The sequence below is a fragment of the Idiotropiscis lumnitzeri genome, chromosome 17 (assembly GCF_059441095.1).
Source record: "Idiotropiscis lumnitzeri isolate Australia: NSW breed Sydney's pygmy pipehorse chromosome 17, RoL_Ilum_1.0, whole genome shotgun sequence".
Classification (NCBI taxonomy): Eukaryota; Metazoa; Chordata; class Actinopteri; order Syngnathiformes; family Syngnathidae; genus Idiotropiscis; species Idiotropiscis lumnitzeri.
This window is the reverse complement of record NC_142407.1, coordinates 6,466,771-7,014,032: the sequence shown is the minus strand read 5'-3', so window position 1 is coordinate 7,014,032 and position 547,262 is coordinate 6,466,771. Positions and strand designations below refer to the sequence as shown.

Sequence of the window (547,262 nt, the reverse complement as noted above, 5' to 3'; positions counted from 1 at the left end):
CAAAGTTGACCTGATTAGTTCATTAGGTTAATTATTTTGTCTTCTTTGATTGAAAAATCATTGCATGCAAGGGCATGCAGTTCCACTCCAGCCCTCCAGGAGCAGCACCATCTGCTGTATCTGGTTTGCCACCTCCCCACTTGAACCTCGCACAACCGGACCGCAGGTCATTAAAGTAAGTGACATGCACATTTAACACGCTTGCAGAATTTTTATAGCGCCATTCGCTCTAGCCTTAAATCATCACGTGTCCCGTGTTTTGTTTTCCACCCACACACTTTTCAAGGGCACGCAGACTGCATTGAGGTGTATTGAGTTCCTATGTTCTGTAGATGTATTTTTGTTGAAACCATAATGATGCACTTTAGATATTTTATAGTTGTTTGGAAATTATTATAATTTATAAATTATTATAATTTAAATTATAAATATTCAAAACGGACTACAGTTGCACATTTATAATGTAAAGCCTTGATTGATTAATGCAAATTGAAGTGAACTGCAGTTTAATATTTCACGTGGGAATGTTTAGTTACGTGGTCATAATGTGGCGAAGCCAAAAGTCACAATAATTATAATACTATTAATAATGATAGTGTTGGCCTTTCGGTGCTTTCATTTGTAATATTACTTGAATGGACAAACCATTTTAAAAGTTAATTAGAATGAGTAGTTTTAGTGTCAAAATTAATTAGCGCAAACCCCACCCATATTCCTATATGTCCACACTGTGTGAGAAACCACAAAAGGATGAGTGCCAGTCAAAGGAACACACAGTTTGCACGGACGTGGCTCAAAATAAAGACAGAAATAAGCAGAGCTGGGCGCCTGACCCTTTTTTTGACGGTCAGTCCTCCAGCCGTGATCTTGGTACCTCGACCCTCCAGCCTTATTCATATTCATATTGCACATACCAACCCCCTGCCCCAAAAATGTCCGTTCGGCCGCCAGGACGGACTGCCAGCTCTTGAAATAAGGATGCTGTATTTTGAAAAACAAGACTTGTTATTGACTTTACTGGACCCAGTAAGGTGTGCACTGCTCATGTAAAATTTTACCGCAAAGCTTTGCTAGTTCATCCACAGCTACATATGCAATTGTGAAGATGGTTCGGTATTGTTGTAAAACACAATTAGTGTACTGTATATTCTGTATATTTATGTATTGTCAGTAGACCGCAGTGTCTTGCTCGCTTGAGACCAGACAACAAGAGTGTACAGTGGCGTTCCACCACGCCACACAACACCTCAATTGATTGGTGCCTGTTTTAATGGAAAAGCAACAGTGGCCAGACCAGCGAGGTCGGGATAGAGCGGGGCGAGGCCGTTCCAGAACCTGTAATGGAAAAGCGGCAAAATTGTTTATAGATGTGAATGGTTGTTTGTCTCAATTGCCCCAAGTCAGGCCAAGCCTGACCGAAAATGAATGAGTAGATACCGAATGATGTGAACGTCTCACTTCCATATTGTCTGAGAAGTCTGACGCGGGTATGTGTTGACTTCCTGAGACCTTCCTGTACGTAGAACGCACGAGCGAAGCATGTTAAGAGAAGTCATTGTGCCAGCGTGTAGAGTTGGAGGTCATCCAAGTGTAGACGAATCATCTGTCACAGGCGGATCAAATGAAAGATGTATCAGCACAACTGGTGATGGAGTCGCACGCTGCGTGCTTCCTCTTCCTCCTCTCCGACTGTGTTCATGTTGCGTGCCAGCCCACTAATGCACATACTAACCCCACTCTTGACTCCGAAGCTGCAGGCCTGCGCTATTTTTAGAGCGCTCTGCTATGCACTCAGCCTCCAGCATGTTGTATAGTTACACAGGGCAGATAAGACATGAATCACCGCCTCTGCACTTTATTTTATTTTTATTTAGGCTCTGGATTTATAGGACTGTAGCCTACTGTCAGTAGGCGAAAAACTGCTAAGGTTATTGTAATACTGAGAAGTAAATTCTATGTAGTACGGCGCGTTTTGTTTTGTCTATTACAAAAAAGCTGTTTAATTATTTCTGTCGTGTCTGATGAGTGTTTATTTATTAGGTGAGAATATTTACCTTCTCAAACAAAAAAATCAAAATCCAACAACATCAACAAAAAAAAAAAAATCTAACATATACACACACACCGATAACTCTAATCTAATCTCTTTCCTGTTGTCGCTCGCTCTCCTCCCTCTCGCTCTTCCACACACCCAAAAATCTCACCAAGCAATTACCCCAGTGCTCCTCAAATAGTGGGGCGGGCCCCCCTTGCGGTGTGATGCTGAGGGGGGCGTGTGTGATCCTGGGGAACATGCTTTTTTTTCTGCTGTACTACAATAAAGTGTAATTGCACATCCTCTCCAGTAGTTGGCAGTGGTGCTCTCCTTGCCTATTGTGCGCAGCGAGTATTAACTCTACGGTGTAGGTTTGTTTTGCAAGAGAACCACAACGAAACGCCTGGCACAAGCACATAGTTTTTTTTTAATTTAGCAAAAATCCTCCTTCAACAAAGAGAGTGGGATGGGGAGAAAATCCCTTTTTTTTAGCGTGATACAAAGCAAAAAGTACAGTGTTCAATTGATTTCCGCAGTGTTGATTTTAGCAGATTTTATAGCATCAGACTCCCCAGAGTTAAATTAACACTTTGAAAATATAGTTAAATAACAAACCCTCAGCGAATGAATTTTTTTAAACTCACTAAGCAAAGTTAAAGTAACACAACAAGACTCTTGTCAGAAAAATTTCTTTTCTCTCTTCCAGAGGCAGACTCGTTTCTAGAGTTACAATCAACTTCCCAAAGTTAACTCTAAAATTTTAACGCTCCAATTTTTGCTACGTAGCTTTTTGCCAGGCACTGGCAAAAGTGACGCAGGGACGTACTGCATGCCAACGCCAATCAATATATCTTTTTTGGTGAGTAAAAAAAAACCTTTTTGATTATTCTTAGAGGCTTTTTTGTGTGTGTGGGAGATTGTTGTCATTTTAGGAAGTCAGGTTTATTACTGATACTTTCCTTTAGAGCAAAGCAAATTTATGATAGTTTTTTTTTTTTTTTTTTTTTACAGTTATTCTCATAATTACGCAATCGCCCGCTGTCTAATGTTGTAAAGTATTTTCATTTAAAGTCACTGTTTCCATTGCTTTTTGCAGATACAATTCATGTATTTACAATTGATTTTTACACAATGAACACCACTTTTTTCTTTTTTGTACCGTCTACTTTTCAACATTTGGTCCATTGAATTACCAATCATATTTGGTGAGTGTTGCTAAAATAATAAATCTAATGGAGTCCTAAGACTTTGTAGTGCCATCAATAACAAGTAATCTTGTAATGCAAGGATAGAAAAAAAAATCTGATCTTTTCCATTCAGTGTTATAGTCATTTTGAGCTCTATTGCACAAAATTCACAATATAAAAAAAATAAGAGATTTTAGCAAGATTAGAGTAAGAAAAAATAGCTTGTAGGACTAACAATCCACTGGTTTTGAGGTGAAATGGCCTGCTGTCTCCGAAGCACTTTGCATTTCAACATTTCCTCTTCTCCTCTGAGTCATCCCCTTCCTTCCACTTAAACGCAGGCATAAATGATTCATGTGAGTTCCCATCAAACCAGTAGCTCTCAGGCTTTGAAACCAGGCAAGTGCCTCACGTGAAGAAGCAATGACCAGCACCCGTTCCTTCCTCTCTCTAAATGACTTTTGCATGTTCCTTTAGTGTTTTTTTTCTCTGTCTTGCCTTTTCTGTCGGTATTGTTGCTCAGTAGAAGCTCTGACATGACACAGGACTGTTCTCCAAAGAGAAAACAATGGTGGGGACACCTGGTGGTGATCATTTGCATTTTTCTTACAGTCATGTTTCCTCCTTAGGAGAACTATAAATGGTCATGTGCTGAAGAACAAGTGAAAAGCAGGTTCATTTCAAAGCTGCAGTTCATTAGCACATTTTGTACATTCTTTGTTTTCGAGGCTTGTTGAACGAAGGTCACCCTGTTACGTTATTGTGTGATTAAATAATGATAGAGAGAGAGAGAGAGAGAGAGAGAGCGGTTAACTTGCTTGTTAACATTTACTATGACCTCTCATGTTTTCCTTACAACCCCACATTCCTGTCACAAGTCCCCTGATTGGCTGAGATAACAACATTAACTCTGATTGGTTATATTAACCTTTACACAACACACCCCACGAGAAAAAAATGTACTTTATTTGTAAGTATTTACTGCTCATTGTGTCGATAGGTGTTACTTAAAACTGGAAAGCTTTCAGTTGTAAAATCAAAGATTTTAAACAGAATTCAAGTCACGCTCCCACAATGTCAATCTTCTACAACCCCAAATCGTCTGTCTTGATTTATTAGCAAATCCTGATTGGCTAATACAATCACCTATAGGGCAAAGGTCGTCCAATGGAAGGCCCAGGATTGAATAGCATCCAATTACTAGTTATCTTTGAGCAGCTATTTCCCACCAAAACTCTTCAGGAAGAAATCAAAAAACTTATTTTCCTCGTTTGTTTCAGTACATTCAGAGCAGCAATGGATTTTTTTTTTTTCTTTTTAATTACTCACCTCTGAAGAAATATTAAAAGAAAGTCACCTCGGTGGTTCATTATGATGTCCGTCTGCTCTTCCTCCATTTTAAAGGTGAATTCATCGATTAGTTGCTTCGTCGCTTCAAATTGAGTTTGAAGGTTGTGGCTGATTGGCATAACATCTGATTGGAGCATAAAGGGCATTTTGTTAAGTGTCTTTTGCAAGCGATAGTAGGGCTCCAGAATGCCCCTAAACGATGGCATTTTGCTCCATCCATTTTTTTTATACCAGTAATATTATTTTTTATTTATTTATTTATTTCTGATGAACTGCAGTAATATGGTGAGAATGACTATTTACATTACACGTCGATTTACAGCGTGCACCCCTAAATTTTCAGGATTGCTCTAGTGTGGTATAAAACTTCCTCTTCATTTTTAATCACTTTGTATATCTTTTACAAAATGTGATGAACACTTCAAAATTGTATGCTGTTTCTATATTCCGAATGACACTTTGGACTGTTTTAGGAACTCAAACTTCAGTTGAATGATAAGAAAAGATTAGTGAACTTTTACGATAGTTTAACTAATGTCCAAGTAAAATAACAAATGTGGATCACATGTTCACTCTTATACTTGTTTTTGAATAGTCAGACTATTGGTGGAAGCGTCTCAGCTATGCAGCTTCCAGTTTACAATATCATGTTTCATAAATCATAAAATGCTCCAGAAAATTTTGGTTTGACTACCTACAGTCATACTATACAAACGTGTACATATTCTTTTTTTTTTTTTTTTTTTCAATAGCAAATTATCCAATGGAATGTTAGCGAAATTGTGTGATGGTACGATTCCACATAATTTTTTTTTTTGGTCTTTCTGTGGTTCCCAAGAGATTTCATGTGACACCACCATAATATAAACACAAATTATGTTCTCAACTTTGTAAGGAATTGTCAGATGTACAGTATTTACCTCAATTGCGCATGACTCGTGTTTGTACTATGCGTGCAGATTGGAATATAAATCATCTGTAATTGACCAAATAAAAATAAAGATTTTTTTTCTTTAGGATTACATTAATAGTAAGTTAGGTCTTGTGGTGACCAATTACACATATTCAATAGTTCCAATTTTGGGGAGTGTTTTATTTGCCTACAAACCTGTAAACCGTGTTTTATGAGTTGTAGCTTTTACCAGACGGCTTTATGCGCCTCGCTGTCAAACATCACTCGCACCTTTTTGTTCTCTCGCCAAGAATTGCATGTCACCATAGTAATGTCTGTAACAGATCAATTTATTGGTAACAATGACTATTTTGGTATAGCGTACTTCAGCAAATGGAGTAAAGAAAACACATTTTAAAATAAAGTCGAGCTAACAATTGCCATAAAAAGAAATAAATAGAAAATCATCTGAAATAAGGTCTAGTATTTTTCCAATATCCTATGAATACATAACATCTACAGTATAAGTTAATAAATTGAAGCTACTCTATAAATACATCACCAGCATGCACAATACTGTATATGGAGAATACTGGAGCAGTTCTCATCTTACACCGAAGAAACAAAATACTGTCATAGGCAAAAGAAACTGCAGATAAAGTGAATCCACAAACCCCAAATGGAGCCTTCTGGTAACATTGCATGAACTCTGGCCCTCATGAATACGTCATCATTGTGGTTCCAGAAGCCATTTCAGACGACGAACCGAAGAGTAAGGGTGGAACCGTTTCTAGCCTTGTGATCTCCACTACCCAACTCCAATTTCTCATTTCGCTCTGTGAATCCTGTGAATATAATTGTTTACTCCCAACAGGAGCCAATTGAGGTTATTATAGTGACGACAATACTGACACTAAGGATTAGGTGTCCAAAAACAGTTAATTTATTCAATAAAGCACATCAGCACATGATAGGGACAAGCTGCACTAAGTTTACTTTATGAAGTTCTATTTAGTTACAGTATGACTGTGTGACTTAGCTGGACACACACCTGACACAAAGCAAAACAAAAGAACACTTTTTTTTTTTTTTCCTCTCCATGTTATCGTCAATAACGGAGACAGCCTGCTTTTCACTCAACGACCGTAGTGTGCTGCAACTAAAGATGTCACGTCATGACGCATGTATGTCGACACCCCTATAAGCCGCATTTGTCATCTGGATGCTTTGCCCTCTCAAGAAAAAGCAAGGCCATGACATTCAAGGTTACTGAAATTTTCCCTGTTGCTCATAACATCAAACTCAATTTCTGGGTACGTCTCCCCTCACTCAATGCGATAAGACACCTCCGCTTCATTTGCACAATGACACCAGTCTCCACCAGCCATTTAAACGCCGGCGCCAAAGACACGCCTCTTGCTTCTCGGTGGTATTCTAGCAAATGCTGCAGAGGCTACCAAGAAGGGGGATTTGTTGTTTTATTTATTTTATTTTTATTTTTTTTTTAATAACTGTAGTTTATACCTCAAGCTAAGGTCTTCTTTTCTCCTACTTATTTCACTTTTACTTTGTGGAAAAATAAAGAGCAGCAGCCGCGTTTGTACCATTGGCTGCTGATGTTCCACCTCTTACCCCTCCACCCGCTTTTTATCTTAATTTCTAACTTTTTCAGTATTATTTTATTTTGTCATTTGTGAGCGCGACTGTTGTGGTGTTTTGGCAGAATGAGGTTGCAGACTCTTCTTAGTTGTTGCCCTCGCCTCCCTCGTCGTCCTGCTGGTCGCTTGTCCACAGCGTCAAGTTGTCTCGTAGCAGCTGCATGATGAGAGTGGAGTCTTTGTAGGAGTCCTCGTTGAGGGTGTCCAGCTCGGCGATGGCGTCGTCGAAGGCGGTCTTGGCCAGGTGGCACGCCTGCTCCGGGGCGTTCTGGATCTCGTAGTAGAAGACGGAGTAGTTGAGAGCCAAGCCCAGGCGGATGGGGTGAGTGGGCTGCATGTGCTCTTTGCTGATCTCGTGGGCCTCGCTGTACGACTTCTCGGAGGATTCCACCACGGCGGCTCGCTTCTCGCCGGTGGCCACCTCGGCCAGGTAGCGGTAGTAGTCGCCCTTCATCTTCAGGTAGAACACCTTGCTCTCGTGCTGCGTCTCGTTGCAGTTCTTGATCAGGAAGTTATCGAGGAGGTTCAGCACATCCTGGCAAACCGTCTCCAGCTCCTTCTCGATTTTTTCCCGGTAGGCCCGCACCATCTCGATCTTCTTCTCGTTACCGTCGGCGGACGTCTTCTGCTCAATGCTGGAGATGACGCGCCAGGATGAACGCCTCGCACCGACGACGTTCTTGTAAGCTACGGAGAGCAGATTCCGCTCTTCATTGGAAAGTGCTTCATTCAGCTCTGTGACCTGACAGACAAAAATCATCGAACCACAATTAGTTTTGATTTAACAGCTTCGAAACATTCCCATGAATTCCAAAATTCATCTTTTGTCAAGCATTTGTTTTTCTTACACCAGTACTACAACTAAAGCGGTTTGTCGTCCAGAAGCGGAAGCCACGCCTTCAGCACACTGACATCATACTCTGTGATGAATTCTGATTGGCTGTCGTCATCGCTCAAAGCTTGTTTTGTCGTGTTTTGACAGGCCTGTGTCTGCCGGGGGGGATTTAATCCTTTTTACCCCACTGGGACTGTGTGACAGAGGAGTCTTTACAGACCTTTTCAAAGTGTAAAGCCTGTTGTTGGTTTCCTTTTTTTTTTTTTTTTTTCAGCACAGAATTCTGTTCCATGAGCACACCAGAGCGGGAAGGGAGGTGGGGGGGTTCTAACGTTGCTCTATATGTTATTACTAACGGAGATTTTGCTCAAAACAACCGAGTTGTTTTGGTGATATTGTGCATACCAATGGAAAAACCAAATGACTCTAATCTCGTTGCACACTTGAGTACAATGACAATAAAGGGATTTCTAATTCTAATTATTACCATGTACCTTTAACCACATTGACAATATAAGCCTGATTACGATACTGCCGCTATTAAAAAACATGAAAAATATTCGGGGATGTGAGAATCTCTGACGAACTCTTGTTGTGATGTCGTAATGGGAAGACGTTGTGCATCAAATGTTCATTGATAAAATGAACTACCTATAACTGATGTTATATTTTTTGATTTTTTTCAGACTGCAGAACTGTTGCGACCGACTCAACAGCGCCTCTGCTGGTTGCGACCAAGTAAAGTGGACTCGACTTCAGAGACGACAAGTGAGGTGTTCTTTTTGTCATATTCTTCCGCCAATGTTAAAACGCATCAGCTGCCTAGCAGCATCACTAATGGAGGAAAGCGTGTGTCCTTCAGGTGTACCGCATTAAGCATGAGCATTCAAATGTGTCTCCTTAGAATTCTAGGCTAAAATAGGAAGGGGGGGTTCTTTTTAACTGAGCTGTGCTTCGCAGTGAGGCTACCTGTAATGTAATAGAGCAAAAGTAGGAGGAAACAGTAATCTGATGGTACAAGTGCCAGTTTCCATAGCAACTGCAAAATCTTATCCGAGTTATAATCTCTCGTGGAAAGGATGCTGACATGGCTGTTGGTGTGGACAAAGCCGCAGCAGTGTGGGTGGGAATCCCTGCAAATAAACCCATTCCCTTCTCAGAACCTTCAGCCCACTCAAACAGTGGCCACTTGTCATATTCACTTTTAGGGGTTTACGTACAACCCATTTTAAACTGTTTGAAAAAGCTCAAAGAGGTCAAAGACAGAATGTGGCGAATAATAAAACCCAACCAGAATAGAACTTGGGTTGCATTTGTGCGAGGAGTACATAATGGTCCATTTTCAATGCTCTGTAGGTAGTTGAATTTTGTGAGCCCAAAAAATATCCCAAAAAATTTGATTCTCAACAATACCTAATCCCGTGTTAGCATATCAAAAAGCCAATCAGATTTCCTTTTGGTTAAACATTTACTTGGAGAGGCAGTTGAATCCAGTAAGCGGCTATATAATATGTCAACTATTAATCACGTTGACATGGTGTGACATAAAACTCAAGATAGACCAAAACTCTGAAATTGACTATTGTTAAGTCTGTCCTGTAATGAAATATAACGCTATTATTTTAAGCACAATTTTGACACTTAACTAATTTTTCAAAACAATACATACATTTCACGGCGCCCATAAATAATATTACCTCTGTCCCGGAAGGGCATAAAGGCACGAAAACAATAAAGCGGCATCAGTTGCATAATGAGCTCACTTCCAAGCACAGACAAAAAAGTCACCCAACCCCCATAGCTCATTGTAGAAAAACATCAATGACTGTGGTTCTATACTGCCCGATGCATCATTTCCATTCTATTTCAATTCATGTCGAGTTGGACCTGGCTGATAACCAATGTTAACAAAACAATGAAGTGACGAGGTTGAGAAAAACAACATGGCTATCTTTGTGTCCAAGATTCCGGGGTAAGCAGAAAGCCCTGACGGAAGCCATGGTGCCGCTATGACAATGGCGCTCTGTCTGCCCGTAATGCTCATCAATCGCTGCGCTCTCGCAACTCATCCTTCCCCACGACGCCCGAACCTCCAAACAACTGGGTACAATCAATCGCTTCCTCTTTGACAGCTCTCTTTGGTCATGAACATACACAGGAAACTGCAAACGCTGCGAGTGTGGTGGGGGGTGAGCGTGCATGTGAAGCCGCAGTTGGAAGTGAATGACTACTGTCTCACGTTTCATTTACTGAGTTTTTGATGCATATAGAAAAGGCGTAGAAAGGTCCACGCTTCCTCTCTGGTCTTCCTTGTTCATTTGCTCCAAGTCTGGAGGCTCTCCTAAGATGATGTGACAAGCCCCCTGCTGACCCTCTTTTCAGGGAGCAGAGCACAAAGGCGCAGTGGACTACCTGACGTCACTGGCGGTGTGAAAGGGGATTGTTGCTTTAGCCACAAAGAGCTAATAAGAGGGGGAGGAGAAGCAAGCATACACTATTGAGTTATGACGGTGCTTCAAGTGTCACTTTGTTGCCGTGTACAACGGCAATTCCTGTTAGTGCAGCCGCTGGGCATATAAAACATTACAGTGACAGGTTTATCATTTCAAAAGCAATGTGTGCAGTGTGGAGGCAACGTGGGCTGGATGGAGGGAGAGGAAGTCTGATAAAATAAAAACAGAGGGGAAGTATATTGTGCACACGGTCATATATTAGGAGTCGCAACATAAAGGTATTCCGAATTGTTACAACCAAAAAATCATTAAGCATCTCAGATTAAAAAAAAAATATATATATATATATATATATATATTTATTTACATTTAATTCAGGTTTGTGTGAAGACGTGTTGGTGTGTCATAAGCGAATCAAAATATGAATGCTGCCATTGATCCCTTGCGGATTTTGGAATTTCTGTTGGACTTTGTTTGGCATGAGGGTGTGCTTGGCTGATTTATTGTTTCTTTATGGTCCCTTATGTTGAGTGCCTTTTGATCCCAGTCTCTAGTTACACCTTTTGATTCCATTAATTGTCAGCCTTAGCCTATTGCTTCACTGACTAAGTTTTCATGCCGTATGCGGGCTAAGGTTCAAATTTTAGTTTATGAAACATTTGGGATTAATCGTTTACATGTGTGAGGGAACAGTTACTCCCGCATACTTGGGAGTTGTGACCAATTGGAACGTTCGGATCTGAACAGGGCGACGCGCAAATACCGTCATTTCCGCTTCTGACGTTGTACCATCAAGAAAACGCGTTATGTATACTCATGTGACTAACCACAAGAATAAAACTGTTTCCTCCTCACTCCAAAAGTGTGATTCTGTGCTGCGCCTGCGTTTGTGTATTTCCGGCAAGTTGGTGCCAGACACACAAATTTAAATATAAACACGTAAATATGTGTCGATATATAAACCGTGTTTTTTGTGATTTGAAAATGCCACGAAGAAATCAATCTTTTCAAGTTAAGCTCGATGAGTGAGTGGCAATGTAAGATGCGCATTGGTGGATTCACATCTTACTTCGTCAAGTAGCTGAAGCGACCATCTTACATTGCCAAACCCTGAGACCGCCTAACTTGAATGTGTTGATTTCTCTGTAGCGTTTTAACGTTATTTCTTGTTTCTTTGGCAAAGATGCCACCCTGTATGGCATATGCTTGTACCAATAAGTCTGGGAGAATGCGACATGATTTTATCAGGAAGAATATGATTTCAAATTTTATGTTCTACTGTATGTATGAGTGCTACTCCAAGATTCGTCTGCATCAACAAAATTTGATTATTGCCAATGTTCGGGATTTAAAAGGGTTGCAGACTGCATTTAAACGCATTCCATGTTGTGGTAATTGCACTTCTTGTCTGCTTGAATGTCTTTTAGTACCTTGCCCACCTGCCTCTTCAGCTATTTCAGAATCTATCACCCCCAAAAAATGTCCACGGCCGAATCTTGAGAGCACGTTGTCTCATGTTAGTAGAAGAGCGAGTACATAATATAAAAAGAATAGATTGGAAGCGCAATTTTGCCTGAGCATGTTTCTGTGAAAATATAAATCTTGCAGTGGTGGAAACTGAGTCTCATTCATGTGTAGGTGGTCGGCTAATGACTTTATCTCACTGTCCTTTGTGACTTGCTGAAATATCTAGGAGTCGTGATCATATTCAGCGAAGCCGTAGGTGTCAAACTCAAGGCCCGGGGGCCAGATCTGGCCCGCAACCTCATTTTATGTGGCGCGCAAAGGGCATACTGTGTGCGTCAACTTCCTGTTTCTCGCACATTTTCTTCAATTTTAACAACATTGAGATATGAGATATTGCCAGTTAATTGTTACCAATCCTCCCCTTTGAAAAAAAAATTGAAAAATTGTTGCACAAACAATTACATACTGGCTTCTGATTTCAAAACTGTCTTTCCATCAATTTGTTGTGTGTATGTGATCTTCTATTTATAGTTCATAGTCATAACGGTCATCTGAAAGAAACCGTAACTACGCTGTGGCGTGTCCACAAAAATGAGTTTGACACCACTGATCTAAGGCCCTTGTAGTAAATCAACATTTTCTTCTTGTGCCCCTCGAACAAAACACGGTTAACAGAACTGGCAATTTCTAAGTATAAGATTACAAGTATGTGATCAAATGTATCTATCAGGAGTGTAGCCAAATAGGTCTGGGGGCTTTTCCCACACCACTTGAGGAGGGCAACCTCAATACCAGTTGGGTCGCTTCGGATCAGTGGAAGACTTCAAGCATACCAGTGACATGACGAATGGCCAAGGAGAAGAGGAGTGACACTAAAGCTGTTGCACCCTCAACTCGAGTCACTTTTGACTTCTCACCAATCCAATCTCTTTGCTGGCGAGATTTGTAATTCATTTTACTGCTCTAAAGTATGGCGGGAAACATTAATTGCAGGCTTACTGAAGGAATGAAGGAGCGGTGATTCTTCCGTCCTCACTTTTGACACACCCACCATGCATAACATGGAAATTTGTGTGGAACCACCAAAGAGGCGTCATTCAGTGAAGTGTTAACGTGACCCAAATTTTCTTTTTAAACCATACAGCACATTTTGTTTTTCTTGTTTGGTCCATGACACAAACTGTTTTAGTGTGGCTTTATTGTTTCCATTAAAGACTGATATTCAAATGTAACCTACATCGTGTGTATCCACATCTAAAGACAATCCCACATTGCCGTGCTGAACCAAGATTTAAACCCAGAACCTCTCGACTGTGAGTCACCATGCTGCCAAGAACAGCTTTTTATTTGGAAAAAAAAGTGTTTGACTGACTTAGAAAAAAAAAATGGATTCTAGCAAAAGTCCATTTATAAAAGGAAAAAAAATGTTACATGAACGGGAACCCCAGTTCAATTTAATTTACAGTTCGGGGAACTGATGGGGTAGTAATTTTGAAAATGCCGTGTACAATTCTCCCACTTCATTAAAGCTTAAAATTCACTCAAGTTAGCTTCTTTGGATAGTGCCTCGCTTTGAAGCCAGAAATATTCACCACCTGTGTTACTGAGCAGGTAGAGGTCACTGAGCTTTAGATTTGTCCATGTTAAATCCTTTGGCATGACGTGTTTTAGAGCACATCTTGGCAGCAGCTTTGCTTTCATGGCAGATGGACATGAAAGAATATTCAGTTGTATTGCAAATCTGACTCACACTGATATAAGACACTGAAAGGCAACAGATAATGTTTTTTGAATATTTGAAAAGAGACACCATTATATAAATGAGTCGGAAATTTCCTCAATTTGAGCAGGACTGTCAGAGCGGGTCACTCATGTTTTTGTTAACGGCAGCACATACCATTTAGATTCTGATTGATGCGCCATGCACGACAGCAACTTTTTGCAAGAGAAAGTAAACTCAAATTAAAATGCCTGGAGTGAAAATGTTAATATTTTATATGAAAACACAACTCGAAAGTTTTCAACCCCCAATTTTCTTTTTTTTTTAATTTCCGTTAATTTGGCAACCTTACAGAAGCACAATTGTACTGAATTAACTCTTGAGTGCCCGCCTTAGTTGCTGTTTATGTCTAAATTGATGAAGGTAGTAGTTGCACTTTAATGGTATCTGAATATAAAATTATTCCAAGGTTGAGTAACAAAATTTGAATAAAAAAATCTATATAAAGGACTATTTAATGTTAAACTATAAAGTTAAAACAACAATGAAAGCCTCATTTGTTGTGGAGAAAAGTGAAACACGAATCAATATAAGGCTGTAATAGAAATTATTTTTTTTTCTGTTACTACTTTCACGTATTTAGAGTAACATTTTGTCTTGTTACTTTTGTAGGTATTTGTACTTAATGCACTCAAGTGACTAATGTAAGGAATGAAACTTCTTGATAAACTGTCAAACTACAGAATGTTAAAATAAACAGACAAAAGAAAAACACTGCTTGAACATTAGATGAAATCTGCGGATGAAAGAATCTCTTTGAAGTGGAGAAGCTTTTCATCTTTAAAGTAACTTGACAACTAACAATGAACAGTGAACATAGATTAAAAATGTAAACAATGCCCAATTAACATGACTACAACTAATACACAGACAAAAAAAAATTGTATGGATACTCAGACACATTAACGTTATTTTGTATTGTATTGTAACTTGTCGATGAAGGGGGGCGACATATAAAATCTCACCTCAGACTCCACATTGGCTAGGCCCGGATGAACATGGGTTGTGGATCTAGTCCCTGAATCCCAAACCTGACTAGCCTCAGTTTTTGTTTTTCGTAAAGTCAGTTGCCATGTCTACATGGGCAAGGGATTCCCCACTTTAAATGATGGGTGAGGCTGCAGAGTGCAGACACACCCCTTCTGCCCACTGCTGCAGAGAAGACACTGGCAGGGTGAGGGGCAGACCGCTTTCCCTCTGACTCTGCATAAATGGGACGGGGTGGAGCCACTGTCCCTGAAACATTGTGAACAACTAAATAATCAGCCTTACATATTGATGTTTTAACAGATATAATGCAAAATATGGAAACATGTAGCGTCTTGTAGTGTTCTTTATACATGCATGGGTCACAATAGTTGCTCATGCTATGTTTGCCTTATGGTTGGATATTTTCAAATTTCTCACGGCAATGACAATTACATATTCTATTAACAGGAACAATAAATTATGTCTGTCGAGCTCTCGTCATATTTAAATGAGCTGCTGTAGCTACTGTATTTGTTCAGACAATATGCTGCTCCTGAAATGGTGCACTACGCGTGGGCCTGTGCTGCATCTTGGCAGATGCTGCGGCACGCCTCTGTGCGGACCTGCTGGATGGCTGCGGGGCCGAGAAAGGCCGAGGGTGCACGGATATGCGGCTGCCATACACGACATCGATTATTGCGGCTGCGCCTTCCATCATGCGACAGTTCGACCGTTTTGCTGCAATACGACAATTAAAGAGATCTGGAAAGAGGGGGGGGGAAGCTGCGCGTACACCAACACCCACGTCTACAAAAAGGGGCGCTTATCTTGCGCGCATCTTGCGCCAGAATCGATTGCGATCAACCTTGAGCCAATATTGCTCTTCCTAATGCGTCAAACGCGCACCCGTGAAGAGGACGCGTCGTGAAAAGTGCTAAATCATATTCACTCGATGCCAATTCAGCATCATGTTAACGGGAACCGTCGACACAGGATTCTGATCGGCGCACAGCTACCGAACTCGGCTACTGGCACCCCGAACACTATTCGATGATGTGTCGTTGTAAAAAATTGTATTAGACGCCAATTCATCTTGTCACACTGGGTGGTGATGGTTTGAGCGTGGAGTGTGTGTGTGTGTAAAGGGGGGGCTGCCCACACGACCACGCACGCAGACCGTAAAAAGGGAGCCTGGCCGAAAGGCACCGCCCCAAGATCAAGCGGTCCGCATTCTCACGATCGCCGACCGCTACCAGCACTATTAATACTCCAAATGAATGATTGGACCCCAAATGAGCCAAATCGTATCGCGGTGTGCCCCCCACCCCACAGCCCCCCCCCACCCCCCGTCTAACATTATGACAGTGCTATGTGCATACATGAGCTTCGCGGGCCTTGCAGCCCCCGAACCAAATAACGTTGTCCAAATCGTAATTTAACCGCATGGAATCAGCCTCACTGGTAATTTGTTACTGAAATCGCGGTCTTTAAATATAACTTTCATACACCAATTTCGTGTGGGGTAAGTCGGGACATGCCATGAAAGACACCTTGCGCCTCTGCCCAGGATCTTAAATGGGCGTGCTTTTAGTCATACAAGCGCAGCGCACATTTATGCGCTCGGGAAATGAATTATATATATTTGTATAAAGCAAAAAAAAAAAAAAGAAAAGGCCAATCGAGAATGGCTACTTACCGACTTCATGGCAGCTGCCATATCGTCATATCTCTCAGCCTGCTCGGCCAGCCTGGCCTTCTGCACCAGTTGCTCGCGGTCCACCATGTTGGATGTTGAGCGTGCTGTCGTTCTGTGCACCGTAAGTCTAAAGCTAAGAAATGTGTCGCTGTGTGTGTGTCTTTTTTTTTAATGGAGAGAGTAACGCAGTGTGCTCCTCTCGCCGCAGCTGCTGTCTGCTGTCTGACTCAGTGGGGCCTGCCGACGGGACACCCCTCCCACTCGGAGCACTTTCCACGGCCTTGTCTCCGCCCACCCAGGCGTGTCCTGATGACGTCAGTAACGAACCTAGCAACCCACCTCCGTACTACGTTACAGTTACTACTAGGTAACGTGGTAAAGTCATTACTGTACAGTAAAATCTACACAGAGATGGGCACAGAAGCACAAATACTTGTTTGAAAAGGTCGATAAAAGTACTAAAAGTGCTTGATTCAACTCTTTTACCTAAGAGGAAAATGCCACAGACTGAAATGTACTTCAAGACTGTAGTCAAATTGATTTTTATTGTCAATCAGCCTATACAAAATATGGCGGTGTTTCATTAATTAGGTCTATAACAACATTACCATTATAGACCTAAAAAATATGTACACATTGAAATTACAACCCAGAATTGGAGTTGATTTGACCCAGCATTTGGGAACGGTATATAATGAAAACATACAATTGAAACAATCCATGATTGTAGTTCATTTGACCCAATATTTGGGTAAAACATTGACCGTAGCTGTTGGATTCCCCTGCATAAGCCATCACCTTATCGTCGTGGAGGGGTTTGTGTGTCCCAGTGATATTAGGAGCCAAGTTGTCGAGGTGAGGGACCGGACAAAGTATGGTTCACAGACCCACAATTCTGATTAACATATATGGACATTATTTTCCCTTGCCCGGATGTGGGCTCGTAGGGCCTGTTTCTGGAGCCAGCCTGGTGGTGAGGCCCTTTGGCATGCGCCTGGTGGCCGGGCCTGCACACATAAGGCCCGGCCGAGCTCAGCCCGAAAAGTTCACGTGTGTCCCCCTTCCCATGGGCTCATCACCAGCGGGCAGGGCCCAGGAAGTCGGGTGCTGTATCCAAGGAAGTCGGGTACATGAGCTATGCACCTTGGTGGTCCAATCCTTGGCTACAGAATCTAGGTTTAGGGATGTGGAGCGTCACCTTTCTGACAGGAAAGCAGTATGAAATAGTTTGCGGGGTCGAGGAGTTACGACTAGGTTGAGCTCGCCTCCACACAGCTTGCTCTGGTACCTTTTGGAGACCCTGCAAGTGTGCTAGAGAGAATTCTCCCTGGGGACTTTTGGGATACTTAAATGCTCGCGTGGGTATGTAATACCTGGAAGGGCGTGATTGGAAGGCTTCCTCCGATGTTATGGAATTTCTGTGCTCGTCACGGATTGTCTATATCAAACACCAAGTTCAATTATAAGGGTGTCCATGTGTGCACTTGTCACTACGACACCTTGGGCTGCAGTTTGATGATCGGCTTTGTGGTCATATCATTAGACGTAGAGCCACATGAATTGGACACACGCTTGTGAAGAGAGGGGGAGGGCTGTCAACCGATCACCAGCTGGTGTTGTGTTTGCTCCAATGGTGCGGTACGATGCCGTTCCGACCTGGCAGACCCAAACGTGTTGTGAACGTCTGCTAGGAAAATCTAGTAGAAAATATCCCAGAGGAGTTGGGGGACATTGAGTCTGAGTGGTCCATGTTCCACGCCTCCAGACTTGAGGCGGCTGAACAGAGTTGTGGCCCTTGGTGGGTGCCTGTCATGACAGCAACCCTCATTGGTGGACGCCATTAGTGAAGGATGTCCTCAAGCTGAAGAAACAGTCCTATCAAGCCCTTTTGCGCTTGTGGCTCATTGGAGGCCGCTGATGGGTCCTGGCTGGACAAGTGGAAAACAGCTGGCCGTTGAACTAAATGTTCAACTATGTTCCTTGGCGGGTTCTGTTGGGATCTGCTTCGGGAGGATGTATCAAATTCTCTGATATGTCATTTCAGTCCCTGACAAATAGTGTCAGCGTTTGGTCCGCATTGCTGGCAGTAAGTCGGATTCGTTTCCGGTTGACAGGTTGGACTCTGCCAAGCCTGCCCTTTTTCATGTTTTCATTTATCATCTCTGGGGACATGCTTTCTTGGTGCAACTAAGGTGTTGAGGGTGTCCAGTTTGTTGGTCTCAGTATTGTATCTCTGCCCTTAGCTGATGTGGAACTGTTGGCTTCATCAAGCCGTGAACTCCAACTCCCGCCGCAGCTGTTTGTAGCCGAGTGTAAAGTGGCAAGGATCAAAATCAGCACCTCCAAATTTGAGACCATGTTCCTCAGTCTGGATAGTGTGATTTTCTTTTCTAGATCGGGGATGGGAGCTTGCCCCAAGTGGAAGAGTTCAAGTGTCTTGTGGTCTTGGGTTCGGGTTTGAAGACTTTGCGGTCTTTGAATCAGTCCGTTATGGTAAAGGAGGAGTTGAGATGAAAGGCAAAGCAGTCTTTGTGTCACTCGCATTGAGTCATGACCGAAAGAACCATATCCCAAATGCAAGCTGCCGGAAAGAGTTTCTTCTGCAGAATGTCCAGGATCTCCCTTTGAGATACGTTGAGAAACTCTTATCATCCGGGAGGGGCTCAGAGTAGAGCCACTGTTTCTCCACATTGAGAGGAACCAGATGAGGAAGCTTCAGGATCTGATTAAGGTGCCTTCTGTACACCTCCCTGGTGAGATGCTCCGGGCGCGTCCCACCGGGAGGAGAACCCGGGGAAGATCCCGGGTACGCTGGTATGTGCTCCGGCTGGCCTGGAATTGCTTCAGTATCCCGCCGGAAGATGTCGATAAACTGGCTGGGGAGCGGGAAGTCTGGGCTTCTCTTCTAAATCTGCTGTCCCTGCAACCCAACCCTGGATAAGTCGAAGTAAATGGATGGTTGTATGGATCTGTTTGATTAAATCAACAAACGCATCCTACTGGATCAAATTAACTAATGTTGGGACGGTGGTATAAAAAGCGCTTGTGTTAAAAATAAGGCACTTTGGGTTATTTTTGATCCTCCTGTTTTTTTCACGTGAAGGAAAACATTTAATTGTAAGAAAAATTAAAAAAAATAAGTGGACTGCAATAGCAGGATATGTGGTAGAAAATATATATTTTTTAAATGGTCATATACCATTTACTTGTTGATTCTAGGAGGTGTTCTTAATGATTTCACAGCACTGAAAATTTTCTTTGCACACTGTGCAGTTTCTGAGATGAATATGGCATATTTTTAATGGTGACCAATGTTTAATATATATTCCTTTTTGTCTTCTGCTGCACAATGTGAAAATGGAGGTATCCTTAAGTCAACACATCCGACGGACAGAGAGACAAGCGCATTGTTATCCTTCAGTTGGAATATTTTCCTTATTTTAAGCATGCAATAAAATTAAAGAATGAGATTGTGCTCTACTAATAATGCTGTAATCAATGTTATGATTAAAGCATGTGCATATGGAGAGGACGAATCTATCATTGACAGCACAATTATAAATTGAATCAAACATCAAAAAGATCGTACATATTTAAAAATAAGATTTATTTTGTCAAACATATTTCGATTGTTTTTGCTATAGATGTATGTCTATGAGTTTTTACCAAACACAAGTATAATAATTTATTTTTCAAAGTGAGCGATACAATATATTAACAAGACAATTATTCATGCATAGTTATTTATATTTGTCCCAAACATTGTGGTTGGGGTTCCTCTTTCTCTTTTTACATTTTTTTTTATGAGTTACACAGAAATGTATGATATGGTGACATCCGTATTTTATACCAAGTCCATGGTGGGTAGGATAAAACCTTTCTTCATCATAGTCAGTGTCCATCGCATACATTGTGTGAATGCTGAGAGACAAGTAGTAGTCTACAGATTCCAACCCCATGACAGAATAAAATGCCCAACGGATAAATTAAAAAATATTTTTTTCTCATTATAGAAAACTCTGCTTTCTGCTTTATTGTGTGATGTTCTACCGGTAAATGCCATTATTATTCTCCAGCCATATAGTTTTTAGGCATTTTAGCCATTGTCCAGCATTCACATTTCATACAATTGCAACTCCTAGTGAGTTGTAAAGTGCTTAAATAAACATTGGATGGAGGCGTCATTGTATATTGTCACTAAGTGATGCATGAATTCCAATGGTAGCGGAATATTCCCTTTGCAAAGGAACAGCTGTTATTTACATAATGTACACAAGTCCAGGATTGGTGCAACTACTTCACCATACTGGAGGAGTGGTTCTTTTAAAATCATGTCAGTGAGCAGGTGACGCCGGCATCTTCTGAGTGGTCGCAGTTGTGCACATTCCAGGATATATGGGAACAATTCTGCAGGGAGACTTCCGTACCGTTGCACTTGAGATTGTCTAGTAGGATTGTTCCTGTTCCTTGGCCAAAGTGAGCCTCCCCCCACGCCGCAATGGCCTCCCCGCAGCCAAGCTGACGGCACACAACCTTGGCATCAGGGATGTCCCAAGCATCATCACACACTGTGCCCCAGCCGGAATTTAGGAACATCTCCAAGCGACCTTCACATTCATGCTGACCATTGACTAGCCTTAGTGCTCCTGTAGAAAGAAGAAACAGTCTTCAAATAGCCAAGCAATGCAACCCATTAAAAAAATCTTTCTGATACTGTATCAATGAAGTGTAGACTTGCCTTCATTGGATGGCATGGAGGTGGCGGGATTACTGGTCTCGTCTGTTACTCTAAAGTCGCGGGCAAATCCATTGAAGGGTGTAACCGCTGGGGGGGGGAGATCAATTTTACTTGCTCTTTATATTTACTAATAAATATCAAGACTTTTCCGATCATGTGATACTGAAACATGAATGCGAGTAGAATTTTAATGCTGGTTGGTAGTGAGCACGTGACAATTTGGTGACTGAAAGTCGGTCGAAACTTGTGCCCGCTCAGATCACGTCGAACTTTTGCTGGATAGTTGACTGGTTCTGTCACGTTATTTTGGTGGATTTGATCGAGCTGCAGGCGGGCAGATACACAACTCACCGACGTGTGGTGTATTTCATTTGGAAATATGTGATCAGCAGGTGTTAAGCCCTCTGAATCAGTTGTGTGCTTCAGCCTGCTCCTGGACTTGAGAAAATTTGTTTATTCTTCCACTATGTCAAGGACGTTAAACGCGTCCCTTGTGTGTCATATTTAAAGGGAATGTGAGGACCTTCTTTGACTGGTAGCCAATCATCTGCTATCCACGGATAATGCCCCTTTTTAAATGCAACATGCTTGCACACTTGTGTGAAAATACCAACTCAGTCTAACCCGCCCCCACGTAGAGGTCAACAGCCCGCCGCATTAGTCTTGTGTTAGTTTACGAAAATAGAGCCCTCACAGTACTAGAATTTTTCAATTGGGAAATATTTTATCAAGGGCAGAGGTGTCAAACTCAAATACACCGTGGGTCGAAAAGTAAAACTTGAACAAAGCCGCGGGCCAGCATTTAATTTTTCAAAACAATATAAATGTAAATTTTTTTTTTTTTTAATTCAAAAATTTTATTATATGTGGTTTCATTAATGCAAGAGAATGTTTAGTTTTTGAAATTACTATTATCATTTTGATTGTTACTATTATCGTATAGAATGTAAAAGTCATTTGGTATGGCCTCGTGGACCGAATATAATTACACTGCAGGCCAAATTTGGCCCACGGGCCAGAGTTTGACACCTATGATCTAGGGTAAAAGATGCTGATATGTGATTGGGATTGATCAACGGCTGTGTCAGTTTCATCAATACGTATTATCTGAAATCATCATGCGGTGATGCAGACCAACCCTATGCGCAGTAATATTTTTCATTTTCGTGACTTTGTGGTCCACTGACCTCATGTTATGTCCAAAAATTCTAGTCAAGCCTTACGTGTACAGGTTACTCCAGCATCCTCATGATGGCCACAGTTGTGTTGACCCACGCCAGAATGGGTGCACATAGAGAGATGTGTTTCTTCACCAGTACAGTGAACATTGTCCAGCAGGATGGGGCCCGTCCCAAAGCCATAATAGGCTTGTGATTTCATTTCAAGAGCCATGCCACAGCCAAGCTGCCGACACACCACAACGGCATTGGCCATGACCCAGCCATCGTCGCACACTGTGCCCCATACGCCATTGTACTGCACTTCTACACGACCCTGGCAGCTGTCATTTCCGTCCACCACACGAATAGCCATTGGAGCTGCTCAAATAGACACATTGAAAATTACATTTTTAAAGATGTTTTTTTTTTCCTCCCGAAGTGACAGCGAACAGTTAGAATTTAGCATCTAGTGTTACCAGCTAGACGAGTACCTATTGTCTGAGCAGAGCTGCGAATACTTGTCAGTTCTGTAGCTGTGACATCAATATCTGTCACTGGAATAAGAAAAAAAAATAATACAAGGTACAGTGTTAGGATTAGTGGGACTGTGACACTTTATGACATACAGTACAATAAATCTGAGGGAACAATGTCGCCGCCTGTCGGTGAAATAACAAAGGTGCATGTCCTTCCACTTAAAACAGGTTCATAGTTGTGGATTCAACTTGAAAAATATAAATTCTCGATCCCAAGTTCAGTTGTAAACTTGCCTATTTGCAAACAACCTTCCCCTTTCACCAAGCGGGTGCAGGAACAGAGCTACACCGGGGTTTGAAGGTGCTACAGCACCATCAGAAATCTCTGTAACCTCTGTTAAGTTAATATATATATTTATTTTCTTTAAGTAGAAAAAAAAAACATTCAGAAGCAACCATTCTGTTCCAATCCGATCCCTCCTTGCCTCTTTGTGCTGTGCCTGTACTCCTATACTGTGTGAGGGAGATGTGGAGGAAATATTTCATCTACTCACTTCAGTCTATTGCAATAATAGTTTATATTATAGTAATTATAGTTTTATAGTAATACCTTTTGTGTTTATGAAAAACACTTTTTTTTTCTTTCATAAAAAAGAACGTAGGTAGAAAATGAGAACGGTCTCCCAGGTGCACTACAAAATAAGAGGGAGATGTGAAAAATGAGTCCTGAAGGAACAACACAACTGCTTATTATGTTGTGAGCCAAAACAACATTATCAATGAATAGTTGTTTTTTGTTTATATATATATCTATATATGGAATTAATAGACTCGTTATCCTATTTTGGATGCATGCACTGTCTTGTTTATTTCCGTGCGTTATGTCACATTTGTGCGTGACAATTTTTGCCATTGCCTTGTGGTCACTTGTATTTGCTTTTCGTTAAAACTACTTTGATATCAAACATGCTCATATTCAGTAACATAGCTGTGTTTATTGAAGTAAAAAAAAAGAGCCTCCTTAAAAACTCAATTGAAGTCACGGAAATTGATTATATTCTCCTCCCACGTACGTATCGGTCAAATCCATTAAAGGCACCGGGGGGGGAAAAATCCTAGAGGCGTACCTGAGCGGGTAAGATTAAAACAACAATACCTGCCGTTTCCTGTGTCGTCTGGGTCGACCCTTGGCTACCTGTGGAAGGGTAAACTGAAGGCACAGTTGGGGTGGGTCCTGTACCTGAGTAGAAAAAAGAAAAGAGTCAAGAGTCATGTCCACCTCCATCACAGATGGCACGCTCAAACAGTTTAGTAAAGGAACTTACTCGAGGGGAGCACTTGGTTCATATTTCTGCGCATATACATGCATGATCCAGCGTAACGTACCAGAGCAGGTGATCCCGGCATCTTCATGATGGCCGCAGTTGTGGTTGCTCCAACCAAGGTTTGCACATTGAGCGAGTTGCTCCTCACTGCCCATGCAGTTCATATTGTCCAGAAGAATATGGCCGGTGCCGTAACCAAAGTAGGAGTTGGTGTGAGCTGAAACAACTTGGCCACAGCCTAACTGCCGGCAAACAACCTCAGCCTCCCTCGCATCCCAATCATCATCGCACACCGTCCCCCAGCGTCCCTGATAGTAGATCTCCACGCGGCCCTGGCAGGAGTTGCCTCCATCCACTAGACGTACGGTTCCATCTATAGATGGAGACCATTTATTGAGGTAGGATAAATCTCATGAAGAATTTACGGGTAGAGCAAAGTCAACATGAAACAAAGATGTAGCAAGTAAATTTAAGAAGTTATGAGACAAAGGAATTTACAACAAAACAGGTCCAGGCACCAGCGAGTCAATATGATCATCTAATGGATCACTTATCACTGATGATGTCACCATATGCCTCAAGATAATGTTTTTCAAAGGTAACCTAAGAAGCAATAGAGATGTTTTGAAAGGGATGATATATGATATATTTCACCTGAGAGAGTAACCGGAAAAACCTAACTTTGCACACTGCCGCACTAAAGATTTGAACATCATAACAGTGGACTTATAGAATACTACCAATATTTACACGTGTTGATCCAGAATATTTATCTCTGAATATAATGTTCGGATTGATTTTACAGTGATTTTTTTTTCATGTTGATATTATTTGGTACACAGCAATAATTTTCTATTTATTCCATTTTAATTAAATTTCAGTTAATTGTCATGTCTGATCAGGTGTAATTGGAAACCAAAAAAAAAAGCAAAGCGACCTCTACAAAGAGGAGATCTTGGTATGAAAGAAATGCAGCTGTTGTGGTACAGAAAAAGCAAAGCGCTGTCAATCCTCTCTTTACTCAAATATGAAACATTTACGTCCGACACGAGAAAAAAAATCAATAGTTGAGGTCAGTACTGGTAATTCAAGTGATGACACAAAAATGAAAAATCTAAACTTGTACTCGCACTGACCACTGTACTGTAAATTGTATCCGGTAATTGTGACGATGGATAGGCGCCAATAGGGTTTACAATTCTCAGGGAATACTTACCTAAGATTGCATTTATGGCAGGAGGTGTTGTAATATCCCCTGAAGTTTTTGGTCCGACCACCAGTGGTTCTAACAGCAACGGACGTATAAAAAAAAACAATTATATCGCTCACATTTTCTTCTTATAGATAAATGATGCCTCAACACCATCCTGGTTAAATACCGTACTTCAAAGTCTTACCTCGACATTTGATAGCCACGTCCTCATAGTGGTAACAGTTGTGAACGCCCCAGCCCAGACTGTCACAGTGACCAAGGTTTGTTTCACTCCCCTCGCAGTCCACATTATCCAACGCGATGGGTATAACGGTTTGTCCGTACTGAGAGGTGCTGCCCATTGCCACAGCCACTCCACAGTCCAACTGCTGACACACTACTTGGGCATCCAAGATGTCCCAGTCATCGTCACACACTGTGCCCCAGTAGTCATTGTAGTACACTTCCAGGCGGCCCTCGCACCTGTGAAACCCATTTGCCAGTCTCACTTTGGACAAAAAAGGAAGGCAATGTTAAGAAGTTCACTTAATTATTATTAATATTTATTCATTAGTTTACCGTATTTTGCGGACTATAAGCCGCTACTTTTTGACGTATTTTTTGACATATTCACATTTTTGACGATATATTCAAATTGGGCTATACAGAAGTAAAACGATCTGAATTGGGCCATTTGAACCAAAATGGTGCATGGGAGAGTCAACACTTAACCGTAATTTAAAGATATATTACCTTCCTGAAGAAGTTGTATTTTTCCCATGGTGTACAAAAACAATATGTTACTGTATATTCCATGAAAAGTGGTTAGTAAAATGGTGTGACCTCGTTTGGAAAGCCCAAGGTACTTCGACGAGTCATTTTCAACCGAGCTGTCAACATTTACTGACTGTATTCTATGACATAGCCTTGGATTTTGGCTGACAGGCGATGCTTACCTTGGTAATTCTTCTTCAGTGGGTATTGCAGATCACTAGCTGAAAAAATAGGACAAGAAGAAAGTTTATGAAAGTTTAAGATTTGGTCATTCAGAAATGAGCCGATACCTCCACACAACAATTTGTTGTTGCTTTTTTTTTTTTTTTTTTTGCTTTATAGTTATTTTGTTAGTGAATATGTTTATGGGTCTGCCAAAAAAGACAATGCCTGGAGACTTTTCTTTGGTTTCAACACCTCACAAAGACTTTTCGATACATCACACCCAATTTAGGTCATTTCACAGGCTTCTCCCTTTTTGTTTGTTCGGTGAAACCTGGATTACACATCGGATACTAGTCGGGGTATTCAAATTTCAAAGATGCAAGGTGTGGGGGGTGGAGAGTTGTTGTCTTTTTAGTGCTACGTGATTCTTCTTAATGTGCCATAGTTTCTATTTTCTACTTTAATAAACATTAGAAACCAGAAAGTCATCAAGTTACTTACCGGGTGCGGCTCGTCTATTTATTTTGATGTCTCCTGAAAATAGAGTACAGCACATTTAGATTGAGATTCAGGAAATTTTATTTGTCCCCGCTGGGCAATCAAGGGGACAGAGAGTGGCGCAGTTATTAACTGGTGTACTTTTGTTTCTATTTACTGTTGGAATGACAAATAGCAATCAAGATAAAGATCTATGTTGTCAATACATGTCAAGAAATTTCACAATATTATGTTTCATGTGCACAAAATAAGATATTTTTCTTATCTGAAATAAGTACATATTAAAGGTTTTTGCCCTCTTCAAACATTATATTTTGCATAATTTCCTCCACGTTAATATTTAAGATCATCATGACCAAAAAGAACAGAAAATCGTGTCTTTTTTTGTACAAACCAACTGAATGAGCCCAAAGATTTTTATGAGTATATTGGACTGACATGATGAAAACTGAAATTTTGTAAGGTGTGTGTTACATTTGGCGTAAGTGTAACACAGCATTTCAGAAAACAAACATCATACAACAGTCAGACATGTTGGCGGTCGTATGATGGGGCTGCTCTGCGACTTCAGAACCTGGACGACTTGCAACGATTGATGCAATCCTGAATTCTGCTCTTTATCAGGAAATTGAGAAAGAAAATTGTCTTCCATCGGTTCAGGAACTCAAACTGAAGCAAACTTGATTTTGCAGCGGGACAACAATCCAAAACACACCAGCAAGTCAACTTCTGAATGAATTACAAAAAAGAAAAAGAAAAATTCGGAATGGCCCATTCAAAGTCTGAATCAGATTGAAATGCTGTGGCTTGACCTCAGAAAGGACATTAATGTTTGAAAACCCTCCAGCGTGGCTGAATTAAAGCAATTCTGCAAGGAAGAGTGGGAAAAATGATCTCCATAGAGATGTGATAGACACTTTGCCAGCTCTAAAAAGCACTTGATTCAGTTGTTACTCCTGAGGGTTGCCCAACCAGTTCATCTTAGGGGGAAAATACTTAGCTAAGTAGATTTCAATTGTTTCTCATGCCTAAATATTTACAATCACTTTTTAAAAACGCCAATTTATGTTTGCTTGGCTCGCTCATCGTTGTTGGATATTAGCATTTGTTTTAAAAATGAGGAATATGCAAAAAAGAAAAAAACACTTTTAGAAGAGGGCAAACACTTCTTCACAGCACTATATATAAAATGCATCACACAATCACTAATTGTATGAGTTAATTCTTCACAGAAATCATCATCCCGTCATCATACAACCCCCCCCCCCAAAAACTTTTTATTACAACAGTAAATCTCACCACAAAAGCAATTATGCGCTAATCACAATCGGTGTTAATCCAAGAAGAAAAAACAGACGGAAATTTCTTATGTCTTTCACAGTAATCTTACAGAACAAATAATTAATGCACTAACTATTCAAAAATTTCCTAAAGCAATCCGTATCCTACTTTTCTCACAGGCCAGAACATCAAACAGCGCCAGTATTGATGTTTAATTTTGACATATAATGTAACCGGCACTATAACGATCATAATCAATATTTTGCCCTACACACCTACTACATGTACTCACCTAATCGCAACAGCACACTCACGGCCACTAAAGCAAGAGATCCAAGCAAGGTCACCAGGAGACAGATAGTCGGGTTCCAGCACTTGCATACGCTCTCCACAACACGCTGTCCACGCATGGCTGCCTGAATGACCATCCGCCTGCAACACATTAATACACTGTCGCTCTTACAAATTAACACAGCAACTAATGTACTAAACAGCCACTTCTTTGTGGCCTAGTTCCATTGTAGCCTAATTACGGTATTGGATTGTTTCCCCAAATGAGCCCGCAGCAGTAGCAGGTATTGATGGCGGTGAGCAGAATGGCGCACAGACTCGTAAAAAGTGTGGTTCAAAAACCAAAGTGCTCCCTTAGGCCAGTGAAATGCAAAGGGGGTGGGAAATTATTGCATATGTTTAGTTTAGCTTTTTTCCCAGCCTTAGGAGGGAGAAAGGAAAGGACAGGTGTCACCTGTGTGGTTTTTCGAATTGAAGGGGATTCCCTTGAGGCAAAGAATTTTGGGATTCACAGACAATCACTCAGTAATCGGAGGGAGATAGTACAGGGAGCCGCCAACGTTTGCGGAAGCGAGAATGTGATGAATGACCATTGCTCAAATAATGTGTGAATGTTTTTGGGAATGGAGAGACTGTGACAGAAACAAAAGCGTACTGATAGATACGAAGAAAGAACACAATTTAGAGTTCAGCATTGAAATACAGGATTTGATGTAGAAATCGAGTGACTAGAAAAAGATCACGTCTGCCTTTTGAATTTTCAATTTGTCTTGACAGAACAGCTTCTTTCTCTCATTAAATGTTTGTTGTGATGAGGAGATCTCAATGTGGTGTGGCTCAACTTTGGGATATTTCCCCCTGACCTTACACAGGAATGTGTATTAGGGGATGATGAGAGGAGAATTTGATATTGGCCCCAAGAGATAGTGGACATTCCGGGCCCAGGGGGCACAAAAAGGCATTTCTGCTTTCTATGGCCCCCATCGTCCGGCATAAACACTGCTTCCTGTAATCTGTCACTAAAACGCTTCAGCACCTGATGACACCGCATGGGTGCCTCTCATCTCCTGGACGACAGGAGGAGGGCGGGCTGCATGTTAGAATCTTAAGCCACTGAATCGCTCATCCGAGCTATGTTTTGGACAATTGCAAGGGGACAAGCTTTGGCCGCTTACTTTTCTCATTTTTGCCAAACTCGGGAGCAGTGGAAATTTAATGCATTTAATTTTTATTAAAACATTTGCCCGTGTGGTGATTTTTATTTAGTGTCCGCTGTTGACTCATTTGTTTCTACAAACAAAACTTTCACAACTGTGGGACAATTGTTTCAGTCGTGAAAGAGGAAAATTTTCCATTCATGATAGGATATAACATGGATCCACTTGGGAATAATGTTGCCTTTTGTGTCACCTGTGCTTCCCCTCCCTTCTCACTCCCCAGTCCTGAGAAAAAGATGAAAAATCTCATCACTGCCAAAATGTATCTGAAGGACTACGCCAACATTTAGTCATGAAAAATAAATGAATAAAAATAAGTAATTAAAAATGGCAATGCAAAGTTTAGTTTTAATTGATTCTAAGAAAGAAGAAAGTCAAAAAATAACAGAATTGTAAATACTTTATAATTTAAACCAATAATAAGCATTTTAACGGATCTTTAACAACCATGTGCAGTTATATTGAAAGCAAAGTATTTCTGCATATTGTTGTATCACAACACAATTTTGTATTTTTCTTAATTTCAGAAATTATAAATAATTTAAAGAGCACATACCTGTTGTGAGAATATATGGTGCCACCCAATTTTATTATTCTAATTTAAAAAAATAAAATAAATGAAATAGCTATCCGCCTTAAAAATACTCTAAGGAATAGCTTAGAGCTCAGTCGGCATCCCAATTCCAGGTCTCACAAATAGGACTTAGGCTCTAGAACGTTCAAACCACTTGCAGTTCGTGTTTTAGGTCTTTCATCTCCTCAGCTCTCTCCAACTGTAAATATCGAGTTTTGGTGAGAGAGATTATGTCAAGCAATAAATAGCTCATCATTGTAAGTTAAATGTCCAACACCCTCTCCCTGCTTATAGTTAAAAAAGCAGGAGGGGCCAAAACAACGATAACAAAGAACGAAAGCTTCATTGGTATCTCTGCATCTCCTGTTTCAGGTAAAGCTCCCTCATAGTCATGTCCCACTCGCTTCTGTACAATCCCATTGGGAGGCTGCAATTCTGATCCTGTGGTGGGTGTGTCTTTCTTTTTTTTTTTTCATGTTGATGTACAGTATGAGTGTCATGGGGGTGGATTTGCTGTGGCTTCACTCATGAATCATTTATGCTTAAAAATTAATTGTACAAACTGACTAAAAGTTCTCTGATGAAAGCTGACTGAACAAAATGTAATGTAATTTTTTTTTATTAATTTATTTTTTTTAATGATGCAACAAGATCTTATGTCAGGGATATTTGCGTTCTACAGACGCTAGCTCTCGGGATGTGGAATCACCTCTCTTTGGAGGGTGTGCCGGAGAACGCTCTCTATTGGGACTCCTCATTCTGCTGGGTGACTTTGATGCTCACGTAAGTCATGACAATGAAACCTGGAAGGGTGTGATTGGATCACGGATCAGAATTTGAGTGGTGTTCTGTTACTGGAGTTGTCATGGATTGTTCATAATGAACACAATGTTCAAACATGAGGGAGTCCATATGTGCATTTGGCACTCAGGGCCGTAGCCAGGAAATTTTCTCTGGGGTGGCCACAAAACCTCAGTGAGAGGTGGCTGTGCGTGTGCCCGTCACTCTTTATCATTGTTTCCACAGTCATGGCTTCATGAAATAAAATGCACACATATAAAGAATGCTTACCACTCTAATAATTAAGCTAGGAACAAATCTAAAAGATATTTCGTAAACTACGATCAATAGCTCATTCATTCAAATCATATTTAATAAGCGCATTTACACGATCATCTCTGAAATCTCCATAAATTTAAACATAGCTTTTTACTTAGGTTTGTTCCTGCACATATTCGAAGTGTGTCTGCAAGATGTGTGCATTTGATTTCATGGAAACATGACTGTGGATGATGCACAATTAAGTGAATGAAGTGTGCATATTACAACAATGAGAATAAAGTGGACACATACAGTATGATGTAGCCCTCAAAGTTGATGTAAAGTTTACTGTTTCCTGATTCACAGTTAGCTTTATTTACAGACAGGAGGTCCATGCATTGACAAACAATTCACTATATAAAGCAAATACGTGGATGTACCAAAGAAAGCTGTACCACTGTCTGTCAATACAACTTGTGCAGCTGCCTATAAATGTGTTCATCATCTGTCATTGGTTCTATATTCAAATGTCCAAAATACTTGACCTTATTACTGGCTGTGAGAAAAAGTTGTTTCCCCTCTATGAATTATAAATAATTGTTGCACTCTTACAAGCATACAAACCACACTTACTTGACTAGTACTACGTTCAACAAATGTCATCGGCACGTTGCAACAGAGACACAAGTGAAGGCTTGGAATTCGATGTCTTTGGAAATGTATTGGTCAAAGCATGAATCAAAAAACTGTTATGAATTTTGCTGTTCCGATCCTTGTTACAAAAGAAAGTTGTCAAAACTATGGAATCGTTGAAAAGTTTGACATTCAAATGTTTAGAGGTAAAATTAAGTCCACCAGTAAAGGTTAGATTTTATTTTAAGGTCATCCTGAAATTTCACATACATATCATATTACATTAGTGTACCAGAAAATAGTCCAAAATTGCAATTCTGCAGTTTTTAGTGGAATATTCTGCACTGACGGGCTATAACCACTAGTGGTCCTCATTACACACGTCGACTGAATATGTGCTGCCTTCAGGATCACCGGTACGAAAAGAAAGAGAACACCCAAACGCCGGAGTGTACATGAAGGCAGCGCCATTCCTGGACTGTCCATTCGGGTGACATGTTCCTTACGGATAAACAAACCCCCTTGTCGCATGGCTTCGAGCGCCTTTTGGTCCTAATGGTGTCACATTTGCACCTACTTTTAATGTCGACGAATGCAGTGAAAGCGACGTAACAATGTTCGTATCTATGAGGTGAGTTCGGTTGAAGTTGCAGCCAGATACTTCTGTTATTACGCTCATGTTGGCTAATAAACGCACTAAAGTTAGCTAGTAACACCGAATTCCATCTCCTAATATTCCCAAGATCGAGTCTTATCATTCGTTTTATTTCATTGATAAAATCAAATAGTTTCTCTTAAAATATATTAGGCTACTCACCTAAGCTAATTAAATAACGGACTGCTACGGGGAATAAGCCATTGGCTCTGTAATACGAAGCGTCCCCGTCTGCATGTTGCACACCAAGTTTACTGACGTTTAAATACTCGCACTGTTGTTCATTTAACTGATGCTGTTGTTTTAGTCCCCCCCCCCTCTACATTATCACTTGTTGCATTCATAGATTAACATTAGTTCGACGTTTGCAGTAGTTGAATACATTAATTTCAGATACGTCTTCATCTGCATCTTATGTCTATTGTTACTAATACATAGTTTATTACATCATTGCATCATTCCCTCCCACAACAACCACATTTCAATCAAATTGTTTCCCTTCCCAGATAGAAAAAGCAAATCTCTGTAACATTATTAATAACTGAAGTTTTGCCTCTCATGCACGTTCAGGTGCAGAATCAGTATAAAAATCATCCTGCTAGATGTTTGTGTAAAATGATAGAATTAACCAATTGGCCTGTCATACTGCATCACACTCAGAACCGTTCCTATTATTTTCAACTGTTTCATTCGAGGTAACAAAAGAAGACATTTGTCAAGGGAGAATAGTTGCGCAGTGTAAGTGGTCAGTCATATTCTCATGATATCCATAGCATTGGCAGTTCTTGTCATACCATTTTCTGTACGGTACATCCTTCTTTGTCTCATCATTCCAGTGTCCTGGTCCGACAACTGCATGCTGCATGTCAAATATAAACTGTCCATCATCCACCTGTACCTCCTGTCATTTTGTGGTACACACTTTAAAGATGACTCTATCACCTGTTCATGCTGTGGCACAATGAGAAAATACAGCCATAACCCTCTGCCATTATCGTCCAAGAAACCATGCCAGGGCCAGGCAAACCATGGACCGGAGGTAGAAACGCTACATCCGGTTTTGGAAGTGAAAGAGGAGCAAACAGAGCAGACCCTCTTAGTGGAGATAAAGCGCCTACGGGAGTCACAAGAGGCTGTGAGGGAGGTGACTTCCAGACGTGCGTGCCAAGGACGCAGACACTCCAGCAGACCACAATGTCTCTTTAAAGACAGTGGGCGATACAGTAACATTGAGGCAGGCAGCTCCACACGCAAAACTGGGTTGAATCTGGAGCAGCTGCTGCTGATGCTGTCTGGAAAAATAAATAGTGAGCAGGGAGGCTATAAATTGCATAGGCAGGAATTGGAACTAGAAAAAGCCATCATCCTCTGCCACCTGCTAGACACCCACCAAGAGTTTCTGCACAAAAGACAGATTGCGAGAAAGTTAACCCAAGATGACAGTGCCTTCAATCAGATTTTTCCTCATCTAAACCACTCTCGGACCTCGCTGCCTGGATCCAAATTTTCACCTTGTTCCTCCAAGAAGCAACCCAAACAGGACCAGCTGGTACAGCAGGCAGCAAGCAGTGATTTGTATTTAGATAACGCCTGTATTACGAGTGCAGCAGTGGACACCTGTTGGAGTGGTGCACTAAAAATTTGTCACCCTCATAACACTCCTCATGCACGGGGCAACGACCAGGACCCCTACCACACACAGTCTACTGGGCCAGATGAGCTCCCTGCCGCCAAATGCATGGACAGAAACATGGAGGTAAGTGATATAATGGTTTTTTGATTGAACCGCTTCCATTTTCATTCTGTATTTGATTGATTTGAGTTCATAAAAAAAAAAAAAAAAACAGATGGCCATAGGCAAATGTGTACCGTATTTTTCTGTCTCTCTCTCTCTCTCTCTCTCATTCTCTCTCTCTCTCTCTAAAGTAGATAAGGTTTGTAAAGTTTTTTTTCGACTCGAGAATTATGATTTATAAACGCGTGTAGCAGCAAGGGGTACAGGTCCGTATATACAGGCATTCAGGCTACATGTAAAAACATCCTGTCCAATGTACCAATAACATCGAACAAACTGGTACAGATACACATTGCAGTTGGTGATGTGTGTGCTTTGCCATACCACAATATTCTCTCTTTTATCATTTTATACCTCTCATTATGGGAACGTAACTGGTTGTTGCGAATGTAGGAATATCATTTGCATTTTACACAGCCGCAATGTGATTTAGTACACATAACCAAGAAGTGTGCATGGTGTCATTGTAACTTAGCAGCCATTTTCTTTTTCCCTGGAGATGGTTCGTTTGAGTATGAAAAACAGTAGAGTAACTGGAAATGGAAGAAAATATGGTGTTTGTGATACGAAATAGCGTTTGTGTAATTTAAAAGAAGATTGAACTTGCTTCATCATTATGCTGTTATATAATACGTTCTTCAAAATTTGGGAACAAGTAATTTTCCGCCCATTCATCCGGAAAAACATTTTTTGATGTCAAAGGTCTCTGATGTTGGACCCAAGAGTAGCCTGTCTAATTTGATCTCAAAGTTGCATTCAGTGATCTTTGTGGGTTGAGGCACTGGAGCATCTTTCCCTCACAGGCAGCACAAATGTAGAAGCCTATGATTGTCACAAACGATGTAGTGGTTCACTCATCTGACATTGTTCCGTACAGACGACATGGGTTCATTTCGTGCTGAATGATGTTGTGAGTCTGAATACAGGTAGTTGCTTGTCTATATGTGGAGGTTGCATCTCTCGAGGAATCCAAATGAGATAATCACCGACTGGTGGGTCACCCATGCTTGGCTGATTAATTGAAGTGTCTCAATATTTTTCACTATACCCACAAATGGAATGGATTGAGTGGCAGCTATTGAGTTTATTCCTCAGGCTACTAAAGCAACAGTCTTGTGATCACAAGTACAACATTACATAGCATTTGATGCAGTGTTAAAGGAAAACATGTGAGACATTATTGAGACTGATTTCTTCTTTAGCACATCTGCTGTAGTTTCAACGCGCGTGGTGGCAGTAAGAGCTTCTAAACAAGCAACTAACATGCTGATCCCATTTGGTTTTACCGTAATAAACCCAGTCCAATCCGGAGAAAATAACGAAAAGGATACAAGAAAAGAGTACCGCTAGGGTTGACCTCACGCAAGCTGATGGCAGTGCTGACGGCAGAGCTCTCTAATCTCGTTGCACACTTGAGTACAATGACAATAAAGGGATTTCTGATTCTGATTCTGATTCTGTTAAGGAGGTGCTTGGAGAAAGTTAAAGTCATAAATGTTACATTATGTTGGTAGAGAATAATAATAATGACTACATGACATCAGAGATCAATAAAATAATTGAACTTTTGAAAGAAATGGCTTAATGGATAGCATGCATTGAATTGACTTGCGATGGTGCTTGAATTAGGTTGTGTGGGCATAGTTTTGCAAACTAAAGTTGTGCTCTCCACCGCGTCTGGCCTGTCATAACAGCAAAGCCACGAGGAGCAATGTTGCCAACCGTCTATTTTTATGAAAATTAACTTTTTAAATTCTCATACAAGTGTGAAAATAATAAAATCAAACTACTAAACTCACCCTTGATGTTGAAGACTTGCTGAATAATATTATATATTTTTTAAATAATATAATTCAGTAAATTTAAATCAGGCCATCTTTTTTAAGAATAACATCTCAGTAATTGGTAATAAGATGATTATAGTGTTGCTGTGTATATTCCTTAGGTTTGTTAAGGCAATGCTATTTAAAGAAAATAAAATCACTAACGGGCATCTACATGCCTCATTGATATTGTAGAATATCTGTAATATGTAACTTGTTCTTTTTGGTATCATTGACCCTGGTGACAATAGAAAAAAACTAAACAAATTTTATATATCAGTCAAAAATTACACTTAAAAAAAATCTTGTCCGAAAGTCTTCTGCTGCAGACACAAAGAAAAAAAAACATTTGTTAAATTGCAATAAGTCTACATTAGTATTGCGATATATGATTGAACCCATATCCCACATGCCAAGTCCTATTGATTAAATGAGATATCTTAAATTTGATCAAAGTAGCCTTAAAAAATTGAATTAGTCCTCCGTCACTTGCACAAACAACTATTTTACCAAGGGTGTTAAATTCAATACTTCACTAAATAAATCATGTAAATGTCAAGTAAAAGAAGGTTTCCTGTCAGATAAAATTTACAATCATTAACATTCAGCATCTTGTCAGATATCTTATTGGTTTGACAAGTGTAAAACTGCAACTAGACATTAGAATTAGTTACACTTGCTCAGCTGCGTGTCTCATGCAGCCTCCCCGTGTTGCAGTTCGTGTTCCCTCTTGAACAATCAATAGGGAGCCAACATCATTCCAGCGTCATCTCCATGGAAACGAGCTATAGTCGCCGTTATGATTGGGCACAGCCTGAATGCTTGCCTTTTTGTGATAGGATGATGAGGAAGTCTTCCCCACCCCCTCCTCTCTATGACAATCCCCGTATCATACGCTCATTTTTCCAATCGTCCTTTTTCTTCACCTTTATGGCGCTGGAAACAACATGAGATACAGCCCGTCGTGTTTTCTTGTATCGGGCTGAAAGCAGAGCACGGACTCTGAGTGGAAGAGCTGAAATAGCACGGACGTCTCAGCCTTATAGGGAACACTGCAGTAGGGACCTGTTAGTAGGATTCCTCTTTCATTTTTGTCTTTTTTATATCTTTTCTTGTTTAGCTATTTTATTTGTGGCCTATATGTCTTGTTTCAACGTGACATGCAATATTGCCAGTGTATTTTGTTTTTTTTCTGGCTATTGCAAACTGGCTAAAGACGACGGTGGTAAGGCAGCGATTGAGAATATTTACGATTGCCACTGCGTTACTCTGAAGCTTGAGTCTATACTTAGAATATTTTTGAGCGTCGGGGCAATGACTGTAACGGACTTGCCAGTGGAAACAGACGCTAAATTATGTCACGTCTTGGTAGACGTCTTTACTCTGAGAAGGACTAGGCCCCTTTTCAACAACTTTATTTTTTAAATTATTTAAAACAGGCATTATAACCTTAATAGGTTTCATGCCTTTTTTTTTTTTTGGGACATACTTACCATGGCATGCTGTCCTTAGTCTGGCTTCAGACATTTCAAATAGGCTGTGAAAAAGACCTCCGCTTATGGACTTCCCTGTGTTTAATGAGAAGTCGCCAAAGTTCTTCCATCCACCAGTTAAAAGCCGGTGTGAGCCTCATAACATTACCCGTCCTTCTTGACTGACTGATAGTGATGTATGATCTGTGGACTCGGCCAAAGCCACCTCAGCAGACACCTCCGCAAGTAAATATGGAGTGCCAACAGGAGACCCAAACTGAAGAAGAAACATATCAAGAGTTAAGAAAATCAGAAGACCAGAAAGATAAGGGTCAAGGAGTCTCTGACAAGGCCATTACATCCTCTGATAATATCGCTTCATTATTAGGAAAAAGGCACCACTCGCTCTGTGAAAACCTAAATGGTTTGGAGGCGGAAGGCAAACACAAGGTACGTGTGTTATTTTTCGTGTTCGCTCATTAATTTAAATGGATAACAACACATATCCAGTTCAAGTCCAGCATTATGTAAAGATAAAAATGTGTGGTCGCAAACTTCATTTGTAGCCAGTAGCCAATCATGTGTTAGTAAAATGTTAGAACTGTCGACTCATTGAACATCAGTTTTCGAGCACTGGGAATGGAGCGTTATAACTGACTCTTTCAAACCTCTGCTGTGGAGGCCCACATTTACTTTTCAATAGGAGGCTTTCAATTTAAGTTGAGCTTATTTGCTTATTATTTCCATGACGTGTGCCATGATCAGCAGCTGATAACTTCACGGTTAGGGTTAGGAAGTTTATGAAGAGCAGGCATTGTACAGCGTTATGTAAAAGTTGGTGAATTTTTCAAACCAACTATAAGAATGTGTGGGCAGAGTGTCACGTGAGTTGAGAGAGTCCTTTAGACGGGTATTTTCTCCAGGCTGTGGGTAACTGCTTGTGCTGCCCTCATATGATCTGAATACAAGTGGTGGCAGTGTTGATTCAGAGTGAGAATTGCTCTTTTTTTTTTTTTTTATTCTTATTTTTTTTAATTTAAAGAATAATGACCAGGCACACACTGAGTTTACCAATAATAATAATGCCTTTATTAGTCCCACAATGGGGAAATTCGAGATTCGAACCCAGGCCTCCTGGGGAGACTGGGTCCTGAACGCGGCGCCTTAGACCACTCGGCCATCCTGGCAGCCACGAGATTCGAACCCAGGCCTCCTGGGGAGACTGGGTCCGGAACGCGGCGCCTTAGACCACTCGGCCATCGTGGCAGTATTTTTTTATTGCACTATTATACAGACCTTGAACTCTTGTTGCTGTCTTTCTATACCAGTAATTCTGGTATATTACCATCTAACAGTTGTCTGTACTTTTGTTGCTCACTTGCGGATTAAAGTTACAAATAATGTAATTTCCAAAAGGCATTTTCTTTCCGGTGTAACTGGCCCTTCGACTTTGTATGGTGTGTTCTTCATTGCCTTGCTACTCAAACTGTGATCAAAAAGTGAGTTTACATAGGATATTTTGTTCCCATGGGCCAAATAGAGACCATCTTACTCAAAGGTGTAAACGTGTTGGCAAGAGACAAAGATGCCAGCACTGCATGTTTCAATCGACCTACTTTGTACCTGTGGGAGAGCAGAAAATAGAGCACTGTAGTTTAGTATAAGACCTCATTTCCAGACTTAACACAAATCTGAAATTTGAAATGCTTACAGAACAATTTTTTTGCCTTCATTTAAGAAAAAAAAAAGAAAAGCATGCTTTGTGAAAATAATTTGTGACTTAAAGCTATCCGACATCTGCACGCTGTATTTTTCATCGCTGATTCTAACTGTTTATATTTCCACTTGGTTCCTGCATATTTACATGTTATTGCTCTATGAATAATTGATAGATGAGGGTTAGGCTATTCTCTGGAGTATTTGTCTCGGCAGCCCCCAACTCACTCCACTGTCTAGCTGTCTGGCTGCAAAGCGTAGAGAGGGTCTCTGTGGAACGGAGGTCATGCACTGCTTTCGTTGCCTAATGCAAATAGAGTCACTTCAATATCACCCTGTATTTAATGGAGTTAAATATATATTAGTGCTGTCAAGTCCTTAATTTTAACTAATTAATCGCAAAAAAAAAATCCAGAATTAATTGTGACTAATCGCATTTTTCTACTTTTTTTTTGTGAAGCTTTTAACAGGGATGCACTTTAATAATGTCTTTTAATTAATGAAAAATCACCAAATATGAAGACTGTTCTAATCAGTCATCTTTCCAGGAATTTGTTTGAGAAACAATTCTCAAAACTTACAGAGTACTTTTTGTTGTAAGCATCACACTCCAGCAGTGTTTGTTAGCAAACCCCGTTGGAAACTTAAGCAGGGTATTTTGTGCACAATATTAATTTGAATGCCATGTTAAGATAAGCTTTCAGTACATATTATTGCAAATATTTTTTGGGGTTGACTTCCAGTTTAATAAAAGTATGGTAGAGACTCCTGCACCTCATTATTACAAGCTTTGTCAAGGGGACTTTTTTTTTAAGACAGCTTCTGTTTTTTATGTTAACAGATACTGAGTATATTGCGTTTCATAATTAAAGATTTGGATAAGCCAATTTTGTTTTATATTAAATCAACAAACCTTCCCTTCATGCCTAATGTCACCATCCCAAAATTTCCACAATCATCGTCCTTTAGCAAAGCTAAATTGATTAAAATGTATTCTGTTCCAAGTCCTAAGCACTTATTTTGGGTCTTTCCTGACTCTGTATTTCACTTACGGGATTTGCACGTTTAGTGACTCCTCGTTCACCTCCTCGCTTAAAACGATACTTGTTAGTGGGATAGTTTATTTGTCACCACTGAGGAGATGATCCGCATCACTCTGCTCGTTGCTGATGCTGTGCACAGATTTATATAAAGTACAAATAAAGTCCGTACTGCTGCGGCGCAAGATTGCTTGGCGCCTAGCATTCAAGCCGCGGCAAAATAAATTACTTCCGGGACTATGGGCGACAGCACAAAGCTTTGTGACTGTTTTTTTTGTTTTTGTTTTTGTTTTTGTGTTGTGGTTAAAAGCAAATTCACCCCAGTTGCCTAGTCATACATAGAGTGTACCCAAATGCCTTACCGTATTTATTTTACTGGCAACCCATCTGTCCCTTTATGTTTTGACACTTCTCTAAAAGGAGTCATTTAGCACCGCTTTATTTTTTTTCTTATTCTCCAATGCATAACAACCTAATAATCCCAATGTTTTAATGTTTTTATTTGTGGTACCCAGGAAATTGATCCAGCTATGATAATGGTTTTTAATTATTGTGTCTGCCAGTAGCTTGTTATGAAATGGGCTCCCAAGTCTGTAATTGAGTTGCAACATGAAATGTAATTGTTTTTTTCAGTTTACGGTTGTTCATATATTTCAAGATTGATTGTTGCTTTGTCTTTCATCCAATTAATTTTAATTGCACATATGATCACCACCTTTTTAATGATTGTTCATGAGACGACATTTTGATGTAAAATGGTTAGTTTCTAATTTGACATTGTGCAGGGAAAACTCGCAGAAATCATCACCAGAAAGCACGTTTTATGTCTTTATTTATTATTTACTTCAAACCCAGAAAATACTTGCAGGGTTTGTGGGTGCAGATTGCCTAATGCTTGAGGGTGATAAAAGCAGTCTGTGATGTTGGCTCTTTGTCCTGTTGCTGCTTAAAGCAGACCCCCCGTAATCCGTCAGGCATCCCAAGGGCGAATGGATGATAAATACAGAAGGAGATTTGAGCTGACACTTTATAGAGTCTCTTCATGACTTATATATGAGCATTTGGAGCTGTTTACTAAATCACCTCATACAATAAACAACCTTTGAGAATGCTTCAAGGATCTAGATGTCGGTACAATGTTGTTCAATCAAGTGTCACTATTGACTGATACGTGAGGCTGACTTTTTCATACACTTTTTTTTCATCTTTTTTTGTCATAGGTTGATGGTAATACTCTTTTCTTTGTGCTCATGTGTAAAGAGAAGGGGGTTCAGACTGCTACCAAAAATTGCTGATGTTAGTGTTTTTCACAAAATCAACCTCTAGGCATTTCATGATCCCTTCTGAAGGCCTACTCAGATGGCAAAGAAAAATCTCAGCAGACCTATTTTATTTATATGTAAAAGACGGGATGAGCTGCAAACTGAAATCAAGTCTTGTTTTGCCACCAGATCATCCTGTTATTTTTTTAAATAAACTTCCAATGCAATTGAAGTCAGACCTGAAATGATTTATGTTGTCATTAATTAGCGACAAATCACTAAATTACATCTATTGTACTAACCTTTTGGCTGTTTGTTGTCGCAAATTTGATTTTTGGTAGGTTAATGATAATTATTTTATGACCTTAAAATGTTACCATTGAGTGACACTCGTTCTGTGTGGTGACATTGTGACCATCATTTGATAATGTTTTTAGTGAATATACTGTATTTATATTGGCAGCAAACTGTGATCAGGTTAGAACCCACCAAACTGAGGTAGCGATTGTTTGCAATTTTTGTTTGAACCCATGTCATTGCTAACACATTTCAGTGTTGTGTTCTTCTTCCACTCCATTCCTCTCTGAATAGTGTGTTTTTGGTGTACACCTAAAAAGCAATGTTACAGTCCTGACAGCACAACTTTGGAATTCATGAAATAGTTGAAAATGTTACTACTGTTCTTGAAAGCACTTGAGAATTAGAGAAAGCTGATGCAAAGCTGACTCACAAGAATTTTACAGAATTAAATGTTCCTCTTGTCAACAATCAGTCAAGTCATTAAGCGACCATCCGGACTGTGTTTCAGTTACACAAGTGCTAGCACAGCAAAGTCAGCTTGCCAGAGCTTTGAAAAGTGCGGGAGTTGTATTCTTTGCTGAGTCACTCCTTAAAAAAAAATTAACCTTGGAATTTTACATGCATTCTGCTTTAGTTTAGAATGCTGAGATGTTCAAGGCTGCATAAAGATGTATTGAAGCAAATGCTTTAATGTTGAGGAGTGTTCGTCTGTGCAGTTTAATCACCCCTCCTTCCGTTGTATTTTATCATCACACATGCACATATCGAGTATTGGGTGGACAACTGCCCCATGCTGAGGCTATCCTGACAGCTTGTGTAGAGACCCTTGGCCTCCTGCTACCGGGTTGCATCTGCCTTACTGACTGATCCAGGTCCATTTGATGTGAGGAAGCAAAGTCATTGTATGTCCTTTAGAGTACCTCACAGCTTGCAGGGGGACAAACTCATTTACTCAATATTAAAACAATGTCAATATCTTTGAGAATATCGCACAAACAGATAGTTTCCCGTTTTTAGTGCAGGTGAAGGCTGAATTCGGGGCCAGCTGTCCACCACCATCGTAGGACGTAATCCAAGATCTGGGGACGAGCTGACGCTTCAGACTGCTTACAAAATGATTCGAGTAACTGCACACAAAGTAATCAGAGCTCTGCAGAACTTGTCTGTCTGAAATATATCTGATTTCCATCTATACATTTTCCATACTGCTACGGTATCGTATCAGCCCTGAAAAAAGCACTATCACTAATATGTACATATGCCTTCACTAAATTTGGTGCCTGACGCCTGGTAGTTTTTATGGTGCCTTCACCTACTCTACAGTTGGACAAAACAACGACAGGATTTTTTATAGAATCCAGCCAGTTGTACAAAGTCGTTACCTCGCTCTTTAGCGCTGAATGCCGATAATCTTTGTTGGTACTCACTGATTGCCACTGAGTTAAGAAGTGAGATCCCGAGTGGAATATTGAAACTTAAAAGAACACATTGGAGTTGCTTTCCATCGGATTCACATGCCAAACCATTTGTGTTTGAGCTACATTGTCTACATATCTTTCCCGCTCATTCTTTTAGAGGGATTTATTTGTTATGAGTTTTGACTGCTTATGCTACTCTTATACAAATTCAACTACAACTACTGGCATGGTCATTTTCTCTGAAATAGCCACCGTCTTCTTGTAACGGAGCTGAATCTATTCTTCCAGATCATAGCACAATGTCTCACTCCACTTTTTCCCCCTTTTTTGAAATAACAATTAGCAATCTAGCAAATTAATTTGTAACGTATTATTAATTAAATCCATTGAAGACTACAGTCTACTTTTCTGTCACATTGTACGTGATTTCAGTCCTTGCTTCTTTCTCTGTGGCACTCAGTCCGTCAGTGATTCACCTCTCTCCAATGTGCAGCGTGGGTGCAAAGCTCTTCTTGTTATGCTGAGAGTGTGTGGTCAGCCGATTGAGTCGATGTCATGAAAAGCTTTTCCAGTGGTGATCTTCTGTCAAATAACATTATTAAGTGCCATGGATGCAGGGGAAAGTTTATTTGTCGTGCAGATTTCCGTACGACATGAGAAGCATTTGCACCTTACCTCATAAAAAATAAATAAATAATAAAAATAAAAAACGTTTGAGTTTGGCTTGCCAATATTTATTTAATGATTTTTGTTCCAGAGTGGTGCAGACTACCGATTTTTGGTACGGCAAAACTTTGAACTTTTACGAGCTTTGGACGAACTTAAGAAGACATGCGGCATACTGAAGGAAGAAAATTGCCTGTTGGTAAGTTGAAAAGCAACAGCTGATGTTCCTGACTAAAGATGAAATAGATAATACCATAACATTGGATTAATACTGAATTTGTTTTGAATACTTTTTGGGGTGTGTAGTTGCTATTTTTTGCAAGTGTTGTGTAATGTAATTTGTTGCGCTCATGTGTTTAGCGCAAAAGCAGTGCTCCAGAAACGGAGGAGAAGGTCAGGCGGCTGAGGAGGAAGAACGCAGAACTGGCAGTGCTTGCTAAAAGGCTGGAGGAGAGGGCGCGCAAATTGCAGGAAGCTAACCTCAAAATGGTAAACGGCACATTTTTAACACCGCTGTTTTTCACCGTAACTATGTTGACCAGTTTGTCCTCACGATGACCCAAACATGAGAATTAACCCATTATCAAACTGATAGCTGGAAGCCTAGTAGGAAGACCCCCATTCCCTCTTTGAATAACAATCAATTACGCTAGAACTCACTTTCAAAGAATCTGTTATTTGGACCTTATTGTCATTAATCATTAGTCTGTTATGAGAATTATTAGTGTTCTGGGGAATGTATACAAAAATATCACAATTAACAATATGCACTACACACATAATATTTTATTGAATCAAGACAATATACTTTTTCTCAATATATTAAAAATGATATAAAACAATGCTGAGCTTTGCACTTTGGCTTGATCCTCCAGCAGCGTTTCAGTTTCTCATGCGGCCCCTTTGCCAAATTAATTGCCCACCCCTGCTCTGCAATGCATTCGGACTTAGTTACAAGTTTAGTGGGACAAAACTCTCCCTATCCAAGCAACCCCCTGTCGACACCATCGCTAATATTCTCCTCTAGATTTGATTACAATATACCTTAAATGTCATCCTTGTAGGTGAGTTCTCCATCACTCATAAAGCCCGGATCAGTGGAACATTACAAGAGGGCATTTGCACGACAGCGAGCACGCGATCTGGCCCAGCACGCGGATGCATTATTGTGCAAGGACAAGGAGATCGCTTTGCTGCAGCAGGACTTCAGGGAACTTGAGGCACGAATGGGGACTGCTAAAGTATGTATCGTTTTAGTTCTAATTTCTTCAAACTCATGTCTTCGGCCCGATTATTGTTTGTTATTATTATTATTGTCTGATTTCCTTTTTTATTCATTGAAATTGAATTTGAAAAAAGAAAACATCTTCTCTGTCTTTGATTGTTCCTGATTTTGGAAAGTTTTAACCTCCTGTTGTATTCCACCTGTCAGTCCAGCCTCTGGATCATGTTGGCTCAAGTCTGCTCTCTGCTGGACAACAATTGTAGTCCTACCAACACCCCCATAAATAACAAACAAGTAAAAAATTGCTCTCTTCCAAAAGTATTCACACATTAAGGCCTATTCCTTTACTTTTGTTGTGGACTGATATAGGAGACAAGAGATTAACATATAAACTTTTATTTTTAGGTATGTCATTATTTTTCTAGCTGCACGCAGTCATTGTTGGCAAAATTGTTTGCAACTAAATTTGTATTGACCTTTTAAGTAATTATTTGGACTCTGTCTCAGTGTTCTATCGATCTTCTGGGTTGTGTATCAGCATATAGCAGCTCTTGTCCCATATCCGTCTTGATTTCAGATCCAAATGTTTTCAGTCCACAGGGGAAAAGTAGTTCATCAGCTTGTTGGAGTTTAGTGATGCCTGATTTCCTCCATGCGTGTGTCTTCTTTGTAGGGTTCGTCTGTCCCGTCGAGCAGAATGGAATTTGAGAAACTTCTTAGTGAGTCTCAGAGAGAAGTTCTCCGGCTTCAAAGACAGCTGGCAGTCACCTCAACTACACAGCCCCAAAACCACAATCCTGATCGTGGTGGCCCAGACAAGTGTAATGCGTCCGCGCAAGTGGAGATTGTGGAAGAGAAGGTAAAAAATTGCCCAACTCTGCCAACTTCCTTCCTCAAGCAAATGCCCCTAATTTGATTCTGTGAAATTGAATTAGAAAAAAATGTGATGTTCAAGTATTCGCACCCTTCTTTTCTGTTGTCATACGGGTAAAGCACATATTTTTGCCTCAAATTTGAAGAGAAGAAACTGTCTTGGCAATGTAACATTTCGCCCTGAATCTGAGGGTATGTTTACGCTGGCATGCTTGCTGTTTTGCCGCGTTATATAATGGCTTGTCGTTTGAGCCGATACTAATCTGCCGCAAGCCATAATGAGATGATTCCCTTTCTCCAACTTGGACCTGATCAAAGATGTAAAACTCACACACTCTTGATCCTCGCTACATTTAATACCTACCTTCTCTGCATTTAGTTCCTCAAATCACTCACTATTGTTTGCACCGCAGAATTGATGCATTGGTATGTTGTCCACTGGCCATAAGGATAGAAATACACTTATGTCATATATGTTGGAATCACTTGCATAATGCGATGTTGACGTTATTTACCATGGCAAATTTAGTCAATCACACTCTTTAGATTTTTAACTGTCGGGGTGTGGGGAAATCACTTATGTGCCTGAATAAAATATTTTGTGTGTGTCTTCATGTTAACGTTTTAGCATGGCATTATGTCCTATGGATCTTATTCTTTATCTCCAAGTGACTCTGATGTACAGTCTCTCCCTGGGAAGCTCAAATGAGAATGCCGATTGTGGTAATCTCTCCTTTGTGGGCCGCACACACGCACTCACAGTGGTACACGAACATCCAGAACGGGGCCATGTTGTGTGAACTCTAATCCCCTCTAACAACAGAATGGTACAGTCCAGTAATCCGCTCTCTGTTGCTGTGGCAGCGGTGAGAGGGTTTTGGGTGGTAGGTAAGACTCCAGCCACACCAAAGACTTTTCTACCAAGCCCTGCTCTGGATAACTAGCAGGCCTAGCGACAGCCTCGATGTTGCCTCAGATCACGCAAAAGGGGTAGGTCATCTGATGAGTTTGTATTGTGTTGGTGTTGTATTTTCGTGGCAGTTCGGATAGTTTGGCGGTGAGATGTATTCAAGGCATGCAAATCTCAACATTGTCATGGAACATATGTGCGTGCCTATTTGAGATGGTGACATCTTGCTAAAGTCATTAAGTGTGGCTCTTGTTTATTTGATCAAGTCCTGTCAGTGTTCTATTATGACTTGCAACTAAGAATCGTTTGCATGTCGGACTTGTAGCTCTTTTAATGTTAATTCCTGCTGAGTTGGTTGTTTTGTGGCAACATTTATTCAGGAGGGATGGCATTGTTTTTTGTATGAATGACACTTCAATAACACAAGACCTATTCAAGGGCAGTCCGAAACCCAGTTTTTTATAAAGCCTTTAGATGCTTAAGGTATACATACTGACCGTGACAGGATGCTGCGTCATTTGACTGCTGGACATCGATATGCTCTGTATTTAAAAAGAAAATCAACGGCCAGGCCAATCCATTAAGGTGCTTTTAAAAGAAGTGATCCAGTTACCCGTTTCAGTAGTCTGCAGGGATTACAACAATGTGCTTATGGCACTCAGGGACTGCTGAATGGGGTATGTCTCTGCGTTAGTGCTCCAGGGGCCAGGTTGTTCTTGATCCTTTAGTTTGCATGGACCAACCCAATGTGGAGTGCAAACAGCGACCCACTGCTGTGCATCTAGAGATGTACGTATTTGCCTTTACTGGCTACATCCCTCCCTTTATCCTTTCATTGGCTAGTGATGTTGACATGGGCAAGAATATTAAGTGGAAACATGTTTACCATAAAGTTGTTCAGGGCTTGGTAGTGTTAACATGTAGCATCATCACGACATAAGAGTGGGACCGTGACGCAACCAAAATCTCCTAAGCACGAGACTGTACCATTTAACAAGTGTTGACTAAGGAGTGCCTCTGAAGTTTTTGCTTCTTTCGGCACCGTTGCCTGGTACCTCTAATGGGACATAGATTAGATTTCAGCCCAAGTCACGTCCATTTATCCCTACAATATTTATACACACCGTATATTATATATAATATATATAATGTAAAATGTCAGCGGTACGGGCGGTTGACATTCGATCCCGGTTGACTTGGCGGGACGTTGTCATGTCCACTATTAGACATTTGTATTTCACCATATGGAAAGCGCTTTGTTACAGCTGCAGCTGTTGTGAAATGCGCTATATGAATAAAGTTGTTTTGTATTGTACTGTATAACCCGTCATTCACTATGTAGTCTGAAACTATATATTAGTTGCCTCATTCTGCTTGAGGATTCGTACAGCCAGCTCATTACTTTCTCCTTGTCTAATATTACGTGACCACCATGACGCACGGGCAGTGGCGGCTGATGATCATTCAAATGAGGGGAAGCTCAGACAGATCATCCAATCATCATGCAGAAACCGAGCATGTGGGTCCAGGCACTTAGATTCCCAGAGACGCTGACTGTCTGATGGGTGGGATAAAGCCCAGCATTTATCCAATGTCCGTTTGATGGGAGTGGAACAACCCACTTTAAGAAGCAGTACACGCTCAGCATTCGGCCGTGTAAAGCGCCGTTGCTAGTGAGAAGGAAGTTGCGTCAGTTACCTGTGATAAGTAGCTGATTCTGAATAAAAGATGTATTTGAGTGCATATTAGTCAATAACATGACTAACTCTTTTTCCTTCCGTTCTGGGGGTGGGGATTTTAGAGGACGCTGAGCTTTCCTTGCAGTCTCAGATCAATTACCACTGCCCAAGAGCCATTGAGATCTGACTATTTATTGTGCATGGAAAAATATATATATTTTAAAATGTATTATATTTCCTTTGTTGTATGTATTTTCAATTAAATGAAATGAATTTATTATTTCCGTAAATTTTTTTTTTCATTCGTTTTGAATTTGATGCCTACAACACGTTTCTACACGTTTTGTTTGATTCAGCGTTGTTTCTGTTAAGAAAGAGAACGGGGCGACTGAGGGCAGCAGTCATTTAGGATGAGCTACCAAGCACCCTCGCTGCAGCTTCTGTGGCGGTAGGGTCTCCTCACCGCGCGCACTTATTATGTATCAGTCCTTCTTCATTTGGACATCTTCTGTGTGGCTAACTAGGTATCAAACTTTAGTGCTGACATTTTAAAATCTGATCTATTCCAAGAGAAGTAGAATGTTAATCTCGGTTGCATTCAATTTTCGGTTATCGATGCCCAAACCGAGTCTCAGTTGACATATTTGGTGCGTGATAATGTGTTTACATTTTTAATGGGAGACAGGTCTAGAATACTGGCAGGCCAGTGGAGTATTCAGACTCTTTTCCTCCAAAGTCATGCTGTTATGACACTTGCATGATGTGGCTTGGCATTAGGGCTGGGCAATTCATTGAAATGTAATTGTTCCTGCCTTGTGAAATCACTCAGAATGCACCGTGTTGCTTGTGTAGCAAGTGTGATGTGTGTGAGTCTGCTTTTACCTGTTTTATGACACCCCAGTTGAAGGCTAATAGAACATTAGCATCTAGTTCCGGGATTGATATTCCTCCACATAACGACTCGTCACACATAACTACTGGAAGCAGTACTGTATCGGGATTTTTTTTTTCCCAAAAACAATTACTCTTCAGACCACAGCACACTTTTCACTCCATCTCAGATGGGCACAGAGAAGCTGATGCTGTTTATGGGTGTTGCTTGTATACGCATGGCTTTGTAGGTGAAGTGAAGAACTGTGTCAGCTGGCAATAGTTTTGTGAAGTATTCCTGAGGCCTCATGGCAATAACCTTTACACAGTGATGCCGTTTTTTTTTTTTTTTACTGCAGTGCCACCTAACAGATCAAAGGTCAGGGGCATTCCATGTCGTTTTTCGGCCATGCCGCCAACATGCAGTGATTCCTTTTGACGATAATGTGGGCGGAAGATATATGTAGAGAAACATTTTTCTTAAACTATTGGACTATTTTCTCACGCCATTGTTGACAAAATGTTGAACCTCGCTCCGCCCTGGTGAGCAACTGAGCCTTTCGGGGATGCTCCTTTTTTACACAATCATGGCAGTCACCTGTTTCCAATTGACCTGTTCACCTGTGAAATGTTTCAAACAGGTGTTTTTCTCAACATTCTCAGTCTATTTTTGCAGGCATAAAAAATCAAAACAAACAACAAAAAAAGAGTGATTATTTGCAAAAAAAAAGGTTTAACATTCATCACTTTGAATATAAATATTTTTTTCTTTGTAGTATATTCAGTATGTTACAAATTATTCTATTCTTTACACAATGTCCCACCTTCATTGGAATTGGGATTTTTAGATAAAGGTTTTATTGGGAGTATATGGCGCTTATTTAAGCTTTAGATGTGTTGCACTTGTCCTTATTAGGGTGGAATCTCTTCCTGCTGACTTGGATAAGAGGAGACACTCTGGGCTGGTCGACGTTAATATGTGTAGAAAAAAACTAACCCTTATTTAGGTTTTCCATTTTTATCTATACGTCCCGTGATGTTTTTCATGTGACGATGCTTTTGTATCCCGATATTTCATCTCTGAGGTATTATGTAACGTTCTCCGTGTGTGCCCTTTTGTAATAATGTCAGAATTATATCATGGACCACATGGATGCTGTTTATATTTACTTTGAACTCAACATTGTGCTTTTTGGCTCTTTTGCATGATTTGACTTCTTTGCTCATATTATTAAGTCACAACGCTTATATGTAGCAAAATAGATGTTTGCATTTTTAATGGGGTTTAGTTCATTTTGATTTATATATTGAAAAAAATATTCTCCAAATAGATAATAGATGGGGATTATTCAAATGAGAATCAATGTCATCAAGTTTTCTAAATTATTCAATGTGATATTTGAAAGCGACCCAGGATATGGGAAAAAGATTATAAATCATACTGTTTAAGTGTTTCACACTTGGGTTTTGGCTTTGAAGGAGGTTTTCTGGAATTGTACGGGTTCTACTCTGAAACTTGCGACGTATGTGGTCGCTTTTCCATGAGACTTTTTGAAAGCATGCAGTTAAAACAATGGAACAGTTTCGCAAAAACTCAGTTGACCTGCTTCCAGAACGCAGGCATTGTCATGTGATTTGACCGACAGACGTGGGTGTTTTTTTGAAGTGATGCGGCACGGAACTGAACTGGACACTTCCATTTTCTGCTTTTACGTGAGTGAGAGACAGCCGCCCACCGCAAGACAAAAATACAGTGCACTCAGTAGACGTGTTGTATCTTACAACAATGCTTGTCAACATTTCCAATCAATGTTATATTTACCAATAGATGAAATAGTGAAGCTTGTAGTAAATATTTTAGCGAGACACTTTGCATGGAACTTTCCAGCGGCTTTGATGGTGATGAAAATGTACTCCAGCCAGAGCCTGGAGCCTCGGTGAATCGCCTGTCTCAGAGGATGTACATTAAGTTGTGGAAAAAATGAAGAAAATGGTCAATGACCCAAGCTGATCTGGCAAAAGCCTTCAAACAAATCTATTTTTCCTCAGAATTTGGTGATTCCATAATTTCTTCCCCTCTGGTTGGTCTCAACAGGGAACTGTTACTGACTACCACATTATTATTTATTTTTATTTATTTATTTTTTTAAATTAAAGCTAGAACATTACCATTTGAAAAGACTTGTGAGGTACCATGTCTGTGGTCAGCTTTTTTTTCTTCTGGACTTAACTCATTCACTGCCAGCCCGGGTAAAATTAATGTACCTTTTGACTTCTATACCCATCAATGGCAGTAAATACGTTTTAACAACGGAAAGAAAATTCTCTGAGACTGCTGATGTTATCATTTTTGCCACAGGGTTGTATACGCTCTGTATGTTATGTTAGATAAATATTAGCTTACCCTTACCCAATTCTGACTCCTGCACGGTGGTGCCAGGCTGAGCATCAGCGCTGAAGTTAGAGGCAGTGAGGGCATGCGGAGATGTTTTCTAATATTTGAAGTGCAACTTCCTTTGATATTTTCAACGGATATGCATTACCTTTGATGTGAATATATCGCTGAGCTGGACCGCTACTGCGTCTTGTATCACAACAGTTTAAGCGCATGTGCTTTTGCATGTGCCTATCCTACCAAGCAGCGAACAATTGCAAGTGTTTTCAAAGGCAGTGAACGTTGCGTTCGTGTCAGAGTTTTTTAGAAATCGTTCAATGTTGCAAATCTTCGCCAGATGTTTATTTGTTCCCTTTATTTACAGCTCAGGACACAGTGCATGACGTCAGATTTCTTCTTGGTTTCTTTTTTTTTGCATATGTGTAAGTCAGGTGTGCTCAAGTCCAGACAACCGCCACTATCATTCCTGCTGATCATTCAAATCAGCTGATCATTCGTGTGCTGGGGGTGGGAGACATCTAAAACAGGCTTGATAGGGGCTCTCGAGGACCGAACCTTAGCACCTTAAGTCATGTATGTCATGACGTATCGACGCACCCCCAGTATTTAGACTGAGAAACCACAGCTGAATTAACGGTGCATTCAGAACAAAATGCCAAATTTGTACTTATTGCTAAAACTCTGGCTAAATGGTAAGTATTCCAAAATGTTATTTGAAGCATTGTTATACTCAAATTAATTCTTTGCACTTCATTGTATTCTTGAAAAGTTGTTCAATCACATATTTGGATTGGGACTTCTTCTTGCCACTGGATAATGGTGTTTTGTTTTATTTATGGATTTCAATTCATTCTATTGTCTTTCTATAAAAAAATGTCTATTATTGACAAGTGGGGGAAAGTTAATAGAAATTGCCATTAATTTCATGCTATTCTATGGAAAAATGCTATATTGGGATACATCAGTTTAAAATGATCTGTCATTAGTTTAATACAAATTTTATGTCTCAAAAGTTCTGGTGGTATTGATTAGTTATCGGTGATGTGCTTGAGTGTGTGTATATATATATTATATATATATATATATATATATATATATATATATATATATATAAAATGGCCATGTCAAAAGTGGGGAAAAAATGAAATGTTGAGCAGTCTGTTTGTCCATGTTTATTAGTTAGCTGGCTACTTCAAGGAGACTGATATGCTCATTACTGTTAACATAGGACAACCAAAGGTGGGCTACTGCTACTGATGGCCATAGTCACTGAAAATAAATGAATAAATGTGTCTAGTAAATCTATAGGAAGCTGTTGCTGAGTGCTGTTGATCCTGTTATTAGGTCATGGCCTTGGCGTCACGAGCACAGTCACTTCTTCAGCTCTTGTCCATAAGTAGGTTTGCACTAAAATTAGATAATGACTCCCAACTCTTAACAGCCTGACTCCTCTCAGTTGGGTAGAAGACAATTGGAAAGCTCCTACAGTTTATAAAAATAACCGCCTGCCAATCATTAGTAAGAATAGCCTGTTGTCATTAAGTCATTATGTCCTTCCTAATTCCAATGTAAAAGCTTCCTGCTGATGTGTTGTAGTCATGTTACAAGCTCGGGGGAATCCCCGTGGATTATTCATTGATTCTAGCCAGACAACGGGTAAGGAGGCTTGCTGATAATCCGTCACTCACAAATTTCGGTGGGGGTGTCATGTTTAGTGTAAATACAGTTGGGCAGTTATTCCCTTATCAGACACTTCCCATGGTTTCAATTCATAATCCAAAAATGGAATGGAAGTCATTCAAGGATGGACTTTTCGCAATGCTCAATCATCATAATCAAGACTTTTATTGGCATGATTTACTACTATGAATGTAGAATGGTTGACGGGTCCGTTTATGCTTCTCGTGTCAGGTTGCAGGAGAAACCCCGTGTGCGCCATTAGATGATTCTCCATCTAGGTGTGAGAATACTCCCGCAGAGGAGGAGGAGTCGGGGCTCCCAGTGACGCCCCACCCGGGCCTCAGCCCGACTCCCTTCCATCAGGAGAAAAATTCTGAGGAGAAGCATCTTTACTATCTGGTCAGTAACTTCTGTATCAGCTGACAACATGCGACCTCTTGACTTCCTGTTAAAATTAGAGGGTGCTGTTCTATGTTCAGCTGCATGACGTTCAAACTCATTTTCGATAGTTCCACTTGCTCTTGTTATCGGTCTTATTGAGATCAAATCTTTTGTATAATCACACAGTAGTTATACTTGATTGAAGTCCTGTGGCCTTGAAATAAGCTGATTTCTCCTATGCTGGCACTACATGTAAGCTGCATTTAGAATAATTAAATCATGCTAAGCTGTGTACTGCCTCATTGCTATCATGCGAGAATGGAAACTGAAAGCTGCAGAAATTCTAAATGAAATATTTTATTCATCACTCAAAAAAATAAAAAAATCTGATTAATTGAACCTCAATTATGGTTTACTTGAGGTCACCCCGCAAAACAACATTCAGGACAAAGGTAAATTAGCTGTTTGCATTTGTATGTGTTTGTTGCCGATTTAGGAGAGTGAGCTGACAAAGAAGAGAAAAGAATGTGAAAATCTTGAGCATGAAGCAAAGAAGCGGCACAAGAAATGCCTGGATTTGGTAAACGATCCTCCTTTTCTCCTTATTATGCTCTCTGAAAGTCTTCCAATCTAATTCAAACGTTGCCCGGTGTTTCTGCGACAGGAGAGCCAGCTTGAGGATGAGCAGGGCAAAAATGAGAAGCTAAAGGAGGAGGCAGATCTCCTCAGCAGGAAGGCACAGCTGCTCGACCAGGTTCGTGTCCGAATTTCCCGTCAACCAAACATTTATGATTGTTGTATGCAGCATTCTGAATCAGTGACATTTTATATACCAATCCTGATTAAGCGACACATTTTCAGAATAATGTTGAAGTCAGGTCTATGAGGAAATCAATGACGATGCGGAACATTAATCATGTGTCACAGACTCGAGTTGAGAATGAGGAGTTGAGGGAAGAACTCTCTAAAGTGACCGCTCAACACAATTCAGTTCTCGAGGAGAACCAGAGACTCTGTGCCAAACTGGAGAACCTAGAGCAGGTCCTAAAGGTGTGCCGCAGGCCTCATTTAAAACAAATATATATATTGAACTGCTTTCTTCATTATTCAAGAGTAATATTTTGTCTTTTTGAGCAGCATATGCGAGAGGTCGCTGAGCGAAGGCAGCAGTTGGAATTGGAACATGAGCAGGCTCTGGCTATCCTTAAGTTCAAGCAGGATGAAATCAAACGGTTACAACGGGTAAGAACCACAGCCTCCAGCACACAAGTGTGTCTCGGAAATTGTGTTTTGCCCAGCAGGAGGCAACCTTTGGGCACTAATAAAGCACCACGGTTGTCTTCCAGCAGTTTTGTCAGAGAATAGCGTCTTTTATAGCAATCTCAATCATCTGTGATTTGATTTAGTTTTTCTTGATTTTTGTTATTTTTAGGCGCAGTTATTTGCCAAGAGGGAGCATGAAGGGGTGGTCCAGATGTTGGAGGTGAGGTTACGTTCCACTGGCATAAAGTGGTTGTGTATGCACGTGTGTGTGTTATAAACTTATCTGCAATGTATTAACTTACTACATCATTCGATCCTGTGTTGTCTCACCAAAGGCGGCGCTATTGATCTTTTACCTAATTGCTGTTTTCGACTTCCTATGTATTCTATTAAAACGCAAATGGTTTTGTGACTATTTCAGATACTTTATTTTCTTTTTAATTTTTCCAGAGCAGCACAAAGCAATTTTTTGTCATAGAAATAGAGTACATACTGTGCTGTGCACCATCAAAAACATCCTCAAGTAACAATTAGAACATTGTCTATTACTGTGTGAATTTTACCAGCGGCTAACTGTTACTTATCCAGTATCCCAAAGTTTCAACCGCCATGTTATTTTTGCCTCTGACAATTTGTTCTGAAATGAATTATGTATTTTATTATAGGAGTTGACTCAGCTTGTGTTGCAGAGGGAGCTGGTAGAGTATAGCGGGCCCTGTTATAATATGGCTTCTTTGTTGAACATTCTGTCCCATTATTCAACTCAAAAGCATCACAACAGAAAGTCTCTGTCCTTCTTGAAAACATCAGTTGTGTTGCCAAAGCCACACATTTGTATTGACCATAATTTGATGGATGGCAGAATTAATGATTTGTTAAATGCCAAGAGACATTCTGGTGATACTTCATTGTGACAGGATTTTCTCGCTGACTCTGGCTCTTTAAGCTGTATCCAACCTTGTTGTTTCTGAAGCATGTATTTGAATTTCTTTTTTTCCCCCTTTTTTTATATCTGTGCTAACCAGAGTACATTGGACTGCATGCAGGTACCGTTGACCTCTAACCTGCTTGAGCCCGTAGATCGAAATATTAATCTTCCTTTCCACAAAATCCTGCCTAGCCTCTGTAGGTAGAATCACCTTAGCTTTATAACCTTTATTTGAACATCTGGCCCAATATTTTTGAGTTAACGGTGTGAATCATGTCAATTAGTACACACGTCATTTTGGTCCAGATTAATAGATTCTTAAATTGTGATTATACTATAATGCCAGACTGCTTTCTAAATTGTCTCAATGTGTTAATAATCCAACTAAGTTTGTGCATCTTCATATGCATTTGTCAAATAATGTTCGTGTAGGTGTTGCAGGCAGGAAGTGTTCAGACTATTTTATGTGAATGCAACCAGGAAACCCCCACCGCAAGCCCAACCTTTGCGGCATACAGAACATCAAGTGCTTCAACTAACGTGCACGTCTGGCAAATAATAATCGCCGTAATAGAGAAGAAGAATCTACTGTATGGTTCCCAACTTTCTCAGGTTTTCATTGACATCTTAAAATGATAAAATAACTCTGATTCCCACCCCATTCCACACTATCCTTGTGGTTTTAGTGCCAGTAATGTTGTCCGTCTTGAAATACCTGGCCCCATTCTTTAGCAGTGTGCAGTATTTGTGTAGATTATTGCCTTTACACTAAATTGATAACCATGATGTTCAACGTTTGTGCTTTATATCTGACGTTTTCTGCATGACATTGCGTCTTTGTCATGAAAATTTCACCCCAATTACAAATATGGTTTATTGGCCATTTTCACCAGTTTGCTATAAACACATCTAGCAGGAATACTCTATGCAGATTTGATTATTATTGCTATTTGTTTCTTAAGATTCAATACAAAATGCCAATCTTTTTTTTAGATTATAGTAGGTTGAAAATTATTTAACTCCCCATGTTAGAATTCTTCTTTAAAATATTTATTTGTGGACCAGGTATATCAATAAGCTAGACAAAATAAAGTGTCAGATACATTTGAGTTGGCTTCACAAGACCTGTACCAAGATCATGATGCAGATCGGTGGTACTCGTCCTGGATGAGTGCCCCCTTAACGCTCATCTATTTAATTTGGTCTTGTAAATCTCCTTTTCATCTCACCTTCTTTGCAACTGGAGGTGAACAATTTCTTTGCGGTTGTGTGACTCACAGATTTATAAACATTTGACTGACATAATGGTATTAACAATAAAGTCAATGCTTTTGTGCAGTCAAAGGTGCGAGACCTGGAGGAGAAGTGTCGCAGCCAGAGTGAACAGTTTGGCTTGTTGTCCCGAGAGTTGGAGAAGTTTCGACTGCAGGCCTCAAAGGCGGACCTGGCCGGCGCCGGCCTTCTTAACCACCCTGGCTTCTCTGTTCTGACAAATGGAGTGGGCCTGTCGACAGAGCGAGGTAAATCACCCAAACAAAAGCAAAAACCACCCAACGGGAATTATTGATTACTAGGATTTCAACTCAAGTTGTGATATTGATTGCACTTGTATATAATTATCTCTACTTTTAGTTGATCCAAGGTTTTTAAAATAATGTTATTGCACTAAACCATTTTTTTCTGACGTCGCCCCATTGATTATGTTTGGCAGAGTTTTTACACCGGATGCCCTTCCTGATGCATTCCACCCTTTTCAATTCAGACAGCGTCTTGGAATGAGGGTTTTGCTCTGCGTCTTACTCTGGATTACTCGAGCAAACGATGGAGTAATCAATTCTAAAAAGATGAATGAATGACACCTTAACATCATCGGGCTGCGGCATATATTTTTCTCCTTGTGGTCACACACAAACCCCACCTGGCTTCCTTCTCATCAATTGTGAATTAAATGTTGTTGCAGTCAGCAATGGAGACGGGAGCATGCGCTGAAAGCTAGCTTCATCGTTTGAAAAAGCGAAGTGTATTCTTGAATAATTTGTTTCCCAATTGAATAATCTGGTTGTGTTAATCCAATTTTTTAAATAGTTCAACATGGTCTGATTAAACGGTCTGCAACAGTGGTTCTTAATCTGTCTTCCATCGAACCCCGGGGGTTCAGTGAGCCTCTCTCAGGGGTTTTGTGGTAGGCGTTCGTTGTGTTCATCCCGCTCGTATAATTCATGACGTCACACTCTGTTTGACAAGCGTAAAATGCATATCTTTTTGTTACTTGCAGTGTTCTGACATTGCGAGCAATGTCTTTGCAGATGGTAGACATACTGTAAAATTGAAGGAAAGGAAATTGCCAAGGTAACGCAACACATTTCTGAACTTCTTTTAGTGAGGCTACAACAAAAGGCACATTTATTTGGAGTAAATAATCATTGTTTTTGTTCGCTCATATGAAGCTAAGGGGTTGGTTCACTACCTCCAACAAGGTTTAGCAACATCCATCCATCCATTTTCTGAACTGCTTTATCCTCACAGGGGTTGCGGGCAGTTTAGCACCATTGGTCTGCAAACATTTTAAAAGTCTGTTTGCAGTGGATTTAATGCAATAATGTAGTTATGTTTTATACATATATACGATCCTGCTTGTATTTAGAGTAAAATGATTTCATATTAAACAAGTGAAGCCACTTAAAATCCAAATAAGTTTTTACTGCATTTTAGCTGTTTACATCTCTGCTTGTATTAATTCAAATAAAAGTACAAGATTGGTCTCGTTTCTGCACAGGATGCTAATCTAAGACCATCTGACTGACACCAAACAGTCAATTTCTGGGCAAATTTAACAGCTCCACATATCTCGCCCATACATCAAACTTCTTACTTGTTCATGTGTTTTAGACTGCACAGATGGCTCATGGGACATGGAGTCTATGAGCGAAATAGCCTTCTGGAGTCTCGAGGGAGGTGACACTCTCTCATGCCCTGAGGGTAACGATCCGCTCGGTCCATTTTTTATTTATTTATTTTTTTGGTCCCTGTTACTCATATGTGTTGGGCGTTTTCACAAAAGCATGGCATGTTCTAACCTGTCATCTCATCCACACTCAACACTGTAACAGAACTTGCATGAGACTCTACTCGAGAGCTGAGGTGAAAGCTGTCTGTGGAATCAGTTAATCCCCTTAGTGATGCTGGTGTGACACATGCTACCGCAAGGTAGTGTGACCTCTGACTACAGACAGATGGAGACGGGATTTTTCTCCACTGTTTAATCAGTCAGGTTCAACCTTGAGCATTCTGCATGTTAACCAGTGACCTCACCCAGCTAGCAGCTCATGGATCCAACCGAACTACCCCTACGAGATCTTGTAAAGTGTATTGTGTATTACCGATCTTTCTCTCTCTCCCCTGTTAGATGTGGCTGCTGCAATACGCATGGGGGCCACCCCCCATGCCGCTGGGCTGTCAAGGGTGGAGCGCTCGCCGGTCACCAAGCATCGAGAGCTTCCCACAATCAGTGTCAGCAAGTCAGCCTCATCCTCCAGCAAGTCTGAAACAACAAACCTCACCCCAAAGTCTGAGACTCACCTTTGCCCGCACAAATCAAGCCCAACGCATGAGGTATAAGAGGATGGATGTACAATTGTTTATTTTAGTCTTAGTTGACACATTAATGCAGTGGTTATGTAACGTATGTTTCTTCTCATGCGCAGACACTCTATCCGAATATACAGGCTGTTGAATTCTTGTGCTTTCCGTGTATTGTGTGGCAGACAAGTTAGGTCAGAGGTCTTATCATCCAGTCAGCAGGGCTCTCTTCAATTCAATAAAGCTGATGTTTGGTAAAATAATCCACCTGCCACTGGATTATGTACGTCAAATGGTAGTAGTTGTAAATTGGTTTACCGGGAAGCTATAAATATACCCTTGGTGTATAATGTATTATGATGAATGGATCGCCACTGTGGGTGCAGACACTCAAACAACTCACTTAAATTACATAATTTTTAATTCTAGATTTATAGTGTTAAAAATAAAATACATTTTTAATGTTGCTCTACTTCTCATTTGAAACGTTAATGACATGATATTGATAAGAGTGAGCCACCATTGTGTTTTGTCATGGAGGTGTTCAGCTTCACCCCATGTTTGTGATGTTCTCAGGTTGACACAGCCAGTGAGGTGGACGAACTGGACGTTGACATGGCACCGGCACCTTACACTGCCAGCAGAGGAGCATCAAAGCTGCAGGTTTTTATTGCACGATACAGGTTCGTACATTTATGAATCCGAATTTCGTCATATTTTGAATAAGAATCGATACATTATACAAAGAGTCTTATCGTAATCCGTCCTGTTAAATGCGCGTTAAACAGCTATAATCCTTACGATGGCCCCAATGATAACCCTGAAATGGAGCTACCACTCACTGCTGGCGAGTACATCTATGTGTACGGAGGCATGGATGATGATGGCTTCTATGAAGGTAAGTCTGAACCAGACAATGTTTAATATGTATAATTTCGTAATTCTGTCATTTCAATGTGATCTCTTTTACAGGAGAATTGGTAGATGGAAGGAGAGGGCTGGTCCCCTCTAACTTTGTGGAACATGTATCAGACGACGATGTCATGGGTACTCATCCACCGGAGACTAGTGACATTACACACAACTCTTTGCTTGACAGCAGTTTGCACAGTGCCAGCCACCAGCATCACCTCCACACAAGTGTCCGCGCCTCAGATAGGATAGAGGCCTCTTCTGTCTTTGGCCCCGCCTCAGCTTCTTCCAATTCGGCCTTGGCTGTCTCAGCCCCCCTCACCAATGGCCTGGACTTGGATTTGGAGGAGGTGGGTGTGGACACTGTGCCTTACCCACGTAAGCTCACCCTCATCAAGCAGCTTGCCAAGAGCATCATCATCAGCTGGGACCCTCCGTTGGTGCCAGCTGGGTGGGGCAATGTGTGGAGTTATAACGTGTACGTGGACCAGGAGGTCCGGCTCAATGTGCCCTTCGGTGCCCAGACCAAGGCGGTGCTGGAGAGACTCGACATCAACCTCAAGGCCTACCGTGTATCTGTGCAAAGCCTGACAGAAAAGGGACTCTCAGACCAGTTGCGCTGCAGTATGCTCATCGGTAGGGACGTTTGCGTGGCCCCTACACAGCTGCGTGTGGACAGGGTCACCGCCACCTCTGCCAACCTGTCCTGGCTCCCCAGCAACAGCAACTATGTGCACATTGTGTCCTTGAACGAGCAAGAGTGTGAGCTGGTGAAGGCTGGCTGCTATTCGCTGTGCCTCAATAACCTCTTACCCAGCCTGCAATACACAGTCAAAGTGGAGGCGCGGCCGCACCGCACGCCTTGGGAGTTACCTGTGGAGCGACGGGAACGCAGAAGTGCTAGCATCAACTTCAGCACACGAATGGCAGGTCAGGATTTTATATTTGTATTGTTTTGGAGATTTTAAGGAGGCACCTCTGATTACACTCACTTATTTGCTGAAGAACATTTGGTTTTCACATCAGAAGGTGAATTTGTGACCATTTTCTCAAGCCTTGTTCAAAATTCAGTTCACAAATTTTCAAATGAAATAGTTCTCGAACCAAGATGAACAGCCTGTCAAAAAAAAAAAAAGAACTTGCACAAACGTCGGGATTAGTGCGTTCACAAAAATCGGGCAGACGTTCATTTCATGTTCGCTCAAAATACGAATGAATGAGTTCATAAACTTCAATTCATTGAACTCGTTTCAGGTACAACACTGCTCTCCAAGTATTTACTTCTGGATCAGATACAAAATAAGAACCATTTGTCTGCAGCAAGCAATTTCTCATAATAGCAAAAGTTTGCAACATGAGACGACTGATATGTTGCCCAGGTCTGTCCTGTTAAATCTATTATTATATAAATATTGTGCATACCATCTACGCTCAGTTTCAGATTCTAACTTTGCAAACAACAGCTTTTTTTGACACCCATCTGTTGCGATAGTTTGCTGTCATGTAATATGTTTCTAATGCCAGCTTCTAAGTTTCTTACGCAAATACAGGTACAATTGATTTCATTGTCCAGCAAAAAAAGAGGGATTTAGCACACTTTTCCAAGGCTTTTTGGATGTATGTTCACTACAGAAAATAACTTCTGGATTTATCAAGAAAGGGCCATCTCTCTGCAGTTCTGAAAAGCACTTATGTTATTCTGTAGCTGATGAAGCGTTCAAGTTCAAGCCCATTGATTTCCTTAATCAAAGTCAGAATGTAAAACTTTTCATACAGTTTTGTATTCGTGGGTGTTTTAGCAGAGTAGAATAGTAGTAGTGATCACATGAATTAGTTTTTAGAGAAAAAAAATGTATTTGGAATATTTAGCATAGTGAACAACATCTCTGAATTAAGTGCACTAAATGATCACCTCAAATTTGTTTAAGTTTCATGCCCACAGTCTGGGAACACAGGTATATACGGTCTATTAATTTCTGAACGTCCCCTTTTAGAATTGTAGTTGTAATTACCATTCCATCACCTAATTGTATGTTCATTAAAAAAAAAAAGTTTGTTGTGCTGTACATTTTAGTCAACTCTGGCTGTGATTTTCTGTAGGCCCTCCTGATGCTCCATTGGATGTACAGTTGGAGCATGGTCCTTCGCCGGGAATTGCCCTTATCAGCTGGCTGCCGGTCACTATTGATTGTGCAGGAACCTCCAATGGAGTCCGTGTCACTGGATACACTATATTTGCAGATAAGAAAAAGGTGTGACCCAGCAAGTTGGGATCTTGAAATCCCTCTATGATGTCCTTATTGTAATGTGGATTCTTCTCCAATCTAAGGTGCTGGAGGTGTCTTCTCCAACAGCCGGCAGTGCTCTGCTGGGGCCTTCCCAGATCCAGTCCCTACAGGCAGCTCAGGAGCTCACCGTTCGCACCATGTCTGCGCATGGGGAGTCTTGTGACTCTTTCCCTGTCAATGTGCCCTCCAAGCTAGCTGCTATTATGTCCGGCCCAGTTGCAAACACCCCAGTCGTGCCACCCCTCACTTGCAACCCTGTAGGACCCACAAACCTGGCCTCATTGCTTTCTTTCGGGAACTCTGCTGCCAAAGCCTCCGCGCCGCCCTGTCCATCACTTCCAGACACACACGTTTCTAGCCTCACATTGGAGGCCGTTCCCAGCTGTCCTCATGTACCACACTCAGAGGTCTTGGTGTCATCAGCCGCATTTGTGAAGGCCTGGGCCGACCCCACATCTGCCCCCATGGTTGAGTGTGAGGCCCCATCACCTGTTACATCAATCATCACCCCAGTGGTAATCCTCGCTCTACAAGCCTCAAGACTCAAAGCTTGTCATTTAGTTAGATATGTCCAACTAACTGTTCTTTTATTTCACCAGATTAATGTGACCTCCCCCACTTTGTCAGCTCTTCAAGCGCCTCCTGTATTGGCCCCCGCGCAAACACCAGAGGTGGTACCAGCGGCCACGTTGGATCAACGCAGAGATGCAGATAGCCCTGGAACGATACGCCCTTTTCCATCCATTACAGAGTTCATTGAAGATCCCTGTGCCAAACTCGGAACGCCGGAGCGCATCCCCACACCGCCCGAAGCCCCAATCACAGACCTCCTTAACCCTTTGGACACATTAATCCTCCGACCCCCAAGTACTTCACCACTGGACTCTGAAGTTGAGGAGGAACAAGAAAACAAACGCTTAGTGTCAATTGAGGATTTCTTGAGACAGGACCAGGAACCGGCGTACACAAGAACGCATCAGGTCAGCTCTGACTTGTTGTCATCCTCTTGCTGTTGGCAATTAATTGATTATTATTGAGAATTGATTTGAATGCAGTTAAATCTGTAGCTTCAATATATATCTTCTATATTTATATTTATAATTGAGCAAGATCGTCATCGCGATTGTGTATTGTATTTGAGTGTGTCATTTTTGTTTGGTTGTGTGCATTTTTCTTGATTATGTCTTTGGCTCAATCTAAAAGTTGTAAAATACCAGATTGCGCCATTCAGCATTACTCAAAATCTTTTTGAGGCACAAATAATTGAGCTACTATTGAGCAACTTATGTAACATTTTCTTCCACCATTATCAATGTTAGCTTTACAAATTGGGATGATTAAATTGATCTGGATTTAAAAATAATTAGGACCTATACAATTTCAAAATGTATTACTCACTGCGTGAAAATGACTCCAATCATGCACAATGTCTTATTTGCAGAGCTATGGCGCAGGCTTGGTTGAGCCTCCGAGTGACTACCTCGCTGATAACAGCCGCTCAGACCTGTCTGACATCCTCGAAGAGGAAGAAGAAGAACTTTACTCTGACCACCTTGTGGAAGCGCCCACCAGGGGATACACAGTTACAGCTGGCAGAGTATGTGGGAATTCATTCTAACTACTGATCATTTTCTTTTGCCCATGTTGTGTATTTAAAATGCCTTAATATTTCTGTTTCACGCTTGATTGTGATTCCTGTTTTATCTCTCCTTTCATTTTGCATGACTTGATCGTCCTCTTTCTGCTGCGCTTTTTTTTTTTAACTCCCCTGCTCAACAACGATATGCCCTTTCTTGCTGGCCTGTTTCATGAAAATGGTCATAGTTAACCAAATCAGAGCCTTCAGACAGTGATGAAGATGTTCGTGAGCGGATCCTCAAGTTACCCCCTCAGCCATGCCACAACAAGCAGTTGTTTAGTATTCCTGAGGTGACCGAGGAGGAAGACGGTGGTCGGAAAGAACCTTCGCATCATCACATACAGATTGAACCGAGGCCAAGCCACCTTCACCCCAGAGGCATAGAACGCCTTCAGCATACTCCCGGTCCCCAATGTCACCACCATCCACATGTTCCACCTCAGCACCACCACTTCAACATGGATCCCAGAACCCTCACCAAAGAGCCTTTAATGAGGCAAGGACCATTACAAGTCAAGACCAAGATGCAGCAAAGAGTCCACTATTCAGATGCAGTTGACACTGTCAGTAATCCTGGAGAAAAAGAAGTGCGTTTATGTGAAGGTCCAGCCAGCAGGCGAGGTCCTGTCCGCTGTCCTCCCCAGTCTGCCCCCAACAAAGACAGAGTACTACTCCGAGGGTTAGGGGACCGCCTTAGGAGGGAGGCCATGCTCAGGAGTCAGAAGGCTGCAGCGGCAGCAGCTAACCCAGGCCATGATCCTCCCCCGCCAAGACCCTACCCAGTAAGCAAAACAGTACGTACTGTGAAATCACCTATTGGCCGTGCGATGGAGATCGATGTGGAGTACGGGGCGGATGACAATGAGGAACCGGATGCGGGCGCTACAGGGGAGGTAGTTCTAGAACAGATGAGCTCAGAGTGGTGGATCGAAGGCGCTGAAATGGAGCACAGAGGATCTTCCTACCGTCAAGGAAGAAAGACGGAGTGCTTGGTAAAAATTCAACTTCAGCATCACCCCAGCACCGTCTTCCCTTTAAATCTTTTTTAGCAGTTATCCCTTACCTCTTCTCCCGAGACATGAGCCCCTTGTTAATTATCATCAATTACTATTTCCCTTTACTCTGTCTATCAAAGTTGGCTTTTCGTAGTCACTATCCTTTGTTAAAGGCCCTGATACGGGATGGTGTTCTTGAAGTCAACCTGTGAATTTGCCCGATTCTCACGTTGTTGCTCATCTGAAAGAACTTAGGGTTTTTAACAAGAGGGTTATGGTTGGAGTCATGCCGAGGACAAAAAAAACATGGGTAGTTTTTGGAGAGATGTTAAGTCTGCGTCCTGGTGATATGCTGCACTGTTTGCGTCGCCCCTTCACTCTGGCAACTGTGTAACTGTGCACTATAGACAAAGGAATGCCCCACTTCTTCATCCATTATATCTGAAAGGCATGGGTAAAGAAATATCGGATATATTTTTTTTTACACCTCTGATCCGTCACGTTTGCTGGAACCCTGTGAAATTGGACCAGTCATTCTACAACAAAGAGACTACATTGTTTCTTCATTTTCTACCTGTAAAATAGGATAATAATGTGGCATGTTTTTGGGGATAAATAATTACTATAGTATGTCAATTAAGTGGGTTTCTAACAGCAAGTAATATTTCCAATTGATTAGCAACCTTGGTTAGAACAGAATTCAGAACCCCTACAAGCTACATTAGCTTTTTCCCTTGATTTCCCCTCATTGTGTTCCCCCTGTAAATGCCTACGGCCATTGTGTGTGAAATGTTTTACTTATTCCCATCTTCTGTTTTATGTGCAGGAGCCCAGTCAACTAACAGGATCTGAGGCAGGTCCATCATGGGCACCAGACTCCGAGCTATCCTCCAAATCAGTTGCTTTGCAAAGCAGGCAGCTCAAAGGTCAGAGACTCTTTAGTTTTTCTGCTTCCTCAATACTCGTGTTTCCAGGCAAGGTGATGCAGCAGAATTGTTGAAGTGTTGCCTACTCCACACCTGTGCTTACTTTTGACAAGCCACGGCTTCCCTCCCGCATGCTGGTAGTCAGATTAGCACCATGTGTGGCATGGGAGGAGTGTCGGCAGAGATGGAGAAGTTGAAGCCCACTAAGCTGAGAACCAGCTTAGCTTAAAGTGGCTTGTCATGACAGGAGGAAGTGACAATCTTAAAATAGTAACATTGATTCGATGACAAAACGAGTGAAGCTGTAGGAGCCCCTCTTTTCCTTTTCTCTCCCACTCCTGCTCGCTTTATTCAAAATAATGACGCGGATTGACGTTCACCTTTTGTACATCTGAATATTCCCATGTTCTGTACACGCATTCAAGCACATGCCAAGTTTAATATGCGGCCAGGACGTTCTTGCGTTCTGTAGCTATTATTAATCAGCGAGGATGTGAAACTGCAAGTTCTCTATCCGTGATTCTTGCCACAGATGGCCTGATTCTCCATAATGAGATATAGAACAGCGCTCTTCAGAGCATCTTAAGTCTCACTACAGCTCTTCAAATTTGTCTCACTTTGTCAAATCGGATAGACGTGGTCAGAAGTTGTTGGGTCACACCTGCATTATGCTTCACCTCTGCAATGCTGTACACAGTGCTACTGGCCGATAAAATCCTCCTTTTTTTTTTTTTTTTTTTTCAAAATTAGTCAGTAATGTAATGGAGCACATCCTTGTTTTAGAAAAAAAGTAGGACACCATTGTCGCCAGTTGATTATGTGTTGCAAGTGTACATTTGTTTGATCTAAATCAGATTGAGTCAAGCAACCGTTTCCCTTTCTTGCTGGGTGTTGCAGATCATGAACAAGTGTGTGTTTGTCAAACAGCTCACACAGCTTAGGATCAGTGGTTTAGCTTGGTTACCTCTTTTAAGGACATGCTTGGGCTAAGCAACACCGTGATGGGGGAAGGGCAAACTCCCACAGCCATTTACGGAGAACCTTGCAAGCTATGCTCACTCCGTATACTTTATGAACAATATCTGTAACTGGGGAAGAACTTTGATAAATGATGCAATGCTTGTGATATTGCAAAAGAAAATCATTTTGAGTATGGTGTTTTGTTTAGTAGTGCCTTATTTGAAACATTAATTCTACACAAACTACTTGCAGGTTGTTTTGAATCACCAAAGGCAAAAGGCGACAACGGTGAATTCCGCATCTTCGTGGCCCTCTTCCCGTACGACCCTGCCACCATGTCACCCAACCCGGACGCTGCTGAGGAGGAGCTGCCCTTTCGAGAGGGGCAAATTATAACTGTATGTCCGCCGCACAATATGGACCAGAATAAGGAGGATGTTCTTGGAAAAAAAAAATGTTTCTTTGCTCGCAGTTCTTTGGCTATGTTTGAGCATGACGTTTAGATCGTTGAAATGAAGATACAAAAAGATTTTGACTTAAGATGAGGTATGAATATTTCTGCTAAAGTTCTGTTTGAATCCAGTTTTGATTCACATCCAGTGAAGATTAAGATTATGATGTAAGGTCAGTTGAACGCAATGTGTGTGTGAAGCTTGAATTAAGAACTGTTTTTTGTTAAGGTTTATGGCGATAAAGATTCAGACGGGTTCTACAGAGGGGAGTCTGGCGGTCGTCTGGGCTATGTGCCTTGCAACATGGTGTCTGAGATCCAGGTGGACGATGAAGAAACCCGGCAGCAGCTTCTGCAGCAGGGCTTCTTATCTACCCCAGCATCAGTAGAGAAGATAGGTATGTAAAAGTTTATTTATTTTTTTAAAATGTTGAATGATCCCGACTGATAAATTAGTCAGACCTAAAATTTGATTTTATCACCATTGTTCATGTTTCAGTGATAAGGGCTGCATAAACCTAAAACTGCTTTGCAAAGATAGTGGGCCTTATGCAAGAACCACCAGATATTTCCATCCATTTTGCACACAGTGTGTGTGTGTGGGTGTGTTGGGGGAGGAGTGCTCAGAGGCAGACAGCTTGGCCAAAGATCAAATCTGTAACCTAAACTGCAAATTCACAAAGGTGTGAAAAAAGTGGGCAGACTGAATTACATCAGCAGTCATCTCATTTTGTACCTCTAAACGTACTGACATGATGAAGTGTTGTTCGTTTGCCGCCGTTAAAGAAACGTTGCTCTGTAGTTGCAATCAAGCATACCGCTTTCTACTTTCTATTAGAGTCAAGGCCACCCGAGTGTAAGTGTCTTGTAAAAGTTGCCACTTCATGGTCTTGTTCTCGCAGAGACGGCGCCAAACGATCCGGGAGCAAGTCGTGATACCCCAATTGCTCCTGGCAGGCTGCTAAATAACTTTTAGAATAATCTTACGAATACAGACAAAAGATCGATAAAATGAGTCCTTGATTTATGTCAGTCACAGTATATTACATTTTAAGGTTACATAGCACAGCCGAATCTGTCGTAACACGTCACAATTGACTGTTTTCCGTTTTATTTTTCTATATCTATTGTCTGCCTTTATTTTTCCTGCAAATATTTACAGCAATTATAACTTTACTATTGAATTAGTGTAGGTTAATGGTGCTCCTTGTTCCGACTTGCTTACAAAATCTGGGTACGTTGCCTCAGTAGGAATTCCGAGACAAGAAGATAATGAAGAACAAAAACGTTTTTTTTTTCTACTGTTATTGTTTCATTACAACAACCCTCAGGCAATTGTGAGGTCACAACTTTCACATTATTATGCCATAGTGTACAGTGGAATGAAAGTCGCATGATCTGTTATATTAGTCATGGAGTGTTTGGTTTTGGAGGATGATGAAATGCTAGCTGCAATTCAAATATGTCAGTGAAAATACAATAAAAAGCTCATACTAGTCTGTGTGAACTAAACTTTTTTTTTATTATTAATAAAAGAGAAGAAGGAAACCCCCCTCCTCTTGACACTCACACTCCTTCCTCACACTGTTGCTGTTGCGGAAATCATAACCATCAACTCTCATGCAGTGGCTGCTTTCATGGAGATTATTTGCCTTGCAACTCAAAGTTGACACTGCTTCTGTTTCCTGCCTTCTAGCCAGTGCAGAGAACAGCGTAAACATTTCCATTTTAAACCTTTTCACATGCACTTGCACTCACTGTCATGTCCGCTGCTTGCCGCGTTCTGGTTGTTACTGGCTTTTCATTGTCTCTTTGTTAGGTCTGTTTTGCACCTCTGTCCTTTTTTTTGGGGTCTGATTTCTGGTGTCACATATTTTGGTTAGGCACTCGCACACATGCACAGCTTCCACGTCGCCCTGTTCCACCCCCGAAACCGAGACGATCCAAGAAAGGTGTGTCTCGCTCCAGATTCCCTCCTAGGCCCTCCTTTTTGGGTCTTCTCTGGTTTGCTTCTCTTGTTGTCTGTTTCGCTTTAAGCGTTTGCGTTTCACCTCATTAAATACATTTCACACAGTGACCAGAGGGGATTTGAATAGTCAGAGCCAACATGCTAGCCAAACATTGTGACTAAAGCTCAGGTACTTTCACATCGTCTTACTGTTGTGTTCCAGTTCAGTGTAACCTCTCAAATTGAATATTTTGTTAACAGGAATTTAACCAAATAATAGAATCGTGCTTCCTGATATCTTCCACAGTGGTGGAAACCAAAATGAAATTACAGAATAGACTCAAGAGGGAAGAGAATTGTTGAAGAGAAACAATCTCCCACTAATTAGAATACAAACATTTGATGTGTTCTATGGCAGCCCATTGACATCTTGCTTCATGAAAAGCAAACACGTTGACTGCTGATCTGAGGGATTAAAGCACTATTGCTTTTTTTGTTTTTGCGTCAATTCCATTCCAAAATCGACTCCAGAAGGGCTCTAGGAGTGATGACATAGATTAGAAATAGTCCACCCTGGCACATTCAGGAATATGTATAAAGCCGCCGTAGAATTGGAATTCCATTGTAGGTCCCTTGTATTAGAATTTAGGGAAGCAGTATGAGTCGCTATCCAGGCTGCCCAGTAGAATTGTGCAAAGTCGACAATTGTAGAAGAAGAAGCGCATGTACAGAGGTGTGAGCTGCTTGAAATATTTATGCAAACCTAACCTTGTAAGAGAACATTCCTTCTTCATTGTCACCATGCAAGTCACCAAAGTGAAGATTTATTTAGTATATTATTGCTTTTACATTTTCGTGTTAACTTCTTATTACACTTCTATAACAGTTTAAGACTGTCACAATTTTGCTTGCGCGGTTTCTAAAGATTTAATGTTGCCTAAAAGTCATCCTCTTGACTGTATTTCTATTTCCATTATTATTTCTGCTGAGCATTCATTCTAAATTGAATGAATCTTACTATTTGCATAAAAATGTTAAAACGATTTGACATTTTATACTTTGGACATTGGAGAACCAATTCTGTGCTTCCTGTATTCCTGCAGATAGTACATCAGAATTTACCAAGCTCATCACCCCCTCTGGTCATTTCCTGTGAATTTATGTACTGCTCTGTGGTGCGGACTGTAAATTCAGAATTAATTTTTAACCTTTGACGTGCGATGTTGGTTTTCAGTATGTTTCCCTCTGTCTCTGCAAACGTGCAATTTTTATCCCTCACCTCGTCTTTTCCAGTGGAGTCTGCAGCAATATTGGAGGAGAGCTTAGACTCCTCCAGTCAAGGTTTGTCATTTGCCCTTTGACCCTTAACCTCCACTGTAATTCTGCATGATGTTGAAGGTGGAAGTTCAAACGTTCAATGGCTAAACTCGCATGTACTCATCTTCGGTTTTCACATTATCTCTTATGTCTACATGCAGGTTGTGTTCTGATTGCAGGCAACACCACTTTTCATCTTCATCCACTGTTATAAGAGACTGCTTGATTTGATGTATTTATTGATTCCCTTTAACTGAGATAGGCTGGAGCTCATTTTTTGACCCTTGACAGGCGAAGCAATATAAATTGAATGGATGGGAAAATGGATAATACACATTAAAGCTGAAAAATCTCTCCCGTGAATTATTCATTCATAACTTGAAGTTAGCAATTGCAAGCAGTTCCTCATACTAACTCTTTTTCCCCCCAGGTTGCATCATTTATTTATAACATAAACTAATATATTTCTTCACATTTACTTTACAGTGGTGCTGGCTTGATTACAAACCACCATGCTCAAAAGAAGGTGTGAGCAAACTAGGGCCCGGGGGCCACATGTGGCCCGTTAAATGTTTTAATCCGGCCCGCCGAACTTGAAAAAAATTTCATCAATAAACCTTGTTAATGTTTTATTTTCTAAATACTGTGGTTTTTCAAAGACATATATTGTTGTAATGCTTTTGTTCACTCTCATTTGAAATTAAATGTATTTTGTTTTCTCCGATGAGTTGAGGTTACCAAAACATTCCATCCATCTGCTCCTGGTCCGGCCCCTCTGTCAAATTTTAGAGCCCATTGTGGCCCGCCAATCAAAAAGTTTGCCCACCCCTGCTCTAAAGTATCTTTTTGTAGGCACAAATACTAACTCAATGCCGTCCAGTTTACATTTTGCATGCCTTGGAATGTCAGACACATTCGTCGCAATCCGCATGTTGGTGGTCACAGAAAACACGTAATACCCCATATAATATCTATTTTTTGCATGTCTTTTTGGACGGGTAGATGCAAGCCAGGCTGCTGCCACAACTGCAGCGAACCCCGCCCCAGGATCCCGCCGGATGGTTGCCATCTTTGATTACGATCCACGAGAGAGCTCCCCAAACACGGATGTTGAGGTCAGACTTGGTACACGGCAACAAGAAATCATACGTTATTTGTGTTTGCTGCTTACTCATGAAGTCACCTGAAGTGACCTTTTATGCAGGCAGCGTGAGTTCACTTTGCGCTCCGTAACAATGTAAATATGAATGGTTGGTTGGTCTCCAGGTGTGCCCTGTGTTTGACCTTTTGCCCGAAATCACCTGGGATGGGCTCCAACTTCTCCGCGAACCAGAAGAGGATGAGCATTGTGGTAGATTGCTGTTCTCTCATGATCTTATTTGCTTGCTATAGGCTGAGTTGACCTTCAGCGCCGGAGACATCATCCATGTTATTGGCGACATGGATGAAGATGGCTTCTTCTATGTAAGTGCAACATAAGATCTTACACAGATCGAATGAACTCCATGAATGCAAGCTTGACATTTTTGAAGTTGCACTAACCGGTGAAGTGTACACACCTGTGTCTTCCCCACAAATTAAAAATCGCTGACATAGGAAACATAAACATGAATTATTTATAATCATGCTAAAAATGTTACATTCCAGGCATGTAAATCATGAAATTGGGAAAATAATTCCAGAGAATGACAAGTAGAATAATATGGTGGTACTGGTTACCCTCATTTTAATCATTGAGGAGAATGGTCACAGCAGGGCACTTAAAAAAAAAAAAATCATAATATTTGTATAATGTATGTATTATTGTTTACTTCCATGTTGTCTCTGCCTGGTATGATGTTTGTGGAGTTATTTACTGTTTGTGCAATTTGGCTTTCTGCGCATAAGTGTTGTTTCATGAGTGCAAAGCTGGCTGTATCAGATATGTGTAAGGATAAAAATATATATATTAGACTTTGGTGTTAAATTGGAATTATGCACTTGTACCTGCAGTGCGAATTCAGCCATAAATGGGAACCAAACCCCCCGAACGATGACAGATAATTGAGAGTGATGAATTTATTCATTTTATCCATGGCTGCAATCGTAGTAAGCATGCAGCGAACAAAGTGTAGTAAAGTAATGCATCAAACTTCTAACAAGGTTTTGACATCTTGGGTTCATTTCCTCTTTGATTCATCTACAAAAAGCAAAAACACAACATCCTCGCGTGTGTGTGTGTGTTTGCGTGCATCTCTGTCAGGGTGACTTGAATGGACAACGAGGCTTGGTGCCCTCCAACTTCCTGCAGGCTTTACCAGAATATGCCCCGGCCGAGCACGTCTCTGCTCAACCTGCACCAGAACACAAGAAAGAATCACAGGTAGCCAGCCGAGTACTTGTTTTTCCAGTGTGTCGCCTGACTTTGTTTGTCAACACAGTGCTCGTTTTGTTTTAACATTTCTTTGAATGTTGATTACTGTCTTACACTATTCAGTTTCTATTTCTCAAACTCAGTTGCTTTTTTTTCCCGCTCCGCCATTTCCTGCATGACCTTTTGCAGAAGCAGAAACGATCAGTGCACTTTGAGACTTGATTGTAAGTGTTGTCTGAAAGGGAGCGAGCTGCTCAGCATTCCTCATTAGTGTCTCTCCACTCATTCCCTGTTTATGTTAATTTCCTTCCACTGTAGATCCGCTTTGCTCCCTGAATTGCAACCTCAGTCCAAGTGTGGTTTTGGTTCTTTAGAACAAAATGTGAATACTTCTCTGTGTGCTCCTGGCTTTCATTTATGTTGCATAAGAGGTCCTCGGTTTACAGCAGTCCCAACGTACATCTCGTAGTTACAACCAGCACACTGTGAACAAGTTTGCGCGGAGGGGTAACAATGTAGTTTTTCATTTGTTTTGGATTTGTGCATGGAAGTGTTTAGTAATAAAATATATTTATTTTATCTAAAATATTGAATTACTACAAAAAGATTGATTTACTACACAATGAACTAGTTTGCACAAATATATGACTCTACTAGTGCATTAGCAGAATTATTTTGATGACGGGTGGTCTTGGCTTGAACTAAATTCTTGTATTCGTTCCATAAGATTGTATAAATTTATTGCAAACACTCTATTCGTAGTCAATTCATAGCGTGACTGATTCCAGTATGTGTATGTGAATGTTAATTTTTTTTGCCCAATCAGATTTTAGTGTCTGTGTTGCCGGGTCAATTTAATCTGCTCAGCCAAATCCTGATCCTTTCAAATTGGAAGGGCTAGCCGCTGAAATTTAAACTATTTTATCAATGGAGTTGTTTATTTGACCAAAGCAAACTGGCTCTCAAAGATCTTGGCATTTTTATGTCCTCTGATTGGTCGGACAAGCAAATCAAATCTCTTGTAATCTGCACGCATAATAAATTAATGATCAGCATTTCTGGTGAGGTTCATGTATTGTATTCAAATATTTTCCGTTCTTCTTACGTCATTAGATAAATATGGATTCCGTAATATTGATTCGTAATGACTTCATTTTAAATTCTAGTTGCGTAGCCGCCATTGGAACAAAACTCCCATCATAAACTGAGGACCTTCTGTATTATAAACCATTTCTGCGCTGTAGTACATTAACAAGTATCATCGAACTTGGTTACCAAACTCTTTTCTGTCATGTCCCTTTCCTCCTGAAGGAAAGCTCCTCTGCTGAGCAGCAGGATCCCGGAACCCCGACAAGCCAAGATACTTTGATCCCCCAAACAGAACCTCCTTGCCCTAACCTAACAGAACATTCAGAACCACTACCCCATCTGCAACTGCCCGCAAGCACCACATCAGAACCAGGCCCAGCTTCAGTGCACGTCTCCCCTCCAACCCCCCACCCACAACTGACCGACTCCTCTACACAAGGCAAAAAGAAGAAAGGCTTCTTCTCCAAAGGCAAGAAACTGTTCAAAAGGTTTGGCTCCAGTAAGAAAGATTAAAAGGCAGGACCTTGAACTTGATACGCTGTTTAATTGAAGCACTTTCTTCCTCTTCACTATTAGAACAGTCAGTGGCTATCAGATCCGCTCACTGGAAGTAATTGTACATTTGCCTTAGAACACTACTAGACTAGCCGGGAATGACAGTCACTATAGAATTGTGCAATCTCTCGACTCGAGCAAAATACACTTTAATAGCTAATTATCAAAACGTCGCATCCTTCAGTACTCAACATAGAAACTGGAATGTGTGCTATATCCCCAATACAGACTAGTACTGAAGCAAGGCCTCAGCCTTCTGGGTCCAGCTAATGAAAAATGAGCAAAAAATGCAACTTGCAACGTCCTCATCTGCTGCATGATTAATCCTCGTTAATTTTCCCTCATAGACCTGACGGAGTGTATCACTTTTGACGTGCAGTCATTGATTGTGTGGTGTGTAGAATGTGTGTGCATAGGGAGGTGCAAATGTGTGTGCTGTCCAAAGCAAATGCCTTTTTCAGATGGATAGAAATATGAGTGCAGCAATTTAGAGGGCAGTCAAATCTAAAGTAACCCTTAGAGACCGCAATAGTCAAGTCAAGTCAAGTCAATTTTATTTGTATAGCCCTTAATCACAGACAGTCTCAAAGGGCTTTACATAGCCACAATCGACATCCCCGATCTTAACCCCCAGGAGGGCAAGGAAAAACTCACAAAACCTCATTAGGGGAAAAGTGAGAAACCTTGAGAAGGGACCACAGATGGGGGAATCCCCCTTCCAGGATGACCAGGCTGCAATGGATGCCAACTGGGCAACATTTGACACATACAATGATGCTATGCAATAATAGATGAGATAATGTAAGAGTCAATTGAATGAAGTGCTGCAGGAAGATGACTTCAGTGGAGTGGGTCCTCATCCAGGGTCGTAATATCCATGGCAGCATATCCGAAGATGAGCCTTCGATCTTGTATTACATTCCCGCACACGGCATCGTTTTTTTAATTCATATGTAGCCGCATTTTGCTGACTAAATAGTGTTTTAACGCAGCATCATTGTCTTTATAATAGTCACTTGTGGTGAAGCAGAACATTTTTTTTCAATGTGCATAGCTGCAATTGAGCCCTGTAACGTCAAGCTCAGAAACTAGCCATCAGTTTTGTGTACTAGTTGCTCTGTTTAGGGTTGTAGAAGTATCAACCTATCCCAGCAAGAGGCGTGGTATGCACACACACATACACACCCGAACTTTTACACTCGTAACCCATGCCTAGATTCAGACCCTATATTTGCTGTGTTCAACTGCAATACTGTATAGTGTAGCTTAACATGTTCTTTGATAACTTACCAAACTTTTGTGAGAACGTATTTGACTTGAGTGCTGCAATATACAGGCGCATGGCAATGTATAAGCTTGTTTTAATCATTGCCCACTCTGTAGTCAGGAGGTCAGTTATTTTGGTGAAACCACGAAAATGTATTATTGCATAGTAACGTTATACCCCCCCCAAAAAAAGCATTGTATGGTCAAGTCTGATAGCAGCAATTTGAACAATCTGCGTTATTAGTATATAAAAACGCTAATAATCGTTTTTTTTATTGCTCGTCGGAACCTTAATAATGGGCCACGTTATAGAATTGTATCAGAATTTGATTGATACGAACTAGTTATAAACAAAAAAGAAAAAATAAATTATGCTAAATTTGAACGAGCCACATAAAATGGCATGAAGGGTCAGATTTGGCTTGCAGGCTTTTGGTTTGACGCGTCATACAACTTATTTTACCGAGTCAATTGAAATATAGATTCACAAGATCCGAGTGAAATATTTCATCATTTTTATTGATATTTTAATTGTAGCTCACAGCTAACATAATCCAACATTTACCATCCCAATTTGCATAGCATTAAAAAGAAAATGATTTTTCATATCAAAATTAGGCCTCCCATTTGTTTTTACGTAAGGAATCTGTATAAGAGTTTCACTTTTTGAAATGAACTACTGAAATGAATCTGCAATATTTTTTTAGATGCACTTGTATGTTCACTTATTTTTCCACATCCTTGTGGACGGTGTGTTTAGTGTCGTGTAATGTGTGCAGATGATTGAGAAGTAGATGTGTGACAGAACTCGGGGCTCTTCCTGTTGGTAGCTTCTCAGGTTTTCCATTTGCAGTTGAGCACCCCTACAGAGCCTCCCAAAAAATGGAAAAAGTGTAGAAAATGCCAAAATCGTTAGGTGCTTTTCCTGTTTCCATGAGCTGCAAAGGAGAATTGAGTCTGGCTCCTGCCATGATGAGTCACGTTTAACCTGGAACTGTTAATTAAGTATTCAATTAATTAGCCATTGTTAGTCGGAGCGAGCACGACGATGCCAAGACTATAAAAGGGGAGGCGGTGGGGGAATCGTGAGGACGCTTAAATTGTAAATTAGCCGGCTCATAGGCAAGGCTGAGGCTGCAATCATCTTTTTTTTTTCCACCCGTTTTTTAAAAGGACATAAGTTGCTGACGTGTACAGAAAATGTTTGTGCTGTTGCATTGTATTTACGGCCTTGAATGCACAAGTATTATCTCTACCTGCTGTTTAGTAAGTAGACTGCACTGCTCCCGCTCTGCATCACAACCACACACGCGTAGTGAACAGTATTTAGCCTTACGAGATGACATTGGTTAGTCTTGATATGTTGTTTACAGGATGTTTATTGATTGCATGAATTACCAATGTTATGCCCATATTCTGCCTTATTTATTCATTTCATATTTATATTTTCTCTGTCTTGACCCATCTACACTGAGAGTTGTAGATTTTCAAAATGCAGTGAGAAGGTAGTTGTAGGACTTGTGTCATGAATGAAAAGTGTTCAGGTTCTTTTTCCTGTATTTATATTGTAAAATCTTTTTTATATGATATTATGAAAATGTTTTTATTACCCGTTTGGAAGCTCATCTGTAAAGAATTTTGTTCATATTATTTTTTTTTGCATGTTCATGCAGTGTTGATGCGGTGAAGGCTTAGTATGCAAACGGATTGAAACATGGGTCTTTTTACATAAAATAAAGTACGTCTATTTTCACATTTAACAAAAGTGTGCGCTCAAATTGTGGAAGAATGGAAGCAAAACATTTGGTTGAGTCTTTATTTCATTCTTATGACATTTTATTTCATGTACAGATAATTCATTTTTTTTCTGCCCTCTTAGTTGCAGTGATGATAAAATGGACGAAAGAATCAGCAGGCTTTGCTCCATGCCACACGGCACCCATGTGAACTAACAGGGACGACACTCTGGGTAACGTGTAGCCTCGCAAGACAGAAGCCGCTTCCTCTTTTTTTGACTTCCGGGGAGAGGCCGCAATGTCCCTGAAGCCAACAGTACACTCATCCATAAAGTAGGAAACACTACACTGTGGCGAGGAGTTTAGTAGTGCTTTCTACTTTATGGATGACTGCACTGTATATCTGCTGGTCGTCTTCTATCATCTCGTCTTCTTTTCTTGACCTGCGTATGAACACACTGCAACACCCCCCCGTCACCCTCCCCCATTACCTCCACCCCCACCGACACCATGAACACCACACATGCAACCTCGAAACATGCAACCATCCACTTCCCCGTCGATGATCACTTCACCACTTCTGCCCCCGGAAACTTTGCGTGATTAGTTTTCTTGCAAATAAAAATCCTTTTTTTTTTTTTAAGTCAGAAAAGGAAAAAAAAAAAACGGCCCTTTCTCATGTCTCCACCTCAAAAAAGGCCTGCCACAGGAAGCGCTATCTTGAAGAAGCCATTTTGGCTGGCGTGAGTAAGCTTTTCTGTCATCTTCACAAAAAAAAAATAATAATTAAATAAAAAATTATGTTTAAGTTGGAATCAAATTGATGCCAACACGCAGGAGGCCTCATTAAAAAAATAACATGCATAACAGTTTAATAACAAGGAAAAGTCACTTTTAAATGAACCACATGTGTAACCTATTCCAAGCTTTAAAATGACTTCAAACAATTTTGTCTACCATTGATTCGAAGATTGTTAAACAAGAGTTATCATACTTTACCCTGATTTCTTCTTTCTCTTCATGTTTGAAGCGACAGTCTTCCGCCAGCCTCGCAGGTGCCGTCGAGAAGTGAACGAAGAAGAAGAAGTTGTCTCCTTTTGAACCCTCTTGGACCACGTGATGTAACCACAGGAAGAGGTCTAACAGTCACGGCTGCTCTCCGTCTTCTCTTCCGTCTTAACACTCTGCCTCCTACAGATGGTTTGAAGAAGAAAAATGGGCAAGCCGTTTATAATGTCATTTCTTTCCCAGGCATTTTTACACATACTTCTCAGGTGGACAATATAGTATCTAATTTTATCACTAAACCACTAAATGAGAGATTATATATTTTATAGATATATATTTAGAAAAATTATATATATATATATATATATATATATATTTATATATATATATATATATATATATATATATATATATATATATATATATATATATATACACACACACATTGATTTTTTTTTAACTTAATGAGGATACAGCCGAAGAAGTTCATTTCAGCATGATTTGTAAAATGCTACAACACATGATTTAAAAACCATGTCAATCAAGATGGACCCTTTATTTATCTTTACAAGGGCAGGCTATTAGACACAACTTGTGTATTCCATCTTTTGAGACTGCGCTTGAGTACTTAACATGCATTAATGTCATGTTTGAGATGCTCAAGTGTGAATCTTGTACAATCCAGTTTATCCTAAGGTTATACAGTCAATCCTGCGTACTCACGGTTCAATTTTTTTTCAATATATTTCTATTCAATATTGAATGCGAAGTCACCCCCAAAATATTTTTTGCAATGATATGTTCTATGTGCCTTCATTAGTCTAAAAATGGAATTTTGATCAATATTTTATCACTTTCTGTCAACTAAAGGCAACGACCAATCACGACTCACCTGTTTTCTGAAGCTCAGTCATGATTGGTCGTTATCTGAGCCCTGAGCAACTGGGATTCAATTTCAGTCAACAGAAATGACAAATTTGACCAAAACCGGTGAATTTTGCTGCTTAACTCATATTCCACAACGTAATATTAATCAAGAGTCCATGTTTTGGCTAATAGGGTTACATAGAATATATTCTAGTCAAGAAATATTGTGGTTTGACTTCCCTTTTAATATTTTGCAAATTTTTGTTACCCCCATTTAATATCATTATACTTGAAAGAGAGAGAGAGAGTTTTTTACTTATTCAAAGTTTTAGCAAAGTTCTATTGATAGCATAAATTGACACTACAAATTAACTTCAACGTTTTCACTTAATCTACTACTTTTTGTTTTAACCTTTGCTTGAGGACAGGACTTTAGTCGGTAATTCAAATTTTACCAAATGTATTTTTGCTGCTCAGTGAGTAAGGAGGGAATGGGTTTTGCCCTTACTGACATTTTTTTTTTTCATTTCCACTACCTTGTAGGTGTCATGTCAGCGTGTCCCAACACCTTGGGGGAAATGCTCACGACACAAAACAAGTATCCCCTTTCCCACCAATGTCAATACAGTTTGCAGGCAGGACAAAGACGCTGAGGCTTTACAGTCAAATGTAGGCCTGCGAACATCACCTGTCACAGGCAGCGCGTCTATATGTGTGAAGCCAAAATCACGTGGCCAGGCATTCTTTTAACTGTCAGCCCCAATTGGGATTTCATTTAGGTTAAACAGCTGAGGGAACGGAAGTGGACGTTTTTGCAGCAACGGGCGCCTTAAGGGGAAACAAATGAGTCTTTGTATGGAAAAGATTGCAAGATAAAGGGGAAAAAAGTGATGGTGGTGGTGCTACTATTTAATACAAAGGAGATGCTCCAATTGTGAGTGCAGCATGTCGTGCGTGTGCGCGTGCGTCTCTGCATGAGCGTGCCAGTGAGGAAGTGATCCTGAAGAGCTACGTGAAGCCAAGCCCTTTCCTTAGGAGGCTTGACTGCTTCGAGTGATAGACCTTATCAGGACCTGCAGCCAGCTCCCCTTCCCCCCACCGCCCTCCGTTGCATGTGCTCACTCAAGCGGACATTTCGTGTTAAATTCACACGTGTCCGTTGAAGATGGCATTCGCTGTAAAAGGAAGTGAAATCCTCACGGGCATCTGCTTGCACACTCAAGAGAGGAAGTCCTCGTGAAACACGGTGTGGTCTTCTAATCAATACTGTCCACCCTCCTTTTAAATGATGCGCCTTTCCTCCATCATGTTTCCTTTTTCTTTCATATCTGTGATGATGAAAGCATTCAACGTTGGTCATTGGAGATGCGCCATAAACGAGCAAGGTGCTTCAAATGAGATCCCTCCTTTTTGCTGCTCGGTATGGTGCTAACATATCCAAATAAGGGCAAAAGCGACAGTTGCAACTAGCAACTAGGCCGCGGTCTTCTCAAAAAGAAGGCCACGCTCTGCTGCGCCTGGCAGAGTCGCGTCTGCCTTCCTGTTTGACAAGGCCTGCGGTCGAGGAAGTCTTGCAGCACGCAGCACAGTTCTCGGTTTTGTTTTTGCTAAGGCGCTCGCGTGGAATCATTTTCCTCACATGAAAATTAACGTGCGGTGAAAGCAGTCGCTGATAGCACTGATCAACAGCAAATTTTAATCAGAGACGGCTTTTTGTGTCCCTAAATGTATTTTTGATCTAAAAAAAAATGTCAGACTATTTTTTTTCTTGTACATCCGTTTTTTTTTAGATATTTTGAGATATTTCTTTGTTAGCACGATCGCCTCACAGTGAGAGACAGCATCGGGTGTGGGTTCAATCCCGGCTCAGGCCATCCAGTGTGGAGTTTGCATGCTCTCCCCGTGCCTTCATGGGTTTCCTCCGGGTACTCCGGTTTCCTCCCACATTCCAAAAACATGCATTGTAGGCCGATTGAACACTCTAAATTGCCCCTAGGTATGAGTGTGAGTGTGGATGGTTGTTCGTCTCTGTGTGCCCTGCGATTGGCTGGCAACCAGTTCAGGGTGTCCCCCGCCTACTGCCCGAAGATAGCTGGGATAGGCTCCAGCGCCCCCCGCGACCCTAGTGAGGAGAAGCCGTACAGAAGATGGATGGATGGATGGATTATTCTTGGCAAACCCTGATGTGCTCCAGAAAAAAACGGTTATATCTGGAATCAGCGCAAAAAATAATCTGGTATAAAATTACAGGCACCTGCATCTGTAATTAAAACAATTTTGTAAAAAATAAAATAAATTAAAAAAAAGAAATGTGTAATCTAACTTGAGAGTTAATCCACTTTTGGTTTTGAATTTAAAGCACCCCATTGATTCTTGATTATAGTTCATAATACTGTATTAATTCACCTCTGGAGAATTCAAGCAATTAGAAATGACCCAAACGCTCAGCATTTTTTAATAGATTTCACACTTTAAGATCATCATACAAAAAAGGTCAAAGTTAACTCAAGTAAACGGAAAATGCCGTTTTGAAATGGAGATTTTATTGATGGGGGGGGGGGGGGGCTGGATGTTCAATGCAACCTGGCCCTCTGTGGAAAAAGCTCTTCCCCCTCTTTTTAAATCATGAATTAATTGTGTCTCATCACATTTTATGTGAATGCAGAATTTCTTTTCTCTGACCACACCCAAGCCTGATTGCCTCAAAGCGTGTTTAATTCAGGAATCATTTAAATAGAACCAATTTGACGAAATGAAGTCAGCCAAAATATCTCAAAAAGCTGATGGGAAATGATGGTCCAGAGTTGCTGAACTACTTCACGCCCTGGATGGTTTGCTGTGATAGATGAAACCGTCAATTCTGTTGTTTAACAAAAAATTCTGACCTCAAACTGGAGCGTATTTGAATTCTGTGGCAGTCAGCAAGTCAACTTCTGAATGGCTTTAAAAAAATAATAATTAATATTTCTGGGGTGGCCTAGTCAAACTCAGGACTTGAATCCAATTGAAATGTTGTGATGTGACCTTAAAAAGGCCATTCATGTTTTAAAACCCTACCGTGTTGCTGACTTAAAGCAATTCCACAAGGAAAAGTGGGTCAAAATATCTCCACGGGGGTGTGAGGTTCATTTCCTTTCTAAAATGCTTGATTTCAGTTGTTGCTATTTAGGGTTGCTCAACCACTTGTTAGGTTTACAGGGCCAGGTAGGGCTTTGAATATTTTTTTCCCTTAAATAAATAGATCACAATTTAAAAACTGTAATTTCTGTTTATTTTGCTTAAAGTTAGATCTCTGAATTTCTGTGGTGATCTTAATCATTCAAATTGGGAAATTAGGTAAAAAAAATGCACTGTAGTCTTGTCAGCGATACTAATTTACTGAGTGGTTCTAGCGGAAGTGGCAAAACCACAGACACAAACCCAGTATAACACACCTTAAACATGAAGCACACTGTGGTTTGAATGCAGAATTATTATTTAGTAAACCGTGGAATTTATCTGTTAGACTCCTTTCAATAATATAAAAATTATAATTCATTCTGCTGTTACCAAAGGTGGCAGTGTAAAAAAAAGTGAATCAGACCAAGCATGTATGAGGTAGTAATTATTCTATCGCCTTTTAATTTGTACTTTTTTTTCCATTCTGTTGCTCTACGTTAAATATTCATATTATATTAAGGCTTACATTATTGGTGATAGTTGAGCTCCACTTTTTTTTTTTATTATTTACTTATCCGTTTAACAGGTTCCATTTCTAGAACTGCAAGAGCAGGGGTTTTAATTTTCCTGTCCTTACTTCCCATGTTCATGACCTAAATTCATCAGGTTACAATGGTAACAACACCATGAATTTCAACAATAAGCTTAAAAACTACAGTGGGCATTTCCTAACAGTAATATAATCTAGTCTCACCTGAAAAGTGCCACATTAACCCGACAGCAATGTCATTACATCCAAAACCTACATATATTTTCTATACACATGTTAGAAAATATCTAGGTTGTGAAGTGGGAAATGCTTGTCTGTTGACGCAAATCCGGAAATAAGCCCTAGGGTTCCCCCTGTTGGTAATATGTGGTAGTGCAAACAGACAGATCCATTCGCAAATTGGAAAAGCGCAAAAGTGTTTCAATAAATAAATAATAAAAACAATTAGCTTGAGCTAGACATGGCAATAATTAGACTCACTCTATATTATCCTTTAACATTTGTCTACCTCTTAATTTCTTGAAAGAATGTTTCTGGTTTGGCAAAGAACACGTGATTTTTGGGAGCTACCAGTATGTGGGGTGTTCTTTTGATCAACAGAACACATGCTGATATTTTATGCGGAATTACTCGCATTGGATGCTAGTGTAGTATAAAGTTCTTTGTGTCCAGTGCAGGATGACATGCAGACAATCGGCAAAACTACAATTAATACAAAGTAGATTTATTTTTATGACAAAGAAAAAAATGCATGAGGCAAATAAAAAAAAAATTTAAAAATCTGAAGTCTTTTTGTACAAATGTTATTGTGGCTTCTCAACGATGAAGCCGTAAAATGGTTTGGAAGCTTTCATGGTTAGGATTTCATTGCTGTATCTCTGGATTTGTAGATCACGCCTCTGCTTTTCAGTTCTCTAACCACACCTGCAAAAACAGAAATGAGTTGACAATGACCAACATACACTGAAAGTGACTCTATTGTACACAATTAAGGGGCCTGGTAAAAGGAGACAATAACGCAAAAGGGGAACAAAAGCATTGATATAGGGCAATACCTGGGGGTAGTCTGCCAGTCACCGACACTGCGTATACACCTGGCTTGAATGTGCCTGTAGCATTAAGTATGGTAAATGCAATGAAATTCCACTCGTAATCGGGTATTTCCAAGCATTATTAAGTAATTGCGTACCTATTCTCTGCCATTTTGCAACCCAGCTGTCCTCAGGACTCATCTGTGCAATCACGCTGTGGGAATAAACATAAAAAGGATCAACACGTTTTCCCCTTAAAGTTGACTATTTTTCACATGTAGTCAGGTTAGTATTTACCCATCAAATGAAGAACTTGTACATTCATAAACCATCTCTCTGTTCCCCTTCATTTGAAGAAACGACTCACAGTTGTCACAGCCATCGTATTCAAACTGGTCAATGGTCTACAAGAGAAGCATATTTCATTATATCGCTGTGATGTAACGAATTTATAATGCAGTTACACTAAAACAGTCAAACCACTGGAACGCGTAAACATGCAAATGTTTACGATTTCTGTATAATGACAAAAAAACGTTGCCTTCTTCTTGCTTCTTTTGCCGTAATATAATGTACCTTGACTAAGGAGCAAAGCAAACATGCACGCAGGTGGCGAAGGTCTTTAGGAACAGTTTCCAGGGCCATTATGCTGTCGTCCGAGTTAAAATAGCTCAAAAACCTCGGTACAAACAAACGGGTTAGTGATTACCAATGGTCGGTCTCAGGATTATTACGTCATTGCCAACAGCGACAGCGCACAAGGACCCTTATTTAGGCATCCATTTGGAGTGCCTGTTTAAAAATGTACACACCCTAACATATGAATAACATGGATGATAATAATAAACAACACAAATAAATAAACATCCATCCATCCATTATCTGCACCGCTTCTCCTCACTAGGGTCGCGGGGGGTGCTGGAACCTATCCCAGCTATCTTCGGGCAGTAGGCGGGGGACACCCTGAACTGGTTGCCAGCCAATTGCAGGGCACACAGAGACGAACAACCATCCACACTCACACTCATACCTAGGGTCAATTTAGAGTGTTCAATCGACCTGCCATGCATGTTTTTGGAATGTGGTGGGAAACCGGAGTACCCGGAGGAAACCCACGCAGGCACGGGGAGAACATGCAAACTCTATAGGGATCGAACCCCCAACCGCTGTTGTCTCTCACAGTGAGGCCATCGTGCTAACCAGTCGGCCCCACCGTGCCAACAAATAAAAAGATACCGATAAAATACAACGTTTGCTTGATTCAATCGCGCCGTATTTTGGGTGTTGAATTGATACTGAAGAAAGTGTACCTGTGTTTGTTGATATCAGCAAAGCATTCACTGATATAATACCACACGCACTATCTGCCCTGAACCAGAGTGTTTCAATCTCATTTTAATTGTTTGTTTTTTTAATTAAATGAATTGTCTTTGCCTAAAATAACCGCGATTGAGAATTTATCATTGTTTGGATTTGTGGTTTTAACACAGTTCAACCACTAGAGAGCGCCATTTACGTAATTTTATTTATATCATTCCGGTGTGGGGAGTCCGATACGCCCACGAAATTGTTGGTGCGGCCGCATTCATGCAAACTCGGAAAATAATTAAAATTTTTAGCAGCTCGACTTTTAAAAGTGCAGCTCCAGAAAGTTCTGAATATATTGCAAGCATTCTCGATCTCTTGGTTGATTCCAATCCAGCAATCCGTTCATATCATCTCTCTTTTTGATTTAGCGACAAATTCTCGCTGACGTCGAACTGGCCCTGAAGGCAGCAGGCCAAATGAGCAGGTAGCGGCTGTAAATGAGATCCCCCGGTGGCGTGGTAGTAGCTTCACACGGACACGGGAGAGTAGATTAGTGGGACGGCGGGAGTGTGTACGCGCGTGTGTTGTGAACTGTACACGCCGTCTCTAAAATTGACCGACTTCACATGAGGATCACATGGAGTTTGGAGCACTCGTGTTCCGCACACTGTGGCGCTTTTGCCGTGGCACCCGCTGATGACCGACCTCGGAGGAACGTATTCACTTTCGCAGAAGTAATTGAAAACTCAAATTGAATTGGGAATATCTTTTAACTGACGACGGAAGGAAGGAAACGAGCCAACAGACGGAGTTTATGCAAGTGTGTCCGCGGTAATTAAATTATTTTGGGAGCAACTATGTTCGCACCGTTGAGGTTGTAAACATGTTACTTAACCGTTTGGCTCGGCTGTGATCCGGCCGCCCCGGCTGAGGCAACCTGGGACGGCTGCCTTTGAAGTTCAACTTGTCTCTTCCGTGTGCGTGCGCGTGCGTGCGTGCGGGTTGAAAAATGTGGCGCCCTCGGGACTCGCTATCTGGCGACGCCGCTTGTCAACTCCTAGCGTGGTGTTGGTAAAGGTGCAGCGAGTGGCCTTGATGATTATTATTATTATTATATAAATAATATTATTAATAAGAAGTGAAGTTCAATGAAATTCGAGAGGTGCGTGGACAGGAGCGGGGATTTTTTTTCGCGCGTGTGGACGTGTTGGTCACAACCCGGAGCTTGAGTTTCAACTTTTTTTCCCATTTTTTATTTTCATATTTTTTTATTTCTCTGGGATCGGAATATGCACCTGGATGCACGCTTGACTATTAACTCTGAATGGAAGGATCGGGACGTTCACGCGTGAGCTTGGATTACGGTGCCTAAAGAAGCGCAAGAAGTGTGGACAGAAAAAAAGCTTCTTTCGTGTTTTCCTGCTGCCTGCTTTGAAGTCCACCATGTGCGGCCGGGCCCCGCCACTTCAGCCGAGGCCATGACCGTCCCCCCATGGCGCCTGGCCGGGCTCTGGCCGTGGCTGCTCATGGCGGCCCTGCAGGTGGTGCTGGGCCAGCCGGGCCCGGAGTCCGAGCGGCCGGCCCTGCGAGCGCTCATCAAGGTGTCTCTGCTGAAGCACGAGCCGGCGGGAAGTCCCATCACTCTGGAGGGGGTGTTCGTGGGAGGGAGCGCCGGTTACGCCGAGGGAAAACTCATGCAGGTTAGCACTACATCACCCAAGAAACGATTCCAGTCTTTCCCAAATCCTTATTATGTTTAGAAAAAAAAAATCAACACGTTTCTATCCTGAAATATTTTTGATCTGGTCTTATTATACTCACAAATTTTCTTTTACATGTGAGCTGGTTTACTTGAACTTGTGTGAATGGCAACAGGTGGGAACAGAAGTTAAATCAGGGGTCACTAAGATGGTTGCTGACAGGCACCAGGTAGATACTAAGGACCACAAGACTAGTCCTGGGGCATGTCCTAAAGATAGCTCAGTCAGTTGCCAGTGATGGGACATTGTGATTTTCAAGAATTGTTTCTTTAGAACACTTGCAAAGAATCACAGAAATAGTGTTGTGCACTGATTGTTATACGTCGTTGTTTTTAATTATAGAGAGAAATTATGAACGCAATCAGTACTTTAACATTGATGAATTATAATAATAGCGCATAGATGAATTATAATAATAGCGCATTATACAAGGTCATTTCAGCATGTTTTTTTTTTCTGTGCGTGTGTAACTAACAGTTAGTCCTTCACATTTAACAGCACCTCAGAAGTATCCCTCAGTTTCAAAAAGGTTGGTGACCCCGGGGTTAAATGGCTTTCATTGAATTGTTCTGCCTGACACTTCATGTTGCTGCCATAGATAGATGAACAAATATATTTCATTGGCTGATTGCTGATACAATGTTAAAGCACTTTTCACAAGTGAAAACTCATTCACCTCCACGTGTATCGCGACATGCTGGTTGTGAATCACTGCAATAATATTGTGTGTCCGGCTGTTTTCACAGGATGTGGAAATGTTTAATGAAGAACTTTGTAGCTGTGCTATGGCAGAAACATGCACTTGCTGTCTGTTTGACAGGTTTCCCCGTTTATATACAATAGAGGTGACCACACAAAGTGTGTTTCCTGATCTTTTTTTTTTTGAGCCGAGGCACCTATTAAAAATATAAACAAAAAAAAAAAACACTCGTAGTTAACACGTCTGCCTCACAGTCCTCAACTGCCGCCCTATTGAGGACAAGTGCTATTGCAAAAGAATTATTGCCACCACCGAGTGAGCCTATAGGTACACATTGTATTCAACTTTGATTGGCACTCCTAGAGTGCCATTGGTGACAATTGTTCTTGCGGTTTGCAATGAAGTTCTGTTTCTAAAAATAGATGCCCCACTTCTGGAGCCAAGAAAAAGAAACCTGAATATTAGGGACACAAGACATCAGTTAGTTGATACCTCGTGGCCAATAGGTTGAAGTCCAGTTGTGCAGTAGCTGAAAATTATTGTTAAAATATTGTTATTAAGATAATCAGTACTCTAGTATTAAAATAACCAGTAAGTTTAACCTGAACAGCTGCAGACTTAACGATGACCATTTTGTTGCTGTTAATAAAAATTTCCATTGTCTCCATAGTCACCAAATTGTTCTCACAATGCAGATGTACCTAATGATGTGGCCACAAGTGTATAGTCTCCCACTGTGGGTGGTCTGAGCTCTGCTGCCATCATTAAGGACCTATGCTAACATCCAGTCGATGTCACAGTCCAGAAAATCAAATGTATTGTGCTAGCGTTCAACAAATGTATTAGACCACCATCGGATGTAACGTTTATGCTGCCACAGCTGCCCTAAATTAAGAATATTGGTTTATATCAAATTGCACCTCTGGGTCGTGTGTTTGGTAACTATCATGAAATGCATCACAGTCAGAGATGCTGACTTAATTTATAAATATGTGCAGCTGGCTACAAATGTGTTTTGTCACAAATTGTTTCAATTCATGGAAGGAATACTGTAATTCCGCTCGTAAATGTAGGCCTATGCTTCGGACTGTTTTCGGGCCTTTTTGGCTGGGGCAGAGCTACTTAGTGGCCAAATGTGCTCACGCCACATCAACGTTTAGTGGAAAATTTAATTAAATGCGATCCTACGATCTACATAATTAGAATGACTCTGAGACGCATTTATTCTCTCTCTCTCTCTCTATTAATTTGGATTTGACATTTAGAGTTGCTAAATAATGCCCACTGATTGCGAAAGATGCATTAATCATAACTGCATGTTAATTGTACTGATCATTAATTAAGATTATTACTTTCACACCTTGCCACACAATTAACAAAGCTATGGAATCATTGTTATCATACCATCCACTGTCAGGGTTACATGAAATAAAATGCAAACAAACAATACCAAGCTTGCCCAACACACTCAGAATACAAGCAGGAAGAAATATAAATGAAACATTTAAAATTGTGAACAACTGAGGGATTGTTGTGCCATGAGATATGATTTTAAGGCTTGAGCCAGTATTTAAAATATTTGCTGTTGGTGACAATGAACACTCAGATCGTCAATTAACAAGAAAATCGGCGCATGAGATGAAAACTAGATTATGGGGAGACAGTAGTACGGAAAGGAAAAGAAAATAACTTGACTGTGGAAAGCAGGATAAATAATGATGAATAATGAAATATTTTAACTTTTGCTGTTGTCATTATTGACTTTCTCACATCACACAACAAAGAAATTAAAATATAAGGAACTCAGCAAATGGTTTTGGCACAAATTATATGCTTGCTTCGTTGCGCTAACTAACATTCTTTCCATAAATGTCAATGATTTATCAATTAAAATCCTTCCAACTTAATTTATTGCTTTAACCCCCAAAAATACACGAATATATTTTTTAACAATACGTAATGGCTATCATACCATCATGTCGATGCTTTTTGGAACTAAAATGACATTTTTCATCCTAAAATTCTAAGTGTGATTGGTATCTCCGCCTTGTGTATTGTTGTTTACTCCAATTTTTAAAAATCGCCAAGTGACATCTGTACTACTTGTTGCCGTCCTCTATCCTGCGGTGACCTTGCATCTGCACACAAACTGCTCACCCTTCCCATTCAGCATGTGATGACAGAAGATCTAAATTCCTTAACAATAGTGATGACATACGCGTTATTTTGAGCGCCGTTGTCCTCAATTTAGTTTTAGACATCGGGCAAAAACATGTCTGTCATGTCTTGCACCCAAATGTTTAACATCCACTCTTCATCAGACAACTTTATTATCAAGGTGTGGTAGAAGACAGTTAAATGACACATTTGAACCCAAACACTGTAATTTGAGCTTAAGTGGTTTTTGAAAAGCGTGCTGGTACCTTGCAAGGAAATAGAGAAATATGTGTTTCTTTTCATCATACATATTCTGCATTCAAGATTGGATTAAGGTTGCCTGGCCATAAAGCTCGGCTGTGTCAATTTATTTACCGTCTCCTAAGAAACAGGACAGTAGATATGCACTGTAGGATCTTGTCTGTCGTCGCTCTCCAGGTGTTTGAGGCTTTGCCACTGTTAATAATGACCATTTCCACATCCTCTTCACGGCGATAGCTCTCTTTTCGGCACGTTGACCAGCCACTCCACTTGCAAATGAATGTGCCTTTGTGGGAAAACAAGTTCTGATCTTGCCTCGCTCAGATCAAACGCACTCCGGGAATTCTGGCATTCCTTATTAGTCCTCATAAAAGTTCACACTGGAGTTGAAAATCTGTGAACAGAAATGTGCTTTGAGGGAATGGAGGTAGAGATTATTGGCGTGTCAAAGCTGCTGTCAGCGGGTCTCAGCAACTTACTGTACGCTGAAAGCAATACAAAGGCGAGCTTGATCACAATTGGGCCGGTCCTCGGGCCTGTCCGAGGTGAGGAAGGCCTCGTTTTGTCAGACGCTGCAGGATGCTCTTTGTTGCAGCTCAGGCTTGTTCCAACAGGTCCTCGAGGGCCTGTGCGGACCGCTTTACGCTCGGGCTTTATGTTGTTGCCTTGCAGTGGCTGAGAGGAGTGGGGTGATGGTCGGGGTTGTCCCCCGAAGGACACTCACTCACACTTGTGTTCAATCAGTCCTGATAATGCGACAACTGTTTGCTGACTTTCAGTTAGACACAAAACTGGAATTCAAGACGTTGTGGCGGACATTAGGACCATGCCTCTCACCCAGCAGGCATCCCGTTTGGGGGCGTATTCATGTTAATGTTTGTTGGCGCGAATTTGTGATTGTGTGTTATTCTGTTGTTGGCAGTCTTGGAATAAAGACGTGTTCACTGTCAGTCGTGTGTGCTTATTTCAACTGCCACATTGGTGACCCCGACGCTGAGTATGTTTCAAGTCGTAGATGAAGAGGTGTCTTCCTCGGCCATGCCGCCCCAACTCCCTCATCTTGCAGCCGTCACCGCTACCGTGAGGCTACCGGAGTTCTGGCAGAGCGATCCGGCTTCGTGGTTCCAGCATGTGGAAGCGCTTTTCCACCTTCGTGGAATCACCTCCGATGACCCGAAGTACTACATGGTCGTGGCGTCCCTCGACCAACTGACTACACGTCGTGTTATGCAGCTATTGCGAGCACCTCCACATGGCGGGAAATACGACGCGCTCAAACAGCTTCTGCTGAGGAGGTTCTGTTTGTCGGACTCAGAGAGGGCAGATAGGCTCCTTTCCCTGCCCGGTTTGGGCGATGGCACGGCGGTGGATCTCATGGACAATATGCTGTCGCTCTTGGGTTCGGATGAGGGCGGTTTTATTTTCCCGCACATTTTCCTGCGACAGCTACCATCTCCGGTGCGCGCGGTGTTGGCTAACTCCGCTTGTCTGGCGACCGGCGATCATCGAGGTTTGGCTGAGGAAGCGGATCGAGTTCTGCTGGCTACGAGACGGTTCGCCGTGCAAAGTGTGGCGGCCGATTCCACCCTTGGGACGACACCAGACGTGGATCCGTCAACGGTGGCCGCAGTGGTCGTTCGAAAGCGTCGTGGGAAGGTTCTCTGCTTCTTCCATCAGCGGTTTGGCGCCAGGGCTCAGCGTTGTGTTCCCCCCTGCACCTACGAAGCTCCGGGAAACTCCAACGCCGGCGTTCAGTAGTGGCTGTGGGCGCCGGCAAAGAGAGCGAGCTGCTTTTCCTTACGGACTCGTCCTCTGGAAGACGTTTCCTGGTGGACTGCGGGTCGCAAGTCAGCCTGCTTACACCCTCCGCCGTGGACAAGGCGGGCGGCGTTTGCGGACCACCCCTGTGTGCGGCTAACGGCTCGCCCATCATCAGCTTTGGTTCCAGGTCGGTGACTCTGTGCTTCCATGGACGTGATTTCCAGTGGAACTTTCTTGTTGCCGCAATCACGGTTCCCATTATCGGCGCGGATTTTCTGTGTGCACATGGACTGCTCGTTGATGTCGCAAACCGCCGTTTGATTGACGCTGTTTCTTTTGCTACTTTTCCGTGTGAGGCTGGGGGACTCGGGCCATTAACGCATGCGAATTATTTGGCATCGGGTGACATTTATCAGCGCCTGCTGACAGACTTTCCCTCCCTAACGACTCCAGCCTTTTCCACCGCATGCACTAAACACGGGGTGGAGCATTTCATACCCACGGTCGGCCCGCCAGTTTTTGCTCGCGCGCGTCGCCTTGACGCGGCCAAATTAGCGATAGCAAAAGGGGAGTTTGCTACAATGGAGCGTTTGGGGATTGTGAGGCGTTCTAACAGTCCGTGGGCCTCGCCTTTACACATGGTGCCTAAAAGGGATGGTTCCTGGCGGCCTTGTGGTGATTTTCGTCGCCTTAACAATGTGACTACGCATGACCGTTACCCCATTCCACACATTCAAGACTTTTCCACCCGTTTGGCGGGCACCACCATTTTTTCAAAAGTGGACTTGGTCCGTGGTTACCACCAGGTGCCTGTGCAGGCGGAAGATGTGCCCAAAACCGCGGTGATAACCCCGTTCGGTCTTTTTGAATTCTTGCGCATGCCTTTTGGACTGAAGGGGGCAGCACAGACTTTTCAAAGATTGATGGACTCTGTGTTGCGCAACCTCGACTTTGTGTTTGTTTATCTTGACGATATTCTGGTGGCCAGTCCTTCACCAGAGGAACATCTGTCGCACTTAACAGAGGTTTTCAAGCGTCTTGATTCGCATGGTCTGATCGTTAACCCAGCGAAATGTCAATTTGGTCTGGCTGAGATTGATTTCTTAGGCCACCGGATTTCAGCACAGGGCGCGGTCCCCTTGCCCGCCAAGGTGAAGGCAGTGGTGGATTTCCCCCGCCCGGCCTCAATTAAGGCGCTGCAGGAGTTTTTGGGCATGGTTAATTTTTATAACCGGTTTCTCCCGCGTGCGGCCCACCTCCTGCATCCTCTTTACAATGCCTTGAAAAATAAGAAAGCTAATGATACTGTCGAGTGGTCTGCACCGCGGGAACAGGCTTTTCGACAAACTAAGGACGCCCTGGCGAGTGCGACTCTCCTGGTCCACCCGATTGCGACTGCGCAAGTTGCCTTAACTACAGATGCTTCTGATATAGCTGTTGGGGCAGTGGTTGAGCAGCTCGTGGCAAATGTGTGGCAGCCTCTTGCGTTTTTCAGTCGTAAGCTGCGGGATAACGAACGCAAGTATAGTGTTTTCGACCGAGAGTTGTTGGCTTTGTACCTTGCGACGCGCCACTTTCGCTTCCTTCTTGAAGGACGCCGTTTCACGGCTTACGTAGATCATAAGCCACTTACGTTTGCGATGTCAAAGGTTACTGAACCATGGTCGGCCCGTCAGCAGCGGCACTTGGCGGCCGTTTCAGAGTTTACGACGGACGTTCGGCACGTGGCCGGTAAGTGTAACCCTGTAGCTGATTGTTTATCGCGCGCGATCGTGTGTCCAGTCCAGCTCGGGGTTGATTTTTCGGAAATGGCTGCCGACCAGTCCGTTGATCCTGACATCCGCAACCTCAAGGCAGTGAGTACGGCTCTTAAGCTTGAGGAGGTGGTGTTGCGGGGCGGTGGCACTGCTCTCCTCTGCGATGTGTCCACGGGCCGCCCTCGTCCTGTAGTTCCGTTGGAATGGCGTCGCCGGATTTTTGATTCGATCCACTCCCTGTCACACCCTGGCGTCCGTGCATCGGTCAAGCTGGTTGGGGCAAAGTTTGTCTGGCCCGGGCTTCGTAAGGACGTCAGGATGTGGGCAGCGGCCTGTGTAGCATGTCAGCGTGCCAAAGTCCACCGACACACCAGGTCGAGCCTTGAACCTTTTCCGATTCCGGCCAGGAGGTTCGACCATGTGCATGTGGACTTGGTAGGTCCCCTTCCCCCTTCGCAAGGTTTTACTCACCTACTCACTATGGTGGACCGGACGACTAGGTGGCCAGAGGCGGTTCCTCTGTCCTCCACGACCTCGGTGGATATAGCCCGTGCGTTTCTGTCGTCCTGGGTCGCGCGTTTTGGCACGCCGTCCGATATCACCTCGGACAGGGGCCCCCAGTTTGTATCTGAGCTCTGGTCAGCCTTGGCAGTATCGTTGGGTGTGCGCGTGCACCGCACTACTGCCTACCATCCGCAGGCTAACGGTTTGTGCGAACGTTTTCACCGGTCACTTAAAGCTGCGCTGCGAGCTGCGTTATCGGACGGTAACTGGGTCGACCGTCTGCCATGGATTTTGCTCGGCTTACGTTCAGCGCCGAAGGAGGATCTTAACGCCGCTCCTGCTGAGTTGGTGCTCGGTCAGCCGCTTCGCGTACCTGGTGAATTTCTGCCAGACGGTTTGGACGCTCCGCCCTTTTCCTTTTTGTCGGGGGGGCCCCTGAGCCCTGCACCGGTTCACCACTGTGTTCCCAAGGTATTCGTGCCGTCCGCGCTTATGTCAGCCCGTTTTGTTTTTGTGCGCCACGATGCCCACCGCTCGCCCTTGCAGCCACCGTATGACGGCCCGTTTAGGGTGCTGGAGCGCGGCGATAAGAGTTTTGTGCTTGATATGGGTGGGCGAAGGGAGTGCGTCTCGGTAGATAGGCTAAAACCAGCTCATTTGGTTGCAGGCGATGTGCTGTTGCCGGCCCACGTCCCTCGCCGCGGTCGCCCTCCAAAGTCCACGCCCTCACTTCCGCGCGACGACGTTGTGTGTCGTGCTCCCGCTCCTGTCTCGCCTGACCCCCCTGCCCACCGGGTTTCAACTGCACCACTAAAGGATGGCCTGCGTAGTCGTTGTGGCAGGCCGGTGAAGCCCCCTGTGAGGTTTTTGTTCTGAGCGACCTTCTGGGTGTTCGGGGGGGGGCTGTGTGGCGGACATTAGGACCATGCCTCTCACCCAGCAGGCATCCCGTTTGGGGGCGTATTCATGTTAATGTTTGTTGGCGCGAATTTGTGATTGTGTGTTATTCTGTTGTTGGCAGTCTTGGAATAAAGACGTGTTCACTGTCAGTCGTGTGTGCTTATTTCAACTGCCACAACGTATATATTTAGAAATATGATTTGCCACAACCGACATTCTGTACGACGTGTACTTACGTCGACCAGAAGGCACACTCAGCAACCTTTTTTTTCCTCACATTCCTAACTATGACTTTACTAATGCGTGTGTAAAATGAAATTAAAAGATGAGGATTTAAGGAAGTGGAGAGCAAGGGCATCTGAACGCAGGAGACTTTTTAATTATGTGATTATACTCAATGACTCTTTAAGTGAATAAATACGTTGCAATTAACTCAATGACTCTGACGCATTGGTAGGAGAGTCCTTCACAGCTGACTTTGCAGTGTACATACCATTCTGTCTTGCATAATTATTAAAGATGTACAATTGTATCCCAAGTTAGAACGTATAATGTCACTTCAGCCATTTTGTACTGAGCAGACAGCTAGCAGACAATGCAATCACCACTTTCAAAACGTTTTTGTTTCTGATTCTGTGGTAAGCATCACAATTTTCCTCTTCGTCATCATATCGACCCTCGCTGTGGTGTGGTGGCTCTGAAAATACAAATAAAAAGGAAAGAAAAAGCAAAACACATGAACAATTCACGCTGGCAAACATTTGTGCACAAATGTATTTAAAAATATGAACAGAGTTTTCCTTTGACCTAAGGCCTCCTTGATTCACAACTTTTTCGAGTTATGAGCCGTCACGTAGTTGGAAATTTCAGTTACATGAAGACCCAATTACAAAAGGAAAACATTCGCAAGCTGCTACAGTAGGCCGAAACCCACGCATGGTCTGATCTGGCTCGCTAGGCTACGCCACCTTGTTGGTGTCACTTGCGGCTCGACCTAACGGCCCCTTATAAGCACAAAAAAAAAAATGCTTATTTTATGTTTTTACCCAATACGTTATTTTTCTTCATTAAAAATAACTTATTTACATAAATGACATTTCAATTAAATTCTATGGAGAATATTGATCAATATGAGTATATACAATACGATATATCTTTCTTTATACGGCGCTTTCACAATCGCTGCAGCTGTAACAGAGCGCTTTACGAATAAATGCAATCCCCCGCCATCTTCAAACAGCACTTTATAGACTTGGTAGCTGGAATGAATTCAATTCGAGTCAAGGCACCACTGTTTTCAATATTTCCTTTGGAATTTTCTCTAACAGCCTGCATTGAATATTGTCTAAAATTGATTGACTGCATTCCCACTTCCTCTCTGTGTATTGCAGTCATAAGACCTTGCTTTGGTACACATCTCCCTGTGGTCTATTAAACAGTGGCCGTGTTGGACGTGTGCCCTGTCCCCTGAATGGACATGTTCATCGGAGCACTTGGCCAGAGTCTGGCAACTCTATTAGGAGAAAGCACCGAGGCATTTTCGTCTGTATCCCCTTTCCAGACATAGAGCTTATATGGTGGCCGTACAAGAAGAGCAAAGGCTTCAGCGATGACTTTGAACTTGAGAGGACTGACTTTTGTTGCAAGAAAGGACTGGGAGTTCATCTTCCAATGGGATTTGTGCCAATTGGGGGGAGGCTAAACATTGTGAAAGCTATTAACCAAAATGAATTTGATTTATTTTTTTGTAAATCAACAGCTGGCTTTCTCTGTCTTTGTATGTTTGAAAGTTGACTTTCGGGCCTTTTGGTGCTGTGCCACTTCACATTCTTTGAAGCCCTCTCAATGTCATGTAGGGTATTAAGCGCCTCCTTTTCGTTGCCCGAGACCTGATCTCGGCCTCTACCGTGGCGCATGTTTGCCTCTTGGACCATCAGCGCAGGCCTTTGGGAACGAGGGATGAGAGGGCGGAGGGGGCTCTGAGGGAGAACATCAAAGTGTGTCCAGTTCTGAACGTGAGCCGGGATGATTAAAAACCAAGAGTGTTTACACTGCACTTCCCATATGGGCCATTGACTCCCCCTCCCTCTAGATTTCCTGTCCATACTTCCTATCTCCCTGGATGAGATAAAAGCCTGTTCAGGGCTCCCCATGGCTGCACACTGCCACAATTCTGGGAGCAGCTGTTTAGCATAGTGCTGTTTATTAATAGCACATATATATATGTTCAAATGTAGCTTAACCTGTTAAGATGCTTTTGCTTGAAATAGCTTTTGATCTATTTATAAAGCTGCAAATTCAAGGTGCTAATAGAAATCGCAAATGTGCCTTTTATGTTTTCTTTTTACACTTAACAAAATGAACCACTGTGAAACATCAGACAACATCGTAAAATTCCGCCTTGGGTATTAAGAGATAATGCCTATATAGTAGCTAACCAATAAACGTGGTTGGACAAATTGTTGATTGTACTTTCATGCTCGTCTATTGTGAGATAGTGTGACATCTTGAAGGGGTCATGTGGTGAAATGCATGAATCGTGGCTCATTGAGCAGCTTTTGATGTTGGAAGGATTCCAAATTACAAGACCTTTGGTGCATTATTTAGAAATTCTCCTCTAAATAACGTAATTGTATGTTGTGCGAGAATTTTTTATTAGTTTACATTGCAACAGGGCATTGAAGCGTTTCATTTTTGGGCTAATTTGCAAAAGTTTGTGTTGGTTTACAAAGCCTTAAATTACATCTTGTAAACCCACACATTTGCAAATGATTGTCTCCTCTCTCATGTTCCTGCAGTCGATTAACTTTGAGAATGACAGCAGAGTGCAAATGTCTGTTCGGAATTTTGGCCTAAGCCTCTGATCATACTGCCAAAGATCAAGTCTGACATCCAAAGCTCCACCATGTCCGCTTGTATGGACGTCACATGAGCTGTCATCATAAACACCTGTAGTTGTGCTTTGCAACTATACTGCAACAAACTTCCTTTTTTTGCAATGGGAGAAATAAGAGTGCTTTTGTTGGACTAAAACACCCGATTCGAAACGAAATTCCTCCATCAGTCAAACATGGGCGACAACTTTCTGTGCATGCTCCAATTTTAATGGCTGCCCACCGCAATTGATTTAGATCGATATATTATACGGATGAGACAAAAGCATGCCCATTTGAAAAGTGTGGTCAAACATGTATCTATAATTTAAACTTTGAATACGCAAATCTATATATCCATATATCATGTTAAAACTTTTTTTTGTATTCACATTTGAATACATCTGGATTGAAGATGATGTCTGAATTTTGTTAGTGTGCATTAAATGTGAAAAGGACATATTTCTGGTTAAGATGCAGAAAGAATCTGATCTATACTTTTTATTCAACTGTCTAGAATAAAATGATTTTAACAAAAAATATAGTCCCTCAGCAAAGCTAAACTGAATTAAGAAAACGAAGGTAGTGTCAGTTTGAGACATTGCACTCTCTGGTTCAAAATAGAGCAAATAATGTACATTTATGATTAATTTTAATATATCATATTAAGTAATGTACTTTTGACCTTTTAAAAGCCTCATCCTGCTTCGCATAATTGATTAATTTGTGGTTTTTGTGTGTGTGTGTGTGCTTGACTAACTCTGTCGCTGTTCGCTGTACTATAATATTCTCTCGAGACACTTATTAAATTAAGTGCTAATTTGGTGTTCATAGCTGCTTGCTCCTCACTTTAACGCGCTTCCAGAAAGACTTCTGTGAAAAGTGTACTGCACACGGAAGCGGTTTTTCTGGTCTTTGGCGACACATTATTAGCTTAGCCATTAGCATTGGCGTCTACTCTTTTCTCTTGGTCGATGTAGCATGCTTAGTAGAATCATTAGAATCACTTCATCAAAAAGAATCGCCCAACCCCCAAAACACATCCACACAAAAACGTTGCAGCTGTAATGAATGAACGAGAATGGCAGTACAGCGCATTCACCCACTGATCGTTGGCGAACGGGAAATAGCAGCTCGTTTACTCACGGACTCTTTCGTGAAGCGGAAATGACATCGCCTTCTCTCACGGGTTTGTTTATGAATGCAAATGACATCAAGTTCACTCACGGTATTGTTCGTGAACGCCAATAGCGTAGCAGTATTTTTCAGTAAAATCGCTCCGCTATCTGGCTGCTGATTGGCCATTCGAGAAGATTGACGATATGTATATGGCTCACGCACAGCTCGTAACGTGTGCCCATATGGGTGCGGTGCGAGTTAGCTTAGCAAGTTAGCATTCTCCCCAGTTTGCATAACCTTGAGGGGGAGTTTATGTATGAGATAGTTGACGCAACAAATTCTGGGTCAGTCAGGAGTGCTGAAAGAAAAAATAAATGAAGATCTGACCATTACGTGGTTTGGAATCACGATTTTGATGAAAAAAATCAGATAAATCATTAAGCATGAGTTTGTAGCTTTTTAAAGTCCCACTAAAAGCATCAGAGAACCATCAATAGCCTGGTTTGTGCTTATTAACAAAGTTGATGACGTTAGTGCAATTTAAGATTTACTGGTCAGTCAGGGACAATGGTCAACCTTTTAAAATTGTCAAATAGCATCATGTGATTGTTCCCATTCCTTTTTAAGGCCAAATAAAGTTCACTCGCACACTGACATCCATTTCCATATGGCTATTGGTTCAGCCTGTTATTACATTTCTGTCGCCCTTGATTTGGCATCGCCTTGAACGCATCACGACGCGCGTGCGCTATTAAAACTGGAGTGGACTAATGGCAGACCAGGGATCCCACAGTCTGAACACAGGAAGCAGGCCGAGTGCTCTCCTGTCTGCTGTCTTCCACAAAAGATGGCTGTTAAGATGTTTCTTATGGCACTGGACGAGACAGGGAGGGGGAAACATGGCAAATCTCTCAATCCTGCAGGCCTCCTTTTTAAATCATTAGAACACGTCTGGAATTCTCTAGTCACAATACATTCTTTCTTGTTTTTCATACTTCTCAGCCAGTTTGACGGCCACGTTTTATTATTAATTGGTGAGTTAATTCTCATCATCTGACTTCAAGGTGATGGGGATTCAATCATATACACATATGTGGGTACATGTATGATTTGTTTACATTCTCCGATATTGAGGTTCAGTTTGAAGACCTTATTGTGTTCAAGTGAAATATAAATTTAAATATATGCCTAAGCTATGAGTAGCACGATAGTCTATTTTTCATCAGTGCCACAAAGGACCAGACACTTTCTAGCCAGTAAGACAAAAATGCTATTTAAAAAATGGACAAAATGCACGCTTCCGTGTAAAATACATGCTCTTAATGTAGTTCATTTTTGATCAGACGTTTTTCAATACAAATATAAAAGCTCTGCCCATCTATCTCAACAACAAAGGGCTTGAAGCAAACAATAAAATCGCTACACACTTTTTTTTTTTCCCCCAGTGCAAAGGGAAGTCTTGTATAAAAATGGCCATTCAAGGTCAGCACAAAACTGCTGAACAAGGAACCAGTGCAAGAACCCATTTTGTTCATTTCACGAAAAAAAATCACACTCCAAATTTTATATTATTGGGGTTCTATGTTTGTCCTGCAAATCATACCAAATCTGTAAAAAAAAAAGAAAAAAGTTTGGCGTTGCATTGTAATAGCACAATTAAGACATCATCTAGTGGTGGTTGGTTATATTACAACTCAACACTGGATTTTAGCACTGCATATTTGCGGTTCAGATGCCGATATAAAAAATATAAGTCAAATGTATTTATTTATTACAGTTTATTACAATTACACTTTTGGGGAAAAAAACAACATCAAAGGTGAAGTGCCTCTTTGCTCTCACTTGTCCGATCCTTCTCCGAACAATTCCCCCTCTTCACCTCCTTCCCTCCCAGCAGCCTTCTCCTGTTTCTTGACAGCTCTTGGTTGTAATTCACTGCGGGTGCTTCAGTTTCAAGGACAAAAATGGCTACATGCACTCAAAAGGCAGGAAGCTCTTATTTTGCTGAGAGGCTGGAGGAAAAGAGTCATCACCATTCCACAGATAAATATGCTCTGACAAACTCCCTCCCTCTTTGAGATTCCGCATTGCTCCTTCACTTTGGACTTTTTGTTTGACTTTTGTTGATTTCGCAAAACATGTCCCGGCGGTATAGTTTCCAGTTATTTGGTTCATCTGTGACATGCTTAAAGCTATTTGTACTCCGTGTTTATGACGAGTAAATTAGTGGCCAGCACGGCGGCGAGCTACTGCACACATGGAGCCAAATCTGGAGTCTGCTCAAAGCAGTCTGGGTGGAAGTGAAGTCTCTTCCTTTTCTGCTTGAACACTTGGCTCAGCCATCCCAGGGAAATAACTTTCCACCTGTGAGACGGTTTCATTTTATTTTTTTTTTTAAATGGATGTGTGTTCAAGCATCAGCGAGTCTGTCAATGTGTGTCCAAGTGTGCACGCAGGAGACACGACTCCTAAACTGAAGATGATTTACCAAACTCTATCAAGTGGGATCAAAGTGAGTCACATCTTCCAGTGGTGCTTGACTACAAAGGCCTTCCATATACTGTGACCTCAAGTCAGAGAGCAGGTAACACTGCAAACAAGAAATGCTTCCAGAAGTCACATGTCACCTCTAGATGACAAACAAAGTACCGTTTCCCATCCCTTAACTCATTCACTACCGGCTGAGTAAAAAAAATAAAAAAAAAAAAAAAGGATCTTTGACGTCTTTAGTCGCCAATGGCAGTGAATGAGTTAATGGCTTCAATTTACACACACATACAGTCTCTTTTCTAGTTTCGAGTTTGATGGATTGGATGGGCTTTGTTTAATTTCTTCCAAATTCTCTCTCTCAACTCTCATCCCACCTAAACATGCCAATTTGTACCCTGCCTAGTGCACTGAGACAGAGTCATGACTTTCTTGAGAACTGTTTCAAGAAGATAGACACCAGATTAGCAGAGTAGGTTTGCAGCTATTGAATTTTGGAATTCGGATATCCTACAGAAAATCTGATCAAATAATCAGGTATTCATAAAAAATAAAAATTTAGAAAAAAAATTGCTTGGTTATAAATATAAAAAAGAATAATAACATATTTCCACTTAGTAATGAACAACCAACTGGTTTTAATTTTTAGATAATCCAGATTTTATAATTAAATATGAACTGCTTAGCAGCACACAATTTACCTCTCTAGATGCACTAGTCAGATTTTAGACAAATATCCCCATTTTTTAAAATTATTTTTTTAATTTTGTCAAAGCAATAAAAAAAAAAAAACAGCACAATATTTTTTTAGCATCTTTCAATTTGATTTCCAAATTAAAAAAATATCTCCCCATGGATATTGGTCTTTGAGACAATGTGACATTGTGAAGAGGTGATCGTTAGGAACGGCACTGTGTTAGGCTGTCTGCAACCATGTTACGTCTATTAAAACTGCTTTTGAAAAGTTTCTTGACGGATTCCGATCCGCTTACACTGGAGCCCCCGCTACACGCTGGCAACAGGCGCCGTAAAATATAGCGTCAGTGCAATCAAGTCGTTTAATTATTTATTTACTCGAATCCGGGAAAAAAAAAGCATGCTTCAGCATTTTTATGAACCGAGGTGCCCGAATTACTCGAGGATTCATTTCAGCCCTATTGATGTGTTATTAAGTGATGCAGCATGATAATTGCTCAATTGCGATTTCTCTATAAAATAAAATACACAATTTATTATATTTGTTGTTTACTTATTATAGTACCGCTTTGTTATGCATAATTTATAATGCCGCAATTATGGAGAGGAGTTGCCCTGCTGTGTTGTAACATGTACAGTAACTTGTTCTAACTTTAATAGTGACCATAACATGATCGATGGTTTGGTTAATATGGGATTCTTTTGGTTTTGGTTTCAGTTTGTTAGTGCTAAACCTGGCTTGCCGTCACAGTTGTGGTTGCATTTAGACTCAAAACTGCACACAGAGTGCTATTATTTATTGCACATTAAAGATGGCCTTAAATTATGTGGAAACATCTGCAGAACGCTCTCCAGTGTTGCGTGCTTGTAACATATTCTCTGTTATAGTCATTTTAGTTTCACTTGTTATATATTGTTGTCGTCATTTTTTTTTTTGTGGTGGAAAAAAAATAGTGACAAATATTGGTTGTGTCAAAAAATCTCGTACATATAGGTTATGAAAGGGGATGGGTTAGTTGCTGGTTGTCACCCACACTAAGCGTGGCCATTGATTAATTTGTAAAAAATAATATTTATTGTTGGAGGGCCATTGAAATATGTAATGTTAGCGTTAATCACGGGATGTCAGACATTGTTTGCCGGCATCTCCAACACCGTAACAGGAATTGTGAAGAAGAGTGTGTCATGGCTGCCACATCGATCACAAGTACACGTTAACAACAAACAACTTTGATCAATGTAGAAAGCTATGATTTAGTTCAAATTAATTGAGTTTTTAAGGACACTTACGCAGCGAGGGAGCTGACACTACACTGTGCCACTACTGTCATAATAGTAATCAGGCAGTGGTTATTTTTTTTTTCATAATTTTACTCTGCCTCTACAAATATTGTGTGTGGTATATGCTTTGCGTAATATTTGTTGAATGTTGTTTTTTAAAAAAATAGCCCAAGTCTTTATTTGATTTATGTTTTTTTTTTTATCCAAGATCTTTTATTGTTCTACATTTCTACGTTCAATTTCCATATCCTTGAGAATTGAAAAATAATTGCATCCATCCATGCATTATCTGTACCGCTTGTCCTCACTCGGGTCACAGGCATGCTGGAGTTTATCCCAGCTGTCATCGGGCAGTAGGCGGGGACACCCTGAACCGGTTGCCAGCCAATCGCAGGGCTCACATAGACGAACAACCATCCACGCTCACACTCACAAATAGGGCCAGTTTAGAATGTCCAATCAACCTACCATCCTTTTTTTTTGGAATGCTGGAGGAAACCGGAGTACCCGGAAAAAATCCACGCAGGCTCAGGGAGAACATGCAAACTCCACACAGTCAGCGGGAATCGAACCCTGCAACTCTCTGCTTGTTCTGTCATCGTGCCGCCCTTAACTATATCAGTGGCATTTAAAAAAAGCAACGCAAGAAGCAAGAAAAATGTGTGACCGTGACAAGCCTATCAATAAATCAATACAGCGATGAAAATAAAATGCCTATTATGAAGCCGCTCGGCTTCTTTACCACCAGGCTTAGCAAGCTCTCTGGGGGAAACCCTGCATAGGTTTTGTGCGTGCACTCCAGCTTCCTCCCATATGTCCAAAACATGCGTGCTACTTTTAATACAAGGCTAAGTTGTCGTGTGAATGGTTGTTTGCCTGTGTATACGTGCCCTGTAATTGACTGGCAACCAATCCTGGGTGTTCCAAGTCAGCTGGGATAGGCTTTCGCTCACCCGTGACCCTGAGGACAAGCGCTGTAGCAAATGGATGGATGACATCACCTGGTGCACATTATATTGTGCAATGTATAATTTGAACAAGGTTTCATTTACTATTTGCATCCTTGCTATGTCTGGCAAGATGGTGGGGGAACAAAGGTTGAATTTTGTGTTTAATAGCTATCACTCCAAAAGGTACATTTGTCATAAAACTAAATCACCAAAAGGACACCACAAATCGAGTATTTCTAACCGAGCTGTTTATACTTTATGACTTTGGCTTTTACAAAAGGGAAATTTCTACAGGCAATTCAGAATCAAATTGAGCAAATAATTATTTATTTGATCAGTAGCTCTGTTGCGGCCGACGGAGGTGAACTTGCAGGTTTGACCGGGCATAACAAATACGCTGATGACAGGCAGGTGTTGTCAATCTGTCATCGGACTCTCACTATCAGGAAAGCACAAATAAACAAGCAGGTAATGACAGAGCGACGGAAAAGTCAGCAGTGCTTTTGAGAGTGGTGCGCTTTTAAGAAGAGTTCCCAGCAAAAGGAAAGACAAGACACTGGAGAGCACACCATGAATACAGCAGTGGAGGACAGCGATCATGAACGGGTGAACGGAAAGATGGATTACACGCATGCATCAAGCTCTGGAAATCCCCTGAGTAGATGTGGGCAAAATCATAGAGATGGCAGACCACTGAATGCCAACCACGTCTTGCGGGAAGCGTTTGATTCGATGAAGCTTTTAAAGCATAATGACCGTGTGCATATGCCCTTAGAAATTAACTTGAGGAAATTGGTGTTAACATGTAATTTTTCTCCTTCTGGTCTCCCGGGAGGGATGTAAACAAGAGGTCATAGTCTTGGGTCATGAGGCCAATTTCTGTTTACGTGGAAGCTACGAGAGAGCTGTTTTGTAACGTCTTGCTTGAACATAGATTGAACGGATTGTGAACATGGATGGTCGGCGCAACCTCAGAGGAACAATTCAACGTAACTTTCAGGCATGTTGGTTCGCCTACATTTTGATTTGATTAAAAATAATAAAATACTGTAATGAGAAATAATCTGATTTATTTCAAACAGTCATCAAAAGGCTTTTTGGAAAAAGAAATCTTAACTCCAATCCTGTTTATATAGAAAATAGGGATGTAAAGTGTCATTGAAAATCAATAAATCGATATACACTGCTTAAAATATGCAGTATCGTTTTGCAATGCTATGTCAACCAGAGCCACTCTTTTATGTCACTGCTCCTGTTGCTGCAAAAAAAAAAAAACTCCATACGCACAATGCCTTTTCTTTATTAGTGGTAATCCGGGTCATCCGTTATGCAGAATAGAAGCATTGTGGCTCATGTAGCTTCATGGCTAAATTGCGTTAGCCTTAGCAACAGAGTCTGGAAAATGGGAGTATTTCACCAAATTACTTCATATAATCTAAACCTCTTTTTCATGGGACCACGGCGGTGACAAACGAGCACCCTAAACAAAAAGCATGATGCGGCTGATGCCCGATTAATTTTCTGACCGGGCAGTCGTCTCTGGAAGATAACTTTAGTTAGCACACACAGGCTGTCGTGTGCGTCTGATGGAACTTTGCTCGGTAGTTTCACAGAAGCATCAGAAAGCATCACGTATAGTTTTTGGTTCTCTAGTCTAAACTTTTACACATCAATGCAAATTGTTTTTGTGGATGGCTACAGCATCGCACGAGCTAACCAAGACAAACATGGCAGTGATTTAAAAAAAAAAAAAATGTAATCGATATCGGGGACTGAAAATCAAACTTGAGTCAATCGTTCCATCCCTAATATCAAGAAGTTACCGTTAAACATAAAATCAACTCAACGATCTGCCACAAATGCGTATGATGTCTGCTGACTTCACACCCTGAATAGTCTTGTCAGATAATTCAGAAACAATTTACAATTCAGACACAATCAATTAGAATGATTGTTGAAAGTTCTTAGAGAGCGACTGTGTGCCTATTTCATTTTATTTGCCGTCCGAAACAAATGCAAATCATTGTCAATGCTTGTGAACAAAGTTCACTTGTGAATTCAGTTGAATCCCATGTTTCAAAGAAATGCATTTTTATGCTTGGTTGTGCGAATGAGAGCCTCGTAAGAGGACGCAAAACCTCCTTGGCCTTGCTGTCTTTCATCCAATCAGACGACTGATCTCCAGCGTGTATTTTCTTCATAACTGCTTGACGGCCTGACCCTGTAGCCAAAATGTTTCTATCCCGCAGTCTCGCTTGGGCCATTTAGAGCACTACTCCGTGCTGTTGACTGCAAACACATCTAGCTTGTCATAACAGTGCCGCCTCCTGCTATTTGTTGGTCTTCTTTTGGAATAGCTGATTCGGCGCAGCAATGCAGTGACCTTGTTGCTTGTTCCAAAAACAACTAAAGCCTCGTGTCTAAAAGGCATCAGGAGAGGACTGCGTATCTAGGAGACTCGTTCCAATTGACCGTGACCTCCTGACTGGCTGCTCGTAATTACTTTGTAGAAGCAGTCCCTTGCTGTGCCTCCCCTCTCTTGTCCAAAGTAAATACTTTGGCACCCAACTGGAATGCTGACAGACCACTGTTTTGGGTGCTGTGTGAGAGGCAGGAGAGCGCCTTACGTTCAACACTTGTTCAGTCTGTCAGCAACAAACTGTGATATTCTAAATGCCGAATATCATCGGTGTCTGATGACAACCGTGTGCCTTTCTGTCAACTCTTAATGGCTTTTGCACCAGAAATGTAAATCTATCTGTTCACAAGCATGTTTGTTTTTGTTCGTGTATGTTTACAAATGCTTCAGCGGGATTTGCCCTAGAATGTCGTGTCCAAGTGAAGACATAAGACTGAAAATCCACCCGTATACTCTCAGCAATGTTTTTTTTTTTGTTACATTTTACAATGACGAATCATAATTCCCATTAATTTTCAAATATAACTTGCCGTTCTTATGACGGTGTGGCGATGGGTTGATCTGAAGCGGATGCACGTATTATGTTTGACGGACAGCCAATTGAGTGAGATACTTGTTCACAACATAGCATACACACACATATATATGTATATATATATGTATATATATATGTATATATATATGTATATATATATATATATATATATATATATATTAATATATATATATATATATATATATATATATTAATATATATATATATATATATATATATATATATATATATTAATATATATATTAATATATTTATATATATATATATATATATATATTTATATATATATATATATATATTAATATATTTATATATATATATATATATATATTAATATATTTATATATATATATATATATATATTAATATATATATTAATATATATTAATATATATATATATATATATTAATATATATTTATATATATATATATATTAATATATATTTATATATATATATATTAATATATTTATATTAATGCTGTCAAGCGATTACATTTTTAAAACTAATTAATTGCAAAAAAATAATTAATTGTGATTAATCACATTTTTTCTACTATTTTTTTGTGAAGCTTTTAACGGGTATTTACTTGAATAATATCTTGTAATTGATGGAAAATCACCAAATATGAAGTGTATTTTAAATCAAAAGGCTGTTCTAATACCTTTCTTTGATTCTTGAACATGATCTAAATGGAATCATCGTCACAGGATTTTTTTTCTGAGAAAAACCTCTACAGTACATTTAGTTGTAAGCACCACACTCCAGCAGTGTTGGTTTGCAAGGCCTAGTGGTAACTTAAGCAGGGTGCTGATGATTTGCTAAAGACCTACAGCAAATATAAATGAAATATATAATATCATTTTTGAAGTAAATAAAGCTGAGTTAACTTAGTTAAAATATTTAATCATGTATATATATTTATATATAAGCTAAACATATGTGGACAACACAGAGTGTACTTGAATTATGCATTGTCTTGCTTGCTCAGATTGTTCTCTTAAAATGACCTTGACCACAGGCTTGGAGTTTGGAGGGAAATGATAGAGTATCAGCAGTATATTTTGATTGCATAACCTGCGTCTGTTTACATTTACTCCCAACACTTGACTTGTTTTAAAATAAAACTCAGTTCATCCAGCACAGCTCAAAAGGCAGTCTGTATTTGAAAGAGCAGGCCATGGTATCTTGCCAGGGCCGCTCACCCGATAACCTTCACTGCAGGGGCTACTCCAGTGCAGTGAGAGTATGCGTGTGCACCATGTCTTTTTTTAGGACTCTATGTAGTCATATTGAGTCGTTTATTTATTTATTTATTTATTTTGTATTAGTCAACCGGACGCCCGTAGCCTCTACTACTTAAACCCCCACATTGTTGTGCAGGACTAAAGTTCGAGCTGCTCATTTCGGGTTAAGCGCGGCATTACACAGCAGTATCGCCGAGGACCGTAGCAGAGCTGCGAGTGGTTTGGTGTTTGGTCTGCTCACTCCGAGATTAGCGCAGCAGGTTGCCGCAAGCTTAGTTAATGACATGTCTATCGCCAAAGTCCTTGGGCTGTCTGGAAGTGAAGGGACCCACACTTACAGTATATGTGAAAGCACAGCACTTGCTTTACTAGCAGGGTAGATGTGACCTCATCGAATCACCATGGCAGGCTAACATTGCGGTCAGCGAAAACAACATAAAATGTGTAGCGTCTGCCAAATAGAACGGGGCATGGTAAGCCACAAATAGTCAGTGACATACAGACGACAAACCGTGATCCGATCATGACATTAAGTCCTAATCACATTTTCCAAAGCTGAAAGACGTTCTGAATGACTGTCGGAGAATGCAAATAACTTTGCAGGCGCTATTTAGTAAACCCAAAAGTCACCACCAAAGTGGCTTAAATGTTCATTTTAAGAATAATTGCATGAATATAACTATTTATAATATGAACATATGCTATATTGCCAAGCATATTTGCTCAGTGCCTTGACTCACATTTTTCCAGAAGCGTATTTGTGAGGTCAAACAATGTTGGGCGAGAAGGCATGGCTCTTAGTGTCCGCACTAATTCTTCTCAAAGATGTTCCATTGGGTTGAGGTGAGGTGTCTGCGCCGGCCAGTCAAGTTCATCCACACCAGACATGTCATCCATGTCTTGGATGGACTTTGTGCTCTGGTGTAGTTATTTTGGAAGAGGAAGGGGCCAGCTTCAAACTGTTTCCACAAAGTCGGGCCCATGGAATTGTCCAAAATCTCATGTTCAGATGTATCTCATACTTGTTGCCATATTTTCACAGCCATCTGTGCACAGAGAAATGATTTGGAAAGTGTTTTTTAATAAAAGTAATTTGACTAATTTCTCATCACCTGGGAATGTTGTTGTTGTTGTTTTTTTTTTTGACCGTGGCTTAACTGGTTGGTGAATTTACGTAACGTGATTTCTACCTTTCTTCGTTTTCTCTCTTGACTCTGTCTGCCATTGCATCTGTGTTCATCTTCATTTGACGTTAAGTCCTCAAAGTCTTGGCCTTGACTTGGGCTCAACACTTCAAAGTCCTAGTCAGGATTTACATTGTCTTTACTGTAGCACTACTGCAAATTTCTATGCATCATATTAAATGTTTCATGTCCATTCAAAGCAGTCTGAAAGTCTTCCTTCTGTCAGTGCATTGTTTATAGCCTTAAATTCCTTCTGTATTTTATGGCTAAATCTTTACTGAGTGTTAGCTACAGCGCTGTCCTATATAAGTCGGCAGCCTGTTTATGAAACTCCAGTCCAAACCCAAGAGTCGGGAGATGGGCCAAGCGCTCAGTGCTCTGCCAGATCAATCCGAGAGCGAGCGAGGGAGCGACAGAAGGTTGGGCTTGAAGTTAGCAATTCTAACTGCAGTTCTCTGACCTACCTCCATGCCGCTGAGTTCCACTGTTTGCCCACTCTGTTAACTATTACCAAAAGGCTGTGTGTCTTGGCTGCAGACCAACACTCTTACACATACCGTGGCCCATTATCAAAGGAGACCTGCACTACAAGCTCTGGAGGCTTTCCAAAAGGCCACAGTTTCAACTCCAAGACCAAACCTGGCACCGTAGCACTCCTCATAGTTTTTTCCCCAACTCGTATTCTCCTAATCCCCTTGCTTGAACATGCACATTGGTTAAACTGCACTTGGCAGGTACCTCACCAACGGACACGTCTTTTTATAATCTCTTTCATGTCTGCCTTCATTTTGCTTGCTGTTGGTTTCAGTACCGACACAAAAAATACCGCGCGCACGCATTAATATAATGCAGATGGCGCGTGACGGAGTCACATTACAAAAAGATAACATTGGTCAACAATTTAAAGATCAGATATACTATTTAAGTTTTCTAGATTTTAGTTGTGCTGTGTCTGAATCCGTCCAAGTTAATGAATTTAGTAATATTTATGAATTAAGGGTTTGGTTCAGCAGAAGGAGGATTATTTTTTTCTGAAACGCAATAGCTATAAATCATGTCAGCTTTTATAAATCAATCTTCAAAACAGAAAAAAAAGAAAATATCTCAGAAACCAAAATAATTTTTTTTTTTGTAAATTGTCATCACAAATGCATTTAAGGACACAAAACCATCTCTGATTACAATTATAATTAGACAAGCGGCAATGAACATCAAAGCAAAGTGAAACTTCAAAACCAATGTGGTTGCATGTGTGAAATAAATGTATACGAGTCTACTTATGACACTTGCCCGAGGTCAAATACTGCCGTCTACCTGTGATGTGAGCGGATGTAGTTGCTCATAAACTAAAATGCCAACCTTCTCCTGTTACATAAAGGCAACAAGACATCGTCTATGAATAGTGATCTTCAGATATAAACACTGGAGCCTGCTCTAACTCATAAGTTGTTGTCAACACTTTTTCTTAATTTCCATATCGTTGCCGTCGGGCAGAATCCTCCTATTTCCAAAATCATCACTTTTCAGCCGACCCTCAAAACGGTATATTTGTCCATCCAGTAACATTGCATCGTCAATGAGATCAAACCATTTTCAACACTTTTAGATTGGTCAATAATTTGTCAAAATAAAACCCACACATGTGGACTGACAAGTAGCACAGTTTTGTGAAAAAATGTCAACTTTACCAAATTCTCATCCCAACTGCTTCCCACACTGCAGCAAACTGCTCTCGCCAGAGTTGAAGTTTGATGAAGGCAAAATAACCACACCATCCGCAAAAAAAAACATGAGGCTACCAAACCATACCCCCTCGTGCTTCCCTCGAATGCCTTCCCGCAGTCCACAAAGCATCCAGACTGCTTGGGCATATTACCATGCACCCTCCGAAACATTGGTGAGGGTGGAGAGCTGTTTCTCTTTTCCACAGCCAGGATGAAAAACCACATTGCTGAGGTGTGTTGAAACCATGGTGTGGAATTTGGGCAATTTGGGTGTAACTCTATGTAAAGGTATTGTAAAACATTTTGTTTTCTAAAAAAGGCCCAGCTTGTGATTGTATGTTTCAATTGTATATCATAATATACAAAATTGTTTGATCACCACTCGCATGCATCACAATTAGATGTGACGTGGATGTTAAGTATGAGCTACTTGATAAGGTTGAATAATAATCGAATGAATTTGTTGCAACTGTAACCTCAAGATGAAAAAGACAAGAGTAAACAAATGCACGTAAAATGCGATTATTTGTTCATATCAAATAGATATGGATGAGAGAAGCTAACAGACTGTGTGAGTACTGTTGGTGTCCTTGTGTGTGGTTATGATGGTGTAATGCGTCACTTATTTGATCAGGTGGCAGCCTCATCAGACTACACCCAGGTGTGCACCCATATTAGCGTCAGTCTGTTCTCATGCTGTCTTTGTTGGCATGTAAACACATCTTTTAAAGTGTGGCTAGTTTTGTGTTGATGTATATATGGAGTCAGATTGTTCGAGGTGATATGTAAACAAATGGCGCTTTGAAGTGTGTGCGTGTGTGTGTGTGTGCCAGACTGATTTGAAAGTGAGATTTTGTTGTGCCGGAGCCATACGCTCGCTCACGTGTTGCTGCAGTGAAACTGTCTAATTTGAGGAGATCATCTTTGCCGCTGTGAAACCTCAGCAACAGTCACTTTGTTTTACTCTGCTGTCGGCAGCCAGGTTGCCATTTCAAATGAGAATCTGTTCTCAATTGCCTTACCTGACCAATATGGCATCTCCAAAAGAGTGGTGGGTGCTCAAGGCCTTTTCTGCTGGCCTACCATAGTCAAGAAATCATGATCATATTCTCCACATTGTCATATTATATCCTTGTGTTTTATTTTTAGGAGTGAGTTTTTATCCACTCAGAATTCAGCTAGCTTGTGTTGCCAGGCAGATTTCATAAAACCAGTAGCACGCACTATTCATCCGAGGCCTTCAGATACTATCGTGCGGGCGTCTGATCTGTGTGAGTGTTGGGGGGGGGGTGTACAGTTGATAGAGAGTAGCGATACCCAATCAGACGGCAGTAAGGCCTTCTCGCTGTGATGATGTGATGAATGCGTCTTGTGATTGGATATAATCTATATCTATATATAATCTAAAATATATTGTTGCGAGAGACGGACTAGTGTGGATTAAATTGCTGATACACTTGCGAGGCCATTTTCAAGACGGAGCTAGGTTGTGCAACACCCCGTAGTGCATAAATGTGTATCTGTATATTATTTCTCCAGCTGTGGTATCATAAATGATGGTATTATGAGGGTTATTTATTCAAGTCGGACTGAGTAGGGCTTCACTGAAGGCCCAAGTGTCAAATGCACGGCCCGTATACCAGCCTACATTTTACATATTATATTAAAAAAATGGATGCTGGTGCAATTCTTAAGTGACGTGAGCTTCCAAGCACACACTGTGTGTCCAGTGGTTCCAGTCTACCCGTATAACTGCCGTCACCTTGGAGAGGCTAGTTCTTCCCCCCTTCAGTGTTTTTCTTTTCTCTTCCCAGGGCCTACGACACCTTTGTTTTCTTGAATAATGATTTCCTTTTGGGTCACCTCTCCAGCCTTTCAGGGCAGTGAAAGTGGATCTGTCCAGAGCCTCTCCGTTACATAGCCCATCAGATAGGGAGGGCACGATAAGTCCCTTCTGTATAATAAATGTCTCATTTTTGATCTTCACAGGTGGGAGTGATCTCACAACAGCGAAGCCCCGGTGCCTCTTTGGGGACAGCTTGGATAAACACGGGCTTTTTAGTATGAAAAGGATGAGTCTGGTTGCCCTTTGATGAACAAGGTGTCAGCAAACAAAAAGTCAAAAAGCGCACACACCCTTATGTCGCTATTTCCTGTGCTTGCATGGAAAGGTGAAAGGTTGACATATCATTGCTTATTCGGTCAGACCAGCCTCTTGGGAAGCTTCATGGTGTGAATCCTAAACAAGTCAACCCCCTGCCCATGTCCCTTCATACCATAACTCAACCAACACCACAATGTACAGGAGAGATAACTTTTGCCGTACCGGTTCAAAGTTCAAGCACACGGCCCGGCAATCATTGACTCAGTCAAGCTACACGCCATTTTAATAGGAAGGAATGTATCGGCATATCAAAAGGGAACATTAGAAGAGTTGGCTTCAGAATAGACAAGGGATTGTAAAAATACAGTGGAAAGTGAATGGCATGGGCACAATGCCAGGCTTCTTTGTCAGTCTGTATAATGTTGCCTGGTTGAGGTTTGAATGGGAGACGGCAGAGCCATACTGTAGGAGGCAACCCACGCTCTGAGTTATGCTTCACTATCTGCACTGGCTGTGCAACACGTCTTCAGGCCAACATTCAAAACCTTGGCTTGTCAATTATTTTTCAAGGAGATTTCTTTCTCGTAGATCATTGGCCACAAGAGGTAGGGGTGTGTTCCACTTGACTGCCCTCCACATGCTGCCCTTCGGGGGTTAAATAGATGCTGTACGCTCTGGTGTTGACAAAATAGTGCACCGTGGCTGTTTTTTTATTTGCAATTATTCAACAAGCTACATTTAATCGTGGAGCAAAAGTAGATTGTTGATGTTTTTCCCACTGGTGTGAGACACAACTGTTATTCATTACAATAAAATGCAATTTGATTTATAAAGCGCATTTCACTACAACAAAAGCAAAAAGTCAGAATAATCAAATGGCACATTTGGACAAGGCTCTGAGTTGAAGTGAACAGCAAGTGGGTAGCCGCATATTTGTGATCGCACCCGCAATTAGAGAACAGGAGTTTTGGGAGCAAGTCCAAGCTTTATTGTTCTTGATTTCAGTTTTGGAAAATCAATCCCCCCCCCCCCAAAAAAAATGCGTCTTTTCTCCGGGGAAACTTGTTTTTCCTTCATGAAGCATTTTATACCACTTGTTCACAGAAATGTTTAGTGCTGTCAAGCGATGAATTTTTTTTTTTAATTAATCGCAAAAAACAAAAAAAACAAATCCATAATTATTTGCAATTAATCGCATTTTTACTACTACTAATTTTTATGAAGCTTTTAACCGATATTTACTTGAATAATATATTCAAATGAATGTAAAATCACTAAATATGAAGTTTATTTTACTCTGTTCTACGATCTAAGTGGAGTCATTTTTTATTTTTCTTCAAAACAATTCTCCAAACTTATCCAGTACATTTAGTTGTAAAAACCAACACTCCAGCAGTGTTGGTTTGTAAGGCCCAGTGGTAACTTAATCAGGGTGTTTTGTTCTGAGATGAAAAGACAGCTAATGCAGGTACAGCGTTTAAATTTGGCTTTCCAAGAAATACAAATTATTTCTAAAATAAATAAAACAGAGTTAACTGAAATAAAATATTTAATCACATTCATTTTTAAAAAAATGAATCTTGAGTTAACGCTTTAATTTTGACAGCCCTAATTTTTATTTATTTATTTTTATAATTTTATTTGCAAATGTCATTTGGAACAGTGGCGCATAAAAATCCAATGTGAAAAAAATTAACCACAGTGTGAACAAGGCTTTTTTTTTGTAACTGACATGAGACATTGGAAGTTGGCAGTTTATTGCTTCACTTTCATTCAAATGGCTTCCGTAATGGTGAACATGCATTTGATCAGTCAACCTATTTGTTTTACCGTTTGAGAAATCATTTCCCTTAATGACGATAGACAATAGCAGTCAGTAAAACGCAAATCTATTTGTGTCCAACTGTCGATAAACGTTGGAAAATATAGCGCTGCATTTAGATCCTCAACATGGTCTCCGAATATATCTAGGTCTGTCTTACCACTCCCAGTTTTGGTGTCAAATGCACTAGCATTGGAAACAGGTTTCAAGTCCCAGTGTTCTGATTATATTCTGCTTCAGTAATTGTAGACTTTACTGTCATCTTCCCTTATATTGTTAGATCTCTTATCTGATGTTGTCATGCTGAATAAACATCTCTTTGATAGTTTCGTCAGTCATTCCTTATCAGCAGTTCCTTTGATCAGAGGCACTTTTTTTTTCTGCTGTGGAAAGCTTAGAAGGGTGCAGCCTGTGGTGCAGCAAATATGAGGGAAATGTGATCTCAATGATTTTTCTAGACTGCGTTCAACTCACTTGATGAAATCAGAAGAATACCAATGGAATCCTCATAACTTCCTTGGGTTCCTTAGAATGAAGAATTATGACCGTGGGGTTTTATTGAGATCTTGTCGAAGTGTCCTTGAGCAAGATACTGAACCCCCCCCAGGTGCATCATCATCATCAGTATGTGAATGAGAAGCGTTGAAGCATTTTGGATGCCTTGTAGATAGGAGGAAGGAGACATCTAAAACAATCAGGATATTGGCCCTCGAGGATCAGAGTTGGACACCTGTGCTTAAGAGACGGTATGAAATTTACATGTGGTCTTTTCGGAGAGGAGAAATCAGAATCACAAACAATATTAGTGCTTGTTTGCATGCTTTAGCCTTTGTAAATGTGTTTCATGGAAGAGTTCAGCTGATGTGTGGCTCTAGTGGGATAGGGGGGCAGTTGCATTGATTGAGTAGGTGTGCATGATCGACAATTTGTGCGCGTGAAGTTGAGCATGAACACTGAGCCTCAACATGCTGAGGTCAGTGCTCATTGGCTCTTTGTGGGGGTAACGTTGGGGAGCAGTATAGCCTGATGCAGGAGTGTGGGAAGCAACTGGTGCAGAGAATGGGGGTTGGGGTGAAAGATGAGGTAAAGGTTCTGGAGGCCAACAATCGGCATGTTGATGTCTTCACTGGGTGGCCTAGATGGATGGGAGTCCCGGAACAGAGCAGGTCGGGTGGATACACAATATTGTTCCTGTCGTCCTCGTGTGGCGTCCAAATAGGTGCTTTACTTGACGCGATACATGACATTTGAACAGTTCCAAAAATAGGCTAAATATATCTTAATTTTTTTTTCTCTTGGGCCTGTTCTGTCTTATATAGCAAAATTGTTGCCGTGCCAAAAGGCACTGTTTTAAGAATCTGTTTATGTAACTTTGTGTGCATTCACAGTACAAAATCGTCCTGTTCATGCAGTAAACAACCATTTTTTTTTTTCCAATATAGAAAACTGTGGCTTGTAGTCTGATGCGACTTGTATATCGAAAAGAGTTGCTGCGGTTTATATACAAGGGTGCCTTAGAGTCAGGAAAATACAGTTCATTTCAATGATACATCGTCTGATGCATGCTAATTCGACTTAGAATGTCTTTATTGATCTAACAGGTGCAAATGATGAAATCATACATGAATTTAAATATCTCTGTTATTTCTGTCTTGTCAAAGTCGTGTCATGTCAGCAAAAGTAGGAGACAACTGTTATATTACTATTGTTCCACTATATCGATTACTCTTTACTTCTGCAAAGGCATTTAATTGTTACTGTTAATATTTTTTTGCATTTTTTTTTTGCACCTCGTTCATTTTTTGGCTTCATCAGAATCTTTGATTAGCATTCACCGCCATTATGCTAACATCATTGGTCTCCCCAATAACTCTAGTCTGAAGAGACAGAATAGTTCCCCCGCCTGCATGGCAATACAACACCATTGGTAATCTCCAGGCTTTAGTCTATAGCATACAATCGGGAGCACTGGTCTCTCCAGTTGGAACAATATCCCCGCCCCTCGGAGTGAAATCTTAACTGCTCACAATTAAAGCTTGTCAATGAAAGGCCAGCTGTTCCTCGCCCTCTTCCGCACTGTCCAGGCTTCCAATGGATGCTCCACGTTCAGCCCCTCTGCCCCCCGCACACTCGCACACACTCCAAAGGCTTGTACGAAAGCATAAAACGGCATTACCAGCATGCATCAAGTTACAAAGCATCAAGCTTCCCACCCCGCTGCTAATGAAGAAAGTGGTGGGAAACATACACACTATGTGCTACTACACACCCAGCATGTGCTGTTTCACACACGGAGTTCTCAAGGCCACATGTTCTCACGACAACGTTCTGTAACTATACGATCCAAATAGAATGACGCACCCGTTAGTATCCTAAAGACATCACAAGCAGCTGGACACCACTTGGTAAACACTTCAGATTATGGATGGTTAAAAAAGTCAATATCAAGCCAGCTGTTGTTTCAACTGAAGAGGATCACATGATGTCCAATGATGCAGCTGTACGACCGGATCCATGCCTCCATACATACTGACCAGCATTGCCTTGAACCGGGGATGCAATATATTGCTCAAGGACTTTTTGACATGCTCGCTTGCTGTAAGACAAACATTGTACCGCGTGATCCATGCCGCCCAACTTAATGTCCAATGCTATTTAACAAAGCTAACAAAAGTATGCTATGCCTTTTCTGGATTTGAGTTGTTTGTGGCAATGGTTGTATAAATACCCTGCGATTGACGGTCAACCAATCCAGGGTGTACACTACCTCTCTCCCAAAATCTGCTGCGATAAGATCCAACTCATCTATGACCCTGGCGAGGCTACGTGGTACAGAAAATGGATGGAGTGATCGACTATGGGGAGCAGTGGTTTTGTTGAATTTGTTAAACGCTGTCATACACTGCAACCCCATCTCTCATTCTTCTTGAATGTATTTACTAGTTTGACCGTTATATCTGTCTGATGTCTGGATGTACGTCTTATTTCCATTTTGATGGGTTCGCTTTAATGAGTGGATCCGATTGTTCCTATGGCCACCGCCTGTTTGCAGCTGTGGTTGAAACTATCTGGTGTATTTGGCACCGCGCCTGTCTTTAGCCTCGGATTCTAATAGGACGAGGAGACAGCGGCCAACACATTTGATGCGCTTGATGTGGACAGCAGATCGCCTGCCAAGCTGAGTGCTTTCCTAATCTACGTGTAGAAGAGAAACCAAATGCTGGTGGAGAGGGGTAGGGGGCCAAGGAAGATTGGATAACACGTGAAAGCAGCCCTCTGTTGATTTATTTTCTTTCGTTTTTCCAGCTGAAGTATGTAACTGTGACAAAATCACAAAAAAACATAACCTCAAACTCAACCTGTGGGTTTTGTGATGCTACTAAAAGTGTGTGTGTTAGTGTATTGAGATTTTAGTGGCTGGATGTTGTTGTTTAGAACTCTTCGGTCAAAACCTTATGCAATGCTTCTTGGTATTCACCAGCCTTTATTATCTAAGGTGATGGACATAAAATTATAAATGATTAGCTGCACTTGAACTCTTACGCTGCGGCGTTAATTCACTGTACAAAAACCTGCCAGTTTCCTGGCTCCAGCAGGTTGACCTTGTGTAGCTTTTGAAGACTACGTCGCGTCTGCAGTCTTCATGCCACCCTCTAATCAGCAGCAGAGCGGACTAAGCTAAGTAAATGTCCAGGATGGAAGAAAGGGTAGGGATGAAAGAGGATAGATTACATATTCATCTGGCCAATTTAGAGGAAGTGAAGCCTGTAGAGATGCCTGTCGGAGCGCCATGACGAAGCCCAGATTACACACAGGTGCAACTGTAAGACACGCACCTCAGTCTCTTTCTGCTTTCGTCGCCGTCTCAGACACACATGTTTTGCCACCTTTAGCTCGCTGTGTTTTGGAGAAGGCCCTCATCTCCCTGACGCTGGCGTGTTTCTACATGTACGGTTTTTGTCTCTTATCGGCGATCTACATTGTTTATCAGTTTCCTTTTATACACTTTTTTTTTTCTGTGTCTGTTGTTGGTATGCTTATTTTTTTTTCCCGCAGAATCTTACAATACTGTCCTTTTAGTAAAATCCTATTTTGTGGCCGTTTTATTTCTATTCTTCTGTTTATGAAGTGGTCATTAGGAACCAGTATGTAGTGCAATTACAGTAATATGTAACAATATGCATTATGTATGCATTTCAGGAATATTATTCACACATTGCACTGCATATTATATATTATCTTTTGCACGGACGTCTTTTTAGGACCTACATTACGTGCATTCTTTATCTCAAAAACTTAGAGAAGCAATTGCGTGTGTGCATACATGTCAGTCATTACAAGCAGAGCAAAGATTACACTAATCAGTAGCGTTTAGTACTTGTGTATAATGTTTTTATTTTGAATTTGAAAAATTAAAGAGGGTGTTTACAATTTTCCCGAAATGGTAAATTAAAAAAAAAAAAATTATGATCTAGATTCGCCGGCCCAGTGCTTGTTTATGAAATTCCAAACACTGTTCAATTAAACTGCGCAGGATTTATGCTGTTTAGAAAACTAGTCCTTTTTTTTGTTCATAAAGCTCCATTGTGAATGAGGTGCTTTTCTGCAGTAACAGGTCAGCATGAGTGTGTGATAAATGAGCACCAACAAAATTTTCACAAAACGTGGATAGACCCGCCATCTCGTGGAAGAGCTTTTAATTGTTCTTTCACTCTACGTCGCTGGCATAGATGCTGTAGTTGAAACAAGACACATTATTTGTAGTAAATAAATAGTCGGACTAGAGATGCACAATATGGAGCCCCCAGGACATTGGTCTTCTTGTCAACGACAAAAATGACTGACTTTTAGACGTGTAACGTCGATACATTGGTCAAAACAAAAACAACGCAGAGTCCCCACTAGCTGTCACTACCTGTTGTGTTAAGGCAGAGACACAGCCAATATCGATCCCTATCAATGACACCTGGAAAGTGAAACCTCCACAGACACTGCAGGGACATGTTGAAAACCCCCTAAAAATGGACCCCGACTGCCCGTGGCCGGTATTCTGCGGTATTTCCCGTTAAGGAAAAATGAAGTAAGCGTATTTGTCAGGGTATGCATAAAGGAAAAAAAATATGAAGAAAAAAGTGGTAGTTTTAATGTGCATATGACATTATTTTTTTCTTTTTAAAGTTGTGATGCTACTTTGTCCCTGTCTGTAGTCTTGTCGCACTAAGCACAATTGCACATGACATGTTGAGTGCACCTGCTTGGCCGAGCTTATGGGCAATAAAAAAATTTATAAAATCATAACAATTAAAAAAGAAGTGAAATGAAAAAATATATCCTTGAATTTTTTTGTATGCCGCATTAATCCAATATTTATTCAGGAATAGTGAAGTTGGCTGTAAATTAATTATTCCAAACAGATGTTAATGTTCAGTGTGTAGCAGCGATACTGTTTTACCTGTTTTACAACAATTTTACCTGTACAGATGAAAGTAGAAACACTTTTTTTTTTACATTAAGATTAGTGATTTGTGCTCCTTTTAAATATATCATATGATATAATCTAATGCAATAACGCAAATAAATGTCAAACAATTACAGTAAGTTGTTTTGTTGTTTTTAAATTGTGGATAATTTGGGTGTCATGGAAAGGCATTATGTAAACTAAATGCGTTTTTTTTTTTTTTAATCAGCCTCAAGTTAGAAAGAAAAAAGACCACAAGCTATTTTTATTTCATTTTTTTAAACATTAAGATTAGTGATTTGTTCTCCTTTTAAATCTGTCATATGATATAATCTAATGCAAAAACACAAATAAATGCCAAACAATTACAGTCAGTTTTTTTTCTTGTTTTTAAATTGTGTATATTTGGGTGCCATGGACAAGCCTCGAGTTAGTAGGAAAAAAGACCACAAGCTATTTTTATTTAATTTTTATGTTTTTTTTTTTTGCTTGATTGTGTTTTCGTCTGTTGCTTTTTTTATTTCATATTGAAGTGAAAGTTTTCTTACATGATTGTGCACTTGTGTTATTTAAAATGGTCACTCTTGCCTAGGGCCCCACAAGGTCATTAGAAACGCGCTGATTTTTTATTCCTGTCTGATTTACCTGCCTCCTACATTCTGCCTCATTAGCCTGAAGGCCCACTTTGATTGTGTGATTTCAATTGGATACACACCAAAGGAGTGTCAGTGGTCTTTGCTTCGGGCCAGATTCATCACATTCAAATACTAGAGCCTCTAATTAAGCTTTTTGAAGGGAGTGGCAGATTTCATTATCTATAAGTCAGTTTAAAAGTAGTAGCCCTGGTTGTTGTGAGGATTTGCCTCATGTTCTCGAAGTCTGATAAAGTCATGATGGTGAAGCCGCTACGACTCCCCCGGTCATGTAGTGCGTAGCAGCAACAGCAAAGCACCTGGAATTGTTATCTCCTCTTTTATATTAGGACTCGCTTGTAATGTGGAAAACATACTGAATGTGGAAACCACACTGAGCCAGCTCTATTTCCTTGTTGGACAAGTGGGTTTCACCTGCCAGTTAAGTTTTTGTAATTGCTTGGAGATGTTTTCGCCAGTGAATTTACACTTTCTGATAAACATTCCCCTTGAATAATTACACATGAGTGACCCTGAATTTTCTTCGAATGAACAAACTTGAGGTGTAAATAAATGTGAGTTTTTTTCTCATTTGCTAATGCACAGATAGGATACATGAGGCCAGGTAACGAACTTTCCTTTGGGCCTCTGCCACTGATATGGCGCTCCCTTGTGATGAATGTCTGAGATTCCCTGCCTGTCTCTCCAACTTAACATATTCCCCTTGGTGGGAGGAAGTGCTTTGGAAGTCATTGCCCATCTACCCAGAGGGGCTGCGTGTTGAGACTCACCCCTCCCCTCTTTCCCCTCCCTGGCTGCTATCCTTTCACACCCCATGCGCTGATCTCCCGACACATCCATCTCTCCCGAGGCGACAGTAGTGGCTCCTTTTACTAAACTGTCTAACTTCTGAGGTTCTCGTGATGAGACAAACATAATACTGTCGAACACTGCCAACATCAGCTCCAACATGAGCTGTCGTCTCTCCGCTGAATGCGGCTTCAAACGCTCATATATGTTAAAGGAATGTTGAAAGGAAATCACCAATGTTGAGCAAGTTGTCTTCAACTGTTACAGCTCGCTATAAAGACAAATGTTTGGATTAAATTATTGACCAACGACAGTAGTGTTTGACTAGTGTACAATTTAATCGATAAAACATCTTCCTCGGTGTTGAAGCCTCCAGTTTGTAAGACGAGTTAAGTTCGCCGCCACTTCACCACACGCTGCCAGGAACAACTTCAAAATAAAAGCATACCAAGATATTGTTATCCGTGTATTATATGGAAAGTTTTTATTTTGAAGTTGGCCTCCCTGCTTTGGTGGCATGTTACCGTCATAGCCTACGACTGGCTTGACTTGTCTTTCCGACAGGTACGCCCCCCCCCCAAAAAAAATTATCGTTTCACCTACATACCTGTGTACATGTTTCCAATGTTTTTCAAAAGCAAGAATGGTGCCATATTGGGAATACACGTGATCAGGCCATACTATGATTAAAACTTCTATTCGTAGTGTATTTGAACCAAATACTTGCTCATTTGTGTTCAATGTTGGAAATTTACAATGACAATAAATGGAAATGAACAGGGGGATATGGGAAGTTAACACAAATGCAACGGGAATTAGATACATAGCATAGCATAATCTTGGTTACTAGATTCAGCGTAATGTCGTGTATGTTATTAAAGTTTAACGCCTGCAAAAATAAATCTACCAATACAGCAGCCATCAGTGATCCCAAATGCACCAAAATATTAAATTGAAGTCTTGTAATGTCTTATTAATACCTATATTTTAATCAATATTATATTTGTATGCAAGATTGTACTAGTTACAGTTTGGGGAAATCACCCCTCTTGAAGGCTTTTTGTAATGTTTGTTGACAGGATAACTATGATTAGACATGGTTGGTGTAATAAAGTGTGACAGTATTATACAGCAGTCTTACTCGTTTTACCTTGAAAAGGATCAAATTGGCTTATTACATTGTTTATCAATGGCGGTTTTAAAATATTATTTGATTCCTCTAAGATGGTGTAACGTGATAAGGCGGACTTGTGTAAGCATTAAATGTTGAGTTTTTGTTGCTTTACACAAGCGTGTATATATTTTGAGCAGCTGGGGTTTTAGTGGTTTGCCCCTCAGGCAAGTGATAAAGCTTTTCCTGTATGGGAGGTCTAGAAAACTGGGCAGATGTTGTTCCTTTACTTCAAAAGGAGACTCTCAGTATTGATTACAAATGAAAAAGAAATTAGAATACAGTTATTAATGAAGAATAAATGAAACGCCTGCCACAAGCCAAATACATGTCCATCAATGCAGTGATCCAAAGTCGTACTTTATGAATTTCTATCATAAGCGGAGCATTAAGGGAAATGGTATTTCGTCATTTTCTAAACCTGAGTGACATGAGCCCTGGCGGCTTGCTTGGTGATAAAGCATGTCTCCTGAGTGTGTGTGTGCCAAGAACCACAGAGGGAGCATAGATAACCACTTTTTTCACGGAGAGACTGCCTTACTTAGCATGAAGCGCACACTCGTCTGCGCCGTGGTGATGACTCACATCTGCTCCCTGTGTTTCCCCCGTGGATCAACCGGGTGCGTCGTGATGACTAAACGTCCGCTTTAATGTGCCGCTGTTGATTTCATAGTTCAGTCAAGACTATGAGACTGCTCTCCATACTGACATGCACACAGGGACACACCTACAGCTTACCTAACACGGTATGGGCATTACACTAACAAGTCTAATTCCTCACTTATTACTGAGTTTGTCTTAAATCCCATGAGTCACCGCTTCAGCAGGCAATGTACTTTCTGAACTATGATTGTCACAACAAATTCACCACGGAGGACTTTTCGGCGTGTGTCCATGTAGATATTACGTTATCTACTTTTGGGCTTAGAAATACAGTGAAGCCTCTATTAATGAACCCTGAGATGGATTTTTCCGAATCTACAAATTCAAATAATTCACTGGCTGTTAAATCAGTCGAAATCATGCGTCTGTCATCTCCAACACAGCATATTCTGTGCAAGGTCGCGGGAGGGCGCTGAGGCCTATCCCAGCTGTCTTTGGGCGAAAGGCAGACTAAACCCTGAAACTGTCGCCAGCAACTTGCAAGGCGCACTCAGACACTGGCACTGCAGTCAAAATCATAAAATCTTTATTACATTTTCCGAGGAATTATTTAACATTGAGTCCCACATGCCGAAACTAACAGTTAGTATTAATATTAAAACATAAAATCAATAAATCAGTTAACATGCACATATGACTGCATTTGTGCCTCATGCATCCCATTTTCGACATTCCTAATTATTTATACTTTTTTATTTTATATAGGTAAAGAAAATCAATATTTATTGAGATGACTTACATTGTGAAACATTTTTTAGACATATCGCCCTACTAAGGACATTGTTTAAAAAAGTTTTTATTTCATGGGGAAGTTGACCTAATTATTTTCTTGACAAGAATATGTTTTATGCCGACAAGTCGAATCATGGCATTTTGATTAATATTGTGTTTGTGGAATATTATTTAAGTCATAAAACCCAGCCGTTTTTCGCCATGTCAGGGGGTGGCCATTTTGTCTCTTGCGGTCGACTGAAAATGACATCACAGTTGCTCAGTGCTCAGAGCACGACAAATCACAGCTCAGCTTCAGAAAGCAAGTGAGCTGTGATTGGTCCTTACCTGAGCCCTGGGCAATCGTCGAATCAGAATGCCATGATTAGATTAGTGGAGGCGCATAGAACATATTATCGCAAAGATTTTTTTTCTTGGTTGACTTCCCCTTTAATTTTTATGTTGACAAGTTTTTTGTCGACCTCTTATGTATTAAAATAAAATTACCTAAATTGTGAGTTTTTTTTTCTTGGTCCTTATTTTAAATAGTAAAACAAAAAAATAATAATAATTAAATAAATACAAATAGCAACCCTTGTAAGAAAATGGAGAAGGTGGTTCAAGGTTATATATCGAAAGAAATCACTTTATTAGGCGATGCATTTAGTCTAGAATCCAAACATGCTATATTAGAATTGAATGTTGGAAAGAGCTTATGCTGTTAAACAATATCTGGTCTGCCATATGCGTTCACAAATATTGCTCACCTCATTTATCCACATGAACGAGCGTTTTTAATACTTTCTGTAAATCTTATTAGATTGCTCAGTTGTCCGGTGAACAGCTTGAGCGAATGTGCATATTGGAGAAAAGAAAAACGGCATATTATTTAAAATGAATCTGAATATGGCCTGTGCATTCCTACGTTGTTACCTTTCCGCCTGCAAGCAGATGTTCAAAATTAGGTTAACACAACCCGGAGGTTGGCGTCTTGCTGTTTACTTAAAGAGTCCAATGTTGTTGCACTGCCCCCCTATCTGCCACTGTGTTATTTTCACATTACCCCGCAATGATAAGCAGGTGTGAATGTGAAACGGAGGGACGCTGAGTGCTCTAAAAGGTCAGGGTTGTTGTCGTTGGTTTGCCTCTGATGTGGTTTCCCAGGAAAAAAGAGCCTCAGCGTGCTGCATTTTGGCAGAGTGGCAGCTGGCCTTTGCCACTCACTGCTGATTCCTGGAATATAAAAGCCCGTTAAAGCTGGTTCTGATTTGTGGGCCACCCACACACCAGCACAATTTGAATGGACCGAAGAAAGGGAAAGCAGTGCTTTACACTCAGTCTTTATCACCCTCCCTGCCACAAATGTATGTGATCATTCATGACAGTCTACAGTTTGACTTCCTTTGCCTTTCCTCTCCTTTTGACTGCTGCAAGTGTATGTGTGTGTGGGCGTGCGGGGGGGTGTGTGCGCGCGTGTTGGTGGGGGTGCGAGTGCGTGTGGGGGTGTGTGTGTGTGTGTGTGTGTGTGTGCGCAGTCAGTCAAAGAGATGTTGGCTTGTCTACAAAGGCTCAGAGACAAAAATGGATCAGGAAATTCTGGTTCCACTTTATTTCTGGTCCCTCCCCTCACATGTCTGTAAAAAAAAAAATAAATAAATAAAAAAAAAAAACATCCTCTGACCAAACCTCAGTAAAAGCAAAGGTGCAGCAAAGAAATTGGCACATTGTGAGTAGGACCTTACCCCTGTGTGCTGCTTGAGCTGTGACTTGATCAATCAGGAAGGAGACAAGAAAACCTGATACAGAACTTGTTTTTTTTTTTTAGCTCAGCAGACAAACTTGACTCAGGTGACGGTTAATAATCAGGACCGTCGGCATTGTAGACCCTCCAGTTGACTCCAGTTGAGACAGCGTTCTTGAGTCTCCTTTCATGCCATATGAGGTCACCCTCTTTTGTGTCGATTGCTCGCACACCGTCACGGAGACGCGGCCATCTCCATAGTGCTCGCGCCCTCGGGGCCAGAGGAGGAGCGCCAGCAGAGGAAGTGTAAAGGTCTAATGTGAGCCTGCTGATGGAGGGATGCGAGATCGGGTTGCGGAACCAGCCAGCTCCCTATTGTGAAGCTGACTTGATCTTCCTTGCTCAATGGAACTTATCTCAGGGTCCTGCTTGTGTTGTCCACTGCTGGACCTGCCCAGGGGTACTAAACTGCAGAATGTCTCTGCGGAAATCTGAATTCCTTTGTATCATGGAGGAATTCCATTCATGAACTTGTGACAATACTTTCTCTTCCCGGGATATTTTACTAAAGATGGGAAAATAATGGTCTGTTAATAATTTGGTTGATTGTCTATTAATGCATTAAATAAAAGCTTTAATGAAAGGTTGTAAAAAATTTTTCTCTTAAAACTCACAACATCAGCTATGGGAATACACAGCTACTATGGCAGTCTAAATAAAATCACGTTATTGAAGGCAAGCAAATTCAGAACATTTCTAGAGAGATTGGGCCATACCATACTTTAATTTTTTGTGGCGCTTGTTCTCATTAGATTCACAGGTGAGCTGGAGCCTATGCCAGGTGACCTTAGGTGAGAGGTAAATACACCCTGTACTGGTTGCCAGTAAATTGCAGGTCACGTGTAGACAAACAAGCGTCAACAATTTAAAACTTTTTATTTTGGGGATTTCAGATTCAAGTGCATTCCTGTGAATGCAGATTCCCATTTTATGGGTCCTTTAATTAGGACATGGGGCCAGTTCAAGAAAGCCATACTTAACATGTGATGTTTGTCACTATTGTGTAAAGAAACAAAACTTGAGAAGAGACTGTAACTTGAAAGGCCCTCCGAAAAATGTGTGCTCATGCTCCTCATTCCATTTTGGTATCAATGGAAATGTTGGTATTACAGGGGGATTGTAGAATATGTCTTGTGTTTCGCTGCTTTCCCAGTGCAGGCCAATAAAGTATCATCCTCTTTTGTTGCTTACTATTTTTTTTTTTTTTTTTTTTTACTCATGACGTTTGTTCTTCAATCAAGGCTTTCTCGTCAACCTATTTTTAATCCTACCATGATAATGCCGCGTCACGTCTGTCAGTGATGACAAACCAATGCACCGCTTTAATTAGGTGTCAGTGTGGCATCAAGCGAATGACACCAATAAATCAATCACTGAAGACAATGCCACTTCTGAGAAAGGGAAATGTGGTTTTTTTTTTTAAGGAAAAACCAGGGACAAATGTGAGTTGTGGTAATCCACTCTTGTTAAGTCGATCAAATCAGGTTGATCATCTTCCAATTTGTTTTAGATTTTTTTTTTTTTTTTTTTTTTTTTTTTTTTGCCTGTCCCTTACAGACACAACTACATTGGTTGAATGCACGTGCCCTCAGATGTTGTGGCTTCACACTTTTCAATCATAACACCTGTAGCAACGTCGGCACCTGTGTCTTTTGGTTCTTAATGTTCCCACATTGGTGGCGGTATATTGAGCAGTTGTACGAGCAGTTGCCTATTGACATTAAATTTTGCTTAGTGGCAGGTGGCACGGTGAGCGAGTGGTTAGCAGATCCGGCCTTCCTTTGTGGAGTTTGCAATAGCAGCCGAAGAATGTCTTCCGTGTGAAGGCAAAACAAGCTCAAAAGAAACCAATTACGGTTGTATTTTATATCTGATTTTTATAAAATAAACACATAATAGATGATCAGACAAAGGCTCATTTTCCATTTTTCAATTCCCAATTTTTGAATGAAAAACGGGCGATGTCTCGTTCCTGTTCAATGGAGACAGCAACACGGCCTTTTAGCGGACAGAGGTGGGATGGCCTTCCAACACATGAATGTTTAGAACTTCCGTGGGTGTGAATTTTATGAAACGGTGTGACGTTTGTCTCAAAAATAAATGATAGCCCTCGCTGATCCGCAAACACACGTTCAACAAATCATAAGCAGAACTCGATATTTAAAATGATAAGTCATGTTAAATGCACACACAAGAACAACAACAGCGCGGCTGTTTTTGTGTGAATCATTTTGAGACAAATCTGTCCCCATACCAATTGCACTCAGAGGTATGCGTATGTTTTATTAGTCACATGATAGTGTATCAGTTTTTACAGGACTACGTCTGGTGATGTTACATCACTCTAAAGAACATAAGCGCTCTCTATTTCTAAGTGTCCCATCAAAAAGTGGAGGGGTGACATTGTGACAGGGCAAAATAAAGCCTTATTTTACTGGTCAAAAATTTTCATTAATTAAAACTAGGCAACCCATGTGGCATGAAACAGAAGTGCTAAATACTTCATGCGGGATTTTGTTGATATTTTCAGGGAAACTAGGAAAGTAGTATCTTTCTTTCGTGTTATGTTTAATGATAGCTTAGCTGTTACAATGTTATTGTTACAAAGTTATTAACAGCAACATGAATATTGCATTGTTGATATTTTGAAATGTTGTAGTCAACTATATCAAGAGTTGTGTTTAAGAGGCCATGGCACTGCATTAGGATTGCACGAAGTCAGGGCTTGCCCCCTCCTTATATGCAGTGTGTAGGGCAGCATCATCTGTGAGGGAATAAATTTGCAAAAGTGGATGCTTTGGGCACGTCATGCATGAACGGTGCAACATTACCTTGATATGTCGTTCAGATATCTGTCAGCGTATCCATCATCATAATAGTAATTTGAAGGAATATCGCTCTTGGAACTTTATTGTTTTTTTTTCTTTTTTTTTTTTTTAGCCTGTCAATGGAATTTTACATTGACTGCAAGTATCAGCACTAGGGATGCTTCTAAAATGAAGTTGTGTTTAAGACTCAACACACGTGCATTCAGGGTGCTTTCACAACTTGGGCAAATCATTATTTTTTTTTCTTCGATTACTATTGTGCGTTTGTTGATCACGAAAAGGCAAAATAGAAATCGTGATCACATTTTAATTAATTTCTCATCCCTAACTCTCACCTCGAGTTAGCTTCAATATTCTCATCCAAATGGAAAAAAAAGCACAAGAAGTACTGAAAATAGATAGATACATTCCTAACCATCATAAAAGTATCAAATTTAAGTTAAGAATTGTTCAAATAGACAGAGAGAGAGAACTGTAACACTTGTGGTCCTTTGGTGATAATTCCACTATTGTTCCTTTCCATCCACTGTCGCCCTTTTGTGGTGGAATCACCCCAAAAAATCAAATAAAAATACATGCATAAAAGTTTGACCAATGACAATTCTTATCATGTATTGAGTTTGAATGCTCCCTACTGATGCAATAGAAAATGACATAACTGCATTCTGTAACCTGCCTGGATAAACTCCAAAACACATCCAGATGCACCAGTAAGGCAACTTTTTTTTGTCGCTCTGCTCAACAGTTATGCAGCGCCGACTCTTCAACCACTGCTACTGTCAGATCATAAACAGAGTTTAGTCTGCACATTCTAAAGAGCTTCCAGGTTAACCGACAGGGTAACGATGAATGCTAGCCATCCTCGAGCTAGCCTCGTGACCAAGGGGAGTTGTGTCTACTTGCGGTGATGGTTGGCCTGTAAACCACAGACAAACTGTCTTTAGTCAAAAGATTTATCTGAGTACTAGAATACACCAGCAAGCGCTAATTTAAAAGGCTGCATGTGATTTGACAGCATAGCATTGATGACAGACTGACTCTAGACTCTCGTTACCTTTCATCTCGCAGAGGCAGCGCAGACGACTGCTGCAAGTAGGAAGTTCTACACCAGAATTTTGCCGCTGTGGTAGAAAGGCGCCATGTGTTCTGCAGTCTGAGGGAGACTTCTTCTAAGCGCGATACACATAGCCGCTTCTGTAATTATGTGCCAAAAATATTTTAATGAGGAAGAATGTATAAATAATGCCATCTTTGTAAAACCACCTCATTCTCTGGTGAGTTGGGGAGATATTTTGGATGTGTCACCCACTTTGCCCAATGTCTAGGCTGAGGCACTGTCACTTCACTAGGATTGTTCACGGCATCCAAAATGGCGTGGTGTTCTGTGTACCTCTGTATCTTAAGTGGTGCTGTCCTGCAAAACAATGAAAGAACATTGAGCCCCATCTTGGTAATTGCAGTCGCAAATATTCCTCAATAGTTTTGTGTTCTCCAAGTTTAATTTATCTTTAATAATTACCATCCATTTCCGTGCTAAGGCATTTTTTCCCCCCTTAGGATTGCGTTGAGAATAGCAATATTTGCAGGAAAAAAAAAGGATAACTTATCTCATTGCAACAGCAATAGTGTTTACTTTGATGCAAAAATACCAAATTACACCTTTTCCACTCACAGAAATTCAAAAACTATTGTCTGGGCAAACTCCTCGCTGTTGGCTTCTGAAATTCACAAATTGAGTTTGTACACTTTGACGGAGGGATCCTGGAGGTTCAAATAAGTTATTTTAAGTTAAAAAGCAAAACCTTTCCGTGGGTTGACACGGGCGCTTTTCATACAGCACTCCGATATGTTTCCCAAAAGCGAAAGGCTGGTAAAGAGCTTTGGACAACATATGGTGTCGATAACTGTTAAGTAAGTGCACCATTTACTGTTATGATCAAATTGGACTTGTCATTATTTGGACTATTATGACATGTTTTTCAGTAGAAGTACAATTAATATCCCATTCGAATGGATTTTGGATTTGGTGTTTAAATAGTTAACGAATATGCAAACGCGCACTAGTTTCTGTGCATATAAAACCGACGTTCGCACGGTTTGCACAACGTCGCTCGGTTGTCATCCAGATGTTACATCAGCACCACCCAACGGCCTCTGTTGAGAAATATTTTCATGGCATGAGAAATGGCTGTTTAGGGCGCACGCAAATGAAATTGTGCGTTGCGTCCCAATTTGGTTAGCGGTGTCCCTGCGCTCACACCTATAGTGAGAATCAATTTTTGTTTTACACCAAAAATTGAGCCAGCTCACTCGAAAACAGTTGGCGGGTGGACAAAAAGCCAAAACACAGAACTAGTTTTAAATGTTCCTTGTTTACGTGAACAAGGCCTTCAAGTTATTACTGTACGAAACCTTGTGTACTGGCACCCATTTGGTGAGAAACAAAAAAAGCGTTCATGTACACACTTTGATGACACGGCGGAATGGCCGAGAGTGGTGTTCCAAAGGGCAACCGTTTTACGTGTTTACCTGCCCACTTCAGTGGATTCCACAGCCTGCTGGCTCCGACGCTGAGGTAGAGGCTCCGGTGCCTGCATGTCTGCTGTCTACGCCGGAGACATTCTTAGTCTGATATCATTGCTGCATGTTCAACAAAGATTTTGAAGCAGCGCTAACACAGGAGTGTATAGTAGGTGTGTTTGGAGGGGTTAGTGGTTGATGGGCGCAATTATGTAGTCAAAGTCACATCGTAAATTTCCCTCTGGTCAGCCGGCCCGAAGTCTTGAAGTGCTGTGTTCAGGGAGACAAGTGTGGGCTTCTGTATCTTTGTTTGGATGTACGGAGTGTGACTGCACAGGCAAGTGTGGTCATTTGTGTATACATTTTGTTGTTTTTACAAATACTGTGCATTACATGTTACACAGTAAATACATGTGCGGCCATGCCAATTACTTCATTCGGCCCATATTGAATACTCAGCCTCGTGGTCCCCAACATGTCAAAATGTTTTTGCAGGTGGTAAAATCATAATTAGAATGGATTTTTTTTTAATCGTCTAAACAGTCCTTTTTCAGATGTTGAATATAGTATTTGTAATTTTTTTTTTTTTTTTTTAAACACATTTATTTCATCCCATTCAAGGCAAACCCGTTTGTAGTCTGCCCGTTGCCCTTGCATCCTCCTCAGATTTATTGTACAGTGAACCTTCGTTTAACGTACTGCAGTCGGTGATTAACAATAGATGGAATAAAAAAAAAAAAGAAATAATACAATGGCAATTCTTTTTTATACTTTTACCTCTTCCAGATGCTTAAATTTCAACTCATGAAAACGCACTTAAACTTTTGAAAGTATGCCAGTGTTTGCTCTGACTCGGGGCTCTTCAAACATGAAGCTAAGTGTGCTTGCTTCTTGATGTTTTATCATCACTCCCAGTTAGCTTAATGTAACAGTGACACGTATAGAAGAGAATTAGACGTTGCATATAAAAACCAATGTGGATTTTTTTTTTTCATTTTTTCATTTTTTTTTTTTAGGCCAATGCAAATTCCAATGCTTGGCAGGATAAAATTTCCAAAACTGATGAATCGGTTGATTAATTAAAAGGAGCTTTTTCTTTGGTCCCTTCACATAAATTACATTTAGAACATTTGCCTATTTTAAAATAGTTTGCACTTTCATACTGGTTTAACTTAACAACAGAGAGTGCAATCAGAAAGAAAAAATGATTTGCATTTTTTGGGGCGGGTTCGGAGAGGGGGATGTTTGAATTTTTCCTCATGGTATCAAGTGTTTCTCTGTCAAAATAAATTAGGGGAAACAATGAACATAGTTCACATTTTTATACGAATTATGTTCACATTTTGTGTTTTGAACAACCTGATGTCTCAACATGACAGTCAACCTAACCAGAGCCTCCAACAGTGATGCGTAGGTGACCGTGTCGCTGCCTGCACCCATCTTACCACCTTTCCCGAATCATTCTTTGTCTGCTTATGACACTTGTGCGTGTGTGTGTGCGCTCCGATGAGGAGACTGAAGCGACTTCAAAGCGGCGTGGCAGCATTTCTCTCAGCCCAGCCTGTTTACACTACTCAGTGGAGTCTACATTCCTGTCTCATTTTTCCATGGCATTCCACGAGCAGCTCCATGCTTTTGGCTGCATGCCCATATCACGGCAACGCTAACCCCTCCGCCCCGCCCTGTATTGAACTTACAGTACGTCCCTATCGCTTGCCCGGACGATGTTACAAAGCAGGAATAGGCCGATAAAAACATGTATATTTGTAATTAATGAATAATGGTGAAGTTGATTAATTCCCCATGATCTCTCATGGCACACTGCACCCTGGTTGAGAATGTTCGAAGCAGTAAGGGCCCACAAAAGAGATGCTGTTTTCAACTATTTACTGGCAAGTTGCTAAGGAGTTGCTAAGTGTGCGGACTGTGCAACCACATGAACACTGGCGAAGATCATGAATAACGTGGAAAAGCCTTTCATTGAGTTTTACTGTATTTTGTGTTCACGGCCCCTCAATGTCACAGTCCCTTTGTGACATCAGTGGTGTGTGGGGGGGGGATAAAAAAAAAAAAAAAGATTCCTTTCTTGCTGGGTGACATAATATTAGGTTATGACGTACAGGGTAAACTTATCATCTGAAGTTTTTTTTTTTTTTAGTTTGGAATCTCAGAATGTTCTTTTGCCAAGAACATTTCTCGGTCGACCACATCTAAGTTGGAAGTCTATTTCAGTCAACTGTCAGACAGCCATACTCCTTTTGTTCATGCCAGACGTCTTCATAATTTACTTGAAATGTGGCAATGTGTGTAACATAATTGCTTAGCATATTAGAATATTTTGCAGTGTTTACACACAGAGAGAAATGTCAGTTGATTTGAGATTTCAAAGTATGAATAAAAGATATTTGATAGCCCCCTGAGCACCCTGTTATAATTTAATACAAAAAAGAACTATGTTGAAGCAGGCCACTGCTGTCTCTGGCAGAGTAAACTAAACTACCGTGTTTGCCCTCATCCACGTTACAATAACATTCTGCGCTTTATCTTTTCCAAAAGTCCACACCGGGTGCGATAGGTAAAATGATTCCATTCAAACAGCTGCAGCAACGCGTGACAAATGTTTCACGAATGATCGTTTCATGGATTGATCACAAATATTAGTGCATTTATCACAAAAAGACCATCCAGCATCATAATGTGCTTTAATGTGGACTGTTTTGCTTTTATTGACCTTTGAACATTTTGAGGAGGAATGAGGAATCTCAAACTAAATTCCCCTTTTCATACCCAAATTCAGAAGTTAACCAAACAGAGCATTCAACTAGTTAAAATGTCATTTTAATAAATATCCGTTCTCTGTTCAGGAATGTAAGCAGTTTCCAGAAATGTGTCATCTAAATCTGATGCATTATTATTATAGATGACGATATATTCTTAATAAAGTTAACATTTCAAAACATATTTTTTTAGTGCATTAAAAATAATGTGGGTTAAGAAGCACACACCAAATTTCATGCATAACTGACAACGTTCGGGAGAATAGTTAATCATGTTGATTACTTGACCACTACCTGATCAATTCATTAGAAATGTTTGTTTTGATTGCAATTTCAAGTTTTTTTGGCTCAATCTGACTACCACATGTCCTCTGATAGTATATGCTTTGCTGGGTGCATCGTTCACTTAATATGCCTCATCCCAGTTAGGGATGAAATCCCAGGGGTGCAAGCAGGTGTACGTTGGTGCATGAGATTGGCCTCTCAAAGGAAAAAATGCAATACAGTATGGACACACACATCTGACGAAAAATGTAAAACAGTAGCTTTCTTTCAAATAGAGCAAATAAATGCCACCAGCCAGTCTTTATGTCATATGTGACTTTTTTTGGTTCCTCTTTAAAGTGCAATTTGAAAAAGTGAATTATGTCCTGGAACTTGTGTCCTTAACCTCCTTGCTTAGCTTTTACATCCAGTACTTCAATGTCCATTATTGTGTTTCAGCTCACATTATCCTTCCCTATTTATCAATAAATGTTCCTTGTAAATAATAACCAGACTTGAACTAATCATGAATGCTAGCGGGTAGATAGCCTCATGTGAACTCTCCGGTTGGGTTTAGCAAAATGTGCCATTTGATTCACTTTGACACTCAATAAAGTTAATTATTCTAAAGCACGGGTGGGCAAACCTTTGGAATGGCCGGCCACAATGAGTTCTAAAATTATTCTATTCTATAATTATTTAGAAAAATAAAACATTAACAAGGTTCATTCATTTAATTTTTTCCAAGTTCGGCGGGCCGGATTTAAACGTTGAACGGGCTGCATGTGGCCCCCAGGCCGTAGTTTGCCCACGCCTGTTCTAAAGTATTAATTCTTCCTTTTTTTGACTATCCTTCGCCAAACACTTGTGCTTATATGTCTCTGCTCATCACTTCAGATTTGCAAAAGTGATTGACAAGGTGAAAAGTTAGAAGTTTCTCTGTTGATGATGTTGTGGTAACCTGAGTGAGGTGGAGTCATCCTGCAGGCCAGCGAAGGGCCAGAGGAAGCCTGGAGGACGTGTGGATGTGGCCTCCGTGTCTACATGGAAGAGGGATCACTGCAATACTAACAAACTGCTGGGTTAGCAAGCCGCTGACCTGTTATGACAGGGAAGTGTTGTGTTTACGTTTAACTCTGAGCTTTGAAATGTATAGTACAGCGCTACCCTGAGGCTGATGGAGCGCTCGGCGTTGTTGTTGGTAGCCTTAATATGTTTAATGTGGACATTTAAGCAATGCACACTAAAAGTGAGTCCAACGAACCTAGACAGGAAGTTAGTAAGCAATTCCGGTTTTTTTTGTTTTGTTTTTTAAAAATCGTTCATGACTTCTCATTCAGTCATTGATGTTGGCATGGGATCAATTCATACTTAGTGCGTGATTGGCAACCAGCCCGGAAGTGTAGTTTGTGTTTTGCCCCCAATCTGCAGGAGTCATCTCCAGTCGCGTTCCTAATGGGATAAGCAACATACAGCCACACACCGAGGGATTGTTTTGGGTTACCTCCTTCACTTCATCATTCAACATTACAAAACTACAAAACATGTGTACCATTCTTAAGAAAATATTAGTAATCTAGCTCATTTTTAATGTGACTCAAATTGTGCTATGGAACATTCCAGAATGGCACAATCATTAAGAAATTGATAACATGTTCCTTGTTCAGTCGTCACTCATGTTTTCTCAAAAATTGCAATTTCACAAACTTATGAAGTGAACATAACTGTAGATACTCTGTAAAAAAATCGTCACCAGTAAGGGTATGTTCATTGAAGCATGACAAATAACGTCTGCTTAAAAAAAAAAGATATAGCAATTGACCACAAAAGGAGTATATATCACAATATTGCTGAAATCAATTTAAAAATTGAATACTTGAAATGTAAAACAAAGCAACAGCAGCAACCAAGATGACTCTGCTTGCAAGAGGCAACAAACTCTACTTGAAGACAACAGTGACATATTTGAACAATAAAAAACATTCCTGGCAGTGATGTGCAATTTTGGGTAGTGAACACGGAAATAACTCAAAAGAGTTTATCTAATAATCTTCAACGTCAATGCACCAAAGTTACATAAGACCTTTTCGAATTGAACACCGCAGAGAAGAACGGCTGCGATACACGAGAGAATCGTAAAGGAGAAATCGTCAAATGTTGGATAAGGCAAGACTTGATTCAATTTATGTGGATTGCCTTGATCTTGATAACTTCATCGTTGAAAATCTTCCTGTAAGAGTTTGCAGAAGTTGAATAACAAAATCACATTTAAAGGAAAAAAACGGTGACATGCCGGATATACAGCGAACTCATCTCGTCTTTTCACTTCCGTACGTATGGCACATCACCAAACACATTAGTGGTATACTTGGGCTGAAATCTGAACAACTTGCTTCAGATGCATTTTTTTAAATGGCCAGCTGGCAGCTCCAAAAAAAAAAAAATCCCTGGGCAGGCATGACATCAACTGAAATATTTCTATCCAAGAGTCAGTTTTCCATAATGTGTCCGTTAGCTTTTGATTTCTTTTCCCACGCCGCCTAAATTTTTTTTATATATCATCCTTTTTAAGGAAGTACATAACCTCCCTTGGAACACATCCAAACTAATTAAGCCCTTGTGCTATTTACTCAGTTTTCATGTTCATTCCCTGTGATAAATGTTGCTGAATACAAGCTGACACGGTTGATGAAATGAGGTAGAGACAAGAAACGCCTTTTGTTTTGACAGGTCCAAAGCACTAAAATCTCCTGCTCGTTTTGCAAGGAGATGCTTTTTCCAAATGCTTTGATCGACTCGAGACAAAGCGGACCTTTTCCCAACGCCGCCGTACACCCGTGGATTGATTCGAGCTGCCGTTTGTTCTGAGGACTTTTTGGCGCCTGCAATTAACAACAGGTCTCAATTTGGATGTTTTTCAGGAACACTTTTTCATTTGGCGCTTGTAATCTTTCGGCGCTGCGTTCATGTAGACACAGCAAAGCTGAAAAAGTTGAGCCTTCGACTTGGAACGTTGGCTGATGCCAAAAGTACTGCCAACTTGTTGTATAAGCAGTGTAATTGCTCTTTATTAATGATAACCACCACCTTGCACAATAGGCAAGGCAAGGCAGCTTCATTTAAAAAAAGTGCAGGTCATACACAAGGTAATATACTGTGTATTGTAAATTTCATAGTTGATTGTACTACAGAGTAATTTATCACCTGTGTTTGTTCATAAATACATGGAAAGGGGGCTTTGGAAAAAAAAAAGCATATGAAATCGCAATTTTGAGGGGTGAAAAACTTTTAAACAAAAAACATTATTAAAAATTGTTCATCCCTGAAAGACACCATGCAAATATCAGATACATCTGTACTGTCTATCTTTATTCAGATCCAATGTAAGCTGGAATCTATCCCTACCGACTTCATGCAAGTAGTCCACCGTGAACCTTTTCTCCAAAATTGGTATCATCCAAATCAGAATGCCCTTTATTGTCATTATACCCAGTGTACAACGAGACTGGAGTCTGCAAATATCAATAATGAGAATAAAATAATAATAAGTAGAATAAATAAAAATAAACAAAAAGATTGTTGAAAATGTGTACTGGATGCCACATTATGTTGCAGTTCTACAAGGCAAAGGTTGTGTGCGAGAGTTCAGCATGGAGATGGCTCTCAGGAAGAAACCGTTTTTCAGTCCCTTTGTCTTTCTATTGATGCACCAGTAGCGCCGGCCAGAGGGCAACAGGTCAAAGAGTTGTGAGCTTGGGTGAGTATTGTCCTTAATGATTTTGGGAGCTCTGCTGAGGCACCGCGTGGTGCAGATGTCCGGCAGGGAGGGGAGAGGGCAGCCAATCATCCTTTGCGCTGTTTTGACTGTCCTCTGGAGCCTCACTCGGTTTGCCTCAGTGCAGCCGCCGTACCAGGTGGAGAGAGACACAGTAAATCAGCAGGCGCTCGATGGACGAGTGGTAGAAGGCCAGCAGTGTGCGTCTATGCTTGTGCGTGTCAAGACTCCACTGCTGGTTGATTATTAGTCCAAGGACAAATGTGATATTTGAGAAACACGTCTTTTTTTAACACTCTTTTGGCTGCACCAAGCCTTGTCCAATTATCAAGGCAGACGGTGTTTGATCTCTTGTTAGCACATTTTACCACGTCCAGCCATCCGACCTCTTATGTTACGTGATCATTTGCGTCTCTCTGGACTACTGCACAGCATTGCAAGTATTGTATATTCACATGCAAGCACATGCGTGCGCGCCTGTAGCAACAGACTTGCGCCATCATTCAGACGTTTCCATCTTTGATGTTGCTCTTGTATGTCTCAACAAAGGCATCATAATTATTGAAATTGTTTGTAGGTGTGTTATGGGTACACAAATAATTTCCAGCAATCAGACTGCTTTCCATTGAAAAGCCAGCTAAAGTACAAACCTTTGCCGCAACAGATGCCAGTTCTTTTTTTTTTGAGGGATCGCAATTGTGTGCTTGCGGGTGAAGGTTTGGAAGCACAAAAGAAGCCGGAACATTTAGAAGTGTTTACAGCAGGTTTTTGAGACTGATTCACTTGCTAAATAATCAATCTAGAACGTAGGTGAATGTGTGTGCATGTTTATCTTGGTTCTCTGCATGGTCTGGATATAAAAGCACGGTGAATTTAATGACAGGATTTGCTGATAAGCACAAACGCGGTAGGCCAGAGGGCTTTGCTCCATTGCCAAAGTTTGCTCTCTTCCTCATTCAAACACTTCATTTATTGCAAAAAAAAAAAGTGGCTCAGTAATTGTTCAACGTACTTTATATTGTAATACTTTAACATACAAGTGGAATTCATTCTGTTCATCAGTTTACACATATCAAATCTTTCAAGAAATTGAGATGCCATTAATCTGTTCCAGCCACACCCCTCAAAAAACACCACAATTTGTTTTAATAAAAATAATTTACACTTTATTGAGAGCTAAATGATTTTGAAAAAGAATCTAATTGCAATTTTTATTCCCCTTAGCATTGTGATTGTGATTTAATACGTGATTATTCTTTCAAGGTCTCTTCCCTTGTAATAAGATTTGAATTTAAACCTTAATATTAGATTTACTAGACATTAATGTCATTCAGTCATTTTTTTCACTACAACCTCTTCACAAAATCCTACCAAATAAGTGGCATAAACATAAATTATATATATATATATATATGTATGTGTGTGTGTGTGTATGTGTGTGTTGTTGCTCTTGTCCACATACACTCACTACACTTCTAATTGCTCTTATTTTTTGCCCCCCCCTGCTCCCGTCACTTAAGCTGCGCTATGTCTGAAGCTTACTCATACCTCCAATTTTGGCTCGCAACAAAAAAAGCAAAAAGATCAACTAAGCAACGTTCCTTTTGTTGAGACACTTTGCAATGAATCAAGTGTTAGAGGGAGGGAGTGAGTCGCTCAACATTACTTAAATGGCACTTCATTCAGTTTTCAATCCAATAGTTCTTTTTCAGACAAAGATGAACTGCCAGCAATTGAGTGACGGAGCCTGATGAGCTTCCTCCCTCCAACACTTGCTGGCAGACGATGAACTAGAAATCCCTCTTGCTGATTATTGGCAAATGAAAAAAGAACATCCGCAGGCCTAAGCAAGGGGAAAATATTATTGACTTCTCACCACAGCTACTATTTATTTTTCTCTTTTTCTGTCCATGTATTTGTTTTTGAAGCTGTTAGTTTCTTGCCTCAGAATATTTTTGTAACAGCCTTTGATTGAACTGGAAAGGAATGCCTTTAATCGTAGCTACAAAAGAGCCAAGGGACATGTCCCCGTCAGTTTGCAACAGATCTAGACAGATGAGGAGGAGGCGGAATGGAGGAGTGAGCATTGTTAACAGTCTGTGGGGAACTGTTTGCGTGCCCTGTGGTTTCTTGTCTCTGTGAAATGGAGACTTTGTGATTCGCTTTCTCAGGACCCTTCTTCTCAAGGCCACACACAAAAACAAATGAAGATGTTTTTGTCTGTCCTCATGCCATTTGTACCTTGACGGCAGTGTGTTGAATGGCACTCGCGGTGTCGCATGGAACGTGATTGCAGCCATCTGATTCGAAGTGGTGAGGGCATGTCTAAAATAGAAGATAATGCCGCCTCTTGTCAAAGATTTAAAACACCTGAAAGTGGGTGCCTTCAAAAAGGCCAGACGTGAACCATTCCAGTCAATCTCGGATTTGTTCAGATTTAGACTTCATTGTTTTGCAATTTTAATGAGTCAAAAATGCCTCGCTTTTTAAATGGTCAAATTTTATCCATAATATTCAATAAGTAAATACGCTTTTCTCTGAATGTATCGCTGTTCCCCTTAAAGAGAATTCAGGGGAAAAAATACCTCTGATCTGTAGGTGGCGATAAGTCGTAGTCTTTGGCGACCATGTTGGGAATTCACCAAGCGGTGGTGACACACAGCCACTCACTGAACGACATGGATGCCCTGAATGCTGCAAATACACTATATTGCATATTGATCACAATTAATGAACCATAAGAGTAATAATCAAGTTTGAAGCGTATTGCTACAGAAGGATGGCATGCCCCAGTATGAAGGACCGAGTGTGGCTAGTTTGAGGCTGCTTGGTGTCCATTCACTGATTTTACCTGGTGCATTGCGTTTGTGGATCTTAGCGACAGTACAATTCTGATTCTGAAATGCATGGGAATTGCTCCCATGTATTCCTCAACTCCTCTGTGGTTGACAGGTGATGCTAACTTTTAGCATGTGCGCAGGCATTCCGCCATTTTTGCTCAGTTGAATGGGCCTTTAGCTATCATGAAGTGGGCCCGTGTAGAGCATAAAGTAGGGTAATGTGTGAAGGTGAGTCGCTTAGATAAATACTTCACATACTATATTGGGCTTTGTGTCAAAAGAAGTTAGCTACTGTAAGAAGGCTAAAGCCACTGCACAGCAAAAGTGCTTTTGCTTGTTTTTTTTTCATATTTTTTATTTTATTTTATTTTTTTTGGTGTTTGTCAAAGCAGATTTTTACCATGACTTTGAATTTATAGCTCGGATGTTTCTGGAAAAACAAGTCCACCAGTTGTTTTTTTTTTGTTTTCTTTTAAGAAGCACTTGATTGAATTCTGAGTGTCATGACTCGGTATATTTGACTTTAGAAGTTTCACTGCACTTTGGTTTTAGTCAACATTAGTCAAATTCCACATTCCTGACTTTCATTGTAACAATTGGGACAATGAGAGCGATAAGATTTAAAAAGCACTGTAATGTTTCAGTAAAACCATTTTTTTTAACTGCCTGTGACTCCTTTTCAACATCTCTCGTGGAGCTAATACTTAACAAGAGTGGAGGTCATGCCATCATTAAACCATCTTGTAAAATTGTCCTCTCTTTTGTTTGTTAGGGGCCAAGTTAAACTGTAAGCCTTTAATTCATTCCCAGTGAATGAGGGCTGGTGGAGGCAGCTGGCAGAACAGTCTGCAGGCCAGGCCAGGGGTTGCTGCATTACTTCCTGAGGCGGGCATTGGTTGTATTCGGGGGGAGAGGGGTTAGCAAGAATGTGAGGGGCTAAAGAATTCAAATCTCCCTGCCTCCCCTCTGGCAGTCCGATCACGCTTTGGTATTGCTGTCTCGTTTTAATGATTAGCGCAATCCATTTCACTCCTGGTGCATTTAGCATGTTTGTTAATATCTCACTCCTCCACTTTCTTTTCCTCTCCTTATTTTCAAGCCAGCTGTTTTCCTTCCCTCTTTGCTTCTGCCCTCTGACAGACAAGCACCAGCCCTTTGCAGAACATTACGTCAAATCCCCCTTGACCGGGGTGCCAGCTGTTGGTGTCACCCTCGGGGGGGGTTAATTTAGGGATTTCCGCTGGGTAAGACGAAGGGCAGCCCCGTTGATCTCAGCCCGCAGCCACATGAAGAGGCCGAACGGGGCCGGGCCAGGCCACGCTGGGCCAGTGCATGGTCCGGCAGGGTGGGACATCTTTGCTGGGGTGGGTTGATCTGTGAGCTCTACTGACTCCACCGAGCATGGTTCAGCTCAGATCTGTCCTGTATGAATTTTTTTCCCTCGCATTTCCGTTATGAAAAGTGTCATAACTGCTGTATGTTTCATAACTTTTTCGTTGGTTTTAGGGATGATTTACAGTCTACCGATAAACAGTAATAAAATGCATACAGTGAACCTGCATTCATCACGGACGTTCTAGACCACAACTCCGATCCCTGATCAGGATTGTTATCAGGCTCATCCAGAGGTTGCTGATGAACTGATCTTTTGAATCAGGTGCGCTGGGTGAGGGAAACATCTTAAACATGCAGGACAGTGGCCCTCCAAGACCGGAGTTTGACACCTATGGTCTAGACCCACCAGCGATATAGAAACCGTAAAAAAAAAAGATTTTTTTTTGTTTTTACAACTCCCACATACTTATTGTGCATTTGAACATATAAAACAAACTTTTTGAAGTATTCCTTAGCGCCTATTCTCACTTTCTCACTGTCAAGTGAGACGGAGACTATCACATAACATCACTTTCAAAAAAATAAAAAGAAGACTCTTCAGCTTGCGCAGTTCACCAAATAGGCAAAACTTGCTTGCTTCAAGCTGTTTATTTGTCACGCACTGTTGAAGTTTGCTGTAAATCTGATACATGTTACAAAGTAGAATTAAACAATGTATGCTAAAAAAAAATAATGTTGAATAAACCATTTAAACAATTTAATTCAGCAAAAGTTTGCAAGTCTAAATCCACCATATATTGCAAAATGCTATAAAATGTCAAAACTTCAATAAGACTTCAAGTAACTCATACTTAATCAAAGCCAACTGATTTCACTCCAAGTGTAACTAAATGTAACCGCAATTGTTGCATTTAAATCATAAAGGAGGTGGACGAATGGCAAAATTGACAACCCTTTTTTGTGTTCTGATTGTTGCAATGTAGGGAAAACACGGCCATTTATCCCTGACTTTAGCACTGAAGTAGCAGACATTATAAAAAGCTCTCTGGAGCCTCAGGCAAACATGATAAAATGCTTGAGTTGACACAAATTCCTATTAAAAAAAGGCCAACTTGAATTTAGGAGCCTTGTGAATATTATCAGCTCTAATCAAATCATCTTGAAATCATATTCCTCGGTATGCACTTCTTTAAAAGCACTCGTTTGTTTTTGAATGTGGTAGCCTGGTGGTAAATGAACATTTTTGATACAATTGTAATTAATTAATTAATTTACTCATTGGGCCACTAATACCGTGTCACACATTTTAAGGACAGAATCTTGCGTGCATGACAATTCACAATGCGTGTTTATAATTTCAAATGTCCAAAAGCAGAGCTGGGAGACTCGAGGTGCCATTTTTAGGACTTGCTTGCCAAAAACTTGGCAAAGACTTAAATTGACTTTGACTTGAACTACATGACTTGACAAGTCATCTTGCTTATAGTTGGAACTCTGCATTTTAACACAGTTTGCCTTTTTAGGAAGGAATAAAAGAAAGTTTCTTGAATTTGCGCCAACATGGCAAGGCAGTCAGCGGGGTTGCATACTTGCTCGTGCAAACTGGCTTCGTAAACACCAAGAGTGCAGCAGCTCAGATGAGCATTACATTTGAATTTGCGGATTATGTTGTCGATGAAGTTGGCTAATATAGGATGACAATAAAAAGAAATCTAAGATAACATCACAGTTTAGTTTGCAATATGAGCACTGGTTGGGACCAATAAAAATATGCGATTGTGAATATGTAAGTACAACTTAATAAGTGGTTTATAAAAGAGGTCGTATTTTACAGTGTCTGGTCAAGCTAAACAGACTCATTGACTGATTTGGTCTACAGAAGAAGAATATTCTGTTACTAAAATGAGTCATTTCTTTTTGTTTTTTTATATTTGTCGCTGTCACGATGCTCTGATGGGACACTAAGATGGTTTTAGCTCTCCATGAACTTCTGTGCAGTGTATGATACTTATGACAGCATGCCTCAAACTTCTAAACACAACTGCTGGCTCTTGAGCTCTTAAATACGGCCTTTCAAGCAACTATGTCCATCCTTTCTTTTTAGTTGGAATCAAATGTTGCCACTCAACTGAGATTGTTTCACTCCACAAGTCTGTGTGGGATCCAACATTGCCCTTGCCACAATTAAATGGGGAACTTTTTTTCAATCATTGCTTTCATTTAAAACCTTTCACGAGCAAGCGATTATGCAACTTGATGTGAAATAACATGCTCAGATAACGCTTTAGATTTAAATTTAAATAAGAAATGGGCCACAGTCATAAACATGCATGACACATTATACACAATGTTGTATTGGGGATATATCTCTCATTGTGAGAGTCAATAAAATCACAGGGTAATGCAACATTTTGCCAGCAACGCAATAGACACAATTTTGCAAACAAATATATACTGTACTGGTGGAGAAAAAAAAAATCAGCAATAATGCATCATCACTGGAACCAAAGAAACACACTTCCCCGATTCAGTCATTTAGTTTGACGGACATCTGGCATTTAATGAAGATTTGTCATAACATTTTCAAAACGTGTTTTTACTGTTCATTTTACAAATGGAGTCATATCACTGGAGAGCTACAATATTTATACTAGATGCAGGTGTCCCTTAACATTATTGTACTTTGCATTATCAAGACATGCCACTGATTCTTTCTGGTCTTTGAGTTCATTCCTGACTTTGCATATTACACTAGTCGTCACATTTTTGTTTTTGTTTTTTTTGGGGGTTTTTTTTTTCACAGAAATACAAATTTTTAGATTAGTATCTTTGCGCAGATTTTCTTTTCCTCCGCCGCATCAGGTTTTCATAAAAATATGTTCAGCAAGCCATCTCTGATGTAAATGTTTCTGTTGTTCAGAACTATTGGCATTACATTACATTCCTGTATTGCTTCATTACTTGTTTTTTGTTGTTTAATGTATTTCCCCGATATATTGGAAGACGTCTAAACTGTGCCTTTTGTGTCTTTTTGTGCAGTACCACCCTCTGTCACTGTGCAACACAAGTGAAGATGAACGGCAAGAGAGTGACTTTATCACCATTGTTAAACTGGAGCAGAGGGTTCCCCGCTGTCTGCCGCTGCTGGATAAGGTAGAAATGAAACTTTCATAGACTTTCCCCTTTCCGACGTGGCAACCGGTCATTCCACAGCCTATTCCGGTCTTAAACTTAAAGAGGAGATGGGAATGATTTGGAAGAGGATGGTGATGGCTTTTGCACAGAGGAGTGGGCTTAGATCAGAGCTGCTGCGAAGCAAGTGGCAGTGAGCCCTGGCTGTGGATACGAGACTTCTACGGCCAGCTGTCACTTGTCCCATCTCAGCCCATCAGAACCAGAGCATAGGCCATCTCCATTTCTGCTTCCCTCTAATATGAGAGCAGCCAGAACTTATAGATAGATTCCACCCACAATGGTTAAGATGTATGTGCAAGTGACCTGGATCTCCCTTGTGTTTAAGTATTCTTCCATACACACTAACTTAAAAGTAGTGTGATTGAAAACGGATGCTATTTTCCTCCTTTTTCAAGTGGTGGCAAATTAGCAGGCAGGAGTATAGTTAGGGGACGGCCTTTTTTTAGCTTGTGTTTTCTTTTCCCCTAATTTAAAGCCATGTTGTAGAGCTGGCCGCCATGGTGATGATGTCGAGACATTCCCACACATTTGCCCGCCGCTTTCGTCGTCCTCCTCCTCCTGTTTGCGCTCTCACTGGGAACCAAACCAATTTGGGGAAAAGGGGAGGGATGTCACTCAAGGCCTGACGCAGAAATGGTTTTGATTAAAGCCTTAATGACATCACTGTGTTGTCCCACGAACAAAACAGAGTTTCTCGGACAAAAGGTTGTTGCTTCCGAGCGCTTCCTCCATCCCGCCTTTGAATTCAAGAACAGGGAAGGAGGGCGGGCGTTCTCGTTGTTGTTGTTGTTGTCGTTTTTGGTGTTGTTGTTGTGGTTGTGGTGGTGGTGTGTAGAAAAATGTGTTCCAATACAAGCTCCACTCCAGCCACCTGCATCCTTGGCTTCCGCACGTTTAGTCTTTTTTTTAATTTTTTTTTTTTTTTAGGGGATTCATCATGCAGCTGCTGGTTAGTTTGCTCTCCTTTGAAAAGGATGAGTCAGATGGTTTGGATGTGTGGTTCTTTGAATGAGACTTGTTTACAGTTCAGTCTGACTGTAACCAACACCACTGATCTATAGATACTCGGATGCCCACAGAGGGTTCATTTTGCACCGCACGCACTAAAAATAGAGTGAAAACTAAATAACATTACGCTGCCAACTTTTATGATTATACTTTGTCTTTTTTGGGGGGGGAGCTTACTATCCTCAGCTACACAGTGAGGCCAAAATTTGCATTGATGTTCACTTGCTTTCTAATTTGACATTAGCTGTGATTTTTTTCTCTCTTTCTGAACCACTTGAGTTGGTTTGTTCACCTGCAGCGATTCAAAACATTCATATGACTTTGCTCAGTCCACAAGCATAACTATTTCTATACAGAACAAATTGCGTGTTGGTATGTTTGGTCGTCAAATACTACCCTCTACTGGTGCACATACATGATTCTGCAATGTCCGGAAAACGTAGATTTTAGAATAATATAATATACACTGACCTCCCCTCACATTTCAGTGCACCTGCACATGCATTTCTAATCAGCTCCAATTCAAGAGCTAAATCAAAACTTGTGGTTTTATTGGGGTCAACCATTCCAGCTGTCCCGTTTGCACAGAAACCGATATGACTGTAACTACCTCCGTCGCTAATCAGCACAACATTCTGGAATGCCGTTCTATTTCAACATTGGTGCAGCATTCCTGGGCAAAAGTAACAAGAGACGAAGGAGGTTGAGGGCTATGGTTCATTTTGGGTCGGGAAAAACAAAACGATGGTCACACGGAGAAATAGACCTCCTGGCTGTTTATTTAGTGTACCCTTTACCAATAAAAATGTTTAGCCAGGACTACAGTGGTAGTTTTAGTGGTTCACATAGCCCGCTTCTGTGCAACCGGTGTCTGTTCCCATTTAAGCACGAGTAGTGACTAGTCCAGCCTCTGGTCTGCTAACCTTGCAATGGCCCCTGATCACGATAAGCTATTTTGAAAATGAATAAATGGCTTGTTAGTCCACTTTATCACAAGTGTGACTTGGTGCATATTGTCGCCGTCCTGTGAAAAACACGTATGTCCAATTTTTAGATTTAAAAAAAATTCACATTAATGGGAAGTCTGTAAGGAAGAAACCCCATTCACGAAAAACTAAATAAACATGAAAAAGATGGACATAGGTGTTTTTCACAGGACAGTGATGATATACTACATCGTCAATGTGAAAAACATGTATGTCCAATTTTTATGTTTTTTTTAATATATATTTTCACATTAATCGGACGTATAGAACACAGAAAATGTGAAAATAATAAAAACAAATGGACTTAAGTGTTTTTTACAGGACACGGACAATATTATCTAATATAACAACCAGTTGATTTTATTTGTAATAATTGTGAGAAGAGAGGAAGTACTAATACAGAATTTTGCTCATTTGAAAAGGTAATCAAATTTAAAATAACTCAAATGATTGTCTACATCTGTTATGTACCTCTTATTCAGTCCCAAATGATTCATTCATTCATTCGTTCATTCATTCATGTGCCAGAATCCAAACCTGTTGCTTCAGTTGCATTACGTCAACCCAACTCAAGCAACTTAAACACTGTCACACTGCATTGGAGGTGTTCTGTTATTTGCATTTTTTTTTTTGTTTGTTTGTGTGTTTTGTTTTGTTTTTTTGCGCTTCGTTTTGTTTACACTAAAGCCTTGAAACGGTTCTCAAAGCAACACATGACTCACTGGGCAAAGACATTACAGCGGTGCCAAGAGGCCGAGTCTAATCTCCACACAAGGCTTACTGTACTTTGCTCTGAATAAATGCTGTAATCTACAAAGTTCAAAGCACAGTTTTATGCTTGGGAGGTTTCACTGACTTTTCATTCCCACACAAACCATCTCCATCACAAAGAATCCATCGTTTTTGTCAGAACAGCCTTTTGGCCCATGTCTGAACCTGTTGACTCTTATAGAAAGCCTCGCTTATTGATTCTACTTCTCTCTGATGAAAAGGGCTTTGCCATGTTTGTGCGGTAATCCTGTTGTCGTCAACTCGGCTTTTCCTGTGCATTTGAGTGGATCTTTGTGCGTTATTGGATCATGTTTCTTGAAGACGACTTTCCAAATTGTTCAAACCCTTTAAGAAAAGCGGTCACTTTGTGAGAAGGGCAGAAGTATGACTTTCCTCTCAGTCGCAGCTCCTTAGCAACTGCGTAATTAGGACTTGTGAACACTGCCAATAGTAGAACAGATAAGGGTAGCCTAACATACCAAGAATAAAGTGAGTGAATAGATGATGTCAATGCCTATAATGTTTATTTTTCAACCAGGTGCTCACTGGTGGATTTGTATGATTTGTAAACAAGACTTCCAGCTTAGGGACTACTATAAAGGTGGAAGAACTCGCTGAAGCGGAACCTTGCGGCGTCTTGCTCATGCTCTCAGTGAGTCTCGTCTCAGGTTAAACTTAACACGCTAGTGATGTCTGGCAGTGATCAGTATCTACCTCTAATACTACATTGAAAAATGTTCACGTGTACCCCTCACCCCCAAAACAGATGACATAGGCTCCAGTACGCCAGCAACTTTCACCTGGAGTAGCATCAACATTTGTAGACAGACAATATAAAAATACTCAGGAGTATATTCTTTATCCTCTGTGATAAATTAATAATATAGCTGCAGCTTGCAGCGTCGTAAAACTCTTCTTCATCTCCGTCTTGTCCCACTAGTGGCCAAGCTGCAAAATACTTATCGTGTTGCAGAAAACTGTTACATTTTTTACATTATATTTTACTATGATCCTACAATGTTTTTTTAAGTACATTATTATAGACTGGTATTTTCCTTATTAAAAATGCATAATAAACATTTTTGCTAGACATGGGTTACCGTATTTTCCAGACTATAAGGCACACCCATATATAAGCCACAGCAACAATTCTTTTGGAAAAAAACAAAAAAAAAACAAAAAACACGATATACAAGCCGCTCCAGGCTATAAGTCTCAGTTTTCTATGTTGACCAAAAATATGTTGTTTGCTGCATGTTACAGAACGATTTTGTACTGTGAATGCACATGAAGGTACATGCATAAACAGATTCTTAAAGCTGTGCCTTTTAACACGGCAACAACTTTGCTAATTAAAACAGAACAGACACAAGAGAAACAAAAAATCAAGGTTTATTTTGCATATTTTTGGGAACTATAGAGCGCCCCTACCGGTGAGAGAGAAAAATCCACAGAAAAGCCGAACCGTTGTATTAGCCGCATTGTTCTAAATCTAGCAAAAAAAAGTAGCGGCTTTCAGTCCGGAAAATACGGTAATGGCATTTCTTTGAAATAAATGAATGTAGAAACTCAAGGCACCCCTGTACCCTTTGGCCTAACGTAACACACATACTGTGCAGATGGTGTCATAAGAGCTGCTTTGGTGGTCAGTCGAGGACAAGTGGTTTCAGTGACAGGAAGTGGTCAAAAAACACGGGAAGGCCGAAGAAGAATGACCCTCATGACAAAGTTTTTGTCTTGTCGTGTCTCATTATCTGTAGGGGGTGCCTCTGACCTTAGTCTATTCCTGCCTGCTGTTTTGCAGTTAAGAGCTTGAATAGTAACCGCAGTAGCAGGAACTTATGTGACTGGGTCCAATATATCTCTTTCATTGGCACAAGAACACAGGCAACATCTGGAAAAGGCAGTTTATTTTTTTTTTTTTAAACTTTGAGGATAAATCTTAAAAGCAGCAGGTACACAAAGAATGAGATCTGGGTTTACATTCATTTCCCCCTCATGAAATATTTTCTTTGCTTTTCTGTGCCAGAATTTCGAACACTTGTCTTCAAACGGATAGATGATACCTGTTCCGCAAAGTTTGACGTCCAACTTTTTCACAATAGCGACTAGTCCAGCAGGGACCTTTATCCTCTTTAATCTGCACACACTTTGAAACACATCCACCTCTGAATTTTATAGCATTTCAAAGCATAGCATATATACTGTTACTCACTGCTTAAAAGTTAGGGAAAGAAAAGAAAAAAACACTCTTCAAGGTTCCTTCTTCCTGTTTGCCCAAGGGCCAATTTCTCTGTGCTCCTTGACTCGGCTTTGATCATTTCATCTCAAACGCACAAGCTTCATAATCATGCAAAAGTAGCTTAGGGCACATCTCTCGCCATCCCTCACAAATGTTTTTTTTTTTTTGCTTTGTTTTTTTGCTTTTAACTCCTCAAAGCCTGCAGTGCAGTCTGCTAGATTCCCTCTATGTATTTAGTCCCTCCGTCCTCTGTTTGTGCCTGCTTGACCCTCATGCCACATGTCTTTTCCCTCCCATTTCCTCTGTTGCTAAAGTTAGACACTGTCTTAGTTCATCATGTCAATGAGAAGATAACTTTGTAGTAAGCACTTAACGTAGCCTAATGGTTACCTTCTTTCAGCCACTTTGGGTCTTTCTTTTTACTTGACGTCAACCCTTGCTGTCATTTTTAGGGCAGTGATCTGACTCGGGTACTTTCCTTTTACTCTTTTCATTTATAATGATACTAACAGGCAAACCACAGGAGTTGTTTTTATCCAACCAGATCCCAGGGTATCTTAGTCTTCTGTTCCTTATTCTCATTCCTAAGAAGGTACCCAACATGACTCCAAAAAGATTTTTTTCCTGCAACTGACACTAAAACTTACATTTTTGTTGGCAAACAACAATATTGCTTGACAATAAACTTCGATACAGGACCGCTAACTTGTGTACAAATATAATATCACATGCATGTAAACAACACTCTATATGTGCACAATTCTTTATCAGCATTTCTTTAGTTGCTCAGAACAAAAATTGGGTTGAAACTATAGCTTCTTTTAGCAACCAAGTACGTGTGTTGATAACTTGACGTGTATTTGGAGGACACTAATTGGTGTCAAATACAGCCAAGGCCAATCACCCACTGTATGTTACCGCATATGCTTATCAAGAGCTCCCGTTGTGCCGGAGCCTATCCCAGCTGACTTTGTGTACACCCTGGACTGGTCGCCAGCCAATCCCTAGGCTCATACAGACAAACAGACTAACAACTGCTTACACTCGCATTCACACTTAACTCATTCAATCCATAAGACATACATATACGTTTTCAAAAATGTAGTCCCTGCCTCCCAAAGACGTATTTATACGTCTTAGCCTTTTTGCGCCATAACTCTGTGTTTTTATAGCATTAGAACACAATATTCTGTTGGCCTTGCAAAATCAGTCAAAATCCAGAAGAAAACCCGCTGGAATTGAGGGGTTTCCTCGAGTACAAATTTGCGGCATTAAATGAGTTAAGGACTATTTAAGTCTTCAGTTAACCTGCTATGCATGTTTTTGGAATGTGGAATGAAGAGTCCCCAGAGAAAACCCACGTAAGCACGGGGAGAATACGTAAACTCCGCACGAAAAGGTGTGAGGCTGACGTGCTAACCACTATCACAGCGTGCTGGCCAGACAAATCATTACTCCACCTCATAAACAATTCATAACTCACCATGCAAAGAATGGAAACGTACGAAACTTATTGCATTATATTGCAAATGTTAATGAGCTTGCTGATATGGATGTAAATCGACGTCATAACATTGATATTTTTTTGGGGTTTTGTTTGATCACTCCATAATGTATAACTGGCTAACTAACTAGCAGCCAGACAGCTATGACGCAATTAAAATATACTCCTTATTTCACAGTGAATTTATAAGTCGGCATTGGCGTGAATGAAGACAAAACAAAATCAGTACATTTTCAGCCATTCACATGGGTAACAAGTAGTTGGGGATGTCTTCCTGTTGTAACACAACCAAAACAATGTTTCTCCTGAATCAAGGCTCTTCTCATACAGCACAGCAATTGACTCAGGGATTTAAAAAAAATCAAAGCCAAACAGAGGTTTAGATTAAATTCTCAGACAGTTGTTGGGACATCTTGTCAAGTATCTGCTATGTTAGAAGTCGAAGGACAACCCAACCAAGAGATTAGGCTTTTGCCCTCGCCCAAACATGAAAAGCACCACAATTAGACGTATATGGTGGGAGAATTAGAACACAAATTCAAGGGGGCCCCCAAAAAAAAAAAATGCTCTGTTCAGATCCTGTTTCCTTGCCGATGTATCTTTGATGGGCTAGTAAATAGAGACACCTGTGTTTTCACCAGCTGGTTTCTCGGAGATTAAATGGCCCTCGCTGAACAATGTGAAAAATGTTCCAAGTTCCCTTCTTCAAAGGGAAAGTGAATTCCTCTGTTTGTCACTCTTTTTCTAAAATAAGTTGTGTGTTGTACTCTGCAGTTACATGTTTGTGTCGTTGATTCGCGGGGCTGGCAAGAGGATAGGAATCAAATATTAACTTAATTATGACAGTTGAGATGAGCAGGTGGGAAACAGATTAGATTGAATAACAACATTTTGCTGCCAAATGGGCTGGGTTTGCTTGGTGAAGTGAATTTGACTGACGGAGCAACAACAAGTTGAGTCGACACAACGAGCTATGAGATGTTAAATAACGGCTGTCGAAATCTCAAATCGCATTCTGGCTATGCCGATGGGCATCATTGCGGGACAGCGAAGCCGGCATCATCGTCTTCTGTTAAACGGCACATAAGCCGCCTGTCATTGAGCTTCTGTAAATAGAACGATCCTATGCTCACCAGAAGCATCTGAATTGCACGTTTTCAGCTTTAGAGGGTCACAACACCGGGAGACTGCAGGCCAAAGGGCCTTACAGGTCAACACCGAACAGTTGTCACTTGGACCTGCAGCATTGTTGTCGTTAGCTCAGTTCAGGGCTGTCATCGCTCCTATCAACTAGGCGTGAGTGATTTGCAGAGGGCCTGCCCCCTCCACGGCACTCTCTCCCCAGTCATTTGACACCTTAAATAAATGGAAAATTCTCTGGCCTAAAGGTGCGCGCAGCACGCCAGCAGCAGAACACACCCCATCGGCGGCACCTCTTGCCCTTGATCAGTTTCCCACCCACTGTTGCCATTGTTGAGATAATTATTTACTCCTAGCTGGTGCTAAATGCATTTGCATCATGTGCTCTTTGCTTAGGGAGATTTGTTTAAATTTTTTTGCCTGACTGAATATCAGCAGTATGTTTTCACACTTTTCTGCTCTTCCCTTTTCCTCCGCTCTCGTTGAAACGGCACATACCGTAGCTTCTATAAAGTCGTTGGAGTCTTGTTGAGTTTGTCGTCACATTCACCGCAAAACTTTTATACACAAACAGTGAGATGTTTGCAATGCCGTACCTCTCCAAAATAGAAGCACTTGGAATGTCACCTGCATACGCGTATGTGTCAAATTCTTGGAACAATTTTTTGGTCAAATACACGTATCATCATATTTGTATTTTACACTATAGACCTTAAAATCCCACGTACAATTCTTTCTCATAAAAAAAATGTGTTGAGAGTTGTGGCACAACACAAAAGTCTATCAGAGGAGTGGTTTGGGAGCAACGGCCCACAGAATTTTGACATTTTCTGCAAAAAGGGGCGTGGCCGCCTTCCTTTGAACCCTTATATGTCACTGGGTTAGTCTTCACAAAACAGCTATTGTTGGAAAGGGAATCCAACAATGGTTCCAAAGCTGCATTCATTAAATGATGAAAATTAATATTTTTTATTAAACCCCGTATTGCTGTTCAACAACAACAACAAAAAAATACTTCAGAAACATTTGTTTTTTAAAACATGAGAGATTACATTTTGGTAAATTTATTTGTTAATGTCACGTGAGCCACAAAATCAATTTCAAGGTCAAATTATAGGTGAAAAGTTCAATTTCATATTTTAATGTCAAAGTTAGCCTTTAATTTTTAAACTTTATGCATCAGTCAGATGCAGTTCAACAAAATTAAAACCACATTTGTCATCTCGTTATGCATTAACCCGAGGTTTGAGCCACTTGGTTTATTAAAACAAACAAATGGTGATTGACTCCATTCTCAGTTGTTTTTAAAGTACAATACAACTTTATTCATATAGCACAATTTACAACAACTGGAGCCGCAACAAGGCACTTTACATGCAGTGTAACATATGACAGTGAAAGTAGTAAATTAAAACACAAATTAATGATGCTATTATATATAGTAGACATCAGGCTCATGTTGGGGCGAAAAAAAACAAAGAATAAAAATGCGGCTTCAGACGACTTTGAAAAGTGGACAGAGAGGGGGCTTGCCTAACATTGGAAGTTCATTCCAGAGGGAAGGACCGGCAATAGAAAATGTTCACTTTGCTTAGTCCTCTGCACCTCCAAAAGCTTCTGGTCTGCAGACGTGAGACACCCTGCAGGTGCGTGGGGGTGGAGGAAATTTCAAATTTAAAGATTTGAAAACAAATTAGAAGTATCTCAAATCAACTCCAAAATGCACTAGGAGCCAGTGAAGGAAGGCCAGTATTTTGGCTTATGTGCTCCCTTTTCCGAGCTCCGATTAGGTGGCGAGCAGCAGCATTTTGAACCAACTTGAGGGAGGACTGGCTGACTCCAAAATAAAGTGCATTCCAATAATCTAGATGGACTGTAACAAAAGCATGTACTAGTGTTCAATTAGTGCTGCTGATAAAGAACGTGCCTTACTTTACCCTGCTGCCAAAAGTGAAAGAACAGAACTGATTTTCCTGGTCCTTTTTAAAATCACAGTCTTATTTAGAACCCAAATTTGAGAATGTCGGCTTTAGATAAGACGCTAGACAGCCCAGGTCAACAGGGTGGAATGTAGAAGGGCCACTGGGACTGAACACAATAACTTCTGTTTACTTTTTGTTGAAATTTAAGAAACAATATTTTCTAGTTTCTATAGACACTATAACGAGGAAGTAGCCTATGAATAATAAACAGATAACGGACTGGCTTTGATGGAAGAATTAATCTGAATGACTTCTTGTTCCGGTGTCTTGATATAGCATTGCTGCTTTAGCACGACACCGTACAGTATTTCCTTCACAGTATGTATCCTCGTTAGTCAGTCACACAGATGCTCCTGGTGATTCTGAATACAGACTTTGCATCTCAACGCCTTCTTTTTCGGGCGTCGCGTCCCTTATTCGTGACTTCAAAGGGAGTGCGCATGGGTCAGGATTTCATCAGGCTGTCGTCGCCACTGGCCACAGAGGTTTGTAAGAAAATGAGACCCTAAGAATAGAAAGCTGTGTAATCGGCCTAAACAGAGACAGAAGCCAGACGATACCACTCTCGGCCAAAAAGTGGCCATTATAAGATATTCATTTTACTGGTAAGAAAATATGTTCAGCCGCATCAACTTTAAAGTTTATTTTCTCGCATTTGTGGACTGAGCACACTCACACAAGGTTGGTGCCTTCCGACCCTGTCGTTACAGGAGTGCAGTTGTATTGTTTTCATAAGGATGTGAGATATTATTACAGCAATCATTATCGTCATCCTTTGATCCTGTTTTTTATGGCGTGGCACGGCAAAATAGCTTTGCGAATGAAATCAGAACCAGTCACACCTGCTGAGGCTAGAAGAAGCCAAGTGGTAGGAAAAGCTGACTATGAAACAATAACAGGGTATTCTTTTTAATGAACCACCTCTAAGTTATAGTACTACAAAATAATTCATGGGAGCTACTGGACGAGACCAATTGTAATGCTTGTTCCGTCTGTTGTGAGTTGGACTAAAAAGACTTTTTCTGATTTGAAGAGCTGGCTTTAAATTGCTTCTCTGGAGCCACAATCAACATTTTAGCCAGGACATTCCTTTCATAATGACAATGGCAAATGTCTTCTTTTGAAGACGAGGAAGAGAAGGAGCGATATCTGCTCCTCCAGTCCCTTCTCTCAACACTCTAAGGTTTCCCTTCTCATGCTTTGACTCCCTGAGCACAATATAACAATAAAACCAGATCGGTCCAATCCATCCAATTACAAAAGAGATCTTTTGGAAAGTTCTTTGGCACCTCTACTCGTAAAGATTGATTGATATGTGTAAAAAGCATTACTTAAAAGTTGTATGGAGGCACAAATAACATACATTTTCAATGTCATTTTTGCTTAAATTCAAAGTTTATCAAAAGAGTGACTCTGGACTGCGACCAAATTCTGCTGTTCTCAACTCAACACTATTTATAAAGTTCTTTAAGACAACCGCTGCTGTATACAAATTGCTGTACACGGAGCAAAAAGTAAGTCATTAGGCAACAAAAAAATGAAACAAATAAATAAAGACAGTAAAAAGTCCAAAAACAGTAAAACCAAAAACCAAGTCTCACGCTCTACCAAAATGCCAATGAATAAAAGTTTGTTTTAAGATTAGTATTAAATATGGGAAGCAAGGCGGCTTGCCTAATGTTTAGCGGGAGGTCATTCCAAAGAGAGGCACCGGCAACGGAAAAGACTCAATCCCCTCAAAGCCTTCGCTTAGTCCTCTGTACCTCTAATAGCGTTTGGTCCCAAGACCTGAGGCATCAGGCAGTTGCGTAGGGGTGGAGGAGCTCGGAGAGGTAAGGTGGGGCGAGACCATTTAAAGATTTGAAAACAAAAAATTGAATCTTAAAAAGAACTTTAAGGGACGCCGGACTGTTGTATTCCGTTTTACGAGTACCAGTCAAGAGGCGAGCAGCAGCATTATGGACCAACTGGAGACGCTTGATGGAGGATTGGCTGACTCCACAATAAACTGCGTTACAGCAAGCCAGCAGAGATGTGAGGAAGGCAATAATAGTGTTTCAAAGTGCTGTTGAGAAATTAGATACTTTATTTAGCCAACTGCCTAAGATGAAACAACCTGGATTTAAGAACAGCACCAATTTGCCGGTCCAATTTTAAAATCACTGTCCAGTTTCAGACCCAAGTTTGAGACTGTTGGGTGGACGGTTGATAGACGGAGATATCGGCATCTCCACATAAGAGCGTGACATTGCCTGTGCTTGCAATTGTGAGAATGGAAAACCTTTCCAATATCCCCCTTTTTGGCCACAATGAGGTTAAACACGCCCACGTGTGTGGTTCCGTTCATACTGGTAATGAAAAAATGCTGTAAAAAAACAAAATAGAATTGTACAGATACATTTTAATAAGTCTTTCAATAAAAAACATGAATAGATATTTGATAACTACACACAGACATACAGTATGTGCTTTGTTTTGTCATTTATGCTGCAATTAAGAAACGCAAAGCATTATAGCCATGCGTTATTTCTTAGATTTGTGAAAATGCTTTGATGCATCGCCTCATTACTGCTGCTTTGTATACCATGTGACCTCTTTGAAACATCTGAGACATAGCAGTTATTAGTTTCTGTGTGTATGTGTGTGTGTGTATCAGTCAGGACCACAACCGTGATCCATCAAATGATCCATCAGACAAATTATGAAATGGAACTCTCATTAAATGAAGTGATATTTTCTATTAGGTTTGGCTGACTATCGCTGTCTCAAATGATGCATTGCTTAGGGCGGGGGTCTTCAGTCCTGTTCCTCGAGGGCCGATGACTTGACGGTTTTCCATTTCTCCCTGCTGCAACCCACTTGATTAACCTAACCTCTGGTTAGGGGAATGAAACGTGTGACTCTGATTGCTTAAGTTTCACAACAGTCGGATTGCATTGTTCATATTGTTCCGAGCACCAAATGTGGTGAGAGTTTAGGGTAGCTTTCGGGTTAACAACAATGATGTTTTCATTCTTCTGCCCACCATGTGCGACAATTGAAAAAAAAAAAAGATTTTAAATTTAACCAATTTTGTATTTTTGACCTGAGCCCTGAAATTGGACTATGAAAATCTCTCGGGTTTTTTTCATTTATTATAATATAGTAACAAATTATTTTCTTTTTCATTATAGAATGCCAAACAAAAATTGAAAGTGCAATTGATTAACTGATTGAATAATAAAAAAAATCACACACAAATTCATATTTGCTAAACTGATGCTGATATGCTTGCATTTCACTTGACGTCATGAAGTTTCAACTATGCATCTTAAAAGGGCATGCTTTTCACGAAAACCTTTCTGGTTCCACTTTACATAAAGGAAATCTGAGAAGTTGAGTGAGTAGTGAGAGGTTGCTGATCCAGTCTCTCTTACTTGTAGGTCAAGTCCGCTTGGTCACAATTAGGGCTGTTGACAGGAAAGTTTGTTGTCACTTAACTCTCCACTTTCACATGTTCCCCTCCCATTCTTTCCCATTGTTGTCACTCACGTTCCCATGTACACCTAATTCTCTCTCCACCCTCCCATTTTTAATCGACCAGTCTGGCACATCCCAGTTCTCATTGTAGACGCTGAGCCGCCGGCCCTCTTTAAGGTCTGCATTAGAATGTTGTTTTTATACGGCAGCAAGTGGAGGCATGCGGAGCCGCTTTTGAACTGCTTGACAAACAGAGGGAGGTTATTCATGGTGCCTTTGTGAGATTAAATGAAAAATTCTCATAAAAAAAAAGACAGACACACCTTCACACTTCACTGACATGTGCTGTGTTTGCCATCTTTTTTTTTCTTCTTTTCTTTATCTTGCTCACCACCTTAGTTTTGAGCCCAATGCTTCTAGGTGGAAAGCAGACAGTTTAGTGTTAACAAAATGTCAGCAGGCAGGGAATCAAGCATCCAAACGAATGCAATGCCACCACAATGCAGACAAAGTGCTTCTTTTTCTGTATGAAACCCGTTTAAAGGGTGACTCAGGGAGGTCAGTGCCAAGTGCTCCACCCCACCGACTCTGACTTTTAGCAAGGGTTTGACAAAACAGATTCGTAGTATAGACAGTTGGACTTTGTGGACTGGAGGAAGTCAAATGTGCTTGTGTGTGCGCGCGTGTGTGTGTAAGAGGATGTGTTGCTATTACTAAGTCCCAGAAAGTCTGCAGTCAAAACTAGTCAATTATTTATCACGAAAAAATCAAATCAAATAAATTACCACAAAACAGATAATGGGCTTCATTCAATAACGAAGTTTTATAGTGCTTCTAAAGGAATACATTTAATCGACATTTAATCGCCGCCCATTTCCATTTTTGAGCCAAACTGAGTGACGTGGAGCCATGCAAAGTAAAAATAAAAAACAACTATTAAAAATAACATAAACTGTTTATATTGACTGTCGCATTCTCAGTGGTCACAAGAAAACACATTGGCCATCACAATTTCTTACTCACGAGTCCTTATGGTTATACTTCTCAGTAAGTCAAATTTGAATTGGCTCGGTGGCAAGTAATGAGTTGAAAGTCTAACTCTCTTTATAGTGCAAGTAAAGCTTCATCAAGTCTTGGGGAGATTCCATTTTGTTATTTACCTTTTACGTGTGTCCAACCACATTCATTGCCGTTTATCAACATAATGTCTGGTTTATTTATTTTTTCTTCTTAATCATGAAGCCTCTTTCATTCTCCCATTATGTATCATCCTTTCCATGGGATTTTAGATCTGGCACAGCAAGGTGCATCAAAAATGGATCTTTGAAATTTTACAAAAACACTTGCACCCCAGCCTCAGAATGACAAGAAAATCTCTATTGTTATATCCAATCAATTGTGCCCACCACTACAATATTTTTAGTCTGTTTAATTTGTTTAATGTAATTTATTATATGAATTGTAAGTTTACATGCAATTGAAAGATTTAGATTTTCACGTTCTCACTAAACATGTAATGCTTCCCAACTCAATGGATGATTATTTATTTATTTTATTATTATTATTATTATTTTCATTAATTTTTATTTATTTAGTCATTCATTTTTTTACAAAAAGAAGTCAATCATTTAGATTTAAACTGCTAATATTTTATTTTAGTTTTTGTGGTTATCCAATATTATTTATCTTTACCAAAAGTGTATCTCACCAGATGCATACAATGAGTTCACTGAAGATTGCAAACCAGTTCCTTCAAACCCGAGCAACTTAATTAGAGGAACCTGATTGTTCTGTGGCAATACTTATTTTCATGACATGCAATAAATCAACTGGCATACGCTGAGTGACATACATTGTGGTCATCTATGACCTTGGATCTCTGGAAGTTATGAACAAATATACAATCGTTATGATTGCAGTCGTGCAAGGCAGCGTTGAATATAGAGTGCATCTTCAAAGCCGTGTTGTTGTCATGCTGTGTGTTTATGGATAGCATGTGTCACCGTGTTCGGTGTGCGTGTTTGATCTGCCGAAAGACATGGCTTACTGCATGGCCTATTCCAAGAATGAATTCCTGGAAGCTTACAAGAGCTGTTGAATGAGATGGAGTGGCTCAGGGCAGGAATGACAGGCGGGAGTGGAGGGGAGGTAGTTCAACACTGTAGGAGGGGTGTCAGGCTCTCACTTACAGGCCTGATTAAATAACAGGATGCTTTGTGAAAACAAGGACATTATCTGCGTCTTCAACAGCCAGGAAAGGCTCTCTAATTGGCTTCGCCGACTCGCCGTGACGCCGGCTGTCAGTCGAGGACAAAAATGTGTCAGCCGGTTCAGAAAAAGAAAGAAATTTAGACGCACTTCCCGTTTGTCCTCACTTTGAAGAAATTCAGCAACATAAGATTTTAAGAGTCTCTGTGTCTCTTTCACCTCAAATTTGACAAATGATCGAGCTTCCTCTGATTGATCAGATGATTTGTTATGGGAGAACGGAGAAGGAAAAAAAAGCACACATTAGTGGAGTTTAGTGTGTTTTTAATCACTCCTTGATCAAAGTTTCTCCGTGTCTGACATGTAATCATATATACATATTTTTTGTTTGGACAGCTCAAATTTTTTTCCCAGGATTTCAGCATCAATTTGTTCAGAGTTGAAATTATTTTTTGCATATCACAAATAACAATGTCGTAACTTTAAAAGTGGTTCTCATCCGGTGTGTGTGCGTGCGTGTGTATTGGAGAGTCATGCCTCTCGGGCCCATCATCACATTTTGCTGGCATCGACATCAGTCCCATCTGCGCCGCACGTTACCGGCACCTGCCGGCAGCCTCTTTCATGTTGCGGAAATGCGTTAAGCAAGCGATTGCATGTCAGGTGGTATTTGGCTCGCTCCTTTCACCTTTTGCTGTGCTTTATAAATCGGTGTCACACCGCACCCGGCACTCTACTGATGAGAGAGCGGGCGAGAGCAAGAGGTTTGGCCCTGCACTCAATGAGCTCCAGCTTTGAATTTCTTTTTTCATGGCCTGTCTCTGAATAATGTGTTCATGAATGGGAAGTACAAGTAGGAGGAGAATGTGATTCAGACCCACCCCTCAGGCCTAATACTTAACCTGAATCTGCTCACCTGCCCTGACATGCCATATGGCCCCACCTCCTCACGTTGGAACCCCCTCAACCACTCTATCCTTTACAGTGGCCTCACATCAAAGTAAGTAATGGATACCCAGAAGGGCCGCACCTTTCCCTCCTTCATCCAATTCAACTGCCACTCAGTCAGTCGTTAGCACATAACACACACACAGAATAATTTGTCATGCTGTTTTACTTTTGTTGTCATACTTGAAATAATTATGAAGATTCTACCCATTTCCAAAAACGTCCAATTTACTGTTAGCGTGTTCCCTTGCCACTTTGGGGCTCAGTTAGAGCAGCTTTCATTTGTGACCGTAACTTCATCTATTGCAGGTTTCCCTCGTTATTTTGAGGGTTATATATATATATATATATATATATATATATATATATATATATATATTTTTTTTTTTTTTTTTTTTTTTTTTAATAAATTTATTTATTTATTTGGGGAACTGGAAATTAGTTTTTCACAATCCGAGACCTACAACATTAGAGCATTAGAACGTTTCCTCATTGTGAGTGCTTCACCCAGAACATTCACAAATTTGAAATTTTGTTTAACTGTGCCGTTCGGGTATTCACAGTGCCCCAAGAACAGAATCCAGTGCAGGCAGGTCAAGAAAAGTAAACAGTTGTGTTCAGAAATTCATGTGATCGCAGCGTACTATGCATCCTGACACAAGAGGATGAGATGTTAAAACTTTGTGAAAGTTTTTCTTCATCTTTATATGGCTTACTTGAAACCGAATCTCGTGTCGCATTGTCGCCTAAGGTAGAATCCTGGTGGATTCATGTACCTTGAAAATTGTTGTTTTGCAAACCAAAAGTTAGTTGCTATGAGAAAAGAAAAGAAAAGAAAAAAAAAAGGCAATGTCTAATTTGTGGAGATTCCACCTACTGAAGCTTGAAATCCGTCAAAAGTGAGTGAACACTATATTGTATTATTAGATTGAATAGTTTAGTATTTTTAAACAATACAATTATGTCATAATTTGGTCAAGGTGCCACTGTATTTATTTTGATGATGAAGTCAAGCAGTATGACTACAAGGATTATATTATAAACACGATCTTAACTATGTAGGAGGTCATTAGCTAAACAAGACTCTTGGAATTTTGGAAAATGCCCATGTAAGGACATCGGTTTACGAAAGGAAATATATGTACGATAATAAGCCAAAGATTATCTAACAGGAAATTTCACCATTTTACTTCTGCTTATGTGTTCAAGAGCTTTTATAAGTTTAAGAAGTATTTGGAATGGGCAAAACGTCATTCTTCGGGGAGCAGTTGTTCAAGTCATAAAAGGGCTTAATCTTGCCTATGACGAGATCAGATTGTTATTTTAATGGTGGAAATAATGTGAAAAGGATGCTTGCAACGGGAAGTTGATGAAGTGAACCGTGCAATCGTGGTTTGAGATGTCTGAGGAAAGGTACATTTGAAAATATCGTTGTGACATTTACAGTCAATTAATGATAATTTTGTGTAATTGGTTGGCAGGTGTAACCCTTACCTGTGACCCACATGATTGCAACATTTGTTCACAAAGTGCAACATTAATTTGGTCTCGTAAATAATTAATGAATTAGATACATTGCAACCAACAAGATTAAAAATAAATTCTGGGATGTTGGTCAAATACTTATACAAGGGTTAAAAGCACTTAAAACTCCATTAACAGTAAAATCATAAATAACAAAACTTCTGATGGGCAGGTGCGAACAAAAAGAAAATGAACTAGTCCCAGTAAAGTTCCAAACTGTAGCGTGGGTCACATATGACGTCATAAGATATGATATATGTTTGAGGGTGAAAACACAACAGCTCCATGTCTTTGTAGCCTTCTGTTCCTTTGCAATCTGTGATGCAACATGCAGCTAACACAATACACCAGCAGTCTGTTAATAATAAGCTCCCACCATGCTTGAACATCATGATGGTGACGTAACTCCATGTGGCATCTAAACGGATTCAAATGTTGACTTTGCTGGCATGGCCTTGGTTTCACATGTTCTCAGTTAGCACCCACAAAGACGCCTGATAACACATCTTCTCACCACGCTGAAGAGGACGATGTGCTCGAGTCGTACGTAGTGCAATTAGTTATTTGCAGCTCTTGATAGCCTGCATAACAGTTCAGAATTGTTCAAGTTATCAACAAATGCCAGTTTTGCTGCTCTTTATTTACTTTTCACTTGTTTATTGTGTCGACGCATTTTATTGCACTTGGACATAAACTGACTCAATAATTTAAACCCATCTGATTCTGAGAAAGCAAACTTCAGGCGTATGTGTCTTAACTTGACAAAGCTGTTATACAAAGGTGAGCCACTAAATATAAACTTGAATTTGAAGCTTACCTTTTCAGATTTAGAGAATTTGCTTTTAAACCTCATTTATGTGGTTCTTTTTGTTGTCAAAATAAATTTAAAAAAAAAATGGGAAAAAATCCGAAAAGCAAGACTACCCGGGTCTCACAAAGGGCGTTAAAATCTTGTGATATCATGCATCCAGGCATCTGATGTTTTGTGCTTAATTGATAACTGCAGGAGGAACCCAAGTGCTGGAAAAAAAAAAGGATCCGGTTGTTTCCTATTTATGTTAAAGTTTAGCAGTCCTTGTGGGTCAAATTCTTTACATTTAAGTGGATGACCTGTGAAATATAATGTCCACAACATAAATGCAGACTGCACCTGTTTTCAATGCCATTTAACCCTGCTATCATCACCACCCGCCCACACCCCTGTCTGCTCCTCATTTAGCCAAGCGGCGTGTCCCTGGGCCGCAGTAATGCTTCCCGTGTGCCGAGCCGCTCTGGAGAAATGACAGGGCTGGGAGAGTCGGCCTCGGGCCTGTAGGCCCGCAGCGCCGTACTCTGTCATTAGATACTTTAATGCAACAGCAGCACCGCAGCATGCACGCCTCACTCTTCCCCTCGCTACTCGGCCTTTCTCTTTTCTTTCTTTTTTTTTTGTGGACCTCTTTCACTCTCACTCCGTCGCGCCACACGTAGGTTTTCACTGTGTAATTTGCCCATGCGCTGAATGATGTGGGTAGTCGCACTGAAAACAGAACCTGCGTGGTCCCCACAAGAAGCATTACGCTTGATTGATTCTAAAAGTATAATGGGCCTGGTTGCGTTTTTGGGGAGGGTTTGTTTGAAATGTCTTACTTGACGTAGGGAAAAATCTCACTGTACACCCCCCAAAAAATGGGGCATCTAAAGATGAGTCTAATTGATGTATTCTTGTACAAACACACATTCAAACTGACCCAATCCAATTTTATCATAACCTTTGACCGCTATATTTGAACTGAGAAAAAACTTCCTGCGTTGTCTTATGTGAGACGAGTGGACAGCTGCAGAGGACAGCAGACACATGTACACGTGGTATGAACATAAGGTCATCAAACTTAAAAAAAAATGTCTTGGTCACTCCCAAAGTGGTGCGCTGTACTTTGTATTTATAATACTATTGTATTTTTGACTAGTATGTTGTGTTTTTCAACAACTATAGTGTATATATATATATATATATATATATATATATATATATATATAGTATATATGAAAATATGTCTTTGGTCCATTCTTGTGGAAAGACCTCCTACAAGAATTATGTATCATCATTATCATTCACAAGTTAGAAAAAAAGATAAATTGGATTATAGTCAGTGACGAATGGAACATGGTTTTTAAATGAAGCAAATGTACCCATGTATTAAACGCACGACAAATTGTGGGATATGCACCTGTAAAGCGATCTTGTAACGTGCTGAAATGACCTTGGCCCCTGTCAATGTGAAATAAAGACATCGTATTGTCACTCGGGTCGTTTTTTGCCATGTCGAGAACACAATGTGATGCCAGCTCACTGGCTCGCAGACCACACTTCAGCAGGGATGTCAACAAACAGCGCTGGCTGATCTCAAACGGGCCACCCACTGAAGGAGAAGGCAGATCACTGGCTCGATGTGATGTTTACTCAATAGGAGCTGCGATTAGTGCAAGCGGCCAGCGAGTGTTGCTCATCAACGAGTCCTGCTTGCTTTGTTTGTGTGCTTTATGCTCATGAATCGGTTTTCCTGTCCAACGTTGACGAGGAAAATATCTTGCGTCAAGCCGCATAAAATCAGAGCTTACGTCAGATTTACTGGACAGAAAAAAATTATCAAGTGAGAACGTGTGTCTGTTTGATAGGTGGTAACCAACAATCTTCCCACGTCATCTGCAAAATGGGGCCTGTCCCATCTATTTTGGGGCAAGATGGAGCCTAAACTGATCGCCAGCCAAACACATGACTGCTCCACCTAGTTAATTTTATTATTAATACAGAGCAGTGATTAAATTGCAATCTAATGTGTATTGATAAAATTGTCTCATAATCATATCGTCCAGCCGGCTCCTGTGCTGCATGCCTTGGGGCATTGTTCCAGCCCAGGTGTTGCGGCTCACATGGAACAATTCATTTTTGGGCCTCTGGCGCAGTTCTAATCTCCGCAACAAGTGGCCATGATCAGGATAAGAATACCGCCGGTTACTCAACCGTAGTTAATGTTTTGTACTTTTATAAAGGACCACAGGATATTTATGTCGTTGTGCACTTGTACTTTGCTGTTGGGAGTGAATTCAGAATTTGGGAGAGGGGAAGGCTGCTGCTGGTTGTGGGGAGTAGGAAAAGTTACTACACTACATGGTTGAAGTAACCCATTTAAAAAAACAAAAAAAAAAAATTCCTAACGCAGTCTATGAATATCAACGCATTCACTTAGACGTTATAAAGACACAATGAATCAAGTATTCTCATATCAGAATCAGATTGATCATATTTGGATGAAAATGAGTTCTGTATTAGAGTGTGACGACACCAAGTTATCACAGTGCCAATCGATGACATAGTGGGTTAGGAGGAAGTAAGATTTTAGATTTTAGAATAAGTACTGTAATGTTGTGTGTAGAATATGTAGAGTGGTTGTTCCCCCACCATTTTTTTTGTGTGAATACAGTATCGCCCCGGACTTTTTAACTCCACAGTCAATTTGTCTCAGATTCTCCAGGATGATTGTTTGATGAATGCAATGTCTGTTTCATTTGTGATCAATCTTAGTGTCGGTCATTTTTACTTGTCTTGTGTATTATTGTGCTTATTCTCCGCTCTTGTAAAGCTTAGAGACATAGGAAGTGTGTTTGCCACCACTGTCTAATACTGAGATGCAGAAAGGCCACAGGCATGTGTTATGATGTACGCTCAAACTGCCACTGCTGCTCTCAACTTTAAGAGTCTATTTAAAACATTTCAGTTTGTATGTGTTGGACCACAAGATTTCTGATTAGAGAAAATCTGAGTTGAAATGAGATTTTTTTTTTTAAATATTTTTTTCATTTATGAAATAAAAAAGGAATTTTTGCCCAACGATGCATTTTGGCCTGAGCTCAATGACAAAAGCAGTCATTTTTGTTTTAGTTTAGTTTTATGAAGGTAAATTTTTTTTTTTTTTTCTTTTAACAAAAATGTTTTTCAATTTCAGCTTTAGTCATTTTTGTTAGTTTTCATTAACTAAAATAACCTTACGTCCATATTAATCCACTGGTCAGCAACTATGCCTGATTGACACCTGTAAATTTGCATAATTCGGACATATTTAATGTTGGATCTTTTGGCTGTATCTTAGATTTGCAGCAGGTAATGTTTATTTGTGTTGATTTGATTATTTGTGTTTATTTGATTATTTGTGTTTATTTCTTTATTTTATTTTCAGTTTATTTATGCTGTCTGAGCAGATGCGCTTCGTGTGATGACGTCCAATGTAATCTGTATGTGATTTTTAAAACATTTAAAAGCGGATTGGTTCTAATTCTGTGCGTTCTTTTCGTTTCTACACTGAAATTAACATATTTGTATTGTACCTCTCGAAAACAAGAAATCTGAATTGGGACACGTGAACCATGCAGTGTAAATCCGGCTGTTAAGATCATGCTTTCTATTACTTTTTCCTTTTTTTTTTTTTTTTTTTTTTTTTTAACACCACCAATGAGGCCACACCTCATCTTGGCCCATGCACGTCCTGCAATTACTGCTCTGATGAAACAAGGAAATATCTGCCACTAGAATTGGATACCACACCAAAAAAATATGTTACCGTCAATTTGATGTCTTTTCATTTTTTGTGAAACTTGTTTTGTGTGTTGGGAGGGCACAAGTGTAAGGAGGGGTTCGTTTACAACATCGCAAGTCCACAAAGGAAGTATCTGTTCCTTGCTTGTCATGTATTAACTTTCCCTTTTTGAAGTGTTAAAAAATGTTCGGCGTTCAACACCGTCGCTCAACAAACCAGGTTTTTCATTAACTTGTGAAATGGATCAACTGAGTGATGCTTTTCGCTCAACACGCCTGCCCTGTGAATGTGTATTTGTTACCGCCGATTCGGTTTGCTTACGTCTCCTCATTACGCATGTGATGAAAAGGTGTTGTTTTGTTTTCACGCTCTCCTCTGTTGATGCCTGTAAAAGCGTTTGTCAGCTTTTGTAGATAGTGCAAACATTGTTGAAAGCGCAGTCGCCCTCACACAGAGATGGCCTCTCAGGTCAACCCACCTCTTGTTGAGAAGGAGAGGGCCCTTTCCTCTCTCCCGTCGCCTTCATCCAAAAAGAAATTTGGAATTTGGCAATTGTGACTCTCACTCTGTTATTCGTTCATTACAGTGATCAATATTTAACTTATGTGCCAATTGCAAGTTTCTTGCTCCTTCAACTCACATCACTGTCTGAACTACAATTTGACTGCTTTGCTATGCTCTCATTGCTTTCTTAGCAATCTTTTCAGCTGCAGCATGCAGCTGTTTTGGGATAAAAGGCTCTCACTTGAGAGCCAGACAGAGGAATGAGTAAACAAGAAACTGCTTGGGAAAAAAAACAGAGAGGAATCCAACAAGAAAATCAACAAAATACATACATCTCTTACACGAAACTTTATTTTACCTGCCAAACTTGCATGGGATTATCGTACTATCCCATGGCATTCAAGTAAATCTTGATCACTGAAAACTGTCATCGAAGCCATTACATTCTTTAATGAGAGCAAAGAACTCTCAAATTGTACCGAACTTGTCTTGTCAACTTCCCATAACTGGCATGTTGTTTTTGATAGGCATCAAACTACTAATGAGTTCTTGACGATCAGCTATTTCATTGCTATGCCAATCGCAATTTTTTTATCTCAACTTTTGGAAAGAAAGTGCTTTTTACACATATATATATATGTATATATATATATATAAGAGAGAGAGAGAGAGAGAGCACTTTTCACAGATAAAGTGCTTGGTTAAAAATGGTGAAACACATTAATAACAAGAAGAAAAGAAAATCAAAGCAGATGTTTTTAACTGCTGATTTTTAGCTCAAATGGAAATGTATTCCACAGTTTGGGGCTAACAAATTGCAAGGCTCTATCACCATTAGATATGAATCCTGTGCTAGTAAAGTGGTTGAATTGGAATTTAAAAGGGGGGAGAAAAAAAAATCATTTTATACGTATTATGAACTACGAAAGTTTTGTCCGACAGGTGAAGAGAATTGACTGCCAGACAAAAATCATTACTTACCTTTTAAAACATTTATAGTTTTGAATGAGATCAAACTGACGTAAATTTTGTTTTGTTTAAGTAGAAAAAGCAGGGATCAGGTATTTGTTTTGAATGTGTTCATCAATACTCATTGCCTAATCACAAATGACCTTTAAGGTTTCTTAATCTATGAGGTCGACTCACGAAGCTGCCATCTTTTGACGTAGTATCAGAGGCTGGAACCCACAATCTTACTTTGTGAGGGGAAGCCGCTTTTCGAGTGGGAATTTGAATTACTTATGTACTCCTTGTGCTAAACACAATTGCTGTCCCAGCCACTGATGGTATTGTCACCATGCATCTAATTACCCCAAATTATTATTTTGATTATTATTATCATGCAGAACACCACGGCATCTGGTCTGATAGGCAGTCACCCAAATACTGGCTGCACCTTTTGCAGTTTAAATTGTTTGTGCCACTTTATGATATCGGTGCCTTTATATAGGGTTAGGCAGTGGTGGACAGTCAAGGCCTTCAAGGCCTTCTCTGCTGTCTTAACATAATCAAGAAATTATGATCATATTTATGATAGTTAATTTCATTCTCATTGATGTCATGGGACATGCCGAGTGTTGTACTTTTTTAGGAGATAGTTTTTATCCAATCAGAATTCAGTTAGCTTGTGTTGCCAGGCAGATTTCCTAATACCAGTAGCACGCACTATTCGTCCGACGCCTCCAGATACAATCGTGCGAGCATCTATTCTGTGTGAGTGTGGGGGTTCATACAGTTGATAGACACTTGCGATCAATCAGATCACGAGTTGATGACAGTAAGGCCGTCTCGCAGGGCTCATGTTGAAGGTGATGAACGCGTCTCGTGATTGGATACTCACTTGTGAGGGGGCCGCGCTATGCGGAATCAACACACCAGAAAGTCTGAAAATGTAAAGTCTATTCTTGCTTTTTTAAACCACAATTGTCGTAGGAGAGAAAAATGTGGATTTAATTGCAGATATCCTTACAAGGCCATCTTTAAGATGGACCCTTAAAGAGACATTACTAGTGCGTAAGTGCGTGTATGTATATTATTTCTCCAGCCATGATGCTGTTATGAGGGTTATTTATTCAAGTCGGACTAAGGAGGACTTCACTGAAGGCCTTCGTGTGAAATGCACGGCCTGCCACTGGGGTTTAGGAATATGCATTGATGTGATGCAGATTGTTTCTGTCATGACTTAGAGCAGTCCCTAATGTCTTAACAAAGCGTGCACCAACAAATAATCGCCGATTAAATGTGAACTTACTGATTAATTTTATGAACTTGTGGTAATGGCCTGGGGGCATTTATTGAGTCTTAACAAAGTGTGAACAATCCAAAATACTCCTCTCTGTTTTCTATCATTCTGCTCACTTGACTCCTCGTAACAGTCACGCTCTTCAACGTTATGAGAGAGTTTTTTGGCCATGCCGCAAGTTGGTACTGTGACCATGAGATTCACATTTTCAAAGGGGAGCTGAACACGTGTTGAGGACATACTCTCATTACGTGACTGCCACCTAGTGAGGAATCAGGGCTCTCAATTTGTTTTAGTGGCATACATGGCAAATGATTTTGTGAGAAATCTTCATTTTATATACATGTAAAATTTAGACAGTAATAAAAAAAAAAGGAATATGTTTTGTTAACTTTACACATAGCAAGACCTGGAGTAGCTAGCGTTGGCCCATGCGTTTGTTACAAAAACAGTTTGGTGCTAACATTATTTATATATATTTTTTAGCTTACAAAAAAATTCTGAATAAGAAAAAAGAAAACAAAAAATACACCTTACACCAGAATTTGAGAATTTGTGGTTTTTAAGACCTAATGCAGTCGCCAGGAAACATAACAAATTTCTCTTTGTTTTGGCTCTTGATGGGGACTTGCTTTTCTGAATGTTGCCATCGTCCCTGGCTTTTTGTTTTGTTTTGTTTCATAAGTCCTAAATTTATATCTAAACCATGGTTGAGTTTTCATCTCTATATTTACATATTTGTTCTGTCACGTTGTCATCCTCTGGGATTGGGGGGAACAATCTATTTTGACAAAAAAAAAGGAGTGCAAAGACCAGATATCTGTGTTTAATAAATAAAGTAAAATTAAAAAGTTGTCAGAAAAATTGTCAAAGAACAGGTAGCTGAAAAATCAACTTAATGACATTCACAAATTATTTATATTGTACTTTTGTATAACTCGTATCCTGTCTTTTCTCCTGCAGGCTCGCATGGCACTGGAAAAGGGAGCTCAGGCGGTTATTTTCGATGTCAGCGATGACGCCAACGCAGCTGCCGAGGTGAGTGCGGAGGCGCCAGGCCCTGTACCTAATGTCAAAACAAAGATCATTCTTAGTTTGTTGATATTTCTGCATCGTTCTTGTTTGCCCAACTGTCATTCAGCTGAAAGAAACAGACTCCCTTCCCCGCCCGGTCGTGCTGGTGGATGCTGAGGATGCGGAGGAGTTGATGACTCTGGTCAACAAGAACGAGGAGGCTAAAGTTCGGATTGAGATTTTGGTGGAGCAGCCCAGATGGGTAAACACTGGCTCACTAAAGCACACACACAGCTGCAAGACTTTTCATTTGTTGGCTGGAAGCTGAGGGGAGTGGGGGGGGGGGGGGGTGAATTGTTGCAGGGAATAACTTTTGAATTGCAAAGTTGCGATTTCAATCACATGATCCAATAATCTTCTCTAAGCTCTGTGCTAAATGGACTTTTAGTGTGAAATTGTGTACATGAGAATGTATTTATTGCCGACTGAAAAAGTGACCCAAGGGGCTTATAATATTACAAACACTTGCATGGGCATCACGTGGCAACTGCTGCACTCTCTCGTTTTTTTTTTTTGTTTGTTTTTGTTTTTTTAATTGCCGTTTGATAATACATATTTACTCCATTTTCAGCCACATTATGACGTGGGTATCCTGCTCACCATTGTCTTGGCTGTTGTGACCATCATCCTTATCTTTGCCTTCCGCTACAAGTGCAAGTCCAATAGAACTTGGGTAAGTGAAACCAGCAATGCCGTTACAAACTTGGACGCTCAGCCCAGCCTTTAGAGAAAGGGCTTTCATTTGATATTCCTGATATCCAACTTAGAGTCCACGCACTAGTCTGCTCTTTGTCCTCGCTAATAGGACAACTTTGGCATACTAGGACTACATGCTACTCGTAAGGCCAAACTGTGCACGAGTTGACATCTGCATGCTACTAGCGCTTAAGCAGGATATGAAGGATATCAGATAAATGCTCATCAGTCTTTCTTTAATCCTTCTAACTTGTACACTTGATCATGCAGGATTCAGTGCATCAGCAGACCATGCGGGCAATTAGTCGATTGGAGACCAAAACCTACATCTCTCAGGGGTGCTCAGGCTCACAGCGCCCCCGTGGGGCCTGGGGTTCAGCGAGCAGCTCCAACTCCACTCCAGTATGTGCTATCTGCCTGGAGGAATTCCAGGATGGACAGGTAAGAGGAAATGAGCGCCTGTACTTATGATGCAATTAGGGCTGGGTGATGATGGAAAAATAAACAATTAATTCAAATGAATTCAATATTTAAATATAAATAATTAAAATAATTTGATTGTTAATTAAATTAAATTAAATATGATTATTTATTGATGTCAAAACGTTGTATTTATTCTACAATGAAAATGCAATTAGTATTTCACATTGAACGCTTCATTCTTGAACACTCAATTCTTTTGGTCGAGAACAGAATGACGTGTGTGAATAATTGTTAATTGAAAGAAAATAACTGCTAATTGATGCTAATTTAATTTTAGTCAATTGAATTTCACATTGACTGTAGCATTCGTACTGGCGATGTTTTTTTTGTTGGTTTGTTTTGTGTTTAAATATATACAAAGTAGGTAATTATTTTTGTTGTATGTTTAGTTTTACAACTGGGGTGTCATTAAACAGTTTAAATTATCTAGAGGGAGTGACAGCACGCTCAGGAAAGGCAGAATCACATAATGTCGCACACTTGCTGCGGAATTAACATGGTGCCTTCAGGGTCCTTTCTCAACGTCGGGAACATGCTGTTCTGCACAGTAATCGTTTTTTTCTTAGATTATAATGATTTTAAGATCAATAAAAGCCTAAATCAAGATCATTTTTTTATTAATTGCCCAGCCCTAGATATAATGTGTTCTTATTAACAACCATCCCTCTGCTATATTTGCCCAAGCATCTCAGGATCATCTCCTGCGCTCATGAATTTCATAAAGATTGTGTTGATCCTTGGCTGCTGCAGCACCGCACCTGTCCTCTGTGCATGCACAACATCATGGGTGAGTAGAAGTCCATTTGCACACAATCTAATGCAACAGCTGAATAAAAAAATAAAGTTAAGTGATGTTTCGCACTTGTTTGATGGTTGCATTGGTGGTTACTGCGCAGGGTTTTTCCTGGTTCATGGAGGTTAAAGTAGGTTTGTTATCAATGGAAAAAAAGAAGGCAGGGTTACATTTTTTTAGTCTGGTTGCCAAAGAGAGTTCAATTAACTTAGACCACAAAGACAAACTGCATCCACACATTTGTGAACACAAGAGAACATTGGCTGATTGGTTTTAATTTATAATAGCGTGTCATATTTGGATGTATTTATGCTTTGATTACACCAGTAATTCCCAACAAATATGCAACGGCACACTGAAAATTAACTTGTAAATCCACGTTTTGTGCTTTTTATTTTATTCTTATTTTGGGGGGGTTGTGTGTCTAGGAATCTCTACTGTAAAACATGTGATTTAGCTCAGTCTAACAACTCTCAACTGTTAGATTAACTCGTATTGGTTCTCATTAGATTATGCAGATGTACCTAATGATGTGGCCAGTGAGTGGCTGTCGATGCTTAAAACATTGTTGGAATTGTACTCTTCTTATTGGTCATCAAATCACATTCTTTTTCTCCATGTAAAAAAATAAATAAATAAATAATGTGTTATTATTTATTATCCTTAGTCATCAGTTTATTGGGAATTTAAGAAATGAGCATAAATTCAATTAGTGTTACGTGAGTTGTAACTATGGTTGTAATCCACAGGAGTGGAGAGACATGCCCAGAGGAACAGACTACAGTCCAGTTCAGAGCAGCGTTTCCTCCACCCTCAACCTTACAGCAGTCCACGAAACCACCCGTTCCCCCAACATGACATCCCTTTCTCTATGAGGCCGCTCTATCCGCGTGGACCCTCTGGCTCGTATCCCTCTGTTGGCCACTATAATTCCTCTTCTCCCATGGACAACCAAACGCTACGTTTGCTCACCAGCAGGCCCCTGGGTGCCCCCTGTGGGTACCACCTTCCAGCAGAGGGTCCCAGGAGGACTCACAGGACCGGCGGTAACTGCAGGACTTCTACTCACCACTACACCCCCCGCCGGTCCTGTCACAACTACCGCTCATCTTGTCCAGCTCAGCGCAGTGCCTCCAACTCCAGGGTGCACCACATGGCCTCAGCCACCCCGCAGAGCCGTGGAGTGGCGTCCCATGGCCGCCTGGACGAGGGCAGCTGCTCCGCCGGCAGCTACCACACAGACCGCAGTGGATATTTAGCCGACGGGCCAGCGAGTGACTCTAGCTCAGGGCCGTGCCACGGCTCCTCCAGCGACTCCGTTCTCAACTGTACCGATGTGTCCTTGCAGGGTGTTTACGGCAGCTGGTCCACTTTCCGCAGTTCACTGAGTAGCGACTACGATCCATTTGTGTATTTTGGGCCGGGCTCTGTGGAAGTTGAAGCCCAGACCCGGCCCAGGTCTCTGGATTCCGTGGTGAACAAAGTTGGCTGCCCTGAGGAACAACCTCAAACTGTGTTTAGCCACATCCACTACCACCGCCATAGACACCACCACTATGAGGACGGAGAGCACAGCCAGGGCCCAAGCAGAGGCTCAGATGAGGAACAGGGGGCCACCGCTGCCGCAGCCCCTCCTACACTCGTCTTGGATAAAGACTCACCTGTTGTACCTTCTAAGCCCAGTCACTGCCAGTGCCAAAAAACAGACTGCACACATTTGCCCAGTTCTGGGGCAGAATGTCAGGATCAGGACCCAAGCACGTCATCGGGGCCCTCTGTCCTGGTGTCCTCGATGCCTTTACATCTACAAACCCACTGCTGCCACCAGGGACACCCTCCCACAGCTCTCGGACGGAGCTGTGTGCGAGACCACCCCTCCGTTCGCTTCCATCAGAGCTTGGACCTTCAGGATGATCGGAGCGTCCGCATCCACTTTGGCCAAGGCTCGGGTTTCTGCTGCTCTCCCCCTGAACTGCATCCCGCCCTCCTTCCTGTACCTCTAATTCTGGACTCGGGAGGTATAGACGACTGGCCCTGCTGTGCCGGAGCCCATGTTGTGTGGCAAAAGCGGGTGCAGGAGGCCAAGTCTGAGCCTCATCTCTTGGGGACCAAGACCTCAATTGAGAGACCTTCTTGCATGTCCCACCATGGCCTTGCTGCAGACCGCAACACAGACATTTGTTTATACTGCCCAAAAATGTACCACAATCAGGGTGGGTGTTGCCAGTTTTTTGATGCTTTGTAATATGACCACCTATTGAGCGTTGAACTTAGTGAAGGTTAATTCTGCTTTATTATAATATATATAATTTTTTTTAATTTATTTTAATTTTTAAAAAATTTTTTTTTTGCAAGTTTGCATTAGAATGACAAGTTTAGCACCGCATTTAAACTGCATAGTTCAACTACACAATTCCGAGGGAGAGGGAGGGGCGGAGGGAGGGAGGGAGAGAGAGAGAACGAGAGAGATTGTTTCTTATTATAGTACGTGGGTAAATTAAACTTTCATTTTATTTGTCCGCAGGATCTGAAGAGGAGTCCGGTGTGTGAGAACCTGTTTCCCTAATATGACGCTGCTATAAAGGAGCCACAATGGATGATCCTCTTAGTTGCTCGCACACTTGCCTGCTGCCACATACAGTCATTCTGCTTGCAAAGTCTTTTCCAACATCCCTATAGGTTTACATCACGATCCTTCTCCAGAATGTCTCATTAATATAATTTTGTTTCAAATGCTTGATGACAAGATTCTGGGCTTAATCACCCCAAAAAAAAGCAACACACATTCAGTGCTTCGCATGACCATCCAAAGTTGATGGGAACACACCACAAAGAGTTTGAAGTGTGGAAAAGGGCTCTTGTTATGGCTGTTGACACTCATGAGGTCAGACTCAATGTGTGCATGCCACACCTGATTCAGAACATGATTTGTTCACCTCGGTACCTTCATTCACTTGCGTGATCTTCACCTTGCTCTTTGCTGAGTCGAGCCTCAGCTGATCAAACTTCTCTCTAAGCCTACCTCAGCTCAGAATTTGTCTTGCCTCACACACAGGGTTTTCTTTCAAGGTACTGCTGTAGTTTTTTTTTTTTTGTTTTGTTTTTTTTAATCACATGCTAGTAGCTCCCACAACCTAAAATGATAACATGTTGCTAATCTGGCGGAAGGAAAGTTCAGTGAGGTTGCTGCGCCTTCCATGGGCCTTGTTTTCAATACAGTACTTCAATAATGGCAGCTCCATTCAGCAATTTTTTGGTGCGTTCTTTTTCTTTTTTGTACAATATTCTAATAATTTTTCAAAAATGACTGAATAGTGTTGCCACATGACAAGCAAGTATCTCGTTGGCACTTTGCTTCAGAGGGACGATGAGCTTTTCTGGCCTTTTCTGCTCAGCTCATGTATATTTTTTTTTTTTACCCTAATCTTCTCCAGCAACTGAAGCTGCTCAAAATTGTTCTGTATTGTAACCCTAGAAAACACCCAGTGCCTTTTTAATCATCTTCATACAAGTGGAATAAAGCCTGCACGAGAGGCAGACTTTAGCGTCTACCTCTGCATGGTGCCGTAGCTCAGAAGTGCCACATGTCTCAGTAATTGCCAAACACTGGAAACTAATTCAATATAATAACAGTTGGTTAAAAAGTTAGGGCCACACTGAAAAAAAAAATAATCGGGGGTATGATGGTTTGGTGTGGGTCTTCGGTCATGTTCCTACATTGGCAGCATAACAAAGACGCAACAATGATGGTGACTATTTTTAAGTGACCTCAAAATGTCAAGTGTAAGTGCAATTGGGGGAAAAGAAATCTCCCAAGAAAAGAATAGTGACTCCAAGTCCAAATATTATGAGGTTGTTTTAAAAAGGATAAAAATGATCAATATGAAGTTTAAAAGTCAAAATTAGTATTTTAATGAGAATCAAGTCGGGATTTAACAATCTTGAATTTAATTTTTTTGACGGTATGATTGCAATTTTGCTTAAGTTCTTCACACAATGAATGTGTCACTGTTTTGTCACATGTAGCCTGTGTGAAGTTACTTCTGAGAGGATCATCCACCAGATTTGTGTTTGCCGATGAATAAATGGCATGCTTCAGGAGATAGACAGCAAGCTCTTCAGCTTGTGAAAAATAGTTTTCTCCTGTAATATTATCCAGGGCTGTCGAAATTACCACATAATTAATTTTTTAAATTAATCCAGTCAAAATATTTGATGCATTTAACGCATGCGCAGAATGACCGGCCCATACATCCCATAATCCCACTCAGTGATCTCAGAAAATGTGATTTTTGAGATCGTCAGAACTGTTTTTTTTTTTGTTTTTTTTAAATGCTCCCACCACCCTCTCCAATCAGCGGCATATTACAGGTCACACAAACCAGTGCAGAACTAGTTGGGAAAAAAAAAAAGTGTCACGTCTTTATTTGTATTATACGCAAGTCTGTGCACAACAGCAGCAACGAGCTGCGTGATGCACTAACAAGTGTTTTCACCAAGGGGTCGCTTAGCATGCTAATTGCTAAAGCAAAATGCAGGGTTGGGAAAGACCCAAAATAAGTGTTTCGGTGTACAGTCGACCTTTTGCTTATTTTGCACCACAGAGTACTAATTTTTGAGATCTACACAATAATAGGTCGCTAAATTAATTGGGATTCCAGTTCCACCACAGCTATCCTTTAAATTACCATCTCAACGCAAAGCATGCATTTGTTGTATGTATGTAGGTATAAAATATATAAATAAAAATATCAAATATCTTTTGGACAGAGTTTGAACTGCAATTAATTAGATATACATAACATTTTGATGTTTTTTCCCATAATACTGCAACTTGAGTTCCTCAACATCGCAAAATGTTACTTTTCAGTGTGGCCCTTAATACTCCTTAGTAGACATTTTCCATCAGAATAATTTGAAACTGTAAAACGTGTGTTATCAACTGACACAAAGAAGACAATTTTGTGCTGTTCTTGGATCCTACTTGCCTTACTTTTCTTTGACAAAGGGCAGTTCGACTGCAGATACACTTTAGTCCCAATAGCCATGAAAGCTCGTGGGCATTGCAATGTAACTCGTAGCACTTAGCAGAGCCTCATGCTGGATGTGCCTTATGCATATTCTTTACACAAGACACATTGCAGATGTTCTATGCTCTATGTGGCCAACCAAGGAGGACAAATCTTGAAAACAGTACCTCTATAGAACGTTTCCTTTTTTTTTTTTTTTTTTTTTTTTTTTTTTTAAACTCATACCTCCCCATAACTTCAATTGAAATGAAATGAAAGTTGCAATCATCTGGACTCAAAAGGACAATCATGCAGAAATCCTGTACCTTTGAATATGCCTACACTAATATCCCCTAGCTAAAGAATCCGGGTGTTCCTTCTTTCTATTGTCTGTGGTCGATTTCTCTGCCATGGACATGACTGAATCAAAACCAGCACTTTGGGTGAAAGCACATGTAAACAGAATCCAGAAAAACAATACTTCGTACATACATTTAAAAAAAAAAAGTATTTGAAACAAGCCCAAAAGGCAGAGCACACAAATCTCATGCAATTTCAAACAATTCTGTTTTGCAAGAATTTTAAGCTTACACTGCCTTTTCTAAAAAAAAAAAAAAAAAAATCCCTCCAAAACCCCAAGGGATCTGTCAGTATATTTTAGATACTTGTGTACAAAAAGAGTACAACAGAAACAAATAGTGTTGTATTTTATATATATATAAATATATATATAATAGAACATTTCAATATAGTGACATGTCACTAATATATTTATTTACTAATATATTTATCCATTTTGTCCAGGTTTGAAAGGGTGGTTTCTGTATAGGCCAATTATTTTTTTTTTCTGTATGGAAACTAACCAGTGCCATCACAAATGTATCAACCTGCCTTCATTCCAATTATATACAAATAAATTATTTTGAAATAAATCTTATGGCTCTATTTTCTTGCATGACAGATCACATCCTAGTCTATATATTATGCTTAAAGCCACAAATTTGACAATGAAACGTTTCAGCAAATGATTTTTGACCCTGACCATGCTGTTATTAAGTGCACTTGGACCTCATCTACAAAAGAAACACAAAACGTCATACTCTACTGTTGATATTGTCATTAAAATAGCAAGTATTGCACTTTTATCCTTCTAATGGTTCGAAGGTAGTGCTAGAAAATAATAAAAGCATTAAGATTAAGGCATTAACATGTTTTCCTCACAGCTGAGAGGTCCCAAATTGTGACAGGTGGGTTTGTGCATCCTTGCAACCTCCTTCCATATTCCATAAATATTCATCAAATGTTAAATAATTATTAGTATACTCGATTGTGTAAATGTCTATTTGTGTAAATATGCCTGGTGACTGGCTGTTGTCCAGTTCAGGGTGTACCCCACAGGACCCATAAGAAATGATGGGTGAACGAAGCTTCAAATCTGCTTCATGAGCCAGTGGTAGTATTTTTGGACTCCAGTAGATGCCACTCTCTGTTCAACATTGGGCTGAAAGCACACTGACTTGCCATTTTTCAAGCCCTTTATTAAAACCAACAGTGCCATCTGGAGGACCCAAAAATAAAACAACTGGTTCAGGAAGCAAATTTGAAGCTTCATTTTCCCCATCACCGCCCATTAGGTCACGTATGCCACTTGCATATTTCTTTTCCAGACCTACGTTTACGCCCCACTGTACATTGCGAAACATATCTGTGTTTTCTTAATATATGTTCCTATGTTTAGTTTTTATTAAATGAGTTATTTCACAATTTCACGTAACACATGATTTGTACTGACTGCAACGAGATACGGCTCTTTGTCGCTACATGAATCCCTGGTGGCACGGTGGGTTTCCTGCGGGTACTCCGGTTTCCTCCCACATTGATTGAACACCCTAAATTGTCACGAGGTGTGAGTGTGAGCACAGATGGTCTATGTGTGCCCTGCGATTCCAGTCCAGTCCAGTCCAAGGTGTATTCTGCCTACTGCCCGAAGACAGCTGGGATAGGCGACCCGAGTGAGTGAATGTATAAAACGCATAAGAAATATATATTTTTTTTATTCATACATAGAAAGGAAATTATGAACGTAGATTGCTGGAGGTCAAATTATGTTTTAATGAACAAAACAAAAACTATTTGGATAAGCTGTCTTGTTCACATTTACCTGGAACACTTTGAGATCGCATCTGGCATGACCCGAAAATATAAATCCAATTTTGCAGCATAACAAGACGTGACATGGAGAGATTGTGAACCAGGGAGTATGAATTATGTCATCTACAAATATGATTCACGACCAATGTGGTGGTCTTCTTCTAGTCACCATCTGCTTCTGGTTTTCAAAACACATTGTATGGTGTATTTTTATTTATTTATTTTCCTAATTTGTTATCAGAAGAAATTATGTAACAATTTCCATCTCAGTACACTCTACCATGCAAATTTATAAAAGATGAAAACTTCTGTGAAGAATATCCGTAATGCCAAATTTTTAAAACAGATATGATGAAAAAAAAAAAAAAAAAGCATTTTTACTTTGATACATTTCATTCTCACTTTTTAAATGTTACTTACGTAAAGGAGTTGAATCATCACCGGGAAGATTAAATATTGGCGTCATTGCTTGATTGTGCTTAATCTCTTGAGGAAAAAACAAACATACTGCAGGGGTTCTTTTTATTCACGGCTAATTCACTCACATCATTTATGTAAATAAGGACTGAAATCCAATAGATGCATGTACTGTATAATTGCGGGATGCACTACACCTATTGGAAAAATGATGATCTCCGGTGCTGTTATGATCATCTGTTTCCTCTCACGTCTTTCCCTTTGACTATTTATATTTAGCCATCCAGTCAAACCAAACACTTGGAGACAGCCAGCACTCCGTACATGGCTTTATGGAAGTTGTTGTTGATTGCCTCTGTGATGTGTCGCTAAACAGAATCAGTAGAAAGCCTGAGCCTGGCCTTTGGGTGTCACCACGGTCAGGTTGCCTCTGGCGTCTTGGTCCTGCTCGATGGCCTCAAAGAGGGACTTGAAGTTTCCTGCCCCAAAGCCCTGGATGGAAAGCACATGTATGTAGATGATTCATTGACATAACTTTGATTTGGAATAGTCTCACGAGGAGATTGAACACGTCAGTATTTTCATAGCTCATCTCGGTCGCTTTTTAACATTGTGTCCTCATCTGCAGACTTGGCGAGACTCTCCGGAGACATTCCTGACAAGAAATGAAAGCGGCGGGGGTGGGTTGCAACCCAAAATGAGGAGCCAAACCCTTGCGGTGATGCGGAGAGCCTTTGATTCTGAGTCAGTGATTGATTTACTGAACTTTTAACAAGCTGCAGAGTGCTCAATATGGGTGGGAGCCATAAACAGGTGTTCAGCCTGCTCAGCTTCTTTTTAATGACTTTGAAGCTGAGAAGCTACAGGTGTTTAGCATTGTTTACGTTAGACCACTTATATTCACAATGGAATCGACACTTAATCTTTTTGTGAATGAATTAAAGGGGTGGTCACTTTGGTACAAAGTTTAAAATAAAAAAATTCTGAAAATGTTTTTACAATTGTGGGAAATAAGTATTTGATCCCTTACAGTTGACTCCCATTTAAAGGAGGACAAGATCCAAGATGGCCCATTTTTCATTAACAAGCTCAGTTTTTGATTAGGAAACTAAAATTAGTTATCGTTTTTTTTTTTTTAATCCATTCATTTTGGAGAATTTAGGAAATAAATGACGACTTGAAAAATGCAGACTTTTAATGAGGAATATGGCCTCGCCCCCCTCTGCTCGCCCCATGTTACTGCAGAGTCAGTAAAGGGACCGATTACAAACTCTCCATTGGAAAACATTGTACGTGCATTGCTTATAACGTCCAAAAACGGTGATCAATTGGCACCGAAATTCATATGGACATCTCAACTATGACCACTTCAACGTATCAAAAGGATTAACCTCTCCGTGGCTGTTTTATATGAGAAAGAGGAACTGTGGAAGTGAGCAGACTTACATAGATTATGCTGTATATATATATATTTATATATATATATAAATATACATATATATGCATTAATTTAATGTACAAAGAAACAGGGCGTTTGAAATTTGCAAACTTTTTACTGAGTTGCTAATGCTCACATACTTACTTGAATTGGGTGAATATATTTGTAAAGAGGTTTTAAACTTACAAAGTGGTTGTTCCTCTGGATGACCTCCAAGAAGAGGGTGGGTCTATCCTGCACTGGCTTGGTGAAGATTTGGAGGAGGTAGCCCTTGTCATCAAAGTCAACCAAGATTTTCAGTTCCTTGAAAGGAAATATATTAATATATTATTCAAATTAGTATGGCAGAAAAACAGCGAATAATGTTGGAATCAGCATCTCCTCACCTGCAAGCGGTTGAGGTCCTCCTTCACTTTTATCTTGGCAATTTTGAGCTTCTCCCTTAGGGTATCGTAGTAGGTGTCAGGTGCTGCGAGGAACTCCATCCCTCGGGCGCGCAGGTTCACAATCTTTTGGTGAGATTGCAAAAATTAAAGCGGGAGATGGGGGAGCAGTAAAACACGTCTTGACTTGTCTATTTTGGAAGTCAAGGTGTGTCAGTATAGTGGAATTTTGATGATGATTAAACACTCACAGCTTGAATGATGTTTGATGTGTTGAGGGCAATGTGCTGAACGCCTGCTCCGCCGTTGTAGTCCACATATTCCTGCATTTACACCGGAAGAGTGACGCTATTAAACCTTGTTACGGTGGTTAAATTCAGTATGCAGACGGTGCTAGTTTTAGATTCCACCTGTATTTGCGACTTCTTTTTCCCCAATGCAGGTTCATTGATGGGCATCTTTATGGTTTCTTCATAATTGGTCACCACGATGGACCTGAGCGAACTGTACTGTGTGTGTATCTGTTTGTCATCTATGGACCAGAACCGATGGAACATCAAGCACTTCTGATACCTGCGAGGTGGAGGGTGGAAAAACAAGACGTCTCACACTCAAGGTGCCGTCGAGTGGACACAAGCAAAATTCGGTTCATTTTGATCCTTCGAGCACCAAAGGTGTTTCAAGTTGCGGATTATAGAGCCCTTAAAAGACTGTTTGAAGCATAGTTTAGGGGTTCGCACTAATACAGGATTAGGGTTTCAATTTGTGGGTTTTCAGAGCTGGGCATTTCATTCCTGGGACAGGACGGACGCCCATTTTTTTTTTTTTTCAGGGCCGCCTCAGTTTTGAGTTTTCGCAGGTTGCCCATGTTGTCACTTTGTATTTACATACTGACCAGAAGTTAACGTGCCATCTTACACCGAATGCGGATATGCTGCTTCTATAGAATCGTTTGATTTATTGATTTATTGTAAATAATAAAAGAAAATATTAGTTCAACAAAAAATATTACATATACGGTGTGTCAATTTATTAAATAATTGGCACAATTAGCTATTTTGCATAATAAGATAAAAGAAAAATGTTTCACAATTTTGACGATTTTTGGTTATTTTATTAAACAACATGAGATTGAGTTGATATTGTATCATATTAAAATCACCTATTTTACATGCGCATTGTAATTACAATTAAAACGGTGGCTTAGAAAACTTGGCATTGGAGTGAATTCTTGTGAAATCACAATTCATTTTCATGTGGTATCATTGCTGGCTGCAGGAAGAAAAAAGGGAGGAGGGAGGAAAACACTTAGTAGTGCTTCTGTATAATGCATAAAGCTACTTTTATTGACTTATACTGTACGTGTGATTCAAATAAACAAACTGAAGATAGTGACCATATGAAATCACTGTTATATCTTATCTAATCACATGCACCAGCGTTGGATTGGCCATCTTCAAAATATTTAAATGTCCTTTGAACATGCTGTGTCACCTGTGTGTGGACGTGCTGTCAAGCACGAGGCTTACCAATCTGATATCGGCACCATTTGGTCATCGGGCTGGTTTCCCACTACGTGATCGATGAAGCGCAAACCTACTTGTGGGCTGCAGAGAAAGAAAGAAAAAATGTAAACCCATTGCAGAGCTACTTTTACACATGAGACACAAACATCTGTACATCCCAGGGGTAGCAGAACTACCAAGAGAGTTGACATGCTTCACGGAAGGTGTCACTGTGAGAAAAGTTGCACTTTACAGAAAAATGTAACCAGATTTATTGGCAGAAGCTTCATCATGCAACAAGACAATGACCCAAAACACACTGTGAGTATAACAAAGGACTTCATCAGGTCTTAGACTGGCTATGTCAATGACCAGACTTGAACCCAATAGAGCATGCGTTTCACCGCCTGAAGAGAAAAACTGAGAGAAACCCCCAGAAACAAACAAAAACAGGAAGAGGCTGCAGTAATGCAGAACTCGCTGCCAAATAAAGAATAAATGACTGTAGAAAAACATTCGCTCCTCCTGTATTTTTAAAAAGTATGGTATTGTATTGAAAACATAGCTATGATGTCATCAGCGACTTGTTGACTCGACTGATTTTGTATAAAAAAAAAAAAAAACTGTAGTTGCGCAACCCCTACTCGTCACTACCCAGGGCACATATAGATAAACAACCATTCACACTCGCAATCAAATATTTTTAAGTATTAACTCATTTACTCCCATTGACGGCTAAAGACGTCAAAGATACATTTTTTAACTCAGCTAATAGTGAATGAGTTAAAAGACACTCACAGTTTGGCTAAGAGTGGATCTCTGAACATGGGTTCTTTGTAGCCAGGCAGGAAAAGGCCTTTGTAGGGCCCCAGGTACTCAATAAATGTATGCGTCGTATCTCCATACTGCAGACAGGACACGAAAATTGTCAATTATTTCAATTCTAAATACCATTTCAGTGTGTGCGAGTGTTTACGCACCGTCTGCACCACAGCATACTTGACCCTCCCGTGGATGTCCTCCTCAACCCAGGGATCCTTCACGATGACAGCTCCCCGCTGCTTGGCCGTCTGACAGTGAGTGGAAAGCATGCAACACTTATCAGTTTGAGTCTGCCACTCTACAAGGCGTCTGGGTGCCCTCCAGTGGTTGGAGACTTCCTAACTTGTCAAGTCGCCAACACAATGCTAAGGCAAACATGATGCATTAAAAAAAATCTCGCAGCACACCACAAAACAAAAATGTCACAAAAGGTGTGTATGGTATTTAGATGTAATGATGATACTGTCTCAATATACTTTCTCAGTGTGAAATTCGGGCCTGTTATTTGAACACACGTTACTTGTATCCTGTTGTATGAATGGGAACAGTTGGATACCCAACTTAATTGCACGCACTGCCCTCTAGTGGAGAAGCATTTAATTGACGTGACTATTATTACACATCACTGCAGCGGGTAGATGAGTGATGATAAATTATTTGTAATTTAAAAAAAAAAGCAAAATTCACAAATTGATATTGGAATATTTCCTGCAACATTTCTGAGGGCCTCTCATCAGTTCTTGGTGAACTGTTTAGAAAACACTTCCTAAGTGCAGTGGAACCTCCACTAAGGCGCTGGTTAACTTCTAGTGAGCTCTCATTTAAGCAAAACAGTTAACTTCTGTGTAATAAAATGAAATCACCTTTTCAAGGAAGGATGCATGCGGTGCGAAAATTGAAGCGGGACAAATAACCAATTTTTGTGACGCCAATTGCCAGGTGTCATGATAATCTTTGAACCAGAAATATGTGGCTAGCACATCTGCCTCACAGTCAGAGAAGAGATTTAAACCCAGTACCTTTTTTGCAGTCTGACGTTATTTGAACATGCCAAATTTCCCATAGATGTTTTTTTTTTGTATATATATTGAGTTTTTTTTCCCCTAAATGAGATAAACAGGAAATAAATTCGACCTTGCCAAACTATTCCGCTATGTACGAACTCTGTTTTGTTGAATGTGTTCAGACTAAGCCAAGTCATTGCTTCAACGGGAGGGGTAGATTGGGTGAGTTTCAGGGTCGGTAGGACGATAACTTTTGTATCTTTGTGAGTCTCGTTCCATTGCTATCACGTTAACACTAAGTAGAGCTGACTTTTGGGTTTGTTTGGAGATTCCACTGTATTTGAAAGTTGTACATTTATGTGACCAGTCCGGATCTTTATTTGTTTGTTCAAACTTCTGCTTTGACCTTCTGCTTAGATAGCAAGTTCAAACGAGTGCCCAGACTTCAACGCTTTCATGTTTATCCATTTCACCACACTCTCGTGGTAAGTGGTCATGTGAGGAAAAAAAGACTTCATATGAAGGTGAACTCGATGTTTTGGACTTATGATATTGTAAATGATGATTGAACACACGTGTCGTGCAATTTTAAAGCACTGTTCTTAGTGTTTCCTTAAAAGCAGCATCCTTATCGCTTCTGACCTCACTGGATATTTACATTTAAGTCTGTGTAAACTTGTGGTTCGTAGTACAGTACATGTTTACATATACCACAACTATTGTGCAATTACAGTGAAAGTTTCAAAGTCCGAAAAAGTTCAAAAGACCCTCATCAAATCTTATGAAACAACAGCTCCGTATGGACAGGAAAGAATAATACGTTCTGCTTTTTCTTTTGTTTTTTTTTCTGTGATGTCATCACTGAATATTTTTGCTTTATTAAACAGTTGTTATCTTCTTTTTACACTTGTATGATCGTTTTAAATGTTAAATCAAAAGTTGTAATGTGACAAACAATTGAATTTGATTCAAAGTCAACAAGCTTCCTTAGCCTTTAACGGAATTGGTTAGCTGAGAAGTTTAAAAAAAAAAGTCTTTTGGCTTTCTGGCATGCAATGTATTTTAAACAATCCAAATGCCCCCAATTTTACCTTGATTAAGAAGTCACAGTCCTCCACTTGGAACGCGATGTCTTTGGCTCCATCTCCGTGCTTCATCAAGTGCTCTCCCATTTCTAACAGGACATGCCAGCATGTTGATATTACGGAAACATGACATATTTTATATACTGTTTTCTCATATGCCCTCACGAGCTTCTTGCCTTCATTTCCGGGATTGAGTGCAGAATCAAATACGAATACGATCTGTTTGGAGTATAGAGCAGAGTCTAAATTGAGGATGGACATGCAGATCGAAACTGGGATTTCAGGATGTTCAAGGCGCTGTACCTTATCTTGCTTGATGGCATGTGAGACGACCTCTCGACTGCCAGTCTCCAATCCCTTGTAGGCTAGAGGTTCAAAGCCCATCTTGTCACAGTAGAAGGAGGCTGCCTGTCGACAGGAAGAAAAAAATGGATTTTCTTTCAAGGTTATAATATAATAATAAAATACAATATAATATATAATATAATAAAAATAATATATATATATATATATATATATATATATATATATATATATATATATATATACTAGGGCTGTCAAAATTAAAGCATTAACTCAGGTGATTAATCCAAAAAATTTTAACTCAGTTAAATATTTTAACACAGTAAACTCAGTTTGATTTACTTCAAAAATAATTTGCATACTTTGCAAATATTGTGACATAATAGATGTCTTTAGCACGTGCCAGAACAAAACACTGTGTTTAAATTACCACTGGGCCTTGCAAACCAACACTGCTGGAGTGTGGCGTTTGTGGGCAGTTTTAAGAAATGGTTCGAAAATAAATGTCTGCAAATATGTCTCCATTTAGATCGTATTCAAGAATCCAAGAAAGCTATCAGAACAGTCTGTGAATTAAATATACTTCATATTTGGTGATTTTGCATCAATTCCAAGATATTATTCAAGTAAATATCTGTTATCAGCTTCGCAAAAAATAGCACTTGAAAAATGTGATTAATCACGATTAATCATGGAATTTCTTGTGATATATATATATATATATATATATATATATATATATATATATATATATATATATATAATATTCTTTTTATCAATTCAGCATCTAAAAATGTGCTGGTATTTATTAAAGAGATTAGGATTACATTTGTTTAATCTCAGCCCTACTTCTTTTGGGAGAAATGAAATGGCTTTTCTACTATCGACTACTACTAAATTATTGGGGTATCGTTTTACATAATCCCAAAACATCACTCACTACAGACTGTTACATATGCCAACAAATTGTTTTGTGGTATGTCTGTGTTTGCATACTGACCTGTTTGGCATTGCCGACCCAGAAGGTGATGTGATGAAACCTGACAAATTTTCCCCTTTCATGCTAGAAAAGAGTGTGTTTTTCTTTTTACATATTTCACAGACAGCAATGGCTACTACATTTTGTCTCTATTGTTTCTTCAAAGTAAATGATTTATTCTCAAATGCACCATCGGGCCTTCAAATATAACACTACACTATGACTTACCTTCTCTCCTTTATCGGTGTAGCTTGTCTAAAAAGAAACAATATTGATTATGACATCAAAATCCACATAGCGTATATTATCATTTACAGTTTCTGTCACCATGTTAATTGATTAAGATAATCTTACCATGCTGCGATTGGAGCCTCAGTTCAACGCGAGTAACATCAAAATCACCGTTCGTGTCTCTGCCGCTGATATGTAATGACCTGATGGCAAGCTGTGATTGGTCAACGGGTATCTACACCCACCTGTCCAGTGTCCACCTCCTCTTCGAGTCACTCACATGGAACAAGTTCAACTGCACTCATCTGTCTTGCATCCACAATGTGGTCACAGAACATTTGTCATAAATCTGACAACAGCTTTTCAATTCATATAATGAAAGCTGAATGAAATTATACAAAGGTGTGTGCGTGCACTGGATGCTATCCTATCTGAGTTTTGAGTAAGAGGCAGGGCACATCCAGGACTGGTCATCTGCAGGGCCGCGTCTCGGCATGGGCAAGAGGGGGCCTGGCCCCCTCAAATATATCTTGCGATTCCCTCCAAAACTAAATCTCTCCCAAATATATTATATTTCACATATTTTATCTCATGTCAGTCTTCTCCACTCCGCCTCTTACCATCTTAATGTTTTGCTTGCCCCCTCAAATATAAAATACAGCAAGTTGCTTCTCGTGTAATGCTTCTCAACTTCAGTCCATCTCCTCTTTTCACTCTGCTCAGAGTATCGACCTGCTGCCGGCTCGCTGTGATGGATAGCAGTCCACAGCGAGCGGAGACCCAACTTCCAATCATGCTTAAATAAAGTTGTATTGTATTGTATTTTATCGTATTCAGTATGCGAATGAGCTCGTGTGTAGCATACACATGGCTGATTGAGTGGCTCGGTCGGAGTCAGTGTCAAACGCAAAACACTCACATGCAGTCTGTAGCATATACGGACAATTTAAGCAGCATACTTTCAAACACGTCGGGTTTGTTCTCAATTTTTCTGTGATATGATTGGCCCGGGCTCCCTTCAATTTTACTTTTCAGCAACTTAAATAAGGAGAGAATTCCGTCGAGAAAGAAGGCGGGTTAGAGAGAAATGGGGAATGGTGCCAAGAAAAAGATGCAGTGGAAAAAAGAAAGGTGCTGTCAAATGTGCAAATCTCACAAATCTTAATGTTGGAAAGACCCAGGTGAAAAAATGGCCGAATACTCAACCTCGCAGGCCATGCATTTGGTGTGCAAATGATTTGGTAACATGATTGAGCCTGGTGTAAGGCTGCCATACAGTAGGCAAGAAAACTGAAATGTAAGCCACCATGTTAATTTTAATGAGTCTGTGCCTTCTTTACAGTGATAATAATGTACCTTACACGGGGCTGGGTCTCTGAAAGAAAAAGAGCAAAACTATATAATGAATAGATGTGATGAGTTTGAGAACACGGCTATAAACAGACCCCGTATTGTCCAACGTTCGCACTGTCCACTTGATTGCCACTTCACCAATCCGCTCATTACCCATCGGAGGAAAGAGCCTCAATAGTGAGTGAGAATGTCACTAATAATTAAAGCATATTAAAGTGACACATGTATGAAGTGGAGATGGTCAATGTAGTTATTTGGAGGCCAAGTCAAACTCCCAACCCTTTTGTCAATTCATTTTTTATACAAAAAGTGAGTTATGGAATTCAGGCCACTTTGTCTTGTTTTTTAAACATGTTACCATGATCTGATATCTTTAGTTAGTCTACTAATATTTACCACCAAAGATTTTGAATATCAAAGTTTAACATAATTTAAAAAGTATGAATTTCTTTCAAAAATCCTTAAAACCCTTCTTTGGGCGTAAAAAATGGCATTAAATTCTTAATCATTAACCTCTACATCATGCAGCTTGTAGTGATCTTAGGTTTTGGACACGTGTGATACTGGTTTGGTTGTCGTGTGCTTGTCTGATGTTGCTCTTCGTGATCCAAGGAACGATCAGGTAGTTTTTATATATGCTCACACACATGGAAAAATAGAGACCACTAGTCGGTAGGTTATTACAAACAGCATATGTGGTCATGTGACGTGGCAAGAGAAGGCACGCTCAAGTTACCACAAAAGAGTGAGTAGTCCCGCTCCACTCTCTCCCCGAATGATCCCGCAATTGTCCTCGGGCACCGCGTCAGCACCCAACTCACACGCACACACACACGCACACACGCGCGCACACATTATGCGTTATGTGTGAGAAATTGTATTATTCTGCAAACACTGGGAAATGTACTTCTGCCTTTCGCACCTATACCACAACGAAACATGAACTTGACTTTTTTTCCATTCTAATGTTATATACTTTTCATTCTAAATATGAACCTTAATATGACTTAGATTATGACCGAGTTACGTGCAGATTGTGGTTACGTCACCGACATATACACTATTGGTATGAACGGAATCACAAAATGAGTAAAACTATCAATATTCCTTCCTCTGCCACCAGAGGACGTAGTTCTGCGTGACGTGAGAGGTCAGTGAATAAGCTTACAAAAATATTTTGGTATTTGCTTGTTCATGATCTGAATTGTTTGTGGATTAATCAAATTAATTCCTCACAGAGACTTGTTTAAAATATATATTAATTGTAAGATTTACATGTGTGTGATTTAAAAATTTTACTGAAGTATTGTATGTGTTAAACGAATGTGACATGACACACTATTTTTCTGGGTAAAAATGTTGCTAGAGTTAATCAAATCACATACGTGGTTGACGTGCAGTGTCTTGTGGCTGCTGACTTGTACTGCGGGAGCATTCTAGGTCAGTTCCCGTTTGTAACCGAGGCCAACCAACAAAAATAACGCTCCATGTGGCATGCCTATGACAGGCCATACATCATCGTTTTATCAATTACAGCGTGAGCCAATGCAAACGTACCGTGCGTGGTTGCACTTATCTTCTTTCATAAATGCTGCGGCGTGCCATTTTTTTTGCTAGTCTTGATAGCAAATAAATACATGTTGAGTTAACCATTAATCATAGTGATAATGAAGAACGAAGAGACTGAGTTACACTCTAGCCACACTTTCATGACACAATCAATTCACCTATTTCAGGTAACTCATGAGACATTATCTTCCACAAATGTGTGATTAGAAATCCCGCTAATATGAAACTGAGATCAGAATTGTAACGCTTCTCATATAAAAGTGTCTTTAATTTATTTTGATTCATTATTGAATTATTTCACCAATGAACACGTTTAGAACAGCCTGTACTATTGTCGTGTGCGTGCCTCTGGCTTGAACTACAGCGTAGTGTACGTGTTCCCGAGTCTGCCGCGCTGTGATTTTCTATTGGTTGCTTCCGGGCGTCTATTAACACGTGATTGGCTTTGCTGTGGGTGTGTATGAGCCACAAGGTTTAGTACTGTTGATTATCATTGGCTATCGTAAATGATGTATCTCAATTGGGCTATAAGACCTACTTTTCTCTCTCGCCATTGGCTTACAAGGTTGTCATCGCACAAGAATGCGGAAGTCGTGCAGTCTACTGAGTCACCGTCGTGTCAGCTGATTCTCGTAGAGTGAGTAACTTGATTTAACTTTTAAAATATGTAACTTGACAATAAACTTTGCACACGTGACCCTTTATTGGCTTTTTGGCATGTGTTTGGAGACTTGAATAAAGAGCTGCTTTGAAATTTGCGTGTGCCGAACGATCAAAATATACAGCCCGAGTCAACTAGTACTCGGGGCCGGTAACTAGCTTGATATGCTAACGTTTGCAAACACAGCCCGCCTCTTTCTTATACTTTTGCTTTGTATTCTGATCGTGTTTTTCCGGTGTAGTGTGTCAGTTGCTGTAATAAATATGCTTTAACTTTCTCTTGACAAGTCTCTAAACTTCATATCGGGTTGACCACGTTCACACCTGTTGTTTGTTAGTGGTGAGGGGGCACCTGGTGTGGGACGCGCTGGCATAACGGAATTTACTACATTTAACAGGTATCGTTACGACTAAATGAAATGGCCCTTTAAAGGAAGGTGCATTTGGCTAATTTACCAGCTTAATGTGTATGTATCGTTGTTTTATTGCCGTTGCAATTTAAAAAAAAATGCCTACACGGAGTCTTGTTAGAAAATTTTTTGGTTTTGGACTTGATCTCATGATTGTTGTTTGTTTGGGACAAACCTCCATCGCTTAAAAACTGCAGCTAGATTTTTTAGGCCAAGTGGATTTTAATTGTTTTCGTATACTTTTATGAAAGCTCGCAGTGGTGGTTAACACGTGGTTAAGTCTGGAAGTGTGGGCTTCGACTTTGGCCTCCGCAGTTTGTATACTCCCCATTATCTGCTTCCTTCCACATTCCAAAAATGTGCATGATTAGAAACTCGAATATGTCCACGTAGGTGTGAATGCGTTTTTGTCTATTTTGTGGTCTGCACTTGAATGGCAAACACAAGTTGTATTTTGCATTTAAAATGATCCAAATAGTTAAATGTTTTTTTTATTTTTTTTATATTTAAAATGTCATTATTATTATTGTCTCAAACATAGTCATGCCTCACAGTTTAATGTTTTGGCTTTGAATCTCTCCTCGCGTCCTCTGGTACTCAAACGTCCTCCTGTATTTCAAGTACATATTGATCGATGATTAAATTGTCTATCGGTTTGCTATGTGAGCCCCTAGAATGACAAGCGATTAGTCGGGATGTACCCCGCATTTGCCAACATCAACTGTCTCGAGGCACCTGTATGTAAGGCAAACATACTAGCCGCACAGAACAGCTCGTTGACACATTTATACAAACAGCAACACTAAAACAGAAAACTGGGCAAGACTAGATAGTTCACAAGTTCAAAGAATTATCTTCACCCATTTTGGTTTGCTACTATGAAAATTGTAACAATATAAACTAATATTTCTGCTTGACTGCATGTTACGTTTCTCGGTCCACTTGCAATGGAGGCCTTTCCTCATTAGTATTGAGTCATAATCATAACTGAAGGTGAGTTGAATGCCCTGTAGTATTGCTTCTCACACACTGGCAAATCTGGCACTGAAAGAGTGGGAGGGCAGCCAGAGTAAGTACTAGACACAAGGAGAGGGAGGGAGGTGTGTCATGGCCTGGATTACACCCAGTGTGCGTGAGCGTGTGTGCTTGAGCGACTTCAACAACGGCTACTTTGCAAGGCATTAACCTTTTTAACTTCAACAATTAAGTTGTCGAAGGTTTTGTCAAATGCGATCGGGACACAGAGACTCTACGCTTTGTCGGGGGTAAGAAGTTTACATTGAGTTTTGGCATGCTGGTGAAGCAGTTTTTTTTTTTCCTCTCTGTGGAGCCGTGTGTAAAAGGGGGTGTGTCTGAGGGGGAAGCGTAGGGAAGTGAGACATCAGCTCTGGACTGTGAAAAATGTCGGGTTTCAAAGTTGTCCTTGTGTTCAGTGTGTTGCTTCCACATAACATTGTGGTCAAGGTGCAATTAAGTCGAGTTTGTATATGTTATGTCTATGTCTATGTTACATGTTACTTTCTGGTCCACTGATCTGCTCTGCTAACTGGAATGCCCAACTTCATTGTGGCAGAACTCAATACAATTTACCTTCCCAACATTAAACCCTTTTTAACTAAAGAAACATTCTTGATGTCAAGTGTGAAGAAAAAATGCCACTGTTGACATCAATAAAGTCTTAAATTTACATGCATAGCTGGTACTTTGCAGTGCCTTATAACCAATCAAGTGTGAGATTAAAAGACCTAGTCAATATGCAAAGTTATGAAAATTAATGTGAGGGAGCTATTTCACACTTCCACCTTGCTGTTGTTGAACTGTGGTGGCTTTGTGCTTTAAGACGAGCTGCATTGAGGTTTTGTTGGATGGGTGAGAAGCAAGCCAAAATTCACGTTAGCAACAGCTAAGTGGTAGCTAACAGCATTACCGGCTGGCAATCGGCACTTACTTGATTGCTCTGTCAATGTTGTTGCAGAAGTGACCATGCACACTCAAACTGCTGCCTCCACAAGTTAGAATGTTTTCATGCGCTGCAAGATGCGGAAGCGGAGACAGCCAAATGATGGTCAGAACGTGATCGATCGATATAAATTGTCACCGTTATTTAGTTTTTATATGAGCTGACGCCTTTCCCATCGTTTTTAAAGTAGCGTAACCTCCACATTTTCCCCTTGCCAATTTCTATGTGTATTTTGCATATTTAATGATCAATAAAACAAAAAAAAAAACAAAATATAGCATGCAGTTTTTGGAAAATATTTTTTCAATGTATTAAGTGCAGTTTAGATTTTCATCGGGTGTTTTTTTTTTTCCTTTTTTTTTTTTTTCTGTCATTTGGGATGACACGGCTGTGGGTCAGTTACCGACTGGTGCATTGCAATGTCGTCAGGATATATTGTTGGGGTATCTCCAGTTTATGCATTTGCACTGCGCTCACAATGGCAGATCTGAAACATCAGATTTTGATCTAAATTTGATGTCCAATTTACTCCTAGTTACTCCCCCCCCCCCCCCCAACCCTAATTGTGCCACTTGACGGCAAAACATCGGAATTGCGTCACATGAGCCAGTGTAAATTCAGCCTCAGAGCTGGTTGTTGAACTGAACTCTCACGATATAAAGATGAGGTGATTAAAAAAACAAGTAAATAAAAGTTTTTTTATTTTTTTTTTAAAATTTTTTGCCGCCTGGGGTGGCGTCATCCTTGATCACAGTCCATGTTTTAATACAACTATTATAATAATTGTCGCAAAAATCAGTGATGGCAGTTCAAGCTCAAGGTTTGAGATTTTAGAGGCATATTCTTTCAGGAGGATTTGTCATCAAATTCCGAATTGCTTGACTTCAAGAATACTTTTATCCGATTGTCTAAACCTCTTTCAAAGTCAGTGTACCGGTTCTAATTCTTGAAGTAGTTATCTAATTATTTGAATGATTTGCAGGATCATGTTGTCATGCTGTTGCAAATATCCACATCAGAGCACCAGTTTGAGAGTTGGGTGTGGAGTGGAAACGTGGAATTTTATTCTCTCGGCTTTAGTCCTTAACATGCATTAACCTGCACATCTCTCTGCAGTCCTGGATGTTCCGTCTTTTACGTGAACTTGCTCCCATCACTCATGACTACTTTTAGTTTTCCAGTAGCTACTTTAGCCACAATGTCTTGTGAATTATTTTATCATTTTAGTGTCAGTTTTTATTCTGCATGCTGCCCTTTAGAACAGGGAGGGCCCACTTTTCAATGCAGCTCCTTTGCAATTGCATGTACACTCTCAAACACCCACGCACAAACATCTTTCCGTGCACACCCACTGTATCTTTAAGTTTTTTTTTTTTGTCCCATGTTGGCAGGAGTTGTCAGTGGCAAGGCCAAGCCCAGTAGACAGGAGAGGAGGCGAGGGCGGGACGAGGAGCACCCACGCGTACTGTCTTGAGCATGGTAAGCCGATGAGGAAGTAGGTGTGAGCGTGTGTTCCAAATGCTTTATGCTTCCTTCTTCAGTGTTTTTATTTTTTTTTTCACTTAGAAAAAAACATGTATATATTCCGGGACACGCTGGCCTCAAATGGGAACTGGCACTCCACTCCCACATGCCCAAACAAAATGCACTCTGTTGTAACATGTTCAGCAAAAGGCTGTATATGAGATAGTGTCTATTTATTCATTTGTTTTTAAAAATTTTCAAAGCACATTTCCAGTTCAGTCATCGCTGCGATGTCCCATCACAGCATCTAACACATTTTAGCCAGGTTAGTTATTTGGCTGTTTAAAAAGAAAAACATTGTTAATTCTTTTTTTTAAGTTTTATGTAGCACCTAAACATTGCTCTGTTCGTTTCTACTTCAGACATTAGTCTTACTTGGCGTGTTTTTCCTGTGCTTCTACTACCTTCCGGGAATAGCAAAAATGCGTATACTGACATCACAGACATGCCAGGTAAAGATGTTAATTTATTTTCCCAAATTTTGACCCAAGTGTTTTCATGCACACCGATCGGATTAGCAATCGTCATAAACCAAACCTATTGTTCGGATTATTCTTAATCTGAATGGTCTTGATCGAGTCGGAATATTTCCGACTGGGGTGTGTCCACGAAGCATTTTTATTCCGGATCAGGCTTTTAATCTGAATAAATGTCCTTGTAAACCTATGGACGAATGGGTATTGCCAATTTATTGTGGACGTGACAGATTGTACATTTCTGCATATGAGTAGTGGCGGTGTTAAATGTCGCCTACCTGACGGTCTTCAATGTGAATGTAAATTAAACTCTAACCCCATTTGGCTGTCCAATGAAATTGCAAGTAACAGCTGGTCAAGAACAGTTGCTGCTTTAAAATGCTGCATGCGTTCATTACATAATTCTATTCATGTGAATACAAGCAGAGGATTTATTTGATCGCGTTGCAACAATGCCTATTGAAGTTATAATTTTCTGTGCGAAATAAAACAATCGTATATGGTTCCCATTTAACATATAAGCCCTTTTGGCACATTTGTAGTCGCCATGGCAATATCAAATATGTAAGGATTCATGGTTCCACTGTTGGAAAACTAAAATGAAAAATGGTAACTCATTTCTGGAGTGCTGATTGAATACACGTGCTTTCTAGTACATGTTCCCAATTTCCTCTTTGAAAGGGCAGGCATCATCATACAAAGACAAAGCCAGTGTCATTTTTCTCTTTTTCAGCCAGCACTTCAACAGAAAGCTAATGGTAACCAGATGAGGCACAAATTATTTCAAAGTACTCATAGGCAAAGCTTTTACTCGGCACAACAGAGAGGTGTGGGAGGAAGGGTATGTGTCCCAAAGTTCCGGTCAACTGGGTGGACAGAATGCAAACGTGGCGGGCCGCCCAGCGCTTTGCTTTTATGGGGCACACAATCAAGCAGTTGGTTTAATTGACGGCGTGGCTGATGAGCAAATAATGTGCCCACCCAGGCATGTAAATGCGAGAGCACAGACTTTAGTTTGTCCAGGGTTCGCCCCGTCCTGCAGTTCTATACATTTCTCAACAGCAATGCTACACTTTTCTTTTACATTTGTAGCTGACCTTCGGGTTGGTTGGGAAAGCAGAAAGCAAAATTTGAAGACTTCTCTTTTATATTCTAGATACAACTCAAGCCTTTTAGGAAGCTTGTGACATTGATGCACTGCTGTAGTATCACTGATTATAATAATTTCCCTTCTCAGTTGTCTTGGGTCATGTCCTTTCAGGTGGGATTAGAAGACATTTTGCTCCATTGGTAATTGGATCCTTTTAATCCAGTCTTGTGAAGCAGCGATTAATTGCTTTCCAGCTTTCAATGTTCTCACCAAAACAATAAGGGAAGTATTGAGTTCATATTGTTTTCCACTCGTGCTGCCGTATTCTGAACTGGATAATGCCAGTGGGGAAGCGAGGACAATGGTGTTAGTTTATCCTGCCTGAGGAGTTGGAATGTATGGTAATGCAACCCCTTAGCACTTAGCAGGACAGGCTACTGTGGATGGGAGTTTGCTTTGCAAGCCTACATGAGTCGCCTGTATGTTTACTACTGTATATTTTTTTTTTTTTATCTAACTATAGTTCATTCTTGGTCATTGAACTAAATCTTCGAACCATCAGGAACATTTCTTTGTTTTGTTTTTTGTGTGTAATCCAACTGACAGGCAATGTATCCCAACGTAACCTCCTCTGTGGAGGTAATATGTTACCAGGAATTTTCCTCCCAGTTAGTGTAGTGAACAGCCTGCATTTTTATCCTTGAATGCTTTACTACAATTTGGGTCATATCAGTCCATGGAGTTCTTCACTTGGGACAGGTTCTGCAATTATTGTAGCAGCCAACCTGATTTGTGGAAAATGTTACAGTTTGTGGCTTTATTTTTCTTTAAAATGTTTTGCAGAGACTTGCTGCTGTTAAAGGCTTCCTTGGTAATGCATTTTCAAATGTAGAGAAGTTGTCTGTTATGGTGTCAAAATGTTATCCGAGCATTGGTACCTTGCTTTCCTAAATTTAGACTCCGCAGGCACTGGGAGAACATGCAAACTACGGAAGACCGGACCCTTCTGCCTTCGGGGCAGACTGCCCGGCCATGGATATACAGTACCATATAATATTATTAAAATAAATAAATGATATAAGTGGAAGTGTATGGCATTTGACTTCTTATGGTTAGTTCGCATGCATTATATTACAATGGGCAATCTCAATTCTCGGAATGAGTAAAGGCGTGGGGTGTTTATGATGTGATCTTATTCAGGCACAATCAATGTTCTTTCCTGGGAGCATTCTACCAAAGTCATTTTTCTTCTGCTACCTCTTATTCTTGTAAAATGCAAAACGACCAGTACATTTATGGCTTTGCACACAGAGCTTGATTCCATTTTATTTTATTATGACAACAAAAGTATCTCCCACTTTTCCTGTCCTGGACAGATGGGACATGTGAGGCTTGTGTCCTGTGTGTTAAAGAATGTGAGGTCATACAGTTGATGGCGAATTGATGTCACGACTGCCAATGCAGCCATGGGGTGGTGACGTATGAGGTGCGCGTGTCCACCCCTGAGGTGTATGGGACAATGTAGGCGCCATTGAAATATTATGACCTTCAAAATAGGAATATGCGGTGGCTGGAAGCAACTACTTGTCAGCCACATTCTTGCTAGGGGACAGGAAGACGTGGCGTTTGTAGAATGCTGTGTCACTGGAGATCTCCGCATAGTCACTCTCCTCAGCAACCCCTCCCATACCTTTCCACTGCAATGCAATTTCCCCCCTAAATCACGTGCCATCAAATGATGTGCTTTTGGCCAACCAGGGTGCTCTCTTTATGTGGCTGTGTTTCTCCCTTTAAAAAAAAAAAAATATATATTTATTTTTTATTTTATTTAGCACAGCCTCCAATGACAGCTGGCTGTGTTCTTCATCATCACGGCAGCACATCGGCCGCATAGGAGCCGGAGCGTTGTCAGTGCGCCGGCGCTAGTGCGAGCTGTACCTTGCCTCGTTGCTGAGGGAGCGGCGTATTTATGAGATGTCGGTGAAGGGTGAACAAGGAGGGAGTGGGGGAGGAGTACAGAGATGAGAGGGAGAGGAGAAATGTGAGCGTGTGAATATGAGAGAGGGATGTTGATGCTAATGCGGAGGGCGGAGCTTGGCTGGCGTCTCCCTCTGCCTTCCAGTCTCTCACTCGCCTCATGTTTTTTCCACCCCTTCCTACCACTTACTACAGCGCATCTATTTGCAGTCGTCTCAACGCTCTTGTCTCCCCCCTCAATTCGACTGCCCCAGTGGACTTCTGCCCTTTTTCTATTTTTTATTTTTTTTATCTATACGGGCAATTGGGTCACTCTCTCAGCTGTGCAGAAGAGGCCGTCTTGACACATGGCTATCAGGGGGTGTGGTGTGGCGCGTTGAAACCCTGATTTCCGAGCCGGAACCGGCGTGTTGTCCCGCAGCACTCTTCGAGAAGCGGTGAATTAGCTGGGGGTTGCTGAGGGGAACGGAAGCGGAGGGATTTGTGGCGGGAGAGTGAAGAGAATCGGGTTGAGGAGAAGAATGATGGTGCCGGCTCCTCGTGCTGTGGTCGTGCTGCTCCTCCATAGGCTGTGTGTCATCCCTGCACAGCCCCACGTCACCTCGACATGAGTGTTGCAGGAAGAGCATCCTGCTCCATGCTCAATTGCTTTGTAAGTCCATTGGCTTTATTTCTTTGTATTTTTTTTGTTTTATCTCCGTGACTTTTTTTTTGTTCTTTTTTTTTTTTTTTTTTTTTGATGATTCTGCATCAAAGCCCATCTCACCCGAACTTGCTAGTGGACCTGCCTGCCAATCACAAAGGGGAGGGGGCTGGTGGTACTGCTTGATGCACGTGAGCGCTGCAGTTATTGAGTAACCAATGCAGACTCCATCTACAAGTGTATTGTCATGTGTGTAGTGATGATGAAAAAGCGACTTTTAAGTCATCACGCCACTGCGTTGTGTGGTGGAGATCGGAGTTTTCTCCTCGCTGATCCTGATTGGATGTCAGGAAGCCGGTGGTTAAAATGTGTTGCTCGGATGAAACGTGTTGCGCTGTCTGCCTTGGAGCTCATGTGTGTTCACTGCAGTGCAGAACAGAGTTTTGAATGTTGGGATGTACCAAGTTGTTACTGACAATGACTGATACAGAACAGGTGGTTCACTTGGTTTCCATCTTTGGTCCTTGTGGTGAAAAAACTGAGGAGGGCTAGGAACAAGACTCTTGCTCATTTATGGCGTTTATCTGATGGACGGCTGGCATGCCTTTTTTTTTTTTTTTCTTTTCTTTAAAATTGTCAAGTTTTCTTTAATTCTTCCCATCTTCTACCATTAAAAAGTACATGAATATTAACTGTTTTATTTTCACTTATTGAAGTTTACTGTTTTACTTTGCTACTCATCGTTGCTGAGAGAACAGTAGAAAGTCTCTGCCCAAAAGTTCGTGGTGAATAGAGTACGAGCTTCTGAAAAATAATTTATAAGAATAAATGTCATTGAATCACAAGGCTGATCATAGAAAACTTATTAAATTCAGGAAAATTGACTCACTGCTTATATAAATTGTTGGGTCTGTGGGTGTCAAATGAAAGATTATCTTGATATTTATCAGCCTATTTTTTTTTTTAAAATGTCTGTGACATCACAATTTGCCACGCCGTGTACACGCAATGTATGAAGTTCGGGTGGATGGAGGGTCTTGTAATTCTTTGTCCTTGGTGTGTTTTGATGAAAGCGTGTGACAGACCTGTTATTAAAACACCCCAAACTCTTATAAATATATAAATGGTCAAGTCGATCTTACTTTTCGTCATGGTCTGGTGAAACTTGGCTTTCCACTCTAAATGCAAGTTGAATTATCAATTTCAATATAGTTCCGAGGAATATGATTTGTTCCAGAGTCAAACTGTTGTCACCATTTAAACAAAAATACCAAACGTGCTGTAGCGGCAACTATTTAAGTAACATTTTAACATTTCTAACCAAACCAATGTTGATGATACCTTGACAGCCCACGTAACAGGAGAGATATCTTGAGTCCTTAATGAGAACCAATATGCTATATGTTTTACTTTGCTACCCATCGTTGCAAGCTGAGAGAACAGTAGAAAGTCTCTGCCCAAAATTCGTGGAGAATAGTGTACGAGCTTCTGAAAAATAATTTAAAAGAATAAATGTCATTGAATCACAAGGCTGATCATAGAAAACTTATTAAATTCTCAGGACTAAAACTGAATGTCACTAAGCACAAAAGCTCTTTAATGATCAGGCGAACGGAAATCAGAGATGATGCTTAACATTAACTCGAACTATTGGCAATACTTTTGCTTGATGTAATAGACTTTATTATTGACCACGTTTAAAGAAAGCTTTGGTTTGTTTCCGTTGCCACACGCGAGCAGCCATTTCATTTCTCTATTTTATGATGCTTTTCAAGCGTCTGCGGTTCCGCTGAGTCATCAGTTCTTCTTCCGCGTCACTGGCTGTATAATTTATTGTCCGTGCCCTTCTAAATGGATGAACACTGCCGTCCTCTCTAGCATATTGCTCTCATCGTCGCCACCTTGGTAGTCACGACTGCTTCTATAAATCGCCTTCATTCACTTTTTCCATAATGTTCTTTATAAAGATTTTTCATTGATCTTATCGGCATCAGCTAAATGAATTAAGGCTGCAAGTATATCCACATCTTCTGGAGGATTTATTTTCAGCACTATAACTTGTGCTGTGGAAACATTCAGTATCAATGCAGTCACAGAGGTAAGCAAAGTGTCTGCTGTACTTTGTTGGGGGTCCCAAAGCACATATAAGCAGCATGGGACCGTAGTGGTCCGCATGTCTGCCTCACAGGTCTAATGCAAGTTTCAAATTTCCACTCCAGCTGGTTGAGATCTCTAACTTGTCCCCAGATGTTAATATGGTTGTCTAAATCTGTTCTTGAGAGTGACTGGCGACCAGTACGGGGTATCATTCAAAGTTTGCTCAAAGTCAAATTCAGCTCTAGTGCGATTCCCAAGTGAAGACGAGTGCAATCAAAAAATAATGGATGGGTTTACATATAGGAAGATGTTTACGCTTTATGTATCGTTTGTTCCTCAACTTGATTAAAGATGAATCATATTTTTCAAAACCCCACTATGCGATTTCCTCAGTTCTGTCACGCAGCTCAAGTTATGAGACTGCAATTGGACAGAACCTTCAGTACACTGTGGCCGATGAAATATTTATATTGTCTGAGAAGGGATGGGCAGTGAGGTGCATTTGGAAAGATTTGTCATGCTCTGTCCTTGTTCTTGACCTGTTAATGTAGTCTCCAGCCCTTCTTGAGGATACACTATTCTGCTTGTTCTCCAATTTAATTTGATTTTTATCACATTTTTCGTATTCTTTCTGTCCTTCATCTGCACCCGATGACCACATTTTCTTATATCTTGGGAAGCGTGCCAATCCTCATCTGCCTTATTTATGAGCAAAGCAATATACAGGTTGCATATTGCGCATGTTTGCGATGTAGCATAGGCAGACGGTGGTTCTCTAATCTGCTCACAAAGCCTCAGATTTAGTAATCTTTTGAGTAAGGAGAGATTTTTTTTTTTTTTCCTCCTCTAAATGATTTAACATGAAGCGATTGCTGTTGCCATGACAACCACACTCTTATTCTTGGAGCCTGTGCCTTTGTTTCTCCTTCTGCCTATGCTACCTTTTTGTATTGTATGGATTATTGGAGGTTCCCCCCCACCCCTTTAGAGATATATATATATATATATATATAATTTTTTTTTTTTAAGAGCACTGGGACAATCTCTTCACTGATCTGCCACGTCAGCCTTGAAAGGCTGCCAGGATGGCCGAGTGGTCTAAGGCGCCGCGTTCCGGACCCAGTCTCCCCAGGAGGCCTGGGTTCGAATCTCGTGGCTGTCAGGATGGCCGAGTGGTCTAAGTCTCCCCAGGAGGCCTGGGTTAGAATCTCGAATTTCCCCATTGTGGGACTAATAAAGGCATTATTATTATTATTATTATTAAAGGCTTCTAGTTGTAACTTATCACTCTTATCAGTGTATTGAAGACATTAAACGTACTCTCAGCTATGACGTTGATATTTGATAACCGACTTTTGCTTATATACACTTGCCTGTCACGTTCTGCACTTTCATTTTTACTTGGACTAAGTTGGGGGAGGGTTTGCAGGATAACAGCAGTGACGAGGCAAAAAAACTTGTGCTCAGGCCAGCTGTGCTCCATATTTGGGAGATAGTGATAGCTCTAATTCTTTATTCTTGTCATACTGAAGCACCTTGCTACTGACTTTGTTGTTCTCCATAGGTGATGACAAAATAAGTTGTGATCTAATTTTTTTGTTGAACTGCCACTATGTCGTCTTTTGGACTATGTTTAAGAACGACACAATCAAGGCCATCGGTGGAGTCGTTTTAGCATTAGCGTAGACCTCAGACTGCCACATTTGGGCAAAGTTGTCATAAAAGAATTGAGTGAAAGGTATCAGAAAATAAGGAGTCGGATTGTGAACAATTGAGGCTTCGCGATTCAACACACATGGTCCTCTCCAATAATTGCTGTTGAGGAGGATTTAATATAATTGCGTTTCCACAATGTATGACCATTGCCTTGCACTTCAAGGTAACCTTGGTCTTTCTCCATCTGGACGGATTGTTTTTTTTTCTCCTTGTGAATTAAAGCACACCAAGGATCTGACATTAACAGTGAAATAAACCCGTTTTTGCTATTTTAATATGATATTTGAGATTTAGATTTTTATCCACCTAAATAGATGAATCATCTTTGGCCTTATTTGTGCACATTCCATTCATTGACTTATGTGCTACATACACATGTGCATTTTGGCTACTGAGTCTACAAAATTCACCATTTCATCCATCAGTAGGCCTACATATATAATTAGGCATTTTGTTAATTGTGGTTTTAAATGACATTATCTATGTACTTCGGACTGGAGAGATCGCCCAGTGGCGGTACTTGAGGTACTTGCATGTATTTTGGTACTTCTACACATAATTATCAATTCCGCAAAGTATTGTTTTGAATCACATTATCTAGATACTTGAATAGTGGGGCGTTGAGTGTGTTGATGGGTGCATTTTAGCAGCTGAAACTAAACGCTTGACCGTTTCATCCACAGGTAGGCCTGCATATATAATTGCAACTGTTTTGAATCAGCACCAGTGCCGCTTTTGACAGGACCACCAGAAATTGCCCCATGTACCCAACACTTTACACTTCATTATTTGAATGTGTCAGAATTTAGCCTGCTGTGAGGGGGAAGCCCCATCTCATGACAAGGAAAAAATGACTGTTCACCCGGAACAAATGCGGAGTGTGTCTTTTGTTCCCATTCTGATCGAGGGTAGAGCTCAGGGTTTGACAAAGGCAAATCGCCTCTACATGTAGAATAGAAAAGCATTTTTACTTGTGACGGCAGCACTTCCTACAGTTCACAGATCCTGCATGCGGCGCATGTCGGACCCCTCACCAAACACGGCTCTTAAGTATGTGACTGTTATCATAATCTAATCGTGCTCTCATACAACAAAATTGCAGATTTGCTTACCTTTTTGTTTTGACACGATGCTTCCGACTGTGTCGTCTGGCTGTGGCGTGACAATGTCAGATCCTCACCCAGCCTAGCTACCTGGTTGGTAGAGCAAAGAAGCACTGTGAAGGGGTGTTTATGTGAGTGTATCATTTTGATTTGTGATGTCACAATTTGACAAGATTCAGAACGGCTTTCTCCCAGGCACATTTTCAGAAGTATCCAGATAAAGATGTTCTTAATTTCACACTTGATGGGAGGGGAAGCTTTCCAGAGACTGAACTATTTTTATTCGATCAAACATTTAAAATGGGCACTTTCTCATCATATGGCCCCTTAAATGAGGTGCAAGGTCGAGTGCTCAATCGTCTTCAGAATCTCCAAACAAATTGATTGTCAGGATGATGCATCAAAAATCATGACTGCCTAATGGAGCCAGAGTGAGCTGTAGCTTTTTTGTGTCCTTCTGGAATAGCGGCAAGTTTTGTCCCATGTTTTATATTGAATTTTTGCTCTCTCGTGGTCAATGTTTAATCACTTATGTGACATCTGTGGGGCAGTAAGTGCACCTTGTGAACTTGTCTGCCCGGTGTATTTTCCACATCAAAGGACAAGCACCCAGATGAAAACTGGGAACATATTAACCTTATTTGATTTGTACTGACGTTCCTTTGCTCAATAACCTCTCTTGTGTTCTATTTATATTGCAATGCATTGATAATTAGTTTTTTTAAAGAACCTGTAGTCTGAATTTTTTTTTTTAAATAATGTGTCAACCTACCATAAATGATGACATTTTAAACTGCTTATTTGCAGGGTGAAGAGGGGCCTCCCAGTCTGGAGTATATCAAGGCCAAGGATCTATTCCCCCAGAAGGAGCTGGTGAAGGAGGATGAAAGTCTTCTGGTAAATGGAACAATGTTTGGCCAAACCCTTGACAAACAGCATTAAAGGTTCAGTTCACTTGGTAAACACTTTTAGCTCCATTCCTGTGGAGTGAAATGGATTTTAAAACCAAAAAGAGGCACACATCATCAACATTCTTGCCTCTGCTGAGAGTCCTTCAGCCCGTATCTCAGTAAGCGATGAAGGAAGCAAATGTAAGATCTTTTTTTTTTTTTTTCTGTTGAATGTTATCCAAAATCAGAAAGTGCCGTTTGTCTTTAATGACTATTGGCGATGCATAGAGACCGCAAGAGAATGTCTGAGAAACTATTTGCAAAAGACCGTGAATATTTGGGACAGGTTTGTGATAATTAGCAACTATTTGCCACTGTTTGGTAACCTTCTGTGACAGTTTACCAACTCATGGGCTTGAGGCAAATTATTATTTTTTTTTAATTTCAATTATTTTTTTTCAGTGAATGTGGGACAACTATATGCTTGATTGCGAACAGCGCATGTTACATCGCGTCGTGAGGTCCGTGAACATGGATCATTATTTACAGTGAATACAGTGTCATTTTGTTTAGGCCACAACTTTTACTATTCTTCCTTAAATCCAGTGTCTTTACAGCAGCGAATGCTTCTGAATGTTAAGCACGAATGGGTTGACATATTAACCAAGTTCATATGGTCCTGAGCACTAGCAAATTAAAAATACAATTTTGCGACACCCAAACACTGGCAACTTTTTGCAAAACATTGGATTTTCACAAGGAAATTTTGAAAATGTTAAACTTCCTTCACAACTGTTTGGCACTCATGTTTACAAATCCTTACGAAGCCCAAAATTTTCTACGTTAGCAAGTATTCGCTGCTGAGTGAGGGAGATTTAGAGCCAGAGTCAAGTCAAAAAACTTTAGTAATGTTCTTTGTGTCAATATTTAAGGACAGTGTACCCCCACAATTTGTGGGGGGTAGGTTCATGGTTGCCACACAGAAATCCGCATTATACGACTAATACGCATCAGTTTACCTGAGGAGAAAAAAATTGAACAAAAAAAAAGGAAGAAAAATCTAAAGAGGTGAATCCTCTGGTTCTGTGAAGGTCCACTGTATTGTCAATATTGAACTCCAAGTGGGTGACACTGCCAGTTTTACATTAGTGGCAATGATGATGAGCTGGATCTGCACTCAAAATATATTCCTTTGCCTATGCCACACCCAGCCCTAAAGCTCAGTGAAAAAGTAAATTTTCTGTCGTCTTTCACAAAACACAAAGTTGCAGTTACATAGTGGCCAAGAAAACCTCTGCTGTTGCATGTGGCAGTGCTAATTAAAGCAGGAATCTGAAAAGGTATTGTTGCCCCCTTTTGTCAATCTGACGTCACTACAGAAAGTAGGCTCACGGGAAAACATTTAAGTGCAAGACAAGGTATGTGTAATCCAAGATGCCAGTGTAAGTGTCAAACTTTTTAACACGGAGTGCTACTTCCATTGACTGGCATCCTACCCACAACATTTTATTGCAACTCTTTCCACATTTGCTCCAATGGATCTGTTAATCTATCAATGAGGTGCAGACATTTGTTGCACTGTAGTTTTCCTCTTTTATAGGGCACATTAATCATGCGTTTAGTTTTGCCTGCAGGCGGTTGTTGCACACACTCGCACGGCAACATGCTGCAGCATGGAGATAGGCCATAGATAAGAACAAAATGATCAGTGTGAAAGGTCTTCTATGCTCAGATAATTTGATAACAGGACAAACAAATATACTGCTTTGTACATGTGGGCTATAACACACACACACACACGTGAGCAACATGGGCTCCTGTTTTAAGATGCGTTGATGTAGTGTTAATTAATTTCCACAGTGGCAGCTCTCACCAAGAAAAACAGTTGAGCAAATTGTACACGCGCTATTACAGACATAGGCAAACTACGGCCCGGGGGCCCCATGTGGCCCGTTAAATGTTTTAATCCGGCCCGCCAAACTTGAAAAAAATTAAATTAATAAACCTTGTTAATGTTTTATTTTCTAAATACTGTGGTGTGTCAAAGACATATTTTGTTGTAATCCTTTTTGTTCAGTTTAATGTAAAATTTAAATGTATTTTTTTTTTCTCCGATGAGGTGATGTTACCAAAACACTCCATCCATCTGCTGCTAGTCCGGCGGCCCCTCTGTCAAATTTTGAACCCATTGTGGCCTGCCAATCAAAAAGTTTGCCCAAAGTTTGATCTATTAGACAAGGCACAATTTTTTCCCCAGCAGAAAATCATCTGTTTTCTCAGTGAATTTAAATCACCATTTTAAATAATAATTCAACAAATGCCTGTGCAGTCAAACTTAAAAAAACTTGGATTTTCAGAATTATTTTACCCGTTTAAAAATAATATAAGAAAGAAGGAAAACAATTAAAACACAGTGGCACCTTGAGTTAAAAGTACCCAAACCTGCTGGTTTTAACCCCAAGTTGTCGATTTGATCAATTCCTTGCTTAGTATTGCGAGCCAAAATCGGAATTATGATTGAACTTAAGATGCACCGCTGCTTGACTCCCCGCTGTGACGTAGATGCTGAAACCGGAAAAAAATGACAAGCAGAGCTCCAAAAGGGGGCGTGCCAATTTATCGTAAATCTAATCACAAAAAAAAAGGCCGTAAATCACTAGTCTTTTAGGAGGGGGCATTTTAGAACAAATTTTTTTTTATATGCAAATTTATGTAATTGTTAATGTCAATGAAGTGTCCCTTTAAATGTGGTATATCGATACAATTGATCTCTCATTGTCTCATTTTTCTGAGAAGGTGCTCCCACCATAGTTTCACTGACAGCTGAGTTTTCTTGCAGGCAATCCCCCGCTAAATATATCGTTCAACACACTCTGCTTCCTTCTCGGCTGTGATGCATGCGTGCAGCTGTGTGTGCATACTTGCATGTTCTCATTGGCCGGCTTCCTCAACCGGAAGTCACGACTCACAAGTCACTGTTATTCACGAGCCTCTTTCACTCTCTCTCCCTCTCACTCGCTGATATTCTCAGTGATGTTCTCACTCTGCCTGTTTCTATATTTCTGCTACCGAAGTCTTGTGGAGGACATGTGGCACTATCTTTTGACGCACTCGCAGGCTCTTAGTGACTCATGCATCTACTTTTGGAGTGCAGCTGCTTGAATGCTGTCAGGCTGCACATGTTAACAACAGCTCTCTCAACAGGACATCTTTTGGTCTCTTTCGCAGACTAGTACAAAGAGCGAAGTCCCCCATTCTCATTTCTGCTGCTTAATTCTGTTGGGATACGGCCCTGAACATGGGATTATTTTTTAAAACTGGAAAGAATCGACATATTTCACCATCAACTTGATCAGACATTTATCAGGTTTTTTATTTTATCAATGCAATAAACATATTTGTTCGTTAAATATGGGCCTTTCTGTGTATCTGAGTAGCTGGTGTTAGCCAGCCTGCTACCTGCATTTGGCTGTTTCGGTATCAGCGCCGCGTACCATGTGTTCCATTTCCCATGATGAGCTGTATCCACAATTCATCCAACAAATGTGCACACACAATGCAGATTCAACAGCAGGTGCAGTGGCATTTTCATATGCTACATTGAATTTCCTCTAAAGAACTACATTTATGGTCAGTCTTTTTAACAATTATGGTTGAATGTTTTATACAAATTTGCATTGCCGTCTATTGACTTGCTTATGTGATTTAAGTACGACTTTGCAGTTAACCCTATTGAATGATGTTTGAAGTAATCTTGAGTTTCTGCTATTTTACAATCATCCCCATCTGCTCTGCTGCATGTGCTCTTTGCCATGCATCAGTGGGTCCTCCCCTGCGTGACTTGGCGTTGCATGATAATGCAGGCCAAGCTAATGTGGTCTCACCACCAGCCAAACGGCGGGACTGGGCTTGAAATTGGTCATTCTTCGATGTCAAGTTGATTGAGGAAGACATGCTGGTGCAGGCAAATAATCATGCAGATGCGATGTGTAAAGAGGCCCATGTGAGTCAAGACTAAATGGCTGACGCAGCAACCCTCAAATTGTCAGATTAAACTGTGATTGCATTTTGAATTTTTATAGTTCAGGAGATTGGAAGTAAATTGATTGACAGTAGACAAATGATCACACTCCAAAAAAGCCAGTACTGCTAATTATTAAAGCCTAGAGGTTGGCTACAATCCTGTGGGTCTTTAATTTCTGGTTAATATGTGCAACTGTAATCACAGGAACATCAAGCAGTTTGTCAATGGTCTTTACCTTTTAATGTTCTTGTCTATACTTTTCTTTCTGATCTCCACTGATAACGTTCACATTCGCTTCCTCTGGCCCATGTTTAGTGTCTTGCGCACACAGTCAATCAGAGAGCACTGTTACCCTTTAAAATCACTGACTGATTAATTACAAGTTTAAAGACAGCCATGAAGTCAATTCATTACATTATTTCTTTTGTCAGATTCAAATAATTTCTGTGACCCCTGTGGGTGTTTTTCCATTACGAGATGCTTCCCAAAAATGTTGTCCATGTGTGAATCATCAGGAAATGTTTACAACGGCAGCCTTATTGTTTGTAATTTATGAACAAAATAAGCGCACAAAATCTGAATTATTAACATTAACCTTGCCATTAAGAACCTGATTCTAGAGTTGTAAAAGGCGCAGCTGCTACGTTACCATTTGTTTTAATCTGTGTGCGTTGTCTTTACAGGTCCCCTTCCCGGTTCTTCAGGGGGAAGGGGTGGAATATCTTGGCCATGCAGATGAGGCTGTCATTGCCATTTCTAACTACAGACTCCACATCAAGTTCAAGGAGTCTGTCATCAATGTAAGTACACCTCAAAGAATTAACTCATACAGGAGAATTAATTGTTTTAATTTTGCGATAAATCGAGAAGCCCAGGTATGTACTAAATTCACGAGTATAAAGATATATGTACAAGGCTCAAAATAAGTGGTTTTGCATCAGTTTGTGAGTCAAAAGTCGCATTTTGCGTCTCAGTCAAACGCAATGAAACTCAAAACTGAATCGCCATTTATGTAGGAAGACGCAGAGTTGCCAAATGTGCAGTAATCAGGAGGCCCAGCACAGCAGCTCCGGTGGTTCCCTCATAACAAATCTGCGAAGAGCGTCCCACTCATGTGTGAGCTTGTCTTAGAGCCGAACTGAATCATTACTGCAACATATGCATGAAGTCAGTGTGTTGTGCAATTCACGTTAGTGAAATGCACAAGCCACTAATCACACTGTGTGTATGTCAGCCGGCTTGTCGTGTTACTGGCTCAGTGCAGGACCAAAGCTAGTTATTTGAGGCCCAGTGTAAACACGGCTCCTCGTACTTTAGTTCAATTTTAACTAAAATTGAGTGATGTAATTTGTCACTTTGTCCTGTTTTGAAATCAGTTACAATTATCTGAGAGCTTAACTTGGCCTTTACCACCAAAGATTTTTCATCTTGTTTCTCATTGACTATCAAATGGAATTTTTTTTCTTCAGATAAAGTCCTTAAAATCCTTTCTTGAGGATTATTTTCTTACAAGTTAATCATATAAGCACTTTGACTGTAATTGATGAGAATATCAATCACTTCCAAAACTTCTGGTGGTAAGAAGAATATTTGTCTTTTTTCCTAGTTGGCTCGTCTAAGTTCATAAATGCACAGTCATGAACCTAATGTGTTATTACCGGGATGGTGCATGTGGAAATGCTAGCTGCTCAAAAAAAAGCTCTTGTAGCCTTTTCTTTTATTTAATGTCTTTGATACACGAAATGCAAAATTGAAATTCATGTTTGTATGAAATTTCACCTTGGTGGTCGAGGGAAGCCCTGTGCTTCTTGTAAGGAAGCAACTAGCTTCGGCTGGCAACTAGTGCGCCTAAACACGAGGGGTCACTCCAGTCAAATCAAATTTTTAATAAGTGTCATTCTCACAAACGGGTAAGTTGAAACAACGGAGGAGGCCATTCTAATTGCTTAACTAACCTAAGATTGAAACGACTAGCGCGTTTAACACTGCAAACACAAATTCCTATCGATGTACCCGGAGGACGGCAGGTCATCTTGGGCTGGATTCACATTTCAGGTCCAAGTGCTCAGATCTGATTTAATGGCTGCATCACAATTTAGTTTTTTTTTTGGTGACTGTCCCTTTTAGATGACACTTCGTCAGTGACTTACATGCAATTTGAGATGTACCAAAAAACTTTTTTTAGCGGCCCTCAGCATATTTAAAAAGACCATTTGATAGGGCCCGAAATATTATTTTAAAAAAAAAACATCTTGGGGGTTACCTATGAATGTGACAACCATCCCAATATGGATTGAGTTATTTTAGCAATGATTCAAATAAACTCGTAACAAATTTCTCCTTATAACACTTTTTTTTAACATGTACTACAACTTAGCAAAAATAGTTCACTTTCTGTTTTGAGTTAAAGAGTCCAATTTGTGAACATATCACATTAATGGTCTTCAGTAACTGCTTTGAAATTGTTCAGCTTAATATAGTCTGCTTTTGGTTTGGTTATGAATGTGGTGATGTGATTCTGCTGACGCTCGATGAGAGCACTGAATTCGAGTGAATACCAGACAGTGTGCCACCACAAAATTCTGAAGAATCCTGCACTTATTTCCATTTCTCTGTTTGACAAAAAGCTGTGACGTAGCAGTTTTTCAAAAACCATCTATATTTGATGAAATTATTTTGGTGTGTTTCATAAATAAGTCAATGAATGTCATATTAGCCCTTTTATATTTAAATGTATCTACTTGACCCACACACTCGCGGTTCATCAACCACAGATTTCAGTTTTTTATTCATTTTTTTTAACTTGTGAGTGTTATTTTTGTTTAGTTTACATTTCGATGGCCTATGCCCTGTGGATATCAGGAGTCTACTGAATGGCTCTCAGAGGGAAAAAGTTTGGAAATCCCTGATCTGTGCTTTTGCTGTAAATTAGATTTGCGGAAGGTCATTTGCATGTGCATTTGGTTTGAGCAGGCACGGGGTGTGTATAAGTCACCAATCTATTTCAGTGTTGTTGATTGACAAGTTGGAATTGTCACTTGAACCACACAGTATAAATCCAGGCTTAAAAACCACCTGACTGCATTCATTTGAAGTAAAACTGCCCCTGCCCAAACCCTTTTTTTTTTCTTTACCATTTTCCAGAAGAACCGTCATTTTCAGAACAGATGGCAAAGACAAATAAGACGCTCACAATGTTCATAATACTGACTAGCCACCTTAACCCTTTTTGCAACGATGAACTCTTGTCTGAATTCCAACAATCAACAACCTCTGCCCCACACTCCCATTCACAGGTTATCCTCATTCTTTCAAGCTGTTTTGTTGCCCTTTGCTCCTGTCCATGTTTGTCTTTCCCTCCATGATTTCAATTTGGCAAGGTCATGTGGTCACGCGGCAAGTAGCACACTGCGTGATCCGCTCTGTTATCTGACAGCCTTTAAAGCTCATGTTTTCTTTCCCTTTTAACGTGTCATTCCTTATTTTTCCCTGGTTTTAATTAATTTTCCATTTCCTCTTGTCTTGTGTCCTCCCTCTCTGTGTGCACCATGTTGTCGCTGTGCTTTAGACCTACCCCGATGTGGACAATGAAATATCTGTGAGTACCTTAAAACACCCCTTGCCCAAGTTGCCACAGCAGTGGCTCATTTTCAATTACGATGCAAGGATGCATTGCATCTTGTAACCATGGAAAAGAATGAATTGCTAGAGTTTCCTGCAACACTGTTCTGATATTGGGCAGTAAATTCAGACAGATTTGGGACAACACAAGCACCTTCCTCAATGCCATACATTTATTATTTAAGTCTTGTCATTCCTGTGGGCAAAGTCAGGTGTGTTGTAGATGGTCTGTGTGATGGGGGGGGGCCTTGAAAGTGTGATGGAAAAGGCCTTGCTTGGATTGGTCTATTTCCGACCTGAGGGTGGTAACCTTCGTAGTTGCATTGTATTCTCCGTCAGCACTCCACCAGGCCCATGACACGTGCTCTTTGTCTCCCCCTACAGGTGCCCCTCAGGCTGATAGAGAGCGTGGAGAGCAGAGATATGGCCCAGCTGCACATTATCTGCAAAGACTCCAAAGTTGTCAGGTAAAGCTATTAATGAATTGAGGACGGAAGCCCATGTAGAAATATTTTGACCGTGTTGCCCTCTTTATAGACTTCAATTCTGGGCATAATTGCTACCAAGTGGTTCTTGCTAATTTGACACTTAGATATTCTAATGGTGTCCTTATCTTGAAGATTAAAAATTAGTTGGGATGTAGTATCATGATAACTATATAATGCTTTCTGCAAGTTTCACATTTTTTTCTTCATTGTAGGTGCCACTTTACAACATTCAAGCAATGTCAGGAATGGGTCAAGCGTCTGAGCAGGGCCATAGCTCACCCGTCACGGCTCGAAGATCTCTTTGCACTGGCCTATCATGCTTGGTGTCTGGGAGGCAGTGCTGATGATGAGGACCAGCATGTTCATCTCTGTCGCCCAGGTCTATACAAGCACAAATAAATCTGAATTGTGAATGATAATGTTCTTTTTACAGCAGATTTAGCCAATTGGACCTTTGAAAGTGCACTACCCCCTTGAACTTTTGTGTTCTTATTCCATTTCTCTGCAGGTGATCATGTGCGTCAGAGAATGGAGATGGAAGTTAAAAGAATGGGCTTTGACACACAAAACATCTGGAGGGTGTCATCCATAAATTGCAACTACAAGTATGTCACATGTTGCGCCAAATATAGCATGACATCACTTTCATAGCATTAAATAACATTTAGCGTGTGTATCCATTGAGACTTCCTTGTCTGTTCTGTGGCGTGGTGAACAGTTCCTTGTGTAGACCAGGTTACCCAATTATTTTTTTTTACCGAGGGCCAAATTATGTCATGGTTGTCGATATACACGCAAGCATTTTCTGTCTGTGAATATTTAGTATGCACGGTCGTGGAATGGGGAAGGACTCCTTAGCAACCACAATTAAATTTGCTGGTTTTGAAATGTGTTTAAAACCGTTCTTGCTGTTAGGAGTGAAGAAAAGATGACAAATTAACCAACCACCTAGCATAAAAGTTGATCTCAACCCTGGTCTCACACACAGTGGAAGTTCTATTTTTTTTTTTTAACGATGCCAATGATACCCTATGTCAACTGTGGCTATTCATTTTTTTTTTAATTCCCTGTGGCAACTTTAGCAACTCAGATTGCTAATATGCTATTTAAATGATAAAACTGTGGGTAATTTGAGACAGGAGCGTGAAACATTTACTTTAGATGCGGGCGTGCAAGCTAGCTCGCTACTAGCTCTCCTGAAATAAAACTTGCTTCAATGGCTAGTCCCGGCAACAAGCTTGTCACTTGCCAACAAATGGCTACAATGATCACATGGTTTACTTAAAATATCGCGGCTACGACCATGGGAGTGGAGGCAAGATAGCTCATTGAGGTTATTTGTGACAAAGTATCCACTTGTTAGACTCCTCAAGCCTGGTTATGACAATAGCATCACCTAGTCATCGGGGGCTGGACGGAAGCTAATTGCTGATGGCTGGTGTAGACGCTGGCTTGCCTCAGCCATGTTTAATTAAGTCTAGTCATTAAAACGCGTACATGATGTTAATGTCATTCCCATAAGCTGCAATTAGAATAAAACAGTTTGGGTGTAATACAAGAATGCCACGTCACTGTACAAGAGACTAAATTAGCATATATTAATTTCCTTGATCATATGCAGTGTCTTTATACATAATGTTTCCTTGCCTTACAAGTAAAATCTGTCTAAAACGGGTGTCAAACAAATTTTTGTGGATTGGCCACATTGTTGTTATGGTTTCCCTCAGAGGGCCGTTATGTCTGTGAACCCACATAAATAAACTACATTATCACAGATACACAACAAATTGATAGAAAGCCACTTCTGAAATCTGAAGCTATTCAGTCATCAACAATTCTTCAATTGATTTTAAAAGGGGAGGATTGGTAACAAATAAATGGCAATATCTCGTTGCTGTTATAAGTGGAGGAAAGGTGCTACAAACATTAAGTTGACGCACATGATTTCCCCCTTTGCGGGCCACATAAAATGAGGTTGCGAGCCAGATCTGGCCCCCAGGCCTTGAGTTTGACACCTGTGGTCTAAAAAAAAAAAAATCACTTCCTCCTAAACATCTTTCCTAATGGTCACACAAAAATACATTATCAAATCTATATCCAGAGATGCATGGAAAACGAGTTTCATTCTCAATTCCCCCTAAATAAAAAAAAAAAAAAAAAAAGGAATAAGCAAATGTGTATATGATTATGTACTAGTAAATGCATCCAATGTTAAGGGTCTTTTATACGTGCATGAATGCCCACAAGAATCCTGCTGAGGGAGCTAGACAATCCGCTAATTGAACAAGTCACAGTATGCTGAGGCACATGACTCGGCACAGTATTTCATTCACTTGCTCAAGGTGACAATCTCTTCCCTCCCGTTTTGACACTTAACAGGTGAGATTTACCATGCCCAGAAAAGTACGTTTTTAGGACCCATTGGCACCAAAAATATATACATGGATATGCAAATGCATGTTTTTCTGCTGCTTAATTTCCCCATCATCCTCATTGACTCATGAGTGACTAGCCACTCAAGCTGCCTTGCTGTGAAATGTGAAGTTCCAACCTGCATTTTTTTTGTCTTCAGGCTGTGCTCCAGTTACCCACAGAAACTCCTGGTTCCAATATGGATAACTGACAAAGAGCTAGAGAGTGTGGCTTCCTTCAGATCCTGGAAGAGGATTCCCGTAGTGGTCTATAGGTCAGTCAGCTAGTCAATGTGCATTTAGATTTTTCGGGACCACGATTCTATGACCCCAATCTTGATTTCTAGACATCAGAAGAATGGGGCAGTGATTGCTCGCTGTAGCCAGCCTGAGATCAGCTGGTGGGGCTGGAGAAATACTGATGATGAGTACCTGGTGACCTCCATTGCCAAAGCTTGTCAAATGGACACTGGAGCCAAGGCTCCTTGTGGTGCACCTTCCTGCCAGCAACGTGGAGAAGCCCCCGACTCATCTGACAGTGATTTTGGTAAAGTGACAATCATTACTAAAAGCAGATATGGATTTTCAGTATTCCCCTTAAATGTCTCCTGCAACTTCCTCGATTCCCTTGTTCCCTTTTTATGGGTTCTCCTTCCTCTGTCTGCTGGTTGAATCTAATAACGCTGTCTGCTGTAATAATGCAAGCTTTGTCTGGTGTCATTAGACTCCTCACTGACGGGTAGCTCAGGCTGTGATGACAACGCTGTGCCGCAGAAGCTGCTGATTCTGGATGCTCGCTCGTACACTGCCGCAGTGGCCAACCGTGCAAAAGGTGGCGGATGTGAGTGCGAAGGTTAGTAGAACTAATTGATCCAATTATTCACTGTGCCTCCCACATTCAGCAACTCCAATATAAAATTGGGACATTTAGCTGATCAGATGGACTGTCGGATGGCAAACGCATTCCAGTCAAGGAAGGTGCCATGTCTTGAATTTGATTTTTTTTAATTTGTCATTGAGTAATAATAGAAACATAACCACTAAGTTCAAAGTGTCAAACTTTAACCTTTCACTATATAGTCATTGTAATTTAACATATATGAAATGAACCTTACCCTTTCTGTTGTCCAATTGTACAGAAACAAAACAAAAGGCTTAATCATGTTTTCTTAAGAGTGTGGTGTGCATTAAGTTGAGGTCAAATACTAATTTGATTGTCTACTGGCCCATACAGGTAACTCGGCTCTACTGTATTTTGTTCACTAATTTACATGCTCTTATTCAAAATAATTTGTGCTTGCCATCACTTTTTGTAGTTAATTCAGTTTGTGTTTGCAAAAGTAAACCCTGATCTGGCTTATGTATTTGCTTTAAATAGCAGCACGCTGTAACCAGCCAATAAATTGAACAAAGAAAAGGGATGTGACAGTAAACAAATGGCAACAATGCTGCCATCCAGAAATTTCTGTTCTTCTGTTTTCTCAAAATAAGCTTGTTTGTTCTAAAATGGCAAAAAGCTTACTCAAAGGGCTGTTCCTGCAGTGTTTGGCTCTGCCCTTTATATAGCCTACAATGCGGTTGTTACCACACCAGAAGGCTGACAAAAAGTGTACCCTTTGCTACTTTTGACTCAGCTAATGCAGTATATTAAAAATGCATAAACACTGATCAAACGCACACACTAAACTGAACTCAGGTCAACTGCTGGCTTTGTGGACTGTAGATATACATGGTGTGCATGTGTGTGAGACATTATCATTGTTTGTGTTTAGAGTACTACCCTAACTGTGAGGTGATGTTTATGGGAATGGCCAACATCCATGCCATCAGGAACAGTTTTCAGGCCCTGAGGACAGTCTGCAGTCAGATACCTGATCCAGGAAAGTAAGTCGATCCGTTTGACCTTTTGCTCTGAGTGTCCGCCTTGGTGTCTCCCTTTTCCCTCCCCCCTTGTTAATGCTTTCTCCCCCACTACGGAAAAGCAACATCACAAGAGATGGAGTGGCTGCCTCGGGTCCAGTCTCTGTCCTGCTGAGTGGGCCAGCTGTCTGCTCACTCAGACATTGGAGTCATGTGTTTCTGTTTACCACAGTGTTTGCATGAAAGTTTGTTTTTGTCTGTGGTCGCGTGTACGGGCAGCTCTGTATGTTACATATTAAAGCTTGTTGAGATTCTTTTGGCATTTAATGACACATCGATTTCCGCATACTTTATAGTGATGATGCCCCTCTTAAGTCAGTTTTTTTGAAAAATGTTTCTGACCCAATTTTTAGAAAAAATACAAGCGGCCCTTTTATTATTTTTTTTTAAATAATAGATTAATAACTAAAGACTCAATTAATGCAAAAAGTCTATTAGTAAATTCTCGTGGTCTGGATTCAAAACAGCCGTATGTGCCCCTTGGCCATCTTTTGCCAGCCTCTGTTCCAATGAATGTAAATTAACCTGAGTGATTGCATCTAATGTGAATTTGTTGTCTTCATGACTTTGTTAACTTTTGACTCTCCATATGTTTGTTATTCTTGAAAGTTGAGCCGTCTCTTCTTTTTTCCTAGCTGGCTTTCAGCTCTGGAGAGCACCCGTTGGCTGCAGCACCTGTCTGTAATGTTGAAGGCGGCCACTCTGGTGTGCTCCTCGCTCGAGAGAGAAGGTCGTCCTGTCCTTGTGCACTGTTCAGACGGATGGGACCGCACACCCCAGATTGTTGCCCTGGCCAAGATCCTGTTGGATCCCTACTACAGAACTCTAGAGGTGACAGTCTGCTCTGTGTACTTCTCTTGTTGACGCCTAAAATAATATGACATGGCAACCTTTATGAAATTTATAGCTCCTCCTTGGGTACTCACAATCTTATTATATGATATTATAAATTAATGTTTATTTATGTGAATCCAGTGATCATGTTAGTTATGTCTCACAGTAACTGAGAAGAATCAATATGCAACACTTCATTTCTAGAAATCTCAACCAGTGTTTACATTTTCTGACGAACATTCCTAGAAAATTTCAATGTTTCATCACTGGTGAGCTACTTACATGGTCCTTGGAGGGAGCTTCATGATTCCCGCGGGGACCACGTTGGTGACCCCTGATATAGATTGTGACATTTCCTCAAATTATAATGTCCTCTTGAGTAATGGCAACAATGTGATCCACAGGGTTTCCAGTTACTTGTAGAGACTGACTGGTTGGACTACGGTCACAAGTTTGGTGACCGCTGTGGCCATCAGGAGAACGCTGATGACGTTAGCGAGCAGTGTCCCGTCTTTCTGCAGTGGCTGGACTGTGTTCACCAGCTGCTCAAACAGTTCCCCTGCCTGTTTGAGTTCAACGAGGCCTTCTTGGTGGGTGTTCGTCACGAGCCATTTTGCCTTTCTTATGACGGTCCCTTGTCGTCAGTTATAGGACGGACTTGCTTTGCATTTTTAGAGAGGACTTGCATACTTTGTATCGCTGCACGATCATGCCATTGCATTCAGGTGTAATTCTTGATTGTATTTATTCTGTCCTTTTTGTGCAGGTCAAGTTGGTGCAACATACGTATTCATGTCTCTATGGTACCTTCTTGTGTAACAACGCTCGAGAGAGGGAGGCGAGGAACATTTATAAACGCACCTGCTCCGTTTGGTCCTTGCTTCGCACGGGAAACAAGAACTTTCAGAACTTCCTCTACATCCCCAGTCATGATATGGTCAGTTTTTAGGATTTTGTTTTTGGCATATTTTTCTTTGAACTGTATCCTAGAACCTTTCTGTAATTGCTATGGTTTCTCCCATTTTACTGAGGCACACTCACTTAAATAACAACCCAAAATACCAATTTTGTGCCGCCAATCCATTAGAGTGGTTTGAAATTCTAGCTTTTCAAACAAAAATGCTTTTATACCTGCATGAAATGAACAGACTTGCCTTGGACTAATTTCAGCACATGCTAAAGTTAAGTTAGCATTTCATTGCTTCTTTCACAGTGGTCAATTCTTAAGGTGATATGCTGCCCCCTATTGGTCTTATGTGGCATTTTGAAATCTGTGTCCTATTTCTCACTGCTGGACTGTAAGGTGCTGCAGCCTGTCTGCCACACACGCGCATTACAGCTGTGGACGGCAGTCTACCTCCCCACATCCTCCCCTTGCACTGCTGTGGACGACTCTATGGAGCTCTACTTGTCCCCGAGTGTCACAGGGGATGAACTTGCATCCCGTTCCCTTGACAGGTACATTTTGATGTCAATCTCATCTAGTAGATTCACTGTTATTTCCTCAACTTGCCTTCACACCGTTAATGTACTAAAGCACAGAAAGTATGGATTCTTCCTCGGACTCAAACCTACAAAACAGTTATTGCCACATTATCTGTAAATGAATGTTACATGTAACCCCTGATTACTAAAGGATAGTGTTATTTTGATATTTAATAAATTGGACCAGATTCTAGAAGGCTACAATAGTGATAATTGACAGGTGTGTGAATGAAATAGCTGGAGGCAGAAATGAGCAACAACAATAACTGTATTAACATGGAAAACAAAACAATTATTTACAAATTAACATATACATAGAATACATAGAATTATATCAAAACCCCCAAAAAATTAGAAATAATAATCCCAAAGTCCTACTGAGCTCAGTAATATTTTGTTTAAGTCAGTCAATGTTCTTTCCGGTAGTCTTGGGGAAAAAAAGTCTTGTTGTGGTGGTAATTAGGTTTGTTACCACGTGATGTTCACAAAGAAGGTAGAGAAGACTGTGGTTCCTTTATCGCAGATGTGGTTCTGGGCTCAGGCTCGCCATCTCCATCGAAGGAGAATCCATTCGGTCTCAGATCTTGGGTTAATGCCAAGGAAAAAAACCTAGCCTGCATAACAATAATGAAATTATTGTATGCAGCTAATAAGTCTATCATCACTTTCCAGTCTTATCAGTCGCTATAGCTCTATAGTTTTCAATTATCATAAATACTGCATCTAAATATCACATTTATAACAGATTTAATATACATGCATGTTTTCCAAATGGTCATTGTAACACATGAAATGAACTCATGAGATAACAATAAACATTTCTCAATATATGTCCAATTTCTCAATAACCATGTTTTATGGTTTACATATCAATCACTTCAATAAAGAAATAATTGTATAACAAACATAACTGAGTCAATTCAACATTTCACTTTTAACTCATATTACATCAAAATGAGCAGTTATACATTTGTTTGTCAACATAATCCTTGCTTTAGAAATACCTTAAAACAAGTATAATCAACTCTTTCACTGTAACCAAGCAGTACATTTCCACTCGCGATTAGCATTAGCTTAACGTTAGCTTAGTGTTAGCCTCACATAAACGTTTTTACGACGTAGTCCATAGCAAGTGCATGGCGACTCACCAAGACGACGTTCAAGTATGAACACGGTCGGATTGTCACAGACCCTCAGTTCTCACTGGTATCCACACTTGAGATAAAACATTTCCCAATTAACATTTTATTATTGGTCACATTTATATCAACTTCAATAAGTATTTCACTCACCGAACGGCACATTAGCATTAGATATCGTCACGCAACCTTTCAGTTGAGCATCCAAGCGGAAAAGAACGATAAAACAGCTAATCTCAACATAGCGTCTCGAGAAGGCGGGACAACTTGACTTTGACCAATCAGAAAGTCATAATCACATAAATGACACTCGCAACAGGAAATCAAGTAGACGAGAGATATAAACTTCCTCTTAACAAAATAAATGTTTTTTCAAAATAAAATGGTGTTTTCTCTACTGGGTTACATACAGAATTAAGCAGTGACTCAAATCTTGGAGAAAAAAAAACTCCTTTTGCATAGATAAGTCTGCTGGTTGGTTTTAAACGGCTTATAGAATTCAGAAAGTACAAAATGTTATAGTGATGTTACATGGACCACAGAAGAACACAGTTACAGTCAAGGGTTTTTTTTTTTCACCTGCGTTAGTTTGGCCTTTTTTTGTTCCGACAATAGCAGCAGCATATTCATGACATTCCAATGCGGAATATCAAAGACTTAAATTAAGTCAAGGTACTTGTGTAATGAGTAAAGTATTATTACTTCTCTCTTATTATTCTAGACTTCCCAAGACCCGCTCCATGGACAACCTTCTGTCGGCGTTTGAGAATGGGATGCCCCTAACACGGACATCCAGTGATCCCAATCTTAATAAGCACTGCCAGGAGGATCGCCCTGCCTTGGAGGTCACACTCGCCCGTGATAGCGCATCTCTAGACTGCTCTGACGAGATCGCACCAGATGATGGCGATGAGAAAGTCCCCCAGCTGAGTCCTACCAAGCCGTCAGATGGCTTGGGTGCGGAATGTGGCGTGGGCGTACCAGAGGAGCCGTGTCTCACCACTCAGCCTCTGCCTTCCCTACCACTGCCTACTGTCCACCTAACTTCTGACATCATCCAGGCTCGCACTCCACTCCTTGCTCCTGTCGTACAGCAAGCTTCAACACCCACAACTATCCCCTCTCTTCCAACACCTCCGCTGGAGACCGAGAGCTCCTGTACGACTGCTGAGAACACCACACCACCCACTCCTAAATCAGAGCCGTGCTTACCGCTGAGCCACGACGTTGCACCACCCACAGCCACCCGACTGAGCTCCATGCATGACAGCCAGGAAAGTTGCCTCCTGGAGTCTGCTGACCTCATGGCTCTTCAACTTCAAAAGCCACTGATTCCTATGGAGGACTCCACTGAGACTCTTACCGATCAAGCAGAACTCTCCCAAGCCCTGCCTCATGAGCAGAGCAATGGTCCTACTCTGAATCATTTCACCCATGAGGAGCAGCAGGAGGCGCAGGTGCAAGTTGAGCCACTCAAAGAGGAGGTGACAGATTTCGTCAATGTAAGAGATCAAATTTTAGTCGCTGCAGCGTCACCAATGGACTGCATCCAGGGCGCCGCTCGCCATCTCATCTCCCAGAGTCCGCTGTCAGACATGTCTCTCATGGGACCCCATTGGGAGAGCGTTCAGGGCCTGATGCAGTCCGCTTGCGGCAGTGCCAGTCACTGTGCCAGCCGCTCTCTGCAGGCTAACGCCTACCAGAGCCACCGACTTGCCTATAAGCTTCTGCGCTCGCAAGGTTTCGCCCTCGCCAGCAGTTCCCAGTGCTGCCGCAAGGAGGCTCTTTGTTGTCCCAGCAGCCCATTGCAACCGGGATGGCCGTCTGCAGCAAAGAGTGGAGCAGGCTTCACCAGCCTGAATGCACCCGTGCTCAACAACTGCTCACTGGCGGGCCACCAGCTCCCAGCCATATCATTCCCTTCGCCCTCGGTCTGCGGCTCCCCTGTCCCGGCCCAAACGCCGGCATACCTGGACGACGACGGGCTGCCGGTGCCCATGGACGCCGTGCAGCAAAGACTGCGTCAGATTGAGGCGGGCTACAAACAGGAAGTGGAGGTATTGCGACAGCAGGTGCGACAGCTGCGGATGAGACTGGAGAGCAAACAATACAGCACCCCTCCCTCAGAGCCTGACATCGACTACGAGGATGATATCGTTAGTTTTATTTTGTTCTCCTCTTGGCATTTCGCCCAGACATGCACATTTGTTAACATTTCAAATTTCTTTCCTCACCTCCTCCGTGTATTACTCTGCTTTCAGACATGTTTACGGGAGTCGGACAACAGTCCCGAGGAGGATTCTCTGTCCACCCAGAGTGAAGACCGGCTGTCTGAGGGCAGCTGGGATCGAGTGGATAGCAAGGACACGGAGGTCAGCATCCATTTTTGTCCCCACTTTCATATCCTCACCCTCCCTTCTCGCTGTAATGGCTTTAAGCTCCTCTAATCATCTAAATGTATGCGTGTATAGGTCACGAGGTGGGTGCCTGACCACATGGCCTCTCATTGTTTCAACTGTGACTGTGAGTTCTGGATAGCCAAGAGACGTCACCACTGCAGGTGGGACTTCACTATTTTTCCTTTCACACAAGCACACAAAAATGATCTCTTATCAACAAAAAAAAAAGTGCTTAACTAATCTCTATATGTTCTCAGATAAAATCAGTGGTGTGGTTTCCTTTTTTGTTTCAATTGTTTTCTTTCAGTACAGGAAAAATGACCCTGCCTAATCATATGACCCTATAAAACCTATGTCATTCATACATTGAACCGCAATGTGTTTGTGGTGTGCCATTGGCATGATCACGTATGCACAGATATTTTTTTTAACATGTACTCTCATTGGGCAGAAAAAAAAATCATTTTTTTGTGCTATAAACTAAGTCAGTCCCCACTCTCATTCGTCCTTTTTTTTTTTTTTTTAAATGTGTTTTTTTTATTTTTTAAAACAGCACCTTGGGCGTGAAAGAACTTTGAAGTGAATTGATGTTCATTAAGACAGATTGGGCTTTTCCAAAGAAAACAAAACTCCACTGCGGTTACAGAAATAACTTGAGTCTGAAAAATAAAGTAGCAATAAATTAAACTAAACCATGACAAGCCAATTCAACAAAATTATTTTAAAAACAAACTCATGAGACAAGGTTGGACAAAACCTTTAACTTAATACGTAAACAGTACTTTGATGCACAACCTTTTGAGCCAATCGCTGCAATCAAATGCGTCACGTCCACAACAAACTAAGCAGTACAAAAACCTGACTGTTTCTTTTGTTAAGATGTTGTCTCATACATTTTAAAATATGGACGGTGTTTAAAAATGTTGCATGTGTAGAGTACACATACTTTACATGCTAAATAACTGGCAACAAGATGTTTGGACCAACTACCGTAGAAGCTTTGAAACTTACAGGAATTATTCTCTTGACATACTTGTTAGCTGGAACTCCGGAAAATAAAAAGGAAGGTACCTCGGTTTTCTCCAAAAGACGAAGCCATCAGTCACATTGGGTGAATGCAGTCGTTAAGGGTCTATTTACAGTAAGCCGGGTGGCGGGTGGGTATAGTAGCTTGTGCCAAATATTAAACATCCTTTGATTGCAGTTCTTTCCTGATGCGTACAGTACACACATGGAGAGAATTGTAGGTACCCCACTGTTAAGGAAAGGAAAAGCCCACACACTAACGACTTGAATCTGACATAAATAACGAAGAATACAAATTTAATTATGAAAAAAAATAACCAATGACAATCAGTCAACAAAATTATCAAACCAAAAAAAAAAGACTCATGACACAGGCCTGTATAAAAAAATTATTCTGTCCATAACCTAATACATAGGTTTTTTTTTTTTTGTTCCCTCGTGTGAGTTCTCATACATTTTTAAAATATGGTAAAGACATCTCCAAACAATCTGTGTGTATGACTCTTTACATGCCAAATAACTGGCAACAAGATTTTGGGCCAACTACTGTAGAGGCCTTTAAAGTTGAAGGAAATTATTTTATTCATGACCTTATTACGTGGAACTCCGGGAAGTAGTGACATACTTATTGAGCCGAGGAAGGGTTACTTTGGCTTGGAAAAAGGAAAGCGCCTCCGTTTTCTCTAAAAGAGAAAGCCGGCCTTTGTCACGTTGGGGGATTGTTACGGTAAAAGAAGTAGCGGGCGTGTATAGCAACTTGTGCCAGATATTGAACATCCTTCGCATTGCAAATATTTCCCGCTAAATACACGCGTGGACTAAATTGTTGTTACCTCCCTGTTAATGAAAAAAAAACCCTCCATTGGTCACAGGAACAACTTCAAATCTGATAAAAGTAATGATGAATACAAATATGCTGAAAATTAACCAATGAAAATCGGATATTGTTTGTGAATTGTGGTATATGTAAAAAAAAAAAAAAGTGTTTGGAAATTGTGGTTTATGTAAAAAAAAAAAAATGAAAAAATAAAAACAGGCCTATACAAAAGTGTTGATACCGTCACAATATTTTGTTTGCACAACCTTTTTGAGTCACTCACTGTAATCCGATATATATTTTTTTTGCATCTTTAAATGAGTGTTTTTGGATTACTCTTAATGAGCAAACTGCTCCATTTATCTCATGTTTGAAGGCTGCTGGCTTCAAATGGCATGTTTCATCTTCTTGCACATATATTCAATAGGATTTAGATCAGGGCTCATAGCTGGCCTCTCCCTCACTTCGGGGTAGGCCTTGGTTTTGCTTTTAGCCTTTCTGATTGTTTTTAGCATGCGTTTTGGGTTATCCCGCTGTGAGACTTGGACCAAAATATCTGACACTGGGCAGCACATTTCTCTCTCCATATGCACATTTTATTTACCGATTTCCAGAACTCGCAAAAACAAAAAAAATTAAATTTTACATGTGCAATGTGGATCTCCTTATAAATAAATTTTTAGAACATATTTTGTACATGATCATTGAACAGAAAGCAGTGTCCGTTTGTTCTGTCTCATCCACAGCTGTTTTTGTTCTCTCTCTGTAGGAACTGCGGCAATGTTTTCTGTAAAGACTGTTGTCATCTGAAGCTGCCCATCCCAGACCAGCAGCTGTACGACCCGGTACTGGTGTGCAACACCTGCCACGACCAACTCCTCGAGTCCCGAACCCGCGAGATCCGCAGCCAGCAGTTCAAAAAGGCCATCGCCACAGCCTCAAGTTGAGGGGAGCCTCTCCTGTCGGATCTTGTCCTTCTTTGGACTCACGGGGGTGTCATCACCCCCCCACAACCTGCTGTGGATCTTTGCTTCGATGGTGTTGGGGGAGGTGATGAGGAGATGCTGTCTGAAAACAGGGGCGCACTGTGGTAGTAGGAGAGGGCTGGGGGCGAGAACTGTCCCAGGATAAACTCCTGGACAGAAGATATTTTGGCTTGTAGCACGGCAGCACTCTCTAGTGGTACCCCTTTTTGAGCTCACCTTAAGTACCGAACCCCTGCACTGTCCATATAGATGCCGTCGTCACACTTGAGAGGGACAATCGGTCGCCGACTCCAAGCCTTTACCTGATTAACTGGAGGCTTTGAGCTCGGAAAGAAAACAATTGCTGCTATTGTATTTAAAAATCTAATTTTGTATTCTTATTTTGTGCACCTCTCTAAATGTTGTATATTGAAGGGAATCCTGAGACCAAACTTGAGCGAAAGGGAGACATCTGCTGTTGACTTTGCCATTGTATCTCTGAATGTAAAATGTTTAACGGGCAATTGGACCGACTGCAGGTGCGTGTATGCATCCGGTGGGTCCTATTTGTGTTTTACGAGTTGTGTAAGTGTTTGCACAGGCATTGCGGGCGAATCTTCAGTGACGCTCTTGCAGCTGCGTTTCGATTTCGGTGTTGGAAAAGCTCTGTGGGAGGCACACTAAAGCGACGCTGTGGTGCATGTTGTTGGTATGTGAGGCGGGGTGGGGTGTGTTTTGGGACATGGCATGTTTCTGTGATGTCCTTGTAGAAAGTCATTGAGGGTATTTCTGGGAAATGACTGAGAATTTTCCAACAGGGTCTGCCATACCTCTGACTGAACGGTCCCTAAAAGCCTCATTGTCCTCCTGTTTGGCACTTAGATGGAAAAAAAGACTGAACTAATGATTGACAGTTCTTGTTCTCAAGAGGGGAAGGCGGCCACAACCCACACATACAACCTACTTGTTTGTGTCTACTGGGTGTTCATTTGTGCCATATTCACCCCCCCCCCCCCATTTCCAATGTTTTTCTTTCCGTAGATGGCAGCAGGCTATACTATTTGACTCCTCCTATGTGTTCATGGTACAGATGTTTAGCTGCTAAAGTTTAACATATAGTTCTACTGATTTCACTGGATGATCATATGTCACTAAATTAGCTGACCTAATGATTTGGGCTTCTCTTCCGATGCCGTTAACATCTCTTTTAAAGGGAGCGCTTGAACTGTAACATATGTTGTGAAATCTGATCCATGGTGGTGGCAAATATGAGTCATTTAATTCATGAGTAACTGTTGTAAAGAATTGCACTGTAAAAGTAAATTCCCATTGGCGACGATAAAAGATTATATGATGGCTGTGTTTCCCAGCTTGTTTTTTTTTTTCTTTATACATAAAAAAAAGAGATGCAAAATGGTGTCAACAACAATCGGATTCAGCTGCACGTACCACAGAGACGCAAAGGTAAAGTCATAACATAAAATAACATCGACCTACGTGAATCAATTTGTGTGCTACGGTCTGGTGTATGTTGTGATGTGTACATTTTGCAATTCAAACACTCACTGGATATGCAATAGCTGCATCAAAAACTACATTATCTGCACAGGACTCCCTTTCATCAAGGTTTTTTTTTTTATTGTTGCTTATTACCTGTTGATGACATTTAAACCAGTCTCAATGTGAGGAATAGTGCAGTTTCATAACTACAATAATACACATTAAATGGATGCATCTCTGACAGTGTAAATCAAGATTACGTTATTTGGTTGTACGGGTGCTCTTGATGTGAATGGTGACTTTAAGTGTATCTCAAATTATAATAATGTGGAAAACATTCACTAGTTCGATAGATTCAGTATAAATGCACTGAATTAAATATTCCCTGCTTTTGGTTTAAAGTAGTTTTAATTAAGTTTCAGCAAAGAAAAACATAAAATACTGCTTAAAAAAAGATTAGTTGTAATATGTAAACTTAGGATCTGGCCTTCTGAAAAGTATTGTTTTTAATATACATCTAACGTCCATTCAACATTTTCAATTTACTGTACCAAAGAATTTAACAAACTTAACTTTTTTTTTTTTTTTTAGCTGCACCTGTGTGTACAAGCCCATTAACGACACCATATTGCAAGGGCGACATGAGGTTATGAATACATACTACAATGCTGCTTTAAGTGTTTCCTAGCCTCCATGCCATGGTACGGTTTAGTTGTATTTAGCTTAAATTCAGTAAATTTGCATTAACTCTTTGAGAACTGGTTGTCTTAAAGAATCTACGCACAATTTGTATTTAACTTGCGTGGTGTGCTTTTTAACTAATTTTGGCAAATCCCCTGTATATATGAGCCTTTTTAATGTTCAGACTTCATAATGGCGTCGTGGATTACAATAATATTTTTGGTGGTACCTGTGGGCTAGTTTATGCAACTCCGTAAGCTATTGCCATAGTTATTGTGTTCCTCGTGTCTTAAAAAAATGCATAACTGCCTACTACTACACTCGCATGCCTCAATCGCGCCGTTTTGTCCTCGAGGTGGGTTTCCTTTTTTTTGTCCACCAGATGGCGCCCTTTACCACAGTAGTTCGATAAACTGCCGCCACCTGTGCATTGGAACCAGGCCAGCGCACCTTCACGAACTCAAGACGTCATTGCACGATAACCCCTTTCCGATCCTCCCTTGAGTTCCTGAGTGAGTAAACCTCTTTATCAGAAGCCATATCCATGCGGTCCAAAAAGGTGCAGTCTTCCTTTACCGTAAAGAACATACAAAAGAGGGGCTCCCTGTGATGCAATATACTGTATTGTAATATCTTCCCCACACCGAAGCCTTCATACGACGTCGCCACCCGCCCACACAAAGACCCTCACACATACTATAATAAGGCTGTCACGCATATTTTTCAATAAATCGTACACTCTTAATAAGAACTTCTTCAACATACTCACTAAACTTGATCAATAATTCAAGTTGGGGGTATTCTAGATTGCTGTAATTGACGTAGATTAATTATCCTGGGTTTGATATGAAAACAAATGTGACATTAGCTCGATGTGTTATTAACTCATCACTTCACTTATCAGCTCCTTGACAGCATCATTTGACTCGACACACCAAGATGCACATTGATGGCAATGAGGATGCCCGTCGAAGGGGGCGGTCCCATCCTCTTCCTTTCCTGCGTGGCATGCTGATGGGAAAGTATAAGACCCCCCTGCAACAATGCGACCACGAACGAGTCATTGCGTTGCCTTCACCTCCGCCAACATGCAGCATCTCACCTTGGTGGCCGTCCTCCTGGCATCCTCCTGGAGCCTCTGCGCTGGAGCTGGTGGTGAGTAAAGCTGCATACTCCAGTCAGTCAGTCAGTCATTCATTCATGGAAATGATGGTTTTTATTTGAGCTTGCTTAATAATTTGTCAGCGTGCATAAGTTGCACATATACAAAAAATGGCATTTGTCCATTTCCGTTGGTTCAGGTGCCTGGTTGTTTTTCATTCATAAAATATAACCCTTTTAATAGCCTCCTTATGTTTCCTCAGAGTTCCACTTTTTCTATATTTTCTTTGAAATACAAATGCAATTTACAGCGTCATTAATGCTCAGTGCTGGAAAATATAAATCAACTGATCAATCACATTGTGTGAAATCGATAAAATATATATGTATTTTTTTCAAACCAGAATATTGCATAATGTTGATTTTTCCCTAAAAATAAAAAGCCAGTCAATCAACATAGGAAGAGACCACGTGAGTGAATGTGTTTCCTCCTACATTATAGCGATCCGATCATGTGCGCACCTGTTCCGTCCATCTACTGTGCATGCGTGACGCCCGCTGCCATGCTGCGTGTGTCATCATGTCCCTTTCCTTATGCCGTATGCTGGACTGACTCTGTCCAGACACCCAATGATGAGGAATTGCTGAGATTTTCTCCACACTCTCTCTCTCGCGCGCGGTCTCTCTCTCCCTCCTGTGTGGTGCACCTGCGCATTATCCAATGACGTTTGCGTCCTTTCTGCGGCATGCAAAACCTTCTCACGGGGGGTGGGGGGTGCATCCACCGAAGTAGATTTAATTTGGTACTCCAGCTCGAACGTTAAAAGCGATGTGATATTTGTTCGCATTTAATAGTTATACTAAATTGATTAGAAATCCACCCGAAATGCGCTCTCCTATTTACATTTTGGAATATTGCGCATATAGTTGTCGTAACGTTTTGGCTGCTTGTATCAGATATAACATTAGTTTACCGTTGCGGTGTTTAGCGAGCGCGCCTCGTACGTGCTCTCGTTACTCATTTGGATAGCTTGTGTGTTTAATATTAGCGTAATGCGACCTAGACAATTACCATCTTGACATGCGTCAACTAAGTTTCCCTCCACTATTTTAATAAGATTTTTTTTGTTGTGAAACTATTAAATATTTACATTAGAGTGCGCAATGACGAATTAGCGCTTAGAAAACCAACCGTGAACGATGAAAAGTTGGTGGGGGAGGCGTCGTATGTTTTGTTTATTCCGCGTAAATAAAATCAGTCAAAAGCGCCAATGCAGTATTTAGCTTAGATGCCACGCAAGAAAATGTGCAGTTCATGCGGTGGATGCGACAATTCAAAGTCCATGTCTGAAGTCTCCCTCCGAGCCGTGAGACCGCATTAGACCGGAAGTGTTTTGTTGATGTTTTTTTCCCGGATTAGCGATGCTTTAATTAAAAAGAAAAATAGGGCTTTTTTTCCTGCCGTGTGCCTTTTGACATTTTTCCCCTCAAAGTTTGCTCGCAGATATTAATATTGCTCGTGTAATATTGGTGGCCAGCAGATTCGTTAGCGTCTTCTCATTGGCCGATACTTGTGCGGACAAGGATTTGATTGGCTGGACTCAAACTGTTTTCAGTCATTGTTTGTAGAGCACGCTTAATTCTGAGCAGCCCGGCTGTAGTACAATATACATAATCAACGCATTGACAAAAATAAAGTTGGTTCATAATGTTAAAAATGTCACATTTAATGTGATTGTAGTCCACAGTATTGTTGAACTACACTGACTTATTCAGAGCCATAAATATTCTTGCTCCCAATGAAGTGGATAAGGAACTATACATACAGATCAGGGATAGGCAACTTGTGTGCCGCAAGCTGCCAGCAACTGCACTCTGAATTGAACAATACTTAAAAAAAAACAAACAAACAAAAAAAAAACGGGGTTATTTATTTAATTTTTACAAACCCCAAGAATTCTTTAAAAAAATGCTGATAAACATTCAATTGAATTTCCTCGCCACAAATTTGGGATATCGGGGGGGAGGGAATCCCATAAATCTGCGAAAAATCCAAAACATGAAAATCTATTGGGTGGGGGGGAAATACTAATATGCAAATACACAGGCGCTGAACTTTGACAGGGACTCACTGTAGTTTTAAGTTGTAATAATACCAATCACCATTAGATGGCAAACATGGCTTTGTACTGCTTACATGGGTCAGTAGGCCGAATGTTTTTTTTTTTTTTGGCAGGTTCGGAATGATATAGGACAGACATAGCACTTCAATGTGAAAAATTTGAGTGCGTTTATTTTTGAAAACATTTTTTTTTAAATACAAAAGTTGTTCAGACCTTTTGTTCAACAATTTTATGCCATTCTTGAATGGTAAATTTAATGCAGGAGAGAACTTTGCGCTAGGAAAAAAAAGTGGTCATTTTGTTATTTTTCTCGCCCTTTGTTGTTGGGTTGGGATAGTGCATCTTTTATAAATGCAGTGAAAATGTATTGTAAAAAAGGAACCACATTAAAATCCTGTATTTTACACATACATTTGCCCATATTTAAAAGTGAAATTTTATCATACATCTGGTGAGGAGTGTATGATCCTCTGTGGCCCTCCAGTAAATTTGATGGAAAAAGTTGCCCAATACCTAACATATTTAGACTATACACACAATATTTTCTTGAATTGAATCTTACTGCAAAGCATGTTGACCTTGAATGTACAGCTCAACGTGTGCTTTCAGGGGCAATTTTCATAAATTTTTTTTTTTATTTAAAAAAGATATATCATAATAATAATAGATACATTTTTTAAATCTGAGATGCAAATAAACTTTTTTGTCAGAATCTGCCTTTGTTTTGTTTTACACTAGCATACAAAGTTTTTATAATCACAATGAAGTATGTCATATTAACTAAATGATAAAATCTATATTTCACAAGATTTTATAGGTCAAACTTTAAAACAAAAAATGGAAATATCTCAATTTTTTTTAATTAGTTAAAAATACATTTTTAGAAAACATAAAGCCTTCTAGGATCAACATTTGCTGTTGACCAATTCCAAATAAAATAAACCGCATTGTAAAATCACAATCAAATATAAAACAATACAATTCCATTTGTAATAAACACTTGCTGTCACTGCCATCTTAGTACAATAAACAAGTTCCAATCATTGCGAGTGGATAAGATCACACCAGGAACTAGATAGGTTTGACATGAATCACAATGCCTGCCACAGCAGAAGTGCTGGTAGGAGTTTGTTTTTTAGCAACCGTTATTGTGCCTGAGCGACGAGGAAAAGGTTGACATGGCAATGACTTCCTTTTCCAATGCTGGGAGAAGCCTTCATACAATTCTAATAACAGAGCTGGAGTCCCTTCCGCATTTTTTTTTCAATGGCATGAGTGTTTTTCATAAATATTTGATTGGTCAGATAGCGGCAGATATTTGTCTCGGAGTATATGGGAAGGGAACGTGCGCTCCGATTGTGAAATATTAATAAACTTCACCAACAAACCATGTGAGAACGTGTCGCCACTCATGTAAGAGATTCTATCTGTGTTTATTCTGATAGGAAGGAAAGATATTTGAGAATATAATAACAGATCCGGTGTGTTGGGCATTTGTACGGCTAGTTATAAGAGCTGAGTTAAATATAGAGGAGCACTTGACAGTTTAAGTGTATTAAAATAAATAAATATGCACTAAATGCTTTCTCTTTCAGACTGGTGTTATCAGTCCCAGTTCACCTGTGAACATCAATGCAACGGTAAGCTTGATTTCAACACATTTTGAGAAGACTCCAAACGGAGAGCTTTGAACCGTCTTCGTCTTTTAGGTCCAGACAAGTGGAACCACGCAAACGGTGCCTGTGCTGGGAAATCTCAATCGCCCATCAACGTTGTCACCAGAAAGACCTTGAAAGACGAACGTCTGACACCGTTTGAGTTCACCAACTACCAGCAGATATTTCGCGGCGCCATCAAGAATAACGGCCACTCTGGTGGGCGCCAATAAATGGGTGGGGAGGGATACTCAAGAAGTTCGTATTGTGGTGCTGAGTCGTTTGTTTTCTCCAGTTCAAGTTGGAGTTCCTCACCTAAGCACCATCTCGGGTGGAGGACTGCCGAGCACCTACAAGGCCGTCCAGTTCCACCTGCATTGGGGCAACAATGGCGGGCCTGGCTCTGAACACACCATCGATGGGGAGCAGTACCCCATGGAGGTACGTCATAACTCCTACACAGTGCAAAAAAAAAATTAAACCCCAAGGCTCTAATTGTGCTGGACATTTATGTCCTTTTCTCCCCCTTTTTTTTTTAACACTCTAAAGTGATTAAAGGTAACATCAGCAATGAAAATGATTTTGTTCAAACAAGCCAACGTACTTACCAAATGATTCTGAAGCTCTTACCTTAAGCGCAATTAGTTGAAGATTAGTTAAATTATTTGATCTAATTAAGGGACAAATTCATAACGCTGCAGCCATCTCATTCGATAGCCAATTTTACCGATTATTTTTTATTTATTTTTTAATTTACTTTTTTTTGTATATATATTTTTTATTAATATTTATGTATGAATTTTTTTATTATCTGATATTGAAAGGTGTTTGACAGGTAAATCTCGTCACCCAAGCTACATTCCTTAGATTGTTGTAGCTATTGTTGCAGTGCAACTTTTTATCCACCTAATGTCGAAATGTCTGCAGACGGATAAAGCTCTGATAGTTTTGTCAGTCGGTTTACAAAACATACAAAAGGCCAAAGTGGATAAAGTGGTCACATTCTAACTCTTGTCGTGCAGCTGCACATCGTGCACATGAAGCATCGCTACACCGATTTGATGACCGCACTGGCAGATCCGGAAGGAGTCGCAGTCCTGGGCTTTTTCTATGAAGTAACTACTATTTTGAATCACACATTTTCAAAATGTCCAAGTGCAAATTCAGCTAAGATGAAATCTGCCGCTTCTCGTTATCAAGGTGTCCAACAGCGCAAACCGAAAGTATGATTCCATTATCAGTGCTCTGCGAAGTATCAAAACCACAAGTAGGTGCTGACGTCCAATTAAAACAATTTAAGCGTGAAAACATTGCCACAGTCGTGATGTTGTCTCTTTTTTTTTTTTAATTTTCAGACGCCAATACATCTCTGCCACCTACCTCTTTGGCGCAGCTCATTCCACCTGAGCACAACCTGACTTCCTTTTATCGCTACAAGGGATCTCTGACCACACCAGGGTGCACCGAGGCTGTCGTTTGGACCTTGTTTGAGAACCCCATTCCTCTGAGCTTTGAACAGGTGAGGATAATTCAAAATAATTCATAAGGGGAGCATAAATGAGTTGTTTTGACTATGCAGTGATGGGGCGTAGGGCAGATTCGTGTGGGTCTTAAATATCACGGATAAAACAAAACAGTCCTCAGAGAGTCATGATTTGATGACATGCTTTCATGTCTGCTTGAATTCTTGGTTCTATCTCGTGAGGTTACACTGAATATTGTTTGAAGTCATATTCACAACAATTAATGTAAATGATTTATTTCATATCTTGTGCACGCAACTCTAAAATTTGTGCTTCATTTAAAAAAAAAAACATGTACAGTATTCACAAATACACGTAGAAACTGTTTATCTGTGCACTATGTGTATGAATAATTGAATCTCATGTAATTTAATTGTATATATTGTAAGATATGATGAATGTCATGATATAATATGGAGCGTCACGATGCATGGATTTCATTGAGCAGCAACAACTGTGTAAATATTAGTGGCCCAAGCACAGACCTCTGCGGAACCCCGTGATTAACATCTGCTTATTCTTGTTGATAATTTCAACTCAAGTAATCCGATGTTTGCCAAAAGCACATTCTGACCAAAAAAAAAAACAATCTTTATTTGCTCTCTTCATCTTCTGCAGCTCTCTCTACAAATACTGACACTTTTGATGTGATTTCTCTCCTTCAGCTGCGGGCTTTTTCCGAGCTCAAGTTCCACGACGGTAAACCAATGGTGGGAACCTTCAGGCCAGTGCAGCCACTGAATGGCCGCCAGGTATTCCGATCTAAAGGCGCGCTGGTCTCAGTCAGCTCCACCCTGCTCGTGGCCGCCCTGGCTACGGCCTTGGGACTGCCCCAGCTCGATTAAGGGCAAAAGACCTCTGCTGCACTGCGACACTCCTGAACATTAAACATCATTCTTGGTTTTGTGACACCATCACAGCATGGTCTCCAAAATGGTCACACATGTCGTAGTGCATGCATGACTCACCTGGGAGCCCCCACCCCCTTATGACACACATGACAAAGGTGTCAAAAGGACACCTTAGACGTGTATAAGGGTTGATAAGCATGCATGCATGCTTGCATAGTGAAGCAATCGGTCATACATCCACCTTATGAATGTGCCATGAAGTAATCAGTGACCAGTGCAGTCAGAACCCTCCCCTGATTTTTCACAGCATCATCAAAACCACACACACACTCACACACTCAATCACATCCTTATGCACTTTCGAGTTCGGCCACCTTGAACAATGTCAAGCAAATTTAGTCTCTGCTAATATCAGCGTGAGTGGCTCCAGTCTCGTGAACGGTGCACGTGATGCCTCGTTCTCTCTCAATGGCACATGAGAACTGCACAGGGCTATTAATAGCACAACTGAGTCATTAAAAACCAGCTCCATTTCTAAGCCAGCGGTCAAACAAGTCAGTATCTTGCCATCTATTCTTTTTTTTTTTTTTTTCCCTTCATCTCAAAGTCCAGGCAGGTAGAACGATGGGCAGGTGTTGCCCATCCACACTGTCTACGTAATTTTTAGTCCATGCTGCGTAAACTAGTACTGTGACACCTGAAGAAAGATGTTATGATAAGATGATGGCGGGCCTGTCGCACGATGAGCAACGGCTGGAATAAAAGGGGCCACTCATGTAAAAAGCGGCATATCAAATTCATCATATTTATGCACCGCCCACAACTGAAAGTTGCACGGATCAGCACGTCTTCATGATTGCTGTTTGAGGATGCACAATCTAAATTCGCACGCACACTCCTCCAGCGTCCCTCCTCTCATTTTTGACTGCGACTGGGTCTGATGCACTGAATGCTACTGACTGTGAATTACTTAAGGACTCGCCTCTGATCATCCAATGGGGCCACTTATGTATTCTGATGGGAGATGCGTTCCATCTTCCAGACACGTTTGTTGTGATGACCAAGGATGCTGTATATTTCTTTTTTTCCATAGTTTCGTGATGCATTAACTTATATTTCTAAGCAGTCCTAATGCACATGATTCACATGTATTTTATGCACTGAATGTGTCTATTGATATGAAATGCACAGATATTGGTATTATTTATGTATTGCAAACAGTCATATGTATCGAGTTGTATGCGTTTGAGGATGTCAACTTGTGAACCGTGTCATAGGTGATCTAAAGAATGTGTTACTGTTGAACAATAAACAACATATGCCTTTTTAATGAACAGCCTCTGGCGGTTTTGACGTTCCTGACAACTATGGTGCATACTCTCATGACTCATTTGTCCCATTATTAAGCAATAATAGAACCAGTTTACCAAATTTTACGGACTATAAGTCACACCTGTATATAAGCTGCAGCAACTGTTTTTCAAAAAAAAAAAAAAAAAGACTTTTAAGCCGCACCAGGCTATAAGCCACCGTTCTCTATGTTGGAAAAAAAAAATGTTGTTTACTGCATGTATGGAACGATTTTGTACTGTGAATGCACATAAACAGATTCCTAAAACGATGCCTTTTAGCACAGCAACAACTTTGCTAATTAAAACAGAACAGACCCACGAGCAAAGAAATCCAGATTTAGTGTATTATCTGAACTATAGAGCGCCCCTACTGGTGAAAGAAAAATCCACAGAAAAGCTGCACCGCATATTAGCCGCATGGTTCAAAATCTAGGAAAAAAGTAGCGGCTTATAGTCCGGAAAATATGGTATTTCATGTTTTATAACTGTGCTGTACTACAGTTGTGAGCAATTGTTATACAAAGTAAATGTAGTTCTAAGCTCCTTTTTTGCTTAAACATTCAGTAAAAACAAGCCTAACTCCCATAACAGTCAACACATTTAATAAATAAATAAATTACACGTGCAAGTAAACAATTGTTTCTTTTTTTATTTGGCAATTCCGAATTGGACCTTTTTTTCTTCAGCACATATGGTTTGCATAATTATAATATATTTAGTAATGTAATTTAGTAATATTTATGAAGTAAGGGTTAGGTTCAGCGGAAGATTGATTTTTTTTCTGAAATGACAGAACTATAAATTACAACAGATGCCAACATTCGTATTACAAAAGCTTTTATGTCAAACATAAAATAAATAAATAAAATATCTCGTAAACCTAATGTGATAAAAAATAAGTAAAGACAGGCCCAGCCCTTAACTGTCACTTATTTTATTTTTAAATGTATTTATTTTTTTTTTTTTTACTGCGGGAGGCTTTCTACAACCCTCAAACAAAAAGCGTCAACTTCTCAAACGAATATGAAACAAATTTGAAGTTGCTGTCTTGTTATTCTAAATGCCACAACTCACCGGCTGTTATTTGGTGAGATTGTAAAGGCAAAAAGTGGATTGCCCTCACCACTCTAGCTAAATATCTCCATGAGCGGTCAAGAATACAAAAAGGACGTGGATGAAATGAAAAGAGTTTCCAGTTATTTCTACAACTAAGATTTTTTTTTCCCAATAGACAGATTGGTGACACCAACAGATCTTTGACACCAAAACATTCCTAAACTTTGATTATCATGGGTTAACAGAAAAATTAACCAAATCTGCTGGGAAAAGAATCTGCATACTTGAATTCGCAATTTTGGTCACTTAGAAAGTTGTGTCATTATAATGAGCTTCATAGCATGGCCTCTTAACTTGTTGTGACTGATTCTCTCAGTCCAGTTAAATTGGGCTCATTGGATGCAAACGCCCATCACGCTACAATGGGGAAGTCAAAGGAGTTCTGCACAGATCTGAAAAAGCAAATCATTGACTTGAGCCAGGAAAGTCACTTGGAGCCATTTCAAAGCAGCTGCAGGTCCCAAGAACCACAGTGCAAACAATTGTTTCCAAGTATACAGCGCATGGCACTGCTTTATCACTGCCAGGATTGGGGAGAAAATGCAAGCTATCATCTGAGAGAAAACTGGTCAGGAGGTTGAAGGGTCAACTGAGAACCATCAAAAAGCAGGTACTTAATAACTCCAACACATGTGTCAGTGTCCACAGTCAAGTGTTTCAGCGAGGCTCCCGTTCAAGAAGGAACCACTTGCTCCAAAGGGAGCCCGACGGTTGGGTCTTGGGCACGGTTGGCAGTTTCAACAAGATCTGTTCCCAAACACGCATCAAACATGGTAATGGAATGGCTAATTGAAGCTACAATGAAGATTTTAGGATGGCCTTGCCAGAGTCCTGACTTAAACCCTATTGAGAAGATGTGTACAATGCTGAGGAAACACGTCCATGTCAGAAAGCCAACACATTGCACCAAATTCACCCAAAAGCTTTCCAGAATCTTGTGAATGGCTCCCAAAAGCAACTAATTGAAATAAAAATAGAATATTGACATGTAACCAAATACTAGCCTTATAAATATTATACATTTGTTTTTTGACCCAGCAGATTTGTTCACTTTTTCAGTTAACCCCTAATAAAGTAAAAGCAGTATCTGTTCCTCATGATTCCCAACAATCATAAATGTTTGACATAGACTGTTGTGAAACTCCACAAGCACATTTTGTGTGCATGCACAGTTTTTGTTTTTTACTTTTTCCAAAATGTCTCACACCAATTTTGTTGTTTTGCATTTTCTAAATGTTTGTATTTAAGTAATCAAATATTGATGGCAAACACAATCCAACTATGTGTTGAAATGTAACATATTTCTTTCAGCCTTTCGGAACGTTCATGACATACAGCTGACTATTTACACAGCCGCAACTACAAATCACACAAACTGAATGTTATTCCCTATCTCTTATTGTCATGCCCTTCCCTTCTTTTCTTGTTTGCCACAATTAAGAAATCAAAAGGTTCTTTGTGATGTGAAGACGCAGGAAGACGTCAGCCTCTCACGTGCAGATAATGAGAAAAAAGACCCAAAAAATTGAAGGAAAGCTTCCTGTGCATCCCTGTTAGGGCTTCTTTCCGCTTATGTGTCGGGAACGACTGGGAATCAAAGCGGAGGATGTTTAATATCTGGCAAAAACGACAATACCCACTCGCCACCTCTATTAGATGTCCTCTTCACGACGGCATTCCTCCGCTATCTGTGATAAGGCATGGCATTCTGTTTCGGAGAAAACAGAGGCACCTTCCTTTTTCCAAGCTAAACAAACTTTGCCTTCATCGGCACAGTAAATATGTCACTACTTCCTGGAGTTTCATGTAATGAGTTCATCAAGAGGACAATTTCAAATAGGTTAAAATGCCTCGACTGCTAGTTGGTACAGATCACAAAGAAGAAAAAAAAGTGAGACTCACTTTTAGCTTCTGTGGCATCTTGCGATCTGGCTTTGTCGACTTGGAGAATGAAAATGCCAACATTTTGTCATATTGTGTATCCAGCGTAAACTAGCCTCGTAACCTACGATAGGTAGCAATGTACCATGGGACAGCCAGACCTGTGGAAAGTAACACAAAGTAGTCGTAATGCAGTGCTTCTCAATTAGCGTATTTTCTGGACTGTAAGGCCCACCTGTTTTCAGCTGCAGCAACCCCCCCCAAAAAGATATACAAGCCGCACCAGACTATAAGCCGCAGGCAGTTTTCTATGTTGAAAAAAATTGTTGTTCACTGCATGTACAGAACGATTTTGTACTGTGAATGCTAATAAAGGTACATAAAGAGATGCTTAAAACAGTGCTTTTTAACATGGCAACAATTTTGCTCATTGAAACAGATCAGACCTAAGAGAAAAAATAAATATTTTGCGTATTTTCTGAACTATAGAGCGCCCCTTACGGTGAAAGAAAGACAGAAAAACTGCACCATTGTATTAGCCGCAAGGTTGAAAATTTTGGAAAAAAGTAGCAGTTTATCGTCCGGAAAATACGGTAGTTTCTGTTACGCCCGCCGTAGCTTGATGAAAACAATTCGCACCCCCACAACACCACTGACTCTCTGCCGCAACTATAGATAATATAATACATTTTTTGTTGCAAACTATTTGAAAAGCACTGCCGTAATGGAAGAGGAAGTTGTAGACTTAAGTTGGAGCCATCTGCCAACATCGAGCCAGCAGGATTAGGCAAACACAGGTGATTTCCTCAGGCGCATAAAAGATGACTAATGAAGTTCTCTTCAACACATCAAAATGCTTTATCGGCATTATTTCAACTGCTCGCCTGATTATCTCATGCAATGGACTATTCCATCTTCTTGCTTCCCATGTCCATACTTGATTCAGATCAATTATTCCATCGATTACTTTGTGAAATTCCCCCCCCCCCCGCTCGCTATTAAATTTTGATGAATGTTCTTATCAATTACCGTGACGCGTTAAGATGAGTCACATGTTAGATGGTAATCCTCAAGAAGGATTTTAAGTACTCTATCACCTTGTGTTGAGATTAATCTTTCAACATCCGTTTAGTACTTGGAGGTTGCAACCCCCATGAATGAGTTTGCCTCGTGCCCCCAAATGACTAAATACACCCGCGGCCGCCTTCTCTCCACTGCAGACAACATCAGCTTACATGCGGCTCTACAAAATATGACCACCAAGCGTCTACAGCAACTTGAAGCCTTCTGAACTCACAGGCCAGAACAATGACTTGAAAAAGTATTTTCAAAAGGCCAGCCCCCGCCCCCGCCCCTTTCATGGACTCTTGAGTATCAATGGCAGGAGAGGTCAAAGGTCGGTGAGGTCAGAATGAAGACAATGACCTCAAAAGTTAATTTGGTTGTGTTCTCAGTTGGCCACCAGGTGTACTTTGACCACCTATCATTGTTCCTTTTTAGAACAACTCGTGTAATGGAATGGAAGATGCGCATGCAGGAATCTTCAAGAAATTACAAACAGCACCGTAGAGATCTGCGAACATTAGTAATGATATTCTACTTTATGGATATTTCTCTTTTTTTTTTTCACTCAGTTCCATCCATCCATTTACAATCCCCCTTAGCGTGTTCAAGGATGCGGCAAGCTGGAGCAGAGCTGATTTCGCTCAACTACTCGCAGCCAATTACAGGGCACATAGAGAGACAGGCAGCCTCATCACTGAGTGAGAACTTAACTCACGCAACCTACGACCGAGCCACGACACCATTAGAGATTCTCTTTTCAATATTCATGATTGAATGATTGGCAGTCTTGAGTTAAATAGCATTTGATAGAAATAGTAGAAAGCCTTCTTCACATGCAGCAAAGGGGGAATAATAATTTTATCTCCTGCTGAATTTTGCTGACTTGTTAAGTTTTTGGAAAGAAATAAGTATTTGCTTCCCTTCAACCCAGCTAGAATTTGGGTTGACCCAGGTTGTCTGTTGACCATTTGGAACGGCTGTACACGTTCAATTAATGAGTTAGCAATACTGATCTTCACCCGACATGTGTATGAAGCACATCGAGTCAAGGATTAAATGTCATACCTTGGACTCAGTGCACCTCCATAGATGGGGTTGAATACCTGCAAAAGGCTGAAAAAAAAATGCATCAACAAAAGGCTCCATAACTATTGGCATAATTCGAAAGTTAAAGAAACGCAAAATGACTATCACTCGCACTTCACCTGACTTTAACCTTAAGTTCACCTCTTGGAGTGAGAACGAAGATGAGGGTGTGTGACTTTGCAAAGCTTTGCCTTTCTGACCGATGACATGATTTGACAATGTGACGTAGTGTGCAGCATCGTCACAAGTGGCCCGTTGATATGATTCAGCACACGCCAGCCGCTATCACTGAGCTTTATGTTTGCATTGCACTAAATAAATGAGACTGCGTCATGGTGCAAGAGATTGCAAAAGTCTGCGCAAGGATGACTTGCTCATTTTGTTTCTTTAGTGAGACACTTGCTTGAAACAAATAAGTGCCTGTCTTTTATTAACGCTTCCTTCTTTATGAAGTAGTTTTTTTTTCATTGAATACTCAACTTCAGATTAGACATTTATTTCCTGACAAATATTGAAATTGGTCACCGTTTGTGTTGTCATGCACGACGCTCGGCAAACGCTTATCACACACTGTGCGTTGGACACCCCAAAAAAATCATGCCTATACAAAAAAAAAAAAAATCATGATAATATTAACACAAACACAAATCGTTTATGAGTATCACGCTAAAATGGCTAGCGCCGGGCGGCCTTGTGTGTCGTGGTTCACTACCATACTGACAGCATGAGTTCAATTCCCACAGAGTGAAGGTGTGAATGAAAAAACTGTTTCAATTTGTGCCATTTTGATGACTGGTGACCAGGTCAGGGTGGGGGGGATTTGCTGAAGAATACAGGTGCAGCTCAATCAATTACAATATCGAAGAAAAGTTCAGTTGTTTCAGCAGTTCAAATTGAATTGAAAAAATATAAACATTCCTTCAGGAAAACAATTGCTACCTATTTTCTGTTTGAAAATATTTTGGGATCAGTTCTTTTGTATTATTGTATTCCATCAAAATTTTGAATTTTGGGGTTTCATAATCTATAAGCTATAATTGTATATAATATATTTATATTATTATATATATTATTATATAATACAAACATATAATATAATATAATATAATATAATATAATATAATATAATATAATATAATATAATATAATATAATATAATATAATATAATATAATATAATATAATATAATAACCCAAGATAAATGAAACAAGGCAATCGTTAAGTGGCAGCACCCCCAAACACAAACATGGTAAACATAACACAAGTTATTGTTCATACAATAAAAGACTGATTTGTTTGGTTTTGGTGTCATTGTTCTGCAGGCCAGCGAGGGTTGAGGGGTCTTTTAGAAAAAGGTTCCAGCAGCGAACATCATTATTTACATTGTGCTTTCCAAGAAGCCAAACGTATTGTCCTCAACATGATGTCGGATGTTTAGAAATACAAAAAAATAACGTGTGTTTATCATGTTGTGAGGAATTTTGAGGATAGTTTTCTTTTCCGAGTTGTTCAACTGGATCTGACCTGTCCTGGCTCCTGGAAATCACACGAATGGATGCACACATCCATGCGTGTGCACATTCCATACTGTGCTTATTACAAAAGAATAAAAAACAAACAGTTTTTTCCCCCACTTTATTCACAAAGTTACAACACTTGTCTGTTGAGATCTGCACACAGGAACACATTTGATAATCAGCATCACTGGAGAATATGACCTATTTCATTTCAGTTTCAAATTGGATGTGCATTTCACTTTCGTCCCCATTTGGGCCATCTGACTCCATTCTATGACTTAGTAAATGACAATGCATGTACTTGTCTAGGACTTTCCATCGTTATATAACACACAGGACATGAGAGTTTTCAGCAGGCGTTTTCAAGGAGCATAATACAGACGCGAGGGTGTCGCAACACTTACATTGCATTTGCTTTTGTTTCATAGTCTTGTTTCCTCATGTGCTTTTATTGGCTTCCTTGTTTTGTATCCACCTGTTCTCGTCATCCTAGTCCTAATCAGCTCCCTCCAACACTTTGTGTCGTGTCCAGGTGCTCCTTGTTATCTCGTCAGTTTACTTGTATTTACTTCCCTGGGTCTAAACACCAACAGTATAACAGAGAAATATGTTCTATTGTGTTTGGTTCAGGGTTTGACACATAATGCGTCTGGTGCTCAAACATCACACCCCAAGTAGTTTTGTTTAATAAAATTGAGATTATTGATTTTAAACAGTCACTGATGTTGTAGTCGCTTCAATGTCCGCAACGTGAGTTCACATGAAACTCAGTGGCGGTGGGAATGTGAATGATTGACTGAGGGAGTAGTCTACATTTTAGTTGGCATAGACTTCAGCTCCTCGTACAGGATCAGCGGTGTAAATGTAGTGGGGATGCCTGCATAGGTTGCATGAACTACATTATTAAAATAAATAAATGAGTTAAAAAAAAATTTAAAAAACACCTTAATTGGGGAATTAGTCAGCCCAACCCACCGTTTCACACACGGTACACTTTTCATCGAGATGCTGAAAGGAAGCCTGCGAAGCCTCTCTAGTTGCACAGCTAAGGGTCCTCCCCTGGTTGTCATGGTAACAAAATCCAGACTTGCCATGAAGCAGAATGGGAGCTGGCTCACTTGCACGAGACATTTTGGATGAAAGAATGCCGTAGAAATATGAAGGCACACAAAAATATATCACACGAGCAAGTTTTGTAGCGAAATGTCTAAATTCTGCTATAATGGCGTGAATGACAAAGCTGTGTGGCATCCAGGCACCAGATCCCATGGATCACTTTCCACTCATGTACTTTTCAAAAGTGTCTCCTTTTTTTGATCTCTGACCTCGCTCATATATTTCAAGCAACGTAGTGGTGTCCGCAGGTCAGTCATGTCACCTCTCCTCTTTGTAGCAGAGAGCGGTGACCTTCCGAAAGGTCCTCCATATATTATTACACCACCTTTCCCACGAGAACTGCACACAAGGAGCACACTGAGCACAAACTCACTTCTGACTTCCAAAACAGGAAGGTAAAAAGAAACTTTTTTCTTTTTTTTTTTAAATCCTGTTAATGGCATCTCAGCAGGTTGTCATTAGTTCTACTGTAGTGACTTGTTCAAAAAGTAGACAGAAGTGTTGCTCACAGGTACGCATCCTGTGCACATATTAAATTTTGCACTGAATTAAAAAAAACACATTTAGTTTCTAAGCGAATGCATCAATGTCATTTGAAGGCTTCAGTGAACATCATCTGTGAAGAAACGATCATTTCCACGATGCTCTAAAACTGACAAGGCTGTGTTTGATGGTTGAATGTCAATATGATGAGAACAGTTTAAATATTGAACTGTCAAAAGTGCCCAAATGTAATGCCCTCCATCCTTTATCTGTTCCGCTTCTCCGCACAAGGGGGGTGCAGGAGGCTATCTTCGGGCAGTAGGTGGGGTACACCGCCACTCGCTCAAAGTCAGACGGAATTCGCACCAGCTCACCCATCCTAATGAGGACAAAGTTATACGAAATGCTTGGATGGATGGAGGGATAGACGGAAAGAAAAGAGAATCATGCATTTCAGTGGACAGCAATAACAACGTGAATAATAATGATCCATGTACAAACCCTGGTGGAACACCACGATTAACTTAATTTATGCTTGCATTAATAAATATGACCATTTCTGAAGTCAATAATCCAGCATTGTGATACATCCCAAAACGGGTACACACATTAGGAGTATTGAAAATATTAAAGATCTTTTATCTGTAATAGACCCCCACATGTCAAGGGCCCTAATTTCGTGCCCAGCGCAAGTCTAGCAAAAAGTGCAGCCTAACTGTGTACAAGGGTGGAGTCTTTCTTTCGGTATTTTCATTGACGAGTGCCGGTAAAAATGGGAGTTAGTGCCATTGAGGGATTAAGCGCAGCCAACTTGATTCCTAGCTCATCAATGAGCCTCCCTTCAGTGCTGGTGAGGTGGGAGCGTAACAGACTCGGTGAAGTCACTACCGAAGGTCAGCACACGCAAAGTATGTTTAAAAGAACCGCAAGAAGATCTCCACTTGCGACTGATGTCGTTTTGGCCGCTGCCAACTGTGCAACTCGGAGACCATGCCACATGATTTCTCCCTGACAATCAGCAAAGACAGCGAATAATAATAATGAAAAGACTATAATGGTACGCAGAATTAAGCTAAAAAACACACCCGTTCTTATCCATCTCGGGGGCGGCCCTATTACCACTTGCTGTTGACTGAAAATGACATCACATGACATTGCTCGGGGCTCAGGTAAAGACCAATCAAAGGTCAGTATGTGAACATTGCACGACAAAAGTCAGGCAACTGTTGAGCTGTGATTGGAAATTACCTGAGCCCTGAGCAAGGATGTCATTTTACGTCATTTTTCACAAACGCAACATCAATCAGAATACAGTGTTGTGACGAGTGGGGTCACAGAGAACATTATTGTAAGGAACATTTTTGGCTTGTCAACCCCTTTAATATAATGATCATGACTCATTTTGCACACACGCACCCCCCCCCCTCCCACCCCCCCACACACAGATAATTCCAACACTGTGTAGTTGTGAACAGCCATACTCTCAAATGTCAGCTTTAGCTTCATTCAGCTGTTTTCCTGTGCCGGGGGGAGGCTTCTTTCTCCTTCTGTTGAATTTGTGCTGATTTTGGAGCTCCCAAAAAACTTGCTTGTTCAGGGTTGCTTGTCTCTTTAAAGCAATAGTCAGGAATAATCGGGTACATTGCACCTTGGTTCCCCGAAGTGAACTCCAACAAACCAGTAGTGCTATATGGTATGTACATTCGTGAAAGATACCACTTTAAAACGAAAGAAAATTGAACCCACTCAACACTTCAATAAATGTGAAACATAAGCACTAGTCTGTGTCGTAATTGTTTAGTCTTTTGGTGATCTGGGGTCCAACATCGTAAAGGATAAGTTGCTGGAACTGTCCGTATTCTTTCGTACATCACCACAAAAAGTTAAAAATGATTCCACTCAGTAACTTTTGTCAAAGTGCTCATCATGACAAAGCCCACTCAGCACCACTTGCACTGTCCTTGTCCTCTAACCAAGTGATTCAGCCAGCATGATGCTGCACAAACAGCAACTTTTGTCAGCATCAAAAATGCTGCGTGGATGTTGAGCCAGACAGTTGGTGACGTGATATCCATATGCAGTGGAATGTGATGTGGCTTAAAGAGGAAGTCAACCCCAAATTTTCTTTACAAGAATATGTTCTATGCAGGTCCACTTGTCAAATCATGGCATTCTGAGTAATATTGAGTTTGCGGAATATGAGTTAAGGATTAAAATCCACCCATTTTTAGCCATCTGAGGGAGCGGCCCTTTTGTCCCTTCTGTCGACTGAAAATGACATGACAGTTGCTCAAGACTCGGCTAACGACCAATCATAGCTCAGCTCCATAAAACAGGTGAGCCGTGCGTCACTAATTTGTACTGTAAATTTTTTACAATTTAAATTGCTGTTTTAGCCCGAAATATACTCATTGTATTATTGTTTTTACAGAGCACAGAAAGATACACAGGACCACACCAAACACAAACACACACATACACTGACGGATGCAAAATTAATGAATGACTTTTCTTTCATTCATGTTTTAGCTAAGTATAGTAACGTTATCTATTCATAGCCGGGCATATGAAGAGAATTCATGTGTCCTTCACTCTTCTCTGTGCATGCTACACATACACAAAAAAACAGCATCAAAAACAGCATTTAACGTATTTTCCTTTATGATATCAATATTTCGTGAGAAATTCTAATAAATATCCCCCCTATACAAACATTATTCTTTTGCCCAATATTGTCATTCCCACGGCCCTGCATGCATTTTTGGAAGCATGTTTGGGTTTTCTTCCCCCACCAGTTGAGCGACTCTCAAAACATTAGCCCCATTGATTATTAATATTTATCATTTAAACATCCTGCCCTCAATTATTCTACACAATGGGATGAGATTTTGTCTCTAAATGGAAATAAAAAAAAAAAAGAAACAGTGACGGTGTTTATTTGGGGAAATGGGGCGTCACTCATGAGGCATTATTCAGACCTCACAAAGAACTTTTTTTTTTTTTTTTATATATTTATCTCATATTCTGCTGCCCTAAACTGGTTGGTGAACGTCCATTTTACTCCAATGATTCCTACACCGCCTTGATGGTGACACGGAGGACTTTTATGGTAACGATATCATATAGACAGACCCAAGCAAGGCATCTCATTAGCTTTTACCATGAATAGAATTTAACGAGATTCAATCCTAAGAAACTGCCCGTGAAAAGGTGCACCATAAAAAAGGAGAGGAAGCTCTTACTCTGTAAGATGGCAACGATAGAAGAGCACATGACGGACATATATTCAATATGACGCAATAATGTGGTGGGTCCTACGCCTACCTGCGGATTTTTGCTGTTTTCGCCCTATTCTGGGCTTGATCAGATCACAGACAACAGGGAACGTGCCAACCAAGACAGACACTCACATTTGGACGCTTCTACCATTCATTTACATAATAATCATTCAAACGTGTGCTTACACTCACAAGCCGTAGCATTAAACTAAATGCGACAGTTCCATTCTGGATACATCAGATTCTGAAATGCCGATATGTGAAATCCAGGTTTTGAAATTAAAAACCACGTTACAGTTTAGCTTTATCTACAGAACTTAAACGGGCTCAGGAGTTGAGACGCACCTGTGGCTGAAGTTTTTTTTTAACTTGACTCTATGTACCTTAGAGGTAGTCCAGTAAAGTCTATTGAGGATGTTTGATTTTTTTTTTCAATGTTATGTAAAATCTAACTACACCCACCTGTGGATGAAACCTTTAGATCTCTTCGCCAGATAAGGTACATTCTTGTCCGAGCATTTTAAAAGCATTGTATTACGTGAATAATTAATATAATTTATGTTGATAACTTACAGTAGAAGAATTAATTTCAGGATATGCTGACAAACTAAATGATTATACTACAAGATTAACATAGAAGCCACAATATAGTTCATTTCATCAGAAAAAAGTTGGAATTTTCTGAATCAAAGCTTTAATATTATCAAAAAAATAATTTAATATTGCAAGAAAACAAATCATCATTAGAAGAGCATGATATTAAAAACAACATGCACTCGGACCATTTCAAGCAGCACTGACCCTAATAAACAAATTGTATGAATATCACGCTCTCAGTGTCAGGCAAAAGTGAAAGTGTGGTGAGCATCCACACACGGCTGAGATTTAGACGCTGCGTGCACGTTTGTGCTCTCACCACCGCTTACATAACAATGTTTCATCATGTTAGTTGAGAAACATAACTTTGCATCACACTCCTCAATGGACAAAAAGTGACGCACATAAAAGAATGGAAGAGTTTGCTCAAGGAAAATGTGCTTGGCGTCGCTTTTTGTATCACCTTGAGCAAGATTACAAACCAAGTACAAAAGGGCAGATGAAGACCATGTGACATAAGACCCCCTGTGTGCCCTAACTGTCATTTTCATGGTCCTTTTAAAGCAAACAAGACATAACATAAATTTAGCTTCAGGGGACGCTAGCAGCGAGGCAAGATGACCAGAATTTGACCACTCTACTAAATCATCTGGCAGACTGTAGATCAGTGTTTCCCAACCTTACTTGAGCCATTGAACCCATTTTACATTAGAAAAAAAAATCTCATGGCAAAGCATCAAACAAAAATGTCACCAAAATATAAATCGTAAAATAATCATTATCTCATCTCAATTTAACGGTAAATGTCCTCACCTCTTTTGAAATCTGGGTCTGTTTAATTGAACGCAAAGCAGACATACAGTACTCGCAGGAAAAATCTCTCACTAGAAAATAATAAATAATATTCATCATACATTGTCATTTTCGGCATCTGTAATTTTCTCACCACGGCACCCTAATTGGGACTCACTGAATTGATGGATTCTGGCTTGGGTGATCAACGGCAACAAGCAACATTTAAAAAAAAATGGCAATCCAGTGTTAAAAAAATGAATCAATAAAATAAATGGTTAGGACGATGGCCTCACAGTGTACCGGTCGTGGGTTCAATTCTGGCTCCGGCCTTTCTGTGTGAAGTTTGCATGTTTTCCCCATGCCTGCGTGGGTTTTCTCCGGGTACTCCGGTTTCCTCCCACATTCCAAAAACATGCATGGCAGGTCGATTGGACACGCTAAATTGCCCCTAGGTATGAGTGTGAGCACGGATGGTTGTTTGTCTATGTATGCCCTGCGATTGGCTGGCAACCAGTTCAGGGTGTACCCCGCCTTCTGCCCGATGCGATTGGGATAGCCTCCAGCACCCCCGCGACCCTGGTGAGGACAAGCGGTTCAGATAATGGATGGATGGATAAATAAATATTGATCATAACCATCAAAAGGGATCTTAGTTCAAATGCAAGTCAACTCCAAAATGTTCTTCTATGTTGTATGCACACAGCATTTTGATTAATATTGTGTTCGTGGAATATAAGTTAAGCAGTAAAATCCAACTGCTTTTAGCCATTCCGGAGAGGCCTTTTTTTCAGCTCTGTTGACCGAAAACGACATCATGGCACAGCTTTGAAAAACAACTGAGCTGTGGTTAGTTTTTACCTGAGCTCTGAGGAAAAGGGCCACCTCCTTGGGATGGCTAAAAACGGGTGGATTTTGCTGCTGAACTCATTCCGCAAATGCAATATTGATCACAATACCTTGTTTAAACTAGTGGAGGCACATAGAACATTTATTTGCAATGTTTTTTTTGGGGGTTGACTTCCCCTTTAATGTTGACGGTATGTTAAACAATGTACAGTTAGCACAACTGGAATGATGGAAAATGTTTATATATTTCTATTCAAACCCAAAACATCATTCATGTAGTTTGACACCAAGGTGAGATTCATCATTTTTCTGCTTGTTCTTTTTGCAAATGTTTGTTTTGCTGCAGACAGAGAAACAGCACTGAACTGTCAACCCCAACCTTCGAGCCTCGACCCCATTGTGTGAACAGGGAGCGGGTCACCCTCTTCTCCGGACGACAGGATAACATACTGTAGGTGATGAGGCTGTCTCTAGGAGGCAGGGCGGAGGGGCCGTGACGTCACATATAGTCAGTCCATGGGGAGGATGTGTGATAGACACCCAGAATCTTGTTTGTTTTCTCTTTGGGGGAAGTTGACGTATTAGAGAACTGGAGGTAAGGAAAACAATACATCACGGGCTGATTTCACATTATTTAATAACATTAAGACAAATATAGAAAACGGACACCTGACAGACAGCGGAGTGCAATTAAAAGTGTACATTCTTGGCCTCTTGTAAGTGCAGATGTTTCACCCTGGTGTGATAATTGTTGGTGGTCTGTGCACAAGGCTGTCGGTTTCTCACGATTGCCGTTCTTTACTGCATTATTGGCCTGAAGCAGACCGCCGAATGAATCCGGCGTCCCAAAGTCAGTTGACATCGCAGCGATCTCGTCACATCCAAATCCAATACGTTTACTGTTTTGATTGACGCTCTCACAATTTTTGGAATATGAATATTTTTGCATTACATCATACGAAAGCTATAAAGTGATATATCACAACATATCATATTTGATACGATATAATGAGATATTGACCAACATCACGTTGCTGACTACCGATCAGTCCAAGGTCTAGTCTAAACCTGAAGTGATTTTTATGAGCGGTATATAAAAAAAAAATGGATGGATTAACAAGAGGACTATTCCATTCGGATATTATACATGTGCATCACTCTCTAACCCTATATTGTTGATCCGGTTTGTTGCTGATAAACGGTACATTTCCTACCACGTTCAAGGTGAAGACGAACAACGAGGAGCAAGTTGTCTTGTCAGATAAGAGCACGGCTGTCTGAAAGTTTATCACACTCATGGAGGGACGGTCTGTTTTCCTGAACACAAACACGAGAGTGTAATGTCTTGTAATGTTTGTCCTAAATATTGAACAGCTCAAAAGGCACTCAAATGATAGTCTGATGTTCGGCCACATTTTGTGATCCAAAGAGCAGATTCTTAGATTTGAGGGCAATTGCCAGGAAATTGGCGTATTTTCTTGGAACGTAGTGTGAAACCCACCTACAGACTTTCCCAGAAGGTCATCAGGTGACTAATCTTATAAGTGATTCTTCTATTTGATATTGTAAAGTGGATGCTTGCCTGTCTGAAAACACAGGAAAAGCGTCGAGATGTAGCTTGTATGGCACAGACTCCCAAAATGACCAAAAGGAAGAGGTAGAGACGTTGTGTCCACTCTGGGACAATGGGAACAAACCTGTGTCGCGTCACGGCACAACCATTCATAGCGCGCTGCCGTTTGCCAGGGAGGGAGGATAAAGGTCAAACCAGTTCAGCGCAGGTCGCCTGTGAGGTGAGGCGCTCTGCAATGAGCTCCAACCTGCTCCAACTTGGAGCGAAACCCGTGCCCAGCGTCAAAGCGGTGTCCTGCATTGTGCTGGCACCACCACCTGCCTCTACTGATAAGATCACAGCGCTCATCAAGTCGCGCTCATTAAGTTGTTGCTGGCACGAGAAATGAGCAAGGAAATCCCTGCGGTAATGCCAAGAACAATATAAAAAGTAGCTCGTTCGTAAAGGAACGGATCTGCATCGTACATGTAAGATAGGATCACTATTCATTAATGTACAGACATCTTGACAATTCATCTCTTGCCTTACTTTTGACGTCAGCCATTAACCCAATTCTATGAATAGTTTGCATTTGACCTCATTTGAATGGTAAAATCACTTTGTAGAGAAGAGCAACAATGGAAAAGCGTATGAAGTGCCGTATCCTCTGCGAGGTGTGTCTTTACACAAACCAGAAAAGGATGTGGCCTGAAAGGTAAACATCGTTTACCTGAGAAGACCTCCAAAAAAGAAGCCAAACTAATAAAATGAAAAGTGTTTATCCAAATCAGAGACGACATGGAATGGCTTGGCTGGGGCCCAAGTCCTCTTGAAAGTTCCTTGGAAATAATTTTATCGTTCCATTATCCATACCTCTTGTCCTCATTTGGGGTCAGCTGGCCAGCTGATATGGGTGAGAGGGCGGGTACACGCTAATGTCGTGGCACATGCAGACAAACATTCATTTTCTCTCATATCCACACAAATTTGAGTCTTCATATAACCCTCGATGGATGTTTTTCGAAGGTAGCGGGGGAGAAAGAATATTCCACAGAGTCCGCTCATGGTGGACGTGCATACCACATTTTCACTGTGCTGCCGGAAAATTGTTTTTGTCGTTTTTCTGTCATGGTGTTAGCACTGAAGAAACTGACACGCCATCGGTTATGCTAAAGAAATCCTAAAATTTGGGAGATTTTTTTTTTTTAACTGTATATTCTTTTAAAATACATGAGAAAATTACAGACTCATGCACGTACTAATCATAACTCCCATTCCTCCGTTTTTACTGCATTTTGCCATAGCTTGCTGTTTGCGTTTTATAGGCGGACATTTTTTCTGGATAGGAAAACAGCTCAGGTTGTTCGAAAGAACACCATTGTCATCTCTTTGATCTGGAATGAGAGCAGCGAGCTGTTGTGTTCTGTGCGTCTTTTAATTATACATTATAACTTATTTTAGAACGCAGAAAGAGTGGGGGGGGGTCATTGAACTGTACAAATCAATGAAATTTAGATCACCTACACGTTGATCCAAGAATTGCTAATTTTCCCAACCGAACACTAACCCTCATTAGGGTCACGCGTGACAATTATTTTCGAGTAATGATGTCGCTAGCATTTCCTTTGGGGACGCCATGAATACCAGAGTTCTTTATATTGTTCTACTGTCACATACGAGGCGTGTGACGTCTATTTAGACTTAAATGAAAGTCGGATACATGCCCGCGTTCCCATCAAAAGAATTTGGGTGTGTTTGTATGCGTGCGCTCACAACAGCACAATGACAAAAGACTCGGCACACATCCTCTGCGTTTGTGTCTTTACCGACTTTCTCCCGCGATGTCGCCTGTGACTCAAGCGCCTCACAAGCAGGAAGAGGAAGCGACATGTTGGATTGTGTGCAGGAGTCACTTATACACTTATCAGTAAACCTCCGAACTACTTCTCCCCTGATGACACAATACGTCACGGGACAATATGAATAGGTCCAATGACATAGCAGTGGGGGGAAATTTTTCAGATTTATCTCATTGTCTTCTCCCCGGTTGTAATTAGGTGACATTGGGGAATGCGAGCTCAGAGATGTGTCGGCCAGCTTCGCTGACGCGGTCAGTGGGAACGCTGGTTTATTTTGTCAGCTGAAGACCCCCAAAGCGCTGACCCACACCAGGAGAGCAGACCTATTGAAGCAATCAGAACAGCCTGTCCTCACACGGGTAAACAGCTCATATATGATAGATTTGGATAACAAAAAAATAAATAAATAAATGCAAATTACTACGTATAATGGTCAACCAAACCAAATTACTCACAGCATCCTTCTGCTCAGTTTTCCGACATGCTGTCACTTTCAGACGAGCCCTATTGTCTCTTTTCTTCTATGGTTGCATAGTTTTTGTCTATGATCGGGTATTTTCATGATAATAATCAATCGGCGTTTCGCATTTATCAATTAACCACACTCGAGCGACACTCAGTCGAGGGCCAAGGAATTGTGACCGTATCAGTGTGACTCCATCTATCCAGTTTCCATCTTCTCATCCTGTTCTGGGTCATGGAGACCTTTAGCGTATCGCAGCACCGACGTTGAGCAAAAGGCAGACTACACCCTCAAATGGTCGCCAGCCAATTTATTTTGATTTAAAAAATATGACATTTTGGTAGGCACAGTGGTTAGCACGACTGCCTCTAAGTCAAGAGGTCTTGGATTTGAATCTTGGCACCGGTCTTCCTGTGTGGAGTTTCCTGTGTGCTTGCGTGGGTTTTTTCCCGGTACGCTGGCTTCCTTCCACATTCCAATACCATGCCTGTTAATTTAATTGAGGAGTCTAAATTGTCCATAGGTGTAAAGAAAGTGAGGATGGTTGTCTGTCCTCATATGAACCCTGTAGTTGACTGTTGACCAGTCCAGTATGTAGTCTCGGGAGTCATCTGGTATAGGCCTTTCGGCAGCTCATGACAATCCTGAACAGGATAAGCTGAACTTAAGAAAATTTCATTCATCTGTTCCAACCATAAAGACAAAAATTGTCAGTTTTTTTTTTACTAGAAGAATAGACCTCTATAATAATATAAAAGCATAAAGTAATGACATAGACATATAGTTCAACAGAATCCTACAGTTTTTGTCGCTTTTTCTCCTTCAATGCACATTGTGCTGCTCATTCTGGCGCAAGCACTTTTCTCCCCCTGGGGACGGCTTAAAAATGTCATTCTTCTTGAGACTCAGCTCCTCTCTCAGATACCAAGTACGGCAATACTATTAGCCATTTGTTGTGGAGGATAAAGAATGCCATGCACGGTGCGACACTAGGGCTAGGGGGTGCTCTCGCTGTCAGAAATCTCTCTGACCCCCATTCAGTTTCCATAATTATCTCAATTCTGTCAATCCAAAGTGGCCTGTCACCTAATCAGCTTCTTGTCCATCTTTGCGTCTGTCTGGATGCCTCATTTTTACGTACCCTGAATTTTTGGTATCCAGGGTTTATTTAGGCTTTTGGTTGTGTAATCATTCCCTAGCACAACATGCATGGTATTAAAAATGAATCCAAGGACGCTTGTGAGACCTGCCATGATCAGAATCTTTCTTGTCAGTTTTCGTTTTTTTCTTCCTCATGTCGTGTTTTGAGTTCAGCATAATATCTTTGTTTCTTCATTTGTCACAGGCTTCTGCCACTTTTTGTTTTTGGGTTCGCCCACTTCCATAGTAGTACATTAGTAGTTACTTATTGCTATTTCGCAGTTATTACTTCCTTGTTGTAAGCCTACCTAGTAAGTCACAGAAGCTATTCTGGATGAAACAGACACTGTATAGTATCTTGTTATCATTACCATAAATAATAATGACCATATTATGGTCATTATAGTGAATGTTTTTAAACCCCTATAAAAAAGTTATTAATAAATAAATAAAAAGCAGCTCTTGGAAATGTTTTCAAGAGTTTGTCTCAAAGGTACTAAAACAAAACGACAAAGCCTTTTATTTGCATGGTAAACACGATAACATACATTAATAATAATAATAGGAGTACCGTCCCGGAGGACAAGGGAGACAGTGAGTCCATGTTCCATGTTCCATGCCTCATTGTTGAGCAAGCTGACCAGAGCTGTGGCCATAACGTAGTTGGTGCCGTTCGATTCAGGGGTTCTGGACAAGAGAATCCATCAGGAAGTTGAATCTCGGATTCAGGAAGTGCAGTGTGGTTTTCATCCTGGCCGTGGAGTGGTGGACCAGTGCTACACCCCCAACAGAAATCTGGAGAGTGTATGGTAGTTTGCTCAACCAGTCTAGATATGCTATCTTGAATTCTTTCCATCATGTCTCTCTGGGAATCCTGGATTTGTTTCAAGGGAAGGCCTGCTCTCCCTTAGAAATAGATGAGTCTTGGTCATCAAGGAGGGGCTCACAGTAGATCTGCTGCTTCTCAGTATTGAGGGGGGCCGGATGAGGTGGCTCGGGCATCTGATTAGGATGCCTCCTGGACACCCCCTGGTGAAGTGTAACAAACAGCGTGTTTTTCCTGCCAGAGGACGTCCCAGGACATGTTGGGAGATTCTGTCGACTGGCCAAGGAACACCTCAGGATTCCCCTGGAAGAGCAGGCCAAAGTGTCTGGGAAGACGGAAGTGTCGGCTTCCCTGCTAAAGTAGCTACCCCAGCAACCCGAACCCACAGAAGCAGAAGAAAAACTCATTGTATCATACTGGAGCTTTTATACCACTTTGGTTACCTCATTTAGATTAATCGGTTAATTCTGGAGACGCCTATCGATACGAGCCAAGTGGCACTGCAAACTGAAATCCTACAGATTATCGATGCGAGGAATAAAATAAGGTGACGAAATGTGATTCTGTTGATGACTTTAAAAGAAAGTGCTTTTGACCACAATGGGTCCTTTATGGTGAGCTCCATATCCATTTCTTCCAGCCCCCTTTCGCCTTCAGTGAATATGTGACCTTTATTGCAGGTCCTAAAGATTTACTCCGAAGCGTGTGTAGTGAGAATCATTGCTGCGGCACCTGCTGAAAAGGCAACTCTGGTGCCTGGAGTCAGTCATTAAAGAGGGAGCTCTGCCTTACATAAGAACAAATTAAGTCCTTCTACTGGAGACATTCTCTGCTCTGTCATACTACATGCTCTTACACACACTCCCCGTACAAGAATATAAAGACCTGACAGTACACAAACTGCTCCATTGGTGTTTTAATGATGCATTAATCATGATGACCTTCTTACATTTTTTCAATCAGCAAACATGCAAGTGAGCTCTTTTGTCTTGCCTGAGGGTTGTTGCTGTTTTTCATACATGTGAGGTGTATATTTAGAATAGCCGTGCATGACTGAGGACATTGCGTGGGAGGATGAGTTACTTTTAACACTGGAAGATCTGCAAAAAATAACCACACAATGATGAGCAGACATAATGTAGCTGCACCTGAACACAGTGGTAACTTCAGACTCACATACACGTGCACTCAACACTACTCGGGAGGTAAACCTCAGATGCTCTGTCACGCCCTGCAGAGGAAACCCCAGCTAGGAGACACGACTCCGCGTGATGCTTCACTGATGCATTATTCACCTCGACGAAGACGATTCTTTCACTTCGCTCCTTTCAACGACTCTTTTATGATGGTCCGAGTGCTTTGCGGGGACCACACAAGCACATGGGTGTAGTTGGAGATGTGACTCACCGTACAGAGTGAAAAAGCTCCATCAAATCAAAGTGAGCTATTTTAGTTCACCTACTGGAGGCTTTCGGTGTGTTGCTTTATCTATTTTAGGGCAAAATGTGCAGGGTGAGAGAGAACACTCAGCAGGGGAAGCCCTCTTCTTCTCCAACTCATCAGCATGCAGGCATTAATTGTTCACACATATTCATTATTCACCTCCCACGGGCAATGAATTATTCAACGCTCGTATTTCCAAATGAGAACAGAGAGGGAAGATATGACGAACGCCGTTTGTCTGAATTCTGTTCTATCCCCCAGGCTGAGCTCCTCCCGCCGCCCACCCACTCGTACACATTTGCACTATGGCACTGTGAGAACAAATTGGTCGAAATTACCCACCTTCAATCACTGAATGTTCTTGCTTCAGGGAGTCTGGGAGGAAAAGGGGCTTGTTTTTATGTCTTTGTTGTCTCATTTTTGTGAGATTGTATTGGAGAAAAGTATCATCGCTGGCAGTTTATGTTCAACGACAGATGCCACTGGTATGCACCTTAAATGGTGCAAATGTCATCATCAGGATATATTTAGTACTGGATGTAACAGGGTCAGCACGTTGGGTGACAGGTTAGCCCGTCTGCCTCACAGTACAGAGGTGCACGGTTCGATTCCGACTCCGGCCTTCCTCTGTGTAGTTTGTTTCCTCCCACATTCCGAAAACATACACGGTAGATTGATTAGACACCCTGAAATTGCCCCTAGGGGTGTTTGTGAGCGAGGATGGTTGTTCGTCTTTGTGTGCCCTGCGATTGGCTGGCAACCAGTCCTGGGTGTACTCGAGATACCGTACACTTCTACAAACGAAGACCACAATATTAAAGACATTGTTTAAGGGGACATATTATGGACATTTGGCTTGATGGATTGAATACAAATAGTTGTGTCTGTGGAGTGACTGCCCCACCACTCACGTGTGAAATAAAACAACCTAGTAAATACTTGAGTGAGCTGCCCATTTCTGAAACCGTACCTCTGAGTGAGCCATTATTATATAAAATATTTAATGTTAGTAAAAAAAAAAGGATTGAATGACTTCCTATCAGGGCCCATTCGTTTGCGCAGGTTTGCCAAATGTTAGGGGTACATAAAATGTGCCGATATTCACCATTAATATCTTCTGTCAAAACAAGCAAAAGTGGAGCAGTTGAAATGAGGCAGGCTCTTGATCAGAGTCTTGAGTCTTGGCAGATAACCGCGCTGCCAGTGAGGCACAGCGGGACTTTAGAAATGTCTTCCACTCCGTCGTGCATGCGCACACACAATCAATCTGTCATAATATTGCACCTCATTCCTCATTCTAGCAAGTGTGGAGCTAGACCTGAGCAGTTCCTGACACCGCTTAAACCTCAGGAGGGAAATATTGGTAAGATTTTTTTTTTTTGAACCACAATAGATAAACAATGCCTTTGAATGACTTTGCTGAACAGAATTTCCTTAATAGCTACCCTAGTGACACATTTACGCAGCCATTTATATAATGTTCAACTAAGAGCCTAATCAAATACGGGCTAATATTAGATACCTCATTAGGTTGACCGCCAACTATGTACTCAATGATGCAAAATGTCATGTTTTTCATTTTCTGTCAAGATTTGAATGTTATATTTTCATGAACAAGTGGGCGTGTCTTTCACAATTTGTATCAATGTGCTCACGTTGATTTTCCATTCACTTCTCCACTCTGCCTGTCAGCCTCAACCACCTCATTAGCCACTCTGCTCACCTGAGCACACAGGTGTTCCAAAACAGCAATCAACCACTAGTTAGCTATCTTCGGGCAGTAGGCGGGGGACACCCTGAACCGGTTGCCAGCCAATCGCAGCACAGAGACAAACAACCATGCGTGCTCACACTCATACCGAGGGGCAATTTAGAATGTCCAATCAACCTGCCATGCATGTTTTTGGAAAGTGGGAGGAAACCGGAGTACCCGGAGGAAACCCACGCAGGGTCACAAATCATGTTCTGGTATATAGATATACAAAAGTAGCAGAAAATACACTTGGAACCAGGGCTACAATAGTTTGGGATTTTTCATAGAGTAAAAGTTTATTTCGTTTTGACTTTTGTGTAATTTCAGTTGGTTGGTTTGTTTTTATGCATTCAAAAATGTTTAGTTTTAGTTTGGTTTTAAATACCCGTGAAAAGCTTCACAAAAAAATATTCATAGAAAAAATGCCATTAATCACAATTAATTACGGAATTTTTTTAAATTAGTTGTAATATAATCGCTTGCTAACACTTATGTATATGCACACTATATATATATTTATATATATATATATATATATATATATATATATTTATATATATATTTATATTAGAATATAATTTAATTTTATTTGACTTGCTTTGTTCAGCCAGCTTGATGTCATTCCTACTGAGTCATGAAGCTCACTTTTTTTTTCCTCTTCCTCTAGATGGTTCAAAAGGTTTGTGTCTGGTGTGTGTCTATATGTTGAGCTTCACCTTCAGTGTATAGCGTAATTGTTAACTTAAATCTGCGATGAACCACCATGTTTTAATAATAACATAAGAAAGCCACGATGATTCAGATATTTGGGAATAACTTTTACTAGCTTTTTACATTTTGTTAAGGACCACTATTAATTATAAAAACAAGCGCATCTTGTGTATGGCTTATTTAAAATTTTGTGATGGAGCTGTACAGATATCTCGACGTCCTTCAATTCTTGAATGACGCTTGCTTGTTGCATTGTGCGTTGGGCATGTTCTACTTAAATTTTACAATCTGTAGTCGTGATTTCTCAATTAAATTTGCAAGAATCGTTCATATCTTTTATTTCTGGCTAAACAGTTCTGGTCAGGAATGATGCACCAAGCATTGCTGTGTTTGTTGAACCCAAGGGAATCTAATTAAAAGCACCAAAAATAGTCCTTTTATTTTGGACCATTTGCAATTAATTGGTGGGAAACTGACTTGGAAGTCTTTTAGCACAGGAAATGAAAAGAGAAGTGACCATTAACCTTGCATTAATGTCAGCAAGATGTCAGTAACATGAATTGTTTGGATGAGATTGTCCCTATGTGAAACACAAACCTGATTTAGTGGTGATTTAGAAGCCCTATAAATTGAATTCCACCATCTAGTGACACAAAGCTGAACTTGAACTCACTTGAAGATGTTGCCGTTGACGGGTTTGATTATCCTTGGGTTTGGAATAGTTTTCCCAAAATGTATATAAAACACTCTAGATTATATTATAATGTCATTGTGTTGATTTAGCATGGCAAACAAACTCTTTAAGGGGGCAATTGTAAACAAAACGAGACACATTAATCTAAAAGTAAGGGAAGCACAAACTCACAAACTCACTTTAAGAAGCCTTCTGTAAATTTCACTATTCACCCCCCCAAAAAACAATAGATAAATAAATAAATAAATAAATAAAATGAAAAATCTCTAATTTCAAAAAAATATTTTTAATGGCAACTCAGTTGACAGGCGACATTACTGTACATTCAAGAAACATGGTTCTTTTAGCTTTGTATTTGGCGTCATCTAGTGTCAAATATGCATTATTACAGTACAATTTAATTTTCTTTCATCCACCCATTATCTTTACCGCTTGTCCTCACAAGGGTCGCGGGGGTGCTGGAGCCTTTCCCAGCTATCGTCAGGCTGTAAGGCGGGGTACACCCTGAACTGGTTGCCAGCCTATCGCAGGGCACAAAAAGACGAACAACCATCGGCACTCACACTCATACCGAGGGGTAATTTAGAGTGTCCGATCAACCTGCCGTGCATTTATTTGGAACGTGGGGGGGAACCCACGCAGGCACACGGAAAAAATGCAAATCCACAGAGGACGGCTGGAGCCGGACTTGAACCCTACACCTCTCAACTGTGAGTCTATCGTGATAACCAAGACACCGTGCCACCCTAAGCAATTGTAGAAGACTCAAAATAAGTACATACGACTTAATTTCTGATTAAATATGTGATCATGATGTCCCAATTATGTGTTAAAGTAGCTAATATTTGGTCTTTGGTTTTCGAGGATTGCTTTGAGATGGTGTGAACATAGAACAAATCGGTAGGTGGCAAGTTACTGTTTTAATTTATGATGTGGAAGTGCATGTATATATATTTTTTTTTTTTTTTTTTTTTTTACTGTAATTATGACTTTACTAGATTCATTAACAATTTCGGGCATGTCGCTCCGTCGTATTGCAGCATTGCATTTTTATGATTCCACACAAAAATATTAAGTGAAAAAAAACATTTTTTATGGGCATTTAAAAAACACAACATTATGCGCAACAGGTGTATGGACGTAAATTACCCGATTTCATTTTTAGTGCTGACGTTTTTTTTGTTGTTGTTGTTAAGAATTAAACGGCATTCATATGATATTAATATAAATGTCAATAGTAAAACAATAAATAAAAACAAAACAAAATAAAATAAGATAAGATATTAACAACATGCCCGTTTTACCATATATCCAATTAGTTAGCAGCATGAGTCTGTAGGCGAAATGAATATTTTCTTTCCAAGGTAATTAAACTTACTGGAATAAAATTGAAATTGTCTTTTTAAACCAATAACTACCGCAGGACATCGTTGACGCGTTCGTTCGCTGGGATTTCAACCCCCACCCTTAATACATAGTGAAACACGACGACGTCATGTGGTTGGATACTGCTGGACTGGAACGCGTACAGAGCGGTTCGCCTTAATACACAGACACAACGCCGACGATGCCATGCTGTGTCTGTGTATTAAGGCGAGCCGTGATATTCATTACATGCGGACGTTTTTTTGCAGCCGACGTTGCTCAATGGCGTTTGGGTCGGAACCGACGGAGCTTGCCTGAGTGCTTGCTTCTTGGTCATCCCGTTGAGCTGCATTGGGGAAATGTACCCACAGGACACAATACATAAATTTATTCAAAATAATGTTGTCATGGAGAAGCCTAAGAGGTAACGAATGCACACATTCTATTTTGGGGTTCGTGCTGTGCATTCCTTTCTATTTTTATTTTAGCCACCCAACTTGTACATTAGTTACTTTTTGCATACTGATGAGATTTTCAACATACAGAGCATATTTTGCATACTTTGAGTGTGTTTTGTCTGTACACGAGAGCACGTGAGTGTTTATTTCACATTTGGGAAATAATTTTTATACTTTTACTTTTTTAATTTTTTATTTAAAAATCCAAACAATTGCTCAAAAAAGGTTTTTGACTATTTATTGCATGTTTTTTAGGAAATACAGATGGTGAATGGTGAAGAATTCCAGGGAAAAGATGGGAGTAAAAACAAAATCTGGAAAATCTCAATATGCAAATGCAGGGAAACCAGAACGCATGTTTTCAGGGGTTGACTGTAGTGTTAAGTAGTAATTTCACCATTCGCCACTAGATGGCAGACACTGTACTGCCCTATACGATAATGCGAGTAGGCAACATTTTTTTGCTGAGTTGGAATGATGTGCAGGACAAACATACCTCAATAGATTACAATTTTGAGTGAGCTGATTTTAGTGAAAAAAATGCATAAAATCGAGTCATTCACTTAATGTTGTTTATTTTGGTTATGTTGGTTTGCTATCAGTTTTGTGCCGCTCTTGAAAGGGCTATCATGCACCAAAACTGTTTGGGGTTTTGCACTGGGTAAAAAAAATACTTGAAAATTACATTTTAAGAGCATATATATAGTTTTGAGAATGAAAAATATTCTAATAAATGTGCAAAGAAAGGATAAATACTGAATACATTGATTACAGTAGTAGTTTTAAAAAATAACACTTAGAGAATGGAGCAAGGTCAGTTTTCTCTAATGACGAATCTATTGTGCTATTTTTTTAAGGTACGTGTCCAGCTCAAGGCAAAATAACATAACAACAACAGTAATTGAGCTCCAGCATCCAGCAAACTACCTGACAAAGTTGTCCATCGAATCGAAGTTGCCTGATAGTGAGTCCTATGACACGCCATTGAAATGCGATGCATCTGGAGAGTATGTATTGTTTTTTTCACCTATGCTTTGTTTTCCAGTCAAACCAGTCGTCAGGAATGTTTATTGTACAAGCGCAACGAAGAAGCCAATGGTGTCAGCAGGGTCATTTCTGCTCCCTGCTGGCCTCCCCGCCAAGAGGATGTTTTCAGCTGCTACAAAGGTGTCCAAGTCGCCCCATTGTATCGTTGACACCAACAAGGGACACAGGGAGTTTCATAATAAACTCTCAGGACTTGTGCCTGTGTACATAAGGAAAAAGGTATTTTCATACAGAGCATCTACTTTTTGGGTAGATGTTTACAGTACTTTTGATTTTACAGGATTATGGAGAAGTGCCCGCATATCTGTTACGGCGCAAAGGAAAGTATCCAAAGTCTTCTGAAGAGAACAGCATTATTGATGTGACAAAACCAGAAGAGCCAGAAATCGAAAAACTTACAGACAAGGAGTGTCGTGAAATCACTGAGGTAATTGATCATGAAGCAGTGTAATTTTATGTTGTAATATCACCACTCACTACTAGATGGCAGTTGTGCATACACTGGACAACTTGAGAAGGCATCATGCAATTGAATGATGTGCAGAAATACCACAGTACCACAATCATATTCAAATTTTGAGTGTTTTGATTTTTGTGAAAAGAAAATATACAAAATGAATTCTCGCATGTAATGATGGTTTGCAGTTCGGGAGTTTTGTGCCGCCCTTCAAGAATATTCATGCAAGACAGCCCTTTGCGCCAGGAAAATGACAGTTTTAGTTTTTTACTCATTTTACCAGCTTATCATTAGCGAAATGCGACCGAGAGAATTAGCATCCAGACACGTGCCATGAGCCCAATGTGACGGAGAAAAAAGACGGTCACTTTTAAAAATTAAAGTATTTTTCAGCCTCGAATAATAAATTAACTGGAAATAAATTTTGGGGAAGTTTTTTTTCTTTAATAAGTGTGGCCTGGTCCAATGTGGTTCGGGGACCAGTACTCGGCCGCAGGGTTGGGCACCAAAAAAAAAAAAAAACTTCTGAAGTATTCAAAATTTGGTGGCTCCACTGCATGACCACTGTCTATCAAAACTGAACATTATTGAATCTAAAAATGCTGAATTTTGGATCCAGCAATTTTATTGAAACTCATTAGACTTCGTAGGTTTACCTTCAATTCACTATTCTAACATGCTCATTGGACAGTTTAGTTAAGTCACTTTGTTTTTTTTTTAGTATATTAAACATTTGTATTCCCCCCCCCCCCACACAATCCAAGGACCTGAAGAAGAAACTTCTAAAGCTGAATGCAGCCTACCAGCGCCTCCCATTTGTCATAGACACGCCACCGTTGAAGAACCGTAAGATGCGACTGGAAGCGGAAATGGGACAGGTGCAGTATGACATTGAACTCCTTGAAACTCTGGTGTCCAACAAGTAGCACATAAGCCTGCACCGCGTCTTCTCCAAATCAAGCACGTCCAAGTCATCTATAGGCAGTCCCTGTCTGGGGGATATGAACCCTTGCTTTGCATCTGGGCACATCTCTGCGAATATGATAAATGACTGCTGTAACGACATGTTGTTTGAAATGTGATAACTTCAGTTCCAATGTGCTGCATGTGTCCTTATCTTGTACAAGTCAGATGTTTGACTGATGGCAAACGGCCATTCAGAGTAACCATAAGAAGGACGGGATTGCAATAAAACGTAATTAGGAACGATACAAATGAATTTGTGGTAAGTGAACATAAACTGCTTTGTTAAGTCAATAAAGTTTACTTTTACTGGGCTTATTTGTAATTAAGATGTGGTTGGGTTACACCTTAGTTCTGCATTAAGTTTTAGGAACGTGCGCTTATAACTTAGTTGTAATAGTTTGGTAAAATTGGAAAGTCAGTTTGAGGCCTATTGGGCGAACTCAACAAATTGGCAACTACTATTAAAGTACGCGAGAGCAAGCGACTGACCAACCATCCTCCAAACTCGACACCAATGGTGTTTGGAGGATGGACTGCATAATAAATGTAAATCATACAGCGAGAAATGTGCGTCTCTTTGCCAGCTTATGGGATCACCAAGGTTGAGTGTTTGGAGTCACTGATGGGTCCACACGGCTGACTTGTGCAACAGTGGCAGCTATGTATTCATTTCCACGATAACAGGCGTGACCCCAAGGTCATGTGGCCCAATCCATTCTTTTGAATGCAGTCCACTGAGAATTTACATAATTAAGAATCCTACTTGTTGCATTCATTCAGTGTTGTTTCCTTAAAATTGGCCAAAAATCTATTTCAAGGATGAGACAAGTCACAATTTTTGTTTTCCAATAATAAGTGCTAGGCCATGTCAAACTCCAGTTATGGAGGGCTGCTTTCTTGCGAGCTTTCAATCCCTCCCCCCAACACACCTGATTCAAATGATCATATCATCAACCACAAAAACAATTGGCATTGGGTTTCTCATCTGTTTCACACTCTACTCCCAAGTCCGGTCCTCGAGAGCACCTATTGAGCCTGTTTCAGAATTCAGACGTCTCCCTCCTCCAAATGATCAGGATCGTTATCAGGATTCTGATCAATAAATGACACCCAGTATGGAAAATTGTATCCACGTTCGATCAGGTTCGGGATTTTGATGGGCTGCCAAAGTCCCAAGTAAAATGGCGTTGTGTTTCTCCCATTGCCAAAAAACAAAATAATAATGTTAGGTTTCTCAACTGTTTCGTGCCCTACACTGCCAGCTTTCAAGTGAGATCCATTTTGTAAAATCCGTTTGGCAGAAAATTGAATTCATTTTGAATTGTTTTGCATAAACCGATGATGCAATCTTGACATTGAAAATACAAATGTTGCATTTGAACAATTTAGATGTAGCTTGTGACTAATCTGCAAACAGGAAATACAAAATAACAGGACTGGCCACATCTGGAATCGGGCGTTAGTTAATCTGTAAACCAGTTGAACTGTAACACTGGGACGACCTAGAAAAGGAGCAGGCTCGGAGAATGGGAACAGAGATTTTGTGAACAGCCCCCACAAACATAGCTCGGCTAGGTCACCTGAATAACTCGCGATCTTCAAGCATGTTTATTTGTCAGCGAAACAATAGTCCGTCATTGACGGACTGAGAAGATTTGACGATTGTGGTGACAGATGAAAACCAGCTTCAGTCTTATTTTAAGTTTCCCGACTTTGAATGTCCAGCTCTGCTAAAATCATCTAAAACCTCAGGTACACCATATCTGAGATATTGGGGCCTCTATTCTCTTAAAATCCCAAATAGAATACAACGTTGAGGACACACCACAATTACAAGTAGTTGGGATTTTGGTGGCCCTGTTCTCCCTTGAAAAATTCTGTAACTACCTTGCATCAGAAATTTCCAGTAGATGTAATCAGGCCAGTAAAATCCTCTAAAATGAAGTAGCTGTGGAATATTGGCAAAGTAATAAGCAGTACATCCCTAGAAGATGTCTTGGACTCTGCAGTTGAATAACTAAAAGAGTGGGATTACTGTGAATAAAATGGCACAGTCATAATTTGGAGCATTTATTTAAAAATCAGCACGAGAGCTCACTACAACCTCTTAAACAAACGAGCGCTTCATCAGGGACGGAGTGTAGCGGATCTCATTGTAGCCTTCCTCATCCTCCTCTTCATCCTTGGAGACCCTCCATCGGCCGTCCGGACCTGTACGATGAAGCCACGTCATGAGCACCAGCAGGGCCAGCAGCATCAGGCTCATGGACAAAGTCAGCAGTACCCCCTGCAGGATCCCTGAGGAACTCCTTGGCACTGCTGGCAGACACAGTGGTCAAAAGCATCAGTGTGGTGTGAAAGGAAAGGAAAGAGGATTGTGGGAGGGTCAAGAGTGGTGGTCACCGCTGTAGATAGACAGGTTGATGTAGCAGTTCTCCGTTCCTAGGAGGTTAGAGGCGGAGCAACGATACAGGCCGGATGTCTGCGAAGACACGTTGATGATCTGGACCGAACCTGACAGTTCATCTGACAAATAATTACAAGGTAATCAATATAGCACTTCTATGTTAGATACTATCTAAAAGATTGGCAGGATATAACATGGGCAGCAAGGTGTACTAGTTGTGAGCTTGTATGCCTCACAATTCTGAGGTTCTAGTTCGAGCACACCTCTGACTAATCAAGACAAGTGATGTAGAACATGTTTGTTTTTGTCTTTTTTGAGCTAGCTGGGTAAACAAAACATTGAGTACATTGCTGGAGTTCCACAAAGCTTCGTTCTGAGCCCTCTACTTGTTTGTGACGACCAAAATAAGTGATCGTTGCATGTAAATTGCTCAATGAAAATCCATGTTGGTTTTGTATCAGCGAGCATTCAAAATGAAAATCGGGTTCTTTCTTTTGTATAGAAAGTGTTATTATCAGCCTTCCAGTGTGCTCTAAAAGAGTAAAGATAAATTCTGACCCTCCATGTTGATGGGTAGTGAAATTTCCTCCGGGTTGAGTTTATCCCAACGGATATCTGGAATGGGAATGCCCTCGGCAACCGAGCAGTACAACGTGACGCTGCCCCCCGCGTCCATGTCGCCGTCCCACTGGCACGTAGGCAGCGATGGTGCCACTGTGGGTGTAATCAGCAGATGGACGCGTCAACATTGATTCTTATTCACATGCTAAAGCCTGACTTGTTTCTTTAATGATCCATCAAAAATGACACAGGTTTTAGTCCTAAAAATTTCCATTAGTGCTGTCAAGTGATTAATTTTTTTAAACTAATTAATCACAAAAAATTCCATGATTAATCACGATTAATCACATTTTTCAACTACAATTTTTTGCGAAGCTGGTAACAGATTACTTGAATAACATCTTGGAATTGATGCAAAATCACCCAATATGAAGTATATTTAATGCAAAGACTGTTCTAATAGCTTTCTTTGATTCTTAAATACGATCGAAATAGAGACATCTTTACAGCCATTTTACTTCGAAACATTTCTCACAACTGCCCCCAAGCGCCACACTCCAGCTGTGTTGGTTTGCAAGGCGCAGTGTTCACTAGAACACAGTATTTTGTTCTGAGATTTGATAAAGACAGCTAATTTGGCGCAATATTTGCAAAGTATGCAAATTATTTTTGAAGTAAATCAAACTGAGTTAAAATATTTAACTCAGTTAAAAAAAAATTGGGATTAATCACCTGAGTTAATGCTTTAATTTTGACAGCCCTAATTTCCATTCAGTATCATATATGTTATAGTAACGGTAACATTGTGTACAACACCGGTCTTGAATGTAGGAAATTAAAAACAGTACTTAATATCAGGTTAAACATAAAATTGAAAAACAACTATTACCGAGGTAAATATTTCAAAAGGAACATTTGTAAAAGTTTAAATGTAAATGTGTAATTAAAAGTTAATTCCAATTTAATTGTATTTTAAAATTGGATTCTATTGGATTAAAATAATTTAAGCCACCGTAACACGATTCAGTGCGAATCGTTTCAGATTCATCCAATGATTCTTGCAAACCTCAAGAAAAGTAAAAATGACCAACTGAAATAATTACAGAACAGCTGAACTTCATTTGGGTTTACTCAGAGGGGTTTTTGTTTGGTGACAGGTGTGTGCTGACTCATGAGTTTGAATACAAATGGCTAAAGCCACATCCTCAAATATAAGTGGGTGTGCACACTTGTGCAACTAAATTGTCTCAGTTTTTTTTTACTGTCTCAATTATATATATATATATATATATATATATATATATATATATACATATATATATATATCACAAAAACTTGTCACTTGAACAGGGGTGTGTAGATTTTTTTATATCCACTATGAGTACATTTACCTAAAACAGTGAGCAGTAGTTCTCCGATGCCAGGATCTGCTGCTTCTGGAGGGTTGTTGACCATGCAGCGATAAATGCCAGCGTCAGACACACGAGTGTCGTTCACCATGATGTCTGCACTCCATGGGATGCCTGCCAAGCAAATGGGTCAACTTGTCTCAATTTGTTTGTTTAAGGTTGAAAAAAAATCGAATCAAATCATGGCTACTATACCTGTAAAGCCCACCCTTCCAATGAGGGAGGGGTCTTCTATAATCTGGCCATGATCATACACGATCACCTGCAGGAATTGTTGCGCTCTGAGTCATGGTGTCATCACATTTCCTCCAGGAAAACTAAGAATAAAGTGTGTGTGTGTGGACCTGAATGGGTGATTCCGGACTGGAGAAGGGAGCCAGGGTCCAGATTATATTGAGTCGGGATAGGGGGCTGGAGCAGAAGAAGGAGCAGGGCAGGATGACGAAATCCCCTCGGACCACCTCCACTGTGGACTCCCTCATCGTCACCCTCAGAGCATCTGAAGATAGAAATGGATAAATGATCGAATAGACCAAAAATTGTGTTGGAACATAGTGTGTGTGTGGCGGTAGAGTATTAGAGAGCACAATTAGTACATGAATATAACACACAACAATCCCTTTTTTGGCTATCAAGAAAAGAAATAGAAGACTCACAACAGTCTTGTGAAACTCCAGCAACATACTGAATATAGTAAATGTTCACGTTCATACCTTCTAAGCCACTATGTTGCCAATCAAATTACAGTCCTCAAGACGATAATCATAAAATATGATCTTTTCAGTCAGGTGTCAGCATGGTAGCATAATTTGGTTTATCAGTTCATAGCAGAACATTTACATTTATATTTGCAAAGAGACAAAGGTGATCAAGTTTACCGTATTAAGGGCACAGGCCTATAATTTGCTAGATATAATGAGCACTAAAAAAGAAATTGTGCGTGTCATTGATCTACTTTTTCATGTCCTCATTTCCTTCTGATCCAGAAATAATGAACTCAGCCTCCCCCCTTCTCTCATCTACATTTTTGTGTATCCCTGTGTGTGCCTGAGTTGTTTATTGAACTCGACAGCTCTGACGTGGAGCCAAAACCAATTGCAGGCGGAGTGGAAAAACAACCCACTTACGCACTCGCAAACGTCCTCTCTGTGCGTATCTTCCAATGCTAAACTCATGCTAAGTTTGGAATTAATTAACAATTAACAGCTCACACTATGTGCTGTTCAAGCTACAACCTGCTAAAGGATAGTGCTAATACTAATTAGCACTTTTACAGAACAAAAGGTATATAGTTGACAATGGTAAACAGCACAATTTAATCAGAGATGGCTTTGTGTATAAGTAATAAGTATTACGATACTACTATATTACTATAAGTATTTTCAATGCTGATTAAAAAAAATCTTATCGCATCAGGATGATATACAGTACTTATTGTTTTTGTATTAAGAGTAGATCTATAAAATCTTGTGCAATACATTTTATTTACCATGCGTTATAACTCCAAGCTACGACGTTTAAAAAAAATCTCCTTAATATAATCCTCTATTACATATTATTATTATTATTATGAAAACCTGATGTGTCAGGTCAAAAATTAGGGCAGATTCGGAATCAGTGCAAAAACTATAGGAAAGTTTACTACATCTCGGAAGTAAAAAAAATTGTAAACGTTTGCTGACAGTGTTATGATTACTGAAAATGTTATAATGAATAAATAGATAAATAACCTAATTAAATGGTCAAACACAAACTGTTCTAAAAGATTATATGCAACATTTTTTTTTAATTTAAAAGTAAATATAGAACTGATCGGTACATAATAAATGCACTGTGCTAGATTGAATTAAAAAAATTAAATCGCTGGAACAATATGTTTGAAAAATTTTGCATCATAGTAGTGGTATAATTTGAGAATTTGGCCAAGTAAAAAAATACGTTCTGACATTGTCAATCAAAAGTAAACCTGTATTGTCTTTCGAAGTTGGATTTTTTTTATTTATTTATTTATTTAGGGGGGGCAAGGAGAAATGTACTCACTTGTCCGCAGGGCCGTGAAGCAAACGCACAGGGTCCAGAACACGCTACGTCCAGAGGCATCCATGGCTGACTGGAATTAGTGTGAGAAACAATCTGGCCTCTCTCCTTCCCCCCTCATGTGCCAAAAAAGAAAACTAGGCATGCATGATTAATGTATCGAGCAACACGGCCTTACCTCACCTCTCATTGTCGGCTTGGTAGAGAAAACAAAAGCGGCATTATTATCACACAGGCCATTATCAGGGAACACTATTAGGATATTTTATTCCTTAAAGCTGCATAAATAAATGCAGATGTTTGTTAATCAGTGAGCATCAGGCGTCATCGAAACTGTAGTGTGAAATGCCACAACAAGCATCACGTGGATAGCAAGTCAGAACTTACTCTGAAGTTAGGAGGATAAATTGTGATCGTCAGCACACACCTGGAAAGTGCCGTTATAAAGTTCAAATGTTCAAGTTGGCTTCTCCTGACATTTTTGTCGTCACACAGCACAAGCCATGGGGTGCTATGAGCTTCCGCAACATCAGAGGGATGCCATTGTTCAAAGGTGTCAGTCAGGGGGGTTGCAATGGCTGGAGGAATTGCTGGCAAGTACTGGCTGCTTAGTACGGGAGATTCACTCTGCTGTCTTATTACTGAATTGATATGATCTTTAACCGGAAGTCATTAAGTGCTTGCTCGAGGCTTTAATATTTTCGGTGTGAATGTGAGATGAAAACTCGCCATCAGGAACTTAGCAGTGATACATATTGATTTGTCTTGTTAATTTGCGCGCATTGACTCGCACAAAATATCTTACTAGGCGATATGCAGTACACTAAAGCACTCAGTGTTTAATTTACCTAAACTTGTATTGTACAGATTTAACCATTGCAACATATAACTTATTCATCAATTAAACTCAAGATGCGGTGCTGAGTCAGTATACATTAATGAGAAATAAAATGAACATTTGATTTCGGCAAATGGCTGAAATGACACAATGGGGAAAATGTCAAGGGGTCTGAATACTTTACATAGTACCTCGATATAATTTTGACATATTTTTTTTAATTAATTTAGCTTTAATTATTTCTAAGAGGTTTTTATTAGTTGTATTCATTCCTTTTTTTTAATTGAGTATTTGTCAGGTGCAAAGAAAAAATGACTGTGTAATGGTAAACTACAAATCGCAAAAAGACTTACCTTCCTTTCTTTCCTTCCGTACGGACGTACAGCAATGTTGATGTTATACCAGATGACTCTAATTATAGTTTTATAAAACTTAGATTTAGTTTGTTATTTCTTTTAAAGCAGTTTCACTTTTATTTCGTCAATGGAAATGGCTTTTCAATTTTAGTTATTAAAAAAAAAATATTAATTTACAAAGACTACAACACCCATAAAAAAAAAAACATGCATTATCTTGTAGTCGTTGTTTATATGTAACCTGTGATTAGCTGACGATGTTTATGGTTACAGTCATATAGAATGATCGATGAAAAGCATCTCTTTGGCTATAAAGCCTTAGTTTAACGAGTCTCTTGAGCACACATTTGACCTCTCTCCGTTTATTCAAGACAAACATCCAGCGGCAGCTTTGTGCGTTTCAGCTGTGTGAAGGACAGAAAATTTGACTGTGAAGCTAGAAAATTAACATGGAGCAGAAAAAGAGAGCGAGAGGAATTGGCAAACATGTTTAGCACTTCAGGGGGGAAAAATACATTTATCAGGGGCTGTACAGATATAATATTCTGAGATATGGTACAGTACATGCTGTACACACTTAACACACTTGTGTGAATATCGTGGCTACTTCTCGCAATCTTTTAACCTGCAAACATAGAAGAAACACACTTCCTGTTTGTTTGCCTTTTTCCCCATTCACACCACACTCACAAATCATTGGGAGTAAATCTGATCTCTGATTGGACATAATAGTGTAACATATCCCTTTACACAATGTTAGTGTTTCGTGGCCATGTATGCTAGGATGAATTATAACTAGGTTTCTCTTATGACATGGACTTTTAATAAATAGAGCGACAAAGAGAAAGAGACATGAGACGGAAGCGGAGTGAGTTCTGCCCCTCCCTCCTTCCGGGTAACAGGAAGTGACCTACTGGCATGCCAGCCAATCGCAGGAGGATCCAGAGTGTTTTGCCCACCAATACGATCACTTTGGCGAGGAGGCCCGTGAGTGTGATCGATGGCGGCGGCGGCGGCTCGCCACAGTCCACTCACAAGAGCATGGTGACAGGCTTCTCCAGGAACTTGCGGAACTCAGCGAGCCACTGGGCGCCCACTGCACCGTCCACCACCCGGTGGTCGCAGCTTAGCGTCACAGACATCATGCTGGCCACATCGAAACTTTAAAACAAAACGTACACCTTTAGAGCACAATACGGGCTTCAAATATACATTTCATAAATATCAGATGTTAATACATAAAAAAAAAGCCTTAAAGCAGTTTTCCCCCAAGCATTAACCTGCATCAACTTTCACAGAAATATTAGAAATATTTTTTTCCTCAATGAAAAAAAATGTGTATGAATATGAAAACCTATTTACATTGTTTTGACAGTTCAACACTGCAAATAAATTAATACAACCGCATTGCACTTAAAATTTAAATACAACTGAAATGTACTTAGACTTTATATTGTCTGGATTAAGAACTAGTTTAAATCAATTTAACTCCATGCAGTTTTAATTTTAATTCCATGTTTTTTTAAGTGCACCACTAGAGGGCGCTTGTGCACATAGCACTGAGAAACAAATCAATTATTTCTCCCAACCTCAGCTTGCAGCATATCCATAAATCTAAGATCCACACATGCAGCATTTCCGGCAAGCCACAACTGATAAATATCGAATTTGTTTAACTTTGCCTTCTTTTAAACAGCTTGAAAGATTATCAGGGGGTCCTTTGGCACAAATTTCGCCCCTGCAACAGGTCCGAGACCCCAAAAAGTTTGCGAACCCCAGTGCTATTACACGTGTCAATGTGTTCTATATGTGTAATATAGAGAGGACCAAATTCATCTTAACGCATACCCTCTCTCGTTCTCGGCGGGCATGAGGCGCTTTTCCGAGCCTCCCACAGCGAGGATGCAAGACTGCGGCGGGTTGATGATAGCTGAGAAGTTCTTGATGCCAAACATTCCCAAATTGGAGATGGTGAATGTGCCTCCCTGGTGGTAGTGGTTGTGGGTGGGAGGGTTATTGACGTATAATGTCCAACTCTTCTTCCATAATTTTCACTAGTAGACTAGTACCTGGAACTCATGCGGCTGCAGTTTGCCGTCCCGTGCTTTGGCGGCGAGGGCCGACACGTCTGCGCAGATGGCGGCGAGTCCTTTGGCGTGTGCGTTGAAAACAATGGGCGTGATGAGACCGTTGGCCGTGCTTACTGCCACACTCACGTCCACCACATGGTTCCTAAAAGAAGGAAAACACGCCCATAAGCATGACAAACTTATGTTGAAAAGTACGTTTTATTTATATAGCATCCGGACTCACAAAGTGGTTCAAAGACAAAAAATGCAAGACAGAGTGTCACAAAAAGAATTTGAAAAGCAGGAAATGTTCCTTGGGAAATGTTTTTTTTTTAAACATTTTTAAAAAGTTATCAGGAGTCCTGTAATATTTGTTGTATTACGGAAATTGAGAAGATTTTTGAATTGGTTAATGATGTATATATTTTTTAAATTATGTATTCATATTTGAAACAACAACAACAACTTAATTTATTGTTTAGCCATTGAAATGAACAATTTTAGATATAGACACTTAACATTTGCTTACTTAAATAAACTGAAAAAAATAATGATAAACAATAAATGACACCTTTTGAGTTTTCTTTCCCGCGACCCTAGTGAGGAAAAGCGGTACAGATGATGGATGGATGAGTTTTCTTTCATGATAGCGTGCTACACAAACACATTTCAAGCACTAAAGAAAATACAAACATTTTTCTTTTATTAAAAGCTAATTGTGGAGATATAAAAGTAAGTATATACATACATACAGTATACAGTGAACCCTCGCTACTTCGCGCTTCACCTTTCGCGGCTTCAGTGCTTCGCGGGTCTAAAAAATATTCGGGGGCATTGTAGTTTCGCCGAGCGGCACGAGGGGGCGCTGGAGCGGTTAGACGGCCGGCGTGCGCCGAAGAGGAGAGTGGACGAAGAAGAGTGTGGACGAAGAAGAGCACGTTCCCCCGGGCACGATTTGGGGCGACGTTTCGCGCGGTTCGGACCGTACCAGAGCTCCGGAGGAGGCCGGCCGGCGTGCGTGGCAGTTAAGCCGAAGAGGAACAACTTCCGCCCGGGCATGAGCGGAGCGCGAGGCTGTCAGTTATGAATGAATAAATGAATAAATAAATAAATGAAGAATGCCACCTTTCATTTCACAGGGCACACTGGACGGCGTACCAGCAGGTAAAAGACGAAGTAATTAAATAAATACAAAAAGAAGTAATTGAATAAATACAAAAATAATGGCTGGGGAATAAAAAAATAATAAGTTTTAATAATAATTTGTTTTGTTTTTTTTGTTATAACATGAATTTCACTCTCTCTCTCTCTTCCCGTATATATATATATATATATATATATATATATATATATATATATATATATATATATATATATATATATATATAAATATATAAATATAAATATATATATAAATATATATATATTTTTTTTTTTTAAGCATTTTTGAAGGTGCGCCGCTACTTCGCACTTTTTTTTTTAAGCATTTTTGAAGGCGCGCCGCTACTTCGCGGATTTTCAGTTTTCGCGGGTGGTCTCTGTCCCCATTAACCGCGATAACCGAGGGTTCACTGTATATAAAATTCAGTACCAAATGTTTCTGACAAACACGCATAGTGGCATAAAAGTGGATCTTTTTAGGTTTGTCCATGCAAATGTAGTTTTCTAGTTTGTTATTTCATCACCTTTTTTAAATAATTGGCCGAAGTCACATTTATATTTTTTTACTTTAAACACCTCTAATCTCGTTGCACACTTGAGTACAATGACAATAAAGGGATTTCTGTCTACCACTGAAATTAAAAGAACAATAAATATAAGTATTTGGTTCAGTTTTTTGTGCTTTGCAAAAATAATATGCATCTTTTGTTTTTTCAGTTTTTTTGTTGTTTTAAAGAACGTTTTAAAGCTTCTCATCTAAGAACACCCATATTGACCTAAACCTTTATGCAGAAACTGAAGCGGTTAAGTCAAACCTAGTTGAATTTATTTAGTGTTTGTCAGAGTTTAAATAGAAGATGGCCACGTTAGAGCAGAGTGTACTTTCTCTTGTAAGATCTCATTACATTAAAAACAAACGTACGACAAGTGTGTTACTAATAATGTTTCATGCAAACAATGTTGAAGCTACTCACTGGCGGATGACAGTATCCATCCAGGAGGAGTTGCACTCGGGCACCTTGAGGCAGGCCAGCGCACTGGCTTTGATGAGAAAGTCATTCACACTGAGCTTGATACTTTTGGCTTTCACCTCCTGTCCAGCACAGGTCACATTATTTGAGGTGATCTCCTCATTCATTCTTTACTTCATTAATCATCAATCATCAAGTACCTCATTAAGCACTTTCCTAAGCTCCAGCACTTGGTCCATGTTGACATCTACAGAGAGGTAATAGTGAGGGATGGTTTGCTTTGACTGCATCAACCTCTGAGCGATGACCTGCAGAGGAGAAAAACGACAACAAAGCAAATCAGATTGTGCCAAAGTGTTGATGTGCATGAAGACAAAGATGCAAGAACCCCCTGGCCACGTCTCAAGTGCAGCATCTGTCCCAGTAAGTCAGGTGTGTTTGCTCTCACCTTGCGGATATTGCTGATAGGGATGTCTGTGAAAGTCCCGGCCGGTGCGGCAGGAACTGCCGCAGGTGCAGCAACAGCTGGAGCTGCGGCCGGAGCCGGGGCTGCCTGCCAAAAGGAAACACTTTGAGTTACAACAAAATTCTAATTCAGAATGATGACCAATAGGTATGTAGAAAAATTGAAAGTATTAATATATATTGGCAAGTTACCTTCAATCTGACGTCCACTTTACATCAGTGTGTGTTGTAGGTTCATATTAATTTCATAATACTATAGCAAGGCTGTATGCATGGAGTTGCTGATTCATGATAGTACAGACAACGCGCATTGTGTTGCACAATGATCCAGAGAAATAAAGTTTGACTGATTGTAACTTACTGGTGCAACCTTCGCTGGAACAAAACTGTCAATGTCTTTCCTGGTAATGCGCCCATCAGGACCAGAACCTGTGAAAGAAGCGTATATATTATCAGTTTCCGTGAAGGCCGGTCCCTTTATTGAAAGTCAACCCACCGGTGATCTGCGCCAGGTCAAAGCCTTTTTCTGCAGCGAGTTTCTTTGCTAGCGGGCTGGCGAACACGCGCCCCTTTCTGGGTGCTGCAGCTGCGGGGGTGAAGGAGGGTGCTGCGGTGGGCGCAGGGGCCTGGGTTGGTGGCGCAGCGACAGATGCTGCTGCCTGCATGAAGAAAGCACTCGGTTACAACAAGACAACAAGTATTTCTACAGTCGTGCCTTGGCTTTCCAATGCCCAAATAAGTCTTGAGATCATTTGGGTAAGCGGTCTTGATACTGGGCAATGGTTTGAGTTGCAAGTAAAAATTTTATTTGGAATTCAACTTCTGCCAGTAGATGGCAGCAGCGAACTTCATAACATTCAGCTGCCATTTAATTGTAATTTGGGGTCCCTTAACACTTACGACAAAAAAAATAAGAATAACCGGCAGAACATTTCACTGTTTTACAATACTTTGTCCTTTAGTATTTGCTTGAGTATGATTACAACAGAGAGCCTATTATTTTTGGGAGGGGAGGGGCGAGAGACAATGTTTGTCTTATTATGAAATGGGTTAATGTGCACAAAATGTTGAGTATGTAAAATACAGTGGAAAAAATAAATACATAAAAAATAAAGGCAATTTTCCTGTTACAACAAAAAATAAAAATTGGTCAATTTTAAAAGAGCAAACAAATGGGCCCCAGAAAAAATGTGAAAACAAGTACAAAAGACCTTCACCACTTCCCAGCATGCTTTGCAATGCTCTTTGTAAATAAGTATATAGTTGTTGCCCTTTATTTGCTTTGTTGTGAGTCTGCCTGTGATATCTTTAATGTTGAAATACAAAGGACAATCTCGGATGATCGAAGAAAATGGTTATCTAAGCTTGACTGTTGGAGAAAGTGAAAAGTCAGCGTGTAGAGTGACTGGGCAAGAATTGTGGTCAACAGCAGCTCTTGAATGAATGTACAGCCTGTTATCAATCGGGGGAATCACGCGAATGAAGAACCTCAGCGACTGCAATCCTTTGGCTACATACAAGGGTGTTATATTTTACTTTTTGATTTAGATTTTATTTTATCTTGGGAATACTGTACATTTTCATCCAGTACAATACTGTACAGTTGTATTTTTCTACGAAAAAACATTTTTGGGCACAACTGATTTGAGTCACGAACATGATCAAGGCAAGACTTCACCTAAGTCAAGCTAGCATTGCATTTGTGTGTGAGTCTTACTGGTGCTGGAGCAGGAGGGGGTGATGAAATCTCTGCAATGCCTGTTTCCACATAGTCCTTGAAGGCAGCAATGTCGCTCTCCTTCTCGACAATGATGCAAAGCGGCATTCCTAGCGGGACATCACGTGTCCCCTCTGGCACCATAATTTTGGCCAAATATCCCTCCTCCTGCACCTCGAAACCTCAACGTGACAAAGGGGACACAATAAGGACAGGTTGGATGGAAACAACAATTTCCCCACTGTTGTGTTCAAGGACATTCGGGTTTACCTATGGTTGCCTTGTCCGTCTCGATCTCTGCCAACAAATCTCCCTCACTGAGCTTCTCACCAACTTTCTTCTCCCAGCGCTGCACCGTGCCCATCGTCATTGTGGGAGAGAGGGCGGGAAGTGTGATCTGCAACACACCCACACACACAAAAGGAGTTCATTCGCTTATTTCACAACTATATTACCATTTACCAATTATGTCCATTGAGAAAAGTATATTTTCTAATTGATTACGGCTGCTTCAGTGTCAAAAGCTGAAAGGCAAGTAGAGCTGCGCAGAGTTTTGTTGAATGCACAGGTTAGCTAATCTAATTGCATGTTTAACATAAGTTTCCATAAAAAAATAAGGAGGGAAAAAAATCCATTTTATAGAGAGGGAAAAAAACATTTATATTTCACAGTCAAATTTCTATTTCGATAAATCACCAAGTGCTTGTCTAGGCGTGTACTTATACCCACACATAATTCCTCTGTGACGTTAATGCAATGGAGAAGATGGGTATTGTGTTTGGCAATGTGGTCACAGACCACATATACAATGTGTCACATATGAAGTGCTGCCTCCACAAGCGAAAATTACCCTACTTTAATCGTCTTAATTTAAAACTTAGCACTACACTTGAGATGCATCTTGAACTAAAGTGTAATACTCTGTCACTGTCTAAATACTTCTGAACCTTGAATTTGTATCCTGCTGCTCACCAACTACATTTAGAGACACTTTAAGAGGCCCACCTTCAAGTGGGTTGGGTAGGAGCTGCCTGGAGCAGCAGGTGGTGCACTTGCAGCTGCGGCTGCAGAAGGCGGAGGAGGAGGAGAAGCTGCGGCGGCTGATGAAGAAGTGGAAGTAAGCGAGTCCAATGTAACGTCCTTAAATGCTGGGATGAGGTCCGGACTGCAAGGCGAAAAATAGAAAGTAGTGTTAAGATTACTTTTTTTTTTTAGTATGACTGTTCTGTTTACCTGTCAACTGTGATGCAAATTACAGAGCCAATGTCCACATCTCTGGTCCCTTCAGGAACAAGGATTTTGGCGAGATAGCACTCTTCCAGCATTTCAAATCCAACTGTGGCCTTGTCTGTCTCCACCTATAAAAAAAGACTACATTATCAATTTCTTTCTACACTTTCATACAAACAGATCACACAATGGCCAAACCTCTGCTATGAGGTCTCCTTCGTTGATTTTGTCTCCCTCCTTCTTTTCCCAGCGAGCAATGGTTCCAGTCTGCATGGTGGGTGATAGTGCAGGCAGTTCCACCTGTTTAACATTGACAAAAAGCACATCACTGAAAGCGCTGAAGAAGCTCATTGTAAGGAAGGCTTTATTGTCAAAGGCAAAACTATACTATCTATTGTAGTCAACACACAGGTTGTCAAAAAAAGTGATCACGATAATTTCTTTGTCTGTACATGATGTTACGCAGGTCAAACATAGCACATGTTCCAAGATAGATAACTCAGAAGTGTCACAAAGTGACACATGGCATTAAGATGCAACTACAACATAAGTAACAGGAAGTCTGGACATATGGGCAGTCTAGGATATTGCATTAAGATTATGTGAGTTATGCAAATCACATTAACGTTTTCATCACAAATGTTAGAATTCAACAGAAGAGATTGTTTGGTACTATTACAATGACTAAAATCTTGTTGAAAATATAATTTCTTGTGGGCCCAGACTTTTGGAACAACTTGTACAGTAGAGTTAGAATTAAATAAAACAGCTAAAGTGGCCCCTCAAAGTGTAACACGGCAAAGGAGTGTCAATGTTCAGATAATATTCTAGGTCAAGTAAGTTAGTATTGCAACATTCAAAGTTTTCATGAGACTGAGTGCAGTTCAATAATATGTTGCACACAAAAACTATTAGTCTGAAATGTATTTTTTGTAACTTTGTTCATCCAATTATGCCAGTGACATTTTGTGAGGCAGAACAATTAAATACTCTACCACCACACATCATTATTATTTCAGTTTTTACTTTTAGTGACATGATATTTTATTAACATGATTACGTAATTCAAAATATGTAACTTGGTTCAATAAAGGTTGGGAAAGAAAGTTAGCCAGCATGCCATAGTAGCTATTTCCAGCTACTTCTTAAATGACATAGACTTTAAACGCACTTTTAAGAAGAAAATTCACAGAAGGTATTATCAAATCTTTGCAATGGCACAATACACAATGATTTGCAGGCCACATGTTAAGTTGAAGACGTGTAATGTAATAAACTACGTGGTAAATTTCATCTCTTGACTCTGCGCAACAGACGGAGGTCATGCTAAGAGAAGTGGGCGCTATAGCAACCGGAAACCCGGTAACGGTACCTTCTGGTGCGGCGGCAGGCTGTAGAAACGCTCGCTCCGACTGCTAACAGTCAGCTGGGGACACCGAAGCAGCGCTCCCCTGTGACTGAAGCCCGCGGTCGAGCATACAGCCCGGGAGCCGGCTACGCGGTGTAGCCGCCTCACACAGCCGGTTCCGGATAAGCAACGGGAGCTGATGGCAGAGGTGGCAGGCCCAGCTGGGAGGGCACGGGGACGAGGGAGCCGGGCGGACGGCCTGAGCCGCAAAATTAGACGAAGCATGTCGGAGCAGTTAAATAATTATACGAAGCTATGGTTAATATAATTACTTTACACGTGCATGGGGGGAAATAAAAACTCTAATAAGCGTTCCGGTGCCACTCCTCACTTTGTAATGACCTCCCTCTGTCCAAAACACCACTTTCCGGCTCGCCACACGCACTGCCGTGTCTCGGCTCAAAGTGTCGTAAAACAGTTGAGACGCAAAGTCAACACCATTGAAATCCCTAAGTAGCTAAGAGTTAATAAACAAATAAATTTATGAACAATCCATGTAAATCGGGCAAATATGTCATACATTCCCCAAATTCCACACGTTTTACACAAAAATTCCCGTTTTTTAAATATACAAAAAATGTACTTTCCCCTTCAAAATTTAATACAAAGTTTTATAAAATATGCATGGATGGTATAATACTGAATTATGTACATTTGTACATAATGTGCTACACTATGATCACACGCATTTAGACCAGAAAATCACACAGCACACTATCATCCACAAATGCACTAAAAAGTGGGACCCAAATTATGTACTTTCTGCCATCTAGTGGAAAAACAGTTAATTGCTGTGCCTGTCAGACATCAAAGGTGTATGAATCTTTACATTATCTCGTTTAAACAAATGATTTTCAGACAAATTAAGTGATATTGGTTAACATTTCATGGCACACAAATGTGCCACAGCACATTGGCTGGTTATTATAGTACATTACTAAAGACCAAACTCAATAAAACAATTATATTTTTATACGTCAAGTTTTATTCTTCAATACACATTGAAAAAAAACAATTTACTCAATTGTAAACAGCAAGTCATCAGATGTTGAAATTAAAAAAAATATTCAAACTGTACATTTTGCAGACTGTTATTGCATTCAGATGGGTACATTAGATTGCTGCATATTTCAATTGGCTTGTTAGAAAAGGAAACACAATTGCAAAGGGTAAGCATGGGTGCAACTAAAAGAGGCCTGCCCTCATCCTAACATGGAAGCTGAGCACATACATACACACTCACACAATAAATAAAGGTATAGCTCCACAGTTAGGTCATAAATGCTTTCAATGTCTAATTCATAGCACAGCATCATAATTAACGAGCAGAAACATTCCCAGCCTATACAAACAATGCATTCGAATCTGACAAAAAAATGGGGGGAAATATGCATATGAGTTACAACATGTATTCAACAGCTTAACAAGCACAGTAGCGAACCACTTGGAAAAACATATATATTAAGATGGCATTAAGATAACGAGGTGCCACTTCCATTAAAATTTCCCATTAACTATGACGGTTGATAATACTGAAGACTTAAAATGACATCCATGTTGCAGGGTAAAGGACAAAATGCATTTAAACTAGCCATAGTTGCTTGAAAGATGACAGTGCTGAACAGACTGAAGGGGATTCCAAACACTTCTAACTACCAGTAACAGGAGGACATTATAAAATGTTAGGTTTGTGAGTATTTCTGAGACACTGTAGTTAAGGCCTGGCAATAACAAGCACATGGTAGCAAGGCACTGAGTTCTATGACATGATCAACAGTTACACAGTGAGACCAACATAAAAGCCCAAATCTCGTCTTGTGTTTCTAAAAAGTTGAATCTCAAATTGTCTTGATAAAGGTTCCAGTTTCATGGTTGTCTACACCTAAGAAAGTCTAAAAATGTAAAAGGAAATCACAGTAAAGAAAAAGGTGAGAATATTGGGATGTGGATGTTGTTACCTTGCTTCACCATGGTCTTCCTCCACCCAGGCCACAATTTTGCCTTCCCAGCCAGGCACGATGGCTCCATCTAAGAAAACCTGTCCTCATACACACAGATGTGGATATATATGATATACCCATACCTATGAACACCCCTGGATTTCACTTACAACATTCTAAAAAGTTTTCCATTTTTATGCTCTTGACCCCCACCGCAGTCGTCCCTTACCTCCTCTTTCACAGTACCAAATTCGGGGTCCAAGGCCTTAAAGTGGTATCTGTAGTTCCCATCTTGATCTACAGCTGCCTTCACATCCTTGAGCGTCACCTCACCCAACCTGTAAAAATATCCCCCATCATAACAATCACATTAAAAAATGTCAACCTTGGGCATTTTCATCTAAACAAATATGCTGACATCAAAGTCAAACCACCTTTTGGGTATGTTGATCATAGAGGGTGTGGGCGATCTTCCGGTGAAGTACAGGATCTTGGTAGAGGATGTGGAGGTGTTATTGGACTGACAAACCTCTGCAATGAACAATAAGAAACATAGTGAAGACTAAGAATGTATGGTATACATGCCTGTGTTTCACAGAGCAGGACTACTTGACTTACTTGGCCAAGAGTCACAGTCACTGTTCTGGACCTTGCGTCGAGGAGATTTCCCTCTAACCTGCAATGTGAGGATACATGGTGACGAAAAACAAGCACAACAATGACACTCTCGCGGTGGAATTTACTTTAAAAAAAATCTTATTAGAAGCGTTCATAGAATTCAAAAGTAGCTTATCTTTTGATCAGGTCAACCCCTCTTAAATACACCCAAAAACACACCATCGTACCCGGTGTGTATGTACGGCATGCAGTCTGTCGATAAGGGAAACAATGCCCTGCTCAAGGGTATCTAGTGTGTGGTGCTGCGGGTCATGGGCTCTGAAGTCGTTTCTCAAACTTCGAAGTGCATCTCTTAGCAGCTGAACCTCCTCTGCCTGCAAAAAAAGCACAACCACGCACCCACACTCATTTTATTCACCAAAAGCAACATTAAACACAAGCTACTAAGATTCAATGCAAGAGCACATGCACATAATAGGATGTGTACTATTCACTGAATGGAGATCCAGTGTCTGCTAAAACTCAGTGAATTGCGTGATTTTTTTTTTTATGGTAGGTCGGGGGAGCTCACTTAACATCACGCATTAGCATCGGGAGAACAACATTCCATATAGGAAGGTCAGAGCTAAGCTTTCAGGGAGGTAAAATAATAGCAAAATGCCTTCTAGCGGTCATCCCAGAACAACAGAAAGTGGCACCGCAAAATGCAAAACGGAGGCAAATGCACTTACGTTTGATATGGAGGAAGTGGGATTTCCAGAGTAGTGGTAGCCATTGTTTTCAGTGCATGGGGAAATCTGAGAAAATTAAGTATGTCAAATCCATGTCTGATGTGACGAATTTAGTAGTGATGCGATTAAAATCACTATTACCTGTTGTAGATCTCTATTAATTACTTCCTGCCTAATGCTGTTTTTCTCTTTTTGCAGCTCACTCTGTCAGAAAAAAACCTTAAATACAACCCAGAAATGGGGCCAAAAGGCAGCTTACTGAGCGTGACAGCTGTACCTGTTGCTTCTGACTTTCTTCAAGTTTTTGTTTGAGCTGTTGCAGAAGTCTGTCCTTCTGCCCAACTTCCTTCTTCAGTAAAGAGGAAGAAAAGGAGGAAACGTTAGTAAGGTAAAGCCAACTCAAACCAAATTCACTGCACAAGTATCTAAAGCCTGAAGCTAGCTAGAAATATTCAGGGAATAAAGAGATGCTTTTATGCAATGCCACCAAACAAAGCATGTTGGACAAGAGAAGGTGTTGAGTTACAGTACTGTGCACCTTGCAGTCACTCCAGAGTCGGTTACATTCCTCTAGCTTCCACTGTAGCTCCGTCTAGGGGAAATAATATCCTTTACTTACAATCAAAACAAACTGAACACAGTGATTGATTGATTACGTTCTACCAAAATGTATTTCTTACCTTTTGATTGTTAAGTTCATCCTTTGCCATGCTGGCTCGGAGCAGCTCTTGTTTCAGCTGAAGGATGGATGCCTCCTGAGTGCACAGACGCTGCTGCTGGGCCTCCTGGAATTTTCACCACATCAACAAAGAATCTTCATTTTACCCAATCCATTGTTAACAATGTGACACATCATGCACTGACAACGTTCAAGTTATATAACTGTACTGCGTTGTGTGAATTATGCATGCTTCTCGCCTTGATTCCTTGGAGGTTTCTCATTTCCTGCTTACAGCTCAACAGCTCCCTCTAAACCGGTGAGTTAAAAATGAATTAGTCTGACATAGCAAGAAATAGCTTGTTGGATTTAATCATGTGTCTAATATTTTGATTGGAAAGAAAAAAAAACACACCTTCAGCTCCCGAGACTCCTCCATACTCTGATCCAAACGGCTGCGGATGACTACCTGGAAAGAGGGTGAGAATAACGGCGGAGTGTGAGAATGCACAGAAACTGACACCTATATCACCATCCAGCGCACACACAGCTACATTGTCTCACACACACACACACACACACACACAAACAAACACACGCACACACTGTGAGTCAAGAGAAAGATATGCGATCCATGTGGAGCACAAAGAGCTCGGGTCGGAAGAAAAAGAGTCGGATCTATTAGAAAAGATAAAGTTTGAAGGAGTAAAAACTAAGATGAAATGAAGTAGAATAAAAGGTGAGTACCAGCTGATGCTCGGGATGACCGTCATCCAAACTGAAAGACAGATCTTGCTCATCCTCCGGCAGAGAGCCTTGCAGCAACAGGGCCTTAGGAACGCAAAAGACATCCTTTGAGATCAATAGTTAGGGAAATGATTACTATTCAACATGAGTGATTGTCAAAGTATGGTATGAGCACCACTAGTAGTAATACTTTTGCATATATATGTTTTTTTATTATTATTTTTTTTTTCCTTCGGTTTTACTTGGTGTAAAAGTTCAAAAGCCACCGTTCATGATTATAGTATGGCTTCTACCACTCCCTGAGGAGAAGCTGTACCTTTTTCTTATTTTTAGATGGAAACTACTTGGAATTCTCCAAGTTGCATCCAGCTGCATCAAAAGGTTTGTTTTCAGTGAGGCTTTGTCCCTCCCAAACAGGTAATTAATTGGAATGCAGCGCCAATCTGAACAGCGACCTCTATTGAGGAAATATTGAAACACAAATAAAATATCCGAGCATGACACAATTTACAGGGAGAGGTTTCAGCAAAAAGAAGACTGTTCAAGTAGGCTGTGGTCTTCTCTCAACTCAAGGTTTAGAAACTTTTTCAAAAGTATCCTTGAGCCTTATGAGTATGTGAAAGTGGAGTTACATACCCATGAAATACAGAAAATGTCATTGAACATTGTGCGACTGGGTGAATGTTGACTTTGAGAATTTAAGATATAAGAGAGGGTACATCAGGCAAACCTTGCTGTTAACATATAAACCTTCAAACAGGCAAGACACAAATTGCCTACCTGCAAAGCCGACACCATTTTACGCGTCTCCTCAACCTCCTTCTCCAAAGTTACACTGATGGAATCCTCCCAGGTTGTTTCCGCTACTTTAACAGATGACTCGACTTTGGACGCATATAGATACACAGCACTTAAGAATGACGCACAAATCAGAGATCGCATCTTGACTCCAAGATGTAACGCTGACCTCTGTTCTCTAATTGTGAGCAGTCTTCTTCCTGGCGGTCAGCTTGAGCGCTGGGTGGAAATCTGGGAGCTGGTAAAGGACTCACTGAGCTGAGACTCGAACAAAAAAAAAAAGGCAAAAGACAGAGCGTGCAAGTGAAAAACCAGAAAAAAACTTAGAACAACTAACAGGTTGCTAAACATATTAACAGTATTTGTAATAAAACACACTAATGGCATCTAGTCTTACCATTTAATCTGTGTTCCCCCCATCTGACTGAGCTGCGTTGTTTCACCCGGCTCATGCTAATTTATCATCTTCCACACTCTTAACACGCACAAATACGCACACGCCTTCTGCGTCTTGCTAGTCACATGCTACCATGGCAACCAGCACAGCAAAGCGTATCTCCTAATGAATGCGCACACAATAACATAACTAGCATAACTTCTAGTATTGCAGCACAGGTCGATGCCATCAAAAAAATTGCAGCTGGTTGTATAAAATAAAAAGTAAAAGGAATGTTAAAAACGCCTCTCAATATGATGCAGTGCCAGACTAAAAGAGGACTGGGCATGTGACTGACAAGGATAAAGGCTGATTATTTTGTCCTTTTCTCTCTATCATCTGCCTTTGAACAGGCACGTGGACACCATGTTACTAACCGATCATAATGACCCATCGGGCATGACACTCGTACAAATAAATGGGAGACTGTAGTCTACTGTTCTTAGTGTGGAGAAGGTGTTAAAGACGGCAAATAATAGACATTACACCGCATTAACTGCAGGCAAGAGTTGGTACATTCTGACCCTGATGTTAAAATAGCAACAAGTTTTTTGACTATCTAAATATAAACATTTTACTAATGTACTACTACTCTAATTTTGCATGCAACATTGAAAAGATAGAAAAGATGTCTCTTGCTAATGTTTCTTAAATTTGAATTTCAACATTATCTGAGCGCCTTGAGAGTATTTTCTGTTAGTAGAGATTTTGAATTACCTGTTGGTCTGCGCATTGTCCTGCTCATCTGGGGTTCCTCTTTCATACTGTTTCACCAGTGTACGAACACACACGCTCTTGTCCACATCTGACCTCCAGCAACTGAAAGGTGAGCGGAATTGTCATGTTTTATAGCAGGAGATACAATGACAGCCACATCTTTAGGTACACCTGGACAATCAAATGAGACCTGATAAGAGGTACAACAAGAAGGCTCAGTTTGATTGACAGTCACCCACACGTATGTATCATTGTGGTTGAGGCTTGCATTGGACAGCTTCACTGGATCATACTGAGAGGTGTTTTTAGTATTCAAAAGTAAAGTTGAGTAATTATAGCAGTTCAAAAAGAGTTTCAGTGTGTCAATACAGTTGAATTTACAAAATCAAGCATAATTCCTTTTGTGACTGGTTGACTTCTAAGAAGTTCTACTTTCAAGACAACCTCTCCGTAGGAAACAATGTTAAATGATGACACGGTATTGAACCTAGATCGTCCAAATTACAAGGCAGACATGTAAACCACTATTGCGCTTTGTACTAAAGCAATAAATCCAAGGGATTAGAATATGAAAAGTCTCCAGTTTGCCTTTGGCGGTAACACTTCAGCTTTTTAGACATAACTGCGCCCACCGTACCTGCGAATGCGTGACGCACTTGCAGGCAGTGAGGCGTCATATCGTGCTGATGCGAGAGTAGCAGCAGCACTTTGTGCAAGTGCCACAGTGGACAGAGGGTTGTGGCAGGGTGAGCCTGTAGTTGAGCCCCTCCCACTTCCTGAGCCAACCCTGTGATTGGCTGAGGGCTTGAAGTGAGCAGCCAGGGCCAGAATAATCCTCATCACAGATTTCAAATTACCTTCAACAATGTCTGCACAAAAAAACATAGTATGAATGAAAATATGTACAGTGTTTGTAGAAGATTTAACTTGAATACAAATCATTCTAATTCAAGTGAAAACTATTCTTTTGAAAATGTGTGCGATACCTCATACCTTTTGCTGAGATGTGAGGCATGCGTATATGTCTCGAGGAGATGAACTGCAGCACTTGCTCCACATTCTTCCAGCTTTCTTCTTTGCTTTGAGGAGCCATGCAAACACCCTCAAGCACTTCCCCAGCTGCCACAAAGATCATGTAAGAAATAGCAGAATAATACAAATGTTGACAGTGGGACATCTATTTGCAAGTGGAGAGTCGTCCCCTAGTGGTCATTTGGAAAAAAAACGTCAAAGGTTTACTCTATGCACTTGGTCATCATCCTATGATTTTAATTTAACATCAATATTCCCAAATTAAGTGAGAACTGTTGAAATTGTTTTCTTATAATATATTGACAACAACAACTAAAAAAAGACACATTTAAACTATCACCTAATCCCCACCACCTGATGTAGACTAAGTAATAAAGGTTGAGTAGTCTATCTTTGCCAGTGATAGGTTACATCATTTTACAGGCCAATTCAGTGTGAACAGTATGTGCATGAATAGATTGTGCAGGAGTGCATTTATTTACCAACTATCTCTATAAGCTGTACAAGAACCACCCCATCCTGCAGATCCCTCCTGAGGTCAGTGATGGGCTTCAGTCCAGGTTTCCTCTTGAGCTGAGCGTTCACCCAGGAGATGTAGGTGGCCAGTTGTTGCTGTAATCAACAGAGACAACAAAACACACACGCACATAACATGGTTTATTTAATGTCAAACATATAAAAAACATGTTCCTAATGGAACAAGGCAGAAAAGACTACCAAAGCAAACGGCCTCCTTTGTTTATCATGCCGGGACAAAGGGGGTGGGGGCGGGGTCAGCCATCTGTAGCACAACACCAAATCATTTTTATTATTTAATTTTAAAACTAGTAATATAGAATATTTTCCAGGGGTACAGTTGAGTTACAAGACTCTTTACGTATATTTGAGGGGCAAGGTTCCATTTTTTTTACGAGTCCCATCCAATCACGTGACCACAGTTGTCCGGGATACACAACCCACCCATTAAAAACATATTAGAACAATTGATTTTACTAATACATTGTGCATTTTTTTTACATTTGTGGTGGTTAACTTAACTCTTGACAAAGAGTGACGTATGTTTATGTACAAAACGGACTCGTTTAAAAAAACAAGTTAACGTATCTCACCTTTCGAAGAAAAATGTTCGTATATTCACATCATTTAAGTTTGATTCTGTCAAACCGACAGAATTACTCATGTAATTGTGGCTTGATCGAGCTAACACCCCCACCAAACAGGAATCGAACTACCGTTACCTCGTTAAAGCCTCCATGCAGCACCTCATCAAGCAAACTTCCCCGAGAAAGTGAGGCGATCATCTTTTCACTCGTAAACCTCGTAAACCCATTGAAGCCAGCTAAAGAGCCGGCTAGCTACTTAACACTAGAATATCATGATTACGGACGAGCCGTAACAACAGGCTAACTAAACAGTGCGGTTAGCGGTAGCCCTCCAAATGTCAAACATCGTTTGATGGACTGGAGGAGGAAACGAACGAAATTAGTCAAGTTAGGCAACGACGTCAAATCGAGGAACCCACCCAACTTTTGAGTCCACTTCCTGCTTTAAAAATAAAAGCAAGCAACGAGCACTTCCGGAAAGTCGTCAATTAGAATTAGCTACGGTAACGCAGAGTAGTAATACATTTTGTACTCAAATGGCCAAGTGTACTTTTTAAAAGGGATGATGCTAAAAAAAGAAGTTAAAATATATATGCACAAAATTGTAATAAAATCTATATAAAATTGTGTTTTATCATAATAGATACAAAATAAATGTAAGGTTGACAGTGTGGTTCACAGTGATGTACAACATCATCCTGTTTGTCTTTCAGTGTCAATCAAAATGGTTAAAAATCAATTGAGAGCACAATTGGAAATTCAAGTAATAATTCAAATAATAATTCAGTAGACAACCATCATAGGACCATGCCTTTGTTCTCTGGGTTGCACCTAACGTTCATGGTAACTATGTATGTTTGTTCTGTTGGATACAGAAAAAAAAGAATAAATTAAATAAATAATACAAACTGTTCAGGACTGTTGTAGTAATCATCATGCATGGCTCACCGTTCCGAAGTCAAGGGTTTGAATCTCAGTTGGCCTTTTGAGTTACGTTGCCACAATAGGAACAGAACCCATCATTCAGGACCCGCTGTATTTAAAATATCCAAAGAATTAATTAAATGATATTTTCCACTATTTTGTCAGAATGGGCTTCACCCATATTATGTTTCTTGTTCAATTTCTTTTTATTGAATTACAATTGTGTAACAATGCTGGTTGGAAGTTCAAATACACATCATCATCATTGGACATTTCCTGTACAATTTATTTAGGTATTCCTCATTTTCTCTACTCTGACCTTGTTTATCTTGCCGCCAATAGAACATGAAAAAAAAAACTTTCATTAGACATATAACATCTAATTTGCGTTCTTAACAGAAATGGCTGTTATCCTATTATTTTTTTCATTCATTCATTAAATGGCTCGGCAGTTAAATGCATCCAAATGTTCCCTCGTGCAGTGGAATGGCTTCTTCATGGCACTGCAACCCAAAATATGGCCTGAAAGGAAATTTATATGAAAGCATTACACAATAATATACACATATACAATTCACACACATTTTTTTTCACAAAACATATGCATATATGTATCCATTGTTTTTAGTGTTCTGTCACTATGGGAGAATACAGTTGCATTGCTTTGCCGTCATCAAAAGTATTGAAATGAGTACTTACATTTTTGCTAAGTTGTTTGATCTAACATTTGCAGGTAAGGCAGGTAACTGTTTTTGGGCCCAGGAGGAGAAATAGAAATTTTTCCACCATCCAATATAACATTCTCACCAAACTTACACAGCTAAATTCGAAGAAAAAAACAGACTTAGCTACAGTGTTTATGGACACATTATTTGTGTGTGCTGTTATGTTTCTACCTGTTTTTCTAAAAGTTTATGAGTCAGGTTTAGAAGTTTGCTTTGTGTGCTTTTTAGGCTACTAAGACGCAAAGTGGCTCTAATTAGAGTCACACTGGATCCTGGTGGCATGCGAGTCCGTCCTGATAGAAGACTCACGGCTTCCTATAGAGAAACGCATTTGAGTTACATCGGCGGTCGTCTACTACTCATACACATATGAACTTATTGTTCCTTATCTTTTTATTTCCATTTTGTATCCATATTTTATAACATTGTATTGTTACCAGTACACTGTTCATCATTGTCTGATTTTTTTTTAATGTTCTCATGATGTGTTGTATTGATACCTGTAATAATAACAAGCCATCATCTCCCCTGCTTCTTCGTGATTTTAATTGCGAACCTTCGACCAGCAAAAGAGCCTGAGTGTCAACATCTCCCAGTAGAGCACAGTCCTCCAGGCTCTGCTTTAACACTTGAGCTGCCTTGTCGTGAAGCTTACCTTTAAAAGACAAAGACAAAAGTTGAGGGGTATCTGGCTTGTGGCAAAAATTTCAGGATGAACCTAAAATGTGTGATAACATTTACCGTTAAACTTAATATTACATTGTATAAACTTGTGAATGCACATCGCATGTCATTCATCCTAAAATTTCCCCAGAAAGCCTAGTATCCCAAACTTCTTCTAAGTAGTGGATACATAACACTGTCAGGTCAGACACATAAGCGTGAAAGCCCAAAAATATAATATTCTTCACAGTATTAAAACTGTCCTGGACTTTGTTTTGGAGATAAGATCAAATTCAAATTCTTGCTCTCCTTTTTTTTTCAGAACAAACCTCTCAGCTCAACTCATGTAAAAAAGCGTGAACGTGAGACAAGAAAACTACAAAGACAGACCTGGATTAGGAACTGTGACATCGGAAGCCTGTACAAGAACACAGCGGAGCAGTGCCACGCGGCAACGTAACCATAGAGCACCGCCGACCCTTTCACTGGCCCCAACGGCTCTGGGGCAGTCCTCATGTTGAATGTAGGGTTCAGTTCTCTGTTGACGGAATAGAACACAAATTGCCACGTGCATTCTTGCACCCTATACTTCATAAGATCAACCACCCTTGCCACATTTGCATATAGATCTATTTTTACTCCAGGTATTCTCTCCAAACAGATAACAGACATGCGACCTGTTCAGTTTCAGTTTCCGCAAGCGGAAGCTCAGAAGTTGGTTTCTTATGATCCGGTATGGATTCTTTAAAGTCCTGCAGGAGCATCAATGACGAAACTGCCATGTCAGAACTGAGGATGTACAGAGATGAAACTAAAAACTGGTATAATATAGAAAACGAGAACACAAACTTAACTCACGCTAGCAGTGCTTATACCTTTGCGCCACATGTCCTTGCTGCAGGTAGAGGTTGGCCTTGAGAAGATTTGCCTCTAGTTTTAATTCCATGTTCTCAATTTCACTGTAGGAGGGACATGGGAGTTTCTCCAATATGAAGTTCAAAAAGATGGTAGCTGCTTCTAGCAAAAGGTACTACATCAGAAGAGACAAATGACAAATTGGGAGACGAAATGAAGTGAAGCAAAGATTGGTGAAAACTTTTTACCTTGATATTTCCAAGAGTGACTTTCTGCTGAGAAGCAAATCCCCTCCCTTTTGGCTTTTCCTGCTCTAGCTCCGACTCTTCAGTTTCCATTGGGACTTGTTCCTGTTCGTCTTCATAATCTGTCACTAATTATGCATATTAAAAAAAAGAGATTGGATGCAGCTCATTAAAAAAGAAAACAGTGCTGCACAAATGTTAAACAGTACCACCCACTCAATATCACATAAGTGCACAAGCAACTCTAGAAAAATTTACTATTTACGTGTTCAGACCTGGCTCGGGTGGGCCATTTACAGTGCTACTGAGGGCCAGGGCGAGTTGAACACGTGCAAGGTTAAATCGGAAACCCAATGCAGATCCATAAAGCATGCTGAGCTCTGGAGAAAGCTCGCAGCTCACAAGTTCCTCTAAAGCCTAAGACAGAAGTCACAATAGTAACATCAATAACGAGTACAGAAACAACCAATGAATTCACTAAACACGGACTCAATGATGAACTTTATAGAAATGGAGCAGAGACATTACCAGAACATTGTCCAGGAGGGACTTGTTGTTCCAAAACATCTTCTTTGACCGCTGAACAAGCACAATGTATTATTGAATTATCATTTATGAAGTTGCACTGTGCATTTTAAAATCACAGGTGACTAACATTCTAATATTCTTAAACTAGGTTTAAAAACAAAATCAGAAAAGTGAGTGTGAGTCCTCTTACTCGGCGAGACTCACGAATGATGTAGCGTCCATTGGGGAGAAGAATCCCCGCCCCTCTTGAGAGTTGCTCAGTTTCCTTTATGGCCTCAGAGAATAAGCACAGTTCAGTGAGCGCCCGTACCTGCAGTAAACATCAACAAAATAAGTAAAACACATTCGAGGAATTAAAGGAAACAACAGGTGAGGGCAATCAATAAAAATGGTGACCTTAATAATTCTGCTTTCAACATTGCGTTGAACGTCTCTGCACACTGTCCCCACAAAATACTGATAAAGTGCCAGCATGGGTAAAAGCTGAAATTACAATCAATCTCAATATCAAACATACAGAACAGATCCCATCAGATTATGCAGTTGCATTCATGTTGTTGTCATATTTTATGCGCGATAATGTTTGCGTGTCCACCGTTATGTAGTAGCCCGCGATGAACAGCCATTGGCAAATGAAGTTCAGGCTGGCGACAGTGGTGGCAAGATCGGCCCTGTGAGGTTCTGAGAAAAGATCGACTCCAGGGAGTAGTTCATCACCAATGCTGTATGAAGCATACTGGAGGTCATCCAGGGGATGAGCCAGGGAGCAGCACAGCACACACTAGGGATGGTTGGGATTCATAGATAAACGTATAAATCCACTAACCACAGTGAGAGTGAGTTTCAAATCAACCAAAACAATTACCTTGAAAAGGTGAGCTGACAAGAGACAGCACTTGGTCCTCTGGCTGATATCTGAAGTTAGAATATACCTACAGATAGGCCACACATTGTTGAAGTGTCAACTATGTTGTAAAAAAAAAAAAAACTTTTTACAAACTCCCACTAGAACCCACTGTGCAATTTTAGCAGTGATCACAGCCGCCTGTAGACATCCCCAAAGGCCTGCTTGTCTCAGAGTTTGTTGCAGGGTGCCGCCCCCATATGACACCCAGTCCCATTTATCGATCACTGCTGAGCTGTGTAAGGCAGCATCAACCGCTTTACTCCAGCAAGAGTGCGCCATCCTGCACAAAAAGAAAAACAAGAAAAAAAAAAATGCAGGACAATAATGAACAACTGGCACGCTTCTTCAACGTAGTTTTGGCAGTGCAATTGCATGGAAAAAGATGATAATAAAAGGCTTGTTTCAGCATGCACACATTCTCAGACAGGGGAGAAAATAGATTTCTGACCGTGTGTTTAAGTCATAGAAATACAGGTTTCCCATTTCATGCAGAGCAAACACACTGAGGGATTCTTGGTTGTTGGTCTGGAGATATTCTGTAAGTCATAAAAAGAAATATTTCACGAATTGTTTAAATTAGTGTTCTGAGACACGCAACTTATCTGCAATCTTTATACTTGTCCTGTACAGGGTTTTTTTTTTTTTTTGCTCTTACTTGTAGCAGCCAAGTATGTAGAGATGATTCTGGGCATGTAGTCAGTTCTGACAGGGTGATTGTAGAGGGTGTCCGGAGTAATGTGGTCATTATTAATCAGGTCCCAAGGCTGGATGTTTGGTGTGGTGATAAGTATGGGATTGAAGTCGATCAAGTCCGATGTGATTTCACAGGGATGTTCAGTTTCAAAACCTGGTTGTGTATGGGCCAGTAGCAGCAGCAATAATGATCGGCTATAGCGGAACACTTGAAGACAATGCGGTATCCTTTCAACAGCTTGACGGTAATAGTGCAGTGTGTTCGCCACATCCAGAGGAACACACACAAGCAACTGAGAGCGCTTAATTTCTGCATCTTAGCGACACACAGAGCACATGATAATATTACCAACACAATAAAAATACATGCCTGTGACTACTACTTGTATTCTAACCTTTGAGTTCAGTTTCTTCATTTGGCGTGAACTTCACCACAGAGCTTGGTGACTGGTTGGCAGATCGACGGAGCCACCCACTGAACAGCTGACACCCTGCGTAACTCTTGTATGTGACCTAAAACAGAAAAGCGCCACACATGCACTGAGAACAGAATGCTGTGAAATGTGATCGAGTCATTTCCTGAATGATGATGCGCAAACATGTTACCTCCTTGCCAGTGGTCCACCGAGTCTTGATATGGTGTGGCTGTGGGACTTTAGAGCCACCATTAGTACGAATCCTTTCAAGGAGCTTCCTCTGGGCGAGGACCAACAGGGGGGTCACCGTCAAGGCATATCGTTCGCTAGGATGGCACAGGTCAAATCCACGATAATACATGAATGGCTATTTTTGAGTACGGCATACTATACAGTATACAAGAGTCGATGCATCGTGTCGTACAGAAAGGTGTTTCTGATACGCTTGTATTTTTTAGCTGAATAGAAACAAAACACCAGCATATTTTTTCATCACAGCTCTCCTTGTCATATACTTAAACCTGGGGGATAACATTTACCGGGTGTATGAGTTGAAAATGAGGGCAATGTGTGCCAGGCGTTCCCATTTGCCGCTGTCATGGAGCAGCTCCAGAGTGCGCAACACTAAACTGTGCACAAAACCCATGTCCACTCGGGTGCAGTCATCCAGTGGAGCTGAGAAACAGAGACTGAACTCGTGTTCTTCCTCAGTCACACTGTCATAAAAACGCCACAGCTTGAGATGGCAACAAAAGGGGTGGTTAAAAATGGATGAAGCGAAAAGCACTTCGGTTTCGTTTACGGTACTGTCTGATAGTGTAGGTGACACTTACTCCCAGTCTGCTTAGCATGTCCATGATCAGATCAGTTGCGAGCACTAACAGAGGGGTGAAGTTGTTGTGCAACTCATGTGATGTAACCAGGAAGGGAGGTTGAAGCTGAGAAGCTATCCGATGTAATGCAATAAGTCTGTTGCTTTCTTCCCACACAGTGTGACAGACCTTCTGCAAATTTGTCCAGTGACCTCCACGGTGTGCTAATACCTGAAAAAGTACAAAAAAAAAAAAACACGTACCGCAACACAAATAGTAAAACTGAACTAATTTAGTATGTGACTGCAATTTGGGTTTTTTTTTTTTCAAAGGAGGCTGAAATAGTGGCAAGAGGAAGAGTAAAAAATTACACTTACGTTTTTCAAGTTTTTATTATGGAAAATATGAATTGATTTAAGCCTTCAGAAATTCAAAAGATATCTGTTAAGGAGTAAACGCTGTCAAAAATGTTCTTCCATAATTTGCTATTTGCATGTATATTATCTGCTTACAGTTAGTATATATAAGAAAAAAGTGTAGGAGCTCGAACAATAATAATTTCTAACACCATAACAGTATTAGTTAAAATGCAGCCTTTTTACCTGCTGAAATCAGTTACTTAAAAGGTACTTATTCGTTATTTTATAGACTATAATTTATAAATCACAAACATATTTTAATTGTTTAATTAGTTAAAATTGAATGAATAATAAGTAAAGAAATTAAAATGAGCGAGCATTGTGTAATTACTTAAAACAAATTTTCATAGATGTGAAAATTTAGTGATACTTATTCAAAATATATTACTCAGATTCCAAATATTAAATAAAATACAAAATTTTACATAAAATGCAAATATATTTTTAAAATAATAATAAATATACAATTGCATTGTTTATTTTATTGAATGTTGGTTATTAATTAAATCAATTATAATTGATGCAATTTAATGATATAAATGCAATATTATTTTATGATTAAAATAAACATTTCTGTACTTTTATAAATTAATTGCATTTTGTATTTCATTGAATATTTGTTAACTTATTCATAATTCAATTAATTTTAAATGATACATTAGACTAATTATTAACCATTTCTCACATATTTTAATGCATTTATTTATTTTATTTGCACTCCACCCAAAAATGACCTGCCAAATCATGTCTATTTTAAAAATCCAACGTGACCCTTGAGCAAAAATGTTTTCCCACCCATGGTCTATGTTAACTAAATTTACCATCGCCCTGCGTAGATGTAAAGCAGCTTTCTCCAGTGACTCCAACGGTATTGTTTTTGGCTCCTCTGGCTTTTGAGGGGGGTTTTCCACCTCCTCGCAGCTCTCCACACTTTCAGAACTATCCTCTAGGTGGAAGAAAGCAAAAAGCAAAACTCTGACTTATCTATTTCAATTAGTTTGTCTTGGTCAAAAACGTACCTACCATTTTTATCACAGTCTTTGCTTGAACCATTATCTGACAGATCAGAGTGTGACAAGTCTTTCTCTGAACTAACTTGACATATGGTGGCTTGCTGCTCTTCTAAATTCATCTTCAGCAGAACACCAGAGTTGGCCAAAAAGAAGATTGAGTGATTCAAGTGGCTGTACCTAAAACAGACAACACAATTCAGTCTGTACTCCGACACAATCCAATGAGATGCCTCTTGCATGGTAATTTATACTGGAATTGTGGGAAGTAACTGGCATGATACTGTATGAGGTATGTGCAAACCTGGATTGCAGGGACCCTTCATGCAATGGGTGGAGCTCCTGTTCGAAAAGTGTAAGATGTGCCTGAGCGATGTTGTAATTGATCTGAGACCGCCACACTCTTTCCTCAGAGCACCTCCTTCTCAGCTGAAGCCGCCTGGAGTGTCGTTCCACCACAGTATTCATCGAGGACATCAGCCTGTCGACTGCCTTCAGCTCCCTATGCAATAAGAACACTTGACTGAGATTACAGCATGAAAATATCAACACGTTAAAGTCACCGACTAAATCTACCTGACAGTTCTTGCTGTCATAAGTGCGCCGCGTCTCAGTTTCTTCCGTTTCTTTGGAGCCTTTTTCGAGGTCTTATGCAATAAAAGAGGTTCATGATCATATCACGAAGGCGTGCTGAATGATATGGCTCTTTGTAACTCTTTTGAGTACACCTGAATACTTTTACCTGTGATGTTTGACCTTCTGTCGCAGTGGTCTCATTTGTTTCTTTTTCGCATTGAGTGTTTTTCTCTGAACATTTGGCGGACATTATCATTTCGTCATCTCTCCTGGCAAAGACAGGATCATTTACAAAGTGTTATGTCTTCATCACCATAGGCCAAATGTTGATAAGCCATTGAAAAATCACTATCAAAAGCAGAAACCATTATTTAAAGGGGCAGACACAAATAAAAAAATAATTGGCAATAAAATGTTCTGTGTGGCATTTTGATTAACATTGTGTTTGGGGAAAACAAATTAAGCAGCAAATCCACCCGTTTTTAGTCATCTCAGGGGGCGGCAATTTTGTCACTACTGTCAACTGAAAATGGCATCACAGTTGCTCGGTGCTCAGGTAACGACCAATCATGGCTCACCTGTTCTCCGTGGTTAATTCTTACTTGAACCCTGAGCCACTGTGAGGTCATTTTCAGTCAAAAGCAGGTGACAAAATGTCCACCCCCTGAAATTGCAAAAAAAAAAAAAAAAATGGTGGCTTTTACTGCTTAACTCATATTCCGCAAATCCAATATTAATCAGAAAGTTTTAAGCTCATGGGTCTGCATAGAACATATTATTGCCAAGAAAAATTTTGGTTCAACTTCCCCTTTAAGTCAAACCATGGTTCATAAAAACTCACACCTGGCAAGAAATCTAAATATGGTTTGACCCCACTGTAAAACAAGACCTAGGTGTCCTTCTTCCAAGGCTCTCTGAAGTAATAGCGCCGAAATCTCCACAAAATTTGAATGGCTGCCGAGCTGCATCACTATGACAAAAACAAAGACACTCATAGTGGAAAATGGGAATTGATTTGATTTGATTTGAAACCTAATATGATGCACACTACTACTTACCAATTCGATAAGCATGCGGTAGAGTGCTAGTCAACATCCGCTCACGCAGTGTGGCGGTGTCCTCAGAACCACTCAGTGAGGGGGAACTCTCTATGGAAACATACATAGTAACTGATTATGAAAGAAAATGACCAATTGAATATTCTCGTGATGTGCAAATTTCAGCTAAATTAATGTGCTTTAGCTGACCATTTGTGCACATTAAAATAATAAAATAATAAATAAAACATCCCAAAAATGTGGTTCGGAATGCGAACATTATTTTCTGGACTAAAATTAAAACAACCACAAACTCATGATCATCATGCACATCACCACAAGTATTAAGAAGTTTTTGACGCCTGCCTGGAGACAAAAACTCCATGAAACACCTGTTGCTTTCAACGGCATGGAGTTTCACTTTACTTTAGTTTAATTTTTCAGTGTGATTACTTTTCTTTATTCCAAAATGACAGTTGGAAAATTTAAAATCGGACTTAAACAGTGGAGTTGCACGAGTGGGACAAATGATTAAATTTACATTATTTCCGATAGTTTTTTTGTTTTGTTTTTTTCAAAATTCAAACACCATGATTGCTCAACTATGGAGGTTCATCTGTCAAACTTTTTAAAATAGTTTATTACCAATTACTGTGTCGGGATCTGCCTCAGCTGTTATGACCTCCTTGAACTTCCCAAAGAGTACCTTCATTTGAACACATTTTCTCATTTCTTTCTTCACTGCAGCAGGATCTTCTGTCTTTGACTAAGAACACACGTACAGAAAAACACATGATTGAAAATTGAGCCCTGAATGGATCTTGAAATGTGACCTTTCTGACGGTAGGTTTTAAAAACAGAAAAAAAATTCCTCTTTACCGACACACGTTTGCAAGCAAGTCTAATGAAGCGCTCCTGGGCATCAAAGACGTCTTGAAGAAGAGCATGACCGCAGTCTATAGCCACGGAGGCCTTCTGGTGCTCGTTCAGTGCACATAATGCCTGATGATGGAGGAAAATTACTGGCAGAATGTTATCGCTTTATTATCCGGGTTTAAACACTGTTTGGATTTCCAGTGACGTTTTGAGGATTCTGCCATGATGGACCATTATGCAATGACCGAGAGACATGCGTACATACCTTGGACAGATAGTTGGTGATGCAGGCAATCATGTGCATAAGCGTCTCCACTGTGTTTTTGGACCATTTTTGTTTGAGGTGAGCTTCATTCTCTTTCAGTACATTTAAACATTTGGTCAGCAACTGAAAAAATGAAACACAATACCAAATTGGTTTAAATGATGTTACACATGGGAGGAAAAATGTAAATGATGTTTTACCTTTACTGCAGGATCACAAGGGATCTGATGGAAGATGAATGGAACCAAGAGGCCATAACAGCTTATGACAGCTTGAACAGCAAAACTGCTGTCATTCAACCACATTGCCAAGTCCATGGCGACTAGCAATCGTTCACATTCTGCTAATCTTGCTTCCTGTGCATACAACACATCCACGTCCATGTCAACATCCACTCGCTTTCCGAAGTTGGAGTCAACGACTCCAGCACACAAAGGGAACTGTACACACCTGTTTCCAGACAAAGAGTCCACAGATGCTGCCTGAGTCGCAGAGGAGAGATTGCTGCTGAATGTTAATGTCGGTCTCAATGAAGATGGACGTGAGGAAGAGCTGACACTGGAGTGGAGACGAGCATTGCAGATATTTCATGTGCAGCCTAAAATAAGAGTAGACTGAGATAAGCAAAGAGCAAACTTTCAGACAGACAGACACGGATGGATGGATGGATGGACAGATAGATAAGCTGCTCACGCTATTGAAGCAAGTCTATCCTGTGTTTTGTCGGGCCCATTGTCAAGAAGGGTAAAATGGTTCCATAATTCCTTGCATGCTTTTTTTGCAATGTCAAATTGTTTCGTTTGAAATGCCACCTGAGAAGAGGCAAAAAAAAAAAAGCAATTTCCATTCTAGTAGCATGGTTTGGGAAATACAATATTTCCAAAAGTGGAAAAGGTCCCAGAAAAGAAAGTGCACCTGTGCCAAGTGAGCCCATGTGGAAAGCAGCGACTGCGGCATGGAAGTCATCAGTGGGAAGGTGGACGCTCCAATGGCATTGCCAAGTAACTTCCCTTGGCAGTTGTATGCTGCTAAGGCAAAAACGTACTTCTGGTTCGGTTCCAGCCTCTCCACCTTCAGCTGCCATTCGCCACATACTGCTGGTACCTGCAAATAGTCATTACAGCATATCAATGCATCGGTTTTTCAGATGACAACATTTGGAATAAATGGCATACCAAATTTCCCGTTCCGGCCAGGCTGTAGTCTCCGAGGCGGACTTTCAGGTCCATGCCCTCAGCTGCACGGCCACAAAGCTGGTACCAGCACACCTTGATTGATGCAGGAAGGGAATTAATCGCGATACATTGTGTTGTTGATGTGACACGAACATAAAAAGGAACCCTTACTTGTTCTTCCATGTGGTACGGAGCGGGAGCAAAGGTTAAGGAGCGGTTGGTGCGTGAGATTAAGATAGGACGAGGTGGAGGCATTTCCTTTTCATCCTTTATCACTTTCCCTTTATTTTCAAATGACAACTTTGGGTTGTTGGCAATATACAGTTTTCTTTCTTCTATCGCTGCCTTCTCGATTAAAATACAGGCTTCCTGGTGAAGGAAATAAGGATGGACGTTGCTTATTGGTTATTAGTAAATATCAGTAACCGGCGTTGGATAAAATCTTATTCATGACTTATAAAGTATATGCAGTACACTTCACAAAAAAGGTAATGCTAGTCAGGTGTCTATCTGCAACTTTTACATCATTGGCCATCTCTAAACTTATGAATGCCCATATTCGACTATTCATTGTTTTATTTTGTTTCTTTTTAAACTATATACTGTTCAATTGCAAGGAGCTAATTGGTAAACTTTGATGTAAATATTTGATCTATCAATGAACCAATACATTTACTAGCGCATCCATTTCCATGCCTTTGTTTGACTCTGCCACTCTCTGCATATTCCTGCTGCAACCTTATTTTTTTGTTCATGAAAAATAATGAAGTTAACAAATTATTTATAGAAAAGAAAAGAATCCCTTTAAAGTTTTTGGCATGAGCAATGAATAAGCTTTTGTATAGAACCTCGAGAAGACTCCTGGTTACACTGGACTCATTTGACTTCTTTCCATCATACAATAGCAAGGCCTTCTGGATCAGGAATAGTGCTTTAGACACTTTGTTCTTCTTGATCTTGTCCAAGAGATCAGATTCTGACACTGAAAACATCAAACAGCATAAGCATCTACAAATCCAATGGTTATTTAAGCTTGCAGCAAATGAGGCTCACCTGCATTTAACTGCATTAACTTGAGAGATGCCCGGTGGTAGATGATGTCCAGTTCAAGAAGAATGTCAATTGCGAGCATGGATGTATGTGTAGACTGTCTGGCTCGATCCCTTTTGACATCTGACTCAATTTCTTCCTTTTGCTTCTCACTTATTTCAGTCCCTCCGTTTCCATCTTCCCTCTTGGAAAGGAATCAGAGGACAATCACAGCATCCAAACATGAAAACATTTGTAAAAGCAAAACGGAATCAAATGAATACATGAACAGTACGTGCCAGCAGGTAAGTAATGTCAGGGGGCGCTGCGCCATCTTGGGGCATGAGTGTTACCACACGCTTGACCAGAGCCTTGAAACCCTTCTCCACCACCATGCACACTTTCTGAAGCAGGTCTATACGGGAACCCTGAAAAAAAAAAACAGCACCAGCTTACATGATATATTATTCGAAACTAATTGTTGCTGCAATGCAAATTGTAGTTCAGTACCTTTAGCAGAGTGAAGCAGTATTTCTTTTCACTACCAACTTTGACTTTCGGCGGCACTATGGAGAACAAATTCTAGTTTTACAAATCAAAACGTATCATAAATGCCGAAATGACATCGCCTCTTTCTGTTCCGGCGAGGAGTGTCTACACCAGGGGTAGGCAACTCTGACCCTAAAGAGCCACTGTCCTGCCTGTTTTAGAGGTTTCCCTCCTCAACACACCTGATTGAAATGATCAGCTCATCAGCAAGATCCATAGAAGCTTGCTGACAGTCCTGATCAAAGGAAGGAAACTTCTAAAACAGGCAGGAAAGTGGCTCTTCAGGACCGGAGTTGCCGACACAAAATTAGTGTGCTCACACTGCTCAATGCGATCAGCCGCACTCTCGAGCAGTAAGACCAAGCTGTGGATCATCTCTGCTGTCTTTATGCAGTCAACCGTTGCCAGGTCACAGGCAAAGGCCACCTCACACTGCATGGACAGGCACCACGCCCACTGCATGGGCAGGAAGAGAAATAAATCAAATGGCAAAAGCACTGTCATTGTTCATGTTTTACCTTGTCATGATCCTGTGTGTATTCAGGGACTTTTATCTGATCCATTTGAATCACCAGCTTCAGCTTACCCCAGAGAAAGAGCAAAACATCCCAAACTAGTTCGATATCTGGTTGTGCCTCCTACAAATCAGCACAACCATAAATGCATGCTTTTTATCCAAACCAATAAGAAATCACACATACAGGTTACACATGACCGAAAACAGAAGACAGGTTAAATATGAACTTACAGGGACAGAATCACAAACTGCCTTGTAGAGAGTCTCTGTGAGGCCAATGATGTTATCGAGTGACCCCCTGTATCTGTCTGCAGAAAACATTGATGAGCAAGACCAGGTACTGAGTTGAATACTATTCAATTATCAGAAATATGTTTGACAATTTTACTTGCATACACCACATCAGGGATTCCCAACCACTTGTGCTGTTTGTGTGTTGAGTGATTATTATGTGCTGCAGAAAATTATGCTGCATAACTTTGGTTAGAAAAATATTTGTTTGCAAATAATATTTGTGTTTATCAATCCACCCAAGGGACATTGATTGAATAAATAAAAAAAAATAAAAAAATGCTCTTTCACTGCCACCACATAACCCCATTGTTTTTTTTTATCATGCAGGCCAATCCACCAAATTTGTACCATTTGCTAGTTGAATCACCACTTAATTGCTTAATTAGAACGTTTAATTTATAATTAATTTTAGCATACATGTATTTTATTTCAATAACATCGGTTCTGTGAAATGGCCCGTATATATTGTATTGTGACATATTCATTTGGTGGTGTGCTGTCAAAATTTAACTAAAATATAAGCCTTGGCTCATTAAAAGTTGAGAAACATCATACTAGACAATCACCTCTACTCCCAGCGACATCCTCTCTAAGGCGCCTTCTGTGGGAGGACTTCAGAGTGAGGAAACCATTGATCAAGGCGAGCTCGAATTCTGCCTTCCTGAATGCAGGACCTTGCACAACCTGCCATACACAAACAGCACCCATTAAGACAGCCATAATGAAAATTTCCACTACTTTTCTACAAAAATTGGACATGCCGAGAAAAACGCACAGTCAAAATCTCCAGCATCAGTCGAGAATGTTCAACATAAACATCTGGTTGCTTATACTGAATCATCAACTTGATGAACCTGACAGCGGTAGAGACGGGCACTTTGTTTTCCCCTGTGGCAAAACAACACACACACACACTCACAAAACCATTCACTGGCTGTTGAATATGTAGGAAAATAGAGATTAAAAACTGACACTGACTTACCTGAAATAGCTAATTCCATCAGAGTTGATGTTGTGGAAAGTGCACTAAGTGGTACACAGGACTGTTCTTGACGTTTCTGTTCACTAGTACTAGCCACTCCTTGATGAAACACAAATTCCAGTTACAATCTCACCAGCAACATTTTCTCTGATTAAATTGTGTTTTTTCTTTTTTGACCTACCAGATAATATACTGATTCCAGAGGCAAAGAGCTCAACAACCACCTCCTGCAGCTCTAGTTCTTCCGGCAACTTTGCCTGCAATGGGCGCATGGAGCTGTCCCAAAGTGCTTCACAGATGCCTAAGAACTGTGACGCACTGCTGTCAAAAAGGCCCATCAGCATTCGCTCGGTGGCATTACGAGGCCACGGTATCTACGGCATTAGTTCATTTTTTAAAAAAAATTACAATGCCAAACAATAACAAAGCCATGACATTTAAACGGTCTCTATCATGCATGTTATTCCAAGGGTGAAAGTAACAATTTAAAAAAGCAGTTTGAAAATGGTTAAAAGAAGAAAAGACTATTTTGTTGCCAAAATCTTCAAACAAATAGGGTTGCAAAACGGGAATTTACAGAATGCAAAATAACACTTTGCAACCCAAGCTCAATGCAACACTTCAATTCAACATTGACTTTTCAACTGAATATAGATGTCAAATCTTTTCTTTACATTTGGAAAGTCCTTTGGAGTAGTTTTGCTCTTGATTGTAATCATGTGTTTGGGTTTCCTCCTGGTCTCAAACACAGCCCGCTTGAACATCATGACAGCAAGCTGGAAGAAAAAGAATATATAAAGATATACATCAAGATTTGCTTTTCTTACCCTTTAAACCAGGTGTGGGCAAACTACGGCGTGGGGGCCACATGCGGCCCATTAAATGTTTTAATCCGTCCCGCCGCAACTTGAAAAAAAATTAAATGAATAAACCTTGTTAATGTTTTATTTTCTAAATACTTTGGTTCATATATATTTTGTTGTTGTTTTGCTTTTGTTCACTCAAATTAAATGTATTTTTTTTCTCCAATGAGGTGGTTACCAAAACACTCCATCCATCTGCTCCAGGTCTGGCCCCTCTGTCAAATTTTAGAACCCATTGTGGCCCGCCAATCAAAAAGTTTGCCCACCCCTGCTTTAAACGTTCTACACTGATACCAACGCAAATTGCAGCAAAGACAAAAGACAGAATTAAATAAATATAAAGGTAGTCTAATGCCTTGATGGAGGCTTCTCTGAAGGCCAATTGAGTCTCTTTGTTTGAGGGACCACAATTCTCCTTATCCTTCTCTTGTTCTGCAAGGTCGTTGATTTTTCCAAGGGCTCTCCTGGCAAATTCCTGTATCGGAATATAAAATTAAAATAACACTTCCTTTTTATTGGATCAAAGCACTAATCAAGATAGTGGAGGCTGATCCAAGATTGTCATCATTTAGGTGTCTGAACAGTGTTCCAAGTTGGTTTCACCTCTGCCTGTAGAGAAGCTTGGTTGTCATAGTAACAGTGACAGACAGTACAGTAGAGTTTGACAAGCCATGGCAGATGTTTAACAGTCATGATGGGCATGGTTGACTCTAAAGTGAGGCTTGCCCACAGAAGGTACTCCAATGCCTAGAAAGGATGGCAAAAGAGGGAAAAGTTAAATGGAATTCCGACGATATAACATGTTTTGTTAAGGAGTTTTTTTACCTTTGCACTATGATTCAATGCCATCAAGTAGTTACACATTTTGAAGATGTGCAACGTTCCTGGAAAAGGCAGGTTACAGAAAGAAAAAAAGTTTTGGCCTGCTGGTAACCTGCTTCACCGAAATAATTTACCAAAAAGAAAAGAAGAAAACTAGGTACCATTATAAATTATCCAGCAGAGATGCCTTTTCTGCAGAAAAGCCTGCATCATTATCCTGATGAAGTTCAGCACATGCAGCAGTTTCGAAAGCCCCTTCTGGCTGAGAACCATCGGCCTTTTCTCCAACTCAAATATGCACAGCGCACAGCCCAGCATTGAACGGACCTAAGCACACACAGATCAGGAGCCAAAAATAATAATTATCAGCAACGACGCTGAAAAGCAACACTTGTAGTGGCGAGGAAGAAAAATAATCACAATACAACAACAAAATACCTTCATGGTGAAGACATCTTGGTCTGTGTCAAAACCTTCAGGAAAGAAGCATTTGATGAAGTGGTCCACATCTGTAATGTCAGTTATACTAGTTGAGCAGAACTGAAGTAAGTGTAGTCTATAGCCTTGTGACAGAGCCGCCTGGTACAGCTGAATAGAGAACAGACAAATATACACAAATAACACAAATGACTGAGTATACAGGCAGGTAATTTGACAATTTGAAAATTACCTTTAATCCAGTGAGAAAATCTCCAATCTGTAACATGCGCTCCTGGTACAATTTAAAAGGCAGGCGTGGTTTGAAGTTTTGCCAGATCTCTGCCAGCAGTGTAATCCTTAAAACCAGAGGTGTCAAAGTCATTTTGGTGAACGAGCCACATCGTGGTTCTGGTTTCCCTCAGGGGGCCGTTATGAATGCGAACTCATATAAATCACCTTACATTATCACTTACACACAATACATTGATACAAAGCTAGTTTTGAAATCCAAAGCCAGTAATAAATGGCAATATCTCATATTTCAATGTTGTTAAAAGTGAAGAAAATGTGCTAGTAGTAGCAAGTTGAAGCACATGATTTTCCCTTAGCGGGCCACATAAAATTAGGTCGCGGGCCACATCTGGCCCCCAGGCCTTGAGTTTGACACATGTGCTTAAAACGTTGTGAAAACAAAACGCTCAATAACATGATGACAGTGGAACCAGAGCACCTATTTGAGACTCGTCTACTCCCGTTTAACAATCTGTTATGTTTCTTACCTAGACAACAGTTTCCAAATACAAATTGTGTACGTTCTAAGTATACAGTTCATCACCTAAAATAAATCCTCAAATCATACAGTGCACTCAAATTCCTTCCAATCTTTTAATTTTAATGACAGGTAACATGGCCCATAAAGACAACCGTAACTAATAGAACCCAAAATCAATACTGTTTTGTTCAGTTAACAACTTTGTTGAGAATAAGATGAAACATAGATCAATAACATATTGTGTGTTAGGGGAAAAAAAATTTTCTCATCACGTTAAATAAAGCGCACAGTATATAAAAGTTAGCTAACCTACCCTTTAGCATAAGAGACGTTGTCCTGGCGGGTGGACGATGCCACTCGTTTCATTACTGTCATAAACGAGTTAATGTCTCGCTCAAAAGATACAATGACTGGGTTTCGTTTGTCAATTTTGCCATAATAGGTCGCTGGTAAATCCATCGAGGCCATAATAGTTTTTTTACCCATCAACAAGCGTTGGGTGAGGGCATATCACCATGGTAACGACGCTAACTAAAGCTAAGTCAAACAGTGATGCATTAACGTTTCAAAGAAAAGTCGGAAATTTTAAGATTTGTGACGTCTCTGTTGCTTTTGTGGAGATAAAGACTTCAATCATAATGCAGTATTGTAAATACCGTACGTGAATTTACACGCGTTAGTTTGTTTGATCACCTTTGTTGACATAAATTGGTACTAACATGCACAATGTCTCATTAGGACCCTATTAATGTATGGCGTAAAAACATTTACTCCATTTGGGCAAATATTTTTCAGTAATCACACCACTGAACACTCAACATTCTGAAATCACATTGTCGGAAACTAATTCAACTTTAATTAAACATGATGAATAAATAAATCTTACTAAGTCCTTTGTTTTTAGGAATGTTTAAATGATTTAGTCAACCAAGTTGACCAATTTTCACTAACAAGCTCAGTTATTTTTTTTTCATCAGGAAACTGAAATTAGTTATTATCTTTTTTATCCATCCATTTTGGAAAAATTAGGAAATAATCGACGACTAGAGAACACGTTTAATGATGAATATGGCCACGCCCCCCTCCGCCCTCCGTCCCTGACTTCGTGTGAACGCGTGGAAGAGACCAGAGTTTTTAACAGTGGTGGTAAAAGGAGGCCTTCTGCTGCATGGTTTGTCAAGAACAGATCCCGTTTCGAGAAACTTGCCATGGACAGCGTAAATTGTACTACACGTTGGAATGTGATGGCCACAAAGCCTTTCAAACTGGTGCAGAACTGCAGTGAGGAAGAGAAAACTCTTGCCAGGTGGTGATTTTGCTACACTGTCTGACAAGTCACAAGCCATGGGCAACGGAATGGAATGCTTAGAAAAACTGCAAACCCTGAACTCAAATGCAGATGACCTCACGTTTGTCTGAATGATACTGAAATCAAAATAGTAATAGAAATAGTGGATACTGACTTTTGGGACGCCCTGGATAGAAATCGTAGGTATACTATGTTTACTAATACATCAACATTCGTTTGATTAGGTACATATTGGAAACTAAAGATTATACATCATTTCCATTTAAATTTATGAAATACTTTTCTTAGATTATTTTATGAAGATTTGTTCTCTCCAATGAGATGAATAGAGGAGGAGAAAATTCCAACGTTTCATAAGTCAACAAATATGATGACCGCGACTGGAATGATACACTCAGACAAATTTGTAGAGGACTTCATATTTGACATCTGAGCTCACAGCAAAATGATACACGCTTTAGCCGCCACCTAATGCAGCACCATACAAACTCATCATTTCCCATTCAAGTCGCACATCCACTTTGCTCGCGGTGCTAAAGCTTCTGGCACTCATGCGCCAGCAGGCTAATGCTCTGGCAGCTCGTCCTCATACAAACACGTGCGCAGAGATCCAGACGGGGGCATTTCCTGGGTAGAGAACATAGGCAGCATCAGCAGTATTCCCAGCCAATGTCACCTCATGACCGTGCAGATGGGAGAGTCAGAGAGACACTGAGAGGGTGAGATAGCGGGAGGGAGAGACGGACAGCCAACGTTGGGGAGATGAAACAATGAGGGCAATGGTGGGACAAACAGTTGACATCATTGTTCCAGAAAGATCAGCTTGTTGGCAGGGTCACCGTGCAAGCGGGGTGTTATGGCGGGGTGTGAGGACAGAGTGGCTCAGGGTGGGACGGGCGGGGAAAGTGCTATAAATGTGATGCAGGAAAGCTCAGCGGGCACCCAACTGAGACCAAGTGTCATCCTCAGACACCCCATCGCTGTTTCGTCTCATCCCGGATACTCATCATGGATATCCCCATTCAGTACCCGTGGTACCGCCGGGCCTTCCCATATCGACGTGCCGACGTGTCCTTCGTCGAGTCGTTTACCGACTGGCCACTCATCTGGCCTTTCCCATGGTCCTTTGCTTGGATGCGCCCCAGTTTCATGCGCTGGTTAAACTGGCCTGAAAATGGACACAGTGAGGTAAAGTGCCCAAAGATTCTTCATTTGCGAGGCATTAATGTGGTAGTAGAAACCCGGGCTTCTCCGTAGTCTTTCTAACACCTGTGTGCCGTCTAACTTATAGATGCACGTGGAAAAGGATCGCTATGTGATTTATCTGGATGTGAAGCATTTCTCACCCGATGAGCTGAGCGTCAACGTCGGCGACGAGTTCATCACAATACATGCCAAGCATGAGGATAGACAGGTTGGTGAAATTCTCACAACAAGAACGACTGAAGTCCATATGGGTGATTGTTGTGTTACTGACTCTCTAGGATGACCATGGCTACGTCTCCAGAGAGTTTCTGCGGAAGTACAGGCTTCCCACCGGTGTGTCATGCGTCGATATCACCTCCAGCTTGTCGTTCGATGGCGTGCTGACAATCACCGCGCCCAGGTCTTCACCCGGCCCTGAGCGCAACATCCCAATATCCTGTGAGGATGGAACAGCCAAGCAGAAAATGTAGGGTGGAGTCGGGGTGCCTCTGATGCAGTTTCACTACTAATCCTCACTACTAAATTCCGCATGTGTTTGTATTTAACCTGTTTTGTGGGCAGCTGAGTGCACGTATAGGTGGGTGAGCCATGTCTAGATCTTTGCAAAGATCCTTCTAATAAACCAGTATCTAACTAACTACTATTGTCATATTATATGCCTGCAAGACAATTGTGCTTTAAATCACATATTGATATTTAAAACCAAAAGTTAGGTTAGAGAACCATTTCAGAAATCAGAAATCATGGTAAAAACAAAAACCTGAGCCACCTTGAATGTAAAAGTGCTCTTATTTGGAATTTGCCTTCAAAAGCTGAAAAAATAACTTCCATGGGGAAACAAAGCTTCTTAGCTAAAGGTGACTGCAGCGGTGCTTAGATGAGTGTGCGTCTGTTACTTTGTATGTTTTAAACTCGGGACCAGGTTGGTGCTCTGCTGAGAAGGGGGGAGGGAGGGGGGTGAAGGTATGTTGGATGAAGGAGGAAATGCTGTAATCCTTTTCCACAGGGAAGCAGGGCCTTAGAGTGTTAGGGATAAATCGTATTTATGTATGTGTATGATGTGAGCGTGTGGTGAATCCCAAAAGAGAGTGAAAATGTGCTGAATGATGATCCCTATCATTCTTTGCTTTGTATTAACATATAATACATAGAATAAATGTTGGAAAAAATAATGTGAATATGTCTGTGTTTGATTGGTCAAGTTAATCTTTTTGATGGTATAGTACTTCCATTTTTCAAACCGCTTATCATCCTAAGGGTGTATCCCAGCTGACTTATACACTAAGTTTAAATTCCAGAGAGGACAGCTCTATAAAAGTTGATGATGCAAAAGTAAAGACATAAAATCAAGGGCGATTTTACAAAACAATGTTTATTTTGTTTCATCTTAAACAAGAGTCAATCATGCATTGGTATAGAAATGACATTTTAACCAACAATGCTTTTTTTTTTTTTTTTGCATGAGAGTCATAATAAGTCATAATAAGGGTGCCACTATGAAAATGTTTTAGTTGAATAACAAACAAAGTGCTCAATGAAAATAAAATAAGCATTATCTACTGCTTGCCAAATACCTTTGCCTTTTTACTTGTTGCACTGCATTCCACTCAAAAATGTTTTCCCCAATATATTTTCCAATCTCTTCACTAAGTTACATAACCAAGGTTTTTGAAACAGCTCTCAATATGACGCATTATGTTTCTACAACAACACAAACAACGACATTACGTTTATATTAGATTATGCAGGTGTACCTAATGAATTGGCTGCTGTATAATCTTGCACTGTACGGTAAATTCAGTATATGGGCAGGAATCTGATCACCTCTTTGATGGATCCCATTTCAGTTACAGTAAAAGTCCCATTTCTGAAATGAAATGAAAATGCAAAAATGAGGAGCGCCATGGGCTGTGTGTGTAGTTGAATTACTCTGTGTGTGTTTGCGTGTTCACTCACGGTCGTCTTGACTTCTGTGTTGGCTGGCTCGAGAGCTTGAACCTCCTCCACCACACTGCTGGGAAAGTGACCAATACGAGCCTCCTGTCCTCCATAATAAGAATCCTGAACCTGAATGAGATCAAAAATATTTTTTGGTGAGGATTAGGGGGGAGCAAGGTTATTATAGTTTGAGAATTTTAATTAAAGTAGTTTTTATTTTGTTTTGAATTTTGCATTTTGATTTACAATTAGTTTTAATTCATTTACAGAGTGGCTTTGTTAGTTTTTATTAGTTTCAGTTTTTTTCAAAAACACTTAGTTTTAGTTGAGTATTAGTATTAGTTTTGAGAAGAAATTGTGTTTTACTTGTGTGCAAGATTAGAAAAACACCACTAAGTGTTGCGCAGCAGAAATTAAACAAAAATATTTTAGGACATTTTGATATTGTAGGTTACAGTTAAACAGTCTACATACTTTGTTCTGCAATAAGCGCAGTTCATAACACCGCTTCTAAAATTAGATGCATGCAATGCATGCATCCTTATGAAATAAAGCTACATGCATTCGCCTTGTTTGCCGACTTCTATATGAAATAAAAAAAGAAAAGCACTTCTTACCGAGCGGTGCGTTATGGGCTGAGTTAATCTCAAGAGCAGGTGAGCCATTCGAGCCTAAGCCACTACTCAGAGTGACAACACCTGCTGGCTGTTTTTTATTGGCTGATCTTTGATGAGGTTGCATTCGAGCGATACCCATTAAGAGGGATGGAACTATCCGATCATCTCTTCTTCCAGCTAATGGCCGAACAGTAATATTGAAATAAATACATTTAAAATCAACCCCAAAGGCTCGTGTATGAAAATGACAGCCAAAGGAGAAAACGAAGAACATCTTTTCTACAATTATAGTTAGTTTTAGTTTTATAAATGCAAAATATAGTTTCAGTTATTATATTTTTTATTTTGTTTTATTTTGTGATGTTTTTTTTTCTATTTTAGTTATTTAGTTTTCGTTAAATAAAATAACCTTGGTGGGGAGTGGTAATCATTATGTGGAAATGATGTGAAGCTATTGGCACACACACCTGAATTAAAGGCACGATCTACGTAGCCTATTAGCTTAATTCTTCATCTCACCTAAGAAATCCTGGGCTTAGTGAAAACAAGTTTCTTATTTTTATTTTCGTTTTTTTCTCAAGCTGCAGAGCCTTTTTAGTTTGCACTTAAAATTTCCTTTTCATTATTATACTCAAATTGTACATTTTCTGTTCATAAAAAAAAAAAAAAGTTTTTATTTCCGCGACTCCCTGAAGTCCCTATAACTAAGAGAAGACATATTTTCCTCACTTTTCTTAAATGCAATGGCCTAGTGACCCAATGCATTTTTCTTTATGTATGTGATCTTCCTTGTTTTTTCGATTACTCACACTGCCTGCCCAGAAGAGGTTGCCAGTGTCCTGTAGCATGGAGTAGACATAAACAAGCTGCCCCTGTCTGATGGAGATGAACCTGCAGTCTGCAGGGTAATAGTCCTGCACACCACGAGCTATCAGGATCGCATCTGTGCAGAAATAATCGAAATTCGTTCATTCAGAAAAAGACCGCAATGAACAGTGTTATTATGAAGTTGTGCGTACTTACAGCTACAGTCCGAGTCAGCACAGCGTTTTCTAGCAGAAAGTTTAGGCATCTGTCTCCCGGCATCAGAGGTTGGCAACAAAAGCCAAAGTGAGAGAAATAGAAAGAATTTGCAAGGCATGACGGCACCTACTGACCCAATATACTCTTCTTCTTCTGAGCTTATCCTTTTGTGGGAGATGCTGTGATGGTATTCACTATTTGTACTTATTTGTACTCCCACTCCACCTCATCGCTTTACTTACAACTTACACAGAAGTCCTTTGAAAGCTTTCAAGTAGGTAAACAGGATGGGGGAGAGGAGGAGGAGGGGTGTTGTGGATGGAGGCGTGCAGATTTGACAAACTCATGCTTGTTTTCTGACCTCCACCCAGCCCCCTTCCCCCCCCCCATGCCAACTTCTCCCATTGCACTGACACGAGAGTGAGTATTCCTCTGAGGCCATCTCTGGGTTCTTTCCTTCCTTGTTCAACCACTAGGTGTCAGAGCATATTTTGCTGCTTTTCCACCTTTAGTTCTTCCCTGCCTCTCTCTATCAGAGCAAAACTCCAGGAGGTGGAGCGTCTACCTGTATTTACATACGGTACAGTGCACTGCCAAGGGAACGAGCTGAGCCTCTCCTAAGCAAACACACACTCACCAAACAGGAAGACTATTACTCTTTTGGCGTGAGAAGCCTGTGGGGACGTTCAGGTAAGCTGGACTTTTTTTTTTCTTCCTGATTTCTGTGCTGGATAAAAGGACAACCTGCCCGACATCACATTTTAACATTTCTTTAAATACCACAATATTTATCTATGGTTTCAGTCAGAGTGAGATTGCGTTGAGAAATGGGATTGAATGTCTGGTGTGTGTGTTAAGTTTAGAGGGTGACTATAATGATTAAAATCTCATGAATATGGCAAGGATACAACCCAAGATACATTTTGAATGAGCTGTAATTCAGTGTACATCTGCACTGCATCATATTGTACTGAGGGATGCTTTTTAATATTTTGTTTCTCATAGGACTGTGCATGTACCTTAAGTTGGAGCCAGTCAATGTATATTTAGATTTGTTATCACAAACAAGATCTTAAAAAGACAGTGTCATGAAGACTTCTCAATCAGATGAGCAGGGATCAACTCAAGGTTTACGTTGCAGAACTTTTGTTGGCTTTTAGTGACGTTTTAGGAAGAGAGATTGGAGGAAATTAAACATGGAATTCAAGAAGTGGATCTGAACAATGACTATAGTGATTCGGGCATTTCCGAACATAACAAAAGAGGCTGTCAGACAAAAGAGTATGCACGATTAGATTACAAGAAAACACCCAGCGGGAATCTTCATAATTTCTTCTGACCTGTATTTACAGTCGGGTTGGTTTTATTATCTTGTCCCAAACCGGACCGGAAAGGTGAATAAACACCAACATCAGGAGCATCTGGAAAAGAAGACCACAATAGAATTAATTGGATTACAAAGAAACAATTCCAGAGAGAATTTCATCTGGTTCGCCCACCTCGCTGTCAAACTTGTGATGATGTTCTCCAACTGAATACTGCAACTCCGAGACCATGTTCAGTCCCAAGAAGAACAGTCTCCCTTCCCCCAGCCTGGAGGACTCCTTTTTCCCACTCTCGTCCTCCTCGTCCATATCACTTTCCTTCACCGTCCCCACATCCACGCCGGATCACGGGGGCATCGACAGCGGGGGCGGCATAGAAACTGACTTGATTCTGGCAGCGGAGCTGGGACAGGCTCTGTTGGAGAAGAATGAGGAACTGGCCGCGGCTCTGGAAGAGAAGGAGAGAGAGGTGGAGGTAAGTGTCATAAACTGCAAAGTATTGTATGTATACTGAATAATTTTAACACAGACCAAAAATACATACTGTGGCATTTGCGTCAAAGCTTTCAATTGCACTGCTTGAATTGCCCTTACCTACGACAGTGACAAAAAAAATACATAACTATATTGCAAAACATTGTTAAATGCGTGTCCCTCTGAAATTTTCAATCAAAACATAACATTACGTAAAAGCCTATATTGAGCAAGTGAGCCGAATGCATTTGCAAGAAACCATTATAATTTCCATCCGCCCTCTTAATGACACTCCACTGTCATGTGACATAATCGGAAGCTGTCTTCAAATGTTGTCTTACAGAATCCATAAATCGACATGCAAGTAAGAATTGTCAATTGTCAGATTCATTTTTACAGTTTTGAGGAATGAGGAATTTGACTTTTTACACCCAAATTTAGGTCAGCTCATTTGGCTTCTCTGAGAAGTTATAATAAATCAACTGCCTAACCTTTTTGTTTCTGCTCAGAGATGCAAGTCGAGAAAACATTGCATAGTAGTCTGAAAATACAATTTAAATCGAGAAATAAAAAATTGCAAGAAATTGCATCTCTTCAGATTTTTTGGGGGGGAAATTCATAGAAAAACGTTATCATTTTGGTTAAAATTATTCCATATTGGGCAAATTTGTGCTTGGGCCAGGTTCAGGTAAAAAAAAAAAGAAGTGAAATGTTCATGGAAAATTATTATTTTATCAATAATATACTAATTCCCTTTCATTTTGAATTGTTGACTTAAAATGTTAGTAAAATTACACATTTTTAAATAACTACATAATAATAAACATGTATTTAAAATGATTTTTTTCATATATTTCAAAACAATTAACCAATTTAGTTAATGAGATAAAAAAAAAAGATTTTCATTAGCTAGTAAAATAAGGTAGCTATAACCTTACATTGCGAGGTGATGGGATAAATTTGGCAAGCACTGTATTTTATAATTATAATTAAATTATTGCAACTATTGTGTATTTATTCTTAATTTCAATTTTAAATTTGAATGTCTTAGATGTTACAACAGCAGAAGCATGTTCTCCAAAGGAGACTGGAGATGAACGAACTGGCATCAGGACAGAAGGAGGCCGAACTGAACGGAGATTTGGCCGCCTTACGTTCTGAGCTGGACCGTCATCACATTCAGGGGCGGGACCGGCGTAGGGATGAGAGCGAACAACTAACCCAGTTATCCAACCATAACCAGCGCTTGGTGGAGCAGCTATCAGAGGTGTGTTTTACGTAATCACCCATCGAGCAGGTTTCGATCCTGAAAACTGACTGACTGTTTAGATGACGCAGTCTTGCTAAACTTAGTTGCATAGAATTCACAGTGAGAACAATGCAGGAAAACAGGTTCAGGGAGTCTGTAATTCTTTGAACCGTCTGTTAACTTTTCCCCTCTTGCCACTCTTCTAGGCTGTCACGCTGGAACATTCCTTGAGGACTGAGATTCGTACCCTGAGAGAGGAGATGGACGAGTCCTCCTTTAGCCGGAATATCAGCTCCACACAATTAGAAAACACACTAGCAGAGGTATAAATATCACCCTGACACTTACATAGCATGTTACACATCGACGAGGGCTACTTTGTGGATACATTGACAAAAGGTTTGGATATATTGGCTACAAGTTACTACTACAAAAAGTAAAAAAAAATAAAAATAAATGAAAAAAAAGGAAGAGGTTAATGACTTCTAATCTCGGTAATTTATAACAAGTGTTTGATGGGGTTGAGGTTAAGGCCACCAAACAAGAATGCCATTATGGAGCGCCTTGATTTTTGCGCAAGAGAACAGTCATGTTGGAACTGTATACCTAAATTGTTCCCACACTGTTGAAAACAGAGTTGTCCACAAGGTTCAGGAGGAAATGATTTTAATTGAAGAGGTACATCTCAATATGTTTCTGCATCTATGTAGTTTGCAGAAATTATATAAATGTATGTTTGAAAAAATGTGTTTACATGCAGTAATTTAATCTGTTTTAGTTGGTATGGGAGGTGTGGTGGTGGAGAAGTTAAAGTTTTTAGTAAGGAATTAAGTCAATAACGTATCGGTCCAGCCAAGACAGAACATTTTTCACTAACAAGCTCAGTTAAGAACATTTCTGATCAGGAAACTGAAATTACTTATCATTTTCTTTTTTATCCATTAATTTTTGAGAAATTAGGAAATAAGTGACCACTTGACAAACGCCTACTTTTAATGAAGAATATGGCCTCAGTCCCCTCCGCTTTTAGGCAACAGATCTAACAAAGTGAGCAATATTACCCCGCTTGCTTCCTGTTGTGATGTAGACGCTGAGACCGAAAAAAAACAAAACAAGCCGAGCTCCAAAAGGGGGCGTGTCACTTTGTCATAAATCTAATCACAAGAAAAACCTTAAATCACTACAGTCTTTTAGGGGGGAGTTTTTTAGTACTGATGTCAGTTTTACACGCAAACCTATTATATAAGTGCCAAAATTAAGCTAAAAAAAGTATACCTTTATATGGCTTACTTTCAAAATGACAACTTAAAAGGAGGTAAAAAAAGAAAAATATCTCCATCTTGTTTTTAGTTCCCAAGCACAGCTTCATACAAGTTGCATGATACATTGTACATCATTTGAAGCCCTCACTGTGCAATAAGCCTTTGAATGACAATAGCCAACATCTGCCCTACAAAATCTTCACAAACGACAATTCCGCTGCACAGTTTCCGCAGAATAAGGGAAGTTCAGTAGTTCTGCCAAACTTCTGCAAAACTTCACAAACATAAGCTGTGTTCAAGATTGGCAATGAATTTCTATTTGTGTAGGTGAAATAGGTGAAAATTGTGTAAAGAAATACATACAAAGGGGGATGGACCATTAGTATCCATTTGTAACAAAACTAAATAAAATTGACCATATTTGGACATACGAGGTTTCCGCTGGCCAGCGATGATATGCAACATAAGTAGAAGGGTACAGGCTGATCAATTTCTTCTTTTTCCTGCTCACAAATAGGGAATTGTGTGTGTGTGTGTGTGTGTGTGTTTATATCTAGTTGGAACAAACTTTGAATAGTTTCTGAAGAAATCCAATGGATTCATGGAAATATATGACCCAATGAAAACCTTTCACAAACGAAAGAAGAACCTCCTTGTCAGTGTGGCAATGAAGTAAATGAAAAAGCAGTATGAAAATAACCTCTTCATCCATCCTTTGTCTATTGGCCTTCCCTACAGAGCCGAGTTTTGAAGGGGCGCCTGTGTCACATGGAAGCCCAGCTGAAGGCCTCTCAGGAAGACAGTGACAAGCTGCGCTCCGAACGGAACGACCTGAGGGGAAGAGTGACTGAGTTTCAGGTGCAGCTGAGAGAGAAAGAGGCCGAGGTAAACGGCCGGCTTGTGACTGGGTGGTCTTTATCATGATGGCGCTAACAGGAAGTCAATCAACTCCCCACTAACGACACGCCGCTAACACACAAAATCGGTGATTGTAGTGTTAGATCTTTGAGTGTATCTCTTACTCACCGTGTGTGTGTTTGTGTAGCTAGAGCAGGAGCAAGGGGTGGTGTTTGAGTTGCGTACCATGAATCACTCTCTGCAGCAAAATGCCCTGAGCCTGGGAGATGAGAAAATCCTGGACAATACAAACACACGACCTTTGTCACTGCTTAGTGAAATTCAGCAATCCCAGGTACATAGTGCACGCGAGCACACACACACACCCACACCCCCACCTACACATTCAGATGCTTCACTTCTACCTTCATGCGTACTAACCACTAATAACCCAATTCTTTGCTTTTCTTGATTTTAGAAAGCATTAACCACTGACCGTCCAACAATGTGGCTTATGTATAAAATATTTCTGTCTAATATGTCATCCCCACTGACTCCAATCTCTAGGCCAAAGATGCCCTCCTGGCCCACTCTGTGGCACTGCAAGCAAGAGATGATGAGATAGCAGCACTGAAAGAAGAGGTCTGTCGTAACTTTGTACTACCGCCCTCTACACGCACACACACACACACACACACAGCAAAACACACAGGTTTACTTGTGCATCTGTAAACACAAAAATAGACTACGCCCTGGGTGAAGATTGCCAGTCAATCACAGAGAAATTATAATTGATTTAGAATAAAACCCAAACTAGGCACACAATGCTAGACAGTACACCAGTACACCAGTGATTCCCAAAAACTGTACAGGTGCTCCTCACATTTTTCCCATTTTTTTTTCTCCAAAAATAACACGCTATAATATTAAACTTGATAAAAACAGAGTAAAAACATAATCCAACTGAATGTAAAGAATTCAATATTTGAATTATTGCTGCAATCAAATTCTCCTTCTGCTGTTCTCCCTTTGGCCCCCGGGAGGCAGTATAAGACTAGTCTCTACAACTACTATCGCTATGCAAGATGTGATAGAATACATCCCAGTGAGTATTGTTAACACCCATCTACATGAGCATATGCTTTGCTTCCAAAACCGCGTCTATCCATGTCAACTTTTATTATGTCAATGGCGTTTTGAATTTTTTGGAAAGGTTGTGTGGTTGTATTAAAAATGTACTTTTCTTTATTTTATCTTCAGTTTGACAGTAAGCATGAAACGGGAGTGGCATTAAACAGCCTCTCGTTTGATTCATTATTTATCATATGCCATACTGCTGCTATTTTTTAAGTCAGTTGAATTGAGTTCATTGCCATCATAATTCCCGTTTAATCGGGTCACTCGTATCTTAAGGCACCACTGTACGAAGTTCTTTGAAAGAAGAAATTCGAATATAGTGTACTTAGAAGTTACATAGAACCTAATCACACATGGGCAGTGAGTCTTACCCAGACTACACTTTGAGAATCACACAAGTATTTGGTTTTGTAGCCATTCAATTTACTTTTACGATGCGGTCGTTTTATTTAAAACACCTGACTTAGGATCTACATATCTACCACAAATTATCGGGAAAATATTGTTGTAACCAGGACTATTTCCTCTGTATTAGATTTTATTATACTATATTGGAAGAGTATAGGAGTAACCGTTCACTGTGAGGTCATCAATTCAGTATTTAAACTTCAGACACTTAACGGCGAATTTGACATTGGTAGTGGATCTGTTACATAGGAGACTTTTGTGCAGCTCGCATCCTTTCCCACTTAGTGAACACTTCTAGCTGTAACACGTATAATGTAATTATCTTACAGACATCATATACAGTAATACCCCAACATACAAAAGTGCTTTGCAGTATGCAAATGTATAGATGTGTTACTGTCAAAATGGTTCTTTGCCAAGTTCATATAAGCAAATTTCCACAGTTGTAGATTAGATAAAGGCCATTTTCATGAGAGGGTCAGCTTTAATGTTATACAAAGAACGTTTGACAACATCTCTCATGAATGACGACTGATGTTTACAACTTCTCAGTTGCAATCCCAACAAGAAGAACTGGAATCACTGAGGGAGGAAATCAAGCCATTTCGAGGAAGTTCAGAAGCGCCTAGTTATAGGTAAAGCTACACACAATTTTCTGCAAAAATATTTATAATCTGGCGTGTTCGTGAATATTATCTTAACTCACTCACCAATGTCCAGTTCCATAGAGAGTGAGCTGGTCACGGTGCGACAGGAGAAAGACTTACTGACTCATCAGCTTCTCAACACCATCCAACACAAGGTGGCGCTGTCGCAAGAGCTGGATGCTTGGCAGGTATGTCTGAAATGGACTGACATGCACTCATTGGGCAGCATGGTGAGAAAGTGGTGAAAATGTTTGCCTCACAGTTCAATTCAGGGTTCGACTACTTGCTTGACATTGCCGCCTGAGCAGAATATAATTTGCAGTCAGCTAAAATTGTATCACACTCGTGTTTACCTGATAGTATCTCGATATAGCTGGCATGGTTAGACTGTGTGTACCTAATGAAATGCCCAGTTAAAGATTTTTTTTTATCCCAAACTGTCTGGCAGGAGGATATGCGCTTGGTAATCAATCAACAGGTGCTACAGAAGGAGGAGGACAGACTAAAAGAAGTTGAGCGAGAGCAAAGTAGCATAGGAGGACTCCAAAGAAGCAAGTCTTTGAAATTGAAAGGCGAAGCAGGAAAAGGATTCTTCTCATCTCTTTTCAGAGAAAAATAACACTTATGGAGGCAGAAGACCTGACAGATGATCAAAATAAGAACTTTGTAACATAACAAACAATTGTATATATAGATGTATTTATGGATGTACAGTAAAGTAATACTTTCCATTTTTATTGCTTTGTATTAAAATGTCGCTTGAGATCTATTGTATTTTGGGGTGTTTCTTGTTTTGCTTCATAACCTGGTGAAGCCTGCTTTAGTAAGACAATTCAAATGTCTGTATCTTTATGCTTTAAAACAAACTGAAAATGTTTTTTTTGTGTGTTCAGTCAATAGTGAGCACACATTTCGAGTATTTTGAATAAGTAATCTATTACTTGAGCCCAATTTTATAATCAGGTGTTTCGTTAGGTGCTAATACAAGAGTTGCAGCAGAAAAATAAAATAAATAAAAATCTCAGTTTACAAAGAAAGACTTTGCCAAAGCACGATCATACCAAAAAAAATTATCATTTGCATTTGCTAAAACTGCAAGCAAAAGTAAAATCTTGCTACAGCTCCTGTACTGGAGGCCAATATATTTTGCAGGAGCACCTAATGTTATGCCCGGTGCATGGAAGAAGAAGAAACAAACAGTGTTATATGATAGAAATAAAATAGTTTAATAAATTAAGTCCAAAAATACACTCCCTTCCAAATCACCCTTGTTAAATAACATAAATAACACCATCAATATCTTAATAACGATTGAAGCGTGCAATAGTGCATGTTGCAAGATACAGAACAGTATTGCGCATACCTTCCATACAATTCATTACTTGGGCCTCTTGAGTTGAATGTAACAGCACCTTTTGTATACTTTTACACTGGGCTAAACACACACTGTTTTGGGGTCCCTTTGTCCAATCCAAACCCTCTTTTTTTTTTTGTTTGCATTAAATTGTGTGGAAATCTGACTTGGTTACTGCCGATTCAAAACTGGTATCTAATCTGCAAGTTTTAGAATTAAATTGACTGTATTCAACTATGCAGAAAAGTAACAGATGAAATATAAAAACAACATTGTTTTCTTTTCATAATCTCCTGTAACCAAATGTTTGTGGTTTGCCTTTCAGAAAGTCCACGCATTATTTCTGCTTAAAAGGACGGCAACCAAATAAATTAAGAATCCTCCTTCGTTTCAGAGGTAGATTGCAGGAGATGATGGGCAGATTTCAGGAAATGTTCTGGGACTCAAGACCACCATACTGTGGTACTTCCCGGAGCCGACTCACCTTGAGGGTTTGGGTCTTGATGAAGCCATGGAGACAGCTTTCTGTTTTGTTTTGTTTCCCATGACATGGCAGTTGTCAATCTCAGATGTCATCCCAGAAAGAAAAATCTAGACTATTGTCCCACATTGACACCAAGACCTACTTGCAGTTTGTCACCGCGGTGGTTTACAAAGGCACCCATGATCAGGGTAGCAGGGAGCGGGCTCAGACGCTTCTCCAGCACGCCTCCTATGATGCAGCGACTGTTAATCATACCTGCAAGAACATGACACAAAGGTACCTTAAATTATGCTCCTTGAGATGAAAAACAAAACTAATACAATTAAAATGCAGACCTCGAAAGACCATGTTGGCTTCTGGTAGTTCCATCTGGTACCCAAATGAGGTCGTGGTCTCCTGAGTCCTCGTACTAGCTTCAAATTCCACCCCTACTTGGATCTAGCGAGCCCATATGCATATATTGGTACAAAAACTAACTTACATGCATTTTTATCTGTGAAATTCAGCACCTGCTTGTTGGCTCTATGATAGTAGCTAGCGTGGGCACCTCCTTTACCGGCATTCAGAGTTGCCACCCAGTTCGGTCCTGGACACAAAAGAAGGTGGAAAAGTGCTGTGAGATCCACCGAAAATGGACTCAGTATTATGTCTACATTTACTTAATGCACAAGGAATTCCCACTTGAGTACTGTCCAGCCAGTGTGAGGATTCCACCTTCTTCTGCTCTGCCTCTGTGGTAAACCAGCTCGCCTCCCAACACCAGACTGGAGGACACACTCTGCAGAAAGTGAGCCACTAGGATAACTGCTCAGGGGAAAAACATACATAGAAACAACATGGATTTTATTTAACAAGCACGGAATAAAACTGAGCAACAACATTGGATACATAATAAATAGGGATGCACCAATACCACCTTTTTCAGACGACACATACCTGTACTGGTATACACACATTTGAGCACATGCCGATACCAAGTGCCAAAACTTAATAATCCCAGTATGTCTCGCAATTGTAATGAACATGTTCATTTTTAATGAACTATTAACTAATAAAGCTATTAATTAACACATCAAATATAACCTCCTTGAATATGGCCTACAATCCACTCATATGTAACACTTTTTAAGAGTAACAACGTGCTATTACTGACATTATTCCTCATCCAATTGCATATTTTTCCAAACATTTAATTTTTCACCAACGTAGCTTGTTGTAACACCCAAGAAGAGATTTTACTTCTAACAACTAAAAAAAAAAACAACTGGCAAAAGAACCAAGCAGAGATTATTAAAGCATATTTTGCAGTAGGCTAAAAGTGTTGATATCCATGTTTGTCTTAAAGTACCTCCTCGCGATTGACGTGGCTCCCACCAGCCTGGGGGAGTGGCATCGGTGTTGTTGTATTGTGAAATAAAGCAAAGGCCCAGATATCAATTCTGGTATTGAGAAGTAATGTTTTATTCCAAATTTTCAACTGAGCTCCTCTATTATATGGGTTTCAAACCAAAGTCCCACAGGCCAGATCCAAAAACTTTTTTCACTTCTTTTCAAAACTTGACATCCAATATAGATATTATAATAATGAAATACATGCTTATTTTTGTAGTCTGTAAATAAACACAGAGCAGCTCAGATTCTGGTGAGTGAACGTAATGGCTAGCGATATCAAACGTGTTTGCAATGGCCGTAATATTTTTACAACGCAAGTAATTATAAATCAACGTGGTTTTACTGCTAAATGTATCATACTATTGATTGACAACATTGCTCTATTTGATCACATAAATTGTGCAGGTTGAAATAAATATGTATCTGGTCTCACCCGATTCTCTAAGCACATCTGGATTAGCTACTGTCACAGCAGCAGTGAAGTCACTTCCTCTGTACTCCGTTTCAAATTGCCACGTGACAAACTGGGACTGCTGGGTCTACAACAAAATGAAAGCGTGGATTATTTAATCTTTCATGGCAGAGCATATTTTAATTTACAGAAGAGACAGAACAAAGTGGGGGTTTATTTTGTTTGTTTTTTGTTTTTGTTTTTATTTTACCTGGAAAACCGATCTTGCTCGTACACGCTCAGTGAGATGCAGCAAAGCATGGGCATTCAGACTGCCTGAGGAATCCATCTCACCAATTAAAGCAGGGGCATCCTGGAAGTAGATGAAGGATCAATACGCAACATTTGCTTATACAACGCATACACAACCACAATAGGGATTCATGCTTTACTTTGTCTTTGCTGCAGTCGTCAGACTGCAGGTGCTCCACATGGAATCGATAGTATGAAGGGCTGACGGCACTGAGGTGGAGCGTATGACTGACCTGAAGACATTTAATATAAAGCTACTTTTTATCTCGCAGTCACTGGCTACACATGAACAAAATTCTAATTTAATTCAATGAGGCTTTGTAGAATATAATGTAAGTAGCGAGCATCACCTTGAAGAAGCTGGTCACAGTTTTATTCACAATCATCTTGACACCTTCAATCTGCTGAGGAAACACATCTGGGAGGAAGAGAGGAAAAGTGCTCTTAAGACATGTGTTGAATTTATATACAGGATTCAGTAGCCATTTATCGTCACAATTGGTAACTTCAATTCAAGTCAAAAATGCAAGCCAGACACATCTCATTAAAAATCAATGAGAAATAACTCATACTTGCTTGATCCAAGAAGTGTATTACTCTTGTTTAAAAGGTAAAGCTTTTCAGAAGTTGAAATTGTATTTCAGACAAACCTTTGCAACTCCTGTGTAGGGAGTGAAAGCTGCCTGGGTTAGGTAGTCGCCCATCTCTCCTCTCCCAGCGTGGTGGGCTATACCAGTGAGCAGGATGTGCGTCCCAGCGAGAAGATGGGGGGTCCGTGGAAAAAGGCCAGTTCTGGTGGCCTGGACCGGAAGACAAAGCCAGAACACTGCCCATGGGGTTGCAATGCTCCCTGAAAGAAATGAATAACACTTTTTTTTTTTAATCTCACTTTCATTTTCAAACATCTGATGTACACTTACCACCTGAATAATATAATGCCAATCCAAAACAAGAGCTTCATTGAATGTTATTTCTTAGAGTTTTATATATTCCATAAGCATTTTTATTACTTAAATGTGCAGGTGTACCTAATGTTGTGGTTGGTAAATGTACAGAGTAAGAGGACCAGTAAGCATGACAACAGTAAAAATGTTAACATTGCGGATGAATTAAAATTTCTGTTTCCGTAAGAATTTAATTGCAAACGCAAAGTGCAGCATTTAGTCAAAGATGTTAGACTCGGGAGCATCAGTACCGTTAGCTTGCATGACCTTAGCATCTAGCAAATGCGGACGCATACATTTTTTTCTTCTGACGACAACATCAACCCGGATTAAAATACCTCAAATTCCTGGGAGAAACCGGGTGCGATACATTGGAAACACTGCCAAGATGAGCGAATCTGAAGTGTCGCCAGAAAAAAAATGAGGGAACTGATCTTCCAGCTGTTATGTGTGACCAGATAACATGTCCGTAGAAAACATGACCAATACTCCTTCACTTGGTGGATTGGTTTCAAATTAATAATTTTTAATATTATTTAATTTGATCATAACTCATGTTTTAAATAAATTGTATCACCGTTATCCGTACTTTGGGAAATTAGAGTTAACTGCCTTGTTTTTGGTCGGACTACTATAGTTGAAACACGTTATACCCACGCAGAGTCGCAGCCTGTAGGGGAGATTGATTAATCTTGAGCTTTCGCATACTGATCGCCACCGTAAATCACGAGAAGGTCAGGCGGTTTCAGCCACAATGCGGGAAAACTCATTTTAATCACTAAAACAGAAAAACGCCTGCTAATTAAATCCATTTAAAAAGAAACTCCCACGTGTGTTTCTTTTGCGACAAGAAAGGGAGAATACTTTTTTGAAACCTGTAGGATCTTTATTTTTCTCTCATTCTCTCACTTTGTTATCCACGCGTTGACGGACATGTCTCGTTCACTGTCAATATTGCTAGTGGGAGAAGGGAACTTCTCGTTTTCCGCTGCTTTGTGCCGCTTCCCTTCGGAGGTGAGCGTCACGGCCACTTGTCTGCAGCCGCAGGAGGAGGCACTGCGGCAGGAAGGCGCATTCAATAACATGCAGACTATCAAGGACTCCGGTGAGGATTTGCATTGTTCATCTTCTTAAATTAGTGTGGTACGGTTGTTTTTCATGTGTTATATTTTGTAATGTCTTTTTTATTTCCAGGTGGAAGGTTTCTTTTCGAGGTAGACAGCACAAAGTTTGGGGAATGTTCATCCCTGCAAGGGCATTTGTTTGACCGTGTGGTCTTTAATTTCCCACACTGCGGGAGAAAGAGTGGCGTTAAAAAGAACAGGCAACTTCTCAAAGACTTCTTTCGCAGGTAAAATTGCATCTCAATGAGGCAAACCAATAGACACCGCCTTTACAGACATTCTCATACATTGACTGTCATGAAAAGACAGTTGAAAGTTTCATTTTTAACTGACATGCTTGTTTGGTTAAAAATGTCGGGAAAAGACTACTAGAATATTTGGACTTTATTTGAGGTTAGTCAGACCATCACCATGAGTTTGAATGTGATAGTTAATTCTGAACACTGTCATATCACAGGAAGTGGACAACCAAATTCACATTATTCCCCTCTCAAGAAGTTATATTTTGTTTTTATTCATTTTCAATTTCAATTTAATTCAACAGTTGTACGGGTTATGGGTCAATTACATTAATTTGAACAAGGATATGTCGACTAGATAGAAAGATAGATAGAAAATAATATAGACGCCTTTGAACAATGACTGCTAGTTGAACGGTATGTGTATATTTGCTGCTTCATACAATCCCACAGTATCATCTTAAAATTATTTTTTATTTAAAAAAAAGTCATTATTTATCTACAATTCACTTTTTAGTCATAAATATTCATCAATCAAATGAAAAGAATTAAGTACGGTGGTAACTGTAGGTTCCGTCTTGTTCCGTAATGACATTCTGACACTGCACGCCGTTTATTACCTCCTAATGTTTTATGTCAGGTCCATCATGAACCGACGAACAGTTCCAAGCTCATCAAAATGTCTCTTTTGTGTCATTGCTTCTCTAGTTGCGTTCAGGTGTTAGCTGAAGATGGGGAGGTTCATGTTTCCCTGTGCAATGGACAGGGCGGGACGCCGGCTGACCAGCCTAGACGAGAGCGGCACAACAGCTGGCAGGTAGTCGCCATGGCGGCAGAGGCACACCTCATCCTCAGTGATGTCCGCCCTTTCGAGAGTGACAAATATCAGAGCTACAAATGCACAGGATACAGGTAAGACATAAAGGTGAGTGTTTAACCTGGCAGGTTGTTCATTTAATGTGGGATAGGACGTCAATTTAATGTCAGGTTCATTTTTCCTTAGGAGTCAGGATAAAGGCTTCCATTTGGAGAATGCTTTGCTCCATGTGTTTACTAGGAGTACCCCCTTCAGCTGCCCTCCAGTGTTTAAAATGGAAGAAACTGTGGAAGGGGAAAAAGTCCAGTACAACATACCAGCAGAACTCAGTGATTACACATCCCGGTATAATAATCTGAACACTCTTTCATATTTTCTATCGACTAGAAGGAATTTATGGAAACTAATGAGCACATTTAATGACATTCTGTCAAATGAGCTATTTTGATTTAAATGTGTAATTATCAGCCTCGTGTTGTACAAATGAACTTGCTCACTGTGTTTCCTGCCTTTCTTTAGGGGCTTTCTGACCTCCGATTCTGCCCATCCTGTCAAATTGGTGCAGGATTTTCTTCTCGAAAGGCTACAGGAGAAATGGTCGGTCTCCATAATGACAGAGACCCTTCCCGTCCTCCTCACAGCCAAACGGTTGCATTCGTGCTGCCCTGACATAGACCACACGTTGTTCTACTGGATTCACGCATGTAAGAAAGAGGGGAATTGTGAGGCTTGTACATCCACAAATGAGTTGGAAGGTCAGGTTAGAGGGCCTTGTGTTAACTCAAAGAAAGCGGACAATGTGTTGAGTAGAAAGGGAGTGGATGGAATAAGGTCATTATGCTCTCCCGATGTTGACCTTGAGGGGGAAACTGCACTTTACATGTTGCGTCCCTCGCTGCGCCCCCTGATGGAAGCCCTTGTCCCGAAGAAAGAGGAGTGGACCAGTGGCGAAACAGAAATGGAAAATAAGCATGTTAAAGGAATTCATCTGGAGCATAGCGGGCACTGGAATGGTGTTACAAGCTTGCTGTTTGGCATCAGTGGTCTGGTGTTCCGAAATGTTCCGGTCAACAACTGGGCTCTGCCTGTCTTCCATGAACTCCTCTTTACTGGTGTTCTTCCTAAAAAGTACGAGCCAGTCAAAGTTATTGAGCAAACTTTGGGAACGGTGCTAGCACCCTATGGCATCTCCATGGTTACCAAGCAGGAAAGTCTGCATCTGATGGCCCAGCCAATGGGTTTAATCGGTAAAGTACTCACAAATAGTGTCAGTGACGTGACCCCCTCAGTCCTCAGCATGACTGTGTCTTTAAATCTGGACCTCCTCGCCGTGCTCATGTTCTCACTCCCAGACTGGCGTCTGCTCTGGTCACGTGACCCACGCTTTTTGCAGCAGTTTGTCATCCGGCCAACACCTGGGACACCATTCACCGCATATTCCCTGTTTCCTGAGCTCTTCAGCTTTGACATAAGCTTCTGGACTGAGATGGCGTGGGAAGAGAAGAAATTCTATGCGCTGGTCCGGGAGGCCTCCTTTGGGACAGTGGAACACATTAAACTTATTGATAAATTCTCACATCCGGATCTGAGCCAGACCAGCTATTGCTACAGGCTGGTTTACCACTCACACACACATGCATTGTCACACACACAAGCCCTCCAGTTCCACAAACACTTGGAGTCACTGCTGTCCTCATGCCTGGAAGTCACAATTAGGTAGGCGCTAATATTCCTCCATTAGGCTACTAAATGTGATTTATTTTGATAGAGTTGTAATTACCTTCTAATTAGAATCCTAATATAAATCAAACGTTTAAAACACTGTTTTCAATAAGTTCAATTTAAGCTTTATGTCTTTCAACAAGGACTGTTGTATACTCAAAAACTGGATTTAGCAGTGTCAGCAGAGTGCTGTGAAGCAGTGCTTCCCTCCCTTCCCAGGTATAATTTCACACCGTCAAACAAAGTACGATAGACTGTACCTGTCTATACTGAAGAAATTATGATGTGTGTCTGTAGGGGTAGCCATGGAAGAACTTTTTTTGTTTGTTTGTGGTTCATAGTGGTTGGGAATCACTGCTCGGAAGCTATCCATACAGCCATAATCTGAGACGCTTTTCCTCAAAAGGCTTGTGGGTGTGCTGGAGCCTATCCCAGCTATCTTCGGGCAGTAGCCAGGGTACACCCAGGACTGGTTGCCAGCCAATTGCTGGGCTCACAAAGGCAAATAATCATCCGCGCTCATACTCATACCTATGGACAAATTAAAGTGGTCAATCAACGTACCATGCATGTCTCCGGAATTTGGAAGGAAACCCGTTAAAAGCCACGCAGTAATGGGAGAACATACAAACTCCACACAGGATGGCTGGAGCTGGAATTGAGCCCTATGCTTTTGCACTGTGAGGCCATCATACTAACCAGTCGGTCACTGTGCCGCTTGCTCTGAAGCCATTTGGTACAAATTATGGAATAAATACCAGTGTTTTTGTCATTTATTTATTAATAATTGTTATTTAATATTTGACATGTATGCTCAACAAGTGACTGAGTGATAAATGACTAAACAAAGTTTAATGCATTGTGCAATATATGCAAGAAAACAAAGAAGGGTCTTAATGCTGTGTATTAAAGGTTTGTTTATAGATCAATGTTACATCCAAAAATTGTAAATTGCAGCAGTTAAATGCAAGGGACAAATGCACACAAGGCAGTGCGTTATGTAAACAATAGTACTGTACATAGTCGAGTGTTTACAATAAATAGTATTTAAGGCGATTGGTATGCTTGTTTTATTTCAGAATATACTGTATGTATATAGTTCTAGTCAGAAGTATTGAAATGCCCTCTAATTCATTTATTGATTATTTAAATATTTCCTGAATAGTACATACAACTTAATTATTTGAAATTTTAGAAGAAATGTTGATAGAATTATTTGGTAAACAAAAAAATGCAATACAAAAATGTATCTTTTATCTGTTTTATAATTTATCTTTTTCTAAATACGCATGTTAGTTAGCTTGAATTTCTTAATCTCTTAATGTGTTTGAGACCATTTGAATTTGAAGGCGTTGCCAAACTTTAGACTGGTTCTTTATGATCCTGTTGTGTGTTATTTCAGTCTTTGTGTCAGACTTCACATTCATTTATATTATCAAAAAAAATCCTAAATTGTTTAGCAACTCAATAGAGATGAAAATTAATACAGTATCGAGATTTCATTGTCTATTGTCGATTGACCAATCGGAGGAGCTCGTCTGTGACCCGAGTGCGACCGATCACGAGCCGAAGCATTGACGGAAATGAACGAAGGTCAATTCCGAGGAGGCTCGTCGGTAAACATGGCGGCCAAAGCGCTCCGTCAGCGAAGCAGAAGAGGCAGCAGACAAGATGCAAACAACGTCAACGTCTCTACAGAGGCTCGGACGCCGAAAGAGGAGAAAGGTGGTGAAGACAGTAAAGTCACAGAGACTCGGCAAGAGTGAGTACGAGGCGGGGACGAGGGACAGTAGACACGCCGCTGTAGTCATGTCCATCCCCGGGTTGACTGACAGCTCGGGCAGGGGAGCTAACACGCTAGCCTGCTCGCTACTTTGATTCCAATTTCACAACAGCCATTAATCTCCGCTAAAAATGCGTATTTACAATCATGTATAGTCTAGTCTTCCGCTTTCGAAACAATTTTATTGATGACGCTAGTTGGTTCATTCTTCATGCACCCCTGCTGCATCATTTATGACACATTCACTGGCGACAATATTTACTATAAATTATTGCATTGTATTATCATCCATTTTCTATTTTTTTTAAGCTGAATTCATTTTTAATGCTGACGTGTCACACTCAGTTAAACTAGTTCAGCTTCGTTCGCCGTCATGTTGTTGCAAGCGCAACAGGAAATGAATGAATGCATTGATGCTGGGTTTGTGCTAGCGTACGGTAGTACTCTTGTGGCTGGTGAAAGGAACCCTCAGGAAAGTAACTTAAGGTATTTAAAAAAGAACTATACATGCTTATGTGTTATTTTCATAGGTCAATAAGTCGTGGTGGGCAGGTATGGGCCCCGGAAGGCTCGACTGCGTTTAAATGTCTGCTTTCCGCACGCTTCTGTGCAGCGTTGCTTAGCAACATCTCTGACTGCGATGAGACCTTCAACTACTGGGAGCCTGTGAGTAAGGGAAAAAAATAACTAATGATTTTTAAAGGTGACATATTGTGAAAATGTATATTTTAATTGCTGGTGTAGAAAACAATTAAATAACTGGAACACCTAAGTGTGAAGTTAAACAAGCAAGTAAATCTTTTCAGCGAATTTCTGAAAATGTGTCTGTGAGCAAGCAATTCTACGCTTCCGCCCCTCTAGTACATGTCACAGACACCTGGGAACTATGTGTAAATAAGCACAATACATCTACTTTAAATAAACTTACTACTCCTCTGCTTTTTTATCCATCTTGAGCCTTTAAATGTCCGCAATAGTTGTGATGACTCTTTCCTGACAGATGCACTACCTGCTCTATGGCACAGGGATGCAAACGTGGGAATACTCGCCGTTGTATGCCATCAGGTCCTATGCTTATTTGTGGCTTCACGCTCTGCCGGCCTGTTTGCATGCCCATGTACTGCAGACAAGCAAGGCAAGTGTTCTACATCTGATTTCGCAAGGGAACATATGCAGGAGCTAACTCTGTGTTTACTTTTATATTGCAGGTGTTAGTGTTCTACTTTGTACGATGTGTCCTGGCGTTCTGCTGCTGTGTCTGTGAGCTCTATTTCTACAAGTGAGTTCACCGTCTTCTTTTATACAGCTGAGTACTCTAACACTTTAGCTCAATTGCCAATGGTGTTGTATTCCCATGTGTGCTAGTGCTTTTTTTTTTTTTTTTTTTACAATTAATTCCTAAATATTTAATTACTCTTAATAATAGCAACAATTACCATTATCCATTTTTTTTAAATAAAATTAAAAGTACAATTAGATATTTGCAAACGATTGCATCATAATTGAATTGTTTTGTGTGTGAGCATTTTGAATGTCTGGTTTCTGTTTGGATAGAATTGCCCAAATACATCAATTCTAAAAGAATTGGCTCGCAACCGGTTCGGGGTGTACCCTGCTCAGAGACAGCTGTGATAGGCTCCAGCAACCCTGCGACCCTCGTGAGGAGAAGTAGTTTAGATAATGAATGGATGGATGGAATTCTAAAAGAGAAACTTGTATATTAAATAGATTCACTATGCACTGAAATTTACATGATAGGTAATGATTTTACTTTTTTTTAATCCAAAGTATGAAAACTCAATATTGAATTATTATTTCTTTTAATGAATGTCATTAGATACACATATTTACCTAATAATCTGTCCGCCGAGTGCTGTGTACAAATATATCAGCAATTAACATTAACATTGTGTGTCCAGGGCCGTTTGTAAGAAATTTGGTTTGCACGTGGGCCGCCTCATGCTGGCTTTCCTTGTCCTGAGCACCGGAATGTTCTGCTCATCTGCAGGTTGTTAAAATTCAGCAGATTTTTGTGTCTTGTTTTTATGTGTGTGTGTCTGGTGCCAAGATTCCTCATCCTTGTTTCCTTCCCTTTGACAGCATTCCTGCCTTCCTCCTTCTGCATGTACACAACGCTGGTTGCCATGACAGGGTGGTTCCAGGACTCCACGCCGTTAGCCATTACGGGTGTGGCCGCCGGCGCTATCGTTGGCTGGCCTTTCTCGGCTTTGATCGGGTAGGCTCATCAACCGGAATGTCTACTTATGACCTGTAAATTAAACTATAATTGTTTAATTTACCATTTTGGCGTGTTTGCTGTGCAGGGTGCCAATTGCTTTTGATTTGCTTGTGATAAAGAGGCAGTGCAAGAGTTTTATCACCTGGTCCGCCGTTGCTCTGCTGCTACTGTTGGTAAAGAAAAAAAAAATATTGAGCATGTCAAGAGTATAAATTAAACATTTCTTTCGTTCTTTCTTTCTTGCATACTTTCTTTTTTTCTTTCTTTCTTTCTTGCTTCCCTTCTTTCTTTCTTTTAATTATGTCTTTTTCCAGGGTCCCTTGGTGGCGGTGGACTCTTTCTTTTATGGCAAGCTGGTGGTGGCTCCTCTCAATATTCTACTCTATAACGTCTTCACGCCACATGGGCCCGATTTGTATGGTAACTAACCTTTTATTATTATTATTTTTTCTTTACATAGGAATTTTGGGGCTTCTTCCCACATTTTCAGCTTATCAGACATTTCATTAGCCACACACGCAATCACACACACAAACACTCAGCAAAATCCATTCGTTAACAGCCATTTTAGCCAATAATCGTGAATGCATTTCCTTTGATTGTTTGTTGAGTGATTGCATCATCAATTTCTTTTGGGGTAGCATTTCTTGAAATATTTTCAAACGTTTATTTGACGCATTTTCTTTCCCAAGTTGCCATGTTGAACATGTTTTGTGTGGGCTTTTTCTTCCCAGGTACGGAGCCATGGCATTTCTACTTTGTGAACGGGGCTCTGAACTTCAACCTGGTGTTTGTGCTGGCGCTCTTTTCCCTTCCACTTACTGCTCTCATGGAGACGCTTCTTCACAAGTTCAATGGTGAGTGGGTGGGTTTGATTTTAACAGTGAGTGTGTTTGTGCGCTGAGGATGGGAAATAAATCAGAATTTAATTGTGATCTTAATTTTGGCTTCTCTCGATCTTTAAAATGTTATAATCAAAGAGAGACAGTTGATGTGCAGAACGGCGTGGGGTGTGTGCACAAGTTCTCAACGTTGCGAAGTACACTGAATGCACCTTGTTGCTTCCATAGCTCTCCCTTAACATGCTTTAAGCTGTTTTATGACACCCTAGTTGGAGTTCACTGTAAAACTAAACACGCAACAAAGATAATTGCACACATTGCATATTAAAAATTGATACATGCTTCATTTGAAAAACTTTGCCAGTGCTAATGCGAAACTCAATGTGAAATCCCATTCACATGCTAACGTAAATTAGCATACATTTCGGGAATGATATTCCATGAAATAACAAATCCCAATAAGCACTGTAGAAACTCATGCACACATGCAACATGCATGGCAACACACTGCCCATAATAAGTCAACGCGCGCCCGCAGCAAATATTTGTATTTATTTATTGCTGTTATTTAGTATATTATTTTCCTTTCTTATTAATGTATTCTCTTGTTGTATCTCGAGTTACATTTAAAGTTGAGTTCTCAAGAATTTAAGCAATTTGACTTTCCTCAAAATTCAAGGAAATAAAGATCCAAGAACTTTTTTTTTGTCATACTAACACACATTTCCACATTCTTCGTTGTAACAAATGTGAAGCTGTCTGGCTTTCATGGTATCTGCTCATGCGGTTGCATGTGTTGTGTGTTTTCTGCAGTGCAGAACCTGGGTCGACCGTATTGGCTGACCCTGGCCCCCATGTACTTGTGGATGCTGGTTTTCTTCACCCGGCCTCACAAAGAAGAGCGCTTTCTCTTTCCCATCTACCCTCTCATCTGCCTCAGTGGGGCCGTGGCCCTCTCGTCCCTCCAGGTGAGTTTCCACTCTCATGTCTGTAAATGGCAATGATCGTGTTGTTTGTGTTCATTTCTTTTCTTCCTGCAGAAATGCTACCACTTCCTGTTTCAGCGCTACCGACTGGAGCACTATACGGTCTCTTCCAATTGGTTGGCGCTTAGTACAGTTGTGGTCTTTGCTGTGGTGTCACTTTCTCGCTCCGTCGCCCTCTTCAGAGGTGGGCGTGTGTTCATGTGTGTGGCTGGTGTGGTGGTCGGAGAGGAACGCATCTCCTTCTGTGTCATTGTCCTTTATTTTATTTTATTTTTGGGATTCTCTCTCCCTTGTTACAGGCTACCACGCCCCCCTGGACCTCTACCCTGAGTTCCTCCGCATCGCCAAAGACACGACACTGCACTCGGTCCCTGAAGGCCGACCAGTTAGCGTGTGTGTGGGCAAGGAGTGGTTCCGCTTCCCGAGCAGCTTCCTTCTTCCACACAAGTCAGTAGTCATGATTCCAACAGTGGACCTCAATGTGTCAAGAGCTTCAAGGCTAGCTATGGGCTTTTATTGTCCATGTTGAATTAAAATTTAGTCTGTTTATATGACAAGTGACTTTATGGGGCGTACTGTGGACTAGTGATCAGTGCGACCTCCTTGCCGTTCTCAAGTTCAGTTCCAGAAGTGACCGCAATTAATTCCGACCTTTCTACCTTGACGGGTTGCCAAAATAATCATTGCAGGAAGTAAACAGAAAAAGTGCAAAGTTTGTTGTTTCGAATACAAACTCTTCATAGTGAATATCGCAATGTAACATGTATTTACATCTCGTTAAATTCAAACAAAGCATTGTAGAAAAGTTTATCTATATTAGCAAGTTTACTTCAAAAAGCGAAACAAGGTATTTTCTTTAGAACAGCCATATGATTATATACCGTACAGTGTTGGGTGAACAAGTGTTTTGATCTCCAGCTGGCAACTACACTTCATCCAAAGTCAGTTCAAAGGTCAACTCCCCAAGCCGTACGCCTCAGGCCCTCAGGCAACGCAGATTATACCTGCTGATATGAACGACCAAAATCTGGAGGAGCCCAGTCGCTATGTAAGACACGCTTCGCCCTTATCCCCACCCCCTCCTTTGCGGCATCTGTATGAGCTGTCAGTTCATGTCCGAGTGTGTAATGTTGGCTCCCCGCAGGTGGATATCCGGCACTGCCACTACCTGGTAGACCTTGACACGGAGGAAGAAACGCCACATGAACCACGCTATGCAGCCAACAAAGAAGAGTGGAACGTCATTGCCTATAAGCCTTTTCTCCAAGCTTCCAGGTATTCCACACACACCGACCAGATATAACACAGTTAGTTGTAGGTGTATTTGCAGGTAGGTTTTAAAGTATTTGAATTTCACCTTTAATTAGCAATATATTGTCACATTTTAAGCCGTTTTACAGCGCGTGTAACTCATCGTTAAAACCCAAATGCACGTAGGCAATTACATTTCTTTTGTCCAAATCTTAGATCCTCGCCGATATTCAGAGCGTTTTATATCCCGTTCCTCTCCGACCACCACACCAGCTACAGACGCTATGTCATCTTGAAATCAAGGCGGCAAAAGCAGCTGCGTACGCGAGGACACGGCTGACCTTCGAATCTCCGCTTGGCTCAGATACAGCAGGATCCTTCCCTTTGACTTGACACAGCGACTGTGTGTACGCGTGCGTGTCTTTTGAAACATTCGTGTTAAAGGATGAAGATATGGACCCTTTAAGGACCTTGCATCTATTTGTGGCTGTGTATGTGCGTCTGTGTGTGCATGTGAAAACAATCCCATGGGGTGTTTACTGGCAGTAATCATGTTTGTATGTCATTGTGTCTGATGTGTGTTATTTGAATGTCTTACATTCTGTTTCCCCTCATACTGGACATCAAAGTGTGGTTTGAATGCAAAAAAAATGGTTACTAATTGTGTTTGGTGAGACTGGAGAGAATGAACGGAAATGGTTAATTTCATTTTGAGGGGTAACACAGGAAAATGTGACTGTGAACGCAATCATTCTGTTTATAATTAAAATGACAGCACCGCCGGCTCATTTGTTTATTTCCTTAACAAACATACAAAGCACTGGAGACATTATCAAGACATTACAAATATCAGCAGAGTTGAACATTCCTCAATAACATGCTGCGTTATTAAGTAACCTCAACACTCACAGACATGAATCCAAATGGATTGAATCACAAGGAAATGGGAAGAAGCCATTCATAAATTTCTGCTTTACGATCATGACGCTTCATAATTGTAAAAACAAGCACTTACAGTTTACTCAAATGTGTCAAATGAATCCGTTGAACATTGACAGGCACAGCACATCAGTAAGATGTCAACAGGTAATGCAAATGCCATGCAAACTTTTTTTTTTTAAAGGAACTCGGAATATACATCAGCAGAAACCGAATGCACCATGCTAATACTCGAGTGCACAAAGTCAACGTGATGGTCGAGGCCTCTTTTCATTCTTTATCACATTGTCTGGTTTATTGTCATAAAACACACAAAGTTTGTTCAGTGCATGCAACGCCACAATGTTCTCTTTACCACAATGCAAATATATCAAATCACAAATTTTCAAGAATTAAATGGCAAAACTGAATCGGATTTTAATTGACATTCATGGTTCTTGATATGGGGGATGAGTGTTAAGTCACAAAACATTTTTCGACTTTCTTCCCAGCGTATTTATAATTATGATAAAAAAAAAAACATGGTATAATGTTGTGCTATTCATCCTGTGTTGAGTTTTTGATACACCTCATGAACTGGATCTTCGCATCATAATGTGCAGGTGTACCCAATAAGACATCTGGTAAGTTTACACTCTGCATCCGAAAAGTATTCACAGGGCTTCACTTTTTGCCTTCATGGTTTCACCTTATTCCAAGATAAAGTAATCCTTTTTCACAATTTTTTTTTCAGGAAAAATACTTTAGCCTTAATGCTTAGTCTGTGCTCTTATTGGACCATCAACCCGGGGACTTCATGTTAACAGCTGTGCGTAGTTTACTGCAGCTGGTCACCAATTCAATTGTAAAAAACTTGCCTCCAACTCAAAAATACTTCCCTTCCGATAGGTTGTTGACATGACCACATTAGAGTGCCTCGTCGTCAGCTGTGGATGTGTGCCCTTAATGCAGGGTAAAACACAATAAAAAGCAGTGTTTTTTGTTTTTCATTTTTTTTTAAGGGGGTCCGCGCTTCTGGCCTTTGTGGGTGGAAAAGTAAAGGAGATCTATTTTAATTATGTACAAAAAGTGAAAGACTGTGAATGCTTTACAGATGCATTGTATTGCTTATAATGATAGCATATCCAGTTGTTCAGCTCCACTTACATTACCATTTAAAACAACGTGCATGCAGCTTTTTTTTTTTTTTTTTGCCACCTTCAGACATAGCTTTACTGTGCACACACACGCACACACTCGCATACTTGTCAGTACTTCCCACTGTCTAGCCAAAGTTGGTCATTTAAGTATCTCCTCCCTCCATCGAGATTCAGACCACTTCTGTAGCTCTCCAGTGTGGCCTGGTATGGTTTACGGCTTCCGTACGTGCCCAGGATGCTTTGGTAAGAGTACCCATTGCCATTGTTGCTGTAGGTCTGATACAGGTCCGCCTTGACTGTGTGACCCCCGGTCGTCACTTTGGGTTCGAAGAGGTCCCTCTTCGCCGCGACGATGTCATCGAACAACTCGTGGTCCCCGTATGCGCCGCTGTTGCCGAAATGCTCGCTCTTGGTGGTGCGACGGCCCAGACTGCGGTCGTAAAACTGTCCAGGTCGAGCCAGACTCCCGTCGGTCAAGTCCCTCTTCGCTGAGCGGCCTAAGCTGCTGTTGTAGATGTCACGCGTACCGCGACGGCCCAAGCTGAGATCGTTGAGGTCGAAGTTGAGGAAGCAGCTCTCGGTACTGGCAAGGGTTACAAAGCCGCTCTCTGTGTCGCGGCCTCCCAAGTTATCGTATTCCCCCGTAGGGGTGTCGGGAGACGAGCAAAGAAATGATGTGTTTTTGGTGTGGGGGCGCGCTGACACCAAGTCGTCGTCCTTCTGGGAGCGAATCACATTGTAGACGTCAGTTGGGGTCGGACTGAGCCGGGCGCTGGGCTCTGTCCTGGGTACTTCGGACTTCTTCTCTTTCGTTCGTCTGTCAGAAGCAGAACGGCAAAACCTGAATCAGACCGATTTTTTTTTTTGGAGATGTGTAAAGTACTTCAAAATATTAGGACAAATCAGGAGGCCGAATGACGGTATTTGTATGACAGAGATTACTTGAGTCAGACTTGAGAGACTAATTTTAGGACTTTGGACTTTGATTTAGCTTTAGTGAGACTCGACATGATCTTTTGCCTCTTCAATATGATAATCTCTATTTTCAAGTTCAAGCTTTGTTTCGGTTGTTTTTTTTTTCTTGAAAGAAGAGATTTTTTTCGTGTGTGTAGTACATGCAAACCTGGCAACCCACCACAAACCAAGTATCATTGCAACAAACAGGATAAGAGACCAAACTATTACATCTAATTTCATCCATCACTTTAACACTCACAAAAACAAAACAGATTGGCAACAATAACAGAATTGTTTAGCTAACTGATTGCGGGTTGGTGGTGGTGGTCGGAGAGGCCGTTGGCGCACACGGGCAGCCACCCTTTCGTCAGCCTGCCCCTGAGCAGCTGTGGCTACGGGATGTAGTTTACCGCCACCAGTGTGTGAATGAATAAATAATGTATCCATTGAGCGTGCTTTGAGTATCTGTCTGTCGAGAAAAGCGCGATATAAATCTGATGTATTATTATAATGTCATGCATTTAATCAAGTTTTTATTATATTGTTCTAAGACTAATGATTCAGCGTATAGTCCAAACATTTGTCCATTTCTTTGTGTAAACAAAATAGATTTTCACTCTCAGAAATGATGAGGTCAACCGGGATATTAAACACACATCAATTTAACATAGCGTCTGGTTTTTCCAATGCTTCCTCCGCCAATGCAGATTGATAAGCACCCAGTATTGACATGTGTGTTAATGTTGAAGACTTTGCGTGCTCTGCCTGCACGCGCTCCTCTCTTGATGGTTACGGTCATTGATTGACGGATCAAATCTATCGTCGCCTCACCGTGCAACGATCATTTTGAAGCAGCAGACGCCTGTCACTGTCAGCAGCAGCAGAATGAGCGGAATGGTGGGGATGATGATATAGATCACATTCAGGGCTAAGACAAAACGAGACATTGCATCACGTTAGCATTTAGGTCAGACAACTGTTTTTAACAAAATTTTGGGTGAGGAATCCAAAACCAAGCTGAAATAGTTTCAAGCTTTGAAAGCTAAAAAAACGGCATTAAAATGAAATGGAATTTGCGACGGTATGCTGTTGTAAGGTTAAAAAAGCCAGCACCAATCCACTTAATTCCTACTCTGCTAGCTTTTTGTTTGCATATATTGATACCACAGACCTATTGGGAGCTGCACACACCTCTCACCTCGCTGTCTCAATTGTGACTGCTCGGCCAAGTTTCCATGTCCAAATTGTAATAAGATGGCAAATCTTACTATCGTTAATTAGCGTAATTTTGCTTATCTGGAATTTATTAATGCTGTGGAGAAAAAAATGTGACATGCTCGGCAAAACCTGACTGCAATTTCGCAATCAACATGACAATTCTAGTTTTAATCATCATAAAAATCTAACTCGATTGAAATATTTTTTCCCAATTGTTCCCCACAGAAATTAATGGATGGACAAATACAAGGAAGGAAATTCAGAGAATCATTGCGCTAACCTGTGCTCCTTTTTGTGTTGTGGTTACTTGGATTCCATGGCACAGAGGAGGGAAAGATGTCTATAATGACAAAAAAAAAAATTAGGATTAAATTATTTACCACCTTTGTTTACTCCTATTGTGCAAGGTGGTAATTTTTATTTGTTATTTTTGGGCCAAATTGTTTGCATTTTACCTGCATGTGTTGAGTTTGGAGGAGAAGGATCAGCTGACTTGTCTAGTGAGAACAAAAAAAAAAATAATAATAATAGTTCAGCAAAATAGCATATTCAAATATTTTAATCGAATATGTGAGGTATACCTGCTGTGTATTTGCAGATGAAATTATGCTTCGTTTCACAGTTGTCGTCATTCCATTGGAACATGTAAAGACCGCCAAGCCCGGGTGGAGCAGACGGCTGATGATACATCACCACGCACACCTCGTAGCCGCATGATGGTTCATCCCAGTGCCAGTTTCTGGACATGCGCACACGTGTACAGAACCACTGTCATTTATCTCAAAACTGCCTCCGCACTCCTATTTATTGAGCTCACTTAGATAAAACCAATGCGGCCCCTGCAATAAATCTTCTCTTGCCGGGGTTATAATGTTCACTTTTAGTGTAATTGTTTAAGAGAGCGCGATTGATCTTATTCAATGGGCATTTTGGGGGCTGTCATTTGGAAGTGGTGCAATACCATCATTGGATACATGAGAAGTATATTTAAAACGAAATATTGCAATTCCATTAGATGGCGTGTGTGAACGCTGTTAAAAGAGAAATGAAATCACCCAAGCAGCCCAATAGGCTGGAATGGGCACTTTGACCTTCTTGCAGTTCCATGACGTCATCATTGCCTACCAGAAAAAAGTGTTAGATTTTAGTCTGAACCACAAAACAGACAGCTGGCAGAGCAGACATGGCATCCGTAAAGCTATAATTATTTTTTATTTACCATGTCTTGTGACAAATTTATCAGGGATTTCTTCAAATTTTATAGAAGAAAAACTTTCCTGGAACAGAGTTTGCCTCAGAGTCACAATATTTACCCTTCCTGGCACACATTTTGATCCAGGGTTGAACTCGGCAGTGGCGTGGAATTGGAACATGGCATTAAAGCGTTCAATTTTAAATCTTCCACTTCAGTCCATGACAAGACAGTCCAAAAATACCGACCAGCTTCAGCTCTTCAGCCTGCCCAAAGCCAATCTTCAACCCAATTTATTAACCCAACCTTGAGTAAAAGTAACCCAATCTGCTGAAAAGCCAGAGTTACCCACCAATTGGTTAAGAAAACAATCCAGAATTTTCTGGCGTTTACGTCAAAAAGTGAGATTAATGCCGTTTAATTTTCCAGGTAGGATGAAACCTATGCCAGTTGACGTTTGGGCAAGAGGAGCACAACATCTTGGACTGGTCTCCGGGCATTCGTAGGGCACACAAACAAGCATTCTCACTCCCATTCACACCAATGAGCAATTCAGAGAAAGGATGTCCACGTTTTTTCTTCCGAAGGCTGCATACAGAAAAATGCAAGGGCGCAAGGGCCACTTTGACATTCTTCACCTTTAATTTACTTAACACACTCAAACCAATCCATCACAGTTGGGAAAGATCCATCCTTCCATTTTCAATGCCGCTTCTCCTGATCAGGGTTGGTAACCCTGAAAATAGTTGGCGGATGTTTACCCACCGAAATGTAGACATTGTGCCATCCAGCCAGCGGTACTGCGACGAGCAGTCGCTGCTGCTGCTGCTGTCCTCATCTCCATGGTTACGCCGCAGCCCGATCCAGAAGTCTCCGTCGGTCGGCCTCAGATCCGTGATGAGCTGTTCGATGATCTTCTGCTCGGACGCCGACTCCACGCTCAGGAGCTGCCCGCCGTCCCGGCGGCAGGCTAGGTCGGCCTCGCCGAAATTCAGCCTCCGCCGCAGCTCAGAGAAGTAGGCCAGCTTGTAACACGGCCTGCCGTTACCCGCCTTGCAGACACGCTGACCTGCACAGAAAGATATGCGTGACCTCTCAGTGCATATTTGGAACACACATTTTGTGATGATTATTCTGCTTCTATGGTATATCTGAAACTTTATTGTCGATAAAGCTAGAGGTAAGGACAAACACGCATCAATGCGTCATTTGTGCGAATTACTGTTGCAGATGAAATGTCAAATGAGGGTAGGAAGAATTTAGTTGTGATTATGTATATTTTTGTATATTTTGACTTGGCAAAACTGAATTTGAGATGTCTGCAAAACAGTCAAGCTGTTAAATAATTAATACAAATATTTGCCCAAATACTTAAGTTTGGGAAAATTCAAAGAATTTTGAATGCATGTTGGTGTTTGTTTCCCCTGCCCCCAGAGAAGCGAAAAAGCTCAATGATGACCATGTCACTTCAACATGGGAAATGTTCTGGCTGCTTCGCAATACAGTTCAATAAAATATCAAATACACACACGTGTGTCATTTTCACAAGTTGATGCGAATGCGACAACAACTATTGCACACTATACGACAGCAATAATTAACTATCTGGTTCGTGTTGTGAAAAGTTTCACTTTGAGTTTTATTATACAGTAATTACATTTTGTTTATGTGTGTAGGGCGGTTAAAAATGTTGAAATGTTGCTAAAAACATCAAGTGTCAAGTTAATTACGTTTTTGTCAAGGAATAATTACATTTATCTGACAGTATTTCCTTTGTTTTTTAAATTTTAAATGACTTGGAAATCAATAACCGCCATAGAGTGCCTCCACTGTTACTATGGATGATATTGTCGATGTAGTTTACTCAACTAAAAACTATCACCACAATGACAAATGTGTTGTTAAATTTGAATCATTTTGACTTTGTCAGTCACGCATTCTTATCTTTTCAAATTCAAGGTATTTGATACATTAGACACAAGGACTTTCTGATGAAGTAAGCATCAAACATCCCCGCACTCTCGTCAGCTTACCTCGCGCTTCAAATGCATCCGCTTTAGGTTGGGAGCCAAACATCCGGCGTGAAGTTGGTCATGAAGAGTAACCCCAAAAAGAGATCCACAAGTGAGTGTGTGGAAAATTCCAGAATTTCGTGTGTAAGCCTTACCTGTGATGATGCTGGTGGCTCCTGATGGATTGAAACATAAAATCAGGAGGTGACAGAGGATACTGAGCCGCTCCATGGCTTCCGGCATCTGACTTTGACTGTAGTTAGTTAGTTTGTCATATCACCGTCACGAAGTCAGCGCATCATCAGCAAAAATTTGACAGAGTGATCAGATGCTTCAAATGTCCAAAAAATGTAGTTCAAATGAAGAAATAAAGAGTCAGGTCCTCTTGTGTGTGTCGCAGCAGATGTTTGTGTGTGCGTGCGTGTGCGTGTGTCAAGAAAGGAGGAGAAAGGAAGGGAGGATGAGAAGGAGGCGGTGCGTGTTAGGGAGGGGGCTGTAATCTGTTAAGAGCAGTCTTAATGATCGTCAGAAGAGGCGCCATTGATCGCAGAGACATCTAATCACGCAAGTGCTTCTTATTGTAAACGCTGACACGAGGCAGATTTCACTCTTGGCTTTATGACTGCCGCTTTAGGGGATTATCATTACAAAGGTGTTACATGAAAATGATCTGCTATAATTTCATCCGGCCTGATTTTTGGTAATGTACAGTGCAGTGCATGCAGGGTTCGGCCTGTGTTTTATTTTAGTGAAAATTATGACTTTCCCGTATTGACATATTCACATTTTTTTTCATTTTGCCTTTCAACAATACAGAATTGCATTCACTTAAAAAATCCTGCTTTTCTGAGTATTTTTTTGTTTGGAGGAGGCGGGGGGACTTTGTTTGTTTTTTGTTTTTTCCCTGTTTTTTGTAAACATTTTTTTATGTTTTTCAGAATTTTTTTCCTTTCATTTTTGGGGAAAAAAGGGAGAAAAATGTGGAAAAAAATGAAAATAAATCTGAAAAACAGAACAAAAATTATCATGAAGAACTGAAAAAAAAAATCAAATAAACTGAAAGACATTGAAAATTGACTGAAAAACATTATTATTGAAAGACCCCCCCCAAAAAATCCCCTCCTACCCCCAAAAGAATTACTCAGAAAAAAAAGATTTATTTTTTTTTAATTAAATGCAATACGCTTTTATGCAAAAGCACGATGGATTTGAAACAAAACAAAGTACGGTCGCATTGTAAACTTAGATCATTCATATAAGATTTATTAACTGACGCTACACAGATATAGATAGATATCGGTCAGGGGTGCCTAAGTACGGCCCTCAAGAGCCCCTATCCAGCCTGTTTTAGATGTCTCCCTCTCCCAACACACCTGATTTAAACGATCAGCTCGCTTGCTGATCATTTGAGTTACAGAAGGGAGACATCTAAAACGGGCTGGAAAGGGGCACTCGAGGACTGGACTTGGACAACCCTGATATCGATACACGCACATGCGCACGCGCGTTATCAATAGTAGTCTATAGGTATAATACATATAAAGTATATTTTCAATCAACTTTTACTTTGGATCTCACTAAGTGTTTTCAACAGGTCTTTTTATTAGATGACGGTCAGATGTCAAATTGCAAAAACACAAGGCCAAAAGCTAAGCTCACTTTTTTCTCCTCAAGTTTCACATGCAGAGACACGCAAACAAGCACTTGTCTGACTATTACTTTCAATTAGCTTTAGCACCCCAAACTCCACTCAAACGTCAACCCATCATTGGGACGAGCCAGATTTTTCCAACTTTTAGAATATTCATCTCAAACTAGCCAATCGAATAATAAGAAGGATCAGCAGCTATTGACGCTGGTTCGCACTTTTCTCAGCACAAATGGAGGAAAAGGGAATGTATGCACTTCCTGATGGGAGTAATTTCTAAAATGGCCCATAAGGTTGATTTAGGAGCAGCAGAGAGACAGATCAGCCGAAGTTTGAGGGAGAAGGATGCTTCATCAGGAATCTGCTGTGTGAGCTGGCAAAGTACAGGGACTCCGGGTAGAATTGCTGGAGCTGCTAATCCCGTTATGTTTGATTGATTCCAGTCTGGGGTTTACATGGGAGGGTGTCACGTTGAGGTTAGCAGGTGGACAATAAAGCAGAAGACAAGTGGGTTGGGTAACTGAACCCTGCTTGTTTACAACATCTGAGAGCAGGAGGGGCTTTCATTCAATTAAGACGCACGCTCTCACGTGCTCTGTCTCGGACCATCCCGTTGACCTCCTCTTCCCTCTATCCTAATTAGTTAAAGGGAATCCAGATGAATGCACCCGTGGGAATGCTTCCGTACATCACTGGACGCCCACGCTCACACACACACACGCACGCGTGAAGTGGGTGGGTGGTACCCCGTGTCAAAGAAACGCAGAAAGAAAATTCACCACATGTTGGACATTAAGCCAATAGGGAGAATTTCTTCGTGGACTTTTTTTTACACTGAATCAAACCATGACAGCGTAATGGTCAGCTGATCAAGTCAAATAAGCTCTTCCAAGGCCATAAACCTGCCTCTGCATCTTTTGTAATGCAGCGCAGGCCTCGTAAAACAAAATAAAAATAAAACACACGCATACACACATGCAAACACAACAATGACAAGTACTGCAGATTTGCACCACAGAGACAGACAAAACTGTACCACGTGCCTACCCAAAAGTACTTTCCACTAAATTAGATTTGAATAATGCGAGCTGGCACGCCACCAGATGTGGTGTCCGCAATGCGTAGGACCGAGCAGACGAGCTGGAAACAAGCCTCGACTCAGTGACCCAAAAGGAGAGTCGAAACGCTCCATCAGCAAACGTAAAAGCCTTTTAATGGAATCATTTAGTAACGACACGGCGCATTCATGTTTGCAGTTTGACAAACGACCAGTTGTTAAGAAAACTGTTGAATATGATGAACGCAGTGTGACGTATTCCCTCGGCAGCCACAGTATTAGGTGAAAGAGCATATCTCAGAAAATGAGATCCAATACAATACCTTGAACAAGCATTCTGGACAAAGATGACCACACTTTAGTACAGAAGTAAAAAGTACAAATGAATTTTTACTACACATTTTTTTTTTTAGTGTTTTGATATGTTGGCACCAAAAACGTCGCTACACACAAAAAAGTCTGACTTGATCCTTTTTTGCCAGTCAGTTCCCCGCCCTCCAGCCGCTATCTCGGTTCCGGTTCCAGCCTCGACACTCCGGCCGTATTCATAAAAATTGTCAGCCCACCCCCGCCCCCTCGACAGACTGCTCTGCTCTGCTCTGCATCCATCCATCCATTATCCGATCCGGTTATCAGCGAGCGTGCTGGAGCCTATCCCAAAAATACTAAATTAGGCAATGCTAACTACTGAAAAAAAAAATAATCCACATTACTTGCACTTGTGCGTTTTCTTTCCAGACAATACTTAGAATTTGTAAATGGCAGAAGCTTGTCTTTTTTTTGGCTGTCTCCCAAACAAACCAAAATAGTTGCACCCTTTTGTTCACGCAGGCTTCCGCACGGTCAAAAATAGTGTCTGTAGAGTTGCTAACATTGAAAACTGAGAACCAACAAACATTTCTCCATAGATTAAAAAAAAAAAAAAAACATGGATGAAGGGATTTTTTTTTTTTGTAACGTATTAAAAATATCTTTTGTTGGTTGACAACTAAAAGGGGAAACATTTATCAGCAAGCTTATGTAAAAAAATAAATAAAACAAAACAAAGACCAATATGTTCAAAATATACTGTAATACAAATAAACGAAAAACATCCAATTGACAATCAAAATGAGACTTTTACAAATCACGTCAGGCTAATTCTTGCTGTATGACGCAAACTTGCCGCATGCTGCATTTAAACCATGACTATGGCTTGATATGTTTTCCATCTTACTCATAATAATATGCCTTGACTCAATAGCAAAATGTTATATTGGCTTTACATTTATTGAAAACATGCATAATGATATTGATGCAAATTCCTTTTCTCGCTTCAGGTAAACTCTAACCACAAAGCAAATGTTTAATCATTTAGCTCTTCAAGAACTCCAGCGGCGCATAATCATCCTGCGTGTCATTTCCAAGAATAGATTTGAGGAACGGTACAACCCTGAAGACATTGATGTGGAAATCTCGGGAGTTCTGGTCAGAGTCGACGACGCCGCCGCCCCTGCACAAATTTTTGCTACCCCAGCTGACAACTCCAATCTGGAAAAAAGAATAAAGTTTTCATTTCAATAAAATTTTAAAAATGCCAGCTGTGTTTTTTAATATTCACAAAGACAGTATACAGTAGCTCCTCCTCTAGTTATTGTGCAAAAGACCAAAGCACTGACGCTTCATTTAAGTCCAAGTAAAAATCAGGTTCAATTTCTCTTCAAGTAACAAAAAAAGGCAAGTAGAAATTACAGAAGATGAACAGTTCTTAATTATAAAAGTAAGAAGTAAATTGAATCATTTGTACTCTCAGTTATTCTGCATACAATGCCTGTATTGATAATTTACCTTACTAAAAAATATTTTACTTGAAAATTTGGGCCACAGCTTCCACTGTATATTCATATTTGGCTCATTTGTGAGGAAACAAAACGACAGAAAGGCTCACCTGCACTGTGCGATGCTCGTGGTTCTTGAAGACAGCTCCTCCTGAGTCACCTGCCCCAAATAACAATCCTCAGTCGTAAATATGCTCCATGACAATGAAAAAGCCGTGAAGTAGACCTACCTGTACATGCAATATGATCTCGGAAGGGAAATTGACCACCAGTGCACAGGAAGTTCTCCGTTACGGGAACCTCGGCTTTTTTTGCTGTGATTCCCGGTGCCTCCAGTGCATGTTGAATACATTCATCCCTCTGCGCCACACAACAAGGAAGGTCAAATCAGCTCCAAGGAACTTTTGTGGGAACAAATTGCTAATTTTGTCAGCAACTCACCTTATCGCCAAGTTTTGCGTGGACATGTTTTTCATCCACCCATTTGGCCTTGCTGCGTGTCAGGAAAGTAAGTTTCTCCATATTTTTTAACAGAAGCTGCTCTTTAGTTAGAGACCACACAAATATAGGCAATTAAAATGAATATATCTCCAGGTTTCGGTTGCATTTTAATTTCTAAATGTTGTAAAATATGCCCTCACACTAACCACTTAAATGTTTTTTTTTTCAGTGGTAGAATTGATCAATTTTCACATCATTTTCATTTCTGGGGTACATTGCTTTGTAACTTTACCTTTTTTGGAGTCAGGTGGTGAAATCAGATTCATTAGATGTTTCTTTCTAATTTTTTTTTTTCAGGCGGGGAGTGGAATATTAGATTAATACAGGTGTGGGCAAACTACAACCCGGGGGCCACGTGCGGCCCTTTAAACGTTTTAATCGGGCCCACCGAACTAAAAGAAAATTAAATGAATAAACCTTCCTAAATAATATGGTTTTTCAAAGACATATATATCTTTGTAATGCTTTTGTTCAATTTCATCTCAAATCAAATCTATATTTTTCTCCAATGAGGTAAGGTTACCAAAACACTCCATCCTTCTGCTCCTGGTCTCGCCCCTCTGTCAAATTTTTGAACCCATCGAGGCCCGCCAATCAAAAGGTTTACCCACCCCTGGATTAATAAATTCCTCCAGTTGTTTTCTTGTTTATTCATGTCATGTCATCATGTCATTATCCACACCACTTATCCTATACAGGGTCGCAGGAGCCTATCACAGCATACTACGGGCGAAAGGCGCACTCCACCCTGAACTGGTCGCCAGCCAGTCACAGGGCAGACATAGACACCGTCACTGAGTGGGAACTGAACCCACGCTGCCCGCACACAACTCAGGCGAGTGTACCACTACACAATCAGTGACCCTTGTTTGTTGATTTGTTTTACTAAATAATATCTGTAAAACAACACAAAGTAACTTTTTATCACCAATGGTTATGCAACAAATAATATATGGAGTACTCGTCTATAGTGTTACACCATATGGTGCCCAAAGCGCTTTACAAATGAGAAAATTAAAGTACAGTATCTAATTATTTTTTTTCATAAAGAGGCTCTTTGGCTATTGGTCTCTGAATCATGTTCTCAAATTCCCAACGTGTACCACACCTGAAGACATTGCCAAATAATGGCCACGGATTGACACTGCCAAATACAAAATTTTGCATCGCTAACACTATGACTTATATTAATCACAGAATGTTCTTTTCAAGACACACATAGTATTTCTACTGACTGGTTGCCAAACCACAAATCAGAAATGCACATTTTGAGCAATTTGCTTCGCATACCGAATCATCCTTAATTATTTCGTTAGTTCAGTTACCTTGTTGTGCGCAGGTGGATTCACCAACCAGTCTAAGAGCTTCACTGGTCTCCTGGGTGCAGGGTATGCAAATAGGTCTAAACAAGGGAAAAAAGTAAATGTAGTGAGCAGTTTCACAAACTTTACTTTTTTTTCCTCACGTTATACCTGACCAGAGTGGAGATTTCCACAAATTCAGTAAGTTGGATGAGAGCCACATCGTAGTCGTAAAATTCCTTGACGCCCTCGTTCACTTTAGCGCTGATGTTGTACTTTGGGTGTAAAAAGAAATTCTTCACTCTTTTTGCTGTCAGAGAGATGGAAATAAAGAACCGAGTTATTCGGGACAGTAACTCCCTTAAAAAAAACAATTGCCAGAAGAAAATAAAACAAATGTCCATAGACGCATTCCACAAAAAAAAAAAAAAAAAAAATGTGATATGGTGAACCGTCATATAGTGCGGGAACAATGTAAATGCAATTTTTAAAGCACAATGCTAAATGATGCAGGGTCACTTGGGGTCATCTTACTTCTGCCCTGTCCGTCGTCGATCTCGACCGTGATGTGTTTGGGCAGATCTTCAAACGTGAAACAATGAGCGGCGGTCAAGATGAACATGGGCGACACCAGAGAGCCCATACACTTCATAACTCTACCCTCGTTCTTAAAATATCAGCAAGAAACAAATTAGATGAAGTCGGCACCATGCAAAGCAATGGGGGAGAAAAAAAACTGAAAAAGTCTTTATTTTCACCTGGACAACAATCAGCGCCGCCCATGGATAGTTTTCCCTTTTTTCAGTGGTGAAATAATCCTTGTGAAGACCACATAAGCCTTTGACTTCATCCTCATCTGAAAGTGAATCAAAACTTGCTTTTAATATCGTTACCAAAAAAAAAATGACATTCAAAAATATGACATGTTTTGCTGCAGCGTGAGGTGGAGCGCTCTTTCTGTCACAGTGATGCTCATTTGGACATTCTTGAGAGTACATTTTGCTTTAAAACAAAATGTGCTTAATCTGATTAGTTTAAAGTGGATTCATGGAGGTTTCTAATAGTTGTGGCTCGCTTAGGAACCTCGTTGTTGGGCAAGGAACCATTTTTGGTAACTTTTTGTTTTAAGACCAAATGAATATGATATTTCAAAGCCAACTGACAAACAGTAATGAAAATGATTACGATCTTAAATGCAATAAATACAATTGTACTGTAGTATCATACTTTTTCCTCTAGTGTGGATCATTTGTGTTGTTACTTTTATTCACTTTTGTTTATTTGTAATCCAAACGCCGTCTGTCAAAACATAGGCGAGTTCATTTGAGGTTATTAGCTTAGCCGCTGCAGTGACCTTTCACGGACGAAAGAGATTGGACAACATTTTCCATTCTAAAGGCTTTAGGTGTTAGTAGATTCTAAATATTGTCATTCAAAAAAAAAAGCATGTGTTCTTTGATGAGACAAGGACTTGTGGGAGCAAATACTAAATCTCAAACTCACCGATAATGTCATCAAATGTCTTTTGCAACTTTTTGATGTCCTTCATCCTGAAGTAATGGTTGCCGCCAGTCCCCACGACGAGAGGCTCCAAGTCGTCGTCAAAGATATCCGCTCCGATGGCGAAAATGTAAATATCTGAAAGGATGACGCAAAATGAAGAGCGGTTTATTTCTTGCGGGCTGGACTCAAGCTCATTTGCGTTTACGCCGACTCACCAAGGTACTCTGCCCTCAACGGCCCGTTCCGCTTATAATTGGCGTCCATGTATGCCATGTTCTTTATTTGTTCCACTGTGGTCTCAGGTGAACCACCCATGTTGTAGGCACCTGCGTGTGAATCAGAAATACTTAATCCCTTCCGGTAGATAGATTTGACCAAACAACACATTTTAGCTTCAAATTTAACTCGAAAGACGACTACATCCCGAACTTTTTTTCTGTAGCCATACATTAGTGGATATGAGGATTTGTGGGTTAACTAGGTCAAACATTTTAAGTTATTATTTTTAATTTTAAGTTAAGATCTACATTATATAAGCTCTTATTGGAGTCCGACAAGTTCTTTGAACAAATGGCAGTCAAGAAAATCCTGCCACAATGCACACAAAATGATGGAAAAATGGAACGTTATTTCTACCGATTTAGGAACAATGAACACAGAATAAAAATATCTCAATAAAACTGACTCAAGGTACTACACCACAATGACACAGTGAAATGCCAAATATGTCCCCTCATTAAGCCGTAGCAAATAGTGTGTACACATTGAAATTGATTTCAGAGGGGAATCATTTTACCGTCTGTAAAAACAATGATGACGTGACGGTGCTCCTTAAAGACCTCTTCCCCTGTTTGCTGCTTTATAAGTGCCATTCGCTCCAAGAAGGTCATGAAGACCAAGTTGAGATCCGTTCCAGCCGTGTTTTGATCTTTGAGTGGGGAACAGGCAAGGCAGAGCAGTGGAATAAAAGAAGACAAAAAAACATTTTGGAAAATAAATAGGTCTGATCTGTTGGGCACTCACTGTCAAGTTGAAAGTTTTCCACTTTTGTCTTCATGACATCCAGTTCAACTTTGCCGTCCAAAAAATCCAGAATGTTGACAACTTCGAATATTTCAGAGGAGAAAAATACAATTTCATAGTTTGGAGATATTGGAAATGATGAAATCTGTGTGGAGGGGAAAAAGCAAATTAAGTTTAGTAATGAGCAGACAAGTACATGCAAATTGCCAGAAAATATGTTCCTCGTCCTCGCTAATTGCCTACGTGTGTTACTTTGTAAATGAGCCATTTATCAGCCAAAATAATATCCTGCCAGCTGCACTGAAAACATGCCAAGGGACTCAGGCCAAAGAGCATCCGTCAGGATTATGATGCATCCTGTAATTCATTATTAAATGCACTTGTAATGGGACGCTGCCCTGACAGCTAAATGGAATCAGACCCGGTTTGTACATTATGTGAACAGTGAGCCAAAATGTGCTCCTGAAGGTGTGCCAGACACTTTGCTTCACACCAAACATACTCTGCATTACTGCACACGACTTTACATTAGATATCCACCAGTGTAAGATGGCTTTTCTAATATCTGCAAATACTAAACTCAATGCTGATGGCAGACATCTGTAATTCAATTGGAATAGTCGAATAGAACATTTCAAATATCTGCAACTGCATGTTTCTGTACACAATTGTCAGGTCAGATATTCATACACTTCAATTCGAGAGGTCTGCATGTCCCTTTTCAGAAATCCTAAATTAAGTATTAATAGGCAAAATGCAATTGTATAGTTGAGTTTTGACAGTCGTTTCGACAAGTTACAATTACATTAGAAATTATGCACCTCAAAATTCAACTTGAACACAAAGCTAATGAAATGAAAAGAAATTGACGCTGATGGTGATCAGTCAAGCACAATATAGTCAAATGTGTTTTCTTATTTTTCAGAATATCAAATAATTGATTAAATGTGCTACCCGCTAAATCACTGAGGTATTTTGGTAAGTCAGCAAATTTGTGGCCAGCGTCCATCAGCAGCAGCTTCCTATTTAAGCAATCAGCAAAGCAGTCACAATTTAACTTTCATCTTTTAAACCAGAAGCACATTTGCTGACTCTTCAAGTTCAGCATATTAAAAAACATGCATGTTGTCTGCATCATAGACATACACTCTTAATATGCTCTTCACTGCTTTTGCACTTTTTATAATCAAGAAAAAAAAATATTTTAATTATTGTTGTTACCTTGGTGATAAGTTTAACAACAGTATCCCTGGCGTCATTCAAGTATTTTTCTTCAATGCTCTCAGAAATATCCACACCAATGTAAATGTTGAGTATTCCTGTTTTGGAAATTCGGATTTTTCTGCCCTCCTGTGTGTCATCTGAATGGTTTCAAAATTGAAGTTAGAGTTAATACAGTTTAACAGTTGAATTCCGGCAAAATATTATTTTTATCCTTGCGCACAGCATAATCATGGTGTAATTTTGCATTTTATTGTGGTCAATACATTATTGGGCATCGTTAGACTTACTTGTGGGCTCCAAAGTGGTGAGGCTGCCTTTAATTGAGCTACCAAAGGCTTCGGAAACCTCCAGTGGAGTATCATATGTGTAATCGTCTGAGGAAGTATAAACAACAAATTAGTTACAGTTCATTCATACTCTTACTAAATTACAATGGTTTTAATCTTCTGGCAGTGTTAATTTAAAACAATAAAAGTATCGAGGACTAAAAGTGCCAATATTAAATAAATAAATACATGAATAAATACACCATGAAATGTTTAATTAAAATTGACATTAATTAATTTATTGTTTCATTCATTAATTAAATATGGAATTGAATAAATCAGATAAATAAATAAATGCACCATTGAATAATTAAATAAAAATGTCATTAACTGTGTATTAATCGTTCATTTATTAATTAAATATGGAATTAAACAAATCAATGTGTCATCAATAAATTAAATAATATATATATATATATAATAATAATATGTAAAAAATATGGATAATTATTTATGTATTCAACTCAATATTTCCCTATTTAATTAATAATAATTTCATGGTCCCCTGTTGTAGTGTTTCATGAATTTATTTTATCTGTCAAACTCGCCCATAAAAGTTAGAGGGTGGGGCTAAACACTGACAAACTCAAATCTTGTAAAACTATCGCTTTGGCCTCAAGTGGTTGGAAATATTGTGGCTACGATGATGGCGGACTTTCATGAGCTGCCTTGATTGAGTACGCTACCTTGATTAAGTGATCGAGATTTGTATTTAATTTTTTGCTTGAGTGTTCAAACCAATGTAGAGATGAATAGCGTCACTCAGTGCACTGGGAGTATTTTCACGAGACACTTGGTCAGCATCAATCCATTATTCTGGAATTTATTTGCCTTAACTTAATGAGCAGCATAACCAATCAGGTAATAGGACCTGCCTACCAAACTTTGATGTGTGAGTTTGACATAAAATAAATTCATGAAACACAGCAACACATGACCATGAAAAAATTCATTAATTACAGAAAGAATTCTATATATTTTTCACATGGAATTATTGGTAATTTAATTAATTAATGACAAAGTAATTTTTTAAACCCATATTTAATTAATAAATTAAACATTTAATCAATGATACTTTGATTTAATTATTTAATGCTACTTTGAATTGTGGGTGGCACGGTGAGCGACTGGTTAGCACAATGGCCTCACAGTGCAGAGGTTGTGGGTTTGATTCCGGCTCCAGCCTTCCTGTGAGGAGTTTGCATGTTCTCCCGGTGGTTTTCGTCCGGGTACTCTGTTTCCCCCCCACATTCCAAAAACATGCATGGCAGGTTGATTGGACACTCTAAATTGCCCCTAGTATGAGTGTGAGCGCGGATGGTTGTTTGTCTCTGTGTGCCCTGCAATTGGTTGGCAACCAGTTCAGAGTGTCCCCCGCCTACTGCCCGAAGATAGCTGGGATAGGCTCCAGCGCCCCCCGTGACCCTAGTGAGGACAAGCGGTACAGATAATGGATGGATGGATTACATGACTTACTAGTAGTTTAGTATAACATTCAAATGCCACGGAGTAAAGTGCTAGGTCCCACCGACCCATCAGGCCTATGCGCTTTCATTAGCATGGTTGGAAACCTGCTGAGCTGAAGTAGTTGTACATGTTCAAAACGTCTTGTCCAAGTGTGTGACATCATGTTGCCAGCCCCAAATGACACAATACATTCTGGCTAAGCCAAGCTCAACAGTAGCGTCAGTGAGTTGCTGATTCATTAGCTAGTTAGCTGACGAATACCCTGTGTACAAATACTTTGTGTTAGCCTTCCAAACATGCCCGTTATGTGTCCTTCAGTTCCCTTTCCGGAATCGAACCCACGACTGCACTGTGAGGCCATCGTGCTAACCAGTCGCCCACCGTGCCACCACATGTGGTATAAATATATTACGGAGAACAGTGAACTTATTCTTAACTTCTCTCAATTGAACGATATGAAATACAATTAATTAAATATCATGAATATAATCAATTTCAAATAAAGTTTATAATTTCAAATGTAAAATAAAAATGTAAAAAATCTCACATACAAGTCAAATACTCTAAGTGAGTGTGAGTGTGGCAGTGTGTGGCCTACAGTAGCAAGCTGGTTCCGTTCCAGTCCACTGGCCGTTCTCCAGGCACACTCGCTCTTTGGAGCCAACCAAAAACAGATTGCTGCTGCAGCTGTATTTCACTTTGTCATCTAGACCGAATGAATTCCCGGTTCTCAAGGCACCAGCTGGGATCCCGGGATCGGCACAATCACTTCCTGCTGCGTATGATAATTCAAAATGCAACAAAACCAAATAAAGATAGATGTGTGGTTGTTTTTTTTACGCTGTTTGACTTGCAATTTCAAAGAAATGTAGGGTCTATTGAGTAAGTAACATGTTAAATTTGTTACCGTTAACTCTCATACAAGTAAGTTCATAAATGTTTATATGTAAAAAAAAATCAAATAAAAAAAAAAACTAAAATAAAGTAAAACTACTCAATAAACAATAATAATCTTTTTTTTTTTATCGAGCAGCGTAGGACGCATATTGATCTGTGTGGTTGCTTCATCAATATTTACTGTTCAGGAAATTAATAGCCAACATTTTTGGAGGTGTAACAGAAAAACAACAAGTATGTCTCCTCATTTTCGTGGTAGTCAACTGCCATTCTGCTTTGGTTTATGTTATTAACATGTGTGCTTCGTAAGACTACGTCTGTTTATGTAACTTAGTCATTGTATTGCTAAAGTATTGTACTGAGTAGCCAGAATTTTGTCACTTTTCATTCATGTCATAGATTCAATTTCTTGTTCGTATCATTATCATAACACTTCTCTTTGCCATCACTGATACCCTTATGTGGTTACTACAAACAAAAATGCTGATGTCTCTCCTAACATCACTCATGATAATGGTTTGAACTTCAATTTGGCATACAGCATGGTTGAAAATACCACTTTAGAGGTTCCACTGCAGTAAAAAACATGAAAATCATAGACATAGACTCACAATCACGGCTGCAGATAGGAGTAGAGCCACTCCACTTGCCGTTTGGCAAGCAGACCCGCCTGGCTGAGCCTCGCAATTTATAGCCGGAGTAGCACTCATATGTGGTCTCGTTGTCTGCAAAGTATTTCTCCTGAGGAGGATAAACGCTGCCGTGCATCAGTACGAAGGGGTTCGGGCACTCAACCTCTATACACGGACAAAAGGGATTTGGATTAATTGTAGAATGAGGGAAGGGGTGACAAACATCCTTTTGGTGCTACTCACGCCTGCACGTTTGAGGTTTAGAGCGTTTTGGCTTTTCGCTCCATGCGCCACTGAGCAGGCACACGCGCCTTTTGGAGGGATATGGATAGAAACCTTCAGGACAGTGGTACACCAGCATGCTGCTTGCATTTAGTCCTTTGGTCAGCGTGTAATGACCTCCCTCTATTTGCATTTTGTCCTCGGTACAATAGCAACACACTTCTCCAACTAAAATGAAAAACAAAAGTAACACGCCACACAGGGACATTTAATCATACATACAGGTAAAGTAAACTGGAAGACTTCCAAATCTAAAAACATGCTCAGGAAATCAAGATTTCTACCTCTGTAAAATTTCACAAACACTGAGCTCACCTATAAGAAGACACAAAAGTGCCGCATATCCAACCCAGTGAACAGATCGCTGCATGTTGGAAACTTCATCAAGCAAAGGTACCAAAAAATGGAAATTGTTGCAGGAGATGGCCTTTTATGAACTAACACAGCAACAAGCCAAAATCAAGAAGTTAATTATTTACTGAACAACAAATAGCATTAGATCAATATTACTGCCAGAGATGACTGAAAACTTTTTGATGTCGCAATATAGTCATATTTATTTTGTTAAAATCGATTGTGTATAGTCAAAATGAAAGTAAAATTATTTTTGAGTTGGAAGACTGATCCTGATTAGTAACTCGTATTGCTGTGGTGCACAATTTGATATTAACAGAAATGACATTTTAATCGTGGGTATCGGTAATTAGTTTCAATCTAGCTCTACGACTGAAGTCTATTGTATACTATTTTATTACTGAGATCATTTTTTCATTCTTTATTCGTTCATTGTGAACACTTGCCTAACGGACCAAAAGTACACTCGCCTCATCATTTCCCAAAAGTGGTGGCGTAGTTGAGTGTGGATTTGTTTACACACTGATCCAGGTATTGATCGCTGACCGTACGGGTTCAACTGACCACCGCGTCCTCCTCCTCCAGTGTGCTGCAAAGTAAAACATGGAAAAGAACCCAACCATCTAAAAAAATCTCAAATGACTATTACTTAACCCTGTAAATTCAATCTGACATGGAGTGTTAGAGCATTCCCCCATTAGTGACATGGACAAAGGTCAACGTGTCAATGTTAAATATTTACAACACTATTTTTTTATACATGGTCTGTCCTTTATTTTGTCTTAGAATAAAAAAAATTAATAGAATTAGAGAAGTGTCTCTGCTGCACCTGATGTACCCTGATCATTAATAAAAATCAATTTGTGCCTAAAAAAATAATCACACACATGCTTTCAATCATTTCCAATCCTCGAAATTAAGATAAAATAATGCTAAAGAGATCAAACGTTCGTGTCTTGAATCTCCACAACAAACCAGACTGTTAACATTGCGCGCAACAAGATAATACCCTTCAACTCTTTTATGTCTTTCATCTCTTTCAACCAAGAAACGTCATAGTGCTATGTGAATGTCTAGCCGTTGCAATATCACCAAAAAATGTGTATTTGTTACATTTAAATCGCAACTATTGTATGTCTCTGAAATCGAAAGTTTGCCTTGAAGAAATGGGGCAAAAAAAAAGCAAAACCGATTAAAACAGTGCAGGCAATAAGAATGCAAGTTATTTCTTTATTTGATTGTTTATTTACGAATTTATATTGTTTATTTTGAATTTAATGTATTTGAAGAAAACCTTTGAGTCTTATTACAGCGTTAGCGAACTTTTAGACGATGACACATTCCTAGTCATGAACCCGCCGTAACAACGGAACTCCGTCGTGAATCGAAAATCACTTTACGTGATTATATTTGGGACGCAAATATATCTTACGAAAACCTGCCTTAAAAATGTAATGCAGGTCTCGCTATACGCACGGCTTCTACATTAAGTATTCCATTCCACTGCCTTCAAGCATAATGTCACGTTTACAAAAGACTGCAACTAACAGACCAGAGAGACGCAAATGAAGCGGAAGCGGAAGTAGCGAAACGGCGGAAGTCAACGTTGGTAAAACACAGCGCGCCAATTCGAGTCTTCGCAGACTTGCCACTGTTGCGTCTTCTGTTGAGTGCTGCATGCGACACTTATACGTCAGTTCGACTTGGAAACTTGGGGAGCACTGCGGGTTCTGCGGGTACGTAGCTGCTAACAAAGCAATGTAATCTTTATTATGGTTGCTGTCATGCTACAGATAAGGACAAAATTTTAATTTACGAGATGCGACTGTGTTCATAATGTGTGTTTCTGTTTTTAGTATGGCGGTGCCGTTTGTGCAGGACTGGGATCTTGTTCAGACACTTGGTGAAGGAGCTTATGGAGAGTATGTATACTTTCTCTTTTGTCACTTTTTTAAATGTGAATTAAATGCAGATAGTTTATGAACATTTCCCCCAAAATCGGCGCCGTGGCGGACTATAAACGTAAATAAGCCCAAACTGCCCATTTAAGTTTTTATTGTCCCCTAACGGGTGTGTTTTGTGAAAATATATGTAACAACTTGCAAGAAAACACATCTCCATCTCCAGCGCTTGCCCCCCCCTCAGCGCTACAGAGCAGTTGGAGCCCACTTTTTTGGACAGCTGACTTTAGGAAATATATCTGTTAGAGACTAAACAGGTTAAAAAGATAATAACAAGGACCATATAAGCTAATCATTTGCACTCCAGGACAAATTAGAAACTTGAATTAAACTACCATGCTTTTGTAATTGGAAAACTGTCCTGGAAACTAGAAAGTAAAATGTATTGTGTCTCACAATAAAGAACAACAGTACCTCTCTGAAAGTTTAAAAACTAACAGTTGAGGAAAGTGATAATGGATGGACTTCAAAGGTGAATAACTGACCAGTACTTTGGTAGCGATTCTTTTTTTCCCCACTCTTGAGAATCACTTCTGTAGACTTTTGGCTTTGTGACTTTCTGTCTCCATGTGGTTAGAGTGAGGCTGTTGGTGAACAGACAGACGGAGGAGGCGGTTGCAGTCAAAGTGATCGACACCTTGCAGGCTGAAGAGTGTGCGGAAAATGTGAGGAAGGAAATCTGCGTTCACAAGGTTGGATATGACCTCCGATGCAATTCGTAAAGCATTTCAATGAAGTAAATGGAAAAGTGTGTGATCTATTTTTGCGCTCTTTTCCAGATGTTGCGCCACTGCAACATTGTGCGTTTTTTTGGCCACCGCAAGGAAGGAACTACCGTCTTCCTTTTTTTGGAGTACTGCTCAGGAGGCGAGCTGTTCGACCGCATTGGTAAGACACCAATTCATTCGAATTAATTAATTCTAACACTATAGAATTTATTCTAAAACTGCGATTTTACAAGTACCGTAAAAGCTCGCCTCCATTAAAAGCCTACATACATAAAAGAGTCAATTTACTTCAGTTCCATGTTTATTTTGTGAAGACAGCTTGTGTATCAATTGTCATTACATTGTGCATCTACTTGTAATAAATAAATAATGTCACCAATTGAATTTGTGTCTTTAGAGCCGGATGTTGGAATGGAAGAGAAAGATGCTCATAGATTTTTCCAGCAACTTGTTTCCGCAGTGGTGAGAAAAGCACACTTGTGTGTGTTGTGTGTGACCTCCTTGTTTCTGCTTTGAATGCATTCCCACTTCATGCTTTTTGCAGGAGTACCTCCACAAAATTGGCATCACCCACAGAGACATAAAGCCAGAGAATATTCTGCTGGATGACAAAGGTAAGAAACTGTTAGTGTGTAAGAGAATGCATCCGCCTCTCACCCAATGTCAATTGGGATAGGCTCGAGCTCACCTGCGATGAAGAGGACAAGCACTATAAAAAAAATGGATTCATCAATGTTTTTTTTATCTATTGTGGTTTGGCCTTCCAGACAACCTCAAGCTGACAGATTTTGGCCTCGCAACAATGTTTCGCTTCAAAGGGAAAGAACGGTTGCTGAATCGTCTCTGTGGGACTCTCCCTTACGTCGCCCCAGAGCTGTTGAGCCAAACCCAGTACAAAGCTCAACCTGCGGATATCTGGTCTTGTGGTATCGTACTGACTGCAATGCTAGCTGGAGGTAAGACCCACCGCACAGCAAGTGGTGGCGGGGTTCGGCAGCTAGTTTTCATGAGCGGCCGACAACTTGCATTTCTGCCATTCAAAATTGTAATCACCTGTACATTGCGTCACAAAATTGCAGGTGTAGGAGCCAAAAATACCACATCGTGTCTCGTGAGCATTCACAGTCAATCTGTTCTAAGCAACATTCAGCCAAGCCATACCCCTTAAAGTATGTTCCAGTATAAATAGTGTGTTTTACAATAAAACTATATTTGTAATTTCATATGAACCTGTGGTTGAAAAATCAAGCAAAAACTTGATAATTGTTGATGTGGCACCTCCAATTCGTCATATTTACCGTATTGCATCAAATATCTGCTTCCGCCCTGCGCCATGCCCTCATCCACCTGAGCAAATAAATACTTCCCCTCATATAAAAGCCACTAATAAGTACTGCCACCGTTTACTGTGCCAACTGTTACTGTTGTCTTTACTAAATTAACTCAATAGGTTTTGAAATATTGACTCATTCTGAAAAATGCAGTATATTCTGGTAAATCTGACGGTACAGTCTATATTAATAAATTGTTATAAACTGGTATAATATCCTGTAATCCTAGTTATTAAGATAATATATCTTATTACATAGCAATACTATTATTCCGGGACCCTTACCAGGACAAGTTGTTTTGAAAATGGATGGATTAAGAATTGTGAATTTCTTATATTGATTAGATTGTTTCATTTGTAAACCAGAACTGCCATGGGATCAACCTGCAGAAATCTGCCAGGAATATTTGGATTGGCTAAACAAGAAAACCTACCTGTCTCCCTGGAAGAAAATACAGCCAGTGCCTCTCTGTAAGTTCACAACGTGTAAATCACGCACTGCCCCCTTTATGTGTAACTCCATTATCTTTTTGTCAGGTTTGTTGTCCAAGTTATTGTTGGCCAAACCAGAAGCACGCATCACCATTGAAGACATTCAGAAAGACCGCTGGTTCACTGATGGTAAATCTAAAGGAGTGTGTAACCAAACGTGAAAGTTCAATTGACGTTTATAATCATTTTAATAATGTCATCATGATTTTATGCAGGTGTAAAGGAGACATGTTCATTAAGCACTGGTGCCAACAAACACCACCGATCTGATGTTGAAGCCAGCAGGTGAATATTTTTCTTTAGCTGCTGTTGTTTCTTCTACTTCCTCCAACATTAGAGTATTGTCTGTGCAGTGATGACAAGATACAGATTTCTAGTTCCCAGCCCGACCTTGCCGTGGCAGGTTGCGAAGTCATGCTGCTCATCGGCCAATCAGACGGCCAGGTCAGCTTCTCCCAGCCGACCAAACCTGAGCACATGCTGCTGAGTAGTCAGCTGCTGGGAACGCCAGGAGCAAGTCAGGTGACTGCTACTAATTTAATTCCCCTCTTTTTCTTTGTAGGCGAGAGAAACATCTCCCAACCTTTATTGAACCAAAGCTCATTTTGTAGTTTACATTAAAACATTCGCATGGCACGCCACTTAACAAAAATGTCTCAAAAGGTATACATACTGAAATCATTATTGTGGCTTCAATATACTCCCAAATTTACTTACAGCGTAAAATCTGGGCCTGTATATTTTGGGGGGCATTCTGTTACGTTTGGCAACAGGTGGACAAAAAGTTTAATGGTGCGTTCTGCCATCTAGTGGAAGAGAATTTAATTGTCCTGCCTGTCACTACATCGCTGGCATTGTTCAAGAATATGGTTAACGGAAACTTAGTAACTGAATGACTAAAACTGAAATTCAAAATCAATTTCATTGATTAAAATAAAAACTTTGCCAGGTAATTTCATTCGTGTAGAAAGGTGAAACAGTTGTTTGTGAACTGTAGTTTATTTTACATTATTGCACAATATTTTGTGACGTTTTCTTTTTTTTTTTTTTAATCTAGCACGGACCAAAAAAAATCAAAAACTAATGCTTTCATTTTCAAATCTCTCTTGTGGATGCAGACACCATGGCAAAGATTAGTGCGGCGAATGACGCGTTTCTTCACCACCGTAAACCATGACACCTCTTTGACTTTGCTAAAAGACGCTTGCGATTGTCTGGCTCTCTGCTACAAACTCAGCTGCAGCAATCAGGTATGGGTGCGCGCAAGTGCTTTATTTACTTTTCATATACATGTCGTGTCCATTTTAATGTGATTACTCTGAAGCACTATAGTTTAGACTTTTACACACTGATCAGGTGTGCTTTTCGGATTTGTATTAGGAATATTAGAATCCGTTCTCATCATTTATATTAGTATGGTCATTTTTGTGCAGTTGCTATGTCTTCTACAGTATAGTCTATCTCACTACTCTGTAGCAACAGGCAGAGGGCGCCATTAGAATGCTGCTTAAGCAAGTGGCCACAGCACTCAGAACAATCTATGAAAGGAACACAAAGTGGTGGAAAAATTGCGTGAGGTTCCCTACGTTTGCATCATTAAATGTGTTCATGCATGCTCACCTGTGTCTGCATGCATTCCCCTGTTTGTGCATCCCTTTATGTTTTTGTAGGTGTGCACCAAGGTTATTATAGTTGACGAGAACTCACAAAACAACAAACTAAAATGAGCAAAGCAAATCAAATGAAAATGTTTTTTAAAATGATGAAAACTAACTGAAACTACAGGATATGTTTACTTTACTCTCTTACAAAATACTTGGTGACCTTTTTTTTTTTCTAAATCTTGCACTCAGCAGGTTTTCCATCTTAAAAGATTACTAAGACTAATAAAAAGCTAAACCGTAATAAAGCATTTTTGCAAAAATAAATAAATAAATAAAACTAATAAAAACTTACTGAAGACTAACTGAATATAATGCCAACTCCAAAACTATCGTAACTCTGCTGTGCACTTATTTGTTTGGAGGGCAATGTAAATTGCTCCACAATAAATGTTAAGTCATGATAGTTGCCTGTCGAATCCTAATTCACAAATTCTTCTCTTCGTGCTTGCCTTGCATCCCCCTCTCCAAAACTACCCACCTCCAACTTGTGTTACGCCGTAGTACTGTCAGGTTAGTTGCATTCACCACGTTTACTCTGACTTTGTTTCTGATCCGTACTTTGGCTGTCATGGAATTTTTGTGGAAAAAGATGCATGCTTCACCCCCTACCAACCTACCCCCCCATACACCAACCCCCACCCTCTCCAAAACTACCGACCTCCAAGTTGTGTTATGCCATATTTCTGTTAGGTTAGCTGTGTTCACCACGTTTACTGTGGCTTTCTTATCTGTACTTTGGCTGTCATGTAAAATCGTTTGAAAAAAATTGCATGTTCCCAACCCCCACCCATTCCTCTCCAAAACTACCCACCTCCAAGTTGTAACACAAAATTACTGTCAGGTTAGTTGTATTCGCCATATTTACTATGACTTTGTTTCTTATCCGTAATTTGGCTGCCGTGGAAAATGTTTTCAAAGTTTAAACATCTCGCCGGGTATCCACGGCAATCACGGATTGTCATGTGTGCCCATCAAGGTGTGGTCTGAAAAAGGGCTGCCATAACCACCTTGTGTAAATGTAGGTAGGCTCTCTTAGTTTACCATTGCTGTGGTTATATAAGATTCCCTATACAATTAGCAAATTTTTGGCCCCCTAATACATCGTTTGGTAAACGAAAGTTAGAATTTTAGAATGTGGAAAATGTGTGTGTGTGTGTGGGGGGGGGGTTCATATTTGAACACATTTTAACCCATCGTTGTTCCTCAGGTGACTGTGAGCACACTGGACAAGCGCAATAACAAACTCATTTTCAAAGTCCACTTATTTGATATGAATCAGAAAGTGCTTCTTGATTTTAGGCTGTCCAAGGTAAGGTTTAGTCTATACTTTTAGCAATGACATGAAACAAAACAAATGGCAATTGACACACTGTCATAGCATCATCGTTTTTTGTGTTCAGGGTGACGGTCTGGAGTTCAAACGTCTCTTTTTAAAGATAAAGCAGAAACTGGGTGACATAATCTGCACACAGAAGATTCTGTTTCCTGGCACTTGAGGCCATGGTGGCGAGAAACAAAAATGAACTGACATTCACAGTCTCAGTGCAGCAGGGAGGTGTTTATATGTTGATGTTAATTCTTTAATGTTATGTATTTAAATGTTCCCTTTTGTTTTGTGTTACGCCAACCCATTTCCTGTTGTCTTGAGTTGATTTTTAGACATAATACAATCAATTTATGTTCAGCCTCCAATAAGACTGATTTGTTCTTATGTTGCTTCAAATTACTGTTCAAAATCTTAAATAAATTATTTAAAAAATGTTCATGCCAATATAATTTTTTATATAAAGAGGATTCCAACTAGAAATTTCAGGCTTATGATGAAGAGATGGACAGAATAGTGGTGGAATTTTGAAAGAGTAAAAAAAAAAAAAAAAAAAAAAAACATGAGGACTTCTATGACATTCCCGATAACATGCGTTAGGAGCCAGTCGCCTCTACGGTGATGGTGACATTGACGGGTTCGTTGTCCCCCGTTGGAGGGGCTTGGTCGGTGGTGGCCAAGGGTGAAGCCGCCCGAGGTATTTTCAAACCTGGATAAAGAATCATAATCAGCAATCTGGTTCCGTATAGCAGTGGCTCCCAACGTTTTTCCGTCGCGGAGATTTCATACAAGTCCATTACTTTTGCGGACCTGCAACAAGTGTTGGGATAACTGGCACTTGTTGCTAATGCTAACAGCTAGCCGCTCGCCAGTATTACCCACTAACGCCGGAAACGTTTGTCATATCATACAATGATGCCGTAATTAGCTAGCGGTCTGTTAGCGTCCTAAATTAACGACTGAATGTGATTTTATGATGGTGTTGTGTTGATGTTGGTGGCAACTTCGTTACGTCAATTAAAACAGCAAAAAAGCAAGCTGAAAGGTTGAATACGGAAGTCAAGGTAGCCGTTACGCCACCACGAGGATCAACTTCAAATTAAAAGTCTACTAAGGCCATTGCAATGACGTCATTATCCGTTAAGCTTTATTTTGAAGTTAGCCATTGCACCACTAGTCACGAGTTCATCATAGATGGATGTAGCACATTTAATGAAGGTGTCACTTCAAAATTATTTATTTTTTAGCCTTAATTAAGAAATAAACCAGAAGTACTACAAGTTTTTTTTTTTTTTCATTTGTCGGCCCAGCGCAGCCTGGTGATTGGGGACCTCTGCTGTATAGTATCAGAAATAATACAATACGTGATACAAAGGCATAGAAAGAAATGGAGTATTAAAATCTGTTTCAAACATAACCAAATTATAATGACAGTCACACCCATTTCCCATTTCAAGCATTGCACAATTAGTTCAGTGAATTAGGACCTTCAACATTTTATGGATGAAAATCTGTCAAACTACGCAGACAGGGCAATTAGATCGTGCCAAATTTGGCTTAGAATCCTTGTCATGTGCCATGGGCAATTTTTTTTTTTTTTTTTTTTTGTGAATTTGTGTAACATCTTTTATATTAAGTTTATATGTCCATCTTACCCGGGTTGGAGCAGGTGCCCATTTCTGATATTCCGCCCTCTGTCCCGTTTACCACTTCATCCTCTGGGAAGTTGATATTCTCCCTTGACTGGCTGTGACGCCTGGAAGGGGGGAAATGAGAGAATCCCTTCATATAGTTAGTTCAAGCCAGAATGGACTACTAATTGCTTTTGCTGCATATACTCACAGGCCAAATAACATGTCATGCAGTCCTGTGAGGAGGCAATAGGGGAAACTTAAATTCTATACATTGACCTCAACTGTAGCATTCATTAAGGTGTGAGTGAGACTCACGTGGGTTGTTGTTGCGGTTGCGGAAAATGTACACAAGCAGCAGCACTGTGGCAATGGCTGCAAAAAGCATGCCGCCTACGGCTGCGCCAATCACGGCAGGGTAGTTGTTGGAGCGTGGCTCGGCTGCAAAACAACACATTTTACGCATTGCAACAAAGATATAATAATAATCATAATTACATACAGTGTATATATTTGTAATGTTTCAAAATGTTATGACTTGACACAGATTTTCTCAAATAGGCATGGGCTGAGATGAGATTATGATGGCGTTATAACAAGGAGGAAAAAATCGTGGTTCAATAAAAGTAGCATTTTTGCATTGAACACAATATTTTATTTTTTAACAAAATATATTTGGTACGTCTACTATGTTAATATTGTTCTGTTTTAAATCATCAATGTAGTCACAGTGAACAAACTGAATTTTTAGAACAGACGTGAGGTACTCTTTTTGCCGTTGGGGGTCAACTAGTATCTGCTAGCACCATGTTTGTTTTTTTTGTTGTTGTTTTTTTGTTTCATTTTTTTGTTAGTTTTTTTAGGACTGCATCTTAATAAACAGTTAAAAAGCATTGATATAAATATGCTGGAGTTTTTTCTACCTCATTTCTCATCTCCCCCCATTTGGTGTGTGCGTGTAACTGCTCACTCCTCCCCTTCTCTGCTCAGCCGAGAAGGCGGGAAAAAGAAGCTGCTGACCTCTGTCATTAACTTCAAATAGGCGGATCATTTACTTTGCAATGGTCTTCATCTGTGCAAGCAGCCAATCACATTGAAGCGAGATCTACCCTGCTTATAAGTCCCATCAAAAATGCAAAGGCAAAGCTCATTACCGGTGATGAACAGTTTTAGCGGTTATTGAAAGCTTGACAACTTTTTAAAACTGTCAAACCGGTAATCAGCCCATGCCTAATCTCAACATGTCTTTTTAATGAGACATTTAAGTGAGTTGAAAGTGCCTGACCGATTATATTATATTTGATATAAAGTCGCCCTGGGAATGAACAGAAATGCATTGGTATATGAAGAAATTATTTAGATAAAACAAAATCCTCAAAATTTGCTTAACTAGCAACCACCTGGCAGAATTAGCTGTTAACTGTGGTTTACACGAAAGAGGAGCACACGAAAAGTAGAATGATAGGGAAAGGGAAGAAGGCAAACAGAAAGTGAGTGTTGTGTGTGTATACGTGTGTTTGTGTGGGATTTAGGGTGGCGTCTTTCACCTGAGTAGATAAAGAAAAAGAACAGTGTTAAGACGTTAAATCAGTCACATTTCTATTAACCGCATCTGCATAATAATAATATTAATTAATAAAATAATAATTATTATATATATGCTCCTATAAATTAATAAATAATCAATAAAATCTTACACCTTTGGACCCCTGCCATAAGGTCATTTTATCATTGTTGTTGTTGGTAAGATTGCACAAAAAATATTCAATTTAAAGTAACTGTGTTTAGGAAATAATATGGGGCAGATGCCGTGGAAGAACCCATTAGAATTTGTTGTGGATCTATAATGTTTGAATATTTCACTGTCAAACATTGCAACATTTTTCGGGGGTAATTTTTTTCTATTATGAAAGAATCCTAAAACATTTAGACAGTCATCCAGGGAAATAGTATGACAGCAGGACTCCACCAAAAATCAGCCCCCCAAAATAATTTTCAATAAATTATTCTGTGCACCTTCACTCCTCTAATCATGGTATTCTGACTAATATTGCATTTGTGGAATCTGAGTTAAGCAGCAAAATTCACCCACTTTTACCCAAATCAGGGGGCAGCCATTTTTTCCCTTTTGTTGACTGAAAATGACACAGTTGCGCAGGGCTCAGCCAACAACCAATCATGGCTCAGTTTCAGAAAACAGGTGAGCCATGATTAGTCATTACCTGAGCTCTGAGCAACTGTGATGTCATTATCAGTCAACAGAAGTGACAAAATGGCCGCCCCCTGGCACGGCTAAAACAAGTGGATTTTACATCTTAACTCAAATTCTACAAACACAATATTAATCAAAATGCCATGTTTCACTCGTGAGGTTTCATAAAACATTCTTGTGAAAAATATTTTGGTGTTTGACCTCCTCGTTAAGTATTTTGGATGTCTGAAATTGAAACTACTGCAAAACGGATTCAAACTGAGCCAAAGCTTACAGGTCCACAAAATAACGTGTAATAAAATGATATCCCATTAAAAAACAAAAAAGAAAAACCAATGGCCAAAAAAGTTAATTACAATCCGTGAACCAATTACTCCTCATATCAGCCAAGGAAAAGTTCTGACATTAATGTGACCTACTGAGGATATCTGACTTTTTTTCTTTTCAACCAAGCGATGCGATACAGGTCTTATTTTTCATAAGCACAAGGCCTAGTTCTTTATTGTTGTTGTTGTGTTTTTAGACAATAAAGATGTATTTCCACAATACGATGCATAATATCATGAAACAAAATATTATTTTTTAAATTCTCTTGTTAAAATATTAATTTCTTCACTTGTTGAACTAAACTTGATTTTAATATCATGATTTTTATTGTTCTCTTGAAATAATGAGTTTACTCTTTACTTACATTAACTGTAATGTCGAAAAAAATAATTTGTGATATTACTTTTTTTTTAATTCTTATGGCATTTAGGGGGACATGTTTTAGTTTTGCATAACTGGCGTTCGGATTATGAGCGTGTCCTGAGAAAAAATCCTTTATTGTTAGTGTTTCCTAACTCAAACCATGTTTCATAACCATTATGTTAAAACAATCAAAAAGTCATAGAGTTGTCTCTGATTCAAATTCCTAAAAACATATTTAAGGCCAGGTGTGAAAATTTATTGATGAAAATGTAGTAATGAGATGGTTTAGCCTGGCTAATGTTGATGCTCTACTGAATGCCACGCTGGAATTTGCTCTTTCATTTACCTGGCGTTTTTGCAGCAGAAGGGTGCCCAACGGTTCTGTGGTTGAAAGTTATGACCCGGAACTGGTAATTTGCGGTGGGCGTCAGCCTGCCCACAGTGTGGATCCTGACATCGGGATCCTGGATGATGTTATGGTGCCAAACAGCATCACTAATCCTTTCCTCTGTTCCCTTCGTTGAGTCATTGTTGCTTGCTCTCCTCCCCGGTCGCTCGTTCAACCCTCTGTGCTGCACGACAAATCCGGTCCATCCTTGTTCGGCATCGCCGTCCATCTGCCACTCGAGCTCCACCTCATTCCGTAGGCGGCCGATGTACATCGCCCTGATCAGTGTGGCATTGGGCGGCATGGGGTGCTCTGAGAAGGAGACCAGTTAAAGCCAAACTTTGTGACTGCGTCTTTGAAATCTTATTTGAAAGCATCTTACTCTGAACCACAAGTGTGATGTTCAGGTCGGCTCCTCCCACCGCGTTCCTTGACGTGCACCTGTACTCGCCGCTATCCTGAGTTTCATCTGTGTCTCGCACGGTCAGGTTGGCCCATGCTGATGTCCGCAGTAGCACGTACTTGGACGTATCCCGGATGTCCAAACCGTGATTATTGAACCAGGTTATCTGACTGGTGGGCAGGTAGTTCGCCCTCAGGTTGCAAGACAGTTGCACATCAGCACCCTCATACACAGACACAACCCTGCGCTGCGTTAGCAACACAGGGGCCTCTGTGAATAGAACAGAAGATTTCATATTTCAAATTTACAACTCATAGCGTTGGTGCAAATGCTTGTCTGCGAGCACTGACCCAACGTGAGCCCGCAGGTCTTAGTTTTGCCCAGAAGGGGATGTTTTGCATGGCAGACGTAAGGTCTTCCACTTCGGGCAGTGCCATAGCGAATGTTCAGGATGTTGGCGTTCTCTTCTCTGGGTGTTCCATGGCCACCAGGGCCCTCCCACCACACCAAAGCATTGGGCGATCCTCCCTCCCAAGAGCAGGACAACATCAGATACTGCTTGTTGGTTGTCACGTAGGCTAAACACACTGGTTCTGAAGGGGGGAGATCTGGTGGAGAAAAGATTCAAGGGCTTGGACAGCATCTTATAAAACCATGCAGTCTCTGTCACATGAAAATCTTCCATTAGTCAAGTAGTGAAGGGTCAATGAAGGTTCAAATCTGCTTCATGAACCAGTTGTATTATTTATTTTTTTTACTCCAGTAAATGGCCCTCGTTGTTCAACATTGGGCTAAAGCGCACAAACTTGCCATTATTTAAACCCTTTTTTTAAACCAACAGTGTCATCTACAGGACTAAAAAATACAACAAATGGTTCATGAAGCACATTTGAAGCTTCATTTTCCCATCACTACTGACAAGTGACACGATATTGTCAGTGCCAGTTACTGATATGAGGTATAAAATGCTTGCTGGACTTGATTTCAACTTAACAAGGGTTAAGTACTATGGGTTTATTTGCATAGTTTTCTGTAATATTGGACCTTTCTTTTGATTTCCTATTGGGCAGAAGTCTTACTTTGAAGGGATATGGAAAAGGACAAAAGGTGATTAGACGGTGAACTGATGCATGGAGACTATTGCGAAGAGGGAAAAACGCATTCATAGCACAACAAAATTAATCGTTCAAAGACAACAATATTTGAATTTTCGTGTTTATCTGTCACTACATTTATGTTTGTGATTAGAATATGTACTTGTTTAATCTCACTTTACATGTATGGAGATAAGTGTGACTCACGGCGTCATGTTCGTTTTAATTTTGGGCTCTAACTTTGGGAATTAAAAAAAGGAAACTTCGGACCACCAGTAAAGCTTCATCATTTTAACCGACGCTACAAACCCTATCCCGGTTGTTTCACAATGCCCTATAATGTTACCGTAGTAAACAGGCAAGACTTGTCGTTCAAGTCTTTCACAAATGTTAACCAAAGTTCCTAGTTCTAAAATTTGAGTCTGAATTCTGACCTTGCTCTCCCAACTCCCATGAATTATGGGACTCCATCTAAGGCACTTCAATAAAGTATTGACATGTCCCCAAGATGCAAGCAACAGGGTGCAAAAAGCAGAATTTCAGAGAAGACCACCCCAGAGACAAACCATTGTTCACAAGCTACACTCACATGCCCGTGTACTGCACTCCACTGACTGCTTAAGTGCTAGGTGGGAACCCGCACATGTAAACAAGCTGCTGTTGCCAGCCAGGTCTTCGGACTGCAGCACGATGTCATTGTGGTGTCCCCCGTCTGCCTTATCTTCACCCGCACGTCCAAAATGTTCAGCCCAGTGAACGGAGGCGGACGGGAAACCGCCGGTCCAGGAGCAGCGTAGTTTCAGGGAGGTGTGATTCATGGCTGGCTCCATGGAGCAGGAAGGAGAGCCGTCTGGTGGATCTGTGGGGGGAAGAAGCAGCGTAACAACGCAGTGGAGGATGCAGAAAGTCAGCAACACTGCCAGTGCTGGGTATACAGTGAACCCCCGTTCATCGCGGGGGATACGTTCCAGACCCGTCCGCAAACGCGACTTATAGACACCATACAAATACATTAATAGCTTGACCCATCCCACAGTTTTAATCATGTTAAACACACTTATCAAACATATTGTAAAGATATTGAACCGCGCACACCAACAAATCAAAGCATAATCGCATATGGAATGCAATTTCAGCCATTTATTGAAATAGTCAAACACAAATCCAAAATGAAAACACTCACAAGGAGAATGTAGCGGAGACACAACACTAAACTAAGAGCATGCTAAATGGCCAACCCACTGACCTGATGTTACTCACCAAGGCACGCGTCAACATGAGTGTGAATTTCAGCCTAATGACACGTAACACTAGTCTTTTTATCATGTATAGTGCTATTGTGCTTTATTAAAATATGAAACCAAATAATCTTACTGGAAAGGATTAATGGCATTTCTACAAGGAAAATTGTTTGAATACAGAATATGACTAAATTAAGCTACGTGGAATAAATAACCGCGTAAATCAAAGTATCCATTTATTCTATACTCTAAAAGCTTATTTAAAAACTGATCGTTATAAACCGCAGATTTCCACAATCCAGCAGGGATTTAAGATATAGACAAGCAGCGAAGTCCCACAGTAAAATCTGAGATAGCACCTGAACTGCGATATAAGCGAGGGAACACTGTACCAGCGAAACAAAATTTGGGAGAATGGCAAGCGCTGGTCCTCGCAGGTGACCAGTGACCACTTGCCATTGCCACTTGTCATGGCTGTGACATGACAGAAGGTACCTGCCAAAGCTTGCCGTCAAGTTCGTCGACGGTCCAAGAACTGGTCTGGAGGGCCTCCTTATTCATCTGTGTGTGTGCGTGCGTGCGTGTGGGTTTTTTTTGTTGGTTTTTTTTGTGGGGGGGGGAGTGAAAATGTGCTGTGTTTTTGATTTGGAAAATTTTGTGTGTGTATGGGGAAGGAATAACGGATCAATGAGGTTGTCCGATCGAGAAAGAAATTAGAAGAGATGCACTCGACAAAATCAGAAATAGTGAAAATTCAAGATTTGTCTTGGACTGTAAATGACCACATTGCTTGGATTCTTCATGCTGCCATTTACAGTAGCAAGATAGAAAACTACAGCTTAGTTCGCCTTCAAACGCGAAACTTAAGTCTTGGCGGCGGCGCAAAGTTTCGACTCACAGTAGACAGTCAAGCTGATTGTTTTCTTGGAGCGTGTGTTGAGGTAGGTGTTCTGCGCCAGGCATGCGTAGTCGCCCGTGTGCAAGCGGAGGACCTTGGTAATGGTGAGCTGCGGCCCTGTGTACACCTGCGAGTTGTTGTACAACCATACGTACTGGCTGGGTGGGTTGGAATTAGCTTGACATTGCAGAGAGACAGTTTCTCTCTCCAGGGCAGAGTAACCTCGCTCAGTCACCGTGTAAGGCGTCACGTCGATCTGAGGAATGTCTGGACCAACTGAGGGAAGAAACGTTTTTCAGAATTAGCGGACACGTTTAACGTGGAGTTTTTCATCTAATTTGTTGCAAATGTCTGATAAGAACAAGGTAGCCAATCGTATGTGGGTTATTGCTGCCTATCGCTATTTTTCGCAACTCAGAATTGTTACACAGCGGAAGAACCTTGAAGCATATATTGCACATTTTTGTTCTACAAAAGGATCTCTACTCACAGATAATCTCCAGCCATATCCGATCAGAACGCTCGCTGTTGACTGCGTTGCTGGCCAGACAGCGGTACCAGCCCGTGTGGTTACGGTTCACCTCGGTCACGTTGACCACGTCGGTGTTGCCCTGTCCGAACACCGAGATGTTCCCCTGATGGTTTTCTTGTTGCCACACATACTGAATGGGCCCTGTCCCGTTGTCTAGATTACATCGCAGCCATATCGTCGATCCTTCCACTGGAGAGCCGTCACTAACCAGGAGGTGTGGCTTTGTTACTGGAACTAAGGAGGGCAAAAGCATCCTTATTGTCACTATTGGTGGTCAATTGTGACCAGTACTACCACTCAACAAATGTTTGCTAACCGGCAGGTAAACAAGCTCTTGAGGTGAAACACCTGTAGCTCAAGACAAACTGTGGCAGCGTTTTCTTTCTGGACCTGGATTTGACACTGCTGCCAAATCGGAAGACTTTCATTTTGACTGTTGTGTGTGAGATGCTATGCTAAGCTAGTGAATCAGCTAAGGAATTTTGATACGCACTGTCAGCTAAAACACTCGCTGGCCATCCACAGAAATCTCTGCCTGTCACGTTTGCCCATGTTGCCATCCCGTTTTGTCCATGGTATAATGTACCGTATATGGATAATATTAATTTACATTTACAATGCTATTAGTTAGCTATGTGTTGACTGCTACCCCACCCTGGTGCCCATGATAAGAAATATTTTAAACAAGTCAAAATATTTCTCTTGAACAGGAGTGGCCAACACACTCCTCGAGGGCTCATCTGTCAGTTTTAAGAGATTTTCCTGTTGAAGTAATGTACGCATCAATCACTGCGTCATACTGAGCTATTTCTAATACTCTCATCGAGCTGGATGAGGTATATATTTAAAACTACAGTAGTGTATAGGTGTCCCTAATTCTGTGACGGGAGATTGTAAATTACACTTTTGACTTTGCGTGGCCAACCATGCTCAATGAGAATTGGCCTTACCTCGAACTGTGAGGTGCACATAGTAATAGTAGACGACAGGTGAGTTCTCTCTGTCATAGATGGCCTGGCATGTGTAGAGGCCTTGAGCAGCCACAGGAAGCTTGTCCATGCTGACATCGGCACTTTTCAAGATAACCGTCACCTTCCCTAGCATGTGGGCGTCCTTCTGGATCTTGGGACCTTGGCCCAAGTCGTACACCACTGCCTTGATGGCTTCAGTGCCAGGCTTGGTGAAGCTCCAAATGTACATGTCAGGTAAGGTGGACCCGCACTCCAGGATCACGGTTTTGCCCACCACACCGTAGACAGTGGTGTCCTGGTACATCACTTCCCCATTGGTGGGCAGCGCTGGGGAAAGAGAAGACAGACACATGCGTGCAAACGTGTCCAAGAAAGAAAGACTGTGGTGTTGTGTATCACGTGTTCAGTTACAGAATTAATTGCATTCTAAGTTTCAAACTACATAATAAACTCACCTAAAGTTTTTTTTTTTTTTGTCACATGGCAAAATGTTAATCACAAGCATCCATTTAACACACATATAGATATTTCATTCACATGAACAATGTTCTGGTAACTTTAGTTTTACGGTGGTTTATGGTAAGTGACGATTGGTAAATAACCATCTTTCTGTTCATATGTGAGATGTGCATTTTTGTATTTAATTATTTCATTTTAACATTTACTATGCTGCATCTCTGTATTGTATTGACAGTGTCACCTGTGTTACATTTTATGATTTATTTTTTGCTTCCTCTCTTAAAATATTTTAAACTATTTTGTGCAGTTTATATGTCACAATTAAGGGTCCAACTAACGATTATTTCAATAATTGATTAATCTGTCAATTAATCTGATAAAAAATACGTTTAATTTCTATCCCTTTATTAAAAAAACAGGACATTGTTTCCAATGACCAGATTACTCAAGGGAACAATTGGAAAAGAAATAATTGGTTGAGTGAAATTTTTATGACGATTTCAACAACAACAAAAAATATGATGATTTTGTCCCAATTTTTCTTCCTCTAGTCAAAATTTTCTCCGCAGTCTATAATAGATAATAAAAATGTCACAGATTTTTTTTTTTGGCACAAGAAAAAAAATGAACATTTGAGAAAAAAGGTCTTAAAGGATTTAATATGAAAACATCTTAATTTGCTTTTTGTGTGTTTTGTTTGAGTTACTAATTAGAATGTGTGCGCAGTTAAATATCGGATGCATGAATAAAGATCAATGGTCCAATGACTATACAGTAGTGCCCTTACTTGTGAGTGAACTGACTTACAATATTTTCAATTTGAGTTACAAGCAGTAGATTGTGGCCAGCTGGCAGAGAACTTAACTACCTAGTGGGCATATGATGTCAATTCAAGATCTATATAATGTTAGTAGAATGAATTTGATGTTGTGGGGATGGTGAATTGACATCAGATGCCGACTGGGTAAACTCAGTTCATAACAAGCAGTTGGGGCCAATTCTCCAAAAATTCTCAAAACAAATAAGAGTTTTAAACCTTGTTTAAACCACCACATACTTTTACTTCGCTAAGTAAAGTCTGCTTGCTCGATGCTAACAAAAAAAGCAAAGTGCACCAAAAATATTTTTTCATAAAAATGGTGCAGCAAAACATACAGACAGGCAATATAACTATATCCACTGGCGTATATATTTTGAATCATGTGACTAATAATTCATATCACGATTGCTTATTGACTCTGTTGGCCAAGGTGCACACATCAGTAGGAGCATGATGTAAATAAAATGGATTGAGTCAAGTCACCACTGTATTTCCATGTACATGTACTAATAATTGGTTGGATGAAAAAATAATAATAAAATGGAATTCAAAACAAAATTAAAACTTATCGTGAGCACTGCCTAATGGACTGCCATATTGCAACACATTTGAGTTTGGCAGCCATTCAAATCCCATTGCACAGTCATTCTACGTACTTACAATTTGCAGAGTAAAGCAGAAAGAGTAGCCCTAGCAGTTGGGCCAGCATGTTATCATTGTGATCTTCAGTCCAGGAACATTTTTTTCCACAAAAATAAAAAAAGAATTATCTAGACGTCTGCCAAAACAAGTTCCTCATCTTCCCTTGGTCCCATCTAGAAGTTTCCAGAAGAATCCAATTGCAGGCACTGACTTGGAGTAGCCTGAGAGTCGGGCGGGATGAAGTCAACTGATTTAGGGTCAATTATTCATGTCTTTTTCCTTTCTCTCCATCCTTCTATCTTTCTCCTGTGGGGTTAGAATGACACCGGTGATACTTTGTGCTCATCCATTATACAAGACGGGCCCTACGTATACCTGCACATTACACTAATGATTGCCATGGAGGGTCGCAACGTGGACATTCCACCACACAAAAGTCACAGTAGTTTTTATCTTGGCCCCAATCTGCTCCAGAGGATGCGCACAAAGGGGGATTAGAGGGGATTTATACGTTTGCTTTTCTTTTGGTCTTTTTGTTTCGAGACAAGTGGGGAGCACAATTTATGCGAGGACCTAAATCAAACAATGAAAGAGTAATCTGCTGAATGAGATCGCTTTCCCCCGCCTTTAATCTTCTTTGGGGAATCGTACAAATAAGTTTTGGAGAATTTAATTTCGGGCACCACAGAGCAGAATAACAACTGATGAGATTTGGATTACACTAGATTTTTCATAGCAGCCATGATTGTTCTTTTCTTCCCATGTTAAAGCCTGTCTATTTTATTTTGCGGTAATATCAAATTTTGCCCTGAAGAATTATCCTTAAAGATCATTGTTAGTTGAAGGAGAACAAGAGACGCGTGGGACGGGACAAATAAGTTGAAGCACTAGCAGGTAAGGTGAGATGTCGCTCTCAAATGAATGTAGGCCACTGATCAGTTTCAGATACTTGGCAAAGACTACATCCATTGTGACAAGGATCAAGTTATAACTAAATAAAAGCAGTCGCTGAGGAGCAGCGTTATAGAAAATGAATCAATGGATAATTCCCGTCATAACCACTCAAACTTTTTTGGTCCTCACATTTATGCTTTAAAGATTTTTTCACTAACAAGCTCAGTTAATTTTTTTGATCAGGAAACTGAAATTAGTCATCATTTTCTTTTTCATTTATTAATTTGGGAAAAATTTGGAAATAAGTGACAATTTGAAAAATGCCTACTTATAATGAGGGATATGGCCACGCCCACTCCGCTTTCCCCATGGTACTGCAGTGTAACCGAAGGGAGCGATTGCAATCTCTTCTTTGGAAATCATTGTACTTTCATTGCTTATAATGTGCAAAAATCCAAGTATGTGAAAAGGTACAACACCACGGACGCAAGTCCCTTGATAATTTTTTATTGAAATGCTAAAAATTGATTTCATCCAACAACCAGCGTCAATGAAGACTAAGACAAACATCAACACACATTTTTCTATAAATGTCCAAAAAAAAAGATAAATCCGTCAATAAAAATGTCTCGTCAAAATACAAACACAATAAATCAGGACATAAAAGGTGAGGTATGCTGGGAATCAGCGTTGGAAATGAGCGGTGATTACAGTGCAGGATAACAGTAATTATTAAACATGAATTAGGAAATATATTTTTTTTACTTTTATTCCATGTGTTTTTTTTCTAAAAAAAAAAAATATGTCATAGTAGAGGATTGGTAAATGGGTTAGCCACATTAAACAATTCTGTTAAAAATGTAAATTTGTCATGGACAGTTATAAAACAAGTCATTTGGCTGAGAAAATTTTCCCTTTCAAAAAAAATAGTTAACTAAATAAAATATGGGATACAAGGGGAGAAAATGTGTTGTGAAAGTGGACCAAAAAAAAAAAGTCTGAAAGCTGCGATGCTCCTCAAAGTGTTGCAGACAGTACAAAAACAAATCGCCAAGTAATCCAAGTCGACTTTTTCATCCTCCTCTTGGGAAAAGTTTGTGTTGTTCTGTTTGAGATCACCGCAAAACCCCGTCAGTTCAGACATACTGCTCTTTGGGGAACGTGTACGCCCCCACCCCCGGGGGAGGAGAGGACAGACCCGGAACTGAGGGGTACTTAAAGATGGCGGAGGAGTGCGAAGGTGGAGAGAAGGTGTTCTTGGACGAGCTGGTGCTGCTACTGCTGCCCGTGGTGGTGGTGGTGGCTTGTGGAGAATGGTAGGGGTGTTGAGGCAGGAAGGACAGAGGGGGGTTAATGGGGGGCGAGTAGGGCTCCGGGTAGTCCTCCTTGTTACATGCCAGTCTGTAGCTCACGTAGTCCGCTGTGTTAGGAAGCTCCTCGTAGAAACGCCCCGAATGCTGTGGAAAGGTGAGGAGAGCTCTTATTTGGAACACTGGAGTAGTGATGGGAGAAAACTGGTGGATTATTGTGCTTGATTTGTTTCTAGTAATTAATTAATATTAATTATAGAAATATTCAATCGCGCCAGCCAATTATGCAGGCAGGTCTGAATTCTGAGTTGTGCGCCTTCAGAGAAGTATCACGTTGTGCCACAACATGCCAGGCAGCACTGAGGTCTACTGAAAGAGATGTAGTGTAATCAACAGCGACAAGAAAAGGCAGAGAAGGTCCCCAATTGATCTCCAATAATAGCCATTGTTCCAACAGAGCACAAACAATATATCTTGTGAGTATTGTTGAAGCTCTTTTTGTATGTGCTGCTGCTCAGTGTGTTCAAGTAGGTGTTTGAAAATTTGTAATAACTGCAACATATATGCTAAATTACATTAGCCCATCCATGGTGCAACATAATACAGGATAGCATTAAGCCAGTGGAATTTCATTCAAAACAATTATATGGTTTTGGTGTTTAAAAATACAAAGTTTAATTCTGTTTTGTTTTATGTGTCAGTTTTAAGGCCTCAACACACCAATCCGCCATCAAAAAGTTCATATTTGCCGTCTGTTTAGTGAAGCGAGCCACGTCGTAAAGTCGGAGGCCGGTGTTGGGGCCTCTGGGGGGTGGGGGGGGGGGCGTGTTTGGCCGATTCAATAATTGGGTCAGGCTGTCGGGTTAAATGAGCACTGTGATTGGCTGTTTGCTAGCGAATCAGTGCACTGGACAAGAACCAGAAGTAACCAAAGTGGGAAAACTGAAAATTGAAGCTATTTCTCAAGAACTAAATGAACTTTGCTCATTTTTACATCTCCTCTATGGACAAAATGTCTGTTTGGACAGAAGAGCGCGACGATGGAGGAATCACTCTTCTTCACAAAAGACCGCCGTTATTTGACATCACCATCAAAGGCTACGCATTGACTAGCGCCGCCGATGGCATGGAGGGGTACTACTTCTTACGCATGTGAACAATGTCCGGAGTAGTTGGCTTTTGCGGTGTGTTCTTCAGTCATAATATTCAATCGCGCCAGCCAATTATGCAGGCAGGGGATTTGTGAAGTATTAACACAATCTAAAGAGATGGAGACAAGAGATGTGTCTGATAATATGTATATTTACCCTGAAGCAGAACTTTTATCTATACCTCTACCTAATTGGGCATTATTGTCTTAATAAATGCACAATTTTGTGATTGGATGTGTTAACATTGTGCAGGTGCACCTAAAATGGTGACCAATGAGTCTGTGGATACCTGAATATCTTCCGCAGGTCTTTTGCGTATTGGCTGGGACAGTTTCCTTGATGGAGAGTCGTCTCTGTGAAAAAAGAAAGACAGTAAACATTATAATCAGTGTCGCCAACAATATTTAGTTATTTTTGTTTTTTAAAAAATAATAAAGAATTTTTTTAGTCTGTGTGCAACTTCTTGGCTATAGTTTTAATGGATCTTTCTGGGTTTAAAATACACTGAGATGCACACATTGATGATATATATATCCATGCAACCATCCATTTTTTAGAGTGTTCACCCTCATTAGGGTCAAGGGTCAGTTGGACGCTATCGCAGCTGAAATTGGGTGAGAGCATGGCACACCCAGGACTGTTTGCAATCGCAGGGCACATATAGGCAAACATCCATTCACACCTTCCAGCGGTCTCGTTGTCTAATGAAATTCTCTTTATTGGACTTGCATGATCAGTCAGGCACACATAAGTTAACAGAACATACGAGGCGTCATCCTTTCTGCTTCGGATCTTGAGCACCAGCACTGTGATGGTTATTCCCATCAGCACGCCCGCCGCCAACAATAAGGCCACCACGCTGATGACATCACCCGTTGCTATCTGCGGTAACGGCTTGTCTGCAAACACACCAGACGCACATGTATCAAGATCAACTCTAAGTCTTGAGACGAAACGCAAAGAGCTCTCGTACCTATAACGCTGACCTCCACAAAGCCCGATCTGGTCCCGATGCTGTTGGTGGCATCGCACACGTAAGTACCCTGCAGATCATACGTAACCGGCCCTTTAAAGATGAGGACGTTGTCTCTTATTTCAGCGCTGCTTGGCATGGAGCCGTTTATTCTGAAGAAGAAGACAGTGAGAAATTTAATAAGTGAAAGATTTATGGGATTTATTTATTTTTTTAAATCCTCTTTACTCACAGCTTCCACTGGTAGAGGGAGACGGCCGGGTTGGCGTCAGCTTGGCAGCTCAGCTGGACGTTCTCTCTGTTCAGGTACCAGTTTCCATCGTAGCCATCCACCAGAACATCGGGTTCATCTGGAATGTACACATGAACCTATTTCATCATCAACGATTCGTTGATGTCTGTTTGGAATTTATCCTCTATAAACTACAAGATCAACGCAATAAAATTATTACTTCTGTGACATCTTGTGCAATCGTGGTGTACATTAAGGATGTTGAAGTGAGTTGAAAAGTTTCATTCAAACAAAAATAGTCCTTTGCCACTGTCTTGTGAAATTTTAGTCTGAATGAAATATGTTAATGATACAATCATATTTTATCGCTAATTATTTTGTGGGACCACAGTTTGAGACTCGTTGCACAACAAAACCCATATAACACACAGAATTTTCGTGAACAGAATGACTTACACTGAATATCGAGGGTAACGCTGTCGGTGAACACCTCGTCGTTGTAGGAGGTGACACAAGTGAGCGTCTCCTTGTGCGTTTCCCTGCTGGGCACCAGAATGTAGTCGCTCTGAATTGTGAAGGTGCCGTCTGAGTTTCTGTATTCGCGGCTGGTCACTTCACCTGGCACCCTCGTCTCCCATCTTTCCAAAGGAGAAGCATAGCAGTGTTAGCTAGCTAGTTCTAGATACATAGCTAGCTAAAAGTTAATAATTTGTATGTTTTGGTTTGTCCTGTAAAATGTTTTTTTTTTCAAGGAGCTTAAAGAAAGGAATTGGGAGTGATGGTACAAAAACTACACAAGATAACTTGCTTTGGCTGCATGAAATTAGCTCCTGATGTCACCACACTGCCCCCTTAAGGAGTGGATCAGTAATTGATTGCTTTTGAAGCATTTTTTTATGCAAGTATTAGGGCCACCCTGGGAAAACTATAATAGGATTAGTTGTCATGTTATGAAAGTACATAAAAAAGGACAGCATTTATTGATTACTTTCTTAAAAATATATAACTTAACACACAAAAATGTTTGATTTAATACACACATTATGCATTTTATCGAAAAATATTTTGCTTTTTAACTCATAAGACTTTAGTAGTATAAAAGTCATTAAATTTGTTTATTAAAGTCATAATTCCTAACTAGATTCGATTTTTTTTTATTTTATTGGACATGTAGTTTGCAAAGATACAAGATTTTAGTCCCATAAAATTTTGTTAATCTTGAAAATATGTAACTTCTGACTTTCACAAATATCCAGCTTCATTCACATACTTTTAAAGAAACTGACGACCACTTTTGAGTCTCTAAGTTTGTAAAACCAATGTTCCCTACACTAAGAATTCAAGCCATTTTAACATCTAAATCGCTCAATAAATAACATTTATGATACAATGCAGCTTTACAAAAATGCACAATGAATTTGAAAGTGATCAAATGAACACAGACCTGATGACTCCAGGTGGTTTTCCATTGGCAGAGATGCACGTCGCCACTGGCGTCTTCAGGTTGGATGCGCGAGCCACCAGCGTGGGCGTGGACAGACTCATCTGAGTGGTCGGACGAACTGAATAATGATATGATGACATATATTGCATTTTCATGGAATTCTACATACAGATTGTACATTCTGGCTGAAAGACTTTAAAGTTAAATACGTAGGAATGACAATCAATTTCAAAATAACACAATCTAGACGAATGTTATTGAAGACTATTTGTCGATGTATTTGTTATAACAATGTACTGTATCATGATAGTAAATTGCATTTTGTCCATCCTTCCATTTTCTATAAACACATTCCCTGTCAGATTTGTGGGGAGCAAGAGCCTCTCCCAGGAGACTGTTTGTCTATATGTGGCTTGTGATTGGCTGGTGACCAGCGCAAGGATTCTGCTGATAGACTCCATCTCACCTGCAACCCTAGTGAGGTCAAGCGCTCCAGAAAGTGGATGGATGGAAAAGGTTCATAAATGTGCGACAAAATGTTACAAAAAAAAAAAAATGACAGAAAATGCTGTAATACACATGCCAGGCCAGTAGTTGGCGATATTACTTTGTAGATGAAGGCGGTTCTCACCATATACGGTGAGGTTGACCTTGTTCTCCCTGTTGCCAGCAGGGAAGGTGGTGTATTCACAGATGTAAGTGGCTTCATCGGACAGACGCAGTGAGGAGAAGGTGATTGTGGTGTCCTCAAGAGTCGGAGTTCGACGCCTCACGGCGCCGTTCTTGAATGTGACGCGGTCCTTGTAGGGCGGGGCCACGGACACTCCGAGGGACGGGTTGGCGATGGCCATGTTCTGTTTAGTGCCGTTCACTAGTTTCTGCCATGTCACCTAGGAAGGTACAAAAGGCAGATGTGATGCACTCCGTGGGGCTATTCAAATTGAGTAATACATCAATAAATAAATAAATAAATAAATAAATAAAATAATAATAATTCAAAAGTTGAACTGGTAGTTCAACATGAATGAAATAGTCATTATTGATACAAGTACATTTGTGGTGTCCAGGATTGTGAACTTTGATAAAAAATAAATAAATAAATAAATAAATATCACAAGGTGATGTTTTTGGAACTACACACTCGCGAATGGGAACATTCTCTCATCTGTCCTTCGATATGTGAAAAGCACAAGGGCTCCTACGTCTTGTGGGCGAGTAGGCGAGGTGATAGTTGCAATGAACCTGTCTCCTATGCGATGTAAAACAGCACAAGGTGGGTTGTCTTGTGATTATGAATATAATCTATATGCGTGCGCTTCTTGGTATTTGTGTGGGCCGCCACCTCTTAAGTCAAGGTATAATAAAGAGAGTTGGAATGTGAGTGATGGCGAGGAGATGAGGGAGATAGCTGCTTTGTGAAATGCAATTTTTTTTTTTGCTTGTGTTCCCTTTTGCTGCTAACATTCTCAAACACGTTTTAAATACACTTTATTTCTTCACCTCACCTACCCAAACAGAAAGTTCCATAACAATCCCTAATTTTCAATAAGATTATATGAATATCAACTTAAGAGTTTATTTGGGACCCTTTGTGTGATGTGGACAAATACCTGTGAGATTTTGACGGGCGGAGAGCTGTTGATGAACCGACAACGAAGATCCACCTTGGAACCCAGATACCCTGACTTCCCGTCATCCATTTCTACAGTTTGGCCATTTCCTCCTTTAACACAAGAAAGAAGCAGACACTCATACCGTGCACACAATTATGCTGTGTCATATGGATAGAAATTTAAAACCTGGTTATTACAAGACTGTATATATTCCGATATAGTGCTACTTTGTCAATGTCAATTTTCTCTTATCCTTATGTCATGTATATACAAAACATATTTCATAGAAAAAAAAGATGCAGTGAAAAGTATTTGCAGGTGATGTGAAAATCATGAACCTTCATTTATATAATATTAGATTGACATCTCACTTGTAGGGCGTCTAAACTCACACTTGCCGAACAAAAACTCACAAAGTTGTACTTTCTTGGAGGAGATGCGTGAGGGTAATTATCCTTCACAGTGCTGCCTAAGGCCTAAACTCGCGTTACGACCAGCAGGCAAAAAAGACAGGCTTGCCAGCACTACTTTTAAATCCACCACACATGCGCACATTGAGAAATTGATATATGGACGCTTTGGGACATGATGCGAGCCTGTGTAATCTTTTGAGGCTGAACATCCTGTAATTTATATCTTATCACTTTCATTAAACAATAAAAAGAAAGTGTAACAGTCAAGGATGAAGCAGTTTGCTACAGAGAGAGGACATGGGTGAGAATAAAAGAATGAGGAAAATATTATATAACTTGTATCCAGCGTAGTGTTTACAACCCTCATACATTCTGACGACAAAAATGCAAGCTTTGCGATTTCATTCACAGTTACAAATAAAAAGAAAAATATTTTTGTAAAAGACAATATTTGTATACTTCATATACAGTTAGCAGTCAGCTGGGTCCCGCTAGCATAAAACCCAGAAATGTATTTTTAGCAAGAGTTCATTTGTGTTCGGCCGCATTGCACATTGTGCTCCAGGAGTGAGTTTTGACAAAGATACTGGTATCCACAACCTACAAACTACAGATGACATTTATTGAGTCAGTTCACAAGTTACCTGCCTAACAAGAACAGTAACAGACATCGCTTTAGCGCAGGCGTGGACAAACTATGGCCTGGGGGCCACATGCGGCCCGTTAAACGTTTTAATGCGGCCCGCCAAACTTGAAAAAAAATGAAATGAATAAACCTTGTTAATGTTTTATTTTCTGTTGTAAGGCTTTTTTTTCATTTTCATTTAAAATGAAATTTATTTTTTTTCTCCGATGAGGTGAGGTGACCAAAACACTCCGGCCCGTCTGTCAAATTTTACAACCCATTGTGGCCCACCAATCAAAAAGTTTGCCCACCCCTGCTTTAGCACGTCATCCTCGCACCCAATCCCCAGGCATGACTAATTCATTTATGCGGAATGCAACTGTTACACTAATCTATCAGTTGGACTAAGCATAGGTTGCTTGGTCATACCTTGCGAATCCCGCACAAGGACGACAAAAGAGAAAAGTGACTGTATTTGTGTTACCATTTCACATGGTAAATAGTTCACTCAATACGCCATACATCAAAATAACGATAAATGTTAGAAGGTATTATAGACGTTTTTACATCGCACTACAATATATATATTATTTCATCTCACAGCTTTCCACTCTATTGCAATTGACAAATAACATATTTTTCCTCTAAATGTTGCATTGTATTGTAATATTCCAGAATATGTGTAAAAGGGATTTTGCGTGGTCAGCACAGCTTATGTCAAAGGTGATAGCATCAGACAACATGAGAACGGACCTTAGGTCAAGGGTTGAGGATTACAGTAAGGTATAAATAAGTGCGATTTGTAAAGCACTGTCCGCACTACCTGACTGATCCCCTGGAACAAATCCATTCCAGAGCCTCCCCTACTTCACCTAGTGTACTTCACTCACGTGTTTACTTGTGATGCATGGCCAGACAGAGTGAGTAAGAGTGTGAGTGGGCTTACTTTTAAGCAGCTAGCCCACTGATTGATTCATAATGCAACCTCGCAGAGGACAAGGATGGCTTACTGGACAAACAATGCTCCACACAAAACCCCAAATATTATGATCAGAGGTCCCCAACCTTTTTCCCGCCACTTTCCGGTTCACACTATACGTAAGTTTTGTGGACCGTTTGGCGGCTTTGCATTCCTTGCTCTATGTAAGGAGCGGGCTTTGTACGTGATATCGTTACTCATTTTGTTAGCTTGTGTGTTTAATATTAGCCTAATGCAACCAAGACAAACAGAATCTTTACATGCGTCAAACTGCACGTTTTTTTATGTTTTTTTTTTTTCATCTGCACGGCCCAAAGTGGCCTGCGGACCGGTACGGGGCCGTTGGTTGGGGACCACTGATCTACGGTACAGTATATGTGCGTAAATGACATTTTACAATGACTACAATAGATATCTGCAGTTTTAAACAATCCAAACCGATAAATGAGGCTCATGGTCACAATGAAAAAAATAGTATGGCTGACCAATAATGAATAATGATGACAATGATATATCATTACTATTATCTGCTGTACTTTAATAAAACAGCTTTATACTCACATTAACTAAAGTTCAGCATGCAAGTTTAATATTTCCATTATATTTATGGAGAACTATTGATGTGGACATACATGATGTTTCGCACTCATTTGTGACATGATCAATCCATTAATAAACAACCCAGGCAGAACTTGCAGACATACATTAGCTCCGCCCTCTTGTTAAACCGCAATATAACATTACGCCAGTGCTTTATGTTCTCATTTCTGAAAAAAAGGACAATTGCTAGTCAGTGACCACAACAAGAGGTGCACAGTGGCTCTTATTTAGCAATACCAGTCAGCCCAAATAATGGAAACAGCTTTTATGTAGTGAAAAAAATGTTGTAATCTATCGGTGACTTAATTCCACTTTAACTGTGTCATTAAAAAAACGATTAGCATCTTTGTAAATCCAAAGCTGATTACATTAGTGTACCTAATATTGTGGTTTTATGCACAATATGTTTGTTTGGCCTCTTGCAAACGTACACGGTGTGCATACTGTATGCTATCATACAACTGGTATACATTCATCTCACATTCTCATGCAAATATAATTCGCAGTCCAACCTCAACCATGCGTGCTTTGTCGCACTAATAACTTAAATTGCATTAAAGCATAGCTTCTTCCTATTGTGCACTAGACAGAAAGAAAGCAGTTTGTGGGAGTAGATTACAGTCTTGAACAATATTAAAATGCATCTGTATGATGAGAATTTATGTATGTGCTGAAATATACAGGTCCTTTCTGCCCGGGTCATTGCAAGCTATTTCCATAGATAGGAGACTGAATTATGTTTATTAAGTCATCCAGGCATGCGACCGAGTAGAACTACTGAATGACAAACCAAAAATTTGGGACCACACTACCCAAGCTCATACACACACTGAAAGTTCCCGAGTGAACTGTGTTGTGCTGATTTGAAGTTTTAGATCAGGTGTGGTCAAACTACGGCCCGGGGGCCACATGCGGCCCGTTAAACGTTTTAATCCGGCCGGCTGAACTTGAAAAAAATTCAATGAATAAACCTTGTTAATGTTTTATTTTCCAAATACTATGGTTTTTCAAACACATATATATTGTTGTAATGCTTTTTGTTCACTTTCATTTAAAATTCAATGTATTTTTTTTCTCCGATGAGGTGAGGTTACCAAAACACTCCATCCATCTGCTCCTGGTCCGGCCACTCTGTCAAATTTTAGAACCCATTGTGGCCCGCCAATCAAAAAGTTTGCCCACCCCTGTTTTGGATGAAGCGCAGTGAGTCCACCTTGGTCCTCTCAAACACACGCATCAATTCGAGCACACACACACACACACACCATGTCTCTCTTTTTCATCTTTTTCACCTTCCTGCTCTCTAACCAGGTCCATTCATCCATTCTTCCATTGTTTAAGAGGATGGGAAATGACCTCATGAGCCACAATGACCTAAAAACAGCAGCAGCATGGGAACTTAACACAACAATGGCAATGTTGTTTCATTTGACACGTGCAACACGCATGGAAGGAGTCCTATGAAATAAGTCCGATATAAACATATACACAATGACATGAGTCGTGGCAGAAAAAGGCATCAAAAAAACGATTCGGATTTTTTAACCTCCGTTTTCACAGCGACATTATAATTTATTGGATTCTAGCAATAAAATCGGTCTTGCAAAGTGTCAGGTTGTTTGTAGAGTGTTTTTTACACTGAGACAGACATGCATTGTTCATGTAGAAAGACAAGGGAGGGGAGGCAGGGTGACAGTTTGTTGATGGAAAAACTAATTGCAAAGCTATTCAAGGCCACTTGTTGATAAAACCAAATTCCTTGAAACATAAAAGACGCTTCATGAATGCACTGTGGAAAATTACAGTATCCAAAAAAACAACGAAAGTGAATGGAAAAGTACCAAAGGACTGACACATTTGTTACAAACTACATTCAGGACAAACACTCACTTTTAATTTCGATACAAAAGCAGACCGGCCTATAAAATGTATTATAAACCCTTCGTGCAACTGATATGTGGATTTCCTACAATGTTTGTTTCAAGATGAAAAGTAGCATTAGCGTGCCACCAGTACATTGAAATGGTCACATACAAATACTCAAGAGATATTCCTTAATGCAATATAGATTTTTGAGCAGCTACAATGAAGAGTAGGTTGCTCTCGTGTCTGTCCCATGTGGAATGTATCTATTAGAAAAGCAGTACTTTCTCATTAAACTCCACTGCAGACTCCAGCTGTAAAGATGCCACGTCATCAGCAAGCAGTGTGTCGTGTCGTTGTGAAGTGCTTTCTCCATATATGACAGTATTAGTATAAGTAAATAAAAGTGCAGACATCTAGTATCACCTCTGTTGTTTTTCAAATATAGTTGAGGTGTGACGTCAATTTATTAATGTGGATGATGTGCCCAATGATTAATTTAATGTATTAAAGTGGAGGCTACTGTTTGAGGAAATACAAGGGTGTCAAAAACAGGTTCAGGTTTTTTAATTCCAAAAGAACATGATTCCTACAGGAAAATATGGTTTGGGCCTGCTTTTTCTTTAGCTGGAACTAAAAGTGGAAGGACTTGTGAATAGTTAAAATTAGCTGTCAGTGTTGTTACAAAACTTACAGACTTTTAATAGAAACAAAAAAGCCTACTAGAACATCTGAACTCTATTTAGGGTTAACCAGAGGCATTTCAAATGGTGAATGTGACTGCTTGATTCTGAATAGAACCAATTCACCATATATGAGAGGGTATGCACACTTCTGCAACCACAGAATCTCAGTTGTTTATTGCAAATTTGGATTTTTTTTCCACATGAATGGTTGAAAAGGTTTAAGACATGATCTATTAGTCTAACTTGTTTTATCAAACATAAATCAGGCAATGAAACAGGGGGGTGTAGACTTTTTATACCACAGTACATGGTTGTGAGAAGTCTAGGGGGTGACATCGGTGCAATTTAATTGGATTCTTAGTAAGGGCTTTAGGCAATGCCATGACATCATAATTATGACATCATTGCTGATCCTTACGATTATCTGTCTTTTTGTTGAAAAGAAATGTGAAATGTTGGTTACTCAATTAGAATTTTGATTTTTTTTTTTTTCAAAATATCAGCATTGAAAAAGGAGAAGATGAAAGAGAAAAGAGAATGAGGGCAGATTATCTCTTTATTCTCAGCGCCATCAAATCTGTGATTGATTGCGGATTAACACGCTGTGTTTGTGCGGAATTTACTGTGGAGGAACCTGACGCGCAATGAATACGGTCTAACACGGAATGACGCACAAACACACACGCCGGCACACACATCAAACTAAAACCTACAATTGGTTTGTGACATTAACCACCACTATATCACGTGATGATTTCCCACTCCAATTCTTATCCCTGAAAGCGAGAGATTGCACCGCAAAAGCAGCGTATATAGCAAGAATGAAAACACACTTGTGACATCCACTCTGCTAAATTACATCCCTTGCATGCTGCCATTTTAACTGATTGAAATGTGGATTTTTTTCAAAATCACAACATGCAATTTAATCTGTCATTGTTTCAGAGTGCCTGTGTGCATGTTTGCATGTAATCTGCGCGGCGGCGTGTAGTGTGCACTTGGCCCGCGTTCAGTGAGGCCAGCTCATAGGATTAGCATGACTCTTGCTGCTGTTTGGGGACATGAACGCAGAAAAAGAGAGAGGATGAAGAGTCACGATGACTGCAAAATGTTAGCGAAGGATGTCGGAGGGGACAAGTAGGAAGAAGGTTCACTCATTGATGATAAAAATGAGAATGCAAAATTACATAAAGGGGGGGAGGACGAGGACAAGAAGGTCTATGGCGGATTATTTTAGTCTGGGTGATCCAACAGTGGATTATGCCAAAATTTGATTTTGCTTGTCAGTCTACAGAGGCAAATGGTTGCAAAACAAAAAGTGGAGGGAATGAGCAAAGGTGTGCGCCAAGCAGGTGAAGACGTTTGTTGTCTGGGATTTGGTAGCGATCTTGTCTCACCCTCCGTGTGCATCTTTAATCCCTGTCCTTCAACACGTGGCACACATGCACCCACACACACACACCCCCAAAGAGAGGAATGTACACACGTAAACGCACCAGCAAATTACTGCTCAGATGGCATGGAGAGGGCTTTATCGGCGACTTTGAGTGAAAAAAGCAATCAGAGCAGATGTCACAGCAGCTCAACACATCCGTACGCTGCCACTATTGTCATTACGTAACCAACCACGCCCCCTCTAGCCTACTTTTTATTGGGATGCCGCCACAAGTCTGACACCCAGATTTTCATCGCTCCATTCATTAAAATGCACTGGAAGGGTGTTTCTCAACCACACATTAGTGTGACCAGAGAGATCAAACAAATACTGTATCTTTGTTTACCTATATATGTCAGTGACGTATCTTGACAGGCAGAACAATTAAATGGTCTTCCACTAGATGGCAAAATGTAATTAATTATTTTTTTATTGTAAATTGGGTAGCCACCTGTCGCCATTCATACAATCAAATCGCTTCTCGTTCAGTTGTAAAGGCCTTCAGACTTCAGTGAACAAACATGCCTGATTTTGGAAAGTGGGAGAAAAGTGGACAAGAGGTAAACCCACACAAGCACGGACACGAGAAGGCCAAGAGACAATTTTCTGGAGCGTGCAAAATATGGCTGTAAAAAAAAAGAATGTTATTGACATTGCAGCAACACAGTAATGCAAGCAATTACTTTAAACAAACAATAATAATGAAAAAATAGTCGTTAAAATCTCTTTCAAATGGTAGCAGGTGGCCACAAAACAATCTGATTGAGTTTTTGAGGCAATGCCATGACATCATCGTCTTTGCATACATCGCTAAAGTATTTGGGAGTGAGCCAGCAGGAGAACTATATTAAAAAGTAAGAAAAGAAAATAAAATAAAATTGGTTATAGGAATGTTTGTGTCTTTGCCCTCACTCCTCCAGAGTGACCCACAATCTGCCTATTAAAATTATACTGAGCATCAACAAACATCTACAATCACCATATTCTGTACATTAGGTCCAATCAAAGAAGATCCAATATGAATAGATCAATAGATAAATATATCATAAATGTGAATCAAAACAAACTCTAAGTTTAATAGCCATTATTGAAAGTAAAAATTAAATGGAAACATTTACCTGACAAAACGTAAGTAGTTATCAAGAATATCCAAAGTGTCGTATGTTCCATGCCCAAACCACCTTTGCCAGTTTCCCTCCTTGGTTCAGTTCCCAGTGTGTACTTGTGGTCTGCCTAAACGGCGACTTTTTCTGCTTCTGACGCTCCAGTCGAGCCTCTTTTCCACCCAACTCAGAAGATGGAAACAAATTGTCAAACTCGCACCATAAGGTTTGATTGCCTCTTCCCTCCCGCTCGTGTTGTGATTTGTCCGTGAACCGGAGGCGCAGCAGTCGGCTCGGCTCCGCGGGGATAAAGCAGCTTAACGCGTGGGCAGATTATTTCCCAGATAGCCTTCCCACAGTCCCCACCGACAGATAGATGTCCCAGCCCAGGGGGCCGGGTCGGACACTCCCGTGCAATCAGCCACTCAAAAAAAACTAACAGACAGAATGGCTTCCAATGAATTCCAGCCCATTCGCGGTTCTCTATTAACGAATTCTGTCAATCCTCAACTATTAGACAAAACAAACTCACCTATTGGCATTTGTAACAAGGTTTTTGCTCTCTCTCTCTCTGTCTTTCTCTCTCTCTCTCTCTGTCTCTCTCTCTCTCTCTCTCTCTCTCTCTCAGTCCCTAAAACCTAAAATGACACAAGATGGTGCCACAGTCCATACATTTCATCAATACTGATGCAGATACTGAAACTGATCATTTTCACAGCCATTTTTTTCAGTCAAAATATTACACTTAGGGTCAAATCACATGACACATATTCACAATTTTTTAACCTAATATATTAAACATATGACTCACAAACCCCAATTTCAATGAAGTTGGGATGATATTTAAAACGAGCGAAATAAGATAAACAGCTAAAAGCAGAATATAATGATACCAAATAGACCGTTGCCCAATAAACCTGTTCACCTGTGGAATATTCTATATTTGGTTTTTTGTTTGTTTGTTTGTTGGTTTGTTGGTTAGTTTTTAGTATTTCTTATCTTTCACAGTCTTTTGTGGATACCGTGCCACCTTTTTTGGAACGTGTCACAGGCGCAAAATTAAAAATGTGTGTTAGTGTTAGAAATCAGTTTGAACATTAAATGTCTTGTCTTTGAAGTGTATTCAGAAGTGGGCTGTACAACATTAGAAAACATGCAATAAGCGGTATTGTGTTGAATTTTGTGATATCAATATTTTTTCGATATTTAACAGGTACCTAAAGACATTACAGTTTTACTGTCTAACAAAACAAATACATTTTTAATGCGGCAAAATAAGCATGCTGGATGGATTCTTAGTTTATATATAATTAAATAACTTACATTTTTTTATGAACATGGTATATATGTTTTTTTTAGGTTAGTTACTGGTAGTCATGTCCTTTATACTGTTCGCTTATTGGGTGGTGATGTGCATCTAAGGTTGCAACTGATTGCTCAAAGTCAGATAAAAGAATACAATTCCATTTGAAACTTAACACACGTCTTTGAGACATACATATTGCTTGTGCCATTATTGCAATTATGATATATATTTTTTATCAATATATTGTGCAGCCCAATTTCACGATTTGCAAATCATTGCTTTCTGTTTTATTTACATTTTAAACAATACCACAACATTCATTGGGATTTGGGTTTATACTAATTGTTTAGGGACTATTGTTGATGTCCTCAGTTGTCGTGTAATTTCGTGCTTGTACCACTGTGAGGCGCTGGAAGGCCGAATATGGGGCTCGGGCTTGCGTCATCATGCGAGAGCGAGAACATCATGCACAATTTTCTGTTCCTTTTTCAAAGTTATATGAAAAAAAGTAAAGGGTAAAAAAAACGTTTTCTGTTACTTTTTAGGGAGAGAAAGCAAACAGGTTACTTAGGTGCTCTGTGTTGCTCGCAATAAATACGCCATGTTTGGCTGAAGAAACTCATTACATCCGTCGTCAATTCTTCCAAATGCCATGTTAAGCTGCAACAAATTTAACAGTAAAACATAATTTAACAAAGAATCAAAATGAAATAAATATTGCTGTTCCTTGGTGTATGGTGACGTGTTGGTTGCTATGCAGTTGCTAAGGTCCTTTTATGCTTTGGTCCTTTGATTACGTCACCTTTATTCTGTCATATATATATAGCAAGCCTAATATCTAACTGTATATAAGGTCGAGTTACTCAATGACACCTAAGAAACTTTCTTCGCGTTATAAGGTCAGCTCAGCAAATCCAGTTCTGTATCTAGCCCTGCTTTCTGTAATATCTTGGAATTTTTGTATAAACAATTCAATACAATATAACTTTATTTATATATCGTATTTCACAACTGCTAAAGCAAATAAAGCACCTACCATATGATGTAATATAAATTAGCAGGACAACAAAATACTAATTAAAACACGTGGACAGATATACGGTAGATACCAGAAGAACAGGAGAACAGCTACAGTCTCGTGTTGAGTCGAAAGCTAAAGAGTAAAAATGTGTCTTCAAGCGGGTTTTTAAAAGTGGACAGAGAGAGGGCTTGTTTAACACAATTTAAGCTAATTCTTGACGAAACTTAACTTAAAGACATGGTGTCAAGATGTCCGAAATCCTTTCAGTAACTTTTAATTGACTCTTCTCCGTCGAGAAATAATAAAATAAGGATTTTTGTGCTTGGCTCAAAGCTCTGGGAACACATTTCGATTGTGTGCTCGTTGTGCGAGTTGTCAATTGACAACTTATTTTAAAATAAGGACCTTTGTCTGTCATGAACTAATATCACACAAGTTTTACCTTTTCAAACAAATTATTGAAATAAATGGATTGTCCTTTATATTTTATTGGCATTTACTTGTGCATTATCTTGCCGAAATATATAGTCAAAACTGGCAGACCGCAAAAAATCAATTGCATCGACAAAAAAAACAAACAGTGGCTCACGTGTGAGTCACATGACCAATCAGCTGACTGTTTTTTTTTAAAGAGGAGTCGGTCTGCGGACTCCGCTGTGTCGCGGCCACCAGTGGAGGACAACAACGACGTGAATTTTACATTTTTCCCCTCCACGAGGCTTCTTTTTGTGGAAGTCCTCGCCGGGGTTAAGACAACGACGAAGCTCTCGTCTGCATTACCTTCAGGTACCTGGTAAAAGTTGGCTAGTTCACCATGTACCCGCTTTGAGTCTTTTTCACCGCTAAATTCACGAACGCTTTTAAAGTTCACGGCTACACCACTGTCTTTGTTTGTGTTTGGTCCCCGCCAGGACGTAGAAAGGCTTCCACGACGACAATATGACTCGGCTGCCTTTACCGCAGCTCCACTTCGGGCTGCTAACCTGCACGCTGTTTCTCGCGCTGCCTCTGTCGGCTTTTTGTCGCCCCACACTGATCTCAGGTCAGTCGCAGCTTGTAATGGAGCGTCTCAGCCTGCCAATGTTCCGATTTAACTGGACCAGCATCTCCTGCCGCGCGTGTCAAGTCCTCTTCACCATATTGGATGTGGCGCTTTTGGTAAGGCTGCAGATATAAAAGTAATTAGTTACTGTGCTTGAGTAGATTTTTCAAGTATTTGTACTTTACTTGTCTATTGATTTTTGTTTCATTTCTGCTGACTTTTTACTTTTGATCTCGACCCTACATTTGAAAACAAAGGTCACCGACATGAAGCGTTTTCGTTTACACAATTGTAGTTTTGCAACAGTGAATTTTTAACCATTGCAGCTGCATGCAAGGGCCACTATGCATCTTTTTAGAGGAGTTATTTCCAACCATTGTAAGATCGGATATGTTGTGGAAATAATCAAAATCATTTGTCAGAAAAATTGTCAATTTGCTACAAATATTGCGCCTTTTTGTTTTGTTGTTACACGAAAAAGAAATCTCTATAATTGTGTAAGCTCGGGAAAGCGTGTTTAAGTTAATGACACGCTTCCCTGTCCCATTCTTCTCTTGACAGACAATACACATATCAGCAGTATATTTTTTTAAAAATCTCCCTTCTCAATATTCTGTTAAATTTGTCTCTTCCTTGTAATATGATAATAAATGGCAACATAAAATAATTGACCTTTATCCACTTTTTGCCATTCATAAAACGGAATAAAAGCTTTGTGTTCAACTAACTGGGCCCAAATTTCACACGTTAGTTTCAGTGTCTATACTACAATAAAGGTTGTGAAACACTGTTTTAAAGGAACAAAACCAATGAAATGTGGATTTGTGTATTTAGAACGCAGCATTCCTGTTGACATTCATTAGGTTTTGAACATCTGTTTAAAATTGTCTGGGGCTATGACCCTTCGTGAACCATGTATACTGTGTTTGTCATGAGATAAGCAGTGTTTAGTCTGAAATTCTGTGAAATATCATTTACAAGTCCAAAGAGATGCAAGTCCCATATTTGTTGTTGTTGTTGTTTTTTTTTTGTGATGGTTAGTTCCAACTTCATTAACCGAGGTTTTTTTTTGTTGTTGTTGTTTTTCTTTTTAAATGTTGCAATGGGCAGCCAAAAAAACAACAATTTCTAATATAGATTATATTTAAGGTGTAAAGTCTTCTTTGTGGATTATATTGCTGATGTCACCATGGATCATATGATTGCTTTGTTTGACTTCAGTTGTAGACTTTGTCCTACACCAAACCATTTGGTAACCTGGACAAATCCATTAGATGCCATGCGAGAGCGTTCTGCTAAATATTTTATGTGTGAGCATAGAAATACACTGTCTTAATGAAGTAACACACTTTTAAGAGATTTTGACGCAGCTTTATATTTGATTTCTCTTCCAGAGCGACATAAACGAAGAGCGAGTGGCGCGTGCTGTGGGCGAGGCTTGCATCCGCCTCCACCTGGCCGACGAGCAGGTGTGCCATGACATCACCGAGCTTTTCCGGGACGACTTCATCCGGGCGTTGCAGGAGTCCCTGCTGTGGCCGTCCGAAGCGTGTGGCCTGCTGGTGGGGCCCTCCTGCGGCAAGTTTGACATCTATGCGTCATGGAACATAACCTTGCCCAAGGACCCCAAACCTCCCGTTACACCGCCTGTGCCACCTAAACCCGGCTCGCCGAAGAGCAGGGTGCTGTTTCTCACAGACATCCACTGGGACAACGTAAGCTTGCTTCAATTGGAGGAAGACGTAATTCAGTCCACTGAGCGTTTACATTATCAATAGTCATGTATTTGTTGCATTAAATTAGCTGTTCTTCCAAAAATTGGTTAATTGAAATGGATGTATATATTTTTATTGAATTTTTTTCTTGCAAATATGTTGGTGAAATGTAAATTTTTATTTCGATAATTTCAAATCCATTTCGAATTAGCACATACCTGATTTAAGTATATTTTAACATATGACAGAGAAAGTTTTGAATTTAAATAAGGTTTATTTTCCTTACATATTTTAAGCCCACCACCCCCACCTAATCTTAAAATGTCGTGGCTCACGTGTTCATGTTTAAAAAAAAAAAAAAAAAAAAAAGGTTTGCCCTCCCTTGTATTGGGTCAAAGCTCACTTTTCAATTTAAATGCTACAAGCAGAAATTAGCTTGAATTAAGAGTTTTTTGAAAAAAAAAAAATTGCGACTGCAAATTGAAAGCGCAGCTCAGAATGAAACCACGCCATCCAACTGAATTCTGCTGAGCAACATTGGCATCAACGCTGTTATTAAAGTTAATTGAGATATTAACTAGGAAACACCACCCACTCTATTCACTTTCCAAAAAAATAAAACGCATCAATGGTTTTGTAACAAACATCCTTCCCTTTATGTTTACTTCCTTTTTTTTTGGCCATAGTTGTTCAATTCTACACTTGATGGTTGGGCAGGCACTGAAGCGACCCAATTATGTGTATAAAAGTTATTGTTCTTTTTCTTTGACAGGAGTACGCTACTGGCAGTGCCGCTGACTGCAAGGAACCTCTGTGCTGCCGTAATGACTCAGATTCCCTCAAGTGGCGGCACAGGGAGGCGGGCTACTGGGGAACATACAGCAAGTGCGACCTGCCGCTCAGGACCATAGAAAACCTCCTGGAAAATGTGGCCGGGGCTGGGCCCTGGGACTGGGTTTACTGGACGGGAGACATCCCGGCGCACAACGTCTGGTCTCAGACCAGGGAACAGCAGCTGTCTGCACTCACCGTCATCACCGGGCTCATTCAAAAGTAAGAAAACGGTTGCAACATTCTACTGGGTTGCGGTTGGATGCATTTTTACCAACTGGTCCACAGACATCTTGGGCCGAACGTGACGGTCTACCCTGCTATTGGAAACCACGAAAGTACACCTGTGAACAGCTTCCCGCCGCCTTTCGTTCACGGCAACCGATCCTCCGCCTGGCTCTATGACACCATGGCTGACGAGTGGTCAAAATGGCTGCCGGAGCAGGCTTTGAAGTCACTGAGGTGGGTCACAGCTTGGGGTATGTTCGCAGCTCGACTTACTGCCAAAGGGACCTTCTTCTGTGTAATTGTATATAATGTTAGTTGGGTCAACTTATGTTTCCTTCAATCAATTTTTCTTTTTTGTTAGTATTCCGACAGCCTTTTTCAAAGTACCCAAGTTGAAACGGCTGGATACAATATATAACTGCATAAAGTATAACAGTGACATGGTTCTCATCCGATACAACTGATATTAAGCGAGTTTAGTTGCGGGATGCTTTTCTCATCGCTAGTTCTCTTTACCATTATTTTGACATAGCAAAGACTATCTACTATTTTTGTACTTTATTCATTAAAGTAATCTGATGTGATTGCAGATACGGAGGATTTTACTCAACGGAAATCCAGCCCGGCCTCAGGCTGGTGTCCCTCAACATGAACTTTTGCGCCCGTGAGAACTTCTGGCTCATGGTAAACTCCACCGACCCTGCCAACCAGTTGCAATGGCTGGTCCACATTCTCCAGGCTAGTGAAGACAAGGGGGAAAAGGTGAGCAGGAAGTAGTAAATTATACACATTGTGAAATAGCTTTTTAATGAGGCCAAAGTTGTTGAGCTGTGTGTTTCTTTATGGCTGTACTTGTCTTTCTCCGGGCAGGTTCATATCATTGGTCATATTCCACCTGGTTTGTGTTTGGGCAGCTGGAGCTGGAACTACTATCATATTGTCAACAGGTACCATGATTTTTTTAAAAAATGAAAATGCTACATTGAGGCTTGGTTGCATGCCTGGCAACAAAAGATTAGTTGGGCTGAACAATTTAAAACAATATGATAATTGTGATTTATTTTCCCCTGTTTAGATTTTTTTTTCAAAGTCCTCTTTCCATGTATGTAACAAACACAAGCAATTAATTTGTATTACAATACTATGAAAGTCTTTTTTCCACCTACTTCAGTTTGAGTTGACTTAAGAAGGAAACTAAATCAAATTTAAAAAAAACTGTGGCTTTGTTACATGAAATATGTAAACGTGGACTGCACTGACCTTATACACTATAGAAATAGACACATTTTTATATATGTATATCGATCTCAATGAAGCGTTTTTTCCCCCCAAATTGCTGCCTTTGCAATTAGAAAATTGCATTCTACTACAGTAGACTTTAAATGTGCCATGAAAATGCATCATTGTGCTGTAATTGACGTCAACCAATCACAGTCAATTGTTGTTTTTTCCAGATACGAAAGTACCATTACGGGTCAGTTTTTCGGACACACACACTATGATGAGTTCCAGATGTTTTACGACGGGGAGACCCTGACTCGGCCGCTGGGAGTTGCGTTCATTTCTCCCAGTGTGACCACCTACATTAATTTAAACCCGGGTAAACATGTCAGAACTTCCGTTCTCTTTGTACACACGGAACTAATTTATTGGACACCTTTCCAGGTTACCGTGTCTACTATGTAGATGGGCACTACCCAAGCAGCTCCCGGCTGGTTCTGGACCATGAGACCTACATCCTCAACTTGACAGAGGCTAACCACAAATTTGGAGAGCCCCAAGAGAACCCCAAGTGGACCTTGTTGTATCGTGCCACAGATGCTTATGGGCTCTCCAGCCTTTTCCCTTCTGACTTGGACAGACTCGTGCAGGGCTTCTATGGGGATGACCGTCTCTTCCGGAAATTCTGGTACTTCCGACACAAGGGACATGTTTCCGAGCCGTGCAAGGAGATGTGCAAAACCGCAATCTTGTGCTTTTTGCGAAGTGGCAGATATGACTTGTTGCAGCACTGTGACCTCAGTCATGGTGTCAAAGTGAGAACAATTCCATGTTAGGTGAGGAACTTGATTGTCTGCTGCTGTTATTTCCCGAGGAATTTCCATAGCAAAATGGTATCAAGTGTGGTGTCCCCATGCTTTCATTTTTGTTTCCAGCTAAGAATGTCGTCTGTTTACTTGAAATGAACAATGTTTGGTCAAAATCAATCCTGAAAGTTTTCTGTCTGCACTTTAATGTTAGCAAATCCAAATCTGTACACACAATTGAGAAGTATACAATAGTATTGTACTTTGACGTGAACAAGGTCCATCTGCATCATATGTCGCTTGATTGCCTGTATAAATTGTGACTAAAATATGTAGTTATTTGCGAATAAAAATGATTTTGGTTCATGAGGCTTTTCACTTGTAAAACGTGAGCGGATGCAAACTGAGAAAGGGGTAATCAATCCCCCCCAAATTCTTTGCAATAACATGTTCTATGTGCTTTGACTCGAAACACGGCATTCTCATATCGCAGTTGCGGAATATGAGTTAAGGAGCAAAATCCATCTGTTTTTGGCAAGCTCAGGGCGTGGCCGTTGTGCCATTTCTGTAGACTGAAAATGACATGACAGTCTAGGCTCCGCAAATGACCAATCTTGGCTCACCTTCAGAAACCAGGTGAGCTGTGATTGGTCATTTTCACTCAACAAAAGTGAAAAAATGGCCACCCACTGAGATTGCTTAAAAACGGGTGGATTTTGCTGCTTAACTCATATTCTGCACCTGCAATATTAAGAATGCCGTGTTTCAACAAGTCAAGGCACATAGAACATGGTATTGCAAAGAATTTTTTTTAACAGTTGAGCTACAGAAACACAACGAGAAACATTTGTGTAATTGGTTATTTGTTCTCTTGAGCCCATCATCGATCCATTCATTTCAAACTGTTGCTTGAATTGTTAAATGTCTAATACTATTGACTTCTTGTAGCTAAGCTTTTGCATATGCATGTAATATTTGACTGGCGGGTAGATGTTGAGATTTATCCTCAGTTTTTATGAGCACTCTTTTAATTAGGCATATATAACAAGTTCGAACGTAAACATTTTGCTAGTCGCAACTATGTGTCTAAATGGCGCTTGCCTGCTTTTTTTTTTTCTTGACAATAAAATCATAGTATAAATGTTTTACACGACCTAACAGTAGAACTGAAGATAATTCAGGGTGACAAATGTTGTATTAGCTGCATTTATTTTGACCTTTTTGCCAAAACATGAGTGAGTCTTTACTCATCTAGGTGTTCTTGTAATCCCATAAAAACGTAATTTTCCCGATTTATATAATTACAGTTCACTTTCTTTGCCACTGCTCGTTTGAAATGGAAAAAACAAGTTCCCTAGTATAGTCCATTTTGCTAAAGAGGATTTATTATTTCAATAACAGTATTACACATCCAAGAACGACATGGTGACACCAAAGTCCTCCTTGTACAAGTCCCACATTTTGGGCTTGTGGGGATTGTCCAGTTCTTCTCTGGGTAAAAACAGCCTGCAGAGACATTATCAGACGCCAGTGAAACACTTCTACAGTCAACATAAATCAGATATATTCTTACTAGAAGTGAGGATGTTCATACTTGTTATCTGATATGAAGGAGGTATTAAACCAGAAGTAGAAGGGAACGTCTTCATATCCTTTAGGAATACCCTGAGGAGGTGGAGTTTTGGAAAAATGAACTGGGAGGTCTTTAAATATGACACATAAAGAAAAAATAAATTATCTATACATTTAGTTTTGACGCAGTTACTCCAGTCACATAACTTCTTAAAATGATGGCTTAAGTCAGATTTTGACTGACTTTTTTGCCATAAACATCTCAGGATGCAGGTCACCTATGCTAAAATTGGCTTAGTTTATCCATCTACATATTTGTTTTCTGAAACTTTGGATATGAGTGCCGTTGACATGAAATGTCATGAATGGGAATTCAAATTCGTGATGGGAAAATGAAGCATCAAATTTGCTTCATGAACCATTTGTTGCATTTTTGGGTCCTGTAGAGGGAACTGTTGGTTTAAATAAATGGTTTAAAAAATGTCAAGTCAGTGTGCTTTCAGCCCAATGTTGAACAGAGAGTGCCATCGACTGGAGTCCAAAAATACTACAACTGGCTCATGAAGCAGATTTGAAGCTTCATTCACCCATCACTACCGTCAACCACGTTCATGCATTGGACAGGGCAGAGGAAGGTCTTTACTAACTCTAGTTTGCGCATTAAGCTGGGAAAGTAAAAACATTAACTATGACCAGAACATGGCAGAATTGGGTCTCTTTTGGGTGAGTTCACCATGTAGCAAAACAAAGAACTGTATGATTGATCAGAGTGTTTGTCACGGAAAATCTACTGTAAAGAGTGTCACAGAAGAAAGAAAAGATAGAGATAATTAAAATTTAGACGTAGACGTGATCATGTAGATGCAAGCACACATGCATGCATGGCATGTTGCAAGCACACACACACTACCAGATACCACTACAACTAAATGGCATGCAAAATGCAAATAGTTGATAAAGTTTGTCAAATGCAACATTTTACTCTAGTGAACATTTGTGCATACATTATTTTGCCAGCAAAGGCGCATTTTCACAGATGTTAGTATTTTAGCGAAGAAAAGGACTGTTCAACGTCACAAAAGCAAAAATTCTTAGCAAAAAAAAAAATTTAATAAAGTCGGAGATAGCTTGTGTGCAAACATTTTTTTTTAAAAAACTGGCACTGAAAGAGGTAATATCTAGTTCTGTTATATTACAAATATGCCACTGTTTACAAGTGGTTCCAAAGTGTAAAAAAACTCACAGCGGTGGACTCAAACATGACCTTGACATCTCCTTGAACCTCAGGTCCATTCTGGAGGCTGATGACTGCTGCATTGCTGCCCACGTCAGGAAACAGCTAAAAACCAAATAGCCACAGGTGAGACTCTCAGCCACTTGCGAGTGATCCCACTTCAGGTGACTTACTGTGCAGTTCTCCTGTGTGGCACACACACACTGAAAAACAAGTTCTTTCCTGACCATTATCTTCACCTTCAAGTCGCTGCCGTTACCTCTCCCCACACCTGATGACGAGAACGACCACATCATTTATACTTCTCAAAAAGTCTCCATCTAAAAAACTGAATATATTGGGCATTTTTCATTATATCGTGCAGTTGATGTTGTGGGCTGGGTGTGTTGAATGTTGTGTTGGACCTGCTATGGAGTGGATACGGATGCTCTTGATCTTGAGGCTCTTCGGAGGAGGAAGCCGTCTGTTGAATTTAGTTTTCATGATCTCGTAGTAGCCCACGTACCTGCTCTGTAGTACATGTACACAAAATGGAATAGAAACATCTTAAATTCTGGAACAAAGTTGAAGGCTGTTTAGCCCGACGGGCATCTTCCAACCTGGGAGGGCGTCTCCACTCCTTGAAACTTGGAGCTTCGACTCTTGTCCGTCCTCCTCTCCCCAAAATACTCCAAACTGTCCTATTAGGCAAAACATAAAATGAAATGAAAAACCGTCACTGGACGAAGACATTTCGACTCTTGTAAATCCGCCTTACCTGCGCTCTCTCAAACTGGTCACTGTCAATAAGCCACGTGCACACCAGCGTACCAGTACGACCTGATACAACAGTAAAAATCAGCATCCAGTAAGAGATGGTTGCCTTGCAAAAAAGAGGAATTACCTTTGCCTCCTTTGCAGTGAATAGCGATGACGTTCTTGGGATCAGCTGACATCCACTCCCTCACGCTAGATGTGTAGTTCAGCATGTCCCTGAAACACACATACAAGTACATTATTCAGTAAAGCGCAAACCTCCCTAATTTAAAATGTGGACCATTTCATTCTTAAAGGGGAAGTCAATCCAAATATTTTCATCACAAGAATGTGTTCTATGCAAGTCCACATGTCTAAACAGGGCATTCTGCTTAATATTGTGTTTGCGGAATAAGAATTAAGCAGTAAAATCCGCCCATTTTAGTCATGTCAGAGAGCAGCCATTTTGCCACAGCTGTCGAATGACGATCAGAGTTGCTCAGTGCTCAGATAAAGACCAATAACGGCTCAGCTTCAGAAACATGTGAGCTGTGATTGGTTGTTACCTGAGCAACTGTGATGTCATTTTCAGTAGACAGCAATGACAAAATGCCCCCCCCCACCCCCGAGATGCCTAAAAACAGGTGGATTTTCCTGCTTAACTCATATTACACAAATGTAACATTTATCAGATTGCCACATGTAGACAGACCATTTATTACAAAATATTTTTTGGGGTTGACTTCTCCTTTATTCAGCGATCTTTTCCCTGCATTTCTTAACTGATGCTGACTTATAATTCTTATGTTAATTATCTTCTATGGTTTTCAGTGTAAATTTGGAAAGCATCTTTTACATTCATGAATACACACAATGTATATTATTAGGTTGTGCTACGGCTCTCTTGGAACCAATCTTTATGATTTTTTTTTTTTGCAATTACATGTATCCTGGTAAAATTAATACATTTCAGGCATTTCAAAAACAGAAAAAAGTAGCCCTCAACATCCATTTTACCATTTTGTCTATTATCACAGGATGCACAAAAAATTCAGGTCAGTCATTTTGACTTGAAGCCGCCATTTTCATTCGAATAAGCCTCAATCGGAAGCAGATAATTGATATAATAATCCAATACAAAATTGACATTCTCTTTTTCATACAACACCTAATGTGGGCGGAGCATAGCATCTGAAGTTAATCATTTTGTGGCGGCTCTGCCTCATCTAAAAACATCCAAAATAAAAACTCATATTTTCTGAGCCATTGCTATTGTTTTGCCAAAGACAGCAAGCCATTTTCAACACTTAAAATTAGTCACTAAATTGGTTAAAATATCAGACCCATGTGGAAACTAACCAATAGTAAGTGAAATGTGAAACTGGCCACATTTGGTTCTCGCGCGACAGAGACAATATGCTACAAATGTATCATTTAGATTTGTGCATTAGTCAGTAAGAAACTCACTCTAAAGAAGGAACGTTGTGGTCGTCGATGAACACCCGTTCAACCCTGTAGTGAAAAAACTTGGGGTCGTAGCCTTTTTCACCTGCCAAAAAAAAAAAAGTTCCAATCGTGTAGCTGTTACATTTGATTCATAGTTGACATATGTGCATGTTGGTACACTCCTTGAAAACTCACCATGGACCAAAAATGTGCACATTTTTATTCTTATAGATTCAATGCTACACAAACGACAGTTAATAGTTCTTGTTATTTGAATCTTTTTTTTTTGCGAAGGTGACTTACTGCAAAGGTTGTAAACTCTGTAATGGCCTTCGTGTTTAGTGTCAAGAAACCGAGCCACCTCCTGGAAGCAAACAAAAACAAGACAACTACTTTGAGAATAATGGGGAGATTTAATAAAAAAACATGCATACAAGAAAATAGTTCAATAGTTCACAGTGATCAATAGCTTAACAAGGGCACTAAAACGTGGTTGTTATTGAATATTTTTCTACTCTTTTGGTAATTCAATAATTGCGTACCTTGATTGGGTTCCTATAGAAGGACTGCTTCCCAGATGAAGGGAAAGACATGGCAATGACACGATCTGGACGAAAGATAACGAAAAAAAAAAAAAATCATGATCTCAACTGGCTTCCATCATTCTATGCTGCTTCTACCTGTGACATAGGTGAGGTCCAAGTCAAAGCCGTCTTTCTGGTAGCGCCGCTTGTTCTCAGACACCTAAGAAGAATGGACAGGAGCTAACATCTCGCTCGTGCGCTACTTGTACACAGCAACCGGCGCTATTACCATCCTCCTTGTAACCTTCTCCAGCTCTTTCTTCTGAGCTGCCAGCCTGAACAGCCTCACGAGGATGATAATTCTCAAGAAACGCAGAAAGGAAACCACCCTGCGGAGGAAATGACCATAATAAAAAAAAAAATAAAAAAAAAAAATGGAGTGACTCATTTATTACCATTGACGGCTAAAGACGTCAAAAATCCTTTTTTTTTTTATTCAGCTGAAAGTGAATGAGTTAAGAAAATACCACGAGAGTTACTGCAAAGAACGGCATGGTCTCATGAGCACTTCAAGTATTATTCAGAATATATTTCCACAGTGAGAATTTCTAAATAACGCGTCAGACACTTCATTAGGCACACCCACACAATCTAGTCATGAGATCAACACAAAAAGCGATATAAAAATAAATATTTAGGATTTCATGCAATATGTGAGCAATGATTCTTTTTTTGGGAGCAAAGTAAAGTAGATACAAATTAAGCTGTATTTTGTAAAACTATCATGGAGGTTTTTGCACTTTTTATACTACATAATATTTTATATGGCATGTGATAATTGAATTACTGACTTGCTAATGTTCTTTTTTTTTTGCATTTGAATTATGATCATTGGACTCAATCTACTTTTAGAAAATTTTACAATGCTCTGAACTGCACTGGCATTCCGCAATATGTCTCTAATATTTAGATTTGTTTAGCTGTCTAATGAGAAAAAATTGAAATGGTTTTCAAATGATATTGTGAGAGGTACCTTTAGTAAACATACAATCTCCAAAATATAATACAAACAAAAACAATTACAAGCTAAAAGCATAAAAACTACAGATACTGTTAATATGACTTCATATTAATAAATAGAAAAGTTTAAGTTAGAAACAATTTTATGTGAAAATGGTAAATATGTTTACCATCAATCAAAACAGAGACTTGCAAGCTTTTACGTGGGTCTGACAAGATTGCAGGTGCACCTAATTGAGTGTCCGTTGAGTTTATTTGCGCTGATTGCGGAATTTTGTCCCATCTTTAGATTGTTCAAATCCACAGGAAAATACTTTTTTACTGAATTGAAGTGAATACCTCGGAATGAGGCTGGCTCCAGAAAGATCAGTGAAGGTGTAGCTCATGGTGACCACCAACGTGACCACCACCACACAGGCGTCAATGATGTTCAGCTTGGAGCTAAAGTAAACTTTGAATCTGAAACAAACACAAAAGCGTGGCGTGATCATGTCGCAATTAAACATGTCCATTCAAAAACATCTTTTCCTGGAGGCCTTTTTGATTTCCGTTCCAACTTCCTCCTGCATCGCTTCCTCTTTAACAGATAATCACAAGCACACTTTGTATGTTCTGGGAGTATTCAATATTATACCTACCCTTCCACGTAGACCCTGAGGAGAACATCAGCCAGGAAGAAGAAGGAGATAATAAGGGAGACTGTCTCGAGAGAATTTCCCACTTCTCTGCTCCTGGCTGGCAGGGAAATGTCCACGATGACCAGCACAATGTCAACAAGGATCAGTACCACTCCAAAAACACTGAGTGAGTATAATATAGAATGTTATACTTCAAGATGAGATGATATTGAGTCTAAAATTCAGAAAGATACTGACCGGAATCCAAAAGACATGACAAAGGGGGCAATTTTCTTCCTGATATTGCTGGAAAATAAGACGCAAGATATTTTATTAGCATTTTAATCCGTATTCGTGGTCACTTGGAGCAGCAGGAAACAAGATTTCATTTACAAAAAAAAATTATTACAAAAAATAATGTGAGGCATTATTTCAGACAAATTATAACATTGTTTACATCACATGGACAGAACCCGACCTCTGGAAATAGAAATGCTATTTGATGTTCATTGAAGGCTAAAATTGTCCATTGTGGTGAACATTAGTACTGCACTACAATATTAGGAAGAAAACAAAAACATTACTTAAAAAATATCCAATGAAAATGCATTATACATTAAAGTTAAATAAAATGTGTTTAAAAACAAACCAGTTGTTAAATATTAAATTCAAGTCTTGAATTAAAAGTTAAATACAACTGAACAGCACTTAATGATGTAAAGTGACTTCAGTGATTTGTTTGTAAATATGGTTGAAGTGCTGAAAGTGTGTAATGTGCGAAAGACTGAGGATTATTTAGTGCTGAATTGTTATATCACTTTAAACTCAGAAAAAAACACTTTGAATTTGCATAATTTGAACACGTACATTGATTGCACACGTGTAAAATGTGTTAAAATAAGATTTTATTATTTTCAAAGAAGAAGTGAAAATTAACACATTTTAACCTAATACAAGTGCATGATCAAAGTATCTGACTAACTAACTACTTAATTGTCAATGTATAAATACTGATTGAGTATCCCTGGTGTAGCTGTGATGTGTCAAATATTCAGACTTGTATCACAATACAGGGGGTCGAGTCCACACTCAAGCATGGCAGGGGCTCAAACTATACACAGGAAGACCAGAACAGAGTCAAACCCAGAATCTCAGAACTGTGTGGCAGACATTCAAACCACTAGCTAGCAAGATTTTGGTAAAACATGAAATAGATTTTTAGCATTTGACATTGATGGTTAAACTGTACTTGCAAGTATAAATATAACAATCTGACTGATTAGCACGATGGCCTCACAGTTCAGAGGTGCGGGGTTCGATTCCGGCTCCGGCCTTCCTGTGTGGAGTTTGTATCTTCTCCATGTGCCTGTGTGGGTTTTCTCCGGGTACTCCGGTTTCCTCCCACATTCCAAAAACATGGACAGCAGGTTGATTGCACACCCTGAATTTCCCCCGGGTGTTTCTGAACACGGATGGTTGTTCGTCTTTGTGTGCCCTGCGATTGGCTGGCAACCAGTTCAGGGTGTACGCCTATTGCCCGAAAATAGCTGGGATAGGCTCCAGCACGCCCGCGACCCTCGTGAAGATAAGCGGATCGGATAATGGATGGATAGATAATCCAATACATTTACTCACTGGTACATAGTGTCTGGTTCCACAGCATCATCCCGCCCATTGTCAATCTCCACTTTGGCATCATCCATCATTACCACACTTCTTAAAGTCATAAAACACACATTTAGTTAAAAAGAATAAGTGACACATAAAGCTGCTCAAACATTAAACCATGCAGTAAAAAAAAAAAACACTGATGCACATTAAAAGTTAATCTTTCCCCAAAGGAAGTCGAGTGTTTTGTGTTTTTAATTTTAATCCTCACCCATTCACAAATGAATCCGGACCCGGGTTGAAGTGGACCGTAGTCATGACTTTAAGAAAGTTGTGTTGCTGTGAACCTGAAGTTTCTAGATGAGGCAAAGAGCAGCGTGCAAAGATATTTCCAAATATACTTGCGGCGAGGATGCAGAAAACAACGCGCAAAATTGCGCGCGTGGAAGGAGCACAACGAGGTGGTTAATGAGGTTAATTAGCAGGAAGAAAAGTCACACAAACCATGCAGGACACGAGTGCAAATGCCTCCCGTTTTCTCCCCTTGGAACGTTCAAGTGTCTGCTTGCTTACCGTTGGCAATGACATTCGGGAGAATCACCGGGAATCGGTCTTGTGACTCGCCGTGGAGTAAAAGGAAGAAGGTTCAAAGGTTAAACGGATGCTTTGTATTCTACTCATTCACGCCTCCTTTTTTTTTGTGCTAACCAAGCGTTTTTGTGTGCGTGTGTTAGGGACTTCCTGGATGTTTTTTTTCCCCCTCATCTCGCTGTTGCAAAAGTTAAGCCACCTCCTTCTCCTCCTCTTTGCCACATCTGCTTTTCATTATAACAGTACAAAAGCACAAAAAAAAATAGGAGATTGCTTTGTACATGCAGCAACTGATGTTAAGGAACAAAATGTTTGCCCATTTTTTTGTTAGACACAGTATTTTTATACATAAATTATTGTCAGATGTTTTTGGTTTTGTTTACTAATTGCATTCAATTAATTGCAGGTGTGCCTTAGTGTTTGGTTGATAGTGATGTATGCATTTACTCATTTATTGGATAGAGAACTTGTTTTGTTCGTTTTTAGTTTGGTTTACTTAATTTATAGTAATTTATCTTTGTTGATAAATTTGAGGTGCCATAATTAATCAACAACTAATCTGATTATCAAATTTATCATTTAAGCTTTTACTTTATGAGTTATATTTTTACAGAGAATAATTTTAAATCTGTTCATTAGAATTTTAAATTTTAGCGTATTTGTTTTATCCATTGGCAGGTGTATTTATTTATTTATTATAAATGTGTTTACTGTGTTGATTATTTATTTATTTATTTATTTATTATTCAGTTATTTGTTATTTGGCTGATTGTTTTTTTTTTTTCACTTTTGTTTGTTTGTTTTTATTGCCTGATCTGCCCATGTGGTACGTCAATAACAATATCATTTATTTATCTATATATGTATTTTATTTGTTTGTCCAGTAAATATCAGCTTCTCTCTTCTTGTTCTGAGATTCCGTTGCGGAGTTTGCAAGGATAATTGCCTACTCCAAACTGTCCCTTAATATCAGTGTGGTCTGAAGTTCTGTTTTCCACGCCAGTGTCTCATTAGCAGAATAATGCTGTTTTGTCAATGTCATGGAAAATATGACTCATCTAAAAAAAAATATCATAAACTAAAAAGTATTCCTGGAATTAGAAATGACATCAGCTCTCTTCTTGAAAGTCGGAATGCTTGATAGAGAGGAAAAAGAACGAAAAAACTTGGGTCCAGACTTTGGCAATGTCTTTTCTCTAATGTGCACCATGCAGAACCAACCCAACCCAGTTTGAAATAAATACTGACAGCAGAACACAGAGCCTGAAAACAACAAAAGAAACACTGCAGAATGAAGGTAGATACTGTTTTTATCAACTCATGAATTATCAAAAACAACATTTTTTGTGTATAAGTGCATTGTTTCAATTATTTTAGACTTGTAGGGATTCCTTCCCAATGCTGGTGTTGTTTTTCCTGGTTTTACCAACCAAGACTTCGTCATCGAACCATTTTTCAGTGGGTGATCTATTTTATCCTATTGATCGCTGGATGGATTTTCAATCTTTTGTGTGTGTGCATGTGTGTGTGTCTACAAGGGATGTAGTCCAGATGTTGCAGCTCTCAAGCGCAGCATAAAGCGACTGGAAAACAAACTCCTAATCGGAGCTTGGCAGGTGGAACACTTGCAGAGGCACAGATTCTTCCGCCCGATTTCACCTGCTCGGACCCACTCCAACAACGGCAGCGGAGCGTTGGAAAGCTCCAACACGACACTGATGAAGCCTCTTCCACCAGCAGGAAGCTTGATTGTCCACGATCGAGGTACAATGCATTCACATGACATGATCACTTGGAGCACGCAAACACCAACAGGAGGCCAGAAACACGATTGGATTGTGGGGCCATCTGTTTCTACTAATATTGATTATCGTTCATTCATACATCAACAATTCTATGAACTCAGCTGTGGATATGCAGGTCTGGAAATTGTTTATTGTGTTGCCTTAAATCATCAATCTAATTCCCTCGGTATAAATAGCCCAGCAATAGCTTGGTCCCTTTTCGACGCAGCATTGGGTTATCAATTCCAACTGATTTGAGTTACTTTTCAACCAGCAAGTCTACCTGACACATCGTTATTTTTCTCTCTGTGATCACCTACCAGATATTTGTAATAATTAGCTTCTGTTATGGTTCTAGACTGTTCTGAGCTGTTTGACAGAATAAGACCAACTAGCGGGTTTTACCGCATCAGGCCCAAAATCCACCTGGAGCCAGTTTTGGTCTACTGCGACATGGACGACGGAGGAGGATGGACGGTGTTCCAGAGAAGGCGGAATGGAAAAGTTGACTTTGACAGGTGTGATTTGAATGAAAATGACATGAAATCATCTTGTTATGATGATATGTGTGTCCCATCCTAGAGACTGGGTGGATTACAGGGATGGCTTTGGCGACTTCAAGATGTGGAATGGCGAGTTCTGGTTAGGAAATGAGCACATCTACTCTCTGCTTTCTGATGGTAAGCAAAAACAGAATTATAATATATATATATATATATATATATGTGTATGTATGTGTGTGTGTGTGTGTGTGTACATGCGGGGGTGGGTGTGTTTTGTTTTGTTTTTACACTGATTATTTGTGTCCCAAGGAAAGAATTTGGTGAAGATAGACCTAATGGACTGGGCGGGACAGAGAAGTCATGCGTACTATGAGAATTTCCAGATCACTAATGAAGCTGTATGTAACGCAATTCCATTTTTTCACATACAGTGTGCACAGTAACTGTCATCGTTTCATGTTACATGTCTTTATTTACAAACAGGATCGCTACCGGTTACGGTACGGGATGTACAGCGGGAAAGCAGGGGATGCTCTGGCAGGTGGAGGGGGTATGGTGGAGCAGTGGTCTGCAGGCCTCAGTGGCATGCAGTTCAGCACTAGGGATCAGGTCAGTAGTCCAGCGCTCAAGTTTCTGTTAAATTGTATTTTTTCTCGTGCACTATTTGTGTTTTATGAACAGGACAATGACCGCTACATTCAAGGCAACTGTGCCCAGGAGAACAACGCAGGTTGGTGGTACAACAGGTGAGATTTATGGAACTTCCTTCATTCGCACTCGGGGTATCATTTGATAAATTATGGTTTCTAATGATATCAATCATTTTATTGTTCAGAAAGTGTGATTTAATTCCAATGACAAATACTGACTGTTATTTTCCCTTTCTGCCAATAGATGCCACTTTGCCAACTTAAATGGGAAGTTCTACCGCAAAGGGGAGTACAAGGGCCAGTTTGATAACGGCATAGTGTGGGGCACTTGGAGGGGCCTTTGGTACTCCCTCCGACACACTACCATGAAAGTGCGCCCTCTGCTTTTCTTGGATGCCATGGGCAGTGGCGGCGGCGAAGGTTAAATCCACCAGTCAAATCAAATATATCGTTAACATTGTGGACGGTCAACAGTTTTATTACTCTTTCACTATAAAATAACAGAGGACAATATCTTCTTTCATCATTGCAAATAAGCAATCAATCCCATCAGTGTATGTGATGCAACTCATAATAAAAACAAATTGCATGGCCTCAGTGGCATTTATAGAACATGTGTGGAACAATTCAATTTTCTTGAAAACAGTGGGAAAAAATGTTTTTTAAACTTCGGTTGGCATTACAGAGGAAAGTCATCAAATGTCAAATTGGCAAAATATGGCCAAACACTCGAATGCAAAATTATGTCATTTTCCATTAGAATGATTAGTTGCAACAAAATACTTTTCAACTACTAAAAAACAATCAGTAATATTGACTATTTTCTCACTATAATGGCGACTACTATTACATTTTGAGCCATTTTATACCATTAGCTAGCACCAAAGCCTTATTTTTGCCCAAATTTAACACTTGGACTCACTTCAACATTGTTCCTTGGCAACCAGATGATGCCAAACTATTACTTTTGGTGAGTTACTCAGTGAATAACATATATTAAGTTGAAAAAGAAATCTTGTACATGCCAATCCATGAATATGCGGAGGTTCATCGTAAAAAATCATAAAAAAACAATTACTTAAAAATCTGTAAAACACCAGGTTGTGAACGATAAAATTAATACTTTGAAAATCCTGTTAAATTCTCCTGAGATAAGAGAATCACATGATTGGAGACGATTCCTATTCATGATCTATTTCTCGTATTCTAGCGGAAGGTCCAGGATCTGTTGCTCTGCTTCTCTCTGAGTGTAAACACAGTTTTCAGTGCTGACATAGCATCCAGAACCAGGACGTGGGCGGCCATGTTCTTTCCTGTTTTCAGATAGCGACACACTGAAGGTGGAGCTGCGCTGACGTCCTCTGACGCTCGAGGAAGACTGAGCCTCCTTTAGTTTCCGAGCCAGCATGTTCCGCTGGATAGGCGATGGACCGCGGCGGTTCCAGTTCTGTTCGGCCCGTTCCACACTCAGGTTCGCTCCGTACTGACAGTCAGGACTCGTGAGCGGACCGCCGATTCCTGAGATTCCCTCGTGAGCTCTGCTTCCCACCTCGCAATTCACCTTTCTCTCACCAGCGCCACACTGTTCCACATGATTCAGCAAAGTGCTGGTTCCGATGTGGTTCACTTGACCATGAGAAGGAAAGGAATTCTGTGTCGAGGGATTCCTCTGAGCTCGATAATGGGTCCACTTTGGGGTATCATGCTCTGGAATGGCGTAGGCGCTAAATGGAGACCGCTCTCTTCTGTCTTTGGTCCACGAATTTCCTTCAGGAAGGGTCCGAGACCCCATCTGAACAGGAAAAAAATATTGTTGAGCCAAGGCTAATACTTTACATTCCAAATATCTCATGGCACACCAAAAAACAGTTGTACTTGACGCACACCCAAAAAGATCTATAATTGCCTACAATGACACAAGATGGCAACAAAGCCTCACTTTTATCGAAATTGAACACCTCAACTCACTTCAACATAGTTCTTAGGCACCAAGATGGCAGCAAATCACTCCATTTGTCGACATAAAGTTCCTCTAATTACTTCAATAAAGTGCCTTTGCACCAATATGCCACCAGATGGCGGCAAAGTGTTACTTTCATTGCTTTGGGGCTGTGATTATTTTTTTCTTCCACGAATAAAGGAGAGGAGGTCCCCCCCACCCCCCGAAAAAAAAAACTATGAATAGTTGCGAACTGTGAATATAATGACTATGTTGTATCAATTTACACACAAATTGACACACAAATTATTCTGTCTGTATGATCGCTACACGTCACGTCGGTACACAGGTTAATTGGACCTTCTGTAATCCGGTGAAAGTGCATTATACATCATTGACACAAAGATAAACATTGATATAATATTTTTAGTAATTAAATAATCATTTTAGGAGCAATTAAGTAAAACCAGACAGGTATTCTAATCTGTGGCGTTTACCTGAGTCATGCTCCTCTCTCTGTAGTGTCCTGCAGATGAAAGCTGAGGTTTTGTCTCCGTAAAACTGGAGGTCCTACGGAAATTTGGATTCTTGTGATATGTGTTTCTCGTCTGTCTGTCTGCTATGCCACTCCTCTCCACCATCTCCACCCAATCGGCTGTGCGGTCTCGCCTCTTGGAGCTGCCCCCACTTGCATGAGCAGCTACTTGGGGACTCAAGACGAGGTCCACTCCGGGACACAGTTGGTCCGGCGTCATCCTGGAAGTCTGCGACGCCGGCTCAGAAAAGGATGATGCGATGGAAGGAATGTGGGGATCGATTGGTGAAGTTATGGCCTCTATCGAAGTATCGTGAACCGGGCTTGAGGAGACGTGGTAGAGCTGCGTAGCTTCCTTTAGGCCCTTTTTCTTCATTTCTTTTAACTGCTGTTGAGCTAAGCGGTACCTAGTGGACACATAACATGTTGTACTGTACACTAAAATAACAGTTGCTTGTGTAAGTAAAAACAAAAAAGTGATTTGGAACACTAGTTGATGATTGACGATTATCGCTGGGTAGCTGTGGATTTTGAGCAGATACTTTGACCCAATGTTGGGTTAATTCCTTTCACCCAGCAGATTGGATTTGGGTGGGCTGAGAGGCTAAAGCCGGTTGACATTTTCGGCAGATTTATTGTGTGCTGACGACAAAGTAAATTTCATGTGACATTCTAAGGAAGGGGAAAAGATGCTGCTTCTTGTCCTAAGAAAATTTGTATGATTTTTAACCGCAGCTATTCTGATAGCTGTTTTGTGGCTTTAACTCATCAGTATGGGAGGTTTTTAACCCTCGTTGGATAATAAAGTCCTCAATCCATTGTGCTGGGTATAAATAACCCAGCATTGGTTTGGTCCCTTTTGGACCCAGCGCTGGGTCGGCTATTTCAGCCAAACCAGGATAATTTTGATTCAGCAATTTTAGAGTGCATTTTTAAACCTGATTCAAATACACACCCAAAAAGAGGAGGCAGGACCTTCTGACCAGTGGGAGAGAGCCTCTCCGGATCCTGTGAGAGAGGCAACATCATTGTCTGAGGAAGAGGCGGACCGCCCAGGGAAGAACTGTGGATCTGGGTCGAACCAACGGCAACCAGGCTTGGCCTCTGAAGGCTGTTGACGCAAATGGAGGCCTCGTCGGAGAGTTTCCGCCCGCCGGGGGAATGCATGGAGCCTCTGCGGACGGAGCTGCACTGAGGGGTGTGGCAGAACTTCCTCCACACGGTAATAATCACGGAGGCCAGAATAACGGCAAGGCAGAGGGAAATGCCGGCAATCACTACCATGTTGCCACCTAAGGGGCCAACTCCAGCCAGCATGGGAGGAAGAGATGGAGAAGGAGCTAGAAAAGCTGGGGGAAGAAATGCAAACAGGACTTCAAATTAAATCAGAAATGCTTTTACTACAACTCAGTTTCACCAATTCATCATAACCAGACAGATTAATCGTTCACATCAGCAAAAATTGGCTGATTTTGTGCACATTTTTGCCATTTTACACATTAGAACATAAGACAAAGCTACGGACATTCAAATATTGCCAGGCTCAAATATCACAGATTTTTCTCTGTATGAAAGTCAAATGCTCTGACTGCAATTCATAATTATTTATGTAAGCAGGAAATGACTAAAAATAAGTTAGATTATTATTCACAATGAAGCGGCTGATTAATCTGAATTTTATTCTCCCAAATATCGGAATCGGCCTAAAAAAATACTGTCCATATCGGTCGGGAAATATCTAACAGAACTCACAACACAGAAAGTGAGTAAAGTTTTCAAAATTTACAAGAAGCATGACTCACATAGAGAGGAGACAAAACACTCTGGTATCACATTAAATCGAGGTTTACCTTATAGACAACGAAAATGAACTGTTTCCCTAAAAACTGTCCACATTTCAGCCTACAATCACTCAAACTTCGAACTTGTACTGTTAAGTGTTAATAAAGTTCATTCAAGACTATTTTCATGTGGCTTTATGATGATCTATAAAGATTATATGTATTATTGTGCTAGTTAAAGTAATGTGGAGCAACATCTGATTTTGTACATTTGTTTGTTTAGATTCGTGTCTTCGGCTCTGATTAAAAACATATATCAGCAATTACTCCTTGAATATTGTATTATGTATATTCGCTAGAATTTTTAGATTATCAAGGTAGGGCAACACATTAGGATGAGTGACTTACCTGCACAGTCTTCCAGGGAACAGAGGGACTGTTCCTTCACCATTCCAGTGCACTGCTTCCCTTGCCCACCAGAGGGCAGCAAACACTCCCGCACGCGTTCCCTAACTCCCTCTCCACAGCTCACACTGCACATACTCCACTGTTTCCAGGGACCCCAAGATTCTTGCCAACAAAGGATGACCAAAACATACACAATAAAATGTGAGATATTTTGAGATGGTTTATGTATAAAACACATTTGTGTTTAATGACAGGACACTTATGTATTTAATCCCAATTTGAATTTATTAATGACACGTTCAAATAATTATTTAATTTTGTGTGTATTTAATCAATTATGAAAGTATAAATTGATTAGGGAAATATTCGTTTTTACATAAAATTAATTGATGTGAAATTTCTGTATTTAATTTCGGTTACAATTAATTGTCGTGTTTTATTTGTCTTTTGTGCATTTGATTCCATTTATGATGAATGACATAATTGAGTTTATTTTTAATTCATTTCGCCATGAAATCATAAATTGAATAGTAAAAAAATAACATTTTAACATGAAATGAATTGGCATTTCAGTTCATGAATGACACATTCATCTTAGTATTTAATGGTCTATTTCTTTATTTAATTCAAAAGTCATTAATTGCATAGGAAATTATCTACATTACTGACATAGAGTAATTATTCAATTCACTTACTCCCATGACAAAGGTCACGGGGTGCTGGAGCCTACCCTAGCTGTCTTCGAGCAGTAGGCGAGGTACACCCTGAACTGGTTGCCAGCCAGTCGCAGGACACACAAAGACCAACAACCACCCACGCTCACACTTAGGGCCAATTTGGAGTGTTGCATTAATCTACTATGCATGTCTTTGGAATGTGGGAGGAAACCAAAAAAAAAAATGCCACCCATATTTGATTCCAGTTTAGTTAATTAATATCACATTTAAATAATTAAATGAGGTGCACATTTATTTAATTTGGTCATGTATTGTCCCACTACACAACACAGGAAGATGAAATGAACACATTAAATAGTGAAATAATATTGGGGATTTTTTACATAAAGTTAATTGGCATTTGACGTTTTAATGTAGGGTAATTATTTCTAATTATAATACACATTGAAGTCATTATTTAAAGGCTCTTTCAGTCATCCATAACAACATGCTGAACATAAATTATATAACAAAGTAATGCAGTTGCCACCATGCTCACCTTCGCTCCTGTGCACTACCAGGCAGGTCTGAGCCGGACTAGGCGAGCGGCTGTAGTTAAACACAAATCGGAAGCAGTACTTATTCCTTCCCGGGGAAAAAAGTGAGCAATTGAATTCCGTCTCGTTCTCTCCCTGAGTGAGCCAGTTAAAAGCCAACGAAGGAGAGGATGGCTCCTCTTTCCCAAAGCCCATCGCTGTTGTTCCGCCTGCTCCCATCCCAGAGGAGATGGCGACCCCTCTTCCAACAACGCTGTCCTTATACAAGAGTACTTTCCCATCAATGTGAGCGCAAGGTGGCGCTACTAGCTTCACAGTCACAGTCCTTTCACACCCACTCCTAAAGGTGTTGGCGTTTTCCACGATCAGCTTATAGGAGAAGATGTGAGAGAGATAGAGAGGACTGGAGCTTTTGACCTCCTGTGTTGAATGAGGCGAGCGAAGAGACACTTGTATGAAGTCCTTCTCCGTGAAAGGGAAGGCACAGGGAAGCTTGATCATCTGGGAACGGAGCGGTTGGATTGGGTGTTGCGTGCGGGCTTGCACCTTGTTGATGCCTTTTCGGCCAATTTGGTTGTACTCCACGTAGCTGACTTCTAGTAGCAAAGCAGGGTCAATGATGTTGGAGCATGGCTGAAAGTGTTCATTGGTGGATATTCCGAGCTGGAGAGAGGAAGTGCAAAGAAATTGAACCCCAGGGTGGCTCTGACTAGATTATAGAATGATTTATTGAAATAAAACGCGAAAACATGTTAAGGACGTCGTGACCACTTTCAGGACTCAAAATACTTGCATTATTGATGACCCGATGGGTAAAAGAATCAAATCTCTCAAATCTCTCCTAAAAATACATCAAATTGGTAACATTTGGCTTTGACAATACTGCTTAGGGACAAGTCATGCTTGCAATGCCGCTTAAACTGAAGCCCTCGGCAGTCACCTTACGTTACAGTTACGAAACCAACTTAACGTGAATAAAATGATTTCAGTTTTCGCCTCATTTTCTGTCTCAACAGTGAAAATGCCACCGAGTGTGGCATATGGTTGTATTGATTAGTCTACGAGAAGCTCTACAAGTGTATTGTATTCATTCTGGCCCACTTTGTCCATACACTGCATTGAATATTAGTGGGCACTTGCCTGAAAAGCTCTCGATTGGTTTCCGACCCTCTCAACTGCAATGTGAAATGTGGGCCATTGCACCTGCAGTTCCGAACTCCACCACCATGCGGTACTCTCCGAACGCTCCGTCCTGTTTGAGTCTGACTCCTCCGTGGTGCTTCGCTCCCTCAATAGGAAGCGGAAAGTTCCAGCATACAGGAAACAGGAGCAGATGAACTCCACCCTACCGGCAGACTGGTTGTTGGGCAGAGTCCTGGTCAGCAGGGTGGCGTTGGTGTCCATATCAATTAGAGAGAGGCTCAGATGGCGGATGAGGCTGCTGTTGGTTTTCGTGCTGAAGTCCACGAATACACTGGCGTTGCTAAGGGCGATGTGGAAGGAGGGCCAGATGTTGAGCCCTGCCAAAGCTTGATCATGGAGCATAGAAATGACAAGCCCGTGAGAGGTGCTACGAATAGTTTAGTCAACAAAATGAGAGAGGCAAAACATTAGAAACACATCTGAGTATGATGCAGTGCACTGTTCTGACACATAAGCTGTTATATTTATATTTTATTACACTATGAAAGTGTGTCTATAACTACAACTTGATTCTCATATGCCAACATTTTTTTGGGGGGAAAAAAAGTACAACTGTATTCCTTTACTTCATAAATTCCCTTTGAGTGCCCATGGGCCATTTGACAGGCACTGCACAAGTCAAAGTTATTATTAACATTCCTATTAAAATAACTTTATTCACTAATCCTTGCATGATTATAACTTTGTTCTGGTAATTTCTATTTTCTGTATCACAACTTTTTTCTTCTTAATATTTCAAACGTTTTCCTTGTGACTTTATTCTCACAATCTCACAACTGAATTCACTTTTAATTACAAATGTTTGAACATAGTAATGATTATGAATTTACTTTTGTACCATTCTAAGAAAGAAAGAAAAAAACACTTGATTCTGAAACTATACAACAACAATTTTTGTTTCTTTTGACTTTGGCCTTCAATTCAATAACAGCAGGATGTCGCGACACAGTCATGTGTGTTAAGAGCGATTGTATTGCACTGGTCGAAAACGAATTAAAAGTAACAAAGCTTTCAACCAGTTGTAAGACAAGCACATATCTGATTTCCCCACCTTAGTAGAAGCACATGAGAGTAACGTAAAGTGCATCACACTGCACTCATCAAATCATGATGCAGTTCTTGTATATGGTGATGTGGTCTAGTTGCTGTCATGATTTAAATAAAGTATTGCACAGAGAAGTTACATTGTACTCATTAGTTAAATACAACTGAACTGCATTAATCAAATGTGCTGTACCACACTTTTAAAATGATGTAGCCACTGTAACGTTACGCAGTTTCAACATTTAATTCACAGATTGTTTCATATACTACATAAGGAAGCCCGCATATCCACCATTGTGCGGTTACCACACTTTGACAATCACTGATGGAGTCAGATTGGTCACACATACCATATCCCATGAGCCCAAGCAAGAGAGAGACCAACGAGAAAGCTTGTGGCATTCCGATGTCGCGTTTTTCACCCTACACCTCATTGCCGCCTTCGTCTACCATTGCTGAGTTTGAAAATCACAAGCACATAAAAATCACACAGCATCACACCCAAAAAAAATGCAGCACAAAAATGCTCACGGATGTCAGAATACTTGTAGTCTGAGTAACAGGAAGGAAGCAAACATCATTGTGGAGTTTTCCTCTTCATGAGAAAAGAACCTTACAGCACCACTATGGAACTAAGTAGACACCGTACATACATGGATGGATGGAGAGATGGAGATATAGATAGATAGATAGCTAGATAGATAGATAGATAGATAGATAGATAGATAGATAGATAGATAGATAGATAGATAGATAGATAGATAGATAGATAGATAGATAGATCACAAAAAGAATTTAATACAAAACCTATAACGTGTAATATTAATTTGGAAAATTTTATGATAAAACATGCAAAAAAGTTACATTTGTGACAAATTAATAGCAAATGTTTGCATTTTGGAATTGTCAACCGCACCAAGATTTTTGCACCCAATTGTTCCTCGGTCCTCTATTGTCTTTTTTTCATTTTATTAGTTTATAAATAAAACCTGATGTCATTTTCTTTGCCAATGACAAAAATATATATCTAAACAAATAAATGAATAAACAAATGAATAAATAAATAAATAAAAAATCATTCAAGTTTGCAAACGGGTCATTTTTACATTTCAAATATATACAGTCTTACATTTACGCACGAATCTTGCTCAAAATGACAACTACAGCGCAACGTTGCTAAACTGAGCAGTAAAGTACGATAAAGGAATTTATTCAAAAACAAAAAAAAGCGCTCGTTTGGTTACGATGAGCACTCCCAATAAAACTTTGTCGATCGTTGTTAGTTGCCTTTTTGTAGTTAATCCCGTGTTCATGTTAACAAATCATGAGAAAACACACAAAACGACGCCCGGTCCAAAATACGCATTACAAAATGTACATTAAAATTCGGTACTCACGACCCCAGACTCATTTAAGCAACATTGGTCCGCTTTGCGCCGTGTTCGCTCCAATTCGAGTAAGACTGATGAGAACACTGCGCATTTATTTCACTGTGGAGAAGTTGTCATGTGCTGCTTTCGTCGCGAGGGGGCGCTAAACATAACTCACGTGCACCATTGTTTTATTTTCTTATTGTTTGTTTTTATGCTCGATTCTTATTGCATCACTGTATATATCGTCGAATTTCTAAATTAATGGTCAAACAATGCCCCGGGGGCCACATGCAGCCCGTTAAACCTTTTAATCTGGCCCACTAAACTTGAAAAAAAATAAAATGAATAAACCTTGTTGTTTTATTTTCTAAATACTGTGGTATGTCAAAGACAAATATTTGGTTGTAATGCTTTTGTTCACTTTCATTTAAAATTAAATGCATGTTTTTTTTCTTAGACGAGGTGAGGTGAGCAAAACACTCCATCTGTCTGCTCCTGGTCCGGCCCCTCTGTCAAATTTCAGAACCCATTGTGGCCCGCCAATCGATAAATCCGCCCACCCCTGGATTAAGGGCTATATAAGTTAAATTGTTATGATTAAATTAAATTTAACGTGACTTAACATGGCAGGTAACTCTAATCAGTGTGTCCTGCATAGTTTTGATTTTACCTCTGGAGAACCATTTAAAGACATTTTAGCTGCTCTTATAATGAAAGTGACCCAAAGCAGAAAATACGCCAATTATGAAAGAGGCCAGGTGGCATTTATTTACAACAATTCTTGTTATACATTTATTCATACTCATTCCTTTCTGACACAGTGTGAGTAACCATTCTATGGCAAGTTCAATTGTGTACACTTTGGTTTGACAGGAACTGGTAAACACGGAAAAATAGTTCTGAACATATGAAGCGGAGAATACACGGAGAAAAGTCACTCAGGCTGAAAGTTCTGATACATATCTATTTGGTTGGTGTTTTTACTCCCGTACATTAGTTTGCACAGGGTCCTTGTGTGTCCTGCAAGGTGCTTCCAAATGAAATGTATTATTTTTATGATTATTTAATCCATGATGGATTCAAAACCGGTTTGGGTAAAACCTCAAACCCTCAACGGAGTCGTCGCGACAAAGGTGGCCCATCTTCTCAGCCAGAAGCAAACTGCAATGAAAATAGAATGAACAAGAAGGCATCATCCATCAATTTCCTATACAATATATCCTCACATAATCACCAAACAAAATCAAGTTTTCCCAAAGAATATAATGGAGCTTGAGCTGAAATATTTTATAAGGTCAGACTGTTTTTGGCATACTTAATTTGAACATCTGACAAAATTCTGTATACTGTAAAGCAGGGGTGCCAAATTCATTTTTGTGGCCAGGCCACATCGTAGTTATGGTTTCCCCCAGAAGGCCGTTATGTTTGTGAACCTATTTGAATAAATTACGTTATCACATGCACACAACAAATTGATGGAAAGCCAGTTTTGAAATCAAAAGCCACTAAGTAATCGTTTGTTCAACGTTTCAATTTATTTTAAAAGGAGAGGATTGGTAACAATTAAATGGCCATATCTCAAATCTCAATGTTGTTAAAAGTGAAGAAAACGTGTTAGAAACAGGAAATTGACGCACATGATTTGCCCTTTGCGGGCCACATAAAATGAGGTCATGAGCCAGAACTGGCCCCCGGGCCTTGAGTTTGACACCTGTGCTGTAAAGGAACAGACATAATAGTAGCTAACTCACGCGTTAACAGCTCGCTAACATTAGCGGTCAACTCCAGTTACTGGTCCGAACTGTCTATGTCTCCTTCTCATTACATGTTTTTTCTTCGCTTAAAACTTGTTGTTTGGAATAAGTGACACAAAGACAAAAAACAAGTTATTTTTTAATGCTCACAAAACTTTTTTTTTCCCCTCAAGATTTTTGTGTCCGTGAGGATGATGAACATGATACTGCAACTGTATGTGACAAAACTAGATTTCCACCTCCTCGTAGCAGATTCCTCCGCTTCCAATGCCGCACATTTGCTACCACTAATTTATTAGCACACTAGTAGCATACTGCTAAATCACCACCGCCTCCCTTACCCCTCCGGCAATTCCTTAAAGATCGCACTCTCTACCGACTGTTTCTCTTCTCTATCTCAACCAAACTGGTCAAGGCAGGCGGCCGCCCAAAACAGCGGAAGTTTCCAGTGCACTCAGCTTCATTTTAGACACTTACCGCTCCTTAGAGAGAAGTACAGAAAGACCCAACAGTTTAGCAAATTCCTCTGCTGTTAAGGACCCTTTATCTGTCACCTGTTAAGACATACAAATATTTAAGAAAGGATCATATTCAAGAAAAGTAAAAACATAAAATGTGCCGTTTAAAAATCTTAGTCTTATTTCCCAATATGTTACAGAATATCTGGAAGGAGTGTTCAAACAGTGGAGCTCACATGATCCAGCGCTGAGGCAATCATTTCCTCTTCGCTGTGAGACTGCAGCTGGACCACCATCACGCCACTATCAAATACACGCAGCCTGCACAAAGCAAAAGTGCGTTTGATGTTATAATGATTCACGAATCATCTGTCATTCCATTTTTCATCTTTTGTCATTGAAGTAAATGACTAGTATGTCAAAATAATAGGTCAAGTTTGGTGCAAAAATCCCAGGAAGTGTTCCACACGTTCAAAAACAGGAAGCCTGACAGGAAAAGCCTGGCTGGTTCTGTGTATAGGTCAATCAGGGGCGATCAGAGGTTTAGAGGTGTTGATCTGCCAGCCAGGCAAGATAACTTTAACTGTTTAGTGCATAATAATGCAATTTAAATGGAAAAAAAAGCTAAACACTTTTTGGGAGAGTCTGTGACCAAACCAACAAATGTTACAAAGGCTGTTTAAATGTTACGTCTCAGCAAAAGAGGAATTGGATTGTATTTAGAATACGTATTGTAACCCTTCTAATTTCTGAGGGAGAATAACTCATTTTGATACAACAGTACTTTTGCATACATTACACATTAAAACTTTATTTTCAGCCTTCTATCATGAGTACTTAAAATGCACCATGGTCTTTGGTTGGGCTTTTATATGAAATGTGAAGCATAATGTGTAAACCACATGAAGACAAAATGACTTTTGTGATTTTAATACTTTGAATTGTAATGCATACAGTCCTCTCTTTGCTCCTCCCTCTTTGAGTCCTAATAAAAGTTATGTTGATCGGCATGCAGTCAGTTTGCTTGTCAGTAGCGCCTTGGCTTTAATATTAACATGTGCACATGATGTAACAGCTGGCTTCTATCATTCCAATTCAAACAGAGGACAGTGGTTCTCTTTCTGACAACCGAAAACATTTTTTATATAGAAAAAAAACATCACTTAACTTGCACCTATGAATATAAATAGTTGGCCAGGATTAAATGCAGCAAAAATGAGGAATAGTAATATTAGTGTGTTCGGATTGAGTAATAGAAGTTAAGGAATGCTCCACATGTATAAACCTGGTACTAACATTACAAATGTGTATCATTGGTTAGGTGGCGTACTGCTTTGTGCAGGTAGCGTGCTCAGATGCCGCTTTGGGAGAACTGGAAGGGTGGAACAAACTTTTTGAGAAAAGGCAGTTCAACCAAGTGCTGCATGGTTATGTAGTTTCCCAGCTTATGTAGCAAGTGTGGTAGGAATTCCAAAATAAATCCATAAATAAATAAAATACAACTCACCTCAGTGGGAGCTTTAAGGACTCAAACATCTTGCATGCATTTAATAAATCTTCTGGGGATAAAAGCTGACAAAAGAGGATAAAACAATCTCTGATTCTTTATGTTCTCAGCAAAATCCTTTCGGCTTTAGTTCTGCTTGTTTTGATGACAGGATTACCTCCATGCCTCGAGCCCTGTTGACCAGACAGTACACCTCGGACAACGCCATCATGCCTCCGCGTTCCTGACAACGTAGCAAATAGCGGAAAAGGGTTGTGTGATAAACTGAGTGAGGATTCAAGATGGCAACCTTAGTGAGTGGTATCTCATGCTTACCTCCAGAGGGGCTTGAAGCATATCTCCCAGTTGTTTAGCCAGCTGCATGTGGTAATGTGTGCCGGAGCCATGTGTTTCCCTGGTGACGGGGTCAGCGATACCCATGCTCAGCAGGTAGGACTTAAAGCGGATGGTCTTTAAAGTAGAAATAACATGCAATCATGCGTGTGTCATATGTGCAAGCGATCAACTTGAATAGCTGCAGTTATCACCTCATCTTCTGTTATGTCCCCTTGCTTGTCTTTTATCTTGCTCGCTATAGACTTGGACAGCTCTACCATCTCTTTGGCCTGTTTGACAGAGATGGCAAACACTTGGTAAAGACCAGCAACAAATGGAGTAGCAATGCATGCCCCCCCACACCCCACAAAAAAGTAACCAATTACACAAAAAAAGTTATTGTTTATATTGGCGCAAGATACAAATATTGTTTACCTTTACCATCAGCTTACTGAGATCCTCAAAGGCCTAAAAAAAGAAACAGAATGGATGCATAACAAGCACAAATTTACCCCAATTCAATTAAACATTTAGATTAAAAGAATTAAACATGACTTCATTGTAAATGCATTTTTTGGCAACTTTAGCCATAACATTGCACTTTAACATTGTCATCCAACTTATTTCAAAACACCTCTGAGATGTTTTTGTCCGTTTCTTTCCTCCTTTCCTCTATCTTGCGCTCAATGCCAACAATACCGACCGCGCGTGTCCTTCCTGCCTGCAAGACCACAATAGAAAGGAAAGGGAGAAAATTTTTTTAACATTTTCAGAGTCAAGGAAACAAGAGAGCAGGCAACAAATTGTAATCAGCGGTTGGCCAAACGTGTGTCGATAAACTTTGTGGTAATCGTTTCACAGAATCAATACTGTTAAGTAACAGGTTGCATGATTGTTAGTTACATTGGGAGTGTGAATGTGTTGATATTTACCAAAGAGCATGAAAAAGAAATGGTGATCAGTGATGACCACAAGCAATTTTCATTTTAACCAAGTAGGTACCGTATTTTCCGGACTATAAGCCGCTACTTTTCTCCTAGCTTTTGAACCACGCGGCTAATACAACGGTGCGGCTTTTCTGTGGATTTTTCTTTCACCGATAGGGGCGAATACGCAAAATAAATCTCGACTTTTTCTCTTTGGTCTGTTCTGTATTAATAAGCAAAGTTGTTGCCGTGTGAAAAGTTTTAACAGTCTGTTTATGTACCTTTACGTGCATTCACAGTACAAAATAGTTCTGTACACGCAGTAAACAACAGTTTTTTTTCAGCATAGAAAACTGCGGCTTGTATGTCGTTTTTGTTATCCCCCCCCCCCCCCCCCCCAAAAAAAAGTTGCTGTGGCTTATATACTGGTGCGCCTTATAGTCCGGAAAATATGGTATATGTGTGAAGAAGGGGACTGGTTCCAACACTCTGCAGAGTTGACATATGTAATAGAAGCAACACTGCCATCCTGTGGGACATATTAGCTCATTCACAACCAGCTGAGTAAAAAAAATAAAATAAAATGGATCTTTGACGTCTTTAGCTGTCAATGGCAGTCAATGAGTTAGAGAGTGGAGTCACAAGAGGGGGTGTTCAAACCTGTGAGCCTACTCCTGTTGGAATGGGTTGGGAAGCCGGGGTGTTCTCCCATCTCTTCTGAATCATCTCCTCATTAAGCCTCCTAAAAAACTGAAGATCAATAAAGCACCATAAAGGGGACATATTATGGAAAACTGACTGCTTATGTGTTTGTACACCAATAGTTGGCGTGCCTGTACGCCCTCAAAGTGTGGAATTAAACAAGTAAATGTTTTGCTCGCCTTAGTGACCATCCAGGGTCATTTTAAAGCGACAGCTCGGTTTGGAATTTACCTCAATTTGGCCATGTTCTTTAAAAGACAGTTTGATGAAGGAAAACTTGCTGTTTTGGTAGGGACCTTGCTCCTTGTTGGCAGGAGTTGGATGCAAGTGTATAACAATTTTTGCACTGCAACACATGAGAACAAAACATAGAGCTAAGTATTAGTTACAATGCTATTTAACAACACTGCCACTTATACTTCAAAGCAAAACACCATTATACTTAAAGTGTACTCTACTCACCTCTTTCCTATTCCTGCAGCCTGCTCCTCAAAAAATAGAATTTGTGACAATGGCATTGATATACAGCAGTCCTGTGAAAAATAATAACATTCACAAGTCCCATCGCGACAGAGAAAATACGTCCCTATGTTATTACATTACTTATTCAAAGACAAAGCCTTACATGATTTTTACCGTCCCTCCAAATCAAGCGATGGGTGCTCAGCAACACAAGCCCAACATCTAGTTTAGCCTACAAAAGTGCAAGGAGAAAATTTAACAAGAATACACCAGATCTGACGCTCAATTCATGTAGTATTCATCTTGTCTCTGGGTAAAATTGAACGTAACACGCGAAGAAGGAAAACTCTACCCTGTCGTCGCCATCATACAATCGAACGCCTCGTTGTTGTATCACTAAAGTCTCATTTATTTCCAAAAGCCCATTTGACCATGAAAACCGATCCATTTCATGTGATAATCAGGTGAGATGGTTCTCTACTAAAAATCACTGGGCTATTATGTTTACTTCCTGTTTGAACACCCTCTAAGAGGGCCCTGATACTGCCTGTTAAAAATATCACGTTATATATTGAAATTAGTTTATAAAAACGTATTTTGATTATATTATTACATTATTAAAATTTAGAATATATATAAAACATAATTTTCCGGATGTAATTTGTAATTTGTCAAATATACAAAGTTGTATTCAAAAGTCTACATGGCGTTCTGTCGAGTTGCCTTACCAAGGTCCTTGACTCTGTTGACTTGACTAGCGCCAGCTGTCAGTTGAAGCTAGCACATGAGCTATCGTACCCGTCACATTTTTGTTAATTTTATCATTTTTATGCTCGTATTTTAATAATTTCTTGTATCGGGTTTAGAAGAAAACAAATTAAGCGGGCGATCAAACATATTTTTCCAAATGCATAACGCCTTTTAGTTCATCCTTGTAAACGGGGCAGCTAAAGTTGACTAGCTTGTTGTTAGGGATGTGATGCAGGCAGGTTGTGTCCTGCACTCGGCATTGTCGTTTATTTTTCTGTTATGGGGGGGAAGTCATTGTTCCAACTAGAAGAAAGTTGTGTCGCGTGCAATCAATGAGAAGTGCCGTAAATACACTAGTATTTTTAAATGCTTTGGAATATGCGTTCTTCTAGTATTGCATTCAGGCCAGCATAGTTTGGCCTTTCATACTCAAGATCATCTTAAATTATCTTGAATCACGGTATCAGCTTTACTGTGAATAGTGGATTTACCACGCATGTGGCACATTTTAAAACAGGCGGTCTTTTAATTTTATCATCATGGATAAGAAGTCATTTGACATCGTCATAGATGAAATAAAAAAGGTAACATTTGCTTAGCGAAACACAATTGTGATAAACAGTCACATAAAGTATCGTGTTTATAATTGATATATTTATTTATTATTCAGTGTGTCCTGACCGATCAGCGGATTAAAGCCATTGAGCAAGTTCATGGCTACTTCTCCAGCGAACAGGTAATTAGAAACAGTATTACGTAGCATTTGTATTATGATTAATAGAAGATGAGATTCCGTACATATTAAGTGGTCAATTGTTGCATGATGTCTTCTTGTCCATCTACATACAGGTCATGGACATACTGAAATACTTCTCCTGGGCAGAACCTCAAATTAAAGCAGTAAAAGCTCTGCAACATGTCAGTAATGTTTTTTTTTTGTTTTTTTTTTAGAACATGATGAGTCAATGTGAGGTAGATTAAATCTATAAAAAATTAATTGAAGTAAAATGAAACTGCAATTATAATGCTGGATACAAGTAAAACATGCAGTATTGCCTTTCTGTCACATGCCATGTTTAATAGAGGATACTCTACAGGACAAGCAGTTTGCTGATGACACATGACACTTTTTCTTGTAGAAAATGGTGGCAATCCCCACCACCAAAGTTGCCAACGTTCTGAATTGCTTCACCTTTTCAAAGGACAGACTTATTGTCTTGGAGCTGATCGCTTTGTGAGTGAATCAGCTAATATAACACTGGGCCTTTTGGGAGCTCATCCTGTTTGTTTTTTTTTTTTTAAGGCATGAAATTACTAGATTACCCCATAAGCCTTTTGGTCTCCATTACTTTGCAGGAATATTTCTGATGCTCAAAATTACCGTCCTGTTGAGGATTTGTTTCGCATACACTTGTCGGAGAAGAAGCGTGCTCGCAGAATTCTAGAACAGGTATTTATATTTGCAGTAAATAAACAAGTTACTTAAATAAACTTTTTGTGATTGGACAAGTGGTTATTGTTTTTTTCCTAATATAGCTCACTCATGTTTTTAAATCTTATGTATAACCTCTGCTAATAAACTGAATTCACTGACCATTTTTTTCATCAGGTATGTAAGGTGGGTTGCAAGGCTCCTGTAGCCATGATCTCATCCTGCGGTATGATACCTGGAAATCCATATCCAAAAGGCAGACCCAGTTTGGTTACAGGCACATTCCCAGTGAGTCCCGTAAACTTCAGATTGCATAAAAAGTTTGCCTCCAGTAAAGTTTGCCCCCAGATTAAATAAAGATGCTAGCTGTCAGATTCTCATATATTATTAACTTCTCTTTAACTAATCAAAATCAAGTTTACTGTTCATGATTTTTTTTTTTTGAATTCCATCTTGATTTATTTATGTATTTTTTAACAAATACAACCTGAAAACAGTGGAATTAGTATCACAATCTGCCCTGCTCAACTGCACAACCTTGTAATGCTGAAAATGCGAAATTGAAAATGATTGACCTGGGCACTGGAAAAGGCAACGGAGCCGTTGCAGTGAACCACATAAATTGCTGTGGCACTTTCTGCTTTTTTTCCTTTTGTAAATATTTGCCTAATCTTTTCTTATTTATGAACCAGTGCACTCAATAGACTAGAATTGTTATACATTATGCACATAACACTTTTCTGAACATTCATTTGCTATTCTGATTTGTGATTTGTCAGTGACATCCATAATAAATAATTAAGATTGTTCATGTTGATAATTTCGGGTTCTTGTATTTCATTTTTGATGAAGATCCCTGAATGTGTGCTCCTTGTGACCACAGGGAATCCCTCCCTTAAAGAAAGAAGGAGAGAAGAAAGATGACACCTCAAACAGTACGGAGGGGAAAGGGATTGCCACTCGCATAATCGGACACTCCAAACCAGTAAGGTCCTTTATCATGGAATATTGTGATATTCTAAACTCAAACACTGGAGCACTCAAAATCTGCTTGATGAGTGAATGAGGTTTTCCCCCTCATTTTAATGTGACTTATGTTACAGTTCCCTTCGAGCTACAACCCTCACCGACCTGTGCCCTATCCCATACCCCCGTGCAGACCCCATGCTACAATTGCTCCAAGTAAGAGGCGACACACAAAGCTAACCTCCACTGTAGACTAATGGCAGAAAAGGTCCAATATAATTGAGTGGTGGGCATTAAGTCAGATACTGTTTGATTGCAGTATAGTTGCTGTGTAACTGGTGCAGCGTACTTTGTGTGACTGTGTAGTGGGCAATGACAATGCTGTATTTTAAACTGCTACACAGGTGCGTACAACAACGCAGGCCTTGTTTCAATGGGAGGGGTCATAACGGCCAATGTGCCCCCTCCCCCCTACAACTCTGCCCACAAAGTAGCAGGTATGGTTCAACAGAGAAGCCTGTATGTGTGTGAGCAAGTAGAAGCCGATTGAAGCTGGCATGCTGCTTACCTGCGCTTCTGCAGCTTTAATGCGCTATCCGGTGCACAAAATGCTTTTTTTTTTTTTTTTTACTTCAAGTGCACTGAATGACCAGAAAATGACAACTTCGAGTACATTTTAAGGCTGTAAAGTTTTTCATTTGATTTGGCGCTATTGTTAAGACCATGCATAGGTGCCAATCTTCACAATTTCCTGGAATGACCAGGAGATGGAAATCACTCCCAGTATGACTGACATTGAAGCGATCCTTCTAATTTAGAAAATGACGTTGTGTCCTTAATAATCACACAGATGCCCTGTTTTGGTGAGTAAAAAAAGAGTTGCACATAAAAGCACATTGTTATTTTCCAGAGGTGGGCAGAGTTGCCAGATAGTATACTCAAGTGTTCCTTTTAGAATATGACTTAGGTAAACGTAAAAACTAATCCGACCAATAATAACTTGAGCAAGTAATCAGTGGAAAAAAAACCTACTGAACTGAAAAGTATCTTAACCTTTTTTAAAAGGCGCATGAGCGGGCAAATTCAAATTAGAGGTGCAACGATTAATTGACAATTGAAACAGTAATTGATGATACATTTCCTAGAGTACAACATCTATCCATTTCATATACCGGAATGTGGGTGAGTAGGATACAGCTATATGTGGAAGTTAAATGTAAAATTCTGCCATTTTTCACATGAATGAGTCACTCTAAAATCATGACTTCCTGACTGTGTTTGATTTGTCAAGTGGAGTAAGCCAATGTAGATTTAGCAACCATTAATAAATTAATCTAGATAAGAATACAAGTGGCAAACAAACTGTAGTTGGATATAACAGAATAGTGTTTCTTCTTAACAAAAGTGCTCAAGTAAAAAGTATGTTACATTAAAACTACTCTGACAAGGAAACATTATCCCAAAAAGTTTAATATCTTGTTACGACTCGCCTCTGGTTGTTTTGGAAGGATCTGTTTGACGTTCCCAATGTCGGGATTTGTACTGATTTCCACCTCACAGGTTTCTAGGGAAATCAGACGCGTCGGCATCCCTGACAGTGTCTTCTGTGTTTTGAGTTCTCAATGAACAAAACGTTTACTGCAATTCAATACAATACCATCTTGAAGTACGGCCTGCATTGTAGTTACTGTATTTCCTCATGTAGGTGGCCAGGGCTGAAATATACTCAACTGCAGAGTAGCAGGCGTTGATAAACGGGGGCTTTTTAGTTGTTCAAATGGGATTTAATAATCATATTGGATATTGTTCATTCTCCCGGTGAACTTGAGCTTTCCAGATGCCATGTCTACTCTGCTGAGACACGACACATGGTTATAGCACAGTCAAGGTATCTGAGGAAATATGCTAACTGCATCAATGTGCCGTGTTTTTTGGTCAGTCAATGTCGATGGTCAATTTTGACCATTTGGTTGCTTAGGGCGCAAATAGCTACGGACTAATGCCGTCTCTGGTCTTCTTTCTGGATTCATGCTTGCGGCTCATGAGGGGACTTTTTTTTCATTACATTTGTCATTTTTAAACAAAGTGCACGAAATGAGCTATGTTAATCAAATTGCCAAACCTACTATGATGATAAGACAACCCCCTCTCCCAAAGGTAATATATAATACATGTATTATAACATATTCCAACCTTTGAAGTTGCACGTGGGGAATCTCTCTCTATTCTACCTTGTTCTTGCTATTTTCTATTTTTTATACTTTATACGTGTTGGAGTCAAACATTCCAGTGGCACCTTAACTTAGAAGGTTCATTTGTTTTTTTTGTTTTTTATTTGCATCACAAAGCAAATAATTGACCAAGCCACCGTGAGTAAAGGTACCACTGTAATTTTCAAAAGTGTAGTCATGTCTCATGAGAACGGAATTACAGTCATGATGTCTTCTCCTCATTAGGCTATGCCAAACCAGCCAACCCCCAGAACACGACACCAGGAGTCAACAGTGGGCCGCTGCTAATTCCTCACGGCTCCACACCGTCCACCCCTGTCCCTCCGCAAGCTTCCCCCTCTCAGCCGCCCCCCACAACTCCCATCACACCTGTTTTTCCCGGCATGGTGCCCTCTCACAACTCTCCGTCTCCCGCTCCGTCACCATCAGTCATTAAAGCGGGTCCTCAGACCCCCACCGGCCATGCTACACCAACTCCATCTTCTGTCATTAAAGCCCACACGCCGTCAGGTACCCCTTGTGGAACTCCTGGTCCTGGCACAGGGGGCTTCTCCCCTTCCCCTTTCCATTCTCATTCCCGACCAAGCACCCCTGCCACCTCCCGCAGCGGCCCCGACGCCCTGTCTCAGCTGAACTCCATAGGCTCAACTCAGCAGAGGGCTTTTTCCCAGTCCGCAGATCAACCTTTCAGTAACATACACCCACAAGCAGGTAACCACCCAGGCTCGGTGATCCGTAGCTACACCCCGACTGAAATGCAATCCAACACCCCTGGGTCCTCCACTCCAGTGATTCCCAGTAGTTCCACTCCAGGCCCCAGCCCCAAACCATCCCCTGCCCATTCTGGCCAGGCTCAGCCCGCCATGGGCCCACCTGGACATCTTCAGCATGAGCAACAACGTGCAGCCATGAACAGACACAGCGGGGGGAGCGGCAGCGGCAGTAACAGCCCCGTGCCATCCGCGTTCAAGGGGACGTCTCGTTCTGGCACGCCGTCACTTAGCCCTCTGGTGGTTCCGGGATCAGCCCAGGCTGCGCTGGCCCGTTCTTTGGGGCTCTCGCACCCGCCGGGCTCTCCTCAAGTCTCGCTTGCCAGTCCCGTCGCCATCAGCGGCCTTCAGGCTTTGTCTGGCAGCCCAGGACCACCGCACTACCCAGGCCTTTCCCCTTTTCCTGCTCTTTCCTCCTCCCTCCCTCCAACATCCATACCCTCATCGAGCAACATCTCAAATCCTTCCCCAAACTCCATTTACCACGGCCTGGCTCCCAACGCTGCACCGAGCGCGGCCTCTCCATTCGGGCTAGGCCTCACATCTGCTCCCTCTATATTCCCAGGCCTTCCGCCTGGTCCAAACCCAGCTGCTTTCACAGGTTTGGGTGTTTCAGGCGGGCACAGTGCAGGGAGCCCCGTGTTGCCTTCATTCATGGGATTACCAGGAGCCGCTCCAACCTCTGTTGCGTCGGTGGCACCAATGCAGGCGGTGGCTGCGGCGGCGGCGGCAGCGGCAGCCGGCGTCCCAGCATCATCGCCGGTTTTACCTGGCTTTGCATCAGCTTTCAGCTCCAACTTCCAGCCTGGGTATGTCAGAACAGTTAAATGCTCTTCCACCAGATGGCAGCGGGTACATAATTTACATTGGCGTCCACCTGTTGCCATTCATATAACAGATTTAACCATGGCACTCAAGCACTAACTCCATGGATGAGTAAATCAAGAAAGGATTGTCATTACTTCAGTATATTGTCTATCCTTTTGTGTAATATTTGATAGGATAGTGAGCCATAAAGTGAAAATAAATATAAGCTTATTTTTGCTCACCCATTTGAAAATATATTTTTCAGTTGCACTATACAGGTAATAAATCAAATTAATTTGAAATGATTTAGCTGTTGCTTATTTGTTTACATCACAAATCCTAGCATTTGAGCAGGGGTGGTGAGACTATTTCTAACCACTATATCTCAAATGGAGCCATATCTTTGACAGATCGGACTCTGCCCTAGGTGGAGTGTTTGGTCTTTGTCTCAAGTAGCCCTACCCTACGATTATGGTGAGGTGTCAATTTCACAGTATTTCCATGAAGTCACCCCTTCAAATTGACATGTGACAGGCTCCTGTCCTACACACCCCGGTTGAAATACCAGGTTTTTGTGATATTAAAAAAACAAAAAAAAAAACATTACCAAGTTAATCTATTTCAAAACGTTTCTACTATTATTGTGACCTAAAACTAGCTAACTCAGTCTTTTAAGGGAAAAAGCACCCGGATGCATAAATATGCACATTCTTTTAATATTGCATTTAGTAGGCTGTCACACCAATTAAATTCTTCAAATGAGCAAAGTCAAGGATTTATTTAGTGAAATGTTACCAGGCTTGAATGTTTTTCTTAAAGGGGAAGTCAACACTTCAAAAATATTAGCAATAAAACGTTTTACGCACCTTCATTCTTCTAAACATAATGCTGTGTTTGTGGCATAGGAGTTAAGAAACAAAATCCGCCCATTTTTAGCCATCTCAGAGGCCGGCCGTTTTGTCGTCTTCTGTCGACTGAAAATGACATCACAGTTGGTCAGAGCTCACGTAATGACCAATCACGGCTCACGTGTTTTCTGAAGCTGAGCCATGAGTGGTCGTTCACTCAGCCCTGAGCAACTGTGATGTCATTTTCAGTCGACAGAAGTGACAAAAAGGCCACCCCCCGAGATGGCTAAAAGCGGGGGGATTTTACAGCTTAACTCATATTCCGGAAACGTAATATCAAGCAGAATGGCGTGTTCTGATGAGTGAAGGCACACAGAACATGTTCTTGGGAGGAAAATTTAGGGTTGACTTTCCCTTTAAGATCAGTCTTTCATCTTGACACTCCACTCCTGAGCTCAGAAATATGACTAAGACAGATTGTTGTCGCATGTGTGTGCTTGCCAGCAATTACTGAAGTCCCTTCATTGTTTCTGTTGACGTCTTAGCAGCCTCTCTGAACACTTCTCGTATTTTCATCAATGTTGGTATGATGTCCACTTCATGATGAAGTGACTGTTTTGCCATATTTAGTCCACTCGATGACCTGTGCCTTAGTTCCTTTGATGTGGTGATTCAATACAACATGTGTTTGTATTAACAATAACTTTGAATTATTGTGGATTTTGTACATGTACTCCAGGTTGAGCAGTGGCCTCCAAGCTCCAGCAAACAGCGCCTTCCCGGGCCTGCTGTCCTTCTCTGGTGTCCCGGGCTTCTCTCCCGCCGCTGCCTCCCCTGCCGCTCTCAGTGGCCTCCACAATCCAGCTATGCAGCCTTCTCTGCTGCAGGTACACACATGCACGCACACAAATACACGCACACACACGCACTCATCTACTCACACACACACTAACAGTTTCATGCACTACTCACAAAAGGTTCGGGATGGTTGGCTTTTGGGTGAAACTTCAGGATCAATCTAAAATGATCTATAATAGCTTTTACCGGTGTATTTAATGAGAACTTCTTTAAACTTTTGAATACACGTCTAAGTGTTCAGTTTTTGAGTATTGTTTTCCACAACTTGGTGTTCTCGAACAAGGAGTTGAACAGCAAAATTCCCAACATGTGTGTAATGGCTAATGAATGAACAAGACATGGCGTGGTTCAATTACAAGTAGTGTTTTAACGATCCTCTTCCTTATGGCTTTTCACATTTTGACGTTGTGAAACCAAGATGACACAGAACTAAATATCAACAGCACCTCCACCAAGTTGCCAACTAGGTGTTCCTTGAAGGAAATGGCCACCAAGCTTTGAGTCTCATCAGCACAAAGATGAGTTGAGAGAGCCGTCCTACCTGTTTTCTTTCTCTCCCTGCTGCAACACACCTGATTCAAATGATCAAGATTGTTATCCAGCTTCTGCAGATCCTGATGATTATCTGATTATTTGAATCAGATGTGTTGCAGCGGACTTTGAGGTACATGGTTGAAGAACCGTCCGTAGCCAAGAAGTTCACATGTGCATTTTGGATTTATCCTGAAATTTCCCCGGAAATCCCATAATTTTTACGAGTATGCTCACTGGTACTACTCTAGTGATTAACGACATCTCTATTTGAGTTTGATCAAAGTTTCTCATATTTCAGGCTCATCCGGCATCCTCTTTGGAGGGCTTACCTCCTCAGCCCAATGCATTTAGCAACTATGCCGCAGGCCCAGGAAACCCTTTCCCCCTTCAACCTGGCCTACACCCCCAGTTGGGTTGGCAGTGATCCCTACCGTTCATTTAGGCTCTGTTGGTCTACTGTGATTACATGCTGACCACTCCTTTCAATGCACTCTCTGGACCTTCAGCAAATTGTTTTCATGTCCGAAATGAAAACAGAAGACTGTGAAATGAAATGAGAGAAAAATAGCTGCGTGTTAGTCATAGTGAACAGATGTAAAGGGTTTTTTAATTATTTTTTTTAAATCTGCTGTGAGTTCGTAGTTTTAATTGTTGTCTTGTCGCCATTTTTACCAACATGAATTAAATAAAAATGAAATGTTTACGGATACATGATGCCATGTATGATGAAATGACCATAGCAATGTGGGAGTTGTTGACAACTGCTCAAATTAATTCAGTGATGAAATCAAATACTGAAACATGATGTATTGAGTTTGATAGTCCTTTTTTTCCCTGCTATGGCCTTGCTCCCATTGCTTATTTTAGTGAGTGAAACACTTATTGCTGCTGTTACTCAAAACAGTTTTGGATGCAAGGTGTTGTAACTGTTATGTCCCTCACTCTACATTTTAATATCTACTGTTACTTTGTGAGTCTTTTGTTTAATTGAATTGTAATTTGTTTCATTGCTTTTGTCAGTAATGTACGTTTTTTTTAATGCCCTGTTATAACTGTGCCGAGCCAATGAAATGTGGTTAAATAAATAAATCGAAACACTCAAGCAAAACACGTTCTTATATTTATTCCCCTTGGGTGTATACCAACATTCATTTAGTTTTCCTTAATGTGACTTTTTGATTTTACACACACACACACACCCACATATATATATCTATATATAAAATATTAGGGCAGTCAAGAGTTTAAGTTTGAAAATTTAAACGTGTGTGAAACAGTGTTATTTACATAAAAAAAATTTTTATACTTTGCAAAACCAAATTCTAATACTGTACCATATTAGCAGTCCATCTTTAGCACATCATCTCAAAACAAAACACTGCTCAAGCTACCACTGAACACTGCTGGAGTGTGCTGCTTGTGAGCAGTTTTGAGAATTGTTACAAAGAAAAATGCCTGTCAAGAACTCTCAATTCAGATCATATTCAAGAATCCAAGAAAGCTATTAAAACTGTTTTTGAATTAAATATGCTTAATATTTGGTCATTTTGTATTAATTCCAAGAGATTATTGAAGTAAATATCTGTTAAAAAGCTTCATAAAAAATTGTAAAATTTATATATATATATATATATATATATATATATTGGAACAGGGGCCGAGGTGAGTGACCTATGCCCATAAGATACAAAGTGGAAATAGGTGATAAGAAACATACATTTTCTTGATATGCTCAAAAGTCTTTCAATTTCAGTTTTCTTGTGGAAGTTTCAAGCTATCAGGCAATTATTTGGAATGCCTATAAAATAAATAAAAAAAACTTGCTTTCTTTCTTGAATCAATCAGCGGTATTGTTTCCATCCCGATTGCGGTCACAGTTTGTGCAAACAAGGAATAAAGTTATTAACTCGTAATGACGGCCCGCTGATTTTCCTAGGTCAATGACACAGAGCCACACCTTCCTTCAGCTGTACCATACCATACTGCAGCTTTAAAAGGCCCCGGATGACTTCATGTTGATTAGTAACACCTCTTGCAACTCTCACTCAAGCGACTCTCTCACTTCACTTTTCCCAGCGTGAATGGAAATGGAGGATCAAATGGAAAGTCAGAAGCGGACGGGGCACAGCAAAGAGGCCTTAATATGTAAGATCAAGATTTTTTGTCCCTCATTTGTAGCTAATAATTAGAAATTGTTGGGATTGTTGCTTTTAGTAGATGTGCAAGTATTTCCTCTTCACAGAAATTGTTTAAAATAGAATTAGGATAATGTTCATAAGTTTATTGTGTACCTGCGCAGGTAGAAAGGTGCGAAGCAGCTTAAGGCATCGTCATAGAGACACACTGAGATAATGTGTCCCCAAAGCATGTGACCGCTGTTTGTTTACACAGAGCTTTATAACGGCTTTATCATTCAACAGGAGTTCGTTAGAACAAGAAGAAAAAAGTAGAGTCAAACAATTGTTCTATAGATTTAAGTACTTCCTTCATTTAAATTGGATGTCATGTAGTTTCAAGTTTATGTCTTTTCTTTTCTCACTTTACTTTCCCCGGTGATGACATTTTACTATAGAGCTAAAATATATGTCTAATATTTAGTTATAAATATAGATAATGATAATAATTGCGTTTATTGAGATCATACTTTGTGATAGTGCTCATAAATCCCTCATTGACCGTAATAATTCACTACACAGCTGTGATGAGTGCTCTAAAGAAAACAATAAGAATTTCTGGCACATAGCCTGTATAAAAGTACTTGCAATGCAAATATGAGTGTTCCAAGAGTGTCCAAACATGACTGAAACTTCTTTTGCCTTGTGATTATGAGTAATCATGCGACTCAATGTCCCATAAGGCGGTGTGTTATGCGACCAAGTCATTCCTTTATAGCAAGAGTAAAATTTCCTTTAGTTCAGCAATGGGGAAACGGCAAATCATGTGGTCCGACCTCGAAAAAGAGAACAATGGTGATTGTCTGCGCGAGTAAAAAGCAAAAAGAACATGGCAACAAAAAGGTCAGTTCAGAAATGCTTTAGCCATGTTAAGATCTAACTGCCATTTCTTGTACATATTTTTTTTACAAACGTGTCTGTGAGCAAAGGTTAGTCCTAACTTACGATTATACTGTCGTAGCAACATACACTGACTTGCACTGGAAACTACCGACACATAATGAAAAGCAGACCCATCCCTGGCTTACTTTTTTTTCTTTTTTTTTAAATATTAACAAAGCAGAGATAAAGGTTGAGTCAACATTTCGCTGTTTGTATTTTCATTGTGTTGAGCTCCTCTTTGAATGAAGTCGGAGCTCAATCACAATGCATTTCAATGGCTATATGAGATTACCACAAACTAATAAACTATTATACAAACATGCTATGGTCGTACTATTGTTCTGATGGAAGATTGCATGCAGCACATCGATGTTTGAAGGTTAAATGATACATTTCTTGTCTGTCATTGCAGCTGAGAAGACCGGGTCTTTGGGATGTTGTGGTTGGTTTATCGTCATATTGGTTGGCTTCTTCACAATATGCCTCTTCCCCATCACCATTTGGTTCTGTTTGAAGGTGTGTGTGTGGGGGAGGGGATAAGCGGTTAAATGCTCAGCAGCATTTATTTCCTTTGGCTCTCTGATTGTGGTTTGAGCCTATGCCTGATTCTTTTTGCAGATAGTTCAGGAGTACGAGCGTGCAGTTATATTCAGACTGGGCCGCATCACAGACAGAAAGGCGAAAGGACCAGGTATGAACAATCCAGTGTGTGTTTGTAATCTTCAACCATTTATTTGATTTTACTGAAACATTGTTTGTTCACCGGTAATTCGCAGGAATATTCTTCATTTTGCCCTGCACTGATTCATGTGTTAAAGTTGATCTGCGAACTGTTTCGTTCGACATCCCCCCGCAAGAGGTAATGATGGCACAAACGATCTGTATCTATGGGTATCATTAAAAAATGCAATTCACGACTTGCTTGCTCAGTCTATTTAACTTGCTTTAGAGAAAGCAACCCAACAAACTGGTTTAAAAATCTGAAAGTTTGTTTTTTGTTTGTTTGTTTTTTTCCCCCTCCAGATTCTGACAAAGGACTCGGTGACAGTGAGCGTGGACGGCGTGGTGTACTTCCGGGTCAATGACCCCATCGCTTCTGTCGCAAATGTGTCCAACGCTGACTTTGCCACCCGTCTGCTCGCCCAGACCACCCTCAGAAACGTGTTGGGCACCAAGAACCTGGCTGAGGTCCTTTCTGACCGTGAGAGCATCGCTCACAGCATGCAGGTAACGATAAACAAGTGGAAGTAAAAGCATCAAGAAACTGCAAATACGCCGTCTCTGGTTCAGAGTTGCCACAGCAAACGCCACGATGCCTGTAAACTAAAGACTGACTGTTTTCTCACTATATCTTTTTAGTCAAACCTGGATGAAGCTACAGACAACTGGGGTATCAAAGTGGAACGTGTTGAGATTAAAGACGTGAAGCTACCTCATCAGCTGCAGAGAGCCATGGCTGCTGAAGCCGAGGCTGCACGAGAGGCCAGGGCCAAGGTAATAAAGGAGTAGCTATACAAATAAAGTGTTGAAACTAAAGGCCTGTGTGCCACGTACGGCCTTAAAAAGGCCCAAAAAAAAAAACAAAAAAAAAACTAAAACCAATACAAACTAACAAAGCTGCCCTGAAGAATAAATAAAACAAACTAAATTTAAAAAACAAAACACAAACTAATCTATAATAAAAATTCCCAAACTATAATAATTCTGATTGAGTGTAAAAACTGGGCCAAAAATATTATGTGAGCCAAACCGGTGAAAGTTTTGTATGTATGAGTTGGACCTAGCGCTTTGGGATACTTTTAACACAACGGTTTTAAGAGTGAATACTTCTCACCACTGGTGTTACCACTAACTCGCTAATTAATGGGCTCTTCTAGGTGATAGCAGCAGAAGGTGAGATGAACGCATCCCGCGCGCTGAAGGAGGCGTCTCTGGTCATCGCCGAGTCTCCGTCAGCTCTGCAGCTCCGTTACCTGCAGACCCTCAACACCATCGCAGCGGAGAAGAACTCCACCATCATCTTCCCACTACCCATCGATGTTATGTCTCACTTCATGCGCAAGTGACGGCAATAGTGGCCTTGTTTGCTGACGTTGCTCTTCAAATGATATTATGCAAGTTGTTGTATAGACAGGATGGCCGAGTGGTCTAAGGCGCCGCGTTCAGGACCCAGTCTCCCCAGGAGGCCTGGGTTCGAATCTCGTATTTCCCCATTGTGGGACTAATAAAGGGCAAATTATTATTATTATTTAACAGAGGATTTGCTTGATGCAGTCAAGAGTAATGTGATTGTAGTCGATGCCTTTCTGCTGAGATGGTATGTCAAGTTTTTTTTGTGATGGAACCATTGCATGCTTTGACTTATATCAAAATTTAAAACATTCTTTCTAGCATTGTAACCATAGTATTCTGCTCTTTATCAATTTCTTGGAATTATTCAGAAGTACCATCATTTCACAATGTTTTTTGGGGTCCCATTTACTAATTTATTAATTGTTTAATTAGTTTGCTTTCCCACATTTTACCAGTGAGGCCCTGAGGTACTGAATGAAAAGTCAATATCAGCGTACGGTACTTCAGATGAGTGTATCTAAGAACTTGCAGAGATTTGTAAAAATAAAGTCTTGCATATTGACATTTTGTGTGTTTCCTAACTTTGTTCGACTTTTGTGAAAAATAAGTGCCGAAATATGAGCAATTCTTTTACTATTGATAAAATGAATATTATCTAAATTCTTACCCAAAACGTAGCGTATAATAAACAAGCAAATTCATTTGATAAAATACAGAATTGAGCATGTGTGGCATATATTCATGTTCAATATTATTGTATTTGGAATTGTATTGCTTTCACAGATATTTTGTTTTGATTAATAGTGCAAGCCATGTTAAGAGGGTATTCGTTTCATGTTATTGCTTATGTGTACATTAGTTGCCATGGCTAGCTCTGACCACTAGAGGGCAGCGTTCGCTGCTTGCAGTGTGGCAAAAGGGGACCAGCGCATTCCAGAGCGAAGAAGAGCCACACGTAAGCTGTAAACGGCAGTACAGAGCGAACGTTGTGAATAAATGTTAATATTTTGTGTTTCAGGTAAGACAATCGAGATCAAATACCATATATTGATGTGTGAATGTGTTTATTGATAGTAAGTGTGATAGATTGTAATTAAGCGTTTACTGACGTTTTTCGTTCGAGATGTAACTTTGTAATGGAAGTAGATGAACAGGTTGCCGTTGAAATAGCGAGAGAGCGTCGTGTACAATGCTGTGAAATATGTTTGTATTGAGTACATGTGTAAGTTTGAGGCATTGTGTATATGATACAGATGTGCAGTATTTTTGCATTGTGTGCATGTGTAAGTTATTGAGGGTTATTGATTTAAATATTGGTTAAATAATTTATATTAGTCGCGCATTTCCAGAGCGAAGAAGAGCCACACGTAAGCTGTAAACGGCAGTACAGAGCGAACGTTGTGAATAAATGTTAATATTTTGTGTTTCGGCAACCCAAAATAAAACCCTTCAAAAATTAAATGTGTAGCGACAGATTGATAAGGACAAGTCATTCTGCACCCCGCTACACATGTATCGCTTCCAAAATAAATAAGTAAATAAAAAACACCATCTTGGAACTTCAATAATTGCAAAATAGACAGAGACATTAAAAATGTTCAAGTAGAATTTAATTCTTGTGACGAAGGTCTGTTCTATTGTCTAACACAAGTGATAAGTGGAGATGCAAGACCGATTCCTCAACGGACACAGATGTCTTCAAATGACATTCATCAAGCTGGTCTGCCACACTTTAGAACTACATGTTGACCATCACAATGTTCGAAGTTGAAAGAAGAGAAATAGCAAAGACTGACAAAACATGCTTCGATTACTTTGTCGGTGCACTAAGACACACGTTTTGTGGTAAATATATTTACATTCAGACATACAATCAGTGCCAGAACAAACACGTTCATTCCCTCAGGATCGAATTGTGTCATTTATCTCCATGAGACTAAATTAAAAAAAACGACAGCCATATAGAGCTTTAATTGCAACATCAGCATTTACAAATGCAATCCTTGTTTAAAAGACAAATGACTTGTCTCATTGGGGGACTAAGTGCTACATATTGACATATTAAATGGCTGCTACAAATGCAGTATTGTTTCGACAAGAGGTCCTTTTATGTTTATGTTTCATCAAATCACGTGAATCATAGAAAATACAGTCATTACCTTACTTTCACATTCAGAGTGAGATACAGATGTCCACAGGACACACTGGCAGGGTCCGTCGTGTTGTTTAAATATTATGTAGCTGTTTTTTTGTGTTGTAAACTGTATTATTTTACACCTGAAGTGACCCTGAAGTACAATTGTAATTTTTTGAAAACACAGTGACTGACTGGCAGTTTTTGTACAGTTAACATTCTCAAAATCATCCATAAAAGAAACAATCAAATGCTTAGTTTTACTTGACATTCCTCTGTGTATGAGCGTTTAACCCTGTCTACCAACCGGAGGAAAAAAAACAAAACAAAACAAAACAAAAAAAAAACCCTTGTAATTCCGTCATAACGCAGTTGCTTTTCATGGCCATCAAAAATGCTGGTGTGGCGTATTAACATCAACTTTGCGATTTGGAAAAAGAAAGTGCAATACAGATACAACGTTGCTAAATGCTGGAAAATGGGGCTGGGGAAACTTTTACCGTTTACAATTGATTACAATCGTTTTTACAGTCTTTAAATCCACGAGTATTATGCATCAATTGAACAAATGTTTATTCTTAGTTAGTGGGTTGAATGTTTTGGGGATTTTAATGAATGTTTATTTGATAGCATTTCATGTGCCATATACAGTAATGACGTAAGTTCCCCACACTTGCTGTAAAAGAACACATGACCAGTATCCTTATATAACTCTTTTGTCCCATCATTCTCTCTGATATATTTTATTTACAGCTGTTTGTTTTCATGCAAAGACTAAATACCTGTTACGCTCTTTAGCAGGACACTATTCATGTAAACAAACTGAAAATCAGGATGTTGACTTGGTCAAAGCAGCCCCCCGTGTGTACCCTGAGGCTGAAGTAGGACTAGGATTACAATCCTGCTTAGTTTCTATTGCATTTGTTGTTTTTTTTTGTTTGTTTGTTTGTTTGTTTTTTTTAAAGAAGAAAAATGAGCCAGAGTTTAAGTATAAAATAAAGACATTTGAAAGAGGTTATTGTGACGTTTAAAGGAGAAATTCCCTGAATGATTACATTTCAAACGCGTGAGAAGTGTGTTATTTGAAACAGTTTAAAAACATATTCTGGTAAATACATGTTCTGATATAGCAGAAACAGCAGAAGTTTTTTTTTTGCTTTTAAAGATTCTTTCAGAAAGAGTTGAAAATAATCTTCACAAAGAGGTAAACTGAAGTTTAACGATGAGCCAGCGGAACAACTAAAGCTAATATTTTTATTGTTATTATTATTATTTTTATCATGGTAGCTTTCTGACCCAAACAAATAAATTCTCCTATCTAGCAGTTTTAAAAATAGAAGCCAATCATTAGCATAAATCAAACTGTTTGAATTTGGAGGTTCCACTGTTTGTAGCTTATTGACTGTCAATTTATTTAAAGACTGTCCCCTGTGCCTTTCATTTCCTTCCTTAAGTTATCTAAATAAGTAGACAAACCACAGTAAGAATAAGACTGGAAGACATTCACAGTGCATGCGTGCTTAAGTAGCAAAGTAAGTGGTAATAAACGGTCTGAAGCCTCTTTTAGACTGATGTGGGAAGAAGTGGGCCCGGCAATTTTCTTTTTGGATATAATCAGATCAATAACAGGGCAGATGACATCTGTCTGGAAGGGAATTTTGTGATGCCAGGAAATGCAAGATTCAGTGTCGAGGGTGAGAAAGCGCACAGTGGATAAAAGCTGCAATTGCTGTGCCAGCTCTCATGTGGAAATTTTGCCGTTTACATTGTAAGTAAACAAAAAAAAAATGATTTCACTAGTTGACCCAAAGGACATATCATGATCCCATCCCGATTTAGTCAGAAACTCGACGGAAAATGAAACTGTCACTTCGTGCATGCTATAGGATTGATTGCATCACAAAATTCTGTCATTTTTTAAATCAAAATCTGGAGGACAATCTCCATATCGCACAAAATATTTCAATTAAATGCTCATTTTTCATACAAGATCCTATTAAACTAGCAAGAACCGTAACAAGCAAAGTGTTGGAATAACAGGTTACAATTATGTCAGCATTTAAATCCAGCGGGACCTCTTTTACATTCATTCAGCGAGTTGAAATTTAGTTTTTTTTTTTTTAGATGCTTAAAATTAATTTCCCTATGTTTCATGTTTAGTTTCACACTAACTTCAACCAACTGAGGCAGTAACAGTCTGAAGCAAGCAATTCAAACATTTTTAAAGAATTGTTTACTCTCTGCCAAATCTTCAGTTTACTGCCATTATTATTACTGCTCGTATGTCAAATCTTTGCTTGCCAAAGTACAAAATCTCTCAAAAGTCTCTAAAAATGCTCAAGTTGAAATAAGTTGTGGTATCACACTGTAGTTCTACCCAGGGGTGGGCAAACTTTTTGATTGGTGGGCCACAATGGGTTCTAAAATTTGACAGAGGGGCCGGACCAGGAGCAGACGCATGGAGTGTTTTGGTAACGTCACCGCATCGCAGAAAAAAAAATACATTTAATTTTAAATGAAAGTGAACGAAAGCATTACAACAAAATATCTGCGTTTGACACACCAGAGTATTTCAAAAATAAAACATTAACAAGGTTTATTCATTTAAATTTTTTTCAAGTCAGATTAAAAAGTTTAATGGGCCGCATTTGGCCCCCGGGCCGTAGTTTGCCCACGCCTCTTCTAGGAAGTTCCCAAAATTTTATGCAAATTCATGTCTAGCTTTTGAACAGGAAATTATTTCTTTGAACATCCAAATTAATTGGATTGGCATGCTGAAATAATGTTCAATATTAGAGGTTCCACTGTCAGCGAAATAATCTCCATTAAATCTTGGTGAAGCAGAGAACTTCCCTTAAACCAATTAAAAATGCTAAATAGTTGATAAAGATTGACCGACCGTTGCTGGTGAAATGGTAGAATTAAGGCGCTTTGTTGCAGATTTCGCTTTGTAAAACAGAGCTGACCAACTCATCCCAGTGGGAGAGTTGGTAACACATTTTAATTAAATATATTTGTGTTTTGAGCACTACAGGATTTAGTTTTTGTGTGCTATTTCCTTTCCCTGTAGGACTTGGAAGTGACTTCATGCTGACACTATTGGTGTCACGAATGTACATAATATATACAACAACTTTTTCAAGACTGAACTAAGTTATCTTGGACGTTAAAAATGATCATTACGTGCAAGAAAGTGTCAGTTGTCAAACCCAAAACTAAGTTAAAAATTTCGATGTGTCAGTCTGGACACAACTTAACGCCTTTTACGTTCAATCAGGGGGGAAAGAGAGAATAGTCATTAGAGGAAGCAATTTAAAAAAAAAAAAAAAAAAAGTAAGGAAAAAATTGTGAAAGGTTTTTATCTCTGTAAAGTAAGACAAGCTATCGAATTGCGATTGACTGTTGCCCGATGAGTGGGTGTGCATGGGCCTGGTGAGTGATTCTGATTGGTTGCTCCCCTGTGAGTGGGTGTAGATGGGCCCGGGGAGAAATTCTGATTGGTCATTTTCCGGTGGGTGGGTGTGGCCGGTCCAGGGGAGTAATTCTGATTGGCAGTGTGGAAGGGGGAGTTGGAATGTGGCTGCTGAGAGCAGCCTTGGCAGTGGGTGGGGGAGTGGCATCCCAGTGCAGGAGCAGGTGAGGACGAGAACAATGGAGATGAAGGGATGGGGGAGCTAGAGAAGGAGCGATGGAGGGGCGAGGATGAGGGAGACATCAGAGGGCTGGTTTGAAGACGCCAAAGCAGCTCCTCATTGTTTCGACTGAGTCGCTTTTTCTCCGTGCTCTCCTTCTCGACCGATTCCTGGAGGTTGGCGTTGTCTTCTGACAGTTGCCTGTAGACGCAAAAATAAACAGTACAGGTGTAAACAGTACACAACAGAACAAGCAAGCAAAAATATTGTCAGTGGCTTTTTATACTGGGGAGAAGTTTGAAAAACAATTTTGCTGAATTACATTTTTATGCTGATTAAAATTAAAATTGGTATATTGATTCCCAAATTTTTTTTTTTTTTTTTGCTTGTTCATTTTTTTTCATTTTTTTTTTCAAAGCAAAACTGTAATAAGACTTGCCAAGCTTATCATGATTGGACTCATCTAGAGCTACGGGGAACTTGTTTGTGCACAGTTGAGGCAGTGAGAGGTGTGTGAAGCTCCCAATAGGTAAGTACTATCAATATCTGCAAACAGAAAATAAGCAGAGTCGCAATTAAGAGGATTTGCGCTGGCATTTCTCTTTAGCGATAATGTTGGAAATTAAATTTATTTCCAAAATACAGGAATCCAAAGCTACAACACTTGACGTGATATTGAAAAACTAAGCTTAGTTTTGGCTTCTACGCCGAGAAATTTGTTACAAACAGGTGTCAGACCTAACTCAACAAAAATTGTGTTCCCCAGTTTTATTATTGCTCTTAAACAAACTGAACCAAAACATACTTTGTGGCCGAATCGTAAGTAGCTAGCCATGCAGATATTAATTAAATTTAAACGATTGCAAGTAATGAGTCATGACGAAAACTTATTTTACCTAGATAAGGTGAGGTTCCTTTCAATACGAGCTTTTAGGTCTTCATTTTGTTGCTGCAGAATCTGGACCTTCTCCTCCAGGAACACATTCTTTTGGGCCTGCTCAAAAGTAAAAACACAACGCAAGCAATGTCATTCATTCGTCCGACATATTCGCAGTATACCAATAGTGATATTGACGGTGGCCTATTTGAGCCTACCACTTTTTCCAGGTTTGAGATCTTCTGATCTTGCTGGTGGATTTGCTGGTTCTTCATTTCCACAACCTCCTTCAAGCTCTTGAGATCCTTCTCAATGTGCTGGTATGGAGCTAAGGCATCCTGTCGCATGGGAGCATGTAAAACATTTAAAGACAATTCAAACACTCCAAAAGGCAAACATTTTTCTATCTATAAATCCATCCGACTTCACTCATGAGTTTCAGTTTAGTATCACTATACCCCATTTTGCCGGTCCTTCGTCCGCCCCTGCCCTCGACCTGAGCACCCTTCCATTGTTACACTTTTGTTATTATTCATGAAAATAATCGTCCTCCGCCCTTGTCCGTCTTTGTCCCTTCAAAGCAGATGTGGACAAACTAATACCTGGGGGCCACATGCGGCCCTTAAGCGTTTTAATCCGGCCCGTCAAATTTGGAAACAAATTAAATGAATAAACCTTGTTAATGTTTTATTTTCTAAATAATGTGTTTTTTTTCAAGGCATATATATTGTATGCTTTTGTTCACTTACATTTAAAATTTTCTATCCCTAATGAGGTGAAGTTACCATAACACTCCATCCATCTGCTCCTGGTCCGGCCCCTCTGTCAAATTTTAGAACTCATTGTGGCCCGCCAATCAAAAGGTTTGCCCACCAATGCCTTAAATTTCGCCCCCATCCCCGACAAAGGAAAAAAAAAAAAGTCAAACTTTTTGATTGGCGGGCCAAAATGGGTTCTAAAATTTGACAGAGGGGCCGGACCAGGAGCAGATGGATGGAGTGTTTTGGTAACCTCACCTCATCGGACAAAAAAAAAATACATTTAATTTTAAATGAAAGTGAACAAAAGCATTACAACAATACGCATGTCTTTGAAAAACCACAGCATATAGAAAATAAAACATTAACAAGGTTTATTCATTTAATTTTTTTCAAATTTGGCGGGCCGGATTAAAACGTTTAACGGGCCGCATGTGGCCCCCGGGCCGTAGGTTGCCCACACCTGCTCTAACTTCTCTTCAGGGTTTTCTCTCGCCACCCTTGAATAGGTCATATGTCACGTATCTGTCTCAGACCATGCCGGTACTCGAAAAATTTTTGCCCTTAGCCCATTTTGCCGTGTAGGTTGAAATGAACCTTTGGCCGCCTCGTTACAACGTGGAAAACACACGTAGTATGTCACGCAAACGTATGAAGGACGATTATAGGGATGGACGAAAATCCGCTACCGCCTTTGCTTGGTCCGTCCTTTTACTAAAACCTCTCGCCTTCCGCCCCAAAAATGGGCTTCCGTTTGGGACGGACGGAATGCGCATCTCTGGAATATCAATGCAGCTGTGCAGTGTGATCGATTTGCCTTAGTATAGACTCACAACTATCTGTTCGTCTGTGCTCTTCCTCAACGCCTCTTCGAAGCGTTTGGCTTTGTCCCGTAGACTGTGGTTTTGAAACGTGAGCGTGTCCACTTGATCCTAGAAGACACAATGATGAACAATTTTGTTTTTCACCAGCGTTAGCTTCAAAAGCATCATGTTGCTGGACCATACCTGAAGAGAGAGTCGTAGTTTCTCAAAATCCTCTTCAAGGAGCATCTTCTGTTGCTCGTGAGCTTTCCTTAAATCTATGCGCATTTGGAAGTGAGGGAGAGTAAGTTTGTTCCATGTTATTTTCATGTAAGCTACAATTATACCTCTCATAGTTCGGGCATGCTCTTCATGCAGTGTTGCCATGGTGATATTGTGCATGTCTCTAAGCTCCTGAATGGCTGCCTGGTGGTGAGCTGTCATCTCCTCCACCTGACACACGACACAAGAATGAGGACTTCCATTGACTTATCATAAACATGACTCAGACCAAGACACCGCTCCCCACCTGCTCCTGCTGCTGGGTCCTGAGCTCCTCCATTTCCGACTGATGCTCCGCCTTCAGGTGTTCCGTCTCAGCTGAGTGACACTTCCGTAAGCTCTCCTCCACGGCCGCCAGTTCCGCTTCCTGCTGCGCCTGCAGCTCCTGCAGCTCTCGTTCAAATGCCAATTCCACTGCAGACTTTTCCAGCTTGAGTCGCTCCCAGTTTGCAGAGTTGGACACTGGGCGGGAGGGATGAGTTCTAAGAATTTTAATGTGGATTCACGAAAGACTCACCTTTGAGAAAATGTCATTCCAGGAAGAGTTTTTAAAACATTTGGAATTCACATGAGTAATATTCACAGTGTAACTTGGAAATCTCAGGATCTCAAACTTTTTGGGTTCATGGATCAAAGCAGAAAGATAGTTCCCGGAACCCAAACTATAATATATGACTATCACTGTGCACAGTACCCCAATAGGAATATTTTTTGGAATGTTGCAACATACATATTGATGACCTGTTTGAAGAAAAAATAACCAAATTAAATGTAATTAAATTAAAAAACGCCTGCTTCCCCTGCCAACATGGATGCAAACAGTCAGAATCAAGTTTAAAAAGGCGTAAAAAGTCCGTCTTGTCAACTTGACAATTTGATCCCAACTTTCCCAACCCGTCTCGTGACCATTTTTCAAAAGAGACAAGCAACTTAACAACAAACAGCATGAGCAGAATCATTTTCTAATTGTTATCTGGGTTTTTTTGTCACCCCAGGGCTTTTCATTCAACAAAAGTTAAGGTAGGGAGCAGTTATTGGGTGAGACCGACCGTTTTTTTTTTGCATTGCCTATTGCGATTATTAGCAGTCAAGGAGGCCGATAACCGATATTTTAAGCCGGCTTTCAAATGCGGTAAAGGAGAAAATATTTATGTGCACATTTTGATTAATACAAACACCAACATTTTAAGCGTGTCTATTAAACAGGTGTTTGGATTTGCAGCATGTTCAAGCATTTTTGATTTTTAAAATTTTGGATTTTTTTAGACATATTTTTTTTTCCAAATTGTAACAAAAAGTGCAACAGCATATCTTAGAAAATCACACGAAAGCGTCAACAAATAAACTGCTCTGTAAAGTTTTCAACGGTTTCCAAAATCTTTGGGAAACTAAATTGTTAATGTTTCACTTAGCTTTGTATGTTACTTGTATGTTACTTTACATTGGCCACTAACTTTTTTACATCCGTTTTAGATATATACATGTTAGACACACAAAAGGAATCTTCAAAACAGCCACCATGCATATTAGAATTAGAATTAGAATTAGAAATCGCTTTTCGAACAGGGTTCTGGAACGGATTATGGTCGAGAACCGAGGTTCCACTGTATATATATATATATATATATATATATATATATATATAAATAACAGTGCTATCATCCATGCCTCCATCTTCTGTACCGCTTCTCCTCACTAGGGTTGCGGGGGGAGCTGGAGCCTATCCCAGCTATCTTCGGGTAGTAGGCGGGGGACACCCTGAACTGGTTGCCAGCCAATTGCAGGGCACATAGAGACCAACAACCATCCGCGCTCACACTCATACCTAGGGGAAATTTTGAGTGTTCAATCAGCCTGCCATGCATGTTTTTGGAATGTGGGAGGACACCGGAGTACCCGGAAGAAACCCACGCAAGCACGGGGAGAACATGCAAACTCCACACAGGATGGCCGGAGCCGGGATCGAACCCACGACCGCTGATGTCTCTCACTGTGAGGCCATCATGCTAACCATTTGGCCACCGTGCCGTGCAGTGCTATCATGAATGCCATTAATCTATTTTTTAAAGTTATTCCAACTCAAATGTCATGTCAGCATAGCTCACAAAAGCAAAACAATGAATTCTGTGTGCTTTCCTTTTTTATTTGTCTCAACTTTAATGTGAAACTTATTGCAAAAAGTCCCAAACCACAGGTGTTAAGAAGAAGAATGCGAGAAGCTATACGAGGAAGACGTATGAAATGTTGACTCACCCAGTTGCTCTTTGATCATTTGTGTTTCCTGGAACAAGTTTGATTCGTTCTCTTCGGTGATTTGATTCTGATGGGGGGGAAGAAATAGGTGCAAGTTGAAAGTCGTGGTCATCGTTTTAACATTGAAACACTTTTGTGGTTGGGCAAAGTCCCAACATTTGCATCATTTAATTTGCTTCAGCAAACTAATGCAACTGATAGGGTTTTTTTTTTAAGTATGCTAATAAATTTATAGTTATGTCAAAGATAACAGCTGCAATTGATGTGAATAAATGTCAAAATATCTATTCGATTGTTATCACTCAAGGTGCAGTACTGATACACTCCAGCAGGTGGCACTAAGAGTTCCTCTCATGAGCCCACACGCCAACACCTCTTCATATTCATCTTCACCTAGAGGCTGGTGATTGCTGCTCTCAGACAGCAGCCATAAAGACGTCTGGTCACCTCACAGGTTAAATCATTCCCGAGGACTCAGGAGGCTGCAAGAGAGAAGCTCTGTGACACACTGGACTCCCCCGCAACCTCCCGCCGCTCACTCACGAACACTCTCGCTCATAATCATCACGCCCTGGGAGAGGGACTGCGTCGTGAATCTCACCTCGTCGTGTTAAATACTGTATGTGCTCTTGAGTGTGTTCGCAGCCTACGTTTCAATCCAAATCACCATGGAGAAATGTGTCATTTCACTAATGACTCTTGGCACAAAACTCAAGAGTGGGATAGTTTAACGCAGTATTGTGTATATAATAAGCACTGTCACCTTGACGCAGTAATGCTGAGTGGTGACGATGAAGGCTTCTAAACCCAAAGACGTCTTCCTCAGTTCTTCTTTAAGGGCTCTTAGTTGCTTCTCTTGCTGCTCACAGCGACCACGCAGCCTCTCCAGCTTATGCGACGGAAAACACAATGGCATCACTGGTAGGGTCCCTGTACTAAATTTGCCTAAATCTCACCTCCTCACGTTGCTGCTCATTCTCTCTCTCCTTTGCTTTCCTTTCTTCTTCTCTCTGCTGAGCATCCTCCTTCTCTTGCTGCAGCTTCAGGGGAGGAACACGACGAGGCGAGGCAGGGGGCACAGAACCCCGGGCCGGTCCGCCAGCAGTTCGCTGGCCTGGCTGGACTATAGGGAGGGAAGAACCAGTCATCATTCATCCATTAGCTGCACTGCCGGAGCCTGTCCCAGTTGACTTTGACACACCGGACTGGTCACCAGCCAATCTCAGGGTACCCCACTATCATATAATCATAAATATTTCCACTTAATCTGCGTAATTATGAATCAACCTGATGAGTATCATGCAAGGAAATTTGACCTGCCTGCTGCTAATGGTTGTGTTCACCTGATAAATGAGCGACTTAATTGAATCTTTTGCACAGAAAAACCCTGGGGTCCCATCTAATCTCACGACTAACATGACCGCCTCATGGCTGACGTGCAACAATCAATAAAACCATATTAAGATTCAGTACCTCAATGTACACAGTACATTTCATGGGGTACATTTTAATCTACACATTTGGTACATTTTGTTGAAATAACAAAGTAAAATTTGAGAGTAAAATATTCATCTGAGTATGAAATATAATCTTTTTTGGAGTAAAATGTACTCTACGACATGTACTGAGTACATTTCTGCATTTATTTTTTTTTGCAAAATAACATACTCCACTTGAATAAATTCAAGATTAATTTTAACTATCGAGCCAATGAAATGCGTGAGTCACCTTGGCATGCGGTGACAGCATTAGTCTTCTTGGCTGAGAAAAATTCCTATCCTTTTTTCAATGGCGGACATTGTGATGAAAATAAATTGAAGTTATTTTATGCAAACAAAACACCACAAAGCCAAATAAAATGAATAAAAAATGCCCTGTTAACATTAACAATCCCGAAACACCGCTGCACACTTTGACTGCCTCGACCTTATCGTGCAGTCAATTAACGCATGGGGGGTAGTCTCCATGACAACCCAGTCCCGGGTTGGGTTGCAGGGTCCCAGATAATGAGTGAAAAATCAGTTTGCGCAAGGTGGGGGTGATATAATGAAAAGCTTGGATAAAGAAGAGAGGAGAGGGGGCTACCTGAAACCAGACAATGACTGTAGGCAAAGGAGACAAAAGAATGGTATGGAAAACTGCCGCAATGTGTATAAATGATGAGCATAAATGAAAAGCTACGACAGGACACATCTGAACGATACTTGACAGATAGAGAATAGTGACTACCGCACACCGTATTTACGAGTTTATGGAGTGTGCGAGTGGCAGGTCGAAGGGTTAATAAAGCAAACATTTCTCATCCAGCCAGTTTCCGCTACATTTCAAAACAATCTGACATTTTTCACCCTTCAGATTGCCACACATGTACCTTCCTCTAGGTTCTATTATTTTCAAATCCGAGTAAGAAACGGAAAATGCTGACTATCAAGTAGAGAAGAATGTGACAGAAAATTTGTGGTAAAGTGTTGTAGGATTTACCCCGCCTACTTCCCAAAGACAGCCGGGATAGGCTCCAGCACCCTCAACGACCCTTGTGAGGAGAAGCGGTACAGATAAAGGATGGATGAATGTTATAGGATTGTTTATCATGAGCACCATATTTTCCGGACAATAAGTCCCTCTTTTTTATAGGTTGGCTGGTCTCGCGATATATACTCTGAAGCAATTTAGACATGGGAAGAAAAAGTAATTTTACAGACAACCACAAGAGGGCACTCTAGACACTATCTACGACTCCTTCCAAAGACAACTGAGAACGATCGAACCCCAATGCCCCTCAAGAGAATCATATTCTGCAGACTACAAAGCTGCTAGTAGTGAAATTTACAGCTGGAAACAGTCATCGTGCAGCAGCGAGTACATTTGGAGTGAATGAGAAACTTGTTGGGGATATGCGGAAAGGGTAAAGGCTACATTTACTGCGAAAACCAAATCATGGGTGTCAAACTTCAGTCCTGGCGGGCCGCTTTCCTGCATGCTTTCAATCTCTCCCGGCTGCAACACACATGATTCAAATGATCGGCTCATCAGCAAGCTCTGAAGAAGCCTGGTAAGTATCCTGCTCATTTCAAGCAGGTGTGTTGCAGCCGGGGGAAATGGAAAACATGTAGGAAAGCGGCCGTCCAGGACCGGAGTTTGACACCTGTGGCTAAGACGGTCACAGCTAGAAGAACGAGTTCGCCACTGGCTGTTTAAACACACGTTTCCACGCTCAGGCGATGAATATAAAGGACTTTGCGGCAGGGCCTTCTTGGTGCAACCGCCTCTCAAACAGAGCAGGTGTCCCAAACACATTAACACTGGACACCATTCCTGTTCATGTTTATTTATCGTCGAGCAAAATAACCATCATTGTGTTAGCATTGTTATAAAATGCTAACACAAATACAGCCCTAACAAAATACAAATAAAACAAAACAAAAAAATAACAAAAATAGCCTTCCATGAAACAAAATGTCTGTTTTTGATCATTCTTTTTGTAAAATAAATTACCTGCAAAAAATGAGACTTATACCCCAGTGCGACTTATGTTTATATATTTTTTTCTTCCTCAAATGCAATTTTTGGGCTGGTTTGACTTATCCTCTAGAGCAACTTGTAGTCTGGAAAATATGTTTGTGTGATTAATGGTTATATTGTAGAGATAGTTTGAAAAAGTCTGAAATGCAAAACTGACCTGGCGACTGAGGTTTGGGTGGAACAACTGCCAGCCTCTTTGGGGAGGATGGGAGGGAGCGTGTTACCTCTGAACTCCGCTGGAACTCCTTCCTGCCAACTGTTAAACAACCAATATTTCATTCAACTCTGCTTTGACTGGGAGTGACATTATGATACTTTCATATTTTCCAATACAAATAATATGACAATAACAGTAAAACATTACAAAGATTAAGCAATAGTTTGCCTGTAGTGAAAATATTCTATCATAAGCAAAATTAGGATATGATATTTTACATTAAAGTCAGGCAAAAAGTTTTAAAACAAAGAAACAGGGGAGTTCAAAGTGTTTGTTACACTGGTGTCACCGTGGGTTCTTATGGGTTAAGTTATTTATTTGTTATTATTTAGAACAAGTATTGACAACAAATCAATCAAAAAGAACAAAGCTCTCTGCTAATGATTCTTTCACACCACCGTGCGACTCCTTTTCTGCTTAAATGGGCTGCCCTAAAAATGTAAACATTTGAAAGTAAGAGTTGCCAGGCTTGTAATTTTCTGTTCTGCGTAACAAGAAGGCCTCAACGACCAGGTTGGAACTGATTTAAAAAAAATAAATTAATCTGTCATAAAAATCAGTTCATGAAATACAAGATAGGAGAGAACAAATTGTTTCCGGGCCATTAAGAACGAAACAACTTATCATAAAAATGTTGAATATTACACAAATGTAGCACACCTACAACAACAAAGACTGCTGTAAAATGATTGGAGGCATTTGGGATTTTATGTTAGCACAGTAATGTTTACATTCCTCAACCGCTTTTATGCTCTGTGTAACTAAAAGTGCTCAATATTTCATCGGAATCCAGGTCAAAGCAAAGTCACGCTCACTGAGAAGTATGAGCCATCATCAGTCTGCGCCACATGTCTCTTACAAACTTTCCAGACAAAACGGAACCCAATTCTAAACTCCGGATGATACTTAGGGTGACTTTTCCGATATCAATTCTTCTGTTGTGAGTCAGATTAGATCTGCTGTGGGAGTGGGTGTGATGTGTGGGTCTTAAGAAACCGTACCTAAATTTAGAACAGTCTGTGAAATGTGCTATCTAGACACTTTGGAATGGATGAAAGTCAGTGGGAGTGGGCGGGCCACAGTGAAGGATTTTGTACTCATTAAAGAAGTGTGTCTATTGTCTGTGCAAAGAGGAGATGGGCTTTGAAAATAAAGGAATAAAAAGTCTGATCCTGAACACATTATAAATTAAAACGCCCAAATTGATATTTCTGAGCTGCAGATAACTGTGTCGGTTTGTTGTGTTAGACGTTTCCTCCATATCAGGGGTCTTCAATCCTGTCCCTTGAGGTCTGCCGTCCTGCCTGTTTTCCTGCTGCAACACATCTGATTTAAATGATCAAATAATCAGAAAGGTCTACGGCAGATGGATAGCAAAACTGATCATTTGAATCAGCTGTGTGGAGAGAAGGAAAACAGGCAGGACAACAGAACTCGAGGAACAGGATTGAAGACCACAGCTCTACATTGGCATGATCATCGCATTAAAGCTGAGAGTTTATTAAGGGAAACACCAAAATTTAATTTATATTATTCTGATTATTTGCAGGAAATTTGACATTAGGATGATGTTAAACGATCAAATGGCCTAATTTAAAAATGATTTTGATGTTTTTGATTTAAATTATTAATTTATATGAATTTGTCAAACGATATAAATCCAGACAATTTGTGGTTAATATTTCGTATGAAAAACCTGCTTGTATTGTAAAACTACAAAGTATAAAAATTGATTTTGTGCGCAATAAAATAGCACAGCAAGATTTTTTATCTTTTTGGAGTCGAAAATTAGTTAATAACAACGGGGAGGAATAATTCACAAATTTTCACTGCGCATTCATTGGCCTTGTTTCTACGCAGCAGCACAGTACAGTTGTGCAGTTTGCTTCACTTGTTTAAAGTGGCACTGGAACAGTACAATTCATGTGACCAGTCAACAGAGGATTGTCATTTTGAACTTTGCTACACTGGAGCATAAAGGAGCAGAGAGTAAAATAAATAAATAAATCAATCAATTAAAAAAAAAATGTTGTTCTGCTGACCCCCAGGGGAGCTTCTTGGTTGAGCGGGCAGGTATCGGCGCGGCAGTGCTGGTGTGGACGGTGGCTGAAGGCTGTTACTGCGACATGGTGCACCTCTCTGGTTATCTGTCGATGGAGGAGCGCCGGTCACTCTATGAAGAGGAGGGTCCTCACTCACACTCAGACCTGGAATGGACATATTTAGATTGATGACCTTGGGACGTATTTTGAATTTTACCATTTTTTTAGTGCCATAAATGAGAAAGGTGATTTTGTCTCTCAGTTTCTATTTACAGGCACACTCGACACCCAGGTTGTGTAATCTGTCAAAGAGATAAACACTCACACACTATCCCGTTTATCCCCCCATACCCGATCGATAATAACGCAAAGCCTGCACTTCTAAACTGTCCTTGTGTGTGACACACTGGCGTAAACAAGCAACCGTCAAGTGTTGATTAGGCTGTAACTCGTCTCCTTTTGGCCTACGTTGTTAGATATTAGAGCCAAGTAGCAGACTTTCATACACTTCGATTGGAGCACCTTATACTCTAACAAAGGCGTGGGCAAACTACGACCCCTTAGCTGGGCCAAATGCAGCCTGTTAAACTTTTTAATCCGGCCCGACGAACTTGAAAAAAATTCAATGAAAAAATCTTGTTAGTGTTTTATTTTCTATATACTCTGGTGTGTCAAACACAGATATTTTGTTGTAATGCTTTTGTTCACTTTCATTTAAAATTAAATGTATTTTTTTTCTGTGATGCGGTGATGTTACCAAAACATTCCATTCATCTTCTCCTGGGTCCGGCCCCTCTGTCAAATTTCAGAACCCATTGTGGCCCACCAATCAAAAAGTTTGCCCACCCCTGCTCTAACAGGATAAGGTAGTAACTATTATTTGCATTAGGAAAACATTGCAACTCAACAATTTAATGAAGAGTGATTTCTTCAACTGATATTTGGCTTATTTTATTGCCAAGTATGTATGTGGGTGTAAGTAATTTGAAAAGGTTGGCATTCATGTGTGATTTCGTTACTATCAATGAGTCTTTTTTTGTGAAGTATGCATTCAAATAACACAATTTCGTATAAACCAAAATTAATGTAGAATTGAATATTGAATTGAACTCATTTTTTGCAGCCTAAAAAGGATGCGGAAGAAATTAATATTCAAAGATTAAACAAGTGCAAGTATTTTAACTTCCAATTGACTTGAGTAAAATTTGTTTATTTGAATACTCTTGCAGCTCAGATCAACTTTACACAATGAAATTAATCCAATTAGGACCATTAATCTGATTGAGCAACCCCGAAAACAACACCTTTAAATCGTGCTTTTTCTAAAGAAATAGAGCACTGTATTGTAAAATAATTACAAATAACAATAAAAGAGAAGGTAATGAAATGGACTGGTTTTAGGAAGTTTAACTAAAAACATGCGCACCGTGGAATGGCGTGTGATCCCGAGTGAGAGTGATTTGTTGCTCGCTTCTCTTGCTGTCTCTCCCTCTCCCTCTCTCCATGCAAGCAAAGCTCCGGCAAATGGAACTGAGGGGGGCTTACCTAACCAGTGAAAGCTCAGCAGATGCCATGCACACTTCCCAGGGTTTCTTAGGACCACGCTCAACTTTCTTGGAAGCCATACCACTGACTAATTTACAGAGGAGCCCAAAAGCAGTTCGATACACAGGCAATATTTGCCTGTAAAATATATACCGATTACTGTTATTGTACTGTGTTGATTTTTGCTGTTCCCTCTCAAATCTTGTTCTGTCTGACTGCATTTCCAATAAATACTTATCGCAATACAACCACGTCCTGTTGCTCTCACACCAGTCATCATGAAGTGCTTCGAGAGGCTGGTTCTCCAGCACATCAGGGACTGCCTTCCTCCCACTCTGGACCCCTACCAGTTTGCATACCGGGCTAACAGATCCACTGAGGACGCCATCGACACTGCTCTGCATGTTGTGCTGGGCCACCTGGAACAACAGCAGACCTATGCAAGGATGCTCTTTGTGGACTACAGCTCGGCATTCAACACGATCATCCCAGACATCCTCGTCGCCAAACTGGACATTCTCGGCCTCCCTGCCCTCACACGCATCTGGATTAAGGACTTTCTGACCAACAGACCCCAGACTGTGTTGCTCGGCCCCTACACGTCCTCCACCCGAACGCTGAGCACCGGTTCCCCTCAAGGATGCGTGCTGAGCCCTCTCCTGTACGCCCTCTACACCTACGACTGCAGCCCGGCCCACGGCAACAACACCATCGTCAAGTTTGCTGACGACACGACAGTGGTCGGTCTGATCTCGGAAGGTGACGAGACAGCCTACAGAGAGGAGGTAAAGAGGCTGACGGCTTGGTGCAAGGACAACAGACTGCACCTTAACATTGCAAAAACAAAGGAGATTGTCGTCGACTTCAGGAGGAACAAGACGGTGCCGCCCCCCCTCTGCATCGAAGGCGTGCGTGTGGAGAGGGTCCACACGTTCAAGTTCCTGGGAGTACAGATCTCCGACGACCTTTCTTGGACTCACAACACCACAGCAGTGGTAAAGAAGGTCCACCAGCGTCTGCACTTTCTGAGAGTCCTCAGGAAATTCAACCTGGACAGGAAGCTGCTGCTGGCCTTCTACCACTCGTCCATCGAGAGCCTGCTGACCGTACTGTGTCTCCACCTGGTACAGCGGCTGCACTGAGGCGGACAGAGTGAGGCTCCAGAGGACAGTCAAAACAGCGCAAAGGATTATTGGCTGCCCTCTCCCCTCGCTGTCGGACATCTACACCGCCCGGTGCCTCAGAAGGGCTCTCAACATCGTCAAAGACAATACCCACCCAAACTCCCACCTGTTCGACCTGTTGCCCTCTGGCAGGCGCTACAGATGCATCAAATCGAGGACCAATAGACTGAGAAACAGTTTCTTTCCGAGAGCCATCTCCATTCTGAACTCTCACGCACACACGAGAACACCCTTACCTTGCAGAACAGCATCGTGATGTGTCTTTATATACCCTATTCAGTATTATTTTCCATTGCACGCTCTTATTTATCTAATTTAAATATTTGTCTGTATTATTGTTGTATTGCACTGGAGAGGGGAGCTCTCTAATCTCGTTGCAAACTTGAGTACAATGACAATAAAGGGATTTCTAATTCTAATTCTAATTCTAATACAGTGGAACCTCGGTTCTCGACCATAATCCGTTCCAGAACCCTGTTCGAAAAGCAAATTGTTCGAACACCGAAACCATTCCTTTGCTGCTTGCACTGACTTTCTTTGGAGGCATGATTAGGGGCTAAAACACTTCGTACACCTATATAAAACGCGAGAGCAAAACGCAGCACGTCCGCACGCGACAACAGTTGGTCACAAAGAGAGAAAGAGAGCGATCTACACCCGTACGCAGCTCAGCATCCCGCCCTCGCGTACGCATTCACGCGTCATACCGGCGTTCGAACTCCGAGGTTTGTTCGAACTGCGAAGCAAGAATTTCTCTATTTTTTTGTTCGAACTCCGATTTGTTCGACCTCAGAGTCGTTCGAGAACCGAGGTTCCACTGTATGTCAAACTCCCGAGTTGCTCAGCAACACCATTTTGGCATAAAAAGAAATAGAGATCCAGAACACAGCATGAACAAAAAAAACTGAAGGATAGTCAAAAACAAACAAAACAAAACAACAAAAAAAAACCACACACATAAGAAAATATGATGTCTCTATAATAGTAATAATTATAACTATCATGTAATAGATGGTAAAGCAATTGTAGATTGTTGGAAAATGAAATGAGCTTGCGTTTTTGATAAAGTGTTCCACACAACACTAAAGTGAAGTCATATAATTCAATTGGGGAGCATTTTGGGCCTCCTTGAGTTTTGATTCTGACTGGTGCTATCGAAGTGGACTGCAAGCAACCACAGATCAAAGACAGTTAAAGTGCTGGGGACAACTTTGAGACATTTCTACACAAGCAGCACCGAGGGATGATGTGAATGATTTAAAAAAAAGGAGATCCAGGGGTTACATTAAGAAATATGAACCAATGGATTTCATGAACAGTAACGGCAAGTTGATGGAGAACACCACTGCATGGCAAAATGGCAGCCGAAGACGGATACGAGCACACAAGGAGAGTAATAAGTCAGAAGGAGCAGAGCAGGTGGGCTCAGGAGGAAGCAAACAATGTAAAAAGCGAGATGAAGAAAGATGAGATGATGCAGCTCGGATGGAGCCCGTGGCAAGCTTCTGGTCTTATGGCGAAAATGAAAAAAAAAAAAAACAAACTGCAAGGATATTAAAAAAACAAAAAAAAACAATGCTCAGTTAGTTGGGGGTTGATTTATTGACAAGGTTGTGCAGCCTAATTCTTGTTCTTGCTGTCGTGATTTTAGAAAAAGGGGATCACACCGAGGCATGTTCATTCACTTCTTGAAATTCATCTTATTTTGTAGCTGTGAAAAACAGTGGCCTCTCTCAGTCAAACGTCAGCGTCATTCTGCGCTCCGACTCACACATGACACATTGTGTAATTAAACAGTGAGATAGAATTCATCCGAGCCTGTAATTTGTTCCGTCTATTAGTCCGTGCTTCTTGTCATTTGTGGGAAGTTTGAAATTGCACAGATCATCTGTCTTAATGAAACGCTGGCAGTCCTCCACGTACCTCGTCAATAACCTCTTCGATATTTGTCAAATACTGTTGATTTACTCTTAAGCCATGATGTGATTGATGCTGAGCAGATTCCAAATGTTACTGTAATGCATTTTGTTGGGGAAGTGCACCAGTTAATGTAGCAAAGAGGCAATTTTACAGTCCTGAAAACCTCATAACTGCGCATACTGCCACCATATATGTGCAGGAAACGCTTATGAATGCCAAGTACTGCATGTCGCCAGTGCAGTACTGTATATGTGTGTGGTAGAGGGGAGGCCAAGGTTAAAGCTGCATACATAAAGCACATAGTAATGGCCCCGCAAGGATGGACCTGGGTAGTCTGAGGGAAAGATTAGATGCAAAATGTTCAAGGATAAAGTTCCGTCTGAAAAAAAACTGAAGTGTCTGTTTATACAAAAGACAAGTGTGAGGCTCCTCAACACTGTCACAGAAGCGCTGTGAGCAAAATTGATTAGCTTAATTTCATGTGAGCGTTTGTTATCTTAATGATATTAGCCCGTCTTAACTTGATTTTATGTTAGCTTTTGTTATCTTGATTTTATGTTATTTTTTTGTTTGCTTGATTTAATGTTAGCGTTTATTAGCTTGATTTGACGTTTGCTTTTGTTAGCTTGATTTGATGTTTGCTTTTTTTTTTAAGCTTGATTTTACGGTCGAATGTCAGGTTACTGACAGGCATTAGTATAGAGTAATTTTTCTATAAATATTAATCAAAATGTATAAAAGACTCTTGAGATAAATGAACATGAACATGGTTGAAATTAAGTGCGAGCTCAGTCATCAACGCCGCCATGGCTGCCATGATACATTCTCTTCCACTTGCTGCCAACTGGCATCCATATCTAATCGGCCATCTCATTTGCTTCTCCTCTAGTGTGTATCTACTATATGCACACATGCGCCGTGGAAACCATCTGGTCACAGTGAGCTAGCATGAGTCACACGCCAGATCTTAGCTCTGAGCCGTGGCATCTGGGGTGCAACATCCACTCTCCTCTCGGTGCCAGACTCTCTACACCGCTTTCATTTCCCACTCCCATACTTCCTTCCCGGGACCCACTTCAACGTTACTTTATTATTGCCTAAAGAAGAGATTGACCGCAGTGCTATTGCTGTATTTGTTTAGTCTATTGAATTTCCATCATGCGAATGGGCCTTCATCTGCAGGGTTCACCCGTCACCCCCCACCTCTGAAATAGAAACTGTCAATCACAGCGGAATTAACAGCGTGTTCCCAGTGTACTTGACATGCATGGACGCATCGCTCGTGCTCACACACCCTGAAACACCTTGGGGATGTCTGCGCTAGGACGACGACAGGATTGCGTTAATGGCTAATCAATGTTCGGCAATAACATATAACTGCACAGTTGATAGACTGTAATACTTACAGAGAGCTCTATATGCAAACACAGTTTGTGAAGCGCATTTGATTACTTTTCCTGCCGGTGATCTATAACGCATGTACAATGTGCCCGAGGGGTCCAGAGCAGAGCGTTCAGCATGTCCAACCAAATGGTTTTGTGACAGTTTCGATCATCTAGTACTGCTGGACTAAACAATCGACTAAACCATCAAAACCTATCGGCAGCATTGAGCTCCATTGTCACGGTGTTTTGCTATCTTCACATTTATAAAAAAAAAAAACAACAACTTTATCTTCAAAGTGGCCACTAGGAGGTGGCAGAAATAAAATATTAAAACAAAATGTGGACATTTTTTTCATTCATCTCAGCAGGTTAATCAGCTTTGATCGTGGGGGACTTAAACTCATGGAATCGTCCTGTAACCCATATTACCGAGACTTGGCAACCCTTGCCTCCAAATCGCTCTATTCCTTCATGATTGCGCCTTTCTGGATCATCCAGAGCCCAAATTGGAACTCTTTTTCTGTGGATCAATCGTGCGAATGAGCAACTGAGCCTGGTTTCTATTCTCTTTGTTTCAGAACGACTTTCTGGGTAGGTACAACTCCCCTGACTAACGCTGGAAGGATGTGTGAAAACTCATCTGTCAATCTGACTGCTCTTTGATGGGATTTCGGTGTGTGCCGTGAGGGGGAACAATGACTGCGTGACGAGTGGAATAAGGTATTGCTAACACACGCACACGCACATGGAAACAGTATCAAAAGAAGCCCCTGGTAGCTAGAAACCATGATTACTAATGCAAAGTTCTCCTTCTAATCGTCATGTTGCTCACTTTGTAGCTCATTATTTCCCACAACACTTTGTGCTACATGCAGATTTTACAGTGCAATTATTTATAGTCGGAATTGTCATAATCCCAAATTTATCTAGTCATGTTAAGGATGGTGAGTAAATTCTGAGGCTTGTGCGATTGTTCTTGTCTGTCAGAACATGAATATGTCGTCTTCTTTTCTGGTACAGAGATGCAGAATTCTTCCTCTTCTTTTCCTTATGGTAAAGAAAGGGCCTCCCCCCACATTGGCACAGAGCTTGCACTCATGATCAACCAATGGGAGGGCGACAGGAAAGATGAAACAAGTGCTCAAGGGAAAGGATGGAGAAGCGGGATTACGTAACAGGGAACGTGACGTACACGAGAGCTGAGGCGCTTACGTCAGCTGTAACTGGGAGAGAACGAGCAAGCATGCTATGTAGGTCACATTAAAAACGCATGCAGTTTTTCCAAATTCAGCCAACTGACCTGACCAGCATACGCTTCGTGTCCTGGAATGTTATGGTTCTGCACATTTAATGCAGCAGCATAAAACATGAGTAGGCAATTTTCTTAGAAAATGATTGAATACATCTGCGCAATCATTTAAAACGAAAATATTGTTCTAAAACACACTGTATGGTTAGTATCAATGTTCTTTCTTGCTTTGAATTCAATCAGCACAGTTGAAGAACGTCAGTCGCTCAAAACTCTCAACCGATGGGTCGAATACTCGACACGATAAGACCTCATGAAAATGGGTTAAAAGATGTTAAGAAGAAAGCTTTAGCTGTAAATACGACATAATGAATGTGGATGGGGAATGTTTATGCAAATGAGGCATGAAAGGGGTAATGAAAACAAGATGGTGATGATAATGACACTCTCGTGTAGTGATAAAGCTGGCAGCTAATGTAACCCGCAGTGGTTCACCACAAGGCTGGAGAAATGAGGAAGTGCACAAAGGCATTTTGTTCTACCACTGTTGGGGATCTGATTCTACCTTCATATTTGTAAACACAACCTCATACCGCCATTTTATGTCAGCGCAATTTATGCAGAACAGACCCGAAAATCAAGGTTGGAAATGTCAAGACTTACGGTGAGCCATCCTACTCGGGTCACTCTGTGCGCTGTTGGCGGAGTGTGCGGAGGAAACAGAGGACACGCTAGAACTCCTGACGAAGCCAAACGCTGCCAAGCGGCCCACGGGTAGTCGGGTGGAGCTGAAGCCAGAGGCGCGAAGGCCTGACTGGCTTGCTTTGGGAAGCAGGGACCTGGAGGTCATGACCTGCGCCTGTGCTGGTCCTGGAGCCTCGGGCGCATGAAGCGTGAAAACCTCATCGTCAGCTACAATAACAAACGAATAAAAACAACAACAACAAAACAACAAAGTTTGTTAAATAGGTTTTCAAACGGTTTGTTAAATAAAAGCAGAGATATACAGTAGAGACATTCACCGACATTTTTATTCAATTAACAAAATTGTGCTCAACCTTTGAAAACCTTTAACAAGACATATGTGCTTTTTCTCTCGTCTGATATCTGTACAATTATTTTTCGGTACCCGAAATAAAAGTGCTGCGGTACTCTTTTAAAGTCTTCCAATCGAGACATATACCGACCAAACCACACTTTGTCAAGCAGAAATTGGGCATTATTAAGCAGTGTGTACATATTTCCAGACGGCTAATACTGCATAGCTACGATATTTATTTCCAGTACAATCGTTCATCATTCTGTGCTGAATTTTGCTCTCCGCGGGCTTCTCTGTGTTACTCTGCTCACTCCACAATTTCAAAAATTACAAATGCTGCACACTGCCACTTTTGGCTTTGTGTGGTCCTCCTTGCAGGCTCAATTAATGCCGAGGATTTTATCTAATGCCGACATTGTCGCTGGGTTTAAAATGCATGGGGCAATTTGTGACTGAGCTTGTTTTGACAATAAATCCTTCAGTCAAGTCAATCAATCAGGAAAATACAATGAGGCAGGCAAAATAAAATCTGTAATTTATTTGGGACACACACACACTCTTTTGGTCCTTGCAAGGTCTAGAATAGGTGTGAAAGGTTATCCCATGCTGGCAGCAGAGATAAGGCAGGAAGCCCTCTTTTCTTCTGAAGTTGCCGCAATTGGCTACTGGGTACTGCAGAGCCCCCAACACATCAATCCATGAAGAAAAAACAGTTTATGGGTGAAAATGTGAGCTCTGTTTGTGTGGAGCTGTATTGTGAAAAAGTGGGGCGACTGGAGGCTGAAGCTGCTATCGCTGCTGCATCCCCTCTTTGCTCCTTGTCAGCCTCTTAGCCCATCGCTCTGAGCATGAGATTGAAGCTCACTGCTCTCGAATTTACAACTCTGCATCATTAAAGAAAAAGGCCACAATTTCCCACCAGTCCCTGTTTCTGCTCCTCCCCTTCAAGTGTATTGCAACAATAGATTCTGACAAATAACCACTTAAACCAGAACAGCATAAATCCTGCTCCGCCTGCTGCCGATTTGAAATCAGTCAATTTTCACATGATTCTGAAGAGGATGATGCAGGTCTGGTAATATGTCAATGGGAACTTAATGCTGTACAAAATGTTAGATTGCATGCTGTGTTTGTAGGACTGGCAGCAGCAGGGGGGTGAGATGGATGCACGCAGGAAGATGACATTAATTAAGAGTTAATTAGAGTTCACTTCAAAGCTTGCGGATCCCAGAAGGCCAAGCAGCATGAATCAACTGAGATTATAATAAGAAGACGAGGCACATTATAGCACTATGCTAATAAAATTTCAATGTATAGATATCATATACATTTCTATCTCAGGATGTGTTGCACTACAAGCCTGTATTTCTACCTTCATTTTCACGTTATTAAACCCAGGGCGAGAGCAGTTTAAATATGTATGGAGGTGAGAAATGGAATTTCAACCCATCAGTAGGTAGAATGAGGAGCATATTTCTAGCTTCAGTGTAACGGCGACAGCCACTCTGCAACATAATTTGGACTGCAGGTGCCAGAGGTAGAAAGTGAGTGGGCTGAACTGGCAATTCACCTCGAGGAGGGTAAGTGTGAACCAGGTTGGGTATTTATTAATTTTGCTTCATAGACGTAGCTTCTTGGAGCAGGACATCTCTCCTGCATCTTGAAGCCCTCCAAACAGATCAACCCGAATTTGAGCGAATGCTTCTTAATGAGCTGCTTTCATCTCGAGCCAAATTTATCAAGCCATCTAGTCACTGCTGCAAAGGAATTTCTGGTAGTTAATTTTTTTTTTTGTTTGTTTGTTTTACCTGTGGTATTGTGGCTCTTCTGGTTGGATGCTGGGCAGACTTGTTGGATTGGTTGGCTGATTGTTGACCTCTGACTTTGACTTTGTCCTTTGCCCTTGACTGAGCCTGAAGGTGTCCTGTTCACAGCTCCCAGGCCTAAGCGCAGACCTCTGCCAGAGCGCAAGAGACTTCCACTCCCTCCGGGCTGAGCAGCTGTCCGAAGCTGTAGTGGGTCCTCTGCAGAACCTTCTTTAAAACTGGCTGATCTTGCGACCTGAAAATAATGGACACAATACCTTTATATTTGGTCTGTGGTCAGAAATAAAAATGAGAATCCCCTCCTCTAATCAAAAAATCAACAACTTGTATAACGTTGAGTACGGCATACCAACCTCTGAGTGTGCTCCATAGAATTCCCCCGTTTTGCTGGCCAGCTTTGGCGGCGCTGTATAGCTGTGTGTATGTGTTGGTGGGACAGTGTTTGTATGTCCCGAAGCCCGCATACTCCTACTCAGCAGTCCCGATGGGAAGATATTTGTTTGCATGTCTTTGTGGTACTTGTCGTAAAGCAAGTTGGAGGCACTGAGTACTGGGGTCCCTCTGGTTTCTTTTTCAGGCTTGAAGGGGTCTTTAGGAGTATCCTTGAAGGAACTAGATGTTGCACCTGCACTGTGTGTATATGTGGACAACCTTGCCGGTAAAGAAGATACCTGATAAGGTCCGTCAGCAGCCTGAGGCTTCAGCTGAGGATTTTTACGAATGTAAGTGATGATTTTTGGGCGGACTCCTTTAGGTTTGAGTTTTAGTGAAGGAGAGCTCTCTTTGGGGCTTGAGTTATGGCTTGAATTGGGGGTGCTTTGCTGGTTGTTTAGAGGCGCTTTGGGGATTGCGGTTGGATTTATGTGGGTTGTAACTGGTGCTCTCATGCGCGCACCATTGTGGCCCTGAGCTGATGGCTTTACATCAGGGCGGCCTCCTAATGGGGTGTTTTGCAGGCCTCTATGTGCATCCTTAGAGATGAGGTGCAGTGAGGCTTGCCTGTTTGGTGAGCCCTGGGGTGTCCTGAGAGGGGAGTGAGGAGGTGTAAATGTCTTTTTAGGACTGGAGCAATTCCGTCTGTAGGTGAACTGAGACTGGGGTTGCTTCTCCATGGTGGAAGATTTGGAGGTGTTAGAAGTAGACTTTGTAATTGTTCCTGGCTGCTTTTCCACTGACAAATCTTCCATTTTGGCTGCCTGGTTGGGCAGTCTGGATTGGAAGACTCCGTATGTGTTGTACAGATGTGAAAAATCGGATGGTTCACGTAAAGATGATTTTGTAAGCTTTTTGTGAGCGTGGCTCGGTGAAACTGTTGTGGTATTGTTGGAGGGTGGTCGTCCAATTTCAGCACCCTGAGCACTAAACTCTGTTAAGTTTTGGCCTCGACCCATTTCTGACTGACACAGGGGTCTGACCAGTTGTTGCCTGGGTGGGAGAACCCTTTCCTCAAAACCAGCCCTTCTTCTTTGGCCCAGACCACTATCAGAGGATGATTCATTTTTGCACTGACTTTTCTCATCCTTTCCGTCATCCCGACTGTGGCATTGACCACGTTTGTCCTGATAACACATTGGTGCAGGGTTGTCATCTACTTGAGCTGTTCTCCTTAGAGCTTGGGCAGAGGTAGTGTTGTTGGCGTAACAAACGTTGGTCATAGAGCTGGGCAGACAGATAAATGTTTCACGTCTAGAATCCAGGGTGCTGGACAAACTTCCGGTGAGGTTGATTGTTGACAGATTGGAGATTAACGCATTTGTTTCCGACTTGGACTGCTTGAGCCCTCCTCTTCTTGTGTTGGTATTCTCTTCTTCAGTTAAGGCTGCCTCACAATCATCTTGCTCTGCACGATGACGTGTTTTCCTTCTCCACTCTTCTTTGTCCCTGTGAGTTCTGTTCTCCACTTTGTTGCTGTCATTGTCGTTCCTTCTCACTCCTGTTGAAGTAGAACTGGCCGTTGAACTGGAGGATATTGACATTGGACCCTCATCTTTACCTTCTCCTGCGCTTCCCCCATCTTCGTCTTCGTCATCGTCTTCATTTCTCAAGAATGTGCGTATGTCCGGACACTCCACTAGCTCGATCTCTCTGAGGCCAGGCTCTGAACAATGTTGCTCAGAGCCCCAGATTATCATCTTGTCGTGGGATTCACTTTGTGATACCAAAGGTGGGAGCGAGGTCGAAATGCACCCTGTGTCCTCTAACAATCCTCCTTGATCACTCAAAGAAGTTATTTGATTGGCGTTATCATCACCAGTGCATGGGAATTGGATTGGAGCTTTGTGTGTGATCTTTTCCGCTCTCTCAACAACCCCATGTCCCTTGAAACTAGTTGGGATGCTCATTTTGGAGTGTTTCTTTTGAGCGCTCAAAGATACCAGGCAGATATTTTAGTAATCCCAAAAGAAATTCGGGAGCCTGAGGCCATTGATCGACTTAGAAATGACTGTTTTCCCTCTCTGTTTTGTTGAGGTACGTTTTTGATGCTTTGATGTGGTCCTCCAAATATAGAGTTTGGTGAATTCTTTTTTTTTTTTTTTTTTTTTTTTTTACATCAGCTCACCGCTCGTCTCGCATTCCCTTTGAGCAAGCAAAGCAGTAAGGGATGACTGCATTCAGGACTCTTCAATCTGAAAGAAAAAAAAACACCTGTAAGACAACATGCTCCTTTCATTTTAAGAATAACCTCAAAAGCATTTTTTTTTAATTATATATTTTTCTGTGTGTGAAGTTTAAGGGAAAGACGATTTCAAAGAAAAGCTCATCATCATCAATTGTTGGTTGCATCAAGTAGTTTTGTTTTGTAACTCCTATGAGGGCAGTCAAAATCATTGTATGTCTAAAATGTAAAAGCAAGAATGTTATATTTTCAGGTCCAAGTCCATCATTTGTAATTCAGCTAATTATGTGTTGAAGCATGGTCACTGAGCGGCATGAAAGGACTGAGATGAATGAGAAGGGAAGCTCGGGCTGCACTGTTTGCTTGTTAGACTGGAATTACTCCGGGGATGACTTCGAGAGGTCAAGAGGAAGACGAAGAAGGGAGTAAAATGATTTGTAATGAGTGATTTTTTTCAAGAGGCAGTGAAATTAAAAAGACCTGGGACAAAACATTGTCAGGCGTCAAACGTATTTGTTTTGCATTCACGGTGTATTGTGTAACCGTGGCTGAGGTTCTGCATTCTGCAAGCAGGCGAAAACATGCTCGTGTTGAAGAGCAAAAGCAAAGCACCAGCTCAGCGCAGATAAATCCATATTGTTGTCCTGATCTCTACAGGGGGTTAACACACTCCTCAAGCACACCATATGGCTGATTCTACCACGAGTCGCTCATGTTCAACAACAGAACACAACAGAACGCCTGCTTTCTTTGCAACAAAAATACTAATATGCTTGTTAAAAATTTTTCAAAAATATTGACTTGCGTAAATAACCCTACCATTAGGTTAATGATAAAGACAATTTTAGTGAAGCTAACATGCATGTTTTTGGAATGTGGGAGGAAGCAAGAAAACCCAACAAGCAAGGGGAAATCATCGAAATGCTTCACGGAAAGGATGCAGCTGAGATTCAAAGCCAGAACTTTCTAACCACAAACCTACGCTGCTGTCCCTGCAATTACATGTTTTCCACTCCGTCCTCATGAATACTTGAGTAGCTTTCAAGTTTGCAAACTGAGCTCCTGCAGTTGTATGTACAGCAGGGGTATCAGTCCTCATTAGCAGGTGGCCTCTCTTCGTGTGACGCTGAGCGAACCCAAAAAAAGGACAGCAGCTTCTCTTTCTTATGGTCATTGTGAGGTTGCATTTGGTCAAATGTAGCAAGCAAAGTCATCTCAATAGAGAGTACAAATGAGAACGTTCAAGAGCTCATCATGTTGCAACTTGAATATGAGGTCTGGTATCCAACGAGCAGGGACGTTTAGTATGATGTGTAATAGGACAGTAATATCATGTGTATCATGTGCTTTAACTTCACATTCTACATTTTCTTTTTGTAACAAATGTTCTACCGTTCATTTCTGGCATTATACCAAGAACATCAACTGCTGCAAAATGAGGAGCAAATCAAGTCAATAGACAAGCGCGCAAACAAATTATAAGGCTTATGCTCTCTGCTCCACGCTGCCTCACTGCTAATATTTACCCTCAATTGGTGCACACAAACAAATGATTAGCTAATTACAAGAGCATACTCGGAAATAATTTGAAATGCCAGGGGAACAGAAGGGATACGTGAGAGAGTGCGCAAGTGCGTTTTGGAGAAAATTTACTGAGATGCCATCATATAAACATTTAAAAGACTTTCAATTGGAACAAGACATATTTCATAGTCTTTAAAATTTTGTTTTATATACATTTGTAACATGTACGGTTTATATATACATGGCACCAGGGCAAAAGTATTCCAAAACCTGGAGAGGTTTGAGATGAAGCCTACCTTCATTGACCTGAATCGTGTACTTCCCTATCACAAACTTAGAAGCATAGATTCAAAGAGCACTAAGGACGTCGGCCAGTCTCTTTATATGATTATGAATCACTAATAAAAAAAAAAACAGTTACTCTCCATTTATATCTTTAAAAAAATATACATTAACATGATGCAATCCAGTATGAATCAAAGTTACCTTTTTTCATTTCCTCCCATTTTGTTTGGTTTTAATGTGGATGAATAAAATAAGACCGACTGAGTATTCCCGGCCACGAGCATGAGGTGAGCAAGGTTTGTAAGAAAGATTTTCTTTGCTTTGCATGACACCTGAACCCTGCTTGGGAGAAACGTAAGATGCAAAACCAAAGCACAAAAGAGCAGTCCAGCTTCTGTTGGCATGGCAATATCATCCATGAAAACGACAGAATCCATCTATGGACTTTGGTGAGCGAGAAAGGTCAAGGCCAGAAAGAGACGGTCACTTCCGAAGGTTAGCGGGATGCTTTTAAACCGGCAGCTCATGCATACTGTAGTTTCTGCTGTGCATCAACCGTGACTCCCAATGCTACACAAACACACCTCACGGGTCCAAAAATAAATGAGCAAATACCTGCATTGTTAACAAGAGATACAGAGAGGCATGTCCTTTTTTGTAGTCAATAACCACATCCCTAATGCAATGAAAAACCAGAGGCAAAGCTCATCTAATCTCAGAAGTATCCAAGTTTAGTGAGTGCCTGGACTGTACGAGCTTCATGTCAACGCCCCTCAAAGGAACTAAAATAAAGCCAACAAGTTCATAGAACAGGAAATCAACACACTGCGTCTTGTCCTTGAAATGTTACTATTAAATTCAAGCAAGAATGGTTGTTAGTGGGAGATGATGTAGACATCATGAAGATCACAGGTGTCAAACTCATGGCCCGGGGGCCAGATCTGGCCCACAATCTCATTTCATGTGGCCCACGAAGGGCAAATTGTGTGCCTCATCTTCCTGTTTCTGGCACATTTTCTTCACTTTTAACAACATGGAGATGTGACATTGTGCCATTTATTTGTTACCAATCCTCCCCCTTTAAGATAAATTAAGAAATATTTGAACAAACAACTACCGGTACTTACTGGGTTCTGATTTCAAAACTGGCTTTCCATCAATTTGTTGTGTATATGTGATAATATAAGTCATAAATGCCCTCTGAGGGAAATAATAACCTGTGATGTGGCCCGTCCACAAAAATGAGTTTGACACCCATGATATAGATAATAATTACAGAGAAGAGTTGTGACAAGAAGGCTACAGCTCCGAATGGATGTTAATATTTCCATATATAGGAAGAGCTATAGAAGACTGTTTTTGAACAGATCACAAGAGCGGAGTGAACAAATTTCATGAAGGTAGCGTCCCTTATGGACTGCTAATGAGCACATAATAGCTCTCATTGAAAGGACAACACGCTTCCATATTATGTTGTGCTGTCTGAGTTATTATTACAGACATCCTTTAGAATGTTACTGGTGAATAAGATAAGCGATAGAACATGGTGTTTTTATTTTAGGTTTACATGAGAATCCCCAAGCTGAACAATCTCCGACTGTGCAGCACGACAACTGCTTGTGCACCGAGATGGAACAGTTTTGGATTTCCTTTGTTGGCATATCTGTAAGAATGAGAAGTGATTTGTGCTTTACTGTGTTTCCTCATAATCGCTTTGACTGCAGCCTCTTATAGTATACGTTTCCTGTGAAATCTGTCCTTTTGCCAAGTTGCTGTTCTGGCATAGCTGGAATGATGGTAGGGGAAGGGATGAATTTTGCAGGTAGCATCAGCAGCAGGAATTTGTGTAAGGTAATGCTGGGATTGTAAAGTTTTTTATTCGGTGGGTGCACTGATGTTCTTGTGGATCGAAGTATATTAATGCGCGCTGGCGTGGTGATGTCCCACTGACCTTCAGTCACGGCCACTCTTAATATGCCTCAAGATAAGGTCAAAGCTCTGTATGAAAAGGAAAATAGTACAGTAATTGGTCGAAAAAAGTATGTTGAAATGATACACATTGACGGCGAGACAGGCTTTGTATGCTACAGAGAAGCTACAGTGGCTGTAACAAGTTTAGGTTTTTGTGATTTAAAAAACAATTTTTTTTTTAAATATTTCTTAATTATATTACATATATATATATATATATATATATACATATATATATATATATATATATATATATATATATATATATATAACATCAATATATATTATTATATTATATTAATTAACATAATAAATAAAATAAAGCACAGATTTTCGAGCAAGCTTTTACTGATTTTTTTAATTTGTAGTCGCATCTTATGCCACAAACCTGCAGAGAGCTTCCACGGATTTCATTTTTCAAACGTAGTAGGAGAATTATCCAAAAGAATTTCCAGAGCATATTATTATTCTAACAACGCCATGGGGAAAAAGTACACACTTGAAATCTTCCAAACGCTTGTGGGAAAATGTGTTATTTGTCAATGAAACCAAGATTGAACTTGTTGGCCATCAATCCCCAAGTCTTTGACTAGCTTTCTTCTTTGTTTGTTTTTCATCTTTTACCGTCGTGCTGAACTGAGCGTAGAGATTAATAAATTGAGGGCACAGATTACTAAATTGAGGATACATAATACAGATTATCAATGCATATTAATGAATATTAAGGCCTCTGTCACGTTTAAACCACGATTCGGATTCATGTCGGATGCAGCTAAGAGATGCCTGTTGTTTCGCACAAAGCCAACCAACCACGACCAACGGGTGCTCACACACACACACACACGCACAGACACTCGCCTTCCCTCACCGCTTTTGTTGTGTGTCCACTAGCACATGTGGATATTACAGAAGTCATTTGTCTTTGGCACTCTGCTTTATTGCCCCCCCCCCCACACACACGCACACACGCACCCCCACACTGGAGAACAGACAGGTTCTACACAGCATGGTCCCAGGGGCAACCCCCGCTCTGCACACGTGAACACACTTATACGCTCACACTCCTGTCGCATCTCCTCTGTTTCATCCACATTCTCAATGTGTGAATTCCAGGAGAGTGAGGAAGAAGTGAAAGAGGCGACACAAATGCAAAAAGCGTTGACATGAGCATAACCAATAATTTATGGCTGTGGAGTGGTCGCACATGACATCATTAGATTTAGCGCTGTGCTTACATAAAAATGCAGTGTAGCAGTTATCCCTTGACAAACAGCTTCTCTGCTACTGCACATACAGTACAGTGTATTTGTGTGCTCGTAATTAATCTCTAATATCGTCCTTTTCATCTGTGTATAATTTTAGACCCTTTCCCATGGCTCAACTGTGTGTGAAACGTGTGTGTACACCAGCCAATTGATTCTAAATGAATTCTACACTACAAAACATGCTAGTCTTGTCATCAAATGCAGAAATTCCCTCCTTATACACATTGACTTTCTTTCATGTTCTTAAAATCCACCAGAAGGATCAAGCTTAATCATGCAGCCATTCTCCTCCAGTCTTCCCCATTCAGTTCTGCCAAACAGCGGAGAGGTAATCTTGAGGAAGACACAATAGCATTACTAAAGGGTACCTATGGATTTTTGTTGTTGTTGGGATGTAAAATAAACTGGCAGTGAAAGCGCATAAAAAGTATATGTTCAAACTGTCTAATGGTAAATATGATTTCCAAGGGATGATCGGCCTCAAAGAGAACATCAACATACACCGGAGGTGACATGAAATATGCAGACACAAATCCGAAGCAGGAGACTCCAGCATGACCTAATCGAGGTTCCATCGTTACCTAGTACTGTATTCCACTACCACTCCACCCAGAGATGATTCATTGAGCCCAGAAATGACCGCTAATAGCCATGTGGATGACTGAGCATGGGGATGATGTTCTGAAAAAGCTGAAGAGATGGTGGGGTGCACTGTTAACATTAGATATGAGTAGTGATGGGTGAATGAAGCTTCAAATCTGCTTCATGAAGCAGTTGTAGTATTTTTGGGCTCCAATAAATGCCACTCTCTGTTCAACATTGGGCTGAAAGCACACTGATTTGCCATTTTTTTTAAACCCTTTATTTAAAGCATCAGTGCCATCTACAGGACTCAAAAATACAACAAATGGTTCATGAAGCAAATTTTGAAGCTTCATTTTCCCATCACTAGATATTAGTGCAACTTGGACAGCAGTGATTAGCTGCTGTGTAGGCGTTGCTTCTTCTTGTTTTTTTTTTTATTGATTTATCTTCTTTTCACACTTAAAAAATAAGACTCATCTGTGACTTGTCTAATTATGCTCATTCGTCACTGAAGACATTGAACAAGTATTGCATTATTACAGTGGTTAACCTATTTTTTTATAACACAAGGAATGATCAAGTGTCACTAAATGTAACATAACCTTTTAAAAAGATTTTAAGATTGGCCACATTCTCTCGCCAACTCCTTCAAGTACAACAGAGGCTCCAATTCTTGACTCAGGTTGTCAAGTGGGGTTGTCTCTCAGCTTTCATATGACCATTGGAGCAAAATACTGAACGCCGTTATACATATCTGAATAAGGAGTCTTTTTTTTTTTTTTGTGTACCTTAAAGGTGGAAACGCGATTTACCATTTACTTCAGTCAAGTTAACATTTTACTACACATGCGCTTGACCTCACACCACCTAAAACTGGTTTATTTATTAATTTAATTATTTATTTATTAATGTATGTATGTATTTATATATTAATTTATTTATTGTGTGCAATAAATGTGGGGAATGTCACTGGGTAATTCTGAACACAGGCCCAGCTTCATTTCTAAAACCAAAAAAATGCCTCATCAATTCCTTTTTTTAGAATGATAATACATAGTTAATAAGAGAGATTGACATAATCAATCCCATTTTCATCCATGAAGAAACCCCAATAATCCACCCTGCCTTCCTCTCTCATTTCCCTCCTAGATATATTCTGATGCTCTTTTGTAGCCCAGGGGAATTCATTTGTCATCACAATGCAGGCTCTAACAGGATTTGGGGTCAGAGTGGGTGTTCATACCTTGATGAATGAGGAGAAAGTGGAAATCGGATCATCTGCAAGAAAAGCTGATTTATTTCCACGTTGCGCACAGGCGGGCAATGTCGCCTACCTGCTACAATGCATGAGAAAATACTCATGGACCAGTAACAGGATTTATTTGCTCAAGTGAGATGAAGAATTGCCATTGCTCATTCATGAGCATGCAGGCTCCGGCACAAAAGGTTTGACTCCTTGCCATTTACACGTCTGCTAAAAATAGCCCACTCATTAACACAATCAACACCTCTGAAATGGTAAAGCCATGAAGGACAGATTCAGTTAAAACATGCACAGTTTGTCGAGACGCCACCTACGCGCTCAGCCGGTGACCAGTGAGTGAGAGGAGACAAAGAAGAAAAGAAACCAATTTGACAGCGTGCACACAAACAACCGTTTTGATGAACAGGTCCTTATTCTTGATTGTTTTTTGTTTTTTTACGCGCTGCTTTTACCAAGTGTAGCAATTATTCCACTATCTACGTGTGTGAGGATAGACAGAAGGAAAAACAACAAAGAAAACAAAGAGAAATGACACCGGAATGGGCATTAATTAAAGCAAAAATAGATTGCAGTGTGTGAGCTCATGTCAGGTTAGTGTTTATGGATTTATCGAGCCCTGCACACCACAGACGGACCTAAAGCCCGACAGGGGTGTCATGGGGAGAAGTTGTCTGTTCCTGCACGGTGGCTCTGCATTGTTATTAGCAAAGCCCCTCCACCCTGGAGGAAAGCCATTAACCCTCACAGGAAGACACAAAGAAAATGAGAGAGGAGTTCAAATATAGTGTCAAGCGATTCCATAAATGCGCGGGGATTCTGTTTGGGATTGGGAGGAAGTTAGCCTTTGCCCACACAAACATCCCAAACAGTCAGACATAAAGCAGGAAATGTGCAGACAGCGTGGATAAAGAAGGCATAGACTCAGTAGTCTGAGTCACATCTTTTATTCTTAGAGAATAAAAAAACCTTGAACGACAGGTGCTGCAGAGAGAAAAAAAGAGTTTGCGGTAGAATTTTCTCTCAAGCCTTGTGATGTGCAAGTGAGTAAATGCAATGAGCAAGTGGCAATGAAGTACCGAGCGGGTGGGGGAGGGAGAGCTGCATGGTAAAATGATTGGTGAGAGGTGAAGGCAAATCATAGAGCCAGCTGAAGGTTTTGTTGTAATGATGGTAGGGAAGAAAAATATGGCCAAGGCTTCAACTGGCTGTCTGAAGAAAAGATGGCATGCGTTCATTGGAGTGGAGAAGGTGCCGCTATAAAAAGAAGCAAAGACTTTGAGAGGTGCACAGCTAACAAGACAGAATAATAAGATAAAAGAATAGAATACAAGAATAGTATTGCCTGTTGCGAGGGATGAACAAAAAAATGTGTCAAACCTGATTCCCCCCCCCCCCCCCCCCCCCGGAAATCGAAAATATGCTAATAAACATTCAAGCAACAGTTTCCATAAAAAATGGAAAATACAAAATCAAGAATAAAATGAATGAAGAACTACCTATATGTAAAAAAAAGACAGCAAATACTCTATACTGTTGTTTTAAGTTGTACTATCACCAAGTGTCAAGCTAAATCAAGTCAAATTTATTTCTATTGCCCTTAATCAAAGAAAAGACTCAAAGAGCTTCACATGCCCACAGTCTCCTGAACAAGGAAAAACTGAGGAAAACAAATCTTGGGAAAAAAAAGAAACCTTGAGAAGGGGCCGCAGGTGGGGGGGAGATCCCTTAGTTGGTCTTATATTGCCCTATTCTACACCATGAGTAGGCTTTGGATTTGGAACAATATGCCAATATACCAAAAAAATTGTATAAAATGAGATTTTGTACTTAACGTTGGTTTCTTGTTCACAGGTTTTGTGTTGCCTAGAAAAAAAATTGCGTGTGTGTACATTTTGTTGTTCGCACCCTTTTCCTTTGAGTAATGATAGCGAATCTAAAAATTAAATATATTGAGAGCGCATATTTTGTGCATCTTTAAAATAAGATGTTTGTGATGCATCTGGTGAGGAAGTGTGTGGTCCTCTGTGGCCCCTGAGTAACACTGATGAAAAATTGAGGCCTCCTCTAACATTTAAGTTGCTCATGACAAGTAGGTTTGGAGTTTGAATCTTTCATGAGTTGCGTTTTCTCCTGTGTCCTGTCGCTTTTCGAAAAACTAATAGCTTTTTACAACGATGCTTGAGTCAAAACGGTTGTTGTTAACCCTTGAAGAACTGGAATCTTGTGGCCTTCAAGTTATCCAAACAATCAGCAAGATTGTTGCAGACTTATACAAATCAATGTTTTAATACATGAAATTACGCATATTTGCTGACTTCTTAAGCCGACACGTGCACCATGTTAAATGTAAATCGTGTGCATGTGTGCGTGTATTTAAGTACACGGGTTGTAAGAAAGTGAGAGCAGCGGAGGCGTGATTCTCTGTGTTTAACCTCCTCATCTCGCGTCCTGCCTGTGGCTGTGGGGAGGAGCACAAGAGAACAAGCCACCTTCCAGACAAAGGCAGTTTGGAGTCTACGCATGCTCTACCTCAAACACACACGCGCACACGCACACTGTGTCTTTTCACTGTGCAAAAAAGAAAAAAAAAGCTTAGGAAAGTAATTACAGCCCTCTTTGTTGTTTCACACACATTTACAAATAATGTTGTCGCACATTTGAATCTACAACATATTTGCCAGCGCAGTATTGCAAGTATTTGCATTTTTTTTTTTCATCAAAGCAAAGTGGAAGAAAAAATGCACAGAAAAGTCTTAGGGTAACAATACAAAGTAAAAGAAGAGTCAATGTTGAAAGAATACTTGAATCAGGCAAACTATTATTATGAAATAGTAATGTTATAATTTTAAAAGGGAAAAACTCATGATTTGTCAAAAGTAAAGTCATGAAAATAAAGTTGAAATGTGATAATACCAATGCTGCAATATAACAATATTTTTTTATAATTTTATTTTGTATTAGTTTATTTTTTAATGTAACATAACAATTCATAGAATTGTATTCATAGAATTTGCATGGTGAATCTCTGGACTTAGTCCTAGATTGCTTCGTTTTGATTGCGTGTGAATTTTGACATATATGCATGAAAATTATTTTTTTAACATCTTTTTTCCTCATGGTTACAACATTATTACCTTAAAATGATGACCATTATCATTTTTCGCACATTTTTTTCTTATATTACATTATTTGGTATCTAACAAATTAAAAAAAGGTTTTGTTGTTACACCCGTGAATGGCGCATTGCAAAGCAACTTTCAAGGAACACGCAATCTACTCAGCTTTGGCGTTTGCTCACTGATCCGCAAAGGTTTGTTTACCCCACAATATGGCCGCCGGCTCAATTGGCGCCTCATTAGTCTCTATTTTTCCCTTGCACCTCCTCATCCTCTTCCCCTCGGTTCTGTCCCATAAAATGACCTTGAAGGTTACATCAATGTGCTGCACTCATGTACCCTGACAACATGTCTCACCTGCATAGTCACACGCGCACAAACGAGCGTGCATCGTATACATACTGCAAGGTGCTGAAGGCCCACACTCCCTACACCCTGGTGGCTTCCCTGGCAGAGATCTGCTGAATTGATCGTTGTTCAGACATTGTAGAGGTCAGACATAATGAATCAATCACGCATGTATCAGCATCCCCCGACAGTGCAAGCCAAGGCCACAGGCAACCAGGCTTTGATGCAGTGTCAAATCACATGTTAGCGTGCTCTGCTGATTTTGGCGAGATTAAACAAATAGCAAGGCTTTCAACGGGGGATACATTGACAACATGTAGTTGAAAACAACATCGGAACACACGCTTTCATTGTCATCTTTAGGACTGATTTGGATCAGATAGATCCGCAGTGTAAGAATTGGGCAAAAGCAGAAGTGCTAACGAGCACATGAGTGCCCTTCTTTGTGCACGCTTGCAGTTCAAGGACAACCTGACCGTCAGACAACACTCAATCAGGACAAGAGGCGGCCGGCTGTGGACGACATGCACTCAATGTGCTTACCTTTAGATGACCCAACCCCTCCCCTTCCTCTCCACATGCCCGCAGCATCAGCAGTATCAGCCTAAAACACACTTGATGCAAATGACTGAAAACTAAGTCAAAGCTGCTTTGGATTGGACATGGTTGCTTGTTTCTAGGAAAGCCCCTTGAATCATGACTTTAGAGACAAACCAAAATAGAAAGGTGTTCCCAAAAGAGAGCTGAATTATCCATGCCCGACGCATGCGAATTGAAAAACACTTTAATTGGGAAGAGTTAAATCAGCACCACACATTGTGTCACATTTTCTCTTTTCACATTTCAATTTCAACAAGCCAGGCCTTTTGTTTATACGTCCACAATGATGCTAGAGATTCCATTTAGTAACAACCCCCCACCCCACCCCCACTCGGCCAGGTGTCATCCAAGGGTGCAGTGGATCATGCCAGAGTTCGACCTCAAGCTCCGATAATCTACGCGTGATCATTAGCGACTTGACCTGCTGCATCCATCACAGCAGCCTGGCCTCGCGTCACTCCACTTTATAGTCCCGTCTGCGGCGCCACTTGCTCACATAAACACAAATACCACCCCCGCCCCCCTGGCCCACTTGTTTGAAAAAATAGAAATCAGTAAAAATACACATTCACGAATGCAAATTAGTCAGTCACAGGACACTGATTTGATGAACAAAATAATCAACACAGAGATTCTATTTTCAGGGCTTACCGTCATATGCACTGCCACCATAAACACGCGTGTGCCTCGCACTCTCCGTCCGTCTGGTTGAACTGGTACGAAGAGAGAGCGAGAGAGATGCTGCGGACAGGAGGAGGAGGAGCTGATGGTATCGATGCTGCAGCCACTCCTGGCAATGTGTCAGAGTGACAGATTTTCTGTCTCTGCACCACAGCGCCCTCTGCTGGATTTTATCCAGCGTAGACGATGAAGACAGAAATCTACTCCAGTTTCCCAACCTTTATTGAGCACGTACGTAACACACGTAAAGTGTTTCTGGCAGGAATATTAGATTTTAATTTTCTTCTTTATAGTTGTGATATTTCATTTTTATTCTCATATATAAAATCTTGGTCATTTTCATGATTCTCGAAATATTTTTTCTCCAGTGTGATCCCTATTATAGTCAAATTCTTTAGTTAATCATTTATTCCGGAAACCACTAGAGGGTGATGATGGTGAGACATTTTTTAAGAACTAATTTGGTATTGTGAATGTTGAGTGTCATAGTTACAATTTGTGTGATTTCGATTAATTATTTTGTCTGAATAAGTGAATAGGATGGTGTTGACGGAGTGACAAATACGTCCCAGCCGAGCATCCTTCAATTTTGTGATTGGCAGCTAGAAATTGAAACTTTGAGTTACTTCCAATCAATCTATCCATCCATCTATACTAATAATGACAAAATGAAGCCAGCAATGATTGAAAGAATGGGGAACATTGTTTTATTCTTTCAAAAAGGGAACCAGCAGGAAGCGAACAAGTTTAAGCAAGAGGAAAGTACAGAAGCATGCACATGGAGTTTATTATGTCTGTACAGCACGATGTTTCATTTTTTATTTTGCATCTTCTGTAAAGATTAGACGACTAACAGAACTTCAAGTCTTATCTACACACACCCATTCAATTCATAACAACAGTCTTTTGCTAAGACCTAATTCCCATGACAAGTGAAGTAACGCATTTTGAATAATCCTGAAGACACTAGCTTCGGTTTATAGAACACGTGTAACTGTACAACACTGTAACCAAATAATTTGGAGACAATTTATATACCAGACATACAAAAAATGCATCACTCACACATTTACAAATAATTTACTTGAAGCTATATAAACAAAAAGCTATATACACTATTTTATTATATTCTGTAAAAAGTCACACTACTTTGTTGTCGGTGACTGCCCAACCCAAACTGTAAATACCTGGTCTTAAAAATAAGACCTTTAACCACAACCTAGAAATAGTTGTGGCTAATGTAAAAAGAAGCCACGTGCTACTATAATTGATTTGTACAAACATTAAAGAAAATTATAGGAGTTTGTGTAAATGGATCCAATTCCTTCATAACTGAAAAAAATCCTGATTGAGAGGCTTTGATAAAAGGGAGCTGTATAGAATACAAAACTGGGTAAGATCTAAAAGGATAAAGGAAAATTATATATATATATATATATATATATATATATATATATATATATATATATATATATATATATGTGTGTGTGTGTGTGTGTGTGTGCATGTTGTTTCACATTATGTTTTGAAAAAAAAAAATAATAATAAGCTTGAGTTGCTACAGGACACAGCAGCCAGCACTGTGAAAAAGATGCTCAACACTCATCATAAATCTATCAATGATATCCAAACTAGAACTACTACTTGTGACCTTATTCCGGACACATGATCTTTGTATGGCCCGCATCATCCACCGCTGCCCCAACAGGTGCAGCCATTAGTGGTGCCAGCGAAAGGGCCAATAACATTAGAGATGAGGCTATTTGTGTTGGAGTGTCCTGCCAGAAGAGGGGGAACATTTCAACATCCCTTACATAAGTGTTGGCAATTACAGAATGTACTGGTGCATGATCAAGAAAGACTTTCCCATACGCAAGTATTACATATGCCGTTACGCAGTAGGGCGGTACTAATAGAAGTAAATATGATTATACCTGTTAAAGTCACAGTAAGGCATGTTTTTTAAGGCCAAATGATAGTACAGAAGTATAAAAAAGTTACCTATCACAATAATTTCACAAGCATTAAGGTCTTGTTAAAGGCTATGAATTGATTTAAATTTAATCCCATGCTGTATAATTCTGTGGTTGTCTTGGTGAAAATAACTCAAATGTAGAAGAAATGTATGGTAATGTATATCCAATAAGAGCCCAAATTAAGACATTGTTTTAAATGACAACCCGTAACATTTTGGATGAAACTTGTCCATCACTGTCAATACAAAGTAATGTTGGCTTCATTTTACAGGAATAATAGAAATTGGTGACAACTTGTTCACGGATATAATCTGACCCAGATGAACAAATATGGTCACCCAGTAACTTAAACTGGTTCCATGGCAGCATCAAGCTGCATCAGACAGCTGAATCCATAAACGTCAGCAAAACGTTCAATACATGTGACAGTTTTAACATTCACTTAAGTGAATGTTATCCTCATGGTGACTTGAAGGACTGGGAGACATACTGTCCAAATAACACAGGGACACCGTTGCCAGAGCAGGTTGTCGTGTATGCAAAACAAAGCTCCCTATAAGTCTCCGTTGTCCTCTTCCCTGACCTCAATGCCGTTGTGGAGGAAGGCCTCCTTTTCGGGTGTTGTGGACACAGAATCGCGGTCGCGCTTGAAACCGTTCATCTCCGTGTCGGGAGATGAGCGGGCGGCTGCCGCCTCCACGCTGTGATGGATTCCGTAGCAGAAGTAGATCAGAAAACCTGCAGAAAAATAGATACAGGGGCCACTGTTGATCACAATATTGTAAATGTGACTCAAGTCTTTTGAAAGCTTGAAAACATTTCAATGAATCTTCTCTCTCATTTCACTGCGACAAGGGATGGGCATTCAAAGACATTTCCATGACCAATGGCTGGGGAAATTAATAAATCCATCCATCCATTATTTGTATGTTTTTGGAATGTGGGAGGAAACCGGAGTACCCGGAGGAAACCCACGCAGGGACAGGGAGAACATGCAAACTCCACACAGGATGGCCGGAGCCAGATTGAACCCACGACTGCTGCTGTCTCTCACCGTGAGGCCATCGTGCTAACCAGACGGGCCACCGTGCCTCCCAATTAATAAATCACTTTTTAAATTTTTATTATAGCTAGAAATGATTGTAGAACGAGCAATGTGGCCTGAGGTTCCGAGTTAAACTTCTGCACTGTCAAACATTTGTAATAATGGCAGTATGACTTTGTGATTGAGAAGATTGAAGAAGTTAAGAACAATGAGCGATATTGAGCGGATTTCGTCATAACATTCAACAGACTCATAAGCAGAGGTGGGCACTTGACCCTTTTTTGCTGGTCAGTCCCTCACCCTCCAGCCGCAATCTCTGTACCGTTCCGCCTTTGAACCTCCTGCCTTATTCATAGAAATTGTCGGTCCACGAAACCAACCACACCCCCCCCCCCACACCCACCCCTCCAAAAAAAGTGTCCATGTATGACGTCGCCACGGGAGAGATGCTAACGGCAGAGATTTATTTAAAGATCTTTAGCTGGCTAATTAGTCTTCAAATTCGCTAACCTTGTTATGAGCTTGTTATGGACCTATTATGGTTTTATTCGTCCCCTTCTTAATATTCGTCTACTTCTTTTTCACCACGAACGTGCCCAATTAAAGTCAGTACGCAGATTTTGGTAATGCCCCACCCCCTCTTGTAATGGTATGCCCCAGTAGCAGTTGGGAGGCCCGCGTTGCATGATGTCAGAATAAGGAAATACAGGCACACTGGAACGCACACTGCTGTCTCACGTCTCTTCATACACAAACAGTTGGCATTAGTGCTTTGTATGTTGGGAAGGCGCTGAAAGTTGCAGCTTGTGTCTGCTTTTGCTCTGCTCAGTGTCTGTTAAAATGCTCAAGCTAACAAACGACGGCGCCCTCTTGAGTTGTCTGACAACTGACTGTATTTTTATAGGCTGCAATGTCGCCCTGTGCCGAGGCGCATGATGCACACGCCAGAAACCGCCGCTGCCTCTGCCCAATGCCGACTTGCCAATACTAACAATGACTCCTGCAAAACAACTGCTTACCTAAAGCCATCCAGAGCGCAAACCGAATCCAAGTGCCTCTATCCAGCTGCATCATCAGGTAGACGTTAACAAACATGCTGATCACAGGAAGAATAGGTAGCAGCGGAACCTACAAAGCAAAATATGACAGAGGGGTCACAACAGTATAGGAAGCCTGTTTAATTTCACTGCCTGTTAATTTGCGGCTGTGCAAAGCGAACAAACCTTGAAAGAAAGCTTTGTCTTGCTCTGCGGCTGTCTCCAGACAATACAAGTGAGGAGGAGGCATACGATGAAGATGATACTGAGCAATACAACGTTCCACATAGCTAAGCCTCCCTGAACTGCCAGTGCACTGAATACGAGGATCAGTAGGCCTGCATAGCAACAAAAAAAAAGTGTAGTTAAAACCTGATTGAAATTGTATCTAATTGAAATATTTATAAGCAGATGTTATTTTGATAGCAGATTTAGCAAGAGGTAAAATTAAATTGAGCAAGCATGGGAAAAAAAGTTGGATTGTGGAAATTTCCCATCCATGTCTGGAAGCAAGTTCTCAAATCGGGGTCAGGAATTCAATCACAAATTGTTTTTATCTTTGTTGCTAGAACGTTGTAAAAGTCACTATATTTATAATAGATGGCGACACTGGTGGTCCTTTTTGTAAACTAGTTGCCATCTGTTCACTGCCATGTTGTTAGAGGTAGCTCCCAACAATGGCGAAATACTGAATTTAATTCTAGTGAATTTGGTTAAGCTGCTATCAATAACAGGTCATTCATAATTAAATCAAATCTTGTCCGTGGACCCATAAGGTATAAGAATCTCTGCAACTCAATCATTGTTCCAGCTGTCAAATATATTCACATACCCATAGTAGAGGCACAGATGTTAACTGTGAAGCCCGAAAGGGAGGTCGGATCAATGTTGTCCGGGAAGATCATCGTCTTCAAGCGGAACCTCTCCTCCACCCCGGGAAGGATGCCCATACTGCCATCGCTCTGCTCCATCTCCTCCTGCATATTGGCCATTTGATACATCACACTGGGCTGCTCGGGCTGGTACCTGCCAATCAAACAGGTTCACAAAGTGGACTTTAACTATGAAATCGATGCAGGAAGCCAGTGTCCTCAGAGTGATACACGGTCACGCTGCAACGTTAGCGGGCAATAAGCCTGCTTATGGGTACTGTCAATCATAATGTCCGCACATGCAGTTGGAGTCTGTCGTAACCTGTTCAGCAGTATAAAAGATGATGAGGTGTGAAATTACATTCAGTATGGATGCAGGGCTCAATTTCAATGGTTGCTTGAGAGCAGACGTTGCAGTGCGATGGTGGCGATCGTACTGATGAAGCGCCAATTGGTCGTATGAATTATTATTCTACTCATGACCCAAGGGCAAATACGGACGATTAACTTGGACAGTAAACTATGTGCTGCACATGTGACAAAAGTTGCTGAATGGACTGACAGAAGCACCTTTTGTTGATTCTTGTGTGAACAATTTTCCACTGACCTTAGTACCAAAACACAGGCAGCCACTAATGTGTAGGCCAGCAGTGTTCCAATGGACATCAGATCCACCAGATCCTTCAGGTCAAACAAAAATGCCATGATAGCTTGAAAGGGAGAACAAGGGGAAAACAGAAAATTGTTACAAAGATAATTAAACTTGTAATTTGGTACGTATGTGTCAATATTGGCATCTTTAACATCAGAGCAACATTTTTGCCTGACGGGACCCAACCTGACTAGACAGCATTCATGACAAACTTTGAGATTTAAAACAAGAATAAAGTCTGGTTAGTTCATTGACGGGCCAGGAATCCTAGTAGACTGCACTCCGAACTGATTGTGATTTCCAGATGGTGGTATGTGATCAATTTCCACTCAATTCCCAAATCAACTCAAAATCCGGAGTGTGTGGTGAATGCACGTTCCTTAGCCACCCGCAATATGTGAAATCCCATGATATAAAGTGGCCATTGAAATTCTTTTCCCCCCTAAAATAGCTTTAAACGCGTTTACACATGTGCATACATTGTTAGTCTACTTGAACACACACAAAAAAATGCAAGCATAAAATGTATGAAAATATTGAGTGTAATGCAGTATGTTTTAGATGTGCGCCTTTGAGAGGCGGGCCTAGTTCGGTGGCATGAGATGGCGGCGAGCTGTCATGTGAGTGTCTGGGCATGAAAAGTAAATAGTACAAAGTACAAAATCAGTTTTACAAATCAACACAAACATATGCAATTTATTTTAATTTGCATCACAGAGTGCCCTTACGTTAAATTGCGGCGATTTTAAATAAACTTACTGAACGTTAGAGAAAATTTGTTTCAATTTTTTGCAAGCCATTCACTTTTAAGGTTTCTGTTGCTACATGAGGCTGAAATGACATAAAACTGTTTCAAGATCATATTTGGTGTTATGGTGACAGTGCTTTAAACTATTAAAATTGAAAATGATATGCATTTCTTGGCATGGCTGCAGAAGGGGACAGGAACCGCTTCTGATACTATAGACACTTTTAAATGCAAGTAATCATTCAGCTAACACCAAAACAACACATGAAAGATGTCTTACCAGACAGAACCCCAGCTGTTACAGTTGATGTTATGGGGGATTTCCTCTCGCTGACGTGGGCCAGGAAGGAGAAAAGCAGGCCATCCCGAGCCATGGCAAAGATGATACGAGGCAGGGGGAACATGGAACCCAACAGACTGGGGTGGCGTGGGGAGGTAAACAACAGATTGGGGTGACAGGTATGAGAACAGGGCGTGGGGGGTGTTGAGAAAGGTCAGTAGGGGGAGAAGGGAAATAATTAGTTGGAAACAAATGCAGTTGGAAAGTTGCAGTCTTGTCATAGACGTAAAAAGCAGTGGGATGTAAAAGCGGCTGCAGCACGGTCATGACGGTGGACTTCATATTCTTTGATGCTTTCAGGCTGAAACTTTGTCTTGATTATGAACTAATTCCACTTATTTTTCAATAAAAACGACATTAGAGAGGATTAGTATGTCACTTTTGCATGCGTAGGTACTGGTCTAAGCCAGGACTCTCCAAAAAAAAAAAAAGAAACAGTGAAACCAAATTTTGGATAACGCACAACATGGCTTGACTCAGCAATGCAGCATGAAAAAGAAAGACTCAGAAACCACAAATGCCCTTTTGAAAACATGCGTGTTAGTGTCTCACCTGCCACTATGCCAGAGGTGAGGGTTGCAGTTAGCGGGGTTTTGCTGTGCGGGCTGATCTTGGCCATGAACTCGAAAAGCAGCCCGTCGTCAGCCATAGCCCAGATGACACGGGGCATTGGAAACATAGAGCCCAGCAGGCTAGCAGCGGTGGAGGAGGGGGACCAGGAAATATTGTAACCGCATATACGTGAGAAGGCAGTGCACAAACATGAGGCATTATCTCAAATAGTCAACAAACACGACAAAGCATTCATTGTCACATACATAATGATGTAAATCGTATAATGCGACGCATGCAGTGAGAATGAGAGTTGCATGCAATTAGAAAGTACAGTGGAACCTCGGTTCTCGACCATAATCCGTTCCAGAACCCTGTTCGAAAAGCGTTTTCTTCGAACACCGAAACCATTCCTTTGCTGCTTTACTGACTTTCTTTGGAGGCATGATTAGGGGCTAAAACACTTCGTACACCTATATAAAATGCGAGAGCAAAACGCAGTACATCCGCACGCAATAACAGTTGGTCACAAAGAGAGCAAGAGAGCGATCTACACCCGAACGCCGCTCAGCATCCCACCCTCGCGTGCGCACTCACGCGTCGTACCGGCGTTCGAACTCCGAGGTTTGTTCGAACTGCGAAGCAAGAATATCTCTATTTTTTTGTTCGGACTCCGATTTGTTCAAACTCAGAGTCGTTCGAGAACCGAGGTTCCACTGTATGTTTGGATCCATTCACCTCATAACTGTATTTTACTTGGAACAACCAGTTTCTTAGTAAATTACAATGGACCCTCAGAAGTCAAATTCAAGAAGATTTTGTGCGTAGCGCCATACTGTTACTCATTTGGATTTAATTTTGGTTTGCAACAGCAAACTAAAAAGTATGTTTAAAGTACTAACAGAACTGGAGGGGGATGGGGGTGCAGCTGCCAGACCCGATAATTGACTTTTGGGCATTTTCAGATTTTTTTTCCACGAATTTGTTTTTCCATATTTCACCCTGTCGCCTGTCTGGAACTTAAGTTGCATTATTATCAATGTTTTCTGAAAAATTGTTTGGATGTGTTTAAAAAACAAAAAACAAATACTAAATATTTTTGGTGAACCCCCTGAGAAATTCTTGGCCCAAACGTGGACCCGCAAAGAGAAAAAAAAAATCATAGCTATTCTAGTGGTTTAAAAACTGTTAAAATCAAAGCGAATTGCACTGAAGGGAAAACTCCTGCTAAAGAAAAAATATATACATTTGATTTTGAATAAAAAAATGTCACATTATTTTACATTAGGAGTGACTTGTCCTCATTGTTTTTACTTTACAAAATCTGAAATTAAAAAAATGTACACACAAGCAGAAGAAACTAGGACGAAAATTGTAAAAAATAATTTCTGTTAATGAAATTAAAACTAAAACAATATTTGAAGTTTATAAATGAAAATGTAACTATAAATATAATGGAAATGTCCTATGTTTTAATTTTTGTCAATTAATTTCATGCATAAGCTTTCAGGATCTATTTTAAAGGTATATCTTCTGTTATTACAGTTCGACTATACAAAAGAAGGAAGGTAGCAAAATATTCCACAGATGTAAAAAAAGTAAAAGTAATACAAAAACTAATGAAATCTTTCCTTTAGGTTAGATTTCCATTTAGCATTGTCAAAAAATAAATAAATAACAAACCTACTTTAAAAACTAATTAAAATAAACTGAATTTAAAAAAAAAAGTCAAAATAACATAAAAAAAATAACTATAATGAAAAATCCCAACCCAGATGCACACGTACAATTAGAGGAGACGCAAAAAATATCAATGAAAATAATTTCAAACGAATGCTCGGTTAAGTTCAGTTTCACTGCTGAATTGTTCACGTTCTGAGAGTCCAGTCGAGCAAAACAACGCAATCCATCTTACGCACACGTACATATCCACACTCACTAAAAGACACAAAAACTGCTTCTTTCAAGGCAGATATGTAGAAAAGATGCAGCTTGCAGTGACCTTTGGCGATCTTATAACCGCGCATGCAGTCTGATGGCACTAAATTCTTAACAAGCCAAGACTTTAAAAACACGCATACGCAAATCGACCTCCGGACTGCAAGCACATCAATACATCATGAGAATGCCTACCTTGTGGACAGTGCACAAAGGGAGCCGACAGCCACTGCATATTTGGCTCCATCCCAGCCCACGTACTTAAAGGCAACCGGCAGGGGGCTGTTACTGTCCAGCAGGTAGTACGGCATCATGAGCGTGAGGGCGCCAGAAACGCAGAAGTAAGCCACAAAGCAGATGAGCAGCGACGACACGATGCCGATCGGGATGGCTCGTTGCGGGTTCTTTGCCTCTTCTCCTGTGGGGATCGTGATTAAAATACAACCCAGCATTAGGTCAGTGGTTCTCAATTATTTCCTGTCACGCCCCCCCTACCAAGAAGAAAACAATTCGTGCCCCCCCCACCACCAATTTTCTTTTTACATTTTGTCCTAATGTACATGTTCTTTGTATATTAATGTTAGATTGTTAATAAAATATCCCCTAACAAAGCTAAATTGATAAAAAAAATATATATCAATTTGATAACGACTGTTGTGAGGATCTCGAAACTGTTGTGCAAATATTGACGAGATGATAAATATTTACTATACGTTTTTTTTTTTAAACTTTATTAACATGAACAAACCAAACAGTTATTAAGACGTATATAATATAGAAAAGACAAAAATAGCCAGGCGGATTTTAAATAAAAATTCTATATAAATAACATAAAGCAAGTTTTAATACGTTAACAATACGTTTGACGTCGTTGTGATGACGTCAGCCATTTCAGAGTTCCAGCCTGAGAGCGTCCGCTAAATTGCTAACGTAGCCGTCGTCTTATTTTATGTTTTAGATACGTAATGGTCGCAATACAACATTTCTGTTCATAGCTGCTGGCTCTCCGCCCACTCGGTTCGAGTCAGACTTCTGTTAAGTCGAGCATACGTCGAAGCAATTCATTTTAGCGATTAGCGCGCGTAGCGCCTCCTTGCTCGCCTCCTCGTTTAGCACGCTATTTGTTTGCGGAGTCGTTTATTGGCCGTCACGTAGCTTGTTGCTTCTGTTGTCCGCGGACTTACATATAATTCAAATAAAGTCAGTTTTGCTGCGGCGCAAGATAGTTTGGCGCGGTGCATTTAAGTGGCGGCAAAAGAAATCACTTCCGGGTCAACAAGGGACGGGGCAACGCTTTTTTGTAATCCCATACCTGTAAACCTCAGACAGTGACTCCCCTTATAAACCAGTGTAGTTCCCCTTATAAATGGATAAAAAACCTTATAAACACAATCGCGGCGTTTTTTAATTATATTTTATTATCACTATTAAGTATTTAGCAAGAAAGACAATGTAATGGAAAATAATAAAGGCAGTATGCATAGCATTCTTGCATTGTACTTCCAGGCCCAGCATGTATTCAAATAAACAATTTCACCTTTATTTTCATAGTCAGTGTTAACGTTTAATGTTTATTATTATATTCCGATGTGCATGATTTTGCTGACATAATCTGCTCCCGAGATGGTTTAACTTTGAAGCATAGGTCATCACAGTTTAACTTCACCTGGAGTAGAGCTGTAAGAGTGTCAGTGCCCATTGTCTTTCTATATTCGGTGTGAATCTTTCTGACGTTGCTGAACACACGCTCACTGTCAGCATTGCTATGAGGCAGGCACAGGAGCACTTGGTAGAGCTGTCGGATGAGGGGGAAACACTCAATCTGGCCGTATCGAAAAAATAAACGCGCGGCTGAGCATAACTTTCGCTAGTTCGCTGCGCCAATCGTCGTCAGGGACCAGCGAGACGAGACGAGACGAGACGAGACATTTTTTATCCGAAAAGCGTCAGTCGATACCGGTTGGATCCGAATGGCGAGTCGATATCGGTCTGGACTGAAACGTCATTGTGATTTTTTTTTGTTTAACTTTTTTGTGGTTTCCCGTATAAAAGTCGTTATACGCCGTATGTGATTAGAAATTGTCAAAAAACGTATAAAATACGGGGAAACCGTATAAGTTGACAGGTATGTAATCCATACTGCGTGAAGGGGCGACGCTTTTTTTTAAACTAGTACTGCGTGAACTAGGGGCACAAAGAGCTTTGACGAGCTCAAACTCGCGTTGTTTGAGACCGCCTTTTTCGGTCCCAAAACTATGCAAAAAACATGTTCCCCAGGGTCCCCCCCCAGCATCGCACCGCAATTTGAGAGTCACTGCATTCGGTGCACTTGCACTTGTGGATGAAATGGCAGCAGGTGGATTCAAAAGTTAACTGTACTTGTCTATCGCTAGATTGTTGCCATACATGGACAAACAGTAAAAAATAATAAATCATGAAAACAAAATTGGGAAAAATATGAAATTGAATAATTTCTTTGGAAATCACTACTCGAATTAAGTAAGATACAATAATACAGCTGGATCATTTTTGTTCTGTATTTGCAAAGATATTAATGATTAGTTTTGATTGAGGCTGTAATACTTCATTTACCAAAGAGATTGTTTTTATTGGCTTCTGTTTGTTAACATGAGCCTATAAAAACTTTACAGTAACCATTGTGCATCTTCCCACCAGCTCATGTGTGACTGTTTGGTAGTAACAAATTGATGTTTTTAAGCTTTAGACTAATTTAAGTCCAGAATCCAGGCCTCTACGGCTGCGTGCAGAATGCCAGTAAACATGGTGGAAAAGCAGGGTAAGCGGATTGATTTAATAAGGTTCCTCTGCATTTTGCAACAGAATTGAACAAGGAGGTTATTTTGCACGGGTAAGACCGAGACACCCGAGTATTCAACCGCAAGTCATTACGCAACTTCGTTCCTGAGACGAACACTCTGGACTTGTTGTGCAGTTAAAAATCACATAGCGATGATGGGAGTGTGTACAACCCGGTCTGGATCCTTTCACTGTTTTTAAGAGGTCAAAGCCACTGACTGACCCAGATTACAAACACTAAAGTCTTTTTGCCATGTGTTTGACTGAAGTGCCTTCATAAATACAACTCAAATAATTGCTCAAGGTTTGCAACACAGGAGGGGTGTGAGGAAGCTTTTACGAGCCTTTTACAGAGTGTACCGATTAAAAACTACAGTACATAAAAGGAAGGCTATCCGAGTGGTTCTTGTTACCGGGGCCACAGTTCCTATTGGGCCAAGCACTCTAAAACGTTACCGTTTGTCTTTTCTCTGCTTATGTAATCGCACTAAATGTTTGGACAAGCTTCGGGGACATGATCTCTGCTCCAGATTTAGTTACACTCCCCCAAAAGTATGTCCACTGGGTGATATTAGGCATGGGGAAATTAGAGGACGACTCGTGGGCCAGCCAAGTCAACACTGACCTGTGGTTGCTATGCAGTCAAATCCAACAAATGCGTAGAAACAGGTTGCAGCTCCAGACAAGACACCAGTGAAACCAAATGGCATGAAGCCACCAACTCCTAACTCTTCTCTAGTTGGTAATACAGCTGTAAAACTAGACACAGGGAGAAAAAAAAGGAACTTGGATTATGAGGAATACAGCTGACATAAAATACACGTAAATAAGGTCTGAGATGAATTAAAGTTCAGAAATGATATAAGAAAAGGTAACCATAACAGTCATCACTCGCTAAATGTTGTACTCTGATCCTGTAGGTGGCAGTAATTAGCAAAGTGGAAACTGCAGGAGATCAACGCTGAACCTGCAATCAAGCCAGTCGTGTGGACTATTGTATAAAAAAAAAAAAAAAAAAGGAATAAATTATAATTGGCAACTCTTGGCTGCACACCAAGCGATTGAGCAGCACACATCTACTGGCGCATTGCAATGGAATTTTTTTTTTTTTATTGAACCACATAAACATGGTGCAAGTGTCAGGTAAGAAACAGATTGCCACAATGAGAAGAAACGGGCACCAATAAAGGAGAGCATAGGAATATTTGGAGAGGCTATTGGCAATAGTCATTCGACCCATGTGACAAAATATAAACGTGGTTATAAGAATACTCCAATCAATATGAACGTTGAAGGTCTCTGCCTCATTCTAAAGATGGTAATAATGAGTGCGGGGTGTATGTGAGCATGTTCTTACTTGAGACTGGAATTACTGGTATTACTGGCATGCAGGATTTCATCAGGGTCAAGGTACCAGTTCTTCAAAGTACCTTTGACCAGGCCAGAGATCACCATGAAACACAGAACTAACATGTTGATACCAGTAAAAACCTTGTTGACCATTGCAGACTCTTTTACTCCAAATGCCAGAAGCCCTTTGATGTAAACAAGAAAGTGGAGGAAACATGATCAACCGCATGGTCAGAAAGGGTGGGCTGTTATTTGAAACCAAGATGGATTTTTATTCTTTTTTTTTTTTTTTTGGCTTACCTGTGAGGGTTATTATAATGACAACTGCAAACAAGTCCGGGTATTCCGCCAGTACTCCTGGTGCATTCATTTGCATGTACCCTCTGCAGAACTCCTCTATCCGCTTCCCTATCAACTCATCGAAAGTAGCGCTCCATGCTCTTGCCACGCTAGCCGTGCCTGAATTTCAGGGAGATTAATTGAGACTTATTGTTTTTGTCATAGCTGTAACAAGACATATGATGCGGTTTATAATTAGATCCGCATTTAGACTGTTCCCATGGCTGCAATTTGACAGAAAATTTATTTGAACATTTCTATCGGATCAGGTTATTTCTTTTGTCACATTTTATTGGCTGAATTGTAGTAGGAAACGCATGTTTACCGATGATATAGGCAAGTATGAGGTTCCATCCGGTTATGAAGGCCCAGAGTTCACCAACAGTAACATAAGAGTACAGATAAGCCGAGCCCGTCTTGGGAACACGAGCTCCAAATTCAGCATAGCACAATCCGGCTAGCACTGATGCTAAAGCTGCTATTAGGAAAGACAGCACTATGGCAGGACCTAGGAGGGCACCGCAAAGCTCAGAATTAAAGACTTTAAAGAGCATACGACAGGAGTTTTAAATCCCGGACGGTCTTTACCTGAATTCTCCCGTGCAACAGCACCCGCTAGCACGTAGACGCCAGCTCCCAGCGTGCTGCCCACTCCCAGCGCCACTAGGTCTAGAGTGTTGAGACATCGCGACAGGCGAGAATCATCCGTGTTACAGTCGACCACCTTGACCCTCAGCAACTGCTTCCCAAATCTGACGAGTTTTTCCAGCCCCATTGGTCCGACTGCAGGGAAGGGAAAACCGGCGAGGTGGAGACGGTTGACCGTGATTTAGGGCGCCACAGGGGAGAAGCGACACACTCCTTTGGAGGAAGGAGAAGCTTTACGAAAAAACTAAATGCAATGGTCTGTGTCACTGGTGGAAATGAGCACAGGTTTGAAGTCTACAGTTATATAGTGCGATAAAAAGAAGCTTGATCCACTGGCAGAGAGGCACATTGCTGTTGCAATCAGATATACACTATCGGCACACTGGACAAACTTAAGTAGAACAGTTTCCTGTGTTACATAACACATCCCAAATCCACCATTTATGACATGTGTCCAAAAAGTTAAAAGTCTATATGGATCATCCATCTTATTGCTGGATGTGTTGTTGACATGTTACACAACACAATTTGCAGGCGTGCAGCCAAATCCCCCTGAAATGACTGGGTGACACAGATTCATAATTCATGAAACAAGTACTGCAACGGTTTTAGTTTCTTACGCATACGCAAGCAAAACAGAAGTTATTAATCATAAATATGGCCAATTCATATCCAAAGAATTACAACCGCAAAAATGGAGCGCCATAACAGCTGTATAGTTTGAAAGTTCATTAAAATAGGCCTCAACAGTTGCCCAAAAAAAAACCCCAAAAAAAAACAACCGTCAGATGCATGATGCAAGTTTGCATAAAGTGCGTGAACTCAAGTTCAAAGTAGACTTTTGCATGTCACAATGACCTGTCCAAAATTCCGGGGTATTTCTGTCCCATGTCATACGAAATCATGTGACATTTAACAGGGTGTTGACGGTGATCCATCCATCCATTATCTGGACCGCTTCTCCTCACAAGTGTCGCACGGGGTGCTCGAGCCTATCCCAGCTGTCTTCAGGCAGTAATCGGGGCCACACCCTGAACTGGTTGCCAGCAAATCGCAGGGCACAAAAAACAAACAACCATCCGCTTTCACACCCACACCTGGGGCAATTTAGGGTGCCCAATCAACCTGTCATGCATGTTTTTGGAATGTGGGGGGGGCAAACTCCACACAGGAAGGCTGGAGCGGGAATCAAACCCACGATCTCTGCACTGTGAGGCCATCATGCAAACCATTCCCCCAAGGTGCTGCTGTCAGTAACTGAGTGCAGCTGAAAATTTAGGACAAAGCCAAGCAAATTGATGGCTAACGTTAGCTGCTCATGCTAGCCGTTATCTTACCAGCTTCCCACTGCTTGTTCTATTTTAACTATTAACGCCTGTTTTTTGTTTGTTTCTAGATGTGCGACCAATCCAGGGTGTATCCGCCTTTTACCTCAAGTCAACTGGGATGAGCTTCAGCTTCCTTTGAGCTTGAACCTGATGAGTAGGACAGAAAATAGCTACAGAGATTTATTTATTTTTTGGTATGAATGTTAAAATGTTACTCAAGAATTGCCTGCACTGTTAATCAATGTTTTATGGTGGTAACAGTACGACTACGATTCTATTAGTCTTTTGATGTTTTTCTTTTCTCAGTTTTATCTGAACCGTGGAAGTCAACCACTGACACAGATTGTTTTCAGCTTTTAACGCTTTGTCTTGTAATTCCCAAAACTCTATACAGTCCGCGCCAAACCAATTTACGGTGCATAACGCTACAGCTGTTGCTGGAAAATACTCCCTGGATGATAACAAGCGGTGCAGCATCTCTTCGAAATTCCTTAGCGTTAAGTTCATAATAAGGGAGCAATTGGAGGAATGGACAGAGAGGAAACAAAATGGGAGTGGATGAGAGTGGAATGGAGAGATTGAGCAGGAATCCAAAACAATGTCCCTCGGAAAAAGAGCTCGAGCATGGTCATGCTGATGATGACGCCTTTCTGTCACTCACTGTCACGGTGACACAAACTCTGATAGGTCATGCGGACAGTGATAAGAATCACCCCATTGAAAGGTTGCAACTACAACTTCCCCCTGAGCTCGCTCAGTTTCCTCTTTGCCATTCTTGAGGGGCTCTTCCAGGGTTTGCATATGGAATATGTTGTTGATATCAATATGAACTACAGAGGATCCTGGAAGAACCCTCCCAGGATGCATGAAATTGTGGCGGAGAAGGTTGGAAAACTACTTTTGATTCTAAGGGAAAAAGTGCAAATAGCATTTGAAATGTCTCTTTTTGGTCACCAGTCCTGGAACTTTTCTGACACATAAAAAATGGGCAAATGTATGTAAAATTGCACATTTTACGCAATGCATGACTGCTAATACGCAAAGCTTTCCAAACAATGTATTTAACCAATCAAAACCTCTTCTCTCGTAGAGATAGAGTAAATAAACTCCTCCTCCTGTCAAGTGCATTAAAAAGAAGCTGTGCGTAAAAATAGTCGTGTGCTTACAGAACCACACACAGAAACAGTAAATCAATGCTGTCTTTATGAACCGCACGACCCTCTCAGTGACTAAGTTTAGACAACTGAGTGCTGAGTTAAAAGCTGTCGGTTGGTAGAATTAAACAGCCATCTTAGACATCTTAAATCAAATCAAAGATGGGGAACCTATGGACCGAAGCCTTTAAGGGGCCCTTCTAAAATCAATACAGTGCAACCCTAGAGTTTTTCACCGTGAGAAAGTCTCCCAAAATATTTCAGCCACAGGTGCAAATATAATGTATAAACTCCATTCTGTATATTTTTGCATAATTTTTGTGCGGCCAATTATCATAATTGAAAGGAGCAAAGCAATGCTGCAGCTATATTGTGATATGTGAGTGGTGACAGTAACTTACTTAACTCTTTTCCTGTTGATTGCACCGTGCGCCTCCAGAGAAACGGGATTAAATACCGCGTTTGCTCTCTATTCTTTGAACTCCGGAGTGGAGCGTGCGGCGACTTAAAGGGTTCCAAAATAAGATCAGGGGGAATCACATGGCTCGGCTATTCCAAGCAACAGTGACGCGCGCACACACTGAAGCACGTTCGTCATGCAGAGGTGGACTGGTACGAATGCAAATAATTTGCTGAAATCAAGTGATGAGGACTCCTGCAGGATGTAACAAGCGGTTCAAGGTAATTTGCGGTTTCTCAAAAACGGAAGGGAGAAGTAGTGCCTTTCAGTGGAGGTGTGTCAGATGAAAAACAAGGGTGTGTTCTATGACAGCCAATGAAAATGGAGCATTCGGAAGACACTGCTGACATTTATAGTATATCAGCGTTATTTTCCGCACTGTCCCTTGTCGGTGGATTGATGGTTGTAATTTTGATGAAGCTAAAATCAGAATAGAACAAAGAGTCGCATGGAAAGTATTTCAGTGGGTCAGAAGCAACAGTAACACAGAGCTCACTGTGATGAAATGTGTTTATCTGCACCGGTGCAGAGCACATCATCTCCACATATGATGCTTTTTAAATTGGGGCCATGTTTAACGTCAGCAAATCCCACAAGGAAATATGACATGCCTATCAAATTATGAAAATTTGTTCAAATTCATGTTTATGTCTATGGTATGGCAGACATTCTATAAAACCAGAGCCGGTCACTCCAGCCGCTATCTTGATACTGTTCCGGCCTCGACCCTCTGGCCTTATTCATCAAAATAGTCGGTTTTGGTCTTATTCGTCTTCTTCTTTGTCTCATTTTCCTTCTTTCTTCCCCACGAACATGCCCAATGTGTTTTATGTTGATATTGTCAGCCAATCTCACACACGTCGTACTGCCAACTGTACTGATTTATTCAACTTTTCCGTCGCAACTAGATAGAACAACATATCATTTCACTCACCCCACATAACATGAGCCAATCACCTTTGAGTGCACTTCAGGGACCACACGGAAAACATAAACTCAAAGAATATTACACAATGCATGTAAGTTCGGTAGTAGCGCTTTTGACGCATTTCTCACTCCTCTGCCCCAAAAATGGACGTCCGGCCGGGCTGGGGGGGCTGTACCGTTCCGCTCCCAGGACGGCCTGCGCAGCTATGTATAAAACACACGGAGCAGGAGTTTTGTAAAAATAATAATCAATATTTTTTATTGCTGTATAAACATGAGTTTTGATGAAATGAAAACGGACATTGAGATGATACTGAGATGTTTCAAGTGAATCCAATTTATTTGGTCAATCCCAACATGGGTGTGTTGATGATAAAAAAATAATAATTTTCTGTGTTTAGGTGGCTGATTAAAAACATTAACATTGAAAGACATATTTGTTATATTTCAGAACAACAATCCCCAAACGTGATTGTGTAGTTGTGCAAGACTAGACTACATTTGTAAGTTGAGCATGTCAATAACAACAAGAACAAAGGCAACACGTGCTAGCTGTGTCCTTGTTTCGGCATCCAGCTGGACGGAGGACAAATTCCCATCGAGTAGATTATATTAAAGTCCCCACTTGAAATACATTGTGCCTCATTTATCACATGCTCAAAAGAGATGCACTGACACAGGAGAGCTGCAACACCTTCTCTTATCATGTTCTTCTATTGTTGTGGCTGCGATTCTGTTCTGGCTCAGTTGTGGTCTTGCATGACATTGTCTATTGTGTGTGACGTTGCACCATACTTTTCTGGAACATTTTATCCGAACAGTGAATTGGAAAACCTATCGCTCTATTCTACCCAGAAAATGAGTACTTTATTTTATTTTAATCATTTATTGATTGCAAATACAATTTCAAAAATATTAGTTAAAAATAGCTTACCTTCTGCATATATTCAACGGGTTTTATTTATCTTATTATAGAATTTTAATTTGATTTTAAATAACACTATGAAGGTATTAAAAATGTTTCCCCTCATCCAAAAAGATTTTGTGGCCCGGAGCACAAATGTTTGCATACCCCTGTTATAGACACATGCAAGAGACACGTCAGAACATTTAAGGTGATGAACTAGTATCACATAAGATACAGGTTTTTCCCTTTTGAGCGAGATCAACCAGCACATCTACAAAAAGCACATTTCAATCTATTTACTCAAGCGACAACCGCTCTCATTTGTAACCTTGCTTTTAAAACCTCACTTTTTGCCTATTAGTCTTAATGACTACGAAAACACTATGGCAGCCCACAGGAGCGGCGAGTGGGTCCAATCTCAATAAACCTGGAAAGCCGCCACACAAGCTTGCATAAGATATACATAGCTGAACATGGAGGATATCTCCCATTCTGACAGTCAGACCACTGGTGACCCACTTTCACTGCAGCTAAAGTTAGAGACGCTCTGGAAATAAATGAGATACGGCCAGCACGGCTGCTGTTGTCAAAGCAAAAAGGTGGACAGAATCAAAATGGTATACTTATTATTATTATATATTTATTATACTTATTGTAATATATATATATATATATATATATATATATATATATATATATATATATATATATAATGTATGCACATACTATCATACTAATTGCGATGGGGTGAGAATTTGATAAATGTTAAGAGTCACTTCTTCCCAAATACGCTTTTCCGGTATAGCTCTGAGACTGGTTGTGTGCCTATTATCGTCAATCTACTTGTTTGAAACTTACTTGTGCAAAAAGGTGAACATTAGTTGGGGAAAAAAAATTCTTGACGGTGAATATAAGAATCAAATAAAGTAACGTCTGGAAACTGAGCATGGCTTTTTGTTTCGAGACCATGTATAGTATTTGTACAGTATGATGGGACTGGTGTAATATGGCTTCTTGTGCCTGGATTCAAATAGGTACAAATTCCAAAATATTTGACATTTTTTTCTGGGAGGATAACTCATGAATAGAGAAGCAATAGTTTGCAAAAATGTTTTGACGTTGCCAAAAGATCATATAAATCAGAGAACTAAAGTTGTTACGTTACAAGAATAAAATATTAATGTCAAGAACACTAAGTTGCATATTTTTGAATGAATAATGTTGTAATTTGTACTAATACACACAAAAATATTTCACAACTTTACCTGAAATACTCAGTGTGTGTGTATATCTGGAGAGATAGTGGCTGCTTGTCTCAGCCTTTTGGGTTTCAATGTGAATGTTTGCATTCTCTTGAGAAAGAAATTACATTAATATTCATGAAAGATTATAGCCAGTTTTATGACTTTTTACTTGAAAGGTATATTTTTCCACAATATTACGTTGCCCTAAAATCATCGTCCTATTCTTGTTTTGCTTTTTTTTTCTCAAAAAGATTTTTCTCTCAACTTTTCTTGACTTTTTCCAGGTAACTTTGCAAGTTATTTCACCCGCCGCCCCGGAAAATAAGACTCATCCCATTATTTAGTCTTGAAATATAGCATTATATTTATTTTCTGTATTTTATTGTCAGCATGGCCCGAATACTCCCTTCAAGGCATCCAATCACATCACTGACGTCACCTCCCCAAGAATGCAACTCCAGTCCATATTTCCTTGCTCCAATAAAAATATTTGCCTTTTATTTAAAAAAAAAAAGTTTTTTTAGCTTCAACTTTATTCCCCTGATGGTGTGATACCTTGAAATAGCTTTTGGCTGACACTGTAATAGTTTTTCCTCTGAATTCAAATGCAATTTCAAGTAACTACATTCTACCTGTCTAGTAAATGCACACTATTCAAAAGACTGAATCACGTCATAAAGCTAAAAAAAAAAAACGTGCACGCGCAGAGCAGAAATGTAAGAGAAGCTCAGCAAATGCAGCGTCCCTCTTACTTTGTGGTCTACATATAATGATGTGTGCGAGGAACTGCCCTCATTGGAGCTGCTGCATAGGCGGATTGAAATGTTGTTAAGAGGAACGGCAAGTTCTTTATCTTTTGTGTGTGCGTGTGAGTGTGCGCGCGCGCGTCTGTCGAGTGTTTTTTTTTTTTTTTTTTTTTAAAGGTGATTTGCAGTGATAATATACCAGCGAATCTCTCATGCAAAGCCTGTACACGAAGTTCCATGCAATACACGGTGCTATGTATCGCGTGCGTCCACATGCAGAAGTGGGAAACCAACATGTAGCTTACTTACTTACTTACTTTGTACACGTTGCGCGGGAGCATCAAAAATATTGAAGCGATCTTCGTCCAAACATATACACACTAGCGACAGAAGGTATAAGTCCAAAGTTTTCCGATCCGGTTGAAGATTTCTTTCGGGGACACTTGGTTTAAAACGTGGTCTCTCTCTCACACACGCGCACACACGCGCAAACACACACGCGCAGTACGTAGCCCCGCCTCCTGTGTGTTCGATGCAGTTGCGTAATAGAGCCTAACTTGGTTGAAGTGGCGATCACCGCTTGTAAAAGTTAGCTCTCAGTCCGTATTAGATTTTTCAAAAAGGTAACAGATCAGTGTGGTCATTCTTAGGGGTCTCAGAAAAGCATTTTATTGGATGATGTATGATTAATTATTTCATAGAGATGTTAAATTTATGCTGTAAGCACCCCGAGGGAAAAAAGGGATCTGTAACCACGGTCACAAATGTGTAGCCAGGATCTACAAATGCGTAATTGAAGTCACAAATGTGTACATTGATTTGTATGCACACTGGGTCTCTTGATTGGCTGCGTTCTTTCATGTGATTTTTACGACAGTCCTGCTGTGGAGGAGTCACAAACGTGTGTGCCGAGTTGCAAATGCGTATCAGGAGACTTGTCTGGCTCCTTGCAGTCTACATGGCGTGCAGTTCACTAAATAAGTGAATTAGTTTTAGACATTTTTAGTAAATGCAATAAATAGAAGCATTGTTTGCTAACGTGTCAATTAGAATATGTAGCTTCCCTACATCCATTTTTTTTATTTTTTTATTTGTAATTTTGTGAGCGTATGGATATGTAATGTTGCTGTTACTACCCCTAGAGGGCAGGAGTGCCTAGGGCATTTAGTTCCATGACCCGATGGACGGTTATGTGGAGGAATGAGAAAATAAAGACACCTTGACTGAGTTTGGTTTGTAATGTACAAACAATGCAGTTAATTCCACTTTATTCTTGCATTTATTCCAATTCAAAGAATGGTATGCTCCATTAGCATGGGTGACGTTAGAATTAGAAAATACGGTTACGCTTGAACGCACGCTGAACTCTCACGTCTCCTCTTACACGAACAATGATCTTTAAATAAACCTCTGCCGTTTGCATGCTCCTGCGACAATTTTTCTGAAAAAGGCCGGAGAGTTGCGGCTGGAACGGAAACAACATCGCGGCCCGGAGGGCGGGGGACTGACTGGCAAAACAGGATCAAGTGCCCAGCTCTGGTATTCACTAATCCCCTTTTCCTTTTTTTTCTTTTTTTGTCAGTGTGAACCATTTCTAGCGCAAAAGCAGCACGTTGGCCTAAAATGAAGGTCGGTAAACTGTCAGGTAGTCACATTCCTCCTCCTGGCTGCGAAGCCTTCAAAGAAAGAAACAGAAATCACCTAAATCAAGAGTATAAAATTGATTTTGTCCACAAATGCATGTTGGCCAAGTCATGTCCATTATAAAACTGGGACAACAAAGCAAACAACATTTCCAAGTAAAACTTTTCCATGTCCATTTTGATTGAGTGGGGCTTTGATGCCATTGAGTCCCCTAGAGGGCAGAGCATCAAAGCAGAGGAGTCCAAATGCACGGTTGGAAGCTTGCCCACTTGCTTTTTGGTCTGGGTTTGGCGTGGGTACCATGTCTGAAATTTCCCTCTCGATGATGACCGACCTTGTTCTCTTCCAGGAACTTGAGTTTGACGGTGACGTCGGAGCGCAGTCGTTCGCTCTTGTCCTTCTGTACTTGGTACTGCTGTTGCCACGGCCGCCGCATCCCAAGGCCCCAAGATCAACTAATCCAGGTCCGACCAGTACGTGTTGAATTCCAACCAGAGTGGCCGTTTTGTAAAGTTTTGCCCCCAAAAAGACACAACTATGGGAGTACTTTTTTTTTTCTTACCTGGCGTTTTCGTACATCATCTCAACAGTCATGAGCGTGTCCTCCGTGGTCTTGTTGACCAGCGTGTTGATGCTGCAGACAGAGAAGTTGATGGCGCCCAGCCCAGTCTCACCTTTCCTGCACAGCAGCTTTTGAGTGTTGGCGTTGGAGCCGAACTGGTCCTGCGGAGACGGTATGATGTTCGGGAACCACAATGACAAACAACAGGATGAAACAGGATTTGCAAGGAACTTGGTTAAGATTTGAATGGTCCCACACTCAACTATGGCGGCTGTTTACAACATTACTGAACATACAGTGTATCCCGTTTACGCTACAAACGAGTTGGGCATCAATGTCACATCTCCTGTGGACATGTTTACAGATTTTTTTCTTTAACATATATACTTTGCTGTTTTGTTTTTTTTTTTGCTCCTGAATTTTGTTCATTAATGGCTCCACGCTTTATTCGACTGTTTAAGGAGACGTTTATTTCTGTCTGTTTGCTTCATGACTGATTTTACGGCAACTCGTTCAGGCACAAAACAACTCGGGAATGTTCTGGATACATGTTCACAAAGAACTTTATTTTTACGGTCCTCACTCAAAACTGATTTGAATTGAATGGCAACCTGGTAAGGCTGCCAACTATTTGGCCTCTGTGAGGAATTTCTTTACCTTCTTTTTTTTTCATTACTCTGCACTCAACGCTGTCTATTGTGGTATTTTTTGTTGATGTGCGGGTCTGGCCCAACTTCGATCCGGACAGGTTGCAGAGCAAGGCTTGATTGGCGATGGAAAAACATTTGTGGGACACACCGGTGGTTGGAAAAAGATTTTATTGGTGTCAAATCAGTTGATGCCAGAAGTTCTCCAAAAGAAAGCTGCCCCCCTCTCGAGCCTTCCCCTGTTGTCGGGAAGGCTAGCAAAAGATATAAACATAATAGTTCTCCCTTGTTGCATATGCATTCTCATCCTACTTGCTCTTACATGGCCATCCAAAACCCTCAAGACAAGAACAGGTGTAAACTCGCCATATGTTGCTCCTCGGCACCATCTCGTCTAAACTGGGACCCATCCCGGTATATCAATCCCTTGCGAAGTCGGGGACTCCTGTCAAAATCCCTGACCTTACATAAACTATGTTGAGGACCAACAATTGGTCATGGTAAACGTATAAAAGAATTATTAGCGTCCATATGTTAGAACATAAGACAATACACTACACTTTCTACTGAATGACTCAAAAATGTATGGGAGCCTGTTTAGGCAAAAAGTAGTTGTCTTTGTTGTCTGTGCTTTGGACAAACGACCTATAAGAAAATATTTTGTTTTTATTTTTACTGATACGTCTTGTACAGCTGTAGTTGGGATTCTGGTGGGATCTATACACTTCATACCTGTTTGCAAGGACGAGTGTTCCGTTTATTTGTTCTCACTCAACTCTGCCTGTTTCCTTCTTGAGTCAGACTTGAGGGCAGTCCATTCTGGCAGTAAACTATTTGGCCTCTGTGCCATGCGACATACCTCCAAGGAATTTTCTCGCACTCAAACTAAAACAATATACGGCAGCCCGTTTAAGCAGAAAGTTAGGTTTTTGTTCTGGACTATGATTATAAGATGACAATATTTAGTTTTTAATTTGAATGATACGGCTTCTCGACTCTGTTTATCCATGATGGGAAAATGAAGCTTTAAATTTGCTTCATGAACCACTTGTTGTACTTTTGAGTCCTGTAGATAGCACTGTTGGGTTAAATAAAGGGTTTCAAAAATGAGAGGTCAGTCTGCTTTTAGCCCAATGTTGAACAGTGAGTGCCCTCTACTGGAGTCCAAAACTACTACAACTGGTTTATGAAGCAGATTTGAAGCTTCATTCACCCATCACTACGGTTTACTTCATGACTTGGGCAGCCCGTTTAAGCAGCAATCTATGTGGCCTTTGAAGCGCATTTTTACACTTTAAGCAAATTATGTGGTTTATCTTGCAGTGGTCACCCAAATCTCCGGCAACTTCTGACTGAGGTCAGCCAAGGTGACGCCCAGTGCTTGCTGCAGCATATTGTGGAAATGATTGGTCAGCGCTCGGGTCAGTCGCAGCACGCTGTCGTATTTGTGCTTGGTGTCCCGCAGCAGCTCGATCTGGGGCTGCAGGTCCACGGTCTGCGAGCCGCCCCTGAAACGCTCTGAGATCATCTGCTTGGTGTACAAAATTTGAAAAAATCACTAAATAAATGAATAATAATAATAATAATAAGCGAAGGCAATCTGAGTACATCATGGGGAACCCCCTTTTAGCAGTAAACTAGTTGGGCCCCTGTGTTGTAGCTTTATCAGAATCAAAAAGATCTTTATTGACATTGTACTCAGTGTGCAACGAGATTAGAGAGCTCCCCCCTCTCCAGTGTGATACAACAATAATTTCATTAAATATTTAAATTAGATTAATTAAAGATTAAATTAGAAATAAATAAGAAATTGGATAAATAAAAACACATTCCATTGCTGTTCTACAAGATAAGGCTAGGTGTGTGAGAGTTCAGCATGGAGATGGCTCTCGGGAAGAAATTGTTTTTCTGTCTGTTAGTCTTTGTTTTGATGCACCTGTATTACCCGCCAGAGGGCAACAGGACGAACAGGTGTGAGCTCAGGTGAGTATTGTCCTTGATCATGTTGAGAGTGCTGCTGAGGCACCAGGTGGTGTCGGCGTTCCTCAGGGAGGGGAGAGGGTTGCCAATAATCCTCTGTGCCGTTTTGACTGTCCTGTAGCCTCACTCTGTCAGCCTCAGTGCAGCCGCCGTACCAGGTGGAGACACAGTCAGTCAGCAGGCTCTCGATGGACGACTGGTAGAAGGCCAGCACCAGCTTCTTGTCCAGGTTGAATTTCCTGATGGAACTTCTTTATCACTGCTGTGGTGTTGTGTGTCCAGGAGAGGTCATCGGAGATCTGTACTCCCAGAAACTTGAATGTGTGGACCCTCTCCACACATACACCTTCGATGTAGCAGGGGGGTGGTACAGTCTTGTTCCTCTTGAAGTCAATGGCGATCTCCTTCATTTTTACAGTGTTGAGCTGTAGGTAATTGTCCTCACACCAAGCTGTTAGTCTCTGGACCTCCTCCCTGTAGGCTGACTCGTCACCTTTCGAGATCAGACCGACCACTGTCGTGTCGTCGGCAAATTTGACGACGATGTTACCGTGGGCTGGGCTGCAGTCATAGGTGTAGAGCAGGAGAGGGCTCAGCACGCATCCTTGTTGAGGAGAAACAGTATTTCCAAGGAATATATTTGTTTGTTTGGAATAACCCCAAATTTGACTTTTGTCTTTTTAACCTCACAAAAAAACGGCAGCACGTTTAGGCAGCAATGTACTCGGCCTCTGTGCAGAGGTCATATATGCCCTTGATACTTGCATTTCACGTCAAGTCAATTTTATTTGTATAGCCCTTAATCACAGACAGTCTCAAAGGGCTATAAGATTACCTGTATTAGTCCCACAATGGGGAAATTCGAGATTCGAACCCACGCCTCCTGGGGAGACTGGGACCTGAACGCGGCGCCTTAGACCACTCGGCCATCACCACTCTCATATTCATATGGACACGGTGTTGTTTCTTCTAAACGGTCTTGCGCTCAACGTTGCGTGTTAACTCCCTTGTACGTATACTGCAGAAAACTTACTGGGTCTCTGAGCTAGAGAAATACAGCGGATGCTCTGGACATATTAACACTTTGTTTAGTTTGGGGGGACTGTAGGAGCTTGCACTCAACACTGTCACTTCATGAATAAACGAAAATACACTCGGAACAAAAGTTCAGCATACAATTCACACAGAAGGAAGCTGATGACAAGCCAAACAAAAAGTGCACAGAGCTCCCAGGCTCAGCTGCATGTCATATAGTTCAATGAAAACAAACATCTCTACTAAAGTTTACTGCGGCAAATAGTTTTCTATTAGGTGGGGGTTCTATTAGACTGACATTTATTCAAATTTTTGGCAATGTCTGTTGTCTGTTGCCTCCCGTAGTGCGTATGACTCGAAGTGAAAAAGCAAACAGGCAGCTTACTGCGGATTGGTTGCTACCGACTGCACAAGGAACCAATCAGATGGTGCTATGGGCGGGCCAATCTGCTTCTGCATGCAGGGCCACCAGCACAACAGAGAGAGATAAAAGTGTGCTGCAGCGAGCCAAAATATACCGGCTTTTAATTTATCGGCCTTGAAAGCTAAAAAAAAAGACAGGCCCGGCCGATAATCGGTCTATCACTCCCGAAAACAACGGAATTGTCTTATACCTGTAATTACGGAGTCCAGTAGAATAATAATAGACACAGCTGCGTGAATAACACATACACAAATAAAACTGATCATAAAATAGTATGTGGACTTCTCATAAATTATAGAAGTGATCACTAGCCTATCTTTGCAATTATCCCAAATGATAAAAAAGAAACAAATCTATGTAAAAGAAATAAGAACAAGAACTCTATGCACCATCACTGCCTTAAAGAAGGATCTAGAAAAAAAAAACTTGGCCTGAGGTTTACTCACATAATCATGCCGAATCTTGCATATCAGTCATTTCTGTCAACTACCATGTGTCCATCCATCCATTATTTGAGCTGCTTCTCCTCACAGGGGTCGCGGGATTCTGGAGCCTATCCCAGCTATCTTCGGGCAGTAGACAGGGTCACATTTCAGGATTAATTGTTCACTAACCTAGAAGTTTTAGGGTCGCACGGATTTGTTCATATTAAGACGGTGTAAACGTTTTGAATTAATTTGATCGGGTAACAAGACCCGTCATTAGTAAGGTCTTTGCCGTTCATTCAGTATATAAGTATAGTGCTGTCAGGTTTAAATGCCCTGACGCCTTTTCGGAGAGCTTACTGAAATTATTTACTAAAGGTAACGGCCGAAATAAAAGGTGGCTGAAAGGCCAGGAGAAAACAGGCATGGTTGTTCATTTCCACCGGCCGGCAGGGAGGGAGAGGGACAGAGAGAGAGCGAGCAGGCAGGTCGCCCGCTCGCAGTGGCTCCGTGTGACTAACCCCCTCTTCCCGCCCCACCGGCTCTGCTTTTATTTGAGCTTGACTCAAGAATCTCCAGTAGACAAGAAATTTAATGACAATGAAGGTCTGTTTAGCCTAAACTAATCACCAGAAGACAGGAGATTAACTAACAATGAATGTCCGATTAGACTAAAACAAATATGTGAGTGTGTGTGTGCAATCATTAATGATACAAGTAGTGGATAAAAACACGACTAGAAATACACAAACTGATTTCGTAAAGTTACTTGATGTTATTGTGATCTTCAGTTTATCTTACAAATGGAAAAAGGAAATCAATCATAAGAATGACAAAAATAGAATTGAACTTAAAGGATTTATTGTAAAGACAATAATTCAAATAATTCATGAATCAACAGTCAATTCCGCCAGACGCAGGATACAACATATCAATTGAATCACAGAATTATTGCATTAATCAAATTAATCGAATCCTGGTTAATAAAAGTAAGCAAGACAAATCTATTATAAAGACAATAATTCAAATAATTCATGAATCAACAGTCAATTCCGCCAGACACGGGATACAACATATAATCATGCAAATCACAGAATTACTGCATTAATCAAATTGAATCCTGGTAAATAAAAGTAATAATCAAGAAAAATACTTATTATTATAAAGACAATAATTAAAATAATTCATGAATCAACAGTCGAATCCGCCAGACGCGGGATACAACATATAATCATGCAAATCACAGAATTACTGCATTAATCAAATTGAATCCTGGTAAATAAAAGTAATAATCAAGAAAAATACTTATTATTATAAAGACAATAATTAAAATAATTCATGAATCAACAGTCAATTCCGCCAGACGCGGCATACAACAGATAATCATGTAAATCACAGAATTACTGCATTAATCAAATTGAATCCTGGTTAATAAAATAGTCTTAAAATGTTAATCCTGGTTGAATTAACATTTAGTATAACAAAAGCAAGAAATAGAAAAGGGTAATAAGTGAGTAAATGCGCGAGAACGCCAGAGGTCTGAGATTAGGACAATTGACTGGTTCTCCTCTCTGTACGCGCAATTATTTCTTGTTTAATTACCTTATCAAAGCAAAGAAATTCAAAACGAGAAAAATGCTAAATTATTCTTCCGTCAGCATGTCGCCCTGAAATCCGATGTCTTTCCAGAAATTTCTCTAAGGCAGTGCTTCTCAATTATATTTTGTTACACCCCCTCACCCCGCTGTACACAATGAGGAATGAGCGAGCCACTGCTAACTACTGGAGTGGATGTGTAATTACACTTACCCTCCTCAGGATTGCACCCCCCCCCGGTTTATGCTTTTTATCATCATCTTAATCATTGTAAGGCACATGTAAAGGAAATGGAAATGAAAGGCATTGACTTTGGTATGTGTAGGTTTTAACTTTAAGGCATAGTTTGAGCTGTCCATGTGTAATTCTAAGGCAATATGTTGAGTTGGCGAGTTCTCAAAATTCAAATTGGCTATGTCAACATCTAGTGTCCAATTCATGATGTGCCTTCTAAGTCCAATTTTGCTGAATTTACTTACTCTGGCTTAGCCCCATATATATATATATCCCATCTTATCTTGCTTTATTTATTCGTTCGATACAGAAAAAAACAAACAATCAATGTTGATTTCACAGGATGCACTGAAGAAATAATCCAAAAGAGTCAAATGACAAGAAAAGAGAAAAAAAAAGCAGGAACCATCCGTTGCCATCCAGCGGGCGCCGTTAAGGCGGGTGACGAGCTAAACGACAGTAGGAAACTCAGGTCAGCACAATGGCGATTCGGAAAATGGACATTTACCAAAGCGGTCAGGAGGCAAGTGCGCTTAAAAACTTGGAGCGAATGCCAAAGCGCTGACACTGACCTGGAAAGCTGTGGAACTTGTACAACTCTACAAACATGGCAGCGATGGCCAACTGGCTGCCCCAGATTGCACAACAACAACCCAAATAATTCTTTAATTTTTTTTTCTCTTCTATACGTTTTATACCAGAACGGGAGGGCGGGTGCAAATCCCAGAGAAAACAGAAGCCCCCCACCCCAATATTAGGAAAAAAGAAAAACAAAACGCACGAATATGCCAATCTGTGGGTGCCCAACTGCAACTACTACATTCACCACAAGGTGGCAGACATGGCTGTCTTCTACTACAATGGGTGAGTTGAGTTTTGTGAAAAAAGTAATGCACAAAATGAGTTGTACTTATAGTAGGTCAACTGTTCAGCAGTTTTCTGCTATCCTTAAATGACTATTTTCATCCAAAAGATCCCTTTGCACTGCAAAATTAAAAATCAGAGAATGTAATTTTTTTCGTATTTGCTTCAAACCCTTTTTTGTTGAATTGTGGTAAGGGCAAGCCCGCGTTTGGTCCCATGTGGCCCCCCCAGTCACACACATGTAAAAAATGTGCGCCCCCTCCAGCATTTAAGCTGCCTATCCCTGTCATGTGAAATGCGAGGCCTGAACTTGGAAAGTTGAGAAATGTGGGCGGGATGATCAATTGTCAATTTTTGAATTGGAAGCTGTCAGAGTGGAAAGAATAAAAAATGCTCACACACAAAAATTTGCAATTTACCGGCTTAGTTGGCCTGGTGGTCATTGACTAGGTGGTCGGTCACTTAGTTTCCTTCGGCCGCCAAGATTTCTTCTTCTTCTTCTTCTTCTGCTTAATTATCTTGGCGGTCACCTGCTTAGTAGTCATGGTGGTCGTTGTCATGGTCGGGGGCTTAGTTGACATTGTGGTCATGCCCGACTGTGCGATGTTGCCAGCTGGACTACCACGTCCTGCCGCGGACTTGACTGAGGCAATTGCATGATGCACTTTGGGCATCTTACACATGAAGCTGTTGAGTTGCGAGCAGATCATCATCTCCCAACTACCAGACTGGAAGTCAAATGTGAAAGATTTCAATGAATTGTGCAGTGTTGACAAAATCTCTCTGGAGAGTGGATACTTCACCTCCATACGCACCTGGTATAACGTCGCCATGCAAAACCTCTTGAACAGGTGGGTAGGTTGGTCTCGAGCCCATTTGGTGAAAGTCAACATGTTGCGGTCCGACCACACACGTTTGCCACGCTCTACCAGGTCGTTCAGTCCGGTCCACATGTCACTGGTGGCTGCAGAGGACGGATCGGAACAAAGCTCTCTTTACGTTCTATCAAGTAGTTGTGATGGGGACCGTTCGATGTTGCACGCACTTAAGTTCATGACTTGTTCCAGCCACGCCTGCTCCACCTCTGAGAGGATGGACACGAGTTCGGCACTGAGACTCATGCAGGTGGTCTGAGCATTGATCCACGTCTTTTTGTCCTCAAAACGTTTGTAGCAGACATCTGCAAACTCCTCCCAGTCACGCCCCAGGCATCTCGGCTCTGCACATTGAGATACCGTGTTGTGGTTAGTTGATGTAGAAACATGACAAAATACGTTCTATTCTTGGCTCTCCTACTCACCTCCGTCCGCAAAAGTGTAAGACAAAGTCATTTTGCTGCTATATCTGCAGAGAGAAAAGTGAGAATGAGCTGGGTCTCTCAATTGGACCCGCCAGTGAAATGTGACAGCGTACTGCATCGAGGTGATCCCGTTGCTAGTGGAGCCAGCGTAGACGTTCTGTGGTGGCGCGTTCAGCAAAGTCACATCTCCTCCAAGTTCGTTCAAAATGACGCCCGAGTGAATAGCGGCCGCGCAAATGTGAGAGTCCTGCACTCGCAGAAAGTCAGTGTCAAAGACGGGAACACAACCCGAATACAATTGCCTACCTGATCGTAGACCGCAGTTCCATAGACACCGTGTTTAGATTTGGCGCAGCCTGGTGGGCAATGGACCCTGCAAAAGACGCGGGTGTTACGAGGTGATGACAGGAAGGGGGCGATAGCGCAGGAAAGGCCGTCTCTGACTCACGTCATTGGACCGTCAGTGAAGCTGAGGCTGGCAGGTGTGCTGGCACAGGAGGTCACACCTGTCGGACGTTAGGTGAAATCAGGGGTGACAAACTCATTCACCACAATTTGACAATCAAGTGATATATTGTTTTTTTTTGTTCATGAGTGAGGGGAAGATGCAGCGGCAGAACGACAGGCTGATCGGTACAGCCTCTGCAGTGATGCAGACTCTGTATCGGTTTGTTGTGGTGAGGAAGGAGCTGAGCTGAAAGGCCAAGCTCTCAGTATACCGGCCGATCCACGTTCCTACCCTCACCTACCATCACGAGCGTGGCTGTGCATGAAAAAAAAAGGAAAAGGGTTCCAGCAATGGTCCCTCTAATTTTCCATGCGTCAGAGCATTCAGTCCCTGAGCATCCCTTGGACCACAGTGCCCAATTACAAACCGTCTACATATGAAAATAAAACAAAGCATTAATAGAGATTTGTGATTTAATCTACGGAGGACTGAAAGTGCCAAAATTAAATACACCATGAAACTAAAATTGTCATTAATGTTTCATTTATTAAATATGGAATTAAATAAATAAATGTGCCTTTAATTCATTAAATTACCAATGATTTTATGAAAAAAAAATCGATATAATAATTATTTATGTATTTAAGTCCCGTGTTGCAGTGCGGCTTCGACAAGATTTGAGTTAGCCCCGTCCACTAACTTTGATAAGCGAGTTTCACAGATAAAAATAATTCATGAAACACTGCAATGCGGGCAGAAATAATTGATTAAATACAGAAATCATTTAATTCACAAATAATTATAATTCATGTACTTGTTGAAATTTGGTTTTTTAACCCTCCATAAAAATCAGCCTTACTGATAACAACCAGAATTTTAAGCATAATTTATTTATTTTATCTGTTTCAATACGGTCCCACATTATTCACTCATAAATAACTAAAATCATGCCATCTAATACAACACAGAACAATTCTAAGTCACCAGACCTCTGAAAAACGGAAAACTACATCCATATTTGGACTCCCTGAATAGAGCCGTCTGTGTGTCGTCTGCAGCGGCACGTCAGTGGTGAGCATGAGTGTATGTGTGTGCTTCAAACTAGAGTAGAACAATAGTGAGTGCGCGTCCTCAGTTGCGCTACTGAAATTCTCAGGAAAGTGGGAATAGTGTGTTGACAGTCTGCAGATTTAACTGCGGCGGAAATGAAGGAATGCATATAGAAATGTAACGCGTGTGCGTGGTGCGCGCCTTCGCCATGTGCGCTGAGAAGGTGAGAGCAGTACACATTTGCTCACGTGCGCAGCTCAGAGGGAACATTGGTTCTCAGCACCGCAATCTCCTTTGAAGTGAAGCTGTTGACTGATATTCTGCAATAATCAATCTCTGAAAAGGAGCCTCAGTATCACGTCAAATCATGAGTACAAGGCATTTTCAGAATGTCGGGGAAGTGGTCGTCAGTGTGCCATTTCATGGAAAAAATTAAGAACAGTTACTCTGAAACAACAAAGTGAACGTGTTCTCTGTCCTCACAGGCCAGATTGCACCTCGGATTGACACGCCTGGGTTAAATCAAGTCATATGTTAAACAAGGTTTCTTCTCACAGCAGTGGCCTGTCTTGCTCACCGTCTAGCGCGCATCCTAAGACATCAAAGCGAAGGCCGAAGTTCTCGCGATCCTCCAGCGGCAGGATGCGGATGTGCCGAGCAGAAATGGGCGTGTCTAGCAGGTGCGTGACTCCAGTCTTCAACTAGAACCAAAACATCTCCATGTTTGCATTGAATGACAACAGCCAGGATGGCAAGGGCAGAGTCAGATTAGCTGGCTGGCAGCCCGCCCGCTCACCATCCCATCAGTGTGGTTAGTCCAGGTGGCCCCGTCAGGACTAAACTGCATCTGAAGTTTGCTGAACCACTCAGAGCGGTCATCGTACTCACACCCCTTGGTCACAATCCCTGTCACCATTCTCAATTGGTGGAGGTCCACCTGGATCCAGCTGTCGGTAGCTGAAGAGGAAAACGTTTGATGGATCAGGACACCAAGCTGCGAACGTATGAATTTTCTACGTACGCTTTTTTGACGGAATCCAGCAGTGCTGCCCATTCAGACGAGCTTTGTTGGCTTCATAGTGCTTGAGAGAGGAGGAGGCTGAAAACGGCCTGTCTGTAATTCTTCCAGTCATGACCAGACTTTCAAGACACACTGAAGAAAGCCAAAAGCAGGTAGCGCAGTGCACTTATTAAATGTCTGCCCACCCGCCCTTAGCGAGGGTCCTTGTGTCACTTCTAGATTTTGTTGAGACTCATTCATTGCATTCTTTCTTGGGCATTTTTCCAAGACAACATAAAGGAACGAGATGCAACTCTTACCTTTCTGTTCGCAGCTGTAGACGACGTGAAGGTATTTAAAGACGGCAGGGCAGGGGTCCGGCTTCAAGGATCCAAGGGCGCAACCCTGACGGTTGTCACACACTTTCTTGAAGTGAGGGAGGACGTTTTCCATCATGCAACTCCCTGCAAGTCATGACACGTCTGTGGTTATGCCAAGCTCATGTTAAGTTCCCGTTGACCACGGCAAACCGTCTGGCCAATACGTTGGTGCCAATTTAGAGGGATCGCAAACATTGCGTCAAACACAACCTGTGAAGGTTGATTCTTGTGTCTTTGCGTCTGATCCTGGCAGATGTGAACAGACATCGCGGCGCCTCCGTCCGTAGAAGGCCGACTGGATGCGGATGATGCGATCAGCAGGACATTCAATTCTATTCCTCTCACCCTGGCAGAGAAGCTTCTCCACAAAGCCTGCAAGAGCATCATGGTGTCAGTTTTGTCTTGCCTCATCTCAAGCCACAGTTCAAAGAGACTTACCGTCATGAGGCAGCATACGTTTTGACATTTCTCCTGCAAGATGAAAACAAAAGGTGGATGTCAACACGTGACGAGAATCAGTGGGGCTTTATCACATCTTACCTTGTGCTCGTCTTTTGCAAATGTAGCCTTTGTTGTTCTCGCAGTTGTCGGATTTCCAGAAGCCGCTGTCAGTGAGTAAGGAAAGACAGGGTCCAGCAGAGTTGGCATCGGGGTTACCTGGAAGGAGACGACAGATCGTAAGCGAGCCTCCGGTTCTTCGAATGTAGCGCGTTTTGAGACTGACCTGCGTGCACGAAGCTGAACGAAGATCCGTCAGCCCACTTGCTGCCGTCTTCATCGATGAAGCGATTGGCGCCCAACCACACAGAAGTACTGCCAACCAGAGAAGAGACCTTTGGATCATACAACAAGAGTTGGAGCCATTGAAAAAGTGTAATGTCAGGGTTAGCGCCAAGATGTTTTAGCATGTGCGGCGCAAACAAAAGGTCTAGCCGTGGAGCCACACAGTGTGAATAATTGCACAGGAACACATAAACAATTTTATTGAATTGTTCTCAGATTGTATCAAATATAAAATCATCATGTATATATCAAATTCATCTTGACAAATTTGCCGCAACAAAAATATAAAAAAAGCTTTTTCCTGACCGACATTTGTCAATGGAAAAAGCATCTAGACAACGGATTCACTTACTGGTTGGGTCCTTACTTTCCAAAATAAAGGCATAACCCGAAACTTACAAGGAACGATCTGCCCGTGGTTACAAGGTAAGAGAGAGGTCAAGCACTCGTCGTCTTAATTGCTACCATGTCAGCTTTCTGTTTGCAAGTATTGATAGTACTAGCCTATTGGGAGCTGCACACACCCCTCACTGCAATGTCTCAATTATGAGTGCGCAAACAAGTTGTCAAGTTGCAGGACATGCGTCCAATCATAATCGGCTCTTCTTACTACAGCAAATAGTGGAATTTTTCTTCTCTGGAGGCTAAACTGAGGTGAAAAAAAAAAAAAACTTCATCCTGGTAAAAACTTTCCAATCATCATGCCAATTTTAGCATTCATCAGCGTAAAAATGTAAAGCAACAGAATTTTAGTTTCCAAATTGTTCGAGTTCAATCATTAATCAGTTACTTTTGTCACCTCCTACTTTTATTTGCATAAGCCCCAGCACTGTAGGTGGTGCGAATGCGCGCTCGTGCACGACCGCCACTCATGAATGAAAAGAAGACAGCATCGCGTTTGCCTTGGAGAGGAAAAATAAGCCGTGAAGCATAACAAGAATGAATTGCACTAATTAACGACGCGACCACTGTGCGAATGATGCAGAGAATCGTTGCGCAATTTCCGATGGAATTGAACATTTTTGATGGAGACGGCCATCTTACCGTGTACGAAGCGCTGCTCGTGCAAGTCAGTGATGCTGAGCAGGTTCCCTCCGAGACGTTGGCAGTCGTCTTGTGCCTGCTTCCAGGTCTTGGTGGACTTGCGGTTGAACAGGTAGCAGAAGTCGTTGAAGGGGCTGTCCATCCACCAGCCGCATTTATCAGTCCAGCCTGCAAGTGAGACGCCGCTTGAGAGCAAAGTCGCACGTGTGACAGGTGTTGACCGCATTGTGCGACACCCACCTGGCAGAAGTTGAGGTCCTTGACGCTTGGCTGCAGGGATGCGAGCAGGAGCAAAATATGAGAGAGCGCACGACAAGATGATGTGCAAAAGTGAGCACTTGGGACTTTTTGACCTTTTTGGCAGAAGGAATGAATGTTGGCGTGGCATGGAAAGCCAAAGAGTCTTCCTCTTGCATCTATCAATGAACACTCTTGTGGCGTGGTCGCCCAATTGTGGTAGTCCTGTGGATGACATTGTGGACGTAACTGAAGCGTGTTTCACTCGGTCTGGTCGGCTTCTGGCGGTTCCTCCACAATCACTAAAATGAATCAATTTCTTGCCTTCTCTTGCTCTTCTCGTTAGTTGTTTTCAAAGAACAATTTAGTGTATTGCAAAATGCCAACTTTTAAAACAATGACCACTTGCCATGAGCAAATGTTCTCTGGAAGACTGTTGACATTTTCCTTCTATTTCACTTTTATTCTATGGTACTGATTACATTGGTTTGTTTTCTTTGTTGTAATTACATTATTTCAAGAGCATTCTTAATTCTACCTTCAAATTGAGTTCTTTCAGGTTTTATCGTGTTGATTCTTTTTCTGCTCATTCAACATTTTTCCAGCTTTGCCAAATGACTTTCACACTGCCGTAAACATTTCACTTACATAGGGTGTTCCGTCACTCCACTCATAGTTGTGGCTCTTCTGGTTCTTCTTGAGGCCGATGTAAACCTCTGTCTGCCTGTGATCTTGAGGAAAGGACAACAAGAGCTTTAGGACAAGAGCAGCCTACCTTGTTGGATGCTGAAAAGCACTGGGGGACGATTGCTGCCGTCGTCAGTTCGTCTTGGTGCTCACCAGCCAAGAATTTGCCGACTTTTTGGGAGTGGACGCTGGCAAGGTGACCTCCTTCAGCGACACAGAACGCCTCAGCCGCCTGCCAAGTTCTCTCTGTCTCCTCGTAACCATAGCAATACTCGCCAAACAGCAAGTGGCCAGGGTCGCAGTCGGAAGCTGAAGCCACAAATAAATATTTGTTAGGAAACCATGACAGACGCTGATGGTGGAACAAGAATTGTTGCTGCAACTCACTCTCCATTGGAATGAAAACGTAACCGTCGCCTTTACACGGCCGTCCGTCCGGGCAGCCTGCAGGAGACGACGTGATTGCGCTTTTCTCCTTTCAACGTCAACATGCCGACGGATGTGCAGGCTTACCGCTCAGTGGCCGTTCGCACATGTACGCCAGGGAAGAAGCACACAGGCCAGACCTCCACTTGCCAGGCTCTCCCGATGGCCCTCCCTTGACGTACGCGCAGGACTCAACGTTGGAGCTGTCGGGAGAAGTCATGAAGCAAGTACGAATGGCTCTCTTTTCTGATCAAATGTCAGCAAAAGTCCTTTTTCTCCATCATGTGTGGGCTCTCATACATTTACCTTTTGGGGTGATTTGTGGCCCAGTTGATGTGGGTTGCCATCACATTTGTGTTGGACCAAGTCCAGGTCTGGCTTCCATTTTTCAAGTGACACCAGACCTTGATGCATTCCTGCGGAAACCGATGACGGTTGTCAAAAGAGTACCACTCCGGAGTCACCGGCCGCTTGCGCTTCCATCTCACCAGATTGGAGAGTCCCAGCCAGAAGTGGGTCCTCTCGCCCATTGCCTTGCTCACGAATTGTTCCTCGTCCTTTGAGTTGATTGAGACCAGGTCGCCACCCTCCAGGACGCAGTCGTAACGGGCCCCCAGCCAACCGTTGGAGGTGGCCATCTTCTTGTAGCAGCTGGAGCCGTACTCCAGCCACCCATCACCACACGGGTTGGCTGAGGACACATTTGGGGGATTAGTCTCGCCTGACAGATTTGTGCAATTTTGGGGCGCGCTCGTATGTTCTTGTCGTGTTGTGCACCGGAATTGGTGCAATTGTGAGTTTCAAAATAAGAGCGAAAAGCACAAGTGCTATGTTCAGTGACTGACGTTCGATTTGACTTTAACATTTAGATCAGGGATGGTCCAATGTCAATGCAAAAGGAAACTTTGATCAAAAAAATAAACTGATCCCATCTTTCATGGTTGTTTTGATCCAAAATAACTCAAACTAGAGTCAAATTGTTTCTCGCAGTCGGTTGGGTCCTTGTCTCATTTGGTCATTGGTGATTACGTTTGAAAACAAATTTTAAGAATAGAAAAACAACTGGTTATTCAATTTGCATTTTAATATCGAAACAACAAAATTGAAATACTGCATGATATTCTCGTTTGTTGTCTGGAACGAGTCAGAAAAAGTCCAAAAACAGTTTGGTTTTCAATTTTTAATTATAAAACGAAAATGGAATAGAGCACGATCATTTCTGCTCCTGACCAGGAGATGGCGACAGTGTGGCGTGTGGGTGGCGGGGGTCGACCACCTGGGAGATCACATAAATTTTGGTCAAATATATTCCGCTACAAAAATAAACACATTTATTAAAAATAAATCAATCAACAAATAATTTGTGAGTATGTCATATGTGTTTGTTTGTGATAAGATAAGACTCCCTTTATCAGTCCCACAATGGGGAAATTCGAGGTTCAAACCCAGGCCTCCTGGGGAGACTGGGACCGGAACGCGGCGCCTTAGACCACTGGGCCATCCTGTGCAGTTGGTTACCAAATTTCGGTCCACAGACCAGTGATTATTTATTTATGTATATTTATTTTATTCATCTACTTATTCAGTACCAACCACTTTCTCCCAAGTAGAATTAGCATTTGTACAAATAGGCTTGAGCATTCCAGTGCAAATCGCCACCTTCTGGTCAGTAAGAGAAATGCTGTTGGTGAAAATTTCTGGGAATCCAAAAGAAATATACTAACTGTATTTTGATTTGTGTCTTGTGCTATGTTCTATTTTTGTTTTAGAATTAAAAATGGAAAATCAAAGTGTTTAGACTTTTCCGAACTCGTTTACTCGTTCCAGAAACCACAAACTAGAATATCAAACTGTATTTTAATTTTGTTGTTTTGATTTAAATGAAAATCAAATAACCAGTGTTTTTTTCTATTTTTAGTGTCGGTTTTCAAAGGTAATAACCAATGACCAAAAGAAACACAGACCTTGGTCGGTCCACTTTTTGACCAAAGTGGGGTTTTTTTCTTGATTTTTTTTGTACCCAACGGTTTTAAATGTACAGCATCATTCGTTGACTTGGTCATGGGTCCGGACGTGTCTTCTTGAAGTTGGAGACTCATTTCAAATGGTGCCCACAGGGCGGCGCTACAAGACAACAAAATCCACAACAAACGCACGCCGTTGCGCCCACTTTCATCAAACAGGGCAATATGGATTCATGCCTCATATTGCCTTTGTAACCCTTTGAAATCATTACAAGTAATGCCTCTTCTTTTGAAAAATATTACTTGAGACAACTACGAGATTTGCACAAATGGAACGACAGGCTCATTTCTCGATTTTATTCTTTCGAGTAGTTGTAGTAGTTGAGTTGTTGAACGTTAATGAATAATAAAATGAATAATAATACTCATAATGCATTTGATTTATATTGCGCTTTTCTGGACGAGAGAGCGAGCGAGAGCGAGCGAGAGAAGAGAGAGAGAGACGGCGGCTGACTCGCGCAGAGAGGAGAGGAAAGTAATTAGTCCAACGAAACTGGAATGTTGATTATTGTGTTGCGTTTCGATCAGAGAAGACACCCTCGTTCCCAATTTGTTCCAATGTGAACCTATCAGCGCCTTTCGAGTGCACAATGCCTTTTATATACTCGGAGGAAACCCTGCAATATGAATGACAGAGGGAGCCATTAATCAAAGCCTCCATTATTCGTTTGGCATGGGAAAGATAATTGAGTAATTCCTCAAATTTAGAAGATTTAAGGAAATGCATCTTTACATTTGAGCAAGAAACAAATCCATCCACCCAGCTGCGTCCACTCGACCAGAAAGGCAAAAGTGGAGCACGTAAAAGTTTGGAACAAGTGAGTGCGAAATGTGCTTACCCGCCGAAGTGCAGCAAAAGCTGAAGGTGACAAAAAACACCCAGGCGAGCGACGTCCCCATAGTCGGCCGTCCGGCAACCGGTCGGGGAGACCGTCATGCGCCAAGTGTAGACTTGCAAGTGAAACTGCTCCTCGGGCGAGTATTCCCAAGCCACGCCCCCAAGCCAAGCACGTTTCTCATGCCACGCCCCCAAGCCACGTACGTTTCTCAAGCCACGCCCCCAAGCCACGTACGTTCACACGGGCCCTGATTCTCACCCCAGCAACAAGTTGAGGTGAGGACGACGTCACTACAAAGACCCACAAGCGCACGCTTCCATTAGCTACTTGCTTGATAAAAGCTAGAAAAGCTGATTTGCCAACTCCCGAAGTGTTTGAAATGTTTCCTCATGATATTGTGAAGCAAAACTGATTTACATAATAGAAGTCAAATCGAGCACTTTTCTTCCAGAGACATTTGGAACTTGCTAATGTGTGGCAATTAATGTTTCCACCTCCAGCACGTGCAGGTTCTGAGTGTTGTTGTTCCCAAAATCTGACGACGGACTGCATGTTCCGACTTGAGACTCTTTCAAGTCTTTCTCTCTTTGGGCTATTTTGGAACTGCTTTGCGCCACTTTGTTACATCGCGCTATGTGGTAACAAGAACACAATGTCAGCACGGGAACTAAGAGTTTCGCCCAACTCTGCATGTGGAGGAGTACATGCAGGAGAGTTTTCGAGCGACATCGTGAACAGGGGCACTGACAAAGACAAAGACTTGGACAAACTAATCAGAAACCACACACACGCACGCGCACATCCAAAGAAAAACAGTGTTAGTCTGGGAACACACAGTTGCCACAGTGGTTTTGCGAGGTCAAGGGTGGTGTGCGTGTGCGTGTTCGAATTGGTTTGGGTGACTTCAAAATGGTCATTAATTAAAAGAAAAAAGTTAATATCAATACACATGAATACAAAATAAAAGCTAAGCTACGCAGCAAATGAAGTAATCGAAAATGCTTTTCATATAAAAAGAAATAATATCCAATATAACTTGTATTCCAAAAGAGCCCAATCAGAGCGAAAAAGAAAAGAAATACATTGAAAATATTGAAATACATCTGAAAACAAAACTGGAGCATACACAATGGAATAAAACAGTACAAATAAAAACTAAATATATTTTTCTCTTTAATAATAAGCTCCTACTCTGATAAAATTGAATACGATGAAATTAAATTCACAAACATTGAAAAAAATGCCATCAAATACATAAAAAGATGATGTAGACGATATTAAAAGCCTTCAATTCTTAATTTTTGTGTCATAATTTTTTGTTTGCTATAGAGAGATCTTTAACGTCATTATTTTTTAAGTGAACAGAGAGTAACTACATCGGAAAGAAGAGAAATGCTGACATAGGACACCCTTGACGAATCCCTCGGCTGATATTAAATCTCTTGGATGTGCCAAATTTGCGTCTAAAGTTTTAATCGATTTTTGTTTTTAAATTTATCTCCAAATCCAAAGACATTGAAACCCTGAAAAATGAGCCGCTGTTCAATGTAAACAAAAGGCCTTGTAAAAAGGGATCAAACTTTCATCTTCTACTAAGTGTGAGTCTTCTAAAATATCAAGTACCAACCTTATTGTTTGAAATATGTCTGCCAATCACAAATCCACCGTGAGTTCTTTCATTTAGCGTTTCTTTTCATTTTTGAGCTAAACAAATTTGATAGTCGTTATTTAGGCGCGATATTGGCCAACAGCCAAGTAGCTTTCTGTGCTTTTGGAATCAGTGTAATGAATCCTTGAGACAACGATGGAGGGAGTTTTTCATTGTGAATACTCCCTTATGTCCACATAGTGCCAATTCTTTGGAAAACATTTTCATTTTTTCAAAGCATCTTCAACACACTTTGCTGTAAGAGGATCATCACACAGTTCTTGTCCACAATATCACTTTGAGAGATAAAAAAAATCTCCATGTGATCTATTGGACTCTCTGATTGGTATAGATTCCTAGAGAATAATTAGCAGATTTCTGCTCTCTTTTCAGGATCCATTGTGACAAATCCATCTGAGCATCTGATCCTGTGAACATTATTATGCCGTTTCTCCAATTTGAAAAAGTCACTCGAGTATTGCTCTCCCTCTTCAAGTCATTTCCTTCAAGATCGTACAAAAGCTCCTTTTGATTTGTTTACATAGAACTTGTCTAATTTCTATTTTCCTCATCTTGTGATCAATTTCCAGGTACCTGTAATGATAATGAAATCATATCAGAAATAAATTAAAACTCTTCCTTTCTATTTGTTTTCACCATTTCAGCTCCAAATTTTTTCAATAGTTTTCTGAATTCAAATTACATTTTCAGCACATGCCTTTCTCCAACTTTTGCATATTAATTTGAGGACATTTACCAGGGATATATTCAAGACACGAGTTGTTTAATTTCCAATATGAGTTGATTCTCTGAACTGTTTGAAGAGCAGACAAACACAACTCTGAAAAGATGGCACTGTGATCCGTCAAAGGTATTGGCATCATTTCCACATTAGATACATATTCAGATAAAGGATCGGATATGAATAAAAAAAAAATCATCATAATTTTGTGATCGTAATGACCCTGACTTGTTTTTCCAAGTAAATTCTTGTGCTAAAGGGTTGTTATGCCTCCAAATATCAATGCAATCACTTTCAAAAATAAAATCTAACATACAAGTATCCCAGCTAACTTCAGGCAGTAGACGGTGTACACCCTGAACTGGTTGCCAGCCAATCGCAGGGCACACTTTGACAAAACTGCAAACACACTCATACCTAGGGGCAATTAAGAGTGTCCAATCGACCTGCCATGCATGTTTTTGGAATGTGGGAGGAAACCGGAGTACCCGGAAGAAACCCAGCAGGCACGGGGAGAACATAAAAAATCCACCCAGGAAGGCCGAAGCCGGAATTAAACGGAGCGACACGCATTTGTGACTCTTTTTTTTATTATTATTATTTTTTTTAACAAGAACTTCAATATATACAAACAATACAAACTACAAGGATGTATAATCTACTTAACTGGTACAAGAAGATGAGGTAGTAACATAGATGAACAATAAACAACAAAATTACAATAAAAATTACAATAAATAAAGATAAAAAACAACAAAGCTCAAGGTTATATCCTTAATAAAAATTAGTTTTTGGGTACTTTTCTGGTTCGAATAGCTATGGGGTTCATGGAAAAACTTACATCATCAAAATACATAAAAAATAATATTTTAAATAGAACAAAATTTGGTTGTTGATTTGCAAATTTTACACAGTGAATATGAAACGCTTCTCCACTTCTCCAGTCTAACAGGGCAACAACATTTTCAGTGGGTATTCAGTAAAGCTCACTGTCCACCAAATCATGAAAAGAGCACAACATAAAAGCAAAATGTCGATTATATGGCATATGTATCTTTAAAGACAGTGACTGGTCAAAGAACAGAATTTAGAGAGTTATGAATGGTAATGACTTTTTTTAAAGGAATATTTTTTTTAGAATTAGAATTAGAAATCCCTTTATTGTCATTGTACTCAAGTGTGCAACGAGATTAGAGGGCTCCCCTCTCCAGTGCAATACAACAATAATACGGACAAATATATAAATTAGATAAATAAATAAGAGAGTGCAATGGAAATTAGTACTGAATGGGGTATATAAAAACACATCACAATGCTGTTCTGCAAGGTAAGGGTGGTCTCGTGTGTGTGTGTGTGAGAGTATAATATTGCAGGGAACAAATTATTAATAAAGAAAATAATTTAATGTACCTCTGGTGTGATCTCTGCATCTTTTTCATCAGGGAAAATCAGTTTCACTAAATCTGCTCTACTGGCGAGAAGAGGCCAAATTCCTGTCAAATTTTGATATTTTTCCTGCCTTTTATTTCGAAATGCCACATCAGATTTTGATGAAAGTACTTTGGTTGGATACCTGGTGTGACCTAGTGTGTCCCAGCGCTCATCTGGTTTTGGGATAACGTAAATTAAATTTTTAAAATTTTTTCGTAATCATGTGTAATGGTCAAAAGTTGAAATTTCTTCTGCCTTTTATTTTGAAATGCCACATCAGATTTTGATGAAAGTACTTTGGTTGGATACCTGGGGTGGTCTAGTGTGCCTCAGCAGTAGTCTGTTGCGGGATAACGAAAACTCAATTTTTAATGATTTTTCCAAATCGGGTGTAACGGTCAAATTGTTATATTTCTTTGACCTTTTATTTTGAAATGCCACATCAGATTTTGATGAAAGTACCTTGATTGGATACCTGGGGAGGCCTAGTGTGCCCCAGCACTGGTCTGGTGGCGCGATAACGAAAACTTAATTTTTAATGATTTTTCGAAATCGGGTGTTTTCGTAAAAATTGGATATTTCTTTGGCATTTCATTTTGAAATGCCACATTAGATTGTGATTAAAGTACCTTGGTTGGATACCTGGGGTGGCCCAGTGTGTCCCAGCATCGGTGTGGTTGCGGGAACGAAAACGTAATTTTAATTGATTTTTTTAAATCATGTGTAATGGTCAAATATTGATATTGATTTGGCCTTATATTTTGAAATGCCACATCAGATTTTGATGAAAGTACCTTGGTTTGATACCCGAGGTTGTCTGGTGTGCCCCAGCACTGGTCTGCTTGCTGGATAACGAAAACTTAATTTTTAATTATTTTTTTGGTGCACAGTTAACATTGATTTCTCTTTCTATCTCAATTCAGAACATTTCTCGGTGCAATTCTGAGACCGTTTGCAGTCCCCCTGTGTGAACAGAGAAGTTTAATAACATTATTTTAAATCCAAACCACTGACGTGCATACTTGAGTTTCACAGTTTTTATTTTGAAGGTGGCCAACAGCAAGCGCTTTCGGCCGTTACCGTAATGCACCATGAAGCACAGTATTAAAAATAGCAGTGGCGGCTGACTTGACTTCGTCTTTGCGAGTGGAGGCTGGCCTGACTGCAATGGAAAAGTTTACTTGTTCAAGCATAAACAGTAACTGCACTGTCACTACTCGTCATTGGTATTTGGTACTTGTAAATAATTTTCAGAGCAGTTGAGTAGTCATGGGATTAACTCCCTAAACCTGGACTGGGCAAACTTTTTGATTAGCGGGCCACAATGGGTTCTAAAATTTGACTCAGGAGAAGATGGATGGAGTGTTTTGGTAACCTCACATCATCAGAGAAAAAAAATACATTTAATTTTCAATGAAAGTGAACAAAAGCATCACAACAATATATATGTCTTTGAAAAACCACAGTATTTGGAAAAGAAAAGATTAACAAGGTTTAATTCATTTAGTTTTTTTAAATTCGGCGGGCCGGATTAAAACGTTTAATGGGCCGCATGTGGTCCCCGGGCCGTAATTTGCCCATGGCTGCCCTAAAAAATTGACTCCAACTCTATTGTGGCACTACTGTAGATATTATTATTGTCACCACTTGGATCATTGTAGCCTAAACCCTGCACATGAACAGCTGTTGTTGATCGATATTTCCAAGCACTGTCACTTTAAAGCACCCGAAGGACCTTCTGTATAATTCCACACACAAAATTGCATTACTGGAGGCTTAATAAACGATGCAACTATTATCTGCAAAACTGTTGTAGTCCTGTTAAGTATTGCACCGCTGATCACACTTTAACTCGGCTCTTATGCCTGTCCAAACTGTTGCACAGCTGTCATTAGGATGGTATTAATCCACAATGGTACCTCTACATTTCAGAAAGTTTTATTATACTTGTGCCATGTTTTTGTTTCTCGTAGTTGCCTGTTACTGCAATACTAGTGTAGTTCATACTGACAGAGACAAATTCCTTCTGTTTTACATACTAGGGCAACAACGTTTATTCTGCTTCTAACTGACTATTGTGACAGGTAATTTGGGCTTTAAAATTTCAAATCGGTCAATTTGAGAATACTAGAAACCAACCAACATACACTGTACTTCCAAATGTAAACTTTATTCACAAGCAAACATGATAAAACAAACGGAGACGACTGTGAGGAGGCGGCATTATTCTTTGTGTGGTGCAGCAAGAAGTCACTTTTAGCACATATAGGACGAAATGTGAGAGGAGTATCAAGGTAATTTTGACATAACTCAGTATGCACTACATTTTTTGAAAGTCTGTTTTATCCACTAACTTTAAGACCAATATATTTTGATTGATAATTCATGTATAATGTTGGCATGTAGACTAGCCAGTTTCTCTTAGACTGGCTCATTACAACACAAGTGCATGAAGACAGGAACTTTTTCTATACATTATTCACAATATTTACACAAGTGTTTTATTTAGTTTGCACATTTTAGCTCAGAGTCCATTTTAGTGAGGAGTCCAACAACAATGGAGGACAACTTGTAGGTGCTGCGATGCCTCGCACTATGACTTGGTTTCTACTAGAGACTTTATGTCTTTAATGCCTTGTTCAGCTGCCACGGCAATGATGTGGTCCACGGCCTTCATGTACACCAACATCTTCACAATCTCTTTCACTTGATCCCTGTGGACACAAAAGACAGCGTCAACATCACACAGCGATGCAATAAATCCCGAAGCTTTATCCAGGAACACTGGCAAGACAATCCTTATAGCAGGCTTAATAGCAAGGTTTGACTTTCAAACAAAAGATGTAAAGACAGGAAGACACGGCCTTACTTTGTCATGCGTCGTTCTGTATCGGAAGCGCCCAAGCTGCTGCGGTTTAACGAGTTGGCCAAATGGACGAGGTAGCGGCATAGCGGCTCCAACTGAGGCAGTGTCTTCTGGCCCTTCAGCCCATTGAACCATTGCATCGGCAAACAGTCCACCACCTGAGAAAGAAAATGCACATGAAAGAGTGAGAAGTGAACACTTGACCTCAAGACCTGATGAATCCCCCCCACCCCCAAACAATAGAGCAAGACACTACCTTCTGGGACCTGTGAACATTGTCCTCGCTGGCGTCGGTGGTCTGCAGGGCGGAGAGGATGTACCTATTCAGAGTGCTGTCTAAAGCCAGGTCCTTCAGACAGGAAGTGGAGATGATCCCTTCCCATTGCAAGATGTTCCCCAACAGCTAATCAGAGGACAAATAGACTACTGTCATGTGGAGACTCAAGCAGGATTATCGCACGTTCCAAAGTACAGTAAACTTTTATTCACGATAGATAGGGACTCAGACGCATCTTGTGAAATTATCCTAAAAAACAAATGACCCTAAGAGGAATACACATGCATGTGCTGAAGACTCTCCATAAAATCTGCCAGTAAGCAAGGCTACAATTTATAATACAATAACTCCTTGGTCACAATTACTACTTTCCTATTAAACAAGACTTGGGGGCGACTAGTGGCATTTTAGGACATGACAGAGAGAGTACATTTGCGAGTAGCTCAAGATAGGTGCTGCAGAGAAAAAAAAAACATGAAGAGATGAATTTGTGAATGGGGAACCAGTAATACAGTAGGTGAGGAATTTTCTACAAACCTTCACACAACTCCAGAACTGCCTCTGGTAGAATAAATAGGGACCGCCATTCTTGTTTTCCAGCAAACTGAACAAGAGCAAAATCACAACAGTGCAATATACAGAATAATATTTTCTTAACTATTCAGTCAAAGGTGCAGCATACTTTTTGGGGTAGAGAGGTTGGAAAACATCTTCATCCAGTGTTCTCCGGACCCGCAAGACGACTATCCTCAACAACTCCTGATGGACATAAAAAACACGGAATACATTTACAGCGCTTGTGTTAAGATGAAAGCTATCCTCATGAAGGTGGTGCTGCGAGAAGGCCTTACCCGTGTGTACTGGTTGTCCCCATGCAGCACGGTTGGGTAACCTTTCATCAACCTGCGAATGAAACCCACCAGCCGTGATGTCTGACTGTTGGACAGCGGGTCCCACACTTGTTCTGACAACACTGCGCAAAGATAAAAACACACTTGTTGTGAGTTTGCTTGGGCTATGTTTAACAATCACAGTGGAGACCTACAAGGTCAACAGTGTTCTAGTGCAGGGCAATTTAGGTATGGTTGGAAACTCCACTTTTAAGGGTTATTTATCCACTAAATTCGTGTTTGTTTTCCAAATTTTCGGACCTTGATATTTGCTAAGGCTGTTTCGCTACCTGTCAGTTTGCTGAGGACAACCTTCTCCACGATAGCCGGGAGCAGGCCGAGGTCGCTGTCTCCTTTCTGCAGTGTGCTGTTTTCCTCAAAGCCGTAAAACAGCAGCGTCTCAAACCAGAGCATGTACTCAAAGTTGGCACACTGCCCCTGGAGATGAGCATAAGAATGTTTTTGAGATTTTGCTCATCACAAGTTTAAAACCAAAGTAAAAAAACAGGGCTCACTTCAAGAGGGTTCCACGTGATGAGCTGCAGTCTAACGAGAGGACTAAAAAGTTTGGGCAGGCAGAGGCCGATGTATGCGTCTTTGTAGCAATCGGCGTAGTCCCTCCTCCACGCTTCAAATTGGGATTTGATGTAGTCCATGGAATGAAAGTCTTCCACTACATCCTCAAAAACTTTCTTACACTCTCTGGTGATGCGATCTGGAAGGGGAGTGAGAAAGCCTATCTGTGTCAGTTGGCCATCGATGGCTGACAATTTGTCTCGTCTTTTCAATGCGATTTTTAATACCATGCTCCATGGTGAAGCCGGTGATGTCCGTGGAGGTCTCCTCATCATCAGACGACAAACCTTCTTTGTGCTCCGCCCATTTTCCGTTCTGCTCTCGCGCTTGACGCCGCCGAGCTCTGCCAAAATCAAGATTGACATTAGATAGTGTGCTCAGGCAACACCTTTTCTTTTCTCCTCTTTTTGTCTTACCGTCGGGCCTCTCTTTCTGCTAACCTCCTCTGGCGACTGCTCTCTTGGTGCAATGTGCGGTCGCGACCGAACGAGTCCAGACTAGGAGCCATGATGGCTTTATCTGCAAGAGATAGGAATGATGTGAGGGCCCATCGAGCTATGACATCACCCTACAGCCTGCTCAACATTTGATATTGACTTTAATCCTCAGCTATTATGCATTTCCAGGACAATGTCAACACTTTTTTTAATCCAAGTTTGTACTCGGGATGGGCATTTGACCATGAGGAAATATGCCAAGAACAGAAACTTGAGCACTGAGAAAAATAATGCTCTTGTGTGTGCATATCATTTTGATACAAAACATTACAGGGGTCCTCGGTTTAGTGGTAAAGTCAAAACTGCTGTAAACAGAGGAACCCCTGTACTCCATTCCACCAACTGACAGAATCTTTAACGCTCATGTAATTGCATCCCTCAGTTGTATCAATTCGTGTTCACTTACCTGTCAGAAACATACTTGTAAGCTCATAGAAGTCACATGATAAGTTTGGTCACCATTAAAGTGACTTAAATGGTATCCCGCTGACAGAGAGACTTGGCAAAACTCAACGATGCATGTAAACATGCTCACTCATACATACAAGCTCAATCACACTTTTTTTTAACAAGCTCAGTTTATAGTTTTGTTTTTTTTTAATCAGGAAACTAAAATTAGTTATCATTAGCTTTTTTTTAATCCATTTATTTTGGAGAAATTTGGAAATAAGTGACAACTTGAAAAATGGCAACTTTCAATGAGTAATTTGGCCACGCCCTCCTCCGCTCGCTCCACGTTAAGTGTTTGAAGGGACCGTTTACAAACTCTCCATTGGAAATTGACTTTCATTGTTTATAACAGACAAAACGGTGATCAATTGGCATCAAAATTTACGTGGACATCTCGATCTTTGACTACTTCAATATATAAAAAGGATTAATCTCCCCGTGGCTGATTTATACGACAATACGGAATGTGGAAGTGATCAGAGGTACATAGAGGTATGCTGGGAGGAGGGCACACTGCTTTTTTGCTGATCACGGTGAAGACCAGTCAGGATACTGCCAGAGACTTTGTTAGTGATGTCATTTTTACATGCAAACCCATTATATAAGTGCCAATGTTAACTCATCCAAGTGTGCCTTTACGGGAGTAAGGGGGCGGGTATAAAATCCCAACCATACAGACACCCCACTCGCACAGAACTAACGAGGCCGTTCGAATGAATCATAAAAACCTTCAAGATGGACTGACTTGAAAGGCTTGCAAACTCCGCCGATTCATCTTTTATATCATCCTGTCTTCTCTGGACGAGTCGCGAGGCCCGTTGCCTTAGTAACTGGTGCATGGCAGCCTCCAACTCCTCGATAACAGGCACCTGAAACATACGACGCCTTCTGTGACCTCTGAACCACACAAAAGCAGGGCATCCGGGTCACAAGATTGCCTTGCTGCTGTGAGGGAGATGAGGATTGTGACGTATAACAAAACAACGTGGAGCTGGAATGTTATAACTGCAGAGTCAAAGCAAAGAACTTCCCAGCGCCTGAAGCCATAAATTACAGCAAAAGAACTGACGTGCTTTTACCCAACACACAATACTTTGCTATAATTTAAGGGATCCACTTAAAGACAATGTTGCTTCTTATCACTATTTTTAGAGCGATCACCTAGAATTAAAACAAACATTCATGAGTTTAGAAGATGCAGGTTACTCCATGTAGTTGGTGCTGCAAAACCAAAACTTTTCCAATTAAACAATTCGGCATGTACAATGACGTAATGAATGATGCATTGTGTAGCACTAGTCTCAAAAGTATTCTCGTAGTGTACACTCGCCCATGAAAACTATCCATTCCAATTATATTGACTCTCTCTCCTCTGATAATGTCTTCGCTCAACATATGCAACAAACAGGAATAAGACTGCTCCGCCTTCACACTAAACACAAATATGAGGGGATCGCATGTATTTGAAGTAGAAAAGAATAGATTATTTAGTTAGTTTTGCAGTTAGCACACTTGTGTTTCTTGTTAAAGTGCTCTATGAGCAAAGCGTAAAACCAATACGAGGGGCCCCCCGGTTTCTGACAGTTCTGTTTCTATGGCAGTGCCGTAAACTGAATTTTGTTTTAACTTGCCATAGTCCATCACAAACAACAGGAACGCTGTCACAATTCACATGCATGAAAAACGCTTCATATAAATCAATTAAATGAAAAACAATAAGTAACGGTGCCACTAGATTGCCTTTTGTTTGACGTGATGACGAGATTTAGCCACTGTTCAGTTACCTTGAAATGTAATATGGAGGACACTATGTATACCCTTTTCCCCTGCCTAAAGGGATTATCTTCCGCCCTTTTCCCCATTATACTATTTTGTATAAATGGCAAAAGTAACAAAACAATTTCCACCTTCTGGTGCATCAGAGCTGTGTGACTGTGTGTAAGGAAAGGCAGGACAGATGTGAAGTTTTGCACTCATTTTTCCTGCCCTGTTGTGTTGAAACAAATGTCACTGTACGTCATGCATTTCAACAGACACTGACATCACCAAGCATCCAAGTATATGTACAAAGTGCACACAAATATGTCGATATCCCACGTTTGCGTGGTAAGGCGGACAAATGCCGGTTCCTCTGTAAAATATATGATGCCCCAATTTTGAGGGGACTTCATGTAGAAGAGGTTCATGTTAGTGCCCTCAAAATACTAACAACACAGGCCATGTATTTCCTAAATTATTTGCAGTCAGTTCTAGATAACATCAGTAATAAAATATTTTTTATGTCACTTCATCCTTCAGAATCATAATGTGGTCTGGTTACAACGACACAAAACATCTAAATAGAGAGCAGATAATCTCCCTTACCTTTTCACTGAAACACTCAAGCAAGTCTCCAACATACCCTCGCATCTCTTGCAAGAATTGATATTGATCTGCATTGTCATTGGACGAGCTGTCCAGGTGCATTATGGCGCTCTCTGAGGCAGCAAGGTCTTCTTGGATCTGCGTGTAGCGATGGGCGTTGGCGTTGTGTCCTGTACGCATATGACCGAGCCTGCGGACAGAGAACAAGCAGGGGGAGGGGAAAATAAAAACAAAAAAATAAACAAACAAAAAAAAATGAGGTATGAAGTAGGTCAAGTGGACAATTGCTTTACAGTATAGATTTAGATGCAACAGAGGGCTTAAATGCAGTTGTACAAATTTTAAGTCCGCTCTGTCAAAGCAGAGTATGTGGTTAACTCTGTATGTAGCTTTACAGGGTCTCCGAGACCACAGCAAAGAGAGAAGGCCATGGCCGACATGACAAGGCTGGTTGTGCACATGACCTACCTATCCTGCAGGCGTTTCTTTACCAGATCAATGGACACTGGGGCTAAGTCGCTAACAGAGAGTCCGAAGTGAGCCAAAGCACCGTCTGTAGGGCCTGGGGGCTTGCTGGCCTGCGGGGGTACCACGCTGTAGGTGAATGGCATGCTGTAGCTAGTGCCGTAAGGTTGAGTATCGTAGCTGTTCTGATAGTAAGCCGTGGTGTCCTCTGGCTGGCTGCTTTGAACCTGAGAGAGACAAGAATATGTCGTCACTTGGGAATGATGCCAGTGTCAACATGACTTGAGATGATAACTGGTTAAATCAAGTGTTAGGCAGTTAACAGCCACACTCTCATTGGCTGACTCCACATCAATGATTTTTTTTTTTTAAATAAAAAAAAAAAAAAGATTTGACCTCGACAATGCAGTAAACACACACACATTAAGATTCAGTCCGGAATATGTCAAAAAATCAGCAAAAAAATAATAATTCGGGACGTCTTGACATTTTGTCACTTGATTTGCCGATAGCTATACAATGCAATGAAGAAAAAGAAGACTACATCCAAATTGTCTCAATTATGGACAGTTTTTTTTTAATAAGCCACGACCATACCTTTTTTATATCGTAGTTCAAATCAAGTAAAGAATTAAAACGTTACTGAATGAAAAATCACGTAATCGGGCACAATCTCCTGTGAATGGGATTAGGACTACCCTATAATTGTTTTCCTCAGTAAAAGCAAATGTTTTATTTTCATATAACACAAAGATAATCAGTCTGCTATAAGATTTATTGTTGAGAAGCTGGTATTTTGAGCATGTGTTCAATTTTTAATGATAAAAAAAGATAAATGGTAAACCATTGTTATCTTATTAAAGAATTAATAATTTGATAATAAATTGTCCATCAACCACAGCAACTTTAAGACATGAAGTTAATATATGTCTGGTTGTGAAACGTGAAATATAAACAGTTGAACTGGGAACTGATTGTTTCCTGTTGGAAATCGGTTTTAAAACCAAATAAATAAATTGATTTGACCAGCATCTTTGAACTTTTCCACTTCATTAGTTTATGTCAGTGGTCTTGTAATACATGATGATTTCTGTCAGACCATGTCCCATTAGAAGAACAACAACCCCAAATTTGGAATTCTTGAGCTGAAAAACTGGCTATCACACAAAATTTGATCAATACATTGTATTTCTGACAGTGCCACCAATGCTAATTGAATCGCACCACTTTTTTGGAGAAGGGTGATATATGGCTACTTACCTGTGGTATGCTGATCCCTTTCCTGATCTGCTCCTGCTCCCACCGGCTCACCTCTTCATCCTGACCCGTATCTAGCGCCTCGTCGTCGCTGCCTTCGATACCTTTTGTTTGCACAAAGCCAATGGTCATGCCGCGACGGCAGCAAAAGGCAGATGCGGAACATGTCTAGTGAGGTAACGTACCTATTTCTTCTGCGATCTTTTGCCTCTGGGTTTTGCTCCGTACACCGCTGAAGCGTATCCTCTTCTCTTCCTCGTCTTCATCGTCGCTCCCGTCTTGGTCTTCTTGTGCCATACGTTTCTTGGGGGCTTCTGTCTCGACAAGCGGGGCATCTCCCCCAAGCTCTCTGGCCAACTGTCGCCGCTTTCTGGCAGCATGGATGAATGCTGCATCAGGGATCTCCCCTAGACAAAAAAATAGGTACCAACATTGAAATATAGCATTAAACGGCAACAATACCAGAGTAGGGGCTGCTAAACATTTCAAGTAATTTTTGAATTATTTTATTATATGAGAATACCACCGCTATAGAAGCTTAAACAAAAGCGAAGTTACGGCTAAACATGGTGCAAAGTGGTACCAGGTCTCAGAGTGTTGAGGGAGGAGAGTGTGTTGAATGTTGCTCCAGTGTTGCTGTTCTTCTGGACTTGACTGCCTTTAACCTCTTCCCTCTGCTCGTCAGCACTATCAACCTCCATTTCATCCTCGCCATGCTCACTGCTCACTTTGCTGACCACTTCTTCTTTAATGACAATGAGAGGTTGAGGAACAACTTCTATGGATCAGACAGAAAGAAGAGTCAAAAGGACAAGGAACTGAGAGGGAGATGTGCACTGCTAACTACTATAGGTTCCCATGTCGCATCTTTTTAAGCTTTTGTATGACTAACGAGTGCTTGGCATCCAGTGAATGAGTAGTCATCTTGTTAAATTTCCGTTTATTTCCCAGTGAATGATTAAAGGCAGTAAACGGTGTAGATCATTTAACGCTGGACATCCCTCACCTGTTTTGACGACACCACACTTCTCCAAGTCCTCCTTGTATTCTTTCTTCAACTGCTTGACTATTTTCTTGCTGTGGTTGGACTTCTTCACTCTGAAGACCTCTGGTCCTTCTGATCATAGCCAAGTCACGAGACCGAGGAAAGACAGTTGCAGACGGTGTATGCATTATGAATTGGTCAGTTGACGAAAAGTGAAAATGGCGGCACAGCAAGCTCAATTCGCTAGTCAAAATGTACGGCGGTGTGTACCTTCTTCTTCGTCATCGTCGAAACTCAGCAAACTGGCTTTCGTGGGTCCGAGCACCGGGGCGCCGTCTTTCACCTTCTTGTCCCTTCGGACGCTTTTAAAACTGGTCCCGAAGCCGTTGTTTCGGGGGCTAACGCTAACGTCGTTGATGCTGCTGGACGTCTCCAAGAACGGGACTTCCTCCAAAACAGGCCCGAATAACGTCGGCGCCAGCATCGGCTGCACATTCTCCTCCCGTTCTTCCTCGTCGGACTCATTTCTCCGTCGGAAATTTGCGCGTTTGATCCTTTTGAACATTTTCGTTGTCAGCGGTGACCACGCATGCTTAACGTAACGATACGATAAAATCAATCACGGGTGAGTTGACATGTATTCAACCAGCGAGCCATTTTCTGCCGTAGAGCACTCCTTCTTCTCCCTCGAAATGTAACTCTCTGAATGTCTGTAGTGTCTACTACTCCCCCTACTGTTCAAAATTAGTAAGTAGATAAACTACAAAAGCACCTTGTGGGTTAATAATGGTTGTCATAATCTAAAACATGAATTAAAGAAAATTTTCCAATTTATTTGACAACATTCATAAAATTAAAAATCGAATAATCACAACACCTTGAATGTAGTACATAAGAACATCTGTCAGCAATTAATATAAAATATTATTTCGATCAATTTAATATTCAAATAATCATGGTGAAAAGTGGCACTCATGTCATTCGACTTCATCTTTACTGCATCCCATTTTGACGAAACTGACAGCAGTGCTTCTGCTTCTGGCAATACCATCTTGATCTTTTTCTTGCCGGTTGCACATTTGCTGTCACTGTGAAAAATGTTGAAATCGTTGGTAGTTTCGATAAAAACAACAGTTTTTTTTCTTTTTGTTCTCCGATTTTCTCCCCTCCACTACGATAACTCTTCTTCATATCAAGTCTCGACATGCACAGAACTGAATAGTCCATTGCTTGAAAAGGGATATGTGTACTCAAAACAATCATATTTTTTAATCACTTGAGAAAAGACAAACAATTATTGTTTTAAGGCGAAATTGAATTTTCCACAGTAATTTTTAATGACATTTCTTCAGTTTGTGCAGTTGGCGTTTGTTGCAATGCACAATGGTAAGCCTCTCAGAAACAGTCTGCAAAGAATGAACAACACAAACACTATTAGGCCTGATTGCTATCTGCTACGTTTGCGTGTTATACATGTTCCTGCCAGTGAAAAGGCTGTGAGGCCCATGTCCATCCTGATCAGACAATATGCATTCTGCACGCCTGACAATGTAAACTTGCGTCTATAAATGGTAGACATGCAGTCAGCGGGGATCATTACGGAGCCATTACTCAAAGTATTGCGTCGACGCCGTGGCAAGGATGATAACTGCCGAAATTAAAGTGTCACCACGGAGGAAGCTGGTGTGATTTGTTGTGATTAATTAAAATCAAGATGACCCTTCGCCTTTAAAACAATAATTCGATAAAAAAAATAACTCCGGGTAATGTCTTCTAATTAATGACACTATTTGAATTTTTAAGTCCCTTTCCTTTTCTTCCTTTTATCATAACATGTTCATCATTAATGATTATATTTGGAAGATGTAAGCTTATATCTGTCACTGGTGAATAAATGGTGGAGTTTAATTTAAGGTAGGATAACCTATGGCACACAATTATGGTATGACCGCCATGCAGTTTAAAAATTAATAACCTCACAGAGGAAACATTAGAAAGAAACAAAATATACATGCAAACCTCCAATGGAACTGCAGTTTATTTCAATACCGGTAATATACTTAAACGTATCACGTGACTTCTATGAGCTAACACGTATTGCAGAGAGGTAAGTGAACAGGAATTGATACAACTGAGGGATACAATTAAATGATAGTTAAATATTCTGTCAATTGGTGGAATGGAGCACAGTGATCACCTACTCCTCAAAATAAAAAAAAAACCTGAATATTTTTTTTAAATTATAGTGCATTAGAATGTAGGCATAGAATATCATTTAAACATCTTACAATAATATTTTATTTTTTGAATTGTATTCTTTTTTTTTCCTTTTTCGACCATTACAGAATCTCATATGACATTACACTCCAGAGCCACTTGAGGGCACTGTTTCCCCTTCAAAAAAAAGGCCTTCCATGAAGCCAAAGACAGCACTCACAGTCCACTCATGTAAGAATGCTAATGAAATACAATGACATTTCCTGATCCAGTCTGTATCTGCTCCAAGCCAGCACCATCAATAGTTCACTTCGAAAGTGTCACCAAGTAAGCCTTCACCTTACACTTTATGACTTTTTCTTCAACTTTATTCTCTATAGGAGGTATCAGTAGTTCATCATTTGGTTAGTTGGAGTGGCGACTGCCTTAAATTCGTGATGTTAATTTGAACTGCCACACTAGCGACAATGACTGAAAACCATAGTTTCATTTGCACTGATGGAACAAACATCAGGGTTGGCTACCCTGGCTTATTAAATACACAGAGTGCATGTCAAGAGGTAATGAAGATAGAGTTATCATTTTTTTTGGTAAGTGGCACTGTAATTGAAGGGCAACAAGAGGCGCACCTTTCACCTTTTGCTAAATACTTTCATTAATGCAAGGTTATGTTTGGTAACTTGGAGAAAATTAGAATGTCAAAAGTAATTAATTAGTCAGTTTTTTTTTAATAGCAGTATTAAAGCAGTTGTATGTTCATAGTCAAAGTGTTAGCCTTTTTTAAATTTACATTTTTTTTTG

General features: G+C 40.5%; 37 protein-coding genes and 1 long non-coding RNA gene across 64 annotated transcripts; 15 read left to right on the top strand and 23 right to left on the bottom strand.

Moving 5' to 3' along the window:
* Positions 1–6,384: 6,384 nt before the first annotated feature.
* ywhag1 (3-monooxygenase/tryptophan 5-monooxygenase activation protein, gamma polypeptide 1) lies at positions 6,385–16,571 on the bottom strand. The gene is made up of 2 exons (XM_088279361.1): positions 16,323–16,571; positions 6,385–7,864 (listed from the first exon to the last, which is right to left on the bottom strand). The coding sequence occupies exons 1-2, from the start codon at positions 16,407–16,409 to the stop codon at positions 7,208–7,210; spliced, it is 744 nt and encodes a 247-aa protein (XP_088135487.1). The 5' UTR covers positions 16,410–16,571; the 3' UTR covers positions 6,385–7,207.
* Positions 16,572–19,910: 3,339 nt separating this feature from the next.
* On the bottom strand, positions 19,911–30,379 carry ssc4d (scavenger receptor cysteine rich family member with 4 domains). Of its 4 annotated transcripts, XM_088279700.1 has the most exons (12): positions 29,996–30,379; positions 28,224–28,363; positions 26,654–26,686; positions 26,170–26,208; positions 25,419–25,721; positions 25,238–25,306; positions 24,083–24,394; positions 23,853–23,936; positions 22,712–22,774; positions 22,284–22,601; positions 21,061–21,147; positions 19,911–20,968 (listed from the first exon to the last, which is right to left on the bottom strand). In XM_088279700.1, exons 2-12 carry the CDS (start codon positions 28,357–28,359, stop codon positions 20,652–20,654), a joined length of 1,761 nt encoding a protein of 586 aa, XP_088135826.1. In that variant the 5' UTR covers positions 28,360–28,363; positions 29,996–30,379; the 3' UTR covers positions 19,911–20,651. The 4 variants fall into 4 exon arrangements, with proteins under 4 accessions (XP_088135826.1, XP_088135828.1, XP_088135825.1 ...); XM_088279702.1 differs by lacking the exon at positions 29,996–30,379 and having other exon boundaries at positions 28,224–28,381; XM_088279699.1 differs by lacking the exon at positions 29,996–30,379 and having other exon boundaries at positions 22,284–22,598; positions 28,224–28,381.
* Positions 30,380–33,318: 2,939 nt separating this feature from the next.
* tspoap1 (TSPO associated protein 1) lies at positions 33,319–78,099 on the top strand (the record flags this gene model as incomplete). Its single annotated transcript, XM_088280236.1, has 34 exons — positions 33,319–34,098; positions 43,926–44,033; positions 44,195–44,323; positions 44,899–45,075; positions 45,733–45,918; positions 53,698–53,865; positions 54,344–54,427; positions 54,512–54,601; positions 54,775–54,897; positions 54,985–55,089; positions 55,280–55,330; positions 55,776–55,808; positions 56,136–56,156; positions 57,378–57,558; positions 58,928–59,017; positions 59,445–59,650; positions 60,194–60,300; positions 60,406–60,515; positions 60,590–61,459; positions 62,458–62,484; positions 62,630–62,781; positions 62,859–63,332; positions 63,417–63,797; positions 64,259–64,414; positions 64,642–65,448; positions 66,278–66,377; positions 67,590–67,735; positions 68,018–68,186; positions 69,672–69,740; positions 71,030–71,077; positions 72,056–72,168; positions 72,446–72,517; positions 73,296–73,415; positions 74,718–78,099. Coding segments are annotated over 34 exons (6,744 nt in total), but the record flags the coding sequence as incomplete, so codon positions are not given.
* A 6,240-nt stretch (positions 78,100–84,339) lies between these two features.
* Positions 84,340–85,418, bottom strand: supt4h1 (SPT4 homolog, DSIF elongation factor subunit). The gene is made up of 5 exons (XM_088279857.1): positions 85,244–85,418; positions 84,965–85,071; positions 84,826–84,881; positions 84,692–84,745; positions 84,340–84,560 (listed from the first exon to the last, which is right to left on the bottom strand). Exons 1-5 carry the CDS (start codon positions 85,310–85,312, stop codon positions 84,493–84,495), a joined length of 354 nt encoding a protein of 117 aa, XP_088135983.1. The 5' UTR covers positions 85,313–85,418; the 3' UTR covers positions 84,340–84,492.
* Positions 85,419–86,301: 883 nt separating this feature from the next.
* On the top strand, positions 86,302–180,385 carry rnf43 (ring finger protein 43). Of its 2 annotated transcripts, XM_088280391.1 has the most exons (9): positions 86,302–87,675; positions 146,862–146,975; positions 173,073–173,147; positions 173,251–173,385; positions 173,755–173,856; positions 174,150–174,320; positions 175,047–175,149; positions 175,905–177,368; positions 177,680–180,385. In XM_088280391.1, exons 1-9 carry the CDS (start codon positions 87,454–87,456, stop codon positions 177,703–177,705), a joined length of 2,412 nt encoding a protein of 803 aa, XP_088136517.1. In that variant the 5' UTR covers positions 86,302–87,453; the 3' UTR covers positions 177,706–180,385. The 2 variants fall into 2 exon arrangements, with proteins under 2 accessions (XP_088136517.1, XP_088136516.1); XM_088280390.1 differs by lacking the exon at positions 177,680–180,385 and having other exon boundaries at positions 175,905–177,400.
* Positions 180,386–182,820: 2,435 nt separating this feature from the next.
* Positions 182,821–190,671, bottom strand: hpda (4-hydroxyphenylpyruvate dioxygenase a). Its single transcript, XM_088280367.1, has 13 exons — positions 190,606–190,671; positions 190,480–190,506; positions 190,273–190,335; positions 189,146–189,377; positions 188,976–189,058; positions 187,039–187,128; positions 186,857–186,963; positions 186,083–186,160; positions 184,964–185,126; positions 184,805–184,876; positions 184,557–184,679; positions 184,357–184,473; positions 182,821–183,224 (listed from the first exon to the last, which is right to left on the bottom strand). Exons 1-13 carry the CDS (start codon positions 190,606–190,608, stop codon positions 183,111–183,113), a joined length of 1,272 nt encoding a protein of 423 aa, XP_088136493.1. The 5' UTR covers positions 190,609–190,671; the 3' UTR covers positions 182,821–183,110.
* Positions 190,672–193,967: 3,296 nt separating this feature from the next.
* On the top strand, positions 193,968–230,435 carry mtmr4 (myotubularin related protein 4). Of its 5 annotated transcripts, none has more exons than XM_088279492.1 (20): positions 193,968–194,041; positions 197,826–197,913; positions 207,868–207,957; positions 212,658–212,774; positions 215,543–215,572; positions 215,980–216,062; positions 216,296–216,462; positions 216,592–216,688; positions 218,656–218,769; positions 218,842–219,041; positions 219,219–219,347; positions 220,267–220,378; positions 221,050–221,245; positions 221,653–221,838; positions 222,015–222,185; positions 222,552–222,706; positions 224,594–226,028; positions 226,134–226,244; positions 226,344–226,432; positions 228,884–230,435. In XM_088279492.1, exons 2-20 carry the CDS (start codon positions 197,911–197,913, stop codon positions 229,059–229,061), a joined length of 3,663 nt encoding a protein of 1,220 aa, XP_088135618.1. In that variant the 5' UTR covers positions 193,968–194,041; positions 197,826–197,910; the 3' UTR covers positions 229,062–230,435. The 5 variants fall into 5 exon arrangements, with proteins under 5 accessions (XP_088135618.1, XP_088135619.1, XP_088135620.1 ...); XM_088279493.1 differs by having other exon boundaries at positions 193,987–194,042; positions 197,823–197,913; XM_088279494.1 differs by lacking the exon at positions 193,968–194,041 and adding an exon at positions 195,580–195,739.
* On the bottom strand, positions 223,084–224,074 carry LOC148319885 (uncharacterized). The gene is made up of 3 exons (XR_015839588.1): positions 224,026–224,074; positions 223,882–223,948; positions 223,084–223,347 (listed from the first exon to the last, which is right to left on the bottom strand). It is a non-coding gene; the product is annotated as an uncharacterized LOC148319885 (long non-coding RNA).
* Positions 230,436–232,269: 1,834 nt separating the features above from the next.
* Positions 232,270–239,843, top strand: ca4a (carbonic anhydrase 4a). Its single transcript, XM_088280394.1, has 8 exons — positions 232,270–232,415; positions 236,080–236,124; positions 236,194–236,358; positions 236,435–236,580; positions 237,162–237,254; positions 237,340–237,406; positions 237,495–237,658; positions 238,328–239,843. Exons 1-8 carry the CDS (start codon positions 232,304–232,306, stop codon positions 238,505–238,507), a joined length of 972 nt encoding a protein of 323 aa, XP_088136520.1. The 5' UTR covers positions 232,270–232,303; the 3' UTR covers positions 238,508–239,843.
* Positions 239,844–265,581: 25,738 nt separating this feature from the next.
* LOC148319882 (enkurin-like) lies at positions 265,582–268,573 on the top strand. Its single transcript, XM_088280071.1, has 5 exons — positions 265,582–265,875; positions 266,767–266,873; positions 266,955–267,175; positions 267,237–267,383; positions 268,178–268,573. Exons 1-5 carry the CDS (start codon positions 265,811–265,813, stop codon positions 268,337–268,339), a joined length of 702 nt encoding a protein of 233 aa, XP_088136197.1. The 5' UTR covers positions 265,582–265,810; the 3' UTR covers positions 268,340–268,573.
* Positions 268,574–270,436: 1,863 nt separating this feature from the next.
* On the bottom strand, positions 270,437–275,371 carry LOC148319881 (immunoglobulin superfamily member 11). 3 transcript variants are annotated; one of them, XM_088279969.1, is made up of 8 exons: positions 275,181–275,371; positions 274,797–274,909; positions 273,101–273,255; positions 272,952–273,018; positions 272,739–272,870; positions 271,345–271,500; positions 270,783–270,905; positions 270,437–270,695 (listed from the first exon to the last, which is right to left on the bottom strand). In XM_088279969.1, the coding sequence occupies exons 2-8, from the start codon at positions 274,858–274,860 to the stop codon at positions 270,487–270,489; spliced, it is 906 nt and encodes a 301-aa protein (XP_088136095.1). In that variant the 5' UTR covers positions 274,861–274,909; positions 275,181–275,371; the 3' UTR covers positions 270,437–270,486. The 3 variants fall into 3 exon arrangements, with proteins under 3 accessions (XP_088136095.1, XP_088136093.1, XP_088136094.1); XM_088279967.1 differs by having other exon boundaries at positions 270,437–270,698; positions 275,181–275,370; XM_088279968.1 differs by lacking the exon at positions 275,181–275,371 and having other exon boundaries at positions 270,437–270,698; positions 274,797–274,982.
* A 1,090-nt stretch (positions 275,372–276,461) lies between these two features.
* On the bottom strand, positions 276,462–285,416 carry dlat (dihydrolipoamide S-acetyltransferase (E2 component of pyruvate dehydrogenase complex)). The gene is made up of 14 exons (XM_088279489.1): positions 284,973–285,416; positions 283,799–283,900; positions 283,604–283,728; positions 283,376–283,535; positions 282,641–282,767; positions 282,371–282,552; positions 281,150–281,312; positions 281,015–281,082; positions 280,637–280,741; positions 280,389–280,496; positions 280,192–280,310; positions 278,057–278,219; positions 277,836–277,972; positions 276,462–277,148 (listed from the first exon to the last, which is right to left on the bottom strand). Exons 1-14 carry the CDS (start codon positions 285,231–285,233, stop codon positions 277,019–277,021), a joined length of 1,950 nt encoding a protein of 649 aa, XP_088135615.1. The 5' UTR covers positions 285,234–285,416; the 3' UTR covers positions 276,462–277,018.
* Positions 285,417–286,962: 1,546 nt separating this feature from the next.
* LOC148319879 (dixin-like) lies at positions 286,963–294,185 on the bottom strand. The gene is made up of 20 exons (XM_088280233.1): positions 293,924–294,185; positions 293,168–293,297; positions 292,647–292,772; positions 292,291–292,522; positions 291,654–291,755; positions 290,670–290,764; positions 290,483–290,586; positions 289,703–289,786; positions 289,371–289,424; positions 289,216–289,266; positions 288,978–289,082; positions 288,836–288,889; positions 288,542–288,646; positions 288,439–288,501; positions 288,298–288,363; positions 287,794–287,940; positions 287,567–287,624; positions 287,383–287,479; positions 287,178–287,286; positions 286,963–287,046 (listed from the first exon to the last, which is right to left on the bottom strand). Exons 1-20 carry the CDS (start codon positions 293,984–293,986, stop codon positions 286,963–286,965), a joined length of 1,929 nt encoding a protein of 642 aa, XP_088136359.1. The 5' UTR covers positions 293,987–294,185.
* A 440-nt stretch (positions 294,186–294,625) lies between these two features.
* cfap54 (cilia and flagella associated 54) lies at positions 294,626–312,645 on the bottom strand. The gene is made up of 56 exons (XM_088280451.1): positions 312,476–312,645; positions 311,641–311,746; positions 311,409–311,558; positions 311,132–311,297; positions 310,974–311,032; positions 310,752–310,895; positions 310,504–310,623; positions 309,960–310,061; positions 309,467–309,659; positions 309,286–309,384; positions 309,079–309,191; positions 308,870–308,987; positions 308,241–308,317; positions 308,011–308,130; positions 307,813–307,948; positions 307,454–307,509; positions 307,243–307,371; positions 306,968–307,148; positions 306,763–306,896; positions 306,086–306,283; positions 305,915–306,007; positions 305,655–305,843; positions 305,433–305,551; positions 305,190–305,337; positions 304,940–305,095; positions 304,740–304,862; positions 304,478–304,600; positions 304,244–304,364; positions 303,620–303,709; positions 303,405–303,531; positions 302,728–302,830; positions 302,562–302,632; positions 302,290–302,487; positions 301,999–302,165; positions 301,797–301,921; positions 300,578–300,787; positions 300,284–300,480; positions 299,935–300,070; positions 299,724–299,841; positions 299,291–299,644; positions 299,084–299,171; positions 298,745–298,915; positions 298,594–298,660; positions 298,324–298,509; positions 298,125–298,211; positions 297,919–298,038; positions 297,729–297,779; positions 297,476–297,617; positions 297,204–297,328; positions 296,976–297,130; positions 296,778–296,889; positions 296,491–296,638; positions 295,938–296,092; positions 295,609–295,752; positions 295,412–295,532; positions 294,626–295,234 (listed from the first exon to the last, which is right to left on the bottom strand). Exons 1-55 carry the CDS (start codon positions 312,628–312,630, stop codon positions 295,419–295,421), a joined length of 7,389 nt encoding a protein of 2,462 aa, XP_088136577.1. The 5' UTR covers positions 312,631–312,645; the 3' UTR covers positions 294,626–295,234; positions 295,412–295,418.
* A 1,802-nt stretch (positions 312,646–314,447) lies between these two features.
* Positions 314,448–315,314, top strand: LOC148319877 (alpha-crystallin B chain-like). Its single transcript, XM_088279683.1, has 3 exons — positions 314,448–314,659; positions 314,763–314,885; positions 314,956–315,314. The coding sequence occupies exons 1-3, from the start codon at positions 314,480–314,482 to the stop codon at positions 315,145–315,147; spliced, it is 495 nt and encodes a 164-aa protein (XP_088135809.1). The 5' UTR covers positions 314,448–314,479; the 3' UTR covers positions 315,148–315,314.
* A 717-nt stretch (positions 315,315–316,031) lies between these two features.
* Positions 316,032–320,006, bottom strand: mia (MIA SH3 domain containing). 2 transcript variants are annotated; one of them, XM_088279681.1, is made up of 5 exons: positions 319,755–320,006; positions 318,256–319,676; positions 318,042–318,175; positions 316,634–316,744; positions 316,032–316,544 (listed from the first exon to the last, which is right to left on the bottom strand). In XM_088279681.1, exons 2-5 carry the CDS (start codon positions 318,371–318,373, stop codon positions 316,521–316,523), a joined length of 387 nt encoding a protein of 128 aa, XP_088135807.1. In that variant the 5' UTR covers positions 318,374–319,676; positions 319,755–320,006; the 3' UTR covers positions 316,032–316,520. The 2 variants fall into 2 exon arrangements, with proteins under 2 accessions (XP_088135807.1, XP_088135808.1); XM_088279682.1 differs by having other exon boundaries at positions 318,256–320,006.
* bicdl2 (BICD family like cargo adaptor 2) lies at positions 318,835–326,359 on the top strand. 4 transcript variants are annotated; one of them, XM_088279677.1, is made up of 10 exons: positions 318,835–318,945; positions 319,608–320,055; positions 321,106–321,321; positions 321,510–321,626; positions 323,304–323,450; positions 323,611–323,757; positions 323,970–324,044; positions 325,500–325,582; positions 325,668–325,782; positions 326,043–326,359. In XM_088279677.1, exons 2-10 carry the CDS (start codon positions 319,810–319,812, stop codon positions 326,211–326,213), a joined length of 1,317 nt encoding a protein of 438 aa, XP_088135803.1. In that variant the 5' UTR covers positions 318,835–318,945; positions 319,608–319,809; the 3' UTR covers positions 326,214–326,359. The 4 variants fall into 4 exon arrangements, with proteins under 4 accessions (XP_088135803.1, XP_088135806.1, XP_088135805.1 ...); XM_088279679.1 differs by having other exon boundaries at positions 318,855–318,945; positions 319,650–320,055; XM_088279678.1 differs by having other exon boundaries at positions 318,894–318,945; positions 319,261–320,055.
* Positions 326,360–326,816: 457 nt separating this feature from the next.
* Positions 326,817–331,018, bottom strand: LOC148319874 (mitochondrial import receptor subunit TOM40B). Its single transcript, XM_088280238.1, has 10 exons — positions 330,810–331,018; positions 330,178–330,377; positions 329,878–329,945; positions 329,668–329,760; positions 329,487–329,588; positions 329,258–329,363; positions 328,114–328,236; positions 327,942–328,018; positions 327,768–327,870; positions 326,817–327,687 (listed from the first exon to the last, which is right to left on the bottom strand). The coding sequence occupies exons 2-10, from the start codon at positions 330,359–330,361 to the stop codon at positions 327,545–327,547; spliced, it is 999 nt and encodes a 332-aa protein (XP_088136364.1). The 5' UTR covers positions 330,362–330,377; positions 330,810–331,018; the 3' UTR covers positions 326,817–327,544.
* fdxacb1 (ferredoxin-fold anticodon binding domain containing 1) lies at positions 330,945–335,405 on the top strand. Its single transcript, XM_088280237.1, has 5 exons — positions 330,945–331,576; positions 331,666–331,822; positions 332,543–332,746; positions 332,838–332,996; positions 333,171–335,405. The coding sequence occupies exons 1-5, from the start codon at positions 331,405–331,407 to the stop codon at positions 334,369–334,371; spliced, it is 1,893 nt and encodes a 630-aa protein (XP_088136363.1). The 5' UTR covers positions 330,945–331,404; the 3' UTR covers positions 334,372–335,405.
* A 552-nt stretch (positions 335,406–335,957) lies between these two features.
* Positions 335,958–342,258, top strand: alg9 (ALG9 alpha-1,2-mannosyltransferase). Its single transcript, XM_088280326.1, has 15 exons — positions 335,958–336,135; positions 336,687–336,822; positions 337,157–337,291; positions 337,365–337,435; positions 338,076–338,164; positions 338,257–338,392; positions 338,481–338,568; positions 338,710–338,815; positions 339,130–339,252; positions 340,051–340,205; positions 340,278–340,407; positions 340,523–340,670; positions 341,142–341,271; positions 341,368–341,498; positions 341,691–342,258. Exons 1-15 carry the CDS (start codon positions 335,996–335,998, stop codon positions 341,812–341,814), a joined length of 1,842 nt encoding a protein of 613 aa, XP_088136452.1. The 5' UTR covers positions 335,958–335,995; the 3' UTR covers positions 341,815–342,258.
* A 1,344-nt stretch (positions 342,259–343,602) lies between these two features.
* Positions 343,603–349,190, bottom strand: layna (layilin a). Its single transcript, XM_088280327.1, has 8 exons — positions 349,087–349,190; positions 348,953–348,973; positions 347,685–347,988; positions 346,309–346,466; positions 346,183–346,224; positions 346,008–346,067; positions 345,341–345,437; positions 343,603–344,369 (listed from the first exon to the last, which is right to left on the bottom strand). Exons 1-8 carry the CDS (start codon positions 349,172–349,174, stop codon positions 343,661–343,663), a joined length of 1,479 nt encoding a protein of 492 aa, XP_088136453.1. The 5' UTR covers positions 349,175–349,190; the 3' UTR covers positions 343,603–343,660.
* Positions 349,191–352,689: 3,499 nt separating this feature from the next.
* Positions 352,690–363,451, bottom strand: LOC148319870 (complement factor B-like). Its single transcript, XM_088279189.1, has 19 exons — positions 363,434–363,451; positions 362,925–363,046; positions 362,571–362,777; positions 362,307–362,492; positions 361,397–361,573; positions 359,293–359,379; positions 359,003–359,142; positions 357,782–357,926; positions 357,555–357,686; positions 356,974–357,084; positions 356,759–356,893; positions 356,014–356,111; positions 355,790–355,922; positions 355,427–355,565; positions 355,280–355,356; positions 353,895–353,995; positions 353,684–353,813; positions 353,564–353,613; positions 352,690–353,166 (listed from the first exon to the last, which is right to left on the bottom strand). The coding sequence occupies exons 2-19, from the start codon at positions 362,977–362,979 to the stop codon at positions 352,990–352,992; spliced, it is 2,280 nt and encodes a 759-aa protein (XP_088135315.1). The 5' UTR covers positions 362,980–363,046; positions 363,434–363,451; the 3' UTR covers positions 352,690–352,989.
* A 1,054-nt stretch (positions 363,452–364,505) lies between these two features.
* Positions 364,506–370,899, top strand: chek1 (checkpoint kinase 1). 2 transcript variants are annotated; one of them, XM_088279191.1, is made up of 14 exons: positions 364,507–364,699; positions 364,820–364,885; positions 365,502–365,616; positions 365,704–365,812; positions 366,050–366,114; positions 366,197–366,266; positions 366,420–366,608; positions 367,349–367,453; positions 367,520–367,603; positions 367,690–367,759; positions 367,828–367,996; positions 368,593–368,724; positions 370,346–370,447; positions 370,539–370,899. In XM_088279191.1, the coding sequence occupies exons 1-14, from the start codon at positions 364,641–364,643 to the stop codon at positions 370,632–370,634; spliced, it is 1,431 nt and encodes a 476-aa protein (XP_088135317.1). In that variant the 5' UTR covers positions 364,507–364,640; the 3' UTR covers positions 370,635–370,899. The 2 variants fall into 2 exon arrangements, with proteins under 2 accessions (XP_088135316.1, XP_088135317.1); XM_088279190.1 differs by having other exon boundaries at positions 364,506–364,699; positions 367,349–367,603.
* On the bottom strand, positions 370,682–382,854 carry vsig10l2 (V-set and immunoglobulin domain containing 10 like 2). Its single transcript, XM_088279188.1, has 12 exons — positions 382,462–382,854; positions 380,502–380,849; positions 379,510–379,785; positions 379,020–379,295; positions 377,470–377,739; positions 376,137–376,394; positions 375,766–376,056; positions 375,342–375,695; positions 372,412–372,534; positions 372,305–372,329; positions 372,118–372,218; positions 370,682–371,171 (listed from the first exon to the last, which is right to left on the bottom strand). The coding sequence occupies exons 1-12, from the start codon at positions 382,508–382,510 to the stop codon at positions 371,059–371,061; spliced, it is 2,484 nt and encodes an 827-aa protein (XP_088135314.1). The 5' UTR covers positions 382,511–382,854; the 3' UTR covers positions 370,682–371,058.
* A 974-nt stretch (positions 382,855–383,828) lies between these two features.
* Positions 383,829–398,238, bottom strand: nectin1a (nectin cell adhesion molecule 1a). The gene is made up of 10 exons (XM_088280455.1): positions 397,780–398,238; positions 390,058–390,170; positions 389,079–389,337; positions 388,448–388,565; positions 387,460–387,641; positions 387,004–387,121; positions 386,772–386,923; positions 386,565–386,697; positions 386,088–386,151; positions 383,829–384,794 (listed from the first exon to the last, which is right to left on the bottom strand). Exons 1-10 carry the CDS (start codon positions 397,829–397,831, stop codon positions 384,474–384,476), a joined length of 1,512 nt encoding a protein of 503 aa, XP_088136581.1. The 5' UTR covers positions 397,832–398,238; the 3' UTR covers positions 383,829–384,473.
* Positions 398,239–400,695: 2,457 nt separating this feature from the next.
* Positions 400,696–406,300, top strand: smpd1 (sphingomyelin phosphodiesterase 1). The gene is made up of 9 exons (XM_088280408.1): positions 400,696–400,877; positions 401,003–401,249; positions 402,528–402,848; positions 403,621–403,901; positions 403,968–404,141; positions 404,498–404,669; positions 404,778–404,854; positions 405,362–405,507; positions 405,573–406,300. Exons 2-9 carry the CDS (start codon positions 401,031–401,033, stop codon positions 405,962–405,964), a joined length of 1,782 nt encoding a protein of 593 aa, XP_088136534.1. The 5' UTR covers positions 400,696–400,877; positions 401,003–401,030; the 3' UTR covers positions 405,965–406,300.
* A 997-nt stretch (positions 406,301–407,297) lies between these two features.
* On the bottom strand, positions 407,298–415,435 carry tpte (transmembrane phosphatase with tensin homology). Of its 3 annotated transcripts, none has more exons than XM_088279914.1 (19): positions 415,195–415,435; positions 414,962–415,046; positions 414,718–414,798; positions 413,341–413,388; positions 413,104–413,265; positions 412,805–412,924; positions 411,735–411,834; positions 411,602–411,665; positions 411,464–411,528; positions 411,225–411,285; positions 410,943–411,024; positions 409,624–409,712; positions 409,498–409,559; positions 409,340–409,420; positions 409,145–409,250; positions 408,914–409,011; positions 408,750–408,845; positions 407,529–407,599; positions 407,298–407,440 (listed from the first exon to the last, which is right to left on the bottom strand). In XM_088279914.1, the coding sequence occupies exons 2-19, from the start codon at positions 415,006–415,008 to the stop codon at positions 407,338–407,340; spliced, it is 1,536 nt and encodes a 511-aa protein (XP_088136040.1). In that variant the 5' UTR covers positions 415,009–415,046; positions 415,195–415,435; the 3' UTR covers positions 407,298–407,337. The 3 variants fall into 3 exon arrangements, with proteins under 3 accessions (XP_088136040.1, XP_088136039.1, XP_088136041.1); XM_088279913.1 differs by having other exon boundaries at positions 415,264–415,434; XM_088279915.1 differs by lacking the exon at positions 414,962–415,046 and having other exon boundaries at positions 415,264–415,433.
* Positions 415,391–418,760, top strand: fgl1b (fibrinogen like 1B). 2 transcript variants are annotated; one of them, XM_088279916.1, is made up of 10 exons: positions 415,391–415,470; positions 416,496–416,578; positions 416,659–416,739; positions 416,820–417,045; positions 417,424–417,583; positions 417,648–417,745; positions 417,878–417,966; positions 418,052–418,177; positions 418,250–418,314; positions 418,463–418,760. In XM_088279916.1, the coding sequence occupies exons 2-10, from the start codon at positions 416,573–416,575 to the stop codon at positions 418,641–418,643; spliced, it is 1,032 nt and encodes a 343-aa protein (XP_088136042.1). In that variant the 5' UTR covers positions 415,391–415,470; positions 416,496–416,572; the 3' UTR covers positions 418,644–418,760. The 2 variants fall into 2 exon arrangements, with proteins under 2 accessions (XP_088136042.1, XP_088136043.1); XM_088279917.1 differs by lacking the exon at positions 415,391–415,470 and adding an exon at positions 415,925–416,107.
* Positions 418,761–419,195: 435 nt separating this feature from the next.
* thsd1 (thrombospondin, type I, domain containing 1) lies at positions 419,196–427,805 on the bottom strand. Of its 3 annotated transcripts, none has more exons than XM_088279911.1 (9): positions 427,739–427,805; positions 426,873–426,893; positions 426,692–426,796; positions 425,235–425,623; positions 424,097–424,757; positions 422,882–423,043; positions 421,648–422,041; positions 420,655–421,099; positions 419,196–420,010 (listed from the first exon to the last, which is right to left on the bottom strand). In XM_088279911.1, the coding sequence occupies exons 3-9, from the start codon at positions 426,741–426,743 to the stop codon at positions 419,411–419,413; spliced, it is 2,703 nt and encodes a 900-aa protein (XP_088136037.1). In that variant the 5' UTR covers positions 426,744–426,796; positions 426,873–426,893; positions 427,739–427,805; the 3' UTR covers positions 419,196–419,410. The 3 variants fall into 3 exon arrangements, with proteins under 3 accessions (XP_088136037.1, XP_088136036.1, XP_088136038.1); XM_088279910.1 differs by having other exon boundaries at positions 426,873–426,973; positions 427,739–427,787; XM_088279912.1 differs by lacking the exon at positions 426,873–426,893 and having other exon boundaries at positions 427,739–427,763.
* A 651-nt stretch (positions 427,806–428,456) lies between these two features.
* Positions 428,457–434,357, bottom strand: vps36 (vacuolar protein sorting 36 homolog). Its single transcript, XM_088279638.1, has 14 exons — positions 434,191–434,357; positions 434,002–434,070; positions 433,839–433,909; positions 433,608–433,722; positions 433,335–433,424; positions 432,383–432,469; positions 432,184–432,216; positions 431,961–432,038; positions 431,749–431,883; positions 431,591–431,656; positions 431,434–431,498; positions 430,163–430,247; positions 429,946–430,022; positions 428,457–428,875 (listed from the first exon to the last, which is right to left on the bottom strand). The coding sequence occupies exons 1-14, from the start codon at positions 434,284–434,286 to the stop codon at positions 428,794–428,796; spliced, it is 1,149 nt and encodes a 382-aa protein (XP_088135764.1). The 5' UTR covers positions 434,287–434,357; the 3' UTR covers positions 428,457–428,793.
* A 217-nt stretch (positions 434,358–434,574) lies between these two features.
* proser1 (proline and serine rich 1) lies at positions 434,575–444,132 on the top strand. Of its 2 annotated transcripts, XM_088280234.1 has the most exons (12): positions 434,575–435,172; positions 435,259–435,324; positions 435,438–435,506; positions 435,728–435,822; positions 435,945–436,038; positions 436,198–436,308; positions 436,904–437,005; positions 437,124–437,202; positions 437,391–437,483; positions 439,443–440,796; positions 442,382–442,529; positions 443,333–444,132. In XM_088280234.1, exons 1-12 carry the CDS (start codon positions 435,128–435,130, stop codon positions 443,456–443,458), a joined length of 2,382 nt encoding a protein of 793 aa, XP_088136360.1. In that variant the 5' UTR covers positions 434,575–435,127; the 3' UTR covers positions 443,459–444,132. The 2 variants fall into 2 exon arrangements, with proteins under 2 accessions (XP_088136360.1, XP_088136361.1); XM_088280235.1 differs by lacking the exon at positions 437,391–437,483.
* Positions 444,133–445,057: 925 nt separating this feature from the next.
* stoml3b (stomatin (EPB72)-like 3b) lies at positions 445,058–448,725 on the top strand. The gene is made up of 7 exons (XM_088279794.1): positions 445,058–445,179; positions 446,503–446,606; positions 446,709–446,781; positions 446,867–446,949; positions 447,114–447,317; positions 447,450–447,584; positions 447,968–448,725. The coding sequence occupies exons 1-7, from the start codon at positions 445,116–445,118 to the stop codon at positions 448,154–448,156; spliced, it is 852 nt and encodes a 283-aa protein (XP_088135920.1). The 5' UTR covers positions 445,058–445,115; the 3' UTR covers positions 448,157–448,725.
* Positions 448,726–449,756: 1,031 nt separating this feature from the next.
* On the bottom strand, positions 449,757–489,171 carry mtus2a (microtubule associated tumor suppressor candidate 2a). 2 transcript variants are annotated; one of them, XM_088279249.1, is made up of 16 exons: positions 489,058–489,171; positions 475,185–477,458; positions 474,814–475,066; positions 472,630–472,878; positions 464,684–464,848; positions 462,582–462,680; positions 459,859–460,025; positions 459,666–459,791; positions 458,903–458,969; positions 456,897–457,111; positions 456,715–456,820; positions 456,572–456,645; positions 456,398–456,496; positions 455,025–455,144; positions 454,826–454,926; positions 449,757–454,130 (listed from the first exon to the last, which is right to left on the bottom strand). In XM_088279249.1, exons 2-16 carry the CDS (start codon positions 477,171–477,173, stop codon positions 453,656–453,658), a joined length of 4,305 nt encoding a protein of 1,434 aa, XP_088135375.1. In that variant the 5' UTR covers positions 477,174–477,458; positions 489,058–489,171; the 3' UTR covers positions 449,757–453,655. The 2 variants fall into 2 exon arrangements, with proteins under 2 accessions (XP_088135375.1, XP_088135376.1); XM_088279250.1 differs by having other exon boundaries at positions 454,826–454,923.
* Positions 489,172–489,771: 600 nt separating this feature from the next.
* On the bottom strand, positions 489,772–510,664 carry slc7a1a (solute carrier family 7 member 1a). 4 transcript variants are annotated; one of them, XM_088279252.1, is made up of 13 exons: positions 510,485–510,664; positions 503,342–503,632; positions 503,079–503,261; positions 502,715–502,873; positions 502,422–502,599; positions 501,690–501,823; positions 498,443–498,665; positions 496,310–496,449; positions 494,625–494,727; positions 493,978–494,171; positions 493,332–493,483; positions 493,128–493,236; positions 489,772–491,801 (listed from the first exon to the last, which is right to left on the bottom strand). In XM_088279252.1, the coding sequence occupies exons 2-13, from the start codon at positions 503,526–503,528 to the stop codon at positions 491,617–491,619; spliced, it is 1,947 nt and encodes a 648-aa protein (XP_088135378.1). In that variant the 5' UTR covers positions 503,529–503,632; positions 510,485–510,664; the 3' UTR covers positions 489,772–491,616. The 4 variants fall into 4 exon arrangements, with proteins under 4 accessions (XP_088135378.1, XP_088135377.1, XP_088135380.1 ...); XM_088279251.1 differs by having other exon boundaries at positions 503,342–503,614; XM_088279254.1 differs by lacking the exon at positions 496,310–496,449 and adding an exon at positions 495,698–495,834 and having other exon boundaries at positions 503,342–503,614.
* LOC148319857 (uncharacterized) lies at positions 505,518–513,233 on the top strand. 2 transcript variants are annotated; one of them, XM_088279255.1, is made up of 3 exons: positions 505,518–505,614; positions 512,161–512,284; positions 512,402–513,233. In XM_088279255.1, exons 1-3 carry the CDS (start codon positions 505,531–505,533, stop codon positions 512,506–512,508), a joined length of 315 nt encoding a protein of 104 aa, XP_088135381.1. In that variant the 5' UTR covers positions 505,518–505,530; the 3' UTR covers positions 512,509–513,233. The 2 variants fall into 2 exon arrangements, with proteins under 2 accessions (XP_088135381.1, XP_088135382.1); XM_088279256.1 differs by lacking the exon at positions 505,518–505,614 and adding an exon at positions 506,447–506,564.
* A 4,573-nt stretch (positions 513,234–517,806) lies between these two features.
* LOC148319856 (C-type mannose receptor 2-like) lies at positions 517,807–527,153 on the bottom strand. The gene is made up of 24 exons (XM_088280232.1): positions 527,021–527,153; positions 526,895–526,951; positions 526,661–526,816; positions 526,469–526,551; positions 525,937–526,045; positions 525,824–525,853; positions 525,584–525,751; positions 525,339–525,441; positions 524,481–524,569; positions 524,297–524,413; positions 524,195–524,227; positions 523,967–524,128; positions 523,697–523,840; positions 523,398–523,529; positions 523,173–523,333; positions 522,954–523,077; positions 521,327–521,384; positions 521,185–521,251; positions 520,992–521,125; positions 520,879–520,922; positions 520,624–520,797; positions 520,394–520,542; positions 519,998–520,306; positions 517,807–519,163 (listed from the first exon to the last, which is right to left on the bottom strand). Exons 1-23 carry the CDS (start codon positions 527,151–527,153, stop codon positions 520,037–520,039), a joined length of 2,697 nt encoding a protein of 898 aa, XP_088136358.1. The 3' UTR covers positions 517,807–519,163; positions 519,998–520,036.
* Positions 527,154–527,235: 82 nt separating this feature from the next.
* On the bottom strand, positions 527,236–529,900 carry LOC148319855 (lactose-binding lectin l-2-like). The gene is made up of 3 exons (XM_088280231.1): positions 529,797–529,900; positions 527,422–527,624; positions 527,236–527,349 (listed from the first exon to the last, which is right to left on the bottom strand). Exons 1-3 carry the CDS (start codon positions 529,855–529,857, stop codon positions 527,236–527,238), a joined length of 378 nt encoding a protein of 125 aa, XP_088136357.1. The 5' UTR covers positions 529,858–529,900.
* A 5,866-nt stretch (positions 529,901–535,766) lies between these two features.
* paxbp1 (PAX3 and PAX7 binding protein 1) lies at positions 535,767–544,951 on the bottom strand. The gene is made up of 18 exons (XM_088279803.1): positions 544,515–544,951; positions 544,266–544,376; positions 543,843–544,037; positions 543,445–543,666; positions 543,263–543,363; positions 542,006–542,229; positions 541,538–541,727; positions 539,919–540,042; positions 538,643–538,745; positions 538,454–538,569; positions 538,166–538,365; positions 537,941–538,088; positions 537,612–537,733; positions 537,443–537,519; positions 537,298–537,364; positions 536,740–536,886; positions 536,487–536,641; positions 535,767–536,331 (listed from the first exon to the last, which is right to left on the bottom strand). Exons 1-18 carry the CDS (start codon positions 544,807–544,809, stop codon positions 536,211–536,213), a joined length of 2,718 nt encoding a protein of 905 aa, XP_088135929.1. The 5' UTR covers positions 544,810–544,951; the 3' UTR covers positions 535,767–536,210.
* Positions 544,952–547,262: the final 2,311 nt, after the last annotated feature.

Bases quoted from the DNA above. Each gene is read 5' to 3' on its own strand.
- fgl1b (XM_088279916.1), top strand. The intron at 417,584-417,647 runs GTGTGATTTGAA...GTCCCATCCTAG, and splicing joins GGAAAAGTTGACTTTGACAG to AGACTGGGTGGATTACAGGG. The intron at 417,967-418,051 runs GTATGTAACGCA...ATTTACAAACAG, and splicing joins TCCAGATCACTAATGAAGCT to GATCGCTACCGGTTACGGTA.
- layna (XM_088280327.1), bottom strand. From the start codon at position 349,174: ATGCCGGAAGCCATGGAGCGGCTCAGTATCCTCTGTCACCTCCTGATT. The intron at 346,467-347,684 runs GTGGGTAAACAT...GCGCATGTCCAG, and splicing joins GGCACAATGTCTACATTTCG to AAACTGGCACTGGGATGAAC. The intron at 345,438-346,007 runs GTTAGCGCAATG...GTTTTGTCTTAG, and splicing joins CAACACAAAAAGGAGCACAG to CCCTGAATGTGATCTATATC.
- hpda (XM_088280367.1), bottom strand. The intron at 190,336-190,479 runs GTAAGTCATAGT...ACTCTTTTCTAG, and splicing joins ACACCGATAAAGGAGAGAAG to CATGAAAGGGGAAAATTTGT. The intron at 183,225-184,356 runs GTAAGTTTAAAA...CTTTCCATCCAG, and splicing joins TCCAGAGGAACAACCACTTT to GGCTTTGGGGCAGGAAACTT.
- alg9 (XM_088280326.1), top strand. From the start codon at position 335,996: ATGGCGGCCAAAGCGCTCCGTCAGCGAAGCAGAAGAGGCAGCAGACAA. The intron at 336,823-337,156 runs GTGAGTAAGGGA...CTTTCCTGACAG, and splicing joins CCTTCAACTACTGGGAGCCT to ATGCACTACCTGCTCTATGG. The intron at 341,272-341,367 runs GTAAGACACGCT...GGCTCCCCGCAG, and splicing joins TGGAGGAGCCCAGTCGCTAT to GTGGATATCCGGCACTGCCA.
- LOC148319874 (XM_088280238.1), bottom strand. From the start codon at position 330,361: ATGGGCAGTGTTCTGGCTTTGTCTTCCGGTCCAGGCCACCAGAACTGG. The intron at 328,237-329,257 runs GTGAGACCAGAT...TCCCCTGAGCAG, and splicing joins AGATGTGCTTAGAGAATCGG to TTATCCTAGTGGCTCACTTT. The intron at 328,019-328,113 runs GTGGGAATTCCT...TTTTGTGTCCAG, and splicing joins ACTGGCTGGACAGTACTCAA to GACCGAACTGGGTGGCAACT.
- LOC148319881 (XM_088279967.1), bottom strand. From the start codon at position 274,860: ATGGATGCCTCTGGACGTAGCGTGTTCTGGACCCTGTGCGTTTGCTTC. The intron at 272,871-272,951 runs GTATAGTAGCCA...TTTGCTTGGCAG, and splicing joins TGGAAGGGTGGGCTTTACAG to GCATCCCATGGAGTGCAGAC. The intron at 271,501-272,738 runs GTAAATGTACTC...TTACACCCACAG, and splicing joins ACTACTGCTCACTGTTTTAG to TGGCACCATCGCTGCCTACG.
- mia (XM_088279682.1), bottom strand. From the start codon at position 318,373: ATGCCTTGCAAATTCTTTCTATTTCTCTCACTTTGGCTTTTGTTGCCA. The intron at 318,176-318,255 runs GTAAGTACGCAC...ATTTCTGCACAG, and splicing joins TGCTGACTCGGACTGTAGCT to ATGCGATCCTGATAGCTCGT. The intron at 316,545-316,633 runs GTGAGTGAACAC...ATTTCATTTCAG, and splicing joins ACACAGAAGTCAAGACGACC to AAATGGGACTTTTACTGTAA.
- LOC148319882 (XM_088280071.1), top strand. From the start codon at position 265,811: ATGTACCCACAGGACACAATACATAAATTTATTCAAAATAATGTTGTC. The intron at 265,876-266,766 runs GTAACGAATGCA...TATTTTTTTAAG, and splicing joins GTCATGGAGAAGCCTAAGAG to GTACGTGTCCAGCTCAAGGC. The intron at 267,384-268,177 runs GTAATTGATCAT...ACACAATCCAAG, and splicing joins AGTGTCGTGAAATCACTGAG to GACCTGAAGAAGAAACTTCT.
- slc7a1a (XM_088279252.1), bottom strand. From the start codon at position 503,528: ATGGGGCTGGAAAAACTCGTCAGATTTGGGAAGCAGTTGCTGAGGGTC. The intron at 498,666-501,689 runs GTCAGTGTTGAC...CGATCCCCACAG, and splicing joins TGACTGCATAGCAACCACAG to GAGAAGAGGCAAAGAACCCG. The intron at 494,728-496,309 runs GTGAGACACTAA...CTCCCTTTCAAG, and splicing joins CACCTCTGGCATAGTGGCAG to CTATCATGGCATTTTTGTTT.
- chek1 (XM_088279190.1), top strand. From the start codon at position 364,641: ATGCGACACTTATACGTCAGTTCGACTTGGAAACTTGGGGAGCACTGC. The intron at 364,886-365,501 runs GTATGTATACTT...CCATGTGGTTAG, and splicing joins GGTGAAGGAGCTTATGGAGA to AGTGAGGCTGTTGGTGAACA. The intron at 368,725-370,345 runs GTATGGGTGCGC...GTTGTTCCTCAG, and splicing joins AACTCAGCTGCAGCAATCAG to GTGACTGTGAGCACACTGGA.
- ca4a (XM_088280394.1), top strand. From the start codon at position 232,304: ATGCGACCACGAACGAGTCATTGCGTTGCCTTCACCTCCGCCAACATG. The intron at 237,407-237,494 runs GTAGGTGCTGAC...TTTAATTTTCAG, and splicing joins GCGAAGTATCAAAACCACAA to ACGCCAATACATCTCTGCCA. The intron at 237,659-238,327 runs GTGAGGATAATT...TCTCTCCTTCAG, and splicing joins TTCCTCTGAGCTTTGAACAG to CTGCGGGCTTTTTCCGAGCT.
- LOC148319879 (XM_088280233.1), bottom strand. From the start codon at position 293,986: ATGATCGCCTCACTTTCTCGGGGAAGTTTGCTTGATGAGGTGCTGCAT. The intron at 293,298-293,923 runs GTAACGGTAGTT...TGTTGATTACAG, and splicing joins TGCATGGAGGCTTTAACGAG to CAACAACTGGCCACCTACAT. The intron at 287,287-287,382 runs GTGGTTTGACTT...ATATTTTTACAG, and splicing joins ATGATCAACATACCCAAAAG to GTTGGGTGAGGTGACGCTCA.
- mtus2a (XM_088279249.1), bottom strand. From the start codon at position 477,173: ATGAGCATCCCAACTAGTTTCAAGGGACATGGGGTTGTTGAGAGAGCG. The intron at 472,879-474,813 runs GTAAAACAAACA...TTGTTATTGTAG, and splicing joins GAAGAGCCACAATACCACAG to CTGACGATGAGGTTTTCACG. The intron at 456,646-456,714 runs GTATAATTGTAG...AAATGCGCATAG, and splicing joins GCATGCCCGAACTATGAGAG to ATTTAAGGAAAGCTCACGAG.
- vps36 (XM_088279638.1), bottom strand. From the start codon at position 434,286: ATGGATCGGTTTTCATGGTCAAATGGGCTTTTGGAAATAAATGAGACT. The intron at 431,499-431,590 runs GTAATCCTGTCA...CTCTTTTGTCAG, and splicing joins ACAGGGCTCGAGGCATGGAG to CTTTTATCCCCAGAAGATTT. The intron at 428,876-429,945 runs GTAAGTGTCTAA...TTTTCATTGCAG, and splicing joins GTACTTCTCTCTAAGGAGCG to TTTGCTTCTGGCTGAGAAGA.
- fdxacb1 (XM_088280237.1), top strand. From the start codon at position 331,405: ATGTCTCGTTCACTGTCAATATTGCTAGTGGGAGAAGGGAACTTCTCG. The intron at 331,577-331,665 runs GTGAGGATTTGC...TTTTATTTCCAG, and splicing joins GCAGACTATCAAGGACTCCG to GTGGAAGGTTTCTTTTCGAG. The intron at 332,747-332,837 runs GTAAGACATAAA...ATTTTTCCTTAG, and splicing joins TACAAATGCACAGGATACAG to GAGTCAGGATAAAGGCTTCC.
- rnf43 (XM_088280390.1), top strand. From the start codon at position 87,454: ATGACCGTCCCCCCATGGCGCCTGGCCGGGCTCTGGCCGTGGCTGCTC. The intron at 146,976-173,072 runs GTAGAAATGAAA...TTTCTCCTGCAG, and splicing joins GTCTGCCGCTGCTGGATAAG to GCTCGCATGGCACTGGAAAA. The intron at 175,150-175,904 runs GTGAGTAGAAGT...TGTAATCCACAG, and splicing joins GTGCATGCACAACATCATGG to GAGTGGAGAGACATGCCCAG.
- dlat (XM_088279489.1), bottom strand. From the start codon at position 285,233: ATGCTTCGTCTAATTTTGCGGCTCAGGCCGTCCGCCCGGCTCCCTCGT. The intron at 283,729-283,798 runs GTTTGGCCATTG...CTTTTTTTATAG, and splicing joins AAGGAGACCTCATAGCAGAG to GTGGAGACAGACAAGGCCAC. The intron at 282,553-282,640 runs GTAAACCCGAAT...TGTCACGTTGAG, and splicing joins GACGGACAAGGCAACCATAG to GTTTCGAGGTGCAGGAGGAG.
- stoml3b (XM_088279794.1), top strand. From the start codon at position 445,116: ATGGAAATGGAGGATCAAATGGAAAGTCAGAAGCGGACGGGGCACAGC. The intron at 446,782-446,866 runs GTATGAACAATC...GGTAATTCGCAG, and splicing joins CAGAAAGGCGAAAGGACCAG to GAATATTCTTCATTTTGCCC. The intron at 446,950-447,113 runs GTAATGATGGCA...TTCCCCCTCCAG, and splicing joins TCGACATCCCCCCGCAAGAG to ATTCTGACAAAGGACTCGGT.
- LOC148319877 (XM_088279683.1), top strand. From the start codon at position 314,480: ATGGATATCCCCATTCAGTACCCGTGGTACCGCCGGGCCTTCCCATAT. The intron at 314,660-314,762 runs GTAAAGTGCCCA...TCTAACTTATAG, and splicing joins CTGAAAATGGACACAGTGAG to ATGCACGTGGAAAAGGATCG. The intron at 314,886-314,955 runs GTTGGTGAAATT...CTGACTCTCTAG, and splicing joins CCAAGCATGAGGATAGACAG to GATGACCATGGCTACGTCTC.
- LOC148319870 (XM_088279189.1), bottom strand. From the start codon at position 362,979: ATGCAGCGATCTGTTCACTGGGTTGGATATGCGGCACTTTTGTGTCTT. The intron at 362,778-362,924 runs GTGAGCTCAGTG...TTTTCATTTTAG, and splicing joins ACTTTTGTGTCTTCTTATAG to TTGGAGAAGTGTGTTGCTAT. The intron at 359,380-361,396 runs GTAGGCCACACA...ATACTTCCTCAG, and splicing joins AACGGAACCAGCTTGCTACT to ACGATTACACATATGATACT.
- ywhag1 (XM_088279361.1), bottom strand. From the start codon at position 16,409: ATGGTGGACCGCGAGCAACTGGTGCAGAAGGCCAGGCTGGCCGAGCAG. The intron at 7,865-16,322 runs GTAAGTAGCCAT...TTTGTCTGTCAG, and splicing joins TGGCAGCTGCCATGAAGTCG to GTCACAGAGCTGAATGAAGC.
- tpte (XM_088279914.1), bottom strand. From the start codon at position 415,008: ATGACTACGGTCCACTTCAACCCGGGTCCGGATTCATTTGTGAATGG. The intron at 411,286-411,463 runs GTACGCAATTAT...GTTTGCTTCCAG, and splicing joins TCTATAGGAACCCAATCAAG to GAGGTGGCTCGGTTTCTTGA. The intron at 408,846-408,913 runs GTAAGTCACCTG...TTTGGTTTTTAG, and splicing joins CCACACAGGAGAACTGCACA to CTGTTTCCTGACGTGGGCAG.
- ssc4d (XM_088279702.1), bottom strand. From the start codon at position 28,374: ATGTGTTGCAGGCGGATGGTCATTCAGGCAGCCATGCGTGGACAGCGT. The intron at 24,395-25,237 runs GTAAGTATTCCC...CTCCATCTATAG, and splicing joins TGCCATAAATGCAATCTTAG to ATGGAACCGTACGTCTAGTG. The intron at 20,969-21,060 runs GCAAGTCTACAC...TTCTTTCTACAG, and splicing joins CTCCATGCCATCCAATGAAG to GAGCACTAAGGCTAGTCAAT.
- supt4h1 (XM_088279857.1), bottom strand. From the start codon at position 85,312: ATGGCCCTGGAAACTGTTCCTAAAGACCTTCGCCACCTGCGTGCATGT. The intron at 84,882-84,964 runs GTAAATACTAAC...TTATTCCCACAG, and splicing joins ACAAGTTCTTCATTTGATGG to CGTGATTGCACAGATGAGTC. The intron at 84,561-84,691 runs GTATTGCCCTAT...CTGTTTTTGCAG, and splicing joins GACTGGCAGACTACCCCCAG to GTGTGGTTAGAGAACTGAAA.
- bicdl2 (XM_088279677.1), top strand. From the start codon at position 319,810: ATGTTCAGTCCCAAGAAGAACAGTCTCCCTTCCCCCAGCCTGGAGGAC. The intron at 321,322-321,509 runs GTGTGTTTTACG...CCACTCTTCTAG, and splicing joins TGGTGGAGCAGCTATCAGAG to GCTGTCACGCTGGAACATTC. The intron at 325,783-326,042 runs GTATGTCTGAAA...ACTGTCTGGCAG, and splicing joins AAGAGCTGGATGCTTGGCAG to GAGGATATGCGCTTGGTAAT.
- LOC148319857 (XM_088279255.1), top strand. From the start codon at position 505,531: ATGGAATATGTTGTTGATATCAATATGAACTACAGAGGATCCTGGAAG. The intron at 505,615-512,160 runs GTTGGAAAACTA...GTTCTCTTCCAG, and splicing joins ATGAAATTGTGGCGGAGAAG to GAACTTGAGTTTGACGGTGA. The intron at 512,285-512,401 runs GTACGTGTTGAA...TCATCTCAACAG, and splicing joins AACTAATCCAGGTCCGACCA to TCATGAGCGTGTCCTCCGTG.
- nectin1a (XM_088280455.1), bottom strand. From the start codon at position 397,831: ATGGAACATACGACACTTTGGATATTCTTGATAACTACTTACGTTTTG. The intron at 386,924-387,003 runs GTGAGTAAAGAG...CTTCTTCTTCAG, and splicing joins TCCCTCTACCAGTGGAAGCT to AATAAACGGCTCCATGCCAA. The intron at 386,152-386,564 runs GTATGTTCTGTT...CTTTTTTCACAG, and splicing joins AGCAGAAAGGATGACGCCTC to AGACGACTCTCCATCAAGGA.
- LOC148319856 (XM_088280232.1), bottom strand. From the start codon at position 527,153: ATGACTTCTCCCGACAGCTCCAACGTTGAGTCCTGCGCGTACGTCAAG. The intron at 526,817-526,894 runs GTGAGTTGCAGC...TTGTGGCTTCAG, and splicing joins CGTTTTCATTCCAATGGAGA to CTTCCGACTGCGACCCTGGC. The intron at 526,552-526,660 runs GTGAGCACCAAG...CCTTTCCTCAAG, and splicing joins AGTCGGCAAATTCTTGGCTG to ATCACAGGCAGACAGAGGTT.
- mtmr4 (XM_088279490.1), top strand. From the start codon at position 202,109: ATGAGTGTTGCAGGAAGAGCATCCTGCTCCATGCTCAATTGCTTT. The intron at 219,042-219,218 runs GTAAAGTGACAA...TGGTGTCATTAG, and splicing joins CTCATCTGACAGTGATTTTG to ACTCCTCACTGACGGGTAGC. The intron at 221,246-221,652 runs GTGACAGTCTGC...TGTGATCCACAG, and splicing joins CCTACTACAGAACTCTAGAG to GGTTTCCAGTTACTTGTAGA.
- LOC148319855 (XM_088280231.1), bottom strand. From the start codon at position 529,857: ATGGGGACGTCGCTCGCCTGGGTGTTTTTTGTCACCTTCAGCTTTTGC. The intron at 527,625-529,796 runs GTAAGCACATTT...ATGTGTCCTCAG, and splicing joins CTTTTGCTGCACTTCGGCGG to CCAACCCGTGTGGTGATGGG. The intron at 527,350-527,421 runs GTGAGATGGAAG...CGGTTTCCGCAG, and splicing joins GGCTGGGACTCTCCAATCTG to GAATGCATCAAGGTCTGGTG.
- thsd1 (XM_088279911.1), bottom strand. From the start codon at position 426,743: ATGCCACAAGCTTTCTCGTTGGTCTCTCTCTTGCTTGGGCTCATGGGA. The intron at 424,758-425,234 runs GCAAGTGCCCAC...TCCTCTCTCCAG, and splicing joins ACCAATCGAGAGCTTTTCAG to CTCGGAATATCCACCAATGA. The intron at 421,100-421,647 runs GTGTGTATTTGA...TGTGTCCACTAG, and splicing joins GTCCTGCCTCCTCTTTTTGG to GTACCGCTTAGCTCAACAGC.
- smpd1 (XM_088280408.1), top strand. From the start codon at position 401,031: ATGACTCGGCTGCCTTTACCGCAGCTCCACTTCGGGCTGCTAACCTGC. The intron at 404,142-404,497 runs GTGGGTCACAGC...ATGTGATTGCAG, and splicing joins CAGGCTTTGAAGTCACTGAG to ATACGGAGGATTTTACTCAA. The intron at 404,855-405,361 runs GTACCATGATTT...TGTTTTTTCCAG, and splicing joins TACTATCATATTGTCAACAG to ATACGAAAGTACCATTACGG.
- vsig10l2 (XM_088279188.1), bottom strand. From the start codon at position 382,510: ATGCTGGCCCAACTGCTAGGGCTACTCTTTCTGCTTTACTCTGCAAAT. The intron at 377,740-379,019 runs GTGAGTCGAAAC...TTCCCCCCACAG, and splicing joins AATCAGCTTGACTGTCTACT to ATCCACCAGACGGCTCTCCT. The intron at 372,535-375,341 runs GTAAATGAAAGA...GTTGTTTTGCAG, and splicing joins TTCTGCTGCAAAAACGCCAG to CCGAGCCACGCTCCAACAAC.
- cfap54 (XM_088280451.1), bottom strand. From the start codon at position 312,630: ATGGCCTCGATGGATTTACCAGCGACCTATTATGGCAAAATTGACAAA. The intron at 306,008-306,085 runs GTAAGGGTTCCT...GCATCAATCAAG, and splicing joins CGTACCACATGGAAGAACAA to GTGTGCTGGTACCAGCTTTG. The intron at 304,601-304,739 runs GTATGTACGCAT...CTCCATCATCAG, and splicing joins TCACCAACTATCTGTCCAAG to GCATTATGTGCACTGAACGA.
- proser1 (XM_088280234.1), top strand. From the start codon at position 435,128: ATGGATAAGAAGTCATTTGACATCGTCATAGATGAAATAAAAAAG. The intron at 435,823-435,944 runs GTGAGTGAATCA...ATTACTTTGCAG, and splicing joins GTCTTGGAGCTGATCGCTTT to GAATATTTCTGATGCTCAAA. The intron at 440,797-442,381 runs GTATGTCAGAAC...CATGTACTCCAG, and splicing joins AGCTCCAACTTCCAGCCTGG to GTTGAGCAGTGGCCTCCAAG.
- paxbp1 (XM_088279803.1), bottom strand. From the start codon at position 544,809: ATGTTCAAAAGGATCAAACGCGCAAATTTCCGACGGAGAAATGAGTCC. The intron at 538,746-539,918 runs GTCAGTCCATCT...TATCTCTTGCAG, and splicing joins GGAGTTTGCAAGCCTTTCAA to ATAAAGCCATCATGGCTCCT. The intron at 538,089-538,165 runs GTGAGCCCTGTT...GCTCATCTCCAG, and splicing joins TCACGTGGAACCCTCTTGAA to GGGCAGTGTGCCAACTTTGA.